Source organism: Pararge aegeria, chromosome 6 (assembly GCF_905163445.1).
Source record: "Pararge aegeria chromosome 6, ilParAegt1.1, whole genome shotgun sequence".
In the NCBI taxonomy this organism is placed as follows: domain Eukaryota; kingdom Metazoa; phylum Arthropoda; class Insecta; order Lepidoptera; family Nymphalidae; genus Pararge; species Pararge aegeria.
In genome coordinates this window covers 18,498,954-18,905,226 of record NC_053185.1, presented here as the reverse complement: position 1 = coordinate 18,905,226, position 406,273 = coordinate 18,498,954, and the positions used below count along the sequence as shown (strand labels likewise).

General features: G+C 36.8%; 27 protein-coding genes across 38 annotated transcripts; 14 read left to right on the top strand and 13 right to left on the bottom strand.

The window, feature by feature from the left end:
• Positions 1–5,111: 5,111 nt before the first annotated feature.
• Positions 5,112–8,066, bottom strand: LOC120624612. The gene is made up of 4 exons (XM_039891257.1): positions 7,995–8,066; positions 7,452–7,607; positions 6,470–6,616; positions 5,112–5,298 (listed from the first exon to the last, which is right to left on the bottom strand). Exons 1-4 carry the CDS (start codon positions 8,055–8,057, stop codon positions 5,137–5,139), a joined length of 528 nt encoding a protein of 175 aa, XP_039747191.1. The 5' UTR covers positions 8,058–8,066; the 3' UTR covers positions 5,112–5,136.
• A 521-nt stretch (positions 8,067–8,587) lies between these two features.
• LOC120624760 (SAC3 domain-containing protein 1) lies at positions 8,588–14,427 on the top strand. Of its 2 annotated transcripts, none has more exons than XM_039891473.1 (7): positions 8,588–8,815; positions 9,298–9,459; positions 9,729–9,890; positions 10,452–10,706; positions 11,191–11,328; positions 12,003–12,198; positions 12,954–14,427. In XM_039891473.1, the coding sequence occupies exons 1-7, from the start codon at positions 8,700–8,702 to the stop codon at positions 13,026–13,028; spliced, it is 1,104 nt and encodes a 367-aa protein (XP_039747407.1). In that variant the 5' UTR covers positions 8,588–8,699; the 3' UTR covers positions 13,029–14,427. The 2 variants fall into 2 exon arrangements, with proteins under 2 accessions (XP_039747407.1, XP_039747406.1); XM_039891472.1 differs by having other exon boundaries at positions 10,452–10,736.
• Positions 14,428–14,976: 549 nt separating this feature from the next.
• Positions 14,977–37,071, bottom strand: LOC120624759 (transmembrane GTPase Marf). Of its 3 annotated transcripts, XM_039891470.1 has the most exons (16): positions 36,964–37,065; positions 36,728–36,767; positions 34,848–35,156; positions 33,270–33,396; positions 32,663–32,825; positions 32,062–32,292; positions 31,225–31,332; positions 30,207–30,357; positions 28,459–28,622; positions 27,306–27,458; positions 25,463–25,670; positions 24,589–24,821; positions 22,554–22,724; positions 21,570–21,766; positions 20,349–20,562; positions 14,977–19,292 (listed from the first exon to the last, which is right to left on the bottom strand). In XM_039891470.1, exons 3-15 carry the CDS (start codon positions 35,047–35,049, stop codon positions 20,364–20,366), a joined length of 2,307 nt encoding a protein of 768 aa, XP_039747404.1. In that variant the 5' UTR covers positions 35,050–35,156; positions 36,728–36,767; positions 36,964–37,065; the 3' UTR covers positions 14,977–19,292; positions 20,349–20,363. The 3 variants fall into 3 exon arrangements, with proteins under 3 accessions (XP_039747404.1, XP_039747403.1, XP_039747405.1); XM_039891469.1 differs by lacking the exon at positions 36,728–36,767 and having other exon boundaries at positions 36,964–37,071; XM_039891471.1 differs by lacking the exon at positions 36,728–36,767 and having other exon boundaries at positions 34,848–35,086.
• Positions 37,072–37,379: 308 nt separating this feature from the next.
• LOC120624444 (B-cell CLL/lymphoma 7 protein family member A) lies at positions 37,380–42,424 on the top strand. The gene is made up of 3 exons (XM_039890991.1): positions 37,380–37,617; positions 37,725–37,909; positions 39,374–42,424. Exons 1-3 carry the CDS (start codon positions 37,529–37,531, stop codon positions 39,499–39,501), a joined length of 402 nt encoding a protein of 133 aa, XP_039746925.1. The 5' UTR covers positions 37,380–37,528; the 3' UTR covers positions 39,502–42,424.
• Positions 42,425–45,073: 2,649 nt separating this feature from the next.
• LOC120624655 (sulfotransferase 1E1-like) lies at positions 45,074–51,180 on the bottom strand. The gene is made up of 7 exons (XM_039891323.1): positions 51,087–51,180; positions 50,154–50,288; positions 48,788–48,887; positions 47,863–48,185; positions 47,052–47,146; positions 45,711–45,894; positions 45,074–45,227 (listed from the first exon to the last, which is right to left on the bottom strand). The coding sequence occupies exons 1-7, from the start codon at positions 51,172–51,174 to the stop codon at positions 45,100–45,102; spliced, it is 1,053 nt and encodes a 350-aa protein (XP_039747257.1). The 5' UTR covers positions 51,175–51,180; the 3' UTR covers positions 45,074–45,099.
• A 5,889-nt stretch (positions 51,181–57,069) lies between these two features.
• On the bottom strand, positions 57,070–75,445 carry LOC120624318 (cilia- and flagella-associated protein 251-like). The gene is made up of 19 exons (XM_039890783.1): positions 75,275–75,445; positions 74,214–74,360; positions 72,877–73,135; positions 72,272–72,387; positions 71,744–72,033; positions 71,274–71,425; positions 70,221–70,367; positions 69,304–69,412; positions 68,776–68,969; positions 67,691–67,842; positions 66,467–66,637; positions 65,156–65,326; positions 64,437–64,537; positions 62,961–63,084; positions 62,514–62,605; positions 60,595–60,829; positions 59,491–59,710; positions 58,527–58,636; positions 57,070–57,219 (listed from the first exon to the last, which is right to left on the bottom strand). The coding sequence occupies exons 1-19, from the start codon at positions 75,443–75,445 to the stop codon at positions 57,070–57,072; spliced, it is 3,111 nt and encodes a 1,036-aa protein (XP_039746717.1).
• Positions 75,446–78,253: 2,808 nt separating this feature from the next.
• On the top strand, positions 78,254–89,353 carry LOC120624747 (matrix metalloproteinase-25-like). Its single transcript, XM_039891449.1, has 9 exons — positions 78,254–78,418; positions 81,895–82,047; positions 82,832–82,944; positions 83,711–83,872; positions 84,355–84,626; positions 85,107–85,297; positions 86,320–86,464; positions 87,867–88,124; positions 89,136–89,353. Exons 1-9 carry the CDS (start codon positions 78,281–78,283, stop codon positions 89,285–89,287), a joined length of 1,584 nt encoding a protein of 527 aa, XP_039747383.1. The 5' UTR covers positions 78,254–78,280; the 3' UTR covers positions 89,288–89,353.
• A 722-nt stretch (positions 89,354–90,075) lies between these two features.
• On the bottom strand, positions 90,076–119,275 carry LOC120624217 (thioredoxin reductase 1, mitochondrial). 4 transcript variants are annotated; one of them, XM_039890633.1, is made up of 8 exons: positions 118,708–118,804; positions 115,148–115,368; positions 106,100–106,460; positions 102,158–102,386; positions 100,036–100,123; positions 93,352–93,602; positions 92,521–92,712; positions 90,076–92,114 (listed from the first exon to the last, which is right to left on the bottom strand). In XM_039890633.1, the coding sequence occupies exons 1-8, from the start codon at positions 118,802–118,804 to the stop codon at positions 91,985–91,987; spliced, it is 1,569 nt and encodes a 522-aa protein (XP_039746567.1). In that variant the 3' UTR covers positions 90,076–91,984. The 4 variants fall into 4 exon arrangements, with proteins under 4 accessions (XP_039746567.1, XP_039746570.1, XP_039746569.1 ...); XM_039890636.1 differs by lacking the exon at positions 118,708–118,804 and adding an exon at positions 119,099–119,275 and having other exon boundaries at positions 91,985–92,114; XM_039890635.1 differs by lacking the exon at positions 118,708–118,804 and adding an exon at positions 116,816–116,961 and having other exon boundaries at positions 91,985–92,114.
• LOC120624218 (C-factor) lies at positions 118,783–120,651 on the top strand. The gene is made up of 5 exons (XM_039890637.1): positions 118,783–119,053; positions 119,494–119,545; positions 119,627–119,817; positions 120,121–120,270; positions 120,337–120,651. Exons 1-5 carry the CDS (start codon positions 118,937–118,939, stop codon positions 120,559–120,561), a joined length of 735 nt encoding a protein of 244 aa, XP_039746571.1. The 5' UTR covers positions 118,783–118,936; the 3' UTR covers positions 120,562–120,651.
• A 4,734-nt stretch (positions 120,652–125,385) lies between these two features.
• LOC120624237 lies at positions 125,386–131,398 on the bottom strand. Its single transcript, XM_039890675.1, has 2 exons — positions 131,085–131,398; positions 125,386–130,964 (listed from the first exon to the last, which is right to left on the bottom strand). The coding sequence occupies exons 1-2, from the start codon at positions 131,133–131,135 to the stop codon at positions 125,658–125,660; spliced, it is 5,358 nt and encodes a 1,785-aa protein (XP_039746609.1). The 5' UTR covers positions 131,136–131,398; the 3' UTR covers positions 125,386–125,657.
• Positions 131,399–132,839: 1,441 nt separating this feature from the next.
• On the top strand, positions 132,840–135,790 carry LOC120624636 (mediator of RNA polymerase II transcription subunit 19). Its single transcript, XM_039891290.1, has 3 exons — positions 132,840–133,137; positions 133,226–133,600; positions 134,228–135,790. The coding sequence occupies exons 1-3, from the start codon at positions 132,957–132,959 to the stop codon at positions 134,386–134,388; spliced, it is 717 nt and encodes a 238-aa protein (XP_039747224.1). The 5' UTR covers positions 132,840–132,956; the 3' UTR covers positions 134,389–135,790.
• Positions 135,791–146,308: 10,518 nt separating this feature from the next.
• Positions 146,309–214,027, bottom strand: LOC120624188 (dolichyl-diphosphooligosaccharide--protein glycosyltransferase 48 kDa subunit). Of its 2 annotated transcripts, XM_039890563.1 has the most exons (15): positions 213,809–214,027; positions 213,472–213,710; positions 212,342–212,584; positions 211,753–211,896; positions 210,995–211,156; positions 208,233–208,463; positions 207,575–207,725; positions 202,879–202,976; positions 157,111–157,237; positions 154,966–155,084; positions 153,543–153,689; positions 152,022–152,277; positions 150,528–150,668; positions 149,500–149,687; positions 146,309–147,162 (listed from the first exon to the last, which is right to left on the bottom strand). In XM_039890563.1, exons 1-15 carry the CDS (start codon positions 213,936–213,938, stop codon positions 147,052–147,054), a joined length of 2,487 nt encoding a protein of 828 aa, XP_039746497.1. In that variant the 5' UTR covers positions 213,939–214,027; the 3' UTR covers positions 146,309–147,051. The 2 variants fall into 2 exon arrangements, 1 of the variants encoding a protein (XP_039746497.1); XR_005658750.1 differs by lacking the exons at positions 146,309–147,162; positions 149,500–149,687; positions 150,528–150,668; ... (3 more) ...; positions 157,111–157,237; positions 202,879–202,976 and adding an exon at positions 207,248–207,433 and having other exon boundaries at positions 207,465–207,725; positions 213,809–214,014.
• Positions 214,028–214,370: 343 nt separating this feature from the next.
• LOC120624651 (ARF GTPase-activating protein GIT2) lies at positions 214,371–229,676 on the top strand. 2 transcript variants are annotated; one of them, XM_039891320.1, is made up of 12 exons: positions 214,371–214,524; positions 214,610–214,743; positions 215,042–215,154; positions 215,547–215,727; positions 215,968–216,098; positions 217,804–217,993; positions 219,432–219,504; positions 220,855–221,049; positions 222,435–222,571; positions 223,118–223,543; positions 226,572–226,838; positions 228,439–229,676. In XM_039891320.1, the coding sequence occupies exons 1-12, from the start codon at positions 214,461–214,463 to the stop codon at positions 228,604–228,606; spliced, it is 2,079 nt and encodes a 692-aa protein (XP_039747254.1). In that variant the 5' UTR covers positions 214,371–214,460; the 3' UTR covers positions 228,607–229,676. The 2 variants fall into 2 exon arrangements, with proteins under 2 accessions (XP_039747254.1, XP_039747253.1); XM_039891319.1 differs by having other exon boundaries at positions 223,118–223,603.
• Positions 229,677–241,078: 11,402 nt separating this feature from the next.
• On the bottom strand, positions 241,079–244,186 carry LOC120624815 (dynein light chain 4, axonemal). The gene is made up of 2 exons (XM_039891570.1): positions 244,118–244,186; positions 241,079–241,889 (listed from the first exon to the last, which is right to left on the bottom strand). Exons 1-2 carry the CDS (start codon positions 244,184–244,186, stop codon positions 241,641–241,643), a joined length of 318 nt encoding a protein of 105 aa, XP_039747504.1. The 3' UTR covers positions 241,079–241,640.
• A 900-nt stretch (positions 244,187–245,086) lies between these two features.
• On the top strand, positions 245,087–255,353 carry LOC120624812 (probable cytosolic Fe-S cluster assembly factor GJ13047). The gene is made up of 8 exons (XM_039891567.1): positions 245,087–245,244; positions 246,101–246,315; positions 247,163–247,308; positions 248,088–248,246; positions 250,030–250,278; positions 250,951–251,161; positions 253,888–254,045; positions 254,606–255,353. The coding sequence occupies exons 1-8, from the start codon at positions 245,179–245,181 to the stop codon at positions 254,845–254,847; spliced, it is 1,446 nt and encodes a 481-aa protein (XP_039747501.1). The 5' UTR covers positions 245,087–245,178; the 3' UTR covers positions 254,848–255,353.
• A 5,086-nt stretch (positions 255,354–260,439) lies between these two features.
• Positions 260,440–266,411, top strand: LOC120624814 (apolipoprotein D-like). Its single transcript, XM_039891569.1, has 4 exons — positions 260,440–260,686; positions 262,937–263,067; positions 264,779–264,981; positions 266,210–266,411. Exons 1-4 carry the CDS (start codon positions 260,552–260,554, stop codon positions 266,389–266,391), a joined length of 651 nt encoding a protein of 216 aa, XP_039747503.1. The 5' UTR covers positions 260,440–260,551; the 3' UTR covers positions 266,392–266,411.
• Positions 266,253–281,189, bottom strand: LOC120624813 (josephin-1). 2 transcript variants are annotated; one of them, XR_005658778.1, is made up of 6 exons: positions 280,928–281,189; positions 279,684–279,856; positions 277,859–278,039; positions 276,458–276,595; positions 267,607–267,732; positions 266,253–266,352 (listed from the first exon to the last, which is right to left on the bottom strand). XR_005658778.1 is itself a non-coding variant. In XM_039891568.1 (4 exons), the coding sequence occupies exons 1-4, from the start codon at positions 281,006–281,008 to the stop codon at positions 276,332–276,334; spliced, it is 699 nt and encodes a 232-aa protein (XP_039747502.1). In that variant the 5' UTR covers positions 281,009–281,189; the 3' UTR covers positions 275,251–276,331. The 2 variants fall into 2 exon arrangements, 1 of the variants encoding a protein (XP_039747502.1); XM_039891568.1 differs by lacking the exons at positions 266,253–266,352; positions 267,607–267,732 and having other exon boundaries at positions 275,251–276,595.
• Positions 281,190–281,442: 253 nt separating this feature from the next.
• LOC120624701 (fidgetin-like protein 1) lies at positions 281,443–289,399 on the top strand. The gene is made up of 10 exons (XM_039891376.1): positions 281,443–281,753; positions 281,831–281,995; positions 282,593–283,219; positions 283,885–283,997; positions 284,354–284,509; positions 285,572–285,705; positions 286,447–286,561; positions 287,281–287,393; positions 288,226–288,417; positions 289,249–289,399. The coding sequence occupies exons 1-10, from the start codon at positions 281,665–281,667 to the stop codon at positions 289,366–289,368; spliced, it is 1,824 nt and encodes a 607-aa protein (XP_039747310.1). The 5' UTR covers positions 281,443–281,664; the 3' UTR covers positions 289,369–289,399.
• Positions 289,400–290,565: 1,166 nt separating this feature from the next.
• Positions 290,566–293,049, bottom strand: LOC120624684 (60S ribosomal protein L10). The gene is made up of 5 exons (XM_039891357.1): positions 292,943–293,049; positions 292,790–292,818; positions 292,384–292,689; positions 291,287–291,449; positions 290,566–290,767 (listed from the first exon to the last, which is right to left on the bottom strand). Exons 2-5 carry the CDS (start codon positions 292,810–292,812, stop codon positions 290,600–290,602), a joined length of 660 nt encoding a protein of 219 aa, XP_039747291.1. The 5' UTR covers positions 292,813–292,818; positions 292,943–293,049; the 3' UTR covers positions 290,566–290,599.
• Positions 293,050–293,629: 580 nt separating this feature from the next.
• On the top strand, positions 293,630–314,039 carry LOC120624556 (E3 ubiquitin-protein ligase MGRN1). 2 transcript variants are annotated; one of them, XM_039891185.1, is made up of 14 exons: positions 293,630–293,842; positions 294,518–294,636; positions 295,358–295,629; positions 296,485–296,672; positions 297,826–297,980; positions 300,589–300,828; positions 302,376–302,513; positions 303,088–303,210; positions 304,732–304,848; positions 306,197–306,346; positions 307,051–307,162; positions 309,550–309,695; positions 311,995–312,070; positions 312,965–314,039. In XM_039891185.1, the coding sequence occupies exons 1-14, from the start codon at positions 293,755–293,757 to the stop codon at positions 313,069–313,071; spliced, it is 2,031 nt and encodes a 676-aa protein (XP_039747119.1). In that variant the 5' UTR covers positions 293,630–293,754; the 3' UTR covers positions 313,072–314,039. The 2 variants fall into 2 exon arrangements, 1 of the variants encoding a protein (XP_039747119.1); XR_005658771.1 differs by lacking the exon at positions 309,550–309,695 and having other exon boundaries at positions 312,965–312,983.
• Positions 314,040–317,438: 3,399 nt separating this feature from the next.
• Positions 317,439–319,393, bottom strand: LOC120624692 (zinc finger protein 821-like). Its single transcript, XM_039891368.1, has one exon. The coding sequence runs from the start codon at positions 319,239–319,241 to the stop codon at positions 318,564–318,566; it is 678 nt and encodes a 225-aa protein (XP_039747302.1). The 5' UTR covers positions 319,242–319,393; the 3' UTR covers positions 317,439–318,563.
• Positions 319,394–319,714: 321 nt separating this feature from the next.
• LOC120624205 (GTP-binding protein 1) lies at positions 319,715–341,492 on the top strand. The gene is made up of 13 exons (XM_039890608.1): positions 319,715–320,182; positions 321,683–321,794; positions 323,651–323,825; positions 324,938–325,116; positions 326,289–326,452; positions 327,372–327,494; positions 328,660–328,775; positions 329,211–329,355; positions 330,834–331,016; positions 334,172–334,307; positions 336,077–336,210; positions 336,636–336,785; positions 338,336–341,492. Exons 1-13 carry the CDS (start codon positions 320,087–320,089, stop codon positions 338,486–338,488), a joined length of 1,866 nt encoding a protein of 621 aa, XP_039746542.1. The 5' UTR covers positions 319,715–320,086; the 3' UTR covers positions 338,489–341,492.
• Positions 341,493–342,383: 891 nt separating this feature from the next.
• LOC120624206 (mediator of RNA polymerase II transcription subunit 9) lies at positions 342,384–343,835 on the bottom strand. The gene is made up of 3 exons (XM_039890609.1): positions 343,557–343,835; positions 343,367–343,472; positions 342,384–342,647 (listed from the first exon to the last, which is right to left on the bottom strand). Exons 1-3 carry the CDS (start codon positions 343,658–343,660, stop codon positions 342,507–342,509), a joined length of 351 nt encoding a protein of 116 aa, XP_039746543.1. The 5' UTR covers positions 343,661–343,835; the 3' UTR covers positions 342,384–342,506.
• An 819-nt stretch (positions 343,836–344,654) lies between these two features.
• LOC120624405 (ATP-dependent RNA helicase DHX8) lies at positions 344,655–362,657 on the top strand. Its single transcript, XM_039890933.1, has 14 exons — positions 344,655–344,882; positions 345,742–346,763; positions 347,691–347,852; positions 348,457–348,561; positions 349,797–349,943; positions 350,842–351,093; positions 351,843–352,103; positions 352,879–353,126; positions 354,755–355,421; positions 355,869–356,009; positions 359,913–360,065; positions 360,720–361,045; positions 361,796–361,975; positions 362,395–362,657. The coding sequence occupies exons 1-14, from the start codon at positions 344,789–344,791 to the stop codon at positions 362,615–362,617; spliced, it is 3,981 nt and encodes a 1,326-aa protein (XP_039746867.1). The 5' UTR covers positions 344,655–344,788; the 3' UTR covers positions 362,618–362,657.
• Positions 362,658–363,193: 536 nt separating this feature from the next.
• Positions 363,194–371,050, top strand: LOC120624429 (mitochondrial E3 ubiquitin protein ligase 1). The gene is made up of 6 exons (XM_039890962.1): positions 363,194–363,456; positions 364,057–364,214; positions 364,999–365,156; positions 366,289–366,559; positions 367,888–368,095; positions 369,436–371,050. The coding sequence occupies exons 1-6, from the start codon at positions 363,340–363,342 to the stop codon at positions 369,553–369,555; spliced, it is 1,032 nt and encodes a 343-aa protein (XP_039746896.1). The 5' UTR covers positions 363,194–363,339; the 3' UTR covers positions 369,556–371,050.
• Positions 371,051–374,434: 3,384 nt separating this feature from the next.
• On the bottom strand, positions 374,435–380,935 carry LOC120624428 (cytoplasmic tRNA 2-thiolation protein 1). The gene is made up of 5 exons (XM_039890961.1): positions 380,724–380,935; positions 380,422–380,644; positions 379,275–379,591; positions 378,781–378,985; positions 374,435–375,260 (listed from the first exon to the last, which is right to left on the bottom strand). The coding sequence occupies exons 1-5, from the start codon at positions 380,769–380,771 to the stop codon at positions 374,521–374,523; spliced, it is 1,533 nt and encodes a 510-aa protein (XP_039746895.1). The 5' UTR covers positions 380,772–380,935; the 3' UTR covers positions 374,435–374,520.
• Positions 380,936–381,782: 847 nt separating this feature from the next.
• Positions 381,783–404,431, top strand: LOC120624443 (protein melted). 2 transcript variants are annotated; one of them, XM_039890989.1, is made up of 13 exons: positions 381,783–382,145; positions 383,943–384,197; positions 384,643–384,847; positions 386,490–386,749; positions 388,881–389,027; positions 389,393–389,550; positions 390,495–390,787; positions 394,694–394,783; positions 395,859–395,998; positions 397,040–397,502; positions 397,851–398,119; positions 398,251–398,532; positions 398,985–404,431. In XM_039890989.1, exons 1-13 carry the CDS (start codon positions 382,041–382,043, stop codon positions 399,231–399,233), a joined length of 2,916 nt encoding a protein of 971 aa, XP_039746923.1. In that variant the 5' UTR covers positions 381,783–382,040; the 3' UTR covers positions 399,234–404,431. The 2 variants fall into 2 exon arrangements, with proteins under 2 accessions (XP_039746923.1, XP_039746924.1); XM_039890990.1 differs by having other exon boundaries at positions 398,411–398,532; positions 398,985–399,121.
• The last annotated feature ends 1,842 nt before the right edge of the window (positions 404,432–406,273 follow it).

The window sequence follows — 406,273 nt, the reverse complement described above, 5'->3', positions numbered from 1 at the left end:
AATAAAAAATAGAAAAAACTATATCCATTATTATCCACCCTCCGAGCACACGGATGGAAATAATATTCAAATATTATACGGGCAATGCCAAACGGGGTTAAACTTCTCCTTTTTCTCTGTTGTTGTAGATGGATAAGTAGGTAAATCGTATCCCTCGGGGACACAATCGGGGGATAAATTTTATGTGCTAGTCGTGCTGCACGGCTCCCGCTTTTTGCAAGCATAGCAGACCAATTAAAATTAAGCCTAATTTTCATTGGTTTGCAAATTTGCTACGCGGAGCTTGGCGGAGTGGAGTGGAGAAGAGCAGTGATAATTTGCAATTTTTTCCAATGAAGCGGAGGGGAGTTGAGCTGAGCTAACCAGAGCTGCATTCTCGTGTTCCGATAAGTGAAATTCAATCTCTTGAAGAGGTCATTCTTCATGTCGTCGGTAAACAAAGAGCAGCGTTTTTACATCTTTCTGTGCTAGATGATGAAGATTCGGAAGCGGATGAAATAGAACTGATTGCATGTTGTTTGGATCTGGCACCGCACCGTCCCATTACCCTTCTTTCGTTCGGCACAGACCACAGACCAAAGACTACGACTCAGTTCTGACGCTCGGGCGGCGTGCTCATATAATTATGTCTGTTCCGTTCCACATACGTTCCACTGATGCGAAGTGGAGATTTCGAGCACTGTAATTAGACAATTCAGGGAACGCACATCTCCACTCCGAGCACTCCACTTGAGCATTCAAAGCTCTCGTTAAACGCCTTGGGATTGCTTTAACTTAACGCAACTTGTAAAATGTCATTTATGTTAGGCAAGAGGAGTGTTTTTACGTATGGTTATTTTCACGAAAGAAGAACCGTGGCAATTAATTAACGACTAGATAAGTGTCTTACAATCGTTGTCGGAGAGCTATGATATTTTATTTCTTTCTCGTTGACAATGCCTATTTGCTTTTACAATGACTAAATTGTAAATAGTTCTGCAACACAGCTCGGTGCCAGGTCTTCTGTCAAGAAAATAGCTAATGTTTAAGGTACTTCAAAGTTTGAAGAAAACTAAAAAAAAAAAGGTTACAATAACGTTATTTTAACAAATGTATGTATTGTAATTCACTATATAATATAAAAAATACAAACGGTCAGTTTTTAAATAACGTTTAGTGTGCATCAAACGTTCTATAATAAAGAGCAACGTATTCCTAGTCAAATATTTACCAAATGGATTATGTTTAAGGTTATCTATGTTTATTAGTAATTAAGTAGATAAATTTGTGATGTTGACATCAGTTCGAAAAGTAGCGGGCAAAAGTAACTACAGTAACTTAAATAGCTAGATTTATGTATAACAGCATTTTCACACTGGCTGCTTGACTTTGTGCTATTATGATGTTTTTGCAAAGTCAAACTTTCTCCATTCAATAAGGCCTTGTAATTATTTTGAGATGACCATCCTTGTCCTAAACGTGGCTATTTGGCATTTGTTTAATATGTTACTATGTGTTCGACATTTGTGCGACTATGACCAGTTTGCAATGTCAAACTTTCTTTATTCAAAAAGGTCTTATGATAGTTTTGAGCTGACCATCCATCTTACCTACGTATTTACAAATTTTTAGACAATTGGCAGCCGGTGCCAACGTGTACACAAAATATATGATGAAAAAAAACAAAACAATTCTCTCCAATTCAAACTTTATGACCTCTCGAACTGCATGCGAATCGATGCGCGGAATTGTATATTCGGTATGAGCGGGACAGTTCAGTTAACTACGTGCGCGAAGCTACACTCGCGGCTTACTTCCGCGAAGATTTAAAGTTTTTAATCGGACTGTACAGTACCTTATCTTGTTCTTCGTCTAGATAACAAATTTGCGATGGGTAGGTACGAGTACATCTAGTCTAGCTGTCTAAATAAAACCAAATTTTGAACCCACTATTAAGATATATAGATGAAAACGGGGATTGGTCTATGAAAAAGCCCACAAAAAACTCAGCCAAGTATCTATACTCTATCCATTTGTAACAATAAGTTGAAGATGTAACGTTGCGAGCTACCTAGATGACTCCCTGGATCATGTGTAACCAAATTGACGGATGGCAATAAAATGGGGGTAATGTTGCCAACTGAAGCGGTGATAGCGCATTGGGTAGGAGCTCGTCTACACTTTGGGGGAGCCGACTTCGAATCCCAGCACGAACCTCTAAATTTTTAAGTTATGTGCGTTTTAAGTGATTAAAATATCACTTGCTTCAACGGTGAAGGAAAACATCGTGAGGAAACCAACATGCCTGAGAGTTCCACATAATGTTCTCAAAGGTATTTGGAGTCCACCAATCCGCACTTGGCCAGGGTGGACTACGGCCTTAACCCCTTCTCATTGTGGGAGGAGACCCGTGCCCTGTAGTGGGCCGGTAATGGGTTGATGTGATGATATTGAATGGTGCCAAAGTTATTACAAGATCTTAAAAGCTTCTCATAACAAATGAAATTTCTTATTTATCTTTAAAAAGTGTACCGCTACTTTAGCAAGCTTACATTTTAATTGTTTATTCTCTTCCTATTAATTATTGTAAATATAAGTTTATTTTTAAATTCAAATGTGTAAATAATTTATAAATGTTGCCATATTTGTCTACTATTAAAAAAAGCATGCTTAATTTTTTGTTGTCAATAAATATAACTGATGTGATGTGTTTCAACGAAAATGTTGAATAATCTATGTTGAAAACACTATTTTGTTGTTGTTTGTCTTGGTGTTACTTGCTGGACTGTTGTTTATTATATTGAAATCATTGTTAGTGATAAATTATTACTGAGTACAGGACATCATACAAATTGGCTATTTTTTTTTGCCGCTCTTTTTTTTTTGTTAAAGCATTTTATTTTTATTATTTGATTGATGATTGAAAATATCTTGATAAAAACCCACCACACAACGTGTTGGGTCTATGGTCTTTGGCCTCCTCTCTCATATTAGAGAAGGGATAAGACCATCCATCCGTCTTTGTTGACCATTTTATAGGTTGACTGGCAGAAAAAAATTGCCATGCGAACTGTGAAAAGCTAGGTATGTCCTTTGAATTTTCTTTAAACTTTATACCCTGAACTTTATTTAATAAAAACTCTTAATAATATCTTCTATAGAATTTGTGTATTGCATTTTCAATTAAATGTTGGTTAAAAAGACAAACCTGTATCAAAATATTATGTAATGTTGGACAGTATATGAACCAAAATAAGTTATAAATGTGTTTCTAAAAGTGCTACCACATCTTCTCCGACCGAGATTTCAAAATATACTTTCAATTTATTATGTATTATCAACACTTACAAAAGAAAGAACATCGTGGCACCTGGGCATTTAACCTACAACATATCGAAATACAGAAACCGATAAGAGGAGTGGGTTTAATAAAAAGTGGTCTAACAGGTAAGCCCATTGCCATTTTACTCTGCATCATCACTTACCAATAGGTGAGATTGCCCTTTATAAGTTAGCGCTTGAATAGTGCTAACTTGTTAAGAAGAACAAATGGAAAAAGCAGTTTTACCTAATACTCATTTTGCTCAACGTAAGTAGGGTGTGCGAACTGCAAGTTGGAAAGGTGTGGTAGTGTTTTTTTAGTATGATTATTAAATTTAGTGGGTGTCTGTATATGGGTTGTTTAAAGAGCTTCGTCTATTTATATGATGAGGTAAATTGTTTGTACATTTATTTCTATTTTTAAGAGACAACTGTATCCAATTTCTCTAACTCTATTCCAGTATCAATTTGTACAATAAATTATTAAAATTTGTTCTTCGATGTTCTTGTTTTATTTCATGTTTTTTTTTTCTATCCAGAGTTTGTTTTTTCTATCTAGTAATACTTAACGGACCAAGCAGATGGCACACCTGATGGTGAGTGGAAAACCATCGCCTATAAACAGCAACACTTCATAAGGCATGCAAGGAGCACGTCCTGCAACATGCCGCCCCGTGTCCATCATATCATCAGGCGGGCAGGTAGGTAGCCAAGCGAGCAGGCATGCGGGTAGTCATGCGGGCAATCAGATGGTCAGGCAGGCGGCCGGGCGGGCAGGCAGGTGGGTTGCCAGACGGGCAGGCAGGTGGGTAGCCAGGCGTGTAGCCTGGAGGGCAGGCAGGTAGGTTGCCAGGCGGGCAATCAGGTGGCCAGGCAGGCGGGCTGGCGGACGGATAGCCAGGCAGGCGGGCTCGCAGACGGGTAGCCAGATGGGAAGGCAGGCAGGCAGGTGGGTAGCCCGGCGGGCAGGAAGGTGGGTAGCTAGGCGGGCAGGCAGGTAGGTAGCCAGGCGTTAGGGCAGGTGGGTAGCCAGGCGGGCCCGGCACTTAAGCACTAACACTGCTTAAGTGCCCAAAGAAGTTTATACTTCAAAAAGCGAAATTAACGCGGTCGAAACAGCGGGAAGTAGAGTGAAAAATAAAAATAAAACTATCGCAGCCAGAAAATAATTTAATTATTATTTTTTATACCACAATATTCTTGAATGAACAGAATAGGTAAACCTTCGACATGATTTCGCTAGTGTTAGTGGTGGCGTATACGACATCGATGCGGGCTCGTTCGTACGGAAACACGCTGGGGAATTCCTCCAACGATATCGACAGATTCATAAAACGATACGTGCCCTGAAAATACCAGAAAGAGTCGCTATCGATTTGAAATTAAAGGTTTAGCCTTAAGTTTGTCTATTTCAAATTTAGTAAGCATCTCATCATCATATGCACCCATTTCTGCTCCACTACAAGGCACGGGTCTCCTCCCACAATGAGAAAGGGTTAAGGCCGTAGTCCACCACGCTGGCCCAGTGCGGATTAGTGGACTTCACACGCCTTAGAGCACGTTATGGAGAACTTTCAGGCATTAATCTCACGATGTTTGCATTAACCGTTAAGGCAAGTGATTGCTGATGCTGCGATTCGAACTCGGCCCCACGAAAGTGAAGTTGAAGTCCTACCTATTGGGCTATCACAACTTCTCAGGTAAGGACTAAGCATCTATTAACAAAAAATATTTCAAAAATGCTTCGCATGTCTCTATTATGAAGTCCTTTGCCAATTTTCAGGGATTCTAATAAGTAATAAAAGAACTGCTACAATTAAACAATCATTTAATTAATTACACCTTGATATTCTTAAAGGAACAGTAAAGGTACACCTTCGACATACTTTCGCTTGTACTAGTTATTGTGGATTCTATATCTATGCGCGTTCGCTCGTATGGAAAAACGCTAGGGAATTCTTCCATCGGTATCGTTAAATTTGTGAAACGATATGTGCCCTGAAAAGACCAAACGGGCCAATTATGTGTTTTGCTTTTGAAGATAATTCACATCAAGGATACTTAGATAAACTTGTAGCATATTTTAATAGTAATAGAGACAGAATTGAAATTAGATCTCCAACGTAAACGTAACGTAACGTTCCGTAATAAACTAAGGACCTAAAATCAGTACTAGGCATGGACGTAATCGCGGGTAAATGCCTAGTGGTAGATACTTAATAAAAAAAAGGTGCTTCCGAACAGATTAAAGAGATATCATGTTTTTTTTAATGTAACTTAAATCCAATGTACATGCATCATGGAACTAAATGAAATTGACAGGTCAAAAGTAATGCTATAATAATATCTTTCACAAGAAGTATTTGGAACAAAATTCACTACTTTTTGTTCAAAATTATATTTAGTTTAATTAATATTAAGTTTAATTATGAGTTGTGTGGTACAAGTTTACCTACAATATGATACCAATGTTAGGTGAGCGGTATAATTGTTGGAATTTAAATAAAAATTAGATGTTTTTACTTCATGTTCATCCGATGATTATTTAATTTGAATGGGGCCAACTAGTTACCGAATTCACAGTTGACACAGTGAAATTGAACGTGAACGAAAATGATCTAAACTACAAAGACGTACTTTTGAGACATTAAGGTTCTGACAAATAAAAGTGTTTTGCAATAATTCAACGGCCAGAGCGTGTTAAAAAGTGTTCCGACGTTATGCCATCTTTATTTAAAGATATTTTTTTTTAATTTAAGCAACTAAATATCAGTGGCTTTAACGATGAAGCATCGTGAGGAATCTTGCAAGCCTGAGAGTTTCCCATGATGTTCTCAAGGGCGTGTGAAGTCTACCAATCCGCACTTAGCCAAAGTGGCGGACTACGGCCTTTAGCCGTCTGCAGAGGACCGGCGATAGGTTGCTGATGATGATCATTTGTAGTACCCTAAACGTCTCACTAAGGGTTAATATTTGACGGAGACACGAAAAAACCCGTCGCAAAACATTATTGTATTTTGGGAGCCATTTGACATAATATTACTCGGTTAAGTTTATTGTAAGCTATTCTTAGACCAGGGCGCATTTGGAACCTACTTCGTAGATTTACGTTTCAGTTGTAATACATAGTTATCAGTAAACATATATGTATATTTGTATGTATACTTACTATTGGCAAAGGGCATTTAATTCCATACTGTATTATTCTCGGTGCGAAAAATTTCTCGTCTTTCAATAGATCGCAAAACTTGTAGTGAAGCTCTATAAATGAACGCCTGTACTCGTTATGAAGATATTGGTTGAATATTAAGTGTAACTGAAATTAATTCATCGTTATTACTATCCTAAGTGCAGCAGAATTATTTCGCCTCGACTGCCAACCTTCGCTAGTCGGAGAGGCACCGCAAGAAGAAGAATTATCCTAAGCATATTAACTTTCTTATGTCTGAGTTGAGCCTTCGGCCAAGGCTAGTTACCACCCTACCGATAAAAGTACGAGGTCGCGTGAAAACCGATTAGGGATACGTATAACTGCCTAAAAGATTATTCCGATACCATCTTAGACTGCATAATGCCTAAAAACCAGGTGAGATTGCAGTCAAGGGCTAACTTGTAGTGTAATAAAAAAAAGTCCTCATGCAATGGCAGGTTCTCAAGATTTAGCCTCACGTCTTCCCTAAACTTAGGCATCGCCTAAACCAAGTGCCTAATAATTTAGGCGATGTCTTAAGAAAAAAAAGTTTCACCAACTCTTAGGTGATAACTATGGGAGTACGTTAGATGAATGCCTAGGAATCCCCTTAGATAAGGCGTAGCTTATTTAGGCATTGGCTTCTTCGTCGTTAGTGAAAACGGGCATTAGCATCCATGCATGACGGCCGACTGGCGCAGTGGGCAGCGACCATGCTTTCTCAGTCCTAGGCCGTGGGTTCGATTCCCACAACTGGAAAATTATTGTGTGATTTTGTGTTGATTGTTTTTCAGTGTCTCGGTGTTTGAATGTATATTATTAGTATTTATGTGTAATATATTCATAACAAAAATATTCACCAGCTATCTTAGTACCCATAACACAAGCTACGCTTACTTTGGGGTTAGATGGCGATGTGTGTATTGTCGTAGTATGTATATCTATGACGTGTAATACTAACCGTGACGTTGTTATTCCATTCCTGCTTTAATGTCGACTCGATATTGATGTAGTAACCACTCTTGCGTCCATATCTTTTAACGGAATACGTATAGTTGTGAAAATATTTGGGATTGGTATATACAACTTTAACTCTCTCGGGAATAAACTGCACTCCCTGTGTGATAAATAAATGTACCTACATATTCAACATTAAGCACCCAAGGATTTTATATATTAAAGGCAATAACGTAATTTAAAATTAACCCATTAACAGGTCTAAGAAAACTTTATACTATTTTAACTTTATACTTATTAACAGGTCCGCTAAAACTTAAGGCAGCAGCAACGCTTACCACCAGGTGAGATTGCAGTCAAGGGCTAACCTATCGTGGCATATAAAACAAAAAATCCAGCGGTGCATCTGGACAGACCACAGCAGTAAGGAATGCTTCTTCTCTATAAATATAACTCAATTGCATAAGTAGAATAAGGAAAAAGTGCACGCGAGTAATAAATAATAATTCATCAGAGTGAAGCGGAGTTTTAAAATATTAATACTTACGCAATATGTAACGTAAATTGATATTGCAGACAGTACAAAAAATATATAAATGGTATTGGACATATTCACAACTATTACCCACGTGAAAGGTAACTTTTTTTGCAATGCGTTTAGTCTCATTTGATTTTAATATCCTTTTAAAGGTATTTAGGAGATTGCATAAAATGATATGATATAGCTCTTTTAATCTTATTGTAATGTAGGTACAAACCTAATAATTCATTTTTAATGTATTTATTTGGAATGTAATGTGATTCAAATGAATTGTCGATTCTTATCTACCATTATATTTTAAGCATCGGAAGTCGACTTTAAATTGAAGTATTCACCTCAATGATATAATACTCGAATATTTTAATTGCAAGGCTGCCCTTACATAGCCAATATTATTGCCTGTTTGCAATCCTTATTATTAATTAAGCCTATCCATTAGAATTTAGTATGGATTCCAAACAGATAGTGAACATATTTAAAAAAACATTCCTGGCAAAAAGTTGGTATGCTTTCAGCTGTCTGTGAATAATGTAATATTATCTGTTAAGGTGTCAATGTCACTTGAAAATTACTTGTCATATTTCCAATCTCAATGGTGATTCGCAATCAAACATCTGTGAATCAAATGATCAAACAACCATTGCAAATTCAAAAGGAAAAATCTTTATTTTTATAGATTATGCACCTTTTGGGTTTTAGTACTTACTCAAGATGTCCAACACGCGTGATCTCAATGAAACTCCTTTGCATAAAAATAACAATATTGTAAACGAGATATGTACAAAAGGCATTTGTATGGAAATGTGTCCATCAGAGGAGGTTATTTTGTATGTAAACATTTTCTGTTTTTACTTTTTTACGGGCGAAACAGTTGTTTAACATCAAGTTAAACCTGGCATGCTCACCATAGAATAAAGCTCATCGTCATTAATTAAATAACTTCATGACTTCACGGAAGGGCATTTTAAATTCAAAGTTTTAAGAATAGCCGCAATCAGTTCAAATTTTGGTTCATATTCAAAACTATTTTACATTGGTCTGATCATAAATTTATATTTTAATGACATACCTACTTATTATATTCTAACTATACCTCTGCATTAGGCCATGAAAACACAGTCCGTCATTAAAAATGCAAAAATATGTATAGCTTGTTTTTTTTTGTTATCTTCTGATCGCTAAATCATAAAACCAATATAAATGAAATTTTCGTGTTGTATTCCAAATTTGTTTTGTCCTTGAGAAACACATGGATGAAACCTTCAGATACTGGTATCCAAAATAACACTGACTCTTATATATTTTCAAGGCGGGTAAAAGAAAAAATGGTACATGTCCTTGAACTAACCAGATCTGGTCACAAATTGGTGAAATGCTACTGCAGATCGGCTGCAAACTCCAACATGGCTGTGCCACAATTGCTGAGGCCTTTCAGAGTTCTCTCTGACACAGTTCACTATTTGTTATTGGAGTAAGTAATAGACAAGTCAGTAAAATCTGTTCTGAAGGGTGTACTTGTGTAGAATATAATATATTTATTGGTGAATGTGGTACTTTAACTCTTAAATAATAAAATAATCAAGATAGTAAATTTAAAAGTAAGGACAGCTTGCATCCTAGAGAAGGATTTTGAATACTTCATTGCCTACGAAGTCTAGACTGTTCCTGCAAGATTTAATAAAAACTGTAGAACTGTTAGTTCTTTTTGAATAGCAGTAATGACCTCCCCATTACTTTCAGAATATCAAACAGAAGCAATATAAAGATGTCAGTAATGTATGACTTTTTGGATGACCGATTGCGAGCAGTAAGACAAGATATGACAATACAGAGGCTGCCTCCTGAAGAGTGTGTGGTTTTACTGGAACCCATGATTAGATTCTATATTTATTATGGTTATAGGTATGTAACAAGGCCCTCATCAAAAACTATCAATCATTCTATGTTAACTTACTAAGCATACCATAATCTTAGATGGCTCAGAAATAACTTGATAACTTGGCTAGGTATATTTTTAGTATACATCATATTAAGTACAGGCACCTTTAAGATAGACATTAGGATCATTATAAGAAAGTCTAAAATAGGCAGCTAACCTACATTTTATATCATGGTAAAATAGAATGTAAGCACAACTTTATAAACATCATCGTCTGCCAAATTAATGCAGTGCTGAAAAACACAAGTCTACACAGAAGGATTAAAATAATTACGATTGTTATAATTTACTTTGTGGGGAATGCTAGGAACATGTAATCCTAAGTGCCACCCTGTGTTAGTCCACCTGAGGCGTAGGTGCCTGTACTTAATGTGCAGAAATAAGCATGGCTATACATAGCACTTCCTCGGACAAGCTCAGTCTCAAAAAGCTGTACTACCCAATCCAACCATGTTTTTACAATCCAAAATGACGTACTAACCAATGTTAAACAAATAAAATATAAGCATCAAAATTTTTTTCAGGTTATGTGATCATCCTATAAGCGAATTTGATCCAGTACTTAACAAAAAATATTTGCTAGAGTGTATGAAATGGTTTCTTAACTGCTGTGATGTCTTACAAAACACTGACAAAGTAGAAGATGATGTGGACACAATCCTCACACATTTTAACTCATTAGACATAAGCAAAACTAGACCAGAGCTATCCTGTGATAGGATTCTGGTGGAGAGCCTCTACATACTGTGTAATTTAGACAGTATACATCCTTTGTATAGGTATTTGTGTTTACCTAATTATTTAAAAAGGTAAAGATTTTATGGGATTTTAGAAAAAAAAAATGTTTTTACTCTAACCAAATTGTTTGTTTGGATGCTTGAACATTCCAATAAAAGTAGCTACCAGTCTTATATGAAAAATAATTATTTTGCCTGTTTATGCGTAAATACTAATTACTAAATCCTGAAATTGTGTATTTGTGATAATTATAAGGGTCAAACTGTTTCTTATTGCTAAGTCTCGACCTTGATGAGGGCCTCATGACTATGTAGAGGCATGGATTCAAGTAAATAAATAAATGCTTTATTATTATTGTAGCAATAAAACATTAAGTATTGACCATTATTAACCAAATACCCAACATTCTAAATTCTAGTACATGGCATTACAAAATTTCATGATTAAAGGGGATTTTAGCTTGTAATATTAATCTAATTAAATAAATAATAAAGTAATGTTAAAATAATTTGGTATCAATTTCAGGGTATCTGCATTAAAACTAGCATATAATATAGCGATTGCAAATATGAAATGCAATTTTATAAAAATATTTAAACTGTCAAGGAAGTTGTGCCCTCTAACCTTCTCTGCTCTATGTTTACATCACCCAATGATACAGAGGTAAGTGATTTTAATTAAAAAAAAAAAAGTCTGATTTGCTGCTGTAATTGTTATGATCAAAATGTTGTTGTTGTTTTGTTATGTAAAATGCGTTGAAACGTTAGTTTTGAGTTTACGAAAGTATTTATCGCCATCATCTCACTACTATGTACATATTTTGTATGTAGTGAACACATCAAAATTGCTATCTATGTGCCTATTTGAAAGAAGTATTTGACTTTGACTTTGAATGTGTTGGTACCACATTTAAGCCACAGAATTAAGAACATACAGAAACCGTGTAAACGTCTATTATTTGAGGTTTGACGGCCGATTGGCGCAGTTTGCAGCGACCCTGCTTTCCGAGTCCAAATCTGTGGGTTCGATTCCCACTACTGGAAAATGTTTGTGTGTTGGGGCTAGATGGCGATGTGTGTATTGTCGTAGTATATTTATTTATTTATCAAAAATATCCGCAGTTGTGAAGAGAAACGTTTTCACTGATTTTGGACACAGTGCACTGCATCCAATAACAGCTGAATGAGGGTTCTGTAAATTCGTAATTCTGTGATTTAAGATCCCTCCAACTAGCTCAATAATTTTTTGCACATACAACCAAAATAATTGAATAGCATATTTATAAGATATTAATTAACAATTTATTTGTATGTATTTAATTATCAAACTTGGCTTAGGAGAGCTTTACAAGCAATGAGTTTCGCATACAACAGCCAGCACTTGACTGTTCCTGTGGAAGTGCTCAAACAGTGGTTAGCTTTCAACAGCTACGAGGAAGCCAGATCCACCTGCATGCACTATGGGCTGAAGGTGGTCAAGGAAAAGCATGGGGTTTGCTTCAATAAGCATACATTCAAGGTTGACGTTGAACAGGTAAAATAATATATGGTTATTTATAAAAAAAATCTTATGAAGTTATTTTTTTAGTGTTAAAAAAAAATTATACATTCAAACATAGTTACATTATATATCAAAAGCTATGTAATAAACTAAACTGTTGGTTCAATATGTTCGATTAAAGGTTAAAGTTTTTTTTTTTTACTTTAGGTATTGAATATCACTTGCTTTAACGGTGAAGCTAAACGTCGTGATTTACTAAACAGGCGAAACTTGAACGCCTGAGATTTTATCAATAACGTTCTTAAAGGCCTTTAAAGTCACCAATCCACATATGGCCAGCGTGGTGGACTGCGGTCTAAACCCTACTCATTCAGAGACCCGTGCCAAAAAAAAATTGACAAAACAAATTCGGTTTTAAGTTTAATTCGGTTGAACAAATTATCTGGCCTGCATGTGCTCCGCTATGGGTCTTTCTGAATATGTTTATATCTTGTTTATTTCAGGCAGTAGCCATCTCAATAAACAATAAATATACGAATTAATTTATGTAACAAAATAGTTAATTATCGTAAAATTTTTACAATAACAATATAAGGAGATCGTACACCAAAATCCTATTTCCAGTTTTTGTCTCTGGATTATCCGGACACTCGGAGCATACCCTGAGTAGTGAGAGTTTCGTTCCCAGAATTGCAAATACGAAACCAAAAAGCTGCAATCCGCGATCTTTGTGATCTGTATTTGAACATCCTAACCAATATCTAAAATTGCCTTTTTTCTTATTTCAGCATCAGCTGACGAAGTACTATCAAGCCAAAATACTACAGCTAAAACTGGAAGATGTACTTTCCTACACAGTTTAATGCAACACAAAGATAAACTTTAAATATATATTTTTTTCTATCACGTTAATTATCTATTTTAAGTAACTTTTGATCTCATTTTTTTTGTTAATATTCATTGTTAAGTTTATTCTCTGTGGCGACAGTGGCTTTATAATACGGAACATGTAAGTTTTAATAAGGCTTAACATTGAAGGCCTTACAAAGCAACGTGGAATAGTAATGTAGTGTTTTGTCACACTTTAACTAGGAGCAACTTTCATATCAGACTGAATTTAAAGTTAACTCGCTGCGCCTGTTGGTGCACGTTACTTATATAAATTACTAGCAAACAATACGGATACAGTATGGATACTGACAAACTTTCTTTTGTAGCTTGTGTTATGGAACTAAAATGAGTGATGAATATTTATATGAATAATACATAAATATTTATAATATACAGATAAACACCAAGGCCTAGTTAGTACAATTACAATGGACTCTGCTGGTTATGCAGTCCTGTCTGGAAATGCAGTGCCACATTGTATCAATATATTTTAATCAAATCAGTGTCATATCGACGGCAACTCCTCCTACCAGCTCCAATATGGTTAAAGGTAGGTATATATATATTTTTTTAACTACACATAAAATGACCTAATTTTTATTATAAAAGGAGTGTGACCATAACATTTTGAAATGAGTTCTTTAATATATCTAAGGTAAGATATATCTAGTTCAGTGGCGTTCGTATGGTCTTGAATTTGAGCAAGACCAGTTACCTGAAAGACTAAGATATATTTATTGTAACGCAAGCCCGGCTTTTCGGCTTCTATGGTACTGCCACTGATCTAGCTATATGATAATGTACGTAGTATATAGTTAGTTCTATGCGTATTATTTTTATGAGCAAATAAAACAACAAGATATGTAAAGGAATCCTTTATTTATTTACATAAGAAAATTCACCTAATTACGCAATACTAATTACATTTGACAACAAAATCTATCTAAACGGTTGTATAGCCTCACAGCTCAATAAATTCAATATAATAACGGGGCCTCGAACAAACATCTTAGATTATATAAGTAGGGCGACCATATTAGTGAATCAGCGGAACAGTATCGGAAAAAGGTGTCACTATTTTTGATCTATTCGGACGAACTGCATTTGAACTGCAAAATTGCTGTTTGGATATACATATATTGCAGATCACAAGGACAGACCGACGCCGCGGCCTGCGAGTATTCGATTGACGTAAAGGCTTGTTGTGCCGTTAAGTCAAAATGATTTCTGCAGTTTGCTTGAAGTCCGTTTGTATAGAATCTTAAAATGTTTTATGCCTACAAAATATAACAACAAAATGTCAATTGTTCGTGGTACTTGGTACCTTATTTTATTACATTATACTTCGCGCTTCGATATTTAACTTGACAATATTTTTTGATAAAAATATAATAACATGATTTTGATATATAAAATTTTTGTGCTTCTTAAAGGGATACCACAAGAATTTGTAACAAATTTTCATATTATAATTTAATTTTACAAGTTATATTTTATTTCAAAATCCTATAATCCTATTCCGCCCGGACGTGTTTACCATATTCCGTTCTGGTTTTATGGCCATCAATTGAATTGCATCACACGTAAAGGAAACGAAAAAATACAATTGGAAATTGTTAAATCTAGGTGAGTATATTGTCACAGTCAGAGCAGGATCTTTGTGACGTCAAATTTAGTGTGAAGTATTTGTAAGAAATATAAGAAACAGGCATTATGTATGATGTAATCTATATAGAGTGATCTATGGTCTAAGTTTATGATTAATAAATAATTGGTAACTTAATAACACTTGCGTTTTTAGCCGTATGAGCTTTTTTTAAACTGCGCTATAATAGTACAATACCAACCCAGTAGTACTTTCTTAGATAGCTAAGACAATTGTACTGGATTTTTTTTTATATTGCTTTTTTATTTGGGTTTGTGTTTCCTATTGATGGGAACCATAATATTGAATTATGTAGCAATAATAAAAATTACAAGACTGTATCAGCTTATGTAATTTTAATTTAAGATATTATAATTTAAAGATTAAAGCCAATGTATCGTGTTTCAATTAATTGTTTTAAGTCTTCTGGGCATTACATTAAACTTTGTTGCGCTAACTAATATTGACGATTAATTAATAATCTCATATTAAGAACGTAACACTAAACTTCTAGTAATCTAATAGGGTCTTATTAATAAACGTGACCAACTTGTTTTGGGTGTTTTTGGGGTAATTTGTTATATTTTATTCGTTTTTATTAATAGTATTCAATCTTTTATAGATCTTTATAATATAATTAATTATTTAATTTATTCTTTAACGTGTATATTGAGATGGGTCTTACCTGAATTAAACTTATATTATTATTATTATAACGTTGGACTAGTTTGTTCACGCTCTGAAAAAGGAGGTATTTAGAAGTGACGTATGAAAAAACACTGCATCATAATATATCCATATCCAACGTTATGCCGCACTAATAATTAGACCTTAACAAGGCCCATAAAGACAGCGCAAATGAAAAAAAAAATAACATGGAAATCTCATAAAGCTACGCCACACTCATTCATTCAGTCAAAACTTACTAGAAGATTTAGATTACGGTTGCATGTTACGTTTTTTGTTTCCTATATAATATGTCCATTTAAAAATATAAAAATCTTAACAGTCACGCTGCTGACAATATCTTTATTCAATATAGTGGCCTGATTTTTTACAAAATAGGGGTAATTTTATTCATCTGTTATCGATGCTATTTTTTTATAATTTATCTAATTATCATACAAGTATAATAATAACAGGATAATATAACGTAACAAGTTCTTGGACTTTGTTAGTTAGGTGATTCTCTGAGGAAATTGTACTCAGTACTGTACTGTACTGTAATATTCTTTAGAGAATCTTCCTGCAAATTCTCGCGTGTATCTTTTCGCGAGAAAACTCATCAAAAGAGTGAGTGATGAATTCCAATAGTGTTTCTCATTAAACGCTCTTGTACGCTTAACAGACAGGTTAACGCCAATTCCAATAAAGAACAAACATATAACAGAAAAATCTACACCCGAGAAACCTATAGAGTGTACGTGATTTTATTCTAATAAACATTATAAAGCTTTTATACAAAAAAACAACAACAACAAAACTAATTTACAGAGGGTTAGTATATTTCTACACATAAGTTGAATATACAATTTCACCTTACATAGAGGCATTATCTCAAGGTCACGGGGAATCAAATCGCTTTTAAGGACGAAGGAATATGAATTTTGTTGCACACCAAAACTGAATTAACAGTTTTAAAGTAAAAAGAAGAGGCATTTCTAAACGCGAAAACTTATGAACACAAATTGTAAATTGCCAATTTTTAAAATAAAAGACTTTTTTAGACTCTTCCGTTTACAGATCGGTCTACAACTGAATATCACATATATCTCACAAATCACAACTATTAATATCAACAGTATTTGGTAGACAATACATCCTTCATAGGCTGTGCCAGGCTACGGGGTCACCTCCACCTACGGACTAAAGGATCGGCCGATAGTTTTGAATTGTTTGATTTGCGACTAAGACTCTGCTCATCAAGTATTATTTGCATGCGAGAACCACGTCGCATTTCGTTGCGCTAAACATCGGAGACACGCTTATCGTCCAATACATTCTTTATATTTCGTCTTATCTAATAAAATCGCGCAAGCGACATTACCAAACTTTTCAGGACAAACAAAACATCGTCTTATTATATTATGCTAAAAACAAATATTACTTAAACCTTTCATTATAGCTACTTTAAAAATCTCTATTTAAACATTATAATAGACAGGTAATTAATGCGATTTTTATATAAAATTATAAGAAAGCGGTTTATTGTTTCTCCTAAAAACAATGCTAATTTGACTGGCACGGTGTTGTTACTAAGCGACGATATTGCGCACTAGGTTTTCGCTCGTGCGACAAGTTAGTGGCTCTGCAGGTAATATTTGTCATGACTCAAAGGTGCTGGCAGGAAATTAAAATTAACACTTATAAACATGGTACACGACAACAACAAAAAGATGGCCGGTGGTTTGGTTATGTATGTCTATTTATCCATCCCCCTTTTCCATCAACCCACTTTCTGGTTTTATGGGTTTGATCAGAAAATTCAGGAGACACGATAGAACCTGATTAAATCGAAATAAAGAACTGGAGTGTCAGAAATTGCGCAGGAGATTAGGAAATTCAAAGGTTCAATAGATCTTATGAACGCAGGATGCTGGAATGGCAACCCCGCACTGGAAAATGTAATAGCATTGCAAACTATATGCAACGGCAAGAATCTTGACTCGTGTTCAGTTATATTAAATCGTATAATATTCTAGAAAGAAGCCGTTCAAGGAAACCCTACATCGCGACAATCATGTAAAATACTCATTTTATTTATCACATCATATTTAATTTTAAAAAACCGGCAATAAATAAATCACGAGTTGCTGCGCTAATATTGAAATGGTGCATGCGCGATCATCTCGCAGAGCCAACGTGCCAGTCAAGCAAAAAAGGTACATCAAATGGTGGCATAAATATAAAATATGGATTCTTTTAACCGTGGTACATATAATGTTGGAGTATCTAGATAAGCAGTGTTTTGTCACATTCTGGCATTTGACAGTTGCTGTCAGTTGGAGTGTGACAAAACACTGCGCTACTATTCTGACGTTGCGCCACGTTTATTAATTAAGGTGTTTGTGTGTATGAGGGGCTGAGAAATACGTAAACAAGACCACCTTCCACAGAATTAGTACGACTATAACAGCTTTCAACAATAAATAAGTCATGCACACAACAGAACATCAATAAAGTCCCGACTGTAGCGTTTAACATTCGCATTAACATAATTAAAATTTTTTAATTCGTCATCGCAATTTTTATACTAAGGGTAATCATTGGGTCGATACATGATTTCTTATTGATATAAGTGTATAGCAAGTATGGTAAACGGACATATTCAAACACAAAATACCGGAGCAAATATATTCATGAGTAAAAATAGCGCGCTAGTTTTGCCCTTTTAATTTTTGACATTAAACTAAAATAAAATAAAATTTACAACAATTCAGCACTCGGCCTAATCGCGCCTATAATTTAATACTAAGTTTTATTTATCTAACACATACATTTTCTGCATTGGGTTACATTTTTACAAACGTTATCGCTAAATATTTATTCGGTAAGTTATTTCCGCACCAATCAAATTAGGTTAATAGGCAACGTCACGGTCAAATCAAATAAAACTTTGACAAAACTGACACGTTGTGTGCGGTTTGCCATCCCTATTTTATAGCGTCAAAAAGTCAACGCCACGAAGGTTGAAAACCCAAGCAGATCCTTAGTGGAGTAAAAAGAAATCCAATGGGATGTAATGCAAATGGAATAGGCGTGTGACCCCGAAATCAGCTACCGGGCAACTTTGTGACGAGAGCTTGACGACGACTACTTTCCGCAGAGATTATAGGCTAGATTCCTACGGTTTCTACGAGAAAGAGTGAGAACATCTCGCTATATCTTTCGCACACCCGAACCATAGGTTTTTCTGACGTTGAACTATTGCCAGATTTAAAACGCCTTCAATTAATTTCCAGGCAGGTTTATTGAAATTCTGGTCTTTATAATTTAGGGCGTCGTAATTTTTTTCTAATAAAAAGAAATCCAGCTAACTTCCCTACTACGTGAGAGTATACATTTGTACGGTAACACCGTTTGCGTAGCTGTAAACGGTAGCACGTAATTGCTTACAGAAAATGACGATACCCTTTGTACTGTTTTACACACAGAGTTAAGAACATATAGAACCCACATTCAGCCACTATTGCACGCAGTGCATTGTGTCCAAAAACAGTGACAACGCTTCGCTTACGTCTCACTTCACACCCGAGTAAGGAAGCCAAAAACTTATCCCGTTTTCCCCATTATATGGTAAACTTTCAGAACATTAGAGGTAAAATTATTACTGTCAACTGCTAAATGGAGTGAGCTAACTAAAGAAGTGGTTTTGAAGCTTCAATATTAGTCGTGAATACGGTTTCTGTATGTTCTTGATGTTGTGGTTTTACACTTATCTGGAAAACCCGCTGCGGTCGAGACCTATCAACAAAGTATACACTATATCACTAGAATAACCCAACGTTTAATCAGCTGCTCGGCACCAGTTGGTCAACCATTGACAGTGAAATGCATCCCCAGGCTCGAGTGACTCCAGCTTCAATGTTCTCTAGAACAACGAAAACGGTGTAAGTGCAGTATGGAGAGCGAGAGCATTAGAGCATTAGTACTCATGACGAAGCTAGGTTTGGTGTTCTTACCAAACCTAGCTTCGTCATGGCAAAACAGGATAAGAAGACATACCGAGGGTTCTTCAGATTGCACCGATGGGTTCTACTGCGGCATTTGCAGCCGTAAATAACGCTCGCGATTCGGCTTATTTAGTTATTCATGTCGTCGAATCGTTTCTAAGACGTACAGGCTATATATAGACGTATAGATTATGATATTGAAAAATCCGCGTCTGGTACGTTAAAATGTTCAAATCCTAACTCAACAAATAAATTTTATATAAATATATAAAAATATATATAGATTTATGTATTTTACATGTATTTATATATTTTTTGAGTTCCTAAAATCTTTTGACCACACCCACATTCGTTTTTCTCGCACGCCCTAAGTTTCGCTGGTAGAAAATGGGTTAGATTTGCGCGTTTTGTGAACCGTTTTATTGGTAGTGCAATAAAGTGAATAAATAAACTCCATATCTACAATGTTACTTCAAAGCTACTTTGAACACAAAGGGGCGGATAAACCAATTTCTTTGGTTACTATAGTATTGGAGATTTTTATAGGGTGCAATAGTCACTTGACTATCAACCAGTTGAACGGCTTGCCCTTTGGTCTGCAATTTATATATAACAAAAAATACTCATCCTTTAAAGTCATCAAATATTTATTGAAAAGTGGAAGCTCTGATTACTAAGCTTAGTGATAAAAGCTCTGGCTTTCTTTTCGAGGAGACAGAGTTCAGTTCCCGTCGCGCACCTCTAGGAATAAGGTGAGTTTTTAATTTAAGCAATTAAAATATCACGGTGAAGGAAAACATCGCGAGGTAACTTGCAAGCTTTAGAGTTCTCCATAATGTTCTCAAAGGTGTGTGGATTCCACCAATCCGCACTTGGGCTGCGTGGTGGACTACGGCGTACACTCTTCCCATTCTGAGACGAGACCCGAGCCCTATATTGGGCCGTTAATGGTTTGATAATGATGATAAACTAACCTGTGCTCCCAGCCCTTAATGCTTGAGGAAGGCGTCGTCGAACAGTTCAAGCTCGTGGCTCAGGTAGTTAGCCTTGTTCCGCAACTTCTTCGCCGACGTGGAGGCCTCGTCCAGCATTTTGATTGCTTCTCTAACTTCTGTCAGCTCTATGTCCATTTCCGTCGTCGCTTCGTCGACGAGTCGGCAGAGACGGGCGAACATTGTCGATAGTTCTCTGCAAACGGATTCATTTATTTGATTACGTAAACGATAAAAAAGCTTGGGTGTGAACAATTGCTTCTTAAATATTTTCAAATGACAATGTGAGATTGTGATAACAAAAAGAACACCCGGCTAAGTTTGTTGTGGGCTTCTTCTTAGACCAGGGCGCGTTTGGAACCCTCGTAGCTTTAGCTTTAAGTTTACGAATGTAGTTATCGCCATTACTACTCACTGCTATGTACACATTTTGTATATAATCAACGCATAAAAATGTGCATATTTGAATAAAGAAATAGTTGTCTGTGACTTTGACTTTAATTATTTATAATATCAAGATATATTCAGTAATTCGACAAGTTTGTTGCTATTGGCAACAAACTGAAAATTGCCATGCTATACGAAACAAAGTGCTTCCAATTTATCCGCGGACCAAATTTCAAGAAATTACAGTTAGTAAATATTTTGAATTAGGTTTAGGTTATTTTAGGAATCGTCGCGGTTGTGTGCGAAAGCATTCCCGTGGCCATGCCACAAGGCGACTAGTTCGAACACTGTGGGGTTTTAGCCGGTACGAGTCCGACATAGCCCGTGGTGCGGTGGTATCCATGAGGATTTCCCCACGGAAAAAAAAGGTTATTTTAGGGGTAAGCAACATTTATTTCAGAGGACGGACTAAAAGTTTATTTTATTGTTCTGTTAATTTTCGGAGAAGACTAAAATGTTGTTGACCCAAAAGGAGAACGATCTGTCATTTGCTTGCTCGCCTCGCGGATAAACCGGCCGCATTATATTTCACTTGCAAGCGGATAACAATTTTTTTACAAACAAAAAATCTTTTACCCTATTCTGATATTCTAGACTTTCATTTTGGTCACGTCACGCCAAAGAAGTATAACTTCTAACGCTTACATAAGTACACAAAAAGTTTTTTTTTTTTTTATTTGAACGAATAAACGTGTTTTTTTTTTGGTTTCTCAAACGTAGTTAAAAACGCCAGGCGGCCGGGCCGGGCGTACTCACTGCTGCACTTGGTGACTGCAGTTGGCGGACGTGAGGTCGACGATGAGGCGTAGCTTGCGGCCCGCGTGCGCCACGTACTGGCGCTTGAACACGCGCTCCTGCGCCTTGGCCGTCCACGTGAGCCGCTCGTACGCGTACAGCGCGCCGTACACCAGCCCCGTCACCGCCACCACCCGCCAGCCCACCGTCTTGAGCAGCTGTCGACACGTTTAGGGCTCTTAAAAAAAACACTTTGAAAATACATCGATGTCATTCGATTAAATAAAGAAATATTCGCGGCCGATTGGCGCAGTGGGCAGCGACACAGCTCTCCGAGACCGAGGCCGTGGATTCGATTCCCACAACTGGAAAATGTTTCTGTGATGAATGTTTTTCAGTGTTTGGGGTTTCATCTGTATATTATAGGTATTTAAATAAATAAATATACTACGACAATACACACATCGCCATCTAGCCCCAAAATAAGCGTAGCTTGTGTTATGAGAAATATCAACTGCAACTTTCATGACACGTGCCATAGCAGCTAACTTTGAAAGATTTTAATCATAACGGAAAGCCAAAATGAAAGACCTTCTTCGTACAATGAGATCAACAGCTACCTTGTTCGGCCAATAAGTACGACTTTGGAAATAGCTGGCTTAACCCTTCACGCTGCTAAAAATATCAACAATCTTTTTAAATTTGTAATGGTACAAACCCAATGGTCACTCGGAAGCAAAATTATGACAAAGTGCAAACAACTCCCCTGAACCTTCCAATAGCCTTACACTCAGAACGGAAGTTGTAACGGACTCTACACATTCCGATCCTCCATATACTTGAAACAAAATATCTTTAGACTAAATCTAATATCAACATTTGAGTATCTGAGTCTGAAATTAAAGAATATGTAAGTGGATAAATTAGGTTTAACTTTAAGGCCTGGTCGGACTTAGGTCATCAGAGGAGACCAACACTGAAAAATTGTTTTGGTGCTTCACTCACCAATCCAGAGAGAAGCAGTCCCCCCATGGTGCCTTGTGACGTCAGAGCGCCCAGCGCGAACTTTGATATCATGCTCCACTCCTCGGCGCTGAGCGGGCCCATTGCCGAGGGGCCGTTGCTCAGTCGCGACACCTCCATAGAGGGCGCTGCGGGACCCATGCTGGGGGGGATCTGGAAATGATAATAATATCTTAAAAACAACTATCAATAATAATATATACTACCAAAACAACGTGTGTGTACTTATGTTAACGCGTTAGAAGTTATACTTTGGCGTAAAAAGATAAAAAAAAAATCAAAAATTTTATCTTCCGCCTTATTCTACGTTTGTAGAAAAAACGACACTAACAATAGAAAAAAGGTATTTAATACCTTGAGAGTTTATATAGCATTAACTAGTTAAATAAAAGTTTATTTAAACATTAAAAGAAAAAAAATCTACATTATTAAAGAAATTGACATAATAAACATGGTAAAATTTGGAATACTGACTCGCTAAGGACAAACAAGTGAGATTTTGTACGATTGAATCAATTAAATCACTGGAATGAGAACGCAGACTTTGACAGTTATAAGTGTACACTGTCAAACCTTATAGCTAACTTCAGGGTGTCGATTTTTTGTGACGGTGTGCGCGCGCATCGTAAAAATTAATTTTTCCCTAACGCGCCAAAAGAAGTATAACTTCCATATACTATGAATAAATAAATAAAAATTTATATTTATCAAACGAAAAATTGTGTAAATAAATGATAGAATAAGTTATTAGGAATCCCAATCCGATTGAAATCCGCCTATCAATCTGGTTACAGCGCCCTCACAGGGTTCCATTTCAAATGTGTACATTAGATTGACATTCTCTTTTGAAAATTTAAAAATTATGTAATATTTTTTTTCTTCTTTTGCTTTTTTTGGCTTTTAGTTGTGCCAAATCAGCACTTTGTATTTTGCCAATGTCACGTATACTTGGAAGAACCAAAAAAGGTGATTGTCAAAAAAAAAAATATTACATAAATATCTATATAATGTTTATGTCATTATAATGGAGTTGTAATTGAATAATTGAATAAATAAATAACTGAAATGTCAGTTGGATTTCGAAATAAGTAGATTTGATGCGAATAAATTTATAAATGTAAGTCATCATATCAGTATTTTTTAACTCGGAGGTGGGCGGTGGTACATGCAGCACAGTTGTTACTATTGCAGTGCCACCCTTGCTAGTATTTTAAATGCCATTGTAACTGTTCCAAATAAATAATAATAATTATTATTATCATTTATATATTCTTTCCATTTATTTTATCGGCGAACTCCCACACTAGGTGACCTGTACCGTGGGGCCTAAGTTCAGATATCCCCAGTTGGGTGAATACGGATTGGGGATAGCTTGCTTTTAAAATTCTAATGATATGCAAAATTCCTAAGTACTGTATTGTCAAAGCTTTAATAAGGGTTGGTGGGCTTCAACGATTATTATCATATGATAATATAGTGGTAGAAAACAAGATAGTGGTGGTAAATATGAATAAATAGTGGCGTGCATAGAGGGTATATGCACAGGGTATGAAGATAAAGTAAAATTGAGAAAATCTCCAATACAAGTTATAAAAAACTTAAGGGTAGGCATTATAAGAGTTATAAAAAGCCTACCCTTAAGTATTTATAACTCGTACTGGAGATTTTCAGAATAATGTAACAATTATGAAAATTAACCTTAATTTGCTATACTCCGCGAAAAGCAGGAGAATCTGCATGGTGTTATAATTTTCCACACCAAATCAATGTACTTCTTCATCAATGTATTTCTTTTCGCTCCGAAACCATGGAGTATAGGGAGTGCAGAAATTTTAACTTATGACTTTAGACATATAATCCGACAGAGTTTCCCCCTAAAATTGCTTGATACAGAATGAATGCTTCAGAAAATAATGCTTCTGCTAAAATACGTATATATATATATATATATATATATATATATATTTTATATACAGCTCAGGTACCCCGTTTACATAATGACGAGACATAGAATCACCTGCGTGACGGTGGGCGGGTTCTTGAGCGCAATCTTGTTCGCGTGGCGGCCCTGGAAGCGCTGGATGAGCGCCGTGATGCCGTAGGAGAAGCGGAACGTGAGGTCCTCGTGGAAGTCGGCGCACAGGTTGTCGCAGTTGAGCCGGTACAGCACCTCGAAGGGCTGCTGGTGCGGGACGATGCAACTGGCGGCCGCCGCGCGCTTGTGCGCCGGCAGGATGTTGTACATGCGCTCTGCGGACGGCGCACGTTTCCACATATACCATATTAATTTACGGAGAAATATATATAAGAATTTAGCAAAATTTGTTACGCTATGGCATTAAATTCTATAATAAACTTCCATCAAATTTTAACACTTTCAATAAAAAAGTTGACAAAAAAAAAAACTGCGACATATGTATTTTGTTTTGACATTGAGCACAAATTTTCAATTAATGTTTCTGATTTTTGAAATTATAAACTATACCAAGCCTATATTGGAGGTGCCTATTAAAGTTGTGTCTATTTTTCACGTAGTTCTTTCGCAATGGATTATTTAAAAAAAAAAGAATACTCTACTGATTGTTAAAAGGAAAACTTTTTTTACACATAATATTGTTATAAAACCAGCCTACTTTCGCCAAAGGTTGTCTGGGAGTGATCGCTTTAGCGATAAGACTGCCTTTGCACGCCTAAACTAGCTTTTAATTATTCTTTAAAGTGTTGTTCTTTGTATTTTGTTTTTGTGTATGCAATAAATAATTTAATAATAAAAAAACAAAGTGTTCTTCTTTAGTACCATGGTGAAATTGATTAAAAATTCGTATGGATTGCAAGCAACATTCAAAATTCCTTAAATTTTGTACTGGCTCTGTCATAAACTCGGTATTCACCTGCCATTTCCTTCTGAGCTTCGTCCATCTCATGGCCGATGTCAGAGGACAGTCGCTTCTTGAGCCTGGAGCCGAGCCCCGACTCCACGTGTCGGTGCAGCGCCCGCTTGTACTGCTCGAGCGCCGCTCGCTCGTTGCGGAAGGGCGATTCGTATTCGTCCACCAGTGCCGACAGTCTTCGGATCTCTTGGCTCAGTGTTAGGGACACCTGGACAGTCCATTATATTTAAAGCATCTTCCATGAGTCCTAGCATAGAATTATATGCCCTGACAAGGGTTAGAATTGACGGCCGATTGGCGTAGTTTGCAGCGACCCTGCTTTCTGAGTCAAAAGCTGTGGGTTCGATTCCCACTACTGGAAAATGTTTGTGTGATGAGCGTGAATATTTTTCAGTGTCTGGGTGTTTATATGTATATTCTAAGTATTTATGTATATTGTTCATAAAAATATTCATCAGTTATCTTAGTATCATAATTCATAACACAAGCTACGCTTACTTTGGGGCTAGATGACGATGTGTGTATTGTCAAAAAAAAAAAAAAATTAACGTGTCTACCTGCCAAAGCACGGCAACACGTATTGCCCCAGTGCTAAGAAATTTGATAAAGCTTTACGAGGAGAAAACATTCCTTTGGATAGAAGCAAACGTTACTTTGCGCAATTCGATGACATAGTATAAAAATTAAGCTCAATTTGCTATACTCCGCGAAAAGCAGGAGAATCTGTATGTACTGTGTGATTAATCATTTCTTAAATCCAATAAGTCCAAGGCCGTGGGTTCGATTCCCACTACTGGAAAATGTTTGTATGATGAGCTTGAATGTTTTTCAGTGTCTGGGTGTTTATAAATATATTATAAGTATTTATGTATTATATTCATAAAAATATTCAACAGCTATCTTAGTACCCATAACACAAGCTACGCTTACTTTGGGGCTAGATGGCGATGTGTGTATTGTCGTAGTATATTTATTTATTTTTATTTATTTAAATCTTTATACTCCACACCAAACAGATCTTTGGCAATGTATTATCATCGCACGTTTCGCTCCGACACCTGAACATCCTGAGGAGATGTTGACTTTACGATGAATAATTGTTGAGATATAACAATTATTGGATAGAAGCAGGCGTTACTTTGCGAAAATCCATAATATATTATAAAAATTAAGCTTAATTTGCTATAAGCTTAAGTTGCTTTACTCCGCGAACAGCAGTAGAATCTGTATGGTGTAATTTATAATTACTTCAATTCATGTTCCTCTACGCACGTTTCGAAACGTGCGTTTAAATAATAACAATAATAAATGTTTTAAAAAACAAAGAACGTGTGTGTACTTATGTACACGCGTTAAAAGTTATACTTCTTCGGCGTAACAAGACAATTTTTTTATCTTTCGCCCAACTCTACGTTCGTAGACAAAACGACACTAACAATAGAAAAAAAGTATTTAATACATTTAAAGTTTTATTACAATGCATTATCTAGTTATCTCATTATCGGACAACCAAGTTTAACTCGACATTAAAAATTGATATTTTTGTACAATTAAATCAGCGGAACGAGCTCGCAGACTTTGACAATTGCAAGTGTACATCATCCAACCTTTTTTTGAAAAACGAAAATGTTGACTATAGCTAACTTCAGGGTGTCGGTTTTTCGTGACGGTGTGCGCGCGAATCGTAAAAATTGACACTCGTTATTTTTCCCTAACGAACCAAAAGAAGTATAACTTCAAAATATTCATCAGTCATCTTGGTACGCATAACACAAGCTACGCTAACTTTGGGGCTAGATGGCGGTGTATTTATTTATTTATAAATGAGTGTATTTCAGTGTACCTTGTGCTCGACACTCTCGACCATGCGTCCAATCTTGTCCTTCATTTGGCGAGTGATGGCCGTGAGCTGTTCCTCCACAGCGGTCAGCTGTTCCTGCAGTATGCGTTGCTTTTCAACCTTCGCGGACTTCTGGTCGCAGGACGTGCTGTACACCTGCACCGAAAAACCATCACCAAAATTTCAAAAAAAACATTCAAAATTCAAAAAGTTTTATTCATGTAGGCCACATGACACATATGAAGCGTTCATACATTTAATATGTTAACACTAATGTTAGTGATGGTGATAACTGCATTCGTTAACATGAAAATAAAGCTTGGTGGGTTCCAAACGCGCCCTGGTCTAAGAAGAGCCCACAACAAACGTAGCAAGGTTTTTTTTTGTTATCACCATCTCACAGTCTCACCCAAGCTTTTTTATCATACATGTAATCCTTAATATTATAATAGGAAGAGGAATTTAAAAAAAACCAGCCCACTACCCGGCCATTGCAGGGCACGGGTCTTAAGAAGGGGTTAGAGCCGTAGTTCACCACACTGTCGCAGTGTGGATTGGTGGACTTTACAGACATAGGATAAAAGAAAGATAAGGTTTGAAGATCTTAATTACATTTATATTATATTTTATTCTATATTAGCTGACCAGCGCCACTTTGACTGCACCAAATCATAAATTTAAAAAAAAACCTTGAACCTAATTGCAGTTTCAGTTTTATTTCCAAACTATATTGTACGCGGCCGGGTGGATCGAGGCATTTTTCTTACTTTTAGCATTTCTATACCCTCCGTAACTTCTAAGCGATAGGTCCAATTTGAATAACTTAAAAAAACTTGCAGGTACATAATCAGTCTTAATTATAAAACTATTCATTTGGATAAGGAATAATATCATGATAGGAATGTCACCATCTTATATCATATAATATCATATAACAAAAAGCGGTCAATGTTTCTTAACCATAACAGTTAAGACATATAGCCTCGCGGACAAGCAAATTACAGCAAGCAAATTGCGGATTAGCAAATTTACAGAAAACCATGGTAAAAATATACACTAAAAAGCTTTGAGTGCCTCTGTAAATTAGTGAAAAACCACGGAATTTTTGTTAAGTAACGTCAGTTACGGGCGGGAAAGAGATATAAAAAAACCTTACCTGTTCCAAAGCGCTCATTACGTCGCCGGCTATATTCTTGCCGCGGCGAGAGTGTTGCGCGAATTTGGTACGCACGGCCGACTGGCTGATGCACTCTTCGAACTTGCGCTCAAAGTCCACGAACTCGAAGTATCGCACTTGATGCCCGTCCGCGAGGATGGGAGCTAATGGAGACGTTTTGGATGTTTTAAACACGCGCTTATCACCAAACCCATTAGCGGCCCACTACAAAGTACGGGTCTCCTCTCAGAATGAAAAGAGTTTAGGCCGTAGTCTACCACGCTGGCCAAATACCGATCGATAGACTTTACACCCCATTGAGAACGTTATGGAGAACTCTCAGACATGCCAGTTTCCTCACGATGTTTTCCTTCACCGTTTAAAAAAAGTGATATTTACATTGCTTAAAACGCACATAAATTTGAAAGTTAAAGCCGGGCCGGGTTCCACGAAAGGAAAGTCGAAGCTACACCCACTAGGCTATCACCGCTTCTTACACGTGGGCAGCTGGGCCTAAATTCAAATTCAAATTCAAAATTTCTTTATTCATGTAGGCCTTTCACAGGCACTTATGAAGCGTTCATACATATACATATATTCTAAGTATTTATGTATATTATTCATAAAAATATTCATCAGTCGTCTTAGTACCCATAACACAAGCTAAGCTTACTTTGGGGCTAGATGACGATGTCTGTATTGTCATAGTATATTTATTTATTTATTTATTTATTTATACATATATGTTTACATAATTGTAAGGGGAAGGTAATAACTTCGATCGCCATCTTAAATCTAAAGCTACGAGGGTTCCAAACGCGCCCTGGTCTAAGAAGAGCCCACAACAAACTTAGCCGGGTAATTTTATTTTTTGTTATCACCATCTCCCATAAAATTTATATTAAGCTATGAAGCTAGAGCAATTCATACCCAAGCTTTTTTATCGTTTAAGTAATTCTTAATATTATAATAGGATAGACTTTACACCCCCTTGAGAACGTTATGGAGAACTCTCAGACATGCCGGTTTCCTCACGATGTTTTCCTTCACCGTTTAAAAAAAGTGATATTCAAATTGGAAAAGTTAGTGACGCGTGCCGGGCTCGAACTCTGTCTCCACGAAAGGAAAGTCGAAGCTATACCCACTAGGCTATCACCGCTTTTTACACGTGGGCAGCTGGGCCTAAATATTGGCCATAAGGTTTTTTAAGGTGATACCCTAACGTCTAAGGGATCGGCTTTCTTTTCGTGGAGACAGAGTTCGAGCGCCAGCACGCACCACTAACTATTCTAGTTTATGTGCGTTTTATGCAATTTAAATATCACTTGCTTTAAACGGCGAGGGAAACATCGTGAGGAAACCTGAATGTAAAGCCAATAATTGTTATTGACCTCTCGTACTATCAGTTATACTAAACTAAGGTATATTGGCAGGTGTCAAAGTAGGACTATCCTTTTATCAATGCTAACTGCCGAAAAGTATAGGACACTTTTTGCACCTGTTTTTTTAGTATAGATTAGAGACTAGTATAAAACAGAATAAGCACGAATGACAATATACGAATATATTATGGTTCCTTAAGTATAGTTCAACGGGTACATACCACGATAATATTTTGGATTTGTCGCATGGATTGTTCCAATCGATCGATCCAAAATATTATCGTGGTATGTACCCGTTGAACTATACTTAAGAAATGTTGATTAACCATGAAAATCTTAGTTTAAAATCTTATATTATGTTCTTACAAGAGACAGGTTTTTCTCGCTCGCGCATGCGCGTGAGCAGCGCCTCCTTGGCCGAGATGAAGAAGATTCTCTCCTCGGCCTCCTTGGGCGAGCACACGCGCAGCTCCCGGGACAGGAAGTCCACGCATCTGTTCGCGTGTTGACTTCGAACCTGCGATACGCACTCCAAATATTAAATCAATGGCAGAATACATACAGTCTTGTTTTTGAGGACCTCAACGGCGCAACGGTGAGCACTGTGGATTTAAAGGTTCGATTCCCGGCAGGGATAGTTTGGAAATTAATAATTTCTGAACTTCACAAGATTTTATGTTCTGTTAAGCGTTAACGCTGTCCAACCTTGATTATAAAATGAAATGTTAGTCCGAGATAAACAACCGATATGTACTTTTGTATCACTCATGCGGGGAAAGTAGTATCTTGACGCTCGCTGTTGCGGTTGAAAAAGAACCGTTTGCCCATTTTAAAATTTGAGTGCGACAAGAATAATTTGAAAATGGGCAAACGGTTCTTTTTCAACCACAACAGCGAGCGTACTACTTTCCCCGCATGAGTAATACAAAATAGTATGTGCAACAAGTGCGACATCGATTACCCACTCAAGCGAGTGACCGCACTCGCTTCTCTCGTGCGTTCAACTTCGCTTTCGTGGGCAATCGACAACTTGTCGCACTAGTTGCACAATATACTATTATCTTATATCTTTAAACGAGCAATTCTTGTATATATATATGTTATTGGAATCTCGGAATCGGCTTCAACGATTTTCTTGAAATTTAGTATACAGGGGGCTTTGGAGGCGATAAATCGATCTATATCTAATCGATTAATTTTTAGAAAATGTCATTTTATTTGTGTTTTCCGGTAATAACCGATTTGGTGCAACGATTTTTATTTTAAATATATAAAACAGACTGGAAAAAAGTGATAGTGCAATGTGTGCGATATTTTATTCTAAATTTGACACATAAAATGATAATAATAAACCTAAAATATACGTATTTCAGGTGTTACTAACCTGATCCAGGTACTCTGGTTCTGAAGCGGAGGCGTCCCATCTATTGTTCAATATAAAAATGTTCGGTTGTGATATTTTCGTTGATACTTTGTGGAAGAAATTCTTCTCCTAGAACAGAAATAATAACGATCGAAATCATTTCAATTATGATTAACTCTCGCAATTTATATTTTTCAATATTAAAGCAATTTTTTTGGATGGTATAATTAATTAATTATGCTATACATGTGTTAGGATTGCTTTTGTTTTGCAAGTGTCGTGTATCCAGAGTTAGGTGTGTTAGACGTGTGAGAAGTGTCAAAAGTGTCAGAAGTGTCAATGCAAATTCGCAATAAAGAATTTTGAATTTGAATGTTTGAAGTAAGTCAAGAATCAGGAGTATCGCAGCTCGCATGTATCAAGAGTGTCGAATGTGTCAGCAGTATCAAAGGTTCAGAAATGTTTAAGATGTCAGGAGTGTCTAAGGAGTCAGAAATATCGAAGGTGTCAAGTGTCAGTGTCAAAAGTGGCAAGTGTATCGGGGATGTTAAGTGTCAAGTGTATCGGGGATGTGTAGTGTCAAGTGTATCGGGGATGTTAAGTGCCAAGTGTATCGGGGATGTGTAGTGTCAAGTGTATCGGGGATGTGAACTGTCAAGTGTATCGGGGATGTGTAGTGTCAAGTGTATCGGGGATGTGTAGTGTCAAGTGTATCGGGGATGTGAAGTGCCAAGTGTATCGGGGATGTGTAGTGTCAAGTGTATCGGGGATGTGAAGTGCCAAGTGTATCGGGGATGTGTAGTGTCAAGTGTATCGGGGATGTGAAGTTTTTAGGAGTGTCGAGAGTGCCAAGCTCACCGTAACCATGAGCGTGGACTCCGCGTTGGCGACGAGCACGAACACGTCCGCGTCGAGGCAGTACTTGTCGATCCACTCGTCCAGATTGGGCGTCACGTCGACTCCTGGGCTGTCCACCAGCACCACATCGTCTCGCAGTAGCGCGCAGAGCTCGCGCGGCCAGTACACGTGCACCAGCGAGCACTCCTGAAGCCTCGTCGCGCACAGGGCGTGTCCGAGCTGGCTTACTGACTGCGGACAATCATTTACATTCCATTTTTTTAACTTGAACGAACAAAGCTGCTATACTGCTATAAACCTTAGTTAAATTCTTTACACAACTCGCGAGGCAATCAAATCAAACTTTGGAGGGATTTTCTTTACAATATACTCTATGGTTTCGCGCTTCACAGGCTCTGGCGAGTGACAGAGACGCCATTAAACGTTAGAGCGAGATAGCAATATTAGAATGAAATTATTTTATTCCTGTACAACATCAGTACAACATTACTTACCCGCTAAGCCTATAGGATGTATTGATATACTTGACTTTTCTGTCTTAACTAAGTTGTGTGAACGATAACTGTGTGTTGAATGATAACTTCGTCATCCTGTTGTTTACCTGAACATTAAGCTTCTCCTCAGAGCCCTCAGTCCTCATGAAGGACTCGTCTGTGTCGGAGCCTTCCACTTGTAGGAAGCAGTTTGTTGTATGCCCGATGCCACTCGGCAAAATTTTGTCATGCAACATAGCATTGATAACTGTGCTCTTGCCATTACTTGTCCTGCAATACAATTAATTTTAAAATAAAAATTAGTCTTTTCAAATGTCCAGCAAGAAGGAGTCTTATATCATAAGCCTTAAATCTATTAGTAGCTTGGAGCCATTGAAAAGCGAAATTGGGCTAGAGGCAGATACTATTCTGGGCTCAGATGAGGACAAATAAATTAGAACGCATTAAAGGGTCAGTGATGATTATTGACAAGCGAAAGACTGTCAAAATTCTTTTATTTACTTTTAGGTATCCCATTTTTATATCTTGCATGAGTATATTAAATACTTGCAACTTACTAAACATTAACTGAAATAATAAGCGCCAAATTATCCAAAATGATGTAAAAGTAAATAGTATAAAATCAAATCAATAGAAATTGTGTACTGACCTACTTGGGAAGTATTATTCATGACTACAACATCTAAAGAAGTTCTTATTGTCATAAATACTTGCCTGCCAAAGAACGCAACTTTCATGTGATCTCGCTTGAGGACTTCCCGTATTGCCTGAACTTTACTGACATATGCCTCAACATTTGCCACATCTTGCACTGATGCGATGCCATTGTCACCTGATACAGCTACAAAAACAAAGATTTTTTAAATTCACTTTAATACTAAATAAGAATCATTTATTTCAGACGTTTCCATACATAGACTATAGCTAGCCTATCGTTAATTTAAAAAACTTGGCAACAATTTAACAATTTATTGCCTGTTAGAGCAATGAAAAGGTTGGAGAACATTTGCCTCAAAAATGCCTATTCACTCTTTCAAAGACCAACTTCAACATCACCCCTTAATGTCTGCAACCTTTTAAACATATGTGTGTACAGTGTTATAGTGTAGTATAGTGTTATATTTCGATCTACTTTTTCAATTTTCAAAGGTCCATATTACAATGAGTACAATGAGACCGCGACCGCGAATGAGAAGAAGAAGAGACCACGTGTCATAGCTTAATTGGTTAAAAAGCTCTAGCCGTGATTGTTAGAGTCACAGGTTCAAATCTTATCGGTTCCGAAAATATTTACATGCATTTTAAATTTATGAAATTCATAATTCCTCAAAGTATAGGTGAAATCACTTTTAAGAATTATAAAAACTTTAAACCTTTAAGGCTTACTTCTTTACCATTTTGTTATGGAACCCTAAAAAATGGCATTTAATAAATATGTAACTGTATTGTTTGTTGTATAATCCAGGCCTTCTGAGGTAAAACTATTGTTTTATTGCTTTATAATTAGCGTATTAATTTATATGTGTAAATATATATGTATTACATTTTAACTCACAACATAACAGCATAATATGTGCCTAATAATGTATGATGACTCAGTGTTGTAACCACTCTGTTCAATCAAACCCAATTGTCCAATTGACTTTAGAAAATTATACATATTATCATGTGACATACAATAATACTAAAGACCTCATGATCATCCCACTTAACTCTCTCTACAAAATGTTATGGATGTTATTTACATCTCTATATATATATTTCTTGTGTGCGTGTGTATGTCACAGAATTCCTAGACAGCTGGACCGATTTGAATGATTTTTTTGTATATGTTTAGGTTGCCACCCTGGATGGTTTAGATTCACAAATTAGCCCGACCGATGGCGCTGGGGTCCGCTAGTATATATATATATATATATATCCATATTACTAAATGGTTTCTTTGTAGCATTAAAACACCGAGCAGCATGCAAACCGTGTTTAGAAACTACTGTATCTAGACTGATGGAAGGTTTCAGCCATACTAAGCTACTGACAAAGTTGTGAGGCCAAGTAATTTATCATTCCAGTCTGATTTCGCGTAGAAATGTATTAGGAGCATAGGTTCAATATACCTGCCATACTCCGAACAAGTTGGATAGCATACCAGGACAGCATAATCACATACGGTAAAAAATTTGATGGTAATCTAAAAATACTGGCAACTAAGAATCCCAAGAAAAAGAAATCTTTCAATTGCAAACTTAAAATTTAATTGAAAGTATGTAAAGTATGTTATAATTTTTAACTTACCATGCATAAAACTGACAGCATCCTTGACATAATCATCAATTTCAACAAATATGTCGTTTATCTTCTTCTTGGCCCTCACAAATATCTGCAGAGGAGAGTCCACATTGGACATATTCACGCGGACAGTACCATTGTTCATCGCAACGTTGTGGGGCCCGTCGCCAGCCATCATGGACATAGTGCGGTTAAGATAGGCAGCCATACGGGAAGGAAATACGTTCTGTTTGCGTTAGCTGTACCTTACAATGGACACGCCAATTAAAATAACAATACCACTTCTACGGTTTACACACAACATGCACGGTACGACTGCAACAAAAATGTAACAAGCGTAAGAAAGTGGAAAAGAACAGTGCAACTTTAATTAAGTGGAAATGTGATTAACTAGCCCATATGTTACTCAAATTTTATATTTGTCCCGACAAAAAAATATTTATATACATATTTGATGAGTGAGTGCAAAACTAAATCTTGTGCCAATCCCACAATGTAGACTAAGGGCAAGGGAGTAAGCATACTGTAAAAAGATTATATCACTAGTAGCTGTATAAATTTGGTGCAAGGTTTCAGTAAATTAGGACTAATGGTTGTAATTAGAAAGTAAAAAAAAAGGGAGAGATTAGTGTTCAGCATCTGCATAATTATAATTCTTTTTTTTTTAATTAGATTTTGAGTTGAAACTTATTTGAATGAGAGCAAAATGAGATATTGGCATTAGCTTATCTTAAGCACCACATCAAGATAATGTTGAAAACATAAAGAACTGTGGCAGCAACAATGTGAAAATTGCAATGCTTTCTGATGTCCTGACACTCACTGGCAGGATAATATAAAACAGAGAAAATATCGAGTTATACAAAGTCAAGAACATAAATTTGCTAACATTTAAACTAATACATTAAAATGTTTTATATTTGCATCATAAATAGAAAAAAAATAAAAAGAGAGAAGTAAAAAAGCATAGCATCTACATGGAACTTAGTTATAATAATTTTTCCTACAGTTTCTCTTCAATTGTGTGAAACAAATGAGTATTTCAAAGTATGCACCTACATACTAAATTTTAACAAAATTAGTTTATTGTAAGTGGAATAGTGTAGCGAGATATTCTATTCAACAGAAGGTTCAACTGCCATATTTGCTGCCGTAATAAATAGCCATACAAAAAGTGTTGCCTAGACAGTTTTTGAACCATCGCTCAAGACACAGGCCATTGATTAATTGATTGAGTGGTATAACAAATATATAAAAAAATTTCACATTTATTACATAAAAGTAAGAAATATAAGACCATTTTATTAAATATTGTTAAACCTTTTCTCTCCAGTATATGTATTAACCCACAACACATTCAAGCGGCATGTGGGGTCTAAGATTTATATTGATCTTTTATGCTCATTGTTTTGTCCCAATGCTCACTGTAATTGAGAAATACTCTTTGGTATGGTAAAGCATGTAAGGGAAGGAACTTCTGCATTAGGTAACAATTCCTATCGACTATTAGAGAGCCTAAACCTGTACAATATTTTTAGTAAAATAGTTTAAATTGAAGGGCAATGATATACAAGTGTTGTCTGTGGGTACTAATACAATCAGAAGATTATTCTTTTCTGTATACCTATGCTTAAAAGGTAACGAAAGTTACGACATAAGCATACTTTTTCTAAAATGAATTCTGCTGCATAAAAACACATTAGACATGGTTCATTGCTTACTCAAAATGGAATAGCATTTATTGAGGGTTAGGTTATGCCAATGCTGCTATAGTATAGAGACAAGAAAGAAGATGTAATCTTGCAAAAGAAGAGTGTTTGATAGGAATAGAAAAGTTAAATAAGCGAAACACACAACACTACATTAAAATTCTACTCTAGGTCCACCTTATCATCCCGTTGCACCACAGCCATTGCATACACATCTCTGCAGTGGGAATCGCGTGAAAAATCGTTTTATATTTAAATTCAATTACAATTTGTAATAAAAAATACAAATTAGACGTAAAACAACTGACAGCCGCCGAAATCAGTCAAAATTATCTGCGCTGAATTTCAGCGTTAATTATACGATTTACACGACAATTATTGGCTTAAAACATAATTAGAGGAGTAATCCTTACCTGTACTAAATCAACATTTTACAGAAATTACATGAGTTCCAATTAAAACTATTTTTTTCGGCACAAAATACCTGTAAAATTTTTCATGTATGATTTTCGTAATTTTTGTTCTCTCCTCTTTACTACATCTGTCAATGCTTGGAATTTATTTTTAAATTTCTGTTTTTCTATTGGTTGAAACAGGCATATTAATATTTTATCCAATTAGATTTTGACCTGAACCACCACAGATAAGTAAGATATCCAGTTTCAACTTTGACTTTCTCATAGGTTTCCTTTCGAACATTTTATTTTTGCTTATAAAAAAGAACTTTAGCGTAGTGTTTATATCCTCTTTGCTGTAAGGGCCATAATACTGTGATTATTCTGACAATATTTTTTCTGTGGCACAAAAATGTGAAAATGTCAATTGTCAATTTTAACGAATTGAAATGGCGGATTTGTGAAATTGGGAAACAACGCTGTATGCTATTGAATTTCAAAAATTGCGAAAACTTTGTAAATGTTTAATTTAAATAAATATTATAAATAGACAACATTTGTAGAAAGAATAGAGCTAATTAAAATGTCTCGCTCGGTGCGCGCCGAAACTAGAAATCGTGTGAAAGATGATATCAAAAGAGTCATGCAAGCTGTTGAAAAAGTTCGCCATTGGTACAGTGGAAAATATTTTATTCTTACAATTATTACTTATTATGTTTATTTTTTTTATTTCTCAAACTATAATTTTTATCCGGGCGTTGTTTCGTTTTCGTTTTTAGGGAGAAGAAATGGGTAACCATTGGCGAGACAACGATGAAAATTTACAAATGGGTGCCCATATCCACGAACGAGCAGAAAAAAAAGCATGCTGCGAAAAGAGAAAATAAGGAGAACGCAATAACACCGAAAAAGATGCACGATTCTTCAAATTCCAACTTTGGCATGGCAGAAGACTCCAATACATGTGAGTGAAGTTATATATGTGAACAAGTTTGACTGATTATAAATAAAAACTTGAATTAGTTTTAATTCCTGTATTTATATTGATTGATACAATTGCCTCTTTAACAATAATAATAGCATACCTATTAAGATTATGCTTTTGAAATGGTGAATAAATTATTATCTTATTGAATTTTAGTCTGGGCTCTGGAATGACTAGGTCAATTTTATAAAGACAACCAAGTAGACTAAAAAAATGAAATATATCTATTACTAAAGTATTTTTTCTATTTATACCATAATTGTTTATTCCGATTCTAACATAATAAATGACACATGTTGTGGAGACCTCCTAGCAAGCATTAAAATACAATGTGTCAGGATGCCTTACTATTTCATAGCAATAAAAGACAAGATAAATAAAGAAACAATTTAGTAGTGTGTCTTGGTGTGTATAGTGTGTTTATATCAACGCTATGTACCTAAGTTCTACATGCCAACCCTTTGGGTGATTTATGTGTTGTAATTGAACACATAACCCAATGTACAGCCTAGTAAAGGTTCCAGCTCAGTATAATGCTAAATTGCTTATTATACAAAGTTAAGTTTGGTATGCAGAGTTAATTTTCAGTTGGAACCCCAAGCCCCCAAGCTGTTACATATTGCCTTGGTTGCTTTTAAAGTTTTGACCATGGGAAAGACTTGATTTTCTTATATTTTCTTGTTTTGTTAAGTTATAAGCTTGATTACTACTGGAAACAGGACACCAGCTTTAACTTGTTTTAAGCAATTAAAATACATGCCTGAGTTCTCCATAATGTTCTCAAAGGTGTGTGGTGTCCACTAATTAGCACTGGGCCAGTGTTTTGGACTATGGCCTAAATCTATCTTATTGTGGGAGGAGACCCGTGCCCTGTAGTTAGCTGGTAATGGGGCGGACATTATTAGAGTGGGAGTTCCAAGGCACTATTGAAGAACAAAAATAATAAAATTAATTAAAAGTATAATATAAGTAAAATAGTATATGTTTGATCTTATAATGTGTTATGCCATAATGAAAGTTACTTAAATGATTATTATTATTAAAGTTGTGCGGAAATCTGTATGCTTGAGAGCTCTCCATAATTTTTCAATACCATTTGTTGACTACCAATCCGCGCTTAGCCTGCCAGCATGGCAACTGCCAAATCCTTTACATTGAAAAAGCAGGTCTGCACTGCTCTGCGTGCTGGTAGGGGTTCATAATAATTCAAAAAATTCAAAATTCAAAATTCATTTATTTCAAATAGGCCTAATATAAGCACTTTTGAAACGTCAAGTCTGTCTGTGTGTAGTGACTCTACCACCGGTTCGGAAGCCAGATTCTACAGAGAAGAAGCCGGCAAGAAACTCAGCAGTTGCTCTTTTCCAATTTCAACAATTTACATTTTACATTAAAATTCAATAAATGATGATGCTGATAATGATTAAACTTGTTAAATTTCAGGTTTCTCCACAGTAAGTGACTCTCAGGGTCCTACAGACTTCACCTCCACACATATGAACTTCTCGGAGGACTCCAATTCACAGAGCAGTGGCACCACAACACCTGCAAAACGGTTAAAAACTGATTGAGACCAATAATTTATATCTTTGGTTTGTGTTTAATGGTGGCTTCTCATGGTGTGTCGCAGGGCAAGGCACATGGACCCTTATACTTTGCAAGTGACTGCTGCATTAAGTTGATTTACTTTTGAATTCAGAGATAAACCATTGAAATTTTCATAAATAAGCATAGAAGCATAGACATGTTCTATTGGAGGGGGTTTCTCACTTGTCCTAACAGTGGCAGCTTAACATGAATGGCATGCAATAAGTGAGTTGCAAACTATGCTGATTATGATGCCTTCGTCTTTTCATATGGCCATAAAGTAGAGCTGTAAAAGTACATAGTTCCAGATTGGCTCAGGATTAGCATGTTTTGCCATTTGGTGTCCATGAGAAGTTCTACATTTTGCACCAGTGCCACATCTGGAAAATGTATTTTGGAGAAGACTGGACTATTTAAGTGACCAGTAAAAGATTGCACAAAGCACAAGTTTAACAGAATAAAATGGACCTAATGTTACTTGTTTTAGTTTCAGTCTATATCACTAATTTTTGACTTTGACTCAATAAGAATTCCATTTCACTTGTTTATAGTGTTTTGATATTTGTGCAAGTGATCTCTTCTTGATCTTCTCTAGTGATAATACCAAGCGCTGACTGAAAGACAAGAGATTTCCAAATTCCAGCCAGTCTTTTGTTGTGGTAGCAGCACTTTGGCCTTTCAAGATCTTTTGAACTCAAAATTCGGTTAGAGGTGTGTTGCTTGTGATCATCAGATTCCTGAAACTTGTGGGGTCAGCCAATAATGCATTATGCAATATTGAATTGCCATTTTAATATAGCAATATAAAAGATTACAACAATAAGAATATGTTTATAAAAAGAGTTACAACCATCCATTTAGTTTATCTTGTGCCAATAAAGAAAGTGTGGCTCATGTTATTGCACTTTGAGAAGCTACTGACTATATTAAGTGGACTTATTTTGAAGTTTCCGTTCAAAATATTTGTACATTATGTATTGAAAGTGAAGCAGTGAAAGTGAAGAGATATGTGTATTTAATTTTATTTTATGTGGTGTGTGCTACTACAATGAGATTGATATTACATGTTTATATGATTTACAGTAGAGTTTGCCAGTTCGTTAATAGCATATTGTCCACACTGTATAGGCCAATCACAACAAAAGTGCTGAATGCATCAATGTATGGCCACTTTTTAATTTGCATATAAGTAGGTAATACTGTAGGCGAGCGCTGTTGTTATGTAGTATTAAACACATAAAAATAATTCACTCCGTTCACACTCAGTCAAGATTTATTTATTGAGCTTTGATTGTTAGATTTTAGTATACTTTTTTAAAACAGCAACCAAACTATGATTTATAACTGCAATCAATGTTTGGGAAAAAATAAACCATGTAACCGTCAAGTCTCTAGCCACTATTAAAACATAAAGAGGAGAACAATAAGTAAGCTAAAATTATCAAATCCTTCAGTAACAGTTCAATTTATTATCTATGTCCAATGTTAACTTTCTACACTACATCCTGAAGTTACTGAGATATGAACTTGAGGCAGACGTTTTACTAGCATAGCATATAGATAAAATGTGGACAAATGTGTGTTAACCTTTAATCATGATAAAGTTTCAGTCACTATTGTAATAAACAGGTCCTTCTGTAAATATTAAGTATTAAGTAGTTCCATAAATGAGATATTATTTTTTAAATTACGATTTTAATTATAATTGTAATGTCTATTTGCCAGCGTTAAGAATGTAGACATACTGTGTCTATAAGGAGTATTGGTTTTAAAACTGCCATCCACCTTCCAATATTGCCATGTAATGAGTTGACACTTGAACTCAAACTATACTTATGACCAATAAGGGTTTCGTATTTTTAATTTGCCATACCCCTTATAGGTTATTGTGCTTCCATTGACTACATCGTCACTTGATTAAGATTAGTAACTTATTACAAATCATTGTTATGGGTTTTAAAACTGCATTACCCCTTCTAGATTAGTGTTTCTATTGGACTGCATTATGATATATGTGAAATTGCACTCGAGTGCTTACTGGCAGCCAATTAGGGGCATTGGTTTTAAAATTGCCATACCCCTTGTCTGTTAGTCATTTCTTAACCTTCATCGTATCTCTGATGAAAATACTGTAAGCTGTAATTTGTACCTATTTTTTGTATAAAAACATCATGTGTAGTGGAAACCAGTAGACAGTAGATCAGGCTTTTAATTTACTAGGGAAACTGTCCATTCATTATTGGCACTTTAAGGTTGTAACAAATGCAATATTTGTGTTACATCTTTGAAAATATTTTTCCTTTCTGCGATTCTCCAGCTAAACTAGCTTTAATTTCTTTTAAAAATTATTAAATATATTCTCAGAAAAAAAACTTGTATATTTGCAATATTAGAGAAAAACTCGATTACCGGCACCCAAAAGGGAGAAAGAATATTTTCTATTCAATTTTTTGTTCAGTAAACGTATGTACAGAATGATTTCCTACTATTGTATAGTGATTATTTATGTGTATGTGAGGTGCCAATAATTTGGTGAGTGCCAATGTACGACTGGTTTACCCTAAAGATTTGCGCTGTCTCAATTGTGTAGTTTTCGAGTTCTGGAACACTAAGTCAAAGTAAAATAGACCGAACTGAACTGGTTTTAGAGTTGATTATTCTGTAATATTGATTTTTAGTTTAATAACGTTACGTTTGAAGCAGAAGTGCTAAAAAATTAAAATTTGATCAAGGTCGTTTTACTCGGGCATTTAAGTGTTTTATTCGAAACGAATAAACTAAAGTGCGAATCTGAAACTTAGGGTATGTACTTACTGGACACAAAATTTAATGAAGGACTAAAGTATAATATAAAATTGGGTATTTCTAAAGTACAACAAATATAACTTATTATTAAAAATAAATGTCCTAAAATAAACCCTGATTTTTATTTCTCGGGGAAACGCTGAACGCCGGCTTAAAGATAGTTACAACTCACGCGACAGAATAGCACACCATTAATAAAACGTTCTTTTTTTTCATTAAAAGCTTAGTTATCAGCCTCAAACAATTGTACTACGAGGGGGCGTTTTTAAGTTCGCGGAATCGGGGGTAAGACGTGGAAATAAAAATACAAGTTTATTTTTCCTTTTCAATATATTCTCCTGCAACCCTAATACATTTTTCAGATCTTTCAATTAGCTTATGTATACCCTCGAAAAAAAATGTTTTTTCTTTGTCTGAAAAATAAGCTGAAACTGCTTCCTTCACTTCTTCATCGCTTGAGAACTTCTTCCCCCGAAGTTCTTTTTTCATTTTTGGAAAGAGATAATAATCACTGGGAGCCAGGTCAGGACTGTAGGGTGGATGAACCAAAATATCGAAGCCCATCTTATACAGGGAAGCCAACGCAACACGGCTCTTGTGCACAGGCGCGTTGTCGTGCAGAAGGAGGACACCTTTGGTTAATTTTCCCCTTCTTTTTGCCTTGATTGCTTCCTTTAATCGCTCTAAGATTGAAGCGTAGTATTCTCCGGTTATGGAGACACCTTTATCTTTATAATCTATCAACAAGATTCCTTCCGAGTCCCAAAAGATTGTCGCCATGATTTTCCCCGCCGACTGTGACACCTTAAATTTCTTTGGTGGTGGTGTACCTTTTTTGTGCCACTGCATAGAATCTTGTTTGGACTCAGGTTCATAATGATGAACCCAAGTTTCATCCCCAGTAACAATTCGAGTCAATACTCCATCCTGGTCTTCATTACAGAAGTCAAAAAACGCGCGAGAACACTCTACGCGCTGTTGTTTTTGAGGCGGCGTGAGCATTCTCGGCACCCACCTTGCACTGACTTTGGTCATGCCGAGATGATCGTAAAGAATTTTAAATATGGTTGTATCGGATACTCCAACCATTTCTGCGAGCTGTTTCTTCTTTAGTCTAGCATCTTCCAGTATTAATTTTTCGACTTTGTATTATTTCCGGAGTGGTCACCTCGATCGGCCGTCCTGGCCGAGGATCATCTTCAAGTGAGGCCCTGCCTTGCTTAAAAAGGGTATGCCACTTATAAACCATGGTTTTACCGGGGCAAGACTCCCCGTAAACCGTCAAGAGTTGTTTCAAGTCGTTTAATTTTAAAAATGCTTGAGGATGCAAGTTATACTGAACCTTCAATTACCTTAGCAAGGTAAGGAAGGTCAATAATGTATCAAATAAATGAGGAATAGAAAGGTCCTAATCCATGGGGGACACCTATTTTCCCAAATGAAACGTTAGTACGATTTCCATTCATGTCAACTTTTAATTTTCTGACTAACTTTTCATGTTGAACAAAATCAAAATCCTTTGGTAAATAGCAGAAGGCGCTATTACGCTAGTGTGTTACAGCGCTTGAGGCTTCAAATTCAAATTCAAAGTTCATTTATTTCAAGTAGGACTTAATATAAGCACTTGAAACGTCAAGTCTGTCTGTTTGTAGTGAATCTACCACCGGATCGGAAGGCAGATTCTACCGAGAAGGAGCCGGCAAGAAACTCAGCAGTTGCTCTTTTCCACATCAACTATTTACATTTTACATTTTAACATTCATTTTTCTATCGTGTGAGTGATGAAAGCGGAGTCGGATGCTTCCAAGCAACCTTATCATCATGAAATTGATAAGTATCTAATACAATAATTTCGCTGTAATAAATGTGTTTCAACATATTCTTTAATTATGCATTGGTACGTCAAAAATTACCTGGGATATAAAATAATATACTCAATCCCACATATGCCTTCTTACCTTTCGCAGACAAGCAATAGTCATAAATTTGTGTAATTTATGACCATTATATACAAATATATATACAATATAAGTATGGATTCAACACCAGTGTCGGTTGTGCGACCCCATGTAAAACCGAATTTCTGGGCGTGCAATTAAAATGGATCCTATCAAAGCTTTGGTGCTTTGCACTGAAGATACATATATAACTAAATAATTATTTGTATAAATGTCAGCTATTCATTAGCAGGTATACGTTTTATGGATATTCAAACCCCTTTTATATTTTGATCCTTTTGACCCTGTGTGCATTAAGAGAGAAGTGAAAATATTATATTTTTATAAAATAAAATTTTATTTCCTAATAACTATTTTGTAACATAAGTAGGTACTTAAGACGAAGTATAAATAAATAAGTTAGTAAAATTTTAATACAGCAAATTCCACTAATGGTAAAATAAATAATGGTGTCACGTGGTTTTTCAAGGTAGACACGTGCTAAAACACCGGAGCGGTTTTATATATCGTTCTAAAATTAATTTTATCGAAACTGATGGTAGGTACGGTTTCCTAGTATTGTATCTCGATAGCGCTTCTTCGATACCATTCAAAACGCAGTTAACGTTCTCGCGACCAAATTAGTGGAGGTAGGTAGAAAATCTAACACTCTGTTGAACCTAAATAAGTACTGGTTATTTCAAAACTAGTTCTAAGCTCCGATGGCAAGCATGCCAGATTCTCCCCAGCCAGGGTACAGCCAGTCTGTCTAATAAATACAAAAAAATAGTGATACAAAAAGATAATACTTAAATCTAATATATTCAGTACTTTAGATATTCAATGAGAACTAGTGGTCTTCATGGACGGATAAAGTAGATCGGTGCCGCTTAGATTATCCGTGAACCAATTTTTCGCTTGTTCTATCATCTCGCTGTCGAAATAATCGCGCCAACCGCCCATTTTACCTGAAATGAATTATAGGTAATTTTCAAAAGTCCAAGTCAAATGTATATTTAGTTAAATTGGATGACAGTAGCGGTGGTCGTTTCCTCGTTTCAATGGATAATTAACTAGTCGTTGTTAAGACTAACTTCACAGTGAAATGGACTTCATGTTACTCATTTTAAAGTCTGACATTCTGTACCTCTGATTTTCATTTTACAGACTCCGCTAGGATCAAGAAGCTAGAAGGATTTAAGTTTCCAGCGTCGAAACGCTTTGACATTAATGTAAAGTGAACCGTAACTCCTTTCAAGATTCAACTTATTTAAAGAGTCTCTAATCATGCCAAGTTCTAAGTTTCTGTTTTGCTGGCTACAGAATTGTGGACGAATATGAGCATATATATATACACGAGGTTCTTGAAGTTCAATTTGTTTTGATACTCTATGTCTCCATGTTTGCGAGCATATAAATCTTATTTTACGGATACTGATTAAAATGCGTACCTTTCCTAATAAACATATGGTCGCCATTGATAAAGTTTATTTTGCTAAGTAGCGAGTGGTTCACAGCTTTGTTGTCCTTGAACTTCTCGAAGCTGAGGTGGTCGCAGAGTTTCTCAATCTGCTCTTCAGTGCATTCTGGAGTTCCAAGGAAACTGCTCACTCTTTGTATCGTAAATCGTAGATTCTGTAACGATTACGTTAATAAAACACGTAAATATAATTCAACGGGTGCATACCACGGTAATATGAGTAATTTTTTGACCACGATCCATGCGAAGGTCGAAATATCGACGAATACCAAAATACATGATATGTACCCGTTGAACTAAGTTTAAGAAATGTTAATTAACCACGAAAATCTTAGTTTAAAATCTTAAAACACGTATGTGCGTAGGTATTCGTGTTATTACATACTCATGAGGCCTAACACATATGCATCAGATTGAAGGACCAAACAAAAACTTTGCAGTATTTATAGGCGATGTGTTTCCACTTACATAACAAGGCTAGCAGAGTCATAACTCCCGTTGTTCTGGGTTTAGATCGCCTATTTATTTATTTATTTTATTTATTTATTTATTTGGTTTATATGACCCATCACTACGCACTACACTATAACATAAATAGAATAATTAAAAACTAAACTAAATAAAAAAATAAAAAACTTACTTACATTAAATTTAATATGCAATATAAAAAAAAAGTTACAAATTAAAATTTCTGCGTCCAGGCAGCCCTACGTGGAGTTTGATATACAACTTGTAAATTAGAGAGTCGTATCGATCTATTAGTGCTTTCAGAATGCCGTTACTGCTTACCCGCGTTCTTTTCATCAAGGATGCTGTTCGATTTCTTCTGATGGCAAAAAAGGCATCAGTATGAGCCATCGCGAATATTTCTGATGCACTACAATAACGGGATAAGCCCAACAGCATTCTGAAACCATCATTATACTGAACTCGTAGAGCGTTTAGCGATGCCTATGTAGGTACTCATAATTTTAAGATTGATAAAAATAAAATAAACACTGTGTGACTTTGAAGTTAGTTTTTTTTTTTTAATTCTGTACATAGCGGGTAAGAGGTTTCACTTAATTTTCTACCTCAGGCCCCTTTCCGCCACGGCCGGCATCATCATCATCTCTAGTTATAAGCATATCTCTTATATAGATAGAGACGACTTTTGGAACTTCGACCCTCAACCGCTCGTCGCTTATTTGTGTGCTAATATTTTTGGAAAACTCCTTCTACTTCAAATTCCATTCCAACTGGGATCATACAACATAAGAAACTTTGGTACCAGCTAACTCCCTTATGACATCCATAGAACATATTCAATAACCTCGTATAGTTCTTCATAGAAAATAAACAACATGTTTGGATGGTGCCTCAGGTTCCACGCCTCTTTGACGTGCTCGAATAGTGGGCAACAGTGATCTGAAATAAGAAAACGAAACGTTGGATAGTTGTGCGGGAGCGGATGCTAATTTTCATAAATATTAACACATACTACAACTTAAAAACGCCATCCACCGGTCACTATTTAAAAACATTATTACATTCCACTACAAGTTGACTGCAATCATGTTATTTTCAAGTCATGCCATACATTAGTATCTATGCAGTATCGTACGGAAACGCTGTCACTTGGAAGCATTGTATTTGTCGATCACTTGCCTCTTCCACCTGACAATTATTTTAATTCTTTGGGTACGAAACGCTAAAAACGAGAATTATACGGGATAGTAGGTCAAAATTGTCAATATAATATTTTAATTCTTCAATTGAAATTGACGTGAGTGCAATTTTATTGAAAACAGCTATTGCCCGCGCTCTTTGTCCGGGTTTAAAAACCCCTGGGGAACCGTTGTTTTCCTCGGATGAAGGAAGATCGAAAAACATACACAATTGAGCATTTAAAATATTAGTTAGGATAATCTAAGTATTAGCAATAATATTGCCTCTGTGCGGGAAAAGCATAAACAGGTACAGGCTTCTCGGCAAGACCGGACCAACCTTGAACTTATAACTGCGTTCGATCAGGCATGATATTCCCATTCGTATCCTACCTAAATAAAAAAAAAAACCAAGAGGGAGTAAAACTATTAAAACATAACTACGAGTATATAAAAACAGATAATTTATATACTCACGTTGATCTTTAATAAACCAGTTCCAAAACTCTTTAAAGCTATCCGGAGCTCCGAGAATTCGGTGCATTTTGCAAAGATGGTACACAGATACTACCACATCTCTCGGGTCTCTAGCTACGTACACCACTTTAGCTTTGTCCACTAATGTTGGTGGTAGAAGTGATAATGGTAAGTGACTTTTAATAAAACGGGGCGACGGCATTTCGTTGACTTTTTCAAATCCGGGCATGTTGGAGATTTCCACTATCCGCAGTTTTTCTTCGTCATCGTCGTTCTCTTCGTACATTTGCCTCGCTAGTTCTGGATGGATTAACATTGAAAAGCTGAAATTTAAAATTCAATAGCTAAGTAGGTATTCGCTGTTTGCAATGTTATAGATAGTAAGTTTTTACTGAAATAAATCAGATGCAGCCCCAACATCACATACGAAATTAAAATCATGTGACTCCTGTCACTTTATTAGGTACGCGTCGCGTAGCGTAGGTAATATGCGCGTGTCGGTCTTTTATTTCCAATAGGGTTGTCATAAGTAAACACTTAGAATTTCTTGAACTCGTTTGTACGGAAAAGTAAATACTTATGCTTCTTTTGATTTCATATTTTTACAGTACAATTCCTTATGAAACATACTTATGAATCCTTCAATATTATTTCGTAATTCTATTACACGTTGTATATACATTAATATTTTAAGAACACTTGAAATGAAGATAATAAAGATTCCTCTGTTAACCTCCCCTAGTTTTTATTCGTATTTTTATATATATCGATAGCGGATAAGTAATGATTAAACTTCGCATGATATATTTCGGAGATTCTGATAAGAAACTGTTTGTCGTAGTTCCCTCAAGTCCTTCAAGTTCTGTAGAGGTCAAACTAGTGTATAAAATAAGAATCCTCATTGATGAATGAATGAATTACTCACTCTAAAAATGGAAATCGTATGTTCAGTGGTATTTCCAATGCCTTTTCGAAATCACAATTATTTTTGAGTAACCAGATCAGCTCTTGTGCCCACGTCGTGCCTGAATCGAAATTGTTTTGATTAATAAGTTAAGATCAAGTAAAAATAGAAAAATATGGAAGGTTTGTTTGTTTGTTTATTTATTAAAATGCATGCGTGTGTATCTTATGCTGCCTTAAGGTAAGGCCAAGCTGGAGTTTGTGTCTGTTTTGAAGAGTTCTAGTAGCCTCAGATGACATTTGTTCATTGTGCGAACTTCTCAGAGAGCAACTAAAATTCCAAGTAAAGAAATGATTGTGCAAACTGCAATATATAATACTAGAGGTTCTCTGAGTGCAACTTCTGTTTTTTTACTTACAAACTTATGTTCTACGCACCGCGTCTCATCGTTCGCCTCGACGAGAGAGATCGACTCTTAGAGTGGTACCGTGACGTTAAATAGCCTTTAGCTTTTGTTATACTGTAGTAGCACCGCTTTTTGACAGAGCTCGTCCGGAGAATTACTTCCGTTCTGCCGCCAAGCAGCATTTCTGTGTTCTATTCTGAAGGGTGTGGTTGTCGGTGTAAAAACGGGTGCATGAAGGTTAACACCAGCTACCCCTCAGGTTGGTGGACACAGGGCGTCATTTTGTTGGACATGTCCTTGCATGCCCTGCGTAGTGTTTCTTTGTTCATAGGCGATAGTTTCCACCATAGAAATCTTAATAACAGTGTCTTGTTATTAAAATTTCTATGGTTTCCACATTACCTTAATGGTTGTATGGCCCGTCAATTATTAAATAAAATGAACATTTCTCAAGGAATGCTACTAATTTTTAAAATTAAAAGAAAATTGTTTATTCCGCCTCGTAGTTTAGAGACTAATGCATTTAAACAAATAAAACAATTTTTTGCTGTATAGGTACCTACATAGTTAGTTAATTATTCACTAAATAGATTTACGCCCGAAGTTAATAAATAATCAATGTAATTCAAAATGTTTCAGGCAGATTGAATTAAGGCTAGATTAGAATAGCACATCTCGATTCAATCTACCGTTCGAGCATTTTGAAAAACATTAAACCTAATTTAATAACTTAAAAATATTAGTTATTAAATTAGGTCAAAAGCACAGTAATTAGACAGGTCAATAGACAGAGCCTCAACAGTCGACTGCTAGACTAAGGGCCTCTCCAAACGGGAAGTTGTAAGTGAAACAGAGGATGATTGTTCTCCGTTATATTATTTTAGTCACCCGCAGGAAGAATAGTGGTGACAACTGAAGGTATTTTAATCAGCCGCAGTAGATTTCTAGATGGTTTACCTACGTTGATAAATCCGGACTTACCTGACCTTGGGAAAGTGTTCACGAAGACGTCTCCTGACCGTACCGGCATGTTGTAATAGCTGGCCGCGTGAGACTTGTACTTGTGCGGGAAGAAGTAGCCCTTGGGTCCGACTCTAACAAACCCAGTCCGTTCGCCTGAGAAAGGTAGAGACGAGTATTTGTAGAGCTTTTGGTGACAGAGTTCTTCCGGGGAATTACTAAGTACCGTCTTATTCCGGCTTGAAGGGTGTTGTTCCCGGTGTAGTTATAGGCATATGAGGCTTAATACCTACACCCCAGGTTGGTCTACAGCCCAAATGGCTGAACGTAGTAATTTTTTTTTTTAACACCCTGAGCTTTTAACGTATTATAACATCTACCTATCCTACGGGGGAAAAGAGGAAAGGTAAGTCGCACAGAGTTGTCATTTTTCAAATCAATTCCTAGAAACTATGTATCTTTGCTTTGGTTAAAAAAAACTGGTGAAATATTCCAAATTAGGAATACATTAAGGCCACCAAATTGTACTCTCTTGATTGTATTTATATCTTTGTAACTACTTTTTGTTTCTTTGGTGTACAATAAAAGTGTATTCATTCATTCATTCATTCATTATACAATTTTGTGATGTACGTCCTTCATTTTTCAAGTTGTATCACCGAAAATTTTTATGTCGTAAAAATTCCAGTCTCGAAGGCTTGATTAGAAGATAAAAGTTTGTTTTAATTTTCATAATACTTGTTATTTTGAATTTAATTTGCTTATTATTGTCACTAGTTCAGTTACTTTTTCGCACACATAATGCATATTACAATATATCAAATTAGTAGCCGCCAAAAATTTAATTTTTCGCTCATTTTTAAAATGTGGTAGGTTTTATAAAATTGCCTTTACATTAAAAGATTAGTATCAACATTCTCAAGGTTTCACAAATTAAATACCGATCAAAAATACCTGTATAATGAACCATAAGTTTTGCTGCCAGCTCCGGCTCCACATCCTGGATCGCGTAAGGGAATTCTTGCTCGTGTTGCTTCACCATTGTTTTTCGACTGCAGGAGCACTATAAACAAAGCCTATCGCATAGAATCACTTATATGCTATCTATGAAATACACGACACGGTTATCTGTATTTTGAGGACAACGAACTGTGAAAGTCACGGGCTTATTTAAAACACCTTGAAAGATTATTTTACTATTTATTATGTTATCGCACGACTGGCGATGTTCTTTGAATGCCGGTTGTATATATATCTGCTAAAAACTCATTGTTCAAGAAGCTTAAAAGCGATGCGGTTTCTCCCCTCAAAGGTCCCTATACACATTCAATGATGACGCGCCGAGCGACGACAGCAATTTCCATCCCACTTCAAAACAGCCGTACTTAAGGCGGCGATCGCGGTCCACGACCTCGTTGGCGCAGCGGTGAGTGCTGTGGATTTGAATTGGAGGTCCTGCGTTCGATTCCTGGTAGGGGCAATCTGAGAATTTATAATTTCTTAATTTTCTCTGGTCTAGTCTAGTTACCAAATGCCACCATACCGACAAAGACGTGTCGCTCCAGAGTTTTATGTGTGGACCGAAATTTTTGGTGCTGTTCGGAGCTTGGGCTTTAAAACTTTTTACCTATTAAAACTAAAATTCTTTTAGCTAATACATTATTACTGCTTATTTTGGATTATGCAGATGTCTGCTATTTGGATTTATCTGAGACCATGCTAAGCAAACTTGAGAGACTGCAAAACTTATGTATACGGTTCATTTTCGGCATACGTAAATTTGATCATGTGTCTCAGTATCGTGCTCAATTAAAGTGGCTACCAATTCGTTCTCGTAGAAACTTACACGCTCTTTCTCTCCTTTACTCCATTTTATATTATCCGCAAACTCCACCATATTTAAAAGAGCGATTCACCTTTCTTGGTAGCAATGTTCACTTAAATCTGCGAGCTAATAATGACAGCTTGTTACACGTTCTTGCTAGTCGTTCATTGGCGTATGGCAATTCTTTTACGGTAAAGGTGGTTAATTTATGGAATGAGCTGCCAAGGGATATAAGACAGTCCAAATCATACACACCAGCCAATAATGCAACAATGCTTTTTTGCGTCCGAAATAAGCCATGGCGGCAGTATGGCACTTCCCCGTACGAGCTCCGTCACAAAAATCTCTGCTAAACGATCGCTGTTAACTGCGAGTTTAAAATTAGTACAGAAGTAAAGATTAACATGGCTACATTAAAGATTTGACAGCCGGTTGGCGCAGTGGGCAACGACCCTGCTTTCTGCGTCCAAGGCCGTGGGTTCGATTCACACAACTTGAAAATATTTTTCAATGGCTGGGTGTTTATTGGACCAATTTTTCGGTATGCGTTTGGGTGACACCCTGGATGGCTTAGACTCACAAATCACACGACAGATGGCGCACGGGTCAGCTAGTTATAAGTATTTATGTGTATTATATTCATAAAAATATTCATCAGCTATCTCAGTACCCATAACACAAGCGACGCTTACTTTGGTGCTAGATGGCGATTAGTTTATTGTCGTAGTATATTTATTTATTTATTAAAGATACTTATCGTTTTATCAACAGGCCATCATCATCGCCAAATTGTACGTTCTACCTTATTGTGCTGTTGTATTTGTATCCCTGTAAATTTTCTCTGTGGTGTACAATAAAAGTGTAAGCATTCATTCATTCATTCATAGTATGGACCCATTACCCGCCTACTACAGGGCACTGGTCTTCTCTCACAATGAGAAGGGGTTGAGACATAGTCCACCAAGCTAGCCCAGTGCGCATTGGTGGACTCCATACACCTTTGAACACATTATAAAGAACTCTCAGGTTACAGGTTTCCTCAACGGTGAAGGACAACATCGTTAGAAAACTCTCAGGTATGCAACCTGAGAGTTATTTATGATGTTCTCAAAGGTGTGTGGAGTAAGGAGCAAGTGATATTTTAATTGCAAAAAAATCACAAATAAGAGGGTCGACGGAACTTTTTTATGTAACCATTTTATGTAACTATTTTTGTTCCCAAGATTAATTTTTTATTAAATAATCTTCCGCTGTCCAATTTTAAGGCATATACTAAATCAGCTTTCTTTTAGAAATCTGTTATTTTGATCATAGAACAGATTTTGATAAAATATGCTCATACTCTCCACTTAAGAGGGTTCCGTCCGGCCGTGGAAAATTAAGATAAGTAACTAAGCATTGCGACTAATATTTTTTCTAGTTTGACACGAATGTTACGAAATATTTTTTTTTAGGTTTTCATTTATTTCCCTTTTGTAATAGACCTCAATTTTGGTACTCTGAAGGTTTTGACGAGGTTTTGATTTGAAAATACCGTATTCTTTTATGTTTTTTTTTTTTTTCTAAGAATCTTCTTTTTTGTGGTGTAAGTAATACACCCATGGTCACGTCCCGGGTTCGATCCCCCCGATAGAAGATAGGGTCTGAAAGGTATAAAAGACGACACATTTAGCGAATTTTTCACCTAACAATTTTTCATTGTAAAGTCAACATCCCCTGAAGATCTGTTTGGTGAGTATACGGATTGAAGTAATTATAAATTACACCATACAGATTCTCCTGCTGTTCGCGGAGTAAAGCAAATTAAGCTTAATTTTCATAATATGGACAATTTGGAAATTTATAATTTCTGAAATTATATGGTCTGGACTTGTGGGAGGCTACGACCGTGGCTAGTCCACCTTACTAACAAAGACGTGCCGCCAAGCTATTTAGTAGCAGCAGTGGCGGATTTGTAGTCCTAGCCGCTCTAGGCCCCAGGCCATGTGCCGCCCCTTTTTCAGCAACATCGTTATAGACTAGATACTTAATTGTCCAGTAAAATTTACCAAAAGCGTTTTTTATTTTTTCTCACGATTTGCCGCCCTTAATATCCGGCCGCCCTAGGCCCGGGCCTACTGGGCCTTAGGGCAAATCCGCCACTGAGTAGCAGCAGCTGTGGGTTATAGTTTTCGATAACCTTCTGTACCCTTAGTACTAGGGCGCTCGCAATCAAGGAGTCGTTTTTAAGAAAGGATTTTTTTTTCATCGGAGTTAAATGTATCGGAGTTTAAAAGATGGACTATTCGAATTATTTTAGAGCTCAAATTTTTTAACAATTCTCAATGCTACTAGATATTAATATTGATGAGACGTTTAATAAATCAAAATCTGAAGTAAAATATTTTCGACTCGAAAGTAGAATTAGATCCATTTCACTTTGACGATCCAGAGTTAAATACCTACTCGAAAACGACTCCTTACCCACTTATAGTAACTGACTCGGTGCAATGGTGAAAGCAAAAAGATTACTCTACTGAGTTTCTATTTCCACAATTAGGATTTGTTGTGGACATTCTTATACTAAAAACAGCTTCATTAATAATTATGTCATAAAATTCATTATGCATGCATGATAACTCAGTTTTTACAAGGATATAAAACTACTTTCACTATATATTAGTTTTAAATATTTGCAAATAACATACGAAGATTAAAATTTACGTGATTTATTCCACACCTCATTTTAGAATAACGGAACCCTTAAAGGACCTCATATATTTCACTTTCGGAATGAACGAATACACCTTTATTGTAAACAAATAAAAATACAAATTGTTAATAACAAGTTAACATTGCCTTAAGATAACAATTTGGCGGCCTTATTGCTACGTAACGATCTCTTCCAGGCAACCAATCTCTCCTAGCGTAAGACACAGCTCTAGAAGAAAAGTAGGTGGTGCATTTAAATCTTATATGAAAAAGCTGAGGAGTTTGTTTGTTTGTGTGTTTGCTTGAACACGCTAAACTCTAAACTAAAATTATTTGAGTGTTAGATAGCCTATTTATCGAAGATGGCTAAAGCCTATTATTTGCTTCAAAAAAGAGGTGAAGATCAAAAAGATGACTTTAGATGCTAAGCTTCAGTGGGGCCCACATATAAATAATTTAGCGAACAGACTTAGTTCTGCAGCATACGCGGTAAAAAAGATTCGTCATATGACAAACATAGAAACTGCTAGGCTTGTTTATTTTAGTTATTTTCACAGCATTATGTCCTATGGCATTTTATTATGGGGTAATGCTGCTGATATAGATTCTATCTCATCTCGTCTTGCAGAAAAGGGCTGTTCGTGCGATATATAAAATGGGAGAGAGAGTCATTAAGGGATAAATTTAAAGAAGTTAAAATAATGACGGTGCATAGTCAGTACATATATGAAAATTTAATTTATGTCCATAAAAATATATCAAAATTTAAAAAGAAAATGCACTGTAACAATATAAATATTAGAAGCAAAAATAAACTCGTTGAGCAGTTTACTAGGCTACACAAAATTGCAAATTCATTCAAGGGCAATTGTATATTATTTTATAACAAATTACCAAATGAAATCTTTGAGTTGTCTCTCAGTAAGTTCAAAGTTTATATAAAACGTAAGCTTACAGAAAAATCCTATTATAACATTAAGGATTATTTAAACGATAAAAAAGCTTGGGTGTGAATTGCTCTAGCTTCATAGCTTAATTTAAATTTATTGGAAGATGGTGATAACAAAAAAATAAATTTACCCGGCTAAGTTTGTTGTGGGCTCTTCTTAGACCAGGGCGCGTTTGGAACCCTCGTAGCTTTAGATTTAAGTTGGCGAACGAAGTTATCACCATCCCGTTACAATTATGTAAACAAATATGTATGAACGCTTCATAAGTGCCTGTGATAGGCCTACATGAATAAAGAAATTTTGAATTTTGAATTTGAAAAAGAAAATTGCAATAATGTGATGGTTTACATTATTGCACTTTTCTTAAGTAGCATAATTTTGCCTATGAATTCATAACATGGCCTGTGCTAAAAAAAACTATTGGTTATTTTTTTAAACTAAACTATAACTAAGAAGTATCTTCTTGGGTTACTATTCGTTGTTAGTGATAAAAGCAAGTAAAACTTCTCTCAATCAAACTGTTCCTACAAGATGCTTTGAAAAAAAAACAAACGCGGACGAAGTCGCGAGGAATAGCTAGTATACTTATATAAATATTTATATTTGTATATAAATATTTATATTTATATAAGTATACTATATAAATACTTTTTGTGCGTTATTAAAGTCCCCATCCACAGGCAGTCTACCACCACCATGATCATCACCATCAACATCATCATCATCATCATCAAACCGTTACCAGCCCACAACTGGTCACGGATCTCTCAGAATAAGAAGCGTTTAGACCATAGTCCACCACGCTGGCCTAGTGCGGATAAGAAGACTTCACTTACACATGCGATTGAGAACATTTTGGAGAACACTCACATTCAGGTTTTCTCACTATGTTTTCCTTCACCTTTATTAAGACAACATGAAGTAAATTAGACCTTAGTTTTAAAATACTCGTTTATTTTGTTTTTTTTTATCCATGCCTCTATTCTATAGAGGGCTATAAAATATTCAGAAACATTTAGCTCATTGCTAACATTAAAACACCCAATATCCTAATAACCATATCATCCAGACGGATAATGTAATGTGGTACTGAATTTCATACCAGCACTTCTTTGGTTTTTTTTTTATTTCGATCCCTTTTACTCAACAGACAGCCTCATTCGTACCGCTGGATGTTTTGTATCTGTATGAATTTTAAAAAAAGAACATTTTCTTTCACGCGCTTCACTACTAGAACGCCGCGAGATTACTATGACTGGATATTTTAATGTTAACAGTAAGCTAACTGTTTCCGAATCTTTTATTGAGAATTCATGGTCAGATAAAGTCTTGTATGCAACTGCTCATAATTAGGTATTAAAACACCCATGTGATACTATTCCCATTCGTTGATAAAGCCAAATTCGTGTTTTATTATAAAACGGTTGCATAAATAACTAATATCGCAATCGAAATCCGAGAAATATCAATTTTAAAAGTTATAATTCTGCGCATCGTCGGAGTCCTGGGTGGAGACGGTCTGCTGGGAGCCCAGCGAGGACTTCACAGAGTACTGCTCTGTTAGGACGTCCACGTCTTGAATACCCATGATGGTCGACGCGAGCTCTTCGAGTGTTATCTCCTACAACATATTTATTTATATATTTAGCATCGCACCCCGTGAGGACATTACAGTTGCCCAATTCGTCTCCCCGGGTCTATTAAAAGAATTTAACAACAAGTAATACTTAATTACAAAAAAAAAAAAAAGTTAAAACATAAAAATTAGCTATATAAAATTAGGAATTTAAAAAAAAAAACAATGACCAAAAATTCAATAATAATAAACACATAACATACAAACACAATGGTCTAAGAAGAGCACACAACAAACTTAGCCGGGTATTTTTTTTTTTGTTATCACCATCTTCCAGCAAATTTACATTAGGCTATGAAGCTAGAGCAATTCACACCCAAGCTTTTTTATCGTTTAATTAATCCTTAATATTATAATAGGATTTTTCTGTAAGCTTACGTTTTATATAAACTTTGAACTTATTGAGAGACATCTCAAAGATTTCATTTGGTAAAGATTATAATTAACATCGTAAATCAGAATCCTTATATGTCAAACATCATCACATCAATCCTTTACTGGGCACAGGACACGGGTCTCCTCCCACTATGAGAAGGGTTTAGGCCTTAGTCCACCATGATGGCCATGTGCGGATTGATGGACTTAACACACCTTTGAGAACATTATGTAGAACTCTCAGGCATGCCGGGCACCTCACGATGTTTTACTTAACCGTTGAAGCAAGTTATATTTAAATTCCTTAAACGCACATAACTTAGTAAAGTTAGGTGTGCGTGCGTCCGAACCGATAGTAGGGTCATTACAAACATGCCCACTGGTAATTACTGAATTTTGAATTTCGACTAACCCATCCAAGTGTACTAAGAAATTTTTACCAAAAATGTCTAGTTTCCCTACTGTTAGAGAGCAATGATGTCTCGTAACATAAACATGATGAAGCACCCTGCGAGGTTTCAAAGTTATAAAAATTAATAAATAAATATACTACGACAATACACACATCGCCATCTAGTCCCAAAGTAAGCGTAGCTTGTGTTATGAGTACTAAGATAACTGATGAATAATTTTTATGAATAATATATATAAATACTTATAATATATAGATAAACACCCAGACACTGAAAAACATTCATGTTCATCACACAAATATTGTCCAGTTGTGGGAATCGAACCCACGGCCTTGGACTCAGAAAGCAGGGTCGCTGCCCACTGCGCCAATCGGCCGTCAGATATACGACGCAATTACGACAATATTGGAATTTAGTATGGCCATCTACATATTCTACAGCAGAAACCTGCCTCGTTGGTCAAACTGTTATGATAATCTAAGAAGAAGAGATGTTAAAGAGAACCTGCGGCAAAAACGAGAAGTCCCCTTCTGGCATAGCGGCACGGTCCTCGAAGCTGTGGCCGGCCAGAACGGACAGCAGGTACCACGTCAGATCCGAGGAGAAGCATTCACCTAATTGAAAACACAAAGACTCAATCAATACTTAGTTTTACTTATAAAATACTAGCGACATCGTCTGCGTGGACTTCAGAATTGGGTCTAAAGCTTCGCTCGTTAACAATTTTTAATCTTACCACGGGTACTATTCCCAAGTTTCATCCAAATCCGTTATATATATATATTACAAATGTGAAAGTGAGGATGTTTCTTACTCAGTCACGCAAAAACGTATATATATAAATAGTAGGATACTGAATAAAACTGCTCAGAGCCTTAAGGAACACGCCCTTAAGCACAGAAATGCTGATGTCCCAAGTTCGATTTCCGGCGGCGGAAATTTGGGAATTCTTAATTTCTGATTTTCTCTGTACTGGCCGGGCATGAGGCTTCTGCCGTAGCTAGTTACCGCCCTACCAACAAAGTAGTGCCGCTAAGCGATTTAGCGTTCCGGTACGCCGTACGGGTAGTATCCTTGCCTGAATGACATCTGTCGCGAAAAGCTCTACTATTGCTCTCCTAGTACTACCTAATCAGTGGCGTGCACAGGGTCCTCATAAAGCAGGAACATATAATTCCCCTCCAATACGAGTTATGTAAAATAATTTGGGTAGGCAGTGCTTTTGTGCATGAATGAAGTACACACCTAATTTGTCATTTTCTTAACGTGCTTTGATATAAATGTCTTCTTTCTGAAGCCTGTGCTTAAGTTATATTGACTAGATGTTATTTTTTAAAATAGGTAGGGTGCAGGGGCACGGGAGCCTTGAGGCATTGTTGATTTATGCAGTTTATTTGTACAGGACAAAAAGAAATAAGAAAAAAAAGACAGTACAAGTACAACTTAAAAAGTAGTCATATTTAATTACCATTATTGCTCAGTAACTCAATGAAGTCTTCACGGTTTATTGTCAGTTTATTGTTATCCATCACGGCAAAGTGGCGGAAAGCGTTTTTTATCCTCCTGAAGTTATCACCGAGCGCGGGACGATGGTTGAGGTACAATTTGACGAACTCCTCAAAGCCTATCTCAGTGCTCGGTGAACGTTGGTAAACTTTGTACTTCGCTTCCACTAGGAGGTTTTCTACCTATAATAATAATGAAAAAAGGCAGCGACTTTAAAAGTAAAACCTTTTTTAATACATCTTTTTCAACGTAGGTGTTTCAACTTGATAAAATCCTGATTAAACTTTTCTGAGATACAGAACGGAAATTCTAAAGGGACACCAGGGTCTTACCATTGCTTCGCGTTAACGCTATTGTTTCAAAATTATAGGTTTTATTATAAGGTCTTACATTATAAAATATATTTTTGCCAGGTACACAGTAAGTCGTTCAGATCGTTGGGGTCCAGAATCGTTATTCAGGACTTCTAATATAGTACTATATTAGAACTAACATAAAGACCTAATGATTATGAAATTAAAATAACTGAATTCGAGCCTTGATAGCTACGGCCTAAGCAATTTTCATTCTTAAAGGAAACCTTCGCCTTTCCATCATATCAACCCATTACCGGCCCACTACAGGGCACGGGTCTCCTCCCATAATGGAAAAGGGTTAAGGCCATAATCCACCACGCTGGCCCAGTGCGGTGGACTCCACCCACCTTTGAGAACATTATGGAGAACTCTCAGGCATGCAGGCCACACGATGCTTTCCTTCACCGTTGAAGCAAGTGATATTTAATTACTTAAAACGCACATAACTTAGTAAACTTAGAGGTGCGTGCTGGGATTGGAACTCGGACCCTACAAAGTGAAGTCGAGCTTCTACCCAATGCGCTATCACCGCTTCAAATAGCTTTTTTTTCGCTTCTTTATCAGGCCAGTATTGGGCTGATTGTCATGAATGTCGCCAAACAGGAGTCATAGCATTCCCAAATTATCAGATTGAAACGGTTAATACATTATGTACTCCACATCTCTTCATATAAACTAACCTGTGTTCACTTAATCGTTGAAAAACTAACCTCGTATTCCGACGGAAAATACCCCAAAGCCCTCATAAGATCCGGCAAAGAATCTATCGGTATGTAGTCGTTGACACGCCTCATCGCCGGGGAGAAAGTGCCTTGGCACAGGATCTGGATGTAGTAGAAGAGGTCTCTGATTTCGTGGAACAGCCAGCCGGGACGACCGTTCTCTATCAGACAGTAGTAAGGATCCAAATCGCCTCCTCCCAACTTTGTGGTGGTTTCAACAGACCTGACCGTATTACGATTATGTTTAAAATGAAACTTTTTTTTTTAGATAATAAAGTTCCATGGAACTCTATTAGTCAGACCCGAGAAATAATAAATATACTATGACAATACACACATCGCCATCTAGCCCCAAAGTAAGCGTAGCTTGTGTTATGGGTACTGAGATGACTGATGAATATTATTATGAATAATATACATAAATACTTAGAATATAAATATAAACACCCAGAAACTGAAAAACATTCATGCTAATCACACAAACATTTTCCAGTAGTGGGAATCGAACCCACGGCCTCGGGCTCAGAAAGCAGGGTCGCTGCAAACTGCGCCAATCGGCCGTCAAAAACTATAGTGCCAACTCTGTAATCAGTTGTACACAAATACCTATCTGAACTAAACTAAATTGACAGCTCTCAAAGTAGCGCTGTCCTGTACACACCGGGGCCAGTTCAGTTATACACATATGAGATATCTAAAAATATTACTATTTTTTTCTACAAAGAACATAGTGAAATGTTGGATACCATATCACTACTTTTAAATTTGTCATTATAGATTTGTGTACAACAGAATTGGCATCACTGTGTTCAATCAATAAGGTTAGCAATATTAAACCAAAATAAACTATAGTATCAATTAAGTTTAGAGATGTATGTAGGTACAACACTGCCATATTGTTTTTTAAATTTTAGCATATAAGACACCATCATTAGCCCATCAAAGTCCCAATCTAAGCACAGGCCACACTCTTATTGGATAGAGAGTATAATAGCAAATCACGCAACACACAGTAAGTATATAAGCTAAAGTAGTATGGAAACTAGATTCGATACACAGAAAATATATAAGTGACCCACTGCGCTCCAAAATAACATATTCATATATCATAAACATACTTCTTACTAATCTAACCTATTACATGTAACCGACCGTGACGGTGGGAATCGGTGGGTAGGACTTCGACTTTACTTTCGGGGAGCCGAGTTCGAATCCCGCACGCACCTCTAACTTTTCTAAATTTTTTTTTTTTTTTATACACTTTATTTGTACACCACAAATAGTAAAAAAAACAATGGACACAACAAAAATAAACTTAAAAAGTAGGATACAAAGGGCGGCCTTATGGGTATAGGGTCGCTTAGTAGCGATACCTTCCAGGCAACCTTAGGATTAGGAAAACCAAGGGAAACCGATTGGTGGGGTGTATTATTATTATATACATACTTACGAACAATTACACACTAATACTTATCAAGATTACACACATAAAATACTAATAATAATAAGTATAAAAATAATAAACTAATATATACTAAAACATACTTAAATATGAGTAAGAGTTAATCACTGTCGTCTTTATTGTTCAAGATAATTGGCTTTAACAGCATTTTTGAATATGTCTAGTGACCTTGACTGTCGTATGCTTATTGGGAGTGCATTCCACAGTTCAGTAGCTTGAACAATGAATGAATGCTTATAAATATCACGTGAGGAAACCTGCATGCCTGAGAGTTCTCCATAATTTTCCCAAATGTGTGTGGAGTCCACCTATCCCGCACTGGGCCAGCGGCCTGCTCATTGAGGGAGGGGGCCTGTAATGGGTAGATACGACGATGATGATGATGACATGTAAGTTTTGACGATGTTTTCGGTTCACATTTGTAAATAACAAAGATAAAACAAACCTGAACTTCGCAGTCCACTGGTACATACAATTATCTTTGGCGCCGATTGTGAACAATGTACCGCTATCTTCGCGATAACACATCTCCAGTATCTACGATATGAAGTTGTCCTTTAAAACCTCTAAAACTACCCCTGCAGGTTGATGCCGTATCAGTTGACACGAGATTTTGCTAGTCAGTGACTAAAAGTTGGATAGACTGGAAAGAAAAAGCCCAAAACATTATTATTATTGTACATTACGTAATTGTATCTGCCAACCAGGGATTTTGGGGGCCCTCTAAAAAAAATTCAAAAAATCTTCAATGTACAATCTGACCTAAATAATCTCACTTGCCCAGCCCCTAATTTTGGATAACATAAATTAAAATACAATGTATGTTTCCCCTGCTATAAAGTACATTATGTTAGAAGACCCGTGCCGTGATAGGTTTATGATAATGACTTACTTGTACAGGATGTCCAAGCATCGCAGCATGTTTCCACGGATTCCCATCGAGCGGCATCTTCTGCAAGCCGATGATGTTCTTCGTCGCGAATAACAGGTACTGCACTGCGCCTTCCGCCGTCGACCTTAAGTTGCCTCTCAACAAGTTCAAAGTTTATATATAACGTAACGTAATATTATAGACTAGCTGACCCGCGCAACTTGTAAATTCATCTTTGCAACTCTCATGGGTTAATAGTCGCAGTGGGTTCCTGTTGCCTTCTGCGCCAGTTATTTCAGGGTTTACTGGACCCTAGGCCACTGCTGCCTCTTCTAGCAAGTTGGCTAGCTAGGTGTATGGATATACCGCCATCGAACGGTCGCCAGAGCCTCGTCCGTTGTATAACAGGGAGTACCACGGCAGCCGATGGGTACCGTAGCCGTAAGGCAAGTGCAGGTCAGGTTGACAATAGGGTCGGCTAAGATGTTGAGCACCGTTTCCCCTTACTCCCCTCTAAAAGACAAACCCCCTCAAAAGGAAAAGACTCGCGCGGGAAGCCGTGCAATCCAATTATGCCTAGCGCCATGAAATTTATCTCAGCAGCCACGACCACTCTGCCAAGAGTGCACGACTAAGAAGGCGGGTCTTCTGTCCCTGCAACTTCGTCTGCACCTAGAAAAAAACCTAGAAACTAATTGCAGCGCTACCTACCAGGTGGACCTGTTTTAGTTCCAAACTATGTTATTCGCGGCCGTACGTGTTATTCTATACCCGTCGCAACTTCTAAGCGATAGGTTAATTTGAATATTTTAAAACTGAATTCGCAGGTATATAATCAAACAATATTAATTTATTTCTTTCGTATTTATATTACTTTATTTCTTTCGCATTTATAATATTAGTATTTAGTAGTATGATACGCATGTCCCATATGCCTCGCGACTTGCTGTTATCTGTGAAGATTCATGTCCTTTATCTGCGATAATATTTATGAGATCTTCATTAAAATTAGACAGAACATGCTTGATAGTATACACTTACAAAAATATTTTTATTATACCAAATTTTATTTAAATCCGTTCGGTAGTTTTCACGTGATGCAGACAGACAGACACAAATTTAATAAAAATCTGTTTTCGATTATAAAGCATCCCCCGGTCAAAATTTTCAAAATATATTAAATGTACAGAAATCTTTCAGTTACAGTTTTATTATAAGTATAGATTACATGTATGATAAAAAAACTTGGGTATGAATTGCTCTAACTTCTTAGCTAAACATTAACTCGACTGTGAGATCGTGATAACAAAAAAAACCTGGCTAAATTGTTGTGTTGTGGGCTCTTCTTAGACCAGGGCGCGTTTGGAACTAGTTCTAAGTTAACGAATGCAGTTATCACCATCACTAGCATTAGTGTAACATGTTAAATTTATGAACGCTTCATAAGTGCCTGTGATAAGGTCTACATGAATAAAACATTGATTTTCTTAATTTGACCTGGTGACCAACTGCACGCGGCACACGGGCTGCTCGTACCGTGGACCCAGCACCGTTGACAACGTCATTGTGGTGGCGTAATTGACGATTTTGTACTTGTACTAGAAAAAAAAAGTCTGTGGCAGATGCAGGACAGTCCTACTTTTTTTTTATTCTTTCCGGCTTTACACAGAATAGCCAATGTCAGGTGACAGTTTACTTATATATTGTTTGCAAGCTCTCATTGCTATGCTCAAGTTATTGAATTAAGAACATACTGAATCCTCGTTCAGCAATTATTGTATGCAGTGTATTGTATCAAAAAACAGAGGAAATTCCCCGCGCACGTCTGTCTTTACAACCGCGGAATGTTGCTAGCTCACAATTTTTTTCCCATTTTACCAATGTTATGCTGAACGTTTAGAGTTGATTCTATAATAATCGTAGTTTACTTTTACGCGATCACATAGGTAGACGTAGGAAGAAAATCACACAATATAAATATAATACGACAACACACACATCGCCATCTCATCAATATAAGAATAAACATAAATATATAGATAAATAAGACACTGGAAAACATTCATGTTTGTTACGCAAACATTTTCCCGTTGTGGAAATCACAGCCAACACAATCAGCAGTGGGCAGTGACCTAGCTTTCTGACTCCACTCAGAAAGCTAGGTCACTGTCCACTGCGCCAATCGGCCGTCAAGGAACCGATATCTTTAAACTCACCTCGTCATTAGCAATGAGTATAGTGGGTAAATCGTTGCGATGTGTTTCAGGATCTAAACCCAAGTTATTTGGCCAGTGGATCCCGCACAGCGGCACTCCGCTCTGTTCCACTCTGTCCAAGCTCAGAACTTCAAGGTACTCGTCCGAACTCGCGCCAACGTCATACTCAACCTGTGGCATTTATAATATACATCTTCATATTACCTCTCTACTACTGGAGGTTGGCCGTCAGCTCAGCGAACTTCTCGCAGTCTTGCGCAAAGCCAAATATACAAACCTACATCTAAAATTTTAAAATTCATTTGTATTGACTATACCACTGGTCCGGAAGGCAGATTCTACCGAGAAGAAGCCGGCAAGAAACTCAGCAGTCTCTAATTTATTTATTGATTTATTGTTATAAGTTACACAAAACAGGTAATAACTAAAGGTAGATCTAAATATAAATAATGAATGAATTAATTAATAAATACACTTTTATTGTACACCACATAAACATACAGAAAAATTGAAAATAAAAGTTTAACGCAAAGGATTCAATTTGGCGGCCTTATCGCTACATAGCGATCTTTTTCAGGCAACCAATGGCGTAAAACACAGACAATATTATAGCAAGTTTCAACATCATGATTAAAAAAATAGAATTTTTCTGTTTTGCGAGAAATGGAACCGCAGCGGCGGCGTGCTTCAAGCAAATTTGTCATTAAGAAGTTCATCAATTGTATAGTAATCCCGAAAAATATTAATCAGATTTAAAATAAAAATCTTTGCATTATAGAGCCCAATTCTTGAGGAATGCCGAAGGGTGTGGCGACGCGGTGGGTGTAGGGTGTAAGATAGATGGAAAACTTAGCATGGGTTCTCAGAAGTTGTACAGATCGCAAGTAATAGGTACTATAAACTCGCTAAAATATTCATTTTTGTGTATACCAAATAAAAGTTATCTTTATATCTTTTCTTCCTTAGCTATGAGAGAAGTTTATTTATACTCTTCATTTGTACACCACGTCAAGTTCAGAAAAACAAAAAAAGAGAACAAACACTTCAAGTATTAGTACCTATTAGAATACAAAAAGCGGCCTTATCGCTAAGTAGCGATCTATGCCAGGCAACCTTTGCTGTAGGAAAACTAAAAAAAAGATGGGGTACACTGTTTAAAATATACATACGAATAACTACATACTAATACATGAATCAGACTACACACATACAATAATACTATTGATAAATATAAAAAATAATAAATAAAGTTTGCAGTAGTGGCATCTGCTGATGATAAGGATGTATAGTATAAATTGTACTACAACGCACCATTGTCCGATCAGCTCCAAGTGAAAACAGTTTGAAGTCGCCGTTCTGATTCTTGGTGGGTAGGAAGAACACGGAGGAAATCTCCTTGTAATGTGCCCGGTGCTTCCCCACAAAGATCCATTTGTAAGTGTCACAATCGAATTTGTAGACACCAACGGTTCTGCTTTTGTCCTGGAAATTAAAACAACACAAACCTGCATAACGTGAAGTCCGCATCAAACTTTATGACTTCTATGAACTTCGTGCGTTCGGTGCGCAGAATTCGGTATGAGTCAATCAGCGGTACGATACAGTTAGCGCAAAACTACACTCGCAGGCCCGAACTTCTGGCACGACATAAAGTTTGAATCGAACACATTTTGTATTTGAATTGTGAATTGCCAGTACAGAAATACTTAAATGCATTAATCGTACATATGTGAGGTACGATTAATACCCGTTTTCACTAACGACGATCAAGACAAAGCCTAAGTAAGAGACGCCTAATCAAAGAAGATTTCTAGGCATATCTTTCACTAATCTATTTTCACTACGCAACTCATATATATCTGTCTATGATTCTATGCTACAAGGTGTGATCTTTGTGTTTGTAATAAAAAAACTGTTTTTTTTCATTTGTCAAGTTTCCCAAACATTACGCACCACTGAGTTGGTGTCGTAATTTTAGATGGCGCCTAACGTCGTTAGTAAGTAGTAGTAAAGTTTTTGAATCGTTTTTTTTCTGCTCATCAACCAAATTATTAGGCATCCGATTTAAGCGTTTCCTGGATTTAGTGAAAACGCCAAATTAATATCTCTTAACTAATTTCATAAATACAAAAGTGAGTTTGTTTGTTTGTCCTTTCTTTACGCTTTTACTAAGCAACGAATCAACTTGATTTGGGTAACATAGGCAGTTATCCAAGGAAAATCATCGGTTCCTATAGGATTTATAAAATACCGTAATAAACGTAGACATAGAACGATATACTTGTATTTTACGCCTTCTCACTGAAGATACCACTTTTTCTTTCCGAGATATACTTTTTTAAGGAATAAATAAATAAAGTAACTATTAAATATTTTACATGCACATGGATGGTTAATTTGATATTGTAACAAATAACCCTATTAGTAGTAGCTCAAAGTTTATAATCGCAAGTGAAAACGTTACGAAACAGGCTAATTTTAAAACCAAAATTAACAATGATTTGATTTTGTTACTAGCCGACTATGGTTCCTTACAGCAAACGCCAGTGCCATGGAGTCACAGCTGAAGGCGAACTGGGTGATGGCGGACACGGTGTCATGATGCGGATTCTGCGTCAGGATGTTGATCGTGGTGGGGTGTAGGAATATGAGCTGACCCGTATCCAGCCCGCAGGCCAAGTGCATTCCTTTGAAAAAGTCAATGTAAATTCGATGGCCACTGATTAAACTAAATTAATTTGACAGCTCTAATGGTAAATTCATTGTCATCATCATCATTATCGGCCTATTAGCGTCCTCACCCTCCTCTCTCTCAGAAAAAAGGGTGTAGACTGTAGAGCATAAACCCAGATATTGGGGGTGCATCAACTGACCAACCTTCCAAAATTATTATGCTCAAATATCATAATAATTATATTCTGACCGATGGCTTAACATGCTCTCCGGGCATAGAAGTAGACACCGTCAATTCTTGGATATATTATAATATTGGATATTTGAATTGGAATGTCATGATAAACGTTTGCTATACACCGCAAAAAGCAGGAGAATCTGTGGGGTGACATTGATAAATTTTATCTCTAAATCTTTATACCCAACATCAATCAGATATTCTGAAATGGCGTTCTCTAGGGAAGGAGCATCCTCAGGAGACGTTGAATTTACAATGATCTTAATAGTTGTTCATTGTACAGAATCTCATGCATTTTGCGGAGAGCAAATTATTGGTCCGACCGAGAAAGTGAACCCAATGAAAGGGTTTCGTGATCCGTAATTGAACATTCTAAGCACTAAATACACTAGGAATTTTGAGTGACAAGTTTATTAACCATCATCATCATCATACTATTATCAGCCTATTACCGGCCCACTACAGGACACGGGTCTCCTCCCACAATGAGAAGGGTTTAGGCTGTAGTCCACTAATCCGGCACAACGCGGATTAGTGGATTCCACACGCCTTTAAGAACATTATGGAGAGCTCTCAGGCATGCAGGTTTCCTCACGATACTTTCCTTCGCCGTTAAAGCAAGTTATATTTTAATTGCTTAACACGCACAAGTGCTTAAGCCACCGCTAAAAGTGTTAAAATTAACTGACCGTTAATGTAATGAACTTACCTGAAGGAGAATACCTCAAGCACGTGACAGAAAGCTGTGGCCTAGTGATTTCTACGTCCCCCTTTATAGAGTCTTCCTTGGGCGGTATAACCACTTTGTAATGCTCCCTCAGATAAATCCTAATAAAGAGTTTGTGTTGAATGTAGTTCACTAACTCGATGCTTCCATCAGCATATCCGATGCACACGTAAGGCCTAGGAAATACCAAAATAAGTGACAGATCAAACTTTGAAACTACCTGAAGGAGAAAACTTCAAGCGTGTGACAGAAAGCTGAGGCCTAGTTATTCATATATGGCTTAGTTACTCTATGGAGTCGTCCTTAAGCCGGTATGACAACTTTGTAATACGATCGATCCTTTTAAAGTTTATATTGTATAGTAGATACACGTCCTGCATTTGCTGCGTTTGCTCTGTTTATAAGTGCTGGTTCTATACTAGTAGGCCATCAGCTTGTTTCGTCAATTATTGTTATATAAAAACCTCGTTGCAAAGACCTAACGAAATATATAAAATCATTCTGATTTACTTTTCCGGGTGTGTCGATAACGACAGTGCGTGTGATATCTTGTTGTCCAGGATTGTTGCGAACTTCTCCGTCACGAAGTCAACGAAACCCACGCCTTGGTTGTGTGTACCTGATGGTAACAGTTTGTAGTGTGCATCTGTCAGATGAACTGGTCGAATTGCGAATCTGGACTGTGCTGGTTGGTACCTAACTTTGAAGGCTTGAAAAATTCAATGTACATCGCATTCATTATTTTCTTTTGTGTTCGCTTTAAATTTTTTTGTACTTAAAAAAAATACTACTTAGTTTCTATACACAGAATTAAGAACATACAGAAACATGTACCTATAAGACTAATATTGAAGCATCAAAAACCACTCCTCTTTCGTAGTGTTTCTCGAACAGGCGGTTGGTCACTTCATTCCATTTAGCAGTTGACAGTAATTTTTTGACCTCTTATGTTCTGAACATTTATCATAAATTGGGAAGATGAGAAAAACTTGTGAGTTAGCAACTTTCCGCGATTTTGTACTCAGGGCGTTTTCACAGTTTTTGGACTGATATATGGCTGAATGAGGGTTCTGTAAGTATGTTCTTAATTCTATGGTTCCATAGGAAAGTTTATATAAAAATAAACTCATCATCATCATCATTTCAACCCATTACCGGCCCACTACAGGGCTTAGGTCTCATCCCACAATGGGAAAGGCCGTAGTCCACCACGCTGGCCCAGTGCGGATTGGTGGACTTCACACACCTTTGTGAATATTATGGAGGACTCTCGGGCATGCGGGTTTCCTCAAGATGTTTGCCTTCCGCATTGAAGCAAGTGATATTTTAATTGCTTGAAACACACATAACTTAGAAAAGTTAGAAGTGCGTGTTGGGTTTCGAACTCTCGGTCCCTCGGTGGTCCCTCTTCATCAAAATAAACTCACATACAATAAAATCCCTCACGAGGAATGCCTTGCCACCGGTCGTTGCATCTGTGGGTAACGCCTGCTTCATGAGATTCTGACGCGGCTGGCCCGTTTCTGGATCCTTCTCGACTACAACTTGCTCCCAGCAAGGACATATTTTGTTACCTACGAATTAAATTACTATGTACTTAAGTTAATAGGTTTATTGGATAGAAGCAGGCGTTACTTTGCGGAATTCCATGATATATTATGAAAATTAAGTTTAATATGCTATACTCCGCGAAAAGCAGGAGAATCTGCATGGTTAAATTTTTAAATCTTCGAGATCATCAGGAGATGTTGACTTTACAATGAATAATTGTCAAATCAATTAAGTCAAATCAAAAAACAATTATTCACTGTAAAGTCAACATTTCCTGAGGACGCTCCGGTTTCGGAGCGAAACGTTTGTAGAGGGTTAAAGGGAGTTAGAGGGAGGTAAAGATTGAACACATTATAAATAACACCATACGGATTCTCTTGCTTTTCATAGAGTATAACAAATTAAGCTTAATTTTAATAATATTAATAGGATTATTTAAAACAATTACTGAATTAATTTCATTTGCTGAACTATTTATAGTACTGAACGCAAATGATTTGATGTCGTCCATCTACCTCCGGAGATCTTAATCAAATGAAAAAAGAAGATTATCATAATTATAGACAACTAATGAGATACAACACAGATTTGGAGTAATATCCGTTGTTAAGATAATTAGATTCTAAATAAAATTTGGAATTTCGTTGTTCATCAAAAAAATATCATTTATTACCATGCCAAAAATATAGTTACAATGACAAAAATGAAAAATTGTTGATCAATTAGTAGGATTGATTAGATGACCTCTTCCCTTTAGAAAGTCATTCAAAAAGTTGAGGGTACCGCCATCAAAGTACATCGCCAACGTTTGACGTGGACCCAAGTTTGTAACTGAATCTCTGTCATCTTTGAGAAGCCATACTTGAGCCAGTGAAGAACTAATTTCTGTTCATGTTATTACAAATACTATACAATACAAACCAACGCACACATTGGATCCAAAATCATACAACTCCTCGGAGAAATGTTAAAGCTGATTCCTTTAACAGAGTCCACAGTGAAGCCGTGGAGCCAATAGAGAAGTTTCATCTGGTGGTCGTAAAAGAGAATCTCGCCAGCACTGTTACCAGTCACGATTACTCTGAAAGCAATATTGCTTTAACATAAGGTATTGAAAAACCTATAATAATTGAATAACTCCAGCTCAAAACAATAATGAACTGGGAACCATTTCTAGAGCTCCCCGTTACACAAGCAAACACACAAAAAAGATAGTTCTAGCCCTATTCAAGGAAAATTTGGAAAAAATTAAATACATTTACTTCGTAATCCTGCGCAATCATGTTGGAAGTAAAGATTAGTAATCAGAAAAATCTTCAAGAAAAGAGACGAAGACCATCCTCATAAAAAGGAGCATAAATAGTAAGATGACGCTAATATATACCAATAATTCTCTCACCCATCAATACTCTTAATTACATTAATCCCCCTTTGGTTCATCTTCAGCACTTTAATGAACTTCAAATGTTCATAGTTCATCGTTTCTAGGTTCGTTTTGTATTCTATGGAATACCCGTACACCAGGACGGATCCACGACTGGTACCCACCAACACCTGGGCAGTATCTCTTACAAACGTGAAACAAGTGAGTCTGCCGTTTTCTGGATTTATCTTTTTCTCTAGCACTCGGACCTTTAACTCATAATCGTCTGTCTCTTTCCAAATACCTCGTTCTACGACGAATATTTTCTGTAAAATATATGAAACTAATAACGTACTTAAGTTTTTTTTGTATGATATTTTTCTACAATTCTCCCTTGATAAAACTCAACTAAAGAAACTTTTTCTCGGTGCGGTTTGAGGTAGTTATATTTTTCTCGAGAAGGATTTACCGTGTTTAATTTTTAGGAGTTAGGCGCTAGAGGATGGAGAAATCATCGGAGGCAAAATGTACAGGACATAGATATCAAACAATTTAAATACTAACAGCAGAAATACCAATCCATATATCATATTTCGTCATTAGCAAGAACTGTTGACTATTAGCGGGGTTAAAACTCATATCAAGGACGCCGCCTTTAGGAATATCTACTTCCAACGTTGCTGAAATTTAAATTGTTTGCTGAATTTTACATATTAAATCAACAAGGAAATGAAGATGTACCTTGGATAGTATTTTTGAATTTATTTAAAAATTTCTTACAAACTTTTAGGTATTTAAAAACATCATTACATTATATTAAAAGCAATCTCAAATCTTCACACTGAATTCGAGCACTGGACCAAGGCACAATAAGAATAAGAAGACACTATTTGTGACCTAAAGATGTCTGCAATTGGTCTACAATGCAGCAGCTCTTCCCGTCTGGGCTATCAACCATCCTTGATTGTTTTTAGGTAATTTTTGTTTAAAAGGGAACAAGCAAAATGTCAAATCCTAATAGATCAGAAAAAGCCTGAAATATTTAAGAACGTACGTACGTTTCGGTATAAAACTGTTAGTAGCCAGTAGGTTAAAAGATTTTGATTACTTAAAAAAACTCTCCTCGCTCTCCAGTAATGTACAGGACATATTTGCCACTAGGTACTTACCGTGAGGGACATCCAAGCCGTAAGACCATATCCACCAATGAATTGTAGATTTGTCCTGATATCCCAACGTTAGGAGGAATTTGGCATCGGCACTGATGACAACCTTTGCCAACCTAGCGTTTCCGTGAGGGTTGAAGATGGTTTTTTGGGGAAAATAGTCTGAACTATCCCATATTATGATGACATTTTCTGGGCCAGAGTCTGCTGTGACAAGCCATTTGCCCTCACTGTCAGAAGCGATACTTATTACCGTGTGCTTCTGAAAAATGTAGGTAAGTAATGAGTTGAAGGTAAAACTAGCTATAAACTAACCTAAACCAAATTCGTCAGTTAGGTATTTAATTTAAACCTTTGGTCCTCTTTTAGGGCTTACGAACTAGCTAGTCCTATTCAAAATTCAAAATTTAAGTATTTCAAGGAGGTAGTATATCCTAAGCACTTTTGAGACGTCAAGTATGTCTGTTTGTTCCACTCAACCACCGGTGCGGAAGGCAGATTCTACCGAGAAGAAGTCTGCAACAAACTCAGCAGTTGCTCTTTTCCAACATCATTTTACAATTTAACAATCATTGATCTATCTTGATAATTTTATTACATATGATTATGATTGATAAACGGATTATTATTTCTATATACTTTACACGCAAAATCACATAAAATATGCTATCAGCACACGTTTTGATTCGACATTGGAACATCCTTAGGAGATGCTAAAATGACAACGTTTAATTAATTCTATTTATATTGCCTTAGCAATTTTTGCGCGTTGCTAAGACAATATAATTAAAATTTAGTGGAGTGGAGTCAATTTTAATTCTAATAGGTACCGATCGAAGTCAGGAAGTCGCTGGATACAAAACGTTAGCTGTGGAAATCTTTACAAAAAACCTATGTCGTGTGGACGTCATGCGTTTAAGATGATAATGCACTTGTCCTTTGAGATTCAGGGTTGAAGTTGAAGTAGAAATTGTACATAGATACCCATGGGCCTATTAACCTTAGAGCCAAAAGGACAACGCAAAAGGCGCTAGCAGAAACTAGAGTGAATGTACTTTTCAAGTACATATATTACATTATTTTTTGTATAACTTATTTAGGGTTTTTACCTACAATTGGAAGAAATATCAATTTTATAAATTGAAAATGCATAGAAAAATTTGTCCTGAGCGCTTTGACCTAGTGATCAGATGGACAGCCGTAGCTTAGTGGTCAAAGCTCTCAGGCCGCGATTGCCTGAGAGTCGCAGGACCAAATCCTGTTGGTTTCCGAAAATTTTTATATAAAATTTTAATTTTTTAAAACTTATATTACGTTAAGTGCAAGGTGTCACCACTCACATGGCCTTGCAGTATCATCATGTTGTTCACACTCCAGTTGTACAAAACCGCCACATTGCCTGCTGCGTAGAAAACCGTCGTACTGCCCTGCTCGTTCAGGTTGATCACACCCACCTTCAGATTATAGCCATGGATCCACCGTATGTTCTGATAGAGTAAACAATATTTTTCAACTTAATTCGAGTTACGCCTGTTTCAAGCCGATGACCCAGTTAGTGTAGCAGTTAGCGTAGTGCAGTTGGTGGGTGGAAAACCATCGCATGCATAGTAACAACCTACGCTACGCGAGGCGTACCTAATAAAGTGACGGACAGACGCTTGATTTTAATTTTGCATGTGATGTTAGAGCTGTGTCTGATTTCTTTTAGTAAAAACTATTTAACTGATCTCAGATCGAAGTCGCAGGGATAGGAAATAATGTACTTCTAAATGTGAAGTATTATTTCGGTTTTTATTTACACATTGTAGTATAGAGATTAAAACCTATAATTAAATGTATTCATTAAATAGGCAAGAATACAATGGTGTTGTTATCATTGCGGTCTTGCTTGCATTGGCAATTACGTTGTGCATCACTGACAAATTTCCATTTATGATATTATTGTAGGTTTCCGAAGCCATTGAAACAAAACCACAAGCATTAAACCTTCCCGCGGCTACCCTTAACGGAAAACCTCACCCACCATGGGCGTTTAGATCGTCCGCGCTGTTTTAGCTATAGTCAATACTAAACTATATATTAGTTTCATTTTTGTCCGCCTGTATCTTGGCCGCCATATATTTTTAAAGAGAATTCATACATGTGGGTCACCCCTGGAAAGGCAATATGGGTAACGTCGAACGAAGCAATCTGTTAGACTCGACTTGTCATAAACTTCGCTATGATTTATTGCTTTACTGCCTAATTACTATTATTAGGTACGTAAAAAAATTTAATTGATAGAGCGAAGAAGACATGCTGGCTAAAATAGAATCCAAAAAGACTTGTTATATTAAATATCCACAACTGATTAGTATTTAGCCGGATAAAAATTACACAAAATAAATAATCAATGGCTCACGAAGGGCGATTGTTTGTAGCTGTACTCTCCGAATTCTGCGTGCTTTTTGATCTTCGAGAGGGACAGGCTGTAGAGACGCCGAAAGTCCAATTCGCTGACAACGCTGGACCGGAGGTTTGGCACAGAATGGAATTTATCAAGCGACTTTGAAGATAAAGCTTTAAATTCCATCGTGTAAAACTGAAAAGTTATTTTGATTTTAACTTCTTCCAGCTTAGATATCTGTAGGTATCACTGTTAAATGTCTTTGAAAATTAATAATGACAATCTAACGTCATAAGTTGATTATGTGAAAAGGTAGATAAACTCTTTGTTCAATATCTGGAGAAGTCTGTTATAAAATGGTCCATGTCATTTGACGCCTACTATTTTTAGCAGTCAACAAACACAAAAGATCTGTAATATAAGTACTTACTCATACGAAAAAATTTGTAATCAATAAAGGTCTTTCCCCCCAACAAAGTTCATGAAGCCGTCTCGGCTATCAACCCATTTCAGTTTTTTATTTTTTTCGAGATCGGGTTGCGTATCAATTTCAATATACCAAACCATATCGTATACCTTAGTACCTTGTATTACGATATATTTAGTTGAAGCGAACGGAGAATTCGTTCGCTGCTTAGTTATAATTAAGTCAGTAAATTGACGTAAAAATAATTTCTTCGCATTCACTTTTTATTGCTCCTTTTCCATTGCTTTAACGACGAGGGGGAGTGCTGCGGTCTTGTGAGGACCTGGGACCATTCAGGTCCCAGGTTCGATCCCCATCAGGGTAATTTTGGAATTTAGAATTTCTGGTTCTCGGGAGAGGCTTCAGCCGTGGCTTGTTAGCGTGCCATGAAGCAATTTAGCGTTGCGGTACAATCCGACGGCCGATTTGCGCAGTGGGCAGCGACCCTGCTTTCTGAGTCAAAGGCCGTGGGTTCGATTCCCACAACTGAAAAATGTTTGTTTGATGAACAGGAATGTTTTTCAGTGTCTGGATGTTTATATGTATTTTATCAGTATTTATGTATATTATTCATTGAAAAACTATTCATCAGTTATCTTAGCACCCATAACACCAGCTATGCTTACTTTGGGGCTAGATGGCGGTGTGTGTATTGTCGTAGTATATTTATTTATTATTTATTTATTAATCCGCGCTTAGCAACTAACTAGCATCTTAGACTGCATTACCACCAGGTGACACAAAAAAAATTAGAAAGTTCTATGTTTTGATATAAACCATAAGTAGTCGGTGTGCAATATCCAAATAACATAATTCCAGAATTTAAATTTAAAAAAACATTGTAATATATGTTGTATAAATGTATAATTATACATATATACTAAATAGAGTCCCTTCATAAAAAAAACTTAGCTCTCGCACTGAGCTCTTAATCTCATTCTCCTACGACGACATCTTTATGATGAGCAGGATGATGATGATCAAAACGCAATCGCACCCAAGTCACTATGTATAGGTAGGTATCGCGCATTCTGCGCAGGCGCATGTATTGATATTAATGAAGTAAAAAAATCAATGTCCGGTGTGCGGCGCAATCGCTGCCGCCTGCCAGTGTCATCGAAATAGCGCACCGAGTAGGAAATACTTATGAGTAAGCATCACACAGGGCGTTCACCACACACTGTATTTATACAGTGGCGAGTAGTTCCAGAGCCGGTGTACAATGCTACACATTACAATTATTAACGTTATGCACCTTAGCAACGTGGCACCTAAACACATCGGCGCCTATATAACTTAAGCTTGACCTTATATGCTCGATATAAGAGATTATTAAAGTTATTAAAAAAAACCCAGGGTAACACAGCGGGAGACGTAGAGAGCTACGCCTCAAGTCTTTCTACGTAATCCAATCAGGAATGGTAGAACCGTAATATAACCAATCTCAAAGAGTTGCGAAGCTAGAGTGGCAATGGGCGGGGCACATAACTCGGAGAACCGATAGACGTTGTGGTCCCAAGGTGCTGCAATGACGACCTAGCATCGGTAAGCGCAAGGCAGGTAGATCCCCGAGGAGGTGTCGCAGGGAGCCACTGAACCCAAGCGGAACAAGAGCGTGGTATTAGGAATTCCCTAAAAAATCTAAGTTCAGCAGTGGACTCCATTGGTTGTCATGTTGATGATAATAAAAGGGTTTCAGAGCATAGGCACACCACGTGGCTCCAATGCGGTTTGGCGGTATATAAATGAAACCAATCAACTTTTATTCGGGAAACCTTTTCAACAAATGGACAAACATGGTCCTTCGAGCCGGATATGAACCGGAACTGATTTATTAAAGTCAAGCAAATTACGTAATACACATTTTAACGGAAGAATATATAACTCTGATATAGAGTTAGAGTTTAGGCCTTCCTTTAAGGGGAACATAGTAACAATCCCGCTAGGCCAGCGTGGTGGACTACGCCCTCAACTCTTCTCTTTTCCCTTAACGCTGGTAATTTTAGATTTTTAGTTTTTCATGTTTATGAATTTCATAATTTTTGTTTTTGTTTATTATTTACCTCTTTGATGATTTTGTATTTCTCGATGTCCTTCAGGGGTAAATAAGCTTGTGTTAATGTAAAAAATATCTTTTGTTTGTTTATATATTGTATTCTATGCTATTGTCCTTTTTTGTGATTATTTTGTTAGTCGCGAGGATTCAGTGACGGCGAAGAGAACGGGGCTGGCTGAAAACCAGTGCTGCGCATTTTAGTATGCAGCTATACTAAGCCAGCTCCTTTGTCACACATTTTTTTTATTTTTATACTTTAACAATTCTATAACACAAATGTAACATTTTACACAAATATGTGTCAATAAATACGAATTTTCCTTCTTTCTTTCTAATGGATTAGAATTGGGAGAGGCCTTTAGTCCAGCAGTGGACTGTTACAGGCAATTGATGTACAATTTAGATGGTATAGCGAATGAAGTCCCATCTCTCAGGCTACTATTATCTGCAAACGGCTGTCAAAGGTCGGCAGTGTACGCACGCTTCTGACCATTCGATCATGAACATGGGATCGCGCAATTGTGTCCCAGTGTCCCTTCTAGGGTATATAGCATTTGTAGCTTTTATCTATATTAGCGGCAGTGCCGTGTCAGCCAAAACAATATTCCTGGAAGAAAATGCACCTACTTTGGACGAGGTAAGTGGTAATCGTTTAATAATTAAATAGCTCTTTGTGTTTTTTCGTCATTGTGACCTAATTTTTTTTGTTTACTTTAATCAAGTTAAGTATTATTTTAAGAATGTTATCTATTCACATTATTAGCCTTGTATTATTAGAAACTAGCTGTTGCGTCCGATCTTCTACCGCGTTTAATACGGTTTTATACGAATAGCGTAAGAACCGTTTGTTTTTCTGGAATACGAAGTAGCCTGTGATACTCTCCGCTCTTTTAACCAACTCTATACCAAAAAAATCAAGTTAAGTGGTTTCTAAAGGCGTCGAGGAAGGATAAACAAATAAACAAACAAACGCACTTTCACATTTTTAATGTTAGGATTTAAGATTTTAATCCTAAACCTGCTTTCTGAGTCCAAGGCCGTAGATTCGATTCCCACCACTGGGAAATGTTTGTGTGATGAGCATGAATTTTTATCAGTGTCTGGGTATTTATATGTATATTATAAGTATTTATGTATATTATTCATTAAAAATACTCATCAGTCATCTACCTTTAAAACAAGCTACGCTTACTTTGGGGCTAGATGGCGATGTGTGCGTTGTCGTAGTATATCAATTATTTATTTATTTAAATAAATAAAGGTTAACGGAGAGGCTGGAATTTCTAGTAATTTTTTACCTAGAGCGGTGATAGTCTAATGGTTTCCATAGAGCTTCGGCATGCCTTATGGCTGGTTTACACAGTGCGAGCTAGCGTACGAGTAAGCCTTCCGAGTAGCTGCACTGCAGTTACTCGCACTGTTTGGACGTAACTTACGAGTAACTCGTACGTGCGAGTTGGTCAGTAGCTCGCATCCGAGTTACTTCAACATTTTTTGTTTTCACTCGCCTGCTCGCCCGGCAGCAACACGCTCATGACAGCGGCTCGTGCGTCGCTCGCATCGTTTGGACGCGTTCGGCAGTAGCTCGCCAGTGCCAGCCGGACAGTTGTGAGTGGAAGCCGTGTTTTTTGTGTGCTATGCCTATGTGTGCCTGTACTAAATCGAGTTCGAAATGGGTACGGATAGATGGTCTTCTGACAATAATATTTCATTCATGAAACTCTACAGAGAACAAGAAAACCTACGGAATTGTTTCGATAAAAACTATCGAAATAGGGATATGAGAAAAGAATCTTTGGAACATATCGCAAAAGAAATGCACCTAGGTAACACCGGTGAGGTAACCATCACCGTTTTTTTAATTAAAATAAGTTCACTCGACATCGCGACACGACTCGGACTGAGCAGTAGCTAGGTGTGGTGTAGACAGCAAAGGCGAGCCGAGCTACTGGCGTACGAGTAGACAAACCGAGTAGCTGTCTACTGGCCAGGCAGCAGCACGCACTATGTAAACGAGCTATTACGGAGGAACCGAGTGAGACCGGCCTCTAACGTGTCGAAGTAATGGGCGTTCGCAGTAAGAATTCACGTTCACGTATCACGTTCAACGTTCTGAACATACTCAGTCTACCAATTTGAACTTGCGCAGCGTAGTGGTACACGGCCTAAACCCTTCTCATTCTCAGAGGAGATGATTCCCTTATAATGGTTTGGTAATGAGATGATAATGACGGCTTGCCTTATTAAGTACTTATCCAATAACGATATTTTAAAATGTTGTAAACTTTTTAAGGAATTGACTACATTTTACATGACACACACGGAATTCATATCCTAATCGGATATGCTTTCTCATCTAGCCAAAGTTTATTTCTTACTATACTCTCTGACACCAGTGTAGCCCAGCTTTTTAAAACTCTCGGACACTATATGTGTAGCTCCACCTTTAGTGTAATGTGTATTGATCCGAATCATAGAATATTTGAAAACCGAAACTTTAATAGTCAAGATGGAGGCAGCCGCCGTGTGGGGGTGTGCGAGTTAGCCGATCCCTGGGGCATGTTAACCGTCCCCATTTATCTGCCTCTTGAAATAGTCTCTTAGTTAGAGATACATTGGTCAGAGTGGTGAGAGTACATACTCCGACCACTCTGACCACTGTAGGTATCGGGCTATCTGTGTCCCATCTTTCATGATAATTTAGGAAAAGCGATGGTAATCTACTGTGAACGAAACTATAGTGACAAAGCACTGACTATGATTGTTATAACAATACTAAAAGTGCCTTATTATAAAAGAAGACGGAGGTAACGTGATCTAGACTTTACATCATTCATTATTCGCAGTAGAATAGGTCGTTTGTTGTTGATAATTCTAAGAATTTTTCCGATTGAATGCGCTTCAATTTGCAATACAACGTAAACGTTCTATGCTGATCCGTTCTTATAAAATTCTGAAGCCAGAAGTGGGATAGTAATTAAGCTGATAATGATACTTAAACGTCATTATCAAGTGTCCACCATTTCTTTCTATAAAATAGCTTAGCTAAAGAAATAACCTTGACATGGAATGGACAGAACAACTCCTTCAGTACATCAAAAACTTGAACTTGGACAGTGATACACTTGTAGCTACATTAAATAAAAAAAAAAATCAAGTAGGCCTAATATACCTAAGCATTTTTGAAACGTTATGGTTGTCTGTTTGTTGTGACTCTACCACCGGTTCGAAAGGCAGCTTCTACCGAGAAGAAGTCTGCAATAAACTCAGCAGTTGCTCTTGTCCAACATCAACTATTTAGATTTGAAATTTTAACATTTATCTATCTTGTGCTCTGCTTGTGTAGAGCGGAGCCGGATACTTCCAAGCAACTTTGTCGTTAAGAATTTTATCTATTGTATAGTAACCTCGCTGCAATAAATGTGTTTTAACATATTCTTTAACTTATGCATTGGCAGGGCCAAAACTAACTCAGGAATCATATTATAAAAGCGTATACTCAATAACACAAATGACTTCTGTACCTTTCGCAGACGATATACAGATGACACTAATTTATTACTATTTCTTGTAAGTCGTCTGAATATACCTATCGGTTTTGTTTATAAGGACTAATATAATACGTTGTCTTACAAATACCTATTATTATGAATAATTGTGAGGCTACAGTAAGTATACCTATTTTTTAAAATTTCTCAAGGAGGGATTCGCGCTCTTTACTGCAATATAAATATAGTTTTGATATCAGCAGCTCTGCCCCATAACAAGATCCCGTAGGACATCACACTATGAAAGTACGCAAAATAAACTAGCCTAACTATTTCAACGTTTAGTAATCTGTGTAATTTAAAAAAAAAAAAATTCGCCGAGCTTAGTTTACCCGCTAGTACGAGTAGATCTATATGGCATGCATTTACACACTCATACATTGTAGTTTTACTATCCCTACACCATTTTTAGGAACCTCATTGAATTATTGATTAATTGGATAGGGTACTATAGACTGTCAAGTATCTTTGCAAGTGGTTAAGGTAATGGAGACATTCCATTGCTAGCAATGGAATGTCTGTATGTATGTATATCTCATATCATACCTTTTTGTTATTCTATCAGGTTAACTTCATGAAGAAATATGGCTACTTACAAGAAGTGCCGTCCTCGGTGAGCATGACCTACACCAGCCAGTCTATCGCTGAGGCTGTGACGAGGATGCAGAACTTCGCTGGTCTTCCGCCTACGGGGTACCTTGACGATGAGACCAGAAAGGTAATCTTGTATGGCCCACTACAGGGTATGGGTCTCCAACCACTATGAGAAGGGCAGACGCCGTAGTCAATCACACTGGCCAACTGTTTATCGACGAACTTTGCACGCCTTTGAGAACATTATGAAGAGCCCTCAGGCATGCTGGGGTCCTGACGTATTCCTTCCTCGTTAAAGCGAGTAATATTTAATTGCTTAAAATGCACATAACTTTGATGAGTTAGAGGCCTGGGGTCGAAGGAAGCCCCCCAAAAGTGAATCCGAATTTCTAACCACTAGGATATCACCGCTTTCTTATCACTAGCTAGCTATAACTTTAGACAAATCCTAAACAACAGATCTAAAAAGTCAACGTCCTAACCATCGAATAGACGTACAATGGGGGTTTTTTTAAGGCTTTAGGACGCTCTACGGTCTTGTGCCGTTAATGTTTTTGCTAATTCAATGAATCTCGGCCATTCACTAGATGTCTTCGTCAGTTTACCGCAATGCTTCATATTTGGGTGCACGTTGACTATTCCAACGTTACAAATAATTCCACTACCGTTCACCGAGACATCCATAGCTATTCATTCCGTTTTACGAGGGCCAATTTCTTTATAAGTATATCTAGTTACAGGACAGTAATCCGTATAGCGCGTGGTTCATAAAAAAGTACCTCTAAGCTACGCACTTCGCAAAATAGGGTAGTGGGATTTGTGGAACATGGATGTGTATTTTTCTGTTGCTTGCCGATAATAAAATGAGAACTTTCAGTATAATCCACGTTATTATTTGTATCCTACAGCTATTTAAAAGAAGACGCTGTGGCGTAAAAGACATCGAGGCAAAGTTCTCAACTCATCGTAGAAAGCGATACATTCTGCAGCAAGGATGGGGCAAGAAGGCTATTACATACAGGTAAAGTAAAAGACAGGTTAGTCTCACCTCTAGTAGACGGTTGATATCATCCGTCCACCTCGTCGGATGTCTACCAACTTTGTCTTTACCGGTGTGAGGTCGCCATTCCAACACCTTGGTATCCAAACGTCCATCGGTTCTCCTAGCTATGTCAATTTAGCTTCGCGACTCTTTGAACTACGTCGGTAGCTCTGGTACTTCTTCGGATCTTCTCATTCCTTATTTGATCACGAACATCATGAAAATCACTCGAAGCACAATTCCTCTCAATCACCCGCTCAATGACCTGCCTTCTTATGAGACCCATAACTAGCGACCACGTTCCAGAGCCATGACTGTCATGCTGATGGAGTTACAAAATTTGGTATTATCACGGCTATTAGACGTAGGTACTAGGCCAGTTTTCTTCTACAATTTGACTACTATCTCACCTAGTTGCAAGTGATTAAGCAGTCTTAGATGGTAGTGGGCTACAGTAGTGTCAATCCATACAATATTTACCTCTAATTGGTTTCCACGTGACATCATAGCGGAATGCTTAATCTCTTGACGCTACTGCCGAAGGCTTTCAGTATGCCAAGAGTAAATGCAGAAATTATAAATTACTTTTGGTTCTGACGGTTATGTCACTCACATATAAGACGACAAGCGCTCACCATTGCACCAGAGGTCCAAAAATCTTAGATCTAATCAGACAGGCAATTGGCTAGCAGTAAGTCATTATTAAGGCTTAGGATCTATAGGTAAATGTACAGTCTCTCCATAGGGTGATCAACGGGACGAGCACCCTGCCCAAGACCCGCGTTGAGTCCTTGATGAAGACTGGTCTGGAGGTGTGGGCGCCACACGGAGGACTGAACTTCCGGATGGTGGACCACAGCAAGGCTGACATTGAGGTGTCGTTTGCCAGCAAGGATCACGGGGACGGGTAATTATTATCATCCGTTCAAAAACGCTATTCAGATCTTGAATTTAGGTTCGGAAACGCTATCGGTCAGCATTTTAAATACAATATAACTAAAATCTTTAGATTTATTTTTTCGCATTTGGTCTTTACCAACATTCTAATGTTAACACATTCTGGACGATATTCGGTGAGGTAAATTTAATTTTAGAATAAAGATTTAGATACATTCAACGTTCTAAGAAATTAACTGTATGTACGAGTCGTAAAAATTTTCGTGATAATTAAAAACCTGTAACCTGTAACCTGTTCACTACTTAGAACTTATACTCTTTTAGAGCTGAAAATTTTATTTCGTATTGGTAACCCTTTTAAAAGGGCACGTATAAATGTCATGGTTTGTAACTAGCGTAGGTACAAGTCGCCACTATTATTTAACCTCTCACACCCGTAGATATTTATATATTCTTAACTGGTAAAACTACATGCGACCCTCTCTAACGTAGGTTTCCTTTTGACGGGCCAGGTCGCGTGGTGGCCCACGCGTTCCCGCCCCCACACGGCGCGATGCACTTCGATGATGACGAGATCTGGGGCGACAACCCTAGCGAGGACGACGAGGATATCACAGACTTCTTTGCTGTAGCCGTACACGAGATAGGCCACGCGCTAGGGCTGTCACACTCCAACGTAAAGGCTTCTGTAATGTACCCGTATTACCAGGTGCCCGTCGAGAAGCTTCATGAAGACGATATAATGGGGATGCAGGAACTATACTGTAAGTACACAACTTAATTATACCTATACTACTTACTCGCAGTTAGACTTACAGAACATGATTGGTCAGACGGAAGGTCATAAGTGGTCAGTATGGAGGACACTCGCTATCCTTACAAACCGAGGGACGAAGAAGCCAATGCCGGTTGATTACTAAAGTAGTCAGAGAGTAGACATATTCAGACTCTCAGAGTAGACTCCTAACTACCTCTGGCAAGTACAAAATTGGCTAAATTATTATCATCACCAACTATACCATATAGATCAATCAACCTTCACGACTTGACATAGGTCTTTTGTGGGAAGTTCCACGGTTTGGGTCCTCTAATTTCCATTTCAGCCTTGAAAAGTCCATCGGTTTTCCTAGGATTGTGCCCCGCCGTTCAGCTTCGCTATGTCGGTATTCGCTAAGCTTCGCTTCTACGGATCCTGGATCCCCTCTTATGTCAAAGTGCTTACGTTGTATTTGTTGTTATTTCAGTAAAAGAGGACGTGCACTCGCCCGCTCTGGAGGTAAGGACGGAGAGCGCGGTGTCCGGCCGATCGTCGCTTGCACCACGCTTTACCAAGGCCGACAGCGAAGAAGACGAGAATGACGTGCCTGACCTCTGCTACACCAACTACGACACCATCCAGGTGCTGCAGGGGAAGATCTACGTCTTTGAGGAGGAGGTACGGTGACGAAAAAAATTACATTTAAAGCCTGACCAGAAAAATACAAAAACCTTGCCATATTGCGGATGCAAATGCGGATGAAAGACTATTTTATCTATACACTGAATGTATAAAATGTATTGTCATGCAAAAATGGCGTCCCCAGACCAGGTTTTTTATTTTCCTGATCACGCTTAACGTAGGTAATATTTCTACAGCCCTTCTCATTCTGGGAATAAACCAGAGTTCTGTAATGGGTTGTTAATGTTGAATGTCTCTAATAATAGGTACCTACGTAATCATATTTGAATTTCTTTAAAACAACTAATGCAACCAACATTATTCAGCCAGTTGAAAAGTTACAGTGGCAAGATCAATGGAGATACCTACTTAAGACGTAGGAATCCAGTAGTGGACCATCCATCTATTGAAATGTTGATGCAACTCAGGCAAGGCTCCACTCTACAACTTTTTAGCCTTTTTAGCATAGAATTTGACATGCTGGTCTAAAGATTACGAAGTCTCCAGGACTTCGTGATCTTTAGACCAGCATTTAATTAATTAAAAAATGAAATATACTAAGACAGTGTGTGTGTACACATCGCCTTTTAGCCCCACAGTAAGCGTAACTTGTGATATGGGTACTAAGATAACTGATGAATATTATTATGGATAAAGCGTAGTTTGTGTTATAGGTACTTAGGTAACTGATGAATATGGATAATATACATAAATACATATAATATAAGGTTGAGATAAACACCCACACACAGAAAAACATTCATGTTCATCACACAAATACTTTCCACTTATGGGAATCTAACCCATAGCCTTGGACTCAGAAAGCAGGGTCGTGCACACTGCACCAATCGGCTGTCAACTAAGTATTAAGTATTATATTATATGTGAAACAATTAAAAACCAAATTTTTAAATATAAAGACGTTAAGAAGCAAGCTGGACGCAAATAGTAGTTAGTATCCTGTGATTTGAACTTTGAGTTAATTACATTTTTAAATCTAACATCTAAGTACATTTTAGTGGATGTGGGTGCTGAGCGAGAAGAAAACCATCTTGGAGGGATACCCGAAGAGGTTCCATGAAGTGTTCATAGGCCTGCCGAGGCACATCAATGTAATCAGAACTATCTACGAGAAGCAAAACGGTCACATCGTTGTATTCTCAGGTAATGCATTTCAAATCTTCATCACCAAAATATAAACTCATAACAAGGCACGGATTTCCTCCTATAGTTGTTAAGGCCGTAGTCGTCTACGCTGGCCCAGTGCGGATTGGTGGACTCCACACCACTTTGAGAACATTATGTAGGTATGCAGGTTCCCTCACGATTATTTCCTGAACCGTTGAAGAAAGTGTTATTTTAATTACTTAAAACGCACATAACTTGGAAAAGTTGGAAGTGCGTTCTCGAACTCAGCCCCCCGAAAGTGAAGTCGTGCTCCTACCCACTGGGCTATAATCGAATAATTGTTGTTTACTTACTCCTTACTTAGATTTTGTTCATTCTGCACCTTTTATTTTAAAAATTACTTCCTCGGCTCGTAGCAGATATTAAGAGATATCTTCACATTGATTACTGAGAGATTTATTTGTTCAGAAAATAGCTTGCATAGGTACAAAACTTTTAATTTATACTGCAGCATGTATTACAATACGTTATGGAGTCTATTGAGGACTCCTGTTTTCTTGTGAGAGTCTATTTATGCCAGTTGGTTTGTTACGCTTTTTGTATATAATGTTGACCTGCTATAGAAGAATGCAACCAACCAAATGCAACCAACCTGAAAATGCGACCACGCCCGACTTTTCATGACACCCGACAGATCTCGTCTAACGCTACCCCATCTACAAAGAAGTTACACATATTAACAGTAATATGTGTAGATCCTCTATAGATATTTAACTTCCCATCACATATTTCATTGGCAACAAAAACTTTTCCCAAAAGTTTCATCCCATCGAAATTACTTATTCATTTATGTATTAATATTTAAGTATTTTTTTGTATTTTGTTTCCTAACTCTGCTTCTTAACTCCGTACCCTTTGGTAGAGATCGCTTTTAAGCGATAAGCCCGCCTTTGTACCTTTCTTTTTTCTCGAAAAACCTTATGGTTAACATTACGTGAACGTCTTTTTCAGTAGATTTATAAGTAGTCTCTAACTTTTCAGAGTTATTTTTATAATTATATTTTCTTTAATTAGGAAAGCAACCGCTGTAAATATTAAATAATTTATAAATTAGTTAATTTAAATCTACGAACAGATAAATTCTATGTAAACGATGGTACCTGGCAGAATGTTAAAAATTATGAACTCTATAAGTAATTAGTACCTAATAGTAATTAAATGTCACTTTCTTTCATGCCCTGCGAAGATACATTCTGTTTATAGGCGATTCGTTTTCACTCACTGACTTGGTCCATCAAATATTAATTTAAAAAGAAAACATAATATTTATGTAGTGACCTGCAAACTAAAAACTTCCTCTATCCTTCACTGCATTTTCAGGGTACGTGTATGTTCGTTATTAGTATACACTAGAGTGCACCTATTTCATTAATTCCAGGTCGCAGTTACTGGGAGTTCAGCGCTCGGTTCCGCCTAGTCAAGCGCGGTAGAATCACCGAGTACAAGATTCCCCAAGTGCCAGAGCTTACCACAGTGTTTATATCAAATTACAACAATAAGACCTACCTCATCGAGTACGAGAGGTACTGGCGGTATGACGAAGCTACCAAGACTATGGACAGGGGGTACCCGAAGGAGATGTCCGCTTGGAGAAATGTGCCGTATCCTGTTGACGCGGCTATCATTTGGAAGGGAGGTAGGTCATCATCAGCCTATTAATGACACTCTGCTCCCTCTTTTCTGAAAGAAATAAGGGAAGATAGTTTCGGGCTATTATTATAGCTGTTCCCCGCGGTCTCACGCGCGTGAGGTCGTGCTGTAATGTTATATTGGCCACCTCTTAAGGTGGTGTGTTAGGACAAATGTGCTACAGCGGGGTATTTTTTTATCGTAAACGCTAAAGGTGGTCTAATGCCTAAACCCTCCTCGTTCTGAGAGGAGATCCGCGCCCTGTAGTAGGCCGGTAACGGGTCGATGACGATTCATAGAAAACGTATTCACGACAAATAAACGACCGTTTTTTTTTACTCAACTTTAATCATATGCAAGTACTACAAGTATAAAAACATTTTAAATAATTATTAATAAGTATTTTGTCACACACGATGTTTCAATCCGGTGCTCGCTACAGCGCCAGGCGCGCGTGTATACCTACTAAGCAAGACGGGGGGGTTAAGAGCGCGCAAACCCCTCAAATCTGAACTATGACAAAGCTACTTAGCTTTGATAGTTAGATATATTTTCCTAGCGTATATTTTGTAGGTAATAAATGAGTACTTTTATAATTTAGTACATAATTTTGTAAGTATAGGCACTTATGACTACATAACATGAGAAATGTGTACGTGGTAGTGAGATGGTGGCGATAACCACAATCGTAAACTTAAAACTAAAGCTAATGGGGTTCCAAACGAGCCTGGTCTAAGAACAAGCCCTTAGCCAAAAAACTTGGTCAGGTCTTCTTTTTTGTAATCACCATCACTCATTCTCTTTTTAAATTATTAGGAGAAAAACCTGGTTAGAAAAATAATTCACACCCAAGCATTTTGTCGTTTACGCATTCCTTTATACTATAATAGGACTTTATGCATAGCTGACGTTTAATACACTTTGAACTTTTTAACAGACATCTTCAAGATCAACCGGTAGATTATTGTAAGTTTGAGTTTAGGGCGAATCATTATTTTGATTACTATTTTCATTGCAGACACGTTTTTCTTCCGCGGGCCGAGGTTCTGGCGTTTCGACAACCATCAAATCAGAGCACACCAGTACTACCCGTTGCCCACGGCGCAGATATGGTTCCCCTGCCCCTCCACACCAGACATGATGCAATACACGACAAACGATGAACCATAGTATAGACTAAAATTATGATTTCTTATGTAAATATGACTATATTTTATTACATGCTAAAACAATGTATTGAGACTTTTTTATCGCCTTACAATCACTCTTTAGTATAGGTATTCATCATCAACAACATATTAACCCATTACGGGCCAAATACAGGGCACGGGTCTTCTTCTAAAATGAGAAGGGGTTGAGGCCGTAGTCCACCACGGTGGCCCAGTGCGAATTGGTGGACTCCACACTCTTTTGAGAACATTATCGAGAACTCTGAGGCATGCAGGTTTCTTCATGATGTTTTCATTCACCGTTGAAGCTTGTGCTATTTTTAATTACTTAAAGCGCACATAACTTAGAAAAGTTAGAGGTGCGTGCTGGGATTCGAACTCGGCCCCCGAAAGTGAAGTCGAGCTACCCGATACGCTATCACCGCTTCCATAAAAAAGATATTTTTAGACAATATAAAAATTATTTCGTTAAAAAATCCCCAGACAATACCGTGCACATGTTGGGGTAGTTGTTGAAAAAAATGTAATTAATTAAAAACCATTTTTTGGTCGTAGCCATCTTAGAATTTAAATTTGTCATAGTACTATTCAAGCCCTTTCAGTTGATACATATTACGCTAAGAAAGCCACAGACAGATATACAGACACACAAACTCGTAAAAAATCCGATAGAATCTGTATTCCAAAAAGATAGTGAAGTATCTACAAACTACAACAAATAAACTCGAATATAGTCAGTTATATTCACTTTAAAAGGAGTTGAGATAAAACAAAATAAGATACACATTTAAAAATATATCACTTTATTAGTTGAATCACAATAGAAATAAAAATACACTGATAAACGAACTGATTATTCATAATAATTAAATTAGATTAAGAACAACGCTTGCCTTATAGAAGACACTCGACGGGTGCACTGGAAACTAGCAGGTAATACGTATAATAATAATAAATACGCAGACGAGCAAATCTTTTGCAAAACAAAAAGGTCACATATTTTCTGTCTACGTAAATTAACAAATCTTCTCACGACATCGAGACAACAATGAAATTCATTTATATTTACAATTCCAATAGTAAACGTTTGTATCAAATAATTAGTACCCATTTTGATCAAATAGTATAAAATTAAGTTTTAGAAAAAATTATACCTAAATTATCCTCACGGGATGTTCAAGGCCAAAAATTATTATTTATTTTTAATATATTTTATATCGAGTGTGTTTATCCCGTGAATATATTTTATTAGTCTTAATTTTGTGCACAATAGAAGTAAATATATCTTCGCTTTTTCATATCTTTTGTAACTTCGTGTGCAAACGTGGCAAGTTTATTCACAGCAAGCATATTATTTAAATGATCTTAGGGATAAAAAAAATCCAGAACAGTATCATTTTGTAGTCGTTTAAAAATTGGTAACTTATTATAATTTTCGGCATAAGAATACTTTATTTTTGTCTTCTATGTTTAGTCTATCTATTATTTCTCTCTATGAAAAATAAAATGCCCTTATAAATACTATTTTGATAGTCATTAGTATGTTCATAACATTTTTTTTTTATTAACATGAAACATGAAAATTAATAATACCTTTCTGGCACAACATTTATATGAGATTTTATTAACATGTACTATTTTATATCTTAAAATTTGTAGGAATGAATTTCGAATTTTCATACACCGTAACCTAGCCTACTGTCTGTTAGATACAGATTACTAAACATGATGGACATTTATTATTTATTATCTGTGCTAAGAATATCATTGTTTAAAATATTACACTCTATGCCATAGGGACCTCAATAATATTTCCTAAAGAACATTTAAATTCTAAATTCAAACAGTTCTAAATATAGAAATTTTAAGATATCTCTCATTCATACAAAGGGACCTTTGATGTTCTGCGAACTGAATTTTTTCGACGTAATATTTAACGTCATAAATTTTGCATAATGTTGCATAAGTTATCGATTGTACAATTGCCGCTAGCAAAAAGACAATTTCCTATCAGATGACAAGTCGTATTGTTTTTCGTGGAATAGACAACTTGTTATAGTACATTAAGATTTGAAAATCGTGATACAACAAACAATAAAAAAATGAAGTATATTGTTTTGATTAGCTAAATTTTCTCTCGAACATCGCGCGTCACTTGAAATGAGCAAGTCGATCCTACTAATTCGTTAATCGTTATTTATAGGTTTATATAGTTTAGGCCATTGTTTTATTGAAATAACTCACTTTAATGATTATTACACTGGAAAACAAACATCCAATAGTATTATGTTTAAAACTTATTTGCGTGACGAGACCTATAATTACGTGAGTGCGGTGAATACCGTAATCGCACTTAGAGGTCTATTCGAGGCACACAAGGTTTTCAGTGGGTGCAAGTCCCAAATAACTACTCCGTTTACCCCGATGGAGTGAGAGGGAAAATTATCTAAGATTTGTATGAAATCGAGAGAGCGCCATCTACCTACTGAGTACGGTGTTTTCAGTAGATTACGCTCTTTCGATTTCGAAGGTAGAAAATCTCACAGTAAGCTACTGTGTATCGAGTAGTGGCAATGTATTGGCAAGCAAACCGGCCGGCCGAAAGGTTACATGTTACATTTAAGTGGTACTGTGATAGTTCGATGGTGGTAGGTGTATCGCCGGGTCCCTTGTGCGGATACCACTCAGCTGGTGGTGTTTAGCTGCAGCAGGAAGCCGGGTTGGGGTCCTTGCCGGAGCGCTTGGTGATGTTGAGGCGCGTGAACTCTTCCGCCACAGTGGGGTGTATGCCCACCGTGTTGGACAATTGCTCCATTGTTAGACCGCATCTGATACGAACAATTATAAGTTTTATAATTTTTATTAGTGTTTTTACCTACACTTGGACGACTGCAACGTTACCTACAAGATGTGAAAGGCATATACTAATTTCTGCATCGACGGTAGGAGAGCCGTAGCTTAATTGGATAAAGCGCTCAGACCGCGATTGCCAGAGAGTCGCAGGTTCAAATCCTGTCGGTTCCGAAAATTTTTATATGCATTTTAAATTTATAAAATTATAATTTTACTACACAAATGAGTGATAGCGCCGCCAAATTGGCCTAAGCTGCTCTGACGATTGCCTGTCACTTTAACCTTACTCAGCGGCCGACCTTCACGCGACATGCCAGCCACAGACGAAAAATTTGAGACGATGTAATAAATGTTTCACTATAAAACGAGTAGGCTACTCACTTGACAGCGGCCGCGAAGCCCTGTATGACCTCCCCGGCGACAGGGCCAACAAAGTGGAGCCCCAGGACCCGTTGCGGCGCCTCGCGTAGAGCTACGGCCTTCAGGTAGCAGTTGCGAATGTTGCGCTGCGGAATGAAGAACTCCGTGGGTTTGTAGAACGCGTGGTACACTTCTAGGTTGTCCGCGCCGTACCTGTTGAGTAATTTGCGATTAATACAAATGTTTGACGTGATTATGGTTTACAAACCCGCTGGGAGATTGCGTATCTCACGATAGGGTTGTGACACCAATATTTGCTGTGGCTTTTGCAAACAAAAAATACGATATTGATGTTTGACAGCAAATATCGCAAGATTTACGGCTATCGCAAGCCTGTCATGAGATCCGTAATCACCCTGCCGATCTGTCGGATTTGCTCTTGGCAGAGGTAGGTACTCATAGGTAGTGGGAGGGATAGCTATAGCGATAAGACTGCCTTCGCACGCAAAATGTTTATGTTAAGGGTTTTTGACTGTTTTTTTCTTTTTTGGGGTATGATTACAATACTACCCGCTACAATCTAACCGCATCATCACTTACCACCAGGTAAGATTGCAGTTGAGGGCTAACTTGTAATGGAATAAAAAAAACATGACATAAATACTTATAATATACAAATAAACAATCAGACACTTGAAAAACATTCATGTTCATCACACAAATATAGTCCAGTTGTGGGAATCGAACCCACAGCCTTGGACTCAGAAAGCAGGGTTGCTGCCCACTGCGCCAATCGACCGCGAAATATCGGGCATATATAAAAGCAGGGTCGCTGCCCACGGAGACACTCACCTCTCAGTGGCGGTCTCCTCGCTCAAGCCCACGCAGCCGTACTCCAGCGGCGTGAACACCGTGGTGGCGACGTTCTCGTAGTCCATCTGCTGCGAACCTCCCGCGAACATTCTGCGCGCCAGCAGACGGCCCGCGTGGATGGCCACGGGAGTCAGCTCCGGCCGGCCTTCCAACACGTCCCCCACCGCGAATATGTGCGGCACGTTGGTCTGCTCCGTGCTCGCGACCACCTTGCCGCTGTCCGATAGCACCTGTGATATTATCCTTAATATTATAAATGTCAATGTAAGTTTGTTTGTTACGCTTTCACGCAAAAACTTCTTAACCGATCCTCGTGAAACATTGTACACATATTCTTCGAAGTGTTAGAAGTAATATAGGATACTTTTTAACAAAATAAAATAAAATAAATAAATAAATATATTACGACAATACACACATCGCCATCTAGCCCCAAAGTAAGCGTAGCTTGTGTTATGGGTACTAAGATGACTGTTGAATATTTTTATAAATAAAATACATAAATACTTAGAATATACATATAAACACCCAGACACTGAAAAACATTCATGCTCATCACACGAACATTTTCCAGTTGTGCGAATCGAACCCACGGCCTTGGACTCAGAAAGCAGGATCGCTGCAAACTGCGCCAATCGGCCGCCAAATTTTTATACCGACATCAAGCTCGGTTCCTTTGGGAGAGGGGATGAGTGTTTGACAATTTTACACCATAACTCCGACAAATTATAACCGATTTAAATAATTATTTTTGTGCTATAGAGGTTATAATATGTGTTTAAATTTGCCCAAACGGTGGTTTGAACTCCTCAGCGGACATCAGCAAACCCCTCATTTAAGGCTACTGAATACTTTCAATTTTTTTAGATCTACAACTAAATTTAATGCCACACCAAAAAACAAAAACAAACGCAAACGAAGTCGCGGGCAACAGCTAGTTAATAAATAGATAAATAATAATAATATACAATAATATAATACCCATAATATACAGAAAACAGTAAGTGAAAAAATTAGCAAAACTTTAAAGAAGAAATTACAAGAATCTGGAAACAAGACAAATGTGGTTCCTATGTTTATCTCTACCACAGGGGTAGTGTTGCCCAAATTCAGTCTTGGTCTTGCAGTCTTGGTCTTGTTCTTGCGTTTTTGCAAGACCAAGACCAAGAACAAGACCGCGTATTTTTAGCAAGACCAAGACCAAGACTGACCGTGCAAGACTTGAGCAAGAACAAGACATAGCCTGCAAGACTCTTGCGTCTTGCAGCTAGGACTTAGCGCTATTTCACGGAGTAGTTAGGTGTAACAGTTCGGTGTATAGGTAGGTAGGTACGCTTAGGAATTCTATGAGACGCAAAAAACTATATCAAAGAATATGAAAAACTGGACCTATGCGCATTACGACTAATACCATAAACATAGCGAATAAAAAAATATCTATTAAAATCAAACTGAGTGCATGCATAGTTATGTTTTAACCATCGGCACTTTGATAATGCGGCATCAAAGGTTTTGTACTTACTTCTCAAAGAAATTTGCCGCTTTTCGGAAGTACATGGTTATGATACACGCGCCGGCGGCTTCTTTTGAAATCTAAAACAATCGTTGCCGCCGCGCCGAAATCATAACATTTGACACTATTCATGCAAAATAATTTCGAATTTTAAGAGTACCTACAGGTGTTCCAAAGAATAAATAAGTTTCAGAGTGCTTAGAATGAAAATGAATACATTATACTGATCACGCAAGTAGTATTATGATTAGGATAAAATGGTGAGGATAGGTAGTAGATGTCATAATAATTCATTCTAGTAAGTAATTATAATATTGATTACTTATATGGTTTTAGACTAATTACTTAGGTACTATTATTGTACATTAGGCATTATATTTCTTAAGTTTTTACAAGAAAAAATAGCAAAAAAGTGTTCGAATATCTCTGAGAGAGATGATGAGAGTAAGTATTTACTAGCTGTGCCCGCGACTTCGTCCACGAGGAATAGTAACTTTGGAGGTATAGTGACGTTCAGGATTTATTTATTTATTTTAAAACTTCTGTCATCAAACATACAAACGAACTCTTCAGCTTTATAATATTAGTATAGATGCACGCCAAAACATTCACTTATATGTAAAGAATAGTGATTGGCACTAATTCTTTACATATATTTTATTCACGGGTCGCGTCTGTACAAGTAGGTAATATTTAGTGTGTGTTTGTACGCCGCACGCGGCATCGTTCGATTTGCGGCGGCATCCTTTTCATAGAGCCGGCACGTGGCGAGGCGGCGCGGTAAAAAGCAAGGAAACGTACTATAAATGAAGGAATTATTTTAATTCCAGTCATTTCCAATTGAGCTGTGCTTCGATTCTAACTTAATAATTGTTTTTACTAATTCTCGTTGTTTTCTAAAAACGTATCACGTGTACAATTTAATATGAGTGACGAAGATTCAAATTATTCTAGTCCGAGTAACGAGAGTTTGAGTCACAGATCTAAAAGACCCAAAAGCAAATTTGAGGAGTTTTTCGAAATAATTCATGCATCCCAAACTGCCTTGTGTAAATTGTGCCAACATAAAAAGATTGAAATAAAAATGAAAAACAGAAACACTTCAGGCTTAAGGAAACATCTAATGTCTTTCCACAAAAAGGAATCAGAAATATTTCTTCCTGTTAAACCAAAATTAAGTGGAGATATCACAAGCTTTTTAGTAACCGCTGGAAGAAGTGGACAGGTAAGAATATTTTTTTAACAGTTAAAAGAATTTTAACTCCGCGTAGCTATTCATGCGATACTTTCAAAAACGCCATTAACTTACGTAAGTATTTTTGAGTTAGTGGTGTTTTCATCTAGGGGTGCGACATATTAAGTATGTAATTATCGTCTTAAATATTTTTTATAAACACCCATATTTTCATTTAATCGGCCAGTAACAACTAAGTACTTTATTTTGGTAAATTACAGTACAGTGCAACCTTAATATAACAAATATCAATTTAACGATTTTCTCGATTTAACAACAACAAACCTCCTCCTCTTATACGCTCAAACCTAGTATGTTTTAAATAATAACACAAGATTTATTGTTTTGTTTCAGTCGGAAAACAGCAGTGACAACATCACGACAGCTACAGTTGATTGGGTGGTGAAAAAATATCTTCCCTTCTCATTTTTCGATGACAAAGCTACACAAGTATATTTTCGACGTATTTGCCCTAATATGGTGTTTCCTAAAAGGTCTACACTTAGAAGGAAAGTCAAAGAGCGATTTGAAGAGCTCCAATTGAATCTCAAGGAACGACTTCAACCATTATCATCTAAAATGTCGTTTACCATTGATGGGTGGACGTCAATTGCTGGTAGGAGTTACTACGGGGTTACTATTCATTATATAGACAACGAATGGAAGTATCGATCTGTAGTTCTTGATTTTATACCATCACGCGGTCGACATACTGGGGAAGATATTGCAACGATTTTCCATGAATGTTTATTGGAATATGGCATAATTGATAAAATACAAGGTATCACGGTCGACAACGCAACTGCAAATACCAAATTTATGTATGAACTGGGCAAACAGCTGCCGCCACACTTTGATTCAGACAATCAACATTTCCGGTGCTTTGCTCACATTTTAAACCTTGGTGTACAAGATTTATTAAAGACCTTAGCATTACACTGTGAGTCTGACACTAACGCGCAAGATCAGCAGTACGAAGACTATGCAGACGAAACTGAGGATGAGGAAGATGAAGAATCTGCACCAAATATTGCTGACTCGCGTACATCTGTAACAAAGTTACGCAGTATTTCCAGTAAAATAAAAAGAAGTGAGATAGTGAAGAAGAAGTTTCAGTCTGCTTGTGAAGCAGCTGGCGTGCCATCAAATCTAAATGCCATTCTTGACTGTCCAACGAGATGGAATTCCACACATGATATGATTGGATTTGGTTTAAAAGTGAGAGCGGGCATTGACATATTGTGCAGTTCTGTCACCGAATTGAATGATTTTCAAATCACAGCTAATGAATGGCAGGTACTCGAAAAATTACATAAATTTCTAATAAACTTTAAACTTTTAAGTACAAAACTTGGTGGAGACAAATATGTTACGTTACCGCTAGTCATTGTATCATTTAATCTCTTGCTAGATAAAATTGAATCCATGGTAAAACAGTTAGATGAGAAACCTAATCGATCTGAAGTGGATGAAAGGCTCATTCTAGCTTTCCAAGCAGCTCGTGACAAAATGCTTAAACATTACAAGAAGAGCAACTGGATTTATTGTACTTCTTTAATTTTAGACCCAAGGCATAAGGCTCAGACTTTTGACCTGACAATGTGGGGGAAGCAACTTAAAACAGAAAGTCTGCGCAAGTTCAATGAACTTTATGAAGAATATAAAAGTCTACACTCACTGAACAAATCTCTGGAATTACCAGAAAAAGACAATAAAGTATGTGATGAAGATGAAGACGTAATAGACTTTGATAAACTCTATGAATGTCCCTCGACGTCATCTGGATCTTGTCTTCAAGGCTTAGTGATAGACGAGTTGGAGGAGTACCTGAGAAAACCAAGAACTGCCAGCTCGGAAGACATTTTAGATTGCTGGAGGACGCATGAGACAGAGTATCCGATTTTATCGAAAATGGCCCGTGATTTTCTCTCAATACCTGCAACTTCAGTACCTGCTGAGAGGTTATTTTCTAAAGCATCATTAGTAATTAGAAAACATAGAAATAGGTTAAGTGATGAGTCAGCCAGATGGTTACTTTGTATTAATTCTTGGTCAAAAGAATTGATATAAAGTATCATAACCTAATGATAAAGCTGTTGATTTGTGTTGTATTTTATTTTTTATTCAAATAAATGATAAATCGTAAAACTCTTTTATTAAATTTCTTATAAGTTGAGGGTTCAATCTCTTTCTAGACAGATAAGTATTGTTCTTTAAAATACAGTCAAGTTATTGTAATTAATTTGTTTTTTTACATGTTTTAGCAAATGTAAGCTTATAAATCATAAATGTTTATTAAGAAGCAGTTACTTCCATGGAAAACGACATATAGGTCAGTTGATTTTTCGAATTTCTTATCAAATCTTCAGTTATTTATTAATCTGCTTGATCTTTACTATGGCTATGTTAATTCAAGCTCACAATGTTCCAATTCTAATACGTTTTTCTAAGATTTAAAGTAAACTTTAATAAATAGTAATAGACTAATAGGTAATTGCAAGACTTGCAAGACTCTTGCTGCAAGACCAAGACCAAGACCAAGACTGGGAGCGCAAGACCAAAACCAAGACCAAGACCAGGTGTATTGGCGCAAGACCAAGACCAAGACTGGCTAAGTCTCGTCTTGTTCTTGCATTTGGGCAACACTACACAGGGGTAATTCCCAATAACCTTCTTTATAGCTTAAAAATAATAGGTCTGGAAGAATCTCTGTACATCGGTTTGCAAAAAGCTTGCCATCTTAAATACATGTAGAATAGAAGTTTTTGCAGGTTGACGAAAGCATAGGTTTAACATAAAAAATACAATATAAAAACCCACCACACTCTGCATTTACTTGGTTAAGGCCCGTAAGTGCAGTTAAAACCAGCCAAGAGCTGAGAAATAAAAACACTTCCAAAATAATAATAATAATATTAATAAGCTCATTTTATGTATTTATTTTATGTATTTATTTTATGTATTTATTTTATGTATTTATTTTATGTATTTATTTTGTACACGGCGTGAGAATAATGTTGAGTCGACCGTTAATGTTCCGATCGTCGTTTCAGTCAATGGTCTTCTCGCGATAAGCTTCGACCAACATCTTAAGAAGCTTTCGCTTGGTTGTTGGATCAAGGGTCGGATACACAGGGCAGTAATCCTTGAAACGGCGCGTATTGTGACAAGGTTCCTCACTCTGGAGCCCTGACTGCCGGTTGCTAGGGCATTCAAAAGCCCCGCTAGCGGAGGGCGGATGTTTTTTTTTTTAAATGTTTAAAAGTGTTTTATATATTTTTTATCAATGTTAAGAATTTGAAAAAAAAAAATTAAGTCGTAAGCCTTTGAGAACATTATAGAGAACTCACAGGCATTCAGGCATGCGCCTACAGCGGAAGGAGGGGTTTTCTAATTCTGACACAAAGCACAGCATACATGTGTGGTGGCATTTTTATTCTGACCTGCCGTCACCGCACAGCATCACGACATCACTAACTTTTAATAAGAATCGTTGAAATGGGATTAATTCGGTAAACAATAGAATGTCAAGTCAAAGTCAAAAATATCTTTATTCAAGTAGGCCCGGCCCATAGGTGGCACTTTTGATGCGTACATGAGAATTACACGGTAGCGAGATGATGGCGATAACCACATTCATAAACTTAAAACTAAAGCTACGTGGGTTCCAAACGCGTCCCGGCCCACAACAAACTTAGCCGGGTGTTTTTTTTTGTTATCACCATCTCACATTGTCATTTAAAATTATTAGAAGAGCAACCTGGTTAGAGCAATTATTCACACCCACGCTTTTTTATCGATTTCGTAGTCCTTTATTCTATAATAGGACTTTTCTATAAGCTTACGTTTAATACAAACTTTGAGCTTTTTAAGAAACATCTCCAAGATGTAAATGGGTAGTTTAATGTGTACTTACACTAACGCCAGCCGCTGCGAGGTTGAGTTGTTCAGTGAGAGCATATCGTCCAGTGGCCAAGAGCACGGTGTCGAAAACGTCTTCGCCTCTACAATAATAATAAAAATAATAATAGTAAGTTTATTTCTATAAACAGTTACACAGTAAATTAAAAATAATCCCTACTAATATTATAAATGTCAATGTAAGTTCGTTAAAATTAAACACATATTATAACCTTTATAGTAGAAAAATAATTATTTAAATCGGTTATAATATGTCGGAGTTATGGTTTAAAATCTTCAAACACTTTCTTCCCCTCTCCCAAAGGAACCGAGCTTAATGTCGGAATTAAAAATATCCTATATTACTTCTAACACTTCCAAGAATATTTGAACAAAGTTTTACGAGGATCGGTTAAGTACTTTTTTCGTGAGAGCGTTACAAACAAACTTACGTTACAACAATATAATATTAGTAGGGATTGGGATAAATAGATTGTCCACCAATGCGCACTGGGCCAGCGTGGTGCACTACGGCCTTAACCCCTTCTCATTGTAGAAGGAGACTCGTGCTCTGTAGTAGGATATCATGTATATATATTTCATTTTTAAATTTTTTTAACGGCAGAACTCCTGAAGGCAGGTGGAAAACCGATACTGAAAGTCCTTCAGCGATTGTTTGATTCCGTTATTCACCAAGGCACAACGCCAGAGGCATGGCACAGGAGTGTGGTGGTTCTGTTCTTCAAAAAAGGTGATAATACCTTGTTGAAGAATTACAGACCCATCTCGCTGCTGAGACATATCTACAAGCTGTTTTCGAGAGTCATTACGAATCGTCTCGCTCGTAGGTTTGATGACTTCCAGCCTCCCGAACAAGCCGGTTTCCGTAAGGGCTTTAGTACAATAGACCACATTCATACGCTGCGGCAGGTTATACAGAAGACTGAAGAGTATAACCGGCCACTTTGCTTAGCGTTTGTGGACTATGAAAAAGCCTTTGATTCGGTGGAAACTTGGGCTGTGTTTAGATCACTGCAGAGATGCCGAATTGACTACCGGTATATCCAAGTGTTGCAGTGTTTGTACAAAAACGCCACTATGTCAAACGTATACAGGATCAGACTACGAGACCAATCCAATTGCAGCGAGGTGTGCGACAGGGAGATGTATTCTCCCCGAAACTATTTACCGCTGCGTTGGAGGACGTCTTTAAGCTTCTGGATTGAACGGACTTGGCATCAACATTAACGGCGAGTACATCACTCAACTTCGGTTTGCCGACGATGTAGTCAATGGCAGAGACTCTGGGAGACCTAAATACGATGCTCAATGGCCTCAGCAGAGCTTCTCAACAGGTTGGCCTACGAATGAACATGAGCAAGACGAAGATTACGTCTAATGCTCATGTTCCGCTTCAACCAGTAATCGTTGAGAACACTGCACTCGAAATTGTTGACGAATACGTATACTTAGGACGCACGATCTAGTTAGGTAGGTCCAATTTCGAGAAGGAGGTGAACCGCCGAATCCAACTGGGATGGGCAGCGTTCGGGAAACTTCGTGACATCTTTTCGTCAAAAATCCCTCAGTGCCTGAAGACTAAAGTCTTCGAACAGTGCGTGTTGCCAGTGATGACCTATGGCTCTGAAACATGGTCGTTAACTATGGGCCTCATAAGAAGGCTCAGAGTCACTCAGCGGGCGATGGAGAGAGCTATGCTCGGAGTATCTCTACGCGATCAAATCAGAAATGTGGAGATTCGTAGAAGAACCAGAGTTACCGACATAGCTCAACGAGTCGCGAAGCTGAAGTGGCAATGGGCCGGGCACATAGTTCGAGAAAGAATGGACGTTGGGGTACCAAGGTGCTGGAATGGCAGCCCCGAACTGGTAAGCGCAGCGTTAGTCGGCCCCCAACGAGGTGGACAGACGACATTAAGCGCGTCGCAGGTAGCCGCTGGATCCAAGCGGCTCAGAACCGTGGAACTTGGAACTCCCTACAAAAGACCTATGTCCAACAGTGGACGTCTATCGGTTGATGTGATGATGATAATGATGATGAAATCATAATAAAAGCGGCACATGCGAACGATGGGATTGTAAAAGGAAGTTTTGTTCTTGTGACAAATGGTAACTTACTGTTCTTTTGTCTCCGTGTTTAACCACCGCGCCTTCAGCTGTCCGGACTCCAGTTTCTCAACCGACACCGGTATGCAGCGGTTGAAGAACTTGACGCCCTTCTCCTCCATCTCGTTGGTGATCATCGTCGCCATCTGTTGGTCGAAGCCGCGCAGGGGAACTGACCGGACCAACACTGTCGCGGAGTAGCCCAGCGAGTTTAGGAAGCCGGCGCATTCCAAACCAATATCTGCGACAAGCACGATATATTCTTTATCATAACAATAATAAAAATAAACGAGATGTGGCACGTGGAATCAACTGAAACCATCCCTATCGTAATATCTGCGAATGGTTTAATCCCAGTTAGCCTAGCACACCATCTGAGGCGACTGGGGTTCCGTGGTAGTTCACTCGCAGCTAAGATGCAGAAAATGGTGTGATGCTGGACTCTGCTAGGATATTCCGCCGCTTTCTTAAACTGTCGCCCTGACCCCCGGCAGTCTGGTCTCCCCTACCGGGGATCCTTCACCCGGTGCATTTTTTAAATAAATAAATATACTACGACAATGCACACATCGCCATCTAATCCCAAAGTAAGCGTAGTTTGTGTTATGTGGTACTAACGTGACTGTCAAATGGTTTTAATGAATAATATTTATAAATAATTATAATATACAGATAAACACCCAGACACTGAAAAACATTCATGTGCATCACACAAACATTTTCCAGTTGTGGGAATCCAACCCACGGCCTTGGACTCAGTAAGCAGGGTCGATGCCCACTCGCTGTGTCGCAGGTTTGAATAAACAGAGTTTTGCATTTGACTGGCTGTTTGTTACCCACTTTATGCAAGCGACTTTCATTTGTCACATTTTTTCCCTAATCCAATTAATTTTCCTCGTAATTGTTGTTACTCATGAAAGTGATGACGCCATTTTGGATTCCTCATCAACTACTTAATTTTCCTACAATTCTCGCAATTGGCTACTTAAACAGTTTCAAATGTCAATTTTAGATGGTGATAACTAAAAAAAACTAGCGCCTAGGTTTGTTATGTGCTTTTACTTAGACCAGGGCGCGTTTAGAACTCTCGTAGCTTTAGTTTTAAGTTGACGAATTTAGTTATCGCCATCAACTCACTTCTATGTCCTACTTAACATGCAATGTACGCATCGAAAGTACCATCTATATGCCTATTTGAATAAAGAAATATTTGACTTTTATTTTGTAACATATTACAACAAATAACCGTAACTACGAAAAATTATTAGAATATAATAATCTATATATATATAATGAAAATGGTCTTCGTTTGAGGCTCAATCACGCCTAAACCACTGATCGTATCGACATGAAACTACCACCATTCGATGCGAAATTTTTCCTAGATGGTTTATGGCTATCTATTTTTTGAATTTCAACATTCCTTCATTTTTTTAATGCTGTTTTACTTTTATGAACATTTATCCCGCTAATAAAAACAAAAGATAAGCATTTTCTCTTGATTCTTTTGTTTTCATGGATTTCAACAGAGTGTATTAAACGGATTATGGTTTTTTTACATTCAGCTAAGAATCTACTCACGGTAGTGGAGAACGGCTGGACCAATTGGGATTTTTTTATCTTCAGAATTGTCAGGAGAAAGTTTTGTATGTAAGAAAATTTTAAAAAAGCCCGATAAAAAGTTAAAAATTTCGATGAAAATCGAAGAATTCCCATCTATATAGTCACTCACCACGAAATCTCGGGAACCATAAGACTTAGAAACGTGAAACTTGGTAGGAATATTACTTTTGCTATGTAGAGGTCAGCTATGAATAGATTTTAAGAAATTCATTCCCCAAAGGGGATTGCGGGGGCGTTAACAATGAACAATTCCCGTTTTTAAACTATAGCTTCTATAGACTTCAAATTTGGTAGGAATCTTCTGTAAGAGGTGTAGAAATAGGCTATGAACGAATTTTACGATAGCTCACCCCACAGGGGGTTGCGGGGGTGGGTATTAACAATTAATATTTTTAATTTTCCAGCTAAAGCTCCTACAAGCTCCAAATTTTGTAGGAATTTTCTATAAGTGATGTAAAAATGATTTATGAACAAATTTTACGATATCCCACCCGAAAGAAGATTGCGAGGGCGTTAACAATGAAAATTTTCAATTTCCAAGCGATAGCTCCTATAGACTCCAAATTTAGTGAGAGTGTTCTATATGTAATATAAAAATGATCTTCGAGCGGATTTTACAATGAATCACCTCCAATAAGGTTCGCGGGGGTGGGTGTTAACAATAAAAAATTTCAATTTCGAAATATAGCTTCTAAAATTTCTAAATATGGTAGGAATCTTTTATTATTCACATAAAGAACATCTCAAAATGGATTCCAATAAAGTCTACTTCCGACAGGAATTGCGGGGGTGGGTGTTAAAATCTAAAATTTTTATTTCTAACCTGTAACTTCTACAGACTCCAAATTTGGTGGGGATCTTCGTGTATGTAGGGATATTCGTGTATTTCCTTACAACAATCGTCTTTTTGGCAGCGGAGAAAAAGTCATTGAGAGGTTTCAAAAACTTAACTTTACATGTAGCTATCCAATCAACGGACTAAGAATTTTACATTCATTTTACTTTTGCAGACTACATAACCGACGAATTCTTTTATTGCGGGATCGCGGAAATGTTACAGATTAAAATGAATGCATTTTCCAAGCACATGAGATGTGGAAAAGAAATTTAGTTACTTATTCCAATAGAATTCATAAAAAACATGCACAATTAATTTTCTATAAAAAATTGATGTCACGGAGAAAATTTTAGTTAACAGAAAATTCGGCGCACTTGAACCTAGACAGATTTCAACTTCACATATGAGACTTGCAATGACTTTAACTTAAACTTTCAATGCTCATTTCAAATTTTTTTCTTCATGTCAATTATTATTAATTTTTGGAAGAAAGGCACGGAAATGTTATAATGAATTCACATTGAAAGTTACAATGAATATTAGTGAGAAAAATCACCTGGATGAAAGATACAGGCTAAATCGATGGAATTTGGAATTTGAGTAAGTCTAAACAATATCGATGCTTACAGTTCTATCCGCGGGGCCTTATTATGTTCAGACAAAAATAAAAAAAAAGGAGAATAATAAAAATATGAAAAAAATAAATAAAAATGAAACATAAAATGTAATTTATTTTCTTTTTCAATTCGCCCAGAAAAGCGGGCGGGAAACGGCTAGTATTATCATATATTACAAATCCTGTAGGTAACACTTAGATTCATTTACAGCGCCAAGGTTGTCTTTTTGTGGTACTCGTTTCAACCGTTTAACCAGTTTCATTTCGGAATAGTCGAGAAAAATTTAAAAGAGATTGTAACGCAAGAGATTGTAATGCAAGAAAAATTTAAAAAAGATTGTAAAAGAGATTGTAAGATTTATTGTAACGCAAGCCCGGCTTTTCGGCTTGTATTGTAGTACCGCCACTGCTCGTAACTCTAACACCGATTCTGAAAGAAGATTCTACCGAGAAAATTCCAACACACTGCGAAAGCATTAGTATTTTTCCTGTAAGGTTACTGATTTTCTAAGATATAAATATCTTTGACAGTCGATTGACGCAGTGGGCAGTGGCCCTACTTTCCCAGTTCAACGCCGTGGTTTTGATTCCCACAACTGGAAAATGTTTGTGTGATGAACATGAATGTTTTTAAATGTCTGGGTGTTAATCTTTGTATTAAAAGTATTTATATATATTATCCATGAAAATAATTATTCGTTATTTTAGTACCCATAACACAAGCTACGCTTACTTTGGGGCTAAGTGGCGATGTGACTATTGTCGTAATAAATTTATTTAACTATTTAAGATAATTAATAACCATTGACATTTTTTATTTCTACATATTATATCTTTATTGCTTTAAAAGAGTTTAGGGACTCGTGGGTTTACTTACATCCAGCACCAACAACCAGAGTCTTGCCAGGAGGATGGCTCAAACTGAAGATGTCGTCGCTGCTTATGCAATACTCCTTAGCCCCGGGAATATCGGGGTAGTGGGGCCTGCCACCAACCGCGATCACAACATTCTTCGCCGTGAGCTCCTTCTTGCTGCCATTCTTCATTGTTGCTATTAACGTGTGCGGGTCCTTAAACGATCCTAATCCGTTGATGTACTCTATTTTCTTCTCCCTGAGGTCCACCCTTGTGACCCAGTTGACGGATTTAATGTGGTTCTGTACGGACTCCGTTAAAGCCGACCAGTTGATTTTGATTTGATCCGCTGAGGGTACTTCCCAACCGTATGCCACAGCTTCCTAAAATCCGAAATTTATTTTTAATTTATTAAAAGATACACTAATGATGAATGAATGAATACACTTTTATTGTACACCACAGAGAAAATTTACAGAGATACAAATACAACAGCACAATAATGTAGAACGTACAATTTGGCGGCCTTATCGCTAAATAGTAAATAGCGATCTCTTCCAGGCAACCAAAGGCAAAAAGGATCCGTAAAATAAACGGTAAAAGATACACTCTTACGATGAATTACCTGTAACAGAGTGAGTGAGAGAGACTCACTTTAAGTGATAAGGCTGCCTTTGCACTCTAACACTATGTTATTTTGTCTTTGTTTGACTTTGTATTGTTTCTTGGTTTTAAGTTGCAAAAATAGTAAAAGATACACTGTTACGATTATCTTACGATAAGGTTGCCTGTAACAGATCACTTTTAGTGATAAGGCTGCCTTTGCACTCTAACACTAAGTACTTTTCCCTTTGTTTTTCTTTGTATTGTTTTTTGTGTTAAGTTGCAGTAAACATTAAAAGATACACTCTTACGATGAGTTGCCTGTAACTCACTTTAAGTGATAAGGCTGCCTTTGCACTCTAACACTATGTTATTTTGCCTTTGTTTGACTTTGTATTGTTACTTGGTTTTAAGTTGCAAAAATAGAAAAAGATACACTGTTACGATTAGGTTGCCTGTAAAAGATCGCTTTAAGTGATAAGGCTGCCTTTGCACCTTAACACTATGTAACTACTTTTACCTTTGCTTGTTTTTGCCTTGTTTCTTTGCGTTAGGTTAAGTAGCAATAAAGCTATTCTATATACCTATCTCTTAATGGATGTTGTTGCTAAATGAGGGACGTTTTCTCAATACTATTTCCTTACTAATATTATTATTTCGAAAGTGTGTGTGTTTATTTGTTTGTTTGTACTTCCTTCACGATCTAACCAAAAAACCAATCAACTTGTTTTTGGCATAGATAGAAAATTGCAGCGTTTCTTTCTACAATAGAAAGCAACGCTGCAATTTTCCTTGTAATAATTTTATAGCTATAATAAATAATATAAATTATTTGATAATATAATCTACACTACACGATTCCATTTATTTATTTATTTATTTGCACACAAAAAAAACTGAAGAAGAATAAAAACAAACACCGAAAGAAGCAGTATAGAAAAGGCGGCCTTATCGTTTAGTAGCGATCGCTGCCAGGCAACCTTGGGACATTTGGATCATCATCATCATAATCAAAATATTATCCAATTACCGGCCCATTACAGGGCAAGCGTCTCTTCTAAGAATGATCAGGGTGAAGCAGTAGTCCACCACGTTTTAAAACGCACATAGCTCCGAAAAATTTGTGTTATGTGCCAGGAGTCGAACTCTGTCCGCCCTTCAGAGAGAACGACGTCCTAAAAGCTAAGCTATCACCGTTGAAATTCGGGAAAGTGATTGTCAAAATGACCGAAAAGTAAACATTTTCGTATCGTATTTTGAAGTCAAGCTATCGTCCCGTAATTTCATGACCGAATTATTAATTCGTTATCATTTTTAATCTCATGGACATGTCTATTGACACAGTTCAGTCTCCAATCATTTTTTTAACACAGTTAGCGATCTACTCGTAGATAAAATATAATTAAGGATACTACATTAATTACAAACGATTGAAGTGAGGCTTGTGTGAAAGCAGTTCAGTTTGGTTGTCTGAAAGTTTTTTCCATCTCTTTTTTTTATTCCACTTCAAATGTTGAACCCTTGTATGCAATCTCACCTGGTAGTACGTGATGATGCAGTCTAAGATTATAGCGGATAAATAAGATGATAGCAAACCTGTAAGGGGTACAGCAATTTTTTTTAACCCATACCAGTAATATATATTTACGTGACATTGGGACGCTAAATAGAGGACACGTCTCTGTCGGTAGAGTAAGCGGTAACTAGCCACGGCCAAATCCTCCCACGGCCGACCAGACAAGAGGAGATATTGAGAAATATAAAATCCAAATTTCCCTTGCCGGAGACCTCCTACTCATAAGACCAGAGATCCCCACTGCGCCAGAGAAGTCAACATTTTATTATAGGATTTTTTCAGAAATAAAATTCTTGTTTTTAGGGATCCCAATGTCAGTCTAAACGCGTTATTTTAAAATAATACTGCTCTTTCAGCGATGCAATCCTCTCGGACGGCCACCTAAATGGTTATCAATGACCTATAAACAGAGCCATACTTCACAGGACATGCAAGAAACACGTCTAACATCAACATCAAGTTAAGCCTCAGGTTTAATTATACCGGAATTTTTAACGTTACTTTATACAAAAGCTAGCCAGCACGGTGGCATGACAAATTAAAATTGCGCGTCACGTTTCAGACATGGCAACGCGAAAGGCCAAGGTTATGCTCGCACCAATACAATTGAGGCTACACTTTCCTGTAACGACAAATCAATACGGCATTATTAGAGGGTAGATGTTTCTAAACGTAGGTATAGGTACTGGCATTAATCAATACATATTATATTCACTGAACATAGCATAACATGTATTTATTGTCTACACCAGCACATGCAGGACAAAAATGTAATGAATGAATGAGTGAATATACTTTTATTGCACACCACAAAAAGTTCATAAAAAATTATATCCCCTGACAACGAATAAAATTTAGGTTAGGTTTTATTATTATAATATTATTTGTGCGCCATACTAAATAAACGCGCGACACTGTGGGGGAAGGAAAAATTTTGTTCTTTCCCCGTGGACAAAAAATGTCTCCTGCCGTGCCGTGCTGGTCCAAGATATACTCGCAGTCGAAGAGTCGTTTTGAAGTATCGAAATACTTGAACATCGGAGTAAAATAGACCTTATTCCTATTGTATTATAACTCAAATTTACCTACAATTCTTCAGTTCGGACAGAACTTTTGTAAACATAAAATAGAACATTAGTATATTTAATTTTAATATGTTTGATGCTAAAAATAATGCTTCGATTGCGAGCGAGCAAATCTTACAGCTTAGTGCCTAGACAATAACTACTAGTACGTGACTGAGCATTGATGCATCAGTTATTATGGAGGCAACTAAAGCGAACGCCACATTGCAGCGTCCAGTCGACGTCCTTAGCTGCGTTCTAGTTTGCATCCAATGTGCAACCAATCAGAGCCCTTTCTAATAGGGATCTTTATCATTATTATTTATATATTTATATATTGATTAGTCGCACGCAGGCCGCAAACTTAAACACAGCTTAGGAAGTGCGAACACCTTAAACGGGAAAACCAAAATCCTTTTAAATCACGTGAAACTACTGTCTACTGCTGGAATAAAGAAGTTTCTTTGCCAACGAAGGATTTGAATTGAAATCAGAAACAGCCCTAACATTACATGCAAAATTAAAATCATATGACTCCTGGCACTTTATTAGGGTTTTCATAAGTAAGCACTTAGAAAGATTTGAATTCGTTTGTATAGAAAAGTAGATACACGTTTGATTTAATATTTTTACAGGGTGATTCCTTATGAAATAAACGTATGCACCATTCAACAGTATTTCGTGATTGTGTTACACGTTGTATATAAGTAAATGGGCATCACTATCTTGCATTATGTGTACTTTTTAGTATATTAATGTCCCACTGTTGGGCACAAGCCTCCTCAATAACAGTTCTACAGCATCGACCCACCACGCAAGCTACTCTAATGGTTCTCTAGCGATTATCACATTAAGGTGGTAAAACTCAACAGCCACGAGGGTGAACGTCTATTTCTCTACATCGACCTGCACTGAGAATGTTTTGACAAAACTACCTGAGAATTCTTGACTCATCCGAAATCCAAACCCAGGATATCTAGTAACCCGTAGTTGTCACTAGACCTATGACGCAGTTGTATGTTGAACCCACAACAGGGCACGGGACTCCTCTACGAATGTTCGTGCCCTTGGAGGCAAAGGTCCAAATATTGGTCAAGTGCGGATTGGTGGTAATAGCAATAGAAAGTAAAATTTGAATTTCTTAGATATATTAAACACACACATAACTACGTAAAGTCATAACAAAAGTGGGCCGAACCAAACGCTTACAATCACTGATATAAATATCTTAACGTAATACGATACATAGCTGTATTAAAAGATATATGTTGTATGTATGTTATAGATGTCGGGTTTCGATGGCATCGTTATAATGAACAGTGCCCGTTTATGACCGCACAATCAATATGAAGTTATGAATATTTTATGTACCACCAACGTTACTTTATTAGATGCTACAAAATCGATTAGGTACCGCTAGCTTTGCACGCGAGTGTTGACGTGCACAGAAACGGTATTATGTTTTTAGTTGGACATTGAAGAGTCGTATGTTATACAGAGGGAAGTTTAGTGACTACCCAAGAAAAAGAGCTTTGATAAAAATATGGATGGATGGGATCTTTTAAAGGGGGTTCCACAATCCACGGTCCTGGGCCGCTTGTTTCCAGCGGCTCCCAGCGACTCGTTTGATGTCGTCTGTCCACCTCTTTAGGTGCCGACTAATTCTGCGTTTACCTGTGCGGGGTCACCATTCCAGCACCTTGGAACCCCAACGTCCATCGGTTCTCCGAGCTATGTGCCCCGCCCATTTCCACCTCAGCTTTGCGACTCGCTGAGCTATGTCGGTGATTCTGGTTCTTCTACGGATCTCCTCATTTCTGATTTGATCAATTAGAGATACTCTTAACATAGCTCTCTCCATCGTCCGCTGAGGGACTCTGAGCTTTCTTATGAGGACTATAGTAAGCGACCAAATTTCAGATCCGATCCGATCCTAATTAACAAATCATCTTGACTTTTGGCATAGGCTCACTTGGAAAAGGCGGAGAGAAACTTGGGCTTCTTTTATCCCACGAAAACAATTCCCATAATAAACGTAGACGAAGGCCGCCGGTTACATCTAGTAAAAACATGTTACAAAAATATTCCTATACGAGTCGCGTGTAGTAATTATGCTATACTTATAAGCAATCAATGCTAACTACGTATTATCACATGCATTATACTAGGTAGGTACTTCAATGAGTCATTGTCACGCCGGAATCCCAGATGTTACAATTTGTTATGAATGTAGTAAGGCGACCTCTCCTGGCTGAGTGGTAAGCCGCTGTGGTTTAAAGCGGAAGGGTTCGATTACCGACACGAGCACTTTGGTAATTTATCTGGTCTGGTAGGCGGCTTCGGCCGTGGCTAGTTACCAACCTACCGACGCAGACGTGCCCCGTGATTTAGCAGCGTTTTTGAAACCGATTAGGAGATTGAGTTTAATATTTAAACTTCAACACCATTTTCACTTAATGAAACAATCAATTTTACCACCGTAGCAAGGAAAACTTCGTGAGGAAACCCGCATGTCTGAAAGTTCTCCATAATGTTTTCAAAGACGTGTGGAGACATAGTGTGAGAAGAGATCTGTGCCCTGTGGTGGAGCGGTAAAAAACGATGAATAGTTTAACAGTAAAACCTTTTTGGATACTTATCATACTCAAGAATATATGAACGGCATGTGTAGCGCCGTCTGAGATATTTAATAACTTTAAATGTTATCATGATAAAACCTATCTTAGCTCGCACCGCGTCGCGATAATAAATAAGTAATGTTCATAAATTCCGTATTCATTCAAGGAGAATTTCAATACGTGTGATAAGTGCAGTAAAAAATATTGACCGAACAATTAAGGTCTCAGAAAGAAGTAACTAACGGAACTTTTTTGAACGTTATCCGTCGGCCAGAGATTTTTTACTCGATGTATGGTCCACAACAAAATATGAAAATATAAGTTTTAACAGGATAACGTTCTCCACAAAAATAATCCAGCCCTAGAGAGAGATCAACGTATAATATGGTTGAACTTCTAGTTGACTCTGCAGAAATAACTCAGTTAAAATATACGCCATCCTGAGACCGGCAAGGTAATTGCATATCTCGCGTAAGATCTTGCGATCTTTTCTTTCAAACGTCATTTATGTATTTTTATTGCATGCAAAAGTGACGTTTGTCAGCAAAGATCGCGAGATTTACGCCTGTCTCAAGCCTTTCACGAGATACGTAATTGCCCTGCGGAACTCTTCATATTGCTGTAAACTTTTTTTTATGGTCGCGTTCTTCACATGGTGATATTTCACTGCGTTCCCCATTTCGTTGGTAACCCTCAAGTGATAAGGCACGAACTGTTCCTACACAATAGTATTATTCATGTAGACAGTATAATAGTAAGTGCACATTTAAAATTGGTTACGCCAATCGCATCTACTACGCACATAAAAGAAGTAGCTTTGTTCGAATACGGCCGGAAGGAAAATATATTCCGAGAGGCCGTAGGTAATTTTGAGCGGGTGTCTGTAAGGTGGTTTCTCTGCTAACTCTTTATGGCAAACTAGGCCGTTCTGTATTGGGTTCCCAATTTATGAATTTGAGGTGGCACGTGTTTCGTGCTTTTTAAACGGCTGCCATTAAAACAACATCTGAGCCATTGTAACATTTATTATTTAGTACCCGAGTGTCAAGGCTTCGCTATCGATTTTTTTGTAATTTTATTAGTAGTACTTGTTTTGAAAAAATCTGTATCATTAAAATAAATTAAATATGAAATGTCGTGCAGTTGTTATACTTTTTTTCTTTTTTTATCTGGCGTGGTGGAAAAGCTTTATTGCTACCTCCGACCCTTGGGCAGGACGGAGATTAAGTGGGATTCCGCCCACTAAAAGGGGTATAGCCAAACTAAAAAACCACATGCATGTCCCTCTTTTTGGCTTGTTAGACGCCCAGGGAACCCGTTGTATACCTCCCGGACGAGCAGTTGCTATACTTAAGGAAAATTACAAACCTTCAGCTTTTACCAATCAAAGACATCATCGAAATTCCCTGGGTCCTCGCAGGCGATATCATAGAATAACTAATTAAAAATCACGACAGAATCATGTATGTTACGAGATAATAAGAGAAAATGTCTACCCACTTTAGCGCGTCCAGGGGAAATCAGGATCGGGATAGAGGAATAGGATTGTCCGGGATTTGTAGCACTTACCGAATCCTACAATAAGAACAAATTTAAATGGCACAAAATATTAATCAATCTACTAGTAAATATTACAATGTGCATACGTCGATACGAGAACATATCCAACTTTGAGGTGAGATGTGATTGAAGCTGACTGATCATTTAACGAGACTCATTTGTTTAACCAGATTTTTGGCCAGCTAGCTCTAATAGCTGGTTCGCAGTCGGGGTGGTTGGAGGTTTGGAATTTTAAATATCATTTATCAAACAACCAACTACCTAAATATAATATTTAGGTGATAGAAGTCGTATAGCGTATTTATTTACGGGTGTAATTAGGTGTCTATGTACAGTATATATCTATCTATCTGCTTTCTGAGTCCTAGGCCGTGGGTTCTATTCCCACAAATGGAAAATGTTTGTGTGATGAACATGATTGTTTTTCAGTGTCTGGGTGTTTATCTGTATTTTATAAGTATTTATGAATATTATATTCATAAAAATATTCAACAGCTATCTTAGTACCCAAAACACAAGCTACGCTAACTTTGAGGATCGAAGGCGATGTGTGTATTATCGTAGTATATTTATTTATTTTATTTATCCAGGAACTTCATAAAACGGGCCCATCACTAACATACCGAAAGGTATAGTTTGCCATAATCATATGAAGCAACAAAAAAACACCTTATATCCAGCTCCAGCTCTTATCATTCACCTGTTAAGTTTACGTTGGCCTTCTCAGAATATGTAAATATAATTAACAGTGGTATAAATTTTTTTAATTATTTTTCACATCTGTTATTTTACATCTATTAGTAATACAGATTATAATGGACACTTATTATCGAACCTTTTCGAGAAATCTCCTACTTAATATTTTTTATCGTGTTAACCTATATTACATTACAGCGTTGCTATCACTGAATGAGATTTTTAATAAGTGGCTCTCTTTACAATATCAGTAAGATGGCTGCAACTTTAAGGGTGCTTGTGCACTCGCTCGTATTCAATTATTTTTCCATTCATGTTTATTTTTCAATGAACATCATAAACACGGATCAGAAATTCACATAGACCATATGTGTCTAACACGAAAGAGTATTCGTTAAACGTGTATATAATGTATGCATTTAATCGTCGCCAGCTTTTCGGACTTCTCTTATGCATTCCCTTGCTTTAACTAGCGTGCCTATTTTAAGCAACGATCGACTGGGATGTGAGAAATTCATGAGACATATCACACAATCGAAACATAAAACAAATACGGAGTAACCGCACATCCTTACTGATATTGTAAATGCGAAATGTATTTGTTGGTTTGTCTTTTCGTTACGCCCTAACTCAGCAAGCAATCTACTTGATTTTTGGCGTAGAGTTAGTAGAGAGAACCAAGACTAACATAGGCTCCTTTATACTTTTTTAATCCAGAACAAAAAACAGTCCTCATGGGATTTATAAAAACCGTAATAAACTCGGAGAACAGCTAGATTACTATGCAGGTCATTTTGAAACATATTATAACGAATCACGAAAACGAATTGAATACTAATAAATGCACAAACGCCCGGTACAAGCAATACAACAAACGGGGATAGGTTTGTCAGTGACATACGAGAAAAAATACGAATATCCTTAATACATTTTTAAATAAAAATTATACTCACATGAATAGCCTCTCCAAGCAAAGCAGCCTGATGCATCAACTTCTTCGGTATGCATCCAACGTTCACACACGTTCCGCCGAGTCCCCATTTCGTACCTTGTGGGGACGGTGTCACGTAATCTAACACTGCTACTCTAGCACCCTGGTTCACAGCCTCCTTGGCGCAGGCTAGGCCCCCCGACCCACCACCGATGACCGCCAAGTCATAGTCGTATGTCCCATCTACAATGTGCATGTGATTCCAATATAATAAAGTGCATTCATAGTGTAAGTACAGAAAATATGTAATATGCGATTTAAACAAGACAGGCAACCAACCCAAACAATGTGCTAATAAAACTTGTAAACGTTTTTATTATTTTCTTTAGATTAAAAACTAAATAGCAGAAAGTATGTTTAATTTCATAGAGTGATCCATAAAAGCAGCATTATCGTTTGGACAGTTGTTGAAAAAGTAAAACGATATGATACATCTCCATTCTGAATTACCAATTTTTCCCTGAAATCAATATTTAATGAGGATAACAAAATTCTAGGTACCTACTAAAGTATCTTCAGCTAAATTAGTTACACTAGTTCCCAATAAGAAGAGTACAAACCTTAAATGAACCATTTTTCTAAATGAAAAAAGTATTGTGCAAATACCCTCAAAATAAGAAAAAAAATCAACTTTGTATTGAGAAAACTCCAATGGTTACGACTTATTGACTCAAATTTAAACATGTTAGGTTACCCTGTCAATATTAGCCAACCTGTTCTCATTTAAATTGCATTTTATCATAAAATGTTTTATTCATGAGCCCCAAGCATCAGACTGTAGCACATAATATTCAGGTCTGGTGACAACACAAAGCTTCTATATTTATATGACTTAACATACACCATTCTAATTATTTTATTTTATTGTCACTTAGGATTAATAAATTTGATCTTTTTTGTGTACTTTTATAGGTTTATGTTAAAACAAAAGAATTAAAAAAAAGCATTTAAATGAATGCTGTGATAACCTGGTAACCTGGTAGTTCAACATTCACTATGTAGCCCATTATGTAAAAATTAGCTTAGTCATGATTTATTTTGTCCAATAAAAATAAATATCAATAGCAATTTCAGTGAATGCCTCTTAACAGTATTATTTATAGTGTTTATACACGTATTACATAACGTATTTTGGCTGATATATTACTAAAAATCCATTTTCAAACAAGCTAAAAGTAATTTAATTCATTGATGTTACAAAATGGCAGTAAACTACAGACAATATGACAAAGATTGGTTAAGTTATTGTATTAGTTACCTTACTTATTTTTATCATATGATCAAGTCTTACTTTTTCAATAAATTAATTATCAAAATAGCAGTAGATTAATTTTGATGATAAAAAAGTAGTTTACAAAATAATAAGGCAGTCAATAAAGCAAGGATAATAAAGCTATTATTTTATAACATTGGTTTGATGGAGTAATAACAGGATAAAAACCTTATTTACCCAACTAAATGAGTTAATTAATAATTGTTAACCAAAAATTTGTTTAAAGTGAATTCATTTTGGTTAAAAACATTAATAACCAGGGTACCCATTAATTTACAGTGCACCGATTGAAACGCAAATTACATTGACCTGCAGTACAGCACAAATGCCCAATAGTATATAGATATTCCATAATACCTTTTTCAGTTACGGACACAGTTAATGGGGCTACCAACTTGGCTTTACGTCCACAACACATCCAGCCACCTGGTGTTGTCACCAACCAAAAAAAATATAGTATTGTGCCATTTCTTCAGTAGGTAGATAACAAATGTTTTTTTCAAACAGTAGAACTTTTAAGCAACATTGTACCTCATACTAAAGACAATGTAGCAAAGTAAGTTAATGATATTTCATAAGAGTGTTGCCATTTGTTACTTGTTATCTTTGTTTTCGTCAGACAAGACTTCTTTTGTACTTAATACATTTTAACATAATGAGTATAACAACAAATACTAAAGCACTCACTAAATTATACTCAATTTTGAATACATTGAATACATATGGGTTAGATTAAAATCAGTATCAATCAATTACAGTGAAATACAGGTTCAGTTGTGCATTAATATTAAGTGCAGCACAGTGTATTCCAACAAACACTTTTTGAAAGATAACAAAATATAAGTCACAAATATTTTATTAAGAGACAACTAAAGCTGTATGTTAATTCTGAAATTCCTGCAGAGATACAATTTTGGATGTTGTAGATTAAGCAATATTAAAATGTTATTTAAAATATCTAATCAGAAATGTTTAGGTTAAGACATCTTAATTATTATAAAACAATTGATAGTGATTGTTGTTTGTTTAGCTAGATCTATACAAGTTTGGGAGAGTTATGACATAAGGCAAGCTAAAGTAAATTGAAGTTATAGAGAAATTTAGCTGGAATGTTACAAAAATATACCTTTTTGCCTGACTCACATTAGTAATTCATCTCATTATTGTGATTCTAAGCGATGATGCAGCTGAAAACCTATTATATCCATAATCATACCTGCCCTACTTGTCCTACTGCTGAGAAAAGCCACCCCTTTCTTAGGATATATACCTTGACAACCTCCCTGGCAACAGGTGAGTGCTGTGAAGGTCTGGAATTCAATTCGTGGGAGGAGCTATTTTGTAATTTTTAATTTCTGAATATTCTCTGGTTTGGTCTGGTAGTGGTCAATACAAAAATTGACATTAAACTTAAAAGATGCTGAATAATTGATTAATTTATATTCTCAGAACTTATTTTATTACGCTACACATTAGCCCTTGACTACAATCTTATCTGTTTGTAAGTGATGATGCAGTGTAATATAGAAGATGGCTAACCTGTTAGGACTTACTAGGTATATTACACCCATACCCCTTCGAAGGGAAGGGTGGGCACTAGCAACAACCAAAGCCTACCACCAGACATTACCAACATTACTGCGTACAGGTACAACTAAGTGTACGGTCACCAGATACTAAGACAATGGCTATCTGAACCATACTTAAATGTTAAAGCATACACACTAATCTATACAGCATCATGACAAATGATTGCTCAAATATACTATGGGCTCACATTAGCCTTTTGATGAACTACAACATAAGACATTATTACTATAATGTGAATAAGGATTTAAATTCTCACTACTGTCCCTATAAAAATTTGATAAATGAAAACTAATCTTAAATTAACTGGTAATTGATTAAGAAATCTTATCAGCATTCATAAAGGGCTTTAAGATATATACTATTATGTAACAATTGTGTTATATGTACGTAATTATAGCTTGCCTTATCATAACAACTTATAATTGTTAGTAATAAAATAAATTAATAAAGTTTTTACACAATTAGAGACCATGCCTATTATTAAACTTTGCTATTGATGTGGCCGTCCTAGACATGCAATAGTCAAGAAAAAGGGTTTTAAAAGAAAAAAATGGGATAATTGCTCATTTAAATCAAACGTTAGAGACTTCGAGAAGTTAGGTTATGTGATAGCTAGAAACTCCACAGATTACGCTTCAATTGATATCAGCAAAACTTACTGGCATATGTGCGCTTTGATAGTACCAAGAGACACTCCGTCCTTTTGAGCGGCTTCACAAAATTACTAAATTTACGGAAATTGTTAAACAGTGTCATTTTGACGTGAAAGAAGTGAAGTGACAGAGACAGAAAAAAACACTCTTTAAAACTTTTACTTGCGTAAAGGTAGTGTTTCAGACTTCCAGCTCAAATATATAGAAAGTTAGTACAAGATCCAGTGTTCTCACAATGAAATCTGTTTTAATCACTGGAGCAAACAGAGGCCTGGGACTGGGTATGGTGAAATACCTCACAAAACACAACAAGGCCGAAAATATATTCGCGACTTGTCGAACTACTTCTGAGGTATGATTTACAATTAAATAACTCGAGATGTTTGTTTTAACTCACCTATTGGTGCCATTTTAACTTAAAACTTCACTAAATTCACACGTTTGCACTCTATACTACCGTATCGACACCGAACACCGATTCAATTAAAAATGCTAGACTTGCTGTCGCGTATTATGGGGCACCTTTTATTACCGTGCGAGAAAGAGATGGTCGAAAACTTTAGTAATCTAGCCGACCGCGACTCGAGCATGACATGACATAGAATGCCGTCATCGATGACGTCACTTGCTAGATACGGGCAATGACGATGCAAATCGAAACCGGTAGAATCGAGATGTAGTGTATCTAGCATCCTTAGGTACGAGGCAGCATCCAATTCACGATTGCACCATAATTTAATATTTTTCTTTGGACTAAAATAAAACACTTCAGCTATGTTTTTTTATTTGCAGGAATTAAAAAACGTTGCCCAGGAGTACAAAAATCTTCACATTTTACATTTAGGTATCTTTTATTTGAGTTAAAAATGTATGCTTGCGAAAGGACGAAATTCTATGAGACTTAACTGCGAATTTTAATTTTCAGATGTTAAAAATACCACAAATTATGTAGATCTATCACCCCAGATCTCAAAAGTAATGGGGACTCAAGGTTTGAATTTGCTTATAAATAATGCTGGAATTAGCACAAAATTCACTAAATTAAATCTGGTAAAAGCAGAACAGTTATTAGAAAACCTTACAGTCAACACTATCGCGCCAATAATGCTGACCAAGGTAAAAAACAAATCCGGTTACGGGCCACACTGCAGCTAAAAAAATATTTCTTTTCGCTAAGTACATATTCTTCAACAGAACGAAGGGCAACGTTTAGACACTTTAACCACATAACGGCACTCTTACTCTTACTCATAGAACTTTGGACCGGTTATAGTAATGCCATGCAAATTAATCCTGTTTTAGATACGTAAGGTTATTTTATTATGAAACTATCGAGCAAGAAATATTTATTGTTTGTATTGCGGCCCGCATTGAATATACCGTAAGTCATTGAAGAAAGTAATGTTGTTTTTTATCTAGGCTCTTATTCCGCTTTTGAAACAAGCTGCTGAACTAAACAAGGACAAGCCCGTTAGTGCTTACAGAGCTGCTGTAATAAATATGAGTTCTGTTCTTGGATCCATTGCCCAGAACGATCAAGGAGGCTTCTACCCTTATAGATGTTCCAAGGTTAATAACTTTTTTTTCTTATTGTAGCAAAAATTATAAAAGGCATTAATATATATTTTTTTACAGGCAGCACTAAATGCTGCAACTAAATCGATGAGTATTGATCTGAAAAAAGATCAAATCCTTGTTGCGTCAATGCATCCGGGTTGGGTGAAAACCGATATGGGTGGCAAAAACGCACCCTTAGATGTTGAAACTAGCGTATCTGGCATATTCGAAACCGTCGGCAAGCTCGGAGAGGCAGACAGTGGAAAGTTCTTACAGTACGATGGAACTGAGCTACCTTGGTGAACGAAAAACCAATTCACAAATCAATTTAAGGAACTTTATTTTTGAGCAAAGGTTTTTATACAAACTTAAAATAAAAAAATCTTAACAATACCTAATATAGTTTTATTTATTTATCAAAACGCAAGGTTACCGAAGCATAATTATTTACAGTACTACAGAATTAAGTTAGGTAACGTAGTTACTAAAGTATAAAATGTACATTGAGTAAAGTAGCTACCATGTGCATTAATTATTAAAATAGCGCCATCACCGTTATACCGTTGTAACTCACTGACTTAGAAGTAAATTGAAACTGAAAGAATAAATACTTAAGTCCAACCTACAAAACCTGAATTACGATTTCTTCAGTAATAGTCGGTTAATCGATTAGTATCGATTTGTGAATTTTCAATAAATAGCTTTTCGCCTAGTCGAACAATGAATGCAACACACTACCTTTCACTAAAAATATTAAAAGCTTAAGGGTAAAAACTAAGAAGTGCATCATAGTTATAACTTAATTAAAATTATTAGAGGTGGTTTTATAATGAATGTGAAACAATATTTGATCCTTTTCTGCCTTAATCTGACATCAGTCATTTTAGAACAAAATAGCTCCATTCAAAATTAGAAACCGCCACTACTCCATCGAGCTCGTGGACGTGGTATTAACTTAACTTACTGCAAACAGCTGCCTGAACCTCTCCAGCAATAGTTCTCATCAGCAATAGTAAACTCATTAAGAATTTTATATTGAAGGCAGGTTGCTGGGTTCGATTCCCGGGTCCAAAGAATAAATAGGTAGGTCCAATACCTACTGTTTTTCTATTAAGAAATTCTTAGTACCAGCCCGAAGATCGGAAATTGGCGGTGAATCACCCGTGTGCCTTGGAGAGCACACAAGCTGTGATGCGCCTGATGTTCTTGCGAGTGTGTCGGAAGTGAATGAATGAATGAATATACTTTTACTGACACCAATGTAAAAGGTATTTACAGAGATACACTCATAGAGCAAGAGAGTACAATTTGATGCCCTTATCGCAACATAGCGATGATGAGGGAGGTGCCGCATGACGTAACATTGAACTATAAGAATGAGGGCCTAGGCAGTGCAGTTGTGTTTACAGTTTTGCACACACTAATTTGCACACATTATATGCACTATAATATCTGCCGCATACCTGGAAACTCTCTCTGGAGATTGATTGACCACTGTGGCCAAAATAGATCAGCAGGGCTAGCACGGGCAGGAGATAAAAATTATATCCCCCTGATATTAACGTGTCCAACTCCTAAAGCCCGGGAACATGGAATAGTAGAAATTTACCTCCGTTATATTATTTGGAAATTATTTCGACTTGTGCACCAGTGAAGATTTGATAACGCTGTGGGAGAAGATGAATTTTTATCCTTTCTCCTGGGATATAATTGACTCTTGCCCCTGCTAGCCGAGCTGGGAAACTTTTTGTAACCTTGTGGATGATATTTGATAAGCTCATCAACCTCTCCAAGCGATCGCGCGTATCTAATCGTATTGTCAACGAGGGAATCTGGTTACTGGCTTCAGACTCTCACATCGCGTTAGGTAGGTATTTTTCTCTACCAACTGGCCCTTATAAGTATATGTACTGGACGGAAATGCATACTTATAATGCGTTACAGTAAATTTATAAAGTGGGTAAATAATTGAACTTTTGATAACTATAAATTAATATTTGCCGGATATTTTATTCAATTGATTAGGATTTTTTCAAATTTGATTGAATAACATGGATTTTGATATAAGTACGACTGCTTTTTCGATGCACCTCAGTCCTACATAGACTCGAACTATGCAAAGATACCTCACGGTGTCTTAGTTGTTTATCAAATGTTAAAAAAAACTTCTTACCATCCCAAGGAGAAATAGGCCTCATCACTTCCTCCAAAAGCGTTTTTTTCCTAGGCTCGTTGGCTTTATGCTTGCCTTAAAATAAGTAATTTTTCTGTAATAAAACTTTAAAGAGACTCCGAACTTTCTTTATGAAATTACTTTCTTTCTTTCTTTATGGTACTCGTAATAAAGCTCTGAGTATCTTTATGTGATCAGATGAGAAAGAACGTGGGCGGGCCAAATCGCTTAGTGAACCAATGGGCGTGCGAAGGCTCTGCTGTTAATAATGGCTATACAAAACGCATAACTTGATAGCAACAGTTGGTGACCACCGCTTATAGTAACTGTTGGTAAAGTTATTGAATCGGGCAACTGAAGTGGCGATCCCATTCTAGGAAGTACAACATTGACGCCCTTTTTGGTGCAGGGTGCGACTCCGCAGTAGGTATACAAGCAGCTAAAAAATTGTAGCGCGTAAAAACCTCTACCAAACGTGTGTTTGACATGATGACGATGATCTTCCCCACGTGACCATCACTGCACGACAATATTTTGGTAGACATGACTGCTCTACTCTGTATGACATAGGTAGGTAGACAATCCTAATCAAACGTTGTAAACTCGTATACTACAAGATAAATAGGGTCCAAACTCAGAGCCGTGAACCGTCGCGTAAGTACTACTAATTTTATTGTTTCATAAGTTTTTCTTAGATAACAAAGTACGTCTTCGAAAGGGCCTCAACCTTGCTGTAAAACAAGAATTAAAAAAAAAATTTAGCTTCTTAGGTATTTACCAAACTTGTTGCATGTAAGCTTATTCAAGCAAATATTTCCAAAATCCATTTTTGATTATATTCCAATTTAACTAAATGGATGGTAAGGAGATGGTTTATTTGTAATCAATTTATTTTACATGATTTTTACAGTAAATACCTACCTTCAAATTTGACTGAAAATATGACGCCTTCAAAAAAATATTAACCAAAGAACAAAGTATCGAAGTACCTAGAGCACACTTTTGTGTTTTTAAGGTAGTGCATTGGTTTAATATGTTACTATCAAGTGTTTGTATTACCATGCTATTATTGTACCTAAAACGAATAATTATATTCTCTTTGGTATTGTGTAAACGTGGTGTTTAAAGCGGTGATAGCCCAGTGGGTAGGACTTCGGGGGCCGAGTTCGAATCCCAGCACGTACCTCTAACTTTTCAATTCAGTTTTATTTATTTGCTGATACAGGTAAACAAAAATAATTGTAGATAGTCACTGTACTACGCCAAATTGGCATGCAAATTGTTGTCAGGGTAATATTTAAATTCTAATTGATGTTACTACTAGGTACAATTAAGATGTTGGCAATTACTGTGGGTTCGATTCCCACAACTGGAAAATGTTTGTGTGATGAACATGACTGTTTTCAGTGTCTGGGTGTTTATATGTATATTATAAGTATTTATTTATAGACCCCTAACAGCAGCTACGCTTTCTTTGGGGCTGGATGGCGATGTGTGCATTTTCGTATTATATTTATTTATTTAATTACAATAATACTAATTACAATTATGAAATCATGTTTATAATAATACAATACAATGAGTAAAATAAATTACAATCAAGTTTATATGGGCGCATGTGCACGGTGAAGGAAACCATCGTGAAGAAACCTGCATACCTGCGACTTCTACATTATGATCTCAAAGATTTGAAGAATCCACCAATCCACACTAGGCCTTCGTGGTAGGCTACGGCCTTAACCCCTTTTTATAGTGGGAGAAGCCCCGTGCCCTGTATTGGGGCAATAATGAGTTGATATTATGATAGTTTAAACTATAATCTATTATATGAATACCGAAAAGTGACGACGTGAGAGAATAGTTTTCGCGAGACAAGCACGGAAATTCATAAAATGTAGAAATAATAGTGCGTGATGCAATATCCCTGACAACGATTGGATGATTTGTTCTTAGAAACTCATACATATTTTAAACTACTTTGTAAGTAAAAAAAAGGTCCCATGACTTCGCAAAACCGAAAATGTTACGTCTTTTTAGTTACTCTAATGCGATTGAACTTAATGGTTTCCATAGAGCAAACTATCCAACTTCCATACAGATTATGGAGGGTAGAGGTAAGGAGAGTCATCTTATATGGGAGAAAAGTTGAAAAAGTGTCCAGTGTATGCGCTAAATAACAGTTCAAAAATCCTCCACAATGGCGATGGTGGATGCACAGGGTATGGTATGAATGTAGCAATCGTAGATGAATTGAAGTATGCCGAGTTAAAAAATTTAATGTCATTATCGACTAAAGTAGTTAATTATTGAGAATTTCAACAACTTACGTTGTACAAAATATTGTGGTAAATATAACCTTACTTCCTTGTATCTCCATACTTCCTTGTTTATTTTTCAAGCCTACTCTAACAATATTTATATTTGGCGCTTCTTTTAAGAGTTACCCTGATGCAAATGTGGCGCCATCCTAATTTAATACATTTTGACGACACTTTTTCATATACACAGATGACTCTCCTTACCTCTACCATCCATAATACAGATGTATTATATGATACAGTGCAGGCAAAATTGCCTAAAAAAAGTATATATACAACAAGAAAGCTATTGCTACTTATGGAAACTCAAGTCCCAAATCAACAAATCTGACCGTACAAGTAACAGGTTCGATCCCGGGAAAATTGTTTAAGAACTTTATCATCGTCGGTCATTTAGGACAGGAAAAAATGCTATTTGCTAAAATCTTTAAATACAGCAAAAAATACTATACATATATTCCATATAATTCGCTATGTAGCGATAAGGCCACTAAATTGTACTCTTTTGTTCTATGTTTATATCTGTAAGTACTTTTTTTCTTTGGTGTACAATAAAAGTTTATTCATTCTTTCATAATATTCCTAAGTTTAGTAACGAAATGACAGCAGGGCTTTCTGTAAATAAGAATACAATAGTGGTATCAAAAATTGGATTTATAATTCAGTTTGCTGTATATGTTTAGTCAGTAACAATTTTTACATGACAGAATCGGCCGCACAGCCAGAACCAAGCATAACATGTACTTTTTTATAACGATGATACATTTTTTTTTCGTGCCTAATATCCTAACTTAAATGAACTAACTACAAAGATATACAGGTAAAGCTAAAGTATCTACAATCAATAAATTATATACAGATAACAAATACGGCATAGTTATATATACACTTAGCTTTCGATTATCGACTTATCTGATACCTGAGAAACTCTGATTTTTCCTACACTCGGGGCAGTACCATTTACCTTTGGGCGGTACCATGATTCCGACACATTCGAAGTGGAACCATTCAATGGGACAGCCTTCCGCGTCGCAGGCGATCATCTCCGACACTTCATCGTAGGGGCTTCTGCAATAGCAATACACGCTCTCACCCTCACGTGCTTGACGCCCAGTTTTTCTACTGAACGTGTAAGGCAAACTGGACGTGCCTGAATTCAAATACGTCGGAGGAGGGACTGGTATCGAATTTTGCTCCGGTTGATATATCTCTAACGCCCCACTGTTGCTTGAATCTGAATCGTTGCTAGATTCCATAGACTCTGAATTCATCAAGAAGCGGGGAGGCTCAGGGTCGGGAATTGGTGCAGTTAACCTAATTGGCTCATTATAATTCAACATTCGTTGCGGAATGACTGTCGATGGTATCTCTTTCTTAGATTTGTGCGTGACAGGAGATGGTAAATCTTCTTTCCTCCATTCTAGTTTAGGGGGTTGTTGAGGTTTTAAGGCTGTGTGGGCAGTCGTTGTTTGAGGGGATTCTTCATCGCTTGAGTAGCCATAAAACTTATTAGGCACCCGTCTTCTTTTCGACGCTCTTTTGCTTTCTGCTGACTGCATCGGTGTTACCGTGATGTTTGGTGACGGAGGTTCAACGACTGGTGTAGATGGTTCTGGGATTTGCACTGTATTTGATTGTAAGGATATTGTAATTTTATTAGGCATGAAAGGTAGTGTTTCTGCTTCACATTTTGCAATAACATCCTTAGGAATGGTCATCTTAATGGGTCCATGCTTTCTGGAATTCCTAGATCTCTTTTTCTTTTTACTTTTCTTTTTACTACTGTTTGTCTTAACTTTTGTTTCAACTTCTTCCATAGTCTCTTTTTTCTCGTCCTTCATATCTTTCGGTTCTTCTTCTTTGATAGGTGTAGTGCAGCGGCTTACTTCTCCTGACATTGAACCACCAGATGGCGCTACGGAAGCTAGAAGTAATAATTGGTTACGCTTGTCAGTATACATTTTATTGGCAATTTTTTGCGGATTTTTATCATAAAACTCTTCATCAGTTTCACTTTCTTCAGTTTCTAAATCACTTTCAGCAATAGGGGGTTCTGTTTTTTCTGGAACTAATATTGGTGTTTCCGCCATTCCCATAACATCAACATTTGAACCATTACTGGCTCTTCTCTGTGAAAGTGATTTCTTTTGCTTCTTTTTCTTTTCATTTCCTGATTCATCGGACGAATCTGAATCTGATGAACTGCTAGAAGATGAACCACTGCTTGATGAGCAACTGCAATTAGATCCACAAGAGCAACTGGAATCACTGTCACTACTACTACTGCTAGAGGAAGAAAGTCCTCCGTGTCTTTTTTTTGGAGATCTTTTATTTTTCTTTTTCTCGTTGCTGAAAACGTCATCGTCACCATTTACATCAGTTGGTATTATACAATAATCGTGATCTGATTCGCAGACATGTTTCCGAATAGGAACTAATGGAGGCGTTTTTTCTCTTTGTTTTTCTACCTTGGCCTGGTATTTTTTAAAGTTATCCCATATTTCTAATACTTTTTCTTCACTCGGTTTATCTTCCTCAGGTGGCTCAATTTTTTCTTCTGCATTATCAGGCGGTATTTCAACATTCATTACTGCTGGAGGTTTCTCCTCTATTTCTGATTTACTTTCATCAGCTTCACTCTTGAGTTTATCTTGGGTGTTCTCATCTTTGATTTGCGAAACACCACTATCTGATTCATCACTACTATCACTTTCAGACAAGTTCAGTGCTGGTAAATTAACATCTAACAGTAATGCGTCTTTGTCTTTTATTTTCTTCTTTTTGCCTTTTTTGGATAATTGCTCAGTTCCAGCCTCAGCTTTATCTTCAGAAGATCCAGCTTCTTCTTTCGGTTTATCAACTAGATCAATAGTAGGAATTGGTTCTTTGGGATTATCTTCTGAAGAGACATTTTTATCAGGTATTTTCTCTTCATCCATACTTTCCGCGATTAATTTTTTTTTATGTTCATCTAAATGTTTACTAAGGATCTTCTTAGATACAAACTTTTCTGTACAATCATCTTCAGTGCAAACATGGGGATATTCTTCAGAATGAAATCTTTTATGTACCTTTAAACTTACAGCTCTTGTGAACTGGAGGGTACATTCATCACAAGCAAATGTAGCTGGGGGTGTACAGAAATGGTAGACATGTGGCCATTTTTTCTGCAAACATCTTTTACATAATACACTCTCTGTGCCATGCTTCCAAAATAAATGATTAGTAATATCTGGCTTATTTCTGTAGGCTATACCACATCGATAGCATAAATGGTGCAGCTTGTGTTTCCACACATGGTTGGACAAACGTGCTTGACTTTGGCAAAACTCTAAACATACATCACAGGTGTGGTGTATCTTACGAAGATGCACCATTAGTCTAAATGAAGAGGATATATTGTCTACATTACAAAAACAACATCTATACTTAATTTCATACTCGGAATCATATGTTCCAGGGCATAAATGACATAATAACTCACTATAAGAATAAAAGTTATTTTTACACATAACACACAGCAGTATTGTTTTCTGGTGCATTTTACGATTATGGAAATAGAGATCTTTATGAACTGCAGTTTTGAAATAACACTGAAAACATTCAAAAATTAGGTTTGGCTGAACTGTATCACACTTATCTATACTATCATAAGAGTCCAAATTGATATAAATAGAGGATACTTCTTCAGCTGCAGCTTTCACTTTAGCTGCAATAGTCTCTGGCATCAGCTCTTCAGCTGTTATACTATCGACAGTGGCTGAAAAGCGGTGCTCTGCAACCATGTGGAGTGCTAGCTGCTCACAATTCACAGCAATTTTACGTGCATGATTACAATATATGCAGTTAAAAATAGTTGAAGTTAAAAAGACCTTAAGAAGATCTTTAGTAGGATATTTATCAATTGCCCTATCTAAAGTTAACTCAGTTACAGGAATATCATCAGTTACTTCAGGGTCTTCAACATTAATATCCTCAGAAGAAGTTACATCTGGTGGTTCAGTTTTTATTTCAGGATCAGGTGGAACTTCTTCTTTTATTTCATCCTTAACTTCATTTGCGGGCTCAGGGTCATTCTTTATTTCTGTTACATCTTCTTTTGGAACTTCATAAGCAACACTGTCTACAGTGTCTGTTGTTTCATCTTTGTTTTGAGGGATATTTTCATTGGTGCAATCTTTATCGTCAGTTGGTAACTTTTCACCAGCATCACTATCTGACGAATAATCACTTGATGAGTCTTTATCTAGAAATTCTTTAGGTACCCTCACAGTTAACTTTGGGACCCTATTTAAGGTATTGATATCTTCTAATTTATTGTCATAAATAGTAGTTTTGATGGCATTTTCGGGTTTCGTTTCAGGTAGCCTGGTTAATGGCTCAATGTTGTTATTCACTAGAGTTTTGACTATTGTCTCTTGGTCATTTTCTACACTTGTAGTTTTCACAAATGGGCTGTCAGCTTTATCACAAATTGTAATTTTTATAGAAGGTTTTGTTTGTGGTGCAGAATGAGTATGTTTTGCTTGAGATACAGGTGGTTTGTCTTTTTCATATCGTTTTGGTGGTCTTCTATTACGTGTTGGTGGTTTTTGTGCATATTGCTGTCCAACTGTTGGGTCCACTGTGGAGTTTATGATTACTGGTGAGTTGGCATTATTGAGGCTTAACTTTAATTTAATACCACATTCTTTTTCCAAAGGTAAACAGGAAGGCTCTTTTTGTTTAAATGATGTTTCATGACATGGGGATCCCGGTAGATTGCTTGTGTCAGGTGAGTCACTGTCATCTGATTGGTCTAGTAACTCCTTACCATTAGGTACTGATGAACTAGGGTCTTTATCTTGTGATATTCGATTAACTGGGCTCACAGGAGTTTTGTTAATGATTGAACGCTTCCCTTCATTTATAGAATCTAAGGTTGGGTTGGTTTCTTTACTGGTAGATGCAGAACTCTCAGAGCTTATACTTATATTGCTAGTAAAAGTGTCACTCATATTTGCATTAGACTCCAATCTCTGAGGCTGCAAAATTGTGTCAGGTTTTATTTCACTAAATTCTTTTTGCTCACTTGATGGCTTTACAAATTCTTTATTAAACACTAAAGGTCCATTTCTAGTAGCTTCATTACTATTCTTGACTAATTTTGCATTTTTTGACTTTATAGAATTCTTACTAATAAGCACAGGCACAGGTTTCGGTTTCACATTATTACAGTCATGATTGAAAAAGTCATCCTTCTCACTACATATCTCATCACAGACACAGCACATTAAATAAAAGCTCCCATTATAAACTTTACAAAAGTCATCTTTACTATCATAATTAAACTCTTGCACATTATGTTTGTTTGTCAAATGTGAAGATAACTTCTCTGCCTTTGAAAACATTCCTAAACAAAATAAACATATATGCCTGCTATGCACTTCACGCATATGTAGGAAGAGATTCCAGTTCTCATAATACGTGCCGCAAGCTGAACACAGGTAAACTTTGCGAGTAACTCTAGAGGGGCCCCCAGCATTACTGTCAGTGCTGGGAGCTGCTTCTGGGCTCAATGCGGGCTCCTTTGCTTGTGCACGACACACAAGTTGATGCTCCTTGAGCATGGCCAGGGTCTTAAAAGACATGGAACAACACTTCCGACACTTGAACTTCACCATAGGCTGCAAACCTAGACTCTGGGCATACTCTTTCAACTGGGGCCCTTTTTCCATTTTACTCTTTTTAAACTGAAATAACTGGCTTTTGGGCACAAGTCGCGGCACAGGTTTATCTTGCTCATGATCCAAAGCATGATTGTTGTGTTGTGTAACATTTTGAAATTGATTGTGGTCCAAGCGTTTGGGTATGAGCTTTGGTACACGGGGTACTGCTGCTTTAGGTGTACTGGTATCACTTGGTTTGTTAACTAACGGTTTTCTCTTCTTGTTTACATTATTGACTGTTAGAGGTACAGAGTTATCAACAAATGGCCTCTTGCCCAAATGTATCCGGAGTGGATTTATACGTTTCCTGAACTTGTCGTCCTGCAATGTACCGGGACTAGTCCGTCGCAGTTCGAAGGATTTCTCGGAGATGCTAGATGGCTCGCCAGCGAAGTCGTGTCCATTAGTCGTCAGTTTACAAGACCGATCAGTGTACAAGTTTGACAAAGCTGCTGCACTGATTTTATCGTCCTTAGCGTTGGCAAAATTACCATCTTCCATAGTTTTCTGGAAAAATAAAACACGTGTTCGGTTTGATTAGCGAGAAACAAAAGACGAACAAGAGGAAATCAAAACCCATTCGAATTATGATAGAGACAATAACAATATTTTGATGATAGACCGTACCTCTAAAGTCGTACGTCCAGTACGAGTACAACAGAAGTGATTTGTTTCCATGCATCCGTGTGAATAGAGCACTCCTTACATCAGGCCTAATAAGAGGCAGCCGCGGGCTGGTCATTCCCGTAAAATGGCGTCACTTCGCTGAGCGAGGATTGCTCTTATCAGAAGCTTTGCACTTCTTTTGTACCACATATGTCACGATGCAAAAACATTTTTTGGCCATTAAATATCTCATATAATTAAAATTTGCCGTAATTGAACTCGTCGAACTGTTTATTTCCAAACACACTATCGAAAATTGTAGCGCGTTACGAGAAGCTAATTCATGAACCATAGACTAAGTTTTTTTCTTCTTTAATTTTTTTTATTAGAGATGTCTTTCAAATTAGTAAAACACGGACACGTGGTAATAACCATAGAGAAACCCGGTACTTTACTTTACTTCGGGAATAATCGTACTCCAATGGATTATTTAATAAATAAAACCTCTATCTCGTACTATGTAGTATAAAACATGCACAAAATTGACATGGTGGTTTTGGATTACCTTATATTGAATATTAGCAAATTCATCAACTTCATGTCCTTTTTAACAGTTATTCCAGAGCTACTCAAAAATATTGAAAAATCCAGCACTTAAGAAAGCCTAATTTCACAATCTGCTTTAAAAGAATGAGATCAATGTTCGTCGATCACCAATCATACTTATGTGTTCGGTGTTCCCAATTGTCATTACTTGTTCCATGGAAATGACGCTAAAGGGATGAGCCACTCTTAAAATTGTTAGGATTTGGTGCTAAGCTTAGCTAAGTGGTACGGTTAAAGTGGTTCAGTTTCAAATTCCACGAAGCATACCATATGTAAATATATAGCTGAAAGAAAAGAGCTGTACGATCAATATATAAACTTTAATCACGCGAATCCCTTCGTGAGAAGTTTAAAGAAATGATATACTTACTGTAGCTTCACAATATAATTATAACAATATAGTATTTGTAAGACAAGATATTGGTTTACATAAACAAAATGTGGATATAAAGATTAGACTTACAAGAAATGGTTATAAATTAGTGACATCTGCATATCGTCTCCGAAAAGTACAGAAGTCATTTGTGTGTTTGAGTATACGCTTTTGAACTATGATTCCTAAGGTAATTTTGGACGTACCAATGCATAAGTTTAAGGAATATGTTAAAACACATTTATTGTAGCGAGGTTACTGTATATTTGATGAATTTCTTCAAGGTTGCTTGGAAGCCTCCGGCTCCACTTTCATTATTATTATTATCATCTCCCACAACATAGAAAAATGAATGTTTAAAATGTAAAATGTAAAATGTAAATTGGTGATGTTGGAAAAGAGCAACTGCTGAGTTTCTTGCCGGCTTCTTCTCGGTAGAATCTGCCTTCCAAACCGGTGGTAGAGTTACTACAAAAAGACGGACTTGACGTTTCAAAAGTACATATTAGGCCTACTTGAAATAAAATAATTTTGAATTTTTGAATCTTATCGATACTACTGATGCCAAAAACCACAAACAATTCATTGAATAAATTTAATAATATCTTTTAGGTGTTTCTAGAATGGGTCTTGTTCCTCTTTTTTTTCATGGTATTGGTTCTTCAAGCATTATAGAAGCATCTCAGAACCGGGTCGATTTTTTTCCAAAGATAATATAAACACTTAGTTCATTACCCTGTTGGTCTGTATCTGTGGTTAGACAACGCTCTTTATCAATTTATTCTCTATGGTTTTTAGAAGGTTTCGCAAAGGGAAGGGAAGAGGACTTTATAAATTTTGTTTTTTAAATTTTATCATTTTGTTTACAGGGATTTCGTTTTTATGTTAGTTTTTATAGACAATGCAGATGCAAGATGATGTCTGATCAGTTTAGGAAGGTTGAGCCCTATTCACCAAAGTCCTCACCCAGGGGTGGGAGGTCACCAGTAGTTTCACGACAGGATTCCTCGGGCACCCTCAAAACTACCATTTCGCTCGGCAAGAATCCTTCCATAGTCCATAGTGGACCTTTTTATTTGATGAAAGAACCTCCAGGTAAGATATTTAAATTGTATAATAAAAAATATAACTAATTATACAAAAAAAAAATGTTAATTCTCTTATGCGTATTTGTTCTTTTTAGCGGAATGTGAACAAACAGGGGCCACAAACTTGATGGCGTATCATGGATTAGAGCATTCTTACAGTAAATTTAATGGCAAGAAACTAAAAGAGTCACTATCATCTTTTCTGCCGAACCTACCTGGAATAATGGATGGACCAGGGCAAGAAGACAACAGTACTCTTGGTTCAGTCATAGCAAAGAGGCCAATAGGTGGCAAAGAATTACTGCCGTTGAGTAGTGCACAATTAGCAGGATTCAGATTGCACCCAGGGCCTTTACCGGAACAGTATCGCTATGTCAGTGCCACACCGCCCAAGAAACACAAACCCAATAAACACAAGAAGCACAAACACAAGGACGGCGCACCACCTGGGCAGGACACACCTTTACAAGGTAGGGTATAGTTTACTAACAGTGTTAATGGAATAGTAGTTTAACAAGTATCATTGACAAATACTATTATCATCGCAACCTCTCATCAGGATAATAATGATTGTTTAATTTAGGCAAAACCCATCTCAATATACATGTTAAAAAAGTAGAACAGTATTTCAAAAGAACTAAAACATAAAAAATTACCCCAAAAGAGGGTTCATACCCTATAACCTACTAGATAAGATTCTGCTTCTGTATTTTTAAGGAGTCTACAACTAATGCCACAAATTACCCTGCATAAAATAACTCATCATAACCTTTCCTCAGCTGAGTTTGTTGTGAGCTTCCTAGACCAGGTGTCTGAAGCCCTTGTAGCATTAGTTTTATGTTTTCCTATGTAGCCATCAGATCGCTGTTGTGTTTTGTACACATCATAACTGCCATCTATGGGTCTATTTCAGAAATATTTGTGTGTAAAATAAAATCTCTCAACATTTTCATTCATATTAACTTGTTTGTTTAATGCAAAGCAATGATAACTTAATACATTCATTCAACTATAGCTCCCATTCCAAAACTAAGACCATTAAGGCATTTTCTTCAAGGTTTCTCATTTCTTTATTTTTATACAATTTGCTGTTTCAGACTCATCAAACCCCGACACATATGAAAAGAAGCACAAAAAGCAAAAGCGTCATGAGGACGACAAGGAACGCAAGAAGAGAAAAAAGGAGAAGAAGAGGAAAAAACAGAAACACAGCCCGGAGCATGGCGGCTTGACACCCAACCAACACCCTGTTCCTTAGAGTTAAGTAGTTATATGTAGTTGTAAGATAATAGTGGAATTGCATTCGGTTTTTTTACGAGGTGAGGTGGAGTAAGGGGACATAATCTACAGTAACTTTTCCAATAGATAATTTTTATATATGTGACTGTACTCCTTGGCTACAGATGCATTTTATCATTTTCTAATATATACTATTTCTGCAATATGTAGAGGTTGTGTGGTCAACCAGCTGCAATCAGATCTCAATGTACATATTTTCCAGCTAACTATAAATTTTGAAGGATTCCTTCCTTAAAGGCGAAGAACTCATTTGTACTAAAGAGGCAATCAAATCAAATAGATATGTCATTACACAACCAACACAGCAGAATGTTGCAGGTTGATAAGAATAGATTATGTATGTTTCCTTTAAAAGATGTATTGTTGAGCAATCTACTTTTGTCATTTGAATTATTCTCATAGCCTCAATTTACATGTATTTGATGCTATTCAAATTTGAAAGTGATAACATCTGTATAACTAATGTAATATTAGCTAAAACCTATTTTTAGTAAGAGAGATCTTTGTAAATTATATTGCAGTTCTCTAAACTTATTGCTGTCACTTTTAAATTTAAATTTTAAATTTAAAGAAATTTCTAAAAGAGCAGCTTTTTAGTTTCGTTTCAGATACAGATACAACAGGTTGTCAGGTTTAAAAATATTGCTTTTCTGTTCTACAAGGAAGATGTGTAAAGGAAAGCACTAGTATAGCAGGTTAAGTTATGAGACCAAAGCCAAATCAGTACTTTTTCCTCAATATTCTGTTAATTGCGGTCAGCCTGGTACTTACCTTACCTAAATTTTGTGCTCAGCCTAGTATTTAAACCTCACTCACACCAAACTTGATAAGAATGCAGCCAAAAACTGGGCCCAAAGAAAAATATACATCACCGTGTCTTTTGTAATTTACTAGTTGCTATTATTTATGAGATCATCCGTTAAGCTGTTGAATATTATAAGGAATCGGCAGAGCTACTAGTTTAAATACAATCAATTATAATAAACAGTGAAATGAAACCTACCTTGGCCTTTGAATCATTGTTCATTTTCAGATTTCTGAAATAACACGTAGCCTTATTTAGCCAAAGAAAAGATAGGAAAATGTATGTGAAAAATTATCACACATTCTACAGGATGTGTGGTAAAAAATTGCTTATGGATGGTCTCTTAAAAAGATTTTTTACTACTTTCTTTGGGATTTATCCTTTTTTTTATGTAAAAAAATGTCAAATGAAAGCAAAACTTGTATATTATTATGGTATATTGTAGTTTGTACTCAATAATCGTTTTCTTCTATATTTTGTGCTTGTGACTTGTCACTCATATGAGTCTGGTCACTTAGAATCTTCCAACTGTGTAAATAAAGCCTTATTTAATGTACTTTGATTTTTTTTTTAGTTTCGTCCACATATACATCTTAAGATCAGGTTAAGGCCTGGTAATGGGATGATCAAATAGTGTAAAACTACTTAAATTTTTTGTGAATACAGTTTAAGCAAGTTAAGTCTGTATGTGAAGGTCTAAAAAAATCTTTATTGATATTGATATATAACATTTCGAAACGCGTTTATAGCCCCGTGTCTTCTGCGGGAGAAGCTCATCCTAACAGTGGTCTACCGGAAAAGACCTTTGGAGTCCAAAAGCAAAACATACCAAGAAAATCTATACTAATGTTAAAGCTGAAGAGTTGTTTTTTTTGTGTTCTAGAACTACCAGTAGAATATTAAAAAACGTTTTTGTACTTCATAATCTTATTGCTGGGGAAGGTAATTACTATTTATCACCGCGTTACGAACCTTACGAATCGAGCTACTGGAAAAAAGTTAGGTTAGGTTAGAACCGGTTGATGCGACACGGTGGGGTGGGTTACAGTAGGTACATTATGTAGTTCTTATCAGAATTTATGAAGGAAGGAAGTTGCGGCAATTTTGTTATGATAATTCAAAATATATAAATAAAACTCATAATTATATCTGAGATTGCAATTTAATCAAACTTTATCCACATTTATACAATACATCTTAACGTCTGTTTCGCTACCTATAAAACGCTCATTTTTAGTTATAACAGAAATAAATTATTAGTAATGCAGCACCAAAATACATACACCATATCTACTTACAAAAATTAAAAAATATATAATTAATACTTATATTTATCCATCTCGAGATCATCATAGACCATAAAAGATGAGAACCGAAGAACCGAAGTTAAAGCTCAAGGAATTGTAACTAAAAAACTACTGATTTGTTGTTGTATTTTAATAATGGATTTTTGGAGAATTTGGAATAGGTATGATGACTGTAACAAAGAATTACAAAATTATTGAATTTATCTAATGATATATTATAAATGCATTATGAAAAACGTATATTTATTCAAATACGTGAGATTGGTATTTATTTTCAATAACTAAAACTGCAAATTCTAGCGATACGCCATGACAGTTCAAAAACCGAATTAAAAAAAAATTACGGCGTCACTTCTATATAAACATAACTAGCCGTTTCCCGCCCGCTTCGCTGGGCGAATTGAAAAAGGAAATAAATTACATTTTATGTTTCATTTTTATTTATTTTTTTCATATTTTTATTATTCTCCTTTTTTTTATTTTTGTATGAACATAAATAGGCCCCGCGGATAGAACTGTATCGTCGCTGTAGCATCGATATTGTTTAGACTTACTCAAATTCCAAATTCCATCGATTTAGCCTGTATCTTTCATCCAGGTGATTTTTCTCACTAATATTCATTGTAACTTTCAATGTGCAATCATTATAACATTTCCGTGCCTTTCTTCCAAAAATTAATAATAATTGACATGAAGAAAAAAAAATTTGAAATGAGCATTGAAAGTTTAAGTTAAAGTCATTGCAAGTCTCATATGTGAAGTTGAAATCTGTCTAGGTTCAAGTGCGCCGAATTTTCTGTTAACTAAAATTTTCTCCGTGATATCAATTTTTTATAGAAAATTAATTGTGCATGTTTTTTATGAATTCTATTGGAATAAGTAACTAAATTTCTTTTCCACATCTCATGTGCTTGGAAAATGCATTCATTTTAATCTGTTACATTTCCGCGATCCCGCAATATAAGAATTCGTCGGTTATGTAGTCTGCAAAAGTAAAATGAATGTAAAATTCTTAGTCCGTTTATTGGATAGCTACATGTAAAGTTAAGTTTTTGAAACCTCTCAATTACTTTTTCTCCGCTGCCAAAAAGACGATTGTTGTAAGGAAATACACGAATATCCCTACATACACGAAGATCCCCACCAAATTTGGAGTCTGTAGAAGTTACAGGTTAGAAATAAAAATTTTAGATTTTAACACCCACCCCCGCAATTCCTGTCGGAAGTAGACTTTATTGAAATCCATTTTGAGATGTTCTTTATGTGAATAATAAAAGATTCTTACCATATTTAGAATTTTTAGAAGCTATATTTCGAAATTGAAATTTTTTATTGTTAACACCCACCCCCGCGAACCTTATTGGAGGTGATTCATTGTAAAATCCGCTCGAAGATCATTTTTATATTACATATAGAACACTCTCACTAAAATTGGAGTCTATAGGAGCTATCGCTATTGAAAATTTTCATTGTTAACGCCCCAGCAATCTTCTTTGGGGTGGGATATCGTAAAATTTGTTCATAAATCATTTTTACATCACTTATAGAAAATTCCTACAAAATTTGGAGCTTGTAGGAGCTTTAGCCGGAAAATTAAAAATATTAATTGTTAATACCCACCCCCGCAACCCCCTGTGGGGTGAGCTATCGTAAAATTCGTTCATAGCCTATTTCTACACCTCTTACAGAAGATTCCTACCAAATTTGAAGTCTATAGAAGCTATAGTTTAAAAACGGGAATTGTTCATTGTTAACGCCCCCGCAATCCCTTTTGGTGAATGAATTTCTTAAAATCTATTCATAGCTGACCTCTACATAGCAAAAGTAATATTCCTACCAAGTTTCACGTTTCTAAGTCTTATGGTTCCCAAGATTTCGTGGTGAGTGACTATATAGATGGGAATTCTTCGATTATCATCGAAATTTTTAACTTTTTATCGGGCTTTTTTAAAATTTTCTTACATACAAATCTTTCTCCTGACAATTCTGAAGATAAAAAAAAGCCCAATTGGTCCAGCCGTTCTCCACTACCGTGAGTAGATTCTTAGCTGAATGTAAAAAACCATAATCCGTTTAATACACTCTGTTGAAATCCATGAAAACAAAAGAATCAAGAGAAAATGCTTATCTTTTGTTTTTATTAGCGGGATAAATGTTCATAAAAGTAAAACAGCAATAAAAAAATGAAGGAATGTTGGAATTCAAAAAATAGATAGCCATAAACCATCTAGGAAAAATTTCGCATCGAATGGTGGTAGTTTCATGTCGATACGATCAGTGGTTTAGGCGTGATTGAGCCTCAAACGAAGACCATTTTCATTATATATATATAGATTTTGTACCGCGAGGTTATTAACTCTTAAAGGATGGTATTTGTGTTTGTGTGTACTGTGTGACCAATTATTACGAATCACCGTGAGGATTTACCCCTTCATAAGGAAAAAATGTGTTTATAATTCCTACAGGGATCATTAAAATTAAGGTAATATTACATGGTATTAACTATTTAGCCTGAACCGGCAGGCGCTATTTGCGCATTTCTAAGTAAGTTTCACACTACACATATACCGGTTTGATTCATAAAATTATCTCGAACCGGTGAGCCTGCACTCGGAGGTAGTGGGAATCTTAATGTTTTTGGTTAACGAGCTAAGCAGATGGCCAACCTCGTGATAAGTATACCATCGTCTATTCGAGGGGCATTAACCTAAGGCGTGGTTTTTAAGCCTCTTATAGCCTGTAATTATACAATGCTGCTTTGTCGCAGAAATAAGCATGCTGCTACAGAATTAAGTACATACAGGACCCTCATTCAGCCATTATTGCATGCAGTGTCCAACCAAACATTGTTTGGTTCGACATCATGCTGCTGCTGTACGAAAAGGCTCCGCGCACGCCTTCACACCCGCGGAATGTTGCTAGCTCAGAATCTTTTTCCCATTTTATGGTAAACGTGTAGAACATTAGAGGTAAAATCGTTACTGTCGACTGCTAAATGGTATGAAGTGACTAACGGCCTGCACGGCTAGCACAGGCAGGATACAAATTGTATCCCCTGACAAAGGATTTCATCAACGTGTCCACTTGCTAAAGCACGGCAACAGGGAATAGGAGATGTTTACCCCCGTTTATTACACGCATATTATTTTGATATTATTTCCATTTGTGCGCCAATGCTCTGACACTTGATAAAGCTGTGGTAGAAGTTAAATTTATATCCTTTCCCCGGGGAGATAATTGTCTCCAAACCCATGCTAGCCGTGCTGTCCGAGAAAGACTACTATAGTGGAATGGTTTTTGATGCTATTAGTCTTGTACACGGTTTTTGTTAGTTCTTAATTTTGTGCATCTTGCCACGGTTTGCCACTGTGAACACATCAAATACTATAATAAGGTAAGTCGCGAGAGTTGAAAAGGTAGGTTAGTGGGCTTAAGATTTTTATAATGCATGGCATCCCAGCTTTAACCCCTGCTCCCTAGAGAGAACCAATGCTCGATCTTTCGAGCGAGATTAGATGTCTTCCAAAATTCGTGGAGGTCATTATACGGAACTATTTTATGGTTAGTAGCTTTCAAGATTTCAAAGTTGAGTTCTCATCAACAGGTTCAAGTCAGTACGACTAACGAGTTAGAACTTTTCTAAGCAAAGACAATAGTGTTGCTAGTTAAATAAAATACGGTGGCGAATCGCCACAAGTTTAAGAGAATAGATTAGAAGACATTTAAGATTAAAAACTTAATATTAAGTGTAAAAGGTATTAAACTGAGCCAGATTAATATTACTAACAGTCCGCAAACTTATGTATTTCCAATGAACCAATCTTTTTTAGGTGTCGCCTCCTTTAAAGCTCTAACTGAAAAGATACATCGAATATTTATCGAGTTTTTTGCCGGCTTCCCCTCAGTAGAATCTTCAATCCGATCAGGTAATAGAGTCAGAGCAAACATACAAACAGTCTTCTAACTTGTTATAAATAATATTAGTCTTTATTTGTTAACTACCGTAAATTTTACATAAACAAATATCAAGCACCGATTTTCAACGCCAAGTTATTAGTTAAATGAGAGTAGCATAAGTAAAGTAAGTTAACTTTGTCGGCAGGTTTGCATTTAACTACCACTCGACGACTGGTGTTGTTCAAAACCAGTATAAAATTAAATATTTAGCGGGAGGGTAGTCCAAAAAATATAATATTTATTTCTAAAATGGAACAAAAGTTTTCTATTTTAAATGCTATTTATAATTTGCTGTAACTTACTCAAATAAAATCAATTATTAGCAACCCCTACACTGGTTGTTTTACAATTCCATTTTTTTATTTTTCTGTCTACCCACACCGCGATAACGGGAAATATATCGCATGGTTATGTGACTGTGGTAATTTCCAAAATAAATATAAATATAATTTGATTTATCTATATTGAACCTATTTAATTCTTGCACAATTTAAATTGCTTAGTGAATTAAATTGAAAAAAATACTATATTACAAATTCTGTTCTAAATTGTATTACTTATTAAAAAAATAGGAATACTGTTTCACTTTTAACTTTGTGTTTAAGGATATGAGGGAGATTAATCGGTAGTTTTTTTTTACCTTATTGTATTCAAGAATTTCAATGCTTCTCGCGTTCTTTACACTTTTAGGATTAGCTAGTGAATTCGGGACATTGACAACGAGAGTTTCTATACCCTCAGTTTGTTTAAACATAATTTTGTTTGTGACCATTAATAATAATAAAAAATATATACTACATCAATACAATCTAGCCCCAAAGTAAGCGTAGCTTGTGTTATGGATACTAAGATGACTACTGAATATTTTTATGAATAAATATACATATAAACATCCAGACACAGAAATAACATTCATGTTCATCACACAAACATATTCCAACTGTGGGAATTGAACCCACGGCCTTAGACTCACAAAGCCGGGTCGCTGCCCACTGCGCCAATCGGCCGTCATAGTTTAATAGTTATTGTAACAGTAGATATATATTCGGTTTTCATTTCAACCAACCCCCATAATTTCTACGATGGAATTAATAACATAACTAAATGAGTTGTATTATTTTTATTTTGAAACCACACGTCTATTTTAGTTCTTTATTTAATGGGCAAGTTTACACAATAATAATTTCCCTATAACAATCTATGATCATTAGTTTCCATCTCTCACGTAGTCGCACTGCATAGACCTACGTGTCTGCGAATGGAAAATTTAGTGATGCGTGCGTGAATTTAGACCTTCATTATTTCTACAGATCTCTAAAGTAATACCGCTTTAGAGATCGCTACTGGACGTGTAACTATATCTCAAACTATCACATTGCACTCAGTACTATTTTGAGCAATTCTTTTACACAATTTATTCCCTCTTGGGAAAATTCCTCGAAAATTAAAGTGTAGTCTGTAGTCACACTAGCGACAAATCGCTAAGACAAAAAAAAAACTTATGAAGGAATAATAACACTGAATATAAGGCAACTCTTTATCATATAAAAAAAATATGCAATTTTACGCGTTGTGGATATTTGGGATTCGCGCGGAGAAATATATTCACACAAAATTTTTAAACGCGATATGGTGGTGGGCAGTCAAATATCATTGTGAGATTTTGCACTAAGGAGCATAGAAGATTCTTATTTATTCCTAGTTTGAAGGTACGTATAGTCAGTGGGGATAAACGAAGTCTGAAGGGCGCTTTACATCTTTATTGTGTGTGTAGCTATTCGAAGGAAAAGAGTGAAGGCAAAAGAAGAAAAAAGAGAAAAGAATTAAAAATAAAGGCTATTCTTTAATAAAAATCAGATTCTTCCCAGTTTCTCTGCTACTTTTCTTGACAAAGTGAGCTTTTAGATTCAAAGATAGATGTCACAAAAAGAGTAAGACTTTAAAATATTAATATTCTAAGAGTAAAGCAAATAAAAAAGGTGGTGTATTAATTTTGTCGCTATAACCTACCTACGTCTAAAATAAGAGTTGCAATGTTTCATGGCATATACCCACTGGACACGATGTCGCGTACATTTTAATTATCTAAATGGTTTTTTTTCCATTTACTTTTTTAATTATTTGTATGTTGCTATAAGAATTATTGTGTTCATTATTACTATACGGGTATTATTAGGTGACGTCATATCGTGACACTACTCAATGCACTTCTAGGTTTCTCCATACATAATAAATAGTAGCGACTTTTTGTCGCGCGATGTCGCTAGTGTGAACTAAGCCGTTGTGTCGAGGAATATCTTACAAGACATCTATCTACGGTAAAACATATTTAAACATAACATTATGGTGGCTTTTGTTCTAATCATCGCTTTAAGCAATGAGATGTTACAACCTGCAGAGTGGACGATTGATTAGGTGGGATGCAAGCCTCAATTACTAAGGGACAAACAGGTAAAGAGGATAGAGAGGTAAGATTACCATTCAGCAAATGGTGTTATAATGGTCTCTTAGGATTTACGTGTGTAAAAGAGAGAAATAAATATTGTTTATTTTGAATTTTTATAACTATTGGTTCTATGTTGCTAATTAGGCAAGATGTCTTTGATAAACATGTACTTGGGGATTGCTATCCGGAACCGGCAGGGTGATAACATATCACACAGCAGGCTTGCGACAGCCGAAAATTTCGTGATCTTTGCTGACAAACGTCACTTTTGCATACATTAAAAAATACTCAGTGAAGTGACGTTTGACAGCAAGGATCGCGAAATTTACGCTTGTCATGAGTGGATTTTCTTGACGTCTTCATTGAGTTTACTTCTCCAGGAGTAATAACATCTCATTGACTTTAATGTTTTACAAAACACATGTGCATAAAATAGAGTACTTTAAATTCGGATAGTTTAATAAATAAAATAACAAATAAAATTTGTTTTTCTGGCAAGTTGAAGAATAATTTGACTCTTTATGGTTAGTAAAAAGCGAAGTTTCGGCAAGCTAAAATGAAAATCCTTTTAATATTACCTATACCGATATTAAAAATAAAACATTGCGTAACAAATAAATAGTCAGTTTTATTATTTAACGTAATTAATTAATGCACAGAAAATTATTTATATTACAAATTAATTAAAGTATTCATATACATTATACATTAGATGGTATAGTTTCTATTATACGTAAGTTTTATTTTGTATACAAATTATGGCTTGACTGCGATCTCTGACTTCAAGGCCAACCTAATTCTCTATGGAATTAAAGTTTTGAAAGTCCTACTACTAGAAATTATGCAAATCAGAATCTGTCTTATTATTTGATACATTTTGACAGCTTAACCTACAAGAAATGACAGTTTTTACGTCACAAATTGCGGTTAACCTGTCGAAGCTTAGTGATACAATGAGAGCGCAACTAGGTGTACTAGATAATGCATTTTAACCACCAGACATAGAGTTCAAAATACATAAAGCCAGTAGAGGATAGGCTAGACTAAACGGTTAAGCGTGTTACGATTTTAACCTTATAGAAAATAAGGACTCTAAAGTGACTACGCAGTCTAAGGTTTACTTCAATGACAAGTATCGATCGTAAAGACCAAACTTGAGAACCTGCTCTTATCTAAATGAGTTTTTTAATACGTGCCTAAAATACTAAAGCGCAAACGAGTGAGTGGAGTCTAGTTGACTGTCACTTATCGTTAACGCTTTATAAAAGTAACGATATGTAACGAAACTACACATCTTTATCGTTATGTCACGCGATCAGAGTTCTAAATTACACTGCTGCTTGATAAATTTCAAGGAATTACTACATTAATGACAAAGAATGTACATATAAAACATGACTCGTAAATTAGAATAAGAAATTATAGCATTTAAAATTACATTTATTTATAATTACATATTTAATAAAAATCATAAAACCTATAATTTTTATCGAAAAATCGAATCGTTATTTCGATCGAATCGGAAAATTTACAACTCTTTTTTTCAGTATAAAAAAAATATTACAACACAGATTATTTATTTACTCGGTCCTATTTAAAAAGGAGTCGTAGATCATTTTGTGATAATTATAATTCTATCATCAAAAAAACGTCACCAATATAATATCAGTTCATATGTATAAGGTCGGAAACACATATATAGCACGCCACGCGAAGAATGTTGAGTCGTATCAAATTTTATTAAGCAACATGAGTCGTGTGGCGTGGTGTCCGATGGCACGTGAAGGTAAGCGCATATGGTGACAGTTAACAACGCAATGCATTGCAAATGTCATCTCTTCGTACATCAATAGCGTAACACTATAACAATGTTGGCAGTGGCGTGCATAGAGGGTATGCACAGGGTATGCAGATGATATAAAATGAAGAAAAACGCCCGTACGAGTTATAAATACTCAAGGGGAGGCTTTCTATAACTCTTGTAATGCCTATCCGTAAGTTATTAATAACTCTTACTGGAGATTTTTTATAGTTTATATAATCTGCATACCCTGTGCATACCCTCTATGCACGCCACTGAATGTTGGGTAACTAGTCATAAAATACACATCCCCAGATAGTCCCTACCGAGAATCGAACTAGGGTCCAAGGCCACAGAGAGGTCGGCAATTTTATATTCAACTACACGTTAGCCATTGACTGCAAATCTCACCCTTTTTTTTTATTCTGCTACAAATCAGCCCTTGACTGCAATCTCACCTGATGGTAATTGACGATGCAGTCTGAGATGGAAGCGGGCTAACCTTTTATGACAGTTATAAGCCACACCCCTAATCGGTTTCTACGACATCGTAACAAAAATCGATTGGGGGCGCGTCTCTGTCGGTAGGGTAATAAACCGCAGCCAGACCAGATCACAGAAGATAAGGAATTTATAAATCCCCAAATTGCAAATTGTCCTTGCCGGAAATCGAAACCGGATCCTCCCCCATTCATAAAGCGCTGAACACTGCGCCTGGGGCGTAGACTTAAGGTTTGTTAAAGAGTATGTCACAATAGTAAGTTAATTTCGGTAAAATTTTTGCGGTGCGATTCCATTATTTTATTATTTTTCGCGGTTATACGATTATCCGCGCTACTTCAAATGCGTACATATTTCCCGCTATACAGGATAATTTTGTAACCACTGCGGATTTTTTTTTTTTTTTTGGTGGTGCGGTATCGGTAAAAGAACATTTTTATATCTAACACTAAACTTTTAATTTTTTTTTTCACCATGTCAGAGCATAAAAAAGCCAATCATGGCTACTAGTAATAGGTATCTATCTAAATAAATAATAGCCTACTACCTTCTTAGGCTGCATCATCACTTACCACCAGGTGAGATTGCAGTCATGGGCTAACTTGTAGTGGATTAAAAAAAATGCAACTTAATGTGTGGCATGCATAGGTAGGTAGGTTTTTCAATTGTAATTGTCTAAGTTATTATTATGCTTTATTTTATGGAATTACCGCTTCGACGATAGGACCGAGTGCGAGAACGTTGATCGCAAGATAACAGCTGAGAGCTATATTTATGTTCATAAATTTTACATAAAAAAAAATCCGCACTGAAAAAATAATTATCGCGTATGAGGCATTTATGAGGAAGAAGTTATTGTTATAATTCGATGGTCAAAGGTGCTTTGTAGGGTGGATATTCTTTACTCTTTCTAACTTGTCCTATTCTATAAACAACCGTTTTATTACAATTTAGTGTAAAATATTCTTTAAAAAAAAAACAAACGAAATAAAAAGACATTTCCTTAATAATTTAAAAATTAAAACATTATTTTTATACTAAAAACGTAATGAAAAAATTATTTACACATTTAGACAAGTAAGAAAATATGCACTTTACGTATGGTGTAGAAAGAGGAGAATCGTTTGAAACCTAATTGATCAATAAAGCACTAAACACACAGACGCTGGGGCGGGAAAAGTCCGGGTGAACATGGATGGATTTTCTTAAATTCATAGATATTGTATGACATTACAACCCGGAAGTTTCCTCTCACGCGCGAATTTTTTTTCCATCTTACATTGGAGGTTTCTATAATCATATCTAGAGAGTCTCTAAACAATATTCAAATTTTATACAATTTACTACAATAGTGATATAAAATTGGAAAACTATTAATAGGTTTACTCGATCAGTGGGGTCGTATGAACCTATTAAGAGTATTTGAATGAATGACCCAAATAGTGACAAATCCCGCAGCCACGCGACTCCTGCACTGGCTGTAGGGTGTTTCTTAATGCACTCAATTCATATTTATTCTCTTTGTTATTTATAATATTGAAATGCAATGAATAACCGGATTGAATATTTGTGTTAACGATCGGAATATCTGTCGCCTTTACGCCGCGTCACTCGCATTCGCCGTACAAGCTCTTTCCTAATGCACCGAACTTTTTTTTAACTATTTATACTAGTGAAATGTTATTTATTACCGGTGAATAATTGGCTTTGGGGCGCATTAAATAAGCGCCGTGGTAAAACGAAAAAGCTATCGATGTGTATATGTCGCTATAGGCTAATCAGGCGGCGTCGCTCGCGCAGGCCTGTCACAGTTCCTTGAGCAGCGCAGACTTGGCGTTCTTGAGCTTGTCGAGTCTCTTCGTGAGGTGGCTATTCTCCGTCTCCAGTTCCTCAACTCGGTTGAGAGCTTCTCTCGCCTGTGGAGCAACCACATTATTACACTCAAGTCTCAAGAGTTATATGAGAATATTGATATTTAATTATTAGACACAATGGATGTTTTAGTACACACAAAATTGGAATGGAATTCTTAAACGCGTTGCTTTGCGTGTTTAAACAATTTAATAAATCGTAGTTTAACCTTTGTATGTGAACTGTGTGTGAACTAAATTGGCAGGTCTAAAGTAGCGCTATGATTTTAAAAAGACCCCTTTAGCAAAGGCTATACAACGTGTAACCGAATTACGAAAAACTTGAAGGGTTCATAAGGATAACCTTTTAAAAATATTAAATCAAAAGAACCATGTTTATTCTTCTATACAAACTGATTCAAAACATTTTAAGTGTTTACGTATAACAACTTTATTGGAGGTAAAAGACCGACACGCGCATAGTACCTACGCTACGCGACACGAACTTAATTTTAGTTTTGCGTGTGATGTTCGAGCTATTTCTGATTTCTTTCAGTAAAAACTGTGGCAGTGGTTTACTCACAATCTATTAGCGTTTCGGTTTCACGGATAAGTCTCACAGACAGTAAATAATGTACCTCTAAAGCATGTTAAGTAATATTTCGGTTTTCATTTACACGTGACATAACGACCTGTCAATTTATTTATAACATATGTGTACACACTACAAACACATGGCGGGCTTATGTGTAAGTATAACTAACTATATATAAACTAGCGAGCTGTCTATATTATATCTTATTTATTCCCCCACAGTCCTTGACTTCAATATCACTAAGATATGATGCAGAATAAAATTTTAGGCAGCTAACCTGTCAGGTGTTATTGACGGCCATGTATATTTGACGGCGCGTTTTTAATTATTTAATAAATCATTCAAATGTGCTTTTGCGTGGGCATGCGATTTCTTGCCAAAATCGCGTGTGTATGATTTTTCTATCACCAATATTATGAAAATTAAGCTTAATTTGCTATACTCCGCGAATAGCAGGAGAATCTGTATGGTTTAATTTATAATTTCTTCAATCCTTTTACTCCACACCAAACAGATCGACACGAGGATACTACGCACGTTTCGCTCCGAAACCGGATCATCCTCAGGAGATGTTGACTTTACAATGAAAAATTGTTAAGTCAACATCTCCTGAGGATTCTCCGGTATATATATTGCAAAGTAAGCCTGCTTCTATCCAATATTCTATCACCAAGATAGTTTCGTTTAAGATGATAGCGCGCGACAGTGTAGCTATTAAAATAACAACTGACACAAAAAATTAAATCATAAGCCCGCGAAACGACAAGGGTTCCAAGTATATAAAAAAATAACCGATCTCACGTTATAATAGTTAAAACATAAACAAACCGATTTTATAAAGACTTTCTCAAACAGAAATTATGCCCAAAACAAAGTCGCAGGTATCGCGCGGGTAGTTTTCTAAAAAAGGTTTCTACATTTAATCATATGATCCTTTATCGTGTTATTTTTACTTAAACATGAATGTTAAATGTTGGTAAAAACCAAGAATGTTAAAATCTAAAGGTCGGGGACTATATTAATATATTCTAGTCAACAATCTGTTGAGAAGCGGGGTCACTCCGGGTATTCAAAATAACTATACCGTTAGGTATCGCCATTGTTTATAACGGCCCAAAAATCAACCACATCCTGCAAAAGGAGATTTAACATCAACATCGCAGCCATTGCTTAATTCCAATTAAAAAAAAAAAAAAACTTTTTTATACCATGACCCAATTGTATGGACAATAAATGTAATGAACAATAAAGATTGTTTCTATAACTATCACATTGTTACGTCATTATCAGCAGTGGCGTGTATGGAGGGTAACCGAGTGATTTTTTACGGCTGGCCCGCATCTCAACGCTGCTGACACCATTTAATACACCGCATTGACCTTTGCTCGAAAGGCGGGCGAAAGTTCAAGCCACGCAAGGCAGTATAAACAATCGACACTCCGGCTACATTAGCCACACGTAGCCGGAGTGTGCGTGGCTTTTCGAACAAAGGTTAATGCGGTGTATTAAATGGTGTCAGCAGCGTTGAGATGCGAGCCAGCCGAAAACAATAACTCCGTTACGCTCTATGAATGCCACTGCTGATAATGATGTGACAATGTGATAGTGATAGAAACAATCTTTATTGTGCATTACATTTATTGTACATACAATTGGCTCATGGTATAAAAAAGTCTTTTTTTTTAGCGTAAACAATCACTCCGTTATTAATAAACGTGACATAGCGTAAACTCTCCTCATTCTGAGAGGAGGCCAGTGTCCTTTACTGGTTCATGAATATAGTTTTTGTTTGTCCGTGTGTCGCGTACCTCTCTCTGCAGTTTTCTCCGCTCCTGCTTAAGCATCTCCTCGTGCTCGTCTTGGTGGTCCTGCCTCGCGCGCAACCGAGCCACTTGCGCCTCGAGGCGAGCCACGGCCGCCGCTTGCAAGGCCGCCTCGGCCTCGGCTCGAGCCGCGCGGCCTTTCGCCTCAGCGACTGATTTGCGTAGCGTCTCCACTGTCAAATCACAACATCCAACATTTGTTACCAATTCGCACTGGACGGCCACGGCACGGATGGCTACGGCCTTTGTCATTGTGGGAGGCGAACCGTGCCCTATAGTGGGCCGGTATAATATAATGAGGATCTTTGTAGTAGTTGGGATTTCGGCTAAACTTCCGGGGGGCTGAGTTCGAATCCCAGCACGCACCTCTAACCTTTCTTAGTTACGTGCGTATCAAGCGATTGAAATATCACTAGCTTCAACGGTGCAACATCGTGAGGAAACCTGCACGCCAGAGAGTTCTCCATAATGTTCTCAAAGGCGTGTGGAGTCCACAAATCCGCATCGAGCCAGCGTGGTGGACTAAGCCTACACTTTTGGGACAGGAGATCCTTAGTGGGCCGGTAACGGGTTGATATTAAAATGATAAATATTATAAATATGATAGATTTAAATTTAAAAAAAACGTGAGCGTATAGAATAAACCTAATTATAACAAACTAAATTTGAATTTAGTTACACGTATAAATGTTATTACAAAAATCTATTCTTATGATCATCTTAAAATTACGTTCGGTGTCCGAACGTAATTTTAAATAGATTCAACAATTTTTAACGAGCTCTCTGAGGTAGAATACAATAGAATAGAAAAACTATATTGCAACACCACAATAGGAAAAACACAAGGAAAACAGTATTAGTACTTAGCATTAGGGTGCAAAGGCGGCCTTATCACTAAAAGTGATCTTTGGGTAGGTACGTGAGCGGTGATGTTGTTTTGTTATATTTGAGCTTAACACAAATTAAATTAGAATTTGGCTACAAGTATAAGTGTTATTTGAAAGATAACTTACGTTCGGTGTCGTGATCGCGGTCCAAATGCGAGGCGACGCCGTTTTGCCTCGCGGCCCGCTCGTCGTTCAGTTGGAGCTTCAGTTTCCGCACTTCGCCCTCCAGCGTCGCCTTCGCACTCACCAGCCGCTCCAGCCGGACGTCTGCAAGCATCAATGATATTGGATTGGCGTTACTTTGCGGAAATCCAAGATATATTATGAAAATGAAGCTCAATTTGCTATAGTCCGCGAAAAGCAGGAGAATCTGTATGGTGTATAATCTTGCTATAAATATATTTGGGTGGTGAATAATTGTTAACTTAACAATTATTCATCGTAAAGTCAACATCTCCTGAGGATGCTCCGGTTTCGGAATGAAACGTGCGTAGAGGGTACATTGCCGAAAGTCTGTTTGGTGTGGAGTATAAGGATTGAAGAAATTATAAATACATTGCCGAAAGTCTGTTTGGTGTGGAGTATAAGGATTGAAGAAATTATAAATTACACCATAAAGATTCTCCTGCTTTTCGCGGAGCATAGCAAATTGAGCTTAAGTTTTATAATAGCATCAATGATGTTTTATTGATGGACACAAAACGATGACAGCCTTATGTTAAGGCGTTAAGGTAGAATTTTTCTCGCACTATCGGTTCCAGCGCTTCATCGCACCGGAACATCTATAGGCGGAGGGTAATCCTGATTGTGTTGAACTAAAAACTAAAAATTGTTGAATCTAGTTAATACTCGCTACCCACAAATACGTGACGCTAAGCGATCTAGCGTTCCAGCGCTTCATCGCACCGGAACGCTAGATCGCTTAGCGTCACGTATTTGTGGGTAGCGAGTATTAACTAGATTACACAATTTTTAGTTTTTAGTTCAACACAATCAGGATTACCCTCCGCCTATAGATGTTTCACATCGAAACATACATTTTAGAACTAATAAATTCAAAGTCAAAAATATCTTTATTCAAGTGGGCCCATAGGTGGCACTTTTGATGCGTACACGAGAATTACACGGTAGCGGGTGATGGCGATAACCGCATTCGTAAACTCAAAACTATGGAGGGTAGAGGTAAGGAGGATCATCTGTGTATATGAAAAAGTGTCGGCAAAATGTATTAAATTAGGATGGCGCCACATTTGCATCAAGGTAACTCTTAAAAGAAGCGCCAAATATAAATATTGTTAGAGTAGGCTTGAAAAATAAACAAGGAAGTAAGGTTATATTTACCACAATATTTTGTACAACGTAAGTTGTTGAAATTCTCAATAATTAACTACTTTAGTCGATAATGACATTAAATTTTTTAACTCGGCATACTTCAATTCATCTACGATTGCTACATTCATACCATACCCTGTGCATCCACCAGCGCCATTGTGGAGGATTTTTGAACTGTTATTTAGCGCATACAACTGGACACTTTTTCAACTTTTCTCCCATATAAGATGACTCTCCTTACCTCTACCCTCCATACTCAAAACTAAAGTTAATAGACATAATGGTTACCGAGCGTGCCCTCGCCCGCCTCGCTGAGCAGCTGTTCGGACTCGTGCGACACGAGCGCCAGCGCGGGCACGTTGCCGCACGCCGGGCCCGCGCCCGCACCCGGCGCGCTGGCCGCGTCCACGAAGGCGCGGCCGGCCGCCGCCGCCGCCGCGTCGCGCGCGCGCACGGCGTCCCGCGCCAAGGCCAACTCGCGCTCCAGCGCCGCGTGCTCGCGCCGCAGCCGCTCGTGCTTCGAGCACTTCTCGCGGTGCTCGCGCTGCAACGCAACGACACCTCACCATAGTAACAACTATACTTATAATAAAATTCAAAAATTCAAAAAATTCATTTATTTCAAGTATGCCTAATATAAGCACTTTTGAAACGTCAAGTCTGTCTGTGTGTAGTGACTCTACCACCGGTTCGGAAGGCAGATTCTACCGAGAAGAAGCCGGCAAGTAACTCAGCAGTTGCTCTTTTCCAATTTCAACAATTTAAATTTTACATTTTAAAATTCATTTTTCTATCTTCTGAGAGATGAAAGCGGAGCCGGATGCTTCCAAGCAACCTTGTCATTAAGAAATTCATCAGTTGTATAATAACCTCGCTGTAATAAATGTGTTTTAACACATTTTTTTAACTTATGCATTGGTAGGTCCAAAATTACCTTAGGAATAATAATAAATAAATAAATATACTACCACAATACACACACCGCCATCTAATCCCAAAGTATGCGTAGCTTGTGTTATGGGTACTAAGATAACTGATGAATATTTTTATGAATAATATATATAAATACTTATAATATACATATAAACATACAGACACTGAACAACATTCATATTCTTCACACAAACATTTTCCAGTTGTAGGTATCGAACCCACGGCCTTGGACTCATAAAGCAGGGTCGCTGCCCACTGCGCCAATCGGCCGTCAATAATAAAACTGTAACTGGAAGATTTCCGTACATCCCCACTAATTTAATTATTCTTATTCGTGTTTTTACCTGCACTTGAAGGAATTATCAATTTTATAAATTTAAAATGCATATATTATATTTTTATAATAAAATTATAAAAAACAAGCAATGTGTCTTGTTTCAAACGTGTCTCATTGTAATATGGACCTTTGAAAAAGTGGATCGAAACTGCAACGTTTCCTACTAGATGACGCTACAGTCGCTATAAGACTGATGTAAAAGGCATATACTAATTTCGGCACCGACGGTAGGAGAGCCGTAGCTTAATTGGGGAAAGCGCTCAGGCCGCGATTGCCAGAGAGTCGCAGGTTCAAATCCTGTGAGTTCCGAAATTTTTTATATACATTTTAAATTTATGATTACTCCAAGTGTAGGAAAACACTAATAAAATGAAATAAAATTACAAGAAAGCATATTCTATAGAAAATTACCAAAACAGGCGTATATGGAGAGCACAATTTTTTTTTAAATTTTTAAACTAAAGGCAGCGAAAGATCTCTTTCTTATTCTCTCTCTGATCTGCCTCGCCGTTAGATCAAATATTGCAGCGAAGGCTAACCTGTAACTGCGCGTATTCCTCCTGCAACTCCTCTATTCTATCCTTAAGCAGTTCCAACTGGTAGCCGAGCGCAGCTTTGTCGTTATCCAACTGCGCGTTCAATATCATCGCCTTCCGGAACTTCTCCTCCACTTCTTTGAGTTCATGCTGAAAACAAATAGATATTTATTGCCACCTTTTTTTCTTTCCGGACATATGTTCATGGATTTTATTTATTTATCTCACTACAAGTGAGCCTTTTGCTACAATATAACGGCGGTAGGTGATGTTGGAGAATAAAACGGTAGCGGGCTAACGTATTAGGGGTATGCCAGTTGCATTCTAAACTTAAACATAATAATTAGTTTCGGTTTCTTTTTCCACAAAAATATAACAAAATTTAAAAAGAAAATGGACTGTAAGAATATTACTAGGCTACACAAAATTGCAAATTTATTTAAGAGCAATTGTATATTATTTTATAACAAATTAACAAATGAAATCTTTGAGATGTTTCTCAATAAGTTCAAAGTTTATATAAAACGTAAGCTTACATAAAAATCCTATTATAATATTAAGGATTACTTAAACAACAGATAGGGTATGAATTTCTCTAGCGTCATAGCTTAATATAAATTAACTGTGAGATGGTGATAACAAAAAAAATTACCCGTCTAAGTTCTTTGTGGGCTCTTCTTAGACCAGGGCGCGTTTGGAACCCTCGTAGCTTTAGGTTTAAGTTGGCGAACGAAGTTATCACCATCCCCTTACAATTATGTAAACGCTTCATAAGTGCCTGCGATAGGCCTACATTAACAAAGAAATTTTGGATTTGAATGCTTATTGCAGCGAACGAAAAAAAAACATACGCTATTTTTGAGCAGTAGTTATGCTTCTAAAGAAAACAGTTTCACAGCCTCAGTAAGAGTTGCTAATGAAGTGTCCCGCATGCATTTAGTAAGCTAGTCACAACGCTAACAGATTAACTGCCGGCCAATCACAGCTGTTACCGCGCTGCATGGGAGAACTAATCATGTATTGAATTGAATAGTTTTATACCAAATACTCTTTTCTCTAGGCTTTAGTTTTTACTTACTTTTTGCATACTCTTTGTCATGTATATATGATAAGGAATATTATTTTATTTATGTAAAATCGTTGGTAGACCCAATAAATAAATAAAAAAATAAATAATGATATTATTATTACTCCACTTAACAATTATTATTCACTGTACAACAGTCAACATCTCCTGAGGATGCTCCGGTTTCGGAACGTGCGTAGAGGGTGCATTTCCGAAGATATGTTTGTTGTGGAGTATAAGGATTGAAGAATTTATAAATTACACCATACAGATATCTCCTGCTTTTCGCGGAGTATGGCAAATTTTCATAATATATCATGGATTTCCGCAAAGTAACGCCTACTTCTATCCAATAATTACCCTGAGGTCTTTAATGCTCAACACGTCTTCCGAGTCCTCGGAGCTGCGGCGCGGGGAGTGCATGGCGCTGGCCGGGCTCAGCGCCGCCAGCCGACAGCCCGCGCGGCGCCCCACCGTCTCTGCAAGCAGATCCAACAGCTATGAGCCACAACTGCCTCGTGGGTCTAGTGGTTCAACCACGGACCACTTGTTTAGTAGCACTAGAGCTTTTTGTGGCAAATTCTTATTCAAAATTCGTTTGTATGTACAGGTGGTTAAAGGAGAAGAAATGCTTCGTAAAAAGATAGATAGAGATATGTGGAAATGTAGTATCATCTTATACAGATATCAAAATAAAATATATTATCCACCATGCAAAATAGCGCTCGGTTCCAAAAGTTGTTATCATTGTATGATAATGATTTATAATAAATTACCAACAACTTTTAAAGAGTTACCGTTCTTAACGTTCAAAGCTAAATTATACGACTGGTTGGTGGATAAGTGTTATTATTCTGTGAAAGAATTATTTGCCACACGAAACATTAATTCAGACTTTTTATTTTTTTTATTTTTCTAATTTTTGATTATGACATACAGCTAATACACCTTATAATTCTATCATTCATGTACAAGTGTACATTCTTATAATTACAATTTTTATTATTTTTAATATATTTGCAATTGAGTGGTGATGTATAGTAAATTAAGATTTGCATGTCGTAGACTGCGACTAAACATGTAGGTATAATATTTTGTCATGTTTTAAGCAAATAAATGAATTTGAATTTGAAGTACTGATAACAACAGCCAAATTCCGATCTACAGCATGCAAGATGGCACCAATGTTTACATACATACAAAGTCAAAATATTAAAAGACAGAGCTCGTCCGGGGAAGTACTACCGTCGTGCTTACTTCTGCCGCTAAGCAGCAATGTCGCAATACTGTGTTCCTGTCTATATGGCATGGTTGCCGGTTTAATAAAGGCACACGAGGCTACACAATTAGGGCTCAGGTTTATGGACACAGAGCGGTACTTTGCAGGATGTGATTCTTGCACGCCCTACAAAGTTTTGTTCTCTTAGTTAGGATAGTTGCCGCTTCAGCTCCAAAAAAAGTCAAAATGTTATTAGAGAGTAGATGATCTAAGATAATAATTATACGTTTGAATGTTTTGTTTTTATTATTTTTGAACTTTTGGTTATTGTTATTATTAATGTTTTTTTTAAATTCTAAATTCAAATAGCTTATTTTTATGTTTTATGTTTTATTTTATTTCTTATAATTATTATTAGTTGTTGTTCAATTCTTATGATAGCCCCGGGGAGATAAATAAATAAATTTTTAGGCGATGGTTAACCTTACCATGGGGGGGGTCTTAGTCCTAGGGGTCTTAGCGAGACAATTAGACAATCATGCCTGTTTAAGAGCAATGATGGGTTACCCCATGTGTTACCCCTCGATCCTGTGAGAGGAGAGGCCTGCGGGCTGCGCCCCTCAGCGTGTCGTAAATAGGTTAGGCTAGATCGGTATGATGATTAACAGCAATCTGTTTTGTCCAGGTTTTCCTGCTTAGTCATCATTATTCTGATAATCATTAGTGGCAAAAAAAAAACAACTATCAAGACATACATTTATCCCAAAATGTTCGACTAACTATGTAGTGTCATGTTTACATAGTAACTTTGTTAACATTTTTTTCTATCGTCAAATCGTGTAAAGCTAACAAGCACTTACTTACTCATTAATACGGTCAAGAGTATCGTATCTTTTTTGCAGTGAAGAACTACTTACGTTATTATCACTTTAGGTTTCAAGCATGTTTTGCAGTACCTTAAGCTCAGTGGCATGCATTTCATACATGCACAAAAGCGCTTCCTACCCTTTTTTATGTTGGCGACGTGGGAAAGATTTTTTGCTCTACCCTTTGGCAGGACAGGGGTTACGTTGGACTCCCCCCTCTAAAGGGGGTATACCCAAAACTAAAGACCACCACGGCATGTCCCTCTTGTTGGCTTTGTTAAACGCCCAGGGAACAGCGCTGCCTATACTAACATTTTCATATAACTGGCAATAGAGAAAGATTTTGATATTTATCCCATTTTACCCTGGTCCAATTTCCTGTGCACGCCACTGATTAAGCTTGATGAGTCAAGAACTCACCCGAATACATGTCATACGCCTTGTCGGCATGGTCCTCCTGTTCGCGCTGTTGCCGCTCCAGTTCGCGCATGCGGATCTCTCGCGCCTCCGCACGCGCCGCTCGTCGCGCCGCCAGTCGCTGCTCCGCCTGTGGAACACAACCTTTATTAACAACAGGTAATGCGATATATACATTCGCTTTGCGGAACACTTATTCGCTTTGCGGCACACTATTCATTTTCACTATTAACAAGAGAAAATGTCAATCTACGCCTCACTAACAAGAGGCAATATGAGACAACGCCTTCACTAACAAGAGGCAATGTCAAACAACGCCTTGATTGACAAAAAGTTATTCCAACAACGCCTTCATTAACAAAATCATTAGCAAATAACGCCTTCATTCACAACAGGGAATGTGAACGAACGCCTTTATTAACATGCGGCAATGGCAAATAATGCCTTTTTTAAGAAGAGGCAACCTGAAACAACGCCTTTATTAAAGTACGTAAATTAAACTTAATTTCACTGTTGACAAAATAATCGTATTATTGTATGCATCACTATCTAGTAATCCATAAAAATTCACGACCGTTTTCCAAGGATAGAATTATCGTATGTCAGTTTCCAGTATGCAAATTATATCTATGCAACTTAGCCGAAATTGGTATAAAACCTGTGAAGCGGTAAATGTAAACGATAAAAGCGTTCTCAAAACTTTTGTTCAAAGACAAAGATCATAGCGAATGTGAAACAAATCGCAACAGTAGGGATGAAACGATTAATGACAATAAAAAATATGTACGTAAGAGTAAGTATGTATTTACGTAAAGTTTTAAATCCCTGACACAGAAAACAGTGCGGGCTGAAGGAAACAGGCATAATAAATCTTTATAGTGTGCACCATATCTCATGATAGAAAAACGGAACGAAGTATCAAAATGTTTTATGTACAGTCTGGCTTTCTTTCTGCCTATTTGTCTGTCCGTCAATATAACTCGATGTTACGGTTTGTATACCTCTTGAAGTTCAAGACGAGGGTTCAGGACGAGGTTCAATACCTCGGCAAGCACCGCAGGCTGGGTTGTGGTGTTCCCCCTGACGCAGGCACCAGGAACCGAGTTAGTACACCGTAAGGTTTTAGTCGGTAGATGACCTCTCCGCGGCTGAGAGGTAGTTATCCATGAGGATCTTCCAAACAGAGCCAACAAGAGGTTTATGCCATGTTGGTTTTTAGTTTGGGTATACCCAGAGGGGGGAAGTCCCAGATAACCTCCATTCTGCCCAAGGGTCGGAGGTAAGAACAAAGCTTTTCCACCACGCCAAAAAAAACAGGTTTTAAAAAGGGTTACCTAAGGTTGCAGCAGGTATTGAGCTGGAGATTGGAACCGATCGGAGTGGAGCAGGAGCCGCACGTCCATGCAAGACTAGTAGGAACTGAGACGCAAGTGCAACTGGCATTAGTACCAGCACAACAATTACGTCTTCAGTTTCCCTTTTCCTGTGTTAACGCGTCATACTGTGTCCCCCCTTCCCATCTTAATTATAGAAATACGTATATGTACGATTGCTAAGTAGGTAGTATGTTTTGAAATAACTGTGTACGGGAGCTATGGTGATACGCTCGACCGTAACAATAGGAAGATCTTCCTTCGAGCGGGTGATCTTGTGGACCGAGGTCCGAACATTCATCTTTGGAAGTTGTATATATATATATAAAGTCAATTTTTATGAACACTTGAATGCAGGATTTTGTGGCGCCATCTAGTACGGTAATGTGCAGACCGCTACTACTGCTTCGTCAGTCTGGTTTTGTTGATCAACTGCGGAAAGATCGTGGGTGCGATCACTTGCTTCAACGGTAAAGGAAAACATCGTGAGGAAACCTGCATACCCGAGAGTTCTCCATAATGTTCTCACAGGACTGTGAAGTCCACCAATCCTCAATGGACCATCGTGGTGGGCTACGGCCTTAACCCATTCTCATTTTGGGAGGACACCCGTGCCCTGTAGTGGGCCAGTAATGGGTCGATATTATAATGATGATGATGATGATAAATGAATACACTTTTATTGTACACCACCGAGAAAAGTCACAGAGATATTGATTCAATAGCACAATGGGGTAGAAAGTACATTACCGCGGACTTAACGCTATTTAGAAACCTCTTCCTCGCAACCAAAAGCATACGGAAGAATGCTATAAGTTATTGGTAGGTGGTACTACAACATATATATATATATATATATAATATATATATATATATATTTATATACATAAGAAAGATGATTTATGATTTAACTAAATAAACATAAAACATAATACATATTAAACAACCCACAAAAATTTATGACGATGGTGATACAATTTTTAATATTATGTTTTAAAGAGGTGATTTGAAACAACAACAAAGTTGTTATCAGCGTACGCTTGTTATCGCACCCAGCTTGTTTGTGGTGCTATCGGTAATCTCCACGCACATTAACCCGCTTTACTAGCGCATACGTTTCTCTCAATCATCCTTTGTTAATCATATTTACCTATTGTTTTATTGTTTAACATAATTTGTGATTGTAAATTACAAAAATATTTACATTCCCGGTAAACAGTACAAAACCATGCTACCGATATCTATAGGTATTTTTATTATAAAGCTAGTGATATAACTGGGTTTATAGAATTCGAGATCGTTTTGGTCGAGTAGCAAATCACTTATTGTTTTAACTTCTTTTAATTTGCTTCTTCCTTTCTGATCCGCACAGCAAAGGCCTGGATTGCCCTCCCATCTTCCGTCTTCCCTGATACCTATAATCTGGGTACCTTCAAATCAAGAGTGAATAGGCATCTTCTAGGCAAGCGCGCTTCATCTTAGGCTGCATCATCATTTACCATCAGGTGTGATTTCAGTCAAGCACTTGTCTATATACTTAAAAAAAATAAAATTATTATGTATTTTTTTGTTCACTACAAATTAGCCCTTGACTTCAATAGTCGCGAGCTAAACTGTTTGGGAGTATGGCAGTTATATTAAACCCATAACACCTTAATCGGTTTCTACGCGATATCGTTCCGGAGCGCTTAATCGCTTAGCGGCACGTCTTTGTCGGTAGGGTGGTAACTAGCCACGGCCGAAGCCTCTCCCACCAGACAAATAATATTGATAGTTACTCTCATATTATAACTCTCTTGCACCCACTTTATATATTGCACGAAGATTCTCTATTCTGCAGACTTATTTTATGATCAACTTAAGTCTTAAAAAAATATCATAACATGACAAAATGTGGCGAAAGTAACTTTATATAATATTAATTTGTAAGAAAGATACGTCTGTAAAATTGTGCATTTAATGATTTGAAAATTTTACGTATCCGTTTGATCCAATTCGTTGGTTATTATAAATATAAATATACCTTTTTGTATAATACAAACTCTTCGATAGACCTCAGTCATGTCTGTCGTCTATCGTTAAGGCAGCGTTCGTAGGAAACGTTTTCGTTCGATCGTTTTTTCTCCGGCTTACTTAAATAATCTGAGTACCACGAAAAGTTCTTTTCAGTTTTCAGATTAAAATATAAGACTATGGCACTTACAAATAATGTGGCTTTATATTGGTGATAGAATTTTCAAAATCGGTTCAGTAGATCCAGAAATTACACAAACTTTACCTCTTTATAATAAATATTAGTATAGTATAGATATATAGCACAAGACCACTTAAACCTACAACATATGGTTACCGTATGTCAATGAACGCGTGTTTGGCTACCCGTATACATGAATGGGGTGACATCATTCTTTAGTTAAATCATGCTTTCAAGGTCCTAAATGCGATTACCCCTTTACAGATTATGCAGAATTTGAATAAAGAAAGAGATGGCAGCAATGCAAGGGGGCACCTGACCTTCAAGACGAAGATTATCATTAGCCTTATAGATGCAAGTTCTCTTTGTGTTCTAACGACTTTATTACGAGGATTTTTCTTTGTTGTTTTCGTTAAAACCACCATCAGTGTTGTTTGCACCGAACGTCAAGAATCAAATGCATACAAATGTTATAACTAAGGCTACAGATGATGGTACAAAGGTGGAAAGAAAAGTGTTTATTTCTCATACAGAAAAGGGCAAGTAAAGTAGGGTAAATGATAGGTAAATGAATATTTATGCGCAAAGGCGGCCTTATCGCTTGTAGCGACCTCCTCAGACAACCTTTAGTTGTCGAAGCATGTAAGATACGGATAAGGGGATAGTGCAACATCCAATTTTAAAATAAATAATGAATATACATTACATTTAGAACATACTAATACTACATAATATATAGATATCAAAGAGAAAGTGTGTGGGTATGTTCCGTACTGGCTCCGAAACGGCTGGACCGATTTCAATGAAACTTTCAGGGAATCTCCGAATTGGCGAGTAATCCTGTAAAGTTTGGTGACGATCGGAGCACTCCTAATTTTGAACTGTCAAATACAGCTTTTTTTTTTTTTTTTTTATTTACTATGATGATATTCTATTGTTGGGTGTACATGGGTGTAGATAATGATCTTCACCCGCTCGAGAAAAGAATAGAAAGAGAATGAATACGGAGAGAAATAAATGATTTAATATATTATGAGACTCAAATTAAAAATTTAATGATGTAAGTTTATTGTTTAAATTAAATAAAGCAAATTCTAGCCCGGCGAAGCGGGCTGGGTACGCTAGTAATATATACAAAAATCATAAATAGGGTACAGGTGAAGTTGCTCATTCAATGTAATATTAAATAAAGCTTAATTAAGGTCCTATTGCAGGGCATAGGCCTCCAATAAAGAGAGGGAGAGATTCGAATGGACGGACTGTCAGACCACATAAACAACCGAATTTTAGATTCGTATTTACAAAACTATAAAAAGGTGTTTAATAATAAAACATAAGACGACCTCAGGGCTCAAACACTAAGAGCTTTTTGCAGTGTAGCATTTAACGATCAGCTGACCGGCCGGCAAGGACGTCTAGAGGTGGTCCAGTTAAAGGTCGATAATCCTCGGCCGATATCAATTTGTTAATTTTGTTGATATCTAAAAATGTTGAAATGTTTGTTTGCTTGCCTCAAACATTTCACTGTTTGTCGAGGAAGGCGTTATAGTGTACATAATTGTTTTTATGGGGTAAATCAATACAAATACCTAGTCAGAGGCTTGCATAGGAGATATGCACAGGGTACGCAGATGATATAAAATGAGTTATAGTAATCCAGTAGCAGTTATAAAAACAAAAGGGTAAGCTCTTTATAACTATCCTTAAGTTTTTTATTACTCGTACTTGAGATTTTATATCATTTTATATAATCTGAATACCCTCTATGCATGCCACTGCAAATAGATGCATTATAATGAAATTGGTTTAAATTTAACACATTATATAGATATTTAACATAAATACTTCAAAGGGGTTTTTATAATATTGATACTGAAAAAGGTACAGGACAATTTATATTTGTATGTGTGTAATATTAATGTTACAAAGATGTTTAGAAATCTTCATTTAGTCATGGCCATAAACAAAGGCTGGCACTTGAATGGTGCACGCAGGTTTTGATAAGTAGGAGGATCCGGGTTCGATTCCCGGGCAATTAGGGAATTTATAATTTATGAATTTTCTCTTGTCTGGTCTGGTGGTGGTATGTCTACCATACCATAGGTTAGCCCGCTACCATATTAGACTGCATCATCACTAACCACCAGGTGAGATTTAGTGTAATGTTATAATAATAATAAAAAAAAGATAGAATGGCGAAATAATTTATTCCTAAAAAATATTAAAGTTCTGCAAAATTTACAGCACTAGGTTTAATCAAGATAAGAAAGAATTTCATAGCTGAAATTTATTGGAGCAAAACTTCTTAACAACTTCACAACAACAGAGAACAACAATGTTTACGAAATTTTGCATACAAATTGTCTCCTAGAAACCTAGGTCTAAGAAACTTCTTTATACCTGGAAAACTAACAGTCCCCGTGGGATATTTTAAAGCCGATTCTTCTAGTAACAATATACTTGTATTCTATATATATAAAAAGCAAAGGAGACCGACTGTCTGACTGACTGATCTTCAACACACAGCTCTAACCACTTGACGGATCGGGCTAAAATTTTGCATACAGATTGTTATTACAATGTAGGCATTCGCTAAGAAAGGATATCTGAAAATTCCAAACCTAATTGGCTTAAATGGGAGATGAAAGTTTGTATAAAATCCTTCATTTATCAATTTATTTTTCAAGTTATTTCCATGAAACTTTGATTTTTGGTTTTCGATTAAAAATAAAGAAATACGTGTTTCACAAATTCTAAAAATTCCAACTCCAAAGGCATAAAATAGGGGATGAAAATTTATATGAAAATTTCTGATTTTTTGAGTAATTTACGTTAATATTTCTCTATTAGCAGCAAGACATTTTTTTAAACCTTTGTAGTTTAAATTTAACATAACGTGAGCGCCGCGTAAGCCGCGGGCAAAAGCTAGTTTAATTATAAAGCTACAGTTGGTTCTATCTAGCAATCAAGCACCGGTAAACGTTAAATGGTTTCTCAATAGCTGCCAACCAGATTGCTAAGTTAATAGGTTTAGATATCAGCGGCAGGTAATTGCCAGTTTCACCTGTCCTCACTTTCAAAATATGTTCGGTTTCTATGAATTCCTAAGATACTGTCCCACTCACGTTATACCACTGATTTAGTTTTGAGGTTGGAAAGCGTTGAGACATTATAATCGGAAGACCGGGTTAGTGACATTTTGTGCTTTTAACTCTTTTTTTAGTACTGTACGTAGGTACTTTGAACCTACAATTTTCTTTTTATTTTTTTTTAATTTTAATACAAGTAAGCCCTTGACTGCAATCTCACCTCGTGGTAACTGGTGATGCACTCTAAGATGGCAGCGGGCTAACCTGTTAGGGAGTGTGGCAGTTATATTACCTCATACATACTCCCATTCAGTTTCTACGCGATATCGTTCCGGAGCGCTAAATCGCTCAGCGGCACGTCTTTGTCGGTAAGATAAGAAACCAGAGAAAATTCAGAAATTGTGAATTCCCAAATTTTTGCCCTGCCGGGAATCGAACCCAGGTCCTCCCACTTAAATTCACAGCTCTCGCCGTTGCGTCAGGGAGGTCGTCAAAAGTTAAGTGCCTTCTTCTTTTGTCTTTATCTACGGTGATACGCCTTATGTAACTGAAAGCTTTATCGCTGCGACACGTCTTTAACCGCAGGGTGGCCTATACCGAGTATGGAACCGGAACCTCCTTTTGGTAAAACCATAGCGATTACCAGTCCGCCAGGAAGGTTGACAAAAAGTAGATTAGAGATCACTATAATTGGCCACTATCTCGCCTTATCTCACAGAAGAACGATGAGAATATTAGAGACAATCATAGACTGGATATGCATCTAAGGTATAAGTAATGTGCCCTGTTTTATCCCGAAAGCGTTAATTGCAAAGTCATTCACTTCCATTCTCAAAAAGTAAAGTGCAATTTTATTCCGATAGCTATTATTCCTAGCTGTTGCCCGTGGTATGTGGTATTCAATTTAGGTGTAATTCTACTGAAATTTTTAAGTTGTGTTTTCTTATATAAAAAGTAAGTAAGTATTTATTTAAATCGTTTTAGTTATCATTTGACGGCGTTATGGTGTAAAATCGTCAAACACTTTCGTCCCCTCTCCCAAAAGAACTGAGCTTAATTTCGGGATAAAAAGCAGAGTACGTGTACAAAGTTTCATGAGGATCGGTTAAGTAGTTTTTGCGTGAAAGCGTTACAAACAAACTTACATTCACATTTATAATATTAGTAGGATTTATGATATAGAACCGAAACCGAACCCTAGTTCGGATCGGTAGGGTTTGGGTTCGGTATCCATAGGCCAGCGTGGTGGACTACGGCCGGTGGTCATTCTGAGAGAAGAACCGATAAGGATGATCTTAAATATCATGCCATGATCTTACTTGAAAAAAATAATACTATTAGTGTGAGTAATCGCCGCACACCGGTGAGGTCATCGGAACCGATACTAAGAGGCAGGACTACCTTAAATTACGAACTACACATAATTAAGAACAACTTACATACAGCAGAATTAACCTTGCCGTGATCCGAATTATGAGCTCCGAGGATGACATAACACAGGCGAATTTTGACAAGGCCACCACGCGCACACAAGTGTCACTAGGTAAAGCCACAGCTACACTAACAAGTGGCGATACAATAGACAATTGTATATTTATTACACTTATCATATCCTATAACACCGCAAAATGTGTAACTTTACTTTTTTAAACTTCAAACTGGCTCATTGTATAAACAATAATGTGTCATACCACCTTCACAAAAAGCGTCACAGACGAAAGTTATAGCTGAATAGAAAGAAGTAGGGTGATGTTTCGGGTATCTAAAACGAGCGAATGATAAGAACATTTGGGCAATTTAGTTAATGCATATTTTACCGTGGCAGTTGAAATGAGTTAATCCTAGACTCCTTAAATTATGATTTCTATTTAGGACTATTATGATCTGATAATTTATCAATAGTAGTAGAGTTAATCTCGAAAAAGAAAGGAATAGAGTAAACTACTAAGTACTCGTAACATTACATCCTATAGGACCTCAATCATAAGGTTCTACAGTTAGAGTTAAAAAGTAGGGCAATACACTTTATTAAAACATCGAAAGTAGAATTGAAAGCGAAACATCTACAAAAAAACATGTTTTATTTATGAGAATAAGTTGTCCAACATAACAAAAGTATTGGTTGCGTATTAGAGCGTGATATCCAAACAGAAGAGGTTTGACCTTAAAACCTACCGCTCTATGAAACATCGTGACATTTGAATGATATGGTCACGAAGTAAAATACACATAAAAGAAACACGACAGACACTCCGAGAAATTCCTAGCGTCTTACGTAAACAGAGGCTTAAAAAAATATACGATATGTCCTAATGAATAGCACTAACACTGTGCACACAAGATAGTTATATAGATTGGCCTTCCGCTTGTCTTGTCACAATTTAACAGGTAAAGATTTTGATAAGATAAAAAAACTTATCAAAATTTTTCAAATGGATTTGTGAGAAACTAATTGCGAGCATTTCCTTCCTTATGACAAATTGGAATTTGAAGAAATGACTTCTTAAACTAGAATCTTACTTCTATAAATTGTGAGTCAGATAATATGAGGATGTTGTTTTTGATTCAGAGTTAGTGCCCAACCACTTTATTGTTGTGAAAGCGATTTTATGGTATGAGTTTGACCCACGTTAAATTAAAAAAATCTACATATCTTATGAGTCCTTCAGTATTTCTATATTTTTCATATTTGCCTTGTAGTTTCTGAGATGAGCGCGATCAAAATATACTCTATAGTTTCATGATATAAGTATAGATCATGTTGCAGAATACATTTAAAATTTCCTAAAGAACTTTCAATTTGGGTGTTTAACCCAGATTTAAAGTTATTTGGAAACCGGAAGCCCTTTACTTACGAAGGCTTTTGCATTAGGTGAGCTAAAGAGGCAATAACTTTAAGATAAAGGTCGTTAACGTCATTCCTACGCATAACAGAAATTCCTAATAAAGAAAACGGATGTATTATACATACGTGATTCTGTTGATCGCCAAGTATTCCAACGATGGAGCCATTGTCGCTTTGGGAATCCCGGTACAAATCCCCAGAGTCTTCGCCATTACTTTGATTGTTTATATCTACATGATCGGCACCATTAACATTAATCTTCATTATGCGGCCGTTCACTTTTCCTTCTATACTTATATTAATGTCATCTGCAATGTTTTGATTTACAGTTTCTGTAACATTAGATTTGTAGTCCTTGCGTTCAATGATAGTCTCATCGTCGGAATCACCAAAATCACCATCTGTAAACGCATCGCCACTTTCTTCATCACTGTTTTCAGGAGTTGCGTACTGGGATCTTTTTGCCATAGCCAAGATCGGGTTATTCACGGACAAACTTATTAGGGGGAATTATTTTGCATGGTGTTTTATGTTTCTATTATGTTCAATGTATATTAATATGTCGGATAAAGACAATGACCACGTCCCACTAGACACGTACGAATAACGTTAAGACCAAATAAATAGAAAGGAAGGACGCAACTTTAGCGCGTTCTTTTAACGTTGCACTTCAGGGTGTACCGTGATAAAATATTATATTATAACGCTATCTTATAGATAAGATACTGTCCACTTTATTCGAGAATTGTTCCTTCACTAAAATTCTTTGTTTCGAACTACAATAGCATTTTTGATGGCACCAAACGCAATGGTCACACTGCTTCGCGTAACAAACACATCTGTTTATAAGCACTTAAACTTTTATCAATACTGTCTATGTATTGATGCGTATTTTTTCAAGAGATATTTTATAAACAGGTGTAGATTGGAGGTGGGCATGTGGGCACACGTCAAACGTGCGGCTCGTGCGGTGCCGTCGACAGACTGTCATTTGCAAGCAGGCTGCATGTTGGCGCGACCATCTTTGCTCTATCGATGTCGTAATCGCATCGTCAATCCTAACTTAATCCTAAAACAATGTAAAGGCGTAAGCGGATTTTGAGCCTCGCCAGTTATACTCTCATACTTATTTCTTTCATTTTTCTTTTCATACCAACTGAAAAAATATTGGTAGTTTTAGATTCATCATCATCACATCGACCCATTACCGGCCCACTACGATTCGAACTCGGCCCCCCGAAAGTGAAGTCCTATCCAATGCGCTATCAAGCATCAGTGTAAAGAATGACTGAAATGTTTTATTAGAACTATTCAAAACATTCTAAAAAAAGTAGCAGCACTTCCTCTTTCTTGAATCGCATAAATATTTTGTTTAAGCTAAAATAAATGTTCTTACCATTTAGGAATTAACATTTATTACCAATCCAAAAGATCAAACTTCCCAAAATTTGGCATATTAATTCTCGAGAAAACTAATGATTTTTCGTTTATCGCGGGATTTTTACAAAACCGAAACAATCTCGGGCGAAGCCAAGGGCACTTCTAGTTTTTTAAAGAATTTCGTAAATGTGTGTAAATGTTACTTGTAAATAAAATCGCTTCTCATATCATCTGCCCCTACTATGAAATTGTAGTTCACAAATACGCTACGCTCATTGTTCTGAACCGCGCCCTAAGTCAAAACGTTGGGCGGTGAATCACACACATGGCACTTCGCAAGTTTAGTGTATGGTGTCAGACACCGTATTGCGCTCTATACTATTGCCGTTGCGTGTTCATGATTAATAGCTCATTGTAGGCCGTTATGTAGTACATGACTTATTTTATGGGCACCCAAATAACCCCAGACTCAAATGTGGCCAAAATTATACTATGGTGTAAGTAAGTGTTTCCTAATAATTGTGATATCAGTATTAAATCGATGATTACTTTACGTTCACTAAGTCAGAAATCAGATGGACTTCCGCTGTTCAAATAGAACCCTAGTCTTCGTTTATCATAAAGCACGCTAAGATGTCGCGTCTGTCCCAGTTGTAATATCTATAATACTGACAATAAATAGTAAAGCTTAAAGCTTACGAAAGCTCACAGTATCACAGGCCCACTTCAGGGCAAGGGTCTCCTCTCAGAACAAAAAGGTATCATGCCGTGAATTCTACGCTGGCAAAGTGTGGATTTTGTCTCACGACCTTATAACATTAGAAAACTCTCAGGCATGTTTTGTGAGGCTTGTATGTAGGCTTTTAAGAGCGCTTCTTTAAGTACATACAAATGTCAATCAATTAATTATATAAGTAATAAATTACTGACTGCCAAATTGTGATTAATTACTTTAAATAACTAACCATTATAATTGAGTCATTAAAATATCGTAAGTCACATTAAAGGTAAACACAATCCGCTTCGCTCATGATTTCGACAGCAGCCAGTTAAAGCTGAATCACACGCATATTGTAAGTTGGGTGTGCGGTGTCGGACGACACTGCACCGCACTCTACGCCCGCGCCGGTGCACTCCGGTGATTAATAGCTCATTGTCTAAGTAATAGGTGTGCTCGGGGCCTTTACGGGCGGGGAAGTGCCTTTTTTTTCGGATGGACACTTGCCGATAACCACCTGAGGGGTTGCTACGGCGTCACCGAGGGAGTTGGGCGAGCGCGAGAGCTCGCCATCAGAAGAGCCCTAGGGCTCGAAGACATCGGGGGGGGGGATGGGAAAATGCCTCTTTAGCTACACTCTCTTAAAGTCCTTCGTGAATTTATGACTCATTTAATCTCAATCATTATCATTAAAGCGCTATAACAAACGTCGACCAACATTAGACCATCGGGTTGGGTCTTCTTAACTCTCTCCCGAGAGAATAAGCTAGTAGGCCTTAACAAGAAGGACTCCCACCATAATGGAGAATAAACGAATATATAATATTTAAACTAGTTTTTGCCCGCGACTTTCGAATTTCGTGTTGCTAAATTATATAAAAAAAATCTAAATATTTGGGTAGGACAGTCTTATCACTTAGGGGTATGCAAAATAGTTTACGTCCTATTCTCAGACATAGTGAATATAGATAGGTACACACCATAAGACACGGTGAAGCCGTTTCAGAGGAGTCTCGTTACCAAAACTGTGAAAGGGGAATTTTATCCTAATATAATATATATAATGTAATGTAATAAATAATAATATATAATGTAATAAATATAATATTATAAATGTGAAAGTGTGGATGTTTGTTACTCAATCACGCAAAAACGGCTGAACGGATTTGGATAAAATTTGGCATGCATGAAGCCATTGACATGAAAAAGTACATAGGCTACCTTTTATCCAGATTTCTTAAGTTGATTCCGAGGGAAAGTTGAAAATGGTAACGAGCTAAGACGCGGGCAGACTGATTTGAAATGGCGTTTCCATGTCACCGAAATTTATATACCGATCACTCAAATAGTTCCCGTGGTAAGATTAAAAATTGTGAAAATTGTAAACATCTTTGAAGTGTACGCAGACGAAGTCGCGGGCAAAAGCTAGTATATTATATCTAAGAGTGCTAAATACATACAAATGAGGAAGGCACCACCGTGACTAGATCGTACACCGCACTTCTAACAAACTCTCGTAGCAAAACCGTCACTAACGAAGTCTATAAAACGACTGAAAATATTCAAGGGCAACATTTATCTTTAAAAAGTTTTACGACATACCGATTTAGCGTTTATTACTTAAACATAGAGACTAGAACAGATTGTCAAAAAAATACACGTCACATACCAGCAGGGACTTATCGAAAAGGAAACAGTTTCACACTGTACCTACTAATGTATTCAGCTGATACTGCCGTGCTCACTAATAGTTCCTTACCACATTCGATGATAATAATAAACATGTTATCGCATCCGTAATAAAGTAATGGAACCTATGGACATAAACGTAAGCTTATAGAAAAGTTCTATTATAGTATTAAGGACTACGTCAACGGTAAAAATGCTTGGGTTTAAATTATTGCTCCAACCAGGTTGCTTCTTGAATAGTTTTTAAATGACAATGTGAGATGGTGATAACGAAAAAAAAAATAAAAACTGGCTAAGTTTGTTGTGGGCTTCTTCTTAGACTAGGGCGCGTTTGGAATCCCCGTAGCTTTAGTTTTAAGTTGACGAATTTATTTATCGCCATCAACTCACTCCTATGTCACATTTTACATGTAATGTGTGACATAGGAGCATCAAAAGTGCCATCTATGTGCATATTTGAATAAAGAAATATTTGACTTTGACTTTGACTATAAGATTTTTCTATAGCTTTTATATAACAGAGAAAATCGCTGATAGACTCCAGACTTCCTTTCGGGGTTGCCCCGAGTTCCTCTAACTCAACTTGTAACTGGGGTTTAAGGAATTAAATATCACTGTGAGTAAACCTACATACCTATAAGTTCTCGATAATGCATGAATGAATGAATACACTTTTATTGTACACCAAAGAAAGAAAAGTAGTTACAGAGATATAAATACATATCAAGAGAGTACAATTTGGTGGCCTTATCGCTACATAGCGATTTCTTCCAGGCAACCAATGGCGTAAAAGGAAAAAACATAGAATAGAGGTAGGTGGTGCAATAAATAATATTTAAATTTATACAAATATATAAATCTTAATATATATAAATCTCCTGTCACGATGTTTGTCCGCGATGGACTCCTAAACTACTTAACCGATTTTAAATTAAATTGGCACACCGTGAGCAGTCTGGTCCAACTTAAGAGATAGGATAGCTTAGATCTTTAATTATAGTCGCAATTTTATTTTATTGCAATTTATTTGTCTTTAATTAATTGACAGTCACATGTTATATATATATACTACTATACTCATTTAAGGCTTAGCGATACTGAATACTTTAAAAACAAAATCAAACGCAGACGAAGTCGCGGGCAACAGCTAGTAAAATATATATATAATGTTTCGAAAGGCCTGTGAAGTTTACAAGTAGGCTCTGAGCCAGTGTGGTGGACTACGGCTAAATCCTTCTCATTCTGAGAGGAGAGCCGTACCATGTAGTAGGATGTAGTTGGTAATGATGATGTAATAGAGAACGCATTAGGTATCTTACAGTAAAGGTTACCCACCAAGCATCTCCAATGTTTCTAGTGGCGTGCACAAGGATTTGGACCAGGGTAAGCACAAAGAAGTACAATGGCATCAAATGGCAAAATCCTCCTCAATTGCCAGTTTTATGAAAATTTTAGGGTATGCAGTCCTTTTGTGCATGTATGAAGTGCACGCCACTGAATGTATCACATGTTTGTGATAACCTGGGTTGTTAGTCTAGCTGTTAGTATCTACAACTGCGGGTAAGTATGACCTGTTTTCTACTCTCAGGTCGTATTCAATTTCCGGATCGGTTCGGATTTGGTATTGTGAAACCTTTTGCGAATTTCATCAGTTAACTGAAGTATTAAAAAAAACTTAAAGTAAAAAGTGCCAACCCTAAAAAAAAAAGTGAATAAAGTGAGAGCACACCGATCTGTTTACACGGGTCATTGCGGGTAACAAGAATGTTTGGACGCGTATTTACGCTCGCCCTCATTTCTTCGCTGTCAATCAAATTGCGCGCTAGAGAATGTAACCTTTAAAACCACAGCGTTTAAAATAACAGTACTTTTGCACGCCTTGACAGTTATTTTTAATATTTTATATTACGTTTAAATATAAAATGCTTAAAATATAACTGAAGCGGTAATAGTAGTAGGAGCGACTTCAATAAAGTTATGTGCGTTTTAAGTAATTAAAAATATCACTTGCTTCGACGGTGAAGGAAAACATCGTGAGGAAACCTGCATGCCTGAGAGTTCTACATAATGTTTTCAAAGGTATGTGGAGTCCACCAATCCGCGCTGGGCCAGCGTGGTGGACTACGGCCTTAACCCCTTATCATTGTGGGACGAGACCCGTGCCCTGTAGTGAGGCCGGTAATGGGTCGATAGGATGATATTACATTGTATTGTATACGCATTTAATCTGCGTACAATTTGTGGCAAATAAAACAATATTAATAGCGCTTTAAGGGCTGTTTTGTCACGAAACGCTTATTAAAGAGGTATTGATTATGAACTACTAGCTGTTGGCCTCCTTATTGGTCTGTTTTCCTATGTTGCTCTCCGTCCTTTCAACTTACTCTATTCTATAATAACTCTATGTGAAGGAAGGACCAAAAAACAAAGAAACTGTCTCATTTTTTATATAAGTTAGCATCAATGTAAGGTATAAGTAGGTGAATGGGGTAAAAAAAATGGGTGCTAGGATAACCGAGCCCCATTACTTTGACGGAGACGAAATCGGAGTGAGGTAATTTTATTAAAGAATAAATGTAATGATCACATTACAATTTATGTTCTAGAGGCTATAGGTTCCTTATAGTATCCATCAAGAAATCTAGCCCGCTGGGTGGGTTGACAGGTTGCATTTAGAAATATTAATTAGTAAACAAAATTCAATTTTTAAAAATTTCGGTATAAACTAAAGAGGCAATGCGAAATAAAAAAATAAAAAAAAGAATTTGTGTCACATGATCCATGCAATAGGAGGACTTTGCAATCTTCGCATAATCCCTAATTAAAAAAATGCAACAGGTTAAAATCCACGTCTACATACATCTCATTATAACATAAAAGTGTTATTCCATAGGATCACAATCAATTTAACTTTCACATAGAATTAATAAAAAAAATAATAAGATTGTAAAAACAAATCCGTGCCCACAACACGGTCGCGGAACGCACCGGCCGTTATCACGCACCGCTCAGAACTGGGAGAAAAGAAAAGGTGTCGCGCAAAATCCCATCCAACACGGCCGCAAACTCAGCGTACGATGCACGATGCAAATACCACGTGAACGACAGCCAGCCCAGCTAGACATAAAACTGTGCATCAAAAGTGTATGTAATTAAATTTTTCAAGTAAAACTTCTTTAGGCGCGACTAGGGAGATTTTTTTTCTGACTGAAGTAACGCTTACGTCAGATGTCTGTGTAGTTTCCGCTATTTAAAAATAATAATTTGGATTGGTCGTAAGTACATATATGTCATCTAGCTAGTGGCAAATATCATAATCAATTTGGATCATTTATTTCCAATATTTTCAAACGGGTCTTTTGTGAATGCTTTTCACAATTGAATGGGTGAATAACTAAAATTTTTGACGTGACAACGTCTTATAATTCGATGGAGCCGGCTGCACGCACGAAAAAACATGACGTATGCGGCGTTACCTCGCTCTGAGGCGTTACATTCAAGGCTTGAAGTGAAAGCGAGAGCGCGGAACGAGCGACAAAGAGGCACAGTCGGCCTCCGCGTTCGACATATGTCTCTCTCCTACTTGAGTGAGCGATGCGACAGCTTCTATACAATAATACATTTACATGTTTTCGGCAAGGATGAAGTGCAGTGAAAAGTGAATGTGGTGTCAATTGTTTATAGCAACGATAATATCTATCAAACATATAAAATATAAAATGAAATAGTGAGTTAAACATATATGGCGTGCCTATAATACCAAATGCCATGCATCTACAGAATTTTCTAACGACTCGGTTGCCTGGAGTAGATCGCGTTTGGGCGCCGAATTGTATCTTCTATTTTACTATACAAAAGTATATTCATTCCTTCGTTCGTGTCTAGTCTATTCTATTCTGGTCTGGTCTATTTGAATTAAAAAAAAATTGATTTTGAAATGCCGCTGTGACTTTGAGACAGATCGAAGATTTTACACGGAGTAACATAGACAATACGTTTATTTTAGGAAATCAACCCCCAAATGGTGTTTAAATTATTGTACGAGTCCTGATTTGTAAAGTTGGCAACTGCTACTCCTATCTGTTTGCTTTGCGATGCTAGCGTTCGCTAGGAGACGACAAGACAAAAAAGTCGTTAATGTGTCTTTTAATAAATCACAAATTTGCTAAACGTGGAAAAACTTAACGAGTAGCCAGGTAAAAGGCGATCGCGGACGATTAACTGTTATTGTGTTTGTACGAGATCGGCGATCAACGGGATCGATGGACGCCGGAACCGCGGACGCGACGGTGCGCACGCGACGCAAATATCGTGACATTTGCCGCGCATCTGCCGGTAGGGGTGTCGCAGAATAAGAAAAATTTTAACTATTTGGTTTTTATACAAAATATGTACGAAAGGATATTTTCGAATGTCTTACAACTAGCAAGCTATGGACTCCATAACTATCATGGGGATGGACGTCACATGGATTTAATAAAACAGATTGGCTGCTTCGGGCCCATGCCAATGTCGCGATAGCCTCAGATCGGTCCGCACAATGTGTCGTTTAGTTGTAAGTTAGGTAAAAACACTATTGTAGTTTTAAAAATTAAAATTATAGTTTTGAACAATGTTGGTTTTATTTAATTCTGCGCTGCGGCTTATTATATAACTAAAGTTGCATAATCAAAACATATGACTTCGTAAAAAAATAAAGAAAAACTGATTCGATATGATGATTCAACCCACGCAGCGTCGTCGTAGCATCGACAAGCGCATTAATGAGGCAGAGCTCTAAGTTAGGTATGAGATCAGTCGAGACAAAGATAAATGAGCTTTCCAAATGTCACTAAATCGGTATACGCTGAACTTGAGTACTGTAAAAGTTTTATTTTATTTATTTAACTATTAAACATACTTAAATTCTAAGAAGTCTAAAAAGTTACTCTAATGCGAGAGATAAGTTTACTATCTAAAAACCATCTTCTATAAAGTAAATACATAGTGAGTGGCATTCGTGATCTGGCTAAGAGAGCAACTTAAAAGGCGAAGCTATGTCAATTTACACTATACAGGTAACAAGGGTGGCAACCCTATCCGTGAGTAAGAGCAGCGCAATGCACGTGAGATACGCTTTCGTAATAGCAAAGGTGAATGATCGACGTTTGATCCAAATTGCTGCGTTATTTATAATTGCCGCTCGTCACTACAAAGTGGAGCATGTTTTTTGCGAACTATCTGTCATCAATTGACTCGTACGTATAGTGGTTAGCATGTTTGACTACGGATCACGAGGCTCTGGGCTCGATTCTCAGTACCAGTTTTAGTAGTGCTGGAGCTTTTTGTTTTGATGACAGAGCTCGTCCGGGGAATAACTAACGCCAAGATTATTTCCATCACTAAGCAACATTGTTGTGTTCCGGTCTAAACAGCGTTGCTTCCAGTGTAATTAAAGGCACCTTCGCCTCAGCTAGATGGACGGATACATAAGCTAACGTTTACAAACTATGAACTTTTGAAGTTATAATTCTTTTGGCGCGTGGGGGAAAAATTATGAGAGTAAATTTTTATTATGCGCGCGCTCACTGCCCTAGAGTTAGGTACAGTCAACATTTTAGATTTTCAAAAAAATTACCAACAAAGTAAAAGTAAGGACATCTACGATTGTTTGCGTGAGAACTGACAACTGTATTCACGATATGTATTTATTTGTGATATTTAAATGAACTTTATTTAACTATTTCAATGTGTTAAATATTATTTTTCTATTATATATTTTGTTACTTCTAACGCGTGCACATAAGTAGACACACGTTTTTTTAAAAGACATCTACAAGATGTCTACCAGTAGATTTATCTAAAATTGTACCATCATCCGTACTAATATGATAAATGTGAATGTAAGTTTGTTTGTTACGCTTTCACGCAAAAAACTACTTGACCGATCCTCATGGAACTTTGTACACATATTCTTGGAAGTGTTAGAAGTAATATAGGATACTTTTTATCCCAACATTAAACTCGGTTCCTTTGGGAGAGGGGATGAAAGTGCTTGACGATTTTTCGTGGTTGTAGATAGAGAACAGAACTTCTCAGCGGACAGCAGCAAACCCCTCATTTAAGGCTTAGCTATACTGAGTACTTTATTTTTTTTTTTAGAACTGCAACTAAATTTAATGCCACATGAAAAAAAAAAAAAAGTCGCAGTCAACAGCTAGTATATTATATAATAATAATCATTTGTTACAAAATACACGTCAATAAGGTTTTACATATAGGTTAAGGGGAACAGTGTATTGCCAGTCATTTGGCATGCAATGTTACACAATAGTTAGATACGCCCAATTAATTAATGTCAAAATAATAATAATAATAAAAATAATGTCAGATTAATGAATTGTAACATTAATTAATAGCGATTAAACTATAATTATGAAATACATGTAACATTTAAACTATTAGCACACAAACAATGTCTCATCTAATAGTGAACTTTTTCTGGTTCTCGTTTGTGGTTTAATTAATAATCAAGATCATTTTACTAATTATGATACATATGGAAATATATTCATTATAATAAATGATTAAGAGGATTATGTTACCTGTATAGTCATTTCCGTCTTATAATTATAAATGTGATTATTAAATTTACTCACACTTGAATTAGAATTACAATTATAATTTTTAATGGAATATGGATAGCTTAAAATAAGTTTTAGCAAATCTGCCTTTGTATGTACATTTGGTTAAAGATAAAAAGGCGTCTCCGTTCAGAGTGGTCAAAATTATGCATAATCTGTGGTCGGTGTAAGTTGGAGTAGAAATTCAAAATGACAGGAACCCAGATCAAAAAGGAAGGTCATATAAAATGGCGGATAAAATAGAGGTACAGACAGAAGTGAAGGGAACCTTGAAGAAGTTAGACTCTTTGAAGTTAATTAACAGTGGGATATAAGTTCAGATAGATTGATGTTTGAGTATATAATGTGATATGGCGTAATAAGAGATATTTAAACGATTAAACGTTGTAAGATCTGAATAAGGGGTTTCTTTTATAAGTGTATATTTTAATAAATTCAAATTCGTATTAAATATTTAGTCATGAATAATTATTGTGAGTTTAGTTTCTAGTTCGCGTGTTTTCTGTATAAAAGAAAACACGTTAAAAGTCGCGGTGAAGATGGCGACAGTTCACTCGATGAAAGAAGGCGTTTTTTGACGTCACGGCAGCTTGGGCAGCAGGAGAAATGGAAATAACATACAAATAGCTTCTAATTAAATCACGTGGTGATAGCCCAGTGGGTACGACTTCGGCTTCGCTTTCGGGGGGCCGAGTTCGAAACCCAGCACCTAGCATCTCTATCTGTTCTAAGTTATGTGCGTTTGAGTTGAGTGCGCTTTAAAGCTGGCTATTTTTACTGACTGCATCACATCTTGCGACCAAGTAGTCTTAACTTTTTCTTAGCTGTCAATCTTTTCGTTATTTTCTGGTGTGTATATTTACGAAAAAAAATGATGTTTTTATTTTAAATTAAAAATAGAACACTTTTCACTTAAAAGGAATGGAAAGGCTTTTTAAATTATTAAAAAAAAATTAGAAGGAATAACGTTTAAAATAAGTATTTATAATTCTAAAACAATAGCGTTAACATCATTATAATAATACTGCACTATGTGATTGTAGTTGGCCCCATACAAAAATAGCGTACCAACTTATTTTAATTGCAATGTGTATTTATTATATAAGATTGTACTTTGTAATTAATAATTTGATAACGTGTGAGTCATATAAAATACGTGATGTTTTCTATCTGACTCATTCCTATGTGAGACTGTGTACAATGCCAAATATTTAGAATAAGAATAGTAATATGAAATGTTATACATACTCGTAGCAAATCTTCTATGCAAATTAAACGCTCTTTTTACGAATTGCTCGATAATAGAACTCCTAACCATTAGGCTATAACTTTTAGGTACTCATATGCATGCATATGTGAATACTTAATGCATCTTCATTACTATGGGAATAGATGTTCATTCGACTGGCGTTCATAAATAGGCGCATATCTCGCCCATTGCTCCAACTCATAAAATTATCACATTAATTTTAAGTGAGAGTGGTGTGTGTGGTTGATTCGAATGACATCGGAAGAGACTTTACACACGAGCGTTTTTTATAACAAAATATATTTTCATTTCAAAATAATTTTTGAAGATATACTTCTTTTGGCGCGTTAGGGAAAAATGGTGAGAGTCAAAATTTATTTTCTCTAAAAAGGTTTGACAGTTGACTTTCAATAATTCAAACAATACCTTTTTTCTATTCTTTCTACACACGTAGAATAAAAGATAAAAGATTTTTATCTTGTTACGCCAAAGAAGTTTGACTTCTTACGCGTGTACATAAGTACCAACACATTTTTTTTTTAATAGTAATAATTGACGGACCAAGCTGATGGCCCACCTGATGACACTTTATAAAATTATAGCGCAGACCAAATTCTCGACCAAAGAAGCACATCTGCTTTGATTGGTGGACTCCACACACCTTTGAGAACATTATGGAGAACTCTCAGGCATTCAGGTTTCCTCACGATATTTTCGTTCACCGTTGAAGCTAGTGATATTTAATTACTTAAAACGCACATAGCTTAGAAAAGTTCGAGGTGCGTGCTGGGATTCGAAATCGGCCACCCGAAAGATAAGTCGAGCTCCTACCCACTGAGCTATCACCGCTTCATAGAACTACAAAACTTAGCAACCCCTATTAAACTGTCTCAGTTGTAGATTTCCATTATAAAAAGTAACCTACTATCCCTATCCCTACTAAGCCCTACTAATATTATAAATGTCAAAGTAAGTTTGTTATGCTTTCACGCAAAAACTACTTAGCCGATCCTCATGGAACTTTGTACAAATATTCTTGGAAGTGTTAGAAGTAATATAGGATACTTTTTATCCCGACATTAAGCTTGGTTCCTTTGGAAGAAGGGATGAAAGTGTTTGATGATTTTACACCATAACTCCAGACTAATTATAACCGATTTAAATAATTATTTTTTACAGAGGTTATAATATGTGTTTAATTTTGTCCAAGCTGTGGTTGGAGATAGAGGAAAGAACTCCTCAGCTGACAGCATCAAAACCCTCATTCAAGGGTTAGTGATACTGAGTACTTTAATTTTTTTTAGAACTACAACTAAATTTAATGCCACATCAAAAAACAAAATCCAACGCAGACGAAGTCGCGGGCAACAGCTAGCACTTTATAAATAGTCGCATATCTCGCCGATTACTCAAACTGATAATTTTTAATTTGAAGTGAGAGTGGTGTGGTCGGTTCGAACGACATCCTGAAGCACTCTACAATCGAGCGTTTCATAAAAGAGATTATAGTGCAACTGATTTATTACATTTACAATTTACTGCACTGAACGAATTTAATAATATCTCGGAGAACACTTGTTATAGTAATCGTTAAAGCCCATCAACCAGCGTTGGAGCATAGTATGGGTCGGTTTTCTAAAACCCTCGGGTAAACTTCGGGTTTCTAAACCTTTTTTTTTGTAACATACTTTATGCACCATCCACTTGCCACTTTTTTATCGGCTTCGTACGCTCAGGTTGATATCACTTTTAGTTATAAGGCCGCCTTTGCACCCTAGCACTAAGTACTATTACTGTTTTCCTTGTATTTTTCCCATTGTGTTGTGTTGCAATAAAGTTTTTCTATTCTATTCTAACCCTCCCTTTTAAGATAAGAGGCCAGTGCCCCTGTGCCCAAGCCGAGGAATTCAGATATTTCCGCTTTCCAGATAGCAAGCTTTTATTCAAATTCCAAATAACTCTTAAGTTACTAAACAATATTACTTTTAAACAAAGTTTATCGGATCAGACTAGATGCCTGCCAAATTTATTTATTATTTTTTTTTACTTCAAGTAGGTACGCTGTACTTTTCAAACTTGCAAGTCTGTCAGTTAGTGATTCTATCACCGCACCGGTTCGAATAACTCTTCCGGGAAGAACACCTTATTTTTTTTTGTCACCACCACCAATTTACCACTTGTTTCTATATTGTATAAAAATAACATATACCTTGGTATCTTTGTATCTTCGTCTTGTGGGAGGCTTTGGCCATGGCTAGTTACCACTCTACCGAAAAAGATGTGCCGCCAAGCGATTTAGTGTTCCGGTGCGATGTCGCGTTGAAACCTATTAGGGGTATGACTACCATACTCTATCTCTAACAGGTTAGCCCGCTACTATCATAGACTGCATCATCACTTACCACCAGGTGAGAATGCAGCCAAGGGCGAACTTGAAGTGTACTAAAAAATACTTTCCAACCCCCACAAAGCAGTCTGTATTATAAATAGTCGGATATCCCGCTTATTACTCATCAGTATCGGCCCACTACAGAGCCACTGTGGGGCACATGAGATATAACAGCCTGGTGACAGACGGACAGAAAGGCGGATAGTTGAATTGATTCCATTTTTATCCTTTGGGTACGGAACTCTTAAAACTTAATAAACAATTTTTAATCTTTATATCAACAAATTACGAACTCTATATGCGCAAAAAAGAAAAATTTAAAATACGCGCCGCACGAAACCTCGATCACGAAAGTTCGTGTTTAAGTGTTTACAGTAGGTAGGCACTTATTATAAGTACATGCATTTAGCTACATACTAAAGTGTGGGTTACAAAGACACGTAGGCTATCTTAATGGTAGAGGCATTAGAATAATTAATTACTTAACTAATAATACGAGTACAGAAAACGTTATACTCGCACCAGACGCATCCGCGGTACTCTGTCTATACATATACAACGTGTAACAGAATTACGAAATACTGTTGAAGAGTGCATAAGTATATTTCACAAGGAATCACCCTGTAAAAATATTACATCAAATTGGCATATTTATTTTTCCATACAAACTAATTCAAAATATTCTCAGTGTTTAAAGTCAAAGTCAAAGTGACAACCCTATTGAAGATAAAAGAACGGCACGTGCATAGTACCTACGCTACGCGACCTAAGTGGGAGTTCCCGGCTTCGATCCCCCGCCCCGGAGAAACTCGGGAAATTACAATTTCTAAAATATCTCTGGGCTGGTCTGTTGGGAGGCTTCAGCTGTGGCTAGATTTGGCGTAGAGACTGAAGGGTATGGGTTTAATATAATATCCCGTAATCTGCCATATCCCGTTACCAACTCAAGACTGCTTCGTCACTTATCCCCAGCAGAGCTAGCACAGGCAACAGACACAAGTTATATCCCCAGATTATATCCCCTGACGGGGAATAAAATTAACGTGTCTACCTGCTAAGTTTACCCTTGTTTATTATTACACACATATTATTTGGATATTATTTCCACTTGTGCGCCAGTGCTCTAGGCGTTGATACAGCTGTGGGAGAAGATACATTTTTATCCTTTCCCCGGGGATATAATTGTCTCCTGCTTATGCTAGCCGTGCTGGTGAGATAGCAGTCAAAAAATAAAAACGATACGTTCACTAACTGACTGTCTGTAAACTATCAAATCACAGCCCACCGCAGAATAGATATGGCTGAAATTTGCATCAATGTAAACCTAAACCTGTCAGTTAAGCTAAAAAAAAACAGAAGTTACGTCACGACAAATGCGCTGCGATCAACTCGAACAATCCCTACCAGTGAATCTCACGCGATAGACGCACACGCCTGAAGCAGAATCATATTTATCTAGTAACATTCATCCAGTCCACCTTTCTCTTAATTTATCTGGGAGGTCGCTAATTGTTCAAACAATTCCAGTTGGTTTCTTGTGACAAATTGTGTATGGTCAGGACGCCACCGCTACCAAACTGTCACAAAAGTTACAGAACGTCAAGTTAGCAGGTCAAAAACGACGCAATACTTTTCAGGTATTATTCGCCGGCTTTCGCACACAAGTTGGCACATTGGGGGTGGAAAAGTAGAGTTGTCTTTTCTTGCATCACGGACTTTCATCGCTTTTATTTATTGTAATAATTGACGGACTAAGCAGATGGCCCATCTGATGGTAAGTGGAAACCATCGCCTAATAAACAAAGCAACACTTCACGGGGCTTGCAAGTCGCGTCCTGCAATACGCCGCTCTGTGTCCATCAATTTGAGGCGTAGAGGTTAACAGCGGCAAACAAGCCCTACAGAGCGGAACTAAGCATTACACAACAATGCTGCTCATCGGCAGAAATGAGCATACTACGAAAAGCAAGAGAATCTGTGTGGTGTAATTTATAATTTCTTCAATCCTTATACTCCACACCAAACAGATCTTCGGCAAAATACCCTCTACGCACGTTTCGCTCCGAAACCGGAGCATCCTCAGGAGATGTTGACTTTACAATGTAAAGTCAACATGCTCTCAACTCAACTCCTGCTTTTCGCGGAGTATAGCAAATTAAGCTTAATTTTGATAATATATCATGGATTTCCGCAAAGCAACGCCTGCTTCTATCCAATAAGCATACTAGTTACTTACTTCCCCGGACGAGCTCTGTCACAAAAAACCCTAATACTTTTTATCGCATCTGGCTACTAACATAAGTTTTAAATATCTTAGGTAGACTGCTATACAATCCTGTATCCGTATCGTATTATGTAGAGCGTTGTACTCATTTGTTGAAAACTTAATGATGCTTGTCGGTGTGAGTCATTTAATCGAGAAGTTTTTGCGTGGGCCACTCACAATAGGTACAATTACCTTTGGTAAAACGATACAGTCAGATACCTAGTTGTAATCAGATATTTTTTATACAATAAAAAAAAAGCGTTGACAGCTATCTCTGGTGTTGGAAAATCTCTGTAGGTATAACATCGAAGTTTTTAACGTGTTGCGTTATTTTAAAATTATATACCTGGAAATAAAAATTGTTTAAGATATAATAATGCCAAAGATAAATAGACGGTTTTTTTGCTTTTTTTTTTTAAATATCGGTATAAGTTAGTAAGAAATAGTAAGGATATTATCTTATCCCAAATTTAAATAATTAACTAAGATTAACGTATCGCAAATTTTCGTTAAAGGTGACTTTGGAAATTTTTCTATAGATAAAGTTTCATTGAATGACCCAAAGCGGTCAAACATTTATTCGCAAATATGGTCAGATATCTTATCTATACTAATATTATAAAGAAGTAAAGTTTGTGAGTTTGTGACGTTGTAAGCGGTAATCTCTGGATCTACTGAACCGATTCATTCAAAATTATTTCACCACTAGAAAGCTACGTTATTGTGGAGTGTCATAGGCATATATTAACCTGAAAACTGAAAAGAACTTTTCGTGGGAATCTGATTTACAAAGTAAGTCTGAGAAAAAACAGTCGATCGAAAACGTTTCTTACGTACGCTGTCTTTACGATGAGAGATTTAGAGATATATATGATAGAGTTCTACAGAAAAGTTGTAGAGCTTGGTAATGCCTACAAAAAAATCCGGGATAGCATATGTATAACTATTATTAATAATAAACATATCTCCTAGATTAATATACATATTACCAAGATTATTAATAGTTTATATAGGTATTTATGTTATATAATTTATTTATATATGTAATATATTTATATATATATATATATATTTATATGCATATATTTATATATATATATATATATATATATATAAATATATATATATATATATTATTTATATATTTGTATAATTTTAAATCTTATTTATTGCACAACCTACCTCTTTTCTATGTTTTTTCCTTTTACGCCATTGGTTGCCTGGAAGGAACCGCTATGTAGCGATAAGGCCACCAAATTCTTGATATGTATTTATATATCTGTAACTACTTTTTTTCTTTGGTGTACAATAAAAGTGTATTCATTCATTCAAATGTATAGGTCCTTACAACCTCATTTAGCAGCACCCAGCGCCTTAAGAAAAGAAAACTTATCACGTCTTCTAAATACAATTGGCACTTTAATAAAATAAAACTGAAGACCCACCTAGACTTTCAATAGTTTAAAGAAACAAAAGTAAAAAAAAAACGAAAACTCTTTATTAAACTCTTTCAAACCCTATTTAAGGTTCTGAGTGAGACCTTAGGAAGAGAAAACTTATCACGTTTTCTGTAATACAATAAAACCTATTTACATGACTGCGTGCCGATCTTTACCGTTCACAGTGCACAGTCATGCCGCGGTGATGTTGGAAACGGCAAGCTCATTATGTAACCTAACTTTCATTTTAGATGACAGACGTGAGAGGACATGTATGCGCGACCGAATTAAAGATAATCCGTATAAAGGAGATGTCTCAATAATGTATTATATGATTACTAGCCCGCGACTTCGTCAGCGTTTGATTTTGTTCTTTCAATGTGGTATTCAATTTAGTTAAGTTCTAAAAAAAATTAAAGTATTCAGTATCGCTAAGCCTTAAATGTGAGGTTTGCTGCCGTCCGCTGAGGAGTTCTGTCCTCTATCTCCAACCACAGTTTGGGCAAAATGAAACACATATTATACCCTCTATAGTACAAAAATAATTATTTAAATCGGTTATAATTTGTCGGAGTTATGGTGTAAAATTGTCTAACACTTTCATCCCCTCTCCCAAAGGAACCGAGCTTAATGTCGGGATAAAAAGTATCCTATATGACTTCTAACACTTCCAAGAATATGTGTACAAAGTTTCATGAGGACCGGTTAAGTAGTTTTTGCGTGAAAGCGTAAAAAACAAACTTACATTGACATTTATAATATTAGTAGGATAGACGGCCGATTGGCGCAGTGGGCAGCGACCCTGCTTTTTTAACCGCTACAATATAATCACAGCAACACTTTAATGAGCAATCAAAAAAGGCACGTCCTTCGAAGTGTCTATCAACCAGTGGTGTGCACTTCATACAATCACAAAAGCACTGCCTACCCTATATTTTTCGTATGAGAACAGTACAGGGACACGTATTTTTCTAGTTTACGCCGTCTTCTTGCATTATGGTCTGGCCTACCCTGGTCGAAACCGCTGCGCACGCCAATGCTGTCAACCTAAGGCGTAGGTGTTAGCTGAGAACCACCGGCAACCACTGGAACACAGCAGAAATAAGCATGGCCATAGTATTTCCGCGGATGAGCTCTGTCACAAAAAACTCTTTTGACGGCCGATTGGCGCAGTGGGCAGCGACCCTGCTTTCTGCGTCAAAGGCCGTGGTTTCGATTCCCACAACTGGAAAATGTTTGTGTGATGAACACGAATGTTATTCAGTGTCTGTATTTATCTATATTATTCATTAAAAAAAATATTCATCAGTCATCTTAGCACCCATAACACAAGCTACGCTTACTATGGGGGCTAGATGGCGGTGTGTGTATTGTCGTAGTATATTTATTTACTCCTATTTATAAAGGAATATCTTTTATTTCCTGGTATATAATAAGTAATTACGCTACGGATTGCACCACGTTGAAAACTTCGAAGTAGTATGCGTGAAATAATTCTTGCTGATTATACAGAGTTCGCATATCAAAACCGTGACGCAATTAGTACGAATACATCGCCATAATTCCGTTTCGCGTATATTTATTTTTATTTTGCAACATTTTTCTTAGAATGCAATAAGCCTATAGCGTGAAGTAAACTCGCAGTAATTAATGTTTTGTACTCGAATGAAAAACGTTTGTATCTTAACGAAACAAATTAAATTAAAAAGTTGCATCAGACAAGTAACAAAATCGCGGACTGTATTGAGAAATTGACACAAAAAGTAAAATGCTTGTCTTAGCAATGTTTCTTTAAAAGTAAATTTGTTTCTACACTAATAGACAGATAAACTGCATTTAAGTAGTGAGCTCCCTCCTCCCTCCTACAATACAGGAAGCCTTGGCCTAGCAATGAGTCCTAAATGCCTAAAGACTAATAAATATAATTGTTGCATTAGGATATATGTCCCAGTATCAGAGGAACCACGCACATTAACTTTCCAAATACCTTTTATTAATTGCAAGTTAGAAAAGCCTGGAGACTTTGTTGACGTAGATGATAACAACCCTCAGTCAATTCAGCCATTAGTATCCTGTTTGAAAGACTGACAAGCCAGAGCTAGTTAAATCAAGGAGAGTTTTTACTAACAACCATGCTTTTAAATGTAGTGACGCAATATCCGAATATATTCTAAGAAATGCTGAGTTAATACACTACTTTAAAAGCAATTCTTAAATTTATAACATCCCAGAATTTATACTTATAACGTAACGTTTACTTTTGAAAAACTATTTATAATAAACCTTATTATGGTATATTTAGTAGTTCAGGCTATAATCTGTCATCGAACGACGGTATAAAAAAATAAACTTACTACTTTGGGTCTAACGTGGCAGACAATAGATCTGGCGGAATCTTCATCGCTGGTGCTCTCCAAGCAATCTGATAGAGATGGTGATCTACGTGGCCACTTCACAGACTTCTCCGAGCAGGGACTCTGCACCAACGGCGGAGGCAACCATGAACCTTGGCCGCGCCACCAAGACACTAGAGCCGGCGCCACTCCGACCACCATCGCCAATCCGAGTCGTACCATCATAACCGCGAAACAGTTCAACACATTGCAGTAGGTACTATATTAAAATTCACAGTTCAGCACATATCCACAATTATTATTCAGTTTGTTAAAACAAAAGTGCCCCTCGGAATCGCATGCGATGTATCGCTCGTAAAACTAAAACGCAGTACTGTTTCCGATCGATGCAACAGTCACGCTTTGACACTGAAACCAGTATATCCAACGAACAAGTTCAATACATAATTTATGGCAAAACCTTATTATTCACAGTCAAACGGGAGCACCAGTCGACGCATCGCTCGTAAATAAAAAAAAACGAACGCAGCTATTTTGGATCGATGCAATGCAACCGTCACACGTTGTCACTGAAACCGCACCGGCCATCAACGTACCGGCAACACAACTCGATCACGTGCGAGGCAATAAATCACGTAGCGTCACGTACACGCGAACGTAAACTAACGTAAAGACACGTCCATTCAGGGCAGAGTTAAGACGAGAATTGGGTAATTCTTTAAGGCAAAGATGTGATTTTAGAGCGCGAGCTGCACGGATGCAGTACGGTTTCCTCTCCCGCTCGCAGACAGCCGAGTGGCGGTCGTTGACGCTGGTACCCCCTCCCATCCAAGGCCCCTCCAGCCGCCCGCCCACGGAACCATCCCCCTTTCTATCGCAATGAGCGCCCACTGAAAGAGCTCCACTGAATATACAAGGTATGTAGGAAACTACAAACTGCATAACGAGGTTTTGTACGTTTTCGAACATATTCGTAGGTCGACTTGACACGATATAGTTTTAAGGTATATATAATACTAGCTGTTGCCCGCGACTTCGTCTGCGTTTGATTTTGTTTTTAAAATATTCTGTATCGCTAAGCCTTCAATGAGTATAGTAGTATATATATATATATATATATATATATACATATATATATATATATATATAATACATATATAACATGTGACTCAACTAATCATAGACAAATAATTTGCAACAAAAAAAAATTGCGACTATAATTAAAGGTAAGCTATCCTATCTCTTAAGTTGGACCAGACTGCTCACGGTGTACCAATTTAATTTGAAATCGGTTAAGTAGTTTAGGAGTCCATCGCGGACAAACATCGTGACAGGAGATTTATATATATTAAGATAAACATGCAAGTTTATTAAATAATGGTTGATATTCCCATTTTTAGTTATTTGCTCTCTGAGGATTTCCATTTTCTATAATTCAAGAGTTTAATCAGAACGTATTTTTATTATCCGATGACAATATTATTTTATATAGAGGTATCGTTTGATTGGAAGAAATCTCATTGAGAAAAATGGTCAAAAAAACCGTTGGAGGCAAGCGGCCCAGGACCGTGCATTGTGGAACTCCCTACAAAAGACCTATGTCCAGCAGTGGACGTCAATTGGTTGAGATGATGATGATGATGATGATAAAAAAAAACAAATGGGTCGATTGAATAACAGAATGTATGATTATGACGAAACACCGAATCAGTATTTTTTTCTTTATTGTTCACGACAAGCAATTCTAATATGACGTATCCGTATAACAGAGGTCAAAATGACTGTGATAACATTAACCTTATTAACAATTTCTGTCTTCTTGTCGTTCACGCCAAATGGAACGTTTATTTAGACTTAGCATGCCGTGTCAAACGATATTTTTCGATATTTCACATTTTTTGATTATAAGAAATAGTGATTGTCTTTATAAGCTGTTTTTAGACTGTTTTTCAGTTGATAAGTAACTCAAAGAGATATTATAACTGTTGCTGAGAAGACAGTCGAAGATTATTTGACGGTTGAAATCCTATAAAATAGTTTGAAATATTACTTTGTCAAAATTATCTGGTCATAAATTTTGAAAGAGAAAATGCACAGGTTTAGTTGACCTAACCTTTTATGGAAAACAGGTTATTCAAACATAAACAGCAAACTTAAAAAAAAAGATTTTCTTTTGAATTTTCAGCAATCGAAAAAAAGATTTAAAAGTTTCGGTAGGGCGGTCACCCATATTTCGAGTCAGGTTCAAAAGTACTGAAGGCATTAAATCATTTATTGTTCATTGTTTATAAAATATCTGATATATGATATGCAAATTATAATAATAATTAACGTAACTTTATGTTACTCTAATCTTTCAGTTACGCTATATGCACTTGTATTTAATTCTTTTCAAGATGTGTACAAATTATTTGGGTTTAAACTTGAAACAAAACTTGCAATTTTCTTGATACCATAGCAGATTTATATGTTTATTGTGCTTATTAATAAATATATCACAAACCTATTTTAGCCATAACAACTATTCGCAGCATATCTAATTTGGACTGGACTTGTTTTGCTGTATTCAGATTAGTTGAGAAGACTATTTGTGTTTCATTATTATCGACAGCGTAATCTCCAGTGTCGTAATCTGGGTCATGCGTGAATGAAACAGTTGTTCATATAAACAAACTGTTACTTTTTTATGTCTCACTAATTTAGGAACAGGTATTAATGAATCAGCTTCAAAAATAGTTTAGAGTTTAGATAGATTTAGTTTTTATATCTCCACTAACCGAGCTTCAATGAGTCACATTTTCAAAATCATTGTCTTTAAGTTATTAACGTCGTTAATACTGGGTTTACATCGGACAGCTTAGGACTATCAAATGACTTGGCATTTTTTGTTTAGTAGAGTAGTAGTAGATTTCAAGAGGATAATATAATGTGACACAGCGGTTCTTAATGAAAATATTTTTTGTATATAAATAATAATTATAGCCTTTATTCTGACTTTGCATCAGCTTATCCAGAGACTTATATCTAATCCTCTCCTGTTCTGCGCCATGTTGGCCCAACCACCCCTTTAACACCATTTTCTCACTTTTTTATGTCATGCCTCATGTCATGTCATGTAATGTCAGTCTCTTTCTGCCATACAATAGCTGCTGTCCAACGTTTTTTGTTTATATTACTATCTCTTAATAATGCTTCCAATATTGTCAGTTTAATATTAGAAAATGGTGCTCATAAAAACCTCACAAAACAAACCTCCCCTCATACCACAAAATATTACTATTTTTAACATTATAACCTCATTAATTAGTAAAAGATTTTTAGCTATTTATTTTGTAATGCAGTTATAATTAAATTGTAATTAATGTTGAAATTATTTGTAAACGTTGTGAAAACATGTAATAAGCTGCACATTCACTGAGCTCACAAGTAGAAACTTCGACATGAAAAAATGTATTAGCTGGTTGATTTTCCTAAATATATAAATAAACTAAGGATCACACACTCTCCTCATCATGTGCGACTACAAGTTCTCACGAGATCAAAAAAAAATAATCAAACCTATACTACCAATTTTCAGTAGGAATTCCTATACCCTATATCCCACTAGCTGAGAACATCCCAATATAATCCCAATAGTTATTCAAAAAACCAACATTTAGTAATAATTTGAATTCGATTGTAACTTGAAAGTGGCTGGATATAATCTATAACAACTATTAAGCCAAAAGGACAATTTGTGAATGTTACAAATTAAATCAATAATCTAGTTATTAAGGAATGAATTGACATCGTCAGTCAAGATATATACAGACACCGATGCATGGAGAAAATTGTTGAACAACCGGTTAGTTTTGTACAAGTTTTGCAAACCGAAATTTCTCTCTACATGCAGGATGTTTTTCGAACTTGGAGCGCCGAATATAGCCTATTAAATTTCTCTCTACATGCAGGATGTTTTTCGAACTTGGAGCGCCGAATATAGCCTATTATTAATATGTCTACTCGTCTCACACTAGAGTTGGGAGTTAACTATCAATTTGGCATAGTGGATAAGTTTTTAAATGGTCCGCTCCACGGAAAAATGATATTGATTTTTTTGTGATCTTCCTTTCCTTATATCTGCCTACCTTATGCTCCAAAGTTTATGCGCCTATTAGTGACAGACCGGAACCTACGGTTTTAATTATGTGCCCTTTGAAAAGGTTAAAGCCATACGCCATTGAAAGTAAAAGTAAATCATAGTCAAATTAATTGGGAGTTTCTTTTTACAGTAGTAAATCGATGGATTAAGCAGATGGCCCACATGCAGGGTAGGTGGAAAAACATCGCATGTAAACAGAGCAAAACTTCGCAGGCATGCCAGGCACTCGTCTCTATATCCAACATCTTGAGGCGTAGGTGTTGAGCCTCATTTGCCTGTAACAACAACGGCAACCGTACCCTTCATACCGGAACACACCATTGCAACAATACTGCTAAGCGGTAGAGATAAACGTGGTGGTAGTACTTCCCTGGATGAGCTCGGTCACCAAAGACTATAACTACTATACCAGATACGCTTTGTCGTATCTGGCCACTAACATAAGTTTTATATATTTTTTGATAATCTGCTATACAATATTGTATCCGTATCATATTATGAGCGAAGTACTGATTGGTTGAAAACTCTACTACCAGTGACGTGCACTTAATGCATGCACAAAAGCAATGCTTACCCAAATTATTTTATATAACTAGTATGGGAGGGGAACTTTTCAATTTTATGCCATGTTTCTGCTTTATGCATACCCTGGTGGAAGACCCTGTGCACGCCACTGTCTACTACTCGAACAAGGTTTTGCCAACTTAGAAGATACTTTTTGATGTACGGAGGTACAGTTAAGACTTAAATCAGTATGTACCAGTGGCGTGCATAAAGGGTATGCACAGGGTATGCATATGATATAAAATGAAGAAAATCTCCACGAGTTATAAGATCTGAAGGGTAGTCCTTTTATAACTCTTACAAAGCCTTTCCTGAAGTTTTTTATAACTCGTAATGGGGATTTTCTTCATTTTATATCATAGGCATACCCTGTGCATATCCTCGCCACTGGTAGGTATCTATCCATTTGCCAACTTGGCTCATGTCGCTTATTTTAAGTTAGCTAATAGCTCAAAATAACAAGACTCGAGGCTACACAGCTTGAAATTTTCGCGAATACAAATTTTAATGAGAAGCGTACTCTTTCACGTAAGAGTAAATTTATAATTTAGTCGCAAAGGTACAACGCAGTTGCAGGAACACTGCATAGGGTGGCAATGTACCGGGGTGTCGGTATGGGGTGTTAGCGGAACATTGTACCCATACCACCGAGTTCGAGTTGTAATAGTGCAAGGCATTCAAATATAGCGTTTATACGTTCCATTATAGTGTTCAATTTACAGCGTAATCGAATCGTTTCATGTTCACGTTCAATGCCTGAATGATTAGTAGTACTTTTAAAATTGTTTATTTGTTTGAAAGCTTCATTGCAGACATAGATTATATACAAAGTAAACACATCTGTATATGTGTTTACTTTGTATATAATGTATGTAAGAAACTTAGAAAATAGAGCGTGCAAAGGCGGTTTTACCACTAAAACGATCTCTTCCAGACAAAGTTTGACGTTTAAATTGTATTTACTTTACTGGGCTGTTTTATATAATTCATAGTGAATGAAAAAAAACGCAATAAAACGCAATCATTGTATGCTGTACACAACATAATATTATATAGATGGCATTAGTATAACGAAGAGATGAGGTACCTAATATTTCCTAAGAGATGAAGGTGCAATTTTGGATTTATAATTTCTGAATTTGCCCTGGTATGGCCTGGTCTGGTGAGGCTTCGGCTGTGGCTAGCTACACCCTACCGCGATTTAGCGTTCCAGTACGATGTCGCGTAGAAACTGATAAGGTATGGGTTTAATATAAATGCCATACTACTGCCAACTGCTTAATAGGTTAGCCCAATTACCATCTTAGACTGCATCATCACCAGTAGGGCTAGCACAGGCAGGAGACAAAAAGTATATCCCCGACAGGGGATATACTTTGGAACAAGAGAAGTTTACCCCGTTTATAATTACACATATATTATTTGGATATTATTTCCACTTGTGCGCCAGTGCTCTGAGAAGATAATTGTCTCCTGTCAATGCTTGCCGTGAGATTGCAGTCAAGTGCTTACCTACTTATATTAGAATAAAAGAGCGAAAAAATAAGTTTCACAATAGAAATAACAGTTATGAGTTAGCATCGGTTTCAGGTGAGAGTATGGGATTGCATCAGCCGAAACCGCGGGCTGGGAGGCGGTAGAGGGCAGAGGATCGCAGACAGATCGATACCAACGACGTCAGCTCGGCAGGCGGCGGCCTACACACAGCCGTCTAGCACATAGTAGATAACAATACTCTATTATGTAAGTACTGTAAACACTACCTCATGGAACTAGCAGTAGGTACATATGTTCAAAGATATAATGCAAAGTGACTACATACCACGCGGTTCTATTCCACCTTCTATTATGTTATAACTTATTTTGAAATTGTTTGATACCTTAATTGATGTGTTATCATACAAAACTGAAATTCTAATGGATTACGTACGTATATATACGAAAATATATAGTATACTAGTTTTTTTTGAAGTTATACTTCTTTTGGTGGAGAAGAAAAGTGGTGAGATTAAGTTTTTACGATGCTCGCGCACACCGTCACAAAAAACCGACACCATGAAGTTAGCTATAGTGAACATTTTAGTTTTTCTAAAAAAGGTTTGACAGTTGACTTTCAATAATTCCAGCAATACCTTCTTTCTATTGTTAGTGTTGTTTTTTCTAAAAACGTAGAATAAAAGATAAAAGATTTTTATCTTGTTATGCCAAAGAAGTATAACTTCTTGCGCGTGTACATAAGTACACACACGTTTGTTTTTTTGTTTGTTTATTTGTTTACGGAGATCTCAGGAACTAAGGGTCCGATTTGAAAAATTATTTGAGTGTTGGATAGCCCATTTATCGAGGAAGGCTACTATATATCATCACGCTAAGACCAAAAGGAGCATATCACCAATAATGATTTTTTTTAATCGGGGTTTTTTTTCTTTTTGAGGTTTTTCGCTGCGTGCGCTTCGTAAACGGTTAAAGTTTCGATATTTTCATGTAAAACAAGGTTGACTTATACGCGAACGAAGTTGCGAGGGACCGTTAGTAATAGGATAAAAGTACTAAAGGATTGTGAAATTTAATGTGAAATGGTGATAAAAAAATTTACTCGGCTAAGTTAACTGTGGGCTCTTCTTAGACCAGGGCGCGTTTGAAACCCTCGTAGTTCAGGTTTAAGTTGGCGAACGAAGTTATCACCATCCCCTGACAATTATGTAAACATGTATGTATGAACGCTTAATTAGTGCATGTGATAGGCCTACATGAATATGTACTAAGGCTGGCTACAGATGGGGTTTTAGTAAATCACCATATAACCCGAATTCTCCTGCAGAGAATCGGGTATCTTTTAAGAAGATTTCCCCCCCACCCGTCAGCAAAAAAAAGGGCCTACATGAATAAAGAAATTTTGAATTTGAATTTGGAATTAAATTGGAGTTAGGGAGCTAGGTAAATACAAACAGAACTTACTTACAAGTTATAACCTTGTAATGAAGTTCTTCAAATTTAGTCTTGTCCAAATTATCGTGAGGATCTAACTAAACTCGTTAACTCAAAAACTAAAGTTTTAATTTCCAATTTAAATAGGATTCCAAACTCAACATTATCTAATAAGGAGCCCAGATTGAGTAAGCACAGAACGTAAGAGTTAGTGACCTATCCAGAATACATCGTATTGATCGCCTCGAGGTGGGGGCATTGCGTCCAGGCTGAATCTGGAACACGGGATCGATCGGACTCGGGTTCCCAGTAAACCGCTTTAAAATTTACAATCGTGTTTCGTTTCACATACATCCGCCAACCAAATCTTTATTCATCATCATCATCATAATAATATCAACCAATTAAAGGCCACGGGCCTCCTCCCTCAATAAGAAGGGTTCAGGCCGTAGTCCACCACGCTGGCCCAGTGCGGACTGGTTGATTCACACGACTTTGAGAACACTATGGACTCTCAGGCATGCAGGTTTCCTCACGATGTTTTTCTTCACCGTTCAAGCAAGTAATATTTTAATTGCACGCACATCCCTACTAATATTATAAATGTCAATGCAAGTTTGTTTGTTACGCATTCACGCAAAACCTATTTAACAGATTATCATGAAACTTTGTACACATATTCTTGGAAGTGTTAGAAGTAATATAGGATACTTTTTATCCCGACGTTAAGCTCGGTTCCGTTGGGAGAGGGGATGAAAGTGTTAGACGATTAACACCATAACTCCGACAAATTATAACCGATTTATATAATTATTTTTGTATTATATAGGTTATAATATGTGTTTACTTTTGTGTAGATCTGATGAATGTGGTTGGCGATATAGGACAGAACTTCTCAGTAGCATACTGAATACTTAAATTTTTTTAGAACTACAGCTAAATTGAATGCCACATCAAAAAACAAAATCAAACGCAGACGAAGTCGGGGGCAACAGCTAGTAACTTATAAAAGTTAGAGGCGCCTTCTAGGATTCGAACTCGGTTATTTGATGGAGAAGAAACACCTTGTAACGAATGCAAGCAACGCGATTCTGAAGCGGTGACAATAAAAATTCAGGTCATAATTTATTCCACTACAATTTACCCTTCACTGCAATCTCACGTAGTGGTAAGTGATAATGCGGTCTAAGATGGTAGCGGGTTAACTTGTTAAGAGTATAGCAGTATTATCTTCGGGAACTTAAAAGATAAAATAAAACAATTTAGCTAAGCCTGAACATTTACAGGGCGGCTGATTGGCGCAGTGGACAGCGAACTGCTTTCTGAGTCCAAGGTTCAATTCCCACGACTGGAAAATGTTCGTGTGATGAACATTAATGTTTTTTGTATATACTGTAAAATGTTTTCTGTATTTATGTATATAAGTAGTTATCTGAGTAGGTACCTATAACAAGCGATGTGTGCATTGTCGTAGTATATTTATTTATATTTTTTATTTGCCAGGGTACATTGGTTTCAAATCCTGACATTGTCATTTCGGAGAATAAGATGCATATGTGTCTGTGGTCCTGAATTTATCAATGGTCACAAAAAAAATCATGTCCTCTTTTTAACGAGCATTTTATCGTGTAAATTAACAGCGATGTAAAATAAAAACCAAATTAACAATTTAAAATACCTAGTTTTGTTTACAAAATAAATATTTTGCATACCTATATTAAACACTTTATCATAAACAAGGATATGACTATAGGTCACTTGCTTCGAAGAAACATTTCGGTGACTGAATTAATGAATTTAAAACGTGCTGCAACAGAATTTGCGAAATTTACTTTTTTAGATCGCACGCTTCGTGGTCTGATTATTTATTGCTATGGCAAGAAATAAAAAGATAATGAGCAGAGCAGAGCAGTTTTGTTACCAAGTTGAACAATCAGATTTCGCGTAGAAAGAACACAATGTTTATAATATGAAATGATTAGAGTAATAAAATAAGAAAGCCTTGAAGGAGAAAACATTTATGCAAATTAGTGCGTGAGGAAAGAGACAAAAAATTTAGGATTATCTACAGATAACCTTGGGTTCCCGGGATAAATAGTTTTTTTTAAATTCCACTACAAGTTAGCCCTTGACTGCACACCTAATGGTAAGGGATATGCAGTCTTGGATGGTAGCGGGCTAACCTGTTAGGGAGTATGGCAGTCTTATTAAACCCATACCCTTAATTAGTGTCTACTAAAAGTAGCTTCAATAAAATTCAACTTAAAATAAATAAATAACTTTAAACTACAACATTTTAAACTAAAAGAAAGAAAGAAATTATCTTATAGACAGTTTTTCCCCTGCAGAGATCGATATTACGTTATTATAAAATTACCGGGTTTAATTTGAGGAAATTATAATCATTTCATTAAATTTAGGTACAGATAGCAACTAATCATGACCCCCGAACCTAAATGTCTTTTACATTATTTTCCTATTCAAGCCCTTTCATTGGATAGCCATAACAAAGGAGTTCTAAAAAAATATGTAAACCGCCATTTGGCTTAAGAACACTCCTCGTACACTACACGTATAAAACTAAAAAAATAAAATCAAAATCGGTTCTTCCCCTGGGGCGCGTAAGATGCCAAAGACAGACACATCAAACGTAAAACCCCCCATTTTTTATGCATCGGGCGTTAATAAAAATGACTCCAAAAACCCAAAAAAAAACAATAATAATCACAACATTAATTCAGACAGTAAGGGAAGAGAAAAAGTTATAGAATCATAACAAGTCATTCGTTTATGGTGAACCGCGATGAATTTCAAGAATGTCATCGTGAGCAATAATGCTCCAAGAGCAATAAAAGAGCCGAGAAAGGTAAAGGCTCTCCACAAACGATGCAACCGACCGAAAATTTAGTCTGCTCATTAAAATCACGGCATGCACTTAATAACGCAGCTTTTCACTATTAATTAGATAGCTTCTCTACTATCTAGTTGAATTTACTTTAATTTATACTAGTGGCCAGCACTGACCGTTATTTACCAGGGTATGCATACAGCAGGAAGATAGCATCAAATGGCAAAAATCCTCCTCCTATACGAATTATATATAAATTTTAGGGTAGGCAGTGCTTTTGTGCACGTATGAAGTACACGCCACTGATTACTATACTAATCTACACTATGATAGTGCGAGAAAACTTCTACTTAACTATTTTATTACACTACACTGGTTTTAAATATGGCCGTTAAGTGTAGTGCAGTGCAGTAACAGATAATATCCATAGTGACGGACGCTGCTTACACCATTTAACTGCACTACAAAAGTATCTAAACTACAAGAAACGCGCTTCGCGAATTACTCATAATTCATATTTTTAGTGGCTATAGGCAACAAGGACTGCAATCTGCTTAAGAATATTTTATTTAACCGAAAACAAAATGGGCTGGTTTTGAAGCAGATTAGGTTCAAAATATACAATTTAAGGTTATACCTCGAGAGCGCTTATGAGGTTTATTTTCTCTTTAAGAACTTCTCAGGAATAAAAAGCAACCGGGCAATCGTAAGTCTGCAAAAGCCCTTACCATAAATAACTAAGGGCCCGGGACAGCTATTTCGGCTTTCTGTCGTCTTTTTTTGGAGCCGGCCGCCGGGGAAACATGCAAGCGCATAAATAGATCAAGAGCGCATAGGATAGGGTTGCCAATGCAATGGAAGAGAAGACCATGTCATCCTAAAGCCGAATTCAGATTAGACTTACGTATCGCAGTCTTGACCCGTGGGTAGTTTTTTTATTTTATTTTACTACACAAAAAGTGAGGCCTTGACTGCAATCTCATCTGATGATGCAGCCTAAGATGGCAGTGAGTTAACCTGTTAGGGGTAAGTACTATAAGCCATAAGCCATACCCTCTAATCCGTTTGAACGTGACATAGTAACAGAATGCTAAATCGCTAGACGGCATATCTGTGTCGGTGAGCGGTAACCCTCCCAGACCGGACCGCACTAAATTTGTAAATTATAAATTTTTCGGAATTAACCTGGCGCCTTCCACTGCGTCAGGGCGGTCGCCATTGTGTCCGTACATTAGAAGCCTTAGTACAAGGTTTACTCTATCGCTATCGAGGAATCACTTTTACGAATTAAACTGTGTATCGTCAAAATAAAATGGACCTAATAACACTTGATTTAGAATGGCAAATCCTGTACTTCTCATTTTTGTTTTATAAACGTTCTGTCATGTCAAATGTCAAATACCCGTACTAAAGAATTCTAGGCAATTTTGAGCTTTAAAACATCCAATCCAATTAAGTTCGATTCAACTTCGATGTCCAAGTATTTCATTACTCGAAAATGGCACCTCATTGCGAGCGAGCCAATCTTGTACTAAGGCTTGAGAAGTCATTTTTATTTAGAGTAGAGGCGTGTACACCACACGTTACGTAATGCGTCACGTAAAAATGTATCGAAAAGAAAGGCAGTACTAACCGACGCGACGACGCGTAGCAAGCGACCGTCAGACCATTATGTCCTTTAGTTTATCCGACTAAACCGATTACCTAAACCTTTTATTGCGAACTCTTGTTCGATGCCCACCAGCCCTAAACCACACGGTATATGATACGCTGGTCACCTAGTCCCTCCCGTATATCTCGAAGTAGCAATTTTAATCGTTATTATTATTAGCCTTTTAACGTCCCATTGCAGGACTCCAGATAGGAGAGAGTTTTTGCACAGAGTGCACAGGGCTTTTGACCGAGTGCACGTAAACCAGGCAAATGACAAAAAATAGAAAAAGTTTTTCATATAAGGGTAAAATAGAAAGTTTAGAGCAGGCAGTGTTTTTGTGCATGTATCAAGTGCACGTGACTGGTTACGATAATAGTGATTATAAAGCTGCAGGGAGGAATGAAGACGAATTATCAAGGGAGCGACCCAAATACAACCAGTCTTACTACACCAGACAGAAGCGCCAAATAACCGTGCTCCGCGAGGCACGGAAGTGGACAACGCCAACTCTCCGAAAATGTGTATGGTGCAAGAAAGCAAGAATTATAAATAGAGTATGGCGACCTATTGACGATGCGTTGGGGTCCAAAGGGAAAGCATTGGTCGCTCCTTAAGGAGGTCAAACCAGTCACTGGTAGCCAGTGGCCCAAGACCGACGCCTTTGAAACTCGCAAAATCGGCCAATGCCGGCCAGCAGTGGAGTCAAGGGTTAATATGATGATATGAAGCCTCATTGCATTTTTTCTTATAGTTCAAACCTCATGTTTGGTATGTTTCCTATTCCTGCATAATATTATGATACTGATGACGATACGTGAAGTGGGACGGCTAAGGTGTTAGCACGCGGAAGTTTATTTTTATCTACAATACTTCTCATCGTTCGCAAGTGCATTGCACAGTGGTGTCGCATAAAGATAGTGGGACAAAACTCAATAAAATCATGAACAATTCGATTAATAAGCTAATCGAAATCTTTCTTAATGTCACATAGATAAGCACAGGCGTCTTTTCTCATAAGAGGGAGATTACACGCTGTAATCCTATTTATATGTAATTATTGCTATTACAGACATACCCCATAAATCAATATTTTTTCTGTTTCAACAACTTAAAATTCTTTATTATATCATATGCAGATATATGTTTTAAAATTAAATAAAACGAGGCACTCATTAACGTTGTTCCTCAATAAACTGAAATTGTGTCGTCACAATTGCTCCTATTAATATATCTATACTATATAAACTGAAGCGTTCTAAAGGTTTCACGCAAACACGCGTACGCGCTCTAAAGGTTAAGCTAAGCCAACTGGACTGGAGTCCCAACTAAGTCCAATCTTTTTCGAGAAACCTTTTTTACCACTATTTTCTCATATTGAACCCAGTGTATGTTGCAGCCAGTAGGACACACTCATTGAGAGTACATTACATTGGAAATGCAAATATCTCGGTTGCTGTCCTATTAAGAAAAACCGCCATTTTAGTATTCTTACTAACATCTATAGAAGAACTGAAATACAGTTGACAATTTCTCTATATAATGTCAAGTGATAGCGGACTTAACGCCAATCTACGTAAAGTCGTACGCGTACGAAAATCCTACAAGTTATTATGGCGACAACTCACAACGATCGGAGCCCACTGCGTGTTGCAGCCGGTATGACGCGCTCTTCACGAGTCCATTACAATGTGGACCGACTCCGGCACAATACAGGTGAGCCAACAATCTTGGCTGTTGTCCTATCATGAATAACCACTCGAAAATTCCTATTTCCTACTAATATCTATACAGACATACCTTCCTAGATTTTGTTTTTAAGTTATCCTACTAAGTGTTTACCTTAAGCAGCATACAACCAAGATACTTTAAAAAATCGTATAAGCGAAGCGTTCTGTACCTGTTTTGTCCATTAATGTTTTTTAGTATTTCCGGTCATAGCGGCAACTGTCTACAGGGTTCATGTGATGCAGCCTGGTGACAGACAGACAGACAAAAGAAAGGACGGCGGAGTCTTAGTAATACGGTCCCATTTTACCCTTTCGGTAAGGAACGCTAAAAAACTTATATAGATGTATAATATAATATGCCTACACATTACTTCGCCTTTATATATTACATAATAGCTGATCGGGCGTACGGTCGCGTTTTGTGTTTTTTTTTAATATACTAACGGGAATCGTTTATTTTCTGATTAAAAAAGTATTCTATCTATGTCTGCCTTCAGAACGCTAACTTGTGTACAACTTTGTTAGTGCTGTTATGCCGCATACATGTTATCAAAGTTTACATTTTTAACATTACGCGGTAAAAGATAAAAAGTGTCCCGTGTAGAGCTTATCTCACAGGACGAGATAATGGAAGAAATAATAAACTCATGGCGTCCATGTTAGCCCTTCAAAATGCACGCTACCTCCGTGTCAAATTTTCCCAAGATTGTCATGGTTGATCCGAACATACAAAACAAACAAACAGACACACTGTATGGATAGATTATTTTACAGAAGAAGGTGCTCGCAATGCTTATAATAATAATAATAAATAGATATACTACAATACACACATCGCCACATCGCCACGATCTAGCCCCAAAGTAAGCGTAGCTTGTGTTATGGGTACTGAGATGACTGATGAATATATTTATGAATAATATACATAAAAACAACCAGACACTGGAAAAATTCATAAACGTCACACAAACATTTTCCACTCGTGGGAATCGAACCCACGGCCTTGGACTCAGAAAGCAGGTTCGCTGCCCAATGCGCCAATCAGCCGTCGAATGTTTGAAACGATCACATCTAAAGCCATTTGTAATCTTATCTTGCGATAAATGTTACACTTGTGCTCATGTAGTGGAAAATTGGATCAGTTACAGTGAATAGTTTATTGCAATGTGTTTTGTAAAGCTAATAATTGCACAAAATAATTTTTTGCCAAGGCCAATTTAATTGGAACTTTTTGTCCATACACAAATGAAATTGTGTTTTATTAAACATCTATAACACTATTCTGAATTAAATTGTATTTTGCTACAAGAGTTAAGCAACATTATAACAGTGTGGTGAGATTATAGTCAAATATATGTTTTTAAATCTGGAAGAACAGAGAATGTACAGTGATGGAAATGAATGAAATGAATGGATTACAATGAAAGAGAATATGAGTGTAAAAGGAGTTGAAAGGGAACTCAGCATTTTTTCACATCTTACAAAGATCTGACCCCTAAAATAAAAAAAGCCTCGCAAATAAATGGAAATTGGTTCCACTCATCAACTAAAGTAACTACGTTTTGGCCGATTGGCGCATTGGACAGCGACCCCGCTTTCTGAGTCTAAGGCCGTGGGTTCGATTCCTACAACTGGAAAATGTTTATGTGATGTACGTAAATGTTTTCAATATCTGGGGTATCATATATTATAAGTATTTATGTATATTATTCATAAAAATATTGATCAGTCATCTTAGTATCCATCACACAAGCTACGCTTACTTAAGGGCTAGATGGCCACGTGTATACTGTCGTAGTATATTAATTTATTATTTATTTTATTAATAGTAGATCTAAGATCTAAGTCCACTTAGAAATTATAAAATTTACAAATTGTCTTGAGCCTGGATTTGAAAATTATATTCCGTTGGTTGAAAAGAACATATTCTGTGTATATGCATAAATCTGAGTTTATGAGCTCAAGTGGTAGAGTCACTACACACAGACAGACTTGACGTTTCAAAAGTGCTTATATTAGGCCTACTTGAAATAAATGAATTTTGAATTTTTTTAATTTCAAGGTTTGTTTACAACTAAATTAACAATGCAGTTATATTTCATTTCACTGATAATGGCAGAAATTGGTTCTAATTCCTATTACTTTTATTTAAAACAAAGAGTAGATATTCATAAATTTAATATCACTTACCCCTATTTAACATTGCTGCTTTATCCTTATAAGTAAAATTTAAGAGTAGTCATGCAATTTATTGCTTAGCGAGAGTTGCAAAAGTTCTGCGACATATATATGGTAGCATACCTCTTTGGCAATCTGGTCAAGCGCCTGCTCCTCTGCCGAGGCCTTGGTCTGCGTGCGCTGGCGTCGCGACGGATCCATCTTAACTGCCACTTCACTCGCTGGAAAAAAAAATTATTAATTTATTAATCCATACTAATCTTACTTTCTATACTAATATTATAAATGCGAATGTTCTCACGATCTGAATGGTTTTGGATAAAATTTAGCAGAGGGTTATATAGTCTGGAATAGTACATTTGCTACTTTTCTAACCAGTAAAACATCACAAGGAGTTCACATGTTTTACACATTTACATCAAAATTTTGTTGCAAATAAAGTTACGAGCAACAACTCACATTATAAATGCAACAGTGTGGCTTCTGTTTCTGGGCCTGTCTCCATACTTAGTTTGCTTGAACTGTCCGTTGTACGTGTGAAAAGTGTGGCTGTGTGTTTACCTGCTTATTTGTTAACTATGTTTGGTTCAACGCTGCATCAATCTTGGGGAAATTTACTACATATATTGTTAGCATCCTGGATATGGAAGTAGGAAAGTATCCTACTTCCATATTGTCAGAAAAGCAGTAGGGTGTAGCTTCCTATATTTTGTTTGTGTATTTTTATTAAAACCTCTGTTTTTTTTTTAATTTAACAGAAGTATTAAATTACATATGTATAACATTATGGATAGAAGTGCATATTGTAGAAGATATTTATTGATATATTGATTTTGTGCACTGAGATAGTCATCTTATCAAAGATTACACCAATCTTATTATAAAAACATGTGATATATTTTAACAATCTGATTGGTGAAAACTACACTCATATACACTGTAATACTTCAAAGTGATGTTAGTGACGAGTTGTAACAGTTTATGCAATTTTTGGCATATCAATCAATCAATCAAGGGCATGCATGAGTCTACTGCCTTTCCTAATTTTGTACAAAACAGGCTTTAAATATTTCTCCATATTAGCAATCAAGAATGTCATTAGTTTAAAAAAACAAAGTTTGCAATGCCATCTGCAATTTATATGGATGCAAGGTTAACATCTTTAGTATGGCTTCTTGCTTTGTAAGCAGTCTATATTCAGGGCTTGGTACTCAACTTGCATGATTTACCATACACTATGTAGCTCACTAAATGAATATAAATGTATTTATTTGGAATGCATATTCCAGAGGGACCTCAATATATTATCTCATTTATCTATGGCTATGACAAATTACAAGAATTACAATACAGTATTAATTATATAAATATGAGGTATATTTAAGATAATAAATAATAAATTACTTTCCAACAGAGCCTCATAACTAAACTAATAGTATTGACATAATTAGGTAAATAATATACCAGCATGGTGAGCACAAGTAAGAATTAAACTTTCTGTTTTAAATGAATTAAATAGCTGCATTGTACAGCATAGCATTTAATGCAAATCAACATTGTCTTCCAGCCTACCTTTTGGAATGTGTTTTTGGGTCTGCCCAAAACTGAAAGAGATTGGTGTGAGAAGATAGTTTATGTGGCAACATGATAAAAGAAGTTGAAACTTGTATCAAATAAAAATTGAAGTTTACACTCCAATAAAAGACCATTGACTATCCTTTATAAGACTGAACATTTCAATTTTCTAATTGAACACATTATAAAAAGAGATATAATACTTTAATAATACTTATTGATTGACATCAGATTTACTTTTTTCCTCAGAGTGTTGTCAAAATTGTGAATACTTAAAACAACAATGTAGTTGATAACACTATTTTATAACACAACTGTAAGATGAAAAAGCTAGAGTAAGCTAAGAGTCAATGAGTTTGCCAGGTTAGTTTAAGGAAACAATGTATTTAAATATATTTAACTCACAGTTTCCTTGTAAATTGACCATATCAACACAGGAGTGGTTTTGGTAGTTCTGTTGGTGTTAGTTTAAAATCCACTGCACTATCAATGTATGCACTGAGCACTAATGCTTTCTAATCCTCCTTGAGCACTGAGAGATCCTCATTTACATATTTATCTGGCACAGGTCAGCTCTAACCTAGAGGGTTCGTTGTTCCTTCCCGCGTGGATGTTTTCACAAAACATTATTAGAATTATAATACTAGCAGGAAAATGGGTGGGCACAAAGCCAACATATTTTTAATGGCAGTCCTATGTAGAATGACATCATACTTACGGGGCAGTTTACAGATGTAAACACATCGCTTCCACGCCAACAGCGGTACTTTTTCTCACGGGAACTTAGATAAGATCACTTTTTATCAATATCAGATTAGAACTGAACTGGACACATTGAAAAAAGCGAGTTTTAAAAATTACGGGGACACCTATTCACTGCCTACACAAATCACATTAAAATTACTATTTTTACACACTTTTTACTAAATACAAACAGTCTGTTGGCACCACATGTAATAATTAAAACTATGTAACAAGTTTTTAACATTAGAAATTGTAAAATTCGAACTATTTTTATTAAAATTAAAAAGACATTCTATGACATGCATGCCATTTTTTTCTGCCATTTATAACCGTTGCGTTCAAGAATGGAATGTCAGTTACTTTAAGGCTTCGTTCGCTATTAAAACTTGTGGAACAAGTTTCAAATTATCCATATTTTATTATGTACTTATCTGAAAACTGAATTCTGTAATCTAAAGTTTTTAAAAGCGCTACTATAATAGGTACCTACACTTAAATTGTGTCCACGTTGTTTAAATACTACAGGGCACAACTTCGTAGTAAAGACAGATCGATGTCGTTATCAATCCATAAGTTTAAAGAATGTGTTAAAACACATTTATTACAGCGAGGTTATTATACAATTGATGAGTTTCATAATGACAAGGTTGCTTGGAAGCATCCGGCTCCGCTTTCATCTCTCACAAGATAGAAAAATGAATGTTAAAATATAAAATGTAAATTTTTGATGTTGGAAAAGAGCAACTGCTGAGTTTCTTGCCGGCTTCTTCTCGGTAGAATCTGCCTTCCGAACCGGTGGTAGAGTCACTACACACGGACAGACTTGACGTTTCAAAAGTGCTTGTATTAGGCCTACTTGAAATAAATGAATTTTGAATTTGAATTTTTGAATTTTGAATCACTGAATTGAAGACGACATCGGAGATCGGAAGGAAACCAATAAATAATGCAATGTTAAATAACATAGTATGCTTTGCGATCAATGATGGAATTTTTGGCTCATTTGAATAATTACGTATTTATTTAACTTTAGTTTCTGTGCTGCCCCGTTGCAAATGAGGATATATGCAATCACCAATACTTTCGTTAGTTCGTCAAGATTTTGTTGGCATTGATCAAAACAATCCCGTGCATGTATCCTTTTAGTAGTAACAGAGCTCGTTCGGGGAAGTTGTTGCCGGTGTAATTACAGGCACATGAGGCTTAACCCCTACGCCTCGAATTTATGGACACAGGGCGGCATGTTGCAGGACGTGCTCCTTGCATGCCGTGTGAAGTGTTGCTCTGTTTATAGGCGATGGACTTCCAATTACCATTAGGGTGGCCATCTGGTTGGTCCATCAATTATTACTATAAAACAATCCTTATGTATCAGACTACAAAGCGGAAATATGTTCTTAGGGCACCAGGATACTGTAGAAGTTTTTACAGTAGAGCGTTTTTTTAAATATATCTATCTTAATTCAGCAGTGCACAAATTCTTGGCACAAAGCTGGATAGGTTTAACATAGTAAGCAGCAGCATTTGCAGTTTCCTTTTTTTATCGACATTTAATTAAATAATTAATTTGGTTGAATACCGAAGATTTCCTCATTTTATATCATCTGCATACCCTGTGCATACCTCTTGCACGCCACTGCCGAAGATAACATAATTTTATCGTTTTCTAAGATGCACTAGTTGTCAAGTCAATGTTGTAATCCAATCAATCAATGAAAACACATTTATTACATCAGGGTTACTATACAATTGATAAATTTCTTAATGACAAGGTTGTTTGGAAGCATCTGGCTCCGCTTTCATCTCTCACAAGATAGAAAAATGAATTTTAAAATGTAAACTGTGAATTGTTGATGTTGGAAAAGAACAACTGCCAAGTTTCTTGCCGGCTTCTTCACGGTAGAATCAGACTTCGGATCCGGTGGTAGAGTTACTACACACAAATAGACTTGACGTTTCAAAAGTGCTTATATTAGGCCTACTTGAAATAAATGAATTTTGATTTTTTTGAATTTTGAATCCATGTTTGCGAAAGCAATGACCCTTAAGATAGGGTTTTCCTTGATTACACAAAGTCGTTATTAAAGTGTACTTATAATATGTAACAAATATCCTTATATAATAATCCTAAGAAATTAATTTAGAGATTATGTTAAATTAAAATAATACGCAATTGTCGATTAATTTATATTTATTTATCATAAAACACACAACAATAACTCATGTTATACGCTCATACTTTATAATATTGCGCCTACATTCATGGGGTTTATCTACACACTTATACTTACATAAAGACAATAATCAATCTATTGTGTTGTTACCGCATGTATGTGTTTGTTTATTTTATTTTAAAATCATGCTTTAAAAAAAAAAACGTAATGTTTTTTTTAAATTTTAAGTAAAGTACAAAAGGAGGAGTTTAAACGCCAATATTCGCCCGTTAAAGTAGTCGCAACATAATTCAACTTGATATACACACACAGACTATATTATTCACTCTTGGTCTTTGGCGTCTCATCCTTATAGTATAGGAAGACGAACGAGAACAGGAACACGCCAATCATCATGGAGAAGGCGCTAACGTAGTACGGGTACGCGCTTGGTATGAACCTCTCGTACTGTGTGTGCTGGAGGGGACGTACAGATACCTACAATGAAAAACAAAATCAGAATCACAGGCGATGGAGAGAGCTATACTCGGTGACACAATGTCGCTACAATGCGGGCTTTAATAGTCATAATCACACTAGCCGGGCCCCACGGGTTTAGGTCTGTAGACTTGTATTGTACACCACATAAAAATACATAAAAATTGTAAATATTTTTTTTTACATAAAGTATACAATTTGGCGGCCTTATCGTTACAGCATTTTTCCGTGAATTGTTGTAGCGATAAGACCGCAATTTTTTTAGTGCGAGAACGTTGATCTTAAGTTAACAGCTGAGAGCTGTAGGGTGCCCAAAATTATTTTTTCCGGAGACTAATCTTTTGTAACCGTTAATTTCTGTATCTTTAAGTAAAACAGAAAATTAAAAAAATATATGTTCTCAAATATGGTTTATGTATGACATATTAAAAAATCCGCAATGGAAAAAAATATATCCTGTAAAAGCTCGCCAAGGTATAGATAAAAATACAAAATTAATTAGCTCACCTGTGTGGAATGATACAGTCTGGTGTATCCGATCCTGTCATAATCAACCTTGAACTGGTACACGCCCCACACGTCAGGCACTTTGAACACTGCTTCATAAACCCCGCTGGGGTTGCGTTTGAGCGTGGTCCGGATGAACGGGTCGATGCGCACAAATTCCAGCTGGACATCGTTAGCTTCGAACGGCTGCCATTTGCCATTCTTTAGTTCTTCTATCTCAATTCTGTATACCTGGAAGCAAGTGACAAGTTTCATATTTAATTTTGGACATGTTTTAAATATTATTTTGTGAAATTATTAACCACTATTCCGAGTAACTTTCTAAAGGGATTATAAATTAAACACATATATATATTATTTTTAAGTGTTTATTTTTTGTTTCAACTTTAATATTTTTTTTACTGTTTGTTTTTTAATTTAATTCAAAGTTATTGACCCATACTTTGGGTTTTAGCTTAGAACAAAACTTTTTATTATTTATATTTTGATCTACTTCTAGTTATTACCTGTTTTGTGTACCTAATAACAATAAATAAATAAATGAAGATGTTATTTTTTTTATACCACTTCAAGTTAGTATTTGACCGCAATATCCCCTGGTCGTAAGTGATGATGCAGTCTAAGATGGTAGCGGGCTAACCTGTTAAGGAGTATGGTAGTCGTGTACCCCTAATAGGTTACTACGCAACATCGGACGGTAAAACTAAATCGCTTAGCGAAACGTCGCTTGTCGGTAGGATAGTAATTAGTCGCGGTAGTACCGACCGGACCAGACCAGACAATTCAGAAATTATAAATTCCATAATTGTCTATGCCAGGAACGAACGCGGGACGTTCTACTTAAATTCACAGCGCTCACCGTTGCGTCAGGGAGTTCGTCAAAATAAGGTTGAAATTTGTAAACAACCTCATCTCAAAATAAACTGCCCTCCCTCACTCTTGAGAACATTGAATTAACAATCAATACCAACATAGCAATGTGGGGGCCAATTTGCCTATAACAGGCTGTCACTCGTTTTTAAGAGTCAACTTATCGTCTACCTTCGTGATAACAACTAAGACACCATGAGGTATCTTTGCCTCCGTCTAAGTTTCATACAACACTGAAGATGTTGAGGGCTTCTGGAAGAAATCTCTTTAGAGATAACTGATCGTCCTTGTACAAGTCCTGTCTTTTTATGTTAATTTTTAAATTTCTGGTAATAAATAAATAAAAATAAATGAAGTGTCAAACCCATGTGTGTCATGTATTATTTGTATCAAAATACCCACCGACACAATATCATGAACATTGGCTGTAAAGCAAAAATAATTTCAATTATTTCCGGAAAATTATCTATTAGTTGAAAAACAATTACTAACCCATTTGTTTAAATGCCAATCAATTTATTGAAATATCTGGCACATACGACGTTATAGTTATCAAAAGTTTCATTATAAACAAACTTGAAACTTACTGTAATCATTACATATTATAAAACAAAGTCCCCCGTCGCGTCTGTCTGTCTGTCTGGGCGCGAAAGACCGAAAAACTGCCCAACGGATTTTCATACGGTTTTTACTAAAGAACTGAGTGACTAATGCGAAAGGTTTTAGTGTATATTTTACTTTGGTTTTCTGTAAATTCTCTGAAATATAACGATGTTTATTAAAGATGTCATACCGACTTGGAGTTTTACTGGCGCCGCGAAAATTATTGATGATACATAAATATAATGTACTACATGTTTAAAGTAATCGATGTTATCTAAAAAAAGTCCGCAAGGCTATATGTCTAATTGTTTGGTTAAGTCACAATACTAAAAATTTAAATTCATTACACTTTTTTGCGATTACGCACGCGATAAAAACAGATTAGAGTATGCATTTTAATTTTAAAGTATTACTCTCCTTTTGACCCGATACCACATGAGTACAATTAATTTTATTTAACTTAATTAAATACATGGCTGAATACTTACCACTATCTGCAAAGAAATAACAATACTGCTTATTAATTTATACTATCAACATTTTTTTAAACCTACATTAGGTTACTCGGAAACCTTTTTGGTAATAAGAATTATCAACACATTTGTTAAAATGCTAATAAATTAAAAAAAAATCTGACATAAATCAAATTATAGTTATCCATAGTTTAATTATTTACCCACTTTATAAAATTACTGTAAGATTAGGTTTAAGCGACGTCAGGCGAGGCGGTTGCTCGGGTAGTTTAATTTTTTATCCACTACAAGTCAACCCTAGACTGTAATCTCATCTGGAGGATGCAGTTATATTAAACTCATAATCCGGTTCTACGCGGCATCGTAACGGAACACTAAATCGCTTGGCAGCAAGTCTTTGTCGGTAGTTTGGTAACTAGCCCCAGCCGCAGCCTCCCACCAGACATATTGACGGTCGATTGGCGCAGTGGGCAGCGACCCTGCTTTCTGGGTTCAAGGCCGTGGGTTCGATTCCCACAACTGGAAAATGTTAGTGTGATGAACGTTAATATTTTTCAGTGTCTGGGTGTTTATATGTATATTATATGTATATAATAAAATAAAAAATATTCATCAGTCATCTTCGTACCCATAACACAAGCTACGCTTACTTTGGGGCTAGATGGCGATGTGTGTATAGTCGTAGTATATTTATTTACTTATATAGTAGAATGTAGAATAGTAGATGAAAATTTTTATCTGGAAAAAAAATAATTTAAAAAAAGGGATACGTGGGGAAAGTCTGAGGGGAAAAACTAGACTAGAAACAAAACTTACAACAGAGTCGGTGATGGTGTAGGTGTTGGTGGTCTGCTTGTCGTCTTCGCGGTGGTGCGACACGCGGCGCACGCGCAGCTGGCCACGCTCGCCAAACGCCCACTGGCTTAAGTGCACTGCGAGGGCTTTGTTGCCAGACAATGACGCTTTCACTTTGTCACCCTGCAATATTATATTATGTGTGTAAAGCAACTATGTTTTTAGGGTACCATGCCAATGGGACTTTATTCATATGCCTCTGATGTTGATTCAGAGGCGTGCACTGGGTTTCTTACCAGGGTATGCCTAATGCGGGAAAATGTCATAAAATGGTAAAAATCCTCCTTCTATACAAGCTATAATCAATTTTAGGGTAAGCAGTGCTTTTGCGCATGTATGAAGTCAGTATGATGAGTCAATATGATGATAATGATGATGGTTACAATAATACCCGTTTTCACTAAATATAGGAAACGCCTTCACAAATGCTTTAGGCAATGTCTATAGAAAAAAACCTTTCACAAACTAAGGTGATTTCTAAGGTGTTTACTATTGGTCAACAGTAGATTTATGCCAAGTAGTAGTTATAATATCCTTAGATTAGGCTTTCCTTATTTAGGTCTTGTTCGTCATTAGTGAAAACGCGCATAATTGTTTTATAGGGTTTCTGTAAAAGTCCATCTGTAAATCCAACCATCGTGCTAGGTTGATTTTTTTTATTATTTCTATTGCCACTAAAACAACAAGAATTAAAAGAGTAATTGTATTATCAAACTCACATGCACTTTAGAAACTGGTGAATTGAAGGCCTCGTCAGAGAAGAAGAATAAAGAACCGCTGAAGATGATGCGGGCATTGTTTCTTGCTTGCAGTGCAGCTATCAAGACTGTTTTGCGACCAACAGCGTGGGGGTATTCCTTAACCTGCAAAAAAAAACAAAAACAATATTGTAGTATCTTCAACTTAAACTTGAATCCGGTTCCAATGGTTTCTTTCCTCAATGTGATGTGTCAAAAGTACGTAACGATTCACAATTGGACTAGCTATGTGAGTGCCTGCTCATTTTTAGCCCCTTGGTATGGTGATGTTGTCTTATCCATTGTCTGTGTTATTCCTAAAAGATATCTCAAGCACTAAATCTTGAAATATTGATTATCCTTCGATGGGACCAGACAAACATGAACACCAATGCCTGTTTTGTTATGATGGGTAACACAACAAACATTTTTGAGTTGATACAGCAGCTGAGCTGGCACAACCTAATTATGTCTTAGTTTTCCATAACATTGCAAACACTACTGTTATGCACACTACTAGTAATAATAGAATAGCTAAACTCCTGAGCATATAAAAATCACAAATTATAACCTGATTCTTAGGGTTATAACTGTATGCAGTGCTATCAGCTGTCAGAATTGGTAGAACCAAACTGTTATCCTTGTCTAGAATCAGCCCTGTGCCTTCAAACAGCAAGGGCTGGGTGTTATGAACTCCAGTGATTGTTGGGGCATTGATAAGATTCTTAGGCGACACAACAATCCTTGTGTGATCTCCTTCATCCAGCGAGTCATAGTTGAAGTGGTCTATTACAGCTGCAGATTCTTCATCCATCTGAAATTAAAATCAATCATATACTACTTTACTTCTTGTGATATTATAAGAGCAATAGCTAATAAGAATGGTGTAATAGAGAATATAAAAATATAAATACCATAGGTTAGGGTCCAAGTTAACAATAAATAAATAAATAAATATACTACAACAATACACACATCACCATCTAGCCCAAAAGTAAGGGTAGCTTGTGTTATGGGTCTGTGAGATAGCTGATGAATATTTTGATATGAATAATATAGTACACATAAATACTTATAATATACAAATAAACACCCAGACACTGAAAACTATTTATGTACGTCACAGAAACATTTTCCAGTCGTGGGAATCGAACCCACGGCCTTGGACTCAGAAAGCAGGGTCGCTGCCCACTGCGCCACTCGGCCGTCAAATAGACAGACTTACTTGTATAAGTCATTAATACATGATGCAAAAAAATAATGTGAACAGTAAACTTTACACCAGGGACATGATAAACCTGACCCACAAGCTGGAGACAGAGGATGGGTCACTAATGTAGCCTCAGGCAGGAGCCTACTCGACTCTGATGAAATAAGAGTTGATAGTAAATGGTCAGAGATTAAAGGTTAAGGGAAAGTTCGCATTTTGCTTACTTAGGCAGTTAATTGGTTTTCTCTACTACAAAGGGTCAATATTGCACCTGCACCTAACTGCAAATTGCAAATCAATATGTTGTAGGGTGGCTGTTGTAAGGTTTATTACACTGTCTTGCATTCAAATGTGAAGGCAGTGCAATAGTAAAAATTATACCACATCAATGTCTGGTTATTATAGAAAATTGAACATTATTTGTGTAAGTGGTTCACCATTTAGGTATCATTGCTGTCACATGATTACTCAAAAAATGCTGTTAGAAGTACCTCAAAACCACACTCGGAAGCAATCTCTCTGTAAACATCTCCAGCAGCAGAGTTTCCAGCCATCAATACATTGCCTCCATCGTCTATAAACTTGGTAATCGCCTCTGTGTCCAGTTGACCACCGAATTCAACGATAGCAGGCGAAAACACTATCAAATTCTTGTACAAATATTCTCCATACTTTGATAGAACCAGGTTAGCGTCGTCAGCCAATTTGAATGTTAAACTATAACCACGCTCTAGAAGTAACATATACACACAATTAAAAATGGTTTAATCAATTCATTGTAATAAATCGATGCCGGTATCTAAGGACACGCCATCGTTTACCTCTTACCTTGCAAAGATTTGAAAAATTGAGAATGAGTTTCCCTTATGTTTAAATTATCAACTAAAACCAGGGTTTCTTGATCAGCATATGCTGCTGAAAAGCAGGCTAAAATGCCTACAATTAAATAAATCTTCATCTTAGATTGTAAAATAGTATTCCCGGTCCACTTCTGTAACCAAATTTTATTGACGTTTAACGTCACACAAAAATGTCTGACGTGTAAAACCCATAGATCAGAAGAAATACAAAAGATTTACAGAATATGTATAGATTATTGAAAAAACATTTGAGCAATGCACTGCTCTCAAGATTAAATTAAATTATTCTTTTAAAATAGTTGATATGTTAGCAACATTCTATAAAGAATTTTCAAGACAGAGAAAAGTCATTCGCTGACTGCGACACAGACCAATAAATAACTAGTGATTTTGTCGAACAGGTTTTATTCATATATACAGAATGCTGTGCACACATCTACGTGACTTTGACAAGTTTTGTGTCTTGCCTATTCTGTGGTTGTGTTAATTTTGATTGACGTTTTGAGAAATGTTTTATTTTTGTATCAAAGTTAAATAGGTAGGAAAATAGTTATTTTTAATAAAAAAAAGTGTGCCTATAGCTTGTTTTAGGATAAAGTCTTCCAAGAAAGTAAACAAACATGATGATATCGCGATCTAAACATCGCTCGTCGGTGGAAGTGTGCTCAGATTGCGGGGCATCGGGTAAGGCGATGTTCCAGATTCCTTTAGAGCCGTTAATTGATCCTACGCTGTTTTTTAATTGGGCTGTGTGCTTTTGTGGTTGTAGATCCGTCGTGGGCGTCGATAAATCGCGGGCTATTGCTATGTGCGGAGTGCTGCAGCGTCCATAGGAGTATGGGAAGGCATATTTCTCACGTGAAATCTTTACGGCAAGGATCTTGGCCTCCTTCGCTGTTATCTGTATGTACATAAGATCTATGTCAGTGCATGTTTTATAACGTTATATTGCACTATAATATTGATGAATGGCAATGTTTCTCACAAACAATAGGCTCTGTTTTCATATTATACACTAACAAGTATAATAACTTTAAAACATTCATGTTGGAGTTCTAGTTACCTGTTTTCGTTTGAATGTGCTTTATTACCTATGGAAGAGTAGGCACCAAGTTGACCTTTAAAAAGAGCCTTTCAAGTAGGTAGATCTTCTTTAGATTTATGAATAATGAGTTTCATTTAAAAAGTTGTTTTTAAACAGATGGTGCAAGCTTTAACTGCTCAGAATGTGAACAGTATATGGGAACACTCATTGCTTGATACATCAGCTCCTAAGCATTTAAGGAAGAAGCCACAGCCAAAAGATCCGCTACAGTAAGTGTATTTAACAATAATTCCTAGTAAAATCTACCTTTATTTTGGGAGTCAAAGAAACTATTATCATTTTAAGTGGATATATCTTCCTTACTTTAAACATTATAAACGAGTCTTTTTAAAAGAGGATATATCCAATGTTATAATTTTGTAAATTATAAGTCAAGTATGAGGTCTTCTTACTTAGTCTGAAATACATAACTTACTCAATCATATCTTCCTAAATTAATTATTTAATTCAATAACTTTATTGAGAAACAGAAAAATAATCACAGCACAGAATAATCTATGTTGTAGCCTTATTGCTACAGATCATTAATTTCAATTTATGTATCATCTGTATATTTAATTATTCTTTTAATATTATAATTTACGTCATAATTTGTTTTCAGCCCAATTAAATCTGAGTTCATATTGGCAAAGCACCTGCGCCTGGCCTACGTTTTACGAGCTAGAAGGGATGAACCCCCGAGTGAGTTAGGCAGGCAACTACATAGTGCTGTGAGGAGCTCCTCCCTTGACACAGCTATGCGGTTGTTAGCTCAGGGCGCTGACCCAAATTATTATAACCAGGTTTGTGAATTTTTTCAATAATTATTTATTAGATAATTTTTCTTAGTGTTAAATAAGACTGTAATAACAAAAAGTTTAACTGGCTGTGTGTGCTGTATCTATTTATTAATCCAGGCATATTATAAACCTATTATTTTAAAGATAAAACTCAAAACTTTCATAATTTAAATAGACCAATACATGGCACATTGACCATGTAAATGATGATGTAAAAAGCCTGCAATACAACTTTTTCTGCAGGAGAAGGGAAGCACATGTCTGCATGTGGCGTGCAGGGCGGGTCAGCCTGCCCAAGCGGAGCTTCTAGTGTCATGGGGTGCTGACCCAACAGCACGAGACAGTGGGGGCAATTCACCCTCAGATTGTGCCAGGTATTGAAAATTTATTTCTTTGCGATTTGGTTGGAAAAACTAAATTTAAAGTTTATTATACAGGGTTAAGTTAAAAATACAAGAAAGCTTTCTCTTCTTATAAAAATCATGATTTATTAATTATTTCAAACAAAAAAACTCATAAATCATGTTAGTTCTGTAAAGTGACACTACACTATGAAAACAAATACATGGGATTCGACAACGTCGTGTTGTTGGATCCGTGGCCGCACGATAGATTACAGAGTAGTTACAAGTAGAGAATCTATGTTAAATATTGAATGTTGAATATTTCACAAAGTATTGAGTTACAAAAAAAAATCCTAGAACAAAAGTTTTAATTCAAACAACTACTGGCCGAGAGCTTTCTTGTATTTTTTATTTAACACTGCACATATACCTGGGAAAATATATGTAAGAAATTAATGTGTGGTTGCAGAGGAGTTAGTGGACAGAAGCGGAAAGCGTTTGTTTTTGACCCCTGACGCAAAAACTACGGCGTGTTATAAGCTTGAAGTGTCTCTGCTCCTGGCATCGTAGCTCCATACCGGATAAACCGTGTATATATCTATCTATATATATAAAAGAGAAAGTGTGTGGGTATGTTCCGTATAGGCTCCGAAACGGCTGGACCGATTTCAATGAAACTTTCAGGGAATCTCCGGATTGACCTGGCGAATAATCCTGTAAAGTTTAATGACGATCGGAGCACTACTATTTTTGAACTGTCGAACTGTCAAATACAGCTTTTATTTACTATGATGATATTCTATTGTTGGGTACATGGGTGTAGATAATGATCTTAACCCGCTGTGAATGATTTAATATATTATGAGACTTCAATTAAAAATTGATTGATGTTGTTTAAATAAAATAAAGCAAAATCTAGCCCGGCGAAGCGGGCTGGGTACGCTAGTGCACTATGAAAACGTGAATGAGGAATTTTGACTAAGAACGGACAACGAAATGCTTGAAATTTTTTTTTTTATTTAGTTTTTAGTACACAATGTGCCGGTGTTTATTATAAGTATAGGGTTTAGGGAAGCTGTGATAGCCTAGGGATTTCCCAGCACGCACCACTAACGTAAGAAGTGAAACTGCTTTACGACATAATTTTTTTTAATTGCATTATTACAATCAATTGATTTTTACTAGATTAACAGTCGTATTAATTAATAATTGCTAACTTTAATAAAATTATTTACATTCACTGATATTAACAATCAAAAACTGAGGTTAACCTGAAATTAAAACCTCCTTGACGAACTCCCTGGCGCAACGGTGAGCGCTGTGAATTCAAGGAGAAGAATCTAACCCGGGATGGGTTTTTCTCTGGCTGGTCTGGTGGGAAGCTTTGGTCGTGGCTAGTTACCGACAAAAACGTGCCGTTGAGCGATTTAGTGTTCCGGTGCGGCGTCGCGTAGAAACTGATTAGGGGTATGACTACCATTATCCCTTACAGGTTAGCCCGCTACCATCTTAGACTGCATTATCACTTACCACCAGTGAAAAATACCATACTCACATCCACGTTTTGAATGTATTAGAAATAAATATGTAACGTAACTGAAGTATGTGACTTAGAAATGAAGATACAGAAAAACGTTACATTGCTATAAAATTTCTCCCATACGTCGATAAAGAAGTTTCACTCCACAAAAATGTGGTGGTATAAGCATCTATGTCATTTGGTGGTACGGTTTAGGCAAGGCGGTCACGGCGAGCTCGCGGACAGGCTGACGGAGCTGGTATACGAGGCGACCGACAGGATGATCCACTTCCTGACCGGCGAGCGGCCGGACCACGTGGCGGGGCGCCACTACATAGTGCCGCGCGCACACGACACCCACGAGATGACCGACGTGGCCAAAGCTGCGAGGGGCAAGCTGCAACTAGTAAGTTAAAAAAAAAAAGAAACATTTACCCATTTGTAACACTTAACAAACAGTACATCTTATATAATTAAAAACAGACTGTCTGTCTATTATGAAAATTAAACTTAATTTGCTATACTCCGCGAATAGTAGGAGAATCTGTGTGGTGGAATTTATAATATCTTCAATCCGTATACTCCACACCAAACAGATCCTCGGATATGTACCTTCTACGCACGTTTCGCTCCGAAACTGGAGCATCCTCAGCAGATGTTGACTTTACAATGAATAATTGTTAAGTCACAGACTGTCTGTCTGTGACTTAACAATTATTATTTATTATAATACTAATATTTATATAATATACTATAGACCGGAAGGCTAAGTCTGCCGAAGGCTTCCAACGGACCTCACCCATGACCAACAAAAAAACCAACAAACTTTTATGTGAAAACACTAATGACTAAGAAACCTAGAATGAAGTGGATTCTAAAATGGCGTCTTACTCTAATGCATTCCATTGATGCAAATTGTTGTCATAAACAAAGTAACACTTAAAATTAGTGCTTTACAATTTGGCCGTTTAAACCGGCCATAAAATTTAACCAGGTTAATTAGTTCAGCAGCCAACTAATTAACTTAAACTAACCGGTTAAATTAATTAACTAGGTAACCGGTTAAATTAGTTAACTATTTAACCGGTTAACTGATTAACCGGTTAATCGGTTAAAAAAGAAGTTGCTTATCTTCGCAATCAGCTTGATATTTCTGTATCAAAATCGCGAAATTTCTTGTAAATATAATTAAAACATTTTATAATTTTATATTTATATGATTTGTTAACAAATATCGACAGAGGATTTGTTAATATTTATCATCAAATGATTTGTTAATATTTAATAAATAAACACCAGATTTATTAAAGTAACAAATCATTTGTTTTTGATGTTTAAAAATGGTCTCTAATAAATTATTTATTTACTATTAACAAATGTTTTGCAAATTAATAATTCTGGGTAACAATTTTCAATATATTAGTGAGAAAATTTGATATTTTTTTAACCGATTTACCGTTTAACCGGTTAATCAGTTAACCGGTTAACTAGTTAACTGATTTAACCGGTTAACTAGTTAATTAAGTTAACTGGTTAGTTTAAGTTAATTAGTTGGCTGCTGAACTAATTAACCTGGTTAAATTTTATGGCCGGTTTAAGCGGCCAAATTGTACAGCACTACTTAAAATGCTCAATGCTCACTGCTCAGCTGTAATTATACTTTATGTACTCAGGAATTGTGGACACTTTAACAGAAACGCAATCAATTCGACTATAGTAACTTAAAGCCATTTCTTAATATTCCTTATTTAATGGAAACAACTTGCTAAAATTCGCGCTTGTATATATAACTAAATTGAATTCATGGTTTACGATGGCAACTGATTTCAGACTTTTGTTTTCAGCTACCAAATCATCTATTCGAGGAGCTCGTGATGGATATCTACGACGAAATAGACCGCCGAGAAACCGAAGCGAGTGAGTGGAAAACATTAATCAGTTTTAAAATCCCTCCTGATATTATAAACGCGAATGTGTCTTATTGTTTGTTTATTTGCAATTGAACCGATCTGGATGAAATTTGGCACATTCAAGTTTGCATCCTGGAGATGGACATAGGATGATTTTTTTCTACCTGCGGGATTTAAAAAAGGGCATTTTTACTTAGGCATGACTTGACTTGAAATAGTTTGCATCCTGGAGACGACTCTCCAGGATGTAAATAATATTATACTAGCGATATTGATGATAATATTATACTAGCGCCACTGCGTCTGCGCATAAGTCAACCTTTAAAGATAGATATTTGCTGTCTCGGACTTACTGTAACCAACTTTGTCATACATGATTTTATCGCAACGTTTACCGTTTACGCAGCGCACGCAGCGGAAGCTCTCAAAAGGAAAAAAACCCCGATATTGAAACATTCTTCATTGGTGCTGTTGAGAATTATGACGTCACTTCTATATAAACATAATTTTGTACGGCTTGGACTTTAAAATCTCTGTGTACATCAAGTGTTTTTTGATTTCAAACTGTCAGTTGCTAAGTTATTTGTTATTAATACAAAAAGCTTATGAAAATTAGCTTAATTGGCTATATTCCGCGAAAAGCGGAGAATCTATGTGGTGTAATCTATAATTTTTTCAATCATAAATACTGCATTGAAGTTATCCCTTAACAATTATTCATCGTAAAGTCAGCATCTCCATAGGACGCTCCGGTTTCGGAGCGAAACGTGCTTATAGGGTACATTGCCGAAGATTTGCATGTTGTTGAGTATAAAGATTGAAGAAATTATAAATTACACCATACAGATTCTCCTGCTTTTCGCGGAGTATAGCAAATTAAGCTTAATTTTCATATTATATCATGGATTTCCGCAAAGTAACGCCTGCTTCTATCCAATAATACAAAAAGCAATAATCTTTAATTAGGGAACAATGACTTACTTAAGCTCTAATAGGCCTATAACGTCCCGAGTACAGCCATGACACCCAGCGAGCATTTAAATATATTTTTAAATACAATTTGCAATTTATATCTCTTTGATTTCTGCAAAAATAAGATATTTTTTGGATATAGTGGGTTCGTTTCCCACAACTGGCAAATGTTTGTGTGATGAATGTTTTTTGGTGTCTGGGTGTTTATCTGTATTTTATAAGTATTTATGCATACTATTCATAAAATTATTCATCAGTCACTTAGTACCCATAACACAAGCTATGCTTACTTTGGGGCTAGAAGGCGGTGTGTGAAGTGTCGTAGTATATTTATTTACTTATTTTATTTATAGTTTTTTTAATTAGAAAGTGTTTCGCTTAACAGTTTGGCAAACTAGTGCAACAGGGCTCGAACGGTGTGGCGTAGCATTCTTGCCAGTGAACCCCGCACTGTCCGCGCCGAGGAATCAAGGGCGACAGAAGTTGGCTCGTCTGTCGGCGCCCGAGCTGGCCACGCTGTTACGGGACGTGCTGTTGGATGCAACCAGGCGGCAGAGAATAGCTTCGTTACAGCCCAGAGGTATGAGGGTTTGAATCAATTTTTTTTTTATACTAGTAGAAGAATAAAAAGAAAAAACACTATTGCACGTATAACATACATAAAACGATACTGTAAGGAGCATAAAGTTAACAATCTAGACATGCAAAGGCGGCCTTATTGCTGCAAGCAATCTCTTCCAGGCAACCTTTGTAGTCAGGACTTATAGCAAGAGAACGAGATAGTGCCAAGAGTGCTTATATATATATACATAAATACCAAAATGTATGGATATATTTAGATAATTTAAATAAATATACGTAATATATACATAATATATATAAATAACATAGATATAAGTAGATTTTAATAAATAATTTACAAACAATAAAGAATCTATTTGAAATGCCATCACTCAAAGAAAGGTAGCAGAGGACTAGTACACTCAATTTTTTCTTTCATATCTCATTATGAGATAAATCTTTCAGTTACCTTTTAATATAAATATTGTTTTGAAAACAATCTATATATATATATATCTAAAGACTATCTCTTTTAATGTTTTTGTTTTGTTTTTATTTATTTCAATACATTTGCTTCTTTCTATTTGTAAAACCTACTTTCCTGAAAATATTGTTAACATAATAAGACAAGTTAGAAAAGTAGTCTCTACGAGATTTGCTCGCTCGCAATCGAATAGTATTTTCGAGTATGGAAATACTTGAACATCGGAGTAAAATGGTTTTAACTTCTATTGTATTTCTATTGCTCAAACCTGACTGCAATTCTTTAACTCAGGCTTTTTATAGAACGTTTTTAAAACAAAGATTAGAAATACGGGATTTGCGATAATGGAACGACTCTTAAACGGTTTATTTTAGTTTGAAGATACCCAGTTTGATATACAGCAGGTGTTTTAGAGCAAAATTAAGTTTGGTACGGTATCAGGGAAAGAAAACCATTTAACGCCTTATGAGCGGTTTCCTCATGTATAGGGTTCAATCTTATTTCTGATGCAGCAGTTAGTTTGCGTTGTGCATAAAAAAATTATATAAGTTTTGATGAAAGAAAGATGTGTATATACACGTAAAAAATTCACAATTAATATTAATCTATCAATATACAATTTAAAAATTTAACACAAAGATGGCATCATTGTTCAAGGCCTTACGGGCCCCATAAACCTGTTTCTATCCGTTTTCACCTGAAGCATTACCCCAAATGTCCGTAAATGGGTTCGTTGACCGCTCGTTTTCGATCTTGTTGCTAGCGCAGTTAAGACCGGACGGCGCTTCTGTAGTGCATAATACAAACATCTAATTTTCAATGACTAACATCTGCAGAGGTCAGAGGTCAGTCAGAGGTCATTGTACACAGTAAACTGAACAGGCTGAGTGGATACGAAAGCTATTGTATTATTGTTGTAGGCCTTGCGGGTCCCATGAACCCCCTTCTATCGGCGAGCCACCTGAAGCACTTCTCCCAAATGTCGGATGACGAGCCCCTATACGACTCCGTCGCGTCCGATGAAGACTACGCCGCATTAGCGCCGATCGACCTAGATGTATGTTAACTTCTTTTTTACTAGGGGACCAGAAAACAATCGTTTTCGCGGGATTAAAATATTAGCATATGTTACCGATATACGCTTTATACGGTTAAAAAAACTGCAAAGAATAGCTTGCATCCTAGAGAAGCAAAAATAATACTTCTAGTGGATAGTGACCCTGTTTTCAGAGTCCAAGGTCCCAAAGGATTGATTCCCAAAACCGGAAAAATGATTGTGTGATCAACATGAATGTTTTCAGTGTATTCATGTATATCTGTATATTATAAGTATTTATGTATATCAATCATAAAAATATTCATCATTTATCTTAATACCCATAACATACGCTACGCTTACTTTGGGGCTAGATAGCGTGTATTGTCGTAGTATATTTATTTGTTTAATACGCGAAGAGAGGCTTTTCGCGAAAAAAACAAATGAAAAAATTCTCACGAAATCAACTACAGCTAAAACATTGTAAAAGAACTTTAGGGGTCAATAAAACATTGTAAAAGAACTTTAGGGGTCGATTGACCGCCACAAAACTATATGCTCCAACAGATATCCAGCTTAGACCCCAGAGCAGGGGAAACCGTGTCTTCCACATACAACCCGTCGCTGCCGACCGAACATTCCTTAGAACTACCTCGAACTCATTCACCGAGTCCCGCGCACGTACCTGAACGAAAGAAAGAGATAGAAACGCTGAAAAAGGAACTGGACAACCGAGACTCCACCATAACTGAACTAAAGAACCAGTTGAAGAACCTCCAAACTATAGTCGAGCAACTGACGAAAGAAAACAGTGCGCTAAAAACCACGAGCAGCGTTGACGACGATCACAGTATGACGTCACAGAACTCCATAACGGAGAGCAATAACGCCCTGGATCTCACTCCGCAAGAGAGAGGTAGGAGTTTAGAAACGGATCAGCTTGTTCTGGCCGAGGAGGTCGACGTGAGGCAGTCGAAGGCTCCCCAGCGACCGGTCAGTATGTTTGAGCCTAGGGAGGGACCCAAGAATAACTGGCAGGTTACTAAACACCAGGTACTAATCATTAATTTTACTAATTTTTTAAATAGTTTTACGGCCGAATACTGAAAAGACAATTGTGAAGCCATCTTTATTACTTTGCGACTGGTTTGACCTTATTAAAAACAAACTGGTTTTGTTGCACACTGCTATGAAGAACTGGAATGGAATGTTATGGAATGTTATGAAGAACTCTCAGACATGCAGGTTTCCTCACGATGTTTTCCGGCCCGTAAAAGCAAGTTCTTTCGAAAAGTTAAGAGGTGTGTGCCCGTTGCCGGTACTACCATAGAAGCCGAAAAGCCAGGCATTTATTATCAATCGAAATTTCTAATCATAACTCGCGTGTGGACTATAATCGTAGTGTTTTTCAAAGATGAGTTGATGTTTGTTATTTGGGGCATAAACAACTGCCTTATATTGGCCATATGATGAGTCGAATTAGTCCTATATATAACTGGGCTTGTTCTTATTCGAGACCCTAGGCACGCCACTGTGTGTGCCGGGAATCAAACTCGGCCCCCCCAAAAAGTAAGCCTAAGAACTAACCTTGGGCAATCACCGCTTCTGCAAAGCACATACAGAAAAACATAAGGCCTACTAAGATGCCATATGTAACTATTAAGATTCTTTTCAGTATTCGAGTTTGTAAAAATTTTCAATTGAAAGTATTTAGCCAAAATTAAAAAGACCTACAAGCATTTTCTGATATAGATCGCATATTATAGACGAAATTGAGCGCGCGGAAATTCCGAATGAAATCATCAACACATGAGTACATTGCCTTAGGACAAGATTTCAACGCAATCGAGGGATAACGTTTTCGAATTAACTATATTGCGTCAGTGCGTTTTAGAATCGCAAATCCTGTACTTCAGATTATTGTTTTACGATCGTTCTGTTAAAAGGCATTTAATATAATGCACATGATTCACATCGATTGCAAATCTCGTTCTAAGGTTACTGTACTGTAAAAAGCTTGTCTTATTTAATCTGCGCGTAAGTAGTTGGTCATGACTTCAGTATTAACATACTGAAGCAGTGCTATTCTATAGCAGGTTATAGCGATACAACGACTTGAACACGGATGATAATGTGAGATCAGAAGGCTTACTATCATCTTTCAAAGCTATATTATTTTTTTTGATATGGTTGACGGTTTATTACAGGATTATAATACTTATTTCTGAGATGTCAAGGTATTCTATAAAAACTGCCGTTTTAAAGTAATACTACTTTTAAGTGATAGTAGTAAGCCATCAGTATCCATAATGCGAGTTTCGCAAGCTTGTGCAAGCACATTTTCGAGTATTGAAACACTTGTTAGGGTAAAATGGAGCTAATTACCCTGATTATAAAGTCGTATTTCATGTACTCGTCATAATCAAGGTTACAGAGTTTCAATACTCGAAAACGTTTACAAGTGAGGAAATCGCATTCAGCTTAAATTGAATTTTTAAAGTAGACTAACCATGTAGTGAATATTTTAAAAGCGGTGGTAGATTATTAGTTTAACAATTAATACAAAACAAGTAGAGTGGTTTGGTTTGTAGAAGTACTGAATTTAAAAAAAAAATTGGCTTATACCAAACTTTAGTAGGTTTTGGTATATATAGCTAGAAAATCGGTTTAAATTTAGTTTTTTTTTTGCATTTTTCATAACATAAAGTAAAAAATTGTTAATGGTTGTTAAACATCTTGACTCAACCCCGAGCTTAATAATCAATCTAATCCAAAGTCTTCCGATGGCAGATTGAATCAAGTACTGCTATTCTTATCTGCAGGCAAGAAAAGGACAGAACTACTCAATTCTATCGGTCATCTTGACTTGGATTAATTATTAGTGTCGGACGTTTTTTTCGCGCGTGCCGTTTATTATATGACGAGTCCAACACAGTGGAGACGATAAACCGAAATACCCAGGAAAATATTAACCGTATTTATTATGTATGTTCGGGCATAAATCTAAATTTTTTTTTCGTACAAAAAGGAGTTATTCCGTCTTAATCCCATTTTTACTTACAATTAGCGGACCCCAGCGCCATCTGTCGGGCTGATTTGTGAATCTAAACCATCCAGGGTGCCACCCAAAAGCATACCAAAAAATTCATTCAGTGACATACACACGCACACAAGAAATATATATATAGTGTGTACCTTCAAATCAAGAGTGAATAGTAAGCGCTCGTCTATAAACATAAAAAAACAATACTTCATATAGATCTGATGAAGACAGCAAATCAACCGAGATTATTGCATGAATATGCATTTTTTACTCAACACACAACATAACGTCACGCCGTCACACTCGAAAAGGCTAGAGTCAAAGTCAAAGTCAAATATTTCTTTATTCAAATAGGCACATAGATGGCACTTTTGATGCGTTGATTACATACAAAATGTTTACGTACGAGTAGTAGTGAGTAGTGACGGCGATAACTACATTCGTAAACTTAAAACTAAAGCTACGAGGGCGCTAACTTAAAAACGCGCCCTGGTCTAAGAAGAAGCCCGCAACAAACTAAACAAAAATAAGAACCGACTAGTATTCTCTTTGTTATCACCATCTCACATTGTCATTTGAAATAATTTAAGAAGCAACCTGGTTAGAGCGATAGTTCACACCCAAGCTTTTTTATCGTTTACGTAATCCTTTATACGTAGGTCTTTCTATAAGCTTTCGCTTAATACGAACTTTAAACTTTTTTAAAGACATCCCCAAAATATAATTTATTAAAGAATTGTATGCAATTTCCTTTAAATGAATTGCTTATTTTGTGAGTGTGTTACACAGATGTATTTAGTATATCGGGTAACACTTACATTTTCTCGAAAGTTAGTAGTAGTTACAAATTTTTCCGCGACTGGAAGCTAGTTGTGGCACATTAAGTTTTTAGTTTGTATAACATTTATTTCAGTAGTGGTTTTTTTTGTTATAAAAAAATATATTTTGTTTTATGTATTTATGCGAAATTTGTCACAGCTTACAAGTATACCCGGCCTTGAAAGATCGTTAACACAGAGCGCGCTAGAAGGTGGAGTCTCCAGCGTGTCAGACGACGGCGCATCGGGCTCTGGCGCGGGCATCAGCGTCGCGGGCGAAGGCCTAGAGGTGCAGAAACGGGCAGAAGCCGTGACAAGGTGCATCCAGGATTTGTGGGCGGCAGCGAGGTTGCACAGGAACAAATTGCCTGAATGTGCTGATTCTATACGACGGACTGTGACTGCACTTTTAGCATTATTCCCACAGGTTGGTCTGCTTTTATTTTTATTCTATGTAAGATACATAGAATCCAAGGTGCTGGAATGGCAACCCCGCACTGATAAGCGCAGCGTTGGTCGACCCCCAAAAAGGTGGATAGGCGATATTGAGCGCCTCGCAGGTAGCCGCTGGATCAAAGGCGCACGAAACCGTGGAATTTGGAACTCCCTACAAAAGACCTATGTCCAGTGGACGTCTATCGGTTGATGTGATGATGATGATGATGTATCTTATAATATCGCTGTTATTATATTTTGTATGTGTTGTTTTAATGAATTTTGAAATTTGTACGCACATTATGTTGTATTCAAATTTAAAAATTCATTTTCAAGTAGTCTCACTCTATAACAATAATTCCCTTTACAATCCCATCGTAATATTGTCATTTTTAATAAATGGATAAATATTTTTAAGAATCAAATTATTAAGCACTATTCCACATAATCTTTAGGGAAATTATATATATATTATTTTTTAAGTGTCTCTTTTTTGTTTCAGCTTTAATTTTAAATTTACTTTTTGTTTAATTTAATTCCAAGTTGTGTACACATGCTATGGGTTGTAGCTTAAAACAAAACTTGTTATTACTTATATTTAGATTTACTTTTAGTTATTACCCGTTTTGTGTACCTAATAACAATAAATAAATAAATAAACAAATAAATAAGCACTTTCGAAGCGTCAGATCTTAGTAGTAGTAATAGCTTTTTGTGACAGAGCTCGTTCGGGGAATCACTACCACCATGCTTATATCTGCCGCTAAGCCGCTCTGGCGCAATGCTGTGTTCCGCTCTGGGCATGGTTGCCGGTGTAATCGTAGCATAAGGTTTAAGTTGGCGAACGAAGTTATCACCCACCCCCTTACAATTATGTAAACGTATATGTCTGAACGATTCATAAGTGCCCGTGATAGGTCTACATGAATCAAGACATTTTGAATTTGAATTTGACACATGAGTCTTAAACATCTACCTTTCAGGTTGATGGACGCAGAAGACGAAAAAGTCTTTATTGCACATACAATTAGAAAGCCAGGTTAACAAAAAAAAACATAAATGATAGTATACATATGCACAAAGGCGGCCTTATCAGTTGAAGCGATCTCCTCCAGACAACCTTTGGTTGATGAAACATATTACAGAAAACGCAGGTTGGTGCGAGCGCCGAGTTTTCCACTTACCTGCGGGTGCGTCAATTATACTAATAAAAAAGGTCTGTCTGTTTGTAGTGGTTATACCAACGGTTCGGAAGGCAGATTCTACCAAGAAGAAGCCGGCAAGAAACTAAGAGGTTGCTCTTTTCGCATTAACTGAGCCATTCTGTCGTAGAAATCAGAAATACATATAATCTCTCTCCGGCAATCGCAACATGAGTGCATCGCGAACTAAGTCGAATCGTAACATCGTCCTCTGTGATATTAATACCATCTACTGCGATCACCAAAGTCTGCGCAGCGTGTTGATTATGGGGAAACCATACCGTAGGAACAGGGCTATTGATGACGATGTTAAAAATAAATACAAAGCTATAACTCTGTCAAAACCGACCCTACAAACTTGGTCTCTTAAAATACGCCTTAATTTTCCAGACATGTACAGACGCGGCCTTACAACAAGTGATAATCGACCTTCGCAACGCCAGTGAGGAAGTGATCCTCGCCTGTTCCACCAGGGCGCCTTTAGATCAGGTCAGAAACGCGGCGTACGACCTGGCCAAGGCGACCAAGTTGCTGGTGACCCACTTCCAGCCCTCCTAGCGACCCATCCGCTACACCACAGTGTAGTATAGCGCCTCTAGGCTGCTGCTCTTTCTGAACTGCTGTGTTAGACTGCTGAGGAAATAAGTGTTAACGTGTTATAGTGTTATCTGATCAGTGCCCTTAGTACATGATTTTCTCACTCGCAATCGAGGATTCGTTTTCGAGTATCGAGATACTTCTACATCAGAGTAAGATGTATCTTATTTTATTAAATTAAAGCTCAAATTTGCCTGTAACTAGATCTTTTGGCAGGACGTTTGTAAAATAAGAACACACTGCACAGGCAATGCAATAAAACCTAATCAAATGAGATTCCTAGGCATACATTGACCTTTCACCAATTCACGAATTTCACGATTGTCACTAGCCAACTCATATAAACTAAGTTGTCTATGGTTCTTGCCACAATGTAGTACTTTGGTGTTTGTATTATCATATTTTTCACTTTTCGTATTGATTTAAGGGTATTAAAAAAACAAATTTATATTTTTTACATCTGTCAGGCGTCAGTTTAATTGTCCCCTAAACTTTACGATCCGCTGAATCGGTGTGGAAATTTTGGACGGCGCCGACGCCGTTAGTCATCACAAAAGAGTTCGTGAAAGTTTTTTCCCTGGAAAAAATCTATATAACTAGGCATCCAATTAAGGCGATTCCTAGGTTCAGTGAAAACGGGTATAAAGCACGAGGCCCATTTTACTTTGACGGTATAAAGTTTGATATGCGAAAGCAAAATCTCGATTGTTCCTTGAAATATTGTACTAAGGCAACAGAAATGTTTAATAACCTGGTGAAAGTGACCACGTTACTGGTGATACACTTCCAACTCTCCCATTAAAGTGCACCGTAGTCTTATTTTTGTTTATCAAAGACGCGCTTGTGTTGAAGGTAAAATCTGTTCGGTATAGAGCCGGTGCCACACATGAGCTAGGTTTTGAAGAATTTGAAGAATCGAAGACTTTGTGGTGATAAAAAATCTAAACTTAACATAAACGCTCAATAAATTTATGACATGTTTTGCATATTTAAAAATATGTCTGGCGCCGGCATTTAGCAGTGGCGTGCATAGAGGGTATGCTGATGATATAAAATGAAGAAAATCTCAAAATAAAACCTTAAGTGATTTTATAACTCTTAGAAAGCCTATCCTTGAGTTTTTATAACTCTTAGAAAGCCTATCCTTAAGGTTTTTTTTAACTCTTGTTGCATTCCCTGTGCATACCCTGGATGCTCGCCACTAGCTTTAAGCTAACAATAAGAAATGTTATCGATGAAAATTTTGTACATTTTGATACCAAAATTAAACTGATGGTTCAATTTTGTTCGTCCTTTTCAACAGAAAAATTAGTTGAGAGCTGTCGGTCTCGTTTAGTAAACTACCCACTTGGCACTTATGTCTTCTAAAATCCAAACGATCAGTGCCAGTGTGAGATCGAACGAAATCATTGGTAAGCGAGTGAGAGAGATATCTAAAACATTCTTAATCTCGCGTTTCGTTTCGTTAAAAGATCAAAATCTTTTTTATAAGGGTCGTTTCATATCGACGTGTACCCGAAACGTATTGAAACTACAATCTAAAATCTTTAACTGATGTTAAAGATCTATCTTCGAAATGTCTATCAAGAGATTAATATACAACGTTGATTTATCAGCGTAGTTAAAAATTTATTTACGCCTTGATCAACCATAAAATGCAACATTATTTTAATGCATTTAATTAAGGTATGTGAATTGTGTATTATTAATTTGGCTCTAGGTTGTTTTATTGATCACCAGCTTTGGTTATTTTGTTTTTTTTTCTCGTATTAACTATTAACTGCTGCACGCACATCATGTGCGCTACATAACGTGTAGTTTCGTTATTGTGTACGTTTCAAAGGGTACGCTACACATGTGCGTATAGATTTGATCATTATATCTCCCGATTACGTATCTCACAACTGGTGAAAGGCGTTAATCTCGCGATCATTTCTGTCAAACAATATTTTTGATTACAAAAAAAATACAAAAGTGACATTTGACAGCAAATATTGCAAGATTTACGCCTTATTTCCAGTTCCATTCGATCGCAATTCTTTTGGCGTCAAGTTTTACCCACACCATGGTTGTTCGAGCAATGTAAAATAAAATACCACCAAAAGCATTTGCATGTATTTAAAATTTCAGACTAATAATCATATTGTATTCAAATCTTTGCTCACATGTGTGACTAATATCGAAATAATACGAAATACAGAAGTATTAATAAATTATAATTAATATTAATAAATTAATTCATTATTTACAACAAATTATTATTAATAATTAACTGTCATTATTATTATTATTTGGAATCAAATGTAAAGATTAACTTATTATGAATTGTTTCGTCACAATATTTGATCTCGAGTTTATATTCAAACAAATGGTTGTTAGATAAATAGTTATTTTTAATTTCAAGAATATTACTTTCACAATATACAACGGTACAAATTATTTCTTTATGTTTACTTTTACGTTGTTTCAGTGGAGAATCACCCTAAAAAGGGAGACGACGACATTATAACAAAAAACAATTACATTTAGTACAATTTACATCCCCTTGGATATTCTTAAGTTTTTGTATAAACGAATGTATATATGCAGTTCGCGCCATGAAAGAAAATAAATTGCACGGTTACAACGTAGTGGGCTTATTTAATTGTGTCATATTTTTACATTTAATTCCTACCCTAACGCAATAATGGGTGTGTGAGTAAATAAAAATTCCCATTGCACTCACTGGGAGTGTTGTGGGAGAAGCCAGTGGGGAAGCTACACAGACCACGGGTAGCGGGGAGTTTCATTTTTGGACATTTTGTTGTTACGTTCACCTCAAAATATTTGATGTTTGCACAGTTTTCACTTTTGTGGCGCGAGCTGTAACTAATAAGATGTTTATAAAATGCCTTTTATTATAAAATATATTAAATAGATAAATGACTCGTACACTTAGTATGAAATATGCACTGCATGCCATATACTCCTTTTCGTGTATCGAAATCCTTTGAAGTGGAAAATAAATAGACCTTATTAATCTTGTTTTTAAGCTTAAGTTCGGTTACATGTCTACAAAAGGTATTTTCTAGTAATTACTAGCTTAAACTTTAGGCGCCATATTGCTTATTAGTAAACGTTCCGGAATACTTATGCAGTGTTATGTAACACTTTTACTGATAGCAGCTTTCTAATGTCAGAGCCTCAGGAAACTGTTTCATTTATTATTTCGACATAATACCAAGTTTACTATTAATGCCTACATAATGTACGACCTTAAAACGAGACCCATAAGGTATATTTTCCCTTACCGTTATCGTATTTCGATACTCGATTGCGATCCCACAAAACTCATACTAAGGGTACTTATCAAAAAATGAGGATTAACACTAGAATCGATGTTGTTTAGAGGTGCTTGTTATCTATTTGTTTGCCCTGTGTAAGTACAGTCAGCAGCAAAAGTTTTATTATTTTTCAGCAAATGTTTTATAAATACAACTACCATATAAGAAATTAAAACTTATTCATGCAGGTGATTGTTCAACGCTGTCGGATATTAGGGTTTGACAAGTTGCTAAGAGATCCACCATTAAAGTAAATGTACTAACGTTATACTTTGCGTCCTCACAGACGTGTGACTGTTTTTTTGTACCGCCACACGTGAAAATAGCCTTAAATAATTACATGATAATTATTTAAGGCTATTTTCACGTGTATTGTCCCATCAACCTATGGACTTCCACAGCTGGGTATATAGGTATTCTTATAGGTCTTTAATAGGAATTTCTAAGAGGCGTAGTAAAATAATTCAAAATTTTTGTTTGCTGACTGTACGCGGGGGTATTTTGATGAAATCGTGCCTGAAATGTTAATGTTATTCCTAAATTTTTAGACTAGACTATAGTTAGATATTGACAATTTCTATGAGTTGTGTAGATTTTATACCGACGTTCCAGGATATATAATTGTATGTTCATTTTTGTATGAATAGTTGATACTATGATGTATATTTTAAATGTGATGCTGTGATCCGTTTATCATAGCTATGTAAACTTGTCGTCATATTTCGGGCTGTATTTTGAATTGCTTGATCCTTTCCAAGGTGAGTTAGAAGGTCCCAATTATGTCAACATAGTTTCTAGCAATGATATTGTCACTACACTAAACTGTAAATAGGATTCGGTTACTTATCATCATATTAACTGATGGGCGTACACTGTTGGACATAGCTAGGTTTGTATAGGGTCTTCACTCTAGTCTTGTTTCGCTTGTATCCAGCGATTCTCTCGCGAGTCTGTATATCTTAATATCACAGCCAGCACAGCCTTTCAAGTACTGTCAAATCCTGAAGCCCCTCAAACTACGTGCCCCGCCCAGTTCCACTTTAGCTTTGCAACCCGTTGAGCTTTGTCAGTAAATTGGGTTCTTTATGAGATCCCACTTCTGATTTGATCACGTACATACTCAATTCCATCATCTGCTGGATTACTGTGCGCTTTCTTATCATGCACGTATACAAAAAGTTTACTTCAATTACATTTAAACATAAATATCGGTACGGTATCGCTTAAAGAAACTGGTTACAATTTTAAATTATTAAATAAACTTTTTTTGTAATTAAAAAAAGATAAATTATTTTTTACTCGCTTCGTGATTACAGTTGGTTTAGAACCAGAAGCTTACTCCTTACTCGAGCTGTTTCTCGCAGTAAAGGCTTCTTTCCCAGTGATGTCTTTTTTCCCCGCGTTTTGTCTGTGAAAACAATATTGGAGCATAAGACCGGTTTTATGGTTCAGAAATAAGCATCTGATGACCTTTCTTGTTTATTTACACCTTAGCATTACCTTTCAGTTCCGTATTTTTGTAATATATACTTACCTAACTATTTCATAAGTTTGAATTGTGTACAAAATAACTAACTGAATTCTATATATAGGACGCGACTTTTTTCTCGTCTTGCGGCGATCCAGTTATGTGTCCAGCGCCTACTGTTAACGTATATAAAATAAACTGTAAATATGGCAGTTCTATATAAAAGCCCTATAGCTAGTGCGACAGGTGCAGCGAGGTGGCGATTACAGCAATTTTAGCCAATCCCACTTAGCTCAAAAATATTGGTAATTCGACGAGCTGTTACAAAACTAAATTCAGGATTCAAGATAACATAGATATGCGTCAAAAATTAACATTGAATCTAATCCAGAATATTCAGTTAACAGGTTGAATTTAGCCTTCCTTATTTACATGGAAGAGTATGATAAGTATAGCGCTACTAAATTCAATCTGCAATCCGCAGATTTTGGATTTGATTGATTATTAATTACGGGCGTAAAGAGTCCGCCGATAAGACGTTAAGAAAGTCGCTCTGTGAATTAAATAAATGTTGTATCGAACGCTTTAATATGAAATGCGCGGCGGTGTGCGGTATGTTAAACAATTATAAATTTGTAACAAGTATTATGTGATCACTTTATGTGCCAACGTTAATGTAAAAGACGTATTTTATTGGTAAAGCACATTTTGTACGGGTCCCGTTTCCTTATATCTCTAGATATATGAAACACTACACACTTGCCTGTAAATCCACTAATAGTCAAAAGTATTAATGATTGAAATTGGTTTTATATTATCACAAAACTTTGTAACTGAAAGTGTGTCACGATTATAAAATTGCACTGATTTTGAATTGGAAATACTCAATATTCCTCATAAACCCCATACGTTATAACATTGTGATAAAATTATTGCCAAGTAGAAAAACCGCAGTGCGCTCTATCGCTTATAAACACAAGGTATTGGCTGATAGTAAATAATATATTCCCGCCTTTCTTACGGAAACAAAACAAATGCTAGCAGTTTTAGTTCAGTATATGATCTTTGTATACATTCGCAATAAATAGTGCTAGAATTCAAAGCGGAATTTTTAAATTGTTGTAAAAAGGGGGGAAGTGTCCGATTTAAAGAAGCTCCCTAGGCTCGCCCTTAAAGTTCACGATAAATCGCAGACAATACATGATGTCAAAGCAGGTGTGGCAACACCTAAAACCTCAAAACATCGTATTAGTTGACGAAGTCGTGACCGAAAATGGTCGCATTTGCCTGCGTCATTGTTCAAGCCCCCTTATTATTTTATTATAGAGATAGATTCAGACATATTGTAGAGTGAGGAGAACTCGTTATTATGGACAGTCGTTATTGGGCTTTCGAGATCGTGCGACGTGTGCGAAGTCGTTCTTCATATAATATATTACTGTTATGAGACTGTTGAGGGGTATTCCGCCTTATAAAATAAGAAAACCGCACTAGTTTCTCAACAGTTTTATTTTACGAGGTATATTTTATCGTACCTGCACTCAATCATTAATCTACTTTTATAAGTTACACTACAAATGATTTATACAATAGGAATAATGTACACTTTTATATACCTACAACACAATGGATTTGTGAGATTGGAATTTTTTTAAATAGGAAACGGGATTTAAATTTGATCCTTTGTAAAGTTCACCCAATAAAATATTAATTTTCAATAAGTGCATTTTATTTGAGCGGTCATAACCCAGTGGCTCGACTTTACTTTTAGGGGGTCGGTTTTACTTTTAAGCATGTATCAAAATATCACTTCCTTCGACGGTTAAGGAAAACATCGTGAAACTTGCATGCCTAGAGAGTACTCCATAATGTTTTCAAAGGTGTGCGGAGTCCACCAATAGGTACGTACTGGGCTAGAGTGGTGGATTACGGCCATAACCCCATCTCATTGTGGGAGGAAACCAGAGTGGAGTTTTTTATTGTAATAGGTAATTGACGGGCCTAGCAGATTGCCTACCGGATGTTAAGTTGAAACCCATCACCTATAAACAGTGGAACACTTCGTAACGTATGCGAGGGACAAGTCCTGCAAATGGCTGCCCTTCGTCCATAAGTCTGAGGTGTAGAGTGCTAAGCCTCATGCGCCCGTAATTACAACGGCCCTTCAGACTGAAATACAGCAATGTTGCTTGGCGAAAGCAATGCTGCTATGCGGCAGAAATAAGCAAGGCGGTAGTAATTACCGTGAAAGGTGGCATCCTTATGTGGTTGTTATCAGTGCCGGATTTACCACGTAGCAAGATTTACCCCTTTCGCACGGGGCCCCGCATATTTAATACCGCTCATCTATGCCTGCCTGACTGACTGACTTACTGAATGACTGACTGACAGACACGCACACGCACACGCACACGCGCACCGCATCGCCTATAGTATTTTACTTTAGTATTACCCACAAAATTGTAACCTATAGATAGCAAATACGTATTGTATTTAAGATTCGCATTAAAGATACGTTCCCCGCGCACTGGTTGATATACAAGCAAAACCGAACACGTACAAAGCGCTTTACATCGACGTTTCTGATACGCTAAAGTTTGGAACGCTCTTCCGGCTTCGGTGTTTCCTGATACATACAACTTGAATGCCTTCAAGGCAAGAGTGATTAGGCATTTTCTAGGCAAGCGCGCCCCAACTTTGACTGTATCATTGCTTAACATCAGGCATGATAGTTGTCAAGCGAAAGTCTCTAATATCTAGTATAAATTAAAAAAAAATCGGACGAGCTCCATCTTGAAAAGCTCGACGAACTTACCGTAGTAAGTTTTCAAATAATCTTTGTTTTTAAAAAGATCAAGGAAGGAAATTAAAAATATTTTTTGCCATCACCATCGCCCAAAAGTAATGAGAGGAATAATTCCCTATTTAAACTTATACACTTATATTAACACTGATATTTAAAGAGGAGTTTCCTTCAAACTTCTTGACCCGTCTCTATCTATCCACGACAAAGGGTGGAAATCACAGACTATCTGTTCTTTGGCTTACTTTTTTTGTGTTTGTTTGAAATAAATAAATTCTTAGTCAGTTTTACGAAACAGGAATTTCATAGATGAGTGGTGAGGGTGAGTTGATTCTTTGATAGGGAAGTAGGCAGATTATGTAATAAAACAACACGGTCTTCAAATATAAGAATATATTTCACACTCAATTATTTTATCGTTCTAATTAAATGCAATCCCATATAAATATAATATAATCTTTATCAGGCAATAAGTAGGTATTATTTAATAATATAGCAACCATATTTATATGGCTTAAAATCTATATACTTAGGTATTACTTTGTACATCGTGAGCGAAACAAAAAACGTGGCACGTCAAACTTTGACATCTCACTTTCTGTTATTACGATAGTATTACAAAACAGATGATGTAGCCCAGTTAAATTATCAATTTACCCGAGAGAAATACCTATGTCTCCAGCACGGCTAGCATGGGCTGAAGACAATTATCTATCCGGGAAAAGGATAAAAAACTATCTTCTCCCACAACTTTATCAAATCTCAGAGCATTGGCGCACATGTAGAAATAATATCCAAATAATACTCATATGTGTAAATAACTTCTCCTATTCCATGTTCCCATACTATAGCAGGTGGAACGTTAATTATATCCCCTGTCAGGAGTGAGGAGATATAATTTTTGGGTCCTGTCTGTGCTAGCCCTAAAGTAGCCTAAGTATAGGATTTGCTCGCTCGCAATCGAGGAGTCGTTTTCGCATATCAAACTCTGTATCATCAAAGTAAAATGGACCGCGTTTTAGAGTTGAAAATCCTGTACTTTTAATTTTTGTTTTATCAACGTTCTGTCAAAAGCCCAAGCTAAAGAATTGTTGGCAAATTTGAGTTTTCATTTAATTTAGATAAGATCCATTTTACTCCGACGTTCAATTATTTCCAAACTCGAAAACGACTCGTCGATTGCGAGCGAAAAAACCCTGCACTAAACCTTCAGGCCCATGCTAGACGTGCTGGTGAGAGTGCATTCAAGATCTAACTTTTAGAGCAATAAAAAAATTCAAGTTCTTCAAATTTCTGCCGGCTTTTGTGTTCGTGTTAGTCGCAATTTGGGTAGATATATTAGCTTTAGTCACAAAATACAATTCAACATATTTTCCCACACTGTTCTTCTAATTGACATCTGTTATTGTGTAAGTAACTACCTAATACCAGTGTCCATTTACGAAAACCTTCGTAGACAATTGTCTTGTAAATTGTTTACTGTTAGGCGAAACTCGAAAGGAATATATTTTGGTGTTACTTAGTAAGTACGAGTATATGAGCTGCCGTGTTTGTGACATTGGTCTCAAGGTATTAGACAGGTGATATCTTGTTATTCTTATCAAACAATGTGGTATTGTATATGGAGCAATTATAAAAAATACTTAAAACTATGAGAACGTATCGTAAAGAGAATTATTTCCTGCTATTTTGATTTATAGCTAATAGAGAAATAACTTTACAAAGTTATCATAAAAAATACGAAGTTCAATTTGTTTATTTATAACATCAATTGTTTCACAATTTTTGATAGGTAAAAAAACAATTAATAGAGAAGTAACTTTAGGTACCAAGTTGTCAAAAAAATACGCAATGTAAGTGTACCCTACATGTTTCAAATTTTACAAACAGCAAATAATAAGTTAATAGTACTAAAACGCCTTCATACACACACGTACACGTGTAAAAGCGATTACAAGTCATAACAATTAGAGTTGTAATTTTTTGTTTGAAGTAAATAAATGCAATCTGATTTTTTTATTGTCATAATTGACTTCACTTTCGGGGGACAGGGTTCGAATCCCAGCACGCACCTCTAACTTTTCTAAGTTATGTGCGTTTAAAGTAATTAAAATATCACTTGCTTCAACGGTGAAGGGTAACATCGTGAGGAAACCTGCATGCCTGAGAGTTCCACATAATGTTCTCAAAGGTGTGTGGAGTCCACCAATCCGCACTGGGCGAGGTGGACCTTCTCATTGTGGGAGGAGACCCGTGCTCTATAGTGGGCCGTTAATGGGTTGATGTTATAGACCAAGAAAACGGCCTATACGATGGTAAGAGAAAAAAATTGGTTGTCTGTAAAGTCGGCTTACTGACGATAGTTGAACGTGACAACGTCGTAAGAAAATACTGATGGAATGGTTGCATTTTTCAAAAGAAAATTTTAATTTTATTTGTTTGATAGATATTATCGTTGCTATAAACAATTGACACCACATTCACTTTTCACTGCATTTCATCCTTGCCGAAAACATGTAAATGTATTATTGTATAGAAGCTGTCCACGCGGACGCATCGCTCACTCAAGTAGGTGAGAGACAGATGTCGAACGCGGAGGCCGACTGTGCCTCTTTGTCGCTCGTTCCGCGCTCTCGTTTGCACTTCAAGCCGCAATGGAACGCCTCAAAGCGAGGTAACGCCGCATACGTCATGTTTTTTCGTGCGTGCAGCCGGCTCCATCGAATTATAAGACGTTGGCACGTCAAAAACCAACGCTAATAAACAGAGCAACACTTCGCAGGGCATGCAAGAAACACGTCATACAAAGTAGCGCCCTGTGTCCATCAATCTAAGGCGTAGGTTTTAAACCTCATATTTCCGTCCTTCAGACCAGAACACAGAAATGCTGTTTGTCAGCGGAAATTAGTATATTAGCTGTGGTACTTCCCCGGACGAGCTCTTACAAAAAGTTCTACTACTAATAAATAAAAACGTTATTTGGAATTAAAATAAATTCTCTAATTCGAGTAGGTATATGTGAATACATTTTAGTGTTGGTGTAGTACCAACTTTTGGATATTATGTATTGCTGTAAAACGGCCTATGGCTTTGTGTTTAGAAAAAAAAACACAATTACAACGCTTGCGTAACTGACAAAATCATTACAAAAAAATTGCTCGACGTAATGGCGTTCGCACCAGCAGCGCTACAAATACCATGGCTCCGCGAACAATCGTCGTCCAACTTAAAGCTATTCTTATTTTCAAGGTAAATTAACAGTATTTTGGCATTGGTTACGCTAGTAGCAGCTAGGCCCCTTAGCGACGTGAAAATATTTATAAAATACTTCTTGGTGCCGATTGTATCGCACACAAATCTCATAACTAAATTATTGAATGTAAATACTTTAATGCACACCAAACGAAAGTACAGAAAAATATCAATAACATTAGAGTATTGGGAGTATTGGTAAAAAATATTGTCCAAAATTTATATTGTCACTAGCTGATACCCGCGACTTCGTTCTCGTGGATTTTTTATTGCGCAGGAACTCTCTTATTTCTCGGAATACAAGGTAGCCTATGTTCTTCTCCATGTCAAAGGCTACATGCATGCTTAATGTCATCCGAATCCGTTCAACCGTTTTTGCGTGATTGAGTAATAAAACTTCCACACTTTCACATTTATTCTACTAGTAGTATAGTAGGATTAATATTGACGCGTGTGCGGGCAGTATTGGAGCCAGCCAAAGGCGTGAAAAACACAAGTACGGAAAAGAGTAAACAAATTTGACAAGTTTAAATTTAAAAGTGCTGCACTTTGAGACTCGTCAATTTACATTCCTCCTAAAATGCCGACATAAGAAAAATCCGTAGATAATTTTGACTTCATCAAATGATTTCAATGTATATAAACACAAATACAAACCGAAGATACGTGATTTCATAGACAAAGTGTATTATACAAAATTAATAACCACCCTCTAAGTTATATACAAAACAAAGTCTACAAAAATACCTTTTATATAGTAAAAACTATTCAAATAACTAGGCAACCCAAAGTGCGTGGAAGGAAATGAATCCCCATTATTTATAGACTGCAAATATGGCAGGTTAAGCCTGATCTACAATCGCGCCGAAAGCTTTAAACATTAACTTATATTCTAGAAGTGATATTAGTGTTTGGTCTGGTGGATTGACAAGACATTACGCCAAACGATTTAGCGTTTTAATATAACTGCGACTAATATAGCGTGACCGTACATTTAGATTTGCAGTAAGTAAAAGTAACCCGACGGGTGAGTGATCGTGACACAAAGTTATAAGGTATATAAACTATTAGGATCATGGTCAATATGTAAATATTCTCGAATTAACGTAAATTGAACGGCATCTAGCAGAATCCGATCTTTGGCAGTCTGCGATAGGGGGAAAAAGAACAAAAGCATTATAATGTTCAAGACTGCAACATGCTATTCGCAACTAGTGAGTGGAGACGATTTTATACGACCTACCTATTCGTTGCAGAAATCAAGCGAGTATCGGGAACAGATTCGCGTGAGTGTAGAGCGTGCTTTATACACGCTTGTAGAACATGCATACATGTCGTCCGATCAATACCGCACCCCTTACAGTCAAGCGTGTGGCAAAATGTTGATATGCTGGCGATGGCAAGGTGATGCTGTAAATATTACTAGCGTATAAACCTAGCTTAGAGGATTGCGGATTGCGATTTTTTTTTATGATAGACAATAAAATTAATTATTTTAATCTGTATTATTTTGAAGAGGGCTTTATCACTTTGCTATTATGTCGCTCCCGTAGTGAATAAATTGTGTTCAGTTATTTGGCGATTTTTCATTAATATCTTCAATACTTTATCTAGCCGTAGTTCTTTAGATATAATCATCCTGAGCAGGCTATAATAGTCCACTGCTGAAATAAAGGCCTCTTCCAACCGCAGATTCTGAACATATCTTAATTAAATCGTTAAAATATTCCCTAAGTCGCTTCGTAGAACACCAGCGCGAAGAGAGGGGGTGGTGACAATTGTGTTCTGCTTTGGCGTAACCACTAGACACCTCTAAATATCTGTTAGATAGCTTATATTATATGCCCAAAATTGTAGCAATCCTTTCTGGCCCAAGGCTGAGTGTCCCATTCAGACGTCAGTGCTGAATGACGATTGTATCGCAAGTTGAATGAGGTACAAGTGAAACATATAAGATATATTTCTCGACTAGGGAGTGCGAATAATTGAATCAAACGATTCCTTAAAATATCTATTTCAATTCGTTCAAAATTCGCACAACCCTAAATTTTGACACATTCGATTAAGAAACCGGACGGACGCCAACCCTATTAGCGCATGACCAATCACACTTCTCCAGTCCATTTAAAGTTTACACAAAACATCGTCTTCACGAACACTTCCATATGCAAATCGCTTGGTTACCACCAAAATACATGTAACAAATAGTGGTACATTCGTACGTGATTTCGAAACCGTAGCTCTCGCCGACCACGACGTGAAATGCGGGGCCAAACTTTTTGTCCATTGATTCCTTTACCATGCGCGCCGCTAGCTCGTTGTTCTGGGAGTACTTCTCGCACGCTGTCACGGACAACTCCATGGCCTCTATCCTCATCTCTTCAGACATGTCAGAATGCTGAAATAAGAAACAGTTGTTATAAGGGATATAAAAAAATCAGATTTTTTGACGACGTGGCCTTATATGTACGGATTCGATCCCTGGCAGAAGCAATTTGGGAATTTAAAATTTCTGAATTTTCTCTGGTCTGGTTTGGTGGGAGATTACGGCTGTGCTTGTTTTGTCGCGCAGACACTAATTAGTAGGTAGGTGAGGGTTTTACATAATCTACAGTGATGGTGCCGTTTAAGATGCAGTGAAGTAAGGGAATAAAAACAATATATGTAAACCAGAACTTCGACTTCAACTGTTGAACACCAGTGTGCATGCGCTACGAGATTTCGTTAAAAAATGGCACTTTAGTTCAGACAAAAACCCAACTTGGGTTTTTCTGTCAATAAATTCAGGGTGAAAGATCTGCATCGCTATGGTTTTCGCGCCACGAGATGTCTACCCATTTTCTAGTGTTATTTAATGTGAGAAAATAGGTCCATATAATTTTCTCGTTGCGCATGTAAAATGACTTATTAAAGTCATTTACGGACCTATGTTTTCTGACTTTGGAAGTGTGAGGATGACGAAAATATATATACAATGGAGTCCGGGCAAGATCTTTTAAAGCTACTATCAAAATGGTTATGGTTTTCAAGCAAATGGTCTCAAGAAATTATAAGGCACGAAGATATGTCAGTCTATTTTTAAAGTTACATAAATACGAGTATTCATTGATCCGCTAGCGATCGGCTGAAGTTAGGTGATGGCTGATGGATCCAACTGCGAAAACAAACAAGCTCGTGCACGGTACGGAATGACATCAACGTATTGCGTGTGGTTTGTTTTTTAAACCACCCCTCCCACTCAAAAGGTTCGATCCAAACTGATAACAACAAACATACCTCTCCGTTTAACTTCTTTAGTATCTACTTACAATATAGGTACATAATATCTCCATTCAAATAACTACTTCATAGCGTAAAAAAAATGAATTTTCAGTTCATGGTCGGAGATGTACCATTTATAACGATAGATAGATGCTTCGGTATATCTGTTAGAACCAGTTGATCATTGAACATGTTGATCATAGAATTTGATTCGGTATATCTGTTATAACCAGTTGGAGTTTGAGTTGTGAGGAGATTTGTGCCTTGTAGTGAAGAGGAGTATATCCACAGAATTGATTAATTGGTTGATAATGCATATGACACTGTTACACCAACACACGACACAAGTGTAAATAATATACGTATTGCCGTGCCGTGAATATAACTTTTGTCTCGTGCCAATGCTAGCCGCGCAAGTGCGTAGGAATAGGTCCAGCGTCTTTAGTTAGCACGCCATCATTTGTCACTCCTGATAATTAGATCTTTTTTTGTTGAGATTGTAAACTCCCAATATTGTATTACGATTGGATTTGTGAGTGACACTTGTCGCATAACTATCTGTCATTGTTCAGAAGTTTAGAATGTGCAGTAACTAGATACGTCACGGTTTGCGGGGTACAGTCGATGCGCAAGAGTGATGCTGACTGCGAAGCTAATCCGGCTTCGTATCTTCACTTGTCCGAACTTTTTAACCTAGTTGCCTAGTTCGAAAACTATTACACGTTATTATGTTACCATATTAACGGTAATTATGACGACCCATTGTGACCATTCACTCAGCGAGCGATGAAAAGAGCTATGTTAGGAGTATCTCTACGTGATCAAATCATAAATGAGGAGATCCGTAGAAGAACTAGAGTTACTGAGATAGCTCAACGAGTCGCAAAGCTGAAGTGGCAATGATCGGGGCACACAGCTCGGAGAACCAATGGACGTTGGGGTTCTAAGTTGTTGAGTGGAACGTCAATCGGTTGACTTGATTGTGACCATCCTAGGAGTTCGAAGCCGAACCTCAAAATGGCAAAACAGATTTCTTAATAGCACCAATTCTGTCTATCTATCCGACATTCCGTTTTTAAGGCTTTTTAGTCGGTTACGGCCTGTGCCATTAAGTTGAACGTACTTAATACTAGAGTCATTTTAAGTTAGTCCAGTAGTCTTTCGTTTTACTTCACCAAAGTTTGAAATATAGATGAGGTATAAATCGAATCTAAGCGACTGTTCCACTGACTATTCTATGAAACCCAAAGTGTTTTACGTAGATTAAGATAATCTTATCATTAATCTGTGAACATAATCTTCATCTTAGAAATAAAATATTCACTACCTACTTATACTGTCTCAAATAATTTAATTATTTCTCACCCTAATAAGCGGATACGTGTGTATCACCTTTTCAGACGCCCCCACAGTAGCTGCTCCTTCTTCAGCCATTCTTCACATCCACTCAAAATCAAAATAAACAGAAGTTACGTATAGAATTATCCAAAACAAAGCCGTCAAAATGTAACCGAGACGTGCGTAATGCCGTCGCGACGTTTCCCCACTGTTTACGCGGTCGCCTTGGTAACGGAGGCGGGCGGGTGGCAGCGATTGATTTTCTCTTCCATTCAATCCCACAAGCTGCCAGTCCATATTAGTTAATTTTTTTGATCTTCAGGTTAGAGGTCAAGCGTGGGTGAATGGTGGGTGAAGATTATAGAGCAAACGACTTGTAAAATCTTTCAATTATAGACTGTTTGAAAATATCATCGAGTTTTTAAGTAGGTATCGTAGGTATCCACATGCCCACTGACCTTAGTGTACAATGTACATACCTTAGCCAATGTTATAAATAGCTATTTTAATTTTTTTTTATTTCTGTATATCAGTAAGAATTTTATTAATAAAACGGAAAGTTTATTAATAAAACAAAATCGAGCTCAAAGGGGTCGGTTACAAACATACATACAAACATACATACAAACATACATACAAACATACATACAAACATACATACAAACATACATACAGGTGAAGCTAATAAAAGCGTGTTAAAAAAAACAAGAGGCCTTCAATCTGTAAGCTGTAAAGACGATTTGTTATGGGTTGTAACATACCTAATCTGTGGATTATTTTTAAATTTTTCAAACTAAAGTTTTTTTACAAACTAAAGTTTGTAAAAAAATGGTAACAAAATATTGATTTTGATTTCGCCTAAGGTAGATCTGAGGAGTGGTCTGTTTTCTTTTCTGCAGACTTTTTACACAGATATACTCGTCTGTTAGCCATGTCATTGGCTAAAAAATGTAAAACGTCACTGTCAAATTACTGTCAGGTGGAATAATCAATAAATACTTGTGTGGTATGTTATTGTGTAAATAAAGCTAAATTACACAATATTTACAACGTTTTGATGCTATTTTTTAGTGTAACTTGTAAAAACCATGGCTTCTCGATTCAGTGGTGCGCTGCAATTGACGGACCTTGACGATTTTATAACTCCATCGCAGGTACTCGAGTATAACCTATTTATAAGCTCAATATTGCATAAATACGTTCAATTCAAGGAGACACTTGATTTAAACTTATTGACCATGATCGTTATATTAAAACTTGGCATTGATAGATGAAAGACTGATACGAGTCTTCTTAGAATGCTCGAAATCAAAAGACAAAGAAATCTTGTTAGATATAGAATTTACATGTACTTGTCTTAGATTAAGTTTACCACCAAAGACTGCGTTTATAGCATTAGCACATTTCTCGCTGCGCAGATAATAACTTTACTAACACAAGGGATGTGGGTCATGAACTAATAGTTTTAAATAAAGACAATACTTTGCTAGTACACACCTTATGGTAATTAAAAATTCTGCCCAAGGTCATTATGAGGATCATGCTTACCTAAATCATGCCTATTTACTCTAGACAAAGCCACAAAGTGACAGTGAGTATACACATTTCCATCTAGCCCCAAAGTAAGCTTCCCTTGTATTATGTTAGCCTGTGTTTTCATTTAAATGTTCCTGGTTCTTTAACAATAAACATCAGAAACATCATAAATAAACTGTCACATTGATTTAGTGGCAAGAAATATTTAATCAAATCTACAGATCACAATTTCCTGGCATAAATTCTTGGGTTGAGCTAAAGAATTGATGGTATGTACCCAGAGTTATGTATTGGACTTGGTCCACCCCTGTGCATTTGGAATGCATGTTAAAACCTATAACTTGAATTTAAGCAGAATGATGGATCTAAAACCTTCTCTCAGATTGTGAATAAATAAATATATGTGCATATATTAATATTCTACTAGCTAAATATTTATGAAAAAATCCTTTTATTACTTTTACAATATTGCAGGAATGTATAAAGCCAGTGAAAATAGAGAAGAAACAAAGTAAGACAGGTGCAAAGATCAAAATTGGTGATGATGGCTACTTTGACCTGTCGAGTGGCAAAGAACAGAAGTTGCAGAAGGTTGAGATAACCTTGGCTGATTGCCTGGCTTGCAGTGGCTGTATTACCTCTGCAGAGAGTGTGCTTGTTACAAGACAGAGTCAGGAGGAGTTGTTAAGGTAAATCAAAAAAAAAATGTTTATGCTAATGGAAGCAATAAAGTCATCAAATAGAAGTATACTTGCTGACTAAACTAAGAGTATGTTACTAAATACTCTAAATAAATGTTAGGCATGCTTTACCTTTGATTGCAATCTCACCTGGTAGTTAAGCAATGATGCAGTCTAAGACGGTAGCAAGCTAACCTGTAGGGGTTTGCCAGTAACATTAAATCCATCTTCACGTCAGTTGCCATTGCACCAGAATGCTAAATCAATATGCAGCAATGCTTTGTCGGTCAGGGTTGTAACTAAATACGGCAGAAGCCTACCAACTAGACCAGAACAAAGAAAATTAAGAAATCATAATCCCCTATATATGACCACAGTGCTTACAAATGCGCCAGAGAGGTGTTCAAATCAGTTTCATCTGATCATGTAGACGGTAATGGGCCTACCCTTGTTATGTTATCATAATCAAACCATTACCGGCCCACCAATGGGCACACACCTCATCTCAGAATGAGAAGGGTTAAGGCCTGTCTACCACGCTGGCCAAGTGCAGATTGGTAGACTTCACACCCTGTTGAGAACATTATGGAGAACTCTAAGTATTCCTTACGATGTTTTCCTACACAGTGTAAAGCAAGTGATATTCAAATTGCTCAAATTCTGAAAAGTCATTCAAAGGAAAGCCACAAAAGGAAAGCCAAAGCATGACCCACTAGGCTATCTGCCCTTCTGTTATTATAGTTTGTTGTTATGTTATTGTATATTGTTAATTATGGAAAAAGAATTGCATAAAGATATATATTTAATCCTATATTACTACATAGGTATAAGTTGGTGCAATATATTTCTTTCGTAGAGTATTTTCGGAGAGGAAGTACACTGACACAAAAGGCGTAACGCGTGAAGTAAGCTTGGTTGTGATATCCCTGTCGCCTCAACCAACCCTGTCCCTCGCAGCACGGTACAAGATAGAACCTGAGGATGCTACGCGAAAGTTAGTTGGTAAGTTTCCTTGGCCAGGGTTAAACCATCGTCATGAAAACTGAAGGACGTCTATCGAACAGAGTAGCAGAACAAAATGCAGTACACTCCTAGCTCCTCAGAATTACTCTTGAAGCACTCGTTGACTTGGGCGGCCTGCAAAGCATCCTTAAGGTCGCCTAGCCTTGAGTGACATTGCAGGGATCCGTATCAACGGCTCTTCGTATAACGGATGGTTGTAGCCTAATGAGCACGGTCAGGCACAGGAATAAAAGAAGAAGGATGCAACTCATCAACCCCAACAATTACACCTCACGACTCACGTGTGTTTTGCGTCATATAATGACGTGTAAAACGATTAAAGAAATTATAAATTACACCGTACATATGTGTATAACCACCCAGGTTGCGGTTTATAGCTAGTCCATGACAAGTTCAAATTCAAAAATGTTTTATTCATGTACACCATATCACAGGCACTTATAAAGCGTTCATATATATACATGTTACACTAATGTTATTTGATGGTGATAACTGCGTTAACTTAAAACTAAAACTAGATGGCTTCCAAACGCGCCCTGGACTAAGAAAAGCCCATAACAAACTTAGCCAGGTATTTTGATTTCGTTATCACCATCACACAGACAAGCTATGAGGTATGAGCATAATAGGATTTTTATATAAACTTTGAACTTATTGAGAGACACCTTAAGGATTTCATTTGGTAATTTAAGTATGAGGAGGATGATGAAGTATAGTGATTATTGTTAAAATACAATTATAATTGTATTTTGTTTCAGGTTACTTCAAAAGTCTGGGCGCGGATCTAGTACTCGACATGACGGTAGCGGAAGACATGTCAGTTTTGGAGGCGCAGCAGGAATTCTTGCAGCGTTACCGCGACCAGCAGAACGACCCCAGCGAAAAACACCTGCCGATGCTGGCCAGCTCATGTCCTGGTAATAAAGACATCTATGTTGTGTGTTGACGGGGTGTTTCTGTAGGTGTGTGTGTTTTTGTCTGTGGCATCGTTTGAAGTAAAACTTCTTTAGGCGAGACTAGGGCGTAAGTCAGATTTTTTTTCTGACGGAAGTAATGCTCACGTCAGACGTCTGTGTAGTTTCCGCTATTTAAAATGATAATTTTGATTGGCAGTAAGTATATGTCCACGCTTCTTGACTTACATAATCCCAGCAACAACTACTATTTTTTCTAAGTTATTTGCGTTTTAACTAATTAAAATATCACTTCTTATCATGTTACTGCAATAATTTAAACATTAGAAGTAAGAATAAACTTACAGTGCAATATACTAGGTTACATAAAATTCATAATTCGTTTAAAGGAAATTGCATACAATTCTACAATAAACTACCAATTGTCATCTTGGTGATGTCTCTTAAAAAGTTCAAAGTTTGTATTAAACGTAAGCTTATAGAAAAGTCCTATTATAGTATAAAGGACTACGTAAACGATAAAAAAGCTTAGGTGTAAATTATTGCTCTAACCAGGTTGCTCTTCTAACAATTTAAAATGACATTGTGAGATGGTGATAACAAAAAAAAAAATACACCCGGCTAAGTTTGTTGTGGGCTTCTTCTTAGACCAGGACGCGTTTGGAACCCTCGTAGCTTTAGTTTTAAGTTTACGAATGTGATTATCGCCATCATCTCACTACCGTGTGGTTCTTATGTACGCATCAAAAGTGCCACCTGTGGGCCTACTTGAATAAAGATATTTTTGACTTTGACTTTGACTTTGACTTGCTTCAACGGTGAAGGTGAAAGATCGTGTGGAAACCTGCATGCTTGAGAGTTCTATATAATGTTCTCAAAGGCGTGTTAAGCCACACGCCTAAGAGCCGGCACTAAGGGTGTCACATTGAGGAGGATCTTTGCCCAGTAGTGGACCGGTAATGGGTTGATATGATGACTATAATGCTAGTTTTCACTAACGGCAAGGCAATGCCTAAATAAGTACCTTCTAAGGAGATTCCTAGGCATACATCAACCGTTCACCTGTAGTTATCACCTAAGAGTTGAGTTAAGTTTCTGAAGACGAACCTCAGGCGATGAAAACGGACATAAGAATTTTGTAATATAATAACGCAACGCCCTATTATGGTGTTTGGGAGTCATTATGCGATAAATTTAAAGATTTTAAAATAATGACAGTTTATAGTCAGTACATTTTTGAAAATTTTATGTTGGTATGTTCATACAAACATTTCTAAATGTAAGAAAAAATTTGGCTGCAATAATTTAAACATTAGAAGTAAGAATAAACTTACTAGGTTACATAAAATTCATAATTCGTTTAAAGAAAATTGCATACAATTCTACAATAAACTAAACATTGACATCTTGGAGATGTCTCTTAAAAAATTCAAAGTTTGTATTAAACGTAAGCTTATAGAAAAGTCTTAAAGCTTATTAAAGCATAAAGGACTATGTAATGGATAAAAAAGCTTGGGTGTGAATTGGCTTGCTCTAACCAGGTTGCTCTTCTAATAATTTTAAATAACAATGTGAGATGGTGATAACAAAAATTCTTCTTAGACCAGGACGCGTTTGGAACCCTCGTAGCTTTAGTTTTAAGTTTACGATTATGGTGGAACGTGCAATTCTCGTGTAATGTACATCAAAAGTGCCGCCTATGGGCCTACTTGAATAAAGATATTTTTGACTTTGACACAGTCAACGATGCAGTCCCGTATTGAAATGAATTCTTAATTTGTTTTAGGTTGGGTTTGTTACGCTGAGAAAACGCACGGAAACTTCATCCTCCCATACATTTCGAGTACGAAGTCCCCGCAGCAGATAATGGGCTCTATGGTAAAGCAGCACCTGTCCTCCAAGCGGGAGTTGAGCCCAGGCGGGGTGTACCACGTGACCTTCATGCCGTGCTACGATAAGAAGCTCGAGGCGTCGAGAGAGGACTTCTACAGCGACATATTGAGCTGCCATGATGTCGACTGCGTTATAACTGCTAGTAAGTTACGTGTACGTGGGTCTTATCCACGGTCACTGGGGCGTACGGTCTTATGTCCATTTTCTTTATACAATCTATCTGTAATCTAAACATTGATTACTACAGCAACGTTCTTATTGACAAAAAAATATCGATACAATTTTTAACTTTTAAAATCTTTGCTTAGTAACTTATCAACAGATTACTAACTCCTAAGTTGTAGTACATGTTACTAAATAAAAAAAGAAATGATCATAAACTGATTTAAAGTTTCCAAGAAATACGTGAACAAACACCTAATTTATTATCCCAATAATACATACATAGTAAATACCTATAAAATTGAAAAACTAACCCTTTGCTATATTGTATTACAAATAAAAATGTCTTTAATGGTCCCACAGAATATATTATAAATATTACGTGGGTACTGTTTGTATTCTCATTGGAATAACGTCGCTGCCTTATTATTTTTCTATTACCATCAGAATTTGTTTTTCCGTCCATTAGAATTAAGACTGCTTTTTATGCACACGAGCATAAAAAGCAGTCTTAATACACTAACGCAGTAGAGTAAACCAGAACACTAGAGCATGAGAACTGAAATAATGTTATAAACAATAAATATAAATATACGCAAACGAATATCAACTCACCTTTTTTTGTATTTTGAAAACAATCGTTTATTTGCAGTTGAATTGGAACAAATGTTGGCCAATAGCAGTAAATGTTTGTCGGAAATCGAAGGCTGCGATTTGGACTGGCCATGGGGCGACGCAGAAAAAACGGGTATAAGAAGCCACGTGGGCTCAGGGTCGGGGGGCTATGCAGACCAGATTTTCTTGTATGCGGCCGAACAGTTTTTCGGGGAGACAAAAGCACCAGTGATATATAAAAATTTAAGGTCAGTTTCAATATTAAACCAGTTCTAAAATTGTATTGTTGCTAGCGCCAATAATGCAGACAACTCTAACGTTGAATTAGTATCCTCTTTGGAAACGGGCAACTCTCCTTGGTGACTACCTTCATGGTGTGTTAAATCTGAGCACTATAATATATTTATTGCTCCATTCGGAAAAATAACTCAATCTTATTTTATTAGCACGCAAAACGAAGTTAAGTTTTTTTATATGCTAAGACAAAGTCAAATAGTTAGTTATTTATTTAAATACAGGCATTTTGCATGCGTATATACAAACTTGTACATGTTAGTGTAATGATAATGATAACTACATTCAAAGCTTCAAGGGCTAGAAATATCTACCGTTCTTAAAATACCAACTTAGCTGCGTGTTCGTTTGTTATCACCAAATCACGTAGTCCAATCAATATTCGGAGTTTAAATAAAATTAGTGTATATCTATTTTTTTATAGTTGGTTGAGGTCATAACATGGCCAGTCTCGATGTCAGTAGTTTTTTTTGCAATTTTGCTTTTGATGCATTCGAGTTTATCACAAATTAAATTTTATATTTTTAAAAAAGAACACGGGAAATATTTCATTGTAATTAAGTAATCAAAACAACAAAAAACCAAAATACTTAGTATAGTCTACATATATACTGTTTTTTTTTTTTTATTTCATACAAGAAATTAAATAAATAACTCTACTTGTTACTTCAAATGTTGTTTGCTTCAAATTTTTGTTAATTATCTTACGATTTTTTTTTCCTATCGAGATAGTTTTACTGAATCGTCATAAGCGGACAACCATTTAATCAGAAATCTGGTCATGAAAAACATTTTTTTTCGGTGTTAAGAACTGAAAAAAATGTTTTTCAAAAATGTTTTACAAATGTTTTCTTAAGAACTGCAAAGATTTAATTAATAATATAAAAACCTTTCAACCTAACCAATTCATAGTCTCGTTATTTCACAAGTGTAGATGAGTGAGTAATCTTATAAAGCAGACAGTTTGTCTTGCGTGCGTAACTCAGGTCACACCCCTGATCCACGCCCATTGTTGCGTTTATACATAACAGGTGTGGACATATAGTGTGTAAATGGCGCAAACTTAACGTTGAGCACCGGCCGCGTCAACTTATTACCATTTACAATTGATATTTATATATCACTCGCTGTTCCCTGTAGTTTCAGCCGCATTTACTTAACGTGATATTATAATAATAATTCTTTATTTTCAGGCATATTTAGTCCCATAGAATAGATTTGCTTTAAAGTACGATATCAATAAAGCTAATGCAGATGTAAAAAATTTAATTAACTTAAAACCTAAAATTATTGTTCTCGCACCGCAAAATTATATTGGCAACACTGATATTTTACTGATAGACGGAAACCCCTCCCGATGTCCCGAAATATGAATTTTTCATTATCTTAACAATGTGACCAAATAACATGCAAGCCAAGTTTATCTAGGTAGCATTGTCTTTATAATAATGGGAATATTTTGAAAGGATGAATATTTTAATCCAAAAATGTAGATTGAGATTTATGGCATTTAAATGTGGCTTTTACATTTTTTTTGGTTTATAGTTTAGCATTGTTAGAACAGGGGTAAGCTTTAAAGAATAAAGTTTTGTCCAGTAATATAGTCTGGAAATTGATTAATAGGTACAGAGATGTAATTTTATATGTATAGAATTGACGAATCTTCTAGAATGCAACTAATAAACCTATATTTATTGAACTTTTAGTTTACCGAGTTACGCAGCTATCGATCCAACTCAATAGTAATAGTTTTTCAAACATTTCGAATCGTATCTAGAAAAGTCCTATTATAGTATAAAGGACTACGTAATTGATAAAAAAGCTTGGGTGTGAATAATTTCTCTAACCAGGTCGCTCTTCTAATAATTTTAAATGATAATGTGAGATGGTGATAACGAAAACAAAACGCCCGGCTGAGTTTGTGGGTTTCTTCTTAGACCGGGACGCGTTTGGCACCCTCGTAGCTTTAGTTTTAAGTTTACGAATATGGTTATCGCCATCATCTCACCACCGTGTTATTCTCATGTACGCATCAAAAGTGCCACCTATGACCTACTTGTACAAAGATATTTTTGGCTTTTGAGTATACTAGTTTTCCATTATTATGAAAATGAAGCTTAATTTGCTATAGTCCGCGAAAAGCAGGAGATCCTTATACTCCACACATGGATTTTCATATACAACTAGCTGTTGCCCGCGACTTCGTCTGCGTTTGATTTTGTTTTTAAAGTATTCAGTATAGCTTAGCCTTAAGTGAGTATTGTAGTATATATATACATATATATATATAACATGTGACAAATAATTTGCAATAAAATAAAATTGCGACTATAATTAAAGATCTAAGATATCCTATCTCTTAAGTTGTACCAGACTGCTCACGGTGAGCCAATTTTTATTTAAAATCAGTTAAGTAGTTTAGTAGTCCATCGCGGACAAACATCGTGACAGGAGATTTATATTTATTAAGATTATACATGGATGGACACAGGGTGGCATTTTGTAGGACGGGTTCATTTCATGCCCTTAAAAATGGCTTTGTTTATAGTTGATCGTTATCCACTCATGTGCCTGCAATTACACAGGCAACGACGCCATTCAGACTGGAATGCAGCAATACTTCTTTTCTATGGGACATCTATGTCCACTGAGCGTTATGATGATGTTTCTTTCCTAACAGAAATCCGGACTTCCGAGAAGTAACCTTAGAGATGGACGGCAAAGAAGTGTTAAGGTTTGCGATCGCGAACGGCTTCAGGAATATACAGAATCTCGTCCAGAAACTCAAGAGAGGGAAGTCGCCATACCATTACGTGGAGGTGATGGCGTGTCCTTCAGGTAAGTAGCGTTCATTAGATCGGGTCGGGTTTGTTGTAGTCTGTAGTCCACCAATCGACACTGGGCAGCGTGGTGGACTACGGTCTTAACTTCTTCTAATTGTGGGAGAAGACCCGTGCTCTGTAGTTGGTCGGTAATAGGTAGATGTGATGATGTAGTCAATGTGGGGCTCGAAATTTATTTTGTATATTTATTATTTTATATGTGTAATCTGGATAATTATTAGTGTGTAGTTATTCGTAAGTATATATTTAATAATAATACACCCCGCCAATCGGTTTAACTTGGTTTTCCTTATCCTAAGGTTGCCTGGAAGACTTTTAAACCTCCTCTTATTATGTCATATATTTTTTTTAATTTTCTGGTGTACACATAAAGTGTAGAAATAAATAAAAAATTTAATAAGCATGTGAGCAGAATGATTGGTCTATGCTCTAAAAGGTTTTCTCTTATAAGAGAGATGTCGTGTGTGAGCAGTGGCATGCTAATAGTCTGCGAAGGATTGTGTTAAGGATCACATTCAAGGATAACTATAACAATTCAATCAGCAATGTTTCTAGGTTGCCTGAACGGCGGAGCGCAAATCCGGCCAATCAACGGCGAGAGCGGCAGAGACCTCGTCGCGCAACTACAAGCTATGTACACACAACTCCCTTTATCGCACCCCTCGCAGAACAAGTTGGTCAAACAGCTCTACAACGACTGGTTAGACGGGAAGGAGTCTGACAAGGCGAAGGCTGTCTTACACACAAGCTATCATGCGTTGGAGAAAAACGATATAGCGCTCAATATTAAATGGTGATTTTAGACTGTATTGCCTTGCAATAAAGTCTATAATAGTTAATTTCATTATTGGATATACCGTAAAGAGGAGACGCCATATGAAACCTGTTTAGTTACGCGGAACGAAGAAGAGCAAGCGGAAGGGAGACTAATGCCCGTTTTCAGTAAACCTAGGCATCGCCTGTCGAATACCTAATGATTTAGGCGAAGTCTGTAATAAAACGTTGTACGTTAAAAAAAAACGTTTCACCAACTCTTAAGTGATACAATTGGTGAACGGCTGATGTATGTCTAGGGGTCTCCTTAGATTGCGTTGCTTGTTTAGGCATTGCCTTATTCTTCGTTAGTGAAAACGGGTATAAAAGCGTTGCGGAGTGAGGATGTCTCTTATCAAAACTATTTCTTAACGACAGCCGATTGGCGCAGCAGGCTCAGTCAGGCACAGTCCAAAGCTGTGGGTTCGATTCCCACAAATGCAAAAATTTTAAAATAATAAATATACTACGACAATACACACATCGCGATCTAGCCCCAAAATAAGCGTAGCTTGTGTTATAGGTACTAAGATGACTGATGAATATTTTTATGAATTATATACATAAATACTTAGAAAATACATATAAACACCCAGACACTGAAAAACATTATGTCAAAAAACAAATTCACGTATCGATAACTTAACAAGCTATTTGATTACTTTAATTATATTCTTTTATAATTTTGAAACGACAGTTGATGCAAACAGTACCTTCAGTAGACTTGGTTTCCGCAGAAAATTAAGTTAGTTTCATGCATTTAAGCATTCTTAAACCACGTCTTTTTGTTCCCACCATTGCGTTTCTCCACACTGCATCGTCGCTCCACTTTAGTGGATCGTCAGTTTTATAAGCTTTATTTCGGAGAAACTGGTTAGGTATACCAGGACGGCTAGCACGGGCAGGAGACAATTATCTCCCCGGGGAAAGGATGACAATGTATCTCCCACAGCTTCATCAGCTCTCAGAGCATGTGTAATACGGGGGTAAACTTCTCTTTACAAAAGAAGAGCTTACTATGGGCCTCATAAGAAGGCTCAGAATCACTCAGCGGGCGATGGAAAGAGCAATGTTGGGATTATATCTACCTGATCAAATCAGAAATGAGGAGATCCGTAGAAGAACCAGAGTTACCGACATAGCTCAGCGAGTTGCAAAGCTGAAGTGGAAATAGGCGGGGCTTCAAGGTGTTGGAATGGCGACCCCGCACAGGTAAACGCAGTGTTGGTCGGCCCCCAACGAGATGGACAGACGATATAAAACAAGTCGCTGGGAGCCGCTGGAAACAAGCGGCCCAGGATCGTCGATTTTGGAATTCTCTACAAAAGACCTATGTCCAGTACTTCAATCGGTTGAAGTGATGATGAAACTTCTCTTCTCTCTCTCTCCTATTTTTTGTTCCCGTGCATTAGCAGGTGGACATGTTAATTATATGCCCTATCAGGGGATATAATCGGGGGATCGGGCCGGCCGACTGGCGCAATGGGCAGCGACCCTTCTTTCTGAGTCCATGACCGCGGGTTCGATTCCCACAACTGGAAGATTTTTGTGTCATGAACATGAATGCTTTTCAGTGTTTAGGTTTTATGTGTATTTTTCATAAAAATATTCATCAGTCATCTTAGTACCCATAACAACTCTTACTTTGGAGCTAGATGACGATGTATAAATTGTAGTAGTAGTATTTATTTATATAATGTTCTCCTGCCTGTACTAGCCCTGCTTATTATGAGATTTTCCAAACTCGTTTACTTAACTACGATAAAGACCGCTATTTAGTTATAATATGTGAAAACAGTACGTAGTAGTAGTCACCAGATGGCGTTCGTTCGGTGCCATATAAATTTTAGTTAATTCCCGATCACGCAATCGAAAAAGTTAACGTGGATGGAAAAATCTCACATTCGGCACCTTTTGTGGCAGCTACAATAATATTTGTTCCTACTGTAGTCTAATTATTTGAATTTCTAATTGAAAAAGTATTAATTTCGTCAAGTATTTCCCCAGTGCGTGACCGTTATGTGACATGTTGTTTTTACAGTGATTCAGATGTATTGTATACATTGACATATCTTGCAAGATTCCACGGTAGGTTTAAGGGGGCGGCGTTTAGAAATTCGAAAGTAAACTGTCGCTTTTTTATATTCCGCTACAAGTTCCTGGTGATGATGCAGTCTAAGATGGTAGCGGGCTAACCTGTAACTTCTTAATAGTTTTTACGCGACATTGCACCGAAACACTAAAACGCTTAGCGGCAAGTTTTTGTCGGTAGGGTAACTAGCCACGGCCTAGCCCTCCCACTAAAATTTTATGCCATTTTAAATACACGGCACTTCGAGGCTAAATTTTTCGTTAACTCAATTACTACGATTATTTAGAAAAGCGGAAAAATTATACGGAATATTTTCCTCATAACAATGATTCATATTTAACATAATTTTTTTGTCATAGGGATAATACGTTATTATAGTAATGGTATAAGGTCGTCTGTCTTTATGTCTTACGTTTCTACGAAACATATTTATAAGGAAGTATTTCTTGGCCAGTGTTGTTCTGTTTATAGGCGATAGTTTTCCACTTATCGTCAAGTGGACCATCTACTTGGTCCGTCGCCTATTACCATAATCCAGAGTGAATAAGCATCTTCTAGGCAAGTTCTCGGTTCAGGCTGCATCATCACCTACCATTAGGTGTGATTGCAAACTCACGCTACGCCTCCATTGTACACATTTGTTATAAATTTGTATCTATTGTTTTATTTTTGTTATTTACTAAGTAAGTGTAATATAACGCTATAGCAAAAATTCATGTAAATATCGCATTGTAATGTTTTGTAAATAAGTGCAGGTATGTAAGAATATAAATATACGTGAGTATGGATGCCATTTTTATTTTTTCCTCATTCTTCTTTTTAATGCCTTACTAATGATCATTTATCGAGGCGGTGATAGCCGCTGGCAGCCGTGGGCAGGACTCCGACTTCACTTTCGGTGGGCCGAGTTCGAATCCCAGCACGCACCTCTTCTAGCTCCTCTAAGTTATGTGCGTTTTAAGTAATTGAAATATCACTCGCTTCAACGGTGAAGGAAAACATCGTGAGGAGACCCGCATGCCTGAGAGTTCTAGATAATCTTCTCAAAGGTGTGTCGAGTCCACCAATCCGCACTGGGCCAGCGTGGTGGACTACGGCCTTAACCCCTACTCATTGTGGGAGGAGACCCGTGCCCTGTAGTGGACCGGTGATCCATTGATATGAAGATGAATAAACGATAAAGCCAAATAAATTTAATAATAAAGCTAATCGTGCTCTCCGCGGCACTGTGAATACCAACTCCCACTCCCAACCATACTTGGATACTTAAAACCATACTTAGGACTATGTCATTGTGTTATTTAATTAATTAAACCCATAATAGTTTTATATTCTCTTTAATGTAAAGCTCACAAGTTCCACGCACAAGCCGGTTACATTGTTCTCCGTCTACCACAGACTCCAAACATCTTGATCACAATGAGTATACTACTTTAAAGAGTATACAAACAAAATATAACATTCTGCCAGTAGCAAAATTTCCTGTACCTAAAGATCCGTAATTGAACATGCCCACCACCAGACTGACGTGGCACTTATCAGTTAAATAGTTATTATCGTCATCAGCCTTCGGACGTCAACTGTTGAACATAGGCCTTCCTCATCCACACACTCCCCGTCACTCTCTTTATGTCGTCGGTCCATCGTGCTGGAGGGCGTCCCACACTAAGCTTGCTTGTTCGTGTCGATCCAACGGCCATCGCACCCATGACAAGCATGGCCGCCCATTGCAATTTGAACTTGCTGATAGTTTACATAGTAAAATACTAGTAGTTTTTACATAGTAAAAAATTACGTAATTCCGATTTCTTCGCGTACTTTGATACAGTCGCCACGTCAGTAGCTCGATTCGAAATTATAGTTATGCATCGTCACTCGATTGCTTTTTATGTAGATTTGTAGGAACACGTGTTCATGAAGAACTTTAGCTCGTAAGTGATATACTATGAGAATTAAGCTTAATTTTCTATACTCCGCGAAAATGTGGAGAGTCTGTACAGTGTAATTTACCATCGTCATCGTCAATTCAAACGATCAACGTCCACTGCTGGAAAAAGGTCTTTTGTTGGGAGTTCTACAATCCACGGTCCTGAGCCGCTTGCCTCTAGCGACTCCCAGCGGCTCGCCTGATGTCGTCTCTCCACCTCATTGGGGGCCGACCTACGCTACGTATTCCAGCACTGTAAAACCTCAATGTCCATCGGTTCTCCGAGCTATGTGCCCTGCCCTTTGCCTCTTGCAAACTCAAAACTTGTGACTCGCTGTGCTATGTCGGTAACAGAAGATTTATTCTTCTACGGATCTCCTTATTTCCAATTTGATCACGTAGAGATACTCCTAGCATAGCTCTCTCAATCGCCCGCAGAGTGATTCTGAGCCTTCTAAATAGGCCCATAATAAGCACCACGTTTCAGAATATAATTTATAATTTCTTCAATCTTTATACTCCACACCAAACGGAAATGTAAAATAATTATCATAGTAAAGTCAACATCTGAGGATACTCCGGTGTCGTAAATTACACCGTATAAATTCTCCAGTTTTCGCGGAGTCTAGCAAATTAAGCTTAATTTCCATAGTATAACTAACGTTCCGTAAAGTAACGTCTACTTCTACCCAACTCTCGTAGATAAGAGATGGTACAATTTTATTAAATTTTGAAGTAGAATCAAGTATGGCCTTGACTGCAATCTCTCAGTCTAAGATGGTAACGGGCTAACCTGTTAGGGTTATGACAGTTATATTAAACCCGAACCCCTACGATCCTCCGTTTTTACGCGACAACGGACCGGAATGGTTAATCGCTTGGCGGCACTTATTTGAGATGTTCTGTAAAATTAATTAAAATTGATTTTGTTTAATAATTCTTATTAAAACAGTTTATAATAAAAAAGTATACTTTCCTTAACTTTTCGGAGTTATGTGCGTGCTTTTTATAAACAAATAAATATAACTTGCTAAGCAAAAGCATCGTAGCGTAAGAAATTCTGAATGCCAACAACGCTCTAAGATGAGACCTGTGGCTTCTAGTGGGCCGGTGCTGGATTGCTAATGATGACGATGACATTTTTTAATTACGGTATAGCCCGGAAACCTATATTAAAGCGGCGCGGCGGTTTCTAATACAAAGTAGAGGCTGTGTTGTAGGTATGCGATGTTGTAGTCATTAACCACGACATCAGAGGCGTTCATCTTCTGTTGTTGAATTGCAAAGTCAATGTATGGATGGATATCATGGACCTCGGCCTTGTAGCATCTGCTTCTATTCAATAATAATACTATTTAATTATTTACATGTTTCGAAACTGATGAAAATGCACGTTTTGGCTTAGCACGGGGCAGCGAAGCAGTCGTGGACAGTGTATTGTTTTTTTTCGTCACGTTGACGTGTCGTCAACAATAAATCTATTTCGGGCCAAATAATTAATATGAATAATCGATGAAATCGGACCGAATGGGTCAGTGTAAAGAGTGGCATCGTCGGTTAAACTGCGCACACCCATTTCCAAACTCTTCCACTGTTTACAAAACATCCGACTGTGTGCGCTGCAAAAACAACCTTATTTTGTTAACATTAACTTTGATAGTGAAATGCGATGGGGGACTTCCGTGTAATGGGGTCCAGTCGGATACAGTTTGTACTGTTCTGCACTATAGTCAGATCTGTGATCAGCACGGGCTTAGGAAGATGTCCAATTTATCCACAATTCCCTGAATATGATATTACTCGTGTAAGTACCGAAATTGTTTTCTATATCATTATCATTATAAACATCATCATCATCTGCCCCAATGATGGGCACATCTCTCATACGAGAGTAGAAGCAGTAGAGCTTATTGTGACAGAGCTCATCCGAGGAAGTACTACCACTTCATCTTATTTCTGCAGCCTGTTGCAATGCTGCGTTTTAGTCTGAAGGGTGTGGTGTCTGGTGTAATTACAGGCTCATGAGGCTCAAGACCTCAAGCAGTGATCCTTTCATGGAGACCGAGTTCGATCCCCGCACGCACCACCGACTTTTCGGAGATATGTACGTTTGTAATTTAAGCAATTTAACTTGCTTTAAACGGTGAAAACTTTGCACGCTTGAGAGTTCTCCACAATGTTCTCAAAGGCGTGTAGAGTCTAATGTAATTTTTCTTTAATTTCGTAATGACGGAGGAAGGTTGTCCGATTAGAATAAGTCTATAAGTGTTTTAAATAAATCTAGTAATACATAGTAATGAAATATTAAGGAAACTACTTTGTTCGTGAGCTGGTTTAATTTCATCTTACTACCAATCCGAACTAGGCCAGCGAGGTAGACTACGGCCTAAACGCTTCTCATTCTGAGATGAGACCTGTGACCCGTAGTGAGCCGGTAAATGGGTTGTAGATGATGAGGCTTAAAACCTCACCTCAGGTTGATGGCCTTCGGGCGGAATTTTTCCTACATATTCCTTGCATGCTCTGCGATGTGTTGCTCTGGTTATATAAGATGGCGTTCCCTACCATCCGGTGGACCATCAGCTTTGTTCGTCAATTAAGTATTACTATTCTATAAAAATTCAAAATTCAAAATTCAAAATTTCTTTATTCATGTAGGCCTATCACAGGCACATATTTGTTTACATAATTGTAAGGGGATGGTGATAACTTCGTTCGCCAACTTAAATCTAAAGCTACGAGGGTTCCAAACGCGCCCTGGTCTAAGAAGAGCCCACAACAAACTTAGCCGGGTAAATTTTTTTTTTTATCAACATTTTCCAGTAAATTTATATTAAGCTATGAAGCTAGAGCCATTCACACCCAAGCTTTTTTATCGTTTAAGTAATCCTTAATATTATAATAGGATTTTTCTGTAAGCTTACGTTTTATATAAACTTTAAACTTATTGAGAGACATCTCAATGATTTCATTTGGTAATTTGTTATAAAATAATATACAATTGCCCTTGAATGAATTTGCAATTTTGTGTAGGCTAGTAAACTGCAAAATATAAAACAGTAAACTGTCTTTACTTCGTCTTTGAAGCAGGTTGTCCGAATAGGATTTTTATAAATAGTAAGCATATTATATAAATCCAAACCTGCTAGGTATTTACCTACCTACACCTACTGCATTTTTCATAAACTATCATAGAATGTCGACCTTAACCCCTTAAGCTTTACCCGACGGTTGGTAGTTTCGTATATTATTAACATTTTAATATTGTTTACAAAGTACATTGGAGTCTCTTCGTTTGTTTTATCTACCTAACATTTATTTTACTGAATGTTTTATTTCTATTTTAAAGAAAACGTTTATATTTTTATTTAGCAAAAGTATTTATTGTTTTTACCTTTAAGTACCGATATTTTTAATATTTTAAACAGCATGTGCTCAAAAATTAGTACCTATCTAACGCAAAAATATTTCGTCGCTACGCAGAAATATGCCGAAACGAAAACAACAAGTCTGTCAGACAGACTAATGTAGGAAAGGGGCAAGAATAAGTTCCAGAGATTAGCGTGTTAACAAACAAACATACACTTCAGCTTATCCTTCGTATTTTTATGTCTTACGCTAAGTTTGTTTTTGTGCGCTAAGAAATTCTGCCCTCGGTTTCCGAACAATCATTTTCGTCAGATCCTCACACAATTTTAAATAAACAAATATAACAAAACGCAAAAAGAATTGCCACAGTCGGTTATTGTTTCACGTTGATGTTTAAAAAGTTACATCGATAAAAAAAATCTCTCCGTAGAACTCTACCGTGTTTCCCAGGATAAAAAACATCTAATGAATTACCTTTTTTATAATAAATATACATTTTAAAGTTACATAGGTAGAAGATGACTGAGCATTTATAGATACCTCTATAAATGCTCAGTCATCGCATTATGGTATCTGACTTCAGCTAACTAAGATTTCGTAGACTTCGGAGCCTCCAGCTGAGTGAGGGCTCCAGATTCTAGAAGCGTTTAACGCCATCAAATAACTTTTATTGTTTACTCCTCAGATGACGGGCACGTGGTACGAGGTGGAGCGTTCCTTCCACCTCATGGAGATAGCTGCGAGCTGCACTGAGCTGGATGTGATGCTCAATGAACGAGGGTATCTGCTAATCACCGTCAACACTATCAATAGGTGGTAAGTGCCGATAAACTTTTACTATTTTATATTTTATAATGATATCATTTTACTGACATATTAATACCGAATATATTAGATTAAATTTATATTATATACTTGCGGACCCTCGCGACTTCACCCACGTATGAGTCGATCGAGGCGCTAGAATAGATTTCATGCTAACATCATGGCTAGCTATGTACCTACTATTATTTTACGTGGTATACTGAGTTAGTAAGTTGTCATTATTTTCGATCGTTGTCCCATATGCCTTGCTACTTGCTGTTATTTGTGAAGAGTTATGTCCTTTATCTCCGAAAATATATATCAGACCTTCATTAAAATAAGACTATACATGTGTGATAGTATAAACTTTCAAATAAAAAAAGAATTATTAAAATCGGTTCAAATTTAACGGAGCTGATGAAGCAAAATTGATAACAAATTTCATCCCATTTCCTGGAGGAAACTTATTGTTTATCGGGATATAAATATATCCTATATGTTAACCCGAAATACCAGCTACCACTTTACCAAATTTTATTTAAATTCATTCAGTTGTTTTCACGTGATGCCTGGACCAACAGACAGAGAGACAAAAATTAAATAAATTTCTGTTTTGGACCTGAGTCCAACTGACTGAGTATCGATTGCAAAGCATCCCGTTCAAAATTTTCAAAATATATTAAATGTACAGAAATCTGCCAGTTACAGTTTTATTATAAGTATAGATTTTGTATGAATTGTGTTGGACACAGGAATTTCTAATACATAAATGCTACTATTCCTTAAATGAATACTTAGTAGATAAATAGAATGTATAATAATAATTAATTTGTAATTAAAGAATGTTTTAAAAATAAAATAATAAAAAATACTTACATGTGACATAGACTGTTTTAGTTTTTGTGTTTGTTATTTAAACAGTTTTGCATGCCTATTGTTAAGGCGAAACAATGTCTATGTACCCAGGTACTATTTAAATCTCTAAAACATTTTATGAAAAATGTTTCTGCAAAATAAAGAATTTGAATTTGAACCTCTGTTTTGCCCAAAGTCTAGAATACCAGAGCACCTTTAGCGCTTGGAACACGTTGGCAGTTGCCAAATGACAAGCCTGTTTATAAGTTAACTACAAGTTATTGTATTTCAGAGAGTGTGTTCAGTAGGTGCCCAAATATTACGGTTGGCCACCCTCACTTGTTCTAGGTACTATTGAGCCAAGAGGCATCGAAAGTCGTTTATCGGGGCCAATTATGTCATAAGCAATGCGTATCGTCATATTAGTTACGATGTGTGTTTACCTTTTTTTTTATGAAAGCACCTTTCGTATCCATTCAATCGTTGTTTGCTGTTTGACCAAGGCGCGTTTAGAACCCTTATGTGTAACATCTTACATGTATGAGCGCTTTATAAGGTCTACATGAGTAAGCATTTTTGAATTTGAATTTGCTACAACGCTTTTATTAATAAGGGGGTGTAGAAAATATAATACCTTTCCGGCCTCCTGGGAAAACCATCGCATAGTAAACAGAGTAACATTTCGCAGGGCATGCCAGGAGCACGTCCTGTAACGTGCTGCCATTTGCCCATCAACCGAAGGCGGAGGTGTTAAGCCTCATGAGCCTACACCGGCAACCACGCATTTCAGACCGATACACGGCATTGCAACAAAGAAGAAAGATTGTGCTTGTAAACTGTTGTTGATATATGTGACGAAATGTTCCAGGACCGGCAGCCACGGGACCAGCCACGGCCTCGGCATCCCGAGCCATGACGGCGCGTCCTCGTTCCGCTATAAGCTCAACAACCGTATGCCATACATCATCGGCCGCCTGCTGCCCGGCGCCGGGCAGTACAACGTGCTGTTCACCGACTACGACAATTTCGCCATACTCTGGTCTTGCACCAACTTGAGCGTCGCGCACTCCGGTACGTGCCTTCCATCCATTTTGGTTTATCTTTCTCAAAACTTTCAACGTAATGCTTTGTACGAAACTGCTGCATAGTTCCAAGTTCTACCCTCGTTTAAATTTTAAATATGCTCGTAGGATGAGAATGAGAATGAAAACACTATTCCTGTCTGGAAAAGATCACTTTGTCCGAAATCTTGCCTCATATTTGACACACGGAATATTCAAGAACTAGTATTAGGGGAAAGTGGGGGAAAAACTAACACCCAAGGGAAAAACCAAAACAGTGATCAAATTGATCACAGAGTTTCTTTATTGTTTTATTATAAAGTTTTAGTTTACTTATAATCCACTTATCAACATTAATATTTTAAATAAATTGTAAACATGTGAGAAGAAAACAAAATCCTTAATGTTCGGCTTTACCCGACATTAGGTAGGTAAACGCGAACATCAAGTTGGGTAATTACGTACTTACGTTAATAACGACAGTGATCACATTTTTAACCCAACGATGTTGACTGTCCATCAGTACAATTCTCGTGAACCCATTTTAGACACACGTAGCACATAGCCCAGTCTTCTACGGGGCGGGAAGGTTCTATATATTTATCTCCACAAAAAATACAAAGGTAGTTTTCCTTTTCACCTTTTTCTTTTGTATTTTGACTAGGGTAACTAAAATCTTGTAACACTTCTCAAGTGTTGATCTTTTCTTCCTTATTTTGTGTTTTGTTATTTTTGAACGAATAATAGGCACGATCTCGGATTGGGAAACTGCATGGGTCCTTGCATCATCGGTTTGGAAAATAACAGAACTTGTATCGGAAACCTGGACACCAAGATCTTCGACACTATGAACTTGGGCTACTACAGTTATATCGGCATGACTGTTAGCATCAGAAGCTTGTTGAACGTCAGTTGCTTGGTTATCTGAAGGTTGGGTTCAGATAACCAAGCGTCCCGTCAAGCGTTGGGTTCATATGAATGTTTTGTGTTGGATTTATTGTTGCTTCTGCGGTATTCTGAGTTATATATGGTCTGAGAGATATATATAGTGTAAACTGTTGACTAACCCATCACTGTCCTTTTCAATATTTCCCTGGCTAATGAGAATACAAACACTATTCCTGTCTGGAAAAGTTCACTTTGACGCTAAATGGCGTCAATCAATTGGAGACAAACGTGACAATAAATTTTGCAGTGGTAACAGCGATAGAGGAGTTTTATACGGACTTCTGTTACAGACCGCATGTGGGTTCTGGGACGCAGTCGAGACATGGAGGCCGCCATGCGCGCGCAGGTCTACGGCATCCTTCAAGAGCTCCGGCTGGACCCTGACCGCCTCATCCTCGCCAAGAACCACAACTGCAGCGTCACCGACGCAGAGCTGTACGGACAGTTCGAGGAAACGACTGAAATAAATTAACTCTTTATTTATTGACTGCCCGTATTATTTTATTCAGATCAAATCAAATTAAATCGCCTTTATTAGCATTTAAATAACACTTTCATTTACGGTTAAGGAAAAGAAACCTTAAGCAGAGTTCTCCATAACGCTCTCAAAGACGTATGGAGTCCACCAATCCGCACTGGGACTACAGCCTAAATCCTTTTCATTGTGGGAGGAAACTCGTGTCCTGTAGTGGGCCTGTAATGGCTTGATATGATGAAAGACCCAGGTTCCATAAGTAAAAGATTTAAGCACAGATACTTAAAACTCAGGCGAGTTTGGCTCTTACCGCTATAAAAGACTCATGTTTGGCGTGTCCTGCGCCCCAGAAATGTTTCTGAAAGTGCTAGAGAAAATGTTGTTAGGGTGTGAAGGTAGTTCAAATTTTATATATGAGTATATGACATTATAATTTATGGGTCTGATGTCGATCTACCTAACTTAAGCCGTATTATCTGTCGTAAGGGTTTCTTGAGCGATGCTAATATCCACTTCCCAACGTAATTGACCAAGCCAAGGAAGCTTTGTATTTCATCAACGCTGGTGGGTTTTCTAGATGTCTGAATAGCGCCAATATAGAAGTTTCCCTTATTCAGTGAGTTCGTGCCCGAGAAATTGAATTCGTTTTGTTTTATAAATACATTTATTCTCATTTAGGAGGACCTCAATATTATTTAATACTTGCAGTATTCTCTTGAGGTGATCATGTTCTTTTTCATGAGACCCATAAATTATAATCCCTACTAATAATATAAATGACAATGTAAGTTTGTTTGCTACGCTTTCACGCAAAAACTACTTAACTGATCCTCATAAAACTTTGTACACATATTCTTGGAAGTAATATAGGATACTTTTTATTCCGACATTAAGCTCGGTTCCTTTGGGAAAGGGGATGAAAGTGTTTGACGATTTTACACCATAACTCCTACAAATTATAACCGATTTAAATAATTATTTTTTATTATAGTTTATAATAAGTGTTTAATTTGCCCAAACTGGGTAGATCTGATTGTGTGTTTTTTTTTTGCGGGTGTAAAGTGACGTGAAGAGCTGCGAGCAGTGGCGTGCATAGAGGATATGCACAGGGAAAAAGACATATACAGATGATATAAAATGAAGAAAATCTCCAGTACGAATTATAAAAAACTTAACTGTCCTTAAGTTTTTCAACAGTAACGAAAAGCCTACCCTTAAGTGTTTATAACTCGTACTGCATACCCGTCGTGCATACTCTCCGCTGCCTGCGAGGGGCGTTTTGGACACAATACACTGCATTCAATACTGGCTGCATGAGCGTTCTGGAGGTTCTTGATTCTGTGGTAAATTAATAAATAAAAGTCTAGAATTATCATCACGTTATCTATTTTTGGAAAAATATCATTTATTTACAATAATATAAGTAGAGTAAAAGATAAACGAATCAAAATAAGTCCTTACCCTGAATACAGAAAAAATAATAACGCACTAACTTACTTCGTTATATACCCGGTTCGAGAATTACATAATAGGCATGATGACAGTAACAAAAACTCGCTATTTATTTTCAATAAATAAAACTACAAAATCTAGCGATCCGCCATGACAGGTGTAAAGCCGAATTCACAATTATGACGTCACGTCTACATAAACATAATTTGGTAACCCTTGAACTTCGAAAACCTCTGCTTAAATCAAGTACATATTTTCTTATTTCAATCTATCAGGTGCTAAGTTCTTTGCTGTCATTACAAAAATCAATAAGCTTTGGAACAAGGATTCTAATTTGCCCAAAACGTCACAAGTACGGCCATGACACCCGGCCATACCAAACAGTTACCATGCCTATTGAATACAGATAAAAAAAGTTAAGACGTTGAACGTCGCAGCGTAGCACTAAGAAGTTTGACGAACTATACAGTTATAACGTACAACTGACTGTATAAACAATACAGGCACAATTTTATTCAAATTACGTTCATAACTCACAACTAAAAATAGTTTACCACCACGATAAATCAGTAATCTTAATAAAACTAACCCCGATGGAGAGATTTCTTTATACATTTATTAGATTGTATAGGTAAATGCAAATCGCTTGATACGGATGCTGCCTTGAAACTGAACTCTTAGTAGAAGATTTACCAGCTCAGAATTGTAGTCTTTTCGTAAGAGTAAAACGGACCTTATATTAACAAACGTTTACTCCTTGATAGTCGACAATCCTAGCGGAAAATGAGTATAGCGAAAATCAGAGTTTAAGTGAAGGCTAAAGAGATACAGCGTTTTTTTAACATTGCTAAGTCGAAATGAAAAAAGTTATAACAATAAAAAAAGTTATAATGTTAAAACAACACAACGTTTATGTTAGCCCGCACTCGCAGAACGCCGGAAAAACACGCTCAGCGGGTTCGGCCGCATCCTTGTTGGTACATTTATTTTAACACGCCTAGCGTGTTCGAGCCGCAAATGCGTTACGTAGTTTTAAAACACAAACGTTTGTGTTTTCCGCAGCCAATGTATTAAAACGATACAGATTAATGAATCAGACACAGTCAGTGTTATTGTAAATCCATTTAACTAATTCTTAAGTCTTAACAAAATCAAATTACACTTTAGTTTTCAGATTAACACTCTGTACATTTTATTCATACGGAATTAAGAAATTAGTCGAAATGGAGGGAGCGAGCAAATCTATTAGTGCACTCCGATCAAACCTTTGCATCTCCAACCGGCAACTCTAGCAATTTAAACTGTAATTTTTCATAGGTCGAAGTCCTAAAAACTTATCTGGCCGATGCGAGGTCAACGTCGCTGTTACCACAAGTGAAATATCATCGACTAGCAGCGCATTTGAAAGTCGACTCCACACGTTCAATTGGTTCTAATTTTGAATATCAGGTCCTGATCGGTTTGTAAGACTATCTACCATTTGCCCATAGACATTAGGCAAGCTCCAATAAAAATTAGCTGTTATCTTTTGATATGTACCATAGTACAACACTAAGGGTTCTATCTTACTAGGACACCAGTGGCGGTGCAACCAGTCGCGCTGCCAATAAAATGTATTCAATTCCAAGGAGGGTACCTCACCCGGTGTCCGCTTGGTTGCGCTACAACTAAAATGTAGAGCTATCGGGCGTAAAATTTAAGCGACCACCAGTTGCGCTACCAAAGACACTGTTCATAAAACATCAAGAGCAGTGTTAGCTTTTCCCAGGGAAACTGACAATCCTGTACACTAAATAACATTTGCATGCTACTTTATCAAGTCGGTTTCAACTAAAGGCTCGAAACATCGATTTCGGCGGTTAAAGAGTATCGGTATACTCTTTAACGCCACGGTATTATTGAACTTATTTCGCTGGTTTTAAAGCTTATATTCATTTATAATTGTACAGCAAGCGCTACTGGAGAAATAAGAAAAGTATAACATAATTTGCTACTCTAAAACGAATAGCATTAAGGTTAATTTACTTCGACGTTATTTTCGACTATCTACTATATATATATACTACTATTCTATTATATATTCTATTATTTTAGTCGAAAACGACTACTAGCATGCAAATCTTATACTATCGTACTGGTGTTTCTTGTTTGGAAGCTTAAGACACCGCGGTGGCGCGACCGGTGACGATGACGCCTTGATGACCTAGTGACATCAGCATAACTTCAAAAATAGACCATATCATTTAAAAATACAAATTTTATAGTGAAATACATAAATAAATTGTGCTCTTCGAAGACATTAAGACAGTCTTAGATATTCAATAGATAAATGTTAGTTTGATTCACGCTACTATACATTTTGGTTAGTATTTGGCGTTATACATTTTGATTGTATCTTTTTATTACTTTAATTCAAAGTACATACAGGTGTTTAGTCAATCAAAAAAAAATGCAAACAGATTATGGTATATAAAAAATATACTCACAAAAAAATCTTTAATCATCATTTTGCAAACATATATTTTTTTGTAGATGCGAAAATATCATAACGCACCACATTTAAGCGCGAAAAATCTTTATTCGCTATTGGTCGTTGTGCACGTGATCACTTCTTAGAGTTACGTAAAAAATGTTAAGAGCGAGATAGCATGAGTATCTTGTCGTCGTTTTTCCAATCTAAACTTAATCAACAAACAAACTAGGCTTGATTTTCATTCGTTTTACTATAGTTTTTCACCTGCGTTAAGATTATTCTTTTCTGTGCTAACGAATATTGTCGTTGTAACATAAAAAGTGGTCATACTCTAAATGCGATGAAAGTCTTATAGTATCAAATATTAAAATTATCATCACTTTTACTTTATGAGATATAGATACATCAGGTGTTTTCAGTGTGGGATGGGAAACCTTACGCTTTGTCTAATTTTATGATGAGAATTTTGACAGTTCACAGCAGGGACGAGGTATTGTATATATGCAATAAATTAATTAATGTGAGATAATATAATGATATAATGATAATAATAATGATTCCGCGGCGGTTTCTACTTTACCAAACTAGATGGCAGAACAACAATCTTACTCGCGCTATCGAAGTTTTCACACATGAGGGCCATGTGTATAACTTCCATTGATAAATGGACGCTCCTTGGTCCCCGAGCACAACACTAGCAATTCTTATCGAAAATAATCGATTAGATAATAAATAAACAAAACCGAACGAAATAAGGAGCTCTCCGAAGTGAAAGTGTAATGTAAATACTAATCGTAACGAAGACTAATTAATAAGCAATATCGAAAGAAAAACAGCTAACCACTATAAATCGACTAAACACCCGTATAAAACAGCTAACCACTATAAATCGACTAAACACCCGTATATAACAGCTAACCACTATAAATCGACTAAACACCCGTATATAACAGCTAACCACTATAAATCGACTAAACACCCGTATATAACCGCATAAATAAATATAATACATATAAATATTTATACTTTATTTATAACTAGAGATATTGGTATTATATTATATTAGTAAAAGTCTATTTATTCATTAGAAATACAAAAACAGTCACTTACACGTATAATTTATCGTTAGGCCGAAAGTTTAAACTGCTTAATCGTTTAAAAAAATCCTAAACTTAAATTTTAAACTCAATCTATACAAATAAATAAAAAAGATCCATCAGCGTTATCGACATAACTGCATCTTATTAAGCTCATATGTTTGTTTCGACGATACCAAACACAATAATTATAGTTATGTCTTTTCGTCTATTTGTCCGGATTGATTCGGAACAGATTTTGACGGGATTTTCATAGGTACTTAGTAGGTTTTCACAGTGACATTCAAACTTTATGACTTCTTGAACATCGTGCGCTTCGATACGAGCGGTACAGTACCGTTAAATACCTACAGCGCGAAACTAAACTTGCAGCTAACTTTCGTCGACATAAAGTTTGAATCGGACTGTTGGAGACTGCGAGCAACCTAAGCAAAATTCTGAACCAATCTTTAGGACTTTGCTAGAACTGTTCTAGACTTAATACCGAGTGGACGGTTCATAGTCACTTACGCGGTAACGGATCTAACGGTTCTGAATCAGAGAATCAGTACTTATTCAACAATGTTAATCAAATTAGCAATTACAAAAACTCAACAACATAAATATACATAAATGCAACTTCGAAACAATGATAAATAACAAGAAACATAAAACTTAAAAAATAATATATAAACATTCAAAAAATATAAGTACATAAAAACAATGCGAAAGTGTCTTATTATATTCATTGGAGTCTAGGCCCTGAATCTCTACATAATGACATTGAAATGTTTTTTTTTTAATTCTTCTACAAATTAGCCCTTGACTCTAATCTATTAGTAGAATAGCAGTTACATAAAGCTATACGGGGGGTATAGCTAATCTAATCGAAACCGAAAATCACTTGGCAGTACGTCTACCAGACCAGATTTTTGACGCGCTTTGCGAATCCTTGGGACGACACACAGGACCAACGCATCGATATTGAGACAGCTTAAACTTACTAGAAGACTATCAATCAACTGCCTTCAGACGATTCTCGAGATGAGATGGAGACCATCTTGAAAAGATAGTGGTCACTAGCAAAGTGGAAGGAAAGAGACCTCGAGGACGTAGCCCGATTCGATGGTCGGATCAAATCCGCACTGCTCTCGACACCAAAGTGCATATTGCTGCTGAAAGCAGAGTCAAATGGCACGACATCGTCGGAAAGGTTGTAAGTGGAAGGGGTCACGACCTTCGGCCATCGCACATCATATTGACTACCGACCTGTATTATATATCCGAGAATTGACTGGGATAGCTAACGTAGCACGCACAGCTCTTCTTCTTCTTCTTTTTGGTTCATTGGTTCTGCGCGCTGAACTATTGAACCATTGTCAAGAGCTCTACGTACAACGGATGGTTCCGGCCGTCTAAGTAAGGAGACAGACATTGGAGGAATAAGATTCCAAACGTCCCTTTAGTAACCCTCTGATAGTGCACTAGAAGTAGAAGACGATCTATTACTATTACAACAGGTAGCCGGCTGTTTTCTTTTTATTGCCATTTGATTGGCGTCTTTAAGTCTACATAAAATTTGCCAATAATATGTATACCGAATTAAATCTTTGAGGTGTCTTTCAAAAAGTTCAAAGTTTATACAAAAAGTAAGCTTACAGCAAAATCCTAGTATAAAATTATTAAGGATCACTTAAACGCTTGGGTATGGATTGCTCTAACTTCATACCTTAATACAAGTCGACTGTGAGATGGTGATAACAAAAAAATTACCAGGCCAAGTTTGTTGTGGCTTTTCTTAGCCCAGGGCGCGTGTAGCTCCCTCGTAGCTTTAAGCAAAGTTGGCGAACGTAGTTATCACCATCCCATTACAATTATGTAAACATATATGTATGAAAGCTTCATAAGTGCCTGTGATAGACCTACGTGAATCAAGAATGTTTTAATTTGAATTTGTTGTAACGCTTTACACGGTATTCAAGAAACTACTCCCACTACTAATTTGTTTTCGGTAGAATCAGTTTTCAGGGCCAGAAGTAAAGTCAATCACTTTCTTTGCGATTTCGTCTTTAATACGTTAATTATTAATTATAAGTAGAGATCGGATATTCGGATGCATATATTTACACAAACTTACTATGCTACGCAATTATGCAAGAGGCTTCTGGAAATATAGTTTTTGTAAAAATAATAATTTGTTGTATGGAAATCAGGGAATGTTTCGTATGGAAGCGACTTTTTAATTTATATAACAAAATACAACGGAATTCCGGATCTATATAACTTTATGGATGAATGTTTACCGATATTCTTAAATCCCCAAAAAAATATATGCATGTCGGGTGAAAGTTATGCTCATGCGGATTTCTCGACATCCCGAGATTTATTTGTCGGAATAAAAAATTAAGAAGCCGCTTCAAGAATTTCCTAACCGAAAATTATTATAACAGCATTTCACTTATTCCATACATCAATACTCATTTAATTTATTAATTTATTGGTGAAGAAATCTCAACATTAGAAAACCCGATAATCCAAATCTTACATACGTATCTTATAATATCATAATTTATAATTTATATCAATAATTAATTATATATAAATCAGTCACACAACACGCAATAGTTATACAACTGAACAAATAAGCGCATATTCGCACACATTACTATGTAGTCTCACAATTCATCCAAACGCACAACGGGACAACTCAACGTCAACTAGCTGATGCGATTTGACGCACATGGACTTTCTTATTTCCCGTACTTCTAATAAGTTTTACCTTGGCACATAGTCTCAAGCGGTGATAGCGAATTGGGCAGGAGCTCGACTTCGCTTTCGGGGGGCCGAGTTCGAATCCCAGCACTCTAACTTTTCTAAGTTATGTGCGTTTTAAGTAATCAAAATATAATTTGCTACAACGGTGAAGCAAAACATCGTCAGGAAACCTGCAAGCCTGAGAGTTTTACATAATGTTCTCAAAAATGCGTGGAGTCCACCAATCCGCACTAGGCCAGCGTGGTGGACTACGGTCTTAACCTCTGCTCATTGTGGGGGGGGCGTGCTCTGTAGTGGGCCGGTAATGGGTTGATGTGATAATAGTCTTAAGTGGACTAACTACTAAAGCAGTATCACTTTTTAATTGCCGGTTTTATGACATACCTTGACGTCCCTTTAATAAGGATTGTGATACTGAAACAACGCCATCTACAATATTAAAAATAAAACTTTTTGCGATGCGAAAGCGATGGTAGTAAGTATATTAATATTTGAAACGTCCCCCCCCCCTATTTAACCCCCGACAGCAACATGTATTTTATTATAATTTAAAAATACAACAACACCATCAAATATTGAAAATTTGATTAGGATCTAGACATATTCATATGTGAGTCGCAAGAATGGTTTTTTTTTTATAAATTTCTTGAACAACGAGTTAAATTTACTTAAATCAGTGAAAACCAGACAGAATCGCACCGCGTTTATTTATTATAACAGCTTATTGGAAAAAATAAACCAGCATGACGTAGTTTTGTTTTTTAAAAACGTAGGAAGTGCTACCTCATAAGACATGATGTTTGAATGCTGTGTGATTTCATAGTATTATTTGTGATTACGATTGAGAGAATTGCGAGCACAATATTTTGAAGACTTATGGCACCAAAACCATGTATGTACTTATATTGCGTTAATTTAATTCGTAAAATACCACCTGGCTTTTTAAATATGTAAAACACGGCTTAGTTTTTTAGGTTTAACTAAAAAAGGGGTTTTTGTCTAATTTAGGTGTTAAATACAACAGGAAACAACAAAACAATAAACACACTTCCGTATTATTTACGGTACATTTTAACTTAAAACTGGGATGTTTATAAAAAAATATTTAGTAATATATATATATTTTGTAGTATAATATCTTGAACGACTCGAAGAATATGCAAATTTCGATAATCGAAACTCTTGCAAGGAATTTCCCGGCACCCCGTAGGAATATAAATAAAATGCTTTTGGTGTCTTTAAGCTCAAGGTTAGGGATACATTGACCACTATCGCCGGAGGTGTCAGTAAACGCTGTTTTATATTACACAATACGCGGTGACTAGTATTCTGTTTGAAACAGTAAAACAGTTATTTTGATATGTATTTTTTGTCTACTCCGATCTTATATATTATGCGTTTTTTGATCGCATATGTGGACGTATGATAATACGCCTATGCGGTCACAAAACGGCGCTCTGCAGTCGTCGTACTGCCTAGTCGGATTTTTTCCGATCATCTAACGATATTTGACACAGAACTAGACTGTTGAAATGTTGCCTATTTTTTCGATTGGATGCGTAAAATAAGTCTTAAACCGCTTACAGTAAGTCGTTATAGACGATTTAGAGATCAATTTAGCCCTAGGTAGCTTTAGCGACAGCGCCTTGAGCTATTTACCTAAACGACTTAGCTCTTCAGCGATCTAAAAGTAGTTTAAATGACGGCCACTCAAGCGATAGTAGCAAATGTAACCGCAATAATACAATAAATCGCTTTTCTACAAACGTAGACAATTTTTTACAACCAAGCGCTAACTCGTCATTGAATGTAAACATTGAATTAACGGTTTACTATGAAAGTATAGCATAAAGAGAGACAGTAGTTCACCGCTTTTGATCTACTGGGAAATGCCGACATCGTCTAGATAGCGTCGCGCAAGGAACCTTCAGTGCAATATACAACTGCTGCGTAAGAGTACTGCAACCATTTTATCGTATGTTGCCTGAATTCTTGTGTACATTGAACTTTACTAGGCTATGGTACTTACAACGCGACTGCTATGTCTAGACGACTCTTGTCGGACCCCTACTTTTACTCTGTGATGATTATGTAGTGATTTTTTTTATTAAACAGTGACAACGTTTGCGCAACACTTAAAACAACTTTTGGAAAAATGCACTTAAAAGTTCTCCCTAACACAGTTCACTTCATTCAATCTCAAGCACTCTGCATCACGGTTACTGAAATCGCAGACGGGGCTCGAGTCGTCCGGACTCTCGAGCGCAGACTCCCTGTGAATACCGACCTCGTGCCCTCCGTTGCCTTGGAGGATGAACTGGTTCATCCACAGCTGCTTCTCCTCCACCTCTTGGCTCACAACCACAAACAATTCCTTCTCTTTGCTCTCTAACTGCTCTTTTAAATACGCTATTAAATCACTACTCTGAAAAGAAAAGAAATTATTATTATTATCGATTGATACTGCATCGTTTGTAAATACACTTTACTTTATCTACCTTCCCTGGCGCATTGGTGGTGTTTGTTTTTTGACCTTGAGCCTTTAACGTGCTCTCCGTTGGCAGTTGGGTACTATTATAATTGAAATTCTTCTTGGAATATCGGTATCAACCCATTGCCTACCCACTAAGGGGTGCGGGGGTCCTGTCAGAAAAATAAGGGGGGTTTAGGCCCATAATTCACACTGGGCAAGTGCGGATTGGTAGACTTAACACACTTTTGAGAAAGTTCACATGTTCCTCACGATGTCTTCCTTCACCACGTTAAAGTGGTTCGAACTCCGTCACCCCGAAAAGGAGGCGGAAACTCTATCTAACCACTAGGCTATCACCGCTTTTTCCTCACATCACATATATACCAATCAATAATCATACAAATTATTGTGTATATGTATATGTACAATAATTGGTATACAAACATCAGCGTTATGGATGTCACACTCAATCATCACTTGATAGTGATGACTGTCATCTCATCATCCTCACAACCTAAAAACGTCCATCCTTGTCCTGTTTTAAATCTGGTTTTTAAAATTCACTCGTTTTCCCATGATTGAAGACGAGAAAATGGTTTGTAATAATTATTTCTTAGCGCGCATTTTAGCCATAGCAACAGGAGCCAAGCAATCTCTATGCAATACGTTGATATGATATTAGCTCTATTGTACATATTATGTAATAATATTAAGATATTTTTCTAAATACCGCGGAAATATTTCCTTTTGCATTTCCAGGAACAAAAATATCTGCCCAATGTCATCTAAATCGATGCAGTAGCTAAGCCATATAGTTAGGAAAAAAACAAATTGATACAATACTATTATAAAATGCTTTATGGAAAACAATAATTTCTCATCAACCAAAGGTTGTCTGGAGGAAATCGCTTCAAGCGATATTTATTAACTTTTTGATTTGTTTACTGAGTTTTTTTCTGTATGAGAAATAAATACTCTCTATCTATTTATCTATTGTTACAGCAACATTCAAATATACAAAAGAACAGAAACAGATTTTAAAAAACGACTTAAAAGAAATATTAAAATGTTAATAATAAATAATTTAAACAGCACCATGGCAATAGTTGCATCAGACCGCCTGTTGTGGAGGCTTCGGACTGTCAAACTCAACTCAAGATTCTTTTAGCCAGAGCAATTAAATTAGTTTAGGGGGTTAAATAAAATAGCACATACCCTTCCTATTAACTGTGGCGAGTCCAACTTGGAGTCCAGATTGTAGAAGTTCCCTTGTATCTGACGGATGGTTATCCAGTGTCGCCTGCGAAGCGGCAACATCACGAACCCTAGCTTGTAATCCGAAGGAACGTTGAGGATGAACCCACAGATGTTTGAGAGATCTAAGCATCCTGGATCTCTGCAAAGGTACAAATTTAATTATATTATCAGGTTTTCGATTATTAAAGTATGTTGCTCGCAGAAAACATTAGACGGATAACGATGAATATTTCATATCCATTCTACAGAATGCCAGTAATCTTACTAAGAAAATTCGTAAATATCAGTTGACCTGTACATGAGTACCATGAATAGGTAACAAAGCCTTTTATTTTGGCCTTTAACAAAGCCTTTAATCTTGCTGGTATTCACGCTACTGGTGAGCACGAAACAGTTTTTCGGAGAACCCATACATTGTATGAGCGATAGCGACAAAGACCATGACAAAGAAGCCATGAATAGTTACTGCTGGATCTACAGAACTTACACCTTGAAGAGTAGTCTTGCTGGTAAGTAAAACTTCTTCGAATCACAGTTGGATAAAACTTGAAATTGGTCCAAGGGAAAGCACAAGAGATATGGTAAATGGAAGGGTTTAAAGTACAGTGTAGTCAATAAATATGTGGAAGGGGCCAGATTAATGTTACAATTTTAGACTAGTTATAATTTTATTTCTACTCCAGTTCTTCCAGTAGTTTTCCTACTCTTATTTGAAGTCGTTTTTTCAACTTTATATTAATTAATCATCTAAATGGTTTAAAGGGGTTTCAAGATATTAATTGATTAGAGAAAATATTTTTTAAAACTCTTGAAAAATAAATCAATACCCCTTGTATTGATTTATTTTTCAAGAGTTATTGTTCAAACTGGGGTGATTGACACAACACTCTTAAGAGTTGCATAAATCCACAACATAAACTATTTGATTGTTTTATAAATTGCCTTGCTTGGGGCTGGCATATTATTTGTGTGTGGTATGTGGTGGTACTCCCGGAAACACTAATGTACAGCCATGGATGCTTTTAAGCTGTTGATGATTTATTGTTTAAATTCCTTTGATTACCCAGTTATTTATGGGAATAGAAATTCCATCTGGATGAATGAATATACTTTTTTTATTGCACACCACAAAAAGTACATAAATAAAAAAAAAAGTATGTATCTACAATTATATATATCTTTATATATAAAAGAGAAAGTGTGTGGGTATGTTCCGTATAGGCTCCGAAACGGCTGGACCGATTTCAATGAAACTTTCAGGGAATCTCCGGATTGACCTGGCGAGTAATCCTGTAAAATTTGGTGACGATCGGAGCACTCCTATTTTTTAACTGTCAAATACAGCTTTTATTTACTATGATGATATTCTATTGTTGGGTGTACATTGAAGCAGGCCGGGTACGCTAGTAATATATAAAAAATATATTTACTTAAAAATAACATAATAGATGCATGGTACTCATGTGCCAAATTTCAACACATTATTATCATAATCATCAAAACTCACCCTCCAACTCACATTGAAGCAGTGTGAAGGGAAAGCTCTCAATCTTAATCGCCTTAGAGAGACTTGTTACAGTAGAGTACAAGTTGTATATAATTATAAATTTTAGGAAATGTTTATAATTTATGTTGCGACGCTCCAGAAAATAATGCAGGCGACATACAGCAACCGGTGTAGTTGTGGACAATATTAGTTACTGACAATTACTATAGATCAAAAGGCCTGCTTAGCTATAATCACTAAAACAAGATTAACAAAGGAAAAAATAATTGTACTTACTTCCGCTTATCAAACCAGATGGCTTCACAACCCTTCTTCTGCAGTGCTGCCATGATGACATTGATGTCATAGTTGCCCAGCCCCAGCATGGAACGGTGAGGATTGATCCACACATTGGGGGATAAGCGGCTGCATATTGTGTCTAATTCTGATTTTGAAAAGGTGTTACGTGTCTGCAAATAAAATAAATGACTTAAGCACAACAAAGAATATAAATGAATTGTATATAGTATTGTGTCTTAGAGGATACTAGTGGAGTCAGGTAGGCTGATTTTGTTCTGTGAATAAGTCTTATTTCTTCTAATGGTTGGAACGCCATAAATGGTTACGACATAAATTACCAGGCATCATAAGAATTAAAGAGAGCGGAGAGCGGAACTCAAAGAAACACTTGGGATTACTATGATTACTTTTTAATTTTGGCAAACATTGCATAGAAACTTCTTTATCATAATTCGTGTGCTGACCCTAACCGTAGTGTTTTTCAAAGATTTGTTGATACTGTTTGTCGTTTAGCACAACAAGAATGGTGACTTAGAGATCATGACGAGTTAAATTTGTCCTTTAGGTAACTGGGCTTGCTCAAATTCCAAACCCTAGGAATGCCACTGAGTGCCACCTATGGGTCTACTTGAATAATGTTATTAAGCTAGTAATAATACAGACTTAAAGATATGTTGGTAATTAATAACTAAAAGTATTTAGTTCTCTGTGCAAGTTTCCACAACCAAGGACTCTCCGTTATTTGACCTATATGACCTACATCTGAGCGGCATCTACAGATTCTCATCAGTAGTAATATATATGACATTGTTCATTAAATGTTACTAACTATTTATTAGTAACTATTAGTTCTGAAGTTCTAATTAGTTATTATTAGTTCTGAATCCTACAGGACTTAAAACAACTAATCTATCTAAGAAAGGTTGAAATACAGTTTAACCTTTCTTCAAGTATTATTATTTCGCACGTAACATCTAAGCTGAGTATAAGTTATCATATGAATCACAATCATATGAAGTAATTATTCATAGATATTTTCCCAATTCTAGAATGTTTTTAAAGTTATAACTTTTAATTGCTTCTCAGATTTACATCGAAAATTGCAGTCAAGATGTGATAATTAAATAATAATGACCGTATCGAGCAGACTGTTTACTTTGACGAGTCGCGGCAAATTTCATTCACGGTCGCTTTTCACGTGATAACATACACAAAGATCGATTTGCGAGATCGGAACTTACCTGGAATAAGTTATTCAGCGCATGCAAAGCGCAGAGCTCCTTTACTTGCTTCTCATGATATATTTGTGGCTTTGAACTCATCTCGATCACACAATCACCATGATTTGTACTTGTAAATAGCCTTCATGCACAGTTTTTTTGCGGAGGTTTTATTAAACAGCAGGAAGAGTTTCATACGAAGTATTTGTTGTTTTCCACTACCTTTAAATTTAATTAAAAAACAATAAATTCCCGAAGCTTTTGCTGCTTCACAATAATTTTATCGACTTGACAAATGACAGCTGCCGCAAAGACAAACAACCTCCGTTATACGTTTATTGATATCAATTTAAGGCACTAACCTTTTTTACACTATAGTATGGTTAGTGATTAGTCTATGCCTAGAAGTTTACATAGACGACTTACCATCTTTTTTTCAAGTCAAGAGAAACTTCTTCCAGAGTTTTTTTTTTTTTATCTCGGGTTAATGTCTTCTGTGATCCTTGTTGCTCGGTTGCAAGAATCTGTGGTTTTGAACTATTGGCGCCATTTCTAGTTCGAACTGTTACGAAAAGATGATCAAATAAATTTTCTAGGATTAGTAAATTCGTTTCAGTATAAATGTTCCTTGATTAGTTTACATCACGCAAGGAAACGAATATAAGTGTTTATTGAATATACTTCTGCTCACAACTTTCATTACTTAATTAATAAATTGTTCATCGTCGAAGGTTCTCTAAAAAAATTCATGTTACACAATGCAACAGTCAAGTAATCTGCACCATAAAACTTACTTTAGTTTATTAAACGAGAACTCTGTTCAGCAGTACAAAGCTTATCTCCAAAGGTTGTATAAATTATGCAATGTTATATTTTCCACAATATAATTTTCTAACTTTTGAAAAGTTCTCAATTTTTGTTTAGGTCATCTAATGTTACATCAAATGTTCTGTTGGAAGAATCCTGGCGAGCTAACAGTCATGTCCTTAACAATTTTGCAATTGATGGTATACTTGATTCGGCTAGGCAGCTTTTAAAGAATTCTAAAAATAGAAAGGAAATGTCTTCAGCTTGGGAAAGTTCCATAAGGTACCTACATTAAATACAATTTCATGATGATTTGGTAGACCTCCCTGACTCTGTGTGCTGTGGTATAATCTTAGACTGCATCAGCACTTACCTCCACCTGAGATGCAAGCAAAAGCTGACGTGTAAGAGAATAATAAAAATATGATTAAAATGGAGGTCCAACAAGTGTGCACATGGACCAACTAGTTCAAGTTTCTAATAATTTTCATAATAAAATGTGCCTAGTATCTCACATTTGTCTTTCCCTTTACAATCTTGGAAAATGCAGGGAGTTGAGCTGGCCAATAGATAGCAATCACTTTCCAGCAAGGTGAAGAGTTTACTATAATTGAAGGTTTCTTTACCACTAATAAAATTAACATCTTTTGACTATTGCCTAAGAAAAACTCAATGCTGATCATTTACAATGCTGTACCCCTGTTATGTAATGCATGCATCAAAAGTGCCATGAGTGTTGTAGTTATGATATTCAGTATTTAAAGGATATGATTGTTTATATCATAATCTCAGTAGTAAAGCATACATCCTAACTTCTATCTCAAACCCAAAGGTAACAGCAAAATCTATAATTTTTCAGTATTATTTTTTTATTTACAGCAACCTGCCTGATCCGTTACTAATGTTTGAAAAGTCTATGCAGTGTAAAAAGTGTTCAGAATCAAACAAAGCAAATACAGAGTTTATGAAGACGGATTGTAGATGTGAACCTCCTATTCCAAAATCAGACATAATTATTGTTGAATCCTCACAGAACTCAAGTCAAGAATCAAAAGATGAAACCAAAATTTTTAAACCTAGACTTTGTAATTCAAGACTGAAAAAGTCAGTCAATAAATTTGTTCCAACTTCTACTAAAGATTGTGCTATGAATAAGATTAAAGGTTATTCCAGAAATAGTCAGGAATGTAACATAGAACATGAACATTACCCGAGTAAAAGCAGGGAATATGATAGTGCTTATAATATTTCTAGTAAAAATAAAGAGTATTCTGCAAGTAATGATAGGGGCCTAGATTACAACATTGAAGTAGGTAAACCAAAAACTTCTACAAACATGGATATTGATATGGAGGAAGAAGCAAAAGCCCATAAGAGCCAAATTGCTAAATTAACGTTTAAAACTGCTAAGGAACAATTGCTAGCTTCTAATCCAGCTGCCAGACGGACATTGGGTGCTTCGCGGAAAGCACAGGCAAAATTCATCTCACCCATGCTTGGAGCTATGTAAGAATATAGATTTTAAATAAATAATTATTGGAAAATCAGCCAGGTGTATGCAACTAAACCAGGGTTACATTGAATATAGTTGAATACCATAAAATTAAATATATGATGGGTATGCAGTTTAATTATTCATCTGCAAGAACACAATCATGAAACCCCTCAAAACTAAGCTATTGCTAAGTTACAGATGACAGTGTTAATTGAATGATTTGAATACATAAGACTTTTATTTAGAAAGTATAAAGGTTCAGGCCAGGTTCAGAAGAAGCCTTCTGTACTTAAAAAAAATCAAGAAAAAATATTTTTTCGCTTCTTTTTGTGCAGCAGAGTCACTCGCTTGTTCCTCACTTTGAAAAATTGTGCAGTGATCCCCAAGCTTAGCAATCCCATTATAAGGGTAGTTCTATTTTTCTTATTTCTAAATTGTATGTTAAAATTTATTATTTCTTTATTTTCATTATGAGAATGTTTTATTTTTACCTAAGGCTAACTAACAAGTACCTATCTATCTTAACTAGCTATATTAGAGCGCGGGCGCCGTAACAAATTTCTCTTGTAAGTGCGCCGCTAGCTTAAAAGGTTGAGAACCCCTGCTACATAGTATTTTGTTTTGTATCAATTATACCTTTTCTGTAATAAAGTTTTAAATAAGTTATATGTTGTAGGGACAAACAGGAGGAGAGTGAACCAGTTATTTCTGATGAAAGGTTGAAGCACATTGATCCAAAAATGATTGAGCTCATTGAAAGCGAAATAATTGATAAGGGAACTCCAATTGGTAATATTAAACTTCTTTATACATTTTACCAATTGTTCAAAGGAACTAAATGCATAATAAAATCTAATTAAATTGATCAAATCTTCTTATAATATGGGAAGTAATAACAAGCAAGAAATTTATTTATTAAAAGCAAGAGAATCACGTGTAATTTATTGAAATTACGTTATAAGTTTATACCAATGAGGAGGTTTGGGTATAATTTTCAACTTTTTTTGTATTTTTAATGTTTACTGTTATACATTCTATTATAATTTTAATAATAGCTATACCTTTTGATACAGCATGCTGACAGACAGGATGAAATAATAAATGATCTTAGAGTAATGAAAACCTTATGCAATATTTTTAAAAAGGTTGGGAGGACATAGCAGGTCTACAAATGGCTAAATCGGTGATACAAGAGGCAGTGGTGTGGCCGCTACTTCGCCCCGACATCTTTACGGGGCTCCGGCGTCCGCCGCGCGGTATATTACTGTTCGGACCTCCGGGTACAGGAAAAACTCTCATTGGTAAGTGTTTTAAATGGTATCGATATAGTAAATCGTATATATATTCTTCTACATTACATACATCGCCATCTCGCCCCAAAGTAAGCGTAGCTTGTGTTATAGGTACTAAGATAGCTGATGAATATTTTTATGGATACACATAATTACTTATAATATACAGATAAACACTCAGACACTGAAAAACACGTGTTCATCACACATTTTCAGTTGTCGGAATCGAACCCATGGCATTAGACTCGGAAAGCACCGGATTGCTGCCCACTGCCGGCTGTCAAAAATTAATAATCATTTAAATCAAGTTAAGTTAAATTATTATTAAAAGAAGTCGTGTATCCGGCTCGAAGGACCAAAATATTGAGTGAATATAATAGTGTCTTTTAAATCAAGTATTTTTTTGTAGTAATAATTCACGGTGGTAAGTAAAAATTATCGCCAGTAATTTTTATTAGTTTTTTTACCTACACTTAGAAGAATTATGAATTTTATAAATTTAAAATGCATATAGAAATTTTCGGAACCGACAGGATTTGAACCTGCGACTCTCTGGCAATCGCGGCCTGAGCGCTTTCTCCAATAACTTTTTTTTTATATGCATTTTAAATTTATAAAATTTTGCCTGTAAATAGACAAACACTTGAAACGGGCCGCCCTGTGTCCATCTACTGAAGGCGTAGGTGTTAAGCGTCTTGTACCTGTAATTACACCGACAACTGTACCCTTCAGACCGGAATACAGCATTGCAACAATGCTGCTTATTGCCAGAAATGTCGGTAATATCCCGGGCGAGCTCTGTGACAACTACTACTACTTAAATAGGATTTATTAAAAAAAAACAGTGTATCTGGCTCGATGGGCCAACAGTATGAGTAGTGGGTAAAAAATTAAATCTTTCATGGTTTTTATTTGCAACTTTAAATTTCGGCATCAGTAAGGCGTCAGTAGTTGAGTCCCAGTATTTGAGTAAGGGTCTTTGTGGCTTGGGCCTTTGCTTAGTTTGACACGTGTGTACACGCTTACGAGTGTGCATTGTAAACGTACTTTACTTACTGTACGTCGTCTTAGGTAAATGCGTGGCGGCACAGTGCCACGCCACGTTCTTCAGCATATCGGCGTCATCGCTGACTTCCAAATGGATTGGTGATGGGGAGAAAATGGTGCGCGCCTTGTTCGCCGTGGCGAGGTGCCATCAACCCGCGGTAAGATTCTCAAGATATTCGGAGTCACAGTTTAAAATACGACTACCTAGAAGGAAACCTTTATTAATATTTTTTTTTAAATCCACCAGATTAATTATATTCCAAGTGGTTTTTATAACATTACTGCTATTTATTATTTTATTCTGTATGAATTTCGATTTTGCTATAAATAATTGCAAAATATTTATTAACTCATCACTGGTATTGTATTCTCGTTTCGCGTACAGATCGTATGCCTTTTGTCTGCTTTCAAGCAATTCAGTCGTAGCACGATCGCTGAAAACTAATGTTTCAGCAATCATGACTGATTTACTATTGAAAATCGAATTAAATATTGTAACAAATTTAGTAAAGAAAGTAGTTAAATTTTGTTACGGCCAATTGTAGATTATAAAAATGGAAGGTTGGCATAATGAAACAAGGCTTATTCTCATTTGGTCCGATGTTATAGGCACAAAAGTTATTTTATGTTTAGACAATGTTTTTTTCCAATTCTTAAACTGAATAGTGATCAGAATCTTATTTACTTTGCTGGATCAGAGGTGACAACGGTAGACATCTAACGATGATAATTGATTGATCAATTATGGATTGCCGAAGGCGGAAGATCAAATTGAATTGAGAAAAAATCAGCGGCAATCAAATCAGCAATTTCCTTTATTGTCGTGTTGGAAATTGCTGCATTTATTTAACAATATTTTAAGTTATTATTACATTATATAGTTTAATTCTTTTTGTCAGGTGATATTTATAGACGAGATAGATTCTTTGCTCACGCAGCGCAACGACTCTGAGCACGAGGCCACCCGGCGAATCAAAACTGAATTTCTCGTGCAGTTTGATGGAGCAGCTACTGGTATGGCAATGTTCTGCTTTTTAGTACGTAATATCATATGTAAAGAATATTTTACTTGTCCCTTGCAAGGTGGATTTAGGTCTGGATCGCAGATTTGTGATTTTCTTAATTGTCTGTATCCTAATGGTTTATTATCTGCTTACGTTATGCAATTTCGCATATGCTTTGCTTGGAGTTGACCACCGTTATCAATTTAGAAACGGAGGGGTTCGTAGAAGAAACAAGAGTTTTAGAAATAGCTCAACGAGCCGCATGAAACTTTAAGGTTTTAATGAACGTTTGGATTAAGTCTTAAAGGTTCCTAGAGCCAGACGCACCTTATCGGTAAACTTTTCAATAGCGAAATGTTTACTCTTAGAAGTAAACGGCAAAGTCTGAACTAACTATGGAAAATCGAATGAGTTTAAGCGAATGTTACTGTAATGTAATAAATTTTTGAATACATTGACATGTCTCAGATATTTTATTAATTCATTACCATTTTAACAAATGCGTGGATAATTCTTAATTAATTATTAAATATCTTTCAAGCAATAATTAAAATTATATTTGGGTATTTTGATATAAATACGAGTGCATTTTCGATACTCTTAAGTCTTGTATGAGACTAGACGATGCAGAGATACCTCACGGTGTCTTAGTCTTTTTCACTCGTCTTGTAATTCGCGACTTTGTACATTGTCCCAATCTCATTCTCTAACTCATTAAATTGATGGCAGGTGATGAAGATCGTCTCTTGATAGTTGGTGCGACAAATCGTCCCCAAGAACTGGACGAGGCGGCCCGGCGTCGTCTTGTGAAGCGTCTTTATATACCACTGCCTGATATTGACGTGAGCTTTATTACATACCTACATTTTGTGACAACTTTATATACCTTTAAAGTTTACATTTCCCATTATTTACAGCCAGTTCCAACTTGCCATGTGTCAGTTCTAGCAAATTTGGTAGTGGCAAAAAGTTTTGTATTATGCTATTCAAATCTATTTCAGTGTCTTTACCCGCTCCAAACACGCACACCCAATATAAAATTGAGTCTGTCAGACTCAATTATAGTTTGTGCTCATTAAAACTCCTGCCTGTAGCTCGCTGAATGTAGTCTATCATTCTTAAAAAACATGAAAGCTCCGGAAGTAAATACCTAGATTTTCCTCAGGATATGTTGAACTCAAAACTTTCATCCATTGCCTTTTATACCCTTAGTTAATATTTCATGTTATTTTGTACCCAAACCAAGAGTGCAGGATACGTTGCACTTATCTTTCATTAGCCTTCATATACAATTCGAGGCATATAAATTATTTTTTGATCAGTTTCAAAAGTGGACAAAATTAGAAACGAATATATCCGTGGTACCTTTAAAGTCGCTAAAATACATGAAAAACTTACCGAAAACCGCTTACGCTGGTAATGGTCATGTGATGAGGCGAGATGACGACCATATGACCAAAAATGTCATGAATATAGGGGACGGAAAAAGAAGCCGGGGACAACCACCAATAACCTGGTTAAGAACAATTAAAAACGACATAATGGCGCGCAACACAATAGAAGAGACAATCCAAAATCACACGAAGAAATACTAGGAGCGCTGACCCCATATGAATTGGGATAGTAGCCAGGAGAAAGAAGATAATATATTTTTTGATCTTACTTTGTCCACAGGCACGCAAACAAATAATATCGAACTTGCTTAAGGATGAGAACCATGACTTGAGTGAACACAACATGGCAGAGATTGCAAGCCTAACTGAAGGTCACTCGGGCGCAGATATGAAGTCCTTGTGTTCTGAAGCAGCGATGGGACCCATTCGTTCCGTACCGTTGTCACAAATCGTCACTATTGATAGAGATAAGGTAAGGAATGCAGATTTTCTCTCGATATTTCCCTTGTTAAAAGCTATTCAAATAAGAAATGTAAAGAAAACATTTAGTTTATTTTTGTCAAAAGCTGAAATCAAACATCAGTTTAAAAATATACTAAGTAGGCGCTCCAAGATAAATTAATATCTTCTACTAACTTCTGTTCACGAACCCGCTGCGAGCGTGGTGATTATGGGCGTTGGGAGAGCCCTTTACCATACCTAAAGTCCACCAATCCGCACTGGACCAGTGTGGTGGACTACGGTCTTAACCCCTTCTCATTGTAGAAGGAGACCCGTGCTCTGCAGCGGACTATAGGCTATTGATAACCGCGAATGCTAGGCGCTTTCCGTGAAACAGTTATTTCATCCAACAATTCGTCGCCCCTAAAATTGTCCAAGGTTAAGACTCCTAATTCTGGAGCTGTTTGAATTGCAGCGCGATTTTTTTATTATTCCACTACAAGGGCTAACCCTTGACTACAATCTCACCTGGTGGTAAGCGATGATGCAGTCTAAGATGGTAGCGGGCTAACCTTTTGGGGAGTATGGTACTCATAAACCTGATAGGTGTTTACGCGATATCGCACCGGAACACTAAATCGCTTAGCGTCTTTGTCGGTAGGGTGGTAACTAACCACGGCCAGAGCCTCCCACTAGACCAGACCAGACATAATTCAGAAATTATAAATTCCCAAAATGCCCCTGCCGGGAATCGAACCCGGACCCTCCTACTTAAATTCACGGCGCTCACCGCTGCGCCAGGGGTCGTCAAAAATATAGTTCTTAATGTTGTTCCTCTTTTAATTCAGTATTTTTGTTCAAGGTTCGCCCAGTCAATGTTCGGGACTTCAAAGCTGCGCTCCAACGGGTTCGACCGAGTGTTTCTCAGGATGACCTCGGCCAGTATGTCAAGTGGAATAACACTTATGGTCAAGGATTTTGATGTATCATACAATAAAGATTATTTTTCAATATACTTTTCTTTTTTGTATTCGGCCGCTAATTTTTATACACTTTCGATTGCGACTTAGGAATAGATGTTATTGTAGGCAAAATTATGATGATATACAGTCCTAAGAATTGCAAAGAGTAGTTACAAGCGCGAACAGATGCTGTGAGTGGAACCTACAGACAGCTATGAATATACATCGTTGGTTTTTTTCTATTATATCTATTTTATCCAACAAAAAAAGCCAAATGCGATAATGAAAATTGGGTTTTCATGTTAGTCAATAAATAAATGAGAAATTACGAGTGATGTAAACACACCTGTTGCGTAAAGGCCGCATAGCTGTCGCGATAAGTTAAACACGCCAGGCGTGTGGGGCCGCATGCTCGTAGCGCCTGTTTTGAATACGCTTCACCAGTGTTAAAAACACGCCTACCGTGTAATCCTACCGCACTTGTTAAGGTTAGGCAGCAGTTAATGTGTTAAGGAATACATAAGTTATCGCTATCTCACTTTATATCAAGTGATGATGCAGTCTAAGATGGTAGCGGGTTAACCTGTTCCAATATTTTTAAACTACCCCTAATCGGTTTCTACGAATTGAATCGATTAGCGGCACGCCCTAAGCCCTTGTCGGCACGGTGGTAATTAACCACTGCCACTGACTGGACCAGACCATAGAAAATACGGACGTAATTAATTTCCAAATTGCCGGGAATCAAACCCGGGACCTCTTAACGTAAACTACAGCTGCGCCAGGGAGTATCTTTGGCAACATACCCATTCATCCGGCCAGTATTTGAGAAACCCTAACACACACTTCTATTGGTAATAACTTTGGATGCGCGGGATTTCTGAAGTATATACCGAATATGTGGTATAATTTGACTGGAGGATTCGTAGTTTTTTCGACCCTATGCGAATACCTAGCGAGACGTAATAACCTTTCCAGGAAGAGCTTAGTGTTGGTTTCACTTCCATTAGATACAGTGTATACTATATACCAGATATAAAATTGCTGATAATCCTGGTAGTAACCCATCAGTAATTATATGCTTTGTTTAAAGGAAAGTTACACTAATCGACAACAAGGGTCAAAAACTTCAACAAGGTAGTGAAAACAAGCATCATTTTTAAAGTCACGATGCTTGAAGTCTCGTTGTGTCAGGGAGGAAAAATGAAACAGATAAGGTAATGAAACCTCAGTATATTATAAGTGTCACATCTAAGCATTGAACAACTCAGTCTGCACCTTCCTCCAGGTGTCGAGCGGGCCGTGCTCAGGGCGGTAGCGCACGTTGCAGCCGTCGTTGGCGAGGCGGTTGTCGTCACGCAGCTTCTCATACTCGTCGCGATCGTACTTCGTGAAGCCCCATCTCTTGGAAATGTAAATCTGGAAAAGAAATAATGATTATTTTAAACGAAATACTAGTGAACCCTCGGTAATGCAACAAACGTTTTGCAAAGTAGTGTTTACAATCTAATTTTTTGGATAATATACTGCCTAGGACCCCTTTTTTTTTTTTTACAAAAGAGTGCCACATAACCAGTGTCAAAAAATTATAAAAAAAATCGGGATTTCTGGCGGTCAACGGTCTTACTAATTTTATGCTAAGCCCAAAAGCAATATAATTGCTAAAAAATATGAATCAATAATAATAGACATGTCAGACTACAAGTGGTTGCTGGATTTCTCTGGGTCCACTGTCTTACTAACTTGATGCAAAGCCCAAAGAGCAATATAACTGCTTTTGTCACATCTCACATAATCATAACCAAATACAAAAGCTTTTAGTTGATTTTAGTGTTTTGAAAGAAAACCAAATTGACCCTAAATGCTTTTTCCCTGGACAGTATTAATAATGAAAGTTGACATTATGTCTCTTCATCAACACAATGAAAGACTACTAACCTTTTGACGTCCGGGGAACTTGAACTTGGCACGACGTAGGGCTTCGATGACCTGAGCCTTCCACCTGTCACTGGAACGCACAGACATGATGGGCTGGCCAATGCGCACACGCGCTACGGTACCTTGCGGCTTGCCGAAAGCACCTCTCATCCCAGTCTGGAGCCTGCAATTCAATGATAATATTGTAAGAGCCACTAATTCACACTGATCCAGCATGGTACTACTGCCTAAACACTTCTTATTTTGGGCGGAGACCCATTAGCTGTAGTGGGCCAGTAATGGGTTGATATGCTGATGATGATTATAACAGCAAGAAGATCATGAAATACAATAATATTAAACTTTTATACATATGAAGCCTTAAATTCTACAAATAATTATTTTTTTGACAACAAAAAAGTAATATACTTTATAGTATTTACTTCACATTTTAATGTTAGAATAATCAAAAAGAATAAGTAACAATGTGCAAAACTCTCGCGACTCTGGGTTGAAACCTCTGATCAATCAAAAGTTCTTCATAACACATAAATGATATGAGTATGAACAGCTTATAATAAACTTAACTCAACATTGCACAATATTTATAATAAATTGCATGAAATTAAAGATTTTGTTTATAAAACCCATTAATTCACTGTATGCACTAATTCACTGGATGTCCTAGGAATCCTATTGTATATTGGTTTAATTCACTGTATGCACTAATTCACTGGATGTCCTAGGAATCCTATTGTATATTGGTATACCCTTTCATTAATTCTATGTAGAAAATCAAAGCAGTATTTGGGAGTCAAGTTTAGGTATTGTAAGATTTACAATATAAAAAAATATAAAAAGTATCGTTTATGACAAATAACATTACAAAAACTTTTATCCAAAATTAATTATAAGCATTTTCAATTCCATTCAACTTACTTCTCCCAACTCTGGTAATATACATGAATAATCAACATATTGTTTGGATAACATAACTATCCTATAACCTAAAAGTTTCTCATGGGAACGGAGTTAGTTATAAGCATATGTTAGAATTCTTCCACTGCTCAGTAAAAACGTACTTCGATTATGTATTGAAATAATGGAAGTGCACTTACCTATCAGCCCCAGCGCACGATAACATCTTATTGATGCGGATAACGTGGAATGGATGTAACCTCATGCGGATGTGGAACTGGTCTTTACCGCAGTTCTTCACCAGGTATTTGTTGCAGCAAATGCGCCCTGCTTCCAGAGCTTCAGAGCTGAGCTGTTCATACTCATCGGACACCAGGTGAACGCATAGTGGGAAGTCGTCCACGGCTGCTCTCTTCTTGCCCAAATCGAAGATACGGATTTTGGGATCCGGTACACCACGGCAAAACCGTGATTTTGGGTACGGTTTGTTTTTACAGTACCGATAGCTAAAAACATACAAATATTTAGAAATAATTGAGTCCTGAATAATTCTTATTGAAAGAAAATAACACTTTCAAGAATGTTTTGACTGTTCACGATATTTACCATCTCGCTGGTCGGCGCCCCATTGTGAACTGAAATAAATAAAAAAACACACTTAGTACACAAAAATGAAGTTAATTAATAAAAAAACATAGCTAAATAAGACTAAATCAAAGCGATTTTTTTAGATTTTATTCACAAAAATTAAACAAGCACCTTCACAAAGTGACACCTCGACTTTGAAAGAAATTTGACTAATCTGACAGATGATAAGTTAAAGAATAAAAATAGCACAGGTAATTATAAAAAAAGATAGACGCCTGTAACACAACACTAGAGTGTCTGTATTATCATTTTCATTGCTTTTTTAACTTGATAGTTTTTGAGATAATCGAAACAATATAATTACTCCAACCACACCCATCTAACCTTTCCTGATTTTGGGTCACACCATAGCTTTCTGGCTGAGCTTCTGAAATTTACAAATTTCTAAATGTACACCGCGAGGATCAGCAAGATAGTTTTTGAAATATTCTAAGGAATTAATCACGCTAACCACACCGACGTAATCTTTACCACCCTGAAAACATGCTATAGCATTCTAAGACAGCTTCCGAATGGTATTTTGGCCGCGCGGATTAGCCTGATATTTTTGCTTATTAATTTTGATATATGCAGAGTCGCCGAATGGGTCTCTGATTGAAATAGCGTACCTACCTAAATGACCCTGTGTGTGCGTGAGACCAATGACTGCGTTGTATAGTTTAGCTTACTTTAGCCATTAATTTAATATGTTAATATCGTAGTTTAGCTATATTGAAGGTGTGTCCACTCAAAGTCTCAGCTCAAGCACTCTGTGGTGTCAACTGTCACCATGACGCTGTCATAACATCAGCTGTCATTTTTCATAAAATCAATGAGTTAATCAATCGATACCTACAAAACTAGATATTTTAGCGTAGTTTCAAATAAATATTTTCCTTAAAACTAAGTTCTCTACAACATAAACATTGTGACTGTAGTTAAAAATGGGTGCACTGGCCAGCAGGCAACACGCTGGTGTGGAAGAAGCAGACGTAGTTTCCAATCATGCCTACAAGTACCCACCGAGATCGGGTTCGTACGACCTCTATTGACTATTTGTATCCATTAATTTGTTTTTTCTTGCACTATTTTGTTCAAGTCTAAGACAGTAAAGTAATTACTTGTTTCTCAATTCCAAGCAGTTTTGAGTACAATAAGCGATGTAGAAAATTAAGCTAGTGAGAATGATTTTGTTTGCTTCTTGAACTGATTACAGTTCTTGTGTATCAGTGGTGCTAATCACAGAGGTAATTAAATAGTTTATAGCCACATTCCTTTTAGAGTGTACATGCAAAGGTATACACTGATCCAGTGAAGACTTATATGTAGGAAATCTTAATATAAATTCCTATTTGTTTTATCTACATTGTCAAGCCATTACCAGCCCACAGCAGGGCACAGGTCTTCTGTCAGAATGTGAATGGTTTAGGCTGTAGTCTACTATGCTGGTCAAAAGTAAGTCAAAATCAAAGCTTAGATGCCTATTCTCCATATGTCTATGAAAACATTGCGCTGAATACTCAGGCATGATTGTTTCCTCATTTCCTTCACTCTTAAAGCAAGTTATTGCTTAAACACGCATATTTCTTAAAAGTTAGAGGTGCATGCCAAAGACATTGAGGGATATGCATAATGACTGCTGGTTAATTTATAGCATAAGTATTAATAGAATTTGGTTGTACTAATTGAGTTTATTTTCTGTTTTAGGGAACTACTTTGGAAGTCATTTTATCATGGGAGGGGAGAGGTTTGACACTCCCCAACCAGAGGCCTATTTATTTGGTGAAAACGCTGATCTAAATTTTCTTGGCAGCAGACCTACACCAGTGAGTTACTTTTATTAACAATATGTAGTAGTAAAATATGTGGTTATTTTGAGTCACATTATATGGAACCTGGTTATTCAAATTTAAATTCAAATTCAAAATTTCTTTATTCATGTAGGCCTGTCACAGGCACTTATTAAGTCTTCATACATACATGTTTACATAATTGTAAGGGGATGGTGATAACTCTGTTCGCCAACTTAAACCTAAAGCTACGAGGGTTCCAAACGCACCACAGTCTAAGAAGAGCCCACAACAAACTCAGCTTTTTTTTTTTTTTTAATCTTAATTTTTTTTTTGTTATCACTATATCACAGTAAATTTACTTAGCTATGAAGCTAAGAAGCAATTTACACCCAATCTTTTTTATTGTTTAAGTAATCCTTAATATTATTATAGGACTTTTCTCTAAGCTTATGTTTTATATAAATTTAATAGTTAATAAAATGATTAGAGATTATTATGGTATAATAATCTCTTTAAATGGTTCTTCTTGTATTTGTCACACATTTTATGGAGTAGGCACAACATAATATATGTTAAAAAATTCAACAATCTTCAAACTTAAAGACAGACTGGGAAATGCTAATAACTATGGCTGATGGATTGGCTGCTCTACATTGTGTACTGAGAATTATATGTTACAAAAATCAATGCAGGAAAATCCAGTATAACCTACACTACATTGAATTGAAAACATATTTTATTGATTGGTTTGCAGTTTCCATACCCACCACCACAGTCTAACGAGCCAACAAAAACATTAAGAAGTCTCATCAACATACGCAAGGAGTCTTTGAGATTTGTGCGTTGCCCTGAACCAGTTGGCAAAATAACGGAGAACAACAAAATTGGTGATGGAGTCATAAAGACTTTGGACTGTAATGGCAAAGGCACATATTATAATATTGAGTTCACGTTTGATTGTGATGCCCGCTGTGCCATCACTGTGTTTTATTTCTGCACGGAAGAAGTCACACCGACTGGAGTTGTGTAAGTTTGCTTCCCAGTTTCTATTGTACATAATGTATTAATATTATACACAATAAAATTCTGTTGTTCACCTATCCATACATCCTTACTAATATTATAAATTAGATGTATATCTTGTAAACTTGGGTGGGGCACTGGATACTCAAGAACATGGAATACAGAGACGCAAGATTTTATAAAATACCCTCTTATCTTAACACTTTTTTAATTAATTTATGTTTTTAATTTAAAAGTACTAAGTAAAAAGTTCAATTGAAAAGGTGGAAAACATAAACTCATGTGAATTTTGTTGTTACACCCTGTGCCGTCTTTATAAATATTATAAAGACGGCACAGGGTGTAACAACAAAATGAATGAAGTATAAATGAAGCGACTTACTAAGATTTATAGAGGTAAAGCGGTAATTAACGCCTGAAGGCCGAGCAGTGACATGCAGTTCTGCTTCACTGCAATTCTGTAACGTACCTTCGTAAAGTGCTAAGCTACGTAGTTGTAGTAATTACTAAGGCTCTTTGTAACATATAAAAAACACTATAAATCACCGAGTCCGCACATCATCACATGAGCACGCGGACTTTTACAATTGAGAGTTTACACTGTCAAAGCTTTTTTTGAAGAACTAAAATGTCGACTATAGCTTACTTCAGGGTGTCAGTTTTTTGTGACGGCGCGCGCATTGTAAAAAGAGAGCTGGCCTGGAATGTATTCCCCTCTCACTCGGTTTCCGCACTGCCTTCATTCTGATAAAATCGTGTAATTCGCGGGCATTTTGTTACATCGTATCATTTCGCTCCCATGATTTTTTCTTAACGCCGCTAAAGAAGTATCTATAACTTTAATAATTTGTTTTATAGATACTATCCTCGTGATCCGACGATGACGTCTCAAACCTACCACTACAAGAAGGGCGCCAACCAACAGTTCTGTCAGATATTACACGTATTTGACCCCTCGAAATACCCTGAAGAAGACCTAGCATACAACGCTGATAGAGAGATAATACCGATTGCTATTTATTGCGTTGTGGATGAAGGGCAAGATGGTATGTCTAACAAATTTTGACTAACGTAATGCACAGCCGCAAGTGTTTTCTGCGTATTATCCAATAATACGCGGAAACCCTTTCCACTTGAAAAATACCTACTTGTATTACATACTTTTAAATAAGTAAATGAAAATAGTGTAACATGTATGACAGCACGAAACTAAAATAAAGCTTAATACGAAGTAATACGAAGTAAAAGTATTTTTCTTTTTTTTTTGTATTGGAAATCTTCAAGAAAAATGCTATACTGTAAAACATAGTAGTTCAAAGTTTTGCCCATAAAATTCATTACTTGGCGTGCGCTTAGAAAACGACTAGTGATACATGAAAAATGATGTTGGTACTGCATGATTACTAAAGTACTTATTATTGTAGTACCTACAAAAAAGACAGCGAGTAATTATCATAGTTAAGTCGCAATAACAGCTCTTGTGTTCTAAAAATTTTATTAGATCTGTGTAACTTACGAAACTCTTGAAGTGTAGCGTCATCGAGATTTGGTAATCAAACATTCAGTACCTCACGGCTTTGGCCACGGCTAGTTACCAACGTACCGACAAAGACGTTATTGTAAGCGATGTCGCCTCGAAACTGATGGCATGGGTTTTTAACATAACTGTCATACTACTACTACTTCCTAACCTAACAGGTGAGCCCAGTACCAGGAGAAATACTCCAGTACGAGTTATACAAACATTAGGGTAGGTTTTTTATTAATCTTATAACGCATACCGATAACGAATTTGTGCTTACTCTGTGCATACCCTGTATTTAAGCCACTGGAGAGAGGAGGTCTGTTCGTCTACTCTTTGTCGTTTTTTTTTACTTCAAAAATTGGAAATTTAATAAATAAATATATAAATAAATATACTACGACCATACACACATCGCCATCTAGCGCCAAAGTAAGCGTAGCTTGTATTATGGGTACTAGGATGACTGATGAATATTTGTATGATTAATATAAATAAATATTTATAATATACAGATAAACACCCAGACACTGAGAAACATTCATGTTCATCATACAAACATTTTCCAGTTGTGGGAATCGAACCCAACTACAGCCTTGGACTCAGAAAGCAGGGTCGCTGCCGGCCATCAGAAATAAGCTGATGATGAAGAAAATAACAGTAAGCATTGGTTGCAGAAATAAGGCAGTCGCACACAACCATAGCGGTGGTGGAGAAGCACTCTGACGGCATGTACGTGCTCAAGGCGCTCAAACAGAAGCTGTTCGTGGACGGACTGTGCTACCTGCTGCAGGAGATATACGGCATCGAGAATAAGAACCTCGACTCTAAGGTAATAGGGGTTTTAAAAAAAAAATTATTGATTTTTTTTATGTATTTTAAAACTTTGTCTTTAATAATATTGATATTTGATGTAAAAAACTTAAAAAAAAAAAAATTACAATAAATTATAAACAATTAAAAATTGATCAAATTTAAAAAAAAACACATGACTATAAACGCGCCATGATTGGTCACCATAGTTGTGACGTCATAATGTTGTAGCTATTTAATAACAGTACGGCGTTTACGGCTTATACGTGACTAGACAAAAATATTGAAAATTTATTGCTAAAAAACGAGTTGTTAGTTGGTTCCGATTAGCTATGTGTGATAAAGGATTTATGAAGGCAAAGTCTGATAAATTATGATAAAAGGGATTATCACGGTGCACTGCTTGAAACCATTTATTTCGACGTTTTTCATCTTGGGGAACATTTAAAAACATTTTGTCAGGAGTTGTTTTTGTAGTATTAGTACATAATGGTACAAAACAAGAACGATAACTTTCGAGGTTCGACATTTTTAATATAAATTTAAATATTTAACAATGACAACAAAATTAAATACATCAAAACACTGTACTTATTGTTTCTACATCAACTGCAATGAGTGAAAACTAACATTATGACGTCACACGCGCTCGGGTTTGTTCAGAAGCTGTCGGCGCGTCTTCGGTACTGGATTCAAAAATTAATTTTTATTTTGAAATAACTTTAGAATTATTGCGAAAAAAACAAAAAAAATAGTTTTGTTATAAAACTTATATATGATCTTTCCATTAATCACAAAAAAAAAAAAAATCTAAAACCCAATTGTAGATCATCATCATGTCAACCCATTACCGGCCCACCTTGCAGTGGTTTGCATAGAGGGTAGGGCGCAGAGTATTTAGATAATATAAAGTGAAGAAAATCTCCAGTACGAGTTATAGTCAAAGTCAAATATTTCTTTATTCAAATAGGCACATATATGGCACTTTTTATGTGTACATAACATGTATAATATAACACAGAAGTAAGTTGATGGCGATAACTACATTCGTCAACTTAAAACTAAGGCTATGAGGGTTCCAAACCCGCCCTGGTCTAAGAAGAAGCCCACAACAAACTTAGCCGGTAATAAAAAACTTTAGGATAGGCTTTGTCAGAGTTATAAGAAGCTTTATTATATACTAGCGTACCCAGCACGCTTCGCCGGGCTAGATATTGCTTTATTTTATTTAAACAATAAACTTACATCATTAAATTTTTAATTTAATTCTCATAATATATTAAATCATTTATTTCTCTCCGTATTCATTCTCTTCTATTCTCTTCACGAGCGGGTGAAGATCATTATCTACAGCCATATACACCTAACATGTATTTGACAGTTCAAAAATAGGAGTGCTCCGCTCGTCACCAAACTTCACAGGATTACTCGCCAGGTCAATCCGGAGATTCCCTGAAAGTTTAATTGAAATCGGTCCAGCCGCTTCGGAGCCTATACGGAACATACCCACACACATTCTCTTTTATATATAGATAATAGCAGTATTTATAACTCGTACTAGAGATTTTCTTCATTTTATATCTTGTTTTACAATGGTCTCATAAATCATGGAATTAAAAAAAAAAAAAACACATATTAATAGTTACTAGTTCACTTTACCTTTTCCTACATTTTTAATAATTATATTATAATATGTATATATATATATATATAATATTGTTTCTACATTGTGATTATATTTAGATGTTTTATGCTTATTTATTAATGCTATTGTTCGCCCGACTGGTTATAATCGCTGTTTTGAATGCTTTTGCAGTGGGCAGCGACCCTGCTTTCTGAGTGCAAGGCTGTGGGTTCGATTCCCACAACTGGAGAATGTTTGTGTGATGAACGTTATTATTTTTCAGAGTCTGGGCGTTTATCTGTATATTATGAGTATTGATGTTTATTTTTCATAAATATATTTGGTAGCTCTCGCGAAGCGTGGTATTAGGTAATAAACTTCTTTTGTGGTATATGTCTATATATTTAATATTGGTTTACATTTAAATTCTAATAATATAAAGTAGGAATAATGAATTAGTTACAAATGATGTCCGTTCCCAAAGAGTGAGGGAAGGCCACTAGTATAGCAAAGCGGCGAATCACGCAGCAAGCTGATATTGTGCGGACATGACGAGTCAGCTGCGTAACACAGTCTTATTAGCACCCATAACACAAGCTACGCTTACTTTGGGGCTTGATGGCGATGTGTGTATTGTCGTAGTATATTTATTTATTTATTTTTGTTTATCCAGGAACTTCATAAAACGGACCCATCACTAACATACCGAAAGGTATAGATTACCATAATCAGATGAAGTAAAAAAAAAAAACACTATATCCAGCTCCGGCTCTTATCATACACCCGTTAAGTTTACGTTGGCCTTATGTTAATATAATTAACAGCGGTATAAAATACTACTAAAATAAAAAAACATACTACGACAATACTGTCTGTATTTATTTTCTATGTGTGAACAGTGAGCAATACATTTATTTCTCTATATTGTATTAAAAAAAAAAAAAAAAAGGAGCTCTGTCACAAAAGCTGTGCTACCACTAAATGGCCGTTATTGGTGCACCAGCCCAGCGCGGACGAGGAGACTGAGGACGGCGGCTCGGAGTGCGTGATTTGCATGTGCGACGTGCGCGACACGCTGATCCTGCCGTGCCGCCACCTGTGCCTGTGCAACTCGTGCGCCGACTCGCTGCGCTACCAGGCCAACAACTGTCCCATCTGCCGCGCGCCCTTCCGCGCACTACTGCAGATCCGCGCGCTTCGCCGCCTGGCCGACGCCGCCGCGCCCGCCGCCAGCCCGCCCGACGTAAGACCGCAGACTGTCGCGTTTGATATATATATTTTTTATATTGTTTTGTTTCTACTACAAGTTAGAATCGTAATAGTTATTTATGCAACTGTTGTATAATGATGGGTTCAATACCCATCATTATAAAGCGAATTTTGGCCAGCCCGCCCGACGTAAGACCGCAGACTGTCGCGTTTGATATATATATTTTTTATATTGTTTTGTTTCTACTACAAGTTAGAATCGTAATAGTTATTTATGCAACTGTTGTATAATGATGGGTTCAATACCCATCATTATAAAGCGAATTTTGGCCAGCCCGCCCGACGTAAGACCGCAGACTGTCGCGTTTGATATATATATTTTTTATATTGTTTTGTTTCTACTACAAGTTAGAATCGTAATAGTTATTTATGCAACTGTTGTATAATGATGGGTTCAATACCCATCATTATAAAGCGAATTTTGGCCAGCCCGCCCGACGTAAGACCGCAGACTGTCGCGTTTCATTATTTTTAAAATTATATTGTTTTTATTCTACTCAAGTTAGAATCGTAATAGTTATTTATGCAACTGTTGTATAATGATGGGTATTGAACCCATCATTATACAACAGTTGCATATGTTTTTTTTTGTTTTTTATTTCACTACAAGTTAGAATCGTAATAGTTATTTATGCAACTGTTGTATAATTATGGGTATTGAAAAGCAAATTTTGGTTCGTAATAGTATCACATTAGTATTTCAATATGTAACTATAAGCAGTTGCATACAATATACAGTTGCCAGCCCGCCCCACGTAAGACCGCAGACTGTCGCGTTTGATAATGTTTCCTTTTGTTTTTGATTCCTCAACAAGTTAGGAACGTAATAGTTATTTATGCAACTGTTGTATAATTAGGGCTATTGAGCGAATGTCGGTTCGCAATAATATTACATTGGTGTTTTAATATCTTATTATCCACAGTTGCATACAATATACAGTTGCCAGCCCGCCCGACGTAACACAGGTTTGGCTACAGTCGCTATAAGACTGATGTGAAAGGCATATACTAATTTCGGCATCGACGGTAGGAGAGCCGTAGCTTAATTGGAGAAAGCGGTCAGGCCGCAATTGCCAGAGAGTCGTAGGTTCAAATCCTGACGGTTCCGAAAATTTTTATATGCATTTTAAATTTATAAAAAAATCGAAATTGTTTTCTGTAACTTATTGCAGATATTGCAAAATGAAAGATAAAGCATTACAAATTTGTTCCACAAACACAACAAAAAAACCACAAACCACTCCTTTTTGTAATTCGGTTAATAATGACTGTTTTATTACAAAATTAAAATTCATTTTTATTGTTACATGCGAAATACAAAAATTTCAATCATATAGCGTGAAGATGCGTCGCCACGGCCTGTGTCGTTACGCCAAAAAACAGTTTTACCCTCCGCCTATAGATGTTTCACAGCAAAAGTATTTTTTTGGTTATTCTAATCCACCACCTGGTGGATGGTGGTGGTTTAGAATAAATTAATATCCATAATAAATTTCATAATCCATCGTGTTTTGTCCACAGGGCAGCATGGAGAACATCCCGGCGGGCTATGAACCGGTGTCTCTGATCGAGGCGTTGAACGGCCCTCCGCCTGCACGAGTCAGACCTCCGCCCGCTGCACCTGCTATCGCCAGCCCTGATACTGACACCGCTTCACAGGTAAGCTGAACCATATGGTATCAGAAGTTCATACTCAGTCAACTCGGAATTGTGGTTATAGTACCCTTTACCCGAACGCTAGCTTGCGCGCCGCTACTCTCAATGAGTATACAAACAAATTGTCTCACTACGTACTCACAAAACATATGGGTGTATTCTTATTAGTTACTACTAATTGTTTTATCTTCGATCATAAAGCCCCTGTCTCCCCAATCCAATTTCCTGGAGTGCGTCTTTGAAGGTTAAAGCTTATAGGGGATTCTATGGCGTTCTCCCCACAAAATGTCGAAATAAAAATACAATTTTGTTCTATGGGAGAAAGCGGAAAGGATACTTTCGAACAGCAGCAACATAAAAAGTAGTAAACAACACCAGTATGTTAGTCCTTTAAGCACGGCAAGAGTTACGCTTGATCGACGGGACTCCCCTAAATCACAGAGTCGGAAAGAGTTTGAATCCTGGAGTTAAATAAAAAAATTCCAATCGTCTATTTTCAACGATGTTTTTCTTTAAAATAAATCAAATATTAATGCAATGTACAATACATGAATGTGGGCCCGTGCTTCATTAACAGGCAGCGGAAGTGCTGAACCGCTGCAACTTGGAGCGTAGTTCTTCCACCAGTCTTGGCAGCAGCGGAAGTCGCAAGCGGGACCGCGCGCCCGCGCAGGCGCCGCACCACCCCATCACTCCGGAGGTACTTACTAAAGCGACAGTCCGGGTCAAACTTTGTGTCATAGCGCAAGTTAGCTGCGAGTGTAGTACCGAACCATGTAGTCAACTCTACAATAGTGAACTCTGCGCATCATAGAGTATGAATCGGACTGTAATGCTCGTTTTCACTAAACCTAGGAAACTCTTAATTTGGATGCCTAATGATTTAGGTGACGCATCGAGGAAAAAAACGTTTCACCAACTCTTAGATAATGACTAACGACGAAAGGAGCCGTATATAAAGTTGTGACACCGATGCGCCGGTGCGTAATGTTTAGGGAACTCGTAAACTGACAAATAAAAAAACTAAATATTTTTTTAACAACCGTAATTACATACAATAAACCAAAAATATGAGAATACAAACACAAAATAGGACATCTTGAGACAAGAATCATAGACAAGTTAAGTTATAATAAGAGTTGGAATCTTCTTAGATTAGGTATTCCTAAATTAAGCATTGCCTTGTTAGTCGTTAGTGAAAACTGGCATTACACCTTAAAAATCGTCTTTTTTCTTAATTCAAATTTTGTTTATGACTTTTATTTTCAGTGAAAATTCCTGTAATCCTTGTTTTCTACTAAAATAAATGTACAGAAATAATTATATGAAGTCAACCATAGAATTGTGTGCCACTTGGTGGACTACGTCCCAAACCCCGCTCATTCTTAGAGGAAACCCGTGCCCCGAAGTAATTGAGTAATTGAGTTGATACTTTGCCAAGTCCGACAAAGACGTGCCGCTAAGCGATTTAGTGTTCCTGTGCGATGTCGCGTAGTAACCGATTAGGGGCATGGCTACCATACTCCCTAAAAGGTTAGCCCACTACCATCTTATACGGCATTATCACTTACCACCAGCTAACTATTAATGGAATAAAAAAAAAGCTATACCTATTTTAATGCATTTCTTAAGCTCTGAATGTCGGTCGATTGGCGGAGTGGTCAGCAACCCTGCTTTCTGAGTCCAATGCTGGGGGTTCGATTCCATTATTAGACAATGTTTGTGTGATGAACATGATTGTTTTTCAGTATCCGGGTGTTTATCTGTATATTATAAGTATATTAGGTATATTATTCATAAAACATTTATCAGTAATTTTAGTTTCCCTATCACAAGACCATTCCCTATCCATCATGTAGTAAATATGTAATGATTTATGTATATATATATATACTCATATATATGATTTATCTGTATATTATATATAGTATGTAAAGAATATGTAATGTATATCAATTATTTATTTTTAAATTGAATGTTGCACTATCCCGTTTCCCGTACTAAACATGCTTCACCAACCAAAGGTTGTCTGGAGGAGATCACTTCAAGCGATAAGGCCGCCTTTGCGCATATATATTTATTTACCTTTTGTCTTGTTTAATTTGTTTTATTTTCTGTATGTGCAATAAAGACTTTCTAACTAACAAGCTACGTTTACTTTGGTGCTAGATGGCGATGTGTGTATTGTGAATAAAAAAACAAAAAATGTCATAATTCCCAGTTCCGCATGTCGGTGCTGTTGGCGCGCGAGGAAGAAGCTAAACGCGCGGAGGAGAAGGCTGCCAGTCCCTTACTGTACACCAGAAACAGTATCAATGCCGTTGACAAACTTTCCAAGGTGGGTCCGATAAGATAAAAGTCATTTAAGGGTCATTGTATATAATTTGAAGTATCGCGAGGAAACCCGCATGCCTGAGTGGTTTGTGCAGTCCACCAATCGTATAAAAAATAATAAATAAAATTAAAAACAATTTGCTTTAATCGAAGCACGTCCGAAATGAAATTACCGCATGAATGACATTACAACATGCTGGTACTGTCAACACTGAAAAACGTTTCAATTCCACATTAACAAAATGATCCGCCATTTATTGAATTCATTCACTGTTCAGGCTGTTAAGCTTTGGAATGCCTTGCCTCTTGAAATCCGAGAGGCACAGTCTATTACCATTTTTAAAAAACTTGTCAAAGATCATTTTTTGTCTGCATCTGCGGATCTTTAACTTGCCTATTGCCCTTCTGTTTTATTTGTGGTTTGACAATATTGTATATATTTATTTATTATTGATATTAATTATATAGGTATATATTAATTATTATCACTATCTATATATTTTATTGTAAGTTTGTTATATGTACATATTATATTTGTATATATAGGTTTATGCATGTTTATTTGCAACACAGTACAGTTAAATGCACCACCTACCTCTCTTCTTGAGCTGTTTTTAACGCCTTTGGCTGCCTGGAAGAGATCGCTATGTAGCGATAAGGCCGCCAAATTGTATACCTTTTGTTAAATTTTTACTTTTAATTTGTTATGTTTATGTGGTGTACAATAAAAGTGTATTCATTCATTCATTCATTTGTTACAAAAAATATTATAAATTAAAAACCGCTCGTCCGATTTTGTGCAAACTTCACATAAACCATCTACTAAACAGTCCGATCAAAGCTTAAAAATTTGGTTTGGATAGGTGAGCCTATTCTTGAGTTTTAAAATTACAACGAAAAGTGGCATTGATTTTATATTTACAGATTACCAGACGAAATCCTTGAGATGTCTCTCAATAAGTTCAAAGTTTATATAAAACGTAAGCTTATAGAAAAATCCTATTATAATATTAGGGATTACCTGTGTGATAAAAACCTAATAGCTAAATATTAATTCGACTTGTGATGGTTATAACGAAAAAAAAACCTGGCTAAGTTTGTTGTGGTCTCCTAGGCTCTGGCCTCTAGGAACTCTCCTAGCTTTAGTTTTAAGTTAACGAATGTAGTTGTCACCATCACCTAACGTTAGTGGATACTATATGGGCTCGGCCCATATAGTGTTAGTATCTAGTAGTCTGAAATATTTTTTATCAGACTTCGCTAAACATAGTGTTTTAAGTCAGGTACTAACACTATATGGGATGAGTTGTTTTTTTTTTTTTTAATTTTCTACATGTTAAAATTGTTTTCAGACTTCGCTAAACTCCGAGCAGCGATCGGAGGAGTTCGATGAGGAAAGCACGCCGATCGCTGAAGAGGCGAACGAGGCTCCAGAGACGGAAGGCGAGCCCGACAGCGATGCGGAGCGACGGTCGCCTCTGCTAACACCACTCGCTAACGGAGTAAGTTTAACTTCCTACTCTAGCAGCAGTGAAAACAAGTTTTTTAACCGGATATACTTCAGTGAGTGCGCTGAAGAACTTCATAATCTTGTTCCTCCGTCCTCGTTCTACCACAGAACAGCGAGACGCCGTGTGTGGTGGCATCCTTATGTGGTTGATGTTCAATAGTCAATTCGCACATATAGTTTTTTTTATGAATGTAGTTACATTTAATTACTGGTGTGTATTATGAATAAATAAATAAATGATTATTAAATAATAAATTTTCTCATGCAAATGTATATTAATTCGTTATAATATTATTCTATAAATACAAATAAGAAATTTCGATGCGGTGATAGCGCATTGTGTGAGAGCTCGAGCTTGTAACTTTTCTAAGTAAATAAAATATCACTTGCTTCAACGGTGAAGGAAAACATCGTGAGGAAACCTGCATTCCTGAGAGTTCTACATAATGTTCTCAAAGGTGTGTTGAGTCCACCAATCCGCACTGGGCCAGCGTGGTGGACTGCGGCCTTAACCCCTCCTCATTGTGGGAGGAGACCCGTGCCTTGAAGTGGGCCGGTAATGGGTTTATATGATGACGATGATGGTGATGAATTAGTAGTGGAACGCTAAACCTCTGGCGCCGCGTCTTTGTTGGTAGGGTGCTAGCTACCCATGGCCGAAGCCGCCCTAATTTTAATCAATTGTATGAACTGCAGATTGTGAAGGGCGCTGGGATGACCGGCTGTGGAACTGGTGCTGAACTGCGCGGCTCACCTCTTGCGCACATCGATGATACCGACACAGACGAGCCCGACCATCCCCATCTCTGTAAGCAAGCCTTTGATATCAAAACGTTATTAACATTAAAGCTTATGTAATGAAAAACAATAATATTTAATTAATTAGGTGTATCGATTAGATCATCAACATTAAAAATAGTCAATTGTATAAATAATAGATCGAGCTTAGTGCACGTTCCTAGGACATTATCCGGCTGACACAAAATGTGTGCCATTTGCAGTTATTACAGCTTGAGGGATTCCCCAGCTTCGAACCTACTTGACATATAATGCCAATAATTTGCACTGTATAGTTATATACATTAATTCAAATTACAAATATCGTTAAATTATTCGCATTCTATAATGATTTAGTATATAGAACTTTTTATTAAAATAACTTATGCGTGTGTAGGAATAAGGATTTCGTATTGTCTACGTAGTGGTGTGGCTTTCGGTTATATATTGTTAAGGAGATTACACTATGGGTTAGATTGTTGGCCGCGTACAAAGCTGTTAAGATAAGATAGATAAGAGATAAGATAAGATAGGAAATCTGCAGTAAGAGTTACGAGTATAGAGAAGCATTGTAAGAGTTATAAAAAGCCTACCCTTAAGTATTTATAACTAGTACTGGAGATATAACTGTGCATACCCTCTATGCACGCCACTGCTACCAGAGCTTGACAATGATTGAGTATTAGAGATGCGGGGATAGCCCAGTGGGTAGAGCTCGACTTCACTTTCGGGGGGCCGAGTTCGGATCCCAGCACGCACCGCCAACTTTTCTAAGTTATGTGCGTTTTAATTAATTTAAATATCACTTGCTTCAACGGTGAAGGAAGTCATCGTGTGTAAATTTGAATGCTGGACAGTTTCGATAATGTTCTGAAAGGTGTGAGGAGTCAAATTATCCACACTGGGCTAGCGTGGTGTACTACGGTATGAAACCCTTCTTGGGAGGAGACCCGTGCCCTGTAGTTGGCCGTTAATGGGTTCATATACTGATGATGATGATTTGAGATGCAGGCGTTGTTTTCTGAATTTAGTATTTAAAGTCAGAGGATATTGAGTTTACAATGATTGTAAGAATTTATTCATTCTAAAGTCAACAACTCCTGAAGATGATCCGGTGTCGAAGCGAAACGGGGGTAGAGATTACATTTCGGTGGATCTGTTTGATGTGGAGTATGTAGATTGACGATATTATAAATTGCAATGTGCAGTTTTTCCTGCTTTTGGCGCGGATTCTATTTAAGCTTACTGTTTATTTTATTTCACAACTGTATTACGGCATCAATACTCTCAAATAAATAGCTGTGCAAAGTTTTCATAAAGAAAAAGGTGGCGACACTGCATAATGCATAAATTATAAACCAATAATTTGCACGCACGTAAACAAATATACACGTGTAAATGTGATTTCAAGTATCTAAAATTAGCGCTTGATAACTTTTTTTTAAGGTTACTTTTTCAAGAAACTGAATTATAAATTACTATGAATTAAAATAGTTTATATAAATCGAGTATTAGTTATGGTGCCCTAGTACGTGGTGTAGTCTCCTTAAGGATGTTTTATACATCCAAACTCGTTAGATATAAGGTTACCACGATATAACGACACTATGTGATCATGTGAACAATTTAATTTGACTTTTGTGAAGATGAAGAGAGAGTTGGGAGAATAATCTTTATACATTCGGTTCTACGCAGTTAAACACAATTGAATCGATACAAATTTTTAGGCAGTACTATAGGGAGATGAATATATAGTATTTTTTATTCTTCTTCTTTAGGTGCCTCTCCAACTCCAACTAGTGAAGATTGGCAGTCAGTTTTTGATAATTTTCATTTTCTCTCGCGAGGCTAAACAGCTGGGCGGCACTCGCGATCCCAGTCCACTCTCTAATGTTGCGCAACCAAGACTTTCGACCGATGGCGTCTCTTTCCAGCAACTTTGCCCATCATTATCAGTTGCATTAGCGTGTATCTGTCACGCCGAAGCACATTGATTGATTTATTTTTGATTGGCAGGTAAATCCTTTTTACTGTAAGCCTAAGTACTCTTGCTTGATACTCTATGATTCCACAATTTGTGATTGCTCGCCCCCCGGATTGGGCCAATTAATAGTATTGGGTTTTTCTATACTGATAATATCCTTAGTACAAGCTCGGAGTTTTAAATCGGCAGTAATTCATCCCCGTTCCTCGCAGAGCACCTGATCTCCTTCCGGTCGTGAAAAGCTGTAATCATACTATGAGAAAGAGAGAACAGAGAGTGCACCTGTGTTTATAAACTAATAATATCTCCCGCGTAGTTGGAAAATATCTCTGTAGATTGACCACCGTGGCCGAAATCTGTCAGGGTAAACTGTTAACTGTATAGAGATAGTATAGTGTCGTTAGTATCGTTGCTGTTTGTTGGTCCGCACGCAGCGGGTGGGGTGGAAGGGCCGCCAAGGTCGCAGGGGGAGGAGGGTCAAGGGTCGCGGGAGGTGGAGGGCGCGCCGGCCGACGACTCGGACTATTTCACCCCGGAGGACACCGCCACCACGATACTGACCGTGCCCAAGACGCCATCTGTAAGTCTTATGTGTTGTAACGCACTGGCCCTGAAGCTTCGGGATCATTCATTGATTACGTCACGCTTATATCATCTATATTCCTACTCTCGTATGCAACGTGTAAGTAAATACCGAAATATTACTGCACAGACTTTAGAGGTAGATTATTTACTGACTCTGAGAATTATCTGCGAAACCGAAACCCTTATATAGCTTATGAGTTAGCCACAGCCATGGTTCTTGCTGAAAGAAAACAGATACAGAATTAAAATCAAGTGACACCTGTCACTCTATTAGGTTCGCGTCGCTTAGCGTAGGTACAATGCGTGTGTCGGTCTTTTATCGTGGTTAGTTCCCACCCTACCGACAAAGACGTGCGGCTAGGCGATGTTCTTGTGGGATGTCGCTTGGAAACCGATTAGGGGTAGGTACCGATATGACTACCATACTCAATAACAGGTTAACCCGCTACCATCTTAGACTGCATAATAACTTACTACCAGGTGAGATTGCAGTCAAGGGTTTTAGTGGAAAAAAAGAAAATTGTCATCAGGCCGTGGCTAGGTACGTGCCGCCAAGCGACATACCGTTTGCAAACCCATAGCGTTTTTTTTCCTAAATTAACCCCAAAAACAATTTCTTGGCGGATTGGTAGAATTGATATAAATAAACTAATAACTTAAAGGTAGAAATAAGTTTAGTTTTCTATACAAAGCGTGTTGTTTAGTTTTACTGAAATATTAATTTATTTGCATCACATGGCCCAAAGTCGACTCCTACCTTTTCGCTTCCTGAACGTGTGATGTAGTTTAATGGACAGTCCCTTCGAAAAGAAGCGTGTAAGGGCCAGAGCTTCAAAGTAGGTGTGACGTCATTAGCCGCTAGTGTTTTTTTTTATTGCTTATTGTTTTCATATTCTGTTCGTTATTCGTATTTTATACTCATCATTTACGGGTAATTGTCGTTAATGTTCGGCCGTTTATAGAATGCGTTCCTGATTGGCTGAGATTGAATCGACGAACGAGGGAACATTGTAGTGACGTTGCTTGGCAAAAAACAAATTTTATTTTCATTTGCCGTACAAGTCGCGGCAAGTAAGTCTAGCGCTGAACGAAACGTGGAGGGGATAGCTGCGCATGGGTACTGTCGCGCAGGCAATAAAATCATTACTTTAATTAATAAATAGTATTTAGCCATTATTTAATAAAGTAATGATTATTATCCAATGAAAATTATATTATTTAATGGTAATGTGTGTGTTTGTTTGTAGTGTAAATGCATATTTGAGTGTGAGTATATGTGTTTGTAATTATTATAGTTTAGAGTTTCAAGTTCCAGAGATTTCTTGTTATCTAGGCTATAATTTTTAGAAAGTTAAAAAAAAAGGGGAATAGAAAAATAAAAACATTCATTACAACAACAACAAAAATTAACAGTAATAACAATACAATTCAGAACGCGACTGTACACTCGAAGTGCACGGGGTGTCGTATCGGTACGGGAGACGGAATACGACTGGAGAGCCAATAAGCGCCTGCGAACGATACGCACACCCAACCCGCGACCCTATTACTCCCCCATGATACCTTATTTTCGACTTATGCGCAATAACGGTGACCGCTAGACTTTCGTGCCGCTACTTTTACTTACATTGCAAACACATACTATATCACACTTATGATCTTACTATTTTTTTTTCAATTATCCGCTAAGTTTCACTTTATAAGTGAGAAAACAATCTTATCTGATATCAGGAACGCATTTTTAGTAGTAGTTTTGCTTTATTATAAAGATGTTTATTTAGTTTCACTAATCAAAAATATTTATTGTATTTTGTTGTACAGAATGCACGATCTTCTAGTAATATCAAAATAAGTAGTGTTATAAAGCTGCGGAGTGTATGAACAACAGTTTTTTTGACATCAATTACTCTGGTCTGGTCTGGTCTGAAGTAGATCGTGTGTACTGTACCTAAGTTTACTACCTCGCACAATTTATTTTTATTTATATACTACGCGTATATACGTTTATTAATTGAATTACAACACATAAACACGCACGCATACAGCAACACACGCACACCACCACAGAATACAACTACAACCTACAAACACAACTACAACACACATCCACACACACACATACACACACACGCAGGCGCGCGCTAACACGATCAACACACAAACAAGCGCGCCTGCAAACACAATCAACACACACACACGCGCACATCCCCACACGCGCACGCGCAAACACAAACAAGAAGTTGATGTTATGAATACACGCGTAGAAGTTGACGTCATGTATATGTTTGTTGCAGGAGGTAGGGAACAACGGAGCTGGGGAGTGCACCCCTCAGCGATGGGCGTTGCCGCACCACGTCACATCCCTACCGGGTGAGTGTGGACTGTATGTCGATTGAGGCGTAGTTATTCATTAATGCCCGTTTTTACTTGGCCACAGTGGCGTGGCAGATGATATAAAATGAAGGAAATCTCCAGTACTAGTTATAAATACTTACGGGTAGGCTTTTTAAAACTCTTACAATGCCTATCCTTAGGTTTTTTATATCTTGTACTGGAGATTTTCTTAATTTTATACCATCTGCATACCCTGTGCATACCTTCTATGCACGCCACTGACCATCACTAACATTGGTGTAACATGTTAAATGTATGAACGGTTCATAAGTGCCTGTGATAAGGTCTACATGAATAAATTTTAGATAGATAGATCTTTATTTGCATAATACACACGTTTACATAGATGTCATTTAAATATCAATTACGAAGTCAGTGTATTGCCATTAGCTGGCGTGCAAATATTACAAACCATTGGTAGCAATTAACACATAGAATCAATTTAAAAACATGCAATTTTAATACAATACAATAATACGATAGCGGTAATAATAAAGTCAAAAAAATTAAAAAAAATCCGAAACATTGATTGAAAATTCGTGTTCAATCAGTGCCGTGCATAGAGGGTATGCAGATTATGTAAAACGAAGAAAATCTCCAGTACGAATTATACAAACATGTAGGCTTTTTACAACTCTTACAATGCCTAGCCTTAAGTTTTTTATAGCTCGGACTGGAGAATTTTCTCATTTTATATCATCGGTCCGCTTAGTGCATACCATGTATGCACGCCACTGTGCTCAATGACAAAATAAAATACATATGTCGCAGTTGTTTTTTTGTCATATTGGAAAAAATCATTTACGGTTTTCTTTCATTTTTGAATTTTGAATTTTGAATTTGAATCTGAGTATGATGTCGCGGCCGCAGGCACGCCGCTGTCGCAGTCGAGCGTGCGCTCGTCGGGCGACTCGTACAGCTCGACATCGTCGACGCGCCAACTTCTAGGCGCGCCGCCACCCGACGCGCCGTGCTAGCGTCGCCACGCGCCGCGCGTTTTGCTGCGCGGCGCCACGCTCAGCCACTTCGAGGGCACCTTCTAACGCGTTCCGACGTCGCGGCTCGACGTGCCACCGACACTCTTGACTTACCGGAAAGAAATTCTTCAAAATTGATAATTGGTATGTTTTGTTACAACCACTCTAAACGATATCTGAGCTCTAGAAGCAATGCATATTGTAACTTTTATTTACAGTGGGAAACTTTGCCCGACTATAGAACAAATGTTAAACCTTAGTAAAAAGATTAATATTGTTTAAGTCTATCCCCACATTCTACAAGAATTGTTTTCTGTTCTAGTAATAATATATAAGCATAACTGATGAATTAAATAATATAATGTATTTAAATATACGAAAGTTGTGAGGTTATCATCGCTTACCACTATAACTATTAATAAACGTGGCGTAACGTCTGAATAGTTACGCAGTGTTTTGTCCCACTCCAACTGACACCTTTCCAATATCAGAACGTGACAGATATATAGGTCACAGACTTACAGTATTAAAGGCCTTACCAACAAACTTTGTATACCTTAGGGCGTAAAGGAAATACAAACAAACAAATATATTTTCGCATTTAAAGCTGGTGATAAGTTAAACAATGTTTTCTCTGTTCTTCTTCATTAATTAGAAATTCAAAGAATAAGACAAAACACTGCGTAACTTACAGGTTTCTATCAATCATGTTTATACTACCCACTCCAAAGCTACACCACGTTTATCAATAAAGAAGTTAAGTTTAAGTAAATAATGTCACTTTTTGAGTTTTACACAAATCATATTCTTAAAAAAACTAACAGAAATTAAAATAGTGCCATCCTTTTTCTTTTTGACAAAGATTGCATGTATTATCGGTCGATTGGCGAAGTGGGCAACAACCCTGCTTTATGTGTCTAAGGCCGTGGGTTTGATTCCCACAACTGGACAATTTTTGTGTGATGAACATGAATGATTTTAGTGGCTCGGTGTTTATATATATATTAGAAGTATCTATGTATATTATTAATAAAAAAATCGTAGTAAGTTTATTTATTTTGTTTAGGATTTGTGTAAAACATAGTTGGTACCATTAAATTTATTTAGTAAGATATATCTATAGAGGTGTTAGGTAATATTTAAGATATACAAAGATGTGTTAGTTAAAAACAATTGTGCTGTTTAATAAGTTTGTAGATAAAAACCAATTTATACGGCACAAATTTTATTTAATATCTTACCCACACAGTCAAAAATATCCCAATATTTAATAGGCTGTAAGGAATGAAGTCACTTTAATTCTTTAAAATAATTGTTTCATAAATATAACCTAAAATAAACTATTTAAAACTAAATAAAATCTAAAACGTCCTAGAAACCACCGCAGCGAGGCATAGTTCCTAAAATGCTGGTAGCATTGCCCCTTTGGATGGCAAAACTAATTCGTTGGCCTGCTCTAGATCACCGGTAGAATCGATAACACTTTTCGATAATTCTTTGAAAAGGGCTCTTGCCTCCGGACCCCACGGTCCCAAAGTCTCTACTCCAAAAGGCACAAAAATGAAGCTGCTATCCAGGTTTTCATATTTAAGCCTCTTGGCCTGCTCGGCACTGGTAGCAGCCGCACCCACCATTGACGAGGTGGCCTGGATGTGTGATGCAGCTAGGGTATCAACACAAGTTGCATCCCACAGAAGTGACCTTCCAAGCCTCCAAGGTATGAGCGTCATACCATCAGGTCTATTGCCATCGCTCCGCGCCAAACCAATAGGTTCTAATAGGCTGTTGTATATAAATTATCACCTTTATCCATTTCAGGTCCGAATTCTGTTGTACACAAAACTAAATTCACGGATCTGAAAGTAGCTGCTCCAAGAAACACATTGTATTACTTTTAGACCGGTTAATTTAGTTGAATGTATAGATGTGGGTAAAACAGAATTTGAACTAGTGTTGTTATGGAAGGTATATCAACGACTATGTCGTAGTTAAAGTAACACAAATATATTTATTTCTTTACAAGAAATGTGTAAAAATAGTGATACATTTATATAATAATTCAATGTGAAAAGTTTAATGTAGTACTTTTAGACCTCCAGTTTAGCCAAGAGATAAGTTTTCATTTGACTACAGCCCATTTATAGTTGTTATTATACTTACCTACTATATGATCAATAATTGTAAAATAAAATGCAGCTTTAGTGTAAAACATGTTTATTCTAATAAAATATCATATATTTGTCACAATATACAAGCCACTTTAAACAATCTGATTACTATTGCATTATAATCTTAACTGTATTTTGTGACGTTACTTTTGACACAGGTCAATGTCTATATTTATGACACAATTTATTATGGCCAAGAGAATAAGATAGATATGGTAAGAATGTAAAAGTAAATCTAGAGTTCATGTATTATAAACACCAACTCTTTGTATTAGACTGATGTAAAACATTCCTCTTGTATTTGAATCTCAAATGTATAAAAATTCAACATTGTATAAAAATTGTTTGAAAATTATAAAGATTTAAAATAACTAAAATAAAATATGTTATTTAATTAAATGTGTTTTATTACGACATTTTTGGTGAGCTAAATAGTGGTGCCAATTCTGTTATGCAAAAATCTATAAACTAAATTGAAAACTTTAATATAGGAGTGCAATTAGTGTCAGAAGTCTCAACGGTAAAAGTAAGGAAATCTCTATGCCTGAGAGTTCTCGGTAACGTCCTGAAAGGCTTGTGCAGCCTACAAATCCGCACTTGACCAGCGTTGTGGACTTCGGCCTTACGCACACACATACACGTGGTTTAAGTCATAAAAATTTTATTAGGGTTCTCAAATTTACTTTGAGATTCACTATAATTAATTTTAATTGGCCATTACCACGTAGCCTTGTATTATTCGGATTAAGGTAATTCCATGAATATGTTGGCTGACGATGTTAGGATTTTCCTCATCTAATCAATAAATTATTGCGGTGAAAAAGCCGTGTTGACTCAGGTTGGTATGTGGATGGGTAACCGACTTCAGAGCTTTACTTTTTTTTTCTTTTGTCTTTAACTGTGCCCGCACTTGGGCTTTTAAGTGGAAGGGTGAAAGTTGAAGGCAAATTTTTGAGCATACGTTGTAAGTAATAAGACTAGCAGTACCAAACGCTTTACTTTCAAAATCAAAGCGACCTTGAAATGGGTACGAGGTCACAACACAAAACGACGCTGCCGACAAACTAGCGCCGCGGCTGGCAACATCACTGATGTATGACCGGAACTGACTGTACCCATACACTTTCTCCTTCCCATTAATGTTATGCCCGGTAATGACCACGCTGTGCAGGCCGGTTTGTCATCGCAGGGCTAGACTGATCGCACCTGCTCCCCAACACCGGTCTCTACCATTTGTTCAGCCTAGCCAATTCGAAGTGGTTATACCGCCACTTGTCGGTCCATACCCTTTAGTGAATTCAAATCATAGCTCCATAAAGAACGCAACCAACACATTCGAAGTTATGGATCAATACAAAATATTGCAGACACACGAAGGAGGCACTACCAGACCTCAACCCACGACTGACAACCAAATAGCTCTAAGCAAACCGCGTTAAACTAAGGATAGTTGTAGACATGAAAACAGGGCACTGCCCACTAAATAAACACCTTTCTATTTTAAACCGACTTCAAAAAGGAGGAAGTTCTGAATTCGTCGGAATCTTTTTTTTATGTATGTTACCTGATTACTCGAAGACGCATAAACCAATTTGAAAAATTCTTTTTTTGTTTTAAAGGGCATGCTTTCAAGGTGGTCCCATTTAGATTACTTAGAAATCGGTCGAACTGTTATTAAAAATCAACAATAAAGTAGTAAAGTTCATTATATCGCGTGCACTGAGAAAAGTATTGAGGATACATAAAAAGTATGTATTACATGATTAAAGTACTCATTAATACCTGCAATAAAGTCCGCGAGGGAATATATATAACAATCATAACCAGGTGACAATATTTTTTGCTTTTTAGTTTCTGAGCGTATGTTAAAAGTCGTTTTTTTTTAAATTAATTAAAACCACATTATTATAGGTGTAACGGACAGCCCTCGGCACAGAGCATGCATGGAGACAGATTACGATACACGGTAATGCTCCAATGCAATGGAACGATAGAACTACGTACAGCACAACTTGGATCCTCAACAACACTCCCTGAAGCACTAGGCGACCTGGGCGCCTCAGAGATATAAATTGTACACAATCAGGTACAGTTGCAGTCAAGAGCCAATTTAGATATTCTAAATTCCCAATAGGGCCTCTCCACATATAGAGGTGTATAGCACTAGCCACAGGTTGCCAGGATGAAGAAAAAAACATGTAGTGATTATAAAAATGAATTTATTATAATTTCAGTAAAAGCTTAATTAACTAGCTGCTTAAAAATGCAAAAGCTCTTAATAATATTATATGCACTGTTAAACGCACATTATATTCCTAAATATATCCGTATAAGGAAGATACACAAGTTAAATATATTGCTGCTTGCAGGTAAAATAATTATTTACATCTTAAAAATCTCTGTACACACACTCTAAGATTCTAATTATTTTAAAGGCCCTCACACACTAGGTGGCCACAACTATAACTTATGGCGGCCATATAAAGCACAAAATAACGCAAACAAAAGAATGCAATCTAGTCATTCTGACTTCTTTTAGTTGGTAACATAAACCAAATAAAAAATAAACAGATCACATGAAGGTATTACAGCACTGTATTAACTTAAAATGTAAATAAAAGTTTAATTGTCCATTTAATATTGACAGGAATGCATAAATGGTTAAATTCATCTTTATGTAATAAGGCTTAGTTCAAAAACCTGAAACTATGAGATTTTGTCTTATTTGTACCATTTTTGATTTAATATCTTCCTTTTTGTACTGATTAATAAGTGTTTCATCCATGACTGCTATTTTGAAAAAAGTAAAATTGGCAGCCATCGGTATAGGTAATCACAATACACAAAGCCCTTCATAATATAACAGATTTGTGTGGGTTTTTAGGTACATAGCCCGACAATCCTACTTGGGACATTGGATTCTGAGGGGTTCAAAAGCTCAAGGTCTTTTGGTTAAAACAAGTGGTTACAAATAATTTGTTAAGTTGTTCATTCGCTATAGCAAATAGTTGAATTGTTTATCACCAAAAACATGCCAACTATTATTTTCTTATGTAAAAAACACATTTGCTCCTGGTATTCAAATATTAAATTATACTAGTTATTTGTATCTCCCTGAGTTAAAGCACTATTTCCAAAAATCTTGAGCGCCAAACAGCTTATAGGCCCCACCTAACTTTGCTTATTATAGTAGAAGTTTGGTTAAAGGCATCTAGTGCACGAGGTGCCTAAAATATTAAAAAATTATTTAAAACAGTTTTATTACTGCACTATTATCCATAAACATACAAATCAAGATGATCATATGACTATGGGTGACCAATCTCAACTTTGGTTATGCTTTGCAATGCTTATAGATACATAATCTGTATTTATATTAACATCCACACTAGTATTACTCATACGCCTTGGGGAGGCCATATCTTTTTTCATGGCTTGCCTCCTAGCGGCATATGCGGACATCCTGGTCAATCTTAATTGCCTTTGCTCTGGAGATTCACTCGCTAGCCTCTTGGCTGCGTAGGCTGACATCCGTGCTAAGCGTTTAGCTCGCTGTTCACTTGTCTCTTGCGCTAGGCGTTTGGCGGCATATTCGGACATACGTTTTAGGCGTTGAGCGCGCTGCGCCGGAGATTCATTCGCTAGCCGCTTTGCCGCATATGCTGACATCTTAGCTAGCCTCGAAGCCCTTTCCTCCGGCGTCTCATTCTTAGGCCCCACGCTGATACGCCGCTTTCTATTTTCCGGCGCTAGAAATGTATCTACTATTTCCATGGGAGCTGTATCATCACTGTCTTCATCGCTGCTATTTTCAGCACACTCAGGAATTTCTTTTTTAATTGTAAAGTTAAATGGATCTTCTTCAATGGAAAAATTTGCCGTATTCATATTTGTAGATAAAGATTCTACAGATTCCGTTTTAATTGAGGTAAACCATTTGTTGTTAGATTTTGCTATCACCATTTTCTTCCATGAACAATCGGAAGCACTAAGATCACCCATACTGATTATTTACTGACAGAGGTATCCACAAAATCATTGTCTTGATATTTAAATATAAAAATACGTTTACTACAAGTAAAAAACTTTATATTTTTTTTTAAATATTAATGCAATTGAAATAAAAATAACTCGATCAATGCACTTTTTTGACACTTAAATTTTTTAAAAGCTTTTAAAACTAAATTTAGCTTCACGTCTATAGGTTCTACCCTTTTTGTCCCCAGACCAAAGAGTATATAATCTGGTTCAGTTTGTTTATTTTAGTCAGTTTTTCTATGCGTCCGATTTTATTCTGTACTTATGCCTAACATTTGAGGCAACTTTAGAATAAAAATGTATTTTTTTGAGTGTTAATTTATTCCATTTTCTCTTAGGCTTCAAAACGGACGCAATGTCCTATATCTTTGTTGTGAAACTTTTTAACTATTTGTGATGATCTTTGGTTAAAAGCTGAGTTGTCAAAGAATGTCAATGCATTGTCAAAATGTTGGCAAATGGCAACTCTTCCATCTGTTTTATTTTGCCCGAATCTATTTTCATAACTCGAATTGTAAATTGTGTATGCTAAATGCGAATGAATTCATTGTGTATTGCAATTTCAACTCAAAATATCGTCAAAAGAGTGTTCTTATTTTAAGACTGATTTCCACTATTTAATTACAATTCTCGATTTTGTATATCTTAATTTGATTTTATTATACTGTGGATTAGAGAAAGAAATTTATATTTTAATATTATTCGATTCAAACGTAACTCTAAGCCATAGGTGTATCAGAACAACATTGTTGTGATGACATAATGGTGTAATATCTAGTTTGTGAAAGATATCTGAAAACTTTACGATAATGGAACAGAATATGGACTCTCCGACTTCGGCAAGCCCTCAGCCGGAGCCCGAGGATTGTGACAGTGAGACTGACTACTCCAGTATTAGGGGGAAGGTAAAATTTTTAAACATGTTTTTGTTAGGTATTGATTGTTTACATCATTTTCGCGCGAATCATTTCATCATAATAGACCTAAACCTTTTATTCACTCTTTAAGTGTCGCATATTTTCCGACAAAATTGGTTAGGCATAGAGCGTTAGTAATAAAACAATGTATGGCTTTCTTGTTTTTTGTTACATATATTAAATTATGGAAAAATGTGGGAATGACCTTTTGGAAAAAGAAGATCATATTACTCCCCAGAAAACTAAGTTAGGAATTGCGTTGATCATTCAGTTATTGCTGAATGAAATAAAGGTTAATAATAAAAGCATATTTTCACACATGTATTTTCAATTTAATATAATAACATTTTTATATCTTGATTGAATGTATAGATTTTTTTTTACAATATTGCATGCTATTTGGCAGAATTTAACTAAACTAAAAAGTGTTTCTTCTCTATTCATATGAATACAAAGTACCCAAATTCGCACAATAAGGCAATTTGAATTTGAAAAAGTGGTTTTGAATACTGTAAATATTAAAAAAAATAATAAATCAAAACTAAGAAACTTCTTTAACTATCAATTTTCTAAGCACACATGTTCTGTTATTTCTGTGCTTCTGAACAACGTATTTGAATAAAATCCCAATCCTGTTTTCATAATTGATGAATGATTTAATTTACTTTTAACATTATAAATCAATTAGTTAAATCTATTTCCTATTATTGTTACTATTCAATGTATGTTGCAATATTGCATCATTATCTGTTCAGGAGCTATTTATCTTGAATCAAAGTAATAATGTTTTATTGTGAAACATGATATATGTCATAACCATTACATAAATATATAAATGATTAAGTTCTAATGAAATTTTGATTAACAATGTAGATATCATAAAATAATTATTTTATAGGACACAGGGTACACACATGGGCTAAGTGAATGAATGAACAAATGCACTTATAGTACACCACACACAGATAATTCACAAACTGCAAATCTAATAAAACATTAAGGTTGAAGGTATAATTTTGCGGCCTTATAGCAATCCCATCCAGGCAACCAAAGGCATAGAAGAAAATACTAAAGATGCTTAGGTGGTACAACATAGGTGTCTGAGTTACGAATCATTTAGAAAGAAAAAAGTGCTATGTGACATTTTTACCAGCATAGATACTAAAATCGTCTTGCTCACATCCTGGGGAGGCTGGAAAAGATTTCTTATAGAGATAAGCTTTCCTTTATACACTTCATGTATCACATGTTTGTTCACAATAACAATAGGTATATGGTACATAAATAATAAATCCAAATACCTGCCAGTTAATATCTGCCATACTTAATTGCACCACTTATATGTCACTTTTTGCCATTGTCAGTGTTGAGAATATTGAGCCTGAATTTAGTTTATATTTGGTTTCTGACCAAATAAGTATGGGGATAAGTCCAGGAAAAGAAGAAAAAGAAGAGTTTCTAATCCTCTGTTAAAATTGTATGTTTTAGATGATCTTGGTCAGCCCAAATGCAGATGAGTATGACCTGCTTCGCAAACACCTGCTTGAGAGGCTAGATACAGGCAATGGAGAAGTCATCTATGATATAGGACATGGAGAAGGTAAGTGTGTGTTACATAGCCTGTTTTTTAGGCTGTATAATGCTACAACGTTTTTGTTATCCACAATATAGGGCATGGAGAAGGTATGTGTATTACATAGCCTGTTTTTTAGGCTGTATAATGCTATAATGGTTTTGTCAGCTATGATATAGGACATGGAGAAGATATGTGTGTGTTACATAGCCTGTTTTTTAGGCTGTATAATGCTACAACGTTTTTGTTATCCACAATATAGGGCATGGAGAAGGTATGTGTATTACATAGCCTGTTTTTTAGGCTGTATAATGCTATAATGGTTTTGTCAGCTATGATATAGGACATGGAGAAGATATGTGTGTGTTACATAGCCTGTTTTTTAGGCTGTATAATGCTACAACGTTTTTGTGTACATAAGATAAGAAGGCTAAAGCTAGTGTATGTAATAACATTTTGCAATAAAAAGTAATTGCCCTTCAGTAGATAAGGAAACTAAGTATTATGTGAAAGTTTTTATCAGTGCAGTGTTTGTAATTCTTTCCAATATATTTGATTATCTCCATTAGATAAGCTCGGGACCTGAGCGCAATAGAGATAACTAATTAGGTACTAAGGTGGAGTGTGGTAATTATGAAACCTAGAAGCTCAATACTACAGTAAGGATACAGGAACCCAACGCGGGTATCTAAATAGAACAATGGTGCAGCTTTTTTGCATATTGTTGTGGGGACCCCCACTATTGCCTGAATGGGTATTTTCCTCGCACCAGTGGAATGTTGAGACTATAAGACATGTCTGCATTTACCACGAGATTAAAGTCGTCGAACTACTTTTCTTTTTTTTTTATGTTAGTTTGAGAAATGAAAGAAAAATAAGATAGTCCAATGGTTAGGGATTCCGTCTTCTTACGGGGCGGCCGATTTGGACCGCCGGCACGAACTGTTTTTGGAGTTATGTGCGTTTATTTAATTATTGCAATTATTATATATCATTTGCTTTAACGATACCTGAATGCCTGAGAGTTCTCAATGGCTTGTAAGCCTACCAATCATCACTGGGCCAGCTTTGTGGATAAAAACCTAGACACCTCTCAGTCTGAGGAGACCCGTCCCCTATTGGGCAGGTAATGAGTAGATGTTATAAATATGTTACACATATCCTAACCTCAGTATATCGCACTGTCAGCTACGTCCCACAAACCTAGTGGATTTGTTACAGCCAATTAGTTTTATTAGTTAAAATTAAAATTGCACTTCGTTGCACCCGTCTGGGTGGGGTAAACACGTAATTTATTTATTTATTTTAATTCAATCAGTATGGCTAACACCAATTACACTAATTAAATACATGGTAGATTAAATTATACAGATTGAAACTAGAACAAAAAAAAAGAAAAAAGAAAAATAAAACAAAAGCCATAAATATAACAAGATCATTCAAATAACTTTACAATATTTATAACTTCTAGTAACTATGCTATGTTCTTGCACAATCAAGTTAAGTTAAAAACATGGTGCAATTACATTTCTCACAGTTACTGTAGGCAATGGTTAAGAAAGGTGTTTCAAGGATCCGCAAATATGTCACAGTGAGCAGTAGCGTGCATAGAGGGTATGCACAGGGTATGCAGATGATATAAAACGAAGAAAATCTCCAGTAAGAGTTATAAAAAACTTAAGGATAGGCATTGTAAAAGTTATGGAAAGCCTGCCCTTGAGTATTTATAACTCGTACTGGCGATTTTCTTCTTTTTATATCATCTGCATACCCAGTGCCGCTGACAGTGAGGTGACTCCGCCATCAGTGCATTCAGCGCCGGAAGAGTGCGAGGAATGGGAGATCATATTGTACTTAGAAACATTTTGTCCGTTCGTCAATAGACGGCCGGGGCCTGACGGAGGATGAGTACAGCGCGTCAGTGGCGACGCTGCAATCGCTGGTGAGCGGAGAGCGCATATCGTGCGTGGAGCTGCGCCGCTGGGACTGCGGCACCGGCCTCACGGGCCAGTACCTGCTGCGCACGGAGCTCGACCACAACGACTTCATGGAGATCAGGTGAGATTGATGGAATCCAATATATATCAATAATAGTAGGCTATGTAACTAGTATGCTAACTTGCAGTTTATATTAAGCGCGCTAGCTGTAAGCGAGCGCGATGGGAAAGCCGAGTGTAATAATCAGTGCCTACGCGTTTCATACGCCGTTTTTCATCACAATTGCGCGGAAAAAAACAAGCTAAACTTGTCAAATTCGTTCCCGAAAATAACTTTCATTTCACTACATTTTGCTGTTTTTTCCACTACATATTAATAAACTGCGTATTATCAATAATATTGCCTGGGTATTGAAGAATAGAAGTATTGATTTAATAAATAAAGATTAAAGAAATTAAATTAAAAATGAAACCAGGCCTACTAAGGTATTATTGCTAAGCGAAAAACCTCCTCTAGAGAGAGGTACTGCTCCATTAGGCCTTTAGAGGAGAATAGAATAGAACATCTTTATTTGCTGAAGTTGTCATCTCAAGCTTGCGATGATAACTGCAACCGACGGCTTAACATGCCCTACGGCATGGGGATAACAGAAAAAATCTATTCCCAGAACCAAATAAGTTCAAACATGCAAACCACAAAACCAATGATGCAATTGGTCCGCACAATATTACTTTCTACAACGGTGAACGAAACTATCTTAAATAGACAGTTTGGTATCAGTCCTCAAAAGCATTTGAACTCTGCCAAAATGAACTTGGCCGGCTTTGTGGACGGCTTGGACTTTGTCTGAGAGTTGACACGGTTCCTGTAGTTGACTGATATCACGCATTTCTCATGTAATGTACGCATCATAAGTGCCATCTATAAGGACGGCCGAGTGGCGCAGTGGGCAGCGACCCTGCTTTCTGAGTCCAAGGTCGTGGGTTCGATTCTGGTCTGGGTGTTTATGTGTATATTATAAGTATTAATGTGTATTATATTCATAAAAAAAAAATATTCATCAGCTATCTTAGTACCCATAACACAAGCTACGCTTACTTAGATGGCGATGTGTGTATTGTCGTAGTATATTTATTTATTTATTATTTATTTATTTAAGGGCCAATTTGAACTTTTGACTTTGACTTTCGATTGTAGATTGACAGTGACTATAAATTTTCGTGTTTTCGCAGAGTGGCGGTAGTGGGAAACGTAGACGCTGGTAAGTCCACTCTGCTGGGCGTGCTAACCCACGGCGAGCTCGACAACGGGCGAGGGTACGCGCGACAGAGGCTGTTCCGTCACAAGCACGAGGCTGAGAGCGGGAGGACCAGCTCCGTGGGCAACGACATCCTGGGCTTCGACAGCATGGGTGAGGATCCTACTACTTATAGAGCTGAAGTAGTTTGTCTAAGCTCGTGACTCTCACAACAAAATGCAGTGGAATCATAGATTCTACCGAGAAGAAGCCGGCAAGAAACTCAGCAGTTGCTCTTTTCCAACATCAAAAATTTACATTTTATATTTTAACATTCATTTTTCTATCTTGTGAGAGATGAAAGCGGAGCCGGATGCTTCCAAGCAACCTTGTCATTAAGAAACTCATCAATTGAATAATAACCTCGCTGTAATAAATGTGTTTTAACACATTCTTTAAACTTATGGATTGGTAGGTCCAAAATTACCTTAGGAATCATATTATAAAAGCGTATACTCAATCCCACAAATGACTTCTGCACCTTTCGCAGACGATATGCAGATGTCACTAATAACACGACATAACCTTGTATTGCCGACTTGAATTTCAACTGAACACAAACAACAAGTTAAAAACTAGGATAAGCCGTATTTTCATAATTAAAATACGACGCACCTCATTCGTAACTTTTCTTGTAGTTAATGAGTATTCTGGAGGTGGCGCTGGTTTATTTGTTGGTAGGATTAGTTTAAGGTATTTGTTTGCGTCCTGCAAACAAATACTTTTAAAATATTCATCTATATCGATTACTAGAAATTTTAATTTATTTTTAATTCTGCAGGGGCTATAAACCCAGGACACTTTTTTAGCGTTAATATTTTCAATTACGGTCCTTGGTACGATGGATCATCGAATGGATTGGCTTCATTAAAAAAAAAAAAAAGAGTGAGGGTTGGCGTGTACACTCGTGTGTCGCTCAAAAGTACGTCCAGCATCATCATGATAATGTGATAATTTATCATCCGACATCTGCAAGCTGCCTGACTTGCTTCCCTCTGCCCAATATCAACGTACCTTCATTTACGGTCGATAAGCGCAGTGGGCAGTAACCCTGCTTTCTGAGTCCAAGGCCGTGAGTTCGATTCCTACACCTGGAAAATGTTAGTGCGATGAACATGTATGATTTCATGGTGTTTATCTGTAATCATAAAAATATTGATCAGTCAGCTTTGTACCTATAACACAAGCTACGCTTAATTTGGGGCTAGATGCCGACGTGTGATTGTCGTAGTATGTGTATTTATTATTTATATCTTTGTAAATATTCTACGACAATACGATTATAGGAAACGTGGTAAACAAGCCGGAGCATGGAGCGCTGGACTGGGTAAAGATCTGTGAGAAGTCGTCGAAAGTGATTACGTTCATCGACCTGGCGGGACACGAGCGGTACCTCAAGACCACCGTGTTTGGCATGACGGGGCACGCGCCAGACTTCGGCATGCTAATGGTAAATATACTTGTGAATATTAAGGGTTAATACACTTGTGCATGTTAGTGGTAACCATATTCGTGCATGTCCGTAGTTAATACACTTGTGCATGGTAATGGTAACCATATTTGTGCATGTTAGTAGTTAATACACTTGTGCATGCTAATGGTAACCATATTTGTGTATGTTAATAGTTAATACACTTGTGCATGGTAATGGTAAACATATTTGTGCATGTTAATAGTTAATACACTTGTGCATGGTAATGGTAAACATATTTGTGCATGTTAATAGTTAATACACTTGTGCATGGTAATGGTAAACATATTTGTGCATGTTAATGCTTATTACACTTGTGCATGGTAATGGTAAACACATTTGTGTATGTTAATAGTTAATACACTTGTGCATGGTAATGGTAAACATATTTGTGCATGTTAATGGTTAATACACTTATGCATGCTAATGGTAAACATACTTGTGAATGTCAATAGTTAATACACTTGTGCATGTTAATAGTTAATACACTTATGCATGCTAATTGTAAACATACTTGTGCATGTTAATAGTTAAAACACTTGTGTATGGTAATGGTAAACATACTTGTGCATGTTAATGGTTAATACACTTATGCATGCTAATGGTAAACATACTTGTGAATGTCAATAGTTATTACACTTGTGCATGTTAATAGTTAATACACTTGTGTATGGTAATGGTAAACATACTTGTGCATGTTAATGGTTAATACACTTATGCATGCTAATGGTAAACATACTTGTGAATGTCAATAGTTAATACACTTGTGCATGTTAATAGTTAATACACTTATGCATGCTAATTGTAAACATACTTGTGCATGTTAATAGTTAAAACAATTGTGCTTGCTAATTGTAAACGTACTTGTGCATTAGTAAAAAGATTATATTGTCCGTAGATTGGCGCCAACGCTGGTATAGTTGGCATGACCAAGGAGCACTTGGGACTGGCGCTGGCGCTAGCCGTGCCCGTGTTCGTGGTCGTCACTAAAATCGACATGTGCCCGCCCAATGTGCTACAGGTAATTGACCTCTAACATACCTTTACTTTAAAATATAGAAACTGTGATAGCCCAGTGGTTAGAAATTCGGCTTCGCATTCGCGGGGCCGAGTTCGAATCCCAGTATGCACTCTATTTTTTATTTTAATTAAATATCACTTACTTTGACGATGGAGGTGCAAAAAATGGTGAGAATATCTACATGCCTAAGTACTCCATAATGTTCTCAAAGGCGTGTGAAATCCACCAATCCGCACTGGGCCAACGTGGTGGGCCCTAACCTTTCTCATTGGAGGAGACTCATGCCCTGTGGCCCGGTTATTATTTGATATAATGACTGTAGGGTTTTTCGAAATTCAGATTCCCCATTTTTTTACGTTATTACGATTTCTTCACCAAAACAACTATTATCTTAAAACAAATTCAATAACCGGTCATCAACCGGGTTTGAATTAACAGGTAATTAATTTACTTTACTTTAGTGTCAAGATAAAATTTTAAAATAATGTGTTTAATTAGTTTTATATCAGAATACTTATAAGTGACTCAATCGTTACTATAATTAGAATATGGTTATCACTGGTCATTAGATTTATCGCAATGTTTCCAATAAACTAATGTCATTGGTACTTATAGGTGCCAGGACCCGGGTTCGATCCCCGGCGGAGACAATCGGGAAATTTAATTATTTCTGAATTTTCTATGGTCTGGTCTGGGGGAGGCTTCGGCCGTGGCTAGTTACCACTCTACCGATAAAGACAAGCGATTGAGCGCTCCGGTACGATGTCGCATACAAACCGATTAGTATGGGTATGTGTTAAATATAACTGCCAAGTACTAGTTGGACTCTGGCACGAGGGTTTCCATTATCTATAAAAACAGCAAAAATTATGTCTGTGTGTTGTGAGCCCCTTAAAATGTTTTTTTTTTATATTGGTAAAATAAATACATCTGTGATAATTTCAACTGTATAACAATTCATGAGATACAGCCTGGTGACAGACGACAGACAGACAGACGGACGGACGGAGAGCGGAAATTTAGTAATTAACCCAGTTTTACCCTTTGGGTATGGAACCCTATAAATGGTAAAAAAACTGGCGCTATTTATAGCATAGAAATTGGGTTTACACAATCAACTTTGTATGGAAAAGTACAGAATATTATATTCTATGTTCACTTACAGGATAATTTGAAGCTGCTAATAAGGATCCTGAAGTCTTCCGGCTGCCGCAAGGTGCCAGTGATGGTGAAGACCAAGGATGACGTCATTGTTAGCGCTACCAACTTCGTTTCTCAGAGGTAAGATGAGTAAAAATTACTGGGTGTTATCAGTGGCGTTTCTAGGGTCTTGAATGTGAGCAAGCCAAGTTACTTTAAGGACTTATTTGAGTTACCATGACCTATATATCATTAAGACAAATAATTTTAAAATATTTAAAAATAAATTGAAAGAGCATCTTCTGAATCAATGTTATTATGATTTAAATCAATATTTAGGTTAATTTAAAAAATTATATAACACTAGTTGTACCATGGCACGCTTCGCTCTGGCACATTTTTATGGAATGGATGAGAAATAAGAAATAAAACAAAGAATACATTAAATATGTCAGTTATAGCAATCTTCATAATATGGTGTGGAGTTCGAAAGTATCGAAAAGGAACTCCACACCATATTTCGTTTTTTTTGTAATACTGAATTGCTTGGTGCTTGACTTGCCGTGGTTTTTCCAGGCTATGCCCGATATTCCAAGTGTCGAACGTGACGGGCGACAATCTGGAGCTGCTGACGATGTTCCTCAACCTGCTCAAGACGAGGATGCCCTCGACGGACGACAAGCCCGCCGAGTTCCAGATCGATGACACCTACTCCGTTCCCGTGAGTATTACTTGCGGATGGACCACCTTAGTCTGCACCATCACTTACCACCACGTTGGATTGCAGTCAAGGGCTAACTTGTCCACACTATGCCAAATATCACGGCAATAAAATACAAACTCTTCCTCGTTTATTCTCTTTTCTAGAAAAAACTGATGCAACTTTTAACTATACAGGATATTTTTTTTCAGTGCGGATATTTTAATGTGTCATACATGAACCAAATAGATGAACATTTTTTTTTTTTTTTTTTGTTTTACTTAACGATATAGAAATTAACGGTTACAAAAGATTAGTCCGAGGAACTTGCGATCAACGTTCTCGCACTCGGTCCTATCGTCGCAGCGGTAATTCCATAAAATAAAGCGTAACAATAACTTAAACTATTAATATTGAAAAACCAATTACTTTCCTATGCATGCCGCACATAACGATGTTTTTTTTTTAATCCACTACAAGTTACCTCATGACTGCAATCTCACTACTCACTTGGTGGGAAGTGATGATGCAGCCTAAGATGGTAGTGGGCTATTATTTATTTAGGTAGATACCTATAACGAGTAGCCATGGTTTGCTTATTTTATGTTCGGACCTGGTATATCTCTTTGTATATGTATCTTTGTAAATTTTCTCGGTGGTGCACAATAAAAGTGTATTCATTCATCCTCTATACATATATTGGTTTCATTTCCCGATAGTAGAAATGTTTCTGACATGAAAATAATATTAATATGAATCGATTGAGCGTCAGAGAGACTTATACTGTCTGTTCTGTTTTAATGCACAAGCTATGTTTAGGTGCAGGATTCCGAACGTTGTGGAAAATTTATTCCAGAGACATTTTTACTAATTTTAGGCTTTTTTTTATAATTGTCAGGCTTTTTGGAAAAGTAGTGAGTAATAGTTACTTTGCGTGAATTTGTGAGCTTACCAGAACCGCGGCTTATATTATTTTTTGTATCTATTTAAGGACAAAACGGAATCGTAAGCGTATCTTCCCACAGGGACCTGTACATTTGCCGGGATTAAAAGTATAAGTCTATGTCACTCTCCAGCCCATAAAATATCTCTATGCAAAAATTCACATCAATCCGTTGCACTGTTACTGCTTTATTGATAAACAAACAAACAGTTGAGTAGTTGAGAGGCCGGAGAGTAACACAAGCGACTTTTGTCCTGTCCATGGTCCTGGAAAAACATCTAATTTCCATAAGAGTGGTTTACAGGAACATAAAACATTCCTTCTTTCTCGACCTAACAAAGTAACTAAACGACTTTATTTTTCGCAAAGAATTAGTTGGTGGGACGCAGAATAAAGGAGACACCTGACGTTCTGAAGCACTGTTCCGAGTTCATGATCAGTGTCTTATTCCTCCTGGCAGATTTGAAATTAGCACTCTAGCGAAGCCGCGGGTTGAAGCTAGTAGTGTTATAACCAATATAATAGAGTTGCGTGTCTTACGTGTAATAATGACCAGGGTGTGGGGACGGTGGTGTCCGGCACCACCCTGGCCGGCGTGATACGTCTCAACGACACCCTGCTGCTGGGACCAGACCCGCTGGGCCGCTTTACGCCCATCACGGTCAAGAGCATCCACCGCAAGAGAATGAGCGTGGCGGAGGTGCGAGGGGGCCAGACCGCAAGCTTCGCGCTCAAAAAGGTACTTTCCATTTTATTTTATTGAAGTTAAACTTCTCTAGAATCGTTGTGATTTCAAACTCGATGAAACGAAAAAATTAGTCCATAGAGACAAAAACACAAATGTATAGGATTCAGCCGGCGAGGGAATGAGATTGAATACATTACACATTTTGTTTCCTATTTTAAGTTACCAAGGAAACCGAATATTATCTAGATTAAGAAACAAACACATAAATGACATAGGACAGAATGAGATCGAAAACATTATACATTTTTACCTATTCTAGTTACCATGGAAACTAAATAATACACCTTACATTTTTATCCTAATAGTTCTGATACTCTACATCCACCTCAATCTCTCGTAGGCTACTTTTCAGAAGTTACACCGTGTGTGTAACTTCTGTAAATAAATTGCACTGGATTATTTTTATTTGAGACAGAAAACGATTACATATTATAAAAAAAAAAAAACATCGATTTATAAATGCCAGAGTTCAGAGCTAACAAACATAGAAAAAATATACAAACGAATTGAGAACCTCCTATTTTCGTAAGTTCGTTAAAAATAGCTCTTAAATCTAAATAAAAAGAGAATATAATATGTAATCCACAACACCTATCCACATAATATTGTAAGGAGCGATACAATGAAGATACAAGTTACAAAAATAATCTTAACTGTACGACAATATACACATCGTCATCTAGCCCCAAAGTAAGCGTAGCTGGTGTTATGGGTACTGAGATGACTGATGAATATATATATTTTTTAATGATATACATACAAATTTATCAAATACATATAAACACCCAGACACTGAAAACAATTCCTGTTCATCACACAAACATTTTCCAGTTGTTGGAATAGAACTCACGGCCTTGAACTCAGAAAGCAGGGTTGCTGCCCAAAGTGCCAATCGGCCTAATTAAAAATTAAAATTAGTGCTCATAGCAAATTAATGCTAAATCTCTTAGTGCTAATAAAAGAGAAAGAAAAAACAAACAAAAGGAATAGAAAACTGATTAAGTGATATAAAAGAAATATTAAATAAAAAAACACATTTAAGTTAGGAGACTAAATTAGTAATCAGAGAGAATAATTATAATAAATTATGAATAATATAATAATAAATACTCGGTAATAATACAAATATTTCAATAAGCTTGAAGAACTTCATTGATAGTTTGATTTTCTTGTTCCATCATCATCATCATTGGGCTAGTTCATCATTGAAATCAGTGTGTATTTTCTCAAGCCTATTAAGCTAACGGCGCGCTTACCAATCAAGAAATCTGTCACGGCACCCGCGACCTTACCTAGCTAGTTAATATAGATACTTACTTGTTAGTTAGGCAGATAGGCGCATAGAAGTAAAACATTATATTCTCCTGTTTCAACATCCTCATTATGAAAGTAATAAAACCATAGTAAATAATAAACTTTGACAAACAATTAAGAAAAATAAAAGTGTGAATATGCATGAGCTAGGTGATCTCCTCACAATTTTTCAAAGTGCCACAAGCCCGAGACACCGTTGCCCAAAATCTATTAAGAATATATATATTTTTTAATTCTTTTGAATTGAAAAAAATGTGTGTTTTAATGGAGTGGTATCTAGTAGAAATGGAAATAAATCCTGACAAGTTTTGAAGCTGTAGAAAATTGAAAAAAAAGGTATATCTTAGGGGCGTTAAACGCCCATTTTTTTTTTTTTGTAATTAAAACAAAAAATCGTAAAAAACACCGATATCTGCCTCTATGATTATTTTACCGACCGACATTATGGCGGGATTTGAACGCGTCTCATATATCATATTGTCCAAGGGCGCCCCTATTACGCCACGGATGCGTTATGAGGGGTCGACGAAATTGTGACTCCAGATATAAGACAATTTATAGTATGTGAGTTTAGATATAAGAGTACTAATGCATTCAAATGGAAGATTACTTTAAATATTTTGTCTCTACACGGGTTTCAATTAACTTAAAACTTTTTTTTTTATATAGAAATAGACCTATTTATAACGCGTTCATGCTTAATTTTACTTTTTTATAGCAAAAATCTATAAATTATATAATTAAATGGAAATAAAATCACGAACGGTGGAATGTCATGTCTGTCTTGTGTAATTTCATATATGAAAGTAAATAAAATTAAATAACGGTTCTTTTAGTTTATTAAAGGTCGAAGGGGTTTGAAATCGGGGTTGGCAGAGTTTATTTACAGTAAGGATCATTGTTTTGTACCTGTTTAGTTTAGGTTAGGTTCCCAACGACCAACATTGTATCTAGTTCTTTAGACCGGAACACAGCATGACAATAAAGCTGCTTTTCGGCGAAAATAAATAAATATACTACGAAAATACACACATCGCTATCTAGCCCCAAAGTAAGCGTAGCTTATGTTATGGTTACTAAGATAGTTGATGAATATTTTTATGAATAAGTAATATAGATGAAAACTTATAATACACAGATAAACACCCAGACACTGAAATTTTAATGTTCATCACACAAACCTTTTACCTTGCCTTGGGTTCAGAAAGCAGAGTCGATGTCCACTGCGTCGACAGACAGTTAAAATAAGTATGGCAGTAGAACTTCCCCGGACGAGCTCTGTCACGCTACTACTTCAATAATCTCGTACTAAAGGATTAGTACCAATCCGGTCCAGCGCGGTGGACTACGGCCTTAACCCCTTCTCATTGTGGCAAAGACCCGTGCCCAGTAGTGGGCCGGCAATGGTTTGATATCATGGTGATGAAAGGTACGCTCGCAATTATTACTCGCTATCATTCACAGATGTTGATGATAAATTATACATTGGCTTAGGAATCTATCCTACAGTGATGTAGAAAAGATAATAAAATGATTCTTCCTACTTCAACAGATTCTTTAAAATAAGCCCAAACTATAGACATTCACATAACACAAACCCACACTCACACACGCTTACACACACACACACACACACACATACACACGCACGCACTAAACAAGTCGCTGCATGTTTTTATTGTTTTTTTTTCTTGTATCTTGCGTTAATTGTTGCGACACAGTTTATACTACTGCAACAGTTATCGTGGCACCATGTTTATTGTGTCAAGGGTACAGACCCTTACCAATATTCTGAATAAATGAAATGAAAATAAATCATTTGTTCGCAACAGATTAAGCGTTCCCAAATCCGCAAGGGAATGGTGATGGTGTCTCCGGCACTGAACCCACAGGCTTGCTGGCAGTTCGAGGGCGAGATTCTGGTGCTGCACCACCCCACCACCATCTCCTCGAGATACCAGGCTATGGGTATGTTATCACGAAATGAGTTATATTATGCAACCAAAATGGTTTTATATATATATACTACGACAATACACACACCGCCATCTAGCCCCAAAGTAAGCGTAGCTTGTGTTATGGGAACTAACACGACTGATGAATATTTTTATGAATAATATACATAAATACTTAGAATATACATATAAACACCCAGACAATGTAAAACATTCATGCTCATCACACAAACATTTTCCAGTTGTGGGATCGATTCCCACGGCCTTGCGCTCAGAAAGCAGGGTTGCTGCAAACTGCGCTGATTGGCCGATCGTTGTGGCTATGTGTGCATTTGTGGCTATGTGTGCATTTCAGGCATTTCTGTTCTACCAAAAGCTGTACTGTACAACGCACCGCTATCAGTTGTTATGCGTACTTCAGGTGATACTCAGAAATAAGATTGAAAATAAAATTAATTTAATTTTTTTATAAAATAATATTTTTTACAGTGACTCTGCAAATGCAAAAATTCAATAAACGTATCGATGTTATTTTATTTTATTTTTATTTATTTGGGACAGAAAACAATTACATATTACAACACTTTATAGCTCTTAAATCTAAACAAAAAAAGGGGTTAATATGTAATCCACAACACTATCCACATAATATTGTAAGGAGCAGTAGGGCGATACGATGTAGATACAAGTAACACTTACTATGACATCTTTAAATAAAAAAAAACAAAACAAAAAGGAATAGAAAAACTAATTGATTGATTGATATAAAAGAAAAGAAAGAAAACACATTTAATTTAGAAGACTAAATTAATAATCAGAGAAAATAATATTAATTTTGATTTTTGTTGAATGTTTCTATATATATACTGGGTTAAATAAAAATACCAGAAAGCTCCCGGCCTTGTAGTTCCTATCATTAAAACTAACAACTTTTGATCTACGACTTTTCAAAGTTTAGTATTAATTTATTTCATATAAAAAAATAATAAATCATGGTGTTTCTGTAAACAGTGTCATTACACTGTGAAACAGTCAGGTCATTGACCGCACGCGTGCTTTTGCCGATGTAACATTACAGAGTAGGAACAAGTAGAGTATTGAATATTTAGTATTTCGCCAACTATGGAGTTACAAATAAGTATTACAAATGTTATTATTTTTCATGTAAACAACTACAGGCCAAGAGCTGTCTGGTATTTTTTATTTAACCTTGTATAATACGTACATACATACAAATATATAATACAACCAGTTTTCCCTGACCGATTTCGAACCTCCTTCGAACTTCTTCAATTGCGTGCGCAAACATAGGTACACTCTCTTAATCTCAACAGCCTATTATATATATATTAAAAGTACATATATATAAATATATATACATATATAAAAATATATAAATACTAATAGCGGGCAAACGAGCAAGTGGGACATCTAATGTTAAGTGATAACCGCCTCCCATCAACATCTCCAGCGGCAGAGGAGGCACCGATGCGTTATTAAGGAATTTGTTTATCCGCCTCATAACAGTCCACTGCTGGGCTAAAGGCCTTCCCAACGGGAGGTTTTGCCCACAATCAAATTGCTAATCGCTGTAGATAGTAGTAGTAGCATAGAGGACGTTGCTGGCCGTTCTCAGTTTTATTCTCTTAGTCGCCACGTACGACCGCGAGAAGAGAAGGGTTGGTGACAATTGTATCCTGACCTGCCGTCACCACACGGCATACAGCTTAGATTTCTTTGCGCTTCTCGCCCAATCAGTGAATGCTCGTTATCTGTGTCCAGTGCACTGCGGCAGCATCCGGCAGACGGCTTCGATCCTCACGATGTCCCGAGAGTGCCTGCGCACGGGCGACAAGGCGCTTGTGAGGTTCCGCTTCATCAAGCACCCCGAATACCTCAAGCGAGGACAGCGTATGGTAAGTCCATATTTCGCACCACTCAAAGCCAAAGACAGCAGGAACTCTTCAGCTTTATATATTTGTTTCGTTACCATAAACTTAATTACAATCTAAATACCTTGCACCATGGAATTATACCCACTGATAATTAGATAACAAAATAAACTTAACTAAGCTAAAAACAAACAAATATAATTTTGGCAGTGACATATCTGTGGTGTTGTTTCTCCCAAACAGAGTATCGCCTCAGCGTTATGCTGTAGCAGTGGTTTTATGATCACTGCTACAGCTTTGATTTTCAGGCGACCTCTCTCGACATCCCGGACCGGCCAAGAACTGCTATTTTGGTGGCATTAATTGCATGCACTCAGTGTCTACTAAATAATATGGTTAACTTCTTTCTATCACTATGCAAAGCTGATTAACACTCTAGTACAATATAGGTGTTCCGCGAGGGCCGCACCAAGGCCGTGGGGAACGTACTGCGGCCCGAGCCCGCCGTGACGGGAGCCCGAGCGCCGCCCGCGCGCCCCGTCCGCCAGTCCGCGCGCACCGGCCAGGGCTCCACAGACCACCGCTCGACGCCTCACACAGTAACAGACTCTTTATTTAACTTGATCTTATATCTTTATATATATATTTCTTGTGTGCGTGTGTATGTCACTGAACTCCTCCTAAACGGCCGGACCGATTTGAATGAATTTTTCGGTATGCGTTTGGGTGGCACCCTGGATGGTTTAGATTCACAAATCAGCCCGACAGATGGCGCTGGGGTCCGCTAGTATATTATACTTCATATAACAATTGATGAATTTCTTAATGACAAGGTTGCTTGGAAGCATCCGGCTCCGCTTTCAGCTCTCACAAAATAGAAAAATGAATGTTAAAATGCAAAATGTAAATTGTTGATGTTGGAAAAGAGCAACTGCTCAGTTTCTTGCCGGCTTCTTCTCGGTAGAATCTGCCTTCCGAACCGGTGGTAGAACTACAAGACAGACTACAGACAGACGACGTTTCAAAAGTGCTTATATTAGGCCTACTTGAAATAAATGAATTTTGAATTATGATTTTTTTGAATCTTATTACTTATGCAACAAGACAGCTATTGGGGTAATTTTAACACGAGTGTTATCATTTAGTTAAAAAGAACAGAGAGCTCGATAGTTGAAATGTCTAATTACGTATATTTAATATACCTAGAATTTATATCAATTTCAACACTTTAAAATTACCCTGATTACGCAACAGTTGCATAAATAACTATAGGCAATAAACAGATTTACTGTCATTATTCGACGGCCGATTGGCGCAGTGGGCAGCGACCCTGCCTTCTGAGACTAAGGCCGTGTGTTCGATTCCCACAACTAGATTTTTTTTCTGTGATGAACATTAATGTTTTTCATTGTCTTGGTGTGTATATTATTCATCAGTCACCGTAGTGCCCATAACACAAGCTACGCTTACTATGCGGCTAGATGGTGACGTGTGTCGTAGTATATTTATTTATATTTTTATTTTATTACGACACGGCCAAAAACGTACGGACTTAACGGATAAAATATATCAAACGTAATTAACGGCACGGCATTTAATCATAATCTACAAAACAGCTACATTCGGGATAACTGGTTTAAAATTACATTCATAGACAGTTATGTGCGCTCATACATCCATCCCTTTCACTTCACCCTTCATTACGTTTCGTTTCCCACAGTTATTTTATTTATTTATTTCCAACTTACGACTAGTTTACAGGAATTAACTAACTAATTATTAAGTAACTTGTTAGTATTAGTTAGTATTACTAACTTTTGGATAGAAGCACGCGTTAGTATATATGTGGAAATCCATGCTATATGATGAAAATTAAACTTAATTTGCTATACTCCGCGAAAAGTAGGAGAGTCTGTCATTACTTTACAATGTATACAGTTATTCATTGTAAAGTCAACATCTCCCGAGGATGCTCCGGTTTCGGAGCGAAACGTGCGTAGAGGGTACATTGCTGAAGTCCTGTTTGGTGTGAAGTATAAGGATTGAAGAAATTACAAAATACACCATACGGATTCTCCTGCTTATCGCGGAGTATAGCAAATTAAGCTTACTTTTCATAATTACTATCTTTGTTTTTCAATGCATACAGCAGCAACAACAGCAGCCGCAAACGACGGAAAGCGACGTGACCGCAGTGGACTCCCCGTTCGAGGTGCAAGCCGACAAGCGAGCAGCCGCGAGGCGCCGCAAGAGACACGACAAGCCTCCGCCCGCACCGGCGCCCGCACTCGCCGCCAACTAGGCACGCAGGCAGACAGACACACATACAGACATCACACATACTACCATGGAGTAGTGTGCCCCGACCCCAACAATCCGCCGTCAACTGATACACATATATAGCCACATATAGATATACAAACATCACACACACAGACATACACGATCACTACCCGCGAGTAGTGTGTACCCAGCCCACAACAATCCGCCGTCAATTGATATACATAGATAGAAACAGAGACGCAGAAAATCACTTACACAGATACATAAAAACGGAGACCTTCGCACGCATAACCTAACCTAAATTTATTAAAGATTGTACCACACATAATCCGCCGCCTTATACACACAGATAGAAATATAGCCAGCCCTTAAAGCATTGATTTATAAAAGGCGGTCGACGTCGTGTTAACTCGTATATTGCGCGATAGAGATGGCATTATATCGCCCGCCCTTAATGTCTCAGTAGACATACACAGGTTACACAACAGAGAAATACGCTTACATTTTCGTCATGCAAGAAATATGCCTATCAATCCGCCTTTAACTAGTTACAGATATTATGAAGGCATAACACAAACAAACGATCAATGTATGTTCAGTATAAAGAAAAGGTGCCAGCAACTGAACACACACACACACACAGATAGTCATATATTACGCACACAGACCTATACGACTACTGTCAGATAGCGCCCCAGTAGGCTCTGATACTTTTTTATAAGCAATAATAATCATAGCACTCATTGTAGTTATAATTCCATATCGAAATTTTTATCTATTATAGTACTTAATAGAAAATTTATATTTTACTATACGAAATTTTGTGAATGCCAATAAATTTTTAATTCTAATGTACAAATGGCTAAAGTTACAACGATGTACAGCCACACTCATATATTTTAGTAAGCACATAATTTTTGTATTCCTGCTATAAAATCGATATACAGAAACCTAATGTGTAGGAATTTAAGTTTATTGTTGTATCGAAATTTGCGTCAAGATATATGGTGCACGTTAAAAAAATGTGTAGCAGAAGTGACATAGAAAGCAGAAGATAAATGTTATAGTGAAAGTTATTTTAGAATGTGAACGTCGATGTTGAAAATGACATACAGTTTCGAAGCCTAGTTTTGAGTTCGCTCACTGTTTTATCATACGGGCAGAACGTTTGGCACCCTTTGTGATACTTATCGTTTTACGTGGTATATTATTTTGTAACCCCTTTCCGAATGACCTTGTTTAGATGGATATGTAAAGTAAGTTCGCTCTTCCATACAATAAGTAATTAGGGCATTTACACTCTTAAAATTTGCTTCATGATGGCACTAGTTTGGTAAAATTGTTTTTGAAAATATTCTAAATAATTGAAATATATAAATTATAGCAGTTATAACTTTTATTTTCATTTTACATTAACTTTTTTATAGAATATAGTCCCGTTTTTTAGAGTTTAGATAGTAAAGCAAATATAATTTTATAAAAATGATTCACAGTTTGTCTTCTCATATATAGAAGTAAATAGTTAATAAGCTTTATGTTGGCTGCAATAATTATTTCCAAAAAAGAATCATTGAGTTACGCTCAAAACATTAAATTCTGTACAAGGTTCAATCATGACCTTCTCTTCTCTTGAATGAATAAATTAAAAAATAAAATAGGGTGAAGTCTCTTCTTCAATGCACATCGAACAAAACAAACTACATATCAACATTTAGTTTTACAAAACTGTCTGTAAGGGCGGCCATATATGGGCCGCTTGAAGTTGTCGCGACCATGTTAAGCTGTAACTGGATAGCATATTACAATGCTCTAAAATTGAACGAGACCGGATTCTCGTCTCGTAAGCTAAGTGAAATTTCGTCGTGCGCTTAAACTGTTTTAAGACAGTATGATTTTTAAAGCTGTCGATTGGTCTTGTTCAGTTATCCCCTCCGTCCCAGTTACCGTCATTATCACTATTTTACAGGCCGACAGGTCTTCTCCGAAAATGCATTGGGTTTATGCTGTAGTCCGACACGCTGGCCAATTGCGGCTTGGTAGTCTTTACACAGCTTTGAAAACATTATGGAAAACACTCAGTCATGCATGATTCCTACCCTTCGCCGCTAAAGCAAATTTATATTTATTTTACATAAACCTACAGTATTAGAGTTTTAACCACAAGACTATTACTTATCAGTCGAATTGTCAACTGTTTTAGCAGTATACAGGTCGCTCTAAGTATATAATATGCATAAGAGGCCTGTGTATGGCCACTCTTAGTAACATGAACACTAAAAACCCTTTATTTTAAAATGGTTCAGACTAGAAACTACACATTAATTTCATACCCTGTTTATATTGTATACATTACTAAATATCATCAACACAATATGATTGTATTGTAAAGAACTATAAAATCGTTTGCTTAGTGAAACTTGTATGGACCTTGTTCTCTACATTTCCCACTAATAATATATTATATCAAAGAAATCGATAACTTTTTCGTAAAATACTTAATACTGATAGTGCAATTTGTTTTCACTGGAACACAAGTACAAATTCATGTCCAATACTTATGCCTTGAAAATGGGGATATGTATTGTAAATTAGCATCTGTGTTGGAAATAAGTATAGGAATTGAAATTACCCATAATATAAGCATTACCAAAAAACTGGAGATTAGTTTGTTACTACAAAATACACCCCCAAAAAAGGCAAAAAAATTGTGCTTGTTGAATTCTGACGGTGATTTATTTCTGGATATAAATTACTTATTATGAAGGAGATATTGCAGCTATCCACTGTTTTGTGCTTATTGTATCCAGTGGCTCCCTCCCTTATTTTAAATAGTATTTCCGCCTATAAATGGTCTACCAATGCTACGTTTTCGGGAGTGTCCATTCCATCAGCTTGGGACAACAATGCAAACATCAAAAAAATATTGATTATATTTTGTTTGTTTGAAATTCGAATATATTTCGTAATAAGAGCAAAAGGTTTTTTTTTTGTTATGTTTGGATTTTACTGTATAATTTTATGACATGCAGTTGTTTTTACAAAAAAAAGTATGTCTTTGTTCTTTTTATATTAAACTCTCATAAAAAAAATTATTTTATTTTTATTTATTGTGCGTAATGTTGATATATGATGCTCATATCATAATAAAAACATGGAAAAATTAAAGTTTTTATACATCTAGTAAATAATGTTTTGGTAAGTACATAAGATTGTATGTTGTATCAAGTCATACATCATTTTATATTCCATTATAGTGTTGCTAGCATCTCATCCATTGCTCCATAGACCATATCATCTACAGTATTCACTTTCAGTACCATTGTATTGTGATTTTTCTAGTATAAGAGGATATTTTTATTGTTTTTTGAGAAATAAAACTAGCTGGAAGTGTAAAACGCTTATTATTTTCATTATATAATCTAAACTACATAACAAAAATCTAATTTTCCTAGCTTATCTAAAACTACACCTACTTGAAACTAAACCCATAGTTGATAAAGATTATACCCAAAAAAAAGCGTGAAATCATGTTCTATTATACTTTTTGTATGACACATACCAAAGTTATATATCCATTAATTAAGATCATAGTGCTTAAATTAATTGCCAAGTTCAAGAAAGTCTGCGTTTATTAGGTGACAAAAACAAGTTTAAACTTGCTATATAATTTATTTATATATATCTAAGTCTAGTAATTTATTTATGAACTTTCCCATCCAAATGCGGTAAGACCTGTTTTACTTTTGAATGTTTAACTAAAACTATAAATTATGTTTCAAAAAGTGGGTAAATCATTTTTTTATCTGTTTTTTTGCATCATCAATACCTTCTCTAAGATTTTGACTGAATTTCCTATAGAAAGACACCAGCCTATTTACTTTTTCTGGATTCATTTCTGAGAGCTTTTCCTTCCCTCTAAAAAATACAGATACTGCAAGTTGTGCAGCCCGTCTTACAGGGTAAGATTCTGCAATTTTTTGCACTAGATGTTCGTTATTGGCTAAATACCTAAATAATGTTCTTAGTGGCATTTCAAATCACTTGAATGATGTTTCAAATGAGCACATGTTTCGGTACTTTTGTAAAAGTTCTCTTTTTAGCCGCAATTGTGTTCTCAGTATCTCAAATTGCTTCAGTTGATCTTGTTTATTATATTCAATGCCCGGTAGACGTTTAATCTGAAAACAAAAGCAATGAAATTCCTTTACATGGTAGTTAACACATTGGTAGATTTACACTGGTCTCATGTACCCTGACAAAGTGAGACCACCAGTATACCAGATAACAGTTAATTAATATAATAACTTAATATTGGTAGCTGATACTTAATAAATCATATCAGCAGTATCAGCTACCAATATTAAGTACCAGTATTAAGTGTACATGACCACATTAGTTACTCTATTTGCTTGTGGATGAACAAATACTCTGGTCTGACACTGGTCCTCAATGAAATATAGGATTTTTTCTGTTATATATTTTCATACATTTTATAATTTTTAAATAATATTCGTTATTTTTGGGATATTTCGATGATTGAGTAAAAATACATTACAATTTCTTATTTTACTCAGGTGAATCTTTATTAATGTTATAAATGTGAAAATTGTGTTACTTTGTTTGGCCTTCCTTCACAAACTAAATAGGCAACCTATCTTCTTTGGTATAAGTTGGTTAAAAGGACAACGTTTTTAAGGCCTTAAAGGACTTGAGTAACATACTTTTTAACGCAGGAACCAAATGGTTCTTATGGCATTTTTAAAAACCCAAATAAATGCTGGCAGCAGCTAGTCAAAAATATGTTATATATTTAGATAGCTTTAGATAGCGAAACTCCGCAAATTTTCGTATCCTTTTCCATGGTAAATATTGGGAAAAAGAAAAAAATAAATATTACCTGCGAACGAGCAATATCAAATTTCTTCTGCAATTCTAAAACTTTCAAACTACAATCTTGTGATTCCCTCGCTTTGGCAGAATTGTCATGGAAGTCACGTTCAACACTACGTAACATAAAAAGGAACGTTGTATCAATTGGCATAAATGAGACAAAATAATCTAAAAATAAAATGAAACAATCTTTATACCTTCGTATGATTTCGTAAACAATCGGTAAAAAATCTACGTCTACTTCTTGAACAGTAAGCGGACTGAAATTGTTTTGATCAGTATGGTCGGTGTTGTTTTCCATTGTGAATGAATGTGATGTTTATTTTTAATAACATAAAATTAACTTGCCTACGTTTAACATTCACTCAAAATCCTTTTCACTAAATTCCTTGAAACTAAATAAAAAATAATCCCATTTTTACCCGATATTTGCAATAGTTTAAGGTACCTACAGATTATGGAGGGTAGAGGTAAGGAGAGTCATCTGTGTATATGAAGAAGTGTCGTCAAAATGTATTAAATTAGTATGGCGCCACATTTGCATCAGGGTAACTCTTAAAAGAAGCGCCAAATATAAATATTGTTAGAGTAGGCTTGAAAAATAAACAAGGAAGTATGGAGATACAAGGAAGTAAGGTTATATTTACCACAATATTTTGTACAACGTAAGTTGTTGAAATTCTCAATAATTAACTACTTTAGTCGATAATGACATTAAATTTTTTAACTCGGCATACTTCAATTCATCTACGATTGCTACATTCATACCATACCCTGTGCATCCACCAGCGCCATTGTGGAGGATTTTTGAACTGTTATTTAGCGCAACAACTGGACACTTTTTCAACTTTTCTCCCATATAAGATGACTCTCCTTACCTCTACCCTCCATACTACAGACTAAGACTCCATCACAGACTAATTAAAAAATATCAAACCATAGAGCGTATATTTTTTATCTAACTTATCTATGCCAGAGATGATGCTATAGCTGCATTAGAGCTTTATTAACTTTTTACCAGCTTGACGGCTCTGGTCAAGTAAGTCAGTTTGTAATGTATTTGAGGCGCATAAAGTAAAGAATAAGACAACGCAGACGAAACTTACGATACTGAAGACACGGCTTTATGCCTTAACATGATATAGGATAGACTAAAGACATACGCCTTTACTTTACGCCTTGCCTACATTGAATGTGAATAATAAGCCATGAACTGAAGCCATTGTTGTGCTGTGACATACCTTCCCTTCCCTACGGTAAAGAATTAAAAAAATATATACTTTGACATTGACAATTGACCATTTACATGAATTGACATCGCAGACCGCAGTTGACATTTCGGGAGTGTTTTTCGATGAAATAACAGCGAATCGAAACACAATTGAATTTATTTTCATTTTCAAAATATTTCTACATGCTATGACAAAATATGGACGAGGTTGCAAAATTAGAACATCTCTCCCTTGTATCCAAAATATGTACAGAATTGGACAACCATTTGGGCTTGAATGATAAAGATTTAGGTATGTCAGCTAGTTTACAAATTCTTTATTTACGAATGTTGTGTAAAAATTTCACTAATTTATCAATAAGTTTTCCTCTATCAATGTTTATGTTATTTTCCCCTTTTTTCCTTATTGCCTTTCACTATATATGTGGCCTAGATACATCGCAAATCCGCTTATTGGCTTACCGTTGATCTTAGTTTGAAACTAGCTGATACTGATTTTGTAGCATCTATTGAACAATACAAGATTCAAGTGCAGGTTCAGCCATCCTGGTCCGTACTGAATCGTTGCCTAAACTGAGTAATTCTTATCCAAGCGGTGGGTGGTATTGTCTTAAACAATACCTTCAAAGCAAAGCTTCAACCACCCCTTTAACCTAACTTTACAGTGATTTATTGCAAATAAATTAAAAAGTTTTAAAACTATATGCTATATATTGGTGACCATTTATGCTTTTTATGAGATCACACAATTCTTGTAGTGAAACTTACTATAGTCCAGATTAAATTATTGCATTGTTTTAAGAAAATTCTATTCGTAACTTCTTAAACTAATTTCAGCCATATAACCAATTAACTTAACATACCTGTGATTTATTGCAAATTAAGTAAATAATATAATCAATATATATTTGGTGACTATAGCTTTTTGAGAATTTTGGAGACTAAAAATTCTCAATATATATTATAGTATTGTTCTTAGTCGTTGCAATGTGTTATGAAATTTAATTCAATTTGATACTGGAAGAAATGTATCTTTTACAGTGTAGGAAAATAAATTATAATTGATTATTGGAGATGTGTGCTAAACAGTTGTTTATAAGAAGACTGATAATGCTGATAGACTAATTTAATCTTGTTTTCTTAATTTGCAGCTGAATTCATCATTGACTTAGCAGACAAGAATCCATCCTTTGATAACTTTAAAAATGCCCTCATTGAGAATGGGGCAGAGTTCTCGGACTCCTTTATGACAAATTTGCTTCGGATTATTCAGCATATGAAGCCAGTGGCTAATGAAAGTGACAGCATTGATACAAATAACAAATCATCGCATCCACTTGCTGTAAAGTTTCCTGGCTTGGCCATTCCAAATGATAAACCTGCCACATTCTCTACTGATGAAGAAAGTGAAGAGGAGGCAAAGGATGATAAAAAAAACAAAAGAATAACATCAAAGGAAATATTTAAAGATGAATCAAAAGCAAAAGAAAGTAATGTGGTTGATGATGCTATGGCTGCATTAGAGGCTTTAGCCCCATCCAAAAGCGGTTTATCAAAGGATGAGTCAAAACAAGATGCTAAGAAAAAAGAGCACAGTCAAGATTGTAAAGACAAAAAGGATACTACAATAGTTAAGAAAAGAAAAAGCAGAAGTAGAGATCGGAGTCAAAGTAGAGAAAGAGATAGAAGAAGTCGTAGTAGAGACAGAAAAAGAAATAGAAGGAGTCAAAGCAGAGGGAAAGATAAAGATAGGAGTCGGAGTAGAGATAGAGATAGAAGAAGGTCTAGAAGCCGTCATCGCCACAGATCAAGGTCAAGAGATAAGTCTAGGAGATCAAAGGACAGATCTAGGTCAAGAGATAGGTCTAGGAGATCAAAGGACAGATCTAGGTCAAGAGATAGAGCTAGGAGGTCTAAAGACAGATCCAGGTCAAGAGACAGATCTAGAAGGTCTAAGGACAGATTGAGAAGATCACAGTCAAGAGATAGAACCAAAAGGTCTAGATCAAGAGATAGGTATAAAGGTGGCAGGTCAAAACAGAGGAGGTCAAAATCTAGGTCATATTCTCAGGGAAGAGATGAAAGAAATAAATACAGGGATAATGATTATGAAAAGAAGCAGAGGAAAAGGAGTCCTGAAGTTGAGATCAGTGATGACCCAGAGCCTGGCAAAGTAAGTTATACAATAATTACAGCAGTCTCAATGATGATCATTGAGAGATTCTCATTCATCTCTATAGTAGAGTTTAACGTGTCCACAGTTGCAAAATGTTACAATAATTGTCAAATTACCCACCCACCCCACATGAATTGACAGGTCAATAAATAGTGACAATGAAAGGTGAAAAATTACAGTTGTTTTGGGCCAGACAAATAATACTAAATGTTTCAATCAATCGTGAGTATGGAGGGTCTGCACAGGGTATGCTCTTCTAAGCAGGCAGATTATATAAAATGGACAGATCACCAGTTCAAGTTATGAGAAACGTAATGGTTGGCATTGTAAGAGTTATAAAAATCCTATCCTTGAGTTTTTCAAACTTGTACTGCAGAGATTCTCTATTTTATATCAACTGCCTGCTTAGTAGAATTTTTTTATTAAAAACAGGTTGATGGTTTTTGCACAACATTGACTCAACACCTTTTGAAATTAAAGCATACAAATATTTCTTTATGGTGCATGAAATAATGCTCACAATTCCATGCTATAAGCATTTGAGTTGAGTCTGTTTTGTCTTGATATGGTGTGCTGATGCCATAGATCGGTTACTTTGAAATTGTTATGTCTGTATAGGTAGTTTACTTTTGTATATGACTAATGATTAATTTTTATTAAATTAAAGTAGAATTAAAGTTTGTTCTATTTTGATGCAGTGGTAGCCTAGTAAGATTTAGGCTTGCTTTTTGGGAGTACCAAGTTTGATCTGTGACTTGCTTTAATGGTGAAGGAAAATATATTGAAGAAACCTGCATGCCTGAGAGTTTTCCCAATCTCAAGTTGGCCATCATGCAGGACTATAGCCCTAATTCTCAAGACACCTGTATTTTATAGTAGGACAGTAATGGGTTGAAAATGTTGTAATCTGTATTTTTTTTTTAGATATACAGTGGACGAGTGGCTAACATAGTTCCATTCGGCTGCTTTGTACAAATGGAGGGCTTGAAGAAGAGATGGGAGGGCTTGGTGCACATCTCCCAACTCAGGTCTGAGGGGCGGGTCACCAATGTGACTGATGTTGTCTCAAGAGGGGACAAAGTCAAGGTGTGTATCACTTTTTTTTTTGTTCTACATACAGTTAAACCTTGACTGCAATGTCACATGATGGTGAGTGACGAGATTGCAGAGGGCAATTTGGTAAGGGCTGACCAGTTATAAAAACCCATAACCGTAATCGGTTTCCATGCTACTTCATACCAGAATGTTAAAACACTTGGCCTCACATCTTTGTTGTGACATCACCAGCCACAACCAAAACATGCCACCAGAGATTTATTTTTATATAATAATGGAATTTCCTTAAGCAATAATAGAGGAAAATATTTTAAATAATTCAAGGAAATTTGTGGAAACATTTTTTATATTTTTCATAAAACAAAAAGTGGTTACGTATAAGTATGGCGAGGGCAGGTTTAAATTGCGTTGCGCTTAAATCAAATTGGTTAAGGTACATTTTTTACTCATGAAATTTTTTATATATATATGTATATATAGAGATGTAACATTACATGTTATAAATAACTTTAATAAGGGTGCAGTCCACATGCATTCACCTTTACTAAACTTCTTTATACCACCATAATGTTGAATTTTATTAAGAATCCTAGTCATAATATCTTTTTTATTAAAACAATTACTCATTTCTCAGGTAAAAGTTCTGACAGTGACTGGCCAAAAAGTATCACTGACAATGAAGGATGTTTGCCAGGAATCTGGGAAGGATTTGAATCCAACATCACATGCACATCTGGAGGTAAGTAACATAAATCGGAGATAAGTAATATGAAGCATTGCTAGCCCAATGGGTAAGACATTGAGTTGACTTGGGGGGGGGGGGGGGGGGGTAAGGATTTCAAAGCCCACCATAACTAACTAACGCACTAACTTTTCTAAGTTACGTGCGTAACGTTGAAAGAAAACATTGTGTGGAAAACTGACAGTTTTCTATAATGTTCTCATTGATGTGGTGTGTGGAGTCCACCAATCTGCATTGCGCCAGCGTGGTGGACTACGGCCTTAACCCCAAAAAACTCAATATTACTTTTTAAGTTAGAAGTTAGACAGACAACTTGTAAAATATATAATTTATCTGTTAAATAAGATCTGTGTTAAATAGATCAGATGTCTTGGATTAGAGTTTGAGAAATTGGAGAATTACTAATTTCGTAATTCTCTTTGGTCTAGTCTGCCTTTGGCTGTGACTGTTAATGACGAAAACGTGTACCGATACCCCGTTAGTCCCGAGTTCAAGTCCCGTTTTTAATATTTAAATATTTATTAAACTGAGAGTTTTTAATGATTCTCTGCATTAATAAACATCTGTTTTAATAAAAAAAATTCTGTATCGTGTTATGTGAGATGATGATAACAAAAAAAAATTACCCGGCCAAGTTTGTCGTGGGCTCTTCTTAGACCAGGGCGCGTTTGGAACCCTCGTAGCTTTAGGTTTAAGTTGGCAACAGAATTATCACCATCCGATTACAATTATATAAACATACTAACTGACGCCAGCGCCATCTGTCGGGCTGATTTGAATCTAAACCATCCAGGGTGCCACCCAAAAGCATACCGAAAAATTCATTGAAATCGGTCCAGCCGTCTAGGATGAGTTCAGTGACATACACGCGCACATAAGAAATATATATATAAAGATATGTATGAACGCTTCATAAGTGCCTGTGATAGGTCTACATGAATAAAGAATTTTTGAATTGATAAATTTCTTAATGAAGGTTGCTTCGAAGCATCCGGCTCCGCTTTCATCTCTCACAAGATAGATAAATGAATGTTAAAATGTAAATTATAAATTGTTGATGTTGGGAAAGAGCAACTGCTGCTGTTTCTTGCCGGCTTCTTCTCGGTAGAATCTGCCTTCCGAACCGGTGGTAGAGTCACTACAAACAGACAGACTTGACATTTCAAAAGTACTTATATTAGGCCTACTTGAAATAAATGAATTTTGAATTTGAATTTGTTTAAATATAACAGGCTGAACGCGAAGGTCGTAATCCAGACAGGCCTCCGCCCGCAGCGACGGTTCTCGCCGGCCTACAGAGTGGCCTCGACCCTGACGAAGATTCGAGTCGGAAGAGAGTCACCAGAATCTCCAGCCCGGAGAGATGGGAGATTAAACAGGTAACTAAACAATATTGTGTAAACAAAGCGATGTGGTTCTTGCTACGTTATCTGCATTTGTGAAATACTGTGAGTTAAATCATTTTCGGTACCTATAATTTATAAAAAAATAAGAGTTATAAAAATAGAATCAAGCTTGTTAGGGTTCCGTACCCATGGGGTAAAACGGGACCCTATTACTAGAACTCCGCTGTCCGTCCGCCTGTCACAATGCTGTATCTCACGAACCGTGATAATTAGACAGGTTAAATATCCACTGATCATGTGTATTGCACTATAAAAAAAAATACTAAACAACAGAATAAAATAAATATATGTATAAGGGGGCTCCCATACAACAGACAAGGTATTTTTTACCTTTATATTGATAACTAGCGGTCTCACGCGACTTTTAAGTCTTTTTAGAACTTTCAAAGGCAAACAACTTTCTCCTACATGATTTTATCGAAACTTTAACCGTTTAAACAGCGCACGCAGCGGAAGCTCAAAGTCCCAGATTTAGAAACATTCTTCATTGGTGCTAAGCTCCTATCGGTCTAACGTGATGATATATAGTATTCCTTGATAAATGGGCTGCCCAAAAATAAAAAATAAAAATCAAATCGGACCAGTAGTTCCTGAGATCATCGCGTTGAAGTGAAAAAACAAACTCTTCACCGACCTTTTTGACGGCTGTATTTATATATATTATCACATAAAATTATTCATCAATCTTAGTACCCATAAAACAAGCTACGCTTACTTTGGTACTAGATGACGATGATTTATTTACTTAAGCTTTATATATTACTATTAGATAGTACCTTAAACCCTACGTATGCGAATCTGACTCGCATTCGGCCGGTTTATTGCTTTTAAATGTTCTTGTATTAAAAATTCTTCTGTTCTTTGCCAACAGATGATATCGTCAGGCGTGATCGACAAGAGTGAGCTGCCAGATTTCGACGAAGAAACCGGCTTGCTGCCTAAAGACGAAGACGGTGAAGCGGATATTGAGATAGAACTCGTTGAGGACGAGCCGCCATTCCTACAAGGCCACGGCAGAGCCTTGCACGATCTCTCGCCGGTGCGGATCGTGAAGAACCCGGACGGGTCACTAGCGCAAGCGGCCATGATGCAATCTGCCCTGGCCAAAGAGAGAAGGGAACAGGTCAGTGCAGAGTATCTAAATACTAAATATACTATGTGTGTATTACACATCGCCACCTAGCCCCAAAGTAAGCGTAGCTTGAGTTATGGGTACTGAGATAGCTGATGAATATTATTTTATGAATATAATACACATAAATACTTGTAATATACAGATAAACACCCAGACACTGAAAAACATTCATGTTCATCACACAAACACTCTCCAGTTGTGGGAATCGAACCCACGGCCTTGGACTCAGAAAGCAGGGTCGCTGCCCACTGCGCCACTCGGCCGTCAATCTATATTAACTAGTGGTCGCCCAGTGGTCAAGTAAAGTAAAGTAAAGTATTCACTGTAAAGTCAACATCTCCTGAGGATGCTCCGGTTTCGGAGCGAAACGTGCGTAGAGGGTACATTGTCGAAGATCTGTTTGGTGTGGAGTATAAGGATTGAAGAAATTATAAATTACACCACACAGATTCTTCTGCTTTTCCGACACATGCACAGTTCCTACGCTACGCGACGCGTATCTAAAGTGACACGAGTCACTTGATTATAATAAAGTGACACGAGTCACTTGATTATAATTTTGCCTGTGACGTGATAGGGTTGTGTCTGATTTTTTTCAGTAAAAACTACGGCTTTAATAGAGACAGTACATAATGTAGCTCTAAAGACGGTGAAGTATTATTTCGGTTTTCATTTACATGTTGTATATTAGTATGAGATACATATTTTCGTATAAAACTTTACTTTTTATTTTACAGAAAATGTTGCAAAGAGAACAAGAGATGGAAAGTCTCCCCACGGGATTGAATAAGAACTGGATCGATCCCTTACCGGAGGCGGATGGCAGGACCCTGGCCGCCAACATGAGGGGCACCGGGATAGCGCCGCAGGATCTGCCAGAGTGGAAGAAACACGTGATCGGGGGGAAAAAGTCTTCCTTCGGGAAGAAAACTAATTTGTCTCTGTTAGAACAGAGACAGTCGCTGCCCATTTATAAGCTGAGAGATGAACTTACTAAGGTTAGCCCCGTCAGCTTTTCTAACAAAAAACTTTCTTCAAGTTATCGTACAAGAAAGGTATGCTGTGACCATCCATCAGTGGCATATCATATATGCGGAAAAGCACTGCCTACCCCTAAATTTTTCATATAACTCGTATAGAAGGGGGATTATTCTATTTATCTTCCTCCTTATGCTACCCTAAAAACTGCACACGCCACTGCCATCTAAAATCGGAATAATGTGTAAGAAGTGACCCAAGACATTTATTAATTTATTTCAAATTCAAATACATTTCTTTTATGCTATTTCTATAAAGACATAATACATATGAGGGTTAATTGTCGAAGATCTGTTTAGTGTGGAGTAAAATAATTGAAGAAATTATAAATTACACCACACAGATTCTCCTGCTTTTCGCGGAGTATAGCAAATTAAGCTTAATTTTCATTATATGTAATACATAGGAATCGAGTTGAAACTGTCTTTTATACAAGTTCTGCATGCATTGCAAGTGAATTGAATGTATCTTTTATAAGAGTTCTGTATGTCTCGCATGTGATTTAATAGTCTTTTATGCAAGTTTATGTATAAGGAAAGGGCAAAAAAAAAGAAAAATAAATAGAGGGTTGTGGTTGGCTATGGAGGCGTTTAATACCGATATTTTATTGTTTTTTCAGTCGGTAAATTATTATTTAACAGTTTACTAGTTTAGACCTGTTTTACGTCTTAGAAGTTCATCCTGGGTATATAGTTAATTTTCGATTAAATTAATTATGAGTATTTCTTTCTCTAGGCGATATCCGACAACCAAATACTTATCGTGATCGGAGAAACCGGTTCTGGGAAAACAACCCAAATAACGCAGTACGTGTGCGAGTGCGGGCTGGCGGCGCGCGGCCGCGTGGCGTGCACGCAGCCGAGGCGTGTGGCCGCCATGTCAGTCGCCAAGCGAGTGGCGGAAGAGTTCGGCTGCAGGCTGGGACAGGAGGTCGGCTACACCATTCGGTTCGAAGACTGCACTAGCCCTGACACGGTCATAAAGTGAGTTTTAGGCTGTTAACTATTTAGGTCTAGCAGAGAACGCTACTAAGCAATAAAGCTGCCTTTTATATTGTACTTGTAACTTTATGTTTAAGTAATATAGGCGATCTCATTGCAACTCATAATTCAAAAAAAAAATTCAAAATTCAAAATTCTAAATTCATTTATTTCAAGTAGACCTAATATAAGCACTTTTGAAACGTCAAGTCTGTCTGTGTGTAGTGACTCTACCAACGGTTCGGAAGGCAGATTCTACCGTGAAGAAGCCGGCAAGTAACTCAGCAGTTGCTCTTTTCCAATTTCAACAATTTACATTTTACATTTTAAAATTCATTTTTCTATCTTGTGAGAGATGAAAGCGGAGCCGGATGCTTCCAAGCAACCTTGTCATTAAGAAATTCATCAATTGTATAATAACCTCGCTGTAATAAATGTGTTTTAACAAATTCTTTAAACTTGTGCATTGGCAGGTCCAAAATCACCTTAGGAATCATATTATAAAAGCGTACATAAAATACTAATACACCTACTAATACCTACTAATATTATAAATGTGAATGTATGTTTGTTTGTTACGCTTTCACGCAAAAACTACTTAACCGATCCTCATGAAACTTCGTACACATATTCTTGGAAGTGTTAGAAGTAATAGGGAATACTTTTTACCCCGACATTAAGCTCGGTTCGTTAGGGAGAGGGGATGAAAGTGTTTGACGATTTTTACCATAACTCCGACAAATTATAACCGATTTAAATAATTATTTTTGTACAATAGAGGTTATAATTTGTATTTAATTTTGTCCAAACTGTGGTTGGAGACAGAGGACAGAACTCCTCAACGGACAGCAGCAAACCCCTTATATACCCCAAGGCTTAGCGATACTGAGTACTTTAAATTTTTTTAGAACTAAATTTAATGCCACATCAAAAACAAAATCAAACGCAGACAAATTCGCGGGCAACAGCTAGTAATGAATAAGTATTAAAACATTCCAAATATTGAAAAAGAATATTTTTAAAAGAGAGACTAAGAGGCTATGGTCTCAAATTTGGATTTCAGCGTGCATCGTCTAATCCTTCCAAGCACTTTATCAGCAGTAGAGTTATACAAATGTGGAATGGCTTGCACGAAGATGTAGTGAGTGCAGAATCACTGAATCGGTTTAAGAATAGACTGGACAAACATCAAAAAGACAAGAAGTGATATAGATGCATAAGCTGAAGCTGTTTATTCTACTATATGGTGATATTAGTAATAATAAAGTCAAAGTCAAAAATATCTTTATTCAAGTAGGCCCGTAGGTGGTACTTTTAATGCGTACGCTCTTAATGAGTCCACCTTGTGGAAATTCTATAAGATATTCTGTATGAGTAAGTAGAATCTTTAGAAGTATTGCATATTTTTACTAGTCAAAATCCACGACTCTGGACCGCTTGCACCCAGCGGCTCCCCGCAACTCGTTTGATGTCGTGTGTCCACCTGGTTGTCCGGGGTTGCCACTCCAACACCTTGGAACCCCAACGTCCATCGGTTCTCCGAGCCATGTGCCACGCCATTGCCACTTCAGCTTCGCGACTCGTTGAGCTTCTGCGTTTTCTATATTTAACCATTATTTCTAATATTCCAGGTACATGACAGACGGCATGTTGCTGCGCGAATGTCTGATGGATCTTGATCTCAAAAGCTATTCCGTAATTATGTTGGACGAAGCTCACGAAAGAACAATTCACACAGACGTACTGTTCGGTCTCCTAAAGCAAGCTGTGCAAAAGAGGCCAGAATTAAAACTGATCGTCACGTCGGCTACGTTAGACGCTGTTAAATTTTCCCAGTACTTTTTCGAAGCGCCCATTTTCACCATACCCGGTAGAACGTTCCCCGTCGAAGTCCTGTACACAAAAGAGCCGGAAACTGATTATTTAGACGCTTCTTTAATCACCGTGATGCAAATACATTTGAGAGAACCACCGGGAGATATACTGCTGTTTTTGACCGGTCAAGAGGAGATCGACACGGCTTGCGAGATCCTGTACGAAAGAATGAAATCCCTCGGTCCGGATGTGCCAGAACTTATAATTTTGCCCGTTTACTCGGCTTTGCCTTCGGAAATGCAGACGAGGATTTTCGAACCGGCGCCTCCTGGGTCCAGGAAAGTGGTGATAGCCACAAATATAGCTGAAACATCGCTGACGATAGACGGGATATATTACGTTGTAGACCCAGGATTCGTGAAGCAGAAGGTTTATAATTCAAAGACAGGGATGGATTCTTTGGTCGTCACTCCAATTTCACAAGTGAGTATAAGATTTTATATATACACAGTTTTTACAATTGAATTGTGTACTCTTACCCAACTTTCTTTATCTTGGCAAAATCAGGCAAAATCAGAGGTGCAATCAAGTTTTAACCTACCTAACCTAAAATTATCTCACTTTGTCAAACGGAGAATTATTTATTTTAATTCGTTATGATGATAGTATCATCTCGCGGCGGTATTATTTGACTTTATCATTTTTCATAATTTCTTGTATACATTTAAAATTAGAATATCATGAAAATATGTTTTTTTATGTCTGTTAACTCTCCAGTGTTTTTACTTACACTTAAATAATTTAAAAGTCAATTTTTATTGCAACGGTTTCTGCTAAGTATTTATAAAATGATTTATTTCTTGTTCTGAGTCATGTTTATCTTTTAAGCAATAGTATTCTTGACTTTTTAATATTTATGCATATTTACAGGCAGCAGCAAAACAGCGAGCCGGTCGCGCCGGTCGTACCGGGCCAGGGAAGACGTACCGCCTGTACACGGAGCGCGCGTACCGGGACGAAATGCTACCCACGCCCGTACCGGAGATACAGCGTACCAACCTCGCCACCACCGTACGTTTTACCTCCAATATATTTGCATTTAAAAGTTGTTATTTTATTTATTCAAATAAAATAAAATTCGACAGGGTGGGTCAGTTCAGACAGAATAGAAAAATGGGCGAAGAATTTACTGGCTAAAGTATTTTGGCTACATATTTTTTGCTCAACTACGGCGCTAATCTTGAAATATATAGCATATTACATAGCTTGCATCTTGGCGATGTATGTAGGTTATATTTTATCCCGGAAAAGCATCCGGATAACGTATCCGGAGTATTTAAAAATATAGTTTCTGTTACCTATGCACAGTTTTAAAGCTAAACCGACCTTGGTAAAGAATGAAGATTCCATGAAGATTCTTTGCATCCTGGAGACGAGTTTAGGATTGTTATCCCGAGAAAAATACCAGTTTCCGCTGTATTTTTAAATACATTGAAAAACGCGGCAACAGCTAGTGATTTATATGGATGGAAGTGTTTAGGTTTTTTTTTAAATCCAGTACTCCCATGCCCATAAAGAGGTGTAAACTCTACAACTACAAAATTCAAATTTATCATCAAGTATAATTTTGCATTAAAGAACTAATTATATTTTCATCATCATCATCTGAACCAATTGACGTCCACTGCTGGACATAGGTCTTTTGTAGGGAGTTCAACAATGCACGGTCCTGGGCCGCTTGCCTCCAACGGCTCCCAGCTACTCTCCTGATGTCATCTGTCCACCTCGTTTGGGGCCGACCTTCGCTGCGTTTACCGGTGCGGGGTCGCCATTCCAGCACCTTAAGACCCCAACGTCCATCGGTGCCCCGCCCATTGCCACTTCAGCTTCGCAACTCGCTGAGCTATGTCGGTAACTCTAGTTCTTCTACGGATCTCCTCATTTCTGATTTGATCACGTAGAGACACTCCTAACATAGCTCTCTCCATCGCCCGCTGAGTGACTCTGAGCCTTCTTATGAGGCCCATAGTTAGCGACCATGTCTCTGATCCGTAAGTCATCACTGGCAACACGCACTGTTCGAAGACTTTAGTCTTCAGGCACTGAGGGATTTTGGACGAGAAGATGTCACGAAGTTTCCCGAACGCTGCCCATCCGAGTTGGATTCGGCGGTTTACCTCTTTCTCGAAATTGGACCTACCTAACTGGATCGTGTGTCCTAGGTATATACTCGTCTACAATTTCGAGTGCAGAGCTCCCAACAGTAATTGGGTGGAGCGGAACATGAGCGTTAGACATAATTTTCGTCTTGCTCATGTTCATACGAAGGCCCACCTGTTGAGAAACTCTGCTGAGGTCATTGAGCATCGCATTAAGGTCTTCCAGAGTCTCTGCCATTATGACTACATCGTCGGCAAACCGAAGTTGAGTGATGTACTCGCCGTTAATGTTGATGCCAAGCCCGTTCCAATCCAGAAGCTTAAAAACGTCCTCCAACGCAGCGGTAAACAGCTTCGGGGAGATAACATCTCCCTGTCGCACTCCTCGCCGCAGTTGGATCGGTTTCGTAGTCTGGTCCTGTATACGGACTGACATAGTGGCGTTTTTGTACAAACACTTCAAAACTTCGATGTACCGGTAGTCAATTCGGCACCTCTGCAGTGACCTTAACACAGCCCAGGTTTCCACCGAATCAAAGGCTTTCTCATAGTCCACAAACGCTAAGCAAAGTGGCCGGTTATACTCTTGAGTCTTCTGTATAACCTGCCGCAGCGTATAACGTATGTGGTCTATGGTACTGAAGCCCTTTCGGAAACCGGCTTGTTCAGGAGGCTGGAAGTCGTCGAACCTATTCGCGAGACGATTCGTAATGACTCTTGAGAACAACTTGTAGACATGGCTCAACAGCTAGATAGGTCTGTAGTTCTTCAGCAAGGTATTATCACCTTTTTTGAAGAACAGAACAACCACGCTCCTGTGCCATGCCTCTGGCGTTGTGCCTTGATGAATGACGGAATTGAACAACCGCTGAAGGATCGGTTTTCCACCCGCTTTCAGGAGTTCTGCTGTGATTCCGTCATCACCCGGTGCCTTGTTGTTCTTAAGTTGTTTGAGAGCCATACTAATCTCGTAAAGGCTGACGTCCGGGATATCTTCAGTGAAGTGTCGGGTCAATTTGGCTCTAGGGTCTTTAGCCAAACTTTCAACAGGCTTTTGTGTTGAGGTGTATAACTGTCCATGGAATTTCTCAACCTCACTCAGGATCTCTGGCTTAGAAGAAATGAGACTACCATTGTCAGTCTTCAGGCGAGTCTACAGGCTCTGTCCGATAGACAGATCTCTTGCGAACACTTTCGAGCCTTTGTTGCGCTCAATGGCGACTTTAATTTTCTCAGTGTTAAAGTGTCGCAAGTCTTTCGTCTGCAACTTCGAGATCTGTCTATTAATACGCCGATATTCAGACGCATCTTTTGAAGACTGTAGTCTCATTTCTTGTCTCTTCTCCATAAGCCCGAGTGTATGGGCTGAGAACTTTTTGGTTCTATGTTTACGGTGGGTCTTAAAGAACTTGGACCCAACCGTATGGACAGTTTCCACAAGCCTGTTGTTAAGATCGTCCACAGAATCGCAGTCCAGGCAATCAAACCGGTTTTGCAGCTCTAGGTGAAAGCTCTCGGGGTTTTGGATATAAGCACGAGTAGGCCGGAGTGTAGACTTTACCAGTCTGACCCTTTCCAGCTTTACATTTATATTCAATGTGCCTCTTACCATACGGTGATCGCTCCCGGTTTTCACCCTGTTGATCACAGAGACATCATTGAATATATGCCGTTTGGTCGACATGATAAAGTCGATCTCATTTCTCGTCGAACCATCGGGGCTCAGCCAGGTCCATTTCCTGTGCGGCCGCTTTTCGAAGAAGGAGTTCATCATAAAGAGGCCCTCCTTCTCCATAAAGTCGGCCAGCATTTGGCCCCGTTCGTTCCGTTGCCCATATCCAAATTGCCCCACTCTCAGCTCTGCACCACTTCGCTTGCCCAGCCTCGCGTTGAAATCCCCCATCACAACACTGTAGTAGGTTTTCGAGGCATGTATGGCTTTCGAAATATCCTCATACAATGCCTCTACTTCCTCGTCGGAGTGCGCAGTTGTGGGTGCGTAGACCTGTATAACCTTCAGGGAATACCGGTTGGTTATTCTGAGTACAAGGTACGCTACCCTGCTCGACACGCTTTCGACTCGAACAATGTTGTTGACAAGGGATTTGTGGACGATGAATCCGACACCACCTTGGGACTGTTGTTCGCCCTCCCGGTAGTAGAACAAGTTGCCGGATTTTAGGATTATCGTGTCCTCCCCCTCTCTACGGACTTCAGATAAACCCATGATACTCCAGCGCAGCTTGCTCACTGCTTCTTCCAGCTCGACTAACTTCTCATCGGTCCTCAACGTGCGTGCGTTATACGTTGCCAGGTCCAGTCGTCGGGTTTGGCAGCGGAATCTCTTCCGGAGATTCTTGACACCCCTTGCCCCGCCGTTACCATAACCGCTGCCAGAGCCAGGAATAGCGGGGCTGCCGGGGACTAGGGGCTGTGGCTTTCTTTTCTCCATTTACAAAGATTTGCCCGGTAATGACCACGCTGGGCAGGCGGGTTGGTCATCGCAGGGCTAGACTGATCGCACCGGCGTCGTTGCTGCCCGGCACCGGTCTGTGCCATTTATTCAGTCTAGCCAATTTGAAGTAGTTATACCGCCACTTGTCGGTCGCCAGAGCCTCGTCGGTTAGACGGCAGGGTGCACCACGTGCAGGTGAAGTTGGCATTTTGGGAGGCTGACTGGTACTAGCCTCCCCCTTACACCCCCTTAATTATATTTTCGGATTATACTAATTACATTATGTTTATATTATGTACATATAAAAATTTCTTGTGGATTTGATGTTTTTTTTTTTAAATCCTCTAATCTCATGCACAGGTCCTGCAGCTGAAGACCATGGGCATCAACGACTTGCTACACTTCGACTTCATGGACGCGCCGCCAGTCGAGTCCCTTATTATGGCCTTGGAACAGTTGCACTCGTTGTCTGCTCTCGACTCCGAAGGTCTACTTACTCGTCTGGGACGAAGGGTATGTTGTTTTTTTACCACTACAAGTTAGACCTCGAATGCAATCTCACCTATACAACGTGTAACCTAATTACGAAATATTTTTGAAGGGTAAAAAAGTATATTTCATAAGGACAAGGTTTAATATTTTTAAAAGGTGTTTATTTTTCAATACAAACTCGTTCATAAAAATCTCAGTGTTTAGTTATGACAACCCTATTGAAGATAAAAGACAGACACGCGCATAGAACCTACGCTACGTGAGGCGTACCTAATAAAGTCACAAGAGTCACTTGATTTTAATTTTGAGTGTGAGGTTAGTTAGGGATGTATCTAATTTCTTTCAGAAAATACTATGGCAGTGGTTTACTAAAAAAACAATAAGCGTTTCGGTTCCACAGATAAGTCTCAGAGACAGTAAAGCCTGTGAAGTAATATTTCGGTTTTCATTTACACGTTGTATATAAGAAATGCAATCTCACCTATATTCACAAACCCATTTATAAAATAAATCAAGTTCAAAACTTTTGGGTAACTAAGGCAAATTCAATTAAATAATCCTCTAACTTTTTAACCCATTAAAATATATTATTCAATTATCACATCATATTCTCTGAGAACTTTAAGTTTCCCAATAATAAAACTCGCCATTATAATATTTTCATTTGTTTCGCAGATGGCCGAATTCCCATTGGAGCCGAATCTCTCTAAGATCCTCATAATGTCGGTAGCTCTGCAGTGCTCCGACGAAATCCTCACAATAGTGTCAATGCTCAGCGTTCAGAACGTGTTCTATCGACCCAAAGACAAGCAAGCTCTAGCTGACCAGAAAAAAGCCAAGTTTAACCAGCCTGAAGGTGACCACCTCACCTTATTGGCTGTGTATAACAGTTGGAAGAACAATAAATTCTCGAACGCCTGGTGCTATGAGAACTTCGTGCAGATTAGGACGCTGAAGAGAGCGCAGGATGTGAGGAAACAACTGCTTGGCATTATGGACAGGTAAGTTACTGGCAGCGATGCCAAGTTTGGCCCAGACAACAGATCCCCGGGCTTCCCAATATGTGCTGAGGGTGGCCACTGAGGGTGTTTTGAGTGTGTGAAAATCCCACGTAACCCAAGCTTTTCCCCAGAAAGCTGGTTCACTAAGAGATCCCCCCGTAATTAAAAAAAAGGCTAGTCAAAAGTTTAGTTGTGCATAATCAAAGTAACCTCTTCTGGCCCAATATAAATTCTTAAAAAGAATACTGCAGCACTCGTGCAAAGCGTCCAATAAGAATCTAATAAAATTCGGCTTAATGAACTATGTCAAGTAAGGAAATTTACCATGTGCTTCGAAGAGGGCGTTAACCCGTTTTTTGTGACAAAACTCGTCCGGCGACCACCGCCATGCTTACTTCTGCCGCCAATTAGCATTGCTGTGTTCCGGTCTTAAATAAATAATACATATACTACGACAATGCACACATCACCATCAAGCCCCAAAGTAAGCTTAGCTTGTGTTATGGGTACTTAGGTAACTAATGAATATTTTAATGAATAATGTACATAAATACTTATAATATACATATAAACACACAGACACTGAAAAACATTCATGTTCATCACACAAGCATTTTCCAGTTGTGGGAATCGAACCCACAGCCTTTGAATAAAAAAAGCAGTCGCTGCCCACTGCGCCAATCGGCTGTCAAAACTTGGTTGATACGATGAAGAGGCTGATATTAGATATTAAAATATACACTTTTTCAGGCACAAATTAGACGTGGTCTCAGCGGGTAAGAACACCGTCCGGATACAGAAGACAATCTGCTCAGGCTTCTTCCGCAACGCCGCTAAGAAGGACCCGCAGGAGGGGTACCGAACCCTCGTGGACAGTCAAGTTGTGTACATCCACCCCTCCAGCGCACTGTTCAACAGACAGCCGGAATGGTATGTAACTATATATTTCCAAGCGCAAGCAGTTATGGTGTGTTACAGTTATTTAAAAATCCGATAGCAAAAATTAGTTTTTCCAGGATAAAAAGTATCTTATGTCCTTCTCCAGAATGCCTGCTATCTCTTTATTAAATTTCATCAAGATCGGTGCAGCATTTGAGGTGAACAAAATAAAAATAAATAAAATAAAGGTGGTGAACAAACATGTAAATAAATAAAAAGGCACACTTTTTATTTCTGTTCTTTTCAAAAAATTATTTGTCTTTACGCTCATATCCAAAATCATTTATAAAAAATGCCAATTCACGCGGTCAACACGCGGTCGGACCCGCGAGGCGGCCTTTTATAGAAGTAGTGAAATGTTATTATTATATTTTTATAGAATTTATTTTTATTCTTTGTGTTTTTTACAGGGTTATTTACCACGAGTTGGTGCAGACCACAAAGGAATACATGAGAGAAGTGACCACGATAGATCCGAAATGGCTAGTAGAGTTTGCGCCAGCCTTCTTCAAGTTCTCCGACCCCACCAAACTGTCCAAATTCAAGAAGAACCAGCGATTGGAGCCTTTGTACAATAAATATGAAGAACCGAACGCTTGGAGAATATCCAGGGTCCGAAGACGTAGGAATTAGTGTAGTATTTGATTGTTTAAATAAATTAAGTGAAAATCTGTTCAGGTATTTTATTTGATCCTGATAGTTCCAGGCTACTAAAATTGTAAAACCGGTCAGGGACGTGGCATTTTCATAAAAAATAGTATAAGCTTATAGATTATTGAAGTTAATATTTGTTCTCTATCGTAGTGTACTTTTCGAGTCATAACGCAGAAACGTTTTGACTATTATGAAACTTGCGTTAGTTTTTAAAAGCTTCATATTTCCCACAATTCTACATTTAGTTTGCCAGAACGTTTGTCAAATAAAAATTAGTAATATTCCATTTTATCTCATGCAAAATAAGGTAATTTTTGCTTTGCTAGCGCGAAAGCGCCCCATGTTTGCGAGCGTGCAAATCTTTTATATTTTTATATCGATGTCTCAACTGACCATGATTTATTTTCATTATACTAAACTCAAATTATCGAAATCAGATCTGGGGCAGTGCACAAGCGCATTGGAAAGCAAAGGACCATAGACTCCGGTATAGAGCTTCGATGACATCTGTCATTAGATAGACAATTGACTTTGACAAATTATTTTGGTTTTGAGTTTGACAGTAATTTTGCGAACTAAATTATTGTTATTTACCTAAATTGTTAGATAACTTTGTTCAAGTATCAATATAAATTACCCAGGATATTTGAACGACTGTACAAACTATGCATTAAATAGATGGTACTGCGAATTGGTCCACCATGGATTTCTTTTCAGAGATCATCAGCGAAACCGTTATACTCGGCATAGATTCTCTGATATTGGGATTTTGTGTTAAACAGCTGACTAAATGTAAACATATATTGAATGCTTTACAGGTACGTGATCTGAACTCGTAATCCGTGCTTAGAATTATGAATGCGAAAATATGTCGGTGGATTTTTTACTCTTTAACACAGACAGTCAGATAGGAATCGAAAAGGGAGTTCGGGGCATCCGATCTAAGCCTATTTGTCGCATTGTCCTGTTAATATCAGGAACAAGACTTTCTTTTTGACATTCTTGATTCCGCTCCAATGTGGGTTGACTTCGTGAAGGCTGATGGTCTATCTTTGAGGCCTAGGAACGACAAAATAACCTAATTCAGATGCTTACTAAATTTTCTTTGCTGAATACACATTACTTCACCACTATTGATATGACCCGGTCATCAAACCCAGGACCTTGATATATGATATATAGCCCTATGTTCACTACTATTGATTTAAAGTAGAAAGTATGGGGAGTACAAACATTTAAAATTATGCATTAGATTTTATAATGATTCAAAACTCCAGTTCATTTATAATTTGGCTGATTGTTTTATTAAAACATGTATCATGGTTAATTCTGTATAATTCTACTAAGTTGTACATTAACCATGGTGGGCAGTTGTAAAGTACCTTGAAATTTTATCAGATAAAACCCCTTTATTTCAGTCCGCACCAGTATTAGACATAGACTCAACATTAAACAAGGAAATCAATAAATACCCCAGTCATGCAATCCCATATGTGGTGATCCGAGGCCTGGTGAAGCCACTGGGTAATCCTATCACCAGCAACTATAATCAGTCCGTAACAGGAGTAATTCAGAGGTATAGTAATTATTCTGTTATAATCAGCCTAATTAATGCCCCATTTGAGACTCGTAAGAAATCAGTATCAGAGTATCAGATTAAAAAATTCATACAGCAAGCCTGCATAGGCAAGATTTATATTACGTGAGCGACTATTAAATCCGAAGCTATAGGAAAAGTGTACTCTTGTTGTCCCCATGCTACTAGTAACAACTAAAGTTAGGTTAGAAAAGTTGTGTGCGAAAGCATTCTGGCACTCAGTCACCAGGTGACAAGTTGGAACACTGTGGGGTTTTAGTCAGCATAAGAGGTGGCATAACAACAGCACCTCCCTGTGGTGTGGTGGTATATGTGAGGATTTTCCCATGAGTTTGGTTAGAACATAAATTTTGATCCAAGGTTTTTTTGGGATAAATTATAGCTGCAGTTTTCAATATTTATGGGCACATCAATACATTGGTTTACATAGTATTTTCGAAAACCATGTTCAGTAATTATTATATTCATTCATATTTGCTAATAAAAATACTACCTCAATAAAATTGCTTTGTGAATGAATGAAAGAATACACTTTTATCTTATAATATAGTTTCAGAGATATAAATACAGAGCAAGAGAGTACAATTTGGTTTACATTAATTGAATATTTTTTTTAAACTTAAATGAAACTTTAAAATCATTAAGTTTTTGTACAATTGTACATAAATTTGTGTTGCTTCAGAATGGGTTGCATATTAAAGCTACAGTCTCAATTCAATGTCAAAACTTTAATTAATTACTCTTGTTGTTCTTTGTTTTGCAGGCTGACAATAAAAGAGCATGTAATAGCTAGAACATCAGCTGGGTTTTGGTCAGATCAGACTCGCACAATACATGAAGTGTGCAATTCAACTCCATTTGTTCTCAGCAATGGCAAATATAACATTGAAGTTGTAGATGCATTAGCAGCAGAATTGTTAGGTATGTTAAGACTGAATATGCCTCATTCATCATTCATCATTCTTTATTTAAAACTGTCACCTTCATCAATTTCTCCTTTTTGGCCGAGCAATCAATTTTGGCAATCTATTAAATGGGCCCCACGATTATGGAGGGTAGAGGTAAGGAGAGTCATCTTATATGGGAGAAAAGTTGAAAAAGTGTCCAGTTGTATGCGCTAAATAACAGTTCAAAAATCCTCCACAATGGCGCTGGTGGATGCACAGGGTATGGTATGAAAGTAGCAATCATAGATGAATTGAAGTATGCCGAGTTAAAAATTTTAATGTCATTATCGACTAAAGTAGTTAATTATTGAGAATTTCAACAACTTACCTTGTACAAAATATTGTGGTAAATATAACCTTACTTCCTTGTTTATTTTTCAAGCCTACTCTAACAATATTTATATTTGGCGCTTCTTGTAAGAGTTACCTTGATGCAAATGTGGCGCCATCCTAATTTAATACATTTTGACGACACTTTTTCATATACACAGATGATCCTCCTTTCCTCTACCCTCCATACCCACGATACAGGTCGCCTAGTGTGGGGTCCACAGGTTATCAATAATAAGACGCAAATATCAATATTATGTGCATTCAGCTTTACAAATTTAATATGTTAACCAATTCATGTGAAATTGTTTTTTCTTTTTGTGTTGTATTTCTTTTTCTTTCTACTATTGTATTGATATTCTGTGTAACATTTTAGTTTCAATAAATGTTTTTATTTAAAAAAAAAATATATATATATTTTTCACACTAGGCTTTCTACCTTTACTAGCAGTATTATTTATTTATTAATTTTTTACTAGCTGTTGCCCGCGACTTCGACTCGTTTATAATTTTAGTAGGATAGTTAAGAGGGGCCTTTTCCGTATATATCCTTTCCCCGGATATAATTGTCTCCTGCCCATGCTAGCTGTGCAGGTGGAAGTTCCAATTTCGTAAGTTCAGGGTGTTACTAACTTGACAGATGTCTTTCTAGGTGTCAGCAATGTCCGCCCACTTGCTTTGGAAAGCAGATTAAGCCACGAATCTCCGTTATTGTCACATACAAAAGTTGTTATTTCTAAGTGTTTTTGCTTTAAAGGTTTAATTTTTTTTCCTAGATCTGGATGTTATATCAGACAAATTCGAGCCCATGTCGCCGGGTGTCATAGACCACGTGTGGGGCTTTTTCTCTGGGGTGCGACAGCGCGGCCTTCAGACCATGGAGGAGATGTTACGGGACGGCTCCTACATCACCGCTATAGGGGAGTTAAGCGGGACCAGCGCTGGCCTCAAGATCCAGCCGCCCAGGGATGGGTTGCCGCTTTATTTGACGACAGCTACTAAATCTAGTTTATTGAAGAGGCTTGCGAGTTCACGGGATTTCTTGAGGTAATTATGACTCTTTGTAATCACTACTAATATTATAAATGTCAATGTAAGTTTGTTTGTTACACTTTCACGCAAAAACTACTTAACCAATCCTCATGATACTTTGTACACATATTCTTGGAAGTGTTAGAAGTAATATAGAATACTTTTTTTCCCGACATTAAGCTCTGTTCCTTTGGGAGAGGGGATGAGTGTTTGACGATTTTACACCATAACTCCGACAAATAATAACCGATTTCCATAATTATTTTTGTACTATAGAGTTTGGAGATAGAGGACAGAACTCCTCAGCGGACAGCAGCAAACCCCTCATTTAAGGCTAAGCGATACAGAATACTTTAATTTTTTTTAGATCTACAACTAAATTTAATGCCACATCAAAAAACAAAATCAAACGCAGACGAAGTCGCGGGCAACAGCTAGATTTTCATATTTGCTTAGCAATACACCCTGTATGTGTAAAACGGCCGGCAGTAGTATCGTTTGCATTAAAGACAGTTTGATATTACACTGGTTTCATATAATCTTTCATTTTTTTTTATTTAAGCCTTTTCAGCCTTTCACACTTCATTATTAACTAATTCAGAACTATATTTTACAATACCAACCCATTACCGGCCTAGGTTACGGGTTAGGGTAACCCTACTCATTCTGAGAAGGGTCTCAGAATGAGTAGGGTTTAGGCTGGTGGTCTACCACGTTGGCCAAGTGTAGATCAGTAGACTTCAGAAGCCCTCAAGAACGTTATGGAGAACTCTCAGGCATGCAGGTTTCCTCACGATGTTTTCCTTCCCCGTTTAAAGCAAGTGATATTTAAATTACTTAAGTTTAAAAAAATGCATATAACTCCGAAATGTTAGTAGTGCGTGCCGCGGCTCGAACTCGGTCTCCACGATAGGACAGCCGAAGCCTTACCCACTAAGCTATCACCACTTCTAGGCTATCACCGCTACTGTTTAAAATATAACGCAGTATTATATTTATCTGACTGTGTGAATAGAATCTCGTATTGGCTTGTCGATTCAATACGTAATTGTGAGATTGAACTCACATTCCACTCTTTTTCACAGTCAATCAAATCTTTTATTATAAAAAGAATTACTTTATTCTACAAAATTTGTTTTTTTTTTGTGATCTGGCGCAACGGTGAGCCCAGTGAATTTAAGCAGGAGGTACCGGGTTCGATTCCCGGCAGGGACAGTTTGGAAATTTATAATTCAAATTCCACTAATGCACTCTTTTTTACAGTCGATCAAATCTTTTTGTTTTATAAAAAAAAAAACTCAATATTTTTTTAAAGAACTTCCATTTTCCAACTTCCATTGTAGAATCCTCATGGTAGTTTTCGGCACGGTGGCCGCGCTGGCCTCCGGGCGCATAGTGTACAAGTATCTCAAGAAGCGCCGGCGCCGCGAGGCCGAGGATTTGATGAAGAAACAGCTCGCGGCGGGCCGCAGAGAGCGGCGCGCGCACACCAGGGACAAAAACCTCAGCGAAGTGCAGCTGTGTGTCGTGTGCACTGAGAACCCCAAAGAGGTGAGAAGATCTTCAGTATTCAAAAATTACTTATCCAATTTGTTCAACTCGTGTCCCATTCGATCGTAACAACCAGCACGGCCAGTGGCGTGCATAGAGGGTATGCACAGGGTATGAAAATAAAATGTTGAAAATCTCCAGTACGAGTTCTAAATACTTAAGGGTAGGCTTTTAATAACTCTTACAATGCCTATCCTTAAGTTTTTTTTACTCCACAGAATACGAGGTCGCTGCAAAGAACAAAAATGCTATATTCATACATATTTTCAAATAGATTGGTGTCAATTCTTATCAATCAAGATGTTTAAATAGAAAAAGCTTAATTTTGAGAATAAAAAATTGGTTGTCTGTAATCGGTAGTTGAACGTGACAACGTCGTAAGAAAACACTGATGGAATGATTGCATTTTTCAAAAGAAAATTTTAATTTTATTTGTTTGATAGATATTATCGTTGCTATAAACAATTGACACCACATTCACTTTTCACTGCACTTCATCCTTGCCGAAAACATGTAAATGTATTATTGTATAGAAGCTGTCCACGCGGACGCATCGCTCACTCAAGTAGGAGAGAGACAGATGTCGAACGCGGAGGCCGACTGTGCCTCTTTGTCGCTCGTTCCGCGCTCTCGCTTGCACTTCAAGCCTTGAATGGAACGCCTCAGAGCGAGGTAACGCCGCATACGTCATGTTTTTTCGTGCGTGCAGCCGGCTCCATCGAATTATAAGACGTTGTCACGTCAAAAATTACATAGTTACCCATGATATGACGACATTTTTGGCTAATTTCAAACAAAAAATCAAGCATTTTAAGAAAAATCTTGTGCACGGAATAACTAATGACCTTTTAAAAGTCATGCCTGTTTGTAGTGACTTTAACACCCGTTCGAAACTCAGATTCTACAGAGTCGAAGCCGGTAAGAATCTCATCTTACAATTTAACGATTATTGTGAATGAGAGTGGACCTTGTCATTAAGAAATTCATGAATAGCATAGTTAACTCGATGTATTAAATGCGTTTTGATACGTTCTTTAAACTTATGGTAAATCTAATATTAACTTCGATTTCATGTTATTCACACATTCAGCCCCAAAAAGGTTTTCTGCACTTTTCTAAGACGATATGACGATTTTACCGATTTGCGTCCTTTTCTAGTAAGTCGATTGTTTATTTCCACTTTTTTTAAAGAGACTGTAGTAAAACACGCTAGCTGATGCGATACTGATTTATTTATCAATCACGTCCGGTATACACATTTATCAATACATTTAACTTTTTAAACTAATGACCTATAAGGCTAATGTTTTGTTTTACAAAGATTATATTGTTGATTTCAGATAATTCTCCTGCCATGCGGGCACGTTTGTCTCTGCGAGGACTGCTCGGAGAACATCCGGGACAAGTGCCCCATCTGCCGGGAGCGGATAGACTCCCGGGCGCCCGCTTTCATCACGTAGACTGTTACCATACCATTTATTTGCACCCTAAACCCTCTTAAGAAATGTACAGTGATACACTACTATAATATTTTTTCTCCACTAATATACAGCTTACTCTGACATATTGTATATAGGAGTAATATCTAGGTTTACCGAATCGAAAGAACTACAATCGTGTCGGCAGACACTAGGCATTGTCAGTGACAAAGAATATCGTTGTTTATATTCAAAATGAAATTGGTATTTAATTTCAAAAAATAAAACTGCAAAATCTATCGATCCGCCAAAATTATGGCGACACGTCTATATGAACCTAATTTTGTACAGCTTGAACTTCGAAAATATCTGCTTACATCAAATATTTTGCTAGTTTTTTGGTAACCCTTAGTACAGTTTCGCATATAAAACTATACCGTCAAAGTAAAATGAACCTATATCTTTTGGTTGAGAATCACCATTCCTGTACTTCTGATTTTCATTACAAACGTTTTCTAGCCAAGTTTGAGCTTTAATACAATATACCTAAGATCAATTTTACTCTAATGGTCAAGTATTTCGATTCGAAAACGACTTCCATAGCAAGCAAATCTTGTACTAAAAGTATAATACAAAAATCAGTTTCTAGTCGCGTTGGTGCTTCGTTTTTTGTTTAGTTATTACGCGTTGTTGACTTGTTTTGAGTTCCTTTAATTTATTATATCTGTTTGATAGATTTTATAAACTTGAATTGCACTTTAAGAGTAAACTAAACTCGTCCGATGGCGTTAATGTATGTTTTGTAAAGTTGCTAACGCACTTTCCCGACCTACCAGACTGATGCTCGTTTTCACTAAATTTAGGAATCGACTTAATCGGATGCCTAGTGATTTAGGTGAGAAAAAAAAAACATTTTACGAACTCTTATGTGATATATAACGATGTAAGGCGCCGTCTTAAGTTACGACACCGATTCGGCGGATCGTAAGTTTAGAGGACTCGTAAACTGTCAAAAATATATAAATCCGTTTTTTTAATAACCTTAATTCGTTACGAAAAATATGATAATACAAACACAAATTACCTAACTTTGTGTTTGTATTATCATATTGACATGCATCATAGACAAGTTAGGTTTTATGAGTTTTATTTATTTGATTTCATGAGTTGCTTAGTTAAAATCGATTCGTACAAGGTAAATGTATCCTAGGAATCTTCTCTGATTAGGCTTTACTTTTTACGTATTATTCGTAAGTTGGGATTTTGGAATTGTGTGGTGTGACTTTAAGAAGGTGCAGATATTTCGACATAATCCCACCAATAGTTAAAACGATGCTCAAAATCGAATTATGCTATGATATACCTATTAAAGCTGTCAGCGTCGGTTTCTGTATTTATAACTAAAAATGTTTTGTTCTGTTTGTAAGAGAGACGAAAAAGCTATTGAAAAAAATGTTTTCTGTTTATAAGAGATACGAATAAGCTAATGATGTATGGGCGAAAGTTAGATTGAAATAAAACTATTTTAATATTATAATGATTGTATTATTTGCCTGGTCTTATGCAAATTCAATGTTGCTGAACCGTCGTCCAATTGAAAATTTCTTTATTCATGTAGGCCTATCACAGGCACTTATGAAGCGTTCATACATATATGTATATATGAACGTGCTAAAAAAATATAAAGAATGGAAGGCCCAGGTATTAAGATATTCACTATAATACCCACAATGTTCAGGATGGCACTTAGATCTTTCATTAATTAACAGTATTATTGAAGCTAAATACCTAGTTTCTCATATTAAAGTATTCATTTTATAAAAGACATCATTAAAGCCCACCAACCTGCTTTAGAGCAGTGTTGTGGGTCTGTACTCTATAAACCTGACTTCCCAAGGAGTGAAATAAAACAACTAGACTGACTCTAATACTGTATATTAGGCTTCTCTATAATTCATATTACTTGTTACCTTCAAATGACTCTACTATCAGTTCGGAATGCTGTCTTCGGCAGAGAAGACCACTGGCAAGAAACTCTACCGTTGCTCTTTTATTCAATCAATTAAAACAACTTATAAACACAATTACAACATTGTCATATGTAATAACGCTAGGCCCTTTGATACAAGACATATAAGACAGGTCGAACATAACTACTATTATCACTTATAACATCAGGACTTTTGGAACAAGTTGTTTGTATAGAGCAACCTCTGTTAAATAAACTGTCGGTATAAAGTTATGCTAGGGCTCCATATATGATACCTAAATAAACCAAAAGATGATATATACTTATCTGATGCAACATCAGGTACCAACATAGTACCAACAACTTATCTCAACTCCATCACCAATACATACGACTCTTGTTTCGTCACAACAATATTTCCTTAAGTATATCGTTTCCATTATAAATCATCTATTCCCAATTTGTAACGTTCTATCCACAATACTTTACTTAATCTCCTTTTCTCAATTAATTAATTAAAATCCGTGCTAACTTTTCTTTCCCGCCAATCGATCTTGTCAAACTCGCGTCTCCCGCCATAGATCCTATACTTTTATTTGACAGTCTACTAAAGTCCATTATTCTATTTTCAATACATTATCAATGAGTATACAAACTATGATTTGTTGATATATTTAATATAATGATCGGGTTTATCATAGATAAAGTGCTGTAATTCCCTATTTCCTAACAAACGCTTAAATAATTGTAAGGGGATGGTGATAACTTCGTTCGCCAACTTAAACCCAAAGCTACGAGGGTTCCAAACGCGCCCTGGTCTAAGAAGAGCCCACAGCAAACTTAGCCGAGTAATTTTTTTTTGTTATTACCATCTCACAGTGAATTTATATTAAGCTATGAAGCTAGAGCAATTCATACCCAAGCTTTTTTATCGTTTAAATAATTGGATTCAACAATAATACAATTTAATAATATGGAATACTTAAACCAGCCACTTATTTACAACTCAATATCATACAATAGGATAAATGAGGGAAAACGTTTATATATACACAGTTTTCCATACAATAAATAAACAAAAGTGACGTTTGACAGCAGTGATTGCAAGATTTACGCCTGTCGCATTGCTGTCGCGAGATACGTAATCAAGTGACGGATCATAACATTGCAAGAATGCTGCTGATAATTCTGGTTTCAGCGCCCTCACAGGGTTACATTTCAAATGTAAACATTAGATGGACATTCTTTTTTGAAAAAATAATAATTATGTAATTTGTATGACATTGTAATGGACTTGTAACTGAGTAAAAAAACAAATTCCACGGACGCTCTCTGTCACATAAAGAAAGAGAGAGAGATATAAGAGATTCCGATTGGGCAACGTTAGCGAATGCCTCTGTGTATTGTGATCTTTGGACTCCACATAGTCAATTTAATACAAACACGCACACATACAAACACACACACACACCTGCAAAACAAATTTATATATGTATATATAATTTATTATAATAATTATCTTGTATAAGCAAACATATACGCGAGTACAATTACCTACGCGACGCAAACTCACACACGCACTGCAATCATCGGAGACAACAATTTAAGGAGAGCACTGTCGCCTGTAATACAGGTTTTTACCTCAATCAGGGACAGTAGATTTTAAATTGCACCATTACATACACACCAATATAATTTGTGAGGTACGCATTTGTTTGTATAAATATTATAATAACTACTTAACATTATAAAAACTGTATGTATTCTTGTGAATAAACTATTTTATTATTATTATGTATTATAATTTAACACAAGGGATCGGGTTCCGATTTAAGTAGCTGAACGACGGCTTCATGTTCAATTTTTAATTTTTATTCTTTTAAGCATGCTGAGGTAATTTTGTGTGGGTTTACATTAAGACTTATTTTTATTATAAAATCAACCAATTACCGGCCAACTACAGTGCACGGGTCTCCTCCCACAATGAGACGGAGTTAAGGCCGTAGTCCACCACGCTGGCCCAGCACGGATTAGTGGTTTGTATGTTATAGTTTTGATTTATTTTTTGGTAACCTATTGGTGCCATTACAAAATAAATGTTTGGGATAAGTCCGCGATGGATTGGTATGAGGTAACAATATCCGCCACCGCCAGAATAAAACGAGCGACCTGTTGTTTGGTATTCGAATAAAACAGGAGGCCAGGTGCTGGGACTACACATGGCACATCCTACAACCGAACATCTTTCCAGACATTTTCCTGTACACAGGTGTCACAGACAGCTCTATGCAGAGCATGCATGGACGCGGATGAAACACCAAAGTACGTGATGCTGGATTGCACAGGCTTGCCAGACCAACGCAAAATCTACCTGGGATCCCCAGCTACAATAGCGAAAGTCCTCGGCAACCTGGTCGGCCTGCTAGGCTTATGGGACGAGCCCAGTGAGAAAAAGAAGAAACTGTCTTCTTCTTTTTCTCACTGGGCCGTTAGAATATATGCCGGGTTTAAGGAAAGGAACCTCAGGAATTTAAAAGTTCAGGTACCCAAAGTCAGGTAACATACGTTATGTTAGCATATTGGATAGAAGCAGGCGTTACTTTGCGGAAATCCATATTAAATTATGAAAATTAATCTTAATTTGCTATACTACGCGAACAGCAGGAGAATCTGTATGGTGTAATTTATAATTTCTTCAATCCAGATACTCCACACCACATTTGTATACAATGAATAATTATAAAGTCAACATCTCCTGAGGATGCCCCGGTTTCGGAGCGAAACGTGCGTAGAGGGTACATTGCCGAGGATCTGTTTGGTGTGGAGTATACGGGTTGAAGAAATTTTAAATTAGAACATACAGATTCTCCTGCTGTTCGCGGAGTATAGCAAATTTAGCTTTTTCGTAATGTATGTTAGCATGTTGTTACTAATTAAACAAGGTATTCCTTAATTCTATTTTATTCAATATACAAAGATATTATGTACATAATTATTTAGGTTTCACATCATAAATATGAATAATGTACTATGTATCGTCAAAAACCTATATGTAAGGAATCTATCTTTCCGCACGCGCCAGCACACGTCTCGTCTTCCTCTTTTAGTACAATATCATCATTAGTGTGAAGATCGACTTCAAATTCTTCATTATTGACGGGATTACTGATTTCTTTCTCACTCTCCTTCTCTCGTGTTGAATTTATATCATTTGATAAATTATTTGCACTGATTAGATTCTTACTTTCTTCTCCGTTTGGAATTATTGTTTCAACGGAATTGTTTTCTGGTATTCCATATTCCGCTAAAAGCTTTGCGGCTTTTGAATTCGGTTCACTAGTTTCATTTGCTTTATCCTTGCGATTACATATTTTATCACCGCAACAATTTGTTTTTTCATTACTTATGTTTGCATCTCGCTCATTATTACAAGTGTTTGTGTTCTCATCCGTCTTTCCGTCTATTAAATTACTCTGTGCATTTTTGCTTTTGCAAGTGGATCTGCACACTTTGCCTTTAGATATACAATTATTTTTCTTGGATTCATTATTTATTTCATTTATAGCTTCTTCTAGTTTCTCATTCTGTTTTGCATTGTAGTCGTCTAGCATTCTCTTAGCTTTAGAACTTTTGCCGATACCAAGTTTTGGTAGGCCTTTGTTGAGTCCCTCTAGAAGGACACAAGCTTTGCACACTTCTTGAGACGAGACGAACTTACATCTAGAGCATACTCTTTGTGTCGGTAGTGATACTTGTTCTTTCACGGACATTGTTTCACCTGTAAGAAATGAGCAGTTATAATTGGTTGCACCAATACAGCAATCGCCGCAAGAAAGAGAATAAGAAACACTTTATTGCACGTTACAGGAAAAAAAACATTAAGGAGTATACAATAAACAATGTAGACATGCAAAGGCGGCCTTATTGCTGCAAGCAATCTCTTACAGACAACCTTTGTAAAAAGGACTGACAGCAAGAGAACTGGATAGTGCCAAGAGTGTTTTAATATATACATAAATTCCAAAATGTATATGCTTAATACAAATACATAGATAATTGAAATAAATAAACGTAATATATAAATATAAAATATACATAATATATATAAATATATAACATACATAATATACCTGCAATTTAACACATTTAAAAATACCAGAAAGATCCCGGCCTGTAGTTGTTTACATTAAAACTAAGAACTGTTGTTCTATGACTTTTTTTTAATTTCATAGTTTGTGAAATATTAAATTTACAATATATTATACATAGATACTCTACTTGTTACTACTCTGTAATGTAATACCGGCAACAGTGCGCGGACCTCGACTCTATCGTGCGGTCACTGACCCGGCTACGCGACGTAGTATAACCACACGTATTTGGTTTCACAGTGTAATGTCACTTTACAGAAATAACATGTTATAGCTTAATTTGCTATACCCCGCGAACCTGTATGGAGTAATTTATAATTTTTTCAATCCTTATACTCCACACCAAACAGATCTTCGGCAATGTCCCTCTACGCACGTTTATCTCCGAAACCGGAGCATCCTCAGGAGATGTTTACTTTACAATGAGTAATTGTTCATTAACAATTACGCCTGCTTCTATCCAATAGAAATAACATGATTTATTATTTTTTTTGAATGAAATAAATTAATACTGAATCTTGAAAAGTCGTAAAACTAAAATTGGTAATTTTAATGACTAAAGGCCGAGAGTAGTTCTCGTTCTTGTTTCTAGTACGTTTTTAAATCCTGTTTATACGTTGACTGTTGTCATCCGCATTTATTTGTAGCAAACGCGACGAGTGCGTGAACGTAACGCGACGAGTGCGTGAACGTAACGCGACTAGTGCGTGAACTACGACTTAGAGTTGCAAACTGTGTTGATCACATAGCAACACTTCGAAGGGCATGTAAGGAACACGTCCTAAAATTGCCGTCCTGTGTCCTTCAACCTGAGGAGCAGGTGTTAAACCTCCTGTAAATTTTTCTGGTGAGAGGCTTCGGCCGTGGCTAGTTAGTTTAGTGGGATGTCGCGAGGACCAGGTGTTAAACCTCCTGTAAATTTTTCTGGTGAGAGGCTTCGGCCGTGGCTAGTTAGTTTAGTTGGATGTCGCGTGATTATATTGGTATGACTGATTATTATTGGTTTAATAACAAATATCGGATAACAAAGTACAAACAATCTGGAAAATTGTTAATAATGAAACTGGGAAAGCTAAATCTCGCGGCGTAAACTTTGAATTAATTATTAATGATAATAAAGTTACCGCTGACAGTGAGGTTGCAAGTACCTTTGAAAACTTTTGTCAGAGTGTTCCTATTTTGTTGACTGATTCACTTAATTCTTCACCTGCTGCAGCTCAGTTTATTGAGGAACAACGTTAATGAGTGCAAAGTTTTATTTAATTTTAAACATATATTTGCATATGATATAATAAAGAATTTTAAGTTGTTGAAACAGAAAAAAACTGGTGTTTTATGGGTACGTTTATAACATTAAAGACGTTATTGCCCCTTACTTAGCCATACTTTTTAATGAATTTGTTGATAGAGGTACTTTTCCAAATTGAAATGAAACATAGTAAACTTATACCTCTATTTAAATCTGGCAATAAAACGACATTAACAATTACATACCCATTTCAATCTTACCAGCTCTTAGTAAGGTCTTTGAAAAAATTATATTAAATAAACTTTTGAATCACTTCAATGTAAATAACTTACTACATCCGGAGCAGTACGGTTTTACTAAAGGTAGTAGCACTACGGATGCAGGCGCTAAACTTTTAAAACATGTGTAGGATGCCTGTGAACGTTCGCAGAATGCCATTGGTGTTTTTTGTGATCTATCCAAAGCATTCGATTGTGTTGATCATGAAACCTTGCTTCTTAAACTAGCACATTATGGTATCAAAAACGTTGCACTAAATTTGGTTGCCTCTTATCTCAGTGACAGAACCCAAAGGGTTTGCATAAAAGACATTGCAGTCGCAGGGGTCGGCTACGTCAATGTGTGTCCCACAGGGTTCAATCTTGGGTCCGTTTCTATTTTTGGTGTATATAAATGATCTACCATGTCAGTGAAACCTGTGACATTGTACTGTTTGCAGATGATACATCTCTAATTTTTAAAAATGATAGAGGTAGAGACAACTCTGACGATGTAAGCCGTGCTATGTCGCATGTGCCGCACTGGTTTACTGTCAATAATTTACTTTTAAATGCAAAAAAAACTAAGTGTGTGGAATTTATTTCACCAAATGTAAAGAAAGTTAATAAAAATATAATAATAAATGGAGAATCACTAAAAATGGAGGATTCCACATTCGACATTTCTGGGCATGACCTTGGATTGTAAGCTTCAGTGGGGTACCCATATAGATACACTAGCAGGTAAACTAAGCTCGGCTGCCTACGCAGTCAGGAAAATTAGACAGATTACTGACGTAGAAACAGCAAGACTTGTTTACTTGGCGTACTTTCATAGTGTGATGTCTTATTTCCGTCCGGGATCTTATTATGGGGAAAGGTGCTGATATTGAAACTATATTCATATTTTGCAGAAAAGAGCTGTACGGTTAATATATAAACTTAAATCACGTGAATCCCTCCGTGAAAAATTTAAAGAAATAGGTATACTTACGGTAGCCTCACAATATATTTATAACAATGTAGTATTTGTAATACAATATATTAGTCTTTATAAACAAAAAGTGGATATAAACAGTCGACTTACAAGAAATGGTCATAAATAAGTGACATCTGCAAATCGTCTGCGAATGGTGCAGAAGTCATTTGTGGGATTGAGTATACGCTTTTATAATATGATTCCTAAGGTAATTTTGGACCTACCAATGCATAAGTTTAAAGAATGTGTTAAAACACATTTATTACAGCGAGGTTATTATACAATTGATGAGTTTCTTAATGACAAGGTTGCTTGTAAGCATCCGGCTCCGCTTTCTTCTCTCACAAGATAGAAAAATGAATGTTAAAATGTAAAATGTAAATTTTTGATGTTGGAAAAGAGCAACTGCTGAGTTTCTTGCCGGCTTCTTCTCGGTAAAATCTGCCTTCCGAACCGATGGTAGAGTCACTACACACGGACAGACTTGACGTTTCAAAAGTGCTTGTATTAGGTCTACTAAATGAACTGAAATAAATGAATTTTGAATTTTGAATATAACTGTCATGCAATATAACCTCTAACAGGTAAACCCAATACTATCTTAGACTGCATCATCACCAGCAGATTCCATAACCAAAACAAGTAGAAAATAGTGTTCATACCTGAGTAAATAATATCCATGATGCATGTGGGCCTTACTCTCTCCATGTCTTTAAGCAGGGCTCGAGCATGGCCTCTATAAGCGTTCGGAGCAAATACACACTCGGTTGAAAAGTAGACAAGTTTCTTATAGTGTGCGTACATTACTATTTCTTTTTCATAAGTATATTTCAATGGTTTCACTCGAGGGATTGTCCCTTCACTGCCCTGGAAAAAGAAAATTAAAAGCTTTTTAGTAGGTACTTACGATAGGTTTATAAATTCGTATAACGTAAGTTGAAATAGGTATGTGATGATTTAACTCAGATTTAGTGTATATTATATAAAGCTGTGCAGCATGCAGTTAAAAGAGTTAATTTTCTAAGTTATGTGTTTTAGGCAATTAAAATATCACTTCCTTCAATGGTGAAGAAAAACATCGTGAGGAAGCCTGCATGCCTGGGAGTTCTCAAAATAACTGCACCAGTGAGGTTGACAAACAAGACCAAAAACTTACGGTTGATATAGCAGTGCATCTCTTCAACCTTGCAATATCCCCTCTCAGTACATTCATAAGTACAGTCTCCGCAATGTCATCAGCATTATGACCGGTTGCTATACACTTCACATTAAGTAATGCAGCCCCTCTATCCAATGCCTGCCTTCGAAACACTCCACAAAAGGTACAGTTATTCTTTCGTCCAATCTGAGCAACGATTTCGTCCATAGTCCATCCATACAAGTCTTTGTATGATAATATTTTTAGTGGCATCACATAGTCTGCACTGTTCTGCATAACTGTTTCAAGACTGTCATCTCGGTAACCAGTAATACCTGGAAAAAGCAAGTTTGAAAACCAACAACGTTCCAACAACCTTTGGTTTTTGCAGAAAGGTAGTATGTGGGTATACTGGTTGATTCCTATAAAATAACCGCATTGTAAAAACTTATGCATTGCATAAATTATATAATAGGTACTAGCTTTTGATATAACAATCCTCTGTATTTTGCAATGAGCAAAAGGTCAAAAAATCTATGTTGGTCAAAATAAGTTGTATATGTACAATACCTCGAAATACAAGCATTGTACGTATACAACTTAGTACAATACAAGAAATTTATAATATCTATTTATATAAAAGAGAAAGTATGTGGGTATGTTCCATATAGGCTGTGAAACGGCTGGACCGATTTCGATGAAACTTTCAGGGAATCTCCGGATTGACCTGGTGAGTAATCTTGTAAAGTTTGGTGACGATCGGATCACTCCTATTTTTGAACTGTAAAACTGTCAAATACAGCTTTTATTTACTATGATGATATTCTATTATTGGGTGTACATGGGTGTAGATAATGATCTTCACCCGCTCGAGAAGAGAATAGAAGAGAATGAATACGGAGAGAAAAAAAAGATTTAATATAATATGAGACTTAAATTTAAAATTTAATGATGTAAGTTTATTGTTTAAATAAAATAAAGCAAAATCTAGCCTGGCGAGGCGGGCTGGGTACGCTAGTATAATATAAAGAGCAAGGACCAACCATACTGCATTGGAGCAGCATGGTTGGTCCTTGCTCTAAAAACCTCTCTCCTATGAAAGAGGTCTCATATGTAGTGAGATTAATACCTAAGCTATGCATAACAAAGTTTACTTCAACAATACCTTCATCAATCGACAAAAGCATAAGATTCAAGCCATAATCATATCTCTCATTCAGAGTTTTGAGAACATGTGCCAGAACAGTGGAGTCCTTGCCACCTGACGCGGCGACAGCGACGGAATCCCCTCTATTGAACAATTCCCCTCTTGTAATGGTAAAGTGGATCTCCGTTTCAAATGCCCAAAAGAAACATTCTTTGCATAATGCATCACCTGTTTTTGGACGCTGAAATCAGAAAAAAGAAATAATATGAAAATCTAATTATATTTTTGAGTAATAAATAAAAACAGGAGAAAGGATTTACCTTTAAGGATGCATTTTTGCCACATCCAGTTGTACATAATACTGGCATTGTGTTATGGATATTCAATTGACTACTAGGATTATAGAATAATTATTTTTTATTTATATATTTCACACAACCAAAACCTAAACCATATTTACATCATTTGACAGTTTCTAACCTCAAAACTAACTAGTGATTTGTTACAGTAGTATATCACCATTTGCCCAGGAATTAAGTTCAATTCAATTCAATTCTTGTTTATGGCTTTTGTCTGTGCCAACTGGGCACAAGGTACTTCGCCAGTGTCTTGTAGATGAAGAAGGCACGAAGGAGATTGATCGGTGAAACTAATGAAAAGTTAATTTTGAATTTGTACCAAGAAATAGTTGTTATTAGCTAGTTAGCTCTTTAACCTAAGGCAGCACAGACAACACATGCATATATTATATCTAACACGGATATTTTTTGTACATTATACTTTAATTTTATTACTTACTATATATTTACATAAAAATAGGAATTAAGTTACTTTTTGGTTAAAAAAAATATTTGGATGTCAATGTGAAAAAGTTATTCAACTGTCACACTGACATGTAACAGCTGATGATGTCATAAGTTTCGGATACGCTTACAACTTTATTTTCATAATTTTTTTTATATTTAATAAAGTAGAATACGCTTTCTCGATTACTAAATCTTTATAAGTATATTTATTGAAATCACATAATTTGTAGAGTTCAATTGTCGTAAGAAAATTATTACGTTTTTTGGTTGATAATAATTATATTAGGGACTCTAGAACTAGAACTACAACTCTCTTCTACTGCTTAGAGATCTTTAGAGTTTCAAAGAAGAATAGAATTAGCTAGGCGGACCGATGGACATTATTTGGGGTCCTCAACTGGTGGCTCGCACTGGTAAATGGTAAAAGCAGCGTTGGTAGACCTCAAGATATATGTAGATCAAGCATTTATTTAGCTTTATCTCAACTAATAATTTATAGTCCGAGTATCTGAATTTTAAGTTCATTGACACTTGACAGGTTGACGTTTGCGACAAGTCGAGTGTCCACAAAATCCACTTTTCTTTGCTCAATATTTTCAGAACTAATTTCGCTATTTATCACTTTTCGGTATTGAGATTACGATAATATTATTTAACTTTAGCTTTATATCTTTTAAAACCTCGTACAGCACTGTACTTAATTAAATATGGTTGGGATAAATCGAAAGTTGGTTACCCGAAGTGTGTAGGTCGTTTGTTGTATTGTGAGTTGTTTTTGAGTGGGCTAGCTCACTGGCTGGTATTTCGGAGCCAGGACGTCGAGACAGCACCATGCATGAACTCCTTAAGCACGTGCTGACGGAGCGCGACCTGACGCGGGCTGGAGACATCTTCGCAATCCCGGACTCTGATATTGTTGATGATTTGAATGAAGTGGTATGTTGCAGAATTTGTTTACGATTTATCCTGTTCCTATTACACACTGAGACATCAATACAAAGTACCTCAGTTATTTATTGGTTTGTGTATATATAAGATTTAAATAGTAAACAACCCATAATGTGTGACCAACAAATGCCTTGATAATCGATGAATTCCAACCTCTGCATTTAACAAATTAATGAATATGTACACATTACAAAATTTCACAGAAAAAAATAACAAAATTTTAGTTTTATTTATTTCCTAGTTAGTTGTGACTTGATTTTTTTTCACAAAAAGAAGTCACAAAAAAAACAGCCCAACCTAAAAAAAATGAATAGCTAAATAAATTGTTGTTGTCTGCAAGAGTAGTAAGTGAAGTGAATAGTTATACCTTTTTCTGTCACACATGACTGTTAGATTTATTTTAGTTTAAATTGAGAGAATCCTTTTGTTATAAAGTAGTCTTTATTTTATCTTTTAGCCATGATTCTCATATTGTTTATAAAAAATATAAAAATACTAATAATAAAAAATATGAATAATTGTAGCTGCCACTGACATCTATGACTTACATCTATGACTGATATGCACCTGTATTTAAATAATTGCCCCCACATTATTACAGTAGTGCAGAATTTGTAAAAACACAGCATAAACTTCTTTCTATTAATAACTGTTGACACAGCTATTATAATAAGATGGTGGTATACAAAAAGTTTTTTTGAACCATGTTTTGTGTTCAACTATGATCTCATTCTACTACGGCAAGTTATGTAGCCAATAACAAAGTCTACCTGATATCCCCAGCTATTTTTTCATTGGTCCTTAGCAACCTGGACCGCCTGCAATAGCTTCTGTAACAAGCTTGGGGGCAAGAAAATTCAACTCACGACAAGAAATGTGCTTCATCATCATCATCATATCAACCCATTACCGTCCCACTACAGGGCACGGACCTCCTCCCACAATGAGGTCGGTTTAGGTTGTAACCCTTAACACTGGCCCTGTGCAGATTGGAGGACTTCAGCAATACAGGGTTTTGCTCAATATTTTCCTCTGAGCTATCACAGCTTTAATGTGCCTGTAGTGCTTAAGTGCCATAAATGGCACAGGAAGAAGAAGTCAAAGTCAAAGTCAAATATTTCTTTATTCAAATAGGCACATAGATGGCACTTTTGATAGTCTAGTATATTGCACTGCAAGTTTATTTTTGCATCTAATGTTCAAATTATTGTAGTCACATTTTCTCTTAAATTTAGATATATTTTTGTGAACATACATTAAATTTTCAAATATGTATTGGCTAAAAACTGTCATTATCTCCGAAGAAGTAGCCTATATTGGAATTATGTAAATGTGAAAGGAAGCATGCCATCTTTTGATACAAGGCAATTCTAGCCTTAAATAATAGCCTTGTTAAACCCTGCTTTAATTGGAATTTGTAGTGGCACACTGGCACCAAACCTACTTTTAAGCTATGGTCAGCAACAAGGTATTTTGGTTGATCTATCAATATTTTCCACCACTCCGCACTGGGTCAGTGTGGTGGACTTGTTATGGGTTGGGTTGATATGTTGATGCTAATCATATTTTGTATAATGTTAAGTAGACCCTACACACAAATATAGCCAGAAGTTGTCGGGTTTCACTAGAGGTGTCTACATATATATATTATAAATTACTTGTCGATTCTGCCCGTCGACTAGGTGTTGCGTCTGCATGTGTAGACTTTTTTATAAGGACAATATTCTCTCAGCTTCAGCAGCATGATTCGACACATCTATTTACAGCCTCAATTTTTAATTCTAGCTTAAGCAAATAACAGACATATCTTCACGACCAGACTACATAAGAAACGATCGCGATCAAGCCCTGATAGAGATATGTGTGACAAGGGTTACGTCATGTGTCAAGGAGACGGGAACACTAGAGAAATACTGCGGAGCTCTAGTGGCCCTGCTGGAGTCCTGCCTACATCATAATTTAATGCCCGTAGGACATTTACGGGATGAGGATCCACCTCACGCTAAGATAGCGTCTGATGTTATTGCTTGCATAGTTCTGGTAAGTTTTTTTGCCTTAAAAAGCCTGTGCTTTTAAAGAAGCGACTTATTTAAAAGGTAGATTTATTTAAAAAATATTAATGAGAAATGATTTCCAGATCACAGGGAAGTCCAATTTTAAATTTAGGAAACATACCCATACCCCCCTATGTGACCCCTTATTTTTCAATTTTTTATTTGTTGTATAAAGAAGATCCTCTCAGGTCACTTCATCCAACAATTGGGACCGGATTTGATTATATTCAATTATTCTTTATTGATGTGTACTTTTCTGCCCATCAAAGGTATGCCAAAAACCATGCACAAGGACGAATCAATACTGTCACTTTTAATCCTTATCAGAAGTAGTATGATAAGTAGTTTTATTTCATTTTTTTTTTAGTTGTTACCGAAAACTTTTATTATTATTTTACACCAATGATCACGTCTCGTAATTTAATACGCAGGTCTCATTTCCTTTGCAAGCCGACAAGGAAACTAGCGGCAACGCGGATGTTATGGAACTGTTCCTGCCCGTAGCGGTTCAGTTCCTACACAAAGGGAACCGCGAGATATCGAGGCATATGGCACGGTATCTGTCCTTAGCTGCGGTGCATCACGCAGTGCTACTGAAACCTCATGTTCAGACTATCATGGACTCTATCATGTCAGGTATATGCTAGTTTTCAACAAGGATGTTATGGAACTGTTCCTACCCACTGCTGTTTAGTTCTTGTATAAATGGAACCGGGAGTATTGAAGGCACAGGTCTTACCTGTGACATATTACCCCGTGCAGCGTGCTGATAAAACCTTATGTTATACTAATATGACAATATGTATAATATTAATAATTATTAGGTTATAGGTATTCCCTTATAGGTTATTTCAAAATTTCACGCTCGTAATTTGTTTTCTATTTAGGTAGTTGGCATGATTTTGTACACAACAAAGTACGATATATTTTATGAAAGAGCGCTTTTACTGAAGCCCAGTATTTCCATATATTAAGTTAAAGTTAATTCAAGCGTTGAGTACACCTAATTTGAGACTTAATACTTGCTTACTGAATTGAGTACTGTAATATAGACTATAGTACCTACCAACAATACGTTTTACAACTAAGTTGTAATTTGATACGATGTAGTAACTAAGTATCCGATCCATAGGCGCAGGTAAAATGTAAGAAACTATTATGTCTCTCACCTTTCACATTCTTTGCACTGATATCCGATATATATTTCATTCAGACACTAAACGCGTATATCTAATATCGGGAAATATAGAAATCAATGACTTTCTGCGTAGCGTTCTAGTTACGTTATTAAACATATGGATAAACATGAGTTTATATAAGGGAAGTTTGTCGGTCGTGTATACGAACAGTACCACCCAATTCAACACAGGTAACTCACTGATTTTATACTTTAACATTCATTTTTCTATCTTGTGAGAGATGAAAGCGGAGCCGGATGCTTTCAAGCAACCTTGTCATTGCTACCATTAAAACCATTGCTACCATTAAAACCATTGCTACCATTAAAACCATTGCTACCATTAAAACAGCCTGTCTTAGTAACCTAATATCATAGCTCTGCGAACCGATTGACGTTTGGGTCCCAAGGTGTTGGGATGGCAACCCCACAGCGATAAACGCAGCGTTGGTCGACCCCCTACCAGGTGGACAGACGATACCTAAAGAGTCGGGGAGCCGCTGGATGTAAGCGGCCCAGAATCGTGGGGTTTGGAATGCCCTACAAAAGACCTATGTCCAGCAGTGGACGTCAATCGGTTGAAATGATGATGGTGAAATACTTTCATTTGATCTTCCTATTTAACTCCCAAATTGATTCTTCTGTCTTACTCTCGCTCATTACTATAAATACTCGTGTTAATACCAGATTAAAATATTTTAAACCCTTTGTCCTAAGTGTCTACAAGAACAACACTTCCTTTTACAATTCCATCGTTCGCATGTGCCGCCTTTATAATGATTTAGTATCAAGTAATCGTAATATTGTAATTTTGAACGAAAGGATAAATATTTTTAAAAATCAAATTATTAAGCACTATTCCACATAATCTTTAGAGAAATCATATATATATATATTATTTTTTAAGTGTTTCTTTTTTGATTCAACTTTAATTTTATCTTTACTTTTTGTTTAATTTAATTCCAAGTTGTGTTCACATACTTTGGGTTGTAGCTTAGAACAAAACTTCTTATTACTTATATTTAGACCTACTTTTAGTTATTACCTGTTTTGTGTACCTAATAACAATAAACAACAATTAATCCATGGTCATGTTTGTAGGTAACTACCCACTCTGCCGTATCCTGACAAACCTCTACGAAGTATGCCCGGAGCCGCTCGAGGGCCACGTGACCGCGCTGGTATCTCTGTTGCCGCACGCCGAGCCTGTGGAGAAGAGCTCCCTCTTCGCACTCTTCGAACAAATAGCCGCGCGACGACCGGAGGCGCTCAAAACGGCGATACCGCAGCTTTTATCATACTTGTGTCCCAATACCACCAGCCAGAGTGATGCGGGCTGTATGTGTATTGATCTGCTACAGGTAACATCCTAAACCTTTCTCTCATCATGTTAATTACCAGCTCGTTACAGGCCTCGCTTCAGGACACGAGTCTCGTCTGAGAACGACAAAATCGGATGCCTTTTTATTTAGGTGATGCCTAGAGTAGAAAAACTAACACTATGATGATGATGTTTTTTTTAAGTTAATTTTATATTTATATGCATGTCTATTTATTTTCGGATATATGTGTATATAATACTTAGGTCTACCGGAAAGTTCTGTCCGCTCTGGTTACAATCAGTTTCACAAGTATGCGCATATTCCTGTGACACATATATTTTGGCTCTCTTTTAATCGCTAACAATGTAGCCACATTTTCGTCGCAGATTAAATAAATTTGGAAAATCCAAAAGTGCACGACTCATAATGCTCATTTAATTATCAAATATTGAAAAAAAAAAAAAAACAAAAGTCGTTCAAAATTAGTTGCCGAAAAAACAGCTGTACTAGGAACACAAGCGCCCCTGGTGGAATAAATGTACATAATATCTATAGATATAGATATATCACCATCCATGTTAATTTTACATATCTATATATATATAGATATACAGTCTTGTAGTTTTAGTTTTTTATTAATTGTAATTAAACGACACTGAATTAATTAATCATTCGCATTCAATGACCTTCAATCGTCGGTTAGAATTTTTTTTTTTTAAATTTAACTCAAATAATGGATTTTTTCACAAGTTAGAGTGTTTTCGGGTTTCACACATGACGGACAGGAAATGAGGCGAAAAAAATTTTTCGATCGTAAAGCACTCTCGGATGCTTCGCATCATGAGTCGTGCAAAAACTAAGATCATTCTTGTTAGTATTTAGTGAGACGCGATCGTGTACGGCTACCGACAAAGTTCATTTACGCCACTGTATTTTGTACGAATTCCAACAAGGGAGAATTGCTACAGAAGTGTATAGAAATTTATTGAAAGTGTTTGGTGAAGGTACAGTTTCTGATAGAACATGCAGAAGATGGTTTCGGATACGAAAAATTTAATGTAGGTGATTTCGACCTTTCTGATAAGCCACGCTCTGGGCGATCATCTTTGATCGACGACGATACTGTAAAGATCATGTTAGAGGAAATTCTTTCGCATCCACCATACTCCTCGGACCTAGCACCATCTGATTATCACTTTCTGTCTTTACATAATTTCTTGAGGGCAAACCATTCAAGAACGAAGAAGATATCAGACAAGCACTGGTTCAATTTTTGGTCTCGCTGGCAATAAGTCATAAATAATGATGGCAATTATATTATTCAATTAAGTTTATCCAAAGTATGAAAAAATGTATTCCTTTGTTTCATTCTAAAACGGACAGAACTTTCCGGTAGACCTAATATAATTGCACTATACTAAATAATATACTACGAAAATACACACATCGCCATCTAGCCCCAAAGTAAGCGTAGCTTGTGTTATGGGTACTGAGATAGCGGATGAATATATATATTTTTTGAATATTATACACATAAATACTTAAAATATACAGATAAACACCCAGACACTGAAAAACATTCATGGTCATCACACAAACATTTTCCAGTTGTGGGAATCGAACCCACGACCTTGGACTCAGAAAGCAGGGTCGCTGCCCACTGCGCCACTCGGCCGTCAACTATGCCTCTCTCTTGGAGCTGTTCCTTCTGCCAGAGGTTGCCTGTAAGAGATTGCTTGCAGCAATAAGACCGCCTTTGCATGCCTTCAATTTTTGTTCATTTATTTTGTTTATTCTTTATTTTATGTATATTTGATGTTTGTGTGCAATAAAGTATTTCTTTTTCTTCTTCTAAGATGATGACTAACGTCCACCATGGTTGCAGTCGCTAACGTTGAAGACACTGCCGCAACATATCGCTATCTCCAAGGTCGTGGCTATGCTCTAATGCCCCTTTTCACTAAACGTAGGAAACGCTTAAATCGGCTATCGATCGAATCGTATAGAAAAAAAGCGTTTCACCATCTCGTGGATGATATCTAGCAACTTTAGGTGTCATGTAAAGTTGTGACGCCGGTTCGGCGAAAGGCCGAGGAAGGTTATAAGATCGAAACCGGGTCCAGGTTTCTTAAAGCAGCGTACAAACATATACGAATGGTTATGGTCGCAGGTGATAGCCAGCGTTAGTCGAAGTCGCGCTTCGCTGGTGTCCGAGCACAGTGCGGCGGTGCGCCGAGCGTCGCGCGCGCCGCACGCCACGCCGCGTGTCACCGAGCTGGTGGCCACCATACTCGCCACACTCGGATATACCAGCAGGGTGAGTGTTTTTTCTCATCATCATCACATCAACCCATTACCGGCCAACTACAGAGCACTGGTCTCCTCCCACAATGAAAAGGGGTTAAGGCCGTAGTCCACCACGCTGCCCAAGTGCGGAATGGCGTGTACTTCATACATGCGCAGAAGCTCTGCCTACCCTACACTTTTTGGATAACTCATAAATGCGGAGGATTTTTCCATTTCATGGCAACTTCCTTCTTTATGCATACCCTGGTCAAAAACCCTGTGCACGCCGCTGCAAGTGCGTATTGGTAGACTGAGAAAAGAGCGAAAGAGAGAAAGACCGTCCCCTGAAGTGGGTTGATAATGAATCCGTTGGTAACAGATTGCTGTCTGTTCCAGGAGCGTGCCCAGGAAGCGTTAAACTTCGTAGTGGAGCGACTGTCGGGCGCCGAGTGGCCCGAGCAGGCCGCGTTGTTACGAGAAGCGACCGCCCTCTGTTCCGCCTACCCAGCCCTCTTCACCGACCGGCTGCTGGCCGCACTGAGGGCTAACAACAGGTAATCGTCAGTCTTGTTACGGGTGACCTTGGAATGTCGGACGCGGTCTATTTCTGATAACAAGCTCCGGTCCCGAGCTACAGCGACAGGTATCTAGGCGCTGACTACTGCCTGTCTAGGGAAGGGGCACTCAAACAGCACAATGCACAAGCTAAAAATATGCAAATACAATTTCGGGCCAATAGTTATGACGGCGTCATTCGAGTGTTCATTTTTGTAACTTTTATGGGAAGAACGGTATGAAGGGATAAAACGAGAGTGCAAATAATTACAAACTTATGGAAATTAAGCTCAATTTGCTACACTCCGCGAAAAGCAGGAGGATCTGTATGGTGCAATTTATAACCTCCTCAATCGGCAATACACGACGAAACCGGAGCATCCTTAGGAGACACCAACTTTACAATGAATAATAGTTAAGTTGTGTTTGTTGTTGTTGTGTCTTAAAAATTATTCATTGTAATGACGGCGTCCCCTGAGGATGCAAATTGAGCTTAATTTTCATAATATATCATGGAATTCCGCAAACAACAACAAACATAACTTAACAATTATTCATTATAAAGTTGGCGTCTCCGAGGATGCAAATTGAGCTTAACTTTCATAATATATCATGAATTTCCGCAATCAACAACAAACACGACTTAACAATTATCCATTGTAAAGTCGGCGTCACCTAAAGCGTATCAGCACTAATAATTTTAAATTAAAGTTTATAGTCCGAGTACAGCTTTCACTTACAGGTATGTTATACACAACATTGAAGTTAGTCCGTTTAAAAATAGTTAAATTAAATTAAAAGCAAAAATAGTAAGAATAAAACAAATTAATATTAAACAAATAATCAAAATTAAAAAAAAAAACAAACAAACACACAACCGCATTTGTAATATTATTAGTAAGAAAATCAAGAATTTAGCTCTTCATGGACTTCTCAATTACAGTAACCGACCAAAATCAACGCACGGCGAAGTCAACAGGACACCAGGTGGCGTAACGATCGTCAAACTGGGGGGTTCTACAACCACTGCATCTCCCGTTTCCGCGGGGTCCACTGTGCCCCCACTGGTATCCACTGCTCCTGTCTCGTTGGGGTCGACTACGACCCCAGTCAGCACATCGGTAGCCCCAGTCACTGGTTACACGAGAAGGGCCAAGTTGGGCGATTCGAGGAGTACGGGGAGATTGCACCCGGGACCTAATTCGCATAGGAGCATGACGCGGTTAAATGTTGCAGGTTTGTGGGAGTTGACTTTGTTTTATTTAGTTAAAACCATTAAGTATAACTTGCTGTTCATCACATCAACCGATAGACGTCCACTGCTGGACATAGGTCTTTTGTAGGGAGTTCCAAGTTCCACGATTCTGAGCCGCTTGGATCCAACGGCTACCTGCGACGCGCTTAATGTCGTCTGTCCACCTCGTTGGGGGTCGACCAACGCTGCGCTTACCAGTACGGGGCTGCCATTCCAGCACCTTGGGACCCCAACGTCCATCCTTTCTCCGAACTATGTGCCCGGCCCATTGCCACTTAAGCTTCGCGACTCGTTGAGCTATGTCGGTAACTTTGGTTCTTCTACGAATCTCCACATTTCTGATTCGATCGCGTAGAGATACTCCGAGCATAGCTCTCTCCATCGCCCGCTGAGTGACTCTAAGCCTTCTTATGAGGCCCATAGTTAACGACCATGTTTCAGAGCCATAGGTCATCACTGGCAACACGCACTGTTCGAAGACTTTCGTCTTCAGGCACTGAGGGATTTCTGACGAAAAGATGGCACGGAGTTTCCCGAACGCTGCCCATCCGAGTTGGATTCGGCGGTTCACCTCCTTCTCGAAATTGGACCTACCTAACTGGATCGTGTGTCCTAGGTATACGTATTCGTCAACAATTTCGAGTGCAGTGTTCTCAACGATTACTGGTTGAAGCGGAACATGAGCATTAGACATAATCTTCGTCTTGCTCATGTTCATTCGTAGGCCAACCTGTTGAGAAGCTCTGCTGAGGCCATCGAGCATCGTATTTAGGTCTCCCAGAGTCTCTGCCATTATGACTACATCGTCGGCAAACCGAAGTTGAGTGATGTACTCGCCGTTAATGTTGATGCCAAGTCCGTTCCATTCCAGAAGCTTAAAGACGTCCTCCAACGCAGCGGTAAATAGTTTCGGGGAGATAACATCTCCCTGTCGCACGCCTCGCTGCAATTGGATTGGTCTCGTAGTCTGATCCTGTATACGAACTGACATAGTGGCGTTTTTGTACAAACACTGCAACACTTGGATATACCGGTAGTCAATTCGGCATCTCTGCAGTGACCTAAACACAGCCCAAGTTTCCACCGAATCAAAGGCTTTTTCATAGTCCACAAACGCTAAGCAAAGTGGCCGGTTATACTCTTCAGTCTTCTGTATAACCTGCCGCAGCGTATGAATGTGGTCTATGGTACTAAAGCCCTTACGGAAACCGGCTTGTTCGGGAGGCTGGAAGTCATCAAACCTACGAGCGAGACGATTCGTAATGACTCTCGAAAACAGCTTGTAGATATGACTCAGCAGCGAGATGGGTCTGTAATTCTTCAACAAGGTATTATCACCTTTTTTGAAGAACAGAACCACCACACTCCTGTGCCATGCCTCTGGCGTTGTGCCTTGGTGAATAACGGAATCAAACAATCGCTGAAGGACTTTCAGTATCGGTTTTCCACCTGCCTTCAGGAGTTCTGCCGTTATTCCGTCATCACCCGGCGCCTTGCCATTTTTAAGCTGCTTGAGAGCCACACTAATCTCGTATAGGCTGACGTCTGGGATATCTTCGGTATAGTGTCGAGTTAATTTGGCTCTAGGATCCTTAGCCAAATCTTCAACAGGCGTCTGTACTGTGGTGTACAACTGTCCATAAAAGTTCTCAACCTCACCCAAGATCTCAGGTTTGGAAGAGACAAGACTACCATTATTGGTCTTCAGTCGCATCAACTGGCTCTGACCGATAGACAGATCTCTAGCGAACACTTTAGAGCCTCTGTTTTGCTCGATGGCATTTTTAATACGCTCTGTATTGAAGTGCCGCATATCACGAGTCTGTGATTTAGAGATCTGCCTATTAATCCGCCGGTAAGCGGACGCGTCTGCTATAGACTGTAGTCTCATCTCTTGCCTCTCCGTCATAAGCTTGAGTGTATTGGTTGAGAACCTATTGGCCTTGTTTCTACGGTGGGCCTTGTAGAATTTGGACCCGACTGTTTGGACAGTTTCCACCAGCCTGTTGTTCAAATCGTCCACAGTGTCGCAATCTGCTAGGCAACCGAACCGGTTCTGTAGTTCTAGTTGAAAGCTCTCGGGGTTTTGAATATGGGCACGAGTAGGCCGGAGTGTAGACTTCACCAGTCTGACTCTTTCAAGTTGAACGTTTATACTCAATGTGCCTCTTACCATACGGTGATCACTTCCGGTTTTAACCCTGTTGATCACAGAGACATCATTGAATACATGCCGTTGGGTCGACATGATGAAGTCGATCTCGTTTCTCGTGGAACCATCGGGGCTTATCCAGGTCCATTTCCTGTGTGGCCGCTTCTTGAAGAAGGAGTTCATCATATAAAGGCCCTCCTTCTCCATGAAGTCAGCCAACATTTGACCCCTGTGGTTCCGTTGCCCATACCCAAATTGCCCCACCCTCAACTCTGAACCAGTTCGCTCGCCAAGCTTCGCGTTGAAATCCCCCATCACAATATTGTAGTAGGTGTTCGAGGCATGTATGGCTTTTGAAATGTCCTCATACAAAACCTCTACATCCTCGTCTGGGTGTGCCGAAGTCGGCGCGTATACCTGTATGACCTTCAACGAATACCGTTTGGTAATTCTGAGTATAAGGTATGCTACCCTGCTCGACACACTTTCGACTTTTACAACATTGTTGACGAGAGACTTGTGGACGATAAACCCGACACCACCCTGTGACTGTTGGTCACCCTCCCGGTAGTAAAACAAGTTGCCGGATTCCAAGATTATCGAGTCCTCCCCCTCTCGCCGGACTTCAGACAATCCTATAATATCCCAGCGCAACTTGCTCACCACTTCTTCCAGCTCAATCACCTTTCCATCGGTCCTCAACGTGCGTGCGTTGTATGTTGCCAGGTCAAGTCGTCGGGGTTGGCAGCGGAATCTCTGCCGGAGATTCTTAACACCCCTTGCCCCGCCGTTACCATAACCGCTGCCAGAGCCAGGAATAGCGGGGCCGCCGGGAACTAGGGGCTGTGGTTTTTTTCTCCTTCCCATTAAAGATATGCCCGATAATGACCACGCTGGGCAGGCGGGTTGGTCATCGCAGGGCTAGACTGATCGCCCCGGCGTCGCTGCTGCCCGACACCGGTCTGTGCCATTTGTTCAGCCTAGCCAATTCGAAGTGGTTATACCGCCACTTGTCGGTCGCCAGAGCCTCGTCGGTTAAACAGCAGGGTGCACCACGTGCAGGTGAGGTTGGCAATTTGGGAGGCTGACTGGTACTAGCCACACCCACTTACACCCCTTAGAAGAAGAAACTTGCTGTTACGCTATGGCAATCAAAATCTGTAATAAACTTCCATTCGATCTCAAAACACTTCAAAAAAAACATTTTACGCAAAAGTTAAAGTAATTGTTTCAAGGACAAATTATTTTTTCGATATGTCAAATTTTATATGGACAATATATCTGACATATTTTTTGAATAATTTATACCCTAATTATTAATTACACTTTATTGTATTGTATTTAAAATTGCATGTTTTTTTAATTTATTCTATTGTTCTTTATTATATGTCTGTTTGTGGTGACACTACCACTATATGGGAGTATACCCATATATATAATTATAGGGTCACTACAAACAGACAGACGTTTGGAAAGTGCTTCTAGTGTAAGCCTACTTGAAATAAATCAATTTAAATTTTTCAATTATAAATTTAAGAACCCCAGTTGAAGGTATGGTATTTATAATTCTAAATTGTCAAAGGGGTAGCCCTTTCCCCTCTTAGACTGCACCATCACTTACTATCCGGTCAGTTTTTGGTCAAAGTTTGGCTTGTAGTGGAATAAAAAATCTCTATCACAATAAGTTCTTCTTCTACTCAAACTGAACTTGTTATTTTATTAATGTTTATTTCAGGTGGTTCAGTAGGAGGACTTCATAAAAGTATGACGCGGCTGTCCTCCTCGCAGCAAATCAACGCGCAACAAAACATGACTCCGCCACAGAGTAAGTTTACAACAAACCACAGAGTCATACATTTTTTTTTTGTTTTGTCTATATCTTTTGTTTTTTAATTTGATGCAATATTTTTTGTATTTATTTATTATTAGCTGATACCCGCGACTTCCTATACTTGGGTAAATTTTTTTTTTCCCGGCGGGAACTACAAACTTTCTCCTTTATAATATTCTAGCTTCTGCCCACGACTTCGTCTGCGTGGAATTAAGATTTGGGTCTGAAACTTCGCTCGTTAAGTCATCCAAATCGGTTTGGCCGTTTTTGCGTGATTGAGTAACAAACATGCAAAAACATCCAAACATCCACACTTGTGAAAGTGTGGATTTATAATATTATTATATATATTATTATATATATTATTATATATATATATATACATATACATATATACATATAATATATAATATTATTTTGTTTATTGTTAATGCTTTAATTTCTTCATTCAATTAGAACGGTCAAAACTAATTTCACGAATTAAACACTCAAGGGCGTTAAATATAAACGTGGCGTAACGTCGGAATAGTGACTCAGTGTTCTGTCACATGACATTTGAAATGTGGAATCAGTCTCTTGCTTTGCTCTGAGAAACAAAGATAAACTGGATTTTATTAGAGTGCATCAAACCGCACTATTTAGCAAAAATTGTTATGTTAAAAATCTATAATGAACTTCCATCCAATCTCAAAACACTTTCAATAAACCATTTTACGCAAAAGTTGAAGAAATGGTTGCAAGGGAAAAAATTCTACTCTGTAGATGATTTTTCCAATATGACAAAAAAACAAACGATTCCGGCGTTATGCTGGGTACCTTTTGGTTTTACTACAAGAAAAACCAATTTGACTTTGTAAATTCGCAGTACCAGCCACATTAAGGAAATTTGTGTTGCCTAAAAGAGCACTTTAAGGCCTCCGTAACATGTGACTTTAATCGTTAAAGCCCACCAACCCGTATTGTAGCAGCGTGGTGGGTCTATGCTCTCCCATGAGGGGAGACATGTTCCCAGAAGTAGACGTCTATAGGCTGATGATAATTTATGTTGTATGTTGTATTGGTAATTCAGTAGTTGGCAGTAAACCAACGGTGGCGAAGGCGGGCAGCGGCGGCGCTGTCACCGTCACCACCATCTCACCACCGCTGGCGCCGCGTGTGGCGTCCCGGCACCACCACCACAATATCATCATCGGACCAGTAGCTGCTACGGTAATGTACTGTTCATACCGTTGACGTAGAAAGACATCGTCTTCGGGTCCGCGCTCAAAAGTATACTAACTAAAAGTGTTTTGACACGCATAGTAGTCTACATTCATTCGACCGACTACACGTCTTTTCTGTCGACTAGAGACGCAGTGATGAGCACTATAGTTTATTAGTAGTCCGGCAGGGTGATTACGTATCTCGCGACAGGCGTAAATCTTGCAATCACTGCTGTCAAACGTCACTTTTGTTTATTTATTGTATGGAAAAGTGACGTTTGACAGCAGTGATTGCAAGATTTACGCCTGTCGCGAGATACGTAATCACCCTGCCGGGTTCGATCTTCGGAATTCACCATAATATGCGTTAACTCTTCTACGCTCTGGAATAAATTACCTGTAGGTATAATAATATTACCGTCGGCACGAAAACATTTGTCGTTAGTTTTTATTTATGTGAATGATGAATGAATGAATGAATTAATGAATGAATGAATATACTTTTATTGAACACCTCAAAAGGTACATAAAAAAGAAAAATATATCTATAAGTTTCACGCAACCCGTGCCATATTTAAAGTAATAGGTATACTTACAGTAGCCTCGCAATATATTTATAATAATATAAACTTTATTAAACAAAACATTAGTAATTATAAACAAAAATATTATAATAAAAAATAAACAAAAATGGACTATGGTAGTCATAATCGGTTTCTACACGAAATCGCACCGGAACACTAAATCGCTTAGCGGCACGTCTTTGTCGGTAGGGTGGTAACTAGCCACGGCCAAAGCCTCCCACCGGACCAGACCAAATGCAGAAATTATAAATTCACCCTGCCGGGATACGAACCCAGGACCTTCTACTTAAATTCAAAGGTCAAGGTCGTCCCAGGCACAGTCAGAGTTAAATCTAACAGAGCAATTTTAAATATAAGTACATAGTTTGAAAACGTTAAAACTGGTCGTTTTTGGATCATTAGATTAGATTAGAATATATAAACTCAAGTATAGGTTACTTCAAACGACACAAGTTTTGTTACAGAATTCCGGGCCAACGATAATCCCAGGCCCGACCTCACTACAGTCGCAATCAATATCCGTCAACCCTTTGACGGGCAAATCTTCGGACGCTCTCATACCCACAGCAGTTTCCATACAACATTCCAACAACGCCCTCGGTCAAGTGTCAGTGATCACTACCACGGCTGGTACGGGGCCGATTTTAGCCCAAACTTGCGGGTCGGGGCCAATCTCGGTCGGGCCCAATCCGATCCCGATCGGGCCCGTCACGGTGACGTCCCGTCGAGCCAACAACACCAGTGTCACGATGATCAACTCCAGCAACACAAACAATTCGAACTCCAATCACAGGATAAGCGTGTTCGAGCCGTATCCCATGAGGGACACGGTACAGCACTTTTGTGAGAAGCATTTAGACAAAATTAAAGCGTATATGGATAACGTCTCTTTGAGGATACCACCGCCGGCGAAATGTACGATTGAAGGTAATTTTTTTTTCATTTCACCAGAATTTTAAACTATATTTGTACACAACACTATTCATTTTTTCGTAAGAGTAAGGCCTCGGCCATCAGTTCTCGGTCTTTCAATACTAGTTTAAGTTCTCAAACTAGTAGAAAAAGACCGAGAACTGATGTCGGATGTGAAACTGTGACACCTAATTTTGAGCATTTTTCGGTATAAGAATGGGATGCACTATCGTAAGTCGCCATTTCATTCACTCTCTTTTCGTTCTCTATTAGGTGCTTCCTTAGTCATTGAGTTGCATTGAATACACACTATTTTCTTAAGGCATTTGGACTATAGTACATTTTTTTCTTTGGTATCGATAGAGCGGAGATCAAAGAAGCAAGCACGTTTATCATTCGCATGCGGACGTCGCGGGCCCCACTGCCTGTACGCAAGAGCAGCATTTTCAATGCGCACCCGTGCCCCGCGTGTGTGGATCCACCTTATGTTTCTGGCGCTTCAAGCCCGCCACGCCGCTGCGCTGTCATCGAGGGACCCGACCGTGGCTAGCCTTAAACATTGTTGGGATATCCTCAAGTGCGAAAACAAGACATTCCTGACGCTGGTCACGGGCGCATTCCCTGGCCTAAAGGTACGACTTTTTTGGAATGTCAAGGTTAAGAAAGTTGCTACGAAAGTCATTAGATTTTCTACTGAGAACACAGACTTTTGAATCTTTCCGTCACACATTTATGACGTTCACACATTTTGATTTCTCGACAGGAACAAGAAATGTTATTGAACGAACTACGAGCGGCCGGTTTCTTCGATGTATTCGAAGTGAATTCCACTCGCACGGATGGGGGTAGTGTACCGCCAACCCAGGCGACTTGGGGGTGCTTTCTTTGCAACCATCCTGAAAGAGCTGTGGGTTTCCTTGCAGCAGATGGCCAACCGGTCATCGAAGGACAACTCAAGGAGAAGAAAGGACGATGGAGACTGTTCAGAAGATGGCGTACGAGATACTTTACGCTGTCCGGCGCTCATCTTTCTTGTAAAGGATCGGTAAGTTGCTTTGTAATATTAGTTTATCATGCCTTTTTCGACCTTATGGTATATTATGAAAATTAAGCTTAATAGTTAGCTTAATGAGTTCTGAGCCGTTTCCTATAATTAAATAAATAAATAATAAATATACTACGACGATACACACATCACCATCTAGCCCCAAATTAAGCGTAGCTTGTGTTATGGGTACTAAGATAGCTGTAAAATATTTTTATGAATATAATACATATAAATACTTATAATACACAGATAAATACCCAGACACTAAAAAACAATCATGTTCATCACACAAACATTTTCCAGTTGTGGGAATCGACCCCACTTAAAAGTATACTTTCTTTTTTTTGCCAAGTCTGTGCCAATGTTCTTTATTAATCGTAGCCTGAATTCATTTTCACCGTAAATTCCCGGCTTGTAACGTTAAACTAACATTAAGGCTTCATTTCCAGAGTGGCGGCGAAAGCATAGATATCAACCAGATTCGATCTGTCAAAGTGTCCCGAGGGGCGCGCAACATTCCAAAGGCTTTCGAGATCTTTACCGGAGACCAGACGCTGATCCTCAAGCCCAAAGACGGTAAGAACGCGGAAGAATGGGCCCAATGTCTTAGTATCGCAGTGGCCCACTCTCAGGCAAGAGATGCTCCCGCCAAGGCCAACAGTCTTCCAGCTAGGGGACTCACGCTCAAGAGCTTCTGACGACTGCTGCCGCAGGCCTCGTTTTAGGCCTCAAACTTCCGCGGCGACTGTCTGTCAACTTTAGACTTTAAGTTGCAAAATATTAGCTTTGCCTTAGGACGAATGCTGGAATACTCAAACTGAAAATATAAGAGTTTTTGACCGTTTTTTTTACTCCGACAACATGGATAAAGACTGAAGATGATGACTAGGCCAGTACTTAAAATTTATCTTGGTTGTTTCTATTGCGAATTTTATTCATGTACTTAATATTTTAGGGCGGAGTGGGATTTGTATTTATTGTTATTGCATTTACGGTTTTCAAAAGCTTGTTTGTATTTTCATAGCATAGCGTCAGCGAGAGATGTGATTGCTTTTCGTAGTTTATTTATTTGATGTAGTTTGAAAAATATAATCTATAAATTTACGAGCTCTGATAAACCTAAGATTTATTTCTTTTCAATATAATAGGTTGTAAGATGGTTACGTTTTTAGATCACACCTACACTATGCTATCTTGGTTAACCTTTTGCACTTTTTGCTTCTGGATATATGAAAAAGTAATTTTATTTGAATAGTCGTGTTTTAAATTTCTATTTAGTTCGATCTTGTAGGCTTAGTACTTATATAAAATATTTCGAAACAATTATTGCACTTATGTACTTAAAGGTTATTTTGCTATAACACAAGGATAATAAATTATATTATTGTGTACAATACAGGTTGTATATTAGAATAAATTTATTTGTATATAAATGGATTATCTATGAAACGTTTAAATGACATTATACCAACCGAAGAGTGAGTTTTGGTTTGCTCAAAATATATAAGAATAAAATAAAATAATAGTTATTTGTGAAATATATTCGCTGTTTAAACTTGCCATAATGCCATTATGTTAAAGACTTTTATAGCTAGAGACTTTTTCTTCAAAGATTTTGAGTATGTACATATAAGTAGTTCATACATTCTTCTCTCCTGTCCTATAGTGTAAAAATACTTTTTGGTGTTAAATATGTTACAAAATAAAAAAATATCCATATATGCCAAAAAGCACTGTCTTCCAACCAATTTTTTATAGCCCGTACGTATTGGCGTAGGATTTTTTAAAACGCCATGTGTCCTTAGTATTTCGAGTGAAGCAGTTATATGTATTCGTTTGCAGTAAGACTAATAAACGCTGTGCAAAGTACTTACGTTATTTTTACAAGAAATACTTGCAACTTGTGAATATTTAACTGCCGTTTACGAAAAATAAAGACTATTAATAAATTAACATTGGAGGATTTCTTTTGGAGGCCAATTCTTTTGTACGCAAATCTCATAACTAAACTAAATTGACAGGCCTTACGGCCGATTTACATCAGACGAGCGAATGCTCTTTCTATCCCCACTCTGTTAAATTATTTTTGTGCAAACAGACACATACACGTAGAGCATTATTTTGTTAGTCTGTCTGCCTTCGCAAGATTCTATTGAATATTCTAAGAGTCTTTCCTTTACACTACTGCTATGCTATTTTCTAGCTCTGACTCTGGTTTGTTTAGATGGGCCTATAAAATAATAATGAGAAGTATAGTAATAATCTATAACATTTTAGTTATTTGTTTACAACTGAATTGTTGCAATAGCTTGAGACATTAAAAAAATATGTGTACAAACACGTTTTTATAGTATCCAGTTACATATTGGATAGAAGCCGTTACTTTGCGCAATTCCAAGATATACAGCGAAAATTAAGCTTAATTTGCTGTACTCCGCGAAGAGATGGGGAATCTTTACTTTACAATTATTCATTGTAAAGTCAACATCTCCTGAGAATGCGAATCGTGCGTAACCAAAGAGCTTCGGCAAAGTTGCCGAAGATCAGTTTGGCGTGGAGTATAAATATTGAAGAAAAACCACATGATTTAATAAGTCGCGTATTTGCTTTCACGGAGTATAGCAAATGAGAGGTTTAAAACAACGCTTAAAGGCATTTTGTTATATTATTGATTTTTCAATACGGTGACATATCACCCATATCATGACACAGCTAAATAATATATTATAACTTAACTAATATTAAGAAAAGTCATTATAACTGATAAATAATATAAAAGACAAATTGATATAATTGTACCTACCACATATTTTATTAATTGTAATTCGAATAAAGATTAGAACGATAGGGCGAAAAGTACAATAATTTTTTATAATTTTTTTTTCCCGTAGGTTATGTTTTTATTGTTAATAATTCAATTTATAAAATTGACAGTTGTTTATTGAATAATAAATATTGATTGTTTATCTATATATATTAGGTATGTGGTTAGAACGATTTGAGTTACTGCAAGATATAGCGGCAAATTGCATAAACTTATCTTCCGGTTAATTAAAGTCTTTATTCAGTTCACATAAAGTTTTAAAAAGAACCAACGTTATTATTATGCTCAGCGACAAAGCTGTCCCCTCATAAGAAAGAGTCAAACTCACTCATAATAATCGGTTACCCATCCAGTTACCGACTTGAGTCAACGTTAAATAAAATAAATAAAATTAGAATGCAATGCTGTGACTACATAATGTAGTTATCATCACAACATTAAGCACAAAACTGTACCTATTTATGAGTTTTGTGTTTCTATCTTGCATACTTTTCACAACTCCATCTGAATTAGATAAAGGCGATATTTAATTAACTTGGAATAAGTATTCGAGTATTCTTCCGAGATTTGTCTCTTGTTAAGCAACGGCCAAACCATCGCTACCTTAGTGAAGTTTTCGTACTGCGAGCCAATTCCAATCACAGGACTCTTGCTAAAAAGCGGGCTTTTGATTGGTCGCAAACTTGAACGCCGCTATGGTTGGCAGTTACGCGAAAGTTTGACGCCGCGGTTTGGCCTTGCCTTCATGCGCTGACCATTTATTGAGATGTTATAAGGTCGAAGACCGAGTGCTGGTCATAGGTGTACTTAAAATAGCTGCCGTTACAAAGCACAGCCATTGATTGACCATTGACGTTTTTATTTTACCAGAAAATATTGTCTAATTCTGTTGTACGTAAATCACTAAATTTACTAAAGATGTAAGTAGTGTTTTAATTGGTAAATTTGTGAAAAATACATCACTAGTTTAACTTCTTAACCTGTAAATCTTTAACATCCATTTTCGGCATTCAATCTATCCGTAATCAATAGATGTATTACTAAGAAACTTTGTTATTGTATAAAAATACTTAAATCCTGATTTTTTTTTAACAAATAACAACTTAGCATCTTAGCATCTTATCAAAAGACTGCAGATAGATTGAATATAGTAAACGGACGTTAATTCTTTAAACTAGTGATCTACTTTCCAAAAAGTTGGTTGAGTACCAAAAATTCCGTAGATTTTTAAAATTGTCAACTTAATTAAGTTTAGGGATTTAAGGTACAACCAAATTAGCGCCAGTGTGTGTAAATATAATATAGATAATGATTTATTTAATTGTATGCGTTTAATATACCTAAATAATTTTGTCTCCCGAATCTATGTATTGACAAAATTTATTTACGTGATTCGAAATTCACATTCCGTTCGATAAGAAAACTATTATGGTCTCAAATTGAAAAAAATTATGGTTGTTTTAAATTATATATTGTTTTGTATCCTTTAAGTTATGGACAGTTAATGTTGGTTATACATTATGACCTTATACAGGGTGTTAACATGGATTTTATATTAAATGTCAATGAAATATAATTTTTTTATTGAGGTTCATTATTATGAAAATATAAAAGAGGTTTTTTTTTTAATGCTCTTGCATATTACGATATTATCGTTTACGCGTCAACTGAAATAAACTCCGACAGTTTTTTGTTGCGTTGGACGCGTCTAAATTAAAACGGCCAAGTAAAGTGGTAAAAAAAGTACTTATTACGAAAACATACATATAACAACACGAAAAATCAATTTTTTTTTTTTTTATTGTACCAATTATCTCAATGGCAAAAAAAAGTGTGTAACATTAAAGTATGTTAATTTACACGGTTTTACACCTACTAAAAGTTTCGAAGTGTGGAAGCTTTTTCTTTTCAATTAATACAGTGAAAATTATATAGATGACAAATATGTTAAGTTTAATTTAGGTCAAAGCCCACAGTCTGCGAAGCTAATACAAAAATAGTGTTTCCATATTATTTTACAAAGTGTCGGAAGTAGTTTCAAGTTAATCAATGCATTTAAACATTATGTAAAAAGAGCTTATGCATGTACTAATAAAAAATAAAAAAAAATATTATGAAAAATAAAAATCAGTAATATAAATTTATGTTAAACTTTTAAACGTGCAAATCCTAAACTGTTTAACTTGGATGTTTATTACAGAACCGATTTGTGATTCCGTATGACATTGCATTCGTATTAACGCTTACTCAGAGTTGCACTCGAATTGACACTTCTTAATACAATATTGCTAAAACTGATTAGCGCAGTATCGCTTTAAAAACTAACGTTAATAGATATTTTTTATTTTTTTTGCTTTAAAAATTATAATTAAAACAGTCTTCCGATATTATGCAATGTACCAATCGTGTAAAAACAATATTATGTCCGTTTTCACTGATGCCGAACAAGACAATGCTTTAGTAAAGCCTTATCAAATATTGCTAGGCATACATTTACCTTTCACCGATAAATTTTCACTAGGCAACTCATTTAAGATAACTTGTCTATGATCCTTCTCACCAGGTTTGGTATTTTGTGCTTGTGTTAACATATCTTTCAAAATTTGTATGGATTCAAAGTTAGATTAGAAAAAAACGAACGCGACCAACGTCGTAAGTCATCGTCTAAGAGATGGTGAAACTCACTATACTCAATAACGATATGAGTGAAAACGGACATTATTGTTTTTAAAAAAGATCGTGAAAAATGAAACAAAAATGTTTGCCTTGACTTTTATTTTACATATTTCATACTTAAAAAGTAATGAAGTTATTGTTTACATTGTAAGAAGGGTGTGTAAAAATGGACTATATCTCTGAATACCGACTTTACTATAATACATTATGACAAACCATTCTGTTAATACTTATGATATCGGTGCTAAGTATATACATAGTTTATAATATGATCGTACCTCCGCAGAGTGCGTTTCCCGGAGTGTTCACACAGATTAGGTTTAAGAGTTACAGCAGTGAGCGGTCACGTGATCGCACTAATTGCCTTATTTATTAGGAATAAAGTTTTGTTTACAATTCCGTTGTTATTATTTACGGCATATTTGTAATATACCGCCCAATCATCAGTATCTATTTATTAAGGACAACCAAAAGCTTATACTAACACACCTGGACTTCCTCTAATTTCCTATGCAACGTGTAACAGAATTACGAAATAATATTGAAGAATGTACATGTATATTTCATAAGGACAAATCTAAAATCACCCTGTACAAATATTAAAACAAAAGAAGCATAGAATAGAATATAATAGAAAAACTTTATTGCAACGCAACACAAAGAAAACAGTAATAGTACTTAGTGCTAGGGTGCAAAGGCGGCCTTATCACTAAAAGAGATGTTTAAAATTTACCATTATAATGACTAGGATTAATGATTTATGCAGTTAACATTTAATGACTCAAAAATAATGCAACAAATTATTTATTAATTTCTTCTTTGGCGTTTAAATAAACTACTACACAACAACAACAACTCTATGAAGCACAAAAGGTTTATAGGTTATGTTTTAGATCTCAATATTTTATAAATTAGAACATACTCTAGTAAACTGGCTGTAGGTAAGTCTGTAATTATCATGCCCTAGGTTATCGATCGTATTGACGTATTAAAATTAGAATCTTAATCGTTGTAATGGTAAATTCGGACAATATATGGAGAATATAATACCTTAAAATCATATAATTACATTAATTATGTTATATAAATAATATTTATGAAAAAAAAAATTTCTGCATTTTTAAAATGTTGAAAATTTTTTTTTCAACTTAATAAAAAAAATAGAAAAAAAAACGGCCCTCTCTGGGATACACAGGGATAATAATTATCAGGGATACAATTATTGTAGAATTGATTGAAGTTTTTTTCGAGAAAAAAAAAAACGACGAACTTCGAAAAAATAACGATTTTATACAAAAAACGCGATCATGTTAAATTTTTTTTTATTTTTTTTTTAAAAATTCAATTAAAAACAAAAATTTTGAAAAAAAAACGTCCCGAAAGGTTAATTTTTGAGAGTGTTATGGCTATTTGAAAATAAAAGAGCCATTTGTTTTAAAGCTTCATAACTTTTTTTGGGTTGGATAAAAAAATTTGAAAAAATTCTGAAAAACGTCTTTCATCAAGTAGAAAAAGAAAAAAAAATTCAGCGAAATCTAAAGGGGTAAGGTTCAAAAGTGGTCGATTTGGCATGGAATACCCCATATACTAGAATAGATATTTATGCTATTATAAACTTACATTATACTAAATTACATAGAAAAGTTATATTTTTTTAAGCATACTTATTTTTCCATACAAATAAATTCAAAATTCAAAATTCATTTATTTCAAGTAGGCGTAATACAAGCACTTTTGAAACGTCAAGTCTGTCCGTGTGTAGTGACTCTACCACCGGTTCGGAAGGCAGATTCTACCGAGAAGAAGCCGGCAAGAAACTCAGCAGTTGCTCTTTTCCAACATCAAAAATTTACATTTTACATTTTAACATTCATTTTTCTATCTTGTGAGAGATGAAAGCGGAGGCGGATGCTTCCAAGCAACCTTGTCATTTAAGAAACTCATCAATTGTATAATAACCTCGCTGTAATAAATGTGTTTTAACACATTCTTTAAACTTATGCATTGGTAGGTCCAAAATTACCTTAGGAATCATATTATAAAAGCGTATACTCAATCCCACAAATGACTTCTGCACCTTTCGCAGACGATATGCAGATGCCACTAATTTATGACCATTTCTTGTAAGTCGACTGTTTATATCCACTTTTTGTTTATAAAGACTAATATGTTGTCTTACAAATACTATATTGTTATAAATATATTGTGAGGCTACCGTAAGTATACCAATTTCTTTAA

What these genes read in the sequence shown, in the direction of transcription:
- LOC120624429 (XM_039890962.1), top strand. Translation starts at nt 363,340, where the DNA reads ATGGATTTCTTTTCAGAGATCATCAGCGAAACCGTTATACTCGGCATA. An exon ending in ATATATTGAATGCTTTACAG is followed by an intron (nt 363,457 to 364,056) that starts GTACGTGATCTG and finishes CCTTTATTTCAG; the next exon opens with TCCGCACCAGTATTAGACAT. An exon ending in GCACTGAGAACCCCAAAGAG is followed by an intron (nt 368,096 to 369,435) that starts GTGAGAAGATCT and finishes TGTTGATTTCAG; the next exon opens with ATAATTCTCCTGCCATGCGG.
- LOC120624815 (XM_039891570.1), bottom strand. Translation starts at nt 244,186, where the DNA reads ATGGCTGAAGAAGGAGCAGCTACTGTGGGGGCGTCTGAAAAGGTGATA. An exon ending in ACACGTATCCGCTTATTAGG is followed by an intron (nt 241,890 to 244,117) that starts GTGAGAAATAAT and finishes TTCTTATTTCAG; the next exon opens with CATTCTGACATGTCTGAAGA.
- LOC120624612 (XM_039891257.1), bottom strand. Translation starts at nt 8,057, where the DNA reads ATGTCCAATACCATTTATATATTTTTTGTACTGTCTGCAATATCAATT. An exon ending in CAATTTACGTTACATATTGC is followed by an intron (nt 7,608 to 7,994) that starts GTAAGTATTAAT and finishes TTTATCACACAG; the next exon opens with GGAGTGCAGTTTATTCCCGA. An exon ending in AATGGAATAACAACGTCACG is followed by an intron (nt 6,617 to 7,451) that starts GTTAGTATTACA and finishes AATTAATTTCAG; the next exon opens with TTACACTTAATATTCAACCA.
- LOC120624814 (XM_039891569.1), top strand. Translation starts at nt 260,552, where the DNA reads ATGGGGGACTTCCGTGTAATGGGGTCCAGTCGGATACAGTTTGTACTG. An exon ending in CTGAATATGATATTACTCGT is followed by an intron (nt 260,687 to 262,936) that starts GTAAGTACCGAA and finishes TTTACTCCTCAG; the next exon opens with ATGACGGGCACGTGGTACGA. An exon ending in GTCAACACTATCAATAGGTG is followed by an intron (nt 263,068 to 264,778) that starts GTAAGTGCCGAT and finishes GAAATGTTCCAG; the next exon opens with GACCGGCAGCCACGGGACCA.
- LOC120624205 (XM_039890608.1), top strand. Translation starts at nt 320,087, where the DNA reads ATGGAACAGAATATGGACTCTCCGACTTCGGCAAGCCCTCAGCCGGAG. An exon ending in ACCAACTTCGTTTCTCAGAG is followed by an intron (nt 328,776 to 329,210) that starts GTAAGATGAGTA and finishes TGGTTTTTCCAG; the next exon opens with GCTATGCCCGATATTCCAAG. An exon ending in CAAGCTTCGCGCTCAAAAAG is followed by an intron (nt 331,017 to 334,171) that starts GTACTTTCCATT and finishes TGTTCGCAACAG; the next exon opens with ATTAAGCGTTCCCAAATCCG.
- LOC120624651 (XM_039891319.1), top strand. Translation starts at nt 214,461, where the DNA reads ATGATGATATCGCGATCTAAACATCGCTCGTCGGTGGAAGTGTGCTCA. An exon ending in CCGCCGAGAAACCGAAGCGA is followed by an intron (nt 219,505 to 220,854) that starts GTGAGTGGAAAA and finishes TTCGCTTAACAG; the next exon opens with TTTGGCAAACTAGTGCAACA. An exon ending in TTTTAGCATTATTCCCACAG is followed by an intron (nt 226,839 to 228,438) that starts GTTGGTCTGCTT and finishes TTAATTTTCCAG; the next exon opens with ACATGTACAGACGCGGCCTT.
- LOC120624188 (XM_039890563.1), bottom strand. Translation starts at nt 213,938, where the DNA reads ATGAAGATTTATTTAATTGTAGGCATTTTAGCCTGCTTTTCAGCAGCA. An exon ending in GGCGTATGACATGTATTCGG is followed by an intron (nt 155,085 to 157,110) that starts GTGAGTTCTTGA and finishes ATCTGCTTGCAG; the next exon opens with AGACGGTGGGGCGCCGCGCG. An exon ending in TGAGCATTAAAGACCTCAGG is followed by an intron (nt 153,690 to 154,965) that starts GTAATTATTGGA and finishes ATTTGTTTTCAG; the next exon opens with CATGAACTCAAAGAAGTGGA.
- LOC120624405 (XM_039890933.1), top strand. Translation starts at nt 344,789, where the DNA reads ATGGACGAGGTTGCAAAATTAGAACATCTCTCCCTTGTATCCAAAATA. An exon ending in AGAGATGGGAGATTAAACAG is followed by an intron (nt 349,944 to 350,841) that starts GTAACTAAACAA and finishes CTTTGCCAACAG; the next exon opens with ATGATATCGTCAGGCGTGAT. An exon ending in TTCAACAGACAGCCGGAATG is followed by an intron (nt 361,976 to 362,394) that starts GTATGTAACTAT and finishes TGTTTTTTACAG; the next exon opens with GGTTATTTACCACGAGTTGG.
- LOC120624759 (XM_039891469.1), bottom strand. Translation starts at nt 35,049, where the DNA reads ATGGCTGCCTATCTTAACCGCACTATGTCCATGATGGCTGGCGACGGG. An exon ending in GCGAGAAAAACCTGTCTCTT is followed by an intron (nt 28,623 to 30,206) that starts GTAAGAACATAA and finishes CGTCTCCATTAG; the next exon opens with CTCCCATCCTCGCGGACGGG. An exon ending in ACCCGCCCACCGTCACGCAG is followed by an intron (nt 22,725 to 24,588) that starts GTGATTCTATGT and finishes TATCATTTCCAG; the next exon opens with ATCCCCCCCAGCATGGGTCC.
- LOC120624760 (XM_039891472.1), top strand. Translation starts at nt 8,700, where the DNA reads ATGTCCAACACGCGTGATCTCAATGAAACTCCTTTGCATAAAAATAAC. An exon ending in CCATCAGAGGAGGTTATTTT is followed by an intron (nt 8,816 to 9,297) that starts GTATGTAAACAT and finishes TATATTTTCAAG; the next exon opens with GCGGGTAAAAGAAAAAATGG. An exon ending in TATATTTATTATGGTTATAG is followed by an intron (nt 9,891 to 10,451) that starts GTATGTAACAAG and finishes AATTTTTTTCAG; the next exon opens with GTTATGTGATCATCCTATAA.
- LOC120624206 (XM_039890609.1), bottom strand. Translation starts at nt 343,660, where the DNA reads ATGGAAAACAACACCGACCATACTGATCAAAACAATTTCAGTCCGCTT. An exon ending in GTTTACGAAATCATACGAAG is followed by an intron (nt 343,473 to 343,556) that starts GTATAAAGATTG and finishes TATGTTACGTAG; the next exon opens with TGTTGAACGTGACTTCCATG. An exon ending in TTGATATTGCTCGTTCGCAG is followed by an intron (nt 342,648 to 343,366) that starts GTAATATTTATT and finishes TTTTGTTTTCAG; the next exon opens with ATTAAACGTCTACCGGGCAT.
- LOC120624217 (XM_039890633.1), bottom strand. Translation starts at nt 118,804, where the DNA reads ATGACACTGTTTAACAATTTCCGTAAATTTAGTAATTTTGTGAAGCCG. An exon ending in ATCAAAGCGCACATATGCCA is followed by an intron (nt 115,369 to 118,707) that starts GTAAGTTTTGCT and finishes TGCACATTGTAG; the next exon opens with ATGGGACATACGACTATGAC. An exon ending in AACACGGAGACAAAAGAACA is followed by an intron (nt 100,124 to 102,157) that starts GTAAGTTACCAT and finishes TTATTATTGTAG; the next exon opens with AGGCGAAGACGTTTTCGACA.
- LOC120624318 (XM_039890783.1), bottom strand. Translation starts at nt 75,445, where the DNA reads ATGGAATTTAAAGCTTTATCTTCAAAGTCGCTTGATAAATTCCATTCT. An exon ending in GCTACAAACAATCGCCCTTC is followed by an intron (nt 74,361 to 75,274) that starts GTGAGCCATTGA and finishes TTACTCTATCAG; the next exon opens with AACATACGGTGGATCCATGG. An exon ending in TGATGATACTGCAAGGCCAT is followed by an intron (nt 73,136 to 74,213) that starts GTGAGTGGTGAC and finishes TACATTTTTCAG; the next exon opens with AAGCACACGGTAATAAGTAT.
- LOC120624684 (XM_039891357.1), bottom strand. Translation starts at nt 292,812, where the DNA reads ATGGGGCGCCGACCAGCGAGATG. An exon ending in GGGCGCCGACCAGCGAGATG is followed by an intron (nt 292,690 to 292,789) that starts GTAAATATCGTG and finishes GTATGTTTTTAG; the next exon opens with CTATCGGTACTGTAAAAACA. An exon ending in AGTTCCCCGGACGTCAAAAG is followed by an intron (nt 290,768 to 291,286) that starts GTTAGTAGTCTT and finishes TTTCTTTTCCAG; the next exon opens with ATTTACATTTCCAAGAGATG.
- LOC120624692 (XM_039891368.1), bottom strand. Translation starts at nt 319,241, where the DNA reads ATGGGTGATCTTAGTGCTTCCGATTGTTCATGGAAGAAAATGGTGATA.
- LOC120624218 (XM_039890637.1), top strand. Translation starts at nt 118,937, where the DNA reads ATGAAATCTGTTTTAATCACTGGAGCAAACAGAGGCCTGGGACTGGGT. An exon ending in CTTGTCGAACTACTTCTGAG is followed by an intron (nt 119,054 to 119,493) that starts GTATGATTTACA and finishes TTTTATTTGCAG; the next exon opens with GAATTAAAAAACGTTGCCCA. An exon ending in CGCCAATAATGCTGACCAAG is followed by an intron (nt 119,818 to 120,120) that starts GTAAAAAACAAA and finishes TTTTTTATCTAG; the next exon opens with GCTCTTATTCCGCTTTTGAA.
- LOC120624747 (XM_039891449.1), top strand. Translation starts at nt 78,281, where the DNA reads ATGAACATGGGATCGCGCAATTGTGTCCCAGTGTCCCTTCTAGGGTAT. An exon ending in AGCAAGGATCACGGGGACGG is followed by an intron (nt 83,873 to 84,354) that starts GTAATTATTATC and finishes TCTCTAACGTAG; the next exon opens with GTTTCCTTTTGACGGGCCAG. An exon ending in GGCTATCATTTGGAAGGGAG is followed by an intron (nt 88,125 to 89,135) that starts GTAGGTCATCAT and finishes TTTTCATTGCAG; the next exon opens with ACACGTTTTTCTTCCGCGGG.
- LOC120624636 (XM_039891290.1), top strand. Translation starts at nt 132,957, where the DNA reads ATGATGTCTGATCAGTTTAGGAAGGTTGAGCCCTATTCACCAAAGTCC. An exon ending in TTTGATGAAAGAACCTCCAG is followed by an intron (nt 133,138 to 133,225) that starts GTAAGATATTTA and finishes TGTTCTTTTTAG; the next exon opens with CGGAATGTGAACAAACAGGG. An exon ending in GCAGGACACACCTTTACAAG is followed by an intron (nt 133,601 to 134,227) that starts GTAGGGTATAGT and finishes TTGCTGTTTCAG; the next exon opens with ACTCATCAAACCCCGACACA.
- LOC120624812 (XM_039891567.1), top strand. Translation starts at nt 245,179, where the DNA reads ATGGCTTCTCGATTCAGTGGTGCGCTGCAATTGACGGACCTTGACGAT. An exon ending in ATTTTATAACTCCATCGCAG is followed by an intron (nt 245,245 to 246,100) that starts GTACTCGAGTAT and finishes ACAATATTGCAG; the next exon opens with GAATGTATAAAGCCAGTGAA. An exon ending in GGTGATGGCGTGTCCTTCAG is followed by an intron (nt 254,046 to 254,605) that starts GTAAGTAGCGTT and finishes CAATGTTTCTAG; the next exon opens with GTTGCCTGAACGGCGGAGCG.
- LOC120624428 (XM_039890961.1), bottom strand. Translation starts at nt 380,771, where the DNA reads ATGCCAGTATTATGTACAACTGGATGTGGCAAAAATGCATCCTTAAAG. An exon ending in GCAAAAATGCATCCTTAAAG is followed by an intron (nt 380,645 to 380,723) that starts GTAAATCCTTTC and finishes TTCTGATTTCAG; the next exon opens with CGTCCAAAAACAGGTGATGC. An exon ending in CATGGATATTATTTACTCAG is followed by an intron (nt 375,261 to 378,780) that starts GTATGAACACTA and finishes CATTTCTTACAG; the next exon opens with GTGAAACAATGTCCGTGAAA.
- LOC120624655 (XM_039891323.1), bottom strand. Translation starts at nt 51,174, where the DNA reads ATGGTGAAGCAACACGAGCAAGAATTCCCTTACGCGATCCAGGATGTG. An exon ending in GAACACTTTCCCAAGGTCAG is followed by an intron (nt 48,888 to 50,153) that starts GTAAGTCCGGAT and finishes ATTTCGATTCAG; the next exon opens with GCACGACGTGGGCACAAGAG. An exon ending in ATACGATTTCCATTTTTAGA is followed by an intron (nt 48,186 to 48,787) that starts GTGAGTAATTCA and finishes TTTAAATTTCAG; the next exon opens with CTTTTCAATGTTAATCCATC.
- LOC120624813 (XM_039891568.1), bottom strand. Translation starts at nt 281,008, where the DNA reads ATGAGTTCAAAGCCACAAATATATCATGAGAAGCAAGTAAAGGAGCTC. An exon ending in ATCTGGTTTGATAAGCGGAA is followed by an intron (nt 278,040 to 279,683) that starts GTAAGTACAATT and finishes GTACCTTTGCAG; the next exon opens with AGATCCAGGATGCTTAGATC. An exon ending in CGCCACAGTTAATAGGAAGG is followed by an intron (nt 276,596 to 277,858) that starts GTATGTGCTATT and finishes TTTTCTTTTCAG; the next exon opens with AGTAGTGATTTAATAGCGTA.
- LOC120624444 (XM_039890991.1), top strand. Translation starts at nt 37,529, where the DNA reads ATGTCTCGCTCGGTGCGCGCCGAAACTAGAAATCGTGTGAAAGATGAT. An exon ending in GTTGAAAAAGTTCGCCATTG is followed by an intron (nt 37,618 to 37,724) that starts GTACAGTGGAAA and finishes TTTCGTTTTTAG; the next exon opens with GGAGAAGAAATGGGTAACCA. An exon ending in GGCAGAAGACTCCAATACAT is followed by an intron (nt 37,910 to 39,373) that starts GTGAGTGAAGTT and finishes GTTAAATTTCAG; the next exon opens with GTTTCTCCACAGTAAGTGAC.
- LOC120624237 (XM_039890675.1), bottom strand. Translation starts at nt 131,135, where the DNA reads ATGGAAACAAATCACTTCTGTTGTACTCGTACTGGACGTACGACTTTA. An exon ending in CTGGACGTACGACTTTAGAG is followed by an intron (nt 130,965 to 131,084) that starts GTACGGTCTATC and finishes TTATTTTTCCAG; the next exon opens with AAAACTATGGAAGATGGTAA.
- LOC120624556 (XM_039891185.1), top strand. Translation starts at nt 293,755, where the DNA reads ATGGGTGCACTGGCCAGCAGGCAACACGCTGGTGTGGAAGAAGCAGAC. An exon ending in GTCACACCGACTGGAGTTGT is followed by an intron (nt 295,630 to 296,484) that starts GTAAGTTTGCTT and finishes TTTGTTTTATAG; the next exon opens with ATACTATCCTCGTGATCCGA. An exon ending in CCGCCGCCAGCCCGCCCGAC is followed by an intron (nt 300,829 to 302,375) that starts GTAAGACCGCAG and finishes TTTTGTCCACAG; the next exon opens with GGCAGCATGGAGAACATCCC.
- LOC120624701 (XM_039891376.1), top strand. Translation starts at nt 281,665, where the DNA reads ATGCAACAGTCAAGTAATCTGCACCATAAAACTTACTTTAGTTTATTA. An exon ending in TACAAAGCTTATCTCCAAAG is followed by an intron (nt 281,754 to 281,830) that starts GTTGTATAAATT and finishes ATTTTTGTTTAG; the next exon opens with GTCATCTAATGTTACATCAA. An exon ending in TCACCCATGCTTGGAGCTAT is followed by an intron (nt 283,220 to 283,884) that starts GTAAGAATATAG and finishes TATATGTTGTAG; the next exon opens with GGACAAACAGGAGGAGAGTG.
- LOC120624443 (XM_039890989.1), top strand. Translation starts at nt 382,041, where the DNA reads ATGCATGAACTCCTTAAGCACGTGCTGACGGAGCGCGACCTGACGCGG. An exon ending in CATGGACTCTATCATGTCAG is followed by an intron (nt 384,848 to 386,489) that starts GTATATGCTAGT and finishes TCATGTTTGTAG; the next exon opens with GTAACTACCCACTCTGCCGT. An exon ending in TGTGTATTGATCTGCTACAG is followed by an intron (nt 386,750 to 388,880) that starts GTAACATCCTAA and finishes TTATGGTCGCAG; the next exon opens with GTGATAGCCAGCGTTAGTCG.